The 403,783-nt window shown below is 42.3% G+C and overlaps 5 protein-coding genes, 2 long non-coding RNA genes and 1 other non-coding gene across 57 annotated transcripts; 4 read left to right on the top strand and 4 right to left on the bottom strand.

The window, feature by feature from the left end:
* Nucleotides 1-6,268: 6,268 nt before the first annotated feature.
* On the top strand, nucleotides 6,269-57,155 carry CAMKK2 (calcium/calmodulin dependent protein kinase kinase 2). Of its 19 annotated transcripts, XM_081540037.1 has the most exons (18): nucleotides 6,269-6,361; nucleotides 21,498-21,538; nucleotides 22,817-23,334; nucleotides 27,419-27,466; nucleotides 28,105-28,158; nucleotides 28,868-28,919; nucleotides 31,115-31,248; nucleotides 33,156-33,192; nucleotides 39,584-39,605; nucleotides 39,734-39,822; nucleotides 40,917-41,116; nucleotides 41,769-41,822; nucleotides 44,415-44,488; nucleotides 44,575-44,662; nucleotides 45,762-45,890; nucleotides 50,532-50,632; nucleotides 51,155-51,197; nucleotides 53,987-57,155. In XM_081540037.1, the coding sequence occupies exons 3-18, from the start codon at nucleotides 22,882-22,884 to the stop codon at nucleotides 54,149-54,151; spliced, it is 1,743 nt and encodes a 580-aa protein (XP_081396163.1). In that variant the 5' UTR covers nucleotides 6,269-6,361; nucleotides 21,498-21,538; nucleotides 22,817-22,881; the 3' UTR covers nucleotides 54,152-57,155. The 19 variants fall into 19 exon arrangements, 16 of the variants coding, with proteins under 16 accessions (XP_081396163.1, XP_081396162.1, XP_081396165.1 ...); XR_014068501.1 differs by lacking the exon at nucleotides 21,498-21,538 and having other exon boundaries at nucleotides 45,704-45,890; XM_081540036.1 differs by lacking the exon at nucleotides 21,498-21,538.
* On the bottom strand, nucleotides 21,781-27,029 carry LOC145525925 (uncharacterized). Its single transcript, XR_014068504.1, has 2 exons — nucleotides 25,542-27,029; nucleotides 21,781-25,390 (listed from the first exon to the last, which is right to left on the bottom strand). It is a non-coding gene; the product is annotated as an uncharacterized LOC145525925 (long non-coding RNA).
* A 2,143-nt stretch (nucleotides 57,156-59,298) lies between the features above and the next one.
* Nucleotides 59,299-75,081, bottom strand: P2RX4 (purinergic receptor P2X 4). 4 transcript variants are annotated; one of them, XM_081540055.1, is made up of 14 exons: nucleotides 74,852-75,081; nucleotides 73,584-73,624; nucleotides 72,553-72,559; nucleotides 71,993-72,140; nucleotides 69,041-69,112; nucleotides 68,852-68,924; nucleotides 68,289-68,385; nucleotides 65,038-65,118; nucleotides 64,792-64,933; nucleotides 64,122-64,258; nucleotides 61,216-61,309; nucleotides 61,028-61,093; nucleotides 60,567-60,662; nucleotides 59,299-59,884 (listed from the first exon to the last, which is right to left on the bottom strand). In XM_081540055.1, the coding sequence occupies exons 1-14, from the start codon at nucleotides 74,983-74,985 to the stop codon at nucleotides 59,858-59,860; spliced, it is 1,215 nt and encodes a 404-aa protein (XP_081396181.1). In that variant the 5' UTR covers nucleotides 74,986-75,081; the 3' UTR covers nucleotides 59,299-59,857. The 4 variants fall into 4 exon arrangements, with proteins under 4 accessions (XP_081396181.1, XP_081396183.1, XP_081396180.1 ...); XM_081540057.1 differs by lacking the exons at nucleotides 72,553-72,559; nucleotides 73,584-73,624 and having other exon boundaries at nucleotides 74,705-75,081; XM_081540054.1 differs by lacking the exons at nucleotides 72,553-72,559; nucleotides 73,584-73,624.
* On the top strand, nucleotides 74,971-328,103 carry IFT81 (intraflagellar transport 81). Of its 24 annotated transcripts, none has more exons than XM_081540022.1 (23): nucleotides 196,978-197,062; nucleotides 201,563-201,764; nucleotides 202,293-202,396; nucleotides 202,947-203,127; nucleotides 205,447-205,536; nucleotides 208,089-208,154; nucleotides 208,467-208,577; nucleotides 209,608-209,692; nucleotides 215,872-216,035; nucleotides 217,304-217,399; nucleotides 225,129-225,275; nucleotides 250,556-250,705; nucleotides 260,873-261,001; nucleotides 261,977-262,066; nucleotides 275,956-276,042; nucleotides 277,070-277,141; nucleotides 277,227-277,312; nucleotides 281,696-281,741; nucleotides 285,048-285,191; nucleotides 323,984-324,149; nucleotides 325,102-325,133; nucleotides 325,427-325,561; nucleotides 327,983-328,103. In XM_081540022.1, the coding sequence occupies exons 2-21, from the start codon at nucleotides 201,621-201,623 to the stop codon at nucleotides 325,131-325,133; spliced, it is 2,190 nt and encodes a 729-aa protein (XP_081396148.1). In that variant the 5' UTR covers nucleotides 196,978-197,062; nucleotides 201,563-201,620; the 3' UTR covers nucleotides 325,427-325,561; nucleotides 327,983-328,103. The 24 variants fall into 24 exon arrangements, with proteins under 24 accessions (XP_081396142.1, XP_081396145.1, XP_081396153.1 ...); XM_081540024.1 differs by having other exon boundaries at nucleotides 325,102-325,150; nucleotides 325,432-325,561; XM_081540023.1 differs by having other exon boundaries at nucleotides 325,102-325,150.
* On the bottom strand, nucleotides 98,271-139,109 carry P2RX7 (purinergic receptor P2X 7). The gene is made up of 13 exons (XM_081540035.1): nucleotides 137,538-139,109; nucleotides 133,185-133,353; nucleotides 131,974-132,042; nucleotides 127,110-127,182; nucleotides 124,833-124,929; nucleotides 120,133-120,213; nucleotides 119,366-119,495; nucleotides 114,812-114,948; nucleotides 109,175-109,265; nucleotides 107,336-107,401; nucleotides 107,100-107,249; nucleotides 105,105-105,206; nucleotides 98,271-101,570 (listed from the first exon to the last, which is right to left on the bottom strand). Exons 1-13 carry the CDS (start codon nucleotides 137,660-137,662, stop codon nucleotides 101,073-101,075), a joined length of 1,788 nt encoding a protein of 595 aa, XP_081396161.1. The 5' UTR covers nucleotides 137,663-139,109; the 3' UTR covers nucleotides 98,271-101,072.
* TRNAW-CCA (transfer RNA tryptophan (anticodon CCA)) lies at nucleotides 149,699-149,771 on the top strand. Its single transcript has one exon. It is a non-coding gene; the product is annotated as a tRNA-Trp (tRNA).
* On the bottom strand, nucleotides 271,720-275,501 carry LOC145525924 (uncharacterized). The gene is made up of 2 exons (XR_014068503.1): nucleotides 275,416-275,501; nucleotides 271,720-274,460 (listed from the first exon to the last, which is right to left on the bottom strand). It is a non-coding gene; the product is annotated as an uncharacterized LOC145525924 (long non-coding RNA).
* Nucleotides 328,104-336,599: 8,496 nt separating the features above from the next.
* ATP2A2 (ATPase sarcoplasmic/endoplasmic reticulum Ca2+ transporting 2) lies at nucleotides 336,600-395,620 on the top strand. 6 transcript variants are annotated; one of them, XM_081539994.1, is made up of 21 exons: nucleotides 336,600-337,276; nucleotides 337,981-337,998; nucleotides 338,083-338,165; nucleotides 345,857-345,961; nucleotides 350,212-350,350; nucleotides 369,706-369,786; nucleotides 371,643-371,728; nucleotides 372,649-373,113; nucleotides 377,705-377,793; nucleotides 378,455-378,557; nucleotides 379,402-379,533; nucleotides 384,514-384,636; nucleotides 384,733-384,951; nucleotides 385,647-385,982; nucleotides 387,045-387,265; nucleotides 387,691-387,893; nucleotides 389,692-389,777; nucleotides 390,064-390,197; nucleotides 390,760-390,877; nucleotides 390,962-391,082; nucleotides 395,224-395,620. In XM_081539994.1, the coding sequence occupies exons 1-21, from the start codon at nucleotides 337,159-337,161 to the stop codon at nucleotides 395,256-395,258; spliced, it is 3,015 nt and encodes a 1,004-aa protein (XP_081396120.1). In that variant the 5' UTR covers nucleotides 336,600-337,158; the 3' UTR covers nucleotides 395,259-395,620. The 6 variants fall into 6 exon arrangements, with proteins under 6 accessions (XP_081396120.1, XP_081396121.1, XP_081396123.1 ...); XM_081539995.1 differs by having other exon boundaries at nucleotides 394,807-395,620; XM_081539997.1 differs by lacking the exon at nucleotides 369,706-369,786 and having other exon boundaries at nucleotides 394,807-395,620.
* Nucleotides 395,621-403,783: the final 8,163 nt, after the last annotated feature.

The following is a 403,783-nucleotide window of genomic DNA, read 5'->3' as shown; positions in this document are numbered from 1 at the left end:
GCTGCCCACCTGAAACTATCACAATGTTATTAATCGGCTATAGTCCAATATAAAAGAAAAACAAAAAAAATCAATGGTTTGGTTAAAGGAAGATGTTTGAGGAGGAGAAAACTAAAAGTAAATAGCCAATGGGCATTTGGGTCTCTACCAGAGACCTGAGGATAGATCCTCAAAGGGAAAGAGAGGAGTGGGGCCATGACCCATGCCAGGGGCTTGGCATGGGGGGAACTCTCCCCGGCAGGTTTGGTATTGTGTTTTCAGTCCTGGGGCAGGTGAGAACAAACAGTTTGACACTTTCAGAGTGTTGCTATTTTCATTGACTATGAACACAAACTTCACAACTGTCCTAAGAGGTAGGCAATAATAATAATCCCATTTAACAGATGTAGAAACTGAGGCATGAAGAGGTTAAGTCACTCACCACCGAAACCCATAACAGCTAGTAAGTTTCAGGGCTGGGAACTTTGCTGTTGTGTTACCCTACAGCTGTCTGCCCCAGACTTTTGAAAAGTACTTTACTGTTTGGGAGAACATTCTGTCTGTTGAATACATAATTGATCAAATCAGTTGTCATTTATCTAGTACCCAGTACAGGCCAGATGCTGAGCTAAGTACTTTCACGCATACCATTTCTAATGCCTATGAGCCAAATACCATTTTACAGGTGAGGAAACTGAGGCCCAGAGACTTGACCTGACTCAGCCCCCTCACTAGGGAAGGCCAGTCAGGATTCAGTGCAGGTGTGATAAGGTTCTCATTCTTTCTCTTCTCTTTAGGCTGCCTTTGTGCTCATCTGTGTGTGTGCATGCCAAGTCGCCCCAGTCGTGTCCAACTCTTTGCGACCCACTCTACTGCGGCTGGCCAGGCTTCTTTGTCCATGGGATTTTCCAGGCAAGAATACTGGAGTGAGTTGCCATGCCCTCCTCCAGGGGATCTTCCCGATCCAGGGATCAAACCTGCATCTCTTAAGTCTCCTGCATTGGCAGTTAGGTTCTTTACCACTAGCGCCACCTGGGGGGCCCTGTGCTCATCTGGGTACCTCAAATACTACTACTTGTTCAGAGTGTTTTATGTTTTGTCATTTTTGGATGGTCAGGTTAATTATCTTCTTTCTCAAAATACATAGAAGGCAAATGAACTTCATCTATGCTCCTGCTGATGACATCCCCTTTTATACTGTTGTTTATGTTTGGGACTAACACACATATTGGAGAATGCAATGGCACCCCACTCCAGTCCTCAGGCCTGGAAAATCCCATGGATGGAGGAGCCTGGTAGGCTGCAGTCCATGGGGTCGCTAGGAGTCGGACACGACTGAGCGACTTCACTTTCACTTTTCACTTTCATGCCTTGAAGAAGGACATGGCAACCCACTCCAGTACTCTTGCCTGGAGAATCCCAGGGATGGGGGAGCCTGGTGGGCGGCCGTCTTTGGGGTCGCACAGAGTCGGACACGACTGAAGCGACTTAGCAGCAGCAGCAGCAACATACATATTAATCTCACTGCCTGTTGAAGAAAACCAAGAAACTTCTCAGCGTCCTCTTTCTTCTTCCTTCCTTTCTCTCTCTTTTTCTGTCATACATGTGGGATGTGGGATCTTAATTCCCCACCAGGGATCGAACCTACACTTTCCGCATTGGAAGCCTGGCGTTTTAACCACTGGACCACCAGGGAAGGCCCCCCCCCCCCGCCAGTGTCTTTCTTTTGTTGTTAATCCCAGCATTTTTCTACTGTCTTATTGAATGGGAGAGAATTCAACAAATAAGGAACATTGGTGCGATTAATTCTGCTGTCTATATCTGGATGTTCAAGGTTTGGGAGGTGGAACATTCCAGTGGACAACGTGAGTAGAACACAGAACAGTTCAGAAAGGAAAAGACAAAGTCTTGGCAGGAGTTTGATTCCTTCTTAGTGGGCGAGATAATTTTAAAGTCTTGCTTTTCATCCCCTCCCTTGTACTGTCCAAGTTTTCTTAAAAATAAGATTCAGATGCTTTGTTTACTTATTTTCTTGGCAATCTGTGTTGTCAAGACAACAAGAGCTGTTTGCCTAGAATAGGTTTCTCTGGTGTTCTTGGAGAAGAAAACTCAACAAGCAAAGCCAATTCTTAATTTCATATCTTTTAAGAAGAAAACTGTTCCCTTGAGTGGGATGACTCCTATCATAAGAGCGGCTGAATGTTAGTGAAAGGCAATTGTGTTTGCTCAGCTCTGTTCTAATTCACTTTAATAAGCATTGCACCTAACTGATGGGGTTTTTAGCTCTGTGCTAAGTATATTAATAGTACCTTTGAGTGCTTTAGTGCCAGGCACTGAATTATTATATTTGTGAGGTAAATAGTTATGTAACCTTATGTTTAATGTGTACAACATTATGATTTGATGTCTGTGTGCATTCCACAGTAATCATCACCAAAAGTCTAGTCATCAGAATACACGTGATTCCTTTTACTCATTTCGCCAATCCCCAACTTCTTCCCCTTGGGTAACCACCAATGTGTTCTCTGTGTATGAATTTCGCTTTGTTTTATTTGTTTTTCTGTTTTTTAGATTCCGTGTATGAGTGAAATCATATAGTGTCTTTCACCTTGTGACTTATTTCACTTAACATAATACCCTCCTAGTATCTTCCAGCCATGTTGTTGCAAATGGCAAGATTTCATTCATTTTATGGTTAAGTAATATTCTATTGTGTTTAATTATACATCTTCTTTATCCATTTATCCATCAATGGACCCTACACACAATATTGTATCTAAACCTTAAGCCAAGCCTCTCAGTTAGGTTTATCATCCCAATTTGACAGCTGATGAACCCCCCAAATCACTCATCCAAGGCTCAGTTCAGTTCCATTCACTCAGTCATGTCTGACTCTTTGTGACCCCATGGACTGCAGCACACCAAGCCTCCCTGTCCATCACCAACTCCTGGAGTTTACTCAAACTCATGTCCACTGAGTTGGTGATGCCATCCAACCATCTCATCCCCTTCTACTCCGGCCTTCAATCTTTCCCAGCATCAGGGTCTTTTCAAATGAGTCAATTCTTCGCATCAGAGAGCTAGTAACTAGCGAAGCCATGATTTCAGCTAGGTCTGACTGACTCCAAAGTCACTGCTTTTAACCACAATGTTCATGGTAAGCAAATGTTTCATTGTGGTATCTACCTGTACTCCAGGAATGTATAGCTCTAGTGGCAAGTCAGAAGGCAGGAGTGAAAAGTAAAGACTAAAGAAGACACAGTGGGAACTTCCCTGGTGGTTCAGTGGCCAAGACTCTGTGCTCCCAATGCAGGGGGCCTGAGTTCAATGCTTGGTCAGGGAACTAGATCTCACATGCCACAACTAAAGATCCCAAGTGCTGCAAATCAGACCTGGTGCAGCCAAATAACTAACTAAATATATAAAAGAAAAAGAAGACACAGTTGCTGAGCATCAAGTAAGTGGACCAGTTCTTGCTGTAGGAGCTAAGAAAGGGGAGAGAAGTCAGGAGGGCCTGGGTCACAGCATTTCAGGAAATTCTTCCAGACAGAAGTGAGTCTTTGAATTTAGATTTGAATGGACATACGTTTCTCACAAAACTAGCTTCTTACTTTACATAGCTGTCCCCTGGTGGCTCAGACAGTAAATCTGCCTGCAATGTGGGAGAACTGGGTTCGATGCCTGGGTTGGGAAGATCCCCTGGAGAAGGGCATGGCAACCCACTCCAGTATTCCAAAGAGTCAGACACGACTGAGCGACTACCACACACACACACATATCTGTGTTTGCCTATATTAGCGCCAGTGTTCTACTAAAATACAGACACTTGAGTAACACAATGTAAACATAGAATTGCATATTTTAACAAGCAACAGGGAAAGATCAATATTTATTTTGGTTTCTTCAAAGCAGGAGTTGCTAGACTATTGTCCAGGGGCTGAATCTGCCATGCCACCTATTTTTATATGTCCCTCTAGCTAACAATGGTTTATACACTTTTAAATAGTTGAAGAAAAATCAAAACAATATTTTGTGACATTGAGAATTAAATGAAATTCAACTTTCAGTGTTCGTAAATAAAGTTTTATTCAAACACAGCCATGCCCATTCACTTACTTTTGTCTATGGCTGCCAGAATGTTAGAGTTGAGTAGTTACAAAAGAGACTATAGAGCCTGCAAAGCCTAAACTATTTACTACATGGTCCTTTACAGAAAAAGTTTGTTGACCCGTGCCATATAGTCAGACATGTTCAAAATGCTCCCCATCAACCCCAAGAAATATTTTTTTTGAGACAATAGAAAAAGATAGAAAAATACAGAACCATGCATCTGCATTCAGAATTTACTGTTAATTAATTTTGCCATATGCTTCAAATTCATTTATAAGTAAAAGGCATGACACCTTACAAGGGCTTCCCTGGTAGCTCAGCTAGTAAAGAATCTGCCTGCAGTGCAGGAGACCTGGGTTTGATCCCTGGGTTGGGAAGATCCCCTGGAGAAGTGATAGGCTACCCACTCCAGTATTCTTGGGCTTCCCTGGTGACTCAGCTGGTAAAGAATCTGCCTGCAGTGCGGAAGACCTGGGTTGGAACCCTGGGTTGGAAAGATCCCCTGGAGAAGGGAACAGCTACCCATTCCAGTATTCTGGCCTGGGTAGCAAAGTCAGACAGGACTGAGTGACTTTCACTTTCACATGACACTTTACAACATTTCTTATGCTTCCCATGTCTATTCTCTAACCTTGCCTCCTTATCTTAGTGGCAAACTGTCATTTGCACTCATCTCCTTTGCCTTTTTTTTTTTGCTTTTATTCATTTAATTTTTAATTGGAGGATAATTACTTTACAAAATTGTGAGGGTTTTTGCCATATATCAAAATGAATCGGCCACGGGTATACATATGTACCCTCCCCTTTGCCTTTTAAAACACTTGTATGAAAAAAAAACCAACGAAAAAACCACTTGTATGTAGGGAATGTGTCTGTGAACAACAAAGACTGTATTCTGCAACCTGCTCTTTTACTCAGCATTTTGTTTTGAGCTCTCCCCCGTCTGTACAAATAGATATGGGGCATTCAGTTGAACTATTGCATCATATCCCATCAAGTGTCTATAAAACGTTTCATTGATCCATTCTCCAGATAAACATTTAGGACAGCTGTTCCCAGGTTTTTATTCTTACCAACGAACGATGGCATGTTGAATAACACCAGAACGGGCGGTCATCTTAGTGGAACGCTCTGAATTGCTTGTGAGCGCTTCTGCTGCGTGAAAATGCCAGAGGAACTAAACTGAAAGGGACATCGAACCTTTAATTTGGACCTTGACTCAGGACTGAGTTTTGCAACCATCCAAAGACAGGCGGCGTCAGGCAGCCCTTGTGAGGTCTTAAGCCTTCCCCCGGAGCGCTGTCACCCAGCTGGGAGACTAAACACTCTCCAAGGGTTCCAGCGAAGTCAGGCGCAAAAGGGGTACAATGTTTGGGAAGAATATGATGTATGTCACAAAAAGCATCTTAAGCAGTCTTTGGGAAAGCCAGAACTTCATTGGGTTTCCTGTAGTTCGGTACATCCAGGTGGAGTGGCGGTGCGAAAGGAACACAGTCCCCAGTCTTTAGGGTGGGCCCCGAGCAGCGGTCTGTGGGGAGGCGGGGGCGGAAGGGGGTCCCCCGGACGAGTGGTGACCCGAAATCCAGGCCGCATCCACCGCCGGGCGCCTGGTGCAGAGGTAGCAGCCGGGGACGTGAGCCGAGCCTCGAGGCGGGGCCGCGGGTGACTCGCAGGCTTGGGGAACTTTCCGTGGCTCAGCCGCCGCCCCGCAGTCCCCGCGTTTGACTAAATGAAGCGAGCGCAGCCGGCACGTCCGGCCTGCGCGAAGTGCCGCGGCCGCGGCGGGCAGAAGTCGGGCAGGTGACGCCGCGGGCGGAGGCAAAGTTGCAGCGCCGCCTGCCGCGCTCCCGCACCCCGACAGGTCTCTGCCCTCCTCGCGGGTCCGCAACCTCTCCCGACCCCGCCCCAGGCCCTGCCTCACTTCCCTGTCCTCCGCCTCCTCCGCCTCCTCCTCTATCTTCTCCCAGCCCTCAGCCTCGCCGCTACTTTCGTCTCCTCAGGCTCCCGCCTCCCTCCCCTCCTCGGCGCGCGGCCGAGCCCTCGGGGGCGCGCGGCGGGCGCAGGCGGCTCCGCGCCGGGGTTTCCAGAGGCTACAGCCAATCTCCGCGCAGCCCGCGGCCGCGTCGCGCCCGAGCCGGGACCCGCCGGCTCCTCCCTCCCCGCCCCCCGCGCTCCCGTCGGGGCCGCGGAGGGGAGCGCGCGGCCGCGCCAAGCCGAGCGGAGCGGAGCGGGGGACGCAGAGCGCGGGAGGCGGCGGCGGCGTGGAGACCAGGTGAGCCGGCGGGAGCTGGGCCGCGGGCGGGGGACACGGCCGCCGCAGCCCCGGCGGGCGCCCTCGCCCTCTCAGGGTGCGGGACCACGGCCGGTATTGCAGACAAAGCCCTGAGGCCGACCCCGGGTTCCCGAAGCCGAGGGGACCCCACGTGCGCCGCCCCACGCCCCGCCACGTGGGGAAGCGGCCCCCGGCGCCCCTTCCCCCGCGTCTTCGGGGCGCAGGGAGCCTGGGGATGGCCGCCTCGGCTGGGCCGCGCCCGGCCCGGGGTGGCAGGGGCGGTCCCGGAGTTTGGAACCGTTGTCATCGGCGGTCGGGGCAGTTAAGGATCTCGGAGGCGGCCTAGGCCCACCCCCTTGCATTTGACAGGTGGCGAAAGCCGGGGCGCTCAGGCGAGGAGAGGGCTGACAGACTTTGAGCTGCCCATCCCGGCTCCCCTCTTGTCTCGTGGGGCGGGTGCACACCGGCGCCGTGGTGAGTTGGACACCAGGCGGCGGGACCCTGGACCGGCTGCTGTGGGACCGGGGGCCCCTCAGACTCTCCTCTGTCGGCCCTCTCTGCCCCCGCCCCCTTCTGTCAGCCGGAACCTCACAGGCTTGGTCTTTTTTGACCTAAATTCACCTCGGGACCGCTGCTTGCTGTGAATGCGGGGACGTGCCTTCGCCGGTACCCTCCACCTGACTCTTGGGGACGCGGGTATGCTGGGCCCGGCCCCCGCTCAGCTTTGGTCTCGGTGCCTGGGCTGCCTACCCCCCCCCCCCGCCTCCCCGCCCGGTTCCAGCCTTGCGCTTTTCCTGCCTTCCCCACCCCCTGCGCTGCCCAGTTTGGGAAGCGGGGTGTTTTCACAGCTCTGCCAGCGGCCCTGCTGCTCTCACTTGGCGCTGAAGAGGTGGCGCCGAAGCCCCTCCTATCTCTTTGCTAAGGTTAGGGCAGAGGGATGATGCTTGCGGGGCCGGGGATCTCGGTGCCCGCAGTAAGGGGGCACGCTGGACCGGGGTGGGTCGTGCAGTGCCCTTCACCTTAGGGACAACTTTTACCTTCCTCAGTCTGGAAGTTCCCACAGTCCTAGAGACAGAAACTTCTGTGCGTTAGAGCTTTGCTGTCGTTTACCAGCCCCCTCCCGTGGCTCTGCCCCCAGGGGAGAGAGAAGTAGATAGCTGTGTCCCCATAGACTCTCTTGTTCCTAAGGGGAGCCAGGGGCAGCAACACGGGGAGGGCTTTGCGGGAGTTACCCCCCCCAGGCCCCCTCCCCCAAAGAGCCTCACAAAAACATACAACTTAAGAACAAACTGTGCATGCTATGCAAAGTGCAGCTTCGTGGTGGGTCCTAGAACTTCTTTCCAGACCTCGGGTCCTAAACCCTTCCTGTATAGAGAGCAGCTTTTTGTAGGGAGAGCTCACAGCCTGTTTTTGTGATAAAAAGTAATGCCCATTATTTGATGGGCCCCTAACTTGGATAATAATAATAATAATAATGTTCATAACCAGCATTTATGGAGTTCTTACTATGTGTTAGATGGGCTTCCCAGATGGCTCAGTAGTAAAGAATCCGCCTGCCAAAGCAGGTTCGATCCCTGGGTTAGGAGGATCCCCTGGAGGAGGAAATGGCAACCCGCTCCAGTATTCTTTCCTGGAAAATTCCATGGGCTACAATCCATGGGGTCACAAAGAGTCAGACATGAGTGACTGACTGAGAGCATGTGTTAAATACTATACTGTGTGTTGCGGGGATTATCCCATTTATTGCCTACCAAAATCTTGTTAGGTGGGAATTTTCATCTCCATTGTAGTAGAAATGAGGAATCTGAGGCTAAAAACAATCCTGCAGTTTGCTAGGAGTTGCCCATTTTATAGAAAGGCTCAGGGAGGCTAAGTAACTTGCCCAGGGTCACAGCCAACCCAGGTTGTGGTCCTAAAGCCTGTGTACTTTACCACCTGTTCTAGAACAGAGGCCTTTGCAAGGCTGCCCTAGGCTTCTTGAGGAGCCCAGAAATGTTTGCTAAAACAGCCTGAGGCGCCACGGTGGTGATGCTGATGGACTTGGGCTTGTGTTTGTTTCCAGGTTGTTAGTGGGTTGGTAGACGAATATATTCACTAATAACTATGCAGTAGTTCTCATCAAGGGTGTTTCCACCTTCCTGGTGAGCATTTGGAGCAGTGTGGGGGTGACTTTTGGTTGTCAGAATGAAGCTGAGGACTCCTGACTTCTGGTAGGCAGAAGCTGGGGATGCCAAATATCCTGCAGGCAGGCCAGATTCACAGCAGGCATGAAGAATTGCCCTGCCCTAAATGGCTAAGAGTGCTCTTGCTGAGAAATACCAGGAGGAATAAGTGCTGTGGGAATGAGGAGGCAGAGGGCACTGGGGGTTCTGGAGAAATCCCTTCTCTCTGGTGTGAATACAGGAGGCTTCCTGAAGGAGGTGTCATTTCCTGCTGAACTTTGAAGGATGGGCTAAAAAGTGGAGATTGGATAGGAGGAGGGTAGGGGAGTAGGATGGGATGACCTAGCAGAAGGAACTTTCTGGAGTAACCTGGAATCCCCTTCTTGAGAACTGCATCCCAGATGGACTGGTTGGTGGGGAAGCGCCTCTCTCAGGAGGAAGGGATGGGCGGGTGGAGCAGGCCAAGCCTGTTTTCAAGGCTTTTTGGCTGAGATTTTAACGTGGGCCACAGAATTGCCCTGACTGCATCATGGACCCATTTCATGGATGGGCTTGGAGAGTCTGAGTAGCTTGTTCAGGATCATGGTGGTTGTGGGAAGCATATGGTTCTCATTTCCTGATGCCAGGGATTTCCAGCAAATGCTATTTCAGATTTTCCTTTGGGTCAGAGGGCCTTGTTTTGCTATTTTGCACAGATGTTTTGCTTTCCCGCTAGCTCCTCCCCTTTGGACTGGGCCAGATAACCCAGATGTGGGCTACACTGGCTCCATGGTGCTGCAGCGGCCTTCAGCCTCACTTCTGTGCCTTCTTAACTGGATAGTTGAGGAAATTGCCATTTCCCTTTTGGAACTGACTTTTGTCCCTTCAGGCTGTGCTTGTTATATACTGACCTGTTTGGAATATAGGACCTATTGTGTCTGGCTTTCATTGAACATAATATTTTCAAGGTTGACCCTTGTTGTAGAATATATCAGTGCTTCGTTTCTATGACTGAATAATATTCTGTGTATGGATACACTACATTTTGTTTATCCATTCATCTGTTGACTGACATTTGTATTGTTTCTGCCATAAGTGCTTCTTCTTTTCTTTTTTAAATTTTAATTAATTAATTTACTTATTTTTGGCTGCGCTGGGTCCTCATTGCTGCACTTGGGCTTTCTCTAATTGCGGTGAGCAGGGGCTACTCTCGAGTTGGAGTGTGTGGGCTTTTCACTGCGGTAGCTTCTCTTATTGTGGAGCATGGGCTCAAGAGCTCTGGCTCAGTAGTTGTGGCGTATAGGCTTAGTTGCCCTATGGCATGTAGAGTCTTCCTGGATCAGGAATCAAACCTGTGTCCCCTGCATTGGTAGGTGAATTCCCATCCACTGGACCACCAGGGAAGCCCCATAAGAGCTTCTTAAGGCCTTTGTACTTTCTTAAGCTTCTTAAACTTCTTTGTACTTTCCTTTGCCTCTACATCCCCCAACTAATAAACCTCTGGGTACAAGACATTACTTTGTCACTCTATTTATAGGGAGAAAGTGATGGAAGGAAGGTTCTCCAAAATCAACTGGAGACCAGCTTCATGGAACAAGGAAACTCCCTTACTTTTCAAAACTCCCTCACTTCACCCTCCTAGCTCCAGTCTAAGCCCATCACTTCCCAGGTCAGCTCACAAAGTGATTTTCAGGGAGAGCCTGGATTTTATTCAGTTTCATTCATTTCAGTCATGATTTGTTAAATGCAGGTTCCTGTGTGATTTTATTGGTATATATATTGTGAGATCCTTTTCCAGGTAAGGAAATCCACAAAGTAGAGGAAGCCTCACCAGACAGATGGTGCTGGCACCCTGTGGCCAGGCATGAAGTCAGCTCAGGTCCTGATAGCTTTGCCAGGAAAGCCCACCAAGAACATGGAAATGGAGTGGCATGATCAATGAGCTGGGAGGAAGCCCAGAGAATTCCAGCCCCTCAACCTCTCCTATATGATGGCTGGGAAAAGTGGAGTGCAGAGAAGAAGGGAGAACATAGTCTTTTTAGAGAGAATGTTGCTTATGAGCCATGTTGTATGATGGGCACTTTTCTAGAAGATTGACTCTACAGCTGCCGTCTAGGTAGGTTGCTGCAGCTCCATTTTACAGATAAGCAAATTAAGGCCCAAGTCCCCTGAGATCTGTATAGTTTCCTGACATACCTTCTCATCCTGAGCACCCGTGTCTCCCTTGGCCTCCTTATGCTGCCAAACGATGCCCATGTTCTCATGGAGTGGAATCCACCTTCCCCAGGATATTATGGTGTGGAAATGATTTCCAAATGGTTGTGCTCTCAAAAAAAAAAAAAAAAGATTTGAATGGTTACTTTTTCTTCCTTCCCTGATTGGATCCCTTCCTTGATAAAACCAAAAAGAAGGGCATATTTAAAAGGAGCGCTGTTTGACTTCACAGGAAAGACCTCTGGCATTCCCTACTGGGGGATGCTAGTGACCAAAACGGGGAAGGAATTATTTTAGCTGCCAGTGTTTTCAGTTTCAGTCATGTGTGTAGTGTTGCTGCTGAATTTTTCTCCTCAATTATGAAACATTTTAAGGATAGAGAAAAAAAGAAAAGGGGATAGAGGGAAAAAAAATTTCGTTGTTGACTGGCTCATGGTTTTGGAAGGCTGGAAGGAGGCCCAGGGGCAGAAACAGGGCAGAGCAGGGTGCTGGTGATCTTTCACTGAACCCACACTTTTGGGAGGGGCTGGTGACAAGCCCCGTCCTGGGAACCAAGGAACGCTGGGACTTGATCCTTGCCCCTAAGGAGCGCCTGAGTGAGCAGTCTGGAACTGTTGAGGATCTGTTTGGAAAAGATGAACAATTCTAGCATTTTTCTGTTTTGAAAAGGAGAGAAGAAAGAAAATGGAAAGAGTCTGTTGTGCCCCTACCCTCCTCACCCCCGGAAAGCTGCTGAGCAACTATTTTTACGTTGTCCCTTTTTATCCCTGTTGGCTTCTGTAAATAGTTGAGAGATGGCGGTTGCAGAGATAAAAATGCTAATTCCAACCTGGAGAGGAGACATTGATAGTCCCCCAAGGAAATGGGGAGGGAGGCCAAGGTCTTGCCCCTCTGCCCCTCCTGCTTGGGCATGGGGTGGGAAGTGAGTGGGAGGAGGGGTGGGGAAGGCACACAGTGGGAGGTGCCTGAGATAAGCCTCTGTTGGAGAAGTTTAAATGGGGAACCAGTGGTTTGGTGGGGGTGGCAGGGTGTGGAGGAAAGGACACCTCCCTTGTGAGTTTTTAAAGCCGCTTCGGGATTTTGCCATTAAGGCCTCTGGCAGAGATTTTATTTAGATTTTTTCCAGACAATTCTACTGCCCTCTGGGTCCAAGTGTGGGGGACAAGATTGGACCCCCAGAGCCAGCTTCCAGCCTTTCTTTGCCCCTGGCTGGGGCTGCTTTGTGCTGGAAGCTGGGAAGGGAGGAAGCTAGATTTAACATCACTTCCAAACAGCAGGGAAGAGGAAGGGAGAAGGACTGTGGGTGGGTGAGGCCCGGATGCCTGTAGATTCCCAGTCGGCCCCCTCCCTCTGATTTGTCAAGCTGCAGAATGTTGGAGTCAAGTCTTTTTCTTTTCATTACAAATTGAAATTTCAATTGTTTCCCACTTCTTCCTTTTTGTCGTCGTTTAGTCATGTCCGACTCTTTGGGACCCCATGAACTGCTGGACTTCTTCCTTAGGTTCAGGGAAAGACTGGGAGGGATTCAGTGGGAGAAGAGGAAGTAAGATGGTTCCTACCTCACTTTTCTAAATACCCCCAACATCCACACCCACACTCATCCATTCATTCATGCTCTTCAAGGCAAGGACCATCTGCACACACCTGGCCTTAGGTACCTGGCTTGTGACAGGGGATGTACTCTCTCTCTGTGATACTTCATTATTGACCTAACAGTAGCTGTCTAGGAACTCTTAAGACAGTGGAGGTTCTTACTCTGCCAGCATCCAGGGCAGAAGGGGTCACTGCAGGGGTCGGGGTCATGCCCTGGCCTAGCCTGGGACCTGCTGGGCTGCCTAGGAGAGGTCATCTCACCTCCCTGGGTCTCAACCACTACTTTTGGAGCCCTAGTGTGTTGATTATGGAAACTGTGAGAATGTGTGCAAAATTCTTGACACAGATAAGCAAGGATGCGAAATTATAGGCACACTCTGCTTTTAATTTTGTAAAAAGTGATGCATATGGATAAGAATTAGAAGGGAAGATGGAAAGAGTTAAATTAGCATGGTGTGATTAGAAAAAAAAATTATTTTTATATAAATTAAAGGGGCTTGAACTTGATAGCCACTGAAGTGCTTTCTTGGCAACAGCTTCTATTTAGGGAGCATTTGCTGCGTGCAGGGACCTGTGTGGTGGTAGGTGAGGTAGGCATTGTTATCCTCAAGGTCACCATCTAAGGAGAAGGGCTGTGCCCTTGATCACAATGCTCCCCTCCTCACTGGGAGCCTTTGATTTCACACCTGTACTTTCCCAAATCACTGTGTGATTTGGTACAAGTCACTCAGATTCTGTGTTTCAGTTTTCCTTATCGATGGGATAAGCATGATAATAGTACCTAACTCATAAGGTTGTTGTGATGGTTAAATGAGATGATACGTGCACGGTGTATCATGGTGTAGCGCCTGCCACTCAGCCAGCACTGAAGACTAGTTATCACTATTATTGCATCTACAACTACTATGGCTGCTGCTATAGTGATGTCATTAAAAAAAATTTTTTTTTAATTGGAAGAAAATTGCTTTACAATGTTGTGTTGGTATCTGCCTACAACACCGTAATTCTGTATATATCCCCTCCCTCTTGAGTCTCCCTCCCCTCCCCGCTTCCCACCCCTCTAGGTCATCACAGAGCACCAGGCTGAGCTCCCTCTGTTAAATGTCAATGCTACTTTCTCAACTTGTTGATTCTTGTGTTAAAAATACAAGTCAGTTTCTTCCCTTCATTCCATCCTGTTGATAAGCCATTTCCTTCCCCGTTTTTGATTTTTTTTTTCCTGTTAAAATTTAAAAAAAAAATTTAAAGCAATTTGAAAATGCTTCTGTCTGCCAAACTGTCAATGTGAAGGCTGTCAGGGGTTTCAGCTGCTTGGCAGTTTGGCCTGGTTGGGAGCCTTAAAGTATAGGGAACTGATCATCTGTCAGGGAGCTTAGTGGAGAAGCTTTTCTGTCAGTCAACTCTGTATCATTTGTCTGTTAGGACCTTTGGTTGTAAATGTCAGAAAACCAACTGCAAACTAGCTTATGCAATAAATGGGAATTTATTGGCTCATGTAGATTAAAAACTCCTGGGGATACATGGGCTTCAGGCAGGGCTGGATCCAGGTGCCCACACAATGTCTCCAACTTTAATTCTTTTCTGTCTCTCTCCTCGCTCTCTCAGCTTCATTCTAAGGAAGGGTTCTCTCAAGTCCCTGGTAACTCTAGAAGTACATCTTCATTGCTCTGTGTTCCACAGAAAGAGACATTCTTAATACTTCCACAAAATCCTAGAATAAGACTTTAGTAGACTGACTTGGGTCACATATCCACTCTTGAAACAATCACTTGAATAGAGCAGTTGATGCTCACTTGACCAGACTTGAGTCATAGTGGAACCCCTAAAGCTGACAGCACAGCCAGCTCCGCGGAGTCCCCTTTGACACAGAAGGATCGGTTCCAGACGTGAATCAGGCTGCTGTTATCAGACTAAAGGAACTTGGATGGATTCAAGGCCAGCTAAAGAAAGTGTCTGACCTTCTGAGAGGTCTTGGGATGAATAAAATAAACAGTGACCCCTGGCCAGTATTTATTGAGTGCTGGCAGTGTTCTAGAAAGTTCTAGGTCCTAGAGTCCAATAAACAAGAAAGGGAAAGGCAACTCTCTCACAAGTTAAGTCACACTGACATCTCTGTGCCCATGCACATCTTCTGAGCACTGTGAGACATCGCACCTTCACATTCTCGCTTCTCACACAGGTTGGAGTGTCAGGGAGCCAGAGGAATGGCTTTGTTAGAGATTTTGGCTCAGCCTGGACTTCCTTCTGGACACAATATGTGGACATTGCAAGACTGTACTTATCATTTTTAGCCCCTTTCTGAAAAACTCAACCAGTTTTAGCCCTGCTTGGAACCACTGCGTAACTTTGGACAAATCAGTGAATCTGTCTGAGCCTTCCTTTTATCATTGGTGAAATGAAATGGTTGGAATAGGTGATCACCGACGCGTGCCCTTTATAGCACTAAGGTCCAATGCATCTCAGAGTAGGGCCTGTAGGGGTGAGATAGGTGATGAGAGGTAGAAAAGAATGAGGATGTGTAACATGGCACTCAGCCTGTCCTTGGCGTTGGGAAGCCAAGGGGGAGCGGTGAGGACTGTGGCATGCAAGCCAGTAAGTCTGCTGTCCAAAGCTACAGGGAGTTGTTGCCAGGAAAGAATTCAGGCCCAGTGCTATCACTGTTCAGTTTTTCAAGAGACTGGACATTTTGATTTTTTATCTGAAATCTCCTGGCTCTGAAATGTTGGCATCTCATTCAAGTCGTTTTAAACACAGTGTAGGCCAAGCAAAATACATCGGGTGGCCAGCCATCACACGAGAGGGACTTTTGGCTCCAGGGACTGTGGTGGGGATGGAGTCTGTTCACTCCAAAGCCAGCACTATGGGAATTCCCTGGTGGTCCAGTGGTTAGGACTCTGCGCTTTCACTGCCCAGGGCCCTGGTTCAATCCTTGGTCAGGGAACTAAGATCCTGAAAGCTGTGCAGCTCAGCCAAAAATAAATAAATAGATTATAGATTAAAGAAAGAAAAAAAAAAGCCAGTATCATCCCTCATGTCCTCTGTCAAGGAAGGACCCTGTCTCTGGGGGAAACGATCATTTTCAATGCCTCCAAACTAAAGACGATACAAGGAGAGACAGTTCTAAGAGTCTGTGTCACTGAGTCTGATAAAGACTGCTTGGCTGGGCCAAGGCCCAGAATCTGGAATATTCCAGCTGATGGGGAGCTGTGTTAGTTTGCTAGGATTGCCATGACAGAGTACCACAAACTGGGCAGCTTCAACAACAGAAATGCATTATCTCACAGTCCTGGAGGCCAGAAGTCCAAGAGGCCAGAAGTTCCAGAGGCTGAAAGTCCCAGAGGCCTGAAGTCCCAGACGGAGGTGTTGTAGGGCTGGTTCTTCCCAGGGCTGTGAAGGAGAATCTGTTCCTTGTCTCTCTTCTGATGTCTGGTGGCTGTTGGCAGTCTTGAGCGTTCTTTGACTTGTAGGTGCAGGACCCCAGTCTCTACCTTCACGTTCTCATGGTGTTCTCCATGTTGTGTGAGTCTGTCCAGATTTCCCCCTTTTCTTAAGGACACCAGTCATGTTGCATTAGGACTCTGGCATATCTTTTTTGGGGACACAATTCCATAACCCATAACAGGTGCTGAGTGGGGCCTCTGTGGCTTTGTCTGGGCCACCCCTCCTGCTCCCATCAGCTTCCGACAAAGTTCTTGTGCTCTGGCCCCTCCAGCTGCCCATTGTCCCCCGACCCCATTCAGTTCCAGGGGTCTTCTTTCTGTTCCCTCCCCTCTCCTACCTCTTTCCTGGGGCTTTCTCAGAAACTCTTTCCTCCTCCTGGAACAAGTTGCTGCCCCCTTATAACCAACTCACCCTGTTGGTCTCAGCATAAATATAACTGCCCCAAGTGAGGCCTCTCTTGACCCAGACCCTCCCACTCAGACCGCCCCCCTCCCCGGGTCCCTGTGTTGTTCTCTTTGATATTATCCTGGTTTTCTCCTCCAGTTTGTGCTTATAGAGTCACTTGTGCACCTGCATTTCAGAAATTACATTTATTCTGTTTATCTGGCACATAGTAGGCCCCCAATAGTTACTTGTTGAAGGAAGGAATGGATGAGTGAATTTCCTTTTGGACTTCCCTAGGCCTCAGTTTCCCCAGGTGAGAGAGGATGTGTGGCTGGCCAAGCCTGTTATCCCAGGGAGGACATCGTCTCTGGCCTTGGCAGCATCCGCACAGCTATTTTGGGCCCCTCTGTTGTCCCAGGATGTCTGCTGGGACCTCAGGGGAGCCTGTAGAAGTCCCTGTGACATGGGTCAGGGCATATCCCTGGCTCACTCGCTGGCTACTTGCTGTGCTGAGGCTCCCGTGGTGGTGGCTTGGTAAGCAGGGCAGGTTGGAAACTGCCCCCAGGAAATGGGAGCGCGTTTCCTGGAGTCCCATGCACTTGGCTTCCTGGCAGAGGAAGGAGCCTTCCTTTCATCCTGGCCTGGAGCCCGGTCCATCTGCTCCAGGAAGGTTCTGGTCCTCCATTTGAGCCACCTGTGAGAGGAGAGGGAGGGGAGGGAGGGTTTACCAGCCAAGGGTGGTGGGGAGGCTTCAGGGCCTGGGGAAGGACCCATGGATTGGGCAGGAGGCTCGAGGAGGGAACTTTTGGAATTTTGTCAAACCTCAGCTCTGCCCCCCAACCCAAAATCAAATGCTTAGCTGTCCCTCTCTCGCAGAGGGCCTGTGAGGATTAAATGATAACCTAGACGGAGTCTTAACCATGATTGGTAAAGAAGTGCTCAGTTGAATGTAGCTGTTATAATGCAAACCATTGTCTTTTGTGTGATTCCCCGCCCCCCCCCCCCCCCAGTGTGGGTAACTTTCATCAGCTCCTTTAAAGGCTGTGACCTCAAAGGATATGTGACCTTAAAACCAATCAGACTCCAGCTTGGACTCTATGGGGTCAGTGGTGATGAATGGCCAAGGCCTTGCCTGCTCGGCCTCACCGCAGACCCAGTGAGTGGCCTCCAGGTGGCCTTGAGGCACTGAGGTTTGTGTCCCTTGGGGCTCTTTCTTGAGACCTGGACACACCTGCCCCTCCAGCACAGAGGTCCCCACTTCCATCCCAACCGCTGCCCCTGCCCCAGCAGGTGCATTTTTCCCCCCTCCTTTTTCCTCCAGGCCTCAAGAGCCAAGGCACAGGCCAGACACTAGCTTGTCACGGAGACTGATTAAAAGCAGCTTTGCCGGGAGTGAATGGCTTGGTGTCCTTGGCCTGGAGTGGCGATCGATAAGCAATTGTTTTCCCGTTGGCAAGAAAAAAAAATTCTCCATTAACTTTCTCAGGTGCTGCCAGACTAGTTTTCTTTTCAGGAACTCTGCAGCCCTGTCAGAAGTGGCCCTGGGAAGGAGGATGGGCCTCTGGAGGGGAGGCAGGCCCTTGATGCCAAAGCTACAGAACACACACAGGAGGAAGAACATTCTGAAACACAGCCTGGCAGGTCGTGGGCATTCAATAGGTTTTTGTTGAAAGAAGAGGTTTTTGAGCACTTTAAGCATGCACCAAACATGAATATTGAGTTCTTAGCTCAGTTAATCCTCATGACTCTTGGGTGAGTGCCCATTTTATAGATAAGAAAACCAAGGCTGCCACCCCAGGCAGTCAAACTTCAGGGGCTCTGCTTTTCCACTCCCGGGAAATAAGGATGATAAAAAGGATATGTAAAGTAACAGCAACTGGGACTGTGGAGAACATTGAACTCAGGTTGCGTTCTTTCACTGAAGAGAAAGCCAAGACAGGGGATCCATTTAATGATTTTTTTCTCAGACACAGCCAGAGTGGGACAGAGGGTTAGGAGACAGGGTCAACTGTTCCCTCCTCCAACTGCTCCTGCATTCAGGCCTGATCATCCTGATTCCTCTTGTGGTTACAGTTACTTTCTCTTAAAAATTCATTTCTGAATAGTTACTATTTGCATACTTACTTTTATAGGAGTAAAAGTAAATACAGTGAAAATTTAGTCCCTCCCACCCTGCCCCCCACCCCAACTTCTGGAAACCAGTTGTCTTCCCTCGAGGCCACTGTTACCATTTTCTTGTGTATCTTTTCAGAAATATGCTGTGCATACTCGATTATGTACGGATGTATGGTCCTTTCTCCCTGTGCTAACAGCAGCATGCTAGTGCCTTGGTTTTTTCCCATATAACAGTATGTCTTGGAGCTAATTCATATTAGGATGTACAGAGTCACCTCTTTTAAAATAAATGCATGATTTTCTCTTGGGCTACACGTACCTCATTTTATTTACTCAGTCCACCATGGATAGTCATTTCAAACCACACTACCAACATAATCTTGTACATATATCATTTTTTATGTGTGAGATTGCCTATAGGCTAAATACTCAGGTACAGAATTGCTAAGTCAAAGGTATGTGCGTTTGGAATTTTATTAGATAATGGTGAATTTCCCTTCATAAGGATGCTACTAATTCATTTGTTGTTGTTCAATCACTCAGTCATGTCTGACTCTTTGTGACCCCATGGACGCCAACACGCCAGGCTTCCCCATCCTTTACCATCTCCTGGAGCTTGCTCAAACTCATGTCCGTTGAGTCAGTGATGCCATCCAACCATCTCATCCTCTCTTGCTTCTTTATCCTTTTGCCTTCAGTCTTTTCCAGCATCAGGGTCTTTTCCAAAGAGTCAATTCTTCACGTCAGATGGCCAAAGTACTGGAGCTTCAGTTTTAGCATCAGTCCTTCCAATGAATATTCAGGGTTGATTGCCTCTAGCATTGATCATCCTCACCATGAAAATAGTGCTGTTACTATATTTTTTGTCTTTGCCAATCTGATAGTTGGAAAAAAGGTATTTTATTGTAGCTTTATTATTATTTTCTTAATTTTGGTAAAATATATATAACATAAAATTTACCATTTTAACCACTTTCAGGTGTACAATTCAGTGGCCCTGTTTACATTCAGAATGTTGTGCAGCCATCACTGCTAATCCATTTCCTGAACTTTTTCTTCACCCCAAACAGAAACTGTGTATCTCTTAAGCAATGACTCCCTGTTTCCCTCTCCCCTAGTCTCTGGTATCCCCTATTCTAAACTTTCTGTCTCTCTGAATTTGCCTGTTATCTAAGTGAAGTCATACAGTATTTGGCTTTTTAAATGTTTGGTTTGTTTCACTTGGCATGTTTCCAAGGCTCATCCATGTTATAGCACATGTCAGAATGTTATTCCTTTTTATAGCTGAATGATATTTTATTGTCTAAACAAACTGCCTTCTGTTTATCCATTCTTCCACTGATAGACACTTGAGATGTTTCTAGCTTTTGGCTATTGTAAATAATGCTGCCATGAACATGGGTATATAAGTTTCTGTTTGAATCCTTGCTTTCAATTTTTTGGGGTGTGTGTATATATATATATATATATATAATATATATATATGGAATTGCTGAGTCAAATGATAATTCTACATTTAACTTTCTGACGACCCACCAAACCATTTCCTTGTAGTTTATTTATTTTGGGCTGTGCTGGGTCTTCGTTGGTACGTGTGAGCTTCTCTAGCTGTGGTGAGTAGGGGCTACTCTCTAGTTGCATTGCTGAGGCTTCTCATTTTGGTGGCTTCTCTTGTTGCAGAGCACAAGCTCTAGGGCACACAGGCTTCAGTAGTTGTGGCTCGTGGGCTCCAGAGCGTAGGCTCAGTAGTTGCAATGCAGGGACTTAGTTGCCCCACAGCATGTGGAATCTTCCTGGACCAGGGATCGAACCGGTGTCCCCTGCATTGCAAGGCAGACTTTTAACCACTGGACCGCCAGTGAAGCTCTCCTTGTAGTTTGAATTTGCACTTTTCTTACTGTAACTGAGGCTGAGCATCTTGTCACATGACTGGGTACTTTGTCATTCCTTTACACTGAACTCTGTGGGTTCCTAAATCATGCCATGTCTGGGCTGGGATGCTGTTTTTATTTCCTTAATGCCTTTCCCAGTGGTCTTTCCCTGCTCCACAAGGGACCCTCATCTGTCCAGTCATGGTCCAGATTGCATACCTAGATGCTATTCCATGAATACTCCTCACAGGACTGTCCCAAGAGGGCAGGTAGCATTTCTCTGGCCCTCAACCAAGCCCTCCAGGAAGCGCTGGCTTTCTGCTCCCAGCTGTACTTTCTTCTCCATGACCCCCCAGCACTGTCACCCAGTGTCTTAAAGAGATATCATTATATTCATTCATAAAATCTCTCTCCTCGGTCCTCACTGTTTTCCTGGAACCTTCCTGACGTGGGTGATCAGTGTGGAGCTACCATCTGTGGATGTACTTCCTGAATTCCAGTGGTACCTGTGACATTTGTCCAGCAGAATTTGTCAAACATACGAACCAAAGGTTAATATTCTATCCCGGAGACAGAAGGAATTGACAGTCTGAGGGAGTGTCAATCTCTTTTTTTTTTTTTCCTAAATTCCTGTAACATAAAATGAATTTTTAAAAAATGTACAATTCAGGGACTTCCCTGGTGGTCTAGTGGCTAAGACTTTGCTCTCCTAGTGCAGGGGCCCTGGGTTTGATCCATGGTCAGGAAACTAGGTCCTGCATGCTGCAACAAAGACCTGCTGCAGCCAAATAAGTAATTAAATAAATATTAAAATAAAAATAGTTTTAAAAAGTGTACAATTCAGTGGCATTTAGTCCATTCACAGTGTTGGGCAACCATCACCTCTGTCTAGGTCCAAAATATTTTCATCACCCCCAAAGGAGACCCCATACCCACTGGCAGTCACTCCCCATTTCCCCCAACACCTCCCCACTCCTAGACAACCACTAATCTACTCCCTGTCTGTATGGATTTGCCTGTTCTAAAAACTTCATATAAATAGGATCATGCACATGTAATCTTTTGTGTCAGGCTCCTTTCCCTTAGCATCATGTTTTTGAGATTCACGGAGGTTGTAGCCTGTGTCGGTTGCTTTTTAGTCATATTCCATTGTGTAGACAGACCACATTTTGCTTATCCATTCATCTGTCAGTGGATGTGTAGGTTGTTTTTTTCCCTTTTGGCTGTTGTGAGTAAAGCTATTTGGGTATATACCTAGGAACAGAATTGTTTGGTCATATGGTAATTCTCTGTTTAATCTTTTGAGGAACCACCAAGCTATCTGATATTAACTTTTTTTTTTTTTTTTTAATCTCATGTTTGCCTTTCATCTTGTAGGTACTAGTTGGGCGCTGAACTAGGGGAACATTAGATCATAGGTATGTGGACCCTGACTCTTCACACAACACAAATCACCCAGGCTCACATACTCTCTGAGTGCTTGTTCTTCCTCTGGTGTGACCCCTGACACCTTACTCCTCAGTTGAGAATTGTTGGCCTGAGATCAGGCCAGGCGACTGGACTCCCATGTGCATGGCCTTCACATTAGGAGACCTGGACAAATCCCGCTCCCTCTCTTGAGCCACAGTCTCCCCATTTACAAAATGAGGTTATAATGGCAAACCAACAACGTAGAGTGCCTGTGAAATTATCCTGAGGTGTGGAAGATATTTTATAAACTGTAAAGTGCTGTCTGAATCATTGCTGTTGTGAAATGATGCAGCCTATAGGTCACCATGCAAAAGTGTTTCATTTCACCTGCCCAACATTTTAAAATATTTAAAATAATTGCTGATTTAAACAAAAAAATAAAGAGATCTCATTTAAATCCTGACCTTAGATCTTCTCTTGAGAAAAAAAAAAGAGAGAAGTGAGGCGGTAACCAGACAATTCTAGGCTCCAATCCTTGCTTAACAACAATTGGCTTAAACTGGAAGTAGTTGCCACCTCTGTAGGGGATGTGGGTGCTCAATTTTGGGGTTTTCTCATACTTGATTTCTACAGGGATTGAATTTGGGATTCTTGTTTTGTGTGAGGAGGAGCTTTTAAAATAAGGAAATGTGAAACTACAAGGGCCTTCTGTATAGCACAGGGAGCTAGCTTCAGTATTCTGTGATAAGTCATAGGGCTTCCCAGGTGGTAAAGAACCCACCTGTCAATGCAGGAGATGCAGGTTTGATCTCTGGGTCAAGAAGATACCCTGGAGAAGGATATGGCAACCCATTTCAGTATTCTTGCTTGGAAAATTCTCTGGACAGAGAAACCTGGTGGGCTGTAGTCCATGGGGGTCTCAAAGAGTCGGACACAACCGAAACGACCTAGCATGCACGATAGATCGTAATGGAAAAGAATATAAAAAAGAATGTATACAATATGTAACTGAATCACTTTTGCTGTACAGCAGTAACTAATGTAACTGCTGTGTAAATCAGCTATACATAAAAAAAAAAAAAGGATGCAATAAGGAAAAGTGGCCTAAGCTCTTCTATATAGACTCAAAAGTTATATGATCACATAGTTTTTTAAGCTTTTTTTTTTTTTTTAAGGATGCCAACTCAAAGCAGGAATGAGGTATGGGCCTGGGCCAGCAGGAGAGACCCCTCTTGGCTAGCCCTGCCACCCAGGGTGGGGGCAGCTGACCCTTCCTCTCCCTGCAGGTGGCGCTGCTGCCAGATGGAAGTGCCCGGGCGCGTCTGCGTCGCATGAGGTCCGCACATGAACCATGTCATCATGCGTCTCTAGCCAGCCCAGCAGCAACCGGGCCGCCCCCCAGGATGAGCTGGGGGGCGGGGGCGGCAGCAGCAGCAGCAGCGAAGGCCAGAAGCCCTGTGAGGCCTTGCGGGGCCTCTCCTCCCTGAGCATTCGCCTGGGCATGGAGTCCTTCATCGTGGTCACTGAGTGTGAGCCGGCCTGTGCTGTGGACCACGGCCTGACCCGGGACCGGCCCCTGGAGGCCCATGGCAGAGAGATCACCCTTGACCCCTCAGGGTCTCAGGCCCGGCCCCACCTCTCCAGTCGCAAGCTCTCTCTGCAGGAGCGGTCCCTGCTGGATGCCAATGGGCGCTGCGTCTACCCGGCGCTGCCCCACTCGCCAGTGGGCTCCCCGCAGTCCTCGCCGCGGCTGCCCCGGCGGCCCACGGTGGAGTCACACCACGTCTCCATCACTGGGATGCAGGTGCGTGAGCAGCGGCCCCTGGTGCCCTACCCTGCACCCGGAATGTCTCTACCTTGGGCTGGGGTGCCCCAGAAGGATCCCGGTGCAACCAGTTGATTGGGAAGGCTACCCTAGGAAACCCAGAGAGATGTCAATAAAACGTACATGATGGAGCCAGTTACCATTGTGGACAACTGGGGCCCCACCTCTGGGCAGCCCTGTGGGACAGTGTAGGACATGAGCCCCAGACTTATTCCACCTGAGAGCGAGGGAGCTGGGCCTTTTACACCAGCTGCTGGCAGTCCCTGGACAGAGCATCTCCCGGCCAGAGAGAGCCTCTAGCAAAGAGACCCTCATGATGGCAGTTAGAAGTTGTGCCAGAGACTCTGAAATGGGGCTGATGGGTCAGTGAGAGTCTTCGGCACTGTAAGTGCACTTCTCCCATGATTTTTACCATAAACTTCTGGGAGGTAGGTTGAAACTTATATCCCCAGCTGGTTCACAGGGCCTGATCCACCTCTACCCCACCTCCTGCCCCAACTCCTACCTTTGTACTGCCAACTCAGGGCTCCAACCTTACCCACTTCTTTGTCTTCCTCAGATGTCCAAGCTCATTCGCTCCCTTAGGCCTTTACCTTCTTGTGCCCTCTGTTTGAAGCCCCTCCCTCCTGCAAATCTCTTGAAGGCCATCTCCATCTGGCTTCCAAATCTCAACTCAGATGTCACCTCCTTGGAAAGACCTCTCAGACACCCCTCTAAGCAGCCTTCAGCCCCTCTCTGTCCTGTTGACTGTCCTTCATAGCACTTGCCACCATCTGATTATCTGTGTGTCTGTTAAGTTGTTTATTGCCTGTCCCCCTGCCACCCCCAGCTAGGATATTAGGAACAGTCCAGTTCACCACAGGGTCCCTAGTACCTGGCATGGTGTCTGGTGCATGGTGGCTCAAAAATATTTGTTGAAGGAAGGAATAAATTTAACTGGGAAAAGGCTGGAAATCCAGAATGACATTCTAAAGGAGCTGATATTTAACTACCTTCTCAGGGCTAGGTAGAATTTTCTCAGTTGGAGATGGGTATACACTGAGAGTTCACTGCAGGGGAGTGAGCACAGCATGAGCAAATACCCCAAGGGAGAAGGCCATTTTTAAATTGTAATGTTTGTTTCATTTCCTAGTTTATTAACTAGCCACAGGCCACCTAGGTGACAGAGGTAGTTTCATTCCTCGAATATTTTAGTTTTAAAAGTATGATTACCATAATCCAGCTAAGTACCAGCTATGTACACCAACATATTTCTTTTCCATAGAATTCAGGATAGACTGGGGAATCAGTTAGCGAGAGAGTGGGGCCACAAAGGGGAACACTGTGGCAACAAGGCTGGAGGGAGAATTTCAGTTTATATCAGCTTAGAGAAATAAATCTCCCAACAACAGTGGCTTTAACACAATAAGGCTTATTTATCATGTAGAATAAATGCATAGAGCTAGGCATTGGGTATTGGTAAGATGGTTCTGTTGTTGCTTTGGTCCTTAAACCCTCATGATGTCAAGATGGTTGCTGTGGCTCAAGCCTTCACAGCTCCATTCCAAGTAAGAAGAATGAACAGGGAAGAAAGGCAAAAGCTGTCTGCCTCCTGAGTCAGTCCTCTTTCCTGGAAACTCTACCCAGCAATTTCTGCCTGTCTCACATTAGCCAGAATATAGTGACATGGCCACCTTAGGTGTAAGAGAGGCTGGAAAATGCAGTTTTCCAGCCTGGAATGTTGCCACCCAGTGTTCAGTTATAAGGAAGAAAGGAGAGACTGGTATTTGGTGGGCAACTAGGCATCTCTGCCAAGGTCAGAGCTTTCGAGGGTCTGACGGCCAGACCATGAAGTCACGACTTGACCCTGGAAGCAGCAGAGAGCTGGGCTGATGTGGTCAGAGTGGATTCTTGAAGATGAATTCAGCAGTATGTGGGGGTTGAATTCGAAGGCAGTGAGACCCTTAAGACAGCTCTGCAGGGCTCCACCTCTGCCTGTCACATCCCTTCAGGACTCGGGGGAATGAAACAGTACTGGAGAGAAACATGAAACAAACTAAAAAGCCCGCCAGTGAGGGGAGAGCTCTGTGGGCCTGTCACACAGCAGGTCAAAGATACAGGTCTGACGTGGAACGCCCTCCAGTCAGAGGAAGCTGAGAGCTGATTTAGTGTGACGCTGCTTAGGCCTCCCTAACCCCGTCCCAAACAGCACTCTGTGTTTTCTGCAGGTGCATGTGTCCGTGCATGTGCACAGAAAAAGACGTGGAAGTTTATACATCAAACTGATACCAAGGTTCGGGGAGAGGGATAGAACTGGGGCTTGGAGGGAGTTCAAGGGAAAGTTGGGCTTCTCTTTAACACTTGATGTTTTGCTTTCTATATGTTTCTCTTCCCTGTTTCCTATATCACTTAACATTTTCCCCCAACTCTATTGAGGTATAATTGAAGTGAGATAAACTGCACATATTTCAGATGTGCAGTATGGTCAGTTCTGATATATGTATACATCTGTAAAACCATCACCCCTGTCAAGATCCCAGACCTTTCCAGCACACCCAGCAACGCATCTCTCCCCCACTTCCCCTTTCCCAGGTACCCACTGACTTGCTTTTGATCATTATAGATTAGCTTTCAAGTTCTGGAATTTTATATATGTGGAATCATTTAGTATGTGCTCTCTCTCTCGCTCTTTTTTTTTTTTTTGCTTAGCTTCTTTCATGGCATAATGATTTTTGTGATTTATCCATGTTTTTGCACATATCAGTAGTTCATTCCTTTTTATTGCTAAATAGTGCCTGGAGAATCCCAGGGACGGCGGAGCCTGGTGGGCTGCCGTCTGTGGGGTCGCACAGAGTCGGACACGACTGAGGCGACTTAGCAGCAGCAGCAGCAGTATTGGACTGTACGGATATACCATGGCTTATCCATTTACCTGTTGATGGACATTTGGATGGTTTCCAGTTTTTGACTACTACAAATACAGCTGTTGTGAACATTTGTATACCCGTCTCTACATAGACACAGGTTTTCCTTTCTTTTGAGTAAGCACCTGGATGTAGAGTGACTGGGTCATATGGGAAATGCCTGTTGAGAAGTTTTGCCAAACTGTTTTCCAAAGAGGCTGTATCTTTTAAATTCCCACCAGCAGCCTCTGAAACTTTCATTTGCCCTACATTCTAACAATACTTGGCTTGGTTAGTCTGTTTCACTTTAGCCAATTTGGTGAATGTGGTTTTAATTTGCATTTCCCGGATGAGTAATGATGCTGAACATCTTTTCATGTGCTTATTGATCATTTGTGTATCTTCTTTAGAGAAATATCAAATCTTTAGCCAATTTTTTTTTTTACTGATGAGCTTTAAGAGTTCTTTATATATTCTGATTACCAGTCCTTTGAATATTTATTGCAATTCATTTCTCTCAGTCTGTGGCTTGCCTTTTGTTTTCTTAGTAGTGTTTCAAAGAGCAAAAGTCTTAATTTTGATTGAAATCCAATTTATCATTTGTTTCCTTTTATATTTTGCACTTTTTGTACAAAAGAGACCCTTTAAGAAACTGTTAAGAAACCTTTCTCTGCCCTAAGGCCATTCAGATTTTCTCCTCTTGTATCACTTTGCATTTTTTTTTTACAGACTAGCACAGTCATGGATTATTGTTTAATTTTACCTTAACTTTTAAAAAATAAGTAAATAAAATGAACTTTTGAAAAGTGGGAAGAACCTTTAAAATGGGTATTAAAAGAGTACATACTATATGATTACACTCTCAGAAAAACTGCTGGTAGAGACTTCTCTGGAGGTCCAGTGGTTAAGACTCCATACTTCCAGCGGGCACAAGTTCAATCCCTGGTTGGGGAACTAAACTCCCATGTGCTTTGTGGCATGGCCAAAACAAAAACAACTGTGGTGCTAGAAGTCAGGATAATGGTCACCCTGGACAGGGGCCAGCATATGGGAGATGCTTCTGGGGAGCTAGAAATGTTCCCTTTCTTGACTTGGATTCTGGTTAAGGCTTTTGTTTGTGAAAAATGTATCTTGCTACAGATTTACAATTCATATTCTGTGTGTTTCTACTTACTTTCCAGGATTGTGTACAGCTGAATCAGTACACACTGAAGGATGAGATTGGAAAGGTAACTATCCCAGGAGACAGGCTGGTTTTCCATACCTACCAAGGATGTCTTGGATACTGTGGCTCTACCCCACTAGAGCTGGGAGAACAGGCTGGGAGGGGGAGGGTTTTGTTATTAATGGTCCGTCTGTTTTGCTTTATTTTGTTTTGTTTTTACATCAGACTGTGTTTCTACAAAAGCTCACAAAGCTTCCAGAGTAATTCTGTATCACCAACATTGGTGTAGGTTTTTTTTTTTCCTTCTTAAGGTATTCTCATATCTGTTTTTGCTTTTACATCAGTATCAAAAGTATCAAGTGGACAGTATCAATGGACAGTATCAAAATTCAAAAACTCAAATGCCCACAGAGAGCAAGTGAGTAATATAAGTGAAAAAAACATGCTAGGTATAATACAATAGGGAGTAGTGAGGACTGTGGAAATGATTATGACTCCATATCCACATCAGAATCTGGATTTTTATATCTGAACTGTTTTAAATGTTGGCCATTAATTCAAACATTCTAAAAACTGGAGATCCAACATAATACAGGGCAGATTTTGCCAATAGGCTACCAGTTTGTCACCTCTGTATTAGGGTCCTTATTTTGTGGATCATAATTTCTAGATACTGTGTCACGGGCATCTCCCTTTCTCCAGGGCTCGTATGGTGTGGTCAAGTTGGCCTACAATGAAAATGACAATACCTACTACGTGAGTATCCACAACCTCCTCCCTACCCTCCTCCTTGTCCAGAGAAAAGGCCTCCTATCCAGAACTTGGTTTCCTGGAAGGTTTTCTTATCTGTTGTCTCATTTTATTCTTAGGTCTTGTTTATTTTGTGCATTAGGAAGGAAGTGGGGAAGTGGGGAGGTGAAGCGATTGGCTCAGGAAAATTGAGTGAATAAATCCAGCAAATCTCATATCCTTTCTCTGGGCTGCCCTTTCTACATCCTCCATAGCACCAAGAACTAAGTGGTCGTGAGATAAACTGCCCTTGTTTCTGAGGCTTTGGAATCGGTCCAGTGTGGGTTCATATCCTGACTCTCCCACGTGCCAGTTGTGTGTCCTTGGGCAAATGACCTAAATGCTGAACATCAGTTTGTCCACATGTGAAATATCCCTTGCCCATCACGCCAACTCACTCATGTCTTGGTTCAGTGGTAGCCAGTCCCAGGGCTTGTGGTCTCCCAGCTGGGAGAGCTGATCTGGAACCTTAGAAGTACCCTCTAGGCTGGAGGGACCCGGAGAGTCCAGCCTCCACATAACCCGTGGAGTTGACCCATTCCAATGGCAAGGTGCTCACTACCTGGTCCCAAGGCTGCTGGTGTGCTGAGAGCTTGGGCAGGCTCAGGAGTGGAAGGAACTCTCCCTCCATTCTCCTCTCCGTTTTAATCAGGATGCGGGGTCTTTTCTCCCACAGGCAATGAAGGTGCTGTCCAAAAAGAAACTGATCCGACAGGCGGGCTTTCCACGTGAGTTTGTCGGGCCAGGGCCTTTGTTCTTAGGTGCAGAGGCTGGGCAAGACAGGGAAGATTCACTGAATGGTGTCCCCTGCAGAGGTGCCCTGGGTGGATTCCCCAAAGATAGTGCTGGGCCTCTAGCTGAGGTTTTTTTAAAATTCATTTTCTTGTAAAAATATTCATTAAGGGATTATAGATATCAAGTAAAAAAAAATCCATCAGAGGAAAACAGTCTGGCAGTTCCTCAGAAAGTTAAACGACTATTACCATATGACCCAACAATTCTACTTCTAGGCATATATACCCAAGAGAACTGAAAACACATAATCACACAAGCTCTTACATGAAGGCTCATAGCAGCACTATTCATGATAGCCAAAATGTAGAAGCAATCCCAAATGTCTGTCAGTGGACGAATGAGTAAACAAAAGGTGGTCTGTCCAGCCAATGGAATATTACTCAGCTGTAAAAAGGAATGAAATTCTGATATATACCTTCACATAGATAACTTTGAAAACATGTTAAATGAAAGAAGCCAGACACAAAAGGCCACATATTGTATGATTCCACTTAAATAAAATGTCCAGAATAGGTAAATCCAGAGACAGAAAGCAGATTAGTGATTTCTGGAACCTGGGGTTAAGAGGGAGTTGGGTATGACTGATGATAGGTATCGGTTTGTTTTTTTTTTTTTTTTTGAGAGGGGGCTGTTGAAAATGTTCAGGACTTGGTGGTGATAGTTACAGAACCTTGTGAACGTACTAAAAAGCATTGAATTACACATTTTAAAATGCTGAATTTACAAAATTTAACTACCATAAGGTATTTCAGTTGTATCTACAACATGCAAAAGAACAGAAGGATATATAATGGAGATCACCTATTTCTTGCTGTACTCTTCCCTCTCTCTATAAGGACTCCACTCACCACTTTTAGCTCTTTTAGGAGCTGGTAATTACAGCATGTGATCGGGCGTAGGTGAGCATATCAGAGGCTGCTCCAGCATAAGCTCCTTGCCAGTAGTGCTGAGCAAAATGTCAGCTTGAGCCAAAAAGAGAAAGTAGATAAGAAATGTAAATCCCCCAGCCCCACCCTATCACCACCAGGATCCTGATCCTGCTTACCTGAACTCTGAGCTAGATAATATCCTTATGTCATTATTTCTTGATTTATTAATTTCTGACATTTACTCCTGACTTCCTCTGAGGACAGCTTAAACCAGTCCTTTCTTCTCCCTTTCCCCAACCAGGCAGTGAGGTGATACCAGGATGTTCAGCTCCCTTGTTGCCACTACCATTGTCACTTTCCTTCTTGTTCTAGCAGATGCAGCAAGTTTCTCTCCTTTGAACTTGGCTTTCCTCGGTTCACATCCCACTTCTGATATCTGCACTTCGGCTTTTACTTTCCAAGGCTGACAGATCTACATTCAGTTCTGTTAGTCACATTTAGAGCCTTACTTACATGTAATAGGGCTTTCCTGGTGGCTCAGCTGGTAAAGAATCCGCCTGCAGTGTGGAAGGCCTGGGTTTGATCCCTGGGTTGGGAAGGTCCCCTGAAGAAGGGAAAGGTTACCCACTCCAGTATTCTGGCCTGGAAAATTCCATGGACTGTATAGTCTATGGGGTTGCAAAGAGTTGGACATGACTGAGCAACTTTCACTTTTCACTTACACATAATATCTAGCCTAAGTGTTTTCACTATGCACCTTTCCATCACTGTGACCTTCTGACTGTCAGTCACTGCTGGGCCAAGCAAGTTCTTTTTTTTTTCCTCTTATCAGCTCTTACTTCTTTTCCTGTCCCCAACTTTTTTAACTCCTCTGTTTCCATGTGAGTTGTGGAGGTGAGGGATATTTTTGTCCCTCTTATGGAGTGGGAATACCGAGCCCCAGAGAGGGGTGTGTTGACCCCAGATTTCTTTTCCTTGTACCTCAGTGAACTATTGATGCTCACTGTGACCTGGAGCATGGGACAGGAAGAAGAGAATTAACAGAAGGCTGGGCAAGGGAACTGGGTCTCCAGCCTCATTAGTTTCCAGCAGCAGAGAAGACAGAAGAAAAGAAGGCTGATTAAAGACTCTGGTGGCATCAGCCACTCCAGTCTTTCTGAGACACCCTCCCACCCCCGCTAAATTGTCCTGCCTACAGTCGCCCTCTGCAGAGGAGAGTCTCTTTGTCCTCACTCTGGGATGGTTCATGTTTCCTCCAGGTCGCCCTCCTCCCCGAGGTACCCGACCAGCCCCTGGGGGCTGCATCCAGCCCAGGGGCCCAATTGAGCAGGTGTACCAGGAAATTGCCATCCTCAAGAAGCTGGACCACCCCAACGTCGTGAAGCTGGTGGAGGTGAGATGAGAGGGACATGGAGGAGGGAGGAAGGGATGGGGATGGTCCAGCCTTGGCTCTGTGATTACCAAAATGTGACACCACTGGTTCCCAGGGAGAGCCACGTCACATCAAGCAGCCTATTACAGGGCTGAGCCGTGGTTACTTCTCCAGGCTCCTTCACCCTGTCATTGCGTGCAATCCTCGCCCCTTGCTTAGACTATTTATTACTGCCATTTTACAGATGAAGGAATTGAGGCTCAGAGGAGTACTGAGGCTTGCCCTTTACCTGTTTGTCTTTTTGGAGCTAGTTCTCTTTCTACTACACAAATGTGGATAGTTGTAGCATAAAAGCAGCCATTTGCCTGTAAACAAACGTGCCTGGTTATGTTTTGATAAAACTTTACTTATAAAAGTGCTCTAGATCAGCATTTCTCACGCTTTTTGGTCTCCAGACCCTTTTATGCTCTTTTTTTGAAGCATTTTTATTTTTCTTTTTTTTAATAAATTATTTATTTTAGTTGGGGGCTAATTACTTTACAATATTGTAGTGGTTTTTTGAAGCATTTTTTAAAAAATTTATTTTTAATTGGAAGATAGTTGCTTTAGTTCATGTGGTCGCAAAGAGTCGAACACGACTGAGCAACTGAACTGAACCGAATTGCTTTACAATGTTGTACTGGTTTCTGCCATACAACAATGTGAATCAACCATGAGTATACATAAAGTCCCTGCCCTCTTGAACCTCCCTCCCACCCCATGCTCTTAATAATTGAAGATTACAAAAACCTTTTGCTTATGAGGGTTATATTTATTAATATTTATCACATTAGGATTTAAAATTGAGAAGCTAAAAAATTTTTTAATTCATTTAAAATCAAAAATAATCCTATACATTAATGTGATTTTTTTAAAAAAGAAAAATAACAGAACTGTAGATAGGCAAGTGCCTGGGTCTGACTTTTCCTGGAAGGGTAAGTCAGGTTCCAGGTTGGCTGTCCTGGGCCTCTGCCTCGGGTGCATCCCTTTATCAGGGTTCTTGTCCTATGACTCTTGGGTGACTGGGGAAGTTGAGTATAATGTGTCAAGAGGTGGGAGGATCAGTCTAGCCCAGGAGCCTGCCTTTGTTTCTTCCCAAAAGGAGAGATGGCAGTTGCAGGCCATCTCCATCTGTCACAGCAAATCTCACAATTTCAACCCATGGATGCTTGAGTCGCTGTCCTAGAGAAAACCGAAGGGCACTTGGTTGGTGTGTGTGTGTCGGGTCCTAGCGGGAACTCCCTTGTCCTTCGTGCCTTGTGGTGTGTGGGCTCCCAACAAGACCCTCTGCCAGCTTGCCTGTTCGTTCACTATCAGACATTCTCTGAGCATCTACTAGGTCCCTAATCGTGTACAGGGCACCAGGGAGGCAACCGAGGTGGATGCAACCTGGTGCCTGCCCTTTGAAGAGAGGAAGATAGAAATTGTGATAAGGTAAAAACAGGAAGGCTGTGAAAGAGAGAAAGAAGGCACTGCAGCAGTTCTAGGCAAGAAGACATCATTTCCTGCTGGGGCAGGGGGATGGGGACAGAATTTGAATTTTGACAATTCTGACAGCCGATCCATTGTCTCCTAGGAGACAAGTGGGATTCTTATTCAAGCTGAGACATTTTCCAGGGGAGGAATCTGCCCCTTCCCTTATGTAACCTCCGTTCTGGGTACTTTGGACCCTTGAAGATTGGGGTAGAAAGCACTTATTTTCCAGATGGCCATTTGGATCACACATTCCTGTGCCCTTCATCTTAACTGGGAAAAACAGTGGAAAGCGCAGCCATCCCGTTGGCAAGTGCAGTCATGTGGATGCTGCTTCCTCCCTGCTCATGTCTTTTCTCTTTCTTCCTCTCCCCTGCTCCTCATCTCCGGCCTGTTCCATGCGGCTGTGCCAACAGGTCTTGGATGACCCCAATGAGGACCATCTGTACATGGGTAAGAGAGCCCTTGCCTTCTGCCACCCTTGCTCGGGCAGCCTTGCTTGCCAAAGCCCAGGGGTACTCTCCATCCAGCCCCTGCACCTGGCATCTCCCACCCTTTCCTGCTCCAACGGGGCCCCACACAGAAGGCTGCACCCTAGGTTTAAAGCAGGAGGTAGAAAGGAGTTCTTGCTGGGACTTTATCTGGGTGTCCTGTTCATCTGTCTTCTGATATCTGTTGAGTACCTACTCTGTGCTGGGTACCGTTCGTTCTAGGCACTAAGGATGTAATGATGAGTAAGAAAGATGAAGCTGATGTTCTGATCAGGGAAAACAGTCAGGCAACAACTACAGTTGGCCTTCTGTGTCCACAGGTTCTGCATCTGCAGATTCAACCACCTGTGGATCAAAAATATTAAAAAGAAAAAATTCCAGAATGTTCCCAAAAGTAAAACTTGAGTTTAGCATGCACTGGCAACTATTTACATAGCATTTACATTGTATTAGGTGTTATAAAGTAATCCAGAGATGATTTAAAGTATAGGGGAGGATGTGTGTAGGTTATATGCAACTACTACACCATTTTACATAAGGGACTTGAGCAGCTGTGGATTTTGGTATCCACAGGGTTCCTGGAACCAATTCCCCATGAATACCGAGGGATAACTGTAAATAAAGCAGATGATCAACTTCAGACTGATGTTCTGAAGAAGATTAAAGAGGGTGATGTGAGAGAGAGATGGAGGGGCCACTGCAGATAGGAGGTGAGCATTTAGCACCTGAATGTCGAGGACTCAGCCCTGTTGTATCTGGGGAAGAGCATTCCAGGTAGAGCAAACAGCAGATGCAAAGGCCCCAAGGCTGGTGATAGCTTAGTGTTAAAAAATGTGGCTGCAGGAGATAAAACCAGGTAGGGAGGGAAGGTGAGGATGGAGGGCCTGAGGTGGGGGTGGGTGGCCATGGTGGGGCATTTGGAGCCTTGAGGGGCTGTTGAAGGGTCCTGCACACAGACCTGGAAGGACTCAGGTATGTCCTCAGAGACCTCATTTTTAAAAAATGATAGGGACACAGGACAGTGCTCAGTTCTCAGTATAAGCACTGATGAGAGAGGGAAGAGCAGGACTAATGCAAAGCTGGACAGCAGACTATCAGGCCCAGGAAGGCTTGATCAACAGGTCACGTGTCCCGGTGATGTGTGGCTGGGGGAGGCATTCAGACCAGCTTGAGTATTTCAAGTGGGTACAGATGACAGCCAGGAGGGGTATCAAGGAGATGAGTGGTGTGGGCAGGACCAAGCCCAGCCTGGAATCCAGATGTCTGCTGGATGAGCACAGCATGATCCTCTGCTGCACAGGGAGTGATGAATCATAAAGTAATGGGTCTGGTTTGGAACTGGAGCTCAGAGCTCAGTTTCCCTAAAGTAGTTGCTATGGTTTCATTCCAAGGATGCTGTTGTTGCTTAGGACATTTTATTTCTCTTGCCCCTACCCAGGGTTTTTTTTTTTTTTTAATTTGGCTGTGCTGGGTCTTAGTTGTGGCATGTGGAATCTAGTTCCCTGACCATAGGGTTGAATCTGGGCCCCCTGCATTGGGAGCTCAGAATCTTAGCCACTGGACTACGAGGGAAGTTCCCTCACCCAGGTTTTATTATGAAAAATGTTAAAGTTGAAGGAAGAGTACAGGGAATACCTGTTTACCTACCACCCAGATTCAATAGTTAGTAACTTTTTGTCATATTTTCTTTATCAGTCTAGCCACCCACCCATCCATTTCTCTTATTTTTTTTTTTTTCTGAACCATCCAAAAGTAAAGTAGCAGACATCCTGACACATTAGTTCCTAAAAACTTTAGCCTGCATCTCCTAGTCACTTCAGTCGTGTCTGACTCTTTGCCACCCTATGGGCTGTAGGGGCTTCCCTGGTAGTTCAGTCGGTAAAGAATCTGCCTGCAATGCAGGAGACCTGGGTTCGATCCCTGGGTTGGGGAGATCCCCTGGAGAAGGAAATGGCAACCCATTCTAGTATTCTTGCCTGGAAAATCTTAGGGACAGAGGAGCCTTGAGGGCTACGTCCATGGCGTGTCGTAAGAGTTGGACATGACTTAGCAACTAAACCATCACCACCATGGACTGTACCCTGCCAGGCTCCTCTGTCCATGGGATTCTCCAGGCAAGAATACTTGAGTGGATTGTCATGCCTTCATCCAGGGGATCTTCCCGACCCAGGAGTCGAACCCACGTCTCTTATGTCTCCTGCATTGGCAGGTCGGTTCTTTACCTCTAGCACCACCTGGACAGCCCTCACAATACCATAATACCATTATTGCACCTGAAAACTTAATGCCAGTTCCTTAGGAGCATCTAGTGTGTAGGTCGTCTTCAAATTTTAGAACCTTAAAAACCTTCTTTTAGAAACATTTTAGAAGTACACAATAAATACCATCAGATATGAAAACTGTAAAAAATTGTGAAACATTCATATAAAAATATGAACATCACAGAGTCACAATTTCTCAAAATATGGTACCTGCACCACTTTAAATATATGAGACAGGAACTTCGCTGATGGTCCATTGGTAATGAATCTGCCTGTTGGTGCAGGGGACACAGGTTTGATCCCTGGCTTTGGGAATGTCCACATGCTGCAGGACAACTAAGCCCATGTGTCCCAACAACTGAGCTCTAGAGCCCGTGCTTTGTAACAAGAGAAGCCACCGCAATGAGAAGCCTCTGCACCGCAACAAGCAGTAACCCCCGCTTGCTCCAACTAGAGAAAGCCCGTGTGCAGCAACAAAGACCCAACACAGACAAAAATAAATAAAATTTAAAAAGAAAGATGATTTGAAAAAAATAAATACATGAGATCATTTTAGGTGGTATATGGACAACCATTTAAAACATATTTTAGACTTATTTTACCATTTGTATAGGAAAAACTATAACCAGCACACTAAACACATGATTTCATGGATTTTATTACCTGAGATAAGACTAAAGGTTTTCATACTAAATCAATTTAAAAGTGTGAAATAAATGATAGTTTACATAGTATATAGATATAGCCAGATTATAACCATGGTAGGCAAACGAGTGAAGTTTGGGGGAACACAGAAGAAAGCACAAAATATAAAAGGTTATTTGGGGCCCAGAATGGCATCCCCAGCATTGTTCACTCACCTGAGGCCCCGGACCTGACTCTTAATGGCTTTGGGCTGTTTTTGAGGAGGTGGGTTGTCCATTCAACAAACATCACAGTTTGTCAGGCCCCGATCTGGGCTCTTCAGGGAATGAAACTCACACCCCAGCCCCACACCCTCAGGGCATTTTAGTGCTCTGATAGGGGCAGACAGATACACTCGACCTAAGTATTACTAGGCATAGGCTTCAAAGGTGACAGCTGTGCCGTGTGTTTAGTCATTTAGTCGTCTCTTTGTGACCCCGTGGACTATACAGTCTGTGGAATTCTCCAGGCCAGAATACTGGAGTGGGTAGCCAGTCCCTTCTCCAGGGGATCTTCCCAACCCAGGGATTGAACCCAGGTCTCCCACATGGCAGGCAGATTCTTTACCAGCTGAGCTACCAGGGAAGCTCAAAGGTGACAGCACCATGGACAAAAGCTAACCTGAGCAAGGGCAGGGCAATCAGGAGTTCCAGGTTGGAGGCTTGGGAAACACTGGCTCCTGGGACACCTCACGGAGGTGAGACTTGTTCAGGACCCTGGGAACCAGATGGCAGAGGGCATTTCACAACATTGTAAGACTTTGCCTTTTACTCTGAGAGAGAAGGGGGCCCTTGGAGGACTTTTTTTTTCTTTTTAATATTTATTTATTTGTCTGTGTTGGGTCTTAGTTGTGGCATGTGGGCTTCTCTAGTTGTGGCACGTGGGTTTAGTTGCTCCACAGCATGTGGGATCTTAGTTCCCTGACCGGGGATTGAACCCGCGTCCCCTGCATTGCAGGGCTGATTCTTAACCACTGGACCACCAAGCAAGTCCCCCTTGGAGGGTGCTGAGCTGAGGAGTTGAATGAGTATGTTAAGAACATGACTCAAGCTTCAGAGAGGAGTTGCCTAAGCCATTTGGACCAGGCGGCTTCATGGACAGAGTTTTTCACTTCTTGAGGTGGCAAAGTGGGAAGGAGCCCTATGGTTTTGGTGTGTTGATTCCAGTGGTTTTGAAACAATCCCGATACTTTATTTTTTAGTTTCCAGCCATAGCTGTGTGTGGCTAGGACAGAGTGGGCAGCGTGTGAAGCCAGTTAGCAGATATCGGCAAGGGTTCTGCACCTGCAGGCCTGACTCTCAAAGGGTAGAGAATATGATCAGTATTTCTCGGGGTTAAAAACTTCCCACCTGCCACTCAGCCCCAGGAGGGGTTAAACTGTGAGCAACTTGAAAAGACACTTGTTTCAACAGGCCAGCTTCCCTCATGCCAATCGAGTTTTCGTGCTTGGGAGGAAGCACTGAAATTCATGAAGCAGCTCTTGAAAGTTAAGTTTATAAGGTGGGAAAGCAGGAGCTGAGGGGCCCAGCGCTCCTTTTGGTAGGAATCTTACTTTCAGAGCCATTGCTTTTGCTTCTAACCACAGCCTGAAGCCTCAGCAGATTTGCCCTAACTCCGGTTTGGCCATTGCTGGTTGATGAACCTGAAAACAGGGTGGGGCCCTGGGGGAGTTAAGTTCCTTTTCTGATCCGAACCTTTAAGCCTTCTTTTTGTCTGAGGAGCTGGCTCTTTCCCCTTGGCCGTCTCAGCCCTTGGACAGCTTTGAAACACCCCTTCTAACATAAGAAGCTCCAGTGTGTGCTTCTAGAAAACAGAAAACTCCAAAATCATTCTCCCTGGGACTTTGAAATCTACTGTGCTGTTTTTTTCATTTCCTAAAGTATAGCTTCATAGTCCCAGTTATATCTGTTCAAGCAGAACAAAATTAAAATAACTACGCCACATGACTTGGCAATTTCACTCCTAGGTACCCCCAAAGAATTGAAAACAGCCACACATAAGACAGCCACACTTGTGTAGGAATGCTTGCGCATGAATGTTCATAGCAGCATTATTCATAATAGCCAAAATGTGGAAATAACCCAAATGTTCATCAGCTAACGAATGGATAAACAAAATGTAGCATATCCACACTGTGGAATATTATACAGCCATAAAAAGGAAGAAAGTACTGATACATGCTACAATGTGGATGAATTCTGAAAACATGCTAAGTGAAAAAGCATGTCACCAGGGGTCACATATTGTATGAGTCAATGTATATGACATGTCCAGAATAGGCAAATCTATAGAAACAGAAAGCAGATTAGTGGTTGCCAGGGGTTGTGGGAAGGGGTGTGGGGAGTGACTACCAATGGGCACAGGGTTTGTTTTTAGGGGACTGAAAATGTACTGGAATTAGATAGAGGCAATGCTTGCCCTGGAGGCAGTGAACTGCTAGATACCACTAAATCATGCACTTTAGAATAGTTGTATGTTCTGAAATTTCACCTCAACTTTTAGAAATGCAAAAAATACCACCCCCCTCCAACAACAAAAACCCTGTATATTCCCTGAACGTAGTGTATCTAATACTTGATGGTAGAGCGGAGGATCCCACATACACAGGGCTGTGAGGAAGCTAGCAGGCAGTGAGTCAAGAAAAGCCCTGTTTAGAAGGAACAGAATCAGCTGGCCTTTGAGGTGGCAGGGAGATCACCATCCCCACCTCTAGCTCCAAGTCTTGATTTGATTCGAAGTCACAGGATTGAGGGCCAGCTGGCCACAGAGTGCTAAAGAGGTGTAACAACATTATCCGACAATTCTTGGTTTACGTAGCCGGACACAGCCTAGCAGCTTGGAAAATGTGAGAGGGGTCATTGAAACTTGTTCTTGCTGTTTCTTGAACTGAAACTTTGCTAGGGTTCAGAAGACCCCTAGGGCTGCTGCTTTTCTGTCCACGTAAATCCACATTTGGGTTGTTTCCCCTTAGACCTGTTCTTTGGCAGGTCTTTGGCTCAGGACGTGGATGAGTGACAGAACATAGTTTAGCATCAGTTGTATCCGTGGGACTTCCCTCCCACCCCTAGGTATGAGAAGACAATGAAAGAGGCTGTCCCCACCTGTTTCCAGTCTCCCTGCTTTGTCTCCTCTGGCAGAGGGTCCTCAGCTGTTTTGAGGACCAGATGTATAGCCAGCCTGGGGGCCCAGAGAGGCCAGAAATCTCTGACCCCTAGCCTCCTGATGGGAACTTAGAAAAGCAGAACCTTCTGTGGTTTTGGTTCAGTGGGCTCTTCCCCTCCCCAGCCGCCATGTTAGTTTCAGTGCTTCTCGGTGTTTCTAGGGGGTGGTTGTGAGCTGGGGAGGAGGGGAGCAAGATGGATTTCCATTTTTCCAGTGTAACCATTCACCCCCTTCTCTATCCTACAGTGTTTGAGCTGGTCAACCAAGGGTGAGTATCCCCATTCCCAGCAGGTATGAGGCCCGAAGCTCCTTGAGGTGCAAAGCTGAGTGAGGTGGTGGGAGAGGGCAAAGGCTGGTGTGTCTGGTTTGCTTTTCATGAGTGTGTCGACCTTTCAGGCCTGTGATGGAAGTGCCCACCCTCAAACCGCTCTCTGAAGACCAGGCCCGTTTCTACTTCCAGGATCTGATTAAAGGCATCGAGTACTGTAAGCGGGGCCCACAGGCAGACTCTCAACCAAGGGGTGGTTAGCATTCCCAGAGAGTAGATGGAAAGTGGAAGGTTTTTTACTTCCCTCTTGGAGCACACAGGGAGGTGGGTAGGAAACAGAACTGCCTGAGCTATGGCGACATCCTCTCCAAGCAGAAACCCTTCTTTTGGCCACACAGAAAAACTAAGAGCAATTGTGTTAGTGACTGTTTATCCAGCTCTTTCTACCAGGCACTGTTAATTTCCTAGCATCATCCCTTATTCCCAACAACCCTGGGATCCTGTTAACCTCTGGGAACCTTAGTTCCTTATCTGTAAAATGGGAATAAAATAATCTCTCACAAGGTCTGAAATCAGCCAGGACATCAGTATTCTGATTGGCAGGGTATCCTTTCTGCTACTGGTTGTTAAACATTTTGACTCATACCCTGCCTTTGCCTGTTATTACACAGGATTGTTGTGACACTGAAATGGGGTGAATGGGAAGCACTTAACACAGGGTGAGGGCCCAGACTGGGCATTTAGTAAAAGCAGCTGCTGCTCCCATTATCAGTAACATCATCATCATCATCACCCCAGAAACACAGTTGGGTCTTCCAGATCGTAGGATTGTCCTTGCCCATGGGTGGACACCCGGGCAGGAACCGCTAGCCAAGTCCCAATCCTGCTGTGCTTCACACTTCAAATCGGACCTGCTCCATTCATTGGTTTGGTGAACAGGTTGTGAGGTGGCGTTAATAAATGAAAACATGCTTGACTGTCACAAGTCTTGAGCCTTCTAGCTGGGAGCCAAGTTCAGCAAAAACTCTCCATGCACACATGACTTAGACTGTGGCAGGTGGTTACCAATCACTATTGGCAGTCACTATTCTACTTCTCACTTTGGAGGATGGGACAGCTTCCTTAGAGACATTCCCCTTAACTTTCAGAGCTGTGGGTGTTTCACAAGTTTGGGAGGGGAAGCCTGGGAAGGGCCTGGGACCCTGGAAGAACAGAGGGCCTCCTGCCTGTGTCTCTGGGCTGTGTGGGCCACATGGAGCTCCTCGTGTGGATTTCCTGTCCCCTGTCCCCTCTCTCCCATCCTACCCCCAGTACACTACCAGAAGATCATCCACCGGGACATCAAACCTTCCAACCTGCTGGTGGGAGAAGATGGGCACATCAAGATCGCAGACTTCGGTGTGAGCAATGAGTTCAAGGGCAGCGATGCCCTCCTCTCTAACACTGTGGGCACGCCGGCCTTCATGGCTCCTGAGTCGCTCTCGGAAACCCGGAAGATCTTCTCTGGGAAGGTAGGTTTGGACCTGCCTGAGATGTGCAGTTCTGCCTGTGTTAGGGTCCTTTCAGTTGTAGGTGGTAAAAATCTAACTCAATAGCCTAAAGAGTGATTTGTGGATGAGGAGTGGGATGCATTTGGCCTCAGGTTTGACTAGATACAGAGATTCCAATCTGTCTCTCCATCTCTCAGCTCTGTTTTCCTGAATTGGTTTCCTCCCCAGGCAAATGGTCAGTAGTGACTCTAGGCTACTTTCTACCAGTTTACAAGCCTCAGTGGAAAGAGCATTTTTCTTTCTGTAGGACTCAGGTGAAAATCCTAGGATTGGCTATAATTGGCCCAGTGTGGGTCATATGCCCATCCTTGAACCAATCACTGCCTGAGGAAGTGTTGCTCTCATTGGACAGTTCCAGGTCATGTGCCCATCCTTGAACCAATCACACTGCCTGGGGAAAGTGTTGCTTTCATTAGCCAGGCCTGAATCATGTGCTCAGTCAGATGTGGGACTTGATGGGCAGGAAGAGCCCCATTCAAACTCCCATGGACTGAGCAGTCAAAAAGAGGTGGTTCCCCAAAGGAAAGCTGGAGGATTGAATCTTGGACAGGAGAAAGAAGGTTACTCCCTTTACTGCCCCTTGCCCCCTCACACTGAGCTCTTTTTCTTGCAGGCACTGGATGTTTGGGCCATGGGTGTGACACTGTACTGCTTTGTGTTTGGCCAGGTAAGGTGGGGTGTCCTGTGTCCTGGGTGTTGTGGGTGGCTCCCTTGGACTAATAGTTACCCTTGCAGGGAGACAGAACTTACTCATTTAAAAGTTATTTCATTTTATTTCCAAAGTTAGATCTGCATATGAAGAAGTATGCCTTCCCAAATGTACATAGCTGTATATAACAGTCATATTTGTGAAAAGCCAGCCTGCTAAAACAGAGGGTTTTGGCAGAGGCTCTAGAGGTTGTAAATACAGTTGATGAATTTAGGTCAAGGACAGCAAATGTGCACCTCTTTCCACTCCTAAACAGGAGATAGGCATCACTAATCAATAACTTCAATCTTTCTTTCTGAGCCTGGTACTGCTTTGATGTTCTTCTCAAGAGTGTTCCTGGAAGCTGTTGTTGGAAGAATAGAATTGGAATGGAATTTAAAACATTTGGCATTATTGATTTAGGGAGTACTGTTTGTCTTCATTTTGTTGTTCTTTTGTTATTTTTATATTACTCATATTTAGGGGCTTTTATTTTTAATTCTAAAGTTCAGATTGATTATGTGAGCAGTAAAAGTGAGAATTATTCCTTTTCCTGATCTTCTGCTCCTGTTGAGGAAAGCTTAAGAAACGGATCCCATGAGGAAGTAAAGGAGTTTATAATCTCCTCCCCACAACCCAACATTTGATTAGAAAATTTTCAATCCTGTAGCCAAGTTGTAAGAATTATACCTTCTTACATATGCTTCAGAGTACAGTCATTAGCCAGAGCTCACTATTTGTGGCTTTCATTTTTTTCTTTTGGGCTAAAATTTACATATCAGAGAATCTACGGATGTTAAGTGTACTGTTTGATGAGTTGTCTAATGGATGCACCTGTGCAATCCTGACATCTCAAGTTATTGTTTTTCATGGCATCATTTTCTTTGGACAGGAGTAGACAAGGTCACTTTCTGTGACCTTTTGCAGCCTTCTGAGCACCCCGCATAAAGGTTTCTTTTTCCAGAACAATCCCTGAGCTCCTCCTGGGTCAGGCCCTTCCCTCTGTGAGAGGATCGCCTTGTCACCCAGGAGGTGGTGCATGAACAGACTTCAGAGTAGAGTCTAGGCTTAAATCCCAGTTTCATGCTTCCTAGAACATGGCACCTCTCTGAGCTTCTGTTTTTTCTCTTCTGTAAAATGAGAATAATATTTACTATTTTGAAAATTAATTATTTATTTATTTACTTATTTTTGGCTGCACTGGGTCTTCGTTGCTGTGCACATGTTTACTCTAGTTGCGGTGAGTGGGAGCTACTCTCTAGCTATGGCGCGTGGGCTCAGTAGTTGTAGTATGCCTTCTCTAGAGTGCAGGCTCAGTAGTTGTGACTCACAGGTTTAGTTCCCCTGTGGCATGTGGGATCTTCTTGGACCAGGTATGGAACCCGGGTCTGCTGCATTAGCAGGCAGATTCTTAACCACTGGACCACCACGGAAGTCCCGTATTTACTATTTTTTATGGCTTCTGAGAAGATCAGAAATAATTCAAGCATTCATTAAATCAGCAGGTATTTACTGAGCCCCTACTTTGTGCTAGGGATGTTCTTGGGCACTGGGTGTCAGCAATGAGCAAGACAGACAAAAATCCATGCCCTCTTGGAGCTGACACTCCAGTGGCAGGAATTAAACAGTGAATAAGTACATATGGTTTTATGTTTTGACCACACCACGTGGCATGTGGGATCTTAGTTCCCCAATCAGGGATTGAACCTGTGTCCCTAGCAGTGGGAACGCAGAGTCCTAACCACTAACCACCAGGGAAATCTCCAAAATACATATGTAATATAATGTCAGGAGGGGAGATGTGATGGTGAGAAATCATATGGAGGTGGAGTGGGTGTCCATTTTAGACATGAGCTCTGGAAGACCTCCCTGAGACGGTGAGCTTTGATCAGACACCTAAATGAGGGGAGAAAACAAGCCATGCAGATACTGATGTGGAGAACATTCCAGGCAGAGGTAACAGCCAAATGAGATGTTGGTCCTGAGAAACCTCAGTCAATACAGGGCCTGGCCCAAGCTGAGCCCTCACCAATCACAGCTACTGCTGCTTTGTCTTTTGTATTGTTCTTTGTATTATTATTGTTCACAAGGCAGGTGGGTGAAATGAGTATTTGCTTTTGTATGGTCTTCTCTGATGGCTCAGATGGTAAAGAATCTGCCTGCAATGGGGGAGCCCCAGGTGCAATTCCTGGGTCAGGAAGATCCCCTGGAGAAGGGAATGGCTACCCTCTCCAGTATTCTTGCCTGGAGAATCCCATGGACAGAGGTGCCTGGCGGGCTATGGTCCATGGGGTAACAAAGAGTCAGACACAACTGAGAGACTAACATTTTATGTGGGTAAATTAAAGCACAGCTACAGAGGAAAGCCAGTGTAGTTAGGAAGGCTCAAACCCTTCTGGAAAGACAATCCTGGTCCTTTTAGATCTCTGGGGAATGAGAACTGCCTCCTCCCTGGACTGGGCTGCTGGGCTGTTTCTTTCTCTGCTGTGACCCATGTGGAGTGCTGCCAGCCCTTGCAGGACAGCTGTACCAGCCCCTGATGGCCGTTCTGTCCCTGACATCTCTTTGCAGTGCCCATTCATGGACGAGCGGATCATGTGTTTACACAGTAAGATCAAGAGTCAGGCCCTGGAATTTCCAGATCAGTGAGTATCAGCCATGTACTGCAAGTCGCTACCTTCTCCAAGCCCTTGGTGATGTCTCCCACTCCTGATATATCGTCTCCCCCCAGGCCTGACATAGCTGAGGATTTGAAGGACCTGATCACACGCATGTTGGACAAGAACCCTGAGTCGAGGATCGTGGTGCCAGAGATCAAGGTACCTGCTGCCCCTTGGGGCGTGTGCCAGGGGCTCAGCCTGTGTCCTCTGCTTGGGATTTTTTGGCTCAACCCTGCCTCAGTCAGGCCCCAATTCCTCTGTTTACAGCGCCACAACCTCTTCTGCACCACCGCCCTCTCATGCCCTGGGGCCTCTGGGGTGCTGGGAGCTTGTGGGGGAGGATTTGGGACTTGTGTTCACTGTGAATGTGAAAATGGGATCTGCTACCAGCCGGGCAGCTAGCACTCGCTCCACTTGGCTTGGATTGATGGCCTCCACCTCCCCAGACCAGACCAGAGCCTCTGTATGCTCCATTGTGGCTGCTGAAATCTTGGGGTCTTTTCCTTGACCCTTCCTATCCCTTTGAGAAAATACAGTAAGTGTGAGAGGAAGTTAGTGAGCAGTTTGACCCTCCACCTCTGACCCTGGCCTGCTGAATTCCGCTATGTTACAAGAGCAGCATTAGATAAGATACCTAGTGATCCCTTACAGCCACGTGCACACACATGGACCTTTCAGAAATCTAGAGATTTGCTTCGGGAACTCCTAGGCACTCAGCTAACTAGCAGTTGAAGAGGGGGCAGCCCAAAAGGTTACAGATAAAGGCTTGGATCCCAGGGGCAGGTAGTTGGGGGACAGACCTCTGCCGAAGTCCCCTCCTGATTGTCTTCTTCTCAGTGGTCTCCCTGTGCCACCCCAAGCATCAGTTTCCCTTTCTGTAAAATGGGAAGGATGCTGCCTGCTCTGAACTGAGCCTTCCAGGCATCAGAGAGAGTTGCAGAAGAGTGATGGGTTCTCCTCGGACAGCTATGCAAGGCAGATGGCAAATTTCAGGCTCTTCTGCCAAGACACGGGGCGAGATGGAGAATCCGGTCCGGCTCACATTCTGGCCTCACGGCTCCCTCCCGTTCTCCGTCTATCTCACGTTTCCTCCCACCTGGCTCACCCCCGCCCTCTGCCTGCCTTGCTTGCTCTCTTGCATCCCTGACCTCAGACCACTGCCTCTCCCCTCCTGCATCCCCTCCCTGGCTCTGCTCACAGGCAGGGTCCTTGGGAACCAGTGGCAACAGCCCCTCACCCCTCCTGTCCTTCGTTGAAGCTGCACCCCTGGGTCACGAGGCATGGGGCGGAGCCACTGCCATCAGAAGACGAGAACTGCACGCTGGTCGAGGTGACCGAAGAGGAGGTCGAGAATTCGGTCAAACACATTCCCAGCCTGGCAACCGTGGTAAGGCAGGATGAACTGCTGCTCAAGAGCAGGGCCAGAGAGCCACAGGCGGCCTGGCAGGACACGGGCGGGCAACTGAGAAGCAGGTGTTGGGCCTGAGAGTAAGGGATTGGCTGGATCTGCCCCTCACCCACAGCTCCCAGCCTCTGGGCCTTGGTCACACGGCAGGCCAGGTGGCCCCTGCATCTTCTGCATTGAGTTCTCTCTGCAACCGGGTCCCAGGTTACTTAGACAGGGTAGCCCCTCTCTAAGGACTGTCCTACCCCTTGTGGAATTCCTGCTTTCAGAGCGTGTCCAGGGGAGAAGGAGGAGCTTTAGAAGGGCCAGGGCAGGCCTGGGGGGAGCTGGAGCCAAGGTCTCTTAAGAGGGGCTACCCCCTGACTGGGTCTCCTGTCCCCAGAGCAGATGGCTTAGCTCGTCCCATCTCTGCAGTGTGGGCAACTGCCGGGGCAACTCTTCCCAGCTCCTGGAGGGGGTGTTTGTCCAGGATGGGGTTTGCTCAGGGGGTGTTTGCCCCTTTTATGGCCTTAAATTTGGGTCCTGATCCAGGAAGATAGAGCCAGAGAATCACCTTGGAGACTCAGAGAATCACCCACTTGCCAAGGCTGTGCCCAGAGGGTGTCTGACTCCAGGAGGGAGACCCTCAGGGGGCTGGGGGCTGGGCAACAGTCCTAGGGGAGGAATCCAGTGGGCTGCTCACCATGGCCACCTTGGGAGTCCTGGGTGTATTCAGTCAGCACCAGCCCCAGCAGGCAGGGCCCTGGGCTCTGTGGGGAGACCAGATACTGTGTCCAGCCTCACGTGACCTTGGGAGCCCCAGTGCTGGCTCCTTCGCTCCCAGCTTTGCACCTCGCCCTCTGCTTCCCCACACACTTTCTCTCTCCCTCTAGAACCTGAGCCCTGGGGGATCTATTCACATCCTCCTCCTCCCCCACCAGGGGCCTCTGCATGATCTTCACTGTTGAACACTCACCCACACCCACCTCCTCCTCCTTATCCGCCCACCCCACCCATGTCCTGAGCCTGTGGTGGGGAAGGCAGCCATGGGTTATTCTGTTCCTGGTTGTGAATATTCTTGGGAGAAGGCGTCTGATCCTAGAGATCTGAAATAGGCATTGATTATTCAGGAAACACTTCTTGAACACTGAGTGGTGTCTCAGGCCTGTGGTGGGAGTGGGGAATACAGAGGTGAATAAAACCGACATGGTGCCTGCAGATGTTAGGCAAAGAATCAACAAGTAAGTGTGCAAGTAACAGAGGGGCTGCGAGGGGAACCTCCTAGGGGGGTTGCAGCCCAGGTGATGGGTTGGAGAAAGCCTCCTGGAAGGTGTGTGCTGAGAGGATGGCGGGGTGTTCATCAGGCCGAGAGGGTAAATAAAGGGTGGGGTGTTCCTGAAAAGGGAGCAGCAAATGCAGTGACCCTCTGCCGGGAGGCAGCTAGGCCCACGAGGAACCTTAAGAAAGTCAGGGCAGCTGAAACAGGGCAAAGGAGCTGGAGGGAGGGTGGCATGAGGCTGGACAGGAGGTGGGGTCAGAGCACACAAGTCCTGAGGCCACAGCAGAAATTTAAATCTTGGTCCCAGAAGTGTGAGAAGCACCTGCAGGATTTGATTCAGGGGAGTGGCATGATCAGTGTTGGGCTTGGGAAGGTCCCATGTGGAGACTGAAGTTTGGAGGACAAGGAGGCCGTGGAGGCTTCAGCTGTGTGTGCCAGGCATGAGGTTACAGAGGTGAGCACGGGACAGTGCCAGCCCTCATAGGGCTCCTGGCCTCATGAGGAAGATGAACCTGGAAAGAAAGAATCACCCTCTGGTGCCATCACACACTGAGTGTCCACACAGTGACAGGCCAGTTGGGAGAGGAGTGGGAGTGGGAGGCTTTGCAGGGTAGGAGCACCTTCCTCTGGGTCCTGAAGGCTGGCCAGGCTCACTGGGGGAGTGAAACAGGTCCATGTGTTCCAGGAACCACAGAGCTCAGGCCTTGGCAAGGGAGGCACCATGCGTGCTTGTCAAGGGGCACGGCCTTTGTTCTCTATCTCAGCATTTTTCCTTTCTTTCTTTAAATTGAGGTCAAATTCATGTAATATGAAATTAACCATTTTGAAGTGAACAATACAGTGGCATTTAATACATTTACAGTATTGTGCAACCATCACGTCTCTAGTTCTGAAACATTTTCATCGTCCCCAAGAGAAACCCCATACCTGTTGACAGTCACTCACTCTTCCCTCCCCAACCACCCCCAACCCCTGGTATCTACTAGTCGATATTTTCTGTTTCTGTAGATTTGCCTATTCTGGACATTTCACATAAATGAAATTGTACAGTAAGTGGCCTTTTGTGTCTGGTTTCTTTCACTCAACATAATGTTTTCAAGATTCATCCACATTGTACCCAGTCATTCCTTTTTAGGGCTGAATAGTGTTTCATTGTAGGGATAGAGCATATTTTATCTATTCATCGGTTGATGGACATTTGGTTGTTTCCACCTTCTGGTAAATCAGTAGGTTTTTAAAACACTTCCCCCCACTCTTTTAGCATGAAAATCTTTTTTAAAAAGTCCATAGGCTTAGTATATGAAACAGCTTGAAGAAGAGACATCGTACTTTACTTGGAAGGGAGGCCAGAGCCTTACAGGTGTTGAGGCCACTTCCTTGAAAATTCCTTTATGAACTACAGCAGCCAAAAGCATCACCATGAACCTTCCATGGCTCCGTGGCCCATAACAGGTTAAGTTCCAAACTCATATGGGTGAGAGATACCAAGTCAGGGCGTGAGGGAATCAGATATGGGTTTCAGAAAGGATAGGGCGAGAGACTTCCCTGATGGTCCATTGGTTAAGAGTCTGCCTTGCAGTGCAGGGTACATGGGTTCAGTCCTTGGTCAGGGAACTAAGATCCCACATGCTTCTGCAGCTAAGCCCTTGCACTCCAGCTACTGAGCCCACACCCTCTGGAGCCTGTGCACCCCAACTAGAGAGTCTGTGCACTGCAACAAACAATCCCACATGATGCAGTGAAGACCCCCTCGAGCCACAACTAAAGATCCGATGCAGCCAAATTAACTTTTTTTTTTAAAAAAAAAGACAGGATGGGCTGAGGGGCAGACTGGGAGGCAGAGGAGGGAAACCCAGCAGTGGCTCAGGGATGTGATGGAGGGATATTGACCCTTTCCCCAAAGATCCCCTCCTCTGGCAGGTGTTTCCCAACCAAGCTGCAGACCCTGTCTGTCTTCTGGTGGGCGGGGTAGGGGACACCAAAGAGTTCCCTCCCACAGCCATGGACAGGCCAGCTCTCAGCACCTCTCAGGCTTAGGAGGGCTTTAAGGACCTCTGACCTCTCGCTCTCACATCACACCAACCTGTGGATGGGCCACCCTCCATATCTTGGAATGTCTCCTCAGCTTCTTATACTGGGACCAAAGCTTCTCATCCTCAACAAAAATGCAGCCCCCTCCTGAGGAAATGGTACCCTTTTGTACTGCTACTGGGAGTGTAGAATGTTGCAGCCGCTGTAGAAGACAGTTGGGCAGCTCCTAAAATGTTACACAGAGAGTTACCAGATGATCTAAGAATTCCACTCCTAGGTGTACACCCAAGAGAAATGAAAACATTTTGTGTGGAAAGTATGTCTACACAAAGTCTTGTACACAGATGTACACAGTAGCATTAGTCACAATAGCCCCAAAGTGGAAACGATCCAAATATCTGCCATTGGATGAACAAATAAGCAAAATATGGTGTATCCACACAAAGGATTATTACCAGGCCATAAAAAGGAATAAAGTAATACAACATGGGGGACCTTGAAAACATCATGCTTACTGAGTGAAAGAAGCCAGACCCCAAAGGCTACATGCTGAATGATTCCATTTATACGAAATGAGAAAAGACAAACCCATAGAGACAGAAAGTGGATTGGTGGTTGCCAGGGACTGGGGAGGAGGCATGGGGGTGGCTGCTAATGGGTACTGGGTTTCTCTTGGCGGTGATGTAAATGTTCTGAAATTAGATAGTGGTAATGTGAATATACTATTGAACTGTACACTTTGGTGAATTTTAAGCTGTGTGAATTACATTTAAATTAAAAGTGCAGTGATCCCCCTCCCTCTCAGATTATACCGGGGAAGCAATAATTGGTTGCTTGTTGGGGTGGTTGTAGACGGCTTTCACCGGCAGTAAAAGCCTCGCCTTGAAGAGCAGACAGATTGATGGGCCAGGAGGGCATATCCAGCGATGGCTCAGGTGAGACAGATGGTACGACGGACACTGGACAAACAGTGCAGGCCAGCTCTCCTGCAATTGGGTAGGCTGAGACTGGACTGTGACGGGCTCTGGATGTCAGACTGAGGAGTTTAGACCTTATCTTGTTGACAAACAGGGAGCCGTGGAAGATTCTGGCTGTGGGCCAGTGAGACTTGGTGATGGCTTTGGCTCTTGTATCCTGGGTGGGTGTCTCTCAAAGGCTCGCCATCAGCAGTCAGTCCTGGGAACTGCCAGGGGGCAGGGTGTGTGCGGGGTGGGGGGTGGGAATGAAGGGAGGGGAAGGGAAGAAGATGGGAGACTCGTGCTATGGCACGAGGGAGGCTCTTGCCTGGACTCCCCTCACCCCCAGGTGGCTGAGCCTCCTCCTCTCCTTTCCAGATCCTGGTGAAGACCATGATACGAAAACGCTCCTTTGGGAACCCATTTGAGGGCAGCCGGCGGGAGGAGCGTTCCTTGTCAGCGCCTGGAAACCTGCTCAGGTGAGTGTCCCCGGAGTGGGGAGCTGGAGGCCGCCCTGCCCCACCATCTCTGGGCCCATACTCTCAGGAGCGGTGTCCAGACTCAGATCAGCCCTGCCAGGCTCTCTGAGGGAGTCAGAGCAAAGCTGCTGGCTTTGGTTTTTGCCCCACCCTGGACCCAGCCCGCCTCCTTAACTGACAGCTAATCCACAGGGAACTTTTACCTTTCTCTGGGGGGTACATGCATTTTAACAGGGGTGGGAGAATGGTTGATTATCAGGCTGTTAGACCCCAGAGCATGCATGCTTGATGGTGGGATTGTGGCCCCATGATGAGTGAGCAAGGCCAGTCTCACTCATGGGACCACCCCCCCCCAAAACGTCTCACAGTGAGGGGGGCTGTCCTGCTCCTCACCACCCTGGCAACAGCTCCGTGAAGCTGGTGTTCGGGGTCTGAGTGTCTCTGGGGGTTGGGGGACAGGCATGCCATGGGTGCCAAGTGTCCCTTCTCACTTCCCTTTTCCCTCCCCTCTGGCGATTCCAGCAAAAAACCAACCAGGGAGTGTGAGCCCCTGTCTGAGCCCAAGGTAACGCCTGCCTGCCTGTGCCTTCGCCTCTGCCGGGGCCTGGGGGCGGGGGCAGCCGCAGAGCACGGGGCATCTGCACCCAGGCGGACCTTCCTTCCAGCCCGGGGCCTCCAGACCCAGGAGGAAAACGGGGCATCCAGGGGCTTGGACCTGAGGGTGGGTCGTGCATGTGGGCTGGGGCTGCGGGTGCATGGCGCTCCACCCGGAATGCCTGTGAACTCACCCGGGTCTTAGACCTAGTCTGGCACCCACCTAGGCTCGGTGCACATCAACGGCCTTGAAGCTATGTCATGGGCCAAGGCCGCCCCTGATCTGGGCTGGTGGTCAGAGCCTAGAGCAGGCGTGCTGTGCTCGGGGGCTCCCCCACCTGGGGCTCTTCAGCATCTGCCCCTTCTTCTCTGATACGTTAAGACCTAGAAAATAAGTCCCTGTCCAGCCTGTTGCAAATGAGTGTGAAAGCTCCCCTGGTTCTGAGGAGAATCTGGACCTATTCCCCTGAGTCTGCCATCCTCTTCCAAACACATGCCCAGCTTAGCCATCCCAGCACCTCCCAGGACAGAGGAGCATTTCTGTCCCCGCAATCCTGAGATGACAGGATGATCATTCCCCACCCCATGCCTGTGACAGGATAGCAGTCCTGGGACTCTGCCCACCGAGCCCAGCTCACCACCTCATTCTCAGTTGGGAGCTCCAGGCAATCATTTCTAAGTCTTAAAAGCTGCTGTGTTGAGCTATAAGTCACATACCATATAGAGTATATATTCACACATTTAGAGTATATAACTCAATAGAGTTTAATATATTTGCCGAGTTGTGTAACCATCACTACAGTCGGTTTTAGAATATTTTCATTAGCTCAAGAAGAAACTCTGCACCCTCGTCTCTCACCACCCAACTCCCCCATTCCCCAGCCAGCACGAGACTACTTGCAGTTTCTATAGATTTACATATTCTGGACATTTCATATAAATGGAATCATACAGTATGTGGCCTTTGTGTCTGGCTTCTTTCACTCAGCTTAATGTTTCTGAGGTTCATCTATGGTGCAGCGTGTGTCAGAACTTCATTCTTTTTATGGCTCGATCATATTCCATGGTATGGATATACCCACACTTTGTTTCTCCATTCATTCGGTGATGAATACACTTTCCACTTTGGGGACTGTCACGCATGAATAATGCTGCCCTGAACGATGCCTGTGCAAGAGGCATTTGTTTGTTAGGAGTTGGCTTATGAGATGAAATTTCTTGGCCACCATAGGAGCCAGGTGCTTATACAGTAATGTAGGAAGACCATCTGTGGATCATTTATGCTCTTCCAGAGAAGGGAAAGCAGCAGTTAGCCCTCAGAACCGATCATGGACAGCCTGTGAGGCTGCTTGCATCCCTGCCACAGTGTTCTCAAGTGTCTCTGCAGCCATGTGATGAGGTGGCCCCACTTACAGTGTGAGCTGTACAAGGTCACAGGTTGAAGCCTAATGGGCTAGCCTGTACTTGGCCCTTCTCTTCTCAACCTTTTATGGTTTGCCTCCCTTTTTGTGCAAGTCTGTTTATTTCATCTTCTGTTTTTAATGAGATCAAAGTTGCAGGACACCAAAGACTAAGATTGGCCCAAAAAACCTTACTGCCTCTCTCTTCCCTCATCTCTGTCCCAGAAGCACCTGGGGATTACCTGCCCTTGCCCTTAACCCGCCCTTGCCCTTAACCCACCAGTGGATGCTTTTGCTTGTTCCAGTGGTTGAGCACTCTGGAGCTCTTAGGGCTTAGGCAGTCTTTGGAGGCCTTGGACCCATGGCCTGTCAGCAGTGAGACCAGCCAGTATGAGCAGACAGCTGTTGGGCCACACTGGATATCCAATTACATCTCTCCTCCCCGGAGACTTGACCCTCTCTTCTTTGGCAGAAACATAATAGCCAATGTGTGTGATTTTTAAACAAAGAGGAGTTTCTTCCTAGGGATGTACAGACATCATGCCCTTGCCTCATGCACAGGGCAGTTCCCCTTCTGGCCAAAGGCACACAATAGATACCAGTCCTGTGTGGCAAGCCCAATGGCTCTCCTTAGGACGGGCATTCTTTGCGTAATGTTGGTAAAGGGTTTGGGCCTCTCCTTAGGGACTTTTCCTGACATTTCCCAACACACAGCCCACGTCCGTCACCAAGGGTAGCTCTAGCTGGGGGCACATGGCCTCTTGGGGACATGGGGATACGTCCCACCAACCTAGTCTCTTCTGCTCTGGTCACACATTGCCGAGATAAGGGCCCTTCTCTCCGTCGGAGGCATCCCTTGGGCCTGTGTGCTCAGCACGTTACTGTTGACAACCATGTCTTGAAGGCTGGCTTTGTGCCAGGCCAAGTCGGGTGGTTCTGCTCATGGCCCCCACGAAACACACCTGGAGACTGAAAACAGTTATGGTTCCTGCCCTGCAAGAGCTTAGAGCCTAAAGTGGGGGAAGCGAAGATGCCTAAATTCTCTGTGAACAGGCCCCAGTGTGGAGCCCATACGACCTGTGCTCTGTGCCATGGTTTTAGGTGTCAGGCCCATAGGTTCGCATGTATGTTTATCGTTTATATTTCTTGCTATTTTTGGCACATGATACTGGTTTCCCATTTACCGAAGGGATGCAAAGTCTCCTTTGAAACTTTAACATAAGCAAGAAAAAAGGGGGAGAGACTCCAAAAGCAGAAGTAAATAACGGTCCAGGCAGTGCAGGACCGCCAGAGACATTGGTTCAGGGCCCTGCCCGCATTGCCCCAGGACTTAATGTGGGTTTTTTTGTTCGGTGAGCAGGAAGCAAGGCAGCGAAGACAGCCTCCAGGGCCCCGACCCGGCCCCCGTAGGGGAGGAGGAAGTGCTCTCATGAAGGGCGGCCCTGGCATGGAGAGTTGGGGGGTCCCAGGCCCCGGCTCCTTAGAGCACACTCATCCTGCGCGGCCGGACGAGGTGATGGAGTAGCCACCGGACCGCGACTGCGCGTGCACGTCTCACCTCTGCTGGCGCCCTGTGTTTCCATAGCAGCATGTCCTACGGGAAACCGAGCACGTGTGTAGAGCCTTGACCGTCATCTCTGGTGGTTTTGTTTTGTTTTTAGTTTGTTTGACAAAAAAAAAAAAAAGACGACTCCATGACATCGACTTTGGCCGCTGGCTGGCTGAATGGGCGGGTGTGAGGAGTTGCAGACCCAAAGCCATGTGCATTGGGGGACAGTTGCTTTTTAAGACGTTTTAATGCCAAAAATCCTTACTTGTGAACTCAGAATGGTGTCAAGAGATACCAAGTGAATGTGTGTGAGGTTTGAACGTCGGGAAGAACTGGCAGGAAACTGGTGGTGTGGTCCAAAGCCACACTTGGCTGCATTTGAAAGGGAGAGGAAGAGCAGGTGTGACTTTGTGCAAAACCCCAAACTGTGGCACCTTCTAGAATGTGGATTCATGGAGTCAGGACAGGTCTAGCCCTCAGTAGCTGCAGCCTGATTCGACGCAACTTATTCCTAAGAAGGACTATCAATTTTTTTAATGAATAGCGCTGTAATCAGGAAAACGGCAAGGGCTTGATGCATAAGAGCTTGGTGGGGGCCAGATTTTCCATTCCCAGAAGGGCATTCAGTGGTTATGGTGGGACGTCTCCCCTCAAGGACTGAACGAGTGTGTTTATGACAGCCTCTCAGAGCTGAACCTTTTCTTAAATAGTTGAAGGAGCTCTAGTAAATCTCTTGTTAAATTACAGAAACTTCAGGGTGAAATTAAATCCTACACTTCCATGTACATTACATGGCTTAAGAGTAAACAACAACAACAAATACTTTCAATTCTCTAACTACTCTGAACTCTTGAGCAGTTCAGGAATCATTTCGAGCTTCCAGGAGCTATCCCATGGCTTCACATGTATGATCAGAGTTAGCGCCAATGACACCTATCCTGTATATTAGCAGCTCAGCTTGCTTATAATCTGTGTATTCTAGAGGCTGCTAAGATTCTGCTTTATTTTTCAGCACTAGCTGATTGTTGTAGTCAGTGAAACAAACAGTTATCCAGTTTGTGGAGGGCTAGTTAGGAAATACTTTCATTCAGCTGAGACGTAAACGATCATCCTTACTGGCAAAGCTCTGTTAGGATCTAAACAATAACTGTAGGGCACCCTTTTAGAGAAGATTCTTGAAACCTAGAGCAGTCCTTGGGTCCAAGGCAACCAGAGTTTGGCACAGGAAGTCCCCTTTTGTAGCCAGCAGTCCAGAAAGAAAAAAGTTTACATTTTTGACTTCCAACTAACATTGGGAAGTTTGGTTGCAGTTCAAGTGTGACTTCTTCCAGAGTTCCGTGTGGGTAACTGTGAAGTTCAAGAGGGAGGAAAATTGGAAGGACTTGGCCTGGGGGATTCCCAGTGGTTTGTGGAATCTGCCTTGGGGAAAACTGTCCGTGATCGGGATCAGAAGCACGAGCTCTCCTGTAGCTTCTGGCTGATCCGTGTTGAAAGGGGCACTTTCTGCAGAGACAGAGCAGCAGGTCTTGTGTCTGCTGCCCAGTGCGTTCACAGAGCTTCCGCAGATCTTTGTAAGCTCTTGACTGTCGTTTAGCCAGACTCTTCTTTCTACCTTATAAGCAGTACAGAGTTAGAGAAGGCTGGTTTCCAACAGCCAAGGACACCCATCTGATGGAGGGTCCTCTGGCCTGCTTGCTTTCTTTCTGTAATCTAGTACTTCTTCCTCCTGTGCTTGTTTAAATCTACAGGCTCCACCCCTCCTGGGAACAAATGGGTCTGGTTAGTTTGCAATAGGCACCTTGCAGTGGTTCAAGTCAGCTGGCTCTTCATCTTAGTCAGTGTGGACACTGACCTGGTAGTGGGGGGCTCGCCCGGAGGGGCAGGGGCTGGTAGCATGCAGAGCCTCTGCAGAACTCCTCCTGTGTTTACACAACTGCATCGGGCGATGCCATTTCTCCCACCATGAAACTCTCCATCGAAGATTTCACATGTGGAAAGCCAGCGACCAGGCAGCACTGAACTGTTCAGGCAGGTGGGTTGGGGGAGGCCCATGTTCATTACTGTTTGTTTTTTTTTTTTTTTTTTTACACTAAGAGACACCAAAGAAAGCTGTGGAAAAGAACCACCCCACTGAGAAAAGGATGAGCAGAGAGGGCTGTAACAGAAAGCATTAGAGCTACTTGGAGCGCAGACTCGTAGGGTTTGTCTCCACTCTTAGAGCACACTGATTTTTTTCCCAAAGCCAACTCTGTCAGGAAAGGGCAGAAGCTGTTATGAGCAGCTTTTCTAGGTAAGCAAAAAGGATGCCTATCCTTCTCTTCCATTACTGGCTCATCTGTGGGACCAATCTTTAAGCAAGCGGTGGCCTGCACCTGTGGCCTTGAAGAAGCACATGTTCTCTACCCATCTTCCGCCCTGTTTCACTTCCCCATCTGTTCCACAGCCTGGCCAGTGGCTCCCATAAAGCCTTATCTAGCCCCTTGCTGGCACTTGGGGCCGGAGAGGCCACCTACCCGCTGGTCCGGCCTTTCTTGTAAGCTAGGGCTCTCGTCTTCCAAGCCTTTCAGGACGAGGCGAAGAACTGTGCAATTTAGACACATAGGATCCACCTGTCGCTCTCACCCATCTTCCAAAGGGGAGCTTCACATCACCAGGGGGAAGAACCAAGACCTCCACTCGCTTCCAAGGTGCTAAGGGAAGGTTTCAAGGTCGTTGATTTCAATTTTCTCTCCAGCTTTATGGGCCGAGTTTCATGGGACTACTGACTTTTTTATTCTGTGGTTGATTTCATGCCCGATGCTTCTGTTTTATTCCTGATCTTTCTACTATGCATTTTCCTTTTATCAGGTGTACAAAGTTAAATACTGTGTATTTATCACTGAAAAGTACATGAACTTAAGAGAAAAATAAGCCTTCAGTGTTTTCCCACAAATGTTTAAGCTTCTCTGTAAACTTGAAATAAACAGCAAAATGGTGCAAAGTCTGGGCCTCTTTGGGATGTTTTTTTTGGTTGTTTAATTAAGTCTGTGATCTTGAGGTCATCTGTCCTCATGTCTGTTTTCCTTCCTTAGGCTGACAGCAAACTTGAATGCCCAAGTCAGGGCTTGTGTACTCAGCAAATCCCTAATTTAAGCATGTCCTAGTACCTCCCTGGATCGTCCTAGGTGGTGCAGTGGTAAAGAATCCACCTGCCAATGCAGAGACGCAGGAGATGAGGATTCGATCCCTGGATCCAGAAGATCCCCTGGAGTAGGAAATGGCAACCTGCTCCAATATTCTTGCCTGGAAAACCGCATGGACAGAGGAGCCTGGTGGGCTACAGTCCATGGGGTCAAAAAGAGTCGGACACGGCTGAGCACGAGAGTACCTCCCTACTAAGAGGGTGGTCCCCACGTCAGCAGTATCAGCGTCACCTGGGAGTGGCTTAGAAATTCAGATTCCCAGGCCCCATTTACACAAGATCCGCAGGTGACTCACTTGATGCTGAAGTTTGCAACGCACTGCTCTGTAGGGGAGCTCACTGCCAGAAAGATTCTTCTGTTGGAGACCAAACAGGCGAGCTGCTATGGGAGCAGTTTAAATCACACACTGAATACATCCTGTGGGCAGGCATACTACATGACACTTCACCCCATAAGGTGGGTATTGAGCATTTTACGGATCATCATCTGTAAACTGAGGCTCAGAAAAGGCTCTGAATTTATCAACTAATTCAGTGTTCTGCAGAGCCTCGATGGTTGCCAGTTTTCATGACGTCTGGAGACTGTTTTAGAACTGCTGCTTTCTGCCGACTGTGGGCTGAGGGTTCCCTGCACTTCAAATGTGAATCCAGCCCACGGCATTGCGTTACTGGCTTTGAACTTCAGTTCTCTGTTATCAGGGGACAGTGGATGAAGTCTGAAAGACTCCTGTTCTGTTATTGCAGAAAGAACAGCCCTGAAATACTGGCCTTCGAGTCAAGAGCAGGTGTTGCTATTTAAAGACTCCCCTTCCCCCACTGAGAATCTGATGAAAGTGAGAAGAAATGCCCACAGGTGCCTCACTTTGCCGAGTTTTAGGGGTTTCAGAATCTCCTGGAAGGTCAACCATGGATGTAAGGCTGAAAAAGCTCTACTTAGGAGGCAGCACCAAGGAGTGCCAACAAGCGGGGCTGTTAGCAGAACGCAAGGCAATTCTGGCAAGTTCAAGATCAGTGCCACCCCCAGCACTCACCCCATCTTTAGAAAGAGGGGGGCCGTAAGAAGTCTCCCTCACTCCAACAACCATGACTTCTTAGCCTGCAACAGAATAAACTTCCTAAACAGTCCAGCTCCATGGGACCTGTGTGTTCAAGCAGGCATTTTTCAAAACGGTAGCTCAAGGGACTTCCCTGGTGGTCCAGTGGTTAAGAATCTGCCTTTCAGTGTAGGGGGTGTGGGTTTGATCCCTGGTCAGGGAACTAAGATCCACACTGTGTCCCATGGCTGGGGGGAGAAGGTAGCTTGAACCAGAACTTTTTCAAAGGGGTCGGTAAACTTTTTTTTCCTCCCAAAGCAAGAAAAGCTCAGGTTGTCATTTACCCCACAGAAGCAGAGTACTTCTAAAATTAATGTTCCCTTTAACAGTTGGAAATGAATTCCTGACAAGGCGGAGGGGCGGGCTGCTTCCTTTAGGGAGACGCTGAACACCTGATGCAGAATGAAGTCTGTGTGAAGGCCAGGCCAGAAATAGCTTCATTAACATTTCAAACTGGTGGCAAGGTAGATGGAGCTGGTGCTGCTTTTGGTTCGAGGCTTCTGGAAGGCAAATGGGGAGGGAAGATAAGCCAACTTCGTGTCCCCTAAAACTGTGTTCCCTGTAGTATACACCCACACTTTTATGTAAAATGTAAGCACAGGTAAGACACCACAGGAAAAAAAAAATCTTGTAAACTCCATAGGAACATAAGCTAATGAAGAACCAGACTTCTTAGGCTTTTAAGAGAAGGTTAGGGTAGGGAAAAAAAAAAACACAACTAAGCTCCAGCAGTAGACTTGTTTCAGGAACCTTTCTGAACACAGGGAGCTGGGAACAGGTGGATTTACTGGCTGAAATATAAGGGAAGGAAGGAAAGTTCTAGCCCATGCTGTGAAACCACACAGAGATTAAGAAAGTCATTTGTTTTAATGTTTGGTCCTCAGTCATCTCAATGTAGCTCTTCACAAAGGAAAAAACACTGGCTCCGCCTCACGAGTGTGGGGTTGAAGGCTGGTTGGGGGAAGAGGAACAGCGGCCCAGAGTGCTAAAGAGCTACGACCACACCCAGGTGTCCTGTTTTCCTCATAAAGTGCTTGAATGGAGCTGCCGGGCCTTGGAGGACCGGCCTGGTCTCCCAGGGGGCTGGAGATGGAAGATTCTGAGGAAAGCTGGCCCTGGAGAAGGCCCCCGGCCCTGCAGCCATAGCCACGTCACTGGCCTTGGGCCAGAGCTCACCCCAGTGATGCTCAATTGAAGGAGCAGCAGAGGTGACCCAGCCGCCACTGTGCAGAGTGGTTTACTACACAAACCCTACACAGAGAACATGGGAGCAGCTGGGCAACCCTGCAGTACTTGTGGAGACTTGACTCAGATTCTGGAACTTTCTCTGAGGTGATATGGAAGCCTTTTCTCCTTCTTCGCTATGCTCTGATGAGGGCCGTGGAGAGCCCAGGTGAGGGGTGGGCATCATTGGTCCATCTGATTGCCAAGACCCTGCAAAGAACAACATGCCTGTCGTCAGTTGATGCACTTATGGTTACGTGTGCACCCACCAGTTGCTGCCTACAGGTAAGCCTGGACCATCTGGGGCAAAGGAGGGTTGGGCACTTTCCCCGAGGACATCTGGATGACCCTTCACAACTGAAAGTACTCAGGTAGATCCTAGAGGTACAAATTTAAGTAGAGTGTGGACACAGATTTCATCATGATATATTCTCATAACTAACCTGTGCTTAGTCGCTCAGTCGACTCTTTGCAACCCCATAAACTGTAGCCCACCAGGCTCCTCTGTCCATGGGGATTCTCCAGGCAAGAATATTGGAGTGGGTTGCCATGCCCTCCTCCAGGGGATCTTCCCAACCCAGGGATCGAACCCACGTTTCCTGCACTGCAGGTGGATTCTTTACCAGCTGAGCTACCAGGGAAGCCCTAACTAGCCTGAGACGTCACTGTTTAAAATGAGGCTAGATTTTAAAGGGTGAGTCCATGTGAAGAAAAGTATGAAGCAAATGTTAGTACAGATGGTGCAGAAATGGAGTGGATGATGAGAGTGGTGTGTGACTGCCTGGGTGGACAATACACCTAAATGTACTGGGTTCTCACCACTGGTACAAGAGGCAGGTGAGGTCAGGCGCTTGGGCCTTCCTGCCTGCTGGGAGTTCAGGAGGCGGCCTACCTGCTCGTAATCTTCCACGTATTTATATTTCTTCTCGCGATAGTAATACCTCTTCTTCATGCAGTAGAGGACTATGACGTCACACAGCACTGTCGCCTGAATGTAGCACAGGGCGAGAAAGAATGAGCCAAGTTGCTGTGGTCTCTGCTCTTCTGTACGTGCCCCTTCCCATGACGCCTGGGATCCTCCAAGGAAAGGAAAGGCTCCCCCATCTCTCGGGGGAAGCGATTAGGCCCCATGGGGCATGGTCTTAGAGAATGGCAGGTAGAGGCAGCAGGATGGGGAAAGGGAAACAAGCCTGGAGGGCGAAGTCCAGAAATAAGTCTGGGGTCGAGGGGAAGAACCAGGGTGTCAGTGGAGGGTCTCAACGTGCTGTGCTAGCCGCTGCTGGGAGCGCTGCAACCCTGGGGCAGGGTGGGGGGTGGGGATGAGTAACTGCAAAGTCTAAATGAGCCACTCACCACGCCTAAGAGCGCCAAGCCGGAGCCAATGTTGATCATGGTGGGGATGATGTCAAATTTCCCAGCCTGTGAGTGATAGGAGGAAAAGAAAAAGTTGTGATGGGGGTAGAGAGTGGGCCCCCTGCCCGCTGGCCAACCCAGAACAAGACTAGTGGGCTCTGAACAAGGGGAGCCAGTGGCCAGGCTACCTTTCCAAACACGATGATGTCAAAGCGGATGCCATAGGCTTTGATGAGTGTGCGGCGCTCAGCGCCGTTCGGGTTGCTGTAGTACTTGGCAAACCTGTGGAGAGAAGGCCAGGTTACAGAGCAAAGGCACAGGTGGCTTGAGAGAGCATCTGGATCCTGGCAAGGGATGTCAGAATGAACTGCTGAGGCCCTGTCAGAGTTGGCACTGGCTAAGGATTCACTCATGCCTGCCTGCTGTATAGACCACACTCTAGCACCTCAGGGCCTTTCCTGGCTACTGTGAGCCATGTGGGAGAAGGGCTGGCCTGTTGACGAGGAGGGTGCCTGGCCCACAGTGCAGAATGCCTGGAATGCAGGCAGAAGGGCACACAAAGAGCTCCCCACCTCCGTCATCACTGTCACCTGCTACGACTTAAAACCAGAACTTCCTCCTCTGAAAGTCCTTCCTGACACTGCTGAGCCCCCTACCTCTCTGAGTAAGGAGACCTTGGCCACTAATAAAAGGTGGCCGGCCAGCAGCAATCACGAAGACTGCTTTGTGGGTGGGGGGAGACTGAGCATCAGCATTGGATCTTTTTTTTTTAATTAAAGAACCTTTGACCCATCAGTAGGAAGAGTAGATAAACAAAATGTGGTATGTCCACACAATGGAATATTATTTAGCCATAAAAGGGAGGTACTGATAAATGCTACAACATGGATGAACCTGGAAAAAAAAATGATGCTAAGTGAAAGAAGCCAGTCACAGAAAGCCACATACTATATGAGTCCATTCCAATGAAATTCAAGAATCAGTAAATTAGGTAGATTACTGGTTGCCAGGGGTTGATGTAGATGGAGGGATAGAGAGGTGAGAGCTTAAGAGGCTGGGGTTTCCTTCTGAGGGGATGAAAATATTCTAAAATTGCAGTAATCACAATAATTGCACAACTCTGAATATGAATATGCTAAAAAAAAAACCCGTCTGAATTCTACTTTAAATGGGTGAACTGTGTAGAATATGAACTATATCTCAATAAAGCCATTTAAAAAGAACAAGAGAGGGGAAGTTGTGGGGAGAACCACTGAAACTTTTACCATTTGCTGCCCGTGTTACACAGGGGATCCACCAGGGGCCTAAGCTGTGGCCTGAGATCTGTCTGGCCCCCAGTGGTCCAGGCCTGGGGAACTCAGGTGGCACTAATGCTGACGGGTATCCTTGTGAGGACTTCTCTCTGGGGTTCCAGCCCAAGCTGGAGGTTTTTCCACAGTGGTTTCTACAAGAACTGTGTAACTACAGAGATAGAACAGTGCAAATCAGACTCCCTTACTAGGAAAAAAATGTAAGTATCTTCCCTTCTAATCAGTGAACCAGATGGTTCAAAAGGACAGCAGATCCTGCATGCATTTGATTCCACACATCACCACTAGGCTTCTCTGATAGCTCAGTTGGTAAAGAATCCACCTGTAATGCAGGAGACCCCGGTTAGATTCCTGGGTCAGGAAGATCTGCTGGAGAAGGGATAGGCTACCCACTCCATTACTCTTGGGCTTCCCTTGTGGCTCAGCTGGTAAAGAATCTGCCTGCCATCGGGAGACCTGGGTTCTATCACTGGGTTGAGAAGATCCTCTGGAGAAGGGAAAGGCTACCCACTCCAGTATTCTGGCCTGGAGAAGTCCATGGACTTTCTAGTCCATGGGTCGCAGAGTTGGACAGGACTGAGCGACTTTCACTTCACTTCATCACCACTAGAGGGCAATAAGTGCAGCACAAGAGCACCATTCTTCATTCTTGCTTGGAGAATTCCACAGACAGAGGAGCCCGGCAGGCTATAGAGTCCATAGGGTCACAAAGAGTCAGACGTGACTGAAGCGACTTAGCACACAACAGCACAGCCTGCTCAGGTGGTCCTTCCTGGTGCTTGGTTTTGGTGTGGAAACGCAACAAAGACCGCATGAAAATGTACGTGGTGCAGATGTCACTGGGTCAAGGAAGTGACAATTGTCAGCCAGAAAGTGACTGGTCCCTCAGCCCTCGCCTCAGATTACCAGCTGCACTGGTTTGAATACTGTCCCCCAAGTTCATATCTACCCAGAACCTGTGAGTGCGACCTTACTTAGAAATAGGGTCTTTGCAGATGTAATCACAGTTAAGATGAGGTCATGCTGGATTGGGGTGGACCCCACATCCGATATGACTGGTGTCCTTATAAAAGAGAGATGAAGAACACATAGGGACACAGACACAGAAATGAGGAGGCCATGGGACACAGAGGCAGAGACTGGAGCGATGCATCTGTAAGCCAGGGACCACCAAGGGTTGTCAGGAGCCATCAGAAGCAGGAAGAGGCCAGGAGATACACTGGCCTGTATATACAGGAGCCTGGCCTGCAGATACACTGATTTGGGGCTTCTGTTCTCCAGAACTGTGAGAAGATAGAGTCCTGCCATTTGGAGCCACTCAGTTTGTGATCATTTGTTAGGGCAGTCCTGGGGAACAAATGCACAGCACTTTCCACACGGATGTACCAGCAAAGGCCTTTCCTGAGACTAAAACCTGTAGCCCCTGCTCCTCAGAGATTCTAGGGGCCAGATCACCTAAGAAGCCAATTCATGAGTCAGGCCACAGAGGCCTTTGGACTGGAGGACCACAGACTCAGCCACTCCTCAGAATTAGTGGCACGGTCCTGGCAGAGGCCTGTCTGGGAAAGCTAAAGCAGGCAGATTCTCCTGGAGGCAAGAAAAGGCAGGGAGGGCTCTCACGGGTTGGAATGCCACAGGGGCGAGGCCCTGCTTGGACCACCCTCCCTGGCGCATGCCTCTCCTCCTGCCCTTGGTCTTGGGTGGGCGTGGAGGCCCCCACTGGGGAGTGATCCAGTTGCCACCACCTCCAACACATGAGGCATGGGGCCCAAGCTCGCACCCACCTGAAATTGTAGCCTGGGGATACGTTGTGGTCCACGTCCCGGGTGTCCAGGCGGCGGAAGGAATACCTGGGCAGGCAGAGGGAGGCAGCCCTGTCCAGGTTGCAGTCCCACTTGATCTGGATGCCCATGATGCCTCCCTGTGGGGTGTGAGCAGAGCCCGTTCTAGAAGGTGATGTGTCAAAGGTTGTGCTAGAACAGCCAGGACTGGGACTTCCCTGGTGGTTCAGTGGCTAAGACTCCGCACTCCCAAAGCCGGGGGCCTGGTGAATCAATCCCTGATCAGAGAACTAGATCCCACATGCCGCAACTAAACACTCTGCATGAGGCAGCTAAGGACCCCGCATGCCACAGTGTAGATCCCATGCACTGCAACTAAGACCGTATGTGCATGCTAAGCCGCTTCAGTCGTGTCCGACTCTTTGCGACCCCATGGACTGCAGCCCGCCAGGCTCCTCTGTCCATGAAATTCTCCAGGCAAGAATACTGGAGTGGGTTGCTATACCCTCCTCCAGGGGATCTTCCCCACTCAGGGCTCAAACCCGGGTCTCCCACATTGCAGGCGGATTCTTTACCAGCTGAGCCACCAGGGAAGCCACAACTGAGACCTGGTACAGCCAAATAAATAAATACATAATTTTTTTAAAAAAGAAAAGCTAGGATCTGCACCCACCTCAATGGCTATGTCCTGGAAGCTGTGCCCTGCGCTCTCCACGATTTTGCCAAGTCGGAATATGGGGCAGAAGGGATCTGTTTTTGCATCATAAATGCACGTTTTGAGGTAGGCGGTGGTGATGTTGGGAAGGATATTCCTCCTAAAGTCAGGAGGAAGCAGAAAATAGGAGTGAGGAAAACCTCAAAGAAGAGCCGGAAGTTTCTCCAAGACATTGGTGAACTCACACGGCTGGTCGCCACTTACTTGCTGAAGTTAAATTTGGGATACCAGATGTTGTTCTTAACCAAAAGAGTGAAGTTTTCTGCAGCCTTTAAAAAAGCAGGCCTGAAAAAAAATTATAACATATTGTTAATAAAAGTACAAACATATGTACACTCCTAATATACCTAGGTAGTATTTTTAAGCAGCAGACACACGTGTGTCTTATAATATATCACTTTGCCAAGAAAAAAGTAAAACGTTTCTCATGGTTTTTTTTTTTTTGCTATTCTCCTCTGCATAAACACTAGGTCAAGAGAGGAGACAGTAAACCAAGGTTTCTGGTTTCTTCCAAGCACAGAAGGGCAGGGCCTTTTCCTTGAGGCCATGGGAATTTAAGAACCTGAGCAATAGCTAACGACTAGGGTGGGAGGGGCAGGGCCTCCTGGCCTCCCTAGCAATCCCTTGTCCGCAGGTGCTGGGTTTCAGGGCTTACCTCAGGTGCTGGCAACAGATCTCGTTTAACAAGTGAAAGCAAAGGTGAATTCACCTAGAGGCTGGAAACGGCACGTGGCACGTGTCTGCTGCTGCACCACCTCTTCTCGGAAGTGCCACATCAGCTCCTGCTGACAGTAGGAGCAGAATCTGTCCTGGGATGGGGGGCAGGTACACTGCCTTGGAGCATTTCTACAGGGGGATGTGGCACTGTGAACTGACCCCTCGGTGGAGGAGGCCCCCTGACCCAGGTCAAATTTTTTTTCTTTTGGCTGCACCACCTGGCATGCAGGATCTTTGTTCCTCAACCAGGGATTGAACCTGTGCCCCTTGCAGCGTTAAGTGCAGAGTCTTAACCACTGGACCACTAGAGAAGTCCCTCAACTCACCTTTTTTTTTTTTTTGACATTCATTTCAAAATAAAGCTTTCCATCATGACTATAAAAAAGTATTATTTGCCACAAGTCAGAGGTCATCGTTCAAATAAATATAACTCGGTCAGAACAATGTCATTACAAACTGTGGTTCCCATTTTTGTTGTGTGCTGAGCCTGGGGCTTGTTCTTGGTGAGAAATGGAAATCGGTGAGGGATACAGACTCCAGACCAGCACCTCCTCCTTGACATCGGCTCAGGGCTGAATAAGAGGGAAGACGGGAATGCCTTTCTCTCCGTGTGACTGTTACTTCACGTTATCAGTAAACACTTAAAAACCATCCTACACTGATGCGATCTATAACAGCGCTGTGCAGCGAAAATATACTGTGAGACACAAAATGTTAGTCACTCAGTCGTGTCTGACTCTATGCAACCTCATGGACTCCTCTGTCCATGGAATTCTCCAGGCAAGAATACTGGAGTGGGGTGCCATTCCTTTCCCTAGGGGATCTTCCCAACCCAGGGATCAAGATACAAACTGTGTTGTAATTTAAGTTTCCTGATAGTCACATTAAAAAGTAACAAGTGAAATGAACTTTTCTATAATAACTCAATATGTCTAAATATTCCAACATGTAAAAAACAAAGAGTATTATTAATGAGATACTGTGATTTAGTCGCTAAGTTGTGTCTGACTCTTGTGACCCCAGGGACTGTACCCCACCAGGCTCCTCTGTCCACTGGATTTCCCAGGCAAGAATACTGGAATGGGTTGCCATTTCCTTCTCTAGGGGATCTTCCTGACCCAAGGATGTAACTAACATCTCCTGCATTGCAGGTGGATTCTTTACTGCTGAGCTATCAGGGAAGCCCTAATGAGATATTACATATCCTTTTCTTAAATAATTTAAGTCTGCAGAACCTGGAGTGTATTTTACCCTGAGAGCTCATTTTGGACCCAGCTGCATTTCTTCCTTCCTTTCTTTCTTTCCTAGGCATGCAGCATGTTAATTTCCTGGCCGTGGATGGAACCCATGCCCCCTGCATTGATAGCACGGAGTCTTAACCACTGACTCACCAGGTAAGTCCCCCAGGCTGCATTTCAAGTGCTCAGTAGCCACACGTGGCCACCAGCTCCATAATGTCCTTTCCAGCTCCAGAATGCTAAGATTCCTTGTCTTGTGGTATTCCCTTCCCTAGCCAGAGCTGCTGCCCTCAGCAACCTGCAGACCTCAACACTGTCTTGTGTTGCGACACACCCAGGATGAGGTTCACCTGGTTACCTGCTCCCCTGGGCTTATCTAGGCCTCAGTCTGAGTTCTGAGGAAGGAAGGCCTCCAGACTGCTAGCAATTCCAGATTCCAAGAGCCTGACCTCTAGCTCCACCCACTCACAGCACAGACGATCACAGTTAGGCTGTGTTACTCAATGTTACTCGAGCCAACTTTGAACCTGCTCTAGTTTATCAAACACACATCCATGGACATTAATAATCTTCCTGCCCAGCATCTGTTCCCCTTTTTTTTCTAGTAACAGAACTCCACACTTCCTTTAGAAGCCACTTGGCCTGTGTCATCTGGGTGGATCTGACTTCACCTCTAGCCAGGAAGGCCTATGACCCAGGCCCAAGTCATAAGCAAAATCCATCCCCCCAGCCACAGGAATGGGCTGGATGGGTTGACAGATGTGGCTGAAGATGTAAAAGATGGACAGGTCTAGAATCTCTATGGGTTTCCCAGGTGGCATAGTGGTAAAGAATCCGCCTGCCAATGCAGTAGACTCAAGAGACACAGCTTTGATCCCTGGCTTGGGAAGATCCCAGGACGAAGGCACGGCAACCCACTCCAGTACTGTTGCCTAGAGAATCCTCATGGACAGAGGAGTCTGACAGGCTACAGTCCATAGGGTTGCAAAGAGTCACACATGACTGAGCATGCACAGAATCTCTATGGACAGCTGGGCAGGGAGACCTGGGATACGTCATGGGTCCTGGGAATGAAGCCAACATGGAAGAAAGCAGAGGCAAGAGGTGGAGACTCAGATGCTGTCCCCTGAGGCCCACATCTAGCCATGCTGGGATCTCTGTGGTTAGTTGAACAATAAACTGCCCCCACTGTGAATGCATGTGTGTGAGCATACATGTGTGTGTATGTGCACATACCCGCTTAAGGCCCTGAGAACTGTTTCCTGTTTCCTGTCAGTTACTTGCAACTGACAGATTCCTAATGTAGAAATAAGTCATCTGCACTCTTATCACGGGTGATAAACACCATGGCCCATCTGCCACTGATGGTTGAGAACCGTCAGCCCAGGGAAGCCTGCCAGTACAGGCTGACAGCAAGAGTACAAAGCCTAATTCCCTGCTGCCTCCCTCAGGCCCAAGACTCAGCCTTGAGGATACTTGCATTCCTTGAGTAGGACTCACTTTGGCACTTCTGTGTCGTCCTCCACCGGGCACCAGGCTGCCACCTCGCATGTCTTCAAGGTCCCATTGAAAGGCACGCACCTCCCTGTCGCGACTCCTACAGGGGAGAGGGGCACCCAGGTCTGTGGGAGTCTTCTACTTTCTACTTTGTGAGGCAGAGTGGAAGCTCTGCCATGCATCCTATGCAGTCAGTCTCGAGCCATTCCGCTCCTGGAATTTACACTGTCCAGAGATTCGAATTGGAGGAAAAGATCTACCTGAGACCTAGCCACATCTCTGCTTTGCTGATCGCAGGGCTGGGGTGATGCTGAGCCACAGGACAGGGCAAGATCTGGGATGGTTTCTGGGGTGCAAAGGACAGAGATGAATTTCGAGAGGGTCCAGGGACCCCTATCTGGGTCCCAGGCTCATGTGAAGGCACTGGGGGGTGCGGGGGATTCCTCCATCGCAGAGATCTCCTTCTGAGAGGGCCCCACCCCCCCCAGCCCGGGGAGGCAGTCTGGTTGGGGGCTTCCCTCCCCAGCCTAAGTGTCTCCTGTGGGGTCATGGTCACAGGTTCATACCGCTGCTGTGGGTGCCTGTAGAGCCGGCAGTGCAGTTGGCATCGGTTTCACACACAGTGGTCTTATCTGGGATCTGGGGGAGGAAGAACCAGTGAAAACAGATTTCACACAGCCTGGCCCCACCTACTGTGGGACAAGCATGGAGAGGGGGGTATGAGACCTGAGGCTCTTCCCCAAGAAGCTCCCTACCTCAGGACAGAGGCCTTGCGTCTGGTTCATGGTGATGATCATGTTGGTCATGATGAAGACGGAGTTTTCCTCCTGCAGAGCGGGTAAAGGGGAGACAGCACTGCGTGTGACCTTCAGGGGAGCCAGAGTGAGCCACAAGGAGGGTCGGACATCCCTTTATTAGGACAGTACCTTTCACTTCTCCCACGTGCCACACCAGAAATAGTTAACACTGATCTTAGGGTCTCCCATTCTCGCCTATGAGAGTTTATAACCGACTGGAAACAGGGACTCAAACACCTGAACATGTGTTCACAGCAGCAGCATTCACAATAGGCCAAAGGTGGAAATAACTCTGCATCTATGAAGGGGTGAATGGATAAATAAATTGTCTAATGGGTGAATGAATAAACAAACTGCAGTCCACACCTGTAATGGAATATGACTCAGCCATACAAAGGAGCGAAGCACTGACATGGCTACAAGGTGGACGAAACTCAAAATATGACGCTGAGTCCAAGAAGTCAGATACAAAAGGCCACGTAGTGTGTGATCTCATTGATATGAAATGTACATAACAGGCAAATCCAGAGACAGCAAGTAGATTAGTGGTTATGAGGGGGTGATAGGGGGAAGGTGGATGAGGAGGCAATAGCTTAATGAGTGTAAGGTTTCCTTTCAGACTGATAAAAATGTTCTGGAGCTAGACTGAGGTGATGTTGCACATCCCTGTGAATGTGCTAAATGCCAATGAATTTGTCATTCTGAACTGGTTAATAATGCGATACATGAATTTCACCTCCATTAAAAAACAAAACATGTCTACACCCTGAAATGGTTCCATAATAAAGCTTGAATTGTTGAGGGGAAACAGCCAAGGAGTGCCTAGAATATCCTCTGCCAACTGGATTACCTCAGAGGCCCAGAAACACGAGAGCTCAAAGGTGTCAGGTTTGGCTGGTTCTCTTTCCTAACAGGAACTAAAGTAAATATATCAAACATTTATACAGAAGACCCAATCAGGGTTAGCCACTGACACTTTTCCCTTACAGAAGGTTCTGTTTTCTCCTCCCAAGTATGAAAGTGCCCAGTGGTTGATCTGAAGTTTCTGGCCAACAGTTCGCTTGGGGATGAGATTGGAGAACTGCTAACAGTGACCTCCTAGCATATGGAATAAAAGACAAAGGTCCTGCAAATTCTAGTTGGACCTTCCACAATGGCCACTGGTACTCTACAGTGAAATGCTCTGAGCAGCTCACACTTTCAGGAAGAGCAGTCAGTGCGGGGAGCCATCAGGGAAACTCAGGGACCAAAGAGTTTCCAGATGTCTCCACCCCCCAAGGTCTGACAAGGTGATGGAAGCTCTGAGAACAGTTGGCATCTTTCAAGGACAGGCCTGGAGCAAAGCATGTTAGGAGCGGAGGAAATGGCCGGAGGGGGAGGCATGACGATGGGGCAGGAGGCCCGGGTCAGGTGCCCTGTCAGGCTCCCGTGTTCCATACATAGACACACTGTTCGCTCGGTGTTTACAGAAGGCTGCTCCCACATGGCTCCTGAGTCAGACCTGAATAAGTCAGTGAGATTTACTTTGTGTTTCCTATTTCTTATCTCCTTTAAGTTTAGAGAAATTTCAGTCTGGAGGTGAGATGAGTAGATGCAGTGCAAACAGATATTTGTGTTCCCTCTTTGGAGGAGCAGAAAGGTATCGTGAGAGCTCATAAGGAGAGCCCTGCAGAACTCACATGGCTCTCAGCCCTGATCCAAGATGGAAGGCAAAGTTGCTGTGTGTTCCCCTCCACTGAGGGTCACAAGCAGGGCGCCATACCCTTCTGCGTGTCCAGTAAACAGGCTGAGCGTGACATTCCTAGAACTTGCCACAATGAGGCCGTGGCTTCGCAGGAAGCAGAGGTCTCTTTGTTGGGACATGCGCATGCCTACAGGACCAGCTTCCTCCAGCAAACTATAAATCCTCTGTTCCATTTGACCTTTATGGTTCCACTAGCTCTGACTTCTCTCTGGGCATCCCGCTAGACCCTTTCCTTGAGAAGGCAGAAGGAAAATGAACACACTTGAAGAAAGAAAGAGTTTCTAAAGTCCTTGCTCTGAGCCAAGAGTTGGCAGCTTATCTGCACCTGGTCAGCCCAGTCACCTGAGCATGGGGGCCACCTGGAAAGATATGTGGGGACTGTCTATGGATCACAGTCATATCATGGTTAAAAAGAGTCAATATTTAACTTGGAGCTTGTGGATTAACAGCCGGAAGACTATGATGCTGCATCAGCTTCTTCCCTTTGCTCCTGATGGAATCCCATGTGGGTAGGTCTGTTTCCTTCTTGTTTGGCTTTGGGTCTCTAATGGCTGGGGCTTCCCAGGTGGCTCAGTAGTAAAGAATCTGCCTGCAATGCAAGAGATGTGGGTTCAATCCCTGGGTAGGGAAGATCCCTTGGAAAAGGAAACGGCAACCCACTCTAGTATTCTTGCCTGGGAAATCCCATGGACAGAGGAGCCTGGCGGCCTACAGTCCACGGGGTCGCAGGAGTCAGACATGACTCAGCGACTCAACAACAACTCTAATGACCGAAAAGATTTACCCTGCAGGTTTACAACAATAAAGTCAAATCATAAAATGTGGAAAGGTGACAGTTCCACCTGCACTTTCCCCAGGATTTAAAACATACGCTTTTTCACCTTTCAGGGCCTGAGGCAGACCAAGATGTCCATATGGAAATCTTCCTCTGTTTAAGCCAGCCATGTTTTAGGGCTGAAGACACAGTTAACTGAATACTGCCTATTAGAACCTAAGCCCAAAAGAGGCCTGTCTACACTGCTTTCTTGGACTAGAACAATCAGTGTGGGCACTGGTGATATAGCATTCTGGGCACGCCGATCACCAGTCAGGTGGGCAAAGTCGAAGGGAAAGCAGTGAACTAGAGGCCTGAGCTTTAAAAGACAGAATCACAGTGGGAGGCTTACCTGAGCTGGAATCACGTAATCAGCTACATCCCAGATCCGGAATCCAAGTTTAGAGGTGTTGGTCATGGTGACGCCCTTGGCTTTGGCAGTAACTGAGCTGACCACAGAGTCTGTTTCCTGGTAACCCTTTTCCCACACAAACACCCACCTATAAAATAAAACAGGTCTCTTAAATTGCAGATATGGAGAGCCTACTGGACAGTGAGTTGCTAAGTCAGAAACAGATGGTTTCACAGCAGTCACTATGTAAATAAATATTACCTCATCCTGTGACTGATAACACAATTAGATAACTGAGAAGTGTTCAGTCTCTTTTTGAAGGAAGAATTACCTTTGATCACATTTGGAAAAGAGATCACAATTTCACCAAGAGGAACTGAATCAGGAAGTTAAGAAATGGTGTTTTTCTTTTTTCCCCAAATCCCCTAAATTCAGATCCTGAGTCAGATTTGATCACAGCAAGACGTATAAAAGCAAAGCATTTACTGCTTAAAAAAATCCTCATAATGGAGGCAGACGACCCTCCAGAGGAACCCTATGAAGATACACTGCCCAGGAACTTCCTTGGTGGCCCAGTGGTTAAGAATCCACCTGTTAACACAAGGGACATGGGTTCAATCCCTGGTCAGGGTAGATTCCACATGCCTCAGGGCAACTAAGCCCGTGTAACACAACTACTGAGCCAGTGCTCTAGAGCCCATGCTCCGCAACAAGAGAAGCCACCACAACGAGAAGCCTGAGCTCGGCAGCACAGAGCAGCCCCCCACTTGCTGCAACTAGACAAAGCCCATGTGCAGCAGTGAAGACCCAGTGCAGCCCAAAATAAACTGATTTAAAACAAAAAGCTGCATTGCCCAACAGAAATACAACACGAGTCATATATGTAATTTAAACATTTCTAGTAGCAATGTTAAAAAGAAACAGGTAAAATTAATTTTAGTGATATATTTTATGTAACTCAATATGTCCAATATATCTTAACGTTGTCAATATAAGATGTGTTAATATGATATTTTTTTTCGTACTATGTCCTTGAAATCTGGTGTGCATTTTACAGTGACAGTACATTTTGATTCAGAGCAGGAATACTTCAAATGCTCAACAGCCTCATGGAACTTCTGGCTACCATACAGTACAAGTGCCAATGTACTGTATGTAGTCTAGAACTTTAAGATACCCCACAGTAGGTGTAAACTGAACCTCCTACGAGCAGCAAAAGCCAAAAGGAAAAAGCTGCATGACAATTCCTGATTTCAAAGGTCCAACCTAGTACTGTGAGTTTAGTCAACACATTAGTGGTGGTGGTTTAGTCACTAAGTCGTGCCCGACTCTTGGGACCCCATGGACTGTAGCCTGCCAGGCTCCTCTGTCCGTGGGATTTTCCAGGCAAGAATACTGGAGTGGATTGCCATTTCCTTCTCCAGGGGATCTTCCCGACCGACCCAGGTCTCCTGCATTGCAGGCAGATTCTTTACCGACTGAGCCACGAGGGAAGCCCAACCCATTAGTAATGGGTTTCAACATTTAAGGGTGCATCCCAATCACTGGAGGGGCAAGGAGTTGGTTGTGACGATACTTAATGTGACTTAATGAGTCCAAACCTGGGGGATGGCCAGGTGGTTGTGATATAGACTCCATACCTGGAAAGCAATTTTACTGAACACTGTCAGTACCTACTGCTGCTGTGTGGATGGATGGTAGGAGCCAAACCTGCCAGATCACGTGGTTTCTTTCAGGCAGTGTTAACAGATTCCAAGTCCCACCCCAGTGGAGGGGGGCGGGTTCCTGTTACCTTTAAACAATTCCTCAGATGAGTCTCTCATGATCAGATAGGTTTGGGAAACACTAAGACACTGGTTCCTAAACTTTACTGCACATCAGAATCAGCTGGGGAGGTGGTCATACTCCACAGCACTTCAATCACAGGGTCTGGGTCTGAGAGCCAGCAATCAGTATATTTTAAAGATCCCCAAATGGGTCTATGTGCAGTTTGGGGAACACTGTATTAGGCCTTTTAACAAAACAAAACAAAAAATGACACAGCAGATAACATCTGTCAGCTCAGCACCTGTAGACACTCCAGGTGGACCATGAAAACAGGTCCAGTTGGTAAATAAATTTCCACCTCCTGGCTCGAGTTTTATTATAGTGTAATGGGTACATCAATTAAAGTTAAGCAATCAGTAAGGACTTATGGTGGCTGGACAGGTAAGCAAAGAGGGCAGCATGGCGAATGATGAGGTTAGGGCTGGTGCCTATACCAAAGACTCCAACAACCCCACAAAACGAAGGAACTGAACCTTAAGTGATTTTTCAAAGTGTGACCTGTTATCTTGGGTTACCATATGATGCTCAAAGGAAAGGACAGGAAGCCACAGACCCCAAAGGAACCACGTGGAAATCCCAAAGCTTGGTTTCTGTCAGCAGACCATCAGAATGGGAAGTGAAGAGCAAAGAGTCAGAGGTTTAGGGTGAAGCCCTCCCAGCCCCCGTCAAAGGCCATCGGGGAGCAAGTCAGAAGGGCAAGAAGCAGGAACGGCGAGGATGAAGGTCTAGCTAGGCTTTGCCAAGACACAACATCAAAGCAGCCTCCGGACCCAGACCCCAGACAGAGCCGGTCCCCCTCGAGGCTGAGGGTGGAGTGGAGTGGACGAAGAACTGGGGGTGTGGGCATATGTCACAGGCTTCGGGTCGCTGTCCCCAAGACCCCACCTGGAGGGCGCTCGCGGGGCTCAGCCGAGGACCTAGGCCAGGATGAGCAGGTGCGTGGCCGGGACCCAGAAGGCGGAGTTCCCGGCCTTCGGGCCACGCCCTGACCCCCAGGACCCCCGCGGGGTGGACGCCCGCGGCCGCGCTCACCCGATGACGTAGGCCAGGATGAGCAGCTGCACGGTGCGGTTCATGAGCCCCACTTTACGGCTGCGGATGAGCACGATGCGCGGCGTGTCGTACTCGAACAGGAAGGCCCTCAGCACCGCGCAGCAGCCCGCCATGGCGCCACCGCCGCCGCCGCGCCGCCCGGCTCTGCGCTCTAGGCCCGGTGGCCGGCCCAGCCGCCGCGTCCCTGCCCGGGAGCCCTGCCCGGAACCGCCGTTCGCGGGGTGGGGAGGGCCCGGAAGGAGGCGGCGCTGGCCCTGAGGGGACGGGGCCGGGAGGAAGGCGTGACCTCCCCCTCGGGTACGAGTGCCCTGCCGCCTCAGGGGGGTTGGAGGACGAGCGACCTTCTCAAGGAGAATGAGCCCGGGGGCTGAGGTGACCTCCTCCTTGGGAACGAATGATCCTTGAGGGGAGGGGCGAGGGAATAATGGAGGAGCGACCGCCTTCAAGGAGGATAAGCTCTACGGAGACGAATGACTCCAAGAGGAGGTCCAGGGAGGACCAGTGAAGCTCAGGGGAGATAGAGCCCTCAAAGAGAGAGTGATCGCCCCCTTGCGAACAAGATACCCTGCCCGCGCCCCCCCGCCGCCACCTTAGTCGGGCAACGCGCGACCCCCGTGGGATGTCTAGAAGTGACTGCGGGCGGAAGGGAGGGAGGCTAAGGATGCGGGCAGCTTAGGAGAAAGAATAGTCCGACTGGAAGTCCAAACTCATGCAGGCTCCAATGGGGGGGGGGGGGGCAGCGGCCACCTTCTCTACTGCAGGGGGAAAGTTAGTTGCTCAGTCGTGTAGGACTCTATGCGACCCCATGGACGGTAGCCCGCCAGGCTTCTCTGTTTATGGAATCCTGGAGTGGGTAGTCATTCCCTTCTCTAGGGTATCTTCCCCACCCAGGGACCCGGAGAGCGAACCCCAGTCTTCTGCATTGCAGGCGGATTCTTTACCATCTGAGCCACCAGGGGGAAAAGCCTAAATAGTTGGTACCCCAGGAGCTCTTGGCTGGTGGAGAAGGAAATGGCAACCCACTCCAGTATTCTTGCCTGGAGAATCCCAGGGACGGAGGAGCCTGGTGAGCTGCCGTCTATGGGGTCGCACAGAGTCGGACACGACTGAAGCGACTTAGCAGCAGTAGCTCTTGCTAGAGCCGCAAACGCTGTAAAATACCCCTCCCCACACTGAAGGAAGGCACATCCCTACTCCAATCCGGATGCTTCCTTAGTTGCAGGACAGAGAGGAAGCAGCCTGAGCCTGATGAGGGGTTTCTGTGACCATCCTTTGAACTGAGAAAGTTTTATCACAACTTTAGGGAGAATTGGAAAACAGAGGGAAAGTGGAGGGAACACCCACAGTTGCACCACTTGAACATAATTTTCCACGTGTGTTCATTCCCTTCAGGTATGTTTTCATAAGTATGTTTTATATTTAGTTTCATTGATTCATTCAACAAGTGTTAATAAACACCTTCCATATACCAGGCACTGTCTAGTGAACAGAGCAAACCCAAACATCTGCCCTTACGGAGTATATATTCTAGCAGATAGTTGTATATACATTTTTAATTTGTAAGCATAGTCAGTGATAGTGCTTTCCAGTTCCTGAGTCACACTTCATTTTCCATGTTACCGCAGACTTGTCGTTATAAATCGATGGATTGTTTCCTCAGTTAGGGATAATTTCCCTAACGGCTCTCATCTGATTGCTTCTAGTTTGTGGATCCTGTGCATAATCTTTGACACACCATTTTAGTTCTTTTCCTAGAAGTGAGATTCCTAAGCCACATCGCCTTGTTTTTCCAAATATAAGAAGGTGAATAATAAAATTTAAGGAAGACAGTATGTGCCTCTGGAGATGGACTTGTCATGTTAGAGGGAGGAATAGAGCTGCCATCTCCCTCAGTCCAAAATGGCCCCAGGAAAAGGTGGTAACAGTTTAAATGGGATTTTATTCATTCTTTGACAGATATTTACTGAGTGCCTGTTGTATGTTGGACAGTGTTCTAGGCCTAGGAAGGGAACAGACAGATGAAGTCTCTGCTGAACTGGAACTTTGTGCCATTGGGGTGGAGGTGGGGCTTAAATTTTATACAGAAAAGAAAAACTGAGTCACTCAGTTCTCATTGGAAAGAGACTTAAAAATACTTTTCCTTAAAAATCAAAACACATTTCCAGCTCTCATTAATACTTATCTCATAGTAATGATGGTCCCCGCCTTACAGATCTGAAATTTAAATGTCTGATTGTGTTCTGAAACAATACTCAGTTAAGAGAAATGTAGAAACAAAAAAGTTGATAGTGTACCCCTAGGTCCAACCAGAGAAGCTGATCCTAAAAATAATTAGGAAAAGAAAATTGTTTCATTTACACACTTGCCCTTAGTTCATCTCTTTTAAAAAACGGCTTTCTTAAGGCATAATTGACATACAATAAACTGCAAGTTTGACATATGTACACACCCATGAAACCATCACCACAATTAAAATACTGAATATCCAATGTGCTAGCCAGAGTAATCTTAGTGTATAAAGTGAAAGTGACTGCAGATGACAGTTGGGACTTTTCGCATATGTCTTAATCACATTGAGTTCCGTATTGTGTGCCTGAGTGTAGTCAGTCATTGAGCAACGTTGGGAATTTTTCTTGAAAAGATTTTAGTAAAGATAACTCAATAAGGAAAGAATAGTCTTTTCCAATAGTTGGTGCTGGAACAACTGGATATCTACATACAAATGATGAATTTGGACCCCTACCTCTTACCATCTATGAGAATTAACTCAAAATGGATCAAAGACCTAAATATAAAAGTTAAAACTATGAGTCATATGAAAACATAGGTGTAAATCTTTGTGACCTTGGATTAGACAGTGGCTTTTTATGACACCTGCAGTACAAATGACAATAAGAAAAAAGTAGATAAATTGACTTCATCAAAATTTAAAACTTTTGTGCATCAAAGGACACTACTGAAAAAAAACAACCCACATAATAGGGAAAACCATGTATCTGATAAGGGTCTAGAATCTTAAATAAGAGTTCTTTAACTCATAACTCAGCTGTAAAATGACAACAAAAAGTGGGCAAAAGGTTTGAGCAGCCATTTCTACAAAGATGATACACAAATGGCAGTAAGGATATGAAAAGATGTTCAGTATCATTGGTCACTATGGAAGTACAAATTAAAATTACAGTGAGGTGCCACTTCATCCCACTAGCATGGCTGTAGCCAAAACAATTGACAAAAAGATGAGGCTGGAGAAAATTAGGATATTCATATCCTGCTGGTGGGAAAGTAAAATGGTGGAACTGCTTTAGAAAAACAGTTTGGCAATTTCTCAATACGTTGAACAATTACCATATGACCTAGCATTTCTACTTCTAGGTATATGCTGAAGAAAATGAAAAAGATATGTTCACGTAAAAACTCATGCATAAATGTTCATAGTAGCATTATTTGTAAGCTCCAAAAAGGGGAATTAACCTAAATGTCCATCAACTGATGAATGGATAAATAAAATGTGGTCCATCTATATAATGAAATCTTCAGCCATAAAAAGAAATGAAACACTGATACATACTACCATATGCCTGAACCTTGTAAACCATGCTAAGTGAAAGAAGCCAAGTACAAAAGGCCACAAATTGTATGGTTCTGTTTTTATGAAATGTCCAGAATAGGCAAATCCATAACAGAAAGTTGATCTGTAGTTGCCTAGAACTAGGGAAACAAAATAATCAGGAGTGACTGCTGCTGAGTTAGAAGTTCCCATTTGGGATCATAAAAATGGTCTGAAAAATAGATAATGGGGATAGTTGCAGAACCCTTGTGAATCTGTTAAAAGTCACTGAATTACACATTTTTAAAAAGGTGGCTTTTATGGTATGTGTGTGTGTGTGCTCAGTTGTGTCAACTCTGCAGGCCCCATGGACTGTAGCCAGCCAGGCTCCTCTGTCCATGGGAGACAGACAAGAATATTAAAGTGGGTTCCCATTTCCTACTCCAGGGGATCTCCCAGACCTAGGGATCGAACCTGCGCCTCCTGCATCAGCAGGTGGATTCTTTACTGCTGAGCCACCAGGGAAGCCCTTTATGGTATGTGAAGTATGTCAAGTTAAAAAAAAGAAAGACACAGGAAGTAGACAATCAAAGACCTAAAAAAAAAAAAAAAAAGTACTTACCACATAATGGGGCCAAACCTCATGTTCTTTCCTAGTAGGGGAACACCTCAGGCCCTCATATGGAGCTAATTCTTATTTTAGAATCTTAAGTTCCAGCAGTCTGGATTATCCGATTCCTTTGTTGCACATTAAGCCAGTTTATCACAACATTCGTCCTCTAAAAACTGCCCTTCCTCACCAAGGTGGCCCCAGCAGCCATTTTTATACTACACGACCTTATCAACTGGACCACCGGAACTTAACTCAAAAGGGCCAGTCTGGTTTCTCTCCTCTAGATTGGCACTGGGAGAGAGGCAGCTCTTTGTTCTCTGTAAGTGAGTTGATGTAACCTCAGGGTTTGTAGAGTCGGAAGCCGAGAAAGGGAGTTTGCAGAACCAAAAGAAACGGGCAGGCAAAGGGAGCAGAGGTGAGGATACTAAGAAAATGGCCTCTTTGGTTTCTGCTGAGTTTCTACTTCCTGGTTCTGCCTCCTTGGTTCACTTTTGCCCTCAAGGTACCCCCATAAGCTTGTAATAACCTTTCGTTTTTTTCTTAAGCTAGTAAACTTTTAAAAGTTGGGGTTAGAAAGGCTTTGGCCATGGCACTAGGTTCCAAGAGATGAAAAATGTACTGTCACTGGTAATGTGGGTGTTAAAACAAATGTTTGTATGAATGCAGCATCTTAGAGGTGGGAGGCACTGCTTGAGGCCACCAGTGCTAAGAGCAGCAATAAATTAATTAATAGCCTATAAAAAGAAATAAGTTCCATAAAAAGCAGAGCCAGGAACTCCAAAAACCTCATCTGTCTGGGATCATTTAGTTGAGAGGCCAGCAGTAGCTGACCCTGGTGCATGTTAGGATGTTTTATTGCGTGGTCATTACAGTGGCCTTGAGCTGCAAAAGGTCAGCCAGATGAAGCTGTATCTTTGTTCAGGAGTATCTTCAACAACAAAAAAAGTTTAAATTACCATTTAGACATTTATAGATGCAAGATTCACTTATCTGGCACTGTAGACATTGTAAAATATGTCATTGTATAACATAATGACAGATGCATGAGCTCCACATGTATAATTATATATCTCCAGAAACAGCACATTCCCTAAATAAAGAACAAGTTGGTAGCAAAAGTGAGGAATAAGTTACTTTATAATTTTACTGTTGCTTTTCCCATGGAGTCCTTGAGGCTGAAGCCTTTGTGGAACAGAGCAGAGGAAAAAAACCCTGACTCTTATCTAACAGGCCATGTGTTGATCATATCTGCTAGATCACCGGATTGCAACCCTATCAGACTCAACATCCCTTTAAAAAGAAATATTTTTTAATACCCCACTAGGAGACTTGAAAGAAATTAATATGAAATATGATTGGCCTCGGAGAAGGCAATGGCACCCCACTCCAGTACTCTTGCCTGGAAAATCCCATGGACAGAGGAGCCTAGTAGGCTGCAGTCCATGGGGTCGCGAAGAGTCAGACACGACTGAGCGACTTTACTTTCACTTTTCACTTTCATGCATTGGAGAAGGAAATGGCAACCCACTCCAGTGTTCTTGCCTGAAGAATCCCAGGGACAGGGGAGCCTGGTGGGCTGCCGTCTATGGGGTCGCACAGACTCGGACACGACTGAAGCGACTTAGCAGCAGCAGCATGATTGGCCTACACTCATATATATATATATATATGTGAATGTGCATTGTGTGTATATGCATAAACGTTTAGTTTACGTTTTCTTTTTTTTTTTTTCAAATTTATTTATTTTAGTTGGGGGCTAATTACTTTACAATATTGTAGTAGTTTTTGCCATACATTGACACGAATCAGCCATGGGTTTACATGTGTTCCCCTTCCTGGACCCCCCTCCCACCTCCTTCCCCATCCCATCCCTCTGGGCCATCCCATTGCCCCAGCCCTGAGCATTTGTCTCATGCATCGAACCTGGAATGGTGTTCTGTTTCACATATGATAATATACATGTTTCAATGCTATTCTCCCAGAACGTCCCACTAGTTTACGTTTTCATAATGATTAATGTTGAGCTTTTCATGTGCTTATTCGCCATTTGTACATCATTGGAGAAATGTCAGTTCAGATCCTTTGCCCATTTTGTATTTGGGTTATGTGTCTATTTTAAGTTGTAAGTGTTCTCTATATATTGTAGTTTCAGTTCCTTATCAGGTGTATGATCAGTGGGTGGGAGGAGTTATAGCTTATCGAAATGAAGAAAGTGGAAAGTATATTCTTGCGGATGAGCTGGACCTGTTTTTGAAACTGTGTCTTGAAATCTCAGCACATTTGGTTTCTTGGAAGCGAAATGATATCAGAGACCACATTCTTTGAATAGAGGACGGATGGAGGAAAAGCTATGAATGCAAGAGGTGATGGAACAGTTGTGAGGTCGACCTGTGGGGATTGTATCTGACATTGCTTGAAAACAAAGCTATTCAGGAGTGGATACAATGTGTGCCAGGCGCTGGGATATGTATAAGATTATTTACTAGTTATACATCCTTTAGATGACCTGTTTATATTGGGGGAGTTGGTTTCTTTGTATGTAAAATGGGGATCAATGTTATTGTGTCAAGTATATTGCTTTTATGACAATAATAACAACAGCTAACATGCTGCTAAAAACTTTATAGGCTTCCTTTCATTCAGTCTCACATGAACCATGAGGTAGACACTGAGAAGTAAAATTGAGACTTGATCATGCGAGGGGTTGAGTCGGGATTTGAGTCCATGTCTGTTTTATTTCGAGATTTTTGCTCTGAAAGATTTAATTATGTAGCTCTAAAATGCTGTGAAAATTTGTCCACTCTAAATAATTGTGTAATATTACATGGGACTCTTTTTGTGGTTCCATTGCTTGGTATGTAATGTTAGTTTAAGTGATAATGAGGATTATGGGGGTCACCTTGAAATGGGAGAAGTTGTGCTTGTGGAGATGATCATTATTGGAACCCCCACACATTTCATCCTGTTCCCTGAGGTTAGCCTACGATGTAATATCTTTTCAGATTTACTTAGAAACTATTAGATACCTAAATGTTTGGAAGGATTACCTAACAGAGTCAGGAAAATAGGACCTGAAGATACAGTCCCATTAACGTCAAATCTGATAACTTTCCAAGATGGTGTCTTAATTACTGTGGGAGGCAGAATAATGACCGCTTTGAGGATATCCAGATTCTCCTCCCCATGACCTGTGAATATATTACCTCATATGGCATAAGGGACTTTGCTAATATAATTAAGTTAAAGATTTTGAGAGAATGTCTTAAATTATCCAGTTGATTTTAATCACAGGGGTTCTTTAAAAAATGGGAGAGAGGGACTGAAGAATCAGAGTCAGAAAAGGCCTGACAACAGAAGCACAGGTGAGTGTGATGAGACTGCTAATTGGAGACCGTGAACCAAGCAACGAAGCTTTTTTTGAAAAGGCGAGAAAGGGATTTCCCCCAGTGCCTGCCTGAAGGAACTCAGGGATTTTTGCCCATTAGACCCATTTTGGACTTCTGATCCCCAGAACTGTAAAATAACATCTGCATTTTCTTAAGCCACTGTAGTTTGTTGTAGCATCAGTAGGAAGCTAATACAGTTACTAACTCGATAGAAACACCATAAGCATAAGATTCTTAATTCAGATTAAGCTACAGAGAATTTAATTTACTATCTTTTAGTCTTTAATCTTGGGACAGCTTGATTTATTGTGTTTGGGGAGGATTTTGGTGTTGTTTTTCTATGTATACTCGAATACATGGCAAGGGACCAGAGCTTGACGGAGATGTACAAAGCTAACTCAACTAGGTAAATCATTATTCCTCCAGGTAAATCATTATTTCTCCCCACAACATATTTTTTATAAACACAGAAAATAAATCTCTCAGCCAAACAGGTTTAAAGTTTTTAAAAAAATTCAAGACTATTTGCATGAATTTAGATTTTTTTTCTTTAAAAAAAGATGGAAAAATAAAGATCTTTAACAGAGTAAAAATGTTTCCCAATTTAGTGTTCTTTATGACGTTTTTGTGGTAACTAGATGGGTCTCCTATTCAGTGGTAGAAAAAGGCTGATGCGGTGATTGGTAATGCGCAGAAACAAAGGCTGCAAAATACAGAGATTTAACTTGAAACGTTTGTAGTACTTTGAATCCTGCTCTCAGTGTCTTGTTTGTACGAGGTATGGCTTCTGCAAGGGAGGTAAATCCTCAGGTGATTGATAAATGTCCTGGTTTGCCTGGGACTAAGAAGTTTCCTGGCATGTGCTTGCATGCATGCTAAGTAGCTTCAGTCATGTCCAACTCTTTGTGACCCTATGGACAGTAACCAGCCAGGCTCCTAGGCAAGAATACTGGCGTGGGTGGCTGTGCCCTCCTCCAGGGCATCTTCCCAACCCAGGGATCACACTTCATATGTCCCCTGCATTGGCAGGTGGGTTCTTTACCACTAGTGCCACCCAGGAAGCCCAGGGACGTGGGACTTTGCTAAAACTGGGGAAGTCCATGGCAAACAGGATGGACTGCCAGAATGATTAAGTCAGCTAGCTTCGGGAAGACTCATGATAGCTTGGATTCTGACCTAGGGCCTCACAGGCTGTTGACACCGCCCACTCCACTCCACTTATCCACGTCAAGCTTCACTCTCTGGGGACTGGTTCAGGTTAAACTAGAACAGGTCTGTTTAAAAAATAAAAAGACTTTTGCAAGAAGCAAGGAGCCTTTGTAAGAAACGTAGCCTCTAACCCATACTTCTCCTGATCTTATATCCGATAACCTCATGCTTTCTTGGAAGCCTGAGTGAAAATGAAACACAACAACAAAAACCATCAAAGGTGTACGTACCTCTTATATGACTTATCTCAAAATGAAAACCCATCAGCTTTCTTCTCTAGTAAAGACGAAGGAGTTTTCTGGAATATATAGACTCTCTCTCCCCGTGCTCCATCCCTGCCCCACCCCTGCAATTTTTGGATTATTAGCCAAATAAACAGCCTGTAGCCTGTAGCAAATCTAAATCCAGCACAGTGGGAATTAAGGTTTCTATTTTGCAAACCACTTTCAAGTGAGTGATACTCAGAATCCCTTTTAACAGTTGAGTGAAAGCTCAGCCTCATGGTGTGTGTGTGTGCGCGTTCAGTCTTTGCAACCCGTATGGATTTTAGCCCACCAGCCTCCTCTGTCCATGGGATTTCCCAGGCAGCAATACTGGGGTGGGTTGCTATTTTCTTCTCCAGGGGATCTTCCCAACCCAGGGAACAAACCCACATCTCCTGCGTTGCCGGTGAATTCTTTACCTCTGAGTCACCAAAGAAGCCCCAGCCTCATAAATGTTTTATAAGACATTCTGGAGTTCTTGTTTTTTCTAGTTATTAGGCCTCTCTCTGTCGGTAAGAGATTTGTCTTCCTAATTGGTGGCTGGGAGAGAAGGAAAGCACAGAGGAAAGCAAGGATTCATAAGACTCTAAAACCGTCCACCTGATAATAATGACTGAATTTCTGTTGTCTGGATGCAGACAAGAATAACCTCTAAGTTGACATCTAAGCAAATCACAAAGCATTCTCTTGGGATTTTCTCAATTCTTTTCTAACCTTAAGTGTAGGCCCTGAAAACTTAGTGAACACTGTGTACATGAGTAGTTTTAGAACTCTCAGTGTTAGGTGTGTGTGACATGAGCTGTGCTGTGGTGTGTGCTGACTTGAGCTGTGTAAGTTTTACTACAAACAACAGGAAGTGTTTGTGGAGGGTAGCATCCTATCTCTTTGGTTGCTTCCCTTTTTCTGTTTCCTTGTCAGTAGGAAATTCCATGGAAAATGGGGTGACAAACTGCAGTCACTTTCTTTGGGTCAGTGAGGGCAAAAATTGCCTCTTTCCTGCCCTGAGAATTATCCAGATTGCTCAGCTCCTCTGGCTCCCTGGTCTCGCCTCTATCAATTCAGTTCAGTTCGGTCGCTCAGTTGTGTCTGACTCTTTGCGACCCCATGAATTGCAGCATGCCAGGCCTCTCTGTCCATCACCAACTCCCGGAGTCTACCCAAACCCATGTCCATCGAGTCGGTGATGCCATCCAACCATCTCATCCTCTGTCGTCCCCTTTTCCTCCTGCCCCCAATCCTACCCAGCATTAGGGTCTTTTCCAATGAGTCAACCCTTCGCATGAGGTGGCCAAAGTATTGGAGTTTCAGCTTCAACATCAGTCCTTCCAATGAACACCCAGGATTGATCTCCTTTAGGATGGATTGATTGGATCTCCTTGCAGTCCAAGGGACTCTCAAGAGTCTTCTCCAACACCACAGTTCAAAAGCATCAATTCTTCGGCGCTCAGCTTTCTTCACCATCCAACTCTCACATCCATACATGACCACTGGAAAAACCATAGCCGTGACTAGATGGACTTTTGTTGGCAAAGTAATGTATCTGCTTTTAAATAAGCTATCTAGGTTGCCCATAACCTTCCTTCCAAGGAGTAAGCGTCTTTTAATTTCATGGCTGCAGTCACCATCAGCAGTGATTTTGGAGCCCAAAAAAATAAAGTCTGACACTGTTTCCACTGTTTCCCCATCTATTTCCCATGAAGTGATGGGACCAGATGCCATGATCTTAGTTTTCTGAACATTGAGCTTTAAGCCAACTTTTTCACTCTCCTCTTTCACTTTCATCAAGAGGCTCTTTAGTTCTTCTTCATTTTCTGCCATAAGGGTGGTGTCATCTGCATATCTGAGGTTATTGATATTTCTCCCAGCAATCTTGATTCCAGCTTGTGTTTCTTCCAGCCCAGCATTTCTCATGATGTACTCTGCATATAAGTTAAACAGAAGGCTGAGGCTGATGGTGTTTCACCCCTAGTCTCGCCTCTTACTAGGGGTGAAACACCATCAGCCTCAGCCTTCTGTTTTGCCCAAATTGTCATTTGGCTTGGGTTTTAGTCTCAGCCTTTGGAAGGCCAGGTAGTCAAATGACTACTTCAGCACTGGGTCTGGCCTCTCTGAACTTGTACATAAACGTGGGATCCCATGCTGTGTGTGCTGTGCTGTACTTAGCCACTCAGTTGTGTTTTGATTCTTTGCGACCCCATGGACTATAGCCCGCCAGGCTTCTCTGTCCATGGGGATTCTTCAGGCAAGAATGCTAGAGTGGATTGCCATGCCCTCCTCCAGGGCATCTTCCCAACCCAGGGATGAATCCAGGTCTTCCACATTGCAGGCGGATTCTTTACCAGCTGAGCCACCAGGGAAGCCCTTGAGTAACCATCATCTCTAATCAGAGCATCAAAATGTGATATGAATGAGGCCTTGGATATATTGTCAATATGTGAACATTCAGTTTTGAATGTAGATAAGCATTCTAGTTATAAGTGAAGTGGAAGATCTCCTTGCATGTTGAGATTCTATCAATAATTTATACATTTAATAGAATAAATTGGTGGATAGACTATTAGGAGAGAGTTTTGTTGGCTAGATAATAATTTGGATAATAATAAATACCTCAAGATATTAGGAATTTAAAATGTGAGTGAAGGAATAATTTGTCACTGGCTCTGGAAAATATTCAGAAAGTATCTTCAAGCAGTGGACAAAGCTTCATTTGTGGGATTGCTCCAACATCAGTTGCAAGTTACAGAAGTTGAAGAGGACATAAGTCTTTATCATGGTCATGTACTGGCAACATAACTAGCAACAGTGTCCTGTTCTGACAGAACAGCCAAAAATATCTTACTTAGCTCCACCTACCAACTGTTGAAAGCAAATATCTAAGCAATATCCAGATGTTCAGTGGAGCAATCATAGGAGCAATCCTGAGGGATGAATGCTTGTATAGTATTAAAACCAAACTGTAAAATTTGATTAGCAAGGTATAAGAATAAAATGGAAATAATAAATAAACATCAGGAAAATTTTCAGATTTATTTTTGTCCCATGGACAGAGGAGCTGGGTGGGCTACAGTCCATGGGGTCACAAGAGTCAGACACAACTGAGCAATTAAACAACAACAGTAACAGTATTGTCTTGTATGGATACATCATATTTTGTGGGTGGATTCCCTGGTGGCTCAGATGGTAAAGAGTCTGCCTACAATGCAGGAGACCTGGGTGCAATCCCTGGGTTGGGAAGATCCGCTGGAGAAAGAAATGGCAACCCACTCCAGTATTCTTGCCCAGGAAATTCCATGGACAGAGAAACCTGTCCTCTGTAGACTGGCAGGCTACAGTCCATGGGGTCACAGAGAGTTGGACATGACTGAGCAACTTCACTTTCATATCCACATCTGGGTTGCCTCCACCTTTTGGCTGTCATGAATAGTGCTGCTGTGAGCATTCGTCTATTAGTGTTACTCTGAGTTGGGTTTTCAGTTCTTTGGGGTATATACCTAAGAGTGGAGTTGCTGAGTCATACGGTGAATCTGTTTGGCTTTTTGAGGGACCACCAAACTGTTTTACTTCTTTAGTCTTCATACTCGGGATTTCTGCACACTTGTGGCCTGCTGAGGCAGAAATTCATAGTTCCTTTGAGTTGCTCTCGAAATTACTAAGGTACAGTAACAGTGTGCCAGTGGTGTGATCAGATCCCAGAGACCTTTAGCGGGATTCCTTTGCAGTTGTCCTTGTTCTGAGCAAATCTGCTGAAGACCAAAACATCTGTGCTGAGAACTTATCTGACCTCATTGTGCTGGCTTACTGGGGACATTCATCTGTGCATTCATCAAATAGTTGCTGGTTATCTGTGAACCAAAGAGACAAAAATCTCTGCCTCAAGGAGCTTACATTTCAATTCCAGGGGACAGATAATAGACAATAACAATACTAAGTAAGAGCAGTCAGGGAAAGCCACGTGAATTATTACCCCATGATCATTTATAACTCTTTTAATATTTTTTAAAAATCTGTTGTGACTGTGGTTATATTCTATTTTTTATTCTATAATTTGTTTGCTTCCCCCTCCCTTTTCTTAGACACACCTCCAGTAAGACTTCTATCTTATTAATCTTTTAATGGAAGCATTTAGTTTTGGTAGCCGTCTCAGCTGTTCTGAATTTTGTTGATTTCTGCTCTCCTAGTTATTTTCTTTTTGTTTCTTTCCGTTGGTTCTGCTGCTGCTTTCCCAGTGTTTGAGTTGACTGCTTGGCTCATGTCTTTTTCAACCTTCCTGGTTTCCTGATAAATGTATGTGAAGCTATAAATTTGCCTTTAATGTAGTACTTTCACTGTCTGCGCCCCACCAATGTTGACATGTGATATTTTTACTATCATCCAATTTAAAATATTTCCAAGAGTCATTGAGCCATATTTTATTTGGTTTCCAAATATTCTAAACAATTATCTTTCAAAAATTAATTTCAAATTTCACTGAAATGCCATTGGAGAACCTGATCTATATCATATTATTCATTGGGACTATGTTGAAGGAGATGCATGCATGTTTATTTTTGTAAATGTTCCATGTGTACCCTGAAAGAACTTGGATTCTTGGTGGGTGTTGAATTCTCTGTATATCTATTAGCTTCAGGGAGGCCCTCTGTAAAGAAGTACTTTTGAACTGAGATCTGAATGTCTGGAAAGAGTCAACTCACTGGAAATCAGGGGGAAAGGATCCCAGGCAAAGGGGACAGAAGGTGCAAAGGCCCTGAGGTAGGAATGGGCTTGATGTGTTCCAGAAATGTAAAGAAGGCCTGGAGCAAAGTGGGCAAGGAGGAGAGTGAAGTGAGGTCAGACCCTGAGATGTAGTCAGGGGCTTGATCAAGCAGGGCCTCAGAAGCCATGGTATGGATTTTGACTAACAGAGTAAATTCATTGACCACACTTACCAGATGATGTGCTATGTACTTTGTATAAGCCTGATGTCAAGTACAAACGGATTGCATTTTATGCACTGGAGGAAGCACTATGAGATTAAAAGTACCTTAGAGGTCATATTTAGCCCAATCCTTTTGCAAATATGAAAACTAAGATGAGGTTTAGAGGGGTCTCACAGCTAGCCAGTTGAAGTTCAGGCTTTAGACATCTCCTGTTACTCTGATAGATAAAATCCTAAAAGAGAGGACTCCACTTTTATATAATTTCATTCAAATGTTATTGAAAGGAATCTTAAAGCAAAAATCATGCTTACCCATCCTATTTACTTATTTTGTAAATCTAGACTTTTATAGATGAGGTTTATTCAAACCCAGTTATTTTATAAACTGAGTTTCCCAGGACTTTCCTGGGAGTCTAGAGTTAAGAATCCACCTTCCAGTGCAGGTAACATGGGTTTGATCTCTGGTCAGGGAACTAAGATCCCACATGCCAGGGGGTAAGCCCACGTGCTGCTGTAACTCCCGAATCTGTGAGTGCCACAACTAGAGAGAAGCCCATGTGCAGCAACTAAGACCTGATGCAACCAAGTAAGTAAATAAGTATTTAAAAAAAAAAAATCAGCTCTCCATAAGAAAAAAAAAAATCCAAAAAACAACATGAGTTTCCCACAGGGATTCCTTCCTCTGCTCAAATGTTCTGCTCACTCTGATCATACCCCTCTCTGCTTCACTTCAGCATTTGGATCTGTTTCTTTGTGGCAGCAGCTTCAACCCACCTTATACTCTCTAGGCCGCTGCTGTCGCACATCCAGGACAACCTACCCCAGCACTTTTGTTTTTTGATAAGGCCTTTGTGGCACATTCTGAAACCTCCGCATCGCAAAGACACTCAAAGTAATTACCCACCGGCACTGCCTGGCTGCATGTGGGTTTTCTCACCTTACCCACCTTGGAGGCCGAGCCACTCCGCTCTCTCAGCAGCACAGGAGCTAATGTGGATGCACCCTGAACAAGCGAAGCTGATTGAGGTGCCGCTCTAGGCAGTCCTCACACTGTGTTTGGGCACGGTATGCGTGTGCCCATGTATGCATGGATGTCTCCCTACCTATGAGCCTGAATCCACACAGGCAACAGCAAGTGCCTATGGGAACCAAGTCCTTCAGTGCTTTATCCGAAGCTGAAGGCAGATTTATACCCAGAAGAGCAAAAATGTGTTTCCTGATAGTGGATGGCAAAGTCAATGCCTCAGGCAAGGTCAGTGCCTCAAATTCCACACTGAGAAAGCCCAAGGTAAGATATATATCCACCAACCACTGGCCTATCCTTTCTACCTTGCATGTCCTCACAAATACTGTTCTCCTGGCTTGCTGACCAGGCTGGGGATCTCCGTTGGAATGTTTTCTGACAGGATACATTTATATGTGTTTGGAGGGAACAAAATGTATGAACAACAAGCTGAGCCAAGCCTCCAACTAAGACTCAGACTAAAACAATCTATTGTTGCTGTTGTTCAATTGCTAAGTTGTGTTGGATTCTTTGCAACCCCACAGACTGCAGCACACTAGGCTCCTGTGTCCTCCACTATCTCCCAGAGTTTGCTCACATTCATGTCCTTTGAGTCGGTGATGCTACCTAACCATCTCATCCTCTGTTGGCACAGAGCCTAGACGCTGCAAAAAAAAAAAAAAAAAAAGTTTATACTTTTAATGATATAAGGAAATTTCCACGAAATGTAAAAATCCTACAGTTGCCTAAGCATTGGTTTCTGCTTTTGTCGATGTAAAAAATTGTGGTAAATATACATAAAATAAATTTAACTACTTTTCAGTGTACAATTTAGTGGAGTTAAACACATTCAGTGTTGTATAACTGTGGTCATTATCCAGTTCTAGAATTTTTTTATCATCAGGAGCTTTGTTCCCATTAAACAGGAACTCATTTTCTTCTGCCAGCAGTCCCTGGTAATCTTTATTCTACTTTCTGTCTGTATGAATTTGTCTTTTCTGGGTATTTCATATCAGTGGAGTCATACAACACGTGGCCTTTGTATCTGGCTTACTTCAATTACTATAATGTTTTCAAGGTTCATCCACGCTATAGCATAATGTCAATATTTCATTCCTTTTTATGGCCAAATAATATTCCATTGTATGTGTATAACCCATTCATTTCTCCATGGACACTTGGGTTGTTTCCGTCTTTTGGCTATTGTCAATAGTACTGCTATGATCATTTGTGTACAAATCCTTGCCTTCAGTTCTTTTGGGTATATACCTAGGATCAGAATAGCTGGGTCGTAAGGTAATTCTGTATGTAACTATTTGAGTAACAAATACTTGAAGAACTCAAACATTAGATTTTGTACTTAAAAATATATTCTTCATAGTTAAAAGCAAGAGAGTTATTTGGTAGGACTACCATAATAAAGCACCATAGACTGGGTGCATGTGTGGGTGCTCAGTTGCTTCAGTTGTGTCCTACTCTTTGTGACCTCATGGACTGTAGCCCACCAGGCTCCTCTGTCCATGGGATTCTCCAGCAAGAATACTGGAGCAGGTTGCCATTTCCTACTCCAGGGGATCTTCCTGACTCAGGATAGGCTGTGGCGGGGGGGTGGAGGTGGTGCTTAAATAGCAGAAATTTGATGTATGAGGTCAAGATGTGAGCAGAGTTGATTTTTCCTAAGGCTCCTTTCCCTGTTTCTTAGATAGCCATCTTCTCCCTGTATCTTCATCTGATCTTCCCTCTTTGCCTGTGTCCTAATCACCTCTTCTTATACGGACACCAGTCAGATTGGATTAGGAGCTACCCATGTGATCTCATCTTAATTGCTTCATTAAAGACTACATCTCCAAACATAGTCATTTTTTGAGATAATGGGAGCTAGGACTTCAATATATACATTTTGGTGGTGGTGAGTATGCTATTAGTGACTTAACCCAAGACAAATCAGGGTATAGGAAAACCCAAAAGACGGTTTTTAAACTTGATTTCTGGATTTTAAGAAATGCCATCAACCTTTTCTGCTGTCTCTGAACTTGTCATTATCCATGACATTTTCCAGTGTGGAATGAGGTGATTCTTTGTCTCTTTAGATGTGCACTCAGGGTTAAAGGTTTGTAATAAATACTATCTTTGCAAGAAGAAAATGAACTCTAATTGAAGATTCACGTTTCCCTTCAGCAAGAAACGTCATGCAGATTGTGTTTTGCCTCAAACATATTTCATTGTCACTATCTTTCTATGGCATCATTTTAAATAGCTGCATACAACTCTGTTATATGAGTGTTCCATAATTTATTTAACCAACCCTCTGCTGCTAAGTCGCTTCAGTCGTGTCCGACTCTGTGCGACCCCATAGACGGCAGCCCACCAGGCTCCGCCGTCCCTGGGATTCTCCAGGCAAGAATACTGGAGTGGGTTGCCATTTTCTTCTCCAGTGCGTGAAAGGGAAAAGTGAAAGTGAAGTCGCTCAGTCATGTCCGACTCTTAGCGACCCCATGGACTGTAGCCTACCAGGCTCCTCTGTCCATGGGATTTTCCAGGCAAGAGTACTGGAGTGGGGTGCCATTGCCTTCTCCGTAACCAACCCTCTAGTGTTGGAGTTAATGGAATTTTAAAAATTTTTATTCAGATTCTTTTCTTTCTATCATCACCACCCAATTAGTAGTCCAGGGTGCTTTTTTGAATCACTCTAATATGATTCTAGCAGATGTCTGAAAGTAATCTTCCTTCCCGGGGTGTCTCCCTTCACCCACCATCCTCATGGCTGTCTGAAGACTGTTCTTAAGTCACTGCTTTCCTCACATCCTCCGTCAACCCAAGAACGACTCCATCTTAACTTTGCAATCGCTGCAGTGAAAGCATAGAGTCCTAACCACTGAACCACTACGGAATTCCCTTTTTATTTAATTTATTTTTTTAAATTTTGGCTGAGCCGGGTCTTCTTTGCAACGTTCAGGCTTCCTTTAGTTGCCCTGTGGTATGTGGGATCTTAGTTCCCCGACCAGGAATTGAACCTGTGTCTGCTGCATTGCAAGGTGGATTCTTAACCACTGGACCACCAGGGAAGTCCTCCCCTCCCCCTGCCTTTTTAAAAAATGATTTCCCCAAATCACGCTTTATTTAATATTCATCCACTTAATTCCCAACATGGGGAGCTAGCCAAGTCTACTTGTAATCTCAGCACATGTCATACTTACTACTCCGGACCTGGCTGGTGCCACGTCCTGTTGGGAATGCCTCTTCTCATCCCACTGAATATTTGCCGTCTTCATCTAGGAGGGCCAGCACATGTATCACAAGCTGCATGAAGCCCCCTGTGGTTACTCTCGTCTGTATGGATTTTTATTTTGCCTTTCTTTGAGCTTCTGTCTCACTGAGATGGGACCACACAGTTTATGAAGCAGTAAGAAGATAAGTAAGTTTGTGTCCCTTCCTGGCTAGACTAGAAGGTAAGGGCTTTGTTGTAAATATCCCAGTCACACTGGGCAACTGATTGTTCTTGGAATGTACTCATTTCTTTCCCACTTCAGTGCTTGGTGCTTGCCGTCCCTCTGCCTGAAGTGTTCTGCCTCCAACTCATCATGGTTAGTTCCTTCTTAACATTCAGATCTAGTTTAAATGTCACTTCCTTGGAGAGGCCATCCTTGACCCCTGTCAGAAGTAACCCCATTGCTGGGACTTCCCTGGGGGGTCCAGTGGCTAAGACTCTCCTCTCCCAATTCAGGTTCAATCCCTAGTCAGGGAACTAGATCACACGTGATGCACCTGAAGATCCTACATGCTGCAATGAAGATAGAAGATCCTGGGTGCTGCAACTCAGACCTGGCGCAACTAAATAAATAAATATTAAATAATTAAATTAAATATTAAATAAATAATTAAATATTAATTAAATAATTAAATATTCTTTTAAAAAGAGATAAGTAACTCCATTTTTTAAAAAAAATTAAAGAGCATTGCTTGTTTCCTTCAGACCCTTTACCCCAGGCTGTGTTCATTTCATTTATTTACACGTTGCTTGCCCATCTTTCCCATTGCACCTAAACTCTTGTTCACTTGTTTATCCTGGTATCGTACCTACACAGTGCCAGGGTGTTCAATAAATGTTTGCTGAATGAATTGGTGTGGGATTGGATGGAATGGAGAAAGAGATGGGGGATGCTGAGGCTGTCCCTTGGATTTCTGGCTTGGGAAATTGAGCTGATGGCAGATGTTCCTGCTAACCGAGCTTCGGAGTTCTAGAAGAGCACCTGTGGGCAGAGCGCAGGAAACAGAGACGATGATTTCGCCTCTGTGCTTGTTTGAGTTGCCTCTACACTGTTTAAGTAGAATATTCATCCACAGGCAGTTAAATATAGGGGCCTAGAGCTTAAGAGTGATGCTTGGGTACTGTCCAAATAACCATATAGCCAGCATCGTTAGACATGGTTAAACTTAAATAATAATCATGCCTCACATTTATTGATTGCTTACTCTGTACCAGGCAGTGTGCTGAGTGCTTCACATACATTTACACTTAGAAGATTTAATATTTAATACAACCCTTGGACACAAAGATACAACTAAAGTTTCTAAGGATTAGACAAATTGCCTGAAGCCACTCGGCTAATTAATGGGCAAGCTAGGATTTGAACCCAGGTGGTCAGTTTCCAGCATTCCAGCTCTTCCCTACTGCACCACTGTGCTGGAGTAGGCAAGCAGGCACGCAAGGCCAAGCCCTTTGCCTTTGAAGAGCTTCTTGTTTGCTTGGGGAAGTAAAATATAACTCATAGTTTAAACTATCCTCCAATGGCTTGCCTCAGGCTCCTATCCAAGCCTGTCAAGCACAGTAATTATTTGATTAAAATGACTAGTGTTGGCCTCCTCTGATTCCTGAAGACTCAGATTCATGTGACCTTCATAATTCATTTAGAAGAAATAAGGATGTTGGAAATGCAAAATCCTCTCCACAGATCATCATCTGTTTTGGAAACAAGATTCATAACCCTCCTGGGACTAAAAAAGAGGAATCTGAAAGATCACAGTAAAAGTCAAAAAAGATAGTGATGACTACATCCTTTCAAAAGGGAGCAGAAGGATTTCAGTCAGGGGACTTGGCGATTCTCAGAATGATGACTGCATAGGATCAGAGTATGCACTGAAAAACACACAAGCAGCAGAAAGTGTAGCCACACCCAGTGCCCTCAGATGGTTAATTGAGTAAATGGGGGTAATGGTCCTAGTTTCTCATGGGCTCTAGGAAACAGGACTTTGCACAGTGACTACACAGAAGCCAAGCCTCTAATTTTTTAGGGCAACTGGAATTAAGGGTATCTGAATCACCTCCTCTTCACCCCATTCATAAGGGAGGGATTCCCACCCTAAGGGTATGGGGATGGCCAAGCATACAACACCTAGCACTGGATAGATGAAACCGGCAGCAATTCATTAGCCACATATACTCACAGCACAGGGAAGATGGATACCACATGCCTTGCGGGGTCACATGGGGATCGAGTTTAGGAACAGAGTGCACAACCAGAAGCAGCAGGAGTCAAGCTTGCTTTGTAGTATCAGGAAAGTGAGGTGTCCTGTGCTTCCCACAGGAGCATGTCATTGGCTCTTCTGGATAATTCCATGGCCTGGTGGGGAACTCAAATCCACTCTGCAGGGATCAGCAGGAACTGCATCTGGTCCATCTAATAAGGAGGGAAGGCTATTTAACTAGGTGGCCTTTTCTATCAGAAGAGAAACCTGCAGTTAAACCAAGTTAGTCCTTCCTGATTTCACCAGATATTAAGGCAGGATGTGATATTAGACCTTGATTTTAGGCTTTACACCACAGGGTGGAATGCATCTGTAGGCTCTGTTGACTGCCCCTTGTCTGTAGATTTGGCACATTCCTGCCGCTGACTCAAAGTCAACGAGTGTTCTCATCATCTACCTGGGACAGGAGATACTGTAAAAATCAAGGCGCAGTGGGAATTCCCTGGCAGTCCAATGTTTAGGACTTGAGAGGGGCCCTTGATTCAATCCCCGGTCAGGGAACTAAGATCTTGCAAGCCCAAGAGGAAGAGCAAGAGAGAATAGAAAATCAGTCTGTTTTGCTGCATATTTGAGACAGATGTTTCATGGTGTAGGGAAAGACTGAAATGAAAATTAAAACTACATCTACCACCACTCTTAATGATCAGAATTATCTTTTAAAAATCAAATATAATCTTACCAGTTTTCTGCCTAAAACCTATCAATGAGTCTCCATTGGTCCTTCTTAAGAGAAGGACAAAGCTCCTTGCCATGGCCTTCAAGACCCTATGCAGTCCAACCCCTGCCTATCCGGTCTTACCTCATTCTTTACTTCCCTATACTATTTATGGAACAGGCATATAGGTCTCCTTTAAGTTCTGCAAAGCTTCTGTGGTTTTTGTCAGCCCCGGGACCTTTGCACATTCTATTCTCTTTGTCTAGATTGCTCTTTCCTCCCCAGCTCATCTAACTCATCTAGAATTTATCCTTCAGATTTCAGCTGAAGGTCTCCTTCCTCAGGGAAGACTTCTATGATTTCCCCAAATAGGTCAAGTTCCCCTATTACAGGCTCTCAGAACATCTTCATCATGATACTTACCATAAGTTACAAGTTTACATTTATTTGAATTGTTTGATTAACATTTGTCTCCTCACATCACCATGAGAGCAGCAACTTATCTATCTTTGATCTCTAGTAAATGCCTAAAAGAAAACTCCTGTTTACCTGTAGTCTGCTCATAACACTTCTGACACCAAATGTGTGTGGGGTTTTCCAACACAAGCAATTCTCCAAAACTCTCCAGATACCAACTAGGTGTCTTGCAATTCAGTTATGACATGAATTACCTGGAGTTAGCATTAACCTCACAGGTTAAAGGCTCAGTGCCACAAGATTGTCCCCCACTTCAGACATCCAAGGCTGTCACCTGTATTTCTGATCAACTGATTATAAATTGGGGGTTCCTATAACCCCTTCCTCAGGTTCAATAGTGGCTCATAGAACTTAGGAAAACACATTCACTCACTTATTGTAAAAGATAATAAAAGATACAGATGAATAGCCAGATGAAGAGTTACACAGAGTGAGGGCCAGAAGGGTCCTGAGTACAGAGCTTTTGTCCTTGTGGAGTTGTGGGTGTACCACTATCCCCAAAAGTGGATGTGTTCTTCAGTATGAAAGGTTTCTTAACCCCATAAGGTAGGAGGTTTTTTTTTTTTGTTTTTTTTTTTAACAGAATTTTTACGGAACCTTCTTCACATAGTCAAAATCAGTGACTATCAGTTTCCATCCCACCCCCCTCCCCCACTCTGGAGGATAAGGGAGTAGGACTGAAAGTTCCAAGCTTCTAATCATGGCTTGGTCTTTCGGTGACCAGCCCCTTTCATGAAGTTATCCAGGAGCCCACCAAGACTGGCCTCATTAGAACACAAGACAGCTCTATCTCCAGGAAATTCCGAGGGATTTAGGAGATCTGTGTCAGGAACTGGGGGCAGAGACTAAAATACATCTTTGTGTGTCATAGGGCCTCAGGGTGTATATGTTGAATGAATGTGTCAATGAATAAGACTACTCATTTGGGTATCTTCTGAGAAAAGAAAGTAAAAGGAATACTTCAATAAATACAAATTACACATTATTATTTTTTTTTATTATCGAAACAGTTAAGACATCTGCATTGCCAAACTAGAATTAGGAAGGGTTTTAAGAAGGATTCCCTCGAAAGAGAGGAATGCAAGTCCATAACCAATACTACATGAAATCAGGCAGAGTTACAAGAAAGCAGATGTCCGATACAGACATGAAGCAGTGAATACTGTGCAATTACTATAACAAGAGAATGGATTTAAGTTCCAAAAACAGACCCTATAAAACGTGACTTTAATTAGGATGCTTTTGGCGATGACACTGTTTTCTACAGTAGACTAAAAATAAGAATATAAATGTGATGCATGTTATTCTAGGAAGTGTCAGACACACAGGTGACTTAACACTTCACCTTCTCACCCAGGGCATCCGGGAAAGGTGAAGGAAAACTAGGTGGATCCAGTGATTATTTGTCATTCCAAATTCTGACTCCATCTGGGGCCTCCACAAGGTGAGAGAAACACACTAGAAATAAGGCACCAAAAAATTTCATATGAAGGCTCAGAGGCTATCATAATGGAAATCTGTAGCAGGTACATAGAATTCTTGGAGTAAAAAATTTCAGTTCTGAAGAAGTCATATATAATTCACTTTTCAAAAATATCTCTGAAAGGTAGTAAAAATGAGAGTTAAATCTGGCCCAGTTAACTTGATTCCTGAGTTTAAAGCCAGATAAAATACGAGGTCAAAAAAGGAAGGTTTTTGTTCATATTATTTTACATTAATACAGTAGAAAGCTGGTGATTTTTAAAAAGTATCAAAATGTTAAATATTAAAGAGTATGTATAAAAACTCACACACCACTTATTAGTCACAGTTTTGAATAGTGCTCTGTATTTATTGTTTAAAATAGTTGTCATTTAGAAAGTCTGTTCTAGTGCTAAAACCTTGAAAAGGAAATCCTGAGGAGGATCCTAAAATCTGCTATTCATTTTTATACTCTCAGCGGTTGATGGATAGAAATGGTAAGAGCTTTGAGTGTGAATTGCTTTTTAAGTAGCAATCAGACTGTATCCATTGTAACTGGTTGCAAAGAACAGGATGTCAAAGGCATAAAGGTGGCTTTTATTTTTTCCAGTTTTTAACAGCACTAGTTACTTCCAGTCATAGAAATGTGATGTGGATTGCAATGTATTGGGTAGCTCAGCAGTTAGATTTGATGGATTCCAGAGCTAGTCTGGTGAGTTACCTGATTTGGTCTGCAGTCACATATATATTGCTGAAGATATATATGGTACATATATGCTGTATATATATATACACACACATATATTGCTGGCTTAAAACTCAACATTCAAAAAACGAAGATCATGGCATCCGGTCCCATCACTTCATGGCAAATAGATGAAGAAACAATGGAAACAGTGACAGATTTTATTTTCTTGGGCTCCAAAATCATCACAGATGGTGACTGCAGCCACAAAATTAAAAGATGCTTGCTCCTCGGAAGAAAAGCTATGACAAACCTAGACAGTGTATTAAAAAGCAGAGACGTTACTTTGCCAACAAAGGTCCATATAGTCAAAGCTATAGTTTTTCCAGTAGTCATGTATGGATGTGAGAGTTGCACCATAAAGAAGACTGAACGCTGAGGAATTGATGCTTTTGAACTGTGGTGTTGAAGAAGACTCTTGAGAGTCCCTTGGACTGCAAGGAGATCAAACCAGTCAATCCTAAAGGAGATCAGTCCTGAATATTCATTGAAAGTACTGATGCTGAAGCTGAAGCTCCAATACTTCAGCCACCTGATGTGAAAAGCCAACTCATTAGAGAAGACCCTGTTGTGGGGAAAGATTGAAGGCAGGAGAAGGGGACGACAAAGGATGAGATGGTTGGATGGCATCACCGACTCAATGGACATGAGTTTGAGCAAGCTCTGGGAGATGGTGAAGGACAGGGAAGCCTGGCGTGCTGCAGTCCATGGGGTTGCAAAAAGTCAGACACAACTGACGAACTGAACAATAACAACATATATATATTATGGCTGATTTGCATTGTTTTACAGTAGAAACCAACACAACTTTGTAAAGCAAATATCCTCCAATTAAAATAAAAGGAAACCTAAGCCCTCAAGGGGCTCCAGGGATGTCCAGGCTGCCTAAGAACCTTAGAACCAGAGAAAGTATAGGCTGAGTCTACGTCCTATGAGTCGGGCTTGCTGTCTGTCCCAGTTATCTGTTGCTGTATAACAGACAACCCCAAACATAGTTTAAGATAACAATTCTGTTCTGTGGGTTAACTGGGAAACTCTCACTTAGGGTGTCTGTGCAGCTGCAGTCATATGTTAGCAGGATCTGGAATAGCCTGGAGGCTTCTACTCTCCCATGTCTAGTGACAGGCCCAGATGTCTTGAGTGCTAGGCGCTGGTCAGGCATCTCTCCTCTCCACATGGCTGCTTGGTCTTCCTCACAGCAGGGTGGACTCCGAATGGGCAGGATTTTACATGAGAGCTGGTTTCCTTTGCAGCAAGAGTTTCGAGGGACAGGAAGTGGAAGCTGTTAGGATCTTAGGACCAAGACCCTGAATCAGATACAGCATCACTTTATCACTGGATAAAGTGATCAAAGCTGTCAAGACCCAAGTGAAGTCACTCAGTCATGTCCCACTCTTTGCGACCCCATGGACTGTAGCCTACCAGGTTCCTCCATCCATGGGATTTTCCAGGCAAGAGTACTGGAGTGGGTTGCCATTTCCTTCTCCAGGAGATCTTCCCGACCCAGGGACTGAACCTGAGTCTCCTGCGTTGTAGGCAGATGCTTTACCATTTGAGCCACCAGGGAAGTCCCAAGGGGAGGAGATATAACCCTCAGGTCCTGTGGAACAGATGTCAAAAAAATGGCCACTTTTAACCCTCCTCATTCTTTAACCAGGACCCAAAAGGTTTGTTTGTGGTTGGACATTATCCTAGTCTCACCTCAAAATGATCTGCTTCGTATTCATGTAGTTTAAAAAAAAAAAAACATTATTTAAAAAAAAATTCATTTTTGGCTGTGCTGGGGTCTTCATTGCTATGAGTGCACGGGCTTTCTCTAGTTGCAGAGAGCGGGGGCTACTCTTCGTTGCACTATGCGGGCTTCTCATCGCAGTGGCTTCTCTTGTTGCAGAGCATGGGCTCTAGGGCATGGGCTTCAGTAGTTGTGGTGCATGGGCTTAGTTGCTCTGCAGCATGTGGGATCTTCCTGGATCAGGGATTGAACCCATATCCCCTGCATTGGCAGGTGGATTCTTAACCACTTGACCACCAGGGAAGCCCATATTCATGTAGCTTTTATGCATTAATAAGAAAATTTGTGTACACTGTCTCAATTTGCTCTCCTAATTGTGAAACAGTAGGTTGGCTAATAAGGCAACTGAGGTACAGAGGTTAAAGGCCTAGGATCTCAACTTCCTAGGGGAAGAACGGAGAAATGAATCTGAATCTCTTGACTCTCTGTCCATGCTGAGGGATTCTGGTTTATCTGTTGTTTGTTTAACCCGTCACTTTGCTCTCTGACACACATGGAGCTGGGGGAGAGGAAAACCCATTTCCCTCTGGCTGAAAATCTGGACACACATCCTTGCAGGTGAAGCTCAAGGTGCAAGCAAAGGCAATGTTCTGTGACTGCTCAGTGCATCAGTAAGGACTCTTGAAGCCGCTGTACTGGCCTTCACTCTTGGGGAACTCTCTCCGGATCCTCCAGCGGCAGCAGCTGGGCAGGATGGCGAAGTCAGCCAGGTCCTGGGAGCCAAAGCGCCAGGTGGTATAGCTCCTGTAGGCACAGTGCCGCAGCCGGCTGTTGGCAGAATCTGCATCCAGCACCAGCAAGGGCTCCTGGTACTGCAGGAGGAACTGCAGGGCCCGCCTGGACAGCACAAGGCCCCTGAATAGCTCTGAGGTGGTGATACAGGCACCGAGCTTTTTCCGGCAGCATAGCTCCTCCAGGCATCTTTGGTTCTCGGGGAGTTGGGATGGAAGGCAGTTTCCGCACTGGCACCAATCTGGGCAGTCCCTGGATTTAAGGCGCGCCTCTTCACCGAGCAGCTGGATTTCCTCTGGTTGTCCGGGAGTGGGGGGTGGGTCGTGAAGAGACAGAGGCAGCCGGGACAAGTCCATAAAGTCCAGCTGGGGTCTCTAAAAAAGGCAAGTTTCCAAACCCGTCAGCAGTGATAACCCCTAGGGTTCTGGGTTCTTTAATTTTCTTATGAACTTATAAAATTACATTTAATACTACATTAATTCTAGTAGCTCTCATTTATTAAATGTACACAAAGTATTGCCTCATTTAAGCTTTCGAAAAACCTCATGAGGGCTTCCCTGGTGGCGCAGTGGGTGAGAATCTGCCTGCCAACGTGAGGGACAAGGTTTGATCCCTGGTCTGTGAAGATTCCGCATGCCGTGGAACAACTAAAGCCTGTGAGCCACAGCTTCTGAGCCCACGTGCCTGGAGCCTATGCTCCGAAACAGGAGAAGCCACTGCAGTGAGAGGCCCGTGCACCTCGGCAAAGAGTGGCCCCTGTTCACTGAAACTGGAGAGGGCCAGCGTGTAGCAACGAAGACCCAGAGCAACCAAAAATAAATAAATACATTTTTTTTAAAAAAGGAAAACCTCATAAAATATGTGTCCTGATCTCTATTTTACAGGTTTGGAAAGCGAAATTCAGAAAAGCCAGGCCTTAGTGCATATATCCTCTCGTCAGAGTGACCTCCGGGCCCCGCCCACCTGATCTAGGTCGTTCCCCTCCTCTCAGGTCCTTCTCTTACCGCATAATGATGTTCTATGCTCTTCATTAGTACTTACCACCATCTGAAATGATCTTATGAACTGATATGTTTCCTGGATGATTCTTCCACATGAAAGCAGGGGCCCTGTTTGCTTTGTTTACTGCCTGTATCCCCAGTGCCTAGCACAGTGCCCAGCACATAGTAGACAATAAATATTTGCTGACTTAGATCTCCTTTCTGACCATGCTCCCTTTTCTGAAAAATCCGTTTGTTATCCTCCAAGGGAATTTGCCATAATTGCCATCATTTATGTCTATTCTTTGTGACATATACCTTCATTCACCAGACAAAGAGAGTGTGAGTTGAGTACATTAAAACTAAATGGTTCATGTACATGAATATACACAGCACCATTATTATAATAGCCAAACGGTGAAAATAACACGTGTCCATCAATGAATGAATGGATAAAAAACTGTTATGTTCAGGACTTCCCTGGTGGTCCAGTGGTTGAGAATCCACCTGCCAGTGCAGGGGACATGGGTTCAATCCCTGGTCTGGGAAGATCTCATATGCCACAGGGCAACTAAACCTGAGCACCACAACTACTGAACCCATGCTCTGCAACAAGAGAAGCCACCACAATGAGAAGCCCACATGCCACAACAAGAGAGTAGCCCCCGCTCGCCACAGCTAGAGAAAGCCCACGTGCAGCAACAAGACCTACACAGACAAAAAAAAAAAAAAAAATATGTTCATACAGCTATGAAAAGGAATGAATGACTGACAAATACTAAACATGGATGTTTAGCTAAACATGGATGGAACCTTGAAGACATTATGCTAAATGAAAGGAACCAGACATAAGAAGACAAGTAAGATTCAATTTACATGAAATGTCCAAAATAGGCAAATGCATGGATACAGGAAGCCGACTAGTGGTTGCACAGGGCCTGGGGAGAAGTGAGTGGGAGTGGTTGCTGAATGGATTCAAAGTTTCCTTTTGGGGTGATGAAAAAGTTATGGAGCAAGGCAGTGGTGATGGTTGCTCAGCATTGTGGATATACTAAATGTCACTGAATTGTACTCTGTAAAATGGTTTAAAAGGTAAATTTTATGTTACGTGTATTTTACTGCCCTTCCCCAACATATGAAAGTTCACTTTATACCCAGACCTGATAAAAACATTATAAGAATGGAAAAATTTTGGCCAGTCTCTCTCAAGAAGAGATGTAAAGTTCTTAAATATTAGTGAATTGAATCCAGCAGTAAATACAAAGAATAATACATTTCATTCAATGTATTTTATTGCAGCAATGAAAGGTTGGCTTAATATTTGAAAACCAATCACTGTAATGTCCTAAAAAACAGAAAAAAGAAAACTCATTTTATTTTAAAAGCCTGAAAAAATACATTTATTTTAAAACTCAGTATCCAGTCATGATAAAAATTCTTAGTGAACTAGGAGCAGAGGGGAATTTTCTTAATCTGATAGGGTATTCTTTAAAAACCTACAGCAGGGAATTGCCTGGATTCGGCACTTTCACCGCGGTGGGCCAGGTTCAACCCCTGGTCAGTGAACTGGGATCCCTGCAAGCCATGGGGGAGGCCAAAAAATAAAAACAAAAACCCTACAGCAAATACTATAGTGAAATAAAAAAAATTTCTTCCTGAGATAGGAAATGAGACAAAGATGCCTGCTCTTATCATTTCTGATCAGTATCATGCTGGACATCCTAACAGGTGAAATAAGCATCTGGAGCTGGAAGAAGCAAGAAAGGAGCCTCCCCTAGAGCCTTCAGAGGGAGTACAGCCCTCCTGACACCTTGATTTCAGACTTCTAACCTCCAGAACTGTGAGAGAATACACTTCTTTTGTTCCAGGCTCCCTAGTTTGTGGTAATGTATTACAGCAGCTGTAGAAAACTAATGCAGTCAGTGAAGATGTCCAGCAGCCAGAACTGCTGGGGAGAGTGTGAATGAGAATACCCACTTTAGAGGGCTTTTAGGTAGTAACTAGGAAAGCTGCACACACGCCGGCCTCATGATTCAGCAGTTCCGTTCTCAGGTGCCATGTATTTACTGCAGCGGCAGCATTGGCATGAACCCCAAAGTGGAAACTACCCAAATGGGTAGTTCATTCAACAATTGAATGGATAAATAAATTGAATGTTTATAAAACAGAAATTATACAACAATGAGAATGAACCCCTGCTACACACAACATCATGGATGACTCTCACAAAAATAATGTTGAGTGAAGGAAGCCACTCAACAGGGTATGTACTGAATACATACTATAGGATTCAAATTATGTAAAATTCTATAAGAGGTAAAACTAACATTTGAATGCAGTATAATGTCTACTTTTAAGGGAAGATAGTAATTGAGTAGAGGCATTAAAGGGCCTTCTGCTAGGAATACTCACTTTTAAAATCTGGGTGCTGGTACCATGTGTTGCATGGTGTTTGCTTTGTCATCAGTTGTGATTTATACACATTTCTAGATGTATTTACATTTAATAGTAAGTATTCTTTTAAAAAGACTGGGATTTCCCGGATGGTCTAGTGGTTAAGAATCCACCTTGCAATGCAGGGGACACGGGTTCCATACGTGGTCACAGAGCTAAGATCCCACATGCGGCGGGCCAGCTAAACCCATACACTGCAATTGCTGAAGCCAGAGCACCACAACTAGAGAGGCCGTGAGCCTCAACGAAAGATCCCACATGACGCAAGGAAGATCCTGTGTGCCACAACTAAGACCCCACGCAACCAAATTAATCAATTAATTAGTTTGAAAAGACTAATGAGAATTCCCTGGGGATCCAGTGGTTAGGACTCCAAGCCTCCACTGCAGGGGGTGTGGGTTCCATCAGGAAACTAAAATCCCGCAGGCTATGCCGCCCAGCCGAAAAACAAAAAGCAAGCACTAAACAACTTACCAGGACTTTTTCACCTTTGACATCTTGCAGCCGTCTTCCAAGTAGTCTTTCATTTACCATCCTAATATGGGGTTCATCCACAAAGGACACATATTTTAATGTCTAGGAGATAAAAATTAAAGGGTTAGCCATGTTAGTACAGAGTTACACCTACTGTGTATCTGAACAAATCTAAAGGCAACTGTTATTCCTACTTACCAAATGACAATCCGTTAAACAAGCTAACCAGAAACTCTTGCTAACTAAGAAAGACTTGATTCTGAATATCAGAAATGGAGCCCCCGCCACCTTAATTTGTAGACTTAGAGTATCCACAGCTTACTGCCTATTATCTCCAGGTACCCCAAGTGCTATATAAAATTCCTTTGTGTGTTCCCTCAATTTCAGTTATGCTAAGGTTGAATATTTCCAGAAAGTTATACTATTGCAACTTAAATTATTTATATCTTCATTAAATTGCCTCCCATCTTGGGCCATGAAATGGTGATTAATTTTAGTTGCAAAGATGAACTTTGATTTTAATTGCAAATATATGTACAATGAACAATAAATGGTGCATTCAGCTGCTACAAAAGGTCAGCAGTGTTCTTGGACAAGGGAAAGAAACCCTCTTTGTTGTTTTTAAAGTACCAGAGATTTCTCTTTCATTGGAGGAAATCATGGATTCCAAAATTAATCAAATTCCAAATGAATCAAATCAAAACCATACAGAGGAACTAAAATTTCCTTTGACTACTCCCCCATCCAAGGCTCCTTCCCATAAGCAATCACTGTGAGTGATTTGTGAATGTCCAAACCTTTTTGTATACATTTATTACTTCCCCACACACATTTACATGTGTGTGTATAATGCACATAAAAATATACAGACTATATGTGTGTGTATATAAATAGACATATATACGTGTAGAAAATACATAAAACTAGTTTTTGTGTATAGTTTCTTTTTAACCTATATATCATACCACAGATATTGTTCCATAGTTTGCTTTTTCACTTTCAGTAATCTTGGATATTTGCTCATGTCAGTACCTCTGACATAATAGTTATCAACATGGATTCTGAAATCAGCCTGCCTGAGTTAGAATTCCAGCTCTGCCAACTGTATGACTTTGGGCAAATAATTTAACCTTCCGTGCCTCAGTTTCCTCATCTGCAGAAAAATAACAGTAGTACCTATCTAGAGTTCTCCTGATAATCACACAATCCTATAAATCCACCTGTAAGGCTGTGTGAAGGTTCAGTGAGTTAATGTATACATAGCACTGGAGAAGGAAATGGCAACCCACTCCAGTGTTCTTGCCTGGAGAATCCCAGGGACGGCAGAGCCTGGTGGGCTGCCGTCTGTGGGGTCGCACAGAGTCGGACACGACTGAAGTGACTTAGCAGCAGCAGCAGCAGCAGCACTGGGAACTCTATATGAGTATTTGCTTTTATAATTATCTACGTCATTTTTTAAAACTGGTGCCAGGCATTCCCTACTATGGATTTATCATAGTTCATTTCACCATTCACCTGTTGGATATTTGGGCAGATGCTCTTCATCACTGTCACACATAGCACTGTGATAGGCATCTTGTACACGTGCACTACTTGGGTACCCATGTGAGTGTTTCTCTAGGGCAGGTATGGAGAAGCAGAAATGCCAGGGTGTAAAGTATGTCCTCTTTAAATGTTACTAGATTGACAAATTGTTCTCCAAAGTTATTATACTTTTATTGCACAATCAGTTTAATAAATCTGATCAAATTGACAAATCCTGGAACATAAACATTTGTTTTCCTATATCATGCTTCTCTATTTTTGTCTCTTTTCTTCACTAAAATGAAAGGATTCATCTGAGGGAGAATGTGGATTGGGGTAGGATCCTGATACTTGTCCACCATGGGATTGACTGCACCTATGATTTTGGCCTTATTTCTGCACTCTCCTCAGTGATCCAGTGGGCCCTTCAGTGTTTTGATTTTGATATCCCGTAGACGCATCGCATCTTACCCGTGTTGGCTCCACAACGGATTCATACTTCTTCTTGTAGTAGTATTCATTGACTGCGCAGGGCTGACAGCACTTGCACCAGGGATAAACATGCGATCGACAGTATTTACTTGAATAGGTGTTGATGAGCATGTCAATGAACACGGTGGCCTGGAAAAACCAGGCAAGCACCTTGTCAGTGAAACTTCCTTTAGCCACATCATTTTCATAAAGTGTGAGAAAAAGAAATCTCTTACCAAACCAAAGTAGGAGAGGGTTGAACCAATGTACACGATCAGCTGGATGATGTCAAATTTTCCCCCCTGAAAACAGAGTACAAAAGATTACTTGGTTGAAATTCAGAATCATGTTTTTCTGCTCTAACATGTAATTGTAAGTTCCAGCAGAGGAGGGAGTCTAGTGCCATGAATTTGACAACTGCATCCAACGTGTTCACAGCAACAAAGATTAAGGAGACTGAAAATATGAATTCCGTTCCTTCTGCTCTGTCTCTCAGGATGTGCTTGAAAACATGGGTGTTTTAAACTAAGAAGCACTGGAACCCACACACTGAGAGGAGAGCCACTGAAAGTTTATTTTTCCATTCAAGGTGAGGGTTTCAGAAGAGCTTTCCCTAAAAGTGATTTGAAATTACTTTGGAAACAGAGGGAAGGAATGTCTGCACAAAGTCTCCCCTTAGATGTTCTTGTGATTTTTATTCTCAGTGTCTTTTTGTATCTTCTCACTATATCTCATTGATTCTTGTGGGGCTTATCACCATGTTAGGTAAATAACATGCTGTCAGACAAGATATGTAGGCATCCATTGGTTTTTGCATCTCTCCTCCTTCTGGAGATAGCATGCCAGTTTTCCTTTGGAGAACCATCTCTGTACATATTCAGTCCCTGTAGTTTGCAGGGAAGAGGCTGGTTCAGGGCTGGTCTAACACCAGCCATTGTGAGTGACCCTAGTCATAGTGATTAGTTCATCAGTGAGCATGTGGCCCATATTGGGTCAGTCAAAGCCAGTGGCATCTGCTGAGGTTTTTGCTGAGATGTTCTCTTTCCGTGGAGGTTGCTAAATTGCAAGGTATAAGTAGCTGCTGACACCACCACGTAGAGATGACCCATCGGGAATGACACCAGAACAGAGGAGAAAAATGTAAGAGATGGGCAGGTTCCTTATGATGTTATTAAAACACCTGGATTCAGTGATACCTGAAGCCTGAAAATTGCCTCTGGATTTATCAGTTATGTGAACTTAAAAAAAAAGGACTTTTTTTTTTCTTTTTTCCTAACCCAATTTGAATTGGGTTCTGTTCCTTACAAACTATTTTACAGAGGGATCTCTGTCTCTCTCCTTTTTTAAAAAATTATTTTTAATTAAAGGATAATTGCTTTACAATATTGAGTTTGTTTCTGCAATCCATCAGCATGAATCAGCCATAGGTATACATATGTCCCCTCCTTCTTGAATCTCCCTCCCACCTCCCACCACTTCCCACCCTTCTAGGTTGTTACAGAGCTCCAGTTTGAGTTCCCTGAGTCATACAGCAAATTCCCACTGGCTATCTATTTTATATATGGTAGTGTATATGTTTCCATGCTACTTTCCCCATCTGTCCCACCATCTCCTTCCTCCCCCCAACCCATGTCCATAAGTCTGTTCTCTATGAATGTGTCTCCATTCAGTTCAGTTCAGTCGCTCAGTTGTGTCTGACTCATTGCAACCCATGAACCACGCAGCATGCCAGGCCTCCCTGTCTGCATTGCTGCCCTATAAATAGGTTCGTCAGTACCATCTTTCTAAATTCCATATATATGCATTAATATACGACTTCTCTCTCCTTTTTAAGCATCAGAGTATTTTTAAAGTTGAGTATTAGGTTTTTTTCCCCAAGCCCACTCTTGTACTCACTAGATGACTTGCCCAGGAACAAGGACATTTCTTCCCCTTTTTGTATCCCACATGCAAAGTGCACAGTGCCAACTAATGACTATGACCAAAGCATTCACCCTTCGAGATACTACGGCAGTAATTAAGACACAGTCATAGGAACGGAGATGCCAGTGGCTGAAAGCGGAGAAGAGACTTACGGTGCCAAAAACCAGGATGTCAAAACGGATCCCATAAGCTTTTATCAGGGTCCGCTTTTCAGTGTTATTTTCCTTATAGTACTTGGCATATCTGTAGGAGGAAAAAGATCCATATTTATAAAGATCTATCTGAAAGTGCTGGTATTTTATGAAAAGAAAAACCAAAACAGTAGCCGATCTAGTCTTCTTTGTCCGATCTAGTCTTCTTCCAGCTCTGCTGTTGTTGGCAAAGGGAAGAACACAAATTTCTCTCTCTCTTCACCTGGAACCAAAGCACCACCTCCCCGCGTCACCTCCTCTACTTCTGGCATAACAGAGTGATGGAAAGTCTGCTTTAAAAAAAAAAAAATTATTTTTGTATATTTATTGGGCTTCTTTTGTGGCTCAGCTGGTAAAGAATCCACCTGCAATGCAGGAGACCTGGGTTTGATCCCTGGGTTGGGAAGATCCCCTGGAGAAGGGAAAGGCTACCCATTCCAGTAGTTTGGCATGGAGAATTCCATGGACTGTACAGTACATGGGGTCACAAAGAGTCCAACACAATTGAGTGACTTTCACTTGGCTGCTCCAGGTCTTAGTTGCAGCATGCAGGATCTTTAGTTGTGATCTTCAAACTCTTAGTGGTGGCGTATGGGATCTAGTTCCCTGACCAGAGATTGAAGCCAGGCCACCTGCATTGGGAGCTCAGAGTGTTATAGACATTTATAGCAAAGATATAAGTAGCTGCTGACACCACCGCATAGAGATGACCCACTAGAGATGGACCACCAGGGAAGTCCCAGGACATATTTTTTCTTTGAGTTATTAACTCATAATCTACTTATAGGTGTGGGGAGAGAAGAAAACAAAAAATGAATGCTCTGCCAAAATATAGTATGGAACATCTGAAATTCTTATTTTTTTCTCAGCGCTTCGGTGCCTGTTTCTGGCCAAAGGGGTTTCAGTTCCTTTGCATCTGAATGTTCTCATTTAATGACAGTACTTTCTTTTGCTCTATTAACTGATTTGCTTTTTAAAATGCAAAGCAAGCATGCATCACCACTCCATGCCCCAAGGTTGCATAATCTCTCCATGCAAGCTGTTTTGCTGGAAGATTAACACTGTAGTAAATACTTGAATTTCAGTTTTCAGGGTCATGGTACGGTGGTTGTCATACTGAGGGCAAGAATCACTTGGGAAGCATTTTCAAAAGGCAGATTCCTGGACCTCACCCCCAAAGGGTGGTTTCAGATGGTGTGAAATGTTTCTGGGAACCTGTGTGTCTAGGAAAGGGACCAGCTGGTTCTGATACAGATGAACAGTGGACCACACTCAGAAATACCAGGCCCTCAGGGGCAAGGATGCTTTTGCGTGCTGTACTGGGTTGAATAATGCCCCTACCAAAGGCAAGTCTCAAGTGCCTAACCCCTGCACCTGTGAATGTGACCTTATTTGGAAATAGGATCTTTGCAAGTGCAAATGAGTTAAGGGTCTCAAGATGAGATCATCCTGGATTTAGGGTGGGCCTTAAATGCAATGACTGTATCCTTATAAGAGGAAAGAGAGAGAGAGTCGAAACAGAAACACAGAGGGGAAGCCCATGTAAAGACGGAAGCAGATACTGGAGGGAGGCAGCCACAAGTTAAGAGCCAAGCAGTTTCATCTTGTTGGAATTGGCTTGAAACAATATTTTGGGTCAATCAAATTTTCTGTCTTAGGAATTTGAAATTTAAAAAACCACTAGAATTGGCCTATTAAAAAAAATTGAAGTTCTAGATGTAGTGCTGGTGCTCGAAGGGCTATAGAGTTAACTCTTGAACAACATAGGGGTTGTGGTGTCCACCCTCTTCCCAGTGGAAAATCCACTTTAACTTACAGTTGGCCCTTCATATCCATACTCCCTCTGCATCTGTGCATTCAACCAACTGCAGATTGTGTAGTACTATAGTATTAATATTTATTATTTAAAATAGTCTGTGTATGAATGGACCCATGCAGTTCAAACCTGTATTGTTCAAGGGTCAGTTATATATTGCAAGCTGATATCCTTGAGAAGCAGAAAAAATAAGCATTAGTCACATTAAGAGCAGAGCACCAGTGAAGATCTGTAATTCCCTGGTGACTCAGTGGTAAAGAATCTGCCTGCCAGTGCAGGGGACTCAGGTTCAATTCCTGAGTCAGGAAGATCCCTTGGAGTCAGAGATGGCTACCTACTTCCAGTATTCTTGCCTGGAGAATCTCATGGACAGAGGAGTCTGGCGAGTTACAGTCCATGGGGTCACAAAGAGTCGGACATGACTAAGCACAACAACAAGAGCCATCAGAAGCCAGAAGAAGCAAGGAGAGATCCTCCCTTGGGGCCTTTAGAGGGAGTATGTCCCTGCTGACACCTTGATTTTGGACTTCTGGCCTCCAGAACTGTGAAAAGTTTCTGTTGTTTAAAGCCACCAAGTTTGTGGTAATTTGTTAAAGCAGCCACAGGAAATGAATACACGTAAATACACCTATTCTGAGAGCAGAGAAGCCCATCAGGCATTCTGTCCTGGGTGGGTCTTCCTTGCTTTACACGTCTTGTAAATCATTGCCTAAGGACCTTTGGCCACAGATCTTTTGATAAAGGATGAAATTTCTGCAACCTGATCAATTCCTTCAACTTCCTGTATTTTAGAAAGCTTATATTTTCTCATATACCTCATATAACCTCTAATTTCCTTCTCTTTTCTGTGGCTATTTGAAAATAAGTTGTCCAGTTACCCATCAGGTCTCCACAATTTATTTTTCGCTACAGATTTCTTCTGGTGCTTGATTTCAGAGAACAAATGCTCTAACACTTTGATCTGAAAGAGTATTAACATCACAACCAGTTCTTCAGAAAGATCAGATCTCTCCAGGAGCTAATGTTCTTAGGCTCAGCTCAGAGACTTGAAGGACGTTTGCTAACATCTGATGGGTACATTGCCCTGCATGCGTCTGCTGGCCGCTGAAAAACAGCCTGTGAGGGCAGTCGGGGACCACTGACCCAGGCCTCGCTTCCTACTAATGGCCACAAGCCTATTCAGTAGAGCAGCAGGGAATGATCAAAACATTACCTAAACTAGGAACTGGTTTCAGGGCCCTGGATGAGACTTCATGGACCCAGAGAAGACAAAAAGCCTCTTATGAGACTTCCCTGGTGGTCCAGTGGTTAAGACTCCAAGCTCCCAGTGAAGGGGGCTCAGGTTCGATCTTTGGTCAGGGGACTAGATCCTACATACTATAACTAAAAAGATCCCACATGCTGCAATGAAGCTCCTGCTTGAAGCAACTAAGACTCAGGGCGGGAGGGGGAGAAGCCAAATAAATAAATATGAAAAAAATAAAGTCATTGGAGCGAAGACAGTGTTCTTTAAAAATGCCTCTTGTGTGTTGATCTCAGCCAGCTCTTAGTCAGGAGTTTCAAACTCAGATGCCTGTAGGGGCCAGACAGATAACAGAAATGAGTGATGCAGCCAGGTATGAGGCAATAAAGAGTGGTGAGGACTGTGGCAAACCAAGAGGGAACCACTGATACTCAGCTCCAGCTGAGTGCTTTCCTGTGGGATATGAAGCGAGTGTCATCACATGGTTTGATTTTTTTCCAAATAATTTAATTTTTCAGAAAAAAGCAGGAAGTCCATATTTTTATGTAGAATATCTCAACGTTCAAAACATTGTACAGGCCAACAACAATAACAACAACAACAAAAAAGTTAGAAGTCTGCTTGCCAGTTAGTGATGCTGCTTTACCTAAAATATAAATAGATCCATTTGCTTGAGTGGATAACAAAAAGTCAATAAGAGTGCTAGCAGAAGGGTTAGGAGGCAGTGAATGGGTGTGTGTGTGTGTGTGTTTGCACATGCACTTTGGCCTATATTTGCACACTCAATTAAGTAGACACCTCATTTTATTCATTCTCCCAGGCAACTAGCAACCTGGTTGCAAGAAACAAAATATAGTCAAACGAAACATCAAAGAAGAAAGCATGTTTGGGATGCTAGATGACATAGCCTAGACCAGTGCTTCTCAAATTTTAATGTGCACATGAATCTTTTGGGAATCATAAGATGTAGATTCTAGGCACTAGTGGTAAAGAAACCGCCTGCCAATGCAGGAGACATAAGAGAGTAAATTAAGAGTGGAAGCTGAGATTTTTACATCATAACAAGCTCCCATGTTGAGGCAAGGCCCATGTTCCTGGTAACAGGATCACATTTTGAGTATCGAGGGTCTAGATTAGTGATTCTCAAACTTGAGTTTGCATCCAAATAACCTGGGAGGGACAATCCCCGGAGTGTCTGATTCAGTAGGTCTGAGGAGAGCCTGAGAATTTGCATTTCTAAAAAGATTCCACGTGATGCTGATGTGGGGACTCACACTTTGAGAGTCCAGACCATTAGTCGTAAAAGTATTCAGGAAAGCTAATATGTTTGCAAGTTGATTCCCTAAGATGGACTCCTATGTGTGCAGTTTCCCTTCTTAACTAGGAAAGCTCGCTCTTCAGGAAAGTGCACAGTGCCCTTTCGGGGGGTTCCTATCTTGTCCTTGGAGAGGCCTTTTCTGGTTGCATCCCATTGCCCACCCTATCAAACTATCTTGTTTGATTTTCTTTGAAGCATGTATCATCATCTGAAATGGTCTTATTGGATTTGTTTGTTCTATTGAGGTATAATTAACATATCATAAAATGCACATAAAACGCTTACTCCTTGGAAGAAAAATTATGACCAACCTAGAGAGCATATTAAAAAGCAGAGACATTACTTTGCCAACATAGGTCCGTCTAGTCAAGGCTATGGTTTTTCCAGTATTCATGTATGGGTGTGAGAGTTGGACCATAAAGAAAGCTGAGCCCTGAAGAATTGATGCTTTTGAACTGTGGTGTTGGAGAAGACTCTTGAGAGTCCCTTGGACTCCAAGGAGATTCAACCAGTCCATCCTAAAGGAAATCAGTCCTGAATATTCACTGGAAGGACTGATGCTGAAGCTGAAACTCCAATAACTTGGCCACCTTGTGCTAAGAGCTGACTCATTTCAAAAGACCCTAATGCTGAGAAAGATTGAAGGCAGGAGGAGAAGGGGACGACAGAGGATGAGATGGTTGGATGGCATCACTGATTCAATGGACATGAGTTGGGTAAGCTCCGGGTGTTGGTGATGGACAGGGAGGCCTGGCGTGCTGCGGTTCATGGGGTCGCAAAGAGTCGGACACAACTGAGCGACTGAACTGAGCTGAACTGAACTGGCATATGAAAACACCTCACAGAATACCAGGTTATACATATTATATGATCTCATATAAGCCTCACAAAAGAGTTGGTTAGACAAAGGAAATTTCACCAGGTTATCTTCAGTTATCTCAGGATAGAGGAATTATGGGTGATTTTTATCCTCTTCTCTATGGTTATATCTGTTTCCCAAGTTTTGTTTTTATCTTACAAAGAGAGTGAAGTTCTTTAATAATTCATACAAAAATTCAGTCACTGCCTAGCTCTGAGAGGAAGTCTTTTACATTCATCTTGTTGCCTTGGGAAACAAAACTAGTCTTACTGGCTGCTGGGGATATAATTCAGCAGGGTCTGGGAGGTCCCTGGGGAGCTAAGGGCTAGTTACTGGGCAAATCTGACCTGGAGCACAGTTACCTGAAGTTGTAGCCAGGGTACAAGGACTCCTTGGCGGTCTTGTCATCAAGGCGACGGAAACTGTATTTTGGACGGCAGTGATGGAACCACCTGTCCAGGTTGCAGTCCCAGTAGATCTCAATGCCCATGATTCCTCCCTGGGGAAGAAAATAAGAGATAATCTCTAAGCCTCGCTGGACGTGGGTTATGCAGCCATCAGACATCTCCCTGCATAGTGATGATCACTGAAGGAAAAGTTTGCTTTTGAGGGTAAAAAATGCTGATAAAAAATTTCAGAGCCCTAAGTACCGTCCAGTTTAACTCATACAACTACTACTTTGGCAACTACAAATGCATCTCCCTGCTCCTCCTCCCGCCTGGAACATACTACCATTAAATTTGCTTTCCTAAAATACAACTTTCAACAAGTAGTAGTAATGTTAGTCGCTCAGTCATGTCCAACTCTTTGTGACCCCATGGACTGTAGCCCACTAGGCTCCTCTGTCCATGGAATTCTCCAGGCAAGAATACTGGAGTGGGTTGCCATTCTCTTCTCCAGGGGATCTTCCTGATCCAGGGATGGAACCAAGGTCTCTGGTATTGTAGGCAGATTCTTTACCATCAGAGCCACCAAGGAAGCCCAACTTTCAACAAACCCCTCCTGTAATCAGACATTATTAATGCCTCCACCCCCATTAAAGATTAAGTTGAAACTTATCATACTGGAATTCAGCGTGCTCCATCACTTCCTCTCTGCTTATCTCTGAATTCTCCCTTGGAGAAAGCTGTTATGCCAGACTATGCTTTTCCCAGGCACAGTTTGCATTTTCACTTCTTTTTTATTTTAAAATAAAGTTGTATCTCAACAGCTTTATTGAGATACAATTCACATACAATTCGCCCACCTAACATGTATATTTCCACACTTTTTAGTATATTCATGTATATGTGCAACTGCTGCCACAGTCAGTTTTACAGCATTTTCACTACCTCCAAAAGAAAATATGTAAACTTGAGTTATTACCCCTCTCAACACTAAGCAACCACTAATCTACTTTTTGTCTCTATCGAGTTCCTTGTACTGAACTTTCACATGAATGAAATCATGTAATACATGATCTTTTATGTCTGGCTTCTTTCGCTTAGCATAATGCTTTTAAAGTTCATCCATGCTGTAGCAAGTGTCAATACTTCATTCCTTTTAGTGGTGGAAGAATATTCCATTGTATGGATACACTACAGTTTGTTGATCCATTCATCCTTTGATGGACGCTTGGGTTGTTTCTACCTTTTGAGTATAATGAATAATACTGCTGTGAATGTTTACGTACAAGTTTTTGTGTGAATATAAGTTGTCATTTTTGGGGGCCACATACTTTGGAGTGGAATTTCTGGGTATGCTTTGCATCTTTTAATCTTGGCCCTTGACCTTTTCTCCCAGTGAAACATTTCTCCCACCCACTTCTCTAGCTAAATCCTGCTCATCCTCCAAGACCCAGCCAACATCCTTCCCCATCCACTCAAGCACCCCTATACTCCTCAATTCATGGTGACCTTTCTCTCCTCTAAACTTCTAAAGAATCTGCTCATCTCTTACCTATACTTGGTACTTCTTTTTTTTTCCACAGACATTTTTTGAGCACTGGCCATCATATTTCAGTGAAGCTTAGACACCATTGCTTGTAAGACACACAGGGTTGTTTTGTTTTGTTTTTTTTAATATTCCTCTAAGGAAGAAACTGGTGCCAATTAAACTGTGAGACTCCATCAACTGAAAGCACTTACTGATTTCAAAATTATTAAAAGTGAAAAAAGATATCTCTTTGAATCGATGAAATTAGGCATTTCAAGACAGTACGCTAGATGTAGTCTTCTGAGGATACAGAAATGAGTAACAAAGAGGTTCTGACTTGGAGAGAGGAGAAATAATACAGAATAATCACAACTGCCTTTTTTGGGGGGTCAGGCACTAAGCCAAGCACTGTACCTACTATAGTGAATATATTAATACCTTTGTCACTTGGCACCCAATTTGCCGCCTTCTGGAAAAGCTACCTGGAATTTCCTTTGGGAAACACCTTTCCCAACTCTCCTTGGTTTGCATGGGGCTGTGACCTCTCCCAGGAGTGGGCACCTGACTCAGTCCTGGCCATTCAGGACAGTGCTTCCCTCTGGACCTGATGATTAGTTCAGATAGATTATGAGGCCCAAGGTAGGGTTAATCAGAACTCTCCTTGAGACATTTTGCCAAAACCATAGGGGAAAATGTCCTCTATTGGTTGAGACCACTAGCTATGGAGTGTGAAAGTCTAAAGCAGCACTATCTAATAGGATTTTCTATGCTGATGGATATAGTCTATATTCATGCCCTATAAGACAGTAGCCAGTGGTTATTGAAATGAGGCTAGTATGACCAAGGAATTAAGTTTTTAATTTCAGTTAAGTTTAAGTTGCTGCATGTGACTTGTGGCTACCATATTAGATAGCATAGTGCAAGAGCTTTGGTGGCTTTGACTTGACATGTGGAGAATATCATCATTAAGGAAACAATCAAAAAATGAAAGGAGTCAGATTCCTGAAGACATCATTTGAGTTCTGGGATGCAGCTATGCCTAAATCTATCATATTCTTCATTCAGCAACAAATATTTATTGACTGTCCATTATGTGCTAAATGTTATACAAAAATGAACCAAAAAAAAAAAAAAAGAACTACCTTCATGGAACTTACCTTCTAGTCAGAGAAAATAGACAACAGACAAATGGATATGATGTAAAATATATAGTATGTCAGATAATGCTTGGTACCAGGGATAAAAATAAACCTGAAAAGGGCCTGCTGGGATAGAGGTGGGAATTGTCATTGTAAATGTAGCAGTAAGGGAAAGCTTCTCTAAGCTGTATTTGAGTGGATACTGGAAGTAAGTGTAGGAGGCAGTTAATACTATGTCTGGGGCTAGACTGTTCCAGGCAGAGGGAACAGTAAAGGAAAACTCTCAAGGTAGGAAGATGCTTTGGATATACTAGAATGTTCATTCCGCCTGGTCTTTCTACACAAGTTAATATGGTTCCTTTTTTGCTTAAGTTACTTGAGTTTTGTTCCTGTCATTTGTCCCTAAATTACTTTTTAATTTATTTTTTGCTTAAATCACTTGAGTTGGATTTCTATAATTTGCAACTGGAAGAATCCTAAGTAACCAAAGTGTGGTAGTCTGAATAATTGTTGTTAGTCTCTAAGTTGTGTCTGACTCTTTGTGACCCCATGGGCTGTAGCCCACCAGGCTTTTCTATCTGTGGGATTTCTCAGGCAAGGATACTGGAGTAGATTGCCATTTCCTTCTCCAGGGGATCTTCCTGACCCAGGGGTTGAACCCACATCTGCTGCATTGGCAGGCAGATTCTTCTTCACTGAGCCACCAGGGAAGCCCAGCCTGAGTAATAGCCCCCCAAATATACCTAATCCTAGGTCCTAATCCCCGCATCTCTGAATATGTTACCTTAAATGGCAAAAGAGACTGCATGCGTGTGTGCTCAGTCGCTTCAGTCGTGTCCGACTCTTTGTGACCCTACAGACTGCAGCCCACCAGGCACCTCTGTCCTTGGGATTCTCCAGGCAAGAATTCTCCTGGAGTGGGTTGCCATGCCCTCCTCCAGGGGATCTTCCTGACCCAAGGATCAAACCCACGTCTTCTGCATTGCAGGCAGATGTTTTACCACTGAGCCACTGGGGAACCCCCCCAAAGAGACTGCAGGTGTGATTAAATAAAGATCTGGAGAAGAGGAAATCTGGATTATCTGGGTGGACTCTATAAAGACATACTGATCTTTATGAACAGAGAAGCAGAGGGAGGTTTAACACAGGATAAGAAATAAATGTAGGGGACTTCCCTGGTGGTCCAGTGGTTAAGACTCCATGCTTCCAGTGCAGGGGGCACAGGTTTGATCCCTGGCCAGGGAGCTAAGATCCCACATGCCACAGAGCAAATAGGCCTGCAGGCCACAGCGAAGGATCCCATGTGCTGCAACAAGGACCCAGTGCAGCCAAATAAACAAATATAAAAAAATTTTTTTAAAGAAAACAAAAATGAAATCAATGTGACCACTGAAGCAAGATGCTATGCCACTGGCTTTGAAGCAGGAAGAAGGGGCTATGAGCTAAGAAATGCAAAGAATGCAGTTTTAAAAGGTGGAAAAGGCAAGGAAATGGATTCTCCCCTAGGGCTTCCAGAGAGAGCACGGCTCTGCTGGTATCTTGATTTCCGCCCAGTGGTACTCATTTTGTACTTCTGACCTCCAGAAGTATAAAAAATGTGTTGTTGTAAGCCACAGAGTTTGTGTTAATTTGTTACAGCAGCCACAGGAAACTAATAGATGAAGGGTCTCACACATAGGGTTGTTGTGGGATTAGATGTGGTGATGCAGGAAAAGTCCTTGTCACTGAACATGGATTTACAAAATCCTCCATAAATATGAGTATATTATTAAGACCCAGTGGCCCAGCCGCTTGGCCATTTGTCATCCTCCATCCCTTGACCCAGCCTCCCCACATTCCACTTTTCAAAGAGGCATCACCAACCTGAATTGCCATTTCTGAAAAATTATCTCCTGTTTGTTGGAAGATATCTCCTAGTCGGAAAATGGGACACTGTGGATCCCGAGTCTTGTGAAAGGTGCAAGTGCTGTTTAAATCCGGCAAGATGTTTCTCCTGTACATGATGGAAAGCAAACAAGCATCTCTATTGAAAACTGGGATCCATGTCTTTCATGGGAGTGAACCAGTGTGGTACCCGGCACCATGAGGGCCTCCAGCGATCCTGCCTTCTGGGATTCACACCCTTGTGTATTCCCCTCTTACACTGTACAGTGTTGGTCTGTGTGACCAGTAATATATGACAGAGGTGATGGTGTGTCACTTCTGAGATTAGATTATAAAATACAGTGGCTTCTCTCTTGGTTACTATCTTGCATGCTTGTTCTTTGACTTGGATCACTTGCTCTGGGGAAGCCAGCACCATGTCCCAAGGGGACTCAAGCAGCCCGAAGGAGAAGTCCACATGGTGAAGAACTGAGTTCTCCTGATGACAGTCACTTGAGTGAGCTTGGAAGAGGATTTTCCAGCCCCAGTCAAGTCTGGAGATGGCTGCAGCCCCCATTGACAGCTTGACTGTATCCTAAGAGACCCTGAGCCAGAACCACCCAATGAAGTCGTTCCCAGATGTCACTCTGGGATGCCCAGAAACTATGTGAGAAAATTAAAGTTTGTTGTTTTTAGCTTCTAAGTGTTGGAGTGATTTGTTATGCAACAGTAGATAACAAATACAGCCAGACATTCTGGGCACTTACGTGGTGTAATTGTGGCCAGGGAAGTCGATATTATTCTTGATGAGTACAGTAAAGTTTTCAGCACTGACCAAGAGCGCAGGCCTGAGAGAGAGAAATGCAAAATGGGGATCAGTGACTACAGGGACCAAGGGAATCAGTGAGCCAGTGACCAGAGGCTCTGATTTCTTGCTTGGGTCAATATGATGGTTGGAGAGAAATGCAATCCAGTGGGCAAAACCTTCCAAAATTCTCCAGCAAGAATTTCTCCCTTCTTAAGACCCCATAAAAGGAATTCCCTGGTGGCCCTGGGGTTGATAATTCTTGCTTCCACTGCAGGGGCATGGGTTCAATCCCTGGTTGGGGAACTAAGATCCCACAGCTGTGTGAGGTGGCATAAAAAAAGACTCCGTGACATTTACTGTAATACTTCTCACTCTGATATAATGGTATGTTTAGGTATGCACAGTGGTGTGTTGGTAAATGTTTAAAAACCAGCTCTCCAGGAAAACAATAAGCCCTGATATTGTAGCAGTTACTGACTATTGTGTCATAAATACCCCCACCATCGCTGATTTCAAGCTACCAATAGAACATCACTGAATTGGAATTGGGAAGGGATGAGCATAAATGGCTCAGAGCTGGTACAAGCCAGCTCCAGCACACTCCTGTTTGTATTTTCCACAATAGCTTGGTGATCCTGCAGGGTTGAGACAATAATTTTCTCATCTTGGCATCCTCAGCATTTAGTGCAGGGCCACACATACATTCTTGACTCTATCATTCACTCTCTAGAGGCTCTGAGTAGTATAAAATCCTCCATGAGTAAGAGGAGCCCAAATTCTAGACTGCTGAAAGGTCCACCCACCATCCATGCATTCATTCATTCAACAAATATTTATTGTACCGGGAATGGGGCTGGGCCCTTGGGATGCAGCGATGAACAAGACAGTCAAGGTTTTTGTCCTGGTGAGGTTGAGAATCTGTTAAAGATGGAGAGAACAGTCTCCACAAAATGATGCCGCTGGTGTCCTGCTGCCTGGCACACCTGAGTAGGTGGCAAATATACATTGGGAGAAGCACAGGCTAAAGTTGGAGGGTGTTTGGAAGGGAGCATCAAGAATAATCTGCTCTGGGGGCTTCCTTGGTGATACAGTGGTTAAGACTCCATGCTTCCAGGGCAGGGGACACGGGTTCCTTTCCTGGTTGGGGAACTAAGATCTCACATACCGCAAAGCAACTAAGCCTGGGCGCTGCAGCTACTGAGCCCACACACTGTGTAGCCCGTGCTGTCACAAAGATCCTGTGTACCGCAACTAAAATCGAATGCAGTCAAAAATTTTTTTAAAAAAGAATGATCTGCTTTTTATTTCAGGACTTCCAGAGTCCAACTTTGGCTCTACTGGGGATGTAATTATAGAGAACACTGTAATTTTTGCCTTTCCACATCAATTCCCCCCCTCTAGCAGTAGCACCTCAATTTTCTCCTTTTGGGAAAGCCAGGTCTCTTCCACTCTCAGTCCACTCTCATCTCCTGCCCATCCCTTACAGCTCCCAGGGTGGGCATGTGACCCAGAGCTGGTTTAACAGTGTAATCCACAGAGTCCAAAAGTCTGTTCTTTACATCTGTGTCTCTTTGCTGTCTTGCATATAGGGTCATCTCTGTGGGAGAAGGCGAGGGTGGGATGATTTGAGAGAATAGCATTGAAACATGTATATTACCGTATGTGAAACAGATCACCAGTCCAGGTTCGATGCATGAGACAGGGTGCTCAGGGCTGGTGCACTGGGACAACCCTGAGGGATGGGATGGGGGTTCAGGATGGGGGACACATGTACACCCATGGCTGATTCACATCAATGTATGGCAAAAACCACTACAATATTGCAAAGTAATTAGCCTCCAATTAAAATAAATTAATTAATTTAAAAAATCACATCCCAAATGAAGCAGCTTGAATTTCATGGTAGTCTTAATATAGTCTACACTTTTAATAAGTCATCAATTAAAAAATATTTAATCAACCAGCTTTGTGGTGAGCCATCTTGATAGAGATAAAATACCATTTTCACCTCAAAGAGTCCCTAATCTGATTGGAAAATACTAACATAAAACCAATAATAAAACCATACAATAATGACAGAAAAAAAACAAACAGTGTAATCCAATCCCCTTGGCTGCAGTGATTGATTCTTTGACTGTCACATGCCTTAGGCCATTGGGAACACCCCAGGATTATTGTGGGAACTATTGGGAAAGAAACACTTGTTTTCTCTAGGATTATTAGTAGCAAGGACAGTGTAAACCTGGAGCGCCCCAGACCGCAGTGTAAGGAGAGCCAGCATGGAAGAAAAGAACAGCTAGAGGTTGGGGAGAGGAGAAAGGTAGAGGAAGAGAGAGAGAAAATCTTAAGACATCATTTAAAGCCTTGGTCAAGCCTTGCCTGAAGCTAGTGTTTCTGGACTTCTCATTTACATGAGTCAAAAACATAAGCCAAAAATTAACAGTCCCCCCTTTTTTTTTTTCTGAAGCCAGTTGAAGTTATATTGTCACTTGCACACACACAAAATCTTGTTTACAACAGACGCCTGCTATTTGCCAGACCCTTTGCCTTTAGAACATTCTAAACATCTGAGCAACATGCTCAGAATCAAAGGACTAAATGGTCCCCTTTATTTCTCTTTCATGACAGTTAAAATTTCCTTTTCTGAATGACAGCCCTCTGTGCATGTGTCTTATCTCTTCTATTAGACTGCAAAACCCTTGGGACCTGCTCCATATCTGGGTCTTCTTCTATTTTACAAAAAAAAAAAAATAAAAAATGAGCACAGTTCTCCCTACTATCTGATAATGGACGTGTTGGAGAAACAATTAAATGAGTCATCTTAGTAATGCTTTTGTATAACATATGAGAAACTGAAGGTAAGGGAGTTAACTTGTCCAGGGTCATGTAAAATTGCAGCCCAGGGCCCAGAACATCAAAGATGCTCGGTATTTATGTGATGAATGAGTTGCTGGCAGAGCCAGGACTGAAAACCACAGGTAATCAAGAAGCCTCTTGCCTTAAACCAGGGCCTTCTTGAATGTAGGCTCAAGTCCCACTCGGGTCCTGGATCATTTTTTCAGAATCTTCCCTGACCTACAAATGAACCTGGGTGGTGCCATTAGCGGCTGAGAGCCAGACAAGCTGGTACCGCCTAGTGCTTCCCACTCTGATGTCAGGAACTTTTGCCTGAAGCTTCTAAAAAGTTAGTTTGGGGAAGTTTCCTCTTTGCCCCATAGATGCTGATGGTGTGGCCCTGAGTCACATTTCTCTAGAACTACACTGTCCAACATCCCCTAGGCATGTGTGGTGTGTGTGACTATTTAAATTGTGTCTGTGTGTGCTCAGTCTCTCAGTCGTGTCCAACTCTTTGTGACCCCACGGACTGTAGTCCGCCAGGCTCCTCTGTCCATGGGATTCTCCAGGCAAGAATACTAAGTGGGCGGCCATTTCCTCCTCCAGGGGATCTTTCCGACCCAGGGATTGGACCCATGTCTCCTACGTCTCCTGCACTGGAGGCAGATTCTTTACCACTGAGCCACTGGGGAAGCCCGACTACTGAAATTAAATTAAACTCAAAATTCAGTTCAGTTGTGGTAACCACATTTCAGGTGCTTAATAGCCACATGTAGCTAGTGGCTACCAGATCGGATGGTGGAGGTACAGAATCTTTCTGTCATTGCAGAAAGTTCCATTGGACGGTGCTGGTCTAGAACCACCACACGTCTAGGGGCAGATCATGTGTGCGTTTGTGTGTTATTAGGCACTTTACAGTGTGCCAAGCACAGGGCTCAGTTTGCAATCACCGTGCAAGTATCATCTCATTTAATTCTCACAACAGCCCAATAAGGTTGGTGCAGTTATTATCCTCATTTTATTTTTAACTGAAAAAAATATATTTTGGCCACGCTGCTTGTGGGATCTTAGTTCTCCGACCAGCGATGGAACCTACGCCTCCTGCGTTGGAAATGCAGAGTCTGAACCACTGGGCCGCCGGGGAAGTCCTGTTATTCTCATTTTAAAGACAAGGAAACTGAAACCCAAAGGGGTTAAGGCACTTATTCAAGGTCACATAGCAAGGGCGCGTTAAAGTCCGGATTTGAATCCAGCTCTCCTTATTCTCTGCTGAAATGCAGCCCTCCCAGTGTTTTCTGAGATTTAACATCAAGTTCTCCCTTCTGGGCCTGACCTTGAGAAGAATCAACACAGGGGAGCATCAAATGTGTATGTCACTGTGAACATTTAAGAAAACTTCCTTTCCCTTCCCTTCCTTTTCTCCTCCCTTCCCTTCCTCTTCTTTTTTCCTATTTCCCTTTCCACCTTCTCTTCCTTAATCACTCAGTACAGACACTGACAGTCAGAATGGACCATGCTGTAGCACTGGAGGTGGTGTCTGGAGGTTCCCTGGAAAGTACTGGAACAGCCAAGGGGCAGGGGGCACCCAAGGATGCTCAAGGTAGTAGCTATTTACTAGCTGGTCCAGAATTATGTCAATATTTTGACCACAAACATGGCGCTCCCAGAGACCGCTAGTGTGTCTGGCCTGGGAGTCACTAACCCAGTAAGACCCGGGACTTGGGGAGGGAGGGTGGTGCTGAGAAGGAAAGCTGGGGCAGCACCTTGCAGGGCTTCATCTGCTCGAAGCTGTGGGCCACTGTCTATCCCCTCCCTACAACTCACTCTGGAGCCTTTTCTGCTGCCTCGACAGGACACCAGGCAAAGACTTCACAGGTCTTCTGCTTCTCTTTATAATTTATACACCTGCCGGTCTGGATTCCTGTGGGGGGTCAAGAGGTTGTAGAAGCACAGGTGTGAAAGAACCGTGGGAGGAAACTCCACTCCACTCAAGCAAGAGGCTGTTTCTCAATCCAAGCAGTTTTAGTTTCTGTGTAACCTCATCCAAACCACAGGCTTACTTAAGAAAAACCAAGCAAGCAACATTGAACGGTTTTTCAAAGAAGGATCAAAGAGAAGACATAAAGACCACAGATGCTGTTAGATTTTTGCTTGCTTGTTTGTTTCTTCACAAGAAAAGATGCCTGAGAGGGAGGCAGAACAGGGTGTATTCTTTTGCCTGGTATAAATGGACTAGCACATGGCTTCTAAACAGGCATCTGAGTTCCTCTAAGTGTGTACAGAATGGACCAGGATGTACAGAGCCATGCAGTAAGCATGGCACGTCTTCCTGGAGTATCAGTGTCACTAACAGATATTTGAGGGAAAAGTTAAATAGTAAATAGTGTTAGTTAACTCTCCTCCAACTCAAATGCACAAGCATTATGGAATGGAATGGAATGGAATATTCATATGCCTTTCTGTGTACATGTGTGTTATAAACTGGCTTTTTAGGTGGTGCTAGTGGTAAAGAACCCACCTGCCAGTGCAGGAGACATAAGAAACATGGGTTCGATCCCTGGGTTGGAAAGACTCCCTGGAGGAGAGCATGGCAACCCACTCCAGTATTCTTGCCTGGAGAATCCCCACGGACAGAGGAGCCTGGCAAGCTACAGGGTTGCAAAGAGTTGGACACAACTAAAGTGACTTAGCACATGTTATAAACACTGATGGCTGGAGAGAATGTGGAGAAAAGGGAACCCTCCTACACTGTTGGTGGGAATGTAAACTGATACAACCATTATGGAGAACAGTGTGAGATTCCTTAAAAAACTAGGAATAAATCATATGACCCAGGAATCCCAGTACTGGGCATATACCCTGAGAAAGTGACAGTTCTAAAAGACATGCACCCCAACGTTCATTGCAGCACTGTTTAGAATAACCAAGATACAGAAGCAACCTAGTGTCCATCTACAAATAAATAGATAAAGAAGATGTAGTACATATATTGGAGAAGGCGATGGCAACCCACTCCAGTACTCTTGCCTGGAAAATCCCAGGGATGGGGGAGCCTGGTGGGCTGCCGTCTACGGGGTTGCACAGAGTCGGACACGACTGAAGTGGCTTAGCAGCAGCGGCAGTACATATATACAATGGAATATTACTCAGCCATATAAAAGAACGAATGAGTCAGGTCTAGTGAGGTGGGTGAACCTAGAGCCTGTTGTACAGAGTGAAGTAAGTCAGAAAGAGAAAAACAAACATCATATATTAACTCACATATATGGAATCTAGAAAAATGATATCAATGAACCTGTTTGAAGGGAAGGAATGGAGAAGCAGATGTAGAAAACGGATTTGTGGACACAGTGGGCTAAAGAGAGAGTAGGATGAATGGAGAATGTAGCATTGACATATATACAATATCATGTGTAAAATAGATAGCTGATGAAAAGTTGCTGTATAACACAGGGAGCCCAGCCTGGTGCTCTGTGATGACCTAGAGGGATGTAAAGGAGGGAGGGGAGAGAGGCTCATGAGGGAGAGGATATATGTATATTATGGCTGATTCAAGTTGTTATACGACAGAAACTAACACAACATTGTAAAGCAATTTTCCTCCACTTAAAAACAAAACAATGATATTTTTACTTTTTCGTGTTCTTTTTTGCAAAATTTGTTTTAATTTTCTGTGTCTTTTTAAGTTAAAACAAGATCTTTGGAAACTCTGCAGGTTGATATTGCCCCCATGGGCCCTGGGGGGGTGGGGTGGTATACATTCATGCTTCTCAACCTTTGGGGAAATTCAAGAGGCAACATGTAGAATATTCAGATGATGCTATGGGCCGTTCAAATTTTCTATCAGTGAGAACCCTGAAGGGGCTAATTCTGTGAGGTTTTCAGGAGCTTCCCTCACTGGGAATTAGAGTCACATTCATAGTCAGCAGGTGGTCCTCTGGGTTCAGAGTCGAGGCATGGGGCAGGCACAGGCTCGTCCATGGCCCGAGGAAGGTGGACGAAGGCAGCTGAGAGCCAGAAGCTAAAGAGCTGGGCTTCTCAAACATCACCAGGATTCCAGACCATCCCCTGGCGGGTCTCAGAAAAAGAAACAGAACATACCTTTGCTCAGCGGGCCCAGCCATCCCTTTTTACAACCCCGATCAGAGGAACAGAGCGTCCTGGGAGTGGGGTACTGCAGAAAGAAGGACAAAATAGTGGGGAATAAATTGTGTCTCTCAGATATAGGAGAGCAGATGTCTATGTTCACACTAACATTTGTGTGAAGATAATGCTCAAAAATCGAAACAGCCCAAACAGCCACCAGTAGATGAATGGACAACTAAACTCTAGGACATTCATGCAATGGAATGTTATTTGGCCATGAAAAGGAATGAATGAAGTACTGATACATGCTACAGTGTAGATGAAACTTGAAACATAATACTAAGTGAACGAAGCCAGACAGGAAAGACCACGTATTGTATGATTCTGTGTATATGAAATGTTCTGAACAGGCAAGTCCATAGACAGAAGGGTGATCGGTGGTCGCCAGGAGCTGAGGGAAGTAGGGTACTGAGAGTGACTGCTAACAGTTATGATGTTCCTTTTTGGAATGATGAAAATGTTCTGGAAACTGACTGAGATGATGTTTGCCCAATTCGGTGAATATACTAAAAACCACTGAGCTATACACTTGAAAATGGTGTATTTTATGGTATGTGACTTATATCTCAATAAAAAATAAAAACAGGGACTTCCTTTGTGGTCAAGTGGCTAAGACTCTGCACTCCCAATGCAGGAGGCCAGGGTTTGATCCCTGGTCAGGGAACTAAATACCTCTCGCAGCTACAAAGATTTCACATACAGCAATGAAGATCCTGCATGCCGCAACTAAGACCTGATGCAGCCAAATAAATGAATACTTTTTAAATTAATAAATACATAAAAATAAGTAAAAGTCTAAGAAGCATATGCCAGGGGCCACTTTCAGGGAACAGCCCTTGGTTTGGAGAGCGGGGGCCTGGATCATGCAGCCTTGTGGCTGAGGAACCAAGTGAAGCAGACAGGTGCAATGGCTCAGCAGGAAATGTGGAAATAAAGGACTCCAGCCAGCCCTCTCTCCTGGCCTGAGAAAAATGAGGTCAGTCAGCTTCCAAGACTAAGGGCTGAGGGCAGAATGAGGAAAAGAAAAGTGAGATGGCTTGGTTTATGTATTCTCGACTTCCCTATTTCTGAGGACCAGGTTTAATGGCCAGTCTTAGGCAGACCAGGAGTTTCGTGAAAATAGGCTTTTCCGTGCAGTGTTACAGAAATTCAGGGGAGGGCCCAGGCTTGGACTCAGGTGCAACCAGTTTTGTCAATAGCTGCACCATTTTCTAGCTGAGTGGCCTCAGCCAAGTTACTTTGCCTCTCTGTACCTCAGTTTCCTCACCTGTAAAAGGGGAATGGACAGATTTGTCTTATATGGTTGTTGTGAAGATTAAATGAGTTATGATGAGAAAGGGGTTAGCACATGGCTTTTGCTTATTGAATGTTTCCTGTAGTTTTCAATCTCTTTCACTTTCATATTCTCTTTTATCCCCAAGTTGCCTTCTTCCTGTCACCTATCATGTCCTTGGTTTGCTGCTCTTGTGATCCCCGACTATATTGTGAACCCTTTGAACACAAAGCCTGGGTTGTGTCTTTGTAGTGTGAGTGCCTGACACATAGTGGGTCTGGATAAACATGGAAAGAATGAATGAATGAATGAATGATCATTCACTGTGGCTCATGAGAAGTTGTGTTATTTTGATTATTGACTGGAAAGAAATCTCAGGAAAGAAGATAAACCGACTCTATTTTACTCTCAAGGTGAAATTCCAAAATAAAAAAAAAGAAAAAACAATAGACACTTGGATCATCTCTTTTGTGATTGTCACATGCATCAACGATGGCCACAAATTCTTTGTCACTCTTGCCATTGAGAGGTAGAGCATCTTCCCTTCCCTTTGAAGCTAGGTCTGACTCTGAGTGAATAACCAAAAGAAGGCAGTGGGAGTAACGCTGTGTCAGCTCTAGTCCTGAGCCTGGGAGGCCTGGAAGCTTCTTTTGGTCTGGGGGATCCTGAGCTGCTGTGAGGAAGTTTGGAAAGACTACGTGGAGAGACCCTGAAAGGAGGAGAAACCTTAAGAGTCCCCAGAGAGGAAGAGAAGGCCAGCCAAGCCCAGGCCATGAGAGCCCCCACACAGATCCCAAGATCAGCAGAACTGCCTAGCGGAGCTCTGTCAACCACTGAACTATGAGCGTTCCTAAAACGCTCATGGCTTTAGGGATTTCTCTAATGGTTGAGTGGTTGAGACTTCACCTTCTAATGCAAGGGGTGCAGGCTCCGTGCCTGGTCAGGGAGCTAAAATCCCACGTCTCACAGCCAAAACCACAAAACATAAAACAGAAGCAATAATGTAACAAATTCAGAAAAGACTTTGAAAAATGGTCCACATCAAAAAAAAAAAACAACAAAAAAAACCTTAAAAAAAGAAATGCTTGTGGCTTTAAGTCCAGCAGGTTCAGGGTAGTTTGTTATGCAGCAATAGATTATTAGGACCAATGTCTCTTCATTTTGGTGTACATCTGGGGCTTGGCCATATTTACTGGAGACAGATGTCAAGCCCTATCCTTGACTTCCACCTTCTGGTAAGAGTTGCCGGGGGCGGCGGGGGGGTGGGGTGTCGATATGCGGAGAGAGGAGGCAAATTTCCCACTAGAGCAACTCAAACCAGCCCGGATCATAGATTAAAATCCCAAGAGTTACATAGTATCCGGGCTGGCATTGCCTCCACAGAGCTCAGACTGAGTGACATCCTGTCTGAGAAGGAGTAACTTGTCATCTGGGTCATTACAACTCTCATTGGAGTGCTTGTTACAATGTATCATGCCTTGTTTCCAGCCTGTCACAGAGATTCTCTCATTTGTTTCAATAATCCCAAGAGCTAGGTTTTGCAATCAGCCCCATCTTGCAAATGAATACACCAACACAACCAAGGTCCCTCTAGTCAAGGCTATAGTTTTCCCAGTGGTCATGTATGGATGTGAGAGTTGGACGGTGAAGGAAGCTGAGCGCCGAAGAATTGATGCTTTTGAACTGTGGTGTTGGAGAAGACTCTTGAGAGTCCCTTGGACTGCAAGGAGATCCAACCAGTCCATCCTAAAGGAGATCAGTGCTGGGTGTTCATTGGAAGGACTGATGTTGAAGCTGAAACTCTAATACTTTGGCCACCTCATGCGAAGAGTTGACTCATTGGAAAAGACCCTAATGCTGGGAAGGATTGGGGGCAGGAGGAGAAGGGGACGACAGAGGATGAGATGGTTGGATGGCATCACTGACTCGATGGACATGGGTTTGGGTAAACTCCGAGAGTTGGTGATGGACAAGGAGGCCTGGCGTGCTGCAATTCATGGGGTCGCAAAGAGTCAGACACTACTGAGTGACTGAACTGAAGGCACAGAGCCATGAAGTTACCTGCCCAGAGTCACAAAGGTAGTAAGTCAAGTTTTGAACCATTTACAGTCTAGCTCCTAAAACTCAGGCTCTTAATCTCTGCGCTATCTTGACTCTCTTCCTTGACTTCTTTTACAAGTCTCTTTATTGATTTCTTTTAAGTCTCAATAACTTGAAAAGTATCTGTGAAAAGTGCCATGGTGGGGGGTGGGGGGGAGGAGTGTGAGTAGCAATTTCAGGGTATGGGACAAGAGGGAACCAAAGGCCCCAAACTGGATTCAACTTCGGATGCTGCTGGGTAGGGAGATGGAAGGGAATATTTAGTTGGACAGGCACCTGGCTACTTCATTAGAGTAGCAGGGACATTTAAGGGGAGATGGGGGCAAAGTAATCATAGAGAGGTCTCTTTTTAGGGGAGCATTATTGAGATAGACCTGGAAGGAACGTTCACTTATTTCCAAATTTAGGTAGAAATGATGGCAAGAACTGTGATGCGAGAGAGCCTATCCACACTGAGTTCTCAGACACTCACAAATCTAGGCCTTGTCACCAGAGAGGGCCTATGAGCAAGACCCAGAGGCAAGGCTGGTCTTCCCCACAGGTTGTGCACCGGCAGCTCTCGGTGTTGGGACGGTCCCTGGTCAAACACAACTGTCTTACTTGAGAGGGGAACAACAAGAGGGCGTTGCCTAGTAAGACATCACTAAAGACAAACTTATCAGAATAGCTAGTTGTCATTTTACAGAGCAGTGAACAAGACTGGGATGGGATAGAATAAGATACACATGTTTTTATAGAGAAGAAAGTTTCCCAGAAGGCGGAAGGTTGAGAGAGAGTACAGAGAGGGCAAAGCAAGGTGCGGAAAGCGTGAGTGGGTGGTGGTAGTGAGGGTGGGAGACATCGGGGCTTCCCCACTTCACATAGAGCCTAAAACTCAAGAAGTGCAATGAAATATCAAACTTGCAATGTCTGACATCTTCCCAGGCTGGCCCTGCAGGCAGTTCACAGTGAACAGTGGGAGAAGCTGTGAATGACAGCTGGATTCTAAGTCTGGCTCTGTCTCCAGCAAGCTGTGTGATATTGGGAAGGTCACTGAACCTCTCTGATCTTTGAGCTGACCTGTAAAATAAGGCTGGGAGTGCTGTTACCCCCCTAAAGTCGTTGTGAGGCTCCACTAAAACATGAGACACTGTGCAAACGCCAAGGATCCCTGCTGTCCTAAGCTGCTCCGGGAGCAAGCGATGGAGAAAGCCGGCCTCAACCTGCACAGGCTCCTAGTGCTGCAGCTGGAGACCCAGGGCGACAGACAGAGATCTGATGGTTATAGAGCGAGAAATGCAGGATCTTCTCACCCTTTCCAGCCAGCCCAGGTCCACACCCCTGCTCCGTCACAAGCAGAGCCTCAGTCAATATTTGTGGCCTCCACAACACCCCTGGTCCCAGTTTCCATTTCCTCTGACCTGCGCCTCCTCCAGGAACTCTTATCACCCATCCCTTCCTCCTTACCTCCGGACACAACCCTTGCTCTTGGCCTTCTGTCTTGAGAAAGTTTGTCATCATAAAAAAGGAGTTCCCCTGTGGAGAAAAAGGAGAGAAGGCAAAATGGCAAGCTTTTTGAGAACAGAACTGCTTAATCATAGTAATCCAACTGGCTAAGTGCATGGGGGCGAACCTTTCCACTCTTCTAAGCTTCAGTCTAGAAATCTGGGTCTGGAAACAAATTGACTACCCAGAGCGCTTAATATCCACGCTGGATGAGCCGCCCTGCTGAGCCGAGGGAGAGCGGAGGAACATTCAAATTGATTGAGCACTCATTTTCCATTCCAGCCTCAAAAGCAGCATTTTCATTTTGGGGGACACAGTAAATCCCATTACACTGAAAACCAAAAGATGTAGGGAGGCAGAGGTGGGGGTGTTACCTCCATCAGAACGCTGTTCAGATTATCCATGACTTTAATGAAAGGGTCATAGGGCATCCCACCACCTGGGCAATAGGTGGAAATTTTAATGACCCTCTGTTAGAAACAAATGGATAGCAGCTTGGCTTTTATGGTTTTTCAAAGCGTTCCAGCTTCCAGGGGCTGCCAATGGGCCCTTTCGTCCCCCTTGCCACTCCCCTCCATCTGTTCTTTGGTGTTCTCAACCCCACTTCAATCTCTCCCTTTTGAGAATTCTACATTCATTTTCTCTTTTTGCAGATTGAGACAATCTCATGCCCTTTCGCTGTGGTCCACACCCTTCCATTCTTTGTCATCTATAGCCTGCCCTTGTGCAAAACTGTAGCCAAGAGTTTTCCTGGAGACATTTTTGTTGATAAAATGCCACACAAACAATATAGAAGGGCTGGTCCCCTCAAGGCAGAAAGTTCTTTGCCCTTCTGGATCTAGGCAAAACTTGCTGACTTGATGGCCCTGCTTCTGAAAAGTTATGTATAAATAAAGTTCGAGTGAATCAAATCATGTTTTCAACGCACCAGGACACACTGCTATTTTGAGAAACCCTGTAGGACTTGATAAAGCAAAGTATCATCTCCTTTGAGTTGCTGGATCTGACCCAATTTTGCAATTTTTAGGCTTTCTCAGTTGGGATTTTCACAGAGCTTTTTAAATGGGGCCAGTGTTTTTCTGGAGCAAGTCTCTAGATCCCAGGGGAGGGGGAAGAGGCCCTGGGGACAGTGACCAGGGACAAGTCCTGGGAGGATGCTGACAGGTGCTCACCTGCAAGGGGAAGGTGTAATCCGCCATGTCAAAGACACTCCACACAACCTTCTTCTGCCCATTCTCCATAACCTCCCTTTTCACCTCTGCTATCCCTTTTATCTTGCTGTGCACAGAACTGATGACAGGCTCTTTCCGTTGGTACCGCTTGTCACTCACCAAAGCAAAGCTAAATGACAGACACAGAAAAGCATCAGCGGTATTCTCAAGGGAGACACAGTGCCTTGGTTTTGGATGCAGAAACTGAAAGCCAGCTCCATTAAAATCCAAGCTTTGCTGGGTGACTTTGGGCAAGTGCCTTGCCTTCTCTGTGACTCATTTTCCTTACCTGTAAAATGGGAAGAATAGTCATACCTACCTCATGGGGTTGTTTTGAGGATGGGCTGAGATACCCGTGCAAACTCCTTAGCACTGTATCTGGCTCATAGTGAGCTTTCACCACGTGGAAACTGTTGTCCCCAATACCGGTCTCTAATATCACCTAGTATAGACCTTAATTTATAGATTCCTTCTCAAATAGCAAAGTCCACCCCAGGTCAGTCCACCAGCTTTGTTCTGGGACTCAGTAACACATTAGCATCTACCTAAGGGTTTGTTCCAGGTTTCCCAGATGGCGATAGTGGTAAAGAACCTGCCTGCCAATGCAGCAGACATAATATACCTGGGTTCAATCCCTGGGTCAGGAAGATCCTCTGGAGGAGAGCATGGCAACCCACTCCAGTATTCTTGCCTGGAGAATCCCATGGACAGAGGAGCCTGGCAGGCTACAGTCCATAGTGTCACAAAGAGTCAGACACGACTGAAGCAACTTAGCATGCACACACACACGTAAGGGTGTGTCAGCAGGTCAGGTTCCTGTTTTCCAGAAACACCTGCCTGGTTTAAAATAGCATTGGTAATAGCAGCTTACCCTTTATTGAGTACTTAGTACATGCTCTAAATGCATCACCTCCTTTAGTGCTCACAACACTGATAGGAGACAGTTCCTGTAATCATCCCCCTTTTGTAGATGAGAGAATGGGCTCAGAGAGGTGAAGGAACTTGCCCAAGATCGCACAGGTCATCACTGGCAGGCCTGAGGTCTTTGACTGGTCTATCATAGAGCCTAGAGCAAGACCTCTTAACCATGTGCTGTATTTGTTCATACGTGATGTGGCTTTGCCTCTGGTTTCCTGCCTTCTGATCTATTCATAAGCTATTAATACCTTCTTTAGAATATGACTCTAAGTTATTATGGTGGGGGGAAGAGAGGGAAAAAGTGGAATTGATAACTAAAAATGGTAGATTCCATCTCCATTTATCCATTTCCTGTTTCCCATTGCCCTGAATAATTGAATTTATTTTATTTTATTTATTTATTTATTTATTTTTTGCCATCCCTTGCATCATATGGGATCCTAGTTCCCAGACCAGGGATCAAACACATGCCTCCCCTGCAGTGGAAGTGTGGAGTCTTAACCACTGGACCACCATTTGTTTTAAATGCTTTGTTTATTTGTTGGGCATGTGTCTATTTGGTCTCTTCCCTCTGCTCAGCCTCTAATATTTGAATGTTGTTAGGCAGTCAGTAGCTGTCCTCTATGAGCTGACCTTGGGAAACCGAGATACTGTGGGCCAAGGCTTGGTCCCAGCTGTTCTCAACCTTGGCTGTACAGTGTAATTACTTAGGGAGCTTTCAAAATTGCAGCTCCCTGGCCTCATCCCTGGAAACTCTGATTCAATAGTTCTGGGGAGTTATCCAGGTGCCTATATATTTTTCTAAAATTGATTCTAATGCACAGTCAGGGTTGAAAACCCCTATGAGACTCATGGAAAAACAGCTCACATTTGGCAATATGAAGTACTGTACATTTGCAGTGCATTCCCCGTGCCACAACAATTTCACTCTTAGGTGTATGCCCCAGAGGAAACCTCACAGATGGTGCCCAACAAGTTATGTACGGGAGATTGTAAAGCTGCACTGTTTATAATAGGGGAATTGGAAATAATGGAAATATCTTCGAACACTGAATGGGTGAATAAATTGTTAGATTTATTCACTGGAATGTTCTGCAAGAGTGAAAGTGAATGGAGAACTGCTTGCATCAATGTGGAAATAACGTAACATTGAGTAAGCAAAGCATGCCACAGAATAAGATAAAGTTTAAAGAAATTAAAAATGACATTATATGCTTAAACAAATACCTGTCCACACATATTCATGGCAGCACTATTCACAATAGTCAAAAGGTGGAAACAGCCCACACGTTCATTAAAAGATGATGGACAATCATCTACCCATGAAAAGGAATGAAAGGAGGCACATGCTGTACTGTGGACAAACCTCAAAAAACTTTGTGCTAAGTGAAAAAAGACAGACACAAAAGACCATGTAGTGTATGATTCCACTTATATGAAACATCCAGAATAGGTAAATCCACCGAGACAGTAGATTGATGGCTCCCTGGGGCTGGCAGAAGGGGTAAATGGGAAGTAAGTGCATAATGAGGTTGTCGTTGATTTTTTTTAATTTATTTTTGGCTCTGCTGGGTCTTCATTGTTGTGGGAGGGTTTTGTCTAGTTGTGGCGGGCAGGATAGGGGGCTACTCTCTAGTTGTGGTATGCTGGCTTCTCATCACGGTGGCTTCTCTTGTTGTGGTGCTTGGGTTTAGTTGCCCCACAGCATGTGGAATCTTCCCAGAGCAAGGATTGAACCCATGTCCCCTGCATTGGCAGGCGGATTCTTAACCATTGGCCCCCCTAGGGAAATCCACGTAATGAGGTTTGCAGAGAGCCCAATTTGAGATACAATGAGCAAATATGAGACAGAGCTATCCAGTGTAATTGCATAGACAAATATGATAATGCTTACTCAACAGTGTATTTCAGCCTATCATCACAATGTGCACATGGTATGTGCAAGTTCTTTTGTGTTGGATATTGCAACAGTCATCCAGAATAACTGTCCATTTAACCCTCCATCTGGGAAGCTCAGTCTCTTGTTGTTGGTTAGTCGCTCAATCACATCCAACTCTTTTGTGATCACATGGGCTGTAGCCCACCAAGCTCCTCTGTCCATGGGATTCCCAGGCAAGAATACTGGAGAGGGTTGCCATTTCCTTCTCTAGGGGATCTTCCCAACCCAGGGATTGAACCTGCATCTCCTGCATTGGCAGGCAGGTTCTTTACCACTGAGACACCTGGGAAGCCCTTAGTCTCTCATATTCATCCCCAAGTGTATGACATGGTATAGATCAGCCTTAATGGAATCCAACCCTCTCAGAAATCAGAAAACTTGTCTTTATATAATCATGGTCCTGTGTCTTAAGACTTCACACTCCTAATGCGAGGGCCTAGGTTTGGTTCCTGGTCAGGGAACTGGATCCCACATGCCACAGCTAAAAGGTCTAAAGATCTTAATGCGACTGAAAGGTCCTAATGCAACGAAAAATGAAGATCCTATGTGCCACAACTAAGAACTGATGTAGCCAAATAAAGAAATATATGTTTTTCAAAAAGAATCAAAATGCTTCAGAGATGCATCAAAGAAAATAAAGAGGAAACAAAAGAGTCTGCATATGGAAAGAACATTCTAAAAATTGTCCCAGCAGCTCTCTCCCGATCTCTTTGGTGAGTCAGACAAACCATGCCACCTCTTTGGGTAATGGACTTAGTCCCTGAATGGGGAGATAACTTGGCCAGCAAAGAGATCAAACCAAATAATCCTGGTGGAAATCAACCCTGAATATTCGTTGGAAGGACTGATGCTGAAGTTGAAGCTCCAGTACTTTGGCCATCTGATGCAAAGAGCCGACTCACTGGAAAAGACCTTGATGCTGGAAAGATTGAAGGCAAAAGGAGCAGGGGTCGGCAGAGGCTAAGATGGTTAGACAGCATTACCGACTCAATGGAAGTGAATTTGAGCAAACTCCCAGAGATAGTGAAGGACGGGGAAGCCTGGCATGCCACAGTCCATGAGGTGGCAAAGTGCCAGACACGACTTAGCGACTGAACAGCAACAGCAACAATGGGGGGATAACTCCCTGGCTCCCTAATCCCTATGCCTGTTCAGCTCTAAGAAGCTACAATTCTCTGCATTCTGAAGAAGGCAAAACCACTGGTCCCTGGAGTGAACAGGGGCATGATGGAGCTGGGGGATTCAGCTGGGCCTTGTAGGATGGATAGGTGGAGATGGGGGAGAAGAAAGCTGAAGAGTCTGGGAAGATGGAAGAGAATAAAAGTGAGAGAAGCCTGAGTCCTCACAGACCAGTCTAGCTGAAGAGGAGGGCTGTGGAGGGGCAGCAGGAGGACAGAAGGATGGAGGGTAAGGTCCACTGGGGCAGTCCCCAGACTGGCACACTGCACCTGACTCACCAGTTGTAGACCACGATGACCACTATAAAGATGTTTTTCAGAAACCCAATCCACGAATTCTCAATGAGAAGGACTTTCACAGACATGTACTGGCATCTCAGGGGGGGTCGGCTGCCTGCACCCATCGTGAAAGAGTCCTCAATGTGCCACGGGAAGGAAGTGCCTCTCAGCAAAGCCAGACTTCACCCGCACAGCGTCTGAGCCCACTGAACAAAGGTAATGCTAGAGTGAAAGGGTGTGACCTGAAAGTGAACCATCCTCCCATCCTGTTAACTGACGCCTACCCCAGGACCAATAGACTTCTGTGGGCCCCTAAGAGAACTGTGGGTCCTGGGCCCTCTGTGCCTCGTGGAGTAGTCGACCCTGCAGCCTCTGTATCTTATATTTAAAATCCCAAGAGAAGAATCTGATTGTGTCCAACCCTGGTACGCTCAGCTGTGTGTGTGTGTGTGTGTGTGTGTGTGCAGGGGTGGTCAGAAAGGGGCCAGGGGCAGGCAGAGATGTACTGTGAAAAAAGTGGAGGAGAGCCTGCACTCTGAAAGGCAAGTTAAATGCTGGCTTCCTGTGGCTGCTGTAATAAGCCACCATGAACTTAGTGACTTAAAATAACACAAACATTTTTTGTCTTAGTTTTGGGGAGTCAGATGCCTAAAATCATTCTTACAGGATTCAGATCAAGGTGACAGCAGGCCTGGAGTCTCCACTAGCGAGTCTGTTCTCACCTCTTCCAGCTTCTAGACCGTCCCCGGGTTCACAACCACAAATCTCTACCCCCAACTCCTCTTGTCACGTTTTCTTTTTTCGACTTCAATTCTCTTGCCCCTCTCCCTTATAAGGACTCTTGTGACCACGCTGGAGCCACTCAGATGATCAAGAATAAGCTCTCCATCTCAAGACCTCGAACTTAATCACATCTGCAGAGTTCCTTTAACCACATAAGGCACCATATTCACAGGTTCCAGAGATCAGGACATGGAGATTTGGCATGGTGTGGGGGGCATTATTCAGCCTACTAAAATATAGGCAGGGCTTCCCTGGTGGTTCAGCAGTGAAGAATCCACCTGCCGATGCAGGAGACGTGGGTTCGATTCCTGGGTCAGGAGGATCCCCTGGAGAAAGAAATGGTAACCCGCTCCAGTATTCTTGCCTGGGAAATCCCATGGGCAGAGGAAACTGGCAGTCTGTAGTCCATGAAGTCGCTAAAGAGTTGGACATGACTTAGCTACTAAACAACAACAATATACCAAGCCCGTTCTACTCTGCCACACCTTTCCTTGAGCTAGCTAGTGAAGGGGGTTCAGTTTTTTGTTACTCACAGCTTGGCTAAGACATCATATGTTCTTCCAATTCTCTTTGACTATTGCACTTCTTATCCACCATCTAGTTCATTTGGAAAAACCTTCCTTTTCGGAGAAGGAAATGGCAACCCACTCCAGTATTCTTGCCTGGAAAAGTCCATGGACAGAGGAGCCTGGTGGGCTGCAGTCCATGGGGTTACATGACTGAGCACGTGTGCATGAGGGTGGAGGGAAATGGGTTGGTAGCAATAAACTGGTAGAACTAAAAAAAAAAAAAAAACCTTCCTTTTCATACTTCTTAAACTATCTCCCTCCCGTTCCAAAAACTCCTACTCCAGAACACAATACTTTCTACACATCCTACTATATGGAGAGAAGAGAGTGAGTCCTACTCTATTAGTTAATGTTTACCAATTAGAGGAAATATTGGAGTGACCAAAAATTTCATTCAGGTATTTCCAGAACACCGTATGGGGAAATCCAAACGAACTTTTTGGCCAACCCAATATAATGGATAGGTGTAAAGGCATTGACCTAAAAAACTCAGTTACACAGATACAGGCCATGGACCACCCAAATTGGCAGAGGTTTATCTTAGAGGCCCAACATTTTAAATAAGTCCAAACCCATATTAGCCAAAATTGTGTTATATCCTCTAGTAAACAAAACCCAAAAAACTAGTGTTGTCTTAAGCTTTGGTGAGAGAAGTAGAATATTCTCCTTGAGGGTGGTGATAAGCCAATGACCTATGCCCTAATTAGGGAACAAGCAGAAGCCTTGTGTTCAGGTCTTATGAGCCACACATTTAAAGAGAATCCCTTTGGTGTTTGTAAAAGTATAAACTTCACAGAAAAGCACAAAGAACATGAAAAGGTTCCAACGTTCTCCCTCTCAGAGGTTATCATTGTTGAAAATTTGAGCACATGTTCCTGATGCCTCTTTATGCCCCCACCTAGACACACAAACATGGCCACACTCTACATGCTATTAAATAACTTGCTGTTTTTGCTCAATAATATGTTATTAACTCTTTTCACAATAGTAGTGCAAAATGGATGATAAAGATAGATCTATGATATGTACCCACTTTGAATGGTTACAGGGTATTCTAGTGTTTAGGTTGGAACATACGAAATAGCTCGTTTTGTAGACAAAACAATAGAATACTGGCAATTTCATACAGTTCAGCCTGAGAGGTGAATTGTGAAAATTTGCCAGCTATTCTCTTACTGATGGATATTGAACTGGAACTTTTGTTCAGTTTTGTAAACATTTTTGGTAGTCTTGTTATAGCTTTTACTATGTGTCAAGTACTCTTCTAAGCATATATTAATAACAAATACTAACTCTTTCCACCTTCACCTGCCCCAAAATAACCCTGTAAAGAAGGAACAGTCTCACCCTCACCTTATAGCTGAGCAAACTGTGACACCAAGAAAGTGAGCCCAAGTTCACATAGCGCTGTAGATTCAATGTTTGTGACCCCCCCCAAAATTCATAAGTTGAAACCTAACCCCGATGCAATGGTATGAGGAGGTGGGGCCTTTGGGAAGTGAGTAAGTCACAAAGATGGAGTGCTTATGAATGAGAGTAGTGCCCTTATAAGAGGCCCCTGAAACGGCTCACCTCTTCTGCTGTGTGAGAATACAGCAGAAAGATGGCCATCTGTGAGCCAGGAAGTGGGTTTTTACCAGATACCATATCTGATGTTGCATTGACCTTAGGATTTCTAGCTTCTCTAACTATGAGAAATAAATTTCTGTTGTTTACAAGCCACTCTGTCTTTGGTATTTGTTACAGTGAACTAAGCCTTAACTCCAAGCTCATGCTCCTTTGTGTGCTATTGTAAATGGAAGTGCTTTCTTAATTTCTTTTTTAGATTGCTCATTGTTGGTGTGTGGAAACATGGCTGATTTTTGTGTGTTGATCTTGTGGCTTGAAACTTTACTGATTGGTTTATAAACGGGGATCTAGTTCCCAGGCCAGGGATTGAACCAGGGCCCCCTGCATTAGGAGCTCAGAGTCTTAGCTACTGGAGCCCCAGGGAAGTCCCCCATATATAGGACCTTATCATCAAAGTATAGTTTACGTCTTCCTTTCCAATTTGGATGCCTTTTATTTCTGTTGCTTAATTGCACTGGCTAGAATGTCAAGTACAGTTTTGAATAACAGGCATTTCAGTGATAAAAACACACATCTTTGTCTTGTTCCCGGTCTTTGGAGGTGGGGGAAACCCTCAGTCTTTTTAGGCTCAGGCTGTTCTCTTCAACGCTATACTTCGTTAATTCTCCACTCTCCCCTTTCATGTTGCCAGGCACATGTTTACACAAGAAACTTGTCACACCTCAGGTAAATTTTACACCTTAAGATAAGTCTTTGAGTCAAAGGATGTGCATATTTTTTAAAATTTCAGTTCATTTTACCAAACCACAAAAGCTTGAACCATTTTATGTTTCCACCAGCAATGCAAGAGTATGGGCATCACCTTTTAAGAGAGCCTTGACAAACTAGAGTGTGGTTGTGTGGGCTTGGCTGAGATAGTAAAGAGTCTGGATACTGTCTTAGGGGTACAGAGCCAGAGAGACTGTGGCTATTATTTTGGAGAAGTGGAGAAATATAGTAGCAGGCTGAAGCCATTTGGAAACTGTGAAATAGAAAATGTACCACAGGGCAGAACTCTAACCAAAGGGGAAAATTACATGGAGATAGATTTTGGTTCAATGTAAGGAAGAAATGTCTAATAATTAGAACAGTCCCAGAACAGAACAAGCTTTCCCTGTAGTTGCTAATTGGTGACAGTGATGACAATGACAACAATGAAGATAATTTTCATTTATCCCATCATCTCTCTTTCTCTTGAATCTCCTCTCCATCTGCATTTCAGCATCAATTTCCCATCTTAAAAATAAACCCTCCCTTGACCCCACATTCTTCTCCTTTCTACTACCTGCTGCCTCTCTCCTCCTTTGTATCTAAGTCCCTTGAAAAAGTGAGTTACCACATCCATTTCCGCATCTCCATTCACTCCTCTGCCCACTCCAGACTGGCTCCCACCCCAGAACTTCTATAAAGCCTCTCTTATCAAGTAAACAACAACATCATCACTGAATCCAGTAGACATGCCACAGACCTGATCTTCCTGGAATTCTCAGCAGCATGTGATACCAGTGACCATGCCTCCACTTTCCCCTTCACCTTCCCAAATCCACATTCTCTTGACTTTCTTTGGATCTCCATGTTCGCCCTTTCTGAGAATCCTTTGGTGACCTCTGTGCTTTTCACCACTTAAAGGTTAGCATTCCTCAGGGGTCTGTTCTAAGCCCTCTTGTCTTCTCATCTACATCCTCTCTTGCTGGTCAGTTGCAGCTACTTCCACGGTTCTAGTTAACCATTTTTATGCTGGCGATATAGAAATCTACATCTCTAGCTCCAGATTCACATATCCATCTTTCAAATAAGTATCTCCATGTGTATGTCGCATAGACTTGTGCCTTTAGTGCCTTCAGTTCTGAATTCATCTTCCACCCTAGATGGGCGTTTTCCCCCCTCACATTTCCTATCCCAACAAGTTCTTCTACCGCTCAGCAGTGGCCCAAGCCAGGACGTAGTGAACTGCCTGGTTTATCCTTTCCCTCATCGCCCCTCATCCATTCAGTTGTCAAATCTTATTGCTATTCCTTCCTAGCATTATTCAAAACCATCTACTTCTCTCCTCTACCGCTGTTAACTCCTCATTCCAAATCACCATTAACTCTCACCTGGATGACCCGATACTCTCCTAAATGGTCTCCCTTCCTCTGTTTGTACTCTTACCTCCTCCATTCTCTACAGTACTTTATGGAGAGCTTGGGCTCTGAGTTCAACATCGGCTCTATCACTTACTATTTACATGACCTTGTGTAAGTTACTTAGCCTTTCTTTATTTTTTATTTAATTTTTAGTTGCAGTGGATCTTCATTGCTGCATGATGGCTTCCTCTATTTGCAGTTCATGGGCTTCTCATTTCAGTGGCTTCTCTTGTTGTGGAGCACAAGCTGTAGGTGCACAGGCTTCAGTTGTTGCAGCATGCAGCCTCAGTAGTTGTGGCACACAGGTTTAGTTACTCCTGGCCTAGGAATTGAACCTATGTCCCCTGAATTGGCAGGTGGATTCTTATCTACTGTAGCACCAGGGAAGTCCTACTTAGCCTTTCTGAGTCATAGCTTCTTCTTCTACAATTAGGGGATATTAGAATTATATTGGGCTTCCCTGTTGGCTCAACTGGTAAAGAACCTGCCTACCAATGCAGGAGATGCAAGAGACGTGGGTTCAACCCCTGGGTCAGGAAGATCTCCTGGAGAAGGAAATGACAACCCACTCCAGTATTCTTGCCTGGAAAATTCCATGGACAGAGGAGCCTGGTGGGCTACAGTCCACAAGGTCGCAAAAAGTCAGACACAACTGAGAATTATATTGGCCAGGGTTTCTAGTTCTAAATGACAGAGTCCACTCTGCCAAGTTTAAGAAGAAAGATCGTCTAGAAATGGCAAATCTATAGAGTCAGGGTATAGGTTAGTGTTTGCCTGGATCCAGTGGGTAGGAATGGGGAGTGACTGCAAATGGGAATGAGGGATCTTATTGGGGTAATGAAATATTCCAAAACTGAATTGTGATGATGGTTGTCCATCTTGCAAATTTATTAAAAAATCATTGAAGTATATGCTTAAAATGGGTGACTTTTATGATAAAATAAATTATAGCTCTGTGTGGATCACAATAAACTATTGAAAATCCTGAAAGAGATGGGAATACCAGACCACCTGACCTGCCTCTTGAGAAACCTGTATGCAGGTCAGGAAGCAACAGTTAGAACTGGACATGGAACAACAGACTGGTTCCAAATAGGAAAAGGAGTACGTCGAGGCTGTATATTGTCACCCTACTTATTTAACTTATATGCAGAGTACATCATGAGAAACGCTGGGCTGGATGAAGTGCAAGCTGGAATCAAGATTGCTGGATTAAATATCAATAACCTCAGCTACACAGATGACACCACCCTTCTGGCAGAAAGTGAAGAACTAAAGAGCCTCTTGATGAAAGTGAAAGAGGAGAGTGAAAAAGTTGGCTTAAAGCTCAACATTCAGAAAACTAAGATCATGACATCTGGTCCCATCACTTCATGGGAAATAGATGCGGAAACAGTGGAAACAGTAGCTGACTTTATTTTTCTGGGCTCCAAAATCACTACAGGTGGTGATTGCAGCCATGAGATTAAAAGACGCTTACTCCTTGGAAGGAAAGTTATGACCAACCTAGACAGCATATTAAAAAGCAGAGACATTACTTTGCCAACAAAGGTCCATCTAGTCAAGACTGTGGTTTTTCCAGTAGCCGTGTATGGATGTGAGAGTTTGACTGTGAAGAAAGCTGAGCGCCGAAGAATTGATGCTTTTGAACTGTGGTGTTGAGAAGACTCTTGAGAGTCCCTTGGACTGCAAGGAGATCCAACCAGTCCATCCTAAAGGAGATCAGTCCTGGGTGTTCATTGGAAGGTCTGATGTTGAAGCTGAGACTCCAATACTTTGGCCACTTGATGTGAAGAGCTGACTCATTTGGAAAGACCCTGATGCTGGGAAGGATTGAGGGCAGGAGGAGAAGGGGATGACAGAGGATGAGATGGTTGTATGGCATCACCTACTCAATGGACATGAGTTTGGGTGGACTCCAGGAGTTGGTGATGGACAGGGAGCCCTGGCGTGCTGTGGTTCATGGGCTTGCAAAGAGTCAGACACGACTGAGCGACTGAACTGAACTGAAAGTTGTTTTAAAAAAAAGGAAGAAGGAGATTTTAAAAGGATATTAGGTAGTTCATACAGTCTGTTGGTGGACCAAAAACCAGGCTTGCTGAAACAATGCATAGCTAGGAACAACACCCAGAGAACAGGGACTGTTCCAGAAAAAAGACTCTGCCAGCCACTGCCGAGCCATGAGGTAGAAATTCATACCAATAGTGTTTGAGTGTCAGAATCTTAGTCACTGCCATGCCCCAGTGAGCTCAATGCCTGGGGCCACATCTCCTATAGGAGGCTGAATAATGACCCCAAAGCTATCATGTCCTAATCTCCAGAATTTATAACTGTTACCCTGTTTGGGGAAAAGGTCTTTGCAGATGTGATTAAGTTAAGGATTCTGAGATGGTGAGATTATCCTGAATTAGGTAGGCCCTACATGCCATCATATGTGTTCTTATAACAGAGAGACAGAGGGACTTCCCTGGTGGTCCAGTGTTTGAGAGTCCACCTGCAAATGCAGGGGACACAGGTTTGATCCCTGATTCAGGAAGATTCCACATGCTGCGGGGAAACTAAACCTATGAGCCACAACTACTGAGACTGTGCTCTAGAGCCCTTGAGCCATAGCTACTGTGAACCCCTCATGTCCTAGAGCCTGTGCTCTACAACAAGAGAAGCCATTGCCTTGAGAAGCCCATGGACCGCAACTAGAGAGTAGCCCCCACTTTTTGCAACTAGAGAAAGCCCGTGTGCAGCAAAGAAGACCCAGCACAGCCAAAAATCCAAAATTTTTTGATTAAAAATTTAAAAAAAGAGGAGATTTCATGCACACATACATACGCACATATGGGATAAAGGTTCATGAAGGTGAAGCGGAGAGTCAGGGATGTAAGCCTTGAAGACTGGTGTGATGTGACTGCAAGCCAAGGAACATAGGCCACCCCCAGAAACTGGAAGAAGCAAAAAAGTCTTCTCCTCTAGAGCCTCTGGAGGGAGCATGGCCCTGCTGACCTCTCAGTTTTGACCTAGTGATGCTGATTTTAGGTATCTCCAGAACTTGGAGAGAATAAATTGTTGTTTTATGTTACCAAGTTTGTGGCTGGATTGTTCCCGCAGTGATGGGAAATTAACAACTGAGAACAAGTGGAGGCAGGAGAACAAGTGGAGGCCCACATTTGAAAGTCATAACAGACTTTTTGGGGATTCCCTTGTGTGCTTATTTTTGCTTTTCCTTGCTGCTTTTAATATTTTTTTCTTTGTATTTAATTTTTGATAGTTTGATTGATATGTGACTCGGCATATTTCTTCTTGGGTTCATCCCTTATGGGACTCTCTGTGCTTCCTGGACTTGATTGACTATTTCCTCTCCCATGTTAGGGAAGCTTTTGACTATATAGTTTTCAAATATTTTCTCAAATCCTTTCTCTTTCTCTTCTTCTTCTGAGACCCCTATAATTTGAATGTGGTGCATTGAATGTTGTCCTAGAGGTCTCTGAGACTGTCGTCAATTCTTTTTTTCTTTTTTCTTTATTCTGTTTCGTGGCAGTTACATCCACTATTCTATCTTCCAGCACACTTATCTATTCTTCTGTCTCCTTTATTTTGCAATTGATTCCTTCTAGTGTATTTTTAAAGATTTATTTACTTTTGACTGCACTGGGCCTTATTACTGCTCAGGGGCTTTCTCTAGTTGTGGTGAGCTAGTTGCTAGTTACACTCTGTAGTTGCCATGTGCAGGCTTCTCATTGCAGTGGCTTCTCTTATTGCTCTAGGGCTCTAGGGTGCACTGGCTTCTGTAGTTGTGGTGCGTGGGCTCAGTAGTTGTGGCACCCAGGCTCTAGAGTGCAGGCATCAGTACTTGTGGCCCACAGGTTTAGATGCCCTGTGGCATGTGAGATCTTCCTGGACCAGGGATTGAACCCATGTCTCCTGCATTGGCAGGCGGATTCTTAACCACTGGACCACCAGGGAAGTCCCTGAGCCTTTAAAAGTAGGGAATTTCCTTTGGCTGGTCCCAGAAGAGAGGTCAGAGATTTGAGGCATGAAAACATTGTGCCATCGCTGGCTTGAAGATAGAGGGGAGCCACACAATAAAAAATGCAAGTGATCTCTAGGATCTGAGAGTGGCCCCTGGCTATCAGAGCTCTTGAGTCCCATAATGGCACGGAATTGAATTCTACCAACAGGGAGAATGAGCTTGGAAGTGAATTTTCCCCCTGAGTCCCAAAGTGAGAACTCAGCACAGCATAACGCTTTGATTTCAACCTTGTGAGACCCTGAGCAGAGAACTCAGCCATGCCAGGCCCAAACTACTGACCTATAGAACTGTGAGCTAATAAGTGGCAGTATTTTAGATGAGTTTGTAGTAATTTGTTATGCAGCAATAGAAAACTAATACAGTCCCACAGGCTCCTTACTCCGTAGGGAAGCTCACAGCTAGCAGAGGGCCAGGGTGGGATCTCTAAACATGGGGTCCAGGAAGTGGCCCCTATGGTGTCAGTCAAAGCTGGTATCAGCCCCATACATTCCTTCAGTTGAATTCTGCTCATGCCCACCACCCCATGTTATTTCCTGTGTACCGAAGCATTGTTGCATGGTGCATATGTTTGAAAAGCTTGGGTCTCATGCCTGTGTCCTAGCTGCAAGGGAGGCTGGGAAATTAGGTTGTGACATACAGTCAAGAGGTGGAAACCATTACCTGGGAATTTCCCAGTAGTTATGCTGTTCAAATCATGGTTACACATTTGGAGGACCAATTCTGTAGGGTTATTTACAAGGATCAAACAGGCTAATACATGTCATAAGCTAAGAACAGAATCTGGCCCATCCTAAGCACTCAGTAGTACTCAATAAGTGTTATCATATTGAAAGTAGAACGCTTTCTCTAAAATGAAATTATGAACCCTCAGTATGAACTCTGAATCTATAAAACCCTTAATGTTTCCTTTATGGTTGGAATTTTTCATAATAAAATGTTGACAGTGGGGTAGGAAAGACTCGTCTTCCTTTCTCAGTGTCCTTAGGATGAAGTTTAAGCCTCTTCCCAGTTGGATTCCTGCTGGCTTCTCTAGTTCCACTTCTCTGGCATTTTGCACACCAGTCAGTTGACATGTGTAGTAGTGTGAATAATCTATGTAATCTGGTCCTTGCTCTTCCCAGCATGGTGCTCAAAACCCAGGGGTGCTGGGAGATTTCTACCCTGGTGGGAAGTGGAGCTCGAGTGTGGTACCCAAAAGCCTGTCGGTACGTGATAGCTGGTCCACAGAGAGGCCTCTGCCATTCTGCACTGAAATGAGAAAACCAGGACAACAGGACAAGCTCTTCATAAAGTGAAAATCATTCCCTTAAAAAGACCATCTTGTTGTTTTTTTTTTTTTAAAGACTCTGTGCTTCTAGCTTTTTTAATGTTTTGGTTTAGACATTAGTGAAGGGAAGCTGAAATATGGTAGTAGTTGAGGTGTTTTAATAGTTTGACATAGTTAACAATGCTGCGTTACTTGGCAATCTAGTCTCTTCTTGGTCTTTTATGTTGATAAAAGGCATCATCATCCACCAAGAAACCTAGAGTCATCTTCGCCTTCTAGAAAATCTGTCAGTTCCACCTCTAAAACATAGCCTGTTTGCTCACTTTTCTCCAGCTGCACTGCCCCATTCTAGTCCAAGTCACCACCTTCTCTCCTCTGGATGGCTCCTACAGCCTTCTTACTAGTCCCATCACTGCCCCTTTTGCCCCCCAACAATCTACAGTCTGCATAGCGGCCTGAGAGTGCTTTTAAAAGCGTGAATCAAATGGTTTCACTCTCTTGTATAAAACTTTTTAGTGGCTTCCCATGGCATTGAGAAACAAATCCCAACCCTGGCCCCGGCCTACCTCTGTCCTCAGCTCCTGCTCCTTCCTCTCACTCACCAGGTTCTGGAACACGCTGACCTTTTGACTGTTCCTCTTTTTTGCTTCCATTCATTTATGTTTGCTGGTCTCTTGGCCTCATATGTAAGGCGGCTCAATTCTTCTCCTGAAGGGGGTCTCCTCCTGAAGTGGGTCTTCTCTGGGCCTTCCTGTCTCTGTCGGATCACACAGGGGCCTGGGGTGGGTGGAGTACATGGCAGATATCTTCATGTTTCTGTTGCCCTCAAGTGGTAGGGGCCATGCCTGAGTTGGATTTGCCCCTCTCTGGCCTCTGGCGACTCTTTCCGCCTGTGCGGTGGACTCACTTCCATTCAACAGGAGGAAACCCAGCCACACAAGTGTGTGGTCACCCTCCAGTAACGGGCAGCCAGCCAGGAGCTACATTTAATGGTTGCAAACTGGCACAACAGCACCATCTCCATGGTGACAGCCAGCCTGAGGCTGTGCAGGACAATGTTGCTTTTGCTATTGGCCTGGGCGGAGGCTAACTTGAGGGAGAAGAAGCAGTTGTGAGTGGAGTTTGGTCTCCCGTTTCTCTCTCAACCTTCGCTGCTCTTCTGTATTTATTGGAAAAGCTTCTGAGAGGACTAGTCTCCAGCGAAGAGGGAAATCTTCCCAAGAAAACACCAATATCTTTTACTTCTTGGCTTTAAGTCTTCCTATGGCTTCTCAACTCATTCAGAATAAAATCCAAAGAACTCAAGAGTGGCCTTCAAGGACCTGAATGATCTGTCCTCCCATCTCCACCCAGGTTACCTCTCCTTCAATACATTGTTCATTCTGCTTCTACCACTCTGACCTCCTTGCTTTTCCTTGAATACCCTATCAAGTCCTCACCTCAGGGCCTTTGCACTTCCTATTCCCTCCATCAGAAACACTCTTCTTCCAGATATTTCATGACTTGTTCCCTTTCTTTGGGCAGGTCTCAGCCCATATGCCTGTATCACACATATGCTCATTCTCTGTCCTCTTCCCTAATTTATTATTCTTCATAGCACTTAACACCGTCAGACATTTTATTATGTTTCTGCATTTTCATATCATGTCTCTTTCCTCCATTAGAATATAATGCAATAAGTTGCCAGAACTTTGTTTCACTGACTGTTATTAATATAATCTTTAGTGCCATCAAACAAGTGTCTGACTCATAGTAGATACTCTAAAATTTGGGGGATGGGGACTTTTCTGGTGGTCCAGTGGCTAGGGCTCTGTGTTCCAAACGCAGGGGGCCCAGGTTCAATCCCTGGTTGGGGAACTAGATCCCACATGCCGTAACTGTGAGTTTGCATGCCGCCAATAAAGATCCTGCATGCCACAACTAAGACCTGATACAGCCATGTAAATAAATATAAAAAATAAAATAGTAACATTGGGGGAATGAATAAACAATGGAGAAAGACAAAGTGATGGGATGCTCATCCCAGCCTCCATCCTCATCCTTCACTTGCCCTGGTCAGCTCAGAAAGACAAAGAAGAGCCTGGTTGAAAGGAAGAATTATTGGCTAAATGTTGAGGAGACCCAGTGCCTGGGCTTTCAAAGTCTGACAGATAACTACTTTAGCAGTATGGTTTGTGGATTAAGAACATTGGTTTTGGATTGAAATGTAGCTCAGATGGTAAAGCATCTGCCTACAATGTGGGAGACCTGGGTTCAATCCCTGGGTCGGGAAGATCTCCTGGAGAAGGAAATGGCAACCCACTCCAGTATTCTTGCCTGGGAAATCCCATGGACAGAGGAGCCTGGTAGGCTACAGTCCATGGGGTCGCAAAGAGTTGGACACGACTGAGCGACTTCATTCACTCACTTTCTAACTGGATAACTTTTTATAATGTAACTCCATCTTTCATAGCTTCCATTTCCTTATCTGTGAAATAATGAAGAGAACACTTAAGTCCCAGCACATCAAATGAGATGATATAAATAAAGCTAACAGAAAGAAGTTATCTTTATTGTCATTCAGGTGTTTGAATCTCAGTTTTCCTGGCGTGTAGTCATCATTATCCCTTTCTTCCCATCACATTGAGGGCAGAAGATGAAACAGAGTATGTCTTGGAAGACCAGGAGCTGATTCTCAGAGGCACTTTCTGTTGAGAATACCAATGACCCAGCCTTGACAATAATTCGGGGAAGAGTTGCCACAGCTCAGGTGCTGGGTTGAGACAAGCCAGGGATAGAACTGTAGCCTTCAGAAGTCCCTGGAATTCCTGGCTTTTGGAAAGACCTGTAGTGGCTATTTGGTTTTTGTCTGTCTCTTCCTTCTACCCACTTTTCCTACTTCCTCTGGCAGCAGAATTCTTCTTTTCTAAGAGCCACAGGACATGGTTCAGCTCTGTGCCCTCTCCCTAATTCCTGCCACAGGAGCCAGCACATGATCCAGGACTAACCAATCAGGTGACACTATGCACCTAGCCACAGGATTGGTTCAGGGATGGATATTTAACTCAAGCTTGAAATGGCAACCCACTCTAGTATTCTTGCCTGGAGAATCCCATGGACAGAGGAGCCTGGCAGGCTACAGCCCATGGGGACCCAAAGATTCGGACACGACTGAGTGACTTCAACCAGTCAGGGCTTCCCCAGTGGCGCTAGTGGTAAAGAACTCGTCTGCCAATACAGGAGACATAAGAGATGCTGGTTGGATCCCAGGGTTGGGAAGATCCCCTGCAGTAGAAAATGGTAACCCACTCCAGTATTCTTGCCTGGAAAATTCCATGGACAGAGAAGCCTGGAGGGCTACAGTTCATAGCGTCGCAAAGAGTCGGACATGACTGAAGCAACTTAGCATAGTACAGCACAACCAGTCAAAGTCTTTTCTGTGACTTTCCTGCCAGAGCTATCAGAAAAGACTTGTTTGTTCCTCCGGGGTTGCTAAAAGGGGAGGATGTGGGGATATGAATGTGACATCTAGCTTCATAGAGAGCCTATTCAAGAAATAGAGCCAAGATGTGGGGAGAGAAATATAAATGGGAAAAAAAAAGTATGTGGAGAGAGACTCAGCCCCCACAGTTTCACAAAGCTTGAACTTTTATAACCATCCATGTCTGAGGACAGCTCCGTCTCTTCCACTGCCCAGTTACATGAGAATAAATCCCCCTATGTGGCTTGGTGGCTAACGTGACTTAGGTTTCTGTCACTTAGTAGCCAAACAATTCTGCCTAACACAGTCCTATTCAGTATCCTCTTCACGCGCTCCCGGAGCCCTGGAATCTGGAGCTACTCGATCTTGCCTGTAGCTACAGCCCTTGCCTTTGACTCTAAATCTAAACCCAGTTGTGAGGGACTGAGATGCTGATCAGCCTCTTGTCTTATTTCCTCTAATGCCTGCCTTGTACCTCCCTGTCTTCTTTCATTATCCTGACTCTTTGCCTTTTCAGCCAGAGTGTAGATAGCCTCTGAACCCAGGACCCCATGACCAGAATCCTCCCCCTGTTGCTGTATATATCCTGAATATTACCTAAAGCTGTCGGAATTTCCACCTCTGGTCCACATTAGTCCTATTTGATGCCAACTACCTCCCCCCAATCCCTGTGCATCATTGGTCTACCCATTTCACAGATGGCCTAGCTGCAGTTATATCAACTTGAGGCCTCACAGTACATTGTAAGGCAGCATTTTCCAAGTTGTGTTCTATGGCAGGGGTCCCCAAACCCTGGGCCACTGACCCATATTTGCCGCGGCCTGTTGGGAAGCAGGCTGCACAGCAGGAGGTGAGCTGTGGGCCATCGAAGGACACGTCATCTGCTGTTCTCCATTGCTCGAATTACCACCTGAAACACAGCCCCCCACCCTGCACACCTACCCCCCATCCTTGGAAAAATTGTCTTTCACAAAATGAGTCCCTGTGCCAAAAAGGTTGGAGACCAGTGTTCTATGGGACTTCTTTCAGTGAGATGTAAATAAATATATGGTTAACATAGAGGGGGGATAAAGCAAAGCTAGAAATACTTTTTCTTCAGTTTTATATTTTAAAATATAAACAGTGGAGAAGCATTTTATGTGGGGGTTATCTTGTAAAGTCAGCACTTAAGGTAAAAATTGTGTCTTGTTAAAGTTGCCTATGGTAAATCCTTGGGTTGTCCACTGCTATTGCTGCTGCTGCTGAGTCACTTCACTTGTCTCTGACTCTGTGTGACCCTATGGACTGCAGCCTGCCAGGCTCCTCTGTCCATGGGATTCTCTAGGCAAGGATACTGGAGTGGGTTGCTGTGCCCTCCTCCAGGGGATCTTCCCAACCCAGGGATCAAACCTGGGTCTCCTACATTTCAGGCAGATTCTTTACTACTAAGCCACCAGGTAAGACTATAAATTGTCCACAAAGCATAGCAAACAGATCTTCCACCTCCCCATGAGTTCATCAGAGCCAATTTTCCCTTCAGCTCTGGAACAAGCTGCTGTTTTTCCAGTTTTGCTCCAGGTGAAGGTGAAGGAGTTGGGTTATTTTATGGGACATTTTGGGTAGAAAACATTCACAGGTAGGGTGGCAAGATGCTCACTCTCATGGGAAGCATGTGGGAACAGAGAGTGAGGGAACCCCTTCATGCAGTTAGTCCCGGGCACCCAGTAGCTGAGTCATCGCACTGTTTAAATCGTGCTCTCCCTCCATGCTCTGGTGGATCATGTACGGCTGAACCTGAGGGAAGTAAATGCTCTTAAGATAAAATTCCACCATATGAAAGAAAAATATTTATCACTGTAAAGTGTTCTCATAATAAGCTGTTCTTATATATACAATTATCTGCTTTTAAGACATTGTGTGCTAGACCCAAGAATACCGGGAAGCCACATCACAGTGTGGAATTGTGACATGTGATCTATGTATTGACTCATAAGGGAGCATTTGCTAACTATGTTCTTGTGATATCTGGTCTCAGTAATATGTTTTATTTTAGAATTTTAACATACATGCTTATTATTTATTGAACAGTAAACATATGACTCAAATAATGATAATCCTAGTAACATTATTAAGAAGAACTAACACTTGGTAAGGCCTGGCCATATGTTGAGTATTTTTCACAGCCGTTTTACATTTTATTAATTCTTTTAATTCTCACAATCATTACCCCCATTTTACAGATGAGGAATCAAGGCTCAAAAAAGTGAAGGATTTTTGAATCCACATTTCCAGATCTCAAATCCAAGTTTGGGCATGGTTACTTTAAAAGTCAAAGGAGAGAGTGTTTGTGAAGGTACCTATTATATTAAAAAAGATTATTTAAAAAAAAAGAGCTATCATTTGTGAAGCTCTTACCCTATGCTAGGCATCGATAAGGGCTTGTCAGGCCTTGTGTAATTATCACAACAGTGCTATGAACAGATGCAGAAACTGAGGCTCTGGGAGGTTAAATGACTTAGTCAAGGAAACTTAACCAGGCTTATGAAATAAGTTGCTTTAACCTTTAACTGGTAAACTCCACTGTCTCCCTAATAGATTCAAGTTATCATCATCACCACCATTATCACAGAGAGCAAAGGGGGCCTTAGCCATTAGGGAATTATGAGTCAAAAATCACAATGAAGACTTCCCTGGTGGCGCAGTGGATAAGAATCTGCCTGCCAATGCAGGGGACACTCTTCAGTCACTAGTCTGGGAAGATTCCACATGCTGCAGAGCGACTAAGCCAATGGGCCACAACTACTGAGCCCACGAGCCACAATTGCTGAAGCCCATGAGCTTGTGCTCTGCAACAATAGAAGCCAGTGCAGTAAGAAAGCCTGCATGCAGCAGTGGAGACCCAGCACAACCAAAAATAAAAATAAAATAAACTATTTTTAAACATCACAATGAGTTAATCACTCACTAGGATGCCTATACTCCAAAAGACAGACAATATCAAGTGATGATGAGGATGTGGGGAAAATGGAACATACATTGTTGGTGGGAATATGAAATGGTGCAGCCGCTGTGAAAAACAACTGGGTAGTTTCTCAAAAGGTTAAAAATAGAGTTTACTGAAGGATCCACCAATTCCATTTATAAGTACATACCCAAGAAAACTGAAGACATGTTCATACACAAACATTCATAGCAGCATCATTCATCATAGCCTAAAACTGGAAACAACCCAGATTTCCACTCCACAGTGGTATATCCATATAATGAAGTATTACTCAGCCAAAAAAAGGAATGCAGTAGAGATACATGTTCCAGCATGGATGAACCTTGAAAACACGATGCTAAGTAGAAGAAGCCAGACACAGAGGACCACATGTTGCATGATTCCATTTATATGAAATATCCAGAATAGACAGATCCATAGAGACTGAAAATACAATAGTGGGTGCCTAGAGCTGCAGGGAAATAGGTGGACGAAAATGATGGTTAAGGGATGTGGGAGTGGTTTTTTTGAAGTGATGAAAATATTCTGAAATTGATTATGGTGATGGTTGCACAACTCTGACTATACTAAGAACTACTGAATTATACACTTTAAATGAGTGACTTGTTTGGTATGTGAATTATACCTCAATAAGATGTTAAAAAAAAAAATCAAAGAAGGTCTTCTTGACACCTCGGAGGGCCTAAGGTGAATTTACAGGTCTGATCCTATTCCTCCCTGAAGTGGTGATGACTTACATAGATGCCAGCCTTATACCAGGTGCACCCTGAATCCTTGATTCCTCTGCTGGAATCCAGGGTGTTGCCCTGCATTTTCCCATCTTTCCTGGGCATGCCCTGCCCCAGCTTGCCCCAGCAGGCCTGAGTTAGAACCCAGAGTGTCACACTCCCTTCCCGTGGCTTCTTCCTGCAGCTGACTGGCACTGCTTCCTCCTGCCTGCTGCTTCCTCCCTCAACTCCCACTCCTCCCCAGCTGGCTGTCAGCCTCACAGCTCAGATTTTAAAACCTCAAGGAATTCAGGATGTGCCCCAGAGGCTGAACCTTGAGGTTTTCTGTGCTGCCAGCCACTGCAGAGACTTAGGGTCATCCCCATACCCCACTTACCCAATGTAAGAAAAGAGCACCACGTGGAAGAACCATTTAATGGTGCCATAAGTCTTGCTTTGGATCCAGATGATTTTGTCTGTCTCATACTGGAAAACATCATTCCAGCTGCAGCAGGCTGTCATGGTGAGAGACTCGCTCTCCACTCAGGGCTGGACCAGGGCTCAACCTTCCCAGACCGGCCAAAGCAGACCCGCCAGGAGGAGGAGAGTGAAATGTCCTGATTCTTAGCAGAAGGCTTTGAGTTCCTCCAATGATGGCAGAGAGGGGGCGGGTCCTGGCAATTGCCCCAGAAGCTTCAGGAAATAAACAAGTGAAGCCAAGTGCTACAGATGTCCACGCCCCAGCCGGCCTCCCCCAGATGCCTGCACAAAGATGGTATTCAAAGGAAGGGCATTTTAAGAATTCTGCCTTATCCCCTTTTTCCTTTCACTATTTTTTGGCTCATTTAAGCTAGGGTAAAGGGACAGCCCTTTAAATGTCAGGAGACCCAGTGCTTCCACTGTGCTTTAGTAAAGAGCCTAGATCTTTCCATTGCCTCAACGCCCACTCAGAGACAGATCAGTTCATTTCTAGAACCCTTTATTCAGCCCCAGATGTATGTGAACAGTGGATGAATGAAGGTCTCCCCACTCCTCCCTCACATCTTCACAACACTCTGTTCTGTTTTGCTGGGGGCTGGGTTTGGGAGAGGACTTAATTTCTATGGGGAATATTTCCTGCCAACCCTCTAGATCCACTTTCCACCCTGCTCTATGCCCTGGGAGGTCGACCCATGACCTACCCAGTCAGCCTGAAAGAAACAAACCTGCCATCCAACAAAATTAAATTTATTAATCCATTTGATGAGGGCATGCACATCATCAATCAGAGGGATGGAGTTCTCGTCAGATTCTGGGAAAGGTGGAGTTTAGATCAAATTTAAATGAAAGCAAGTTTCCCAGGTGACTCAATAGTAAAGAATCTACTTGCCAATGCAGGAGCCACAGGGTTTGATCCCTGGATTCAGTAAGATCCCCTGGAGAAGGGCATGGCAACCCACTCCAGTATTCTTGCCTGGAAAATCCCATGGACAGAGGAGCCTGGCGGGCTACAGCCCGTGGGGTCGCAGAGTTAGACATGACTGAGCAAATGAGCACAAGCATGCACAAGTTTTCACAGGGTCAGAGCAAAGCAGGTTTATATAAAACGGCCAACTTCAGATCTGGATTGCAAAATGGACCCAGGGCCCTGTTTCCTTCGAAGCAATAAAGCTAAGATAGATGTCGATTGTTGTTTCCAGAAACCCTTTATCGAAAGTTCTGCACCTGAGCTGCAAATCGAGGCTGCCTTTCTGTGTCAAGGTGACTTAGGTTCTCCAGGCAAAACAGGAACTTTCATTCTTTTTTATTTTTTAAAATATTTATTTATTTGGCTGTGTTGGGTCTCAGTTGCAGCACGCAGGATCTTCGTTGCATCATGGAGGATCTTTCATTGCGACGCATGGACTCTCTAACTGTGGTGCATGGTCTCTGGAGAACTCAGGATCACTCGCTGCAGCACACAGGCTTAGATGTCCCGAGGCATGTGGGATCTTAGTTCCCTGACCAGGGATCCCACCCACGTCCCCTGCATCGCAAGGCGGATTCTTAACCTCTGGACCACCAGTGAAATCCCAGGAACATTTCATTCTTACTGATGTAATTTCAAATAGCAAAGTTTCTGATAGTCTGTGATTTTAAAGGATGACAGTTCTCAGTGAGTAACAAAGCAGCAGCCACTCACTCAAAGATGGGTAGTATTATCACCTTGTGTGTGCTAAATCGCTTCAATCATGTACGACTCTTTGCAACCCCATGGACTGTAGCCCGCCAGGCTCCTCTGTCCATGGAATTCTCCAGGCAAGAATACTGGAGTGGGTTGCCATTTCCTTCTCCATTATCACCTTGTAGCTATACAGAAATGCTGTTTCTTGTTCCCTTTGCAGTGGAATTTATCCATTTCTGTTTTTCCTGCCTGCTAAGTAGCCAGGCAGATTTTTGCTTTTCCAATCTGAGTTGATTTTTACTTTCTCACCTGTTGTGTCAGGGACTCCCTTACCTCCCAGCTCTCAGTTCAGGAGGCAGGAGAACAGGAGGACAGTGAGGTTGGATATGTGTTTTCTTGGCTTCTCTCCACCCAACCGCACATGGTAGGACTTCTGGGCACCACTACCTCCTTCCCCCTTCAGGCTTGGATTTGGTTGCCAGCCCCAGGGGGCTCACCATCCCTTACTGGTTTTTCTGAACTCTGCCCACACCTCTGTAAATGGTCCCATTATTAGTTATCTTTCTGGAGTAACCATTGCTTTCTTGCCAGGACTCTGAATAATACAGTTATCTTCATCTGTGTGAAGAGGAGATCCACAGTAAAACTTGATGGTTAGAGCACAGGTGCTGAGGGACGAGGGACTAATTGTCTAGCTTCTTTTTAAAATTAATAATTTTTTTAATTTGGCTGCTTTCGGTCTTGGGCGTCCCTGATAACTCAGTTGGTAAAGAATCCGCCTGCAATGCGGGAGACCCCAGTTTGATCCCTGGGTTGGGAAGATCCCCTGGAGGAGGGAAAGACTACCCACTCCGGTATTCTGGCCTGGAGAATTCCATGGATTGTATAGTCCATGGGGTCGCAAAGAGTCGGACACGACTGAGCAACTTTCACTTTCACTTTCTTTAGCCTTAGTTGTAGCATGTGGGATCTAATTCCCTGACCAGGGGTCAAATCCAGGCCCCCTGTATTGGAAGCATGGAGTCTTAGCCACTGGAACCTTGGACAGTGCTGTTTGTGCTATTCTTTCATTCATTTACAAGAGTACCAGTCACTAGTGATATAGTAGTGAATAGGCAGATAACCCAAATGTCCATCAACAGATGAAAGGTTTTTTTAAAAAATATGATCTATACAATGGAATATTATTGAGCCACAAAAAGGAATGAAGTGCTGACACATGCTACAACATGGATGAATCTTATAAATATTATGCTAAGTGAGAGAAGCCAGACACAGGTTACATATTGTACAATTCTATTTATAGGACAAGTTCAGAATAAGCAAATCACTTCAGTATTGCCCTTGTCCACCTCCCAAAGACATCTATATTTTTTCTAGAGTTTCTGCTGAACTGTTATACTGATCCCTTGTGCTCTTCCCTTTCTGCTTCCTCAGCCCTCTGTCCACTATTTCCCCACCACCAGCGCTTCATGGATATTGTTTTTTATAAACTTACCAATTCTCAGTTGCTAGATTTAGTGTATATATTGTATTTCTTATTTTCCTTGACCTCTTGGACACATTCAATACCATTGATCACTCTACTGCTTGGAGCAATTTCTTCCCTTGATTTCCACAACTCCCCTGGATCCCATCTTCTCCTAGTTTCTCGTTTTTCCTCTCTGTTTCCCTTATCTTCCTACAGCTCTCAATGTTGGTTCCCTTGAATTATGTATCAGCATTTTAATGTTTCTCTCAGTCAGGAAACATTAATAGCAAGAAACCTCCCCTAATTTTGTGGTTTAAAACAATGCCAGTTTTTTTTTTTCAATGACAGTTTATTTCTCATCCATGCAGTATCCATGGGGGGTCACCAGAAGGTTTTGCTCATTGTAGTCACCCAGAGACTCAGACTAATTGAACAATCAGTACCTCAAACTCTTGAATGAGCATTTAAATGCTCGCTTGACCCCATCCAACCACTGGGGAACCAGAAAATTCAGTCTTACTCTATATCCCTCATATGCCCAGAAACAGAAGCAGAAATATTTAGTGAACAGTATTGATAACTTTTGCATCTTCTCTCTGGAAAATTTAATTCACACGTATTGTTTTAAGAATCACCAAAAGCTAAAAAAAAGAGGGGGCAGAGAGAGGAGCAGATGTGTATATTATTTGTTTAACTCTGAGATATATAGCTAGAAACAGGTCCTCCTGCCTAATTGGGGGAGGGGCAGTGCAAATTAAAAATGTAGGTTACCTTATTCAAAAATGAAGAATTTCAAGATGGCGTCTGCAAGGCATCAATCCAAGTTCAGATCTGTTCTAAGCCTAGGTCCCTATGTGACTGTACAGGTCTCATGTCCATGCAGTTGGCCATGTCTGAAACAATATATAAGATGGTCTCCAGGGAGAAAATTGGGTATTAGTCCTTATTGAGAGACTTACTTATCACCTTTCTGTGAAGTTTTCTCCACCCTATATATGCATTACCTTACCCCCAAAAACAAAGCAAACCACTGACAGATTTTAAAAAGCTGTATCTCCAGACCAAACCTGCCTTTGGAATTCCACATCTGTAGTCTATGAAACTCCAGATCCAAATATCCCACAGATCCTTCAAATCACAACTTCAAAATGGAATACTTTCCCATGAAATAATAGAGCAAATAAGGATTGGTGAGAATGGAGATAGTAGAGATGGGCTACAGTGGTCTGTTGCCTTGTGAAGTAGGAGCTTGGGTCTTGAATGAAACAGAAGCTGGAGGGCTTGGGTGAATTTCTCTTAGTCAAGGGTGTTTGTATGTGTTTCTGGTTACAGAATCAGAAAATCAAATGACTTCCTTCAGAAAAAAAGGAAGGGTTTGTTGTTGTTGCTGTTGTTTCTAGGAAACACTGTTATCTCACAGAACTGAAATGCATGAAATGTGGCCCCAAATGGTGAGAACTCATCAGGAGAATAGGAAAAAAAATGTCCTGTGCTGAGGTTGCTCTTCCAATTTGTCTAAAGCTGTGATGTTCCCCCCTCTGCATTTCTCTCTTTCCACCCACTGTGTCTCTCTCTAAACGCTGGTCATCTCTGCTTCTCAGAGGCTATCATGGTTAGAGGGCCACCATTTAAGTGATGGCTTCCCTGATAGCTCAGTTGGTAAAGAATCCACCTGCAATGCAGGAGACCCCAGTTTGATTCCTGAGTTGGGAAGATCCGCTGGAGAAGGGATAGGCTACCCACTCAAGTACTCTTGGGTTTCCCTTGTGGCTTACCTGGTAAAGAATCCGCCTGCAATGTGGGAGACCTGGGTTTGATCCCTGGGTTGGGAAGACCCCCTGAAGAAGGGAAACGCTACCCATTCCAGTATTCTGGCCTGGAGATTTCCATGAACTGTAGAGTCCATGGTGTTGCAAAGAGTCGGACACTACTGAGCGACTTTCACTTTCACATTCAAGTGAAAGCCCAGATCAGTGCCCAACTCCAGAATTCCAGGGGAGTGAATCTTAGGGTATTGGCTACCTTCCTTTCTTTCTCTATGCCACTTCCCCAATCTCCTTCCTGGCCCCACATCCCAAATAAGCTACTTTCACCCAGATCCTGTCTCAGGGTCTACTTTAGGAAAACCAGTCTATTTCAGCCTTCTCTACTGCTGTTAAGGAGTCAGAAATTTATTCTGAGAGCAGTAGGTCAATTTCTAAGCAGCACTGTGACATGATCTTATTTTCACTTTAGTAAAATCACTCTGGCTGCACTGTAGAAAGTGGATAGAAGGGGCAAGTGTGGAGGCAGGCATTCAGCCCAGAGAGGGGACATTGTGACACAGAGGGAAGCTGAGGGCAGATCCCCAAAGAATCCAATACCATGGAGACTCAGCAGAAGCATCAGGTAAAGAGAAGAAGACCAAAGGTGTACGTTCACTCTGAAAGCAAGGAGAGAACAGTTCACAAAGAAGCCAGTGGCCACAGGAGATGTTAAGAGCGATTACAATGCTTACAAATAGCTGTGGAAAGAAGAGAAGTGAAAAGCAAAGGAGAAAAGGAAAGATATTCCCATTTGAATGAAGAGTTCCAAAGAATAGCAAGGAGAGATAAGAAAGCCTTCCTCAGTGATCAGTGCAAAGAAATAGAGGAAAACAACAGAATGGGAAAGACTAGAGATCTCTTCAAGAAAATTAGAGATACCCAGGGAACATTTCATGCAAAGATGGGCTCGATAAAGGACAGAAATGGTATGGACCTAACAGAAGCAGAAGATAGTAAGAAGAGCTGGCAAGAATACACAGAAGAACTGTACAAAAAAAGTCTTCATGACCCAGATAATCACGATGGTGTGATCACTCATCTACAGACAGACATCCTGGAATGTGAAGTCAAGTGGGCCTTAGAAAGCATCACTACGAACAAAGCTAGTGGAGGTGATGGAATTCCAGTTGAGCTATTTCAAATCCTGAAAGATGATGCTGTGAAAGTGCTGCACTCGATATGCCAGCAAATTTGGAAAACTCAGCAGTGGCCACAGGACTGGAAGAGGTCAGTTTTCGTTCCAATCCCAAAGAAAGGCAATGCCAAAGAATGCTCAGACTACTGCACAATTGCCCTCATCTCACATGCTAGTAAAGTAATGCTCAAAATTCTCCAAGCCAGGCTTCAGCAATATGTGAACCATGAACTTCCAGATGTTCAAGCTGGTTTTAGAAAAGGCAGAGGAACCAGAGATCAAATTGCCAACATCCGATGGATCATAGAAAAAGCAAGAGAGTTCCAGAAAAAGCATCTATTTCTGCTTTATTGACTATGCCAAAGCCTTTGACTGTGTGGATCACAATAAACTGTGGAAAATTCTTCAAGAGATGGGAATACCAGACCATCTGACCTGTCTCTTGAGAAACCTGTATGCAGGTCAGGAAGCAACAGTTACAACTGGACGTGGAACAACAGACTGGTTCCAAATAGGAAAAGGAGTACGTCAAGGCTGTATATTGTCACCCTGCTTATTTAACTTCTATGCAGAGTACATCATGAGAAACGCTGGGCTGGAAGAAGCACAAGCTGGAATCAAGATTGCCAGGAGAAATATCAATAACCTCAGATATGCAGATGACACCACCATTATGGCAGAAAGCAAAGAAGGACTAAAGAGCCTCTTGATGAAAGTGAAAGAGGAGAGTGAAAAAGTTGGCTTAAAGCTCAACATTCAGAAAACTAAGATCATGGCATCTGGTCCCATCACTTCATGGGAAATAGATGGGGAAACAGTGGAAAGTGTCAGATTTTATTTTTTTGGGCTCCAAAATCACTGCTGATGGTGATTGCAGCCATGAAATTAAAAGACGCTTACTCCTTGGAAGGAAAGTTATGACCAACCTAGATAGCATATTTAAAAGCAGAGACATTACTTTGCCAACAAAGGTCTGTCTAGTCAAGGCTATGGTTTTTCCAGTAATCGTGTATGGATGTGCAAGTTGGACTGTGAAGAAAGCTGAGCGCCGAAGAATTGATGCTTTTGAACTGTGGTGTTAGAGAAGACTCTTGAGAGTCCCTTGATTGCAAGGAGATCCAACCAGTCCATCCTAAAGGAGATCAGTCCTGGGTGTTCATTGGAAGGACTGATGTTGAAGCTGAGACTCCAATACTTTGACCACCTCATACGAAGAGTTGACTCATTGGAAAAGACCCTGATGCTGGGAAGGATTTGGGGCAGGAGGAGAAGGGGACGACAGAGAATGAGATGGCTGGATGGCATCACTGACTCGATGGACATGAGTTTGGGTAAACTCCAGGAGTTGGTGATGGACAGGGAGGCCTGGCGTGCTGGGATTCATGGGTTCGCAAAGAGTCGGACACGACTGAGCGACTGAACTGAACTGATAATGCTGCAGGATTAAAGGGCACTAGTTAGAAGGCTGACAGGTAAATTAATGGAAGAGAATAGAATTAAGTATTAAACACAGGATAGGCAGGAACTTAGTGTATGATAAAAGCATTTACAATCAGAGGAGAAAGAAATTACTCTTAAATGTGATCTCAGATCATTTGGCCAGCCATTTAGAGGTGGTTGATGGTGGGAGATGGATGTGGTATTCTAACCTTTCATATTAAAAAAGATGTGCAGCTGTTTGAAATGTGATAGAATCATCAAATGTGAACAGAATTGGCTACACAAAAGGGATCATCAAGCCACCATTCTGTTCATGTTGCACACACTTTGTGTTATGGTAGAAATGCAAAGATACTTGGCTGTTGTTTTGTTGTTTGAAATAACTGAACTGATAACTACGCCACGCCGGTAGCCGGCTGGTGCTTGGTTCTTTCTCCCACTCATACTTCGCCTTAGTGTCAAGTCTAGCATGGATTTGCAGTGATAATAGATGATAAGATGATGATGCAAGCCTCTTACTCTCCTTCAGAAATGCAATGTTTTAGCCAAGATTCACTGTGGTTTCTTTCCTGGTAACTGGAGCTACTAAAAGCAGCACATCAAAATGATGTTTATTTCACCTTTATTTCTCCATGGTAGTTTCCTGTGAAGATGCCTCTCTAACCCTCACTTCCTTCCTTCTTATCACCCAATTCATAATTCTCATAAGTTGGTCGAGAGTCTACTATTCAGGGATGTCACAGAGTTAGGAGAAATCCTAGTGCCCTCTTATTTGAAAATGTTTTTCTTTGAGTTACACTAAATTGGTGTTGTCTAATACGGTGGCCAGGAGCCATGCATGGCTGTTTAAATTTAAATTAATTAAAATCAAATGAAATTTAAAATTCAGTTCCTCAATCTCACTTACCATAATTCAAGTGCTCAACAGCCTCCTGTGGCCAATGGCTGCCATATTGAAAATGTAGAACATTTCCACTACTGTAAGGTTTTATCGGACCACACTGCTGACTAATCTGTGAGATAGAGGAGAAGTTGAGGTACAGTTGCAGGTAAATGAGGAAGGTCAAGGCGGTCCCAGTCAGATGGCATCTATTTTTTTTTTTGTGAAATAGGAGGCAGAGAGAATAAGATGCGAGAGAATGGGAGGCAGAGCAGTAGGAGGTTCTGTGAGCTAGAAGAAGATTCAAAACAGTTGCTATGGTAACCAGGAGAAGAGAGCCAACAAGGAAAACAGGAATTCCAGAGTAGTATTGAGAATCAAAGACTATGAATGTCTTATTGCAACAATCTACATTGACTAAAATTATGATAAAGGCCTGGGGGCCTTCCCACCTACAGGATTCACCTCCCACCTCCATCCACACCCAGAGACCAACCAGTGCTTGCCAAGTAGCTCAGATAGTTTTAGAGTTTGTAATCATTGATATCTACTGCCTTTATTCTGGTCTTTGATATTTGTCCCAGAAACGTGAACAGAGCTACATCTCTGCCTCTCCTTCCACCAAAGTCACCCTTCTGCTGGGGCTTGCATCCCTTGCTAGCCCCACAGTGCAGGGCAAGAAGCTTCCTCTTTTCCCCCTAACTCAACTGGAGCCCTAAGAAAGACTTGGTTCACTCAATTTATTCTGGGTGTAATTCCTGTATCCTTCTCATGGGTGCTGAATTTTTTTTTTATCCCAAGATCTTCTCTCTAAGCCAAATACACATGCTTTTCTTGGGAGATTTAAAAATTCATTTTTTAGTCAAGAACTGGCCACTTTAGGGACTTCCCTGGTGGTCCAGTAGCTGCACCCAATGCAGGAGACCCAGGTTTGATCCCTCGACAGGGCACTAGATCCCACATGCTGCAACTAAGACCTGATGCAGCTAAGTAAATATATATATACATATATATATATATATAATTTAAGGGCTGGCCAATTCAGATGATAACTGAAGTGTTCTGTAAACCTAAACACAGAGGATAGGGGAAGGGTGGGGAAAACTGGCATTCTTCTTCTAATGGTGGATGGCAGAGGTGTGTGAAGTTTCTTCAAGACCATGGGCCCATTGTTTTCTCCATCAGTCTTAGCAGGACAGGTATGAACACAGTATAGAAGGATATGTACATTGATCCAGGGCTGATCTTTTGCTGGGAGTTAAAAATTATGTCATACTTTCCTCGTATCAGTGAGTTACCTTCTCTCTCATTAAAGCAGAGATAAAAAAACCATTAATTCCAACAGGGCATTCTGTTACAGAGAGTAGAGGGAAACACCGAATAAGGTTATGCTGCATAGATGGAAATTTAGGACATGAAATGAAAAGCAGAAGTAGACAGAGATAAAGCAGAGAGAAGATGAGCATGGGACTGTGGCATGAAGACCCAACAGCTCTAAGGGTCCCTGGAGTGACCCTAAACAGAGAATTCTTCATTAATTCTGGAGTCCAAGAAGCCTGACCCATTTACCACTGCTTGGTTTTTTGGTTTTTTTTTTTATGAAATCCCATGTTACATATTTTTCTCTGATCCCATGCATAATAATTGTGACTAAAAGGAACAGCCTCTGTCTGTCTCTATACTCACAATACTCCTGACACCAAATGTATGGGTTTTCCACACCAATCAATTTTCCAAGTCTCTCTTGTGTCTCCCCAACTAGATGTCCTACAATTCAATTATGACACTAACTACTTACAGTTAGCACAGGCCCCGAGGGTTAAGGAATCAGTCCCACAAGGCTGCCCCTACTTCAGACACCAATCACAAGTAGTGGGTCCCAGGTTTTGACTTGACTACAGACTGGGGTTCCTGTGACCCCTTCCCCAGGTTCGGTAATCTACTATAATGGCTCACAGAACTCAGGGAAACGTGTTTACTGGTTGATTGTAAGGGATAAGAGACAAGAACAGTCAGATGAAGAGGTACATAGGGCAAAGTCTGGCAGGGGCCCAAGTGCAGGAGCTTCATCCCCGTGGAGTTGGGGTGTGCCACTCTTCCAGCACGTGGATGTGTCTGCCAACCCAGAAGTTCTCCAAGCTCCATAGTTTAGGTCTTCATGGAGTCTTCATCATACAGGCATGATGAGTTATTAACTCAATATCCAGCCCCTCTTCCTTCCCTGGAAGGTGGGGGGTGGGACTGAAAGTTTCAAGCCTCTAATCATGGCTCAGTCTTTCTGATGACCATCCTCTATCCTGAACCTATCCAGGAGCCCACCAAGAGTGGCCTCATTAGGACAAAAGTTGTTCCTATCATCCAGGGAATTCCAAGAAATTTAGGAGCTCTGTGTCAGGAACCAGGAGCTGAGACCTAACATATATTTCTTATTATATCACAGTGACCCAGTGTGACTGAATATTTATTCCTCACAATCAAACAAGCTTACTAAAATAGTCTCATTATCTTGGCCCCTGTCAAATTGACAGTATCTTCATGTCAAAGATGTTGACCTGCTTCCGCCCTTTCTGTGGAGTCACTGACGTGGCTTTCATCAGGGTAGTCTCAGCCCATCTCAAGAGCTCCAAGCCACATGAAGAAGCCAATGAAATGGATAGAAACTGGGATCAAGTCACCAGGCTGGGGCTGGACACATGGAGATGGTGACATGGGACAGAGCAGGTACAACAAACAGGAAGTGAGGACCCTGGCTCAGAGTGGGCCAGGAGGCTGAGCTCCAGGAGGTTCCATGAAGAAGAGGTGGGGAAATCACCCCAGTTCTCTTCTGCTAAAAGAGGGAGAGGATGTTGGGAGAGTCTGTGATTTGAAGATCTGTGAACCTCTCCCTGCCCATTTCATTGCTCTTATCAAAACGCTCGCTGTCCATTTTATCCAGTCAAACTTAATTTCCCTTGTCTGTCTCTTTTTCATTCCCATCCCCATTTCTCTTATGCCTAAACAGCCTTCTACTTAGCATCTGCCTACCCAGGAGATTGCCTCCCTTTCAATGGCACCTACCACTTAGTTTCTCCAAATAAGTGAAGGTTGAATAATTATATTTCTTCTCCCAAAGCATACCTCTTCATCCCAAATGTCTCTGGGTTGCCATACATGATAAAAGGTCTCTGACTGACTGATTTTCCTTAAGGGAATTAACATGAGATTACTCATTGAAAGCACCATGCCTGGTACATAATAGTGTTTGGTGAATTGCAGCTGTTAATTAATAGTGATATGTTATTAATTATAGTAACAACAATAATAAGAGGATATAAGATCCTAGAAGACAAGGACAGTGGTTGCTCTTTGCCCAGGTTCAATAAGCCAATATTTAAAGATTTAATTTTAGCAGAGGTTATACATTTTTCTGCTATGCTTAACTTCTTCTAGCTCAACCTGAAACCAGCAGCCCCTGCCCTTCATATCCCTGCTGCTGCTGCTGCTGCTGCTAAATCACTTCAGTCGTGTCCAACTCTGTGCGACCCCATAGATGGCAGCCCACCAGGCTCCCCCGTCCCTGGGATTCTCCAGGCAAGAACACTGGAGTCGGTTGCCATTTCCTTCTCCAATGCATGAAAGTGAAAAGTGAAAGTGAAGTCGCTCAGTCGTGTCCAGCAGCCTACCAGGCTCCTCCATCCATGGGATTTTCCAGGCAAGAGTACTGGAGTGTGGTGCCATGGCTGATTTGATGAGGATGGGCAACTGCCAAGCAGAGCCAGACCATTGGCTGGCCAGTGACCAATTGGGATCTCTCTATCAAGAGTATAAATTAGACTTCCCTGATGGTCCAGTGGTTAAGAATTCACCTGTCAATGCAGGGGGCACGAGTGCAATCCCTGGGCCAGAAGGATCCCACATGCTGGGGAGCACCTAAGCCCATGCCCCACAACAACTGAGCCCATGCTCTAGAGCCCGTGCTCCACAAGAGAAGCCACCACAATGAGAAGCCCATCCACTACAATGAAGAGTAGCCGCTGTTCGCTGCAACTAGAGAGAGCCTGTGCACAGCAACAAGGACCCAGTGCAGAGCTAAAAATAAAGACACATTTTTAAATTGTTTAAAAATTTTTAAAAATGAGTATAAATCAAGAGGCAGTGACATTAAGGGATCAAGTAAAAAGAAGAGCAATAGAGTAAAAGTCCTCCAGCTCTAACTGATGTGGTCCCTGAAATCATTCTGGTTCTTGCCCTTCCTAAGACTATAGCTTTTCTAGGACATACCATTAGAACTATGTCTTTAATATGCAGATCATTTTCTGGAGCTAACTTGAATAGGTAGTTCTGGGCACACCTCATAACTCTGCCACTTCTATGTGATTGGAAGAAAGTTATTTAACCTCCTTGAGCCTTATTTTCCCCATCTGTAAAAGGTGGTGCTAATACCTACCTTATGGTGCCCTGGTGATTAAACGAGGCATTGCACTCTCAAACTAGCATTTAGCAAGGATGGACATGCTCGTTTTATTTTTTTCCCTTCTCTGCCTAAAGGCCATTGAAAATGTCCTGATATAGGCACTGTGTCAGTTAGGATAAGATCTCAACTGCATGCACTAAAGACACCAAATAACAGTGGCCTAAATAAGGTAAAAATGGATTTCTTTCTCACATACAGTCTGGATGACAATGGTCCAGGGCTGATATGGTAACTCTGAGCAATGAGTTCATCAGGGACCCATCTCTAGGGTGTTACCCTTACCAGCATCGTCCAAAATGACTCCCCATCAGAGTCAGATTCCAAATAGAAGGATGGAAAAAGGAGAAAGAAAGGGAATAGCATGTTTTTCCCCTCAAGCACATGGCCTGTCACTGCCACTTGCATCTTATTAGTTAGAACTTAGTCACGTGGCCACACCTCCTTGCAATAGAATGTGGGAAATGTAGTCCTTATTCTCTTTGACCATGTTCCTTGCTTAAAATCTGATGGGGGGTTTTCTTACTTTTATTGAGAAAGGAGAATGGATATTGAAGGACAACCAAGAGTTCCTGCCACTGGTACCAATGAAATGGTCCTTTGATCTGGAGCTGAGTAGCCTGAATGAGTAGCCTCTTCCATGCACGGGCTTCCCTAGTAGTTCAGTTGGTAAAGAATCTGCCTGCAATGCAGGAGACCCGGCTTTGATCCCTGGGTTGGGAAGATCCCTGGAGAAGGAAATGGCAACCCACTCTAGTACTCTTGCCTGGAGAATTCCATGGACAGAGGAGCCTGGCAGACCACAGTCCATGGGATCTCGAAGAGTCAGACACGACTGTGCAAATATGTTCATGTTCATGTCCATGCATGGAAGGAAATCTTTGTGTTCACAGGGAACCTGGTCATCTATAAGGCATGTCATATGGCCCAGCCAGGGAAGAGCTCTATACAGAATTTATTTGCCCAGGTAAAATGACCTGATAGTGTTTTTGCAGAGGAAATTGTTATTGTTCAGTCACTCAGTTGTGTCCGACTCTTTGCCACCCCGTGCACTGCAGCATTCCAGGCTTCCCTGTCCTTCACTATCTCCTGGATTTGGCTCAGACTCATGTCCATTGAGTTGATGATACTGTCCAACCATCTCATCCTCTGTTGCCCCCTTCTCCTCCTGCCCTCAATCTTTCCCAGCATCAGAGTCTTTACCAATGAGTCGACTCTTCACATCAGGTGGCCAAAGTATTGGAGCTTCAACTTCAGCACCAGTCCTTCCAATGAATATTCAGGTTGATTTCCTTTAAGATTGACTGATTTGATCTCCTTGCTGGCCAAGGAACTCTCTAGAGTCTTCTTCAGCACCGCAGTTCAAAAGCGTCAATTCTTGAGCGCTGGGCCCATACAATTTTATCTAGCTTGGCACCTTTCTCACAATCCTTCCCCATCCTTTTGTTTATTAATTCAGACACCACATGTTTATTGAACACCTACTATGTGAAAGGCTCTGTGTCAAGAGCTGGGTATATGCGGTGTGGTGGTATAGCCTGGCTGGCTACAGTCCATGTGGTTGCAAAGAGTCGAACATAACAGAGCAATTAAGCAACAGCAACCTATCTAAACCAGTGGTTTATTACAGGGGTAATTGTGCACCCTCGGGGAACATTTGGCAATGTTTGAAGACATTTTTAGTTGTCATGATTGTGGGAATGCTGAGTGAGTGAGTGAGTAAAAGTCACTCAGTCGTGTCTGACTCTTTGCAACCCCGTGGACTTTACAGTCCATGGAATTCTCCAGGCCAGAATACTGGAATGGATAGCCATTCCCTTCTCCAGGAGATCTTCCAAACCCAGGGATGGAACCCAGGTCTCACGCATTGCAGGTGGAGTCTTTACCAGCTGAGCCACCAGGGAAGTGCTACTGGCATCTAATGGTCAGGGATGCTGCTAAACATCTGAGAATACACAGATCAACCCCCTACAACAAAGAATTTTCTGGTCCAAAATGTCAGTAGTGCCTAAAGCTGAGAAAATCTGATCTATATGGTGTTGGCGCCTCAGCTCTAAGTTCAACTGTAATGGTGAAATCAAGGGCCACAGTGTAAGACACATAGTAGGTGTTCAGCGAATGTTTGATAACCACATGAATGAGTGAATGATTAAATGAATGATCATATCTTACGTTTGTAATCTGGCCAAGTGCCTGGTACAGGGCTGTGTTAGAATGGCTGTTCATAAATGGTTATTGACTCATTTCTCTAAATATCCCCGCTGAAGAGCACCTGGGCAGCATCTGGGAACGACGTCCTGCTGGCTGGGGGCCAAGATGACCTCACAGCACGGGTTTGGGGTTACAATCAATTGCTGTGGGCAGCCACAGAGTGACGGAGCTGACAGTGTTTCTCCACATAGTGATGGATTCATTGTCTTCTCTCCTGCCCTTCTTCTCTCAGACTCTCTGCAGAGAAGGGTTTATAGGGCTGAGCTGAGAGCTTGTGAATTTAGCTCTTTAGGAAAAGGAGGAAAAAATGAACCTGGACTGAGGGTTATTGTTCATATGCTTGAGGATCAAGAGCCAGTTAGAATTAGAGACAGGAATGGAGGGGAGGGGGGCTTCCCAGGCGACTCGATGGAAAAGAATCCACCTGTCAAGGCAGGAGACTCAGGTTCGACCCCTGGGTTGGAAAGATCCCCTGGTGAAGGAAATGGCAACCCACTCCAGTGTTCTTGCCTGGGAAATCACATGGACAGGGGAGCCTGGCAGGATACAGTCCATGTGATTGCAAAAAGAATCAGGTATGACTTAGTGACTAAACAACAACATAGAAGGTTGGGGGAGCCGGACTCTGCTTCATCACTACACTTTTTCTAATTCATTTATTCAACAAATATTTAGTGAGTGTCAGGAACTCTTCTGGGGTTTATTTGAGTTAACTAAAGAGATCAAAATCCCTCCCCTCTTGGAGTTTATATTCTAAAGAAACAGGCTGAACAGTAGATCCCAATACAGTGTGTGTGTGATTTTCCTATGGAGAAAATTCAAATGAGGAAGGGAGATAAGATGTATTGAGGGATGAACTTAACACTACCTCTATCTAGTTCCAAAACATTTTCTTTTTAAAACATTATTTATTTACATATTTATTTGGCTATACCGGGTCTTAGTTGAAGCATGTGAGGTCTTTAGTTGTGGCATGTGAACTCTTAATTGTGGCATGAGGGAATCTAGTTCCCTGACCAGGGATTGAATCTTGGCCCCCTGCTTTGGGAGCATGAAGTCTTAGTCACTGGACCACCAAGGAAGTCCCCCTGTTTTCAGTTCTTTTAGGTAAAAACTTAAGAGTGGAACTGCTGGTTCGTATATTTAACTTTTTGAAGAACCACCAAACTGTTTTCTCCAGTAGCTACACTGTTTGACATTCCCACCAGCAATGTCTGAGGGCTCTAATTTCTCCACACCACCAACACTTGTAATTTTCCATTTTGTAAATAACAGCCATCCTAGAGGTATGAAGTGGTATCTCATGTGGTTTTGATTTGCATTTCCCTAATGCAGATTATTAGGTGTTGAGCCTTTTTTCATGTGCTTATTGGCCATTTTTATGTCTTCTTGGAGAAACATCTATTTAAGTCTTCTGTCCACTTTTGCGGAGAAGGCAATGGCACCCCACTCCAGTATTCTTGCCTGGAAAATCCCATGGATGGAGGAGCCTGGTAGGCTACAGTCCATGGGGTCGCTAAGAGTCGGACATGACTAAGCAACTTCACTTTCCCTTTTCCCTTTCATGCACTGGAGAAGGAAATGGCAACCCACTCCAGTATTCTTGCCTGGAGAATCCCAGAGATGGCGGAGCCTGCTGGGCTGCCGTCTATGGGGTCGCACAGAGTCGGACACGACTGAAGCGACTTAGCAGCAGCAGCAGCAGCAGCAATCCACTTTTGAATTGGGTTTTCTCTCTTTTTTGTCATTGAGATGTAAGATTTGAGGGTGAATTTTTAAATAGGGCAGTCATGAAAGGCCTCCCTTAGGAAGATGACATTGTTTTTTTAAAAAGATATTTATTTATTTATTTGGCAGCACTGGGTCTTAGTTGCGTCATGCGGGATCTTTGATCTTCATTGCAGCGTGTGGAATCTTTAGTTATGGCCAGCGAACTCTTAGTTCCATGACCAGGGATTGAACCTAAGCCCCCTGCGTTGGGAGTAGGAAGTCTTAGCTACTGGATGACCAGAGAAATCCAGAAGTGTTACCAAAAGAGTGTGTGGAGTCCAGCTGCTCGCCACTCAAAAGCCAATAAACAGGCCAGGTTGGTGGAAAGGAAAGTTTGCTTTATTTCAGATGCCAGTAACTGGGTGGGGGGGAGGGCAGACATCTGTCCAAAGGCCGACTGCCTCCCGCTACACTGAAAACCAGCGGGGCAAGAACTTTTACAGACCGAAGGACGGGCCTACCTGCAGAAACAGCACAGTCACCTCTTACAGTCATCTTCAGATTGGTCACTGGGGTCTGACCAGCATCATCTTGATTGTTTTAGACACAGTTAATCTTCAATTCCAGGGTCCATTTGTTCCCATTTCGTTGAGGCCAGTTCTCAGAATTGTGGTAGCTTATGTCGTGGATACAATCTGGTCATCATATAGTTAACATATATATTGTTAACTTCTTCACTCTGGTGTTCTAGTATATATAAGACAGGTCACAAGATGTGGCTCAGAATATTATCTATAGCCCTTGAGAAAGAACTAAAGGTCCTTGACTATGTTTAATGACTACATTATTATTTTTTGGTCTCCATTGTTTTCCTTTGTTGCTGTATTTTTCATTCTTCTGATTAAACTTATTCTTTGACTAAAGTTTTCTACAGACAAAAGGCAGACAGAGGACGTGGGGTGGTGGAGGGTGGGGCAGGAAGGACCATAGGGTCCTGTTCCATTTTATAAGATGACTTTAAAAATTTTTTATTTTACTTATTCATTTTTGGCTGTGCTGGGTCTTTGTTGCTGTACTGAGGCTACTCTCTAGTTGTGATGTGCGGGTTTCTCATTGTGGTGGCTTCTCTTGTTGCAAAGCATGGACTCTGGAGTACAGCCTCAGTAGTTGGGGCTCCCAGGCTTAGGTGCCCAGAGGCAAGTGAAATCTTCCCAGACCAGGCATTGAACCCATGTCCCCTGCATTGGCAAGTGGATTTTCAACCACTGGACCACCAGGGAAATCCAGAAGATGACTAAGTAAAGACCTTAGGAGGTGAGGGAGCAAGCCCTCTGGTTGTCTGGGAAGAGCATTGCACACAGAGGGAACAGTGAGTGCAAAGGCCCTAAGGAAAGTCATTTTCACTTGTCTTTAACTCTATTTTCCTGTCTGCTAATGGGGAAGAATAAGACCATGAAGACAAGATCACATAAAATATTGGCAAATTATCAACACCTGGGCTTGCTCACACTTGAATTAGCTACAGCCAACCCTTCAGTTGGGCCTTCCCAAGTGGCTTAGTGGGTAAAGAACCTGGCTGCCATGCAGGAGATGCCAGATATACTGGTTCGATTCCTGGGTCAGGAAGATCCCCTGGAGGGGGCCATGGCAAACCACTCCAGTACTCTTGCCTGGAGAATCCCATGGACAGAGGAGCCTGGGGGGCTACCGTCCATAGATCTCAAAGAGTTGGATGTTACTGAGCACAGCACAACACACAGCCCTTCAATAACACAAGAGTTAGAGGCACCGACCCTGTGCATAGCTGAAAATCCCAGTGTAACTTGTAGTCAACTCTCTATATCTGTGGTTCATCTACATCTGCAGGTTCAATCAACTACAGTATTCACTGTTGAACAAAGTTCTTATGGAAGTGGGTGAGGGCAGTTCAAACCTGTTCAAGGGTCAACTATACTTCTCAGAGCTTCAATCTGTTCACTTGTAAAACAGGAATAATAATTGCTATCTACCTCACAGTGTTCTCTCAAGAATTAAATGACATAAATATACCCAATCAGGGCCTGGCATATACTCATGCTCAGTAATGGGTTTGAACCTAGATTGGGACCACTTCAAATCCTGAGGCCTCCAGGAATAAAATGATTTATAGGAGAGTCTGAGGGGTTTCATGGCTGGAGGCTTGCAGTCGAGCCTGACACAGACTACCAAATACCCTCCTCTGTGTCCTTATGTTTTTAAGAATGTGATTTGTTTATATACTAACACCAGGCAGGGGGGTTAGAGTCTGAATGCCAGCTTTTACCAAGTGACTTTAGGCAAATTTCTTAATCTCTTTGAACTCAATTTTCTCATTTGTGCCTCAGTATTGTCGACAGAATTCAAGAGTGTATATGTGTCATAGAAGAATTGAAGATAATGTATGTGAGTGTCAGTGGCATGTGGTAGGTGCTCAAAAAACTTCTCTCTTTCATTGCTTCATCCTATGTCTGTCTGCCCAGCAAATGCCATCTGAGGCATTAAAAAACCTCCACAAGATTACCTTTAATCATCCTTCAACACGTGTTGCCATGATGTTTTGCTTTGTTTTGTTTTTTTGGTGGCAGGCATAATGTGGGCTTTTGGGTCTCAGGTGAGAGTTGAGATCATGGTTCCTGTTCTTACCAGCTTTTGGACCTTGGGCAAGAGTCTTAACCTCTCTGAGCTTTAGTTTCCTGGCTTACCTTACAAAGCAGTTGTAAGGATCTGAGATCATTTTTTGTAAAACATCCAGCACCCAACAGGACTCATAGCCTCAGGGCCAATGGAGGGCACCTTGGTATGAAGAAAAGCTTGGGAGTTCCAAGCAGTTTGGGTAGTGAGGGAAGAACAGGAGAGAAAAATCCCAATCAGAATGTCTAGAAAATCTGAGAACCTAGCAAGACTGAAGCATAATGAGTGAGTTTCTAGTCCTCATTTTTCTCCCTTTGGAAAAAGCTAAGAATCTAGAGTCCCTAGTGTTCTGTCCAAGGCTAGCTCTGTGCCCTCAGGCAAGTCCCTTTCCCTCTCTGAGCCTCAGTTTCCTGGGGTCCCTCTGGGACCCTCTCTTCTCTGTATCCATCTGTGGCACTGCTAATGACCAGCAGAGGGTAGCGGTGAACTATGGAGTCTTTGCCTCCGAGTCTATTTTGCTTGCCTTGCTGCTATCGTCTGAGGTGGGACAAGAAAATCGTGGGAAATAATAATAGTAATATGTTCCTCTTTTACAAAGAGCCGCATTTTACTGGGATGACCCTGAGAGATGGGATGGGGAGGGTCAGGATGGGGAACACATGTACACCCATGGCTGATTCATGTGAATGTATGGCAAAACCACCACAATAGAATAGCCTCCAATTAAAATAAAAATAAAAAAAAAATTATTTTAGTACTTTAGTCAAATTGATTCTAATGAAATAAAATAGTGTGGTATGTAAAAAAAAACAAAACAAAGAGCCGCATTTTATCCTCAGTGCACAGTCATAATGAGGTCTTGCCATAGTACAAAAATGAGAAAGCAGAACCTCAGAAGCATAAGAAACTTAAACAATCAACAGACAATTTTGGTGATACCACATCTTAAATTTAGAACATTCCATTGCTAGAAACAGCATATCTGTATGTCTTGTCTGCTTAATATTTATAATTTACTACCTACTTTATGGTTCAGGAAGTGTTTTCGGATCCTCGGTATCAGGGGATTCTCATCTTGTTCTACCCAGCTTACAGATGAGCAAACTGAGGCTTCTAAAGATTATGTCATTGGCTTAGTATTTTCTTAACTTAAAAGCGCCATCTGAGAGACTGTTTGGTAGACTCCCCAAAATATTAGCTTAACAACTACAGAAATTTGTGTTTTGCAGCAGTTTTCATATGATGGGACCTAGTGGGTTCAAGTCCAAATATTGCTTGTTTTGCAAAAGAAATTAAGCTCCTCTCGTCTCAGCATCTCTACAGGTTGTCAACAATTTCACATGGCACTGGATACTGTTTTAGATCAGCAGTCGTACTCAAAAGAGGCTATCAAATGATACATCTGTCCCAAGCTCCAGATTCTGATATTTACCCTCAACCACCCTTTTGGCCTTGCCCCATGGCATGTGGGACCTTAGTTCCCTAACCAGGGTTGGAACCTGCACCCCCTGCACTGGAAGCGCAGAGTCTTAACCACTGGACCACCAGGGAAGTCCCCAGATTATCACTTTTTGGATGGTCCTTTTATTGTATGTGTGTGCAATGTCTTTAACAGACCCCTGGGTTGGTTAAGATGCTGTGACAGAAAGGCACAACTCACATGAGCTTAAACATTAAGGAAAGTTTTTACTTCATACAACAAGTAAACTCCAAGGTGGCACATGCAACAAGTCAACATTAGCAGAATTATCCTGCCCCAAATGTCAGTAATGCTGAGGTTGAGAAACCCTGGGTTGGACTGATTAGCGCAGGGCTTGGGGCTGGAGTCTTCTTCCATGAAGGACGTGGCAGTGAGGAAGAGGCAAAGGACACCACATAAAATCGAGGTTTGGAGAGTCTGAAAGAGGAAAGGGCACTGGCTTTGGGGAAGGGAATCGACAGTCTTTAAGCCCTGTTGCTGTTATTACTAACATGGCTCCCAGTGAGCTCCAACTAGCTCTTACACTATCTGTGCCCTGTTGCGGGGAGTTAAGAGGTGTATCAGAATTAACCCTTAGTCCATGCCTTCACTGTGCTTATAGTCTAGATGTTTAAACCAGACTCATATTACCTCCTTTTATCATAATCTTTTTCTTAATTGTAGAAAACTGAAAGGAATTAAGAAAAGCCAGAATCACCCATAACCCATTAAAATAGCTACCACTAACATTTTTGTTTATTTCATTCTAGTCTTGACCTCGCTTTCTAATTATCGCAATTCATGTAAATTATCTCCGCATTCATTCATTCAAGAGCTATGGAGCTGAATGTGGGTGTGTGTCATTCAGATTCTCATTGTATTAGGAGTTCCTAGGAGAACAATTTCACTGTAGCCCAGAATGGTTGAATAGGTGAGGCTTTACCTGTGTCTTGAAGTCAGTTTGAATGAAGAAAAATGGTCTGAAGGTGGCCTTCCAGTGAGAGGAAGGGAATGTCCCAGGAAGAAGGCAGGGCAGGTGGGAGTAGAGAAGAAAAGTGATGCATATTGGGAAGGCTAGAGGGAAGGAGTCAGTGGTGGGGAAGAGCCTAGGTGTAATGAACATGGTTCTTTGTCCGTCTGGAATTCATCACACTTCTGATAACAGCACCCAGTTTTCCTTCGGGGCATCTCTCCTCCACTGTCAAACAGAAGCTTCTTTTTGGTTGTAGCTAACCCATCCCCTTGTTTGGAGGTGGTCACATGACTGAAACTAATCAGTCAAAATACCACATTTCTCTGGCCAGTGATTGGCTCAGGGGTGCATGGCTAGATCAGGCCAATCCGGATCAATGAGACTTAGTTCCTGTTTGTCCCTGCTGGTCTCAAAAGAGCAGCTCTTTTTCCATTGGATTGGAAACTAACAGATGAAGCTTATCTTGCCGTTGTGAGTGGAATGGCTGCCTGAGAATAAAGGCAACACAGTAAAGCACAGATAAAGAGAAATGGAGAAGGATTGACAGAGTCCTTGGGACAACATTTGAGCTCCTACTTCCAGTTATGCTTAAAGCCTATGGCTCATTTGGATTAGCTCATTAGTTACATGAGCTAATAAACTGTCTTTTTGCTTAAGCTGGTTTCAGCAAACTTTCTGTATTTTGCAGCTAAAAGCTCTAACACACTTTGCAGCCTGAAGTAATGGATAAAGTATTGAACTTAAGAGTCAGAAGGACTTTGCTCTGCCACTAACCAGCTGTGTTCTTGGGCACTGCCCTTCACCCCTCTAAGACAACTATTCTCAAAAATGGAGGAAATAGGACTTCCCTGGTGGTTCAGTGGATAAGAGCCACCTGCCAATGCAAGGAACACAGGTTCGATCTCTGGACTGGGAAGATTCCACATGCTCTGGGGAGTGGGCCACAGCTACTGAACTCCGTGTGCCCTAGAACCCATGCCCTGCAACAAGAGAAGCCACCTCAATGAGAAGCCGGTGCACCATAGAGAAGAGTAGCCTCCACTCACTGCAACCAGAGAAAGCCTGTGCGTGGCAACAAAGACCCAGCACAGCCAAAAAAAATAATTAAAAAAAATAAAGAAGTATGTTTTTTAAACTACACTTAAAATAAATAAATGGAGGAAATAATATGAGCCTCTTGGGTTATTAGAAGTGAATGACAGTGCTTTGCCAACTGAAAGGAAATAAAAATGTAGAGATCTGTTATAAAATTGCAGGGATAATTTTAGGAAGAAGATTTGAGAAGGGCTAAAAAGGATGACAAGCTTAAAGGTAAACTTGGATGCTACGGGCAGCAGGAGATGATTTAAGTGACTGAAATAGGAGCAGGTACAAGAAAGAACATAGGGTTCCTCATCTACACTCTCCTCTTCAGTAGGTGCATGAGACAAAGGAATGTCATTTTATGAAGAATGGCAGCACAAAGGTGATGATAATCGGCAACTGACACCAGCTTCGTGGTAGGAAGTTATGGGCACTGTGACAAACAGGTCAGAGAACATCCCATCTGAAGGAGGCAGCCTCTTCTCAACTTCAGCCAATCTGCCATAGAATATATCCTGATTTCCTAAAATTTCAAGGGAACCCAGAAATCCAGACAGTCTCAATGAATAGAGTTGAGTCCCACTGGTTTTGACTCTTCTCTTCCTGAAATATCTCCATTTTCAAATGTTGGTTTGTTTGTTTGTTTAGTGTTCTGTGAGCCAAACACAACTAATCTATCTGTCAGACTCAGCCTTGGGGATGCTAGTTTTTTGTTCTTGGGTAGATGCCAAGATGAATTTTAGTGGGAAGGTTGAGAGGGTGGCTATCAGGGAGATGTCTGTACAAAACCAAAGCATGGGCAGAAAGTTTGCGCAGGAGGGGCTCCATCTTCTCCTGAGAAGCAATTCTGTGAACATCTGTTGAATCCTCACATGAACCTTATGAGATAAGGCAAGTTAATTCTATTACATGGATGGGGAAACTGAGGCTCAGAGAGTGCTCACATCCATAGACTACAAACTGGACTCTCAAGGCTGCACTCTTTACCTCCTCACTGATGGTACCCAAGTTGGAGCTGACTTCGAAGTTCACCAAGAAGCTCAAGACATTGCAGGGAAAAAGGAATCCTTTTGCTTCAAGGATGCCAAGCTGGCATTGTTACCCACTGCATCTCCAGTGCCTTTTAAATCTCCTTGCCTTAAGGTGAATGTAACTACTGGGCAGCACTTCTTTGATGATGTGGCAGCCGTGGAGTGCACCGCCCAGAGCTCCTTCAGGAGAGCTCTGCTTTGAAGAGCATGGTTAACTGACAGCATTAGTTACCCTTCTGGATCCACCAAGTTCATGCCAAGGTCACACCTCCCGGGGCTGCTCCCAGCCAATGACAGTGCTAGTGAAGCCCCACTGCTGCCTGACCTGGAATCCCTTTTCCAGCTGACTGTGGCTGGGGAACTCCCGTTGAGCATGGCCAAAACTTTCTTAGAACCGTGCTGCTGTCCAAGGCTCTTCCTATCCTATCCTCCCATCCCCTTCTCCTGCCAAAGGTATCAGACCAGCCTCACAATCTGAACAGTCTCTTGCCTACCCTCCCTCCCTTCCCCTTTATCCTTCATAGATAAGAATAAAATAAAGGACTTTCTGTCCTCAGAAAGTCTCTTGCAAATCTATGCCCATCTTAGCACCTACTTCTCAGGGGATGTGAACACAGATGACTTCCATTTTGTGAAATGAGCCAGTGAAGTCTACAATCATACAAATCCAGAGTCATCTGTTAGAACAAAAAACAGGGTTTCGCACCATAATGCTTAGGCCCATGGGCTTTGGAATCAGAATGATCAGGGTATAAGCCCTACTCTCCAGTGGTATGACCTTAAGGAAGTTTTATAACCCACGCTGGGTCTCTACTTCCTCATCTGTTGAAAAAAGTGATTCTCAAAAAAAAAAAAAGTGATTCTCAACCAGAAGCGATTTGTCCCCCAGGAATATCTGACAATGTTTAGAGGTGTTTTTTGGTTGTTACAACTGGAGGAACTGGGGGGAGTGAGTATTGCTACTGATGCCTAGTGTGTGCATGCTAAGTCACTTCAGTTGTGTCCAACTCTGTGCAACCCCATGGACTGCAGCCTGTCAGCTCCTCCATCCATAGGGTTCTCCAGGCAAGAATACTGCATTGGGTTGCTATGCCCACCTCCAGGGGATCCTCCTGACTAGTGTCTCCTACATCTCCTGCACTGGCAGGCAGGTTCTTTATCACTAGCGCCACCTGGAAAGCCCTGGGTAGAGGCTAGGGATATTAGTGCACAGAGCAGTCTCCCCAACACACACACACAGCAAAGAATGATCCAACCCAAAATGTCCATAGCTCTGAGGTTGAAAACCCAGTATACAATGGAGATGGTAATGGTAGCTAATTCTATAAACTGTTGTAAGGATCCTGTGTTCAATATCTGTCATTTCTGTTCCCCCACTCCCTTGTAAACTCCACAATGGCAGAGACCAGATGATTCAAGATCAACATTCGGTATCACTAATGACTAGAACATGGAAGGTACTAAGTAAATTATTATGAATTAAAATACTTATCAGATGAGTGCAGATCAACAAATGGTAACTGCTATTATTATTGATGTTATTATTTTTACAACTATCATCATCATCAACACTGTCTTTTCAGACCCTGGCTCAATGCATGGGGCATAATTGGTCCTCAGTATTTGTTGAATGAGTGAATGAATGAATGAATGAGAAGTGAAGGGGTATTTACTCATTAACCACTAATTTATGTGCTTTGGAGAGATATTGGAAACTCTTGGGAAACAAGCCCAGTCTTTTTTTTTTTTCCAAAGAGGAATTTTGTTCGTCAAAGAAATGACTTGAGAGGATGGAGACCTCAGCCAGCCAGAGTCGGGGGCCTGACTCAAAGTCATGTAGAGTTTAGGACGCATGTCTTGCTTGGCTTAGGCAAAAAAGGAAAACGGGCCAGGTTTTGTGCGAACTCGCTGTGAAACAAGAGCTGTTTTCAGGGCCCAGGAACACGCTCTGTCCCATGTTTAATTTCTTCCATCTGTCTGGTATCTGACCTCTGCTGCCCTCTAAGCCATTGCCACACATTGTCTGCGCACGTTCCCATATAAGGTGATGTCTCTCTTTCTTTCTCTTCCTCTCTTCCCCTCTCCCTCTCTTTCTCAGGGTTGGGCTGCCGCAGCACTTCCTCCACCCTGCTTTCTCTCTCGGCCTTCCCTGGCAAGCTCTGCAGTGAGGATGGATGGCTGGAGAGCGGGAAGGGGTAGGGGGCTGCCAAGGAATGTGGCAGGTTTATTTTTGTTCGGGCTGCATTCTTTGCCAGGCCTGCAGGCCCCAGCCACTTGGGGATGTCACATGCCGATAAGACAGTGGGGGGTGACTGAGACCTGTGGCTCAAATCTGCAACACCCCAGGTGTGAGACATCGTCACGGAGTGGGGAGGGCAGGGAGTGGGGTAGGCAGGGACTCTGAGGTCATGGGACTTGCCTCTTCCCACTGCCCTGTGCCTGATTCCCAGAAAGAAGTCTAATCCTTCAGAGAAGCAATTGCAGGAATTGAGATCTGTAACCACATAGGCCCATCTCTGGGCAAAACCCAACATCTGTGGCTGAGTGGAGAAGAGCCAGGTGTCAGGGTGAAATTATTAGCTGTGTGACCTTGGGTAAACTGACTGACTTCTCTGACTCTCAGTTTCCTTATCTGTCAAAATAATACCAACAAATCTACTTGATAGTATTCTAGTATCATAGTGTAATGTAAACTTCATGTGGCAGCAATTATTATCTATTTTGTTCACTGTTGTTTCACCAGCACACAATAGGAGCTCAAGTGTATTAAACAAATTAAATGACATAGTTCTTTTTAATGCTCAGCACCCAGTAAATGATAGCTTATTATTATTCAACAAGAGTTGCTTATTAAGCACCTATTAAGTGCCAGGCCCTGATAGGTACTGGGGATATAATGGTGAACAAGACAGACAAGGTCCCTGCCCTCAGAGAGCTTATATTCTAATGGGAGAGATATGTAGTAAAGTAAATTAAATTCTGAGAGTACTAAGTGCTATGGAAGATATTAAAAAAACGAATGTGGAAGAAGTGTGGAGTTTTAAAATAAATATATTTATTTATGTGGCTGCGTCAGATCTTAGTTGTGGCATGAGGGCTTCTCTCTTGTTGTGGTGCACGGGTTCCAGAGAAGTTGGGCTCAGTAGTTGCAGTGTGCAGGCCTCGTTGCTCCATGGCATGAGGGATCTTAGTTCCCTGACCAGGGATCAAACCCAAGTCGCCTGCACTGGAAGGCAAATTCTTAACCACTGGACCACCAGGGAAGTTCCAGAGTGTGTTTTTTTAAACCTTTTGACTGTGACTCACAGTAAGAAATATGTTTATTGTGTGACCCAATGAACACACATGCACTTTTACTAAGCTGAAATAAAACTTTCACATAAGTTGTGGTAGATTGTCTGTGAAGATGTCTACCAGGAATTTGGCGAACATCATGCACATGCCACTCTTGAATCAAGAGGTGGAGTCTAGAGAATTCCCTGGTAGTCCATTGGTCAGGACTCTGCACCTAATAGGGTCCTGTGACTTGCTTTGACCAACAGAATGTGATGGAAATGACATTGTACTTGTTCTGGGCCTCAGCTTTAAGAGGCCTGGTGGCTTTCACTTTTATGCCCCTACTATACAGCTGCCATGTAAAGAAGCCCAGGTTAGACCACTGAATGATGAGGGACTGCAAGGAGAAAGAGAAAGTCCACTTGAGGGAGAAATGGTACCCAGCACTGAGGCCCCAGAAGGAATGGAAACCATCTTGGATGTTCCATCCCCCTCCCAGCCAAACTCAGTAATATGGTGACCCCAGGAGATACTACATGGAGCAGAAGAACTGCCCAGCTGAGCCCAGCTGACTCACAGACTTGTCGGGGGGAAAGGTGTTTTTAAGCCAATAAATTTGGACTGGTTTATTACGCAGCAAATAATATTTCTGACCAAAGAAGCATTTACCCTTATTCTGTGTGATATTTTCTATTCCACTTCATTTCAGTTTTTTAAAATTTTAATAAAGACCCATTAACCCGGGTTTACCTGGTGGTCTGGTGGTTAAGAATCTGCCTCGCCATGCAGGGGACACCCATTCCACCCCTGATCAGGTAAGATACCACATGCCACGGGGCAGCTAAGCCCATGTGCAACAACTACTGAGCCTGTGCTCTTGAGCCCAGGAACCACAACTACTGAGCCTGTGTCCCGCAACTATTGAAGCCCACATGCCCTAGTGCCCATGCTTTGCAACAGGAGAAGCCACTGCAATGAGAAGCCCACTCACTGCAACAAGAGAGTAGCTCCCTGCTCTCCGCAAGTAGAGAAAGCCCGCATAGCAACAAACACCCAGCAGAGCCAAAAAAAAAAAAATTTTTTTTTTTTAAAGAGAGCTGGGCATCCCCCTTTCTTAAAAAAAAAAAAAAAAAAAAAAGACCCATTAAACTGATTTCAATACCCACTAGTAATGGGCCATAACCGACAGTCTGAAAAACACAGTGAAGGAAAATGACCCGTAGATGTATCACTTTAAGTAACAGCGTCAGAAAAGGCCTCCCTGAAAATCTAACATCTGAGCTGTGATCTGGATGGGGAGAAGGAGCCAGGCTGGTGAAGATCTGGGGAAAGAACAGCCAGGTGCAAAGGTCTTGAAACGGAGACAGGTTTGGTGTGTCTGAGCAACTGAACGGAAACCAGTGGTCAGAAGAGCAGAGAAAGAAGGGAAATCTAGTGTGAAATCAGACCTTATACCAGACAGCACCTGAGACTTCAGCCATTGAGAGCAAGCACAGCTTGGAAGATGTAGGGTGACCTCCCAAGGGCCTGACTGCCCATCATTTTCTTAAAAAAATTGAAGTGAGATCCAAGTAACATAAAACTAACCTTTTTAAAGGGAAAACACAGTGGCATTTGGTACATTCACAATATTGTGCAACCACTACCCCCATCTGTTTCCAGATTTCCATCACCCCCAAAGGAAATCCTGTCCCCAAAAAGCAGTTGCTCCACAATCTCTCTAGTTCCCAGCTCCTGGCGATCACCAGCCTGCATAGTGTCTCTACAGGTTTGCTTTCTCTAGATATTTCATATAAATGGAGTCATACAATAGGTGGCCTTTGGTGTCTCTAGCTTCTTTCACTGAAAGTGTTTTCAGAGTTCATCCCTGTTGCGACCTGTATCCATACTTCATTTCTTTTTGTGGCTGAATAATATTCTGCTGTGTGTTTATACCACCAGTTCTTTAGCCATCCATCCATTTGCCTGTCATTTTGATTCTATAATTCCATCTGTGGCACTCTTATAGACCTTGATTTGACGTCATCAGCCCAGAAAGGAGAAAAGGTCTTGGCAACATGAAGAACCTTCATGCCCTGCTGCTCCTAGCCTTTTCTTGTCCCCTCCCATCAACGTTTTCCTGCATGATTCTGAGCTTTCTGATGGCCCAAAATGCAGCTTCACTGCTGGTTACCCTTAAATACTCCCCCTGAATTCTATAAATACACCAACACTCAGCTGGGAAAAAAAGAACTTGAAAGGCATCTGAAATGAAAATATACTTTTTCCCCATCATCAGCCAAGCATTTTCTCTCTATCGTCTCTCTCTCTTTGATTCCAGGATAAGCGCTTGGATTTCAAACCATTAGCCCTACCTGGGAAAGAAAAGAACTTCCTTGGCAAAGCCCTTGTAGGCAGAGAAAGCCAGACAGTGTGTTGACCCTGGCCCTCCCACACAGAAAATCCCTTTGCCTCACACAGAAAATCATTTTGCCTCAGCAGTGTGATTTATGGTCCTTCTTCCAGACTCCACTGAGCTGGTTTTGAGCCAGTTTAGCTAGGCTGGTAACAATGGCTTTGGGATCAAGCAGACTGGTGTTTGAATCTTGGCTCAGCCAGCCACTAGCTGTGTGATCTTGGGCCCTCTATTAACTCTCCAGGACTCAATTTCCTTTGTTACAAAATGCAAAAAGCAATACTGTCCTTGCAAATCTATCATGAAGGTTAAATGAGATGATGTGGGTGTGGGCAGTGTGCAGAAATGAAATTAGACCTAACTCAAGGAGATGCCTGGAACTTCAGCTGGAGAATCAGGGCAGCTTGGCCATGTGGGGGTGATTTGGTTGAACTCACAAGGCCTTTCTGCCCATCATTTGATTGTATAATTTACTTTATAATTCAGTCCATCTGCCCCTCCAGATCTCCACCCTGCCATTTTCTCCCTTGGGAGGCCAGTCTGCATGGATAATCTCAAGTGGTTGCCTGCTCCTTTGGTTCCCTGTCAGGTTTAGCCAACAGGAGGCCAAGCAGAAGATCAGAGGGTTGAAAGAGACTGAGGCCAAGACTGGCTGCACCTAGAGGCTCCTCTTGATCAACCTTCCCCCCACAGGGGCTGTGTTGGGCTTCTGGTACCTGGTCCCTTCTCTGGCTGCTTCAGGCTTAGGGACGCATGACTGCCTTTGTTGCTGGATGCTTGTTGGTTTCCCTAAACCCTGCCCACACCTTTATAAATAGTCCTTTGTTAAGCTCTCCACTATTGCCCAGAATGTGCCATCTTTATCCTGCCAGGGAACTGACTGATACAGAGGTCACCCATTTTAGTTCACATCTCAGATTTGCCAGGGGAAGTATATTGTTTGATAATAACTGAAATCCAACTCTGAGCCCCCATTCTGTCAGTGCTGAGTTTCTCTCCCTCACACAGTTCCTGGGGGATCCCAATGTTCTGGGTTCTTTTGCCGTGACAAAAGCCTCAGAGAATCACTCATAGTCTTTTGTCAATGGCCCATCCTGGTGACTGACTGTCAGGTCACCCACCCATCATCCTGGGGTGCCTGGTCCTTTTAGGTCCAATGGAGTTGATGCTTCCATGTGAGACCTGGGACAAGGTAAGCTTAGGCCACACTGGAAGCCACCAGATGGATGATGTGGCCTCCTTGGGGTATTTCCACCTTCTTAAGAGCTACCCCAAACTTACCACCTGTGATGCTTTCCCAATCTTCTCAACATCTCTCTTCTCTATTCTTACTCTGAACTTCCCTCTCTGCACTCGCCCTGAGGACAACTAGTATAAGCTCCCCTGAAGACCTCAGACCTTTACAAAAGACGTAAGGGCAGCTTCTAATTTTGGCCTGTAAAACTCAAGGTGATGCAGATTGTTTCAAGAGGAGGGGAAACAGAAGGAGTACACACATAAATTAATATTTTAATAAATTCTGACACATACATGAATTATTTAACAAAGTTCCTAACATACAATAAGCACTCAGTAAGTGATGCTATACTTATTATTTGAGCCCAGTAAGAATGTTAGGTGCATTCTATATTTCAAGCCATAATTATAACCAAGGAACTAATATGAATTGCATATTATTTTGGCTTCTCTGCATTGCCCATTAATCTCACAAAACCCATTTTAAAAAACCATGTGACGAAAATGTCGTACCAGGCATGCATTTAATAAGCTCTCAGGAATCTCATCCATTCAGTTTAATGTTTCACATATGATTTACCTTTTAACCTTTTAGGAAAGCACATTCCGCTACTAAACATACCCACAGATTAAATTGCCAGAGCAGAGACAATTTAACCTCTCTGCAAAACTGAATAGGTTTCCATTTAAATTTAATTTCTTTCATCTCCAAATAACCTAGATGGCAAAGGCATTAAATAGATAACATTAATGGATAACAGAATACCCCACTTCCGCGTTTGTTCCTGTGTCTGGGTCATTTATCCCCGGTTTAAGAGAATGAGATAAAGTGGGCAGTATGCAGAGTAGCCCCAGATGGGATAGCATCTTGAAAACTGGCATTCACTGAATACTCATGAAGAATCCAGAAATATCTCATGGTCAGGATGAAAGGTCTAAATTTAATACCCAAAACAGAAAATTGGCTTGGCTTCCCTGTACTCTGCAGAGGAAAGTTCTTGTTGGAAAGTTCTGAAATGAGAAGGGGCTGGAGACATTCAGTTCACAGCATTGTCAGATTTTTATGGGGATGTTGAGGGTCTGCTGTTATCCCAAGATCTCATTTGGTCCATGCTGGAAGCCTGCATTGAAGGAAGATGATTTGTTGGAAGGAAATCAGGGAGAAGGTTTACACAGATACACAAACTCCCCACAATAAGTACAGACTCATTTCTTCCTCTTCTGGTTGTGCTTACCCAGCTTTTAAGATTTAACCACCTTCCCGGACCACCTGAACAGGACATCTGTTGTTCTTGTTTGCACAGTATCTATACCTCTGGTAAGAAAATCCAGCCCTTTCTTTTGGGAAACTGCCCTTACCCTATCTATTACTATGTTTATCAGAGTCATAACAATTGATTCAAGAATGATCAGATACACTTAAGACCACTGAGAGTTTGCCCTGGGAATTTGCTGAAACTATGGAAGCAAAGATCCTCTTTTTTTTTTTTTTTTCCTGCCACACTATGTGACTTGTGAGGAATGGCTTGTGGGATCTTAGTTCCCCAACCAGAGATCAAACCTGGGCCCTTGGCAATGAGAAGACCAGGAAATTCCCCTAAAGATTCTTTTATTGAGGTTGCTAGGTTTGAAGAATATAAGCCTCTTGCTACTAACAGCCCATTCAGAGAAAAGTGGGAATGAGAGACAGTTAAGATGGAGTGAGAAAGAAAGTTAAGATGACATCATTGAGCTTCCCTGGTGGCTCAGACAGTAAAGCATCTGCCTACAATGTGGGAGACCCGGGTTCAATCCCTGGGTCGGGAAGATCTCCTGGAGAAGGAAATGGCAACCCACTCCAGTATTCTTGCCTGGAAAATCCTATGGACAGAGGAGCCTGCTAGGCTACAGTCCATGGGGTCGCAAAGAATTGGACATGACTGAGCAACTTCACTTATACTTACTTACATTGAGCTCCTAGATCAAGCCATACCTGAAGGTAGTAATTTCCTTGGACTTCACAATTACATGAAATAATAACCAATCTCCTTATTTTTAATTTAATATTAAACTCAGTCTTGAAAAGGCACTTGACTAGGAGCGATTTTTCCCCTCTGAATAACCAGAGCAGAGGTGCACAACTGTTGATGGTCCTTGTAGTATCTACAAGGTTAAATAAGGGAGGTAGAAGGGGCAGCTTCCAGTTTCTCTCTCATCTCCTCCACACTTCTTCCCACCTTCTCCTCCACTAGAGGCTGGTGATAATACCAAATAATAGCATTTTCTTATCAGAGGACTTTGAGAAGCAGATTGGGAATTTTAGTGCTTTGATAGCAAGGGAAGAGTAGGTTTCAACAACAGTCTGTTTTACAACCAAAAACTCTAAAGAATCTACATCTTGGATCCTATAGTCTGCCACCACAAGCAACCAGGAGGCCAAAATTAACAATAATTGAAAGGAAAAGACAAATCCAAGAAAGGCCAACCCTCCATTAACCCATGTCCCTGATGTCCATACCCTGCTTATCTGATTTAGCCAATGGAAGTGCTTTATCCATGAGAGACTGGAGGTATGTACAAGCATGTGCATCAGTTCAGTTCAGTCGCTCAGTCGTGTCCGACTCTTTGCGACCCCATGAACTGCAGCACGCCAGGCCTCTCTGTCCATCACCAACACCCGGAGTCCACCCAAACCCATGTCCATCGAGTCAGTGATGCCATCCAACCATCTCATCCTCTGTCGTCCCCTTCTCCTCCTGCCCTCAATCCTACCCAGCATTAGGGTCTTTTCCAATGAGTCAACTCTTCGCGTGAGGTGCCCAAAGTATTGGAGTTTCAGCTTCAACATCTGACCTTCCAATGAACACCCAGGATTGATCTCTTTTAGGATGGATTGATTGGATCTCCTTGCAGTCCAAGGGACTCTCAAGAGTCTTCTCCAACACCACAGTTCAAAAGCATCAATTCTTCGACACTCAGCTTTCTTCACCGTCCAACTCTCACATCCATACATGACCACTGGAAAAACCATAGCCTTGACTAGACGGACTTTTGTTGGCAAAGTAATGTCTCTGCTTTTTAATATGCTATCAAGGTTGGCCATAACCTTTCTTCCAAGGAGTAAGCGTCTTTTAATTTCATGGCTGCAGTCACCATCAGCAGTGATTCTGGAGCCCAAAAAAATAAAGTCTGACACTGTTTCCACTGTTTCCCCATCTACTTCCCATGAAGTGATGGGACCAGATGCCATGATCTTAGTTTTCTGAACGTTGAGCTTTAAGCCAACTTTTTCACTCTCCTCTTTCACTTTCATCAAGAGGCTCCTTAGTTCTTCTTCACTTTCTGCTATAAGGGTGGTGTCATCTGCATATCTGAGGTTGTTGGTATTTCTCCCAGCAATCTTGATTCCAGCTTGTGTTTCTTCCAGCCCAGTGTTTCTCATGATGTACTCTGCATATAAGTTAAATAAGCAGGGTGACAATATACAGCCTTGACGTACTCCTTTTCCTATTTGGAACCAGTCTGTTGTTCCATGTCCAGTTCTAACTGTTGCTTCCTGACCTGCATACAGGTTTCTCAAGAGACAGGTCAGATGGTCTGGTATTCCCATCTCTTTCAGAATTTTCCACAGTTTATTGTGATCCACACAGTCAAAGGCTTTGGCATAGTCAATAAAGCAGAAGTAGATGTTTTTCTGGAACTCTCTTGCTTTTTTGATGATCCAGCAGATATTGGCAATTTGATCTCTGGTTCCTCTGCCTTTTCTAAAACCAGCTTGAACATCTGGAAGTTCATGGTTCACGTATTGCTGAAGCCTGGCTTGGAGAATTTTGAGCATTACTAGCATGTGAGATGAGTGCAATTGTGCAGTAGTTTGAGCAGTCTTTGGCATTACCTTTCTTTCAGATTGGAATGAAAACTGACCTTTTCTAGTCCTGTGGCCACTGCTGAGTTTTCCAAATTTGCTGGCATATTGAGTGCAGCACTTTCACAGCACCATCTTTCAGGATTTGAAATAGCTTAACTGGAATTCCATCACCTCCACTAGCTTTGTTTGTAGTGACGCTTTCTAAGGCCCACTTGACTTCACATTCCAGGATGTCTGGCTCCAGGTGAGTGATCACACCATCGTGATAATCTGGGTCATGAAGATCTTTTTTGTCCAGTTCTTCTGTGTATTCTTGCCACCTCTTCTTAATATCTTCTGCTTCTGTTAGGTCCCTACCATTTCTGTCCTTTATCGAGCCCATCTTTGCATGAAATGTTCCCTTGGTATCTCTAATTTTCTTGAAGAGTTCTCTAGTCTTTCCCAACCTGTTGTTTTCCTCTATTTCTTTGCATTGATCGCTGAGAAAGGCTTTCTTATCTCTCCTTGCTATTCTTTGGAACTCTGCATTCAGATGGGAATATCTTTCCTTTTCTCCTTTACTTTTTGCTTCTCTTCTCTTCCCGGCTATCTGTAAGGCCTCCTCAGACAGCCATTTTGCTTTTTTTCATTTTTTGCATTTCTTTTCCATGAGGATGGTCTTGATCCTTGTCTCCTGTACAATGTCATGAACCTCTGTCCATAGCTCATCAGGCACTCTGTCTATCAGATCTAGTCCCTTAAATCTATTTGTCACTTCTACTGTATACTCATAAGGGACTTGATCTAGGTCATACCTGAATGAACTAGTGGTTTTCCCTACTTTCTTCAATTTAAGTCTGAATTTGGCAATAAGGAGTTCATGATCTGAGCCACAGTCTGCTCCTGGTCTTGTTTTTGCTGACTGTATAGAGCTTCTCCATCTTTGGCTGCAAAGAATATAGTCAATCTGATTTCGGTGTTGACCATCTGGTGATGTCCATGTGTAGAGTCTTCTCTTGTGTTGGAAGATGGTGTTTGCTATGACCAGTGCATTCTCTTGGCAAAACTGTATTAGCCTTTGGCCTGCTTCATTCTGTACTCCAAGGCCAAATTTGCCTCTTACGCCAGGTGTTTCCTGACTTCCTACTTTTGCATTCCAGTCCCCTATAATGAGAAGGACATCTTTTTTGGGTGTTAGTTCTAAAAGGTCTTGTAGGTCTTCATAGAACCGTTCAACTTCAGCTTCTTCGGCGTTACTGGTCAGGGCATAGACTTGGATTACTGTGATATTGAATGGTTTGCCTTGGAAATGAACAGAGATCATTCTGTCATTTTTGAGATTGCATCCAAGTACTGCATTTCGGACTCTTTTGTTGACCATGATGGCTACTCCATTTCTTCTAAGGGATTCCTGCCCACAGTAGTAGATATAATGGTCATCTGAGTTAAATTCACCCATTCCAGTCCATCTTAGTTCACTGATTCCTAGAATGTCAATGTTCACTCTTGTCATCTCCCGTTTGACCACTTCCAATTTGCCTTGATTCATGGACGTAACATTCCAGGTTCCTATGCAATATTGCTCTTTACAGCATCGGACTTTGCTGCTATCACCAGTCACATCCACAGCTGGGTATTGTTTTTGCTTTGGCTCCATCCCATCATTCTTTCTGGAGTTATTTCTCCACTGATCTCCAGTAGCGTATTGTGCACCTACTGACCTGGGGAGTTCATCTTTCAGTGTCCTATCTTTTTTGCCTTTTCATACTGTTCATGGGGTTCTCAAGGCAAGAATACTGAAGTGGTTTGCCATGCCCTTCTCCAGTGGACCACATTCTGTCAGACCAGATTCTGTGGCATGTTCATAACAACACTGTTTATTGTAGCCAAAAAGTGGAAACAATCCAAATGTCTATTAATAGATAAACAGATGAACAAAAATCCATACCATGAAATGTTATTCTGCCATAGAATGGAAGTACTGATATATGCTGCAATATGGATGAATCTTGAAAATATTGCAACTAAGTGAAAGAAACCAGACACAAAGAACCACATACTTTATGGTTCCATTTATATGAAATATCCAGAAAAGACAAATCCATAGAGAAGGAAAGCAGATTAATGGTTTCCAGGGGCTGAGAAATGGTGGGTTTTTTTTTTTTTTTTTAATTGCAAACTGGAAGATGATGGCTAAAGACAATGGGGTTTCTTTCAGGGGTAGTGAAAATGTTTTGGGGTTGGATAGTGGTAATGGTGGCCGAAAGTGAAGAAGAACTAAAGAGCCTCTTGATGAAAGTGAAAGAGGAGAGTGAAAAAGTTGGCTTAAAGCTCAACGTTCAGAAAACTAAGATCATGGCATCTGGTCCCATCACTTCATGGGAAGTAGATGGGGAAACAGTGGAAACAGTGTCAGACTTTATTTTTTTGGGCTCCAGAATCACTGCTGATGGTGACTGCAGCCATGAAATTAAAAGACGCTTACTCCTTGGAAGAAAGGTTATGGCCAACCTTGATAGCATATTAAAAAGCAGAGACATTACTTTGCCAACAAAAGTCCGTCTAGTCAAGGCTATGGTTTTTCCAGTGGTCATGTATGGATGTGAGAGTTGGACGGTGAAGAAAGCTGAGTGTCGAAGAATTGATGCTTTTGAACTGTGGTGTTGGAGAAGACTCTTGAGAGTTCCTTGGACTGCAAGGAGATCCAACCAGTCCGTCCTAAAGGAGATCAGTCCTGGGTGTTCATTGGAAGGACTGATGTTGAAGCTGAAACTCCAATACTTTGGCCACCTCACGCGAAGAGTTGACTCATTGGAAAAGACCCTAATGCTGGGTAGGATTGAGGGCAGGAGGAGAAGGGGACGACAGAGGATGAGATGGTTGGATGGCATCACTGACTCGATGGACATGGGTTTGGGTGGACTCCGGGAGTTGGTGATGGACAGAGAGGCCTGGCGTGCTGCAGTTCATGGGGTCACAAAGAGTCGGACACGACTGAGCGACTGAACTGAACTGAATTGAACTGAGTGGTAATGGTTGCACAACTTTGCAAATATGGTAAAAAGCAATGGAATCGTATACTTAAATGAGTGGATTGTATGTATGTGGATTTTATCTTAATAAGCTATTAAAAAAAAGAGAGAGAGGGTCAGGGTAGGAACAGGAATCTTTCAGAGAGGCTGTCTCATCTGACTGAGACTTCCTTTGACCTATTAAAAATGTCAACTATAGTTCAGCCAAGTGGCACTTCTTTACAAGGAAGACTCAATATAGAACCTAAGGGAAAAGAAAGAATACATGTGGGTGGCTTAACTTGGGATATAATCAGCAATGCCTTCACAGTTGTGAAATTATTGCTGATAGGTTCTTCTTGGATCCCTCAATGAATCTTTTTATCTTCAATGAATCTTTTTATCTTAAATTAATCAAGGGATGGTTGCAAAATTTTCCTTTGTCCTATGTGTGGGCCTGATAGATAGGCGGGGACCCAACATGTGAAAGGCTGCTCTATGCCTGTCTTCTTTGCTTCTAGTTGGAATATAAACTTCTCAGTATATGGATCCCAGGCAGCTTGCAGACTGGCTTCAAATTCTTTCCTGTGTTTCAGAGCAATCACATTAAGCATAAAATCAATTCAAGTTTGAGTACAAAGAGTAGATTCCATTGCTCACTTGAATTTACACAGGATTGCATTCTTTTTAAATATCATTTTATTTATTTATTGACTAAGCTGGGTTTTCATTGCCACATGGGCTTTTCTCGAGTTGTGGCAAGCCTAGTATGAGGGCTTCTCATGGGGGTAGCTTCTCTTGTTGCCAAGCATGGGCTCTAGGACCTGTTGGCTTCAGTAGTTATAGTCCCTGGGCTCTGGAGCACAGATTCAATAGTTGTGGCACACAGGTTTACTTGCCCTGCGGAATGTGGGATCCTCCTGGACCAGGGACCAAACCCACATCTCCTGCATTGGCAGGCAGGATTCTTTACCACTGAGGCACCAGGGAAGCCCAGGATTGCATTCTTATAACTGAAATGTATAGTGTTTTCATAATAGCAGCAATAGGCAAAGAAGGAAATAAAAAGTACTGGAAAAGCCACTCATCTTTGTATAGCCTACATCTGTAGACTATAGAAGGAGCAAATCTAACCATATCTTTAAAAAAAAGGGGGGTGGGTGGGTAAGATGTCCTTATCTTGGGCTTCCCAGGTTGCACAGTGATAAAGAATCCACTTGCCAATGTAGGAACCTCAAGTTCGACCCCTGGGTTGGGAAGATCCAACCCAGAAGGAAATGGCAATCCACCCCAGTATTCTTGCCGGGATAATCCCATGGACAGAGGAGCCTGGTAGGCTACAGTCCATGGGGTCGCAAAGAATTGGACACGACTGAGCAACTGAGCATGCATGCATGTGCTTATCTCTTCTAATATCAGGCCCTGTTCTAATCTACTGTTCTAATATCAAAACGCGTATCAACTCACTTAATCTTCACATCAATCCTTTTAGGAAAGTATTATTATGGCCACATTTTATAGATGAGGAAATGAAATTTCAAGTGAAGCCATACAATGGCAATCCAAGCTCCAAATCCAGGTAGCCAGGAAAATCTCCTAACATACCCAACATGGTCAAGTAATTACATCATCCCTTGTATGCATCTTTTGGGCTTCTCAGGTGGTTCAGTGGTAAAAGAATCTACCTGCCAGTGCAGGAGGTGCAGGAGACATGGGTTCGATCCCTGGGTTAGAAAGATCCTCTGGAGAAGGAAATGGCAACCCGCTCCAGTATTCTTGCCTGGGAAATCTCACCGACAGAGGAGCCTGGAGGGCTATAGTCCATGGGGTTGCAAAGACATGACAAGGGCATGCATCTTTTATTGTTGTTTAACCATCCAGAGTTAACTTTTCAAGGTTAAATGTCCGGAGTTAACTTTTCAAGGTTTTTAGTGTTGCCTTCTCCAACTAGTCTTGAGCATCTGTGAACTGGGACCTGTTTTAATTTCTCTCCAAGCGCCCTGCAGCCAGTGATGTACCCATCTTGGAATATTCTGTTCCCTCTGCCCAAAAAAACTTCTCCCCTTTCTTGTTTGGCTACTTTTTACTGACCCTTTAACATCTTTTTGTCTGATGGAACCTCTCCTGACAGTACAATCCCTTCAGCTCCAAATAAACTTGAGACCCTTCATCTGGACTCTCCCATCATTGGATCCTTCTTTATAGCATTTATTGTTGTTGTATTGGTGTTGCCCATTCAACTGTCACTCTTCCTGCATAGACTGTCAGCTCCATGAAGTCAGGCCAGGTAATTCCCTGCCCTCCACTGCATCCACTGCATCCCCAGCAGCCAGCACAGAGCAGGGCATACAGGAGATGCCTAATATGGAATTTGTTTGTTTTGCTTTATTTTGTAAGTCTGATGCTAAATCTGTAGTTGGTTTCTTCCAAGATGTTTGAGCAAGGCTACTAAGTTTTCAAAGTGTGAGGAGTTTCATTTTTTTTCTTCTTCTTCTCCTCATTTCTTCACTGCCAGCTGACATCACAAAGTACAGTGGTGTCCACTCTGATAGGGGCAGTTCAAAATACCATTCACTGGCTGCTGCTGCTGCTGCTAAGTCGCTTCAGTCGTGTCCGACTCTGTGCGACCCCACAGACGGCAGCCTACCAGGCTCTTCCGTCCCTGGGATTCTCCAGGCAAGAACATTGGAGTGGGTTGCCATTTCCCTCTCCAATGCACTGACTAAGTTCTCTCCTAACACCAGTTAGTAAAATCCTAGGGTTCTGTCTGCTTCTGTAGACTTCCTGGCCTCCTCTGTGATCTGGGCGTTGAGATCTCCTCTCGCCTATCTCATAGAATGTGAACTCCTTGGAAAGATAAGGAGGACTTTATTCATTTCTGCAGGTGCCTAAAAATAGGCTCTCAGAAACCAAAGAGCCTCAGGCCATTTACTTTTTTTTTTGTCTCCATATTAAAGAAATTCTGGAAGAAAAAAATTAATTCCCAATACAGGCTATGTGGCCCAATAATGTGACAAAGAAGCAGAAATCTCTATGATGAATGTGTCTTTTGTTAATCCCACCGGAGACTCTAGAATTATTCCATGTATAACCCAATTCGGAGATATTTATGTCAAAAACCTACATTTGAAGCCCAGGCCAAATGCTTCCTCAACCTAAATCCTGCTGGCCCTACCTCAAAGAAGTCATCACCAGATGTTTGGTGAAGGAAGGAGGGAAGGCAGGAAACAGGGAAAGAGGAAAGAGGAAAAGGGCACAGGAATTTAAAATGGGTTAATAATGAAGATGGGCTTCCCTGATAAAGATCCTGCCTGCCAATGAGGAGACGCTGGTTCGATCCCTGGGTCGGGAAGATACCCTGGAGAAGGCGATGGCAACCCACTCCAGGATTCTTGTCTGGGAAATGCCATGGACAGAGCCTGTCCATAGGGTCGCACTCCATAGGGTTGCAGAGTCGGCAAGACTTATGGACTAAACAACAACATAATAATAAAAAGAGTAGTTCGTAAACTGCAAGACATTTGCGAAAGTTTACTGCCACCGTGACAACCCCCAATTCTCTAGGCTGTCTGCAGTGGCTCAGAACCTGCGAACCAATTTGAACGTGGGCTCCGCGCTCTCCGCCTTTCGCATCCAGAGACTCGGCTTCACTGCGCGTGCCCGCCAGGGGCCTCGCGGAAACGCGCCAACCCGCCCCTCCGGAAGTGACGTGTCCACGGCCTAGCAACCGTTGCCAAGGAACTCGTCTCTAGGAACCCACTAGAGCCTGGATGCCTCGTGTGGGGGTAAAGTGGTTTCGTGAGGAGAATTTGAGGTAACGTTGCCAAGTCGCGGTCGGAAACTCCCCTGAACCCCGGAATAGGAGAGAACTCCCTCCCCCTTCTCTTCCGCTTCCCAGTGCGGCACCTCGAGAATGGAGGGGTCGCAGCAGTTAAACCCTCCACTTCGGGGGTCAGCTCCTGTGGGGCCTCGCAGTGATACAGGCGGCTCCCCAACAAGATGAACCGTAGGGGAGCCCAGAGGAGCCCTCGCGAGGTGCCTTGGTCACACGTGGGGTCCTCTGTCACCTCTCCCGAGCCCCAGGGACAGGAAGCGGCGGGGGAACTATTTTGGGGAATCTTAGGAGGCTCGTGCCAGCCTGGGACCGGGACAGCGCCGCTTCTGTCCCAAGTTGTGCCAGATAAACGCCTGTCCTGGTTTTAATTCTCCCCACCCCCTCGGGTTCTTATGTGGGTGAATGCTTGTGAATTAGTGAGACGACTTTCCACTGGAACAGGGAGAGTAATTGCTTTTGCTAATTTTAGAGCGGAGAACCCACTGGGCATAGACAACCTACCTATTCAGTACATCTTTGTTCTTAGCTGGTGACCATCTGAAAGCTGGTGGGCAGCTAGGAGTGAAAATCAACTGGTTTCTTTTCCTCTCCTAGTAACGTTTTATGCGTTTATCCTAGTATTTTGGGTTTTGGAAGGGGAAAAAAAGAATATATGTGTGTATGTGTTATGTTTTATATACATACAATTGTTACATATATGTAATTTCTAAAGAATTAAAAATCGAGTATATCCGTGTGTGAAGGTTGTGACGTGAACTTTTACTTAAAATACTTTACACAGTGGAAAATATGCATTTCCAGTGTGGATTTTAATTTATCTAAGGGTTTTCCTTTTATAGCTTAAAGGAAACCTTAAAATTTTAAACCACATTGGTTGTCCTTTTTTTTTTTTTTACCGTCTTTTGGCTTATTTTTCAAAAATAACATAATCATTTACTCATAATTTTATCATAATTATGAGAAAATGATAATACTTTTACATTTTGATGTTTTCTAAGTATCCAACTCTACCTACCCAATTTAAAAAATCTGTTTCAGAGCAAGATGCATGAAGCTCCAACTAATGTCTTAAGTAAATTAGCATCTTTTCATTTCATGGTTAAAAACTATTAGGGAACACTGAAATATTTTTTGCCTTATTTCATTTTTTTGGCAGTTCACTGTTAAATTCATTTTTTAAAACTGCTACTCTAAAAAACTGCCTGTCTGCAAATTTCTGCCACTTTTCCCCATACTAAACATGTGATGTCTGCATGCAAAAAACACTAGGAGCCATGGTTAAGCTGTTTCAGCCATTAAGTAATCAAATAATCAATTTTAAAAAGTTATAATCTTCCTCACTGCCACCTTGTTTAGGCTTATGCTTATTTTCTGGCCTTGGGCCTGTGAACAAATTCATTCTAGTGGAAGAAGTCACTGTTTTATATTCTTTTGATATTCAAAGAGAGAATTAGGCACAGATATGTCCTCAGGTGGGCTTCCTGGTGGTAAAGAATCCATCTGCCAATGCAGGAGACTTGAATTTGATCTCTGGCTTGGGAAGATCCCCTGGAGGAGAAAATGGCAACCCACTCCAGTATTCTTGCCTGGGCTCGAACGGGGCTTGAAAAATGGTGAGGTTTTGCACCTCTGGAGATGGGGGAAAGGGAAAACAGCCCGAGGCAGAAAAAACAGCGTTAACTGAAGGCAAAGATGGAAAAACTCTGTAGGGAGTAGTGCTTATTTCAGTCAGCTGAAGTTTGAAAGGATGTAAAGTAACGATTTGGAAACAAAACTGAGGAATGCTAAATTGAGCTTGGGCTTCCCAGGTGGTGCTAGTGGTAAAGAACCTGCCTGTCAGTGCTGGAGAGGAAAGAGATGTAGGTTTGATCCCTGGGTCAGGAGGATCAGAGGAAGGCATGGCAACCCACTCCGGTATTCTTGCCTGGAGAATTCCATGGATGGAGGATCCTGGTGGACTACAGTCCATAGGGTTGCAAAGAGTTGGACACAACTGAAGTGACTTCAGTCAATTTAGTTCAGTTGCTCAGTTGTGCCCAACTCTTTGTGACCCCATGGATCGCAGCACACCAGGCTTCCCTGTTCATCACCAACTCCCAGAGCTTGCTGAAACTCATATCCATAGCGTTGGTGATGCCATCCAACCGTCTCATATTCTGTTGTCCCCTTCTCCTCCTGCCTTCGATCTTTCCCAGCATCAGCTTCTTTTCCAATGAGTCAGTTCTTTACATCAGGTGGCCCAAGTATTGCAGTTTCAGCATCAGCATCAGTCCTTCCATTGAATATTCAGGACTGATTTCCTTTAGGATTAACTGGTTTTATCCCCTTGCAGTCCAAGGGACTCTCAAGAGTCTTCTCCAACACTACAGTTCAAAAGCATCAATTATTCGGCGCTCAACTTTCTTTATAGTCCAGCTCTCACATCCATACATGACTACTGGAAAAACCATAGCTTTGACTAGATGAACCTTTGTTGGCAAAGTAATGTCTCTGCTTCTTAATATGCTGTCTAGGTTGGTCATAGCTTTTCTTCCAAGGAGCAAGCATCTTTTAATTTCATGGCTGCAGTCACCATCTGTAGTGATTTCGGAGCCCCAGAAAAATAGTCTCTCACTGTTTCCATTGTTTCCCCATCTATTTGCCATGAAGTGACGGGACTGGATGCCACGATCTTACTTTTCTGAATGTTGAGTTTTAAGCCAGCTTTTTCCCTCTTTTTAGGTATGCTCAAAGAATGCATACCTAAGGCTGAAACTGGCAACCTCTACCCAGCTTCTCTTGTGGCTCAGCTGGTAAAGAATCCACCTGCAATGCGGGAGACCTGGGTTTGATCCCTGGGTTGGGAAAATCCCCTGGAGAAGGGAAAGGCTACTCACTCCAGTATTCTGGCCTGGAGAATTCCATGGACTGTACAGTCCATGGGGTCACAAAGAGTTGGATGTGTCTGAGTGGCTTTCACTCACTCACCCAGCTTCAGTTGGTTGTGGCCATATACCTAGTGGGTCCAGGGTTCCCAGATCTGATTATCCAGAGAATTTGGAAACTTGGATTAATGTGGGCTGCTAATTGAAAAAAAATTTGAAGCATGTCTACAGGCTGTTTATCCCTGGGTAGAAATTGTGGAGCTGAATGGAAGAAATGTTAATGTGGGTGGGTTTTATATTCATTTGTCCATGTTAATTCAGATGCATATACAAAAACATGTCATTGAATATTATCAATATGTACTGTAGCATTTCTAATAAAGTCTGTATACTCTTTCTTTCAACAAAATAACTCTTTTCACAGCCTTTTGTATTCCATGTAGAATACATTCCATGCCTGCTTCCTATGAACTTAATACTGACCTTCTGATGACTGTATTTTGTTAATACAGAATTTTTGTTTCCAATATTGAGGATTTTTTTCCTGTATTTTTACTCTTTAGTTTAAATTATAAGACCTGATTCAGTTCAGTTCAGTTCAGTCACTCAGTCGTGTCCGACTCTTTGCGACCCCATGAATTGCAGCACGTCAGGCCTCCCTGTCCATCACCAACTCCCGGAGTCCACCCAAACCCATGTCCATCGAGTCGGTGATGCCATCCAACCATCTCATCCTTTGTCGTCCCCTTTTCCTCCCGCTCCCAAACCTACCCAGCATTAGGGTCTTTTCGAATGAGTCAACCCTTCGCATGAGGTGGCCAAAGTATTGGAGTTTCAGCTTCAACATCAGACCTTCCAGTGAACACCCAGGATTGATCTCTTTTAGGATGGATTGATTGGATCTCCTTGCAGTCCAAGGGACTCTCAAGAGTCTTCTCCAACACCACAGTTCAAAAGCATCAATTCTTCGGTGCTCAGCTTTCTTCACTGTCCAACTCTCACATCCATACATGACCACTGGAAAAACCATAGCCTTGACTAGATGTACTTTTGTTGGCAAAGTAATGTCTCTGCTTTTAAATAAGCTATCTAGGTTGGCCATAACCTTTCTTCCAAGGAGTAAGCATCTTTTAATTTCATGGTTGCAGTCACCATCAGCGGTGATTCTGGAGCCCAAAAAAATAAAGTCTGACAGTGTTTCCACTGTTTCCCCATCTATTTGCCATGAAGTGATGGGACCAGATGCCATGATCTTAGTTTTCTGAACATTGAGCTTTAAGCCAACTTTTTCACTCTCCTCTTTCACCTTCATCAAGAGGCTCTTTAGTTCTTCACTTTCTGCCATAAGGGTGGTGTCATCCGCATATCTGAGGTTATTGATATTTCTCCCGGCAATCTTGATTCCAGCTTGTGTTTCTTCCAGCCCAGTGTTTCTCATGATGTACTCTGCATAGAAGTTAAATAAGCAGGGTGACAACATACAGCCTTGACGTACTCCTTTTCCTATTTGGAACCAGTCTGTTGTTCCATGTCCAGTTCTACCTGTTGCTTCCTGACCTGCATACAGGTTTCTCAAGAGACAGGTCAGATGGTCTGGTATTCCCATCTCTTTCAGAATTTTCCACAGTTTATTGTGATCCACACAGTCAAAGGCTTTGGCATAAGACCTGATTATGAGTGATCAAATCAAATTCATCGTGGACAATCTCAATAAGGAACCTTTTAGGAAGAACTATAATTTAATCACATTTGATTCCCTGGAGCCAATGCAACTATTACAAGTTCTCAATGATGTTCTGGCTGAGATTGACCCAAAGGTAAGAGTGTTCTTTTTCTCTGTGATGAAAAGGATGGCAAGAAAGCAAGTTTCTGCCACTAAATATCTGTGACTTTGGGGCAAATTATTTAACCTCTCTGGGCCTAGTTTTCCGTTCCTATAAAGTGGTAGTAGATGATCTTTAAGATTTCTCTACTAGCTCAAAAATTAAATTACCTCCTTGTACCTTACTTAGAAATTATTTGTGCACTTCCAAACATAAATAGATTTGGTTCTGGAATGAAAATACTTTTACAGAAGGTTTTATTGTGTTGCAAGTTAGCTCATGTCTCTTATACACTGATCTGTTCCACTGGAGACTTTCTTAAGCTTGGCATTCTTAGTATGAATCCTGATCTAGCTTGTATGTACCCTCCCTTGGAATCCGGAAGCCTCCATACTTAATCTGTTTTATGAAGAGACCATTGTGACTGTTATGCTCTAGCAGAACAATTTTGTCAGTGAGTTTCAGTATTGTACTTTGTTATATTTGCAATAATAACATTTTTTCAATTTCTTTATTTGTTAGCAAGTTGTTGATATCAGAGAGGAGATGCCAGAGCAAACAGCCAAAAGGATGTTGAGCCTTCTTGGTATCCTTAAATACAAACCTCCAGGAAATGCTACGGACATGTAAGAATCTGATCAAGTGTTGCTTTCTTAGAGCTGTACTTTAATATCCAAACCTTCATAGTCAGTCTTTCTGGCAATACTTGTTTTCCCTAAGTCACTGGCCTCACAAAATCACTGAATTTCAAAATAATCTTGATTTTTTAATGTTATTTTGTCATGTAGGAATCTTAAGTGAGTCAGTTCTTTCTCTTAATCAAAAAAATCAGGCAAATCCATGTTTCTATTTTATCAGTTATCTGCCATCCTGTACAAAAGCTACAATTTAAACCTGTCCAGTCAGTGAAGTGAAGTATTAGAGCTGACCAGTTAATGGCTCCAAAACAACCTCCTCATACAACCTCCTCATGTATTCCAGTGATGTATTAAGGGCCTAATTTTATGATTACTGTCAACATGCAGACTTACTTTAGAATAGCCTTGGTTTTATCTTTTTTAAATAGTCATGGAAAAGTGTAAATTGGATTTGAGTAAATGTTAACTGTTTTCAAGGTTTACTTATAAGCCTCTGTGTGTGTGTGTGTATATGTGTGTGTGTGTTTTCTTTTTATAGGAGTACCTTTCGTCAGGGTCTGGTGATTGGAAGTAAACCTGTAATTTACCCAGTGCTCCACTGGCTTCTTCAGAGAACTAATGAACTGAAGAAAAGAGCATATTTAGCTCGTTTTTTAATAAAACTTGAGGTACCAAGTGAGTTTCTCCAGGATGAAACCGTGGCTGATACCAATAAACAGGTATACAATATATAAATGGTATTTTTAAGCCATAGGTAATGGGTTTCAAGGTTTCAAATATATGTTGATCCCACTTTAGTTTATTTGCTGTTTATGTATTTCCATTGGAACCAAAAGGATAAATTGTTATCAGTAATTTTCACCTGTAATCACTCTATGAAAATATTGACTTCTGAACACCAGTACCTTTTTGGTGATAGAGTATGTGGATAGAAAAAATCCTGAAATTAGGATTTTAGAATAATTTATTACTTAGGAATTGTGCATAGTTAAAAGAACTTTTTGACCAACTCAGTACCATGGGTGTAGGGGTTCAATAAAGGGCATGTGGACTTTCTTTGTACTGTTTCTTACAGCTGAATCAGCCATTACCTCAAAAGTTTAACTAAAGTTTTTAAATGTCCTTGAATGAATAAATACATGTGGATTTTTTTTTAAAAGAATTGTGGGTAGATAGGATCCTGGGCTTGGAACTGCAGAATACTTTGTTAATTACTTAGGTGACCATATAATTTGTCATCCAAATTAGAGAGGAGGGTGGTTATCATAATTACACCAAAGCAAAAGGTATAAATTGGCACTATACCAGTTGAATTGGGACTTCTGAGCACCTTCAAAAATTGTGTGTAGGCAAAGAAGCCAGGCTTATGATCTCAAAGGATGTCCTAATCAGGCAGAAGGTAGAGAAAGAACAAGGAATTTGCAATTTCAGTGTACTTTCCTCACCAGAGTTTTGGTGTGATATTGAGTTTCTGGCCTTAAGATATTAAAGCTCTTAACTATACAGGATTTTGGCTGGTCTGGCTCCTGGTCCTGGAATTTCAAAACATGCTGCTGATTGAAGACTGTCGAACCACTCTATGGAAATAGACTATGGAAATTAGAGAATTTAGGCTTAAGATTGCAAAGAGCTTGGATTTAAAAGAAAAAATTTGCTTCTCTTTAGCATTTGTACTTTCGTTTTATAGTAGGTCTTTAGACCAATTTGTGCCAGTTTGTTGTGAATTTTAATAGTTTGTCAATCTATCTCTCCCAGTAGATTTATGAGATCTCTAAGGACAGGTATCATGTCTTATCCATCTTTGTTTTCCTCCAGGATTTTGTAGGGTTGCTTCTATAATGGTATGTGCTCAGAATTTGAGTTGAACTGAAACAATCTACTAAATGATTTTTAGCCATATATTTTGTTATTTTGGGTAACCATGACAGTCACTCAAAATAGAGTCAGTATTGATCTCTTAAGATATTTCAAGGGTTGAAAGGTTTATGCAAATAATTATGTCAAATAATACAGTAGACGCCTTGAGAAAGCACAGCACCATTGCAGCCCCTACCTTTGAATGCTTTACACAATGTAAGCAATAGAGAATGTACACATGAAATATTTTCCCCTCCCTACCCTCCCATCAATAAATTTGATAGAAACTAATTCCTCTGAATGAAGTTTATTAATAATGTTTATCAAATATGCCCAACTAATTATTAATGGAAAAATTAATAATACTAAAGACATATTTGTTCTTGAAGCATGTTTGAAGTGTATGTATGAAATGATTTACATGTTTGGCCAGTCTTTTAGCGGAGAACCTAATAAAATATTCACATTGTCTTTCTAAATGAAGAATTTTGGAACAATTGATTTATAGACATGCAGAATATATGTCAAGAAAAAATATTAATTTTCTGTCATTTTCCACAAAAAAACCTATTTTAAAAAATTTTAGGGTAAAAGTTGTGACTTTTTCCATTCCTTTAACTGCTTTTTTATTGAACACCTGTATCGGTTAAGAACTATGCTAGGCCCTAGGGATACAGAAGCCTCCACAAGTAATATGATTCTTGTCCTCCTGACTCTCAGTGTCCAAAGGTGGAGACAGATAAGTAACTAGCAATTATAAGTTTATATGATATTTACTCTGATATCATGGTACTCATATAGAAAAGGTACAGGGCTAGAGAAGGTTTCTTTGGGGATGCTGAGATCTGAAGGATGAGTAAGTTATCTAGGAAAGGGATGAGGGAGTCATAGAGTGTTCTCAGACGGAATAGAGTGTATAAAGTGAAGGTGGACTATACCAGAAATTTGAAGAAGATCAACATAGCTGGCATATGGAGTGTTGGTTAGGAAAGTAACCAGGAAAGTCTTTAGAGGCCAGATTATATACAGCAACATTTTTGTGTCCTGTATGAATGTTTAAGGATATATTTTAATGCTGTTCTATACGGATTAAATAATGACTATAAGTTAATAGATGACCTGATTAAGGAAACCTACTGGATCTAGTCATTAGTTTATAATTTTTTAACTTGTTCTTTTAGTATGAAGATTTGATGGAAGCCTTTAAAACTTTGCATAAAGAATGTGAGCAGCTCAAGACATCTGGATTTTCTACGGCAGAAATAAGAAGGGTAAAGAAAAAACAATAGTGATTTTGGTGGAGATTTGAATTAAATTCAGAATGTCTTAAGACTATAGAAACCAATGATAGCAAATAGCAAATTTTCTTTTGTAGGACCTTTGCTGATTCTTTACCGAAGAAATTAATGAGGCCAGGGTTAACTCATAGTTAATTCTTATGTACTATTGATGTATAGAGCACTTTGTTGTTGTTCAGTCACTAAGTCATGTCTGACTTTTTTGCAACCCCATGAACCAGAGCCCACCAGGCTCCTCTGTCCATGGGATTTCCCAGGCAAGAATACTGGAGTGGATTGCCATGTCCTCTTCTTGGGAAATCTTCCCGATCCATGGATCAAACCCAAGTCTCCTGCATTGGCAGGCAGATTCTTTACCACTGAGCCACCAGGGAAGCCCATATAGATCACTACCATGGATTAAAAGTAATTATGTTTTGGGTCTTTATCTAATATATATGTGTATACACACACACACATACATATAAAGTCTATGTTATAGAAGAAGAAAAATAGAAGGAAAAAAATCTAATTGTTAACATTTGTTGTACTATATCCTTTCAGATTTTGTGTATGTGTGTGTGTGTATGTATGTATGTATTTGGGATCACACTATACATAATTATTTGTATCTTGTTTTTTTAATCATTGCATTGTGAGTATATTCCCATTGTTATCTTTCTACAGTGTGATTTTCAATGAGTAGTATTCTATGGTATGGATAATTTTACAGTTTTTGGTGTTTTGTTTTCATATTTTGCTATTATAGATAATGCTATGATTATCTTCTAAATAAATTTATTTTGGGCTATCTGTGATTATTTCCTTAGAGTAAATTTCTAGAAGTAGAAAGCATATGAGGATTTTTATGTCTTTCTTGATGCATGTTATTTAGTGTGCTCCAAAAAATATTTTTGTGCTCTCACTAGACATATAAGTTCTTTCTCTTAAAAATTGCTAATTCTCGCTTTCTTGAATTTTATGTTTTTAGAAATAACATCTTTATCTTCTCACACAAGAATTATTAGAAGTTGCTTCCTCAGGGAGGCCCTTCCCTGATTCTCTAGATAGATTAGTTCACCCCAATTCTTTTTGTTTTATAACACTCGTTGTACTTATGATTATTTTAATGTCTGTCTTCCCAGACATTTTAAACTCTGTGACAGCGAGGACCATGTCTATATATCTTATTTACCACAATATCCCCAGTGTTTATCCCCAGTCCCCTGCATGTAGTAGGTCTCCAATAAGAGTTTGTTGAATGTATTAGAAATGAAAGGTGAAGTCACATCTAATAGAAAAGAAAGACTCGTAAGTAGATACTTATCACAAAGTATGGAATAAGGGTGATAGATACCCATCTACTGTTCCTCCATTATGCCATGTGAGTAAACAGAAATGATAAAATAACCTAGAGTCTGTGATTTTAATTTTATTATTACCAGAGTGTTTTTGAACATATTCTTTGTAAGGAAATACGATTAAGCAAAAAATAGAAACTAATTCACTTAAAATCCCATGCTCTAGTGGTAACTTTTACTGCTATTTTAGTGTATATATGTAAACCTTTTTCTTGGTATTGTATTATATATAAATGTCATAGTCAGCTTTCAAGTAATGCCATATCATGACTTCTTCTCATGTTATCCAACATTCTTCTGCATAATTTTTAGTAACTTTCATTGTGTTGTGCCATAATTCACTTAATAATCCTTAGACATTTGGGTCATTTCCAAATTTTAGATATAATTAGCATCTGTGAGAATCCTTATAGATTCCCATGGGTAAAATTACTGAGCCAGAAGGTATACACATTTATTGTAAGACTTTTGAAATTATTCTTCAGTACAATACCACCAATAGTAACAGTCCCTGTTTCCCCAGATCCTGGCAATACTGACTACCATGTGTATTTTTCCTTTCATTATTACTGTGAGAGTTAGCCTGTGAGTTTTGGGGGTCTAGCAAGGATTTTTTTGCTTGTTTTGTTTTCACTAGAAAATATTGTGGAGCTGGTGGAAATATTTTTTTTGAAATCTTTTATTTTTAGAAAGGGAATTGGTTAATTGACAAAACCAGACACAAATTTATATATTGAAAACACCATAGCCTTAAAAATAATTTTACTAGAAAACTGACAGAATATAAAGTTTGGTGTTTAACAGAGCAGATGGGATGTCAGCAGCTGTTGTTCATGTTTTTAGACCTGCACACTATCCATTATAAAAAATTTTTGAAAAATCGTCTGTCCATATTGGAATTAGAACACAAATAGGCTGGTTGGCAGCTTCACCTTACTATTTTATAACCTGTTGCTTTTCTAAATGAATACCAAGCTACCAAATAAATTATTCTGTATAAAGAACCCTGGAGAGGAAGGGCGGGTGGTAGACAGAATTGCACTTCTTCCAAAAGAGGATCTTTGTTTCTTAATGCTCTGGTTATAAGTGATGGAAGTGGTAACTGTGTAATCATATAAAAACCTTATCTGAATTCTACAGACAAAGAATATTTTTTCTTATAATGTCTTCTTGACTGCTTTTTAGGATATCAGTGCAATGGAGGAAGAAAAGGATCAGCTTATTAAGAGAGTTGAACGTTTGAAGAAAAGGGTAAGGCAAGAATTAGCACTGTAAAACTTTGACCCTCAGTCCCAAGGACTTGCAAAGAGTTAGGAATTGCAAGTAAAGATTAAGCAAGGCATAAGTGTACGTCTGAAGATAGAGTCAAATAACATGAACAGAAAGAGAATCTCCCTAGGCAGTAGCCCAAAGCTTTCAAGGACCTGGAGTCTGAAACTTTAGTGTCATCTCTAGGGAATGCTGTTTACCAAAAGGAAATGATAAGTGAATGTCTGAGTCACGTGACATGCTAATATCTCTTAAACCTGACAGTAACATATACTACTTATTCCCTTACTGTAGGTGGAGACAGTTCAGAATCATCAGAGGATGCTGAAAATAGCAAGACAACTTCGAGTTGAGAAAGAGAGAGAAGAATTTCTTGCACAACAGAAACAGGAACAAAAAAATCAGGTACCTACGTGAAAGTTTATATTGTCATGATGAAAGAAATAGTTCCTTCTGATCATTCAGGTGTTAAGAGGAAGATTTTTAGAATTGAGGACTTTCATGTTTCCCTTTGTTAACATGATGAAATACTCTTTTTAAGAGTATTGCATGGTACCAACAGCAAAAACAAAACCATCTTTTGGGTTTCTATTCTTCATGCGTATCTATGCACTATCTCTTGGGCCGTGCTTAACTCATGTTGTTCCAGCATTACAGAATATCCATTGTAATGTTAAACAGTAAGATTAACTGTTACTAGAACTTCTAGAATCTCTAAAGGGTGTCTTGAGTTTCAGACTGTATGAGAACATCTATTTTATTCCACAAATCATGGTATTTTTTATGTTTTACTCCAGTGGCAAATAAGCAAATCATGAAAAGACTCAAAAATCACACGTACTCCGCATTTTTAGATTTTGCCTTAAAAAAATAATTTGGCCAGAAAGTATTTCTTTTATTTTATTAAAAATCTATCTTAAAACTGAGTGGACTTGTGTATTAGAATTATATTTCAAATCAGCTTCATTTCCTACTAAATGGGCAATTTAGGTTTTTGGCTCTTTTGTAGCTTGGCCTGGCATCATAATATTAGTGCAGTAAGCTGCATTTGCCCGTGCCCTGAATGGTTACTTAGCTTCACTTTCTGATTCTCAAACATCATTTCTGAGAATGTTAGCATTCCTTGGAATTAAGAAGACCATGTTTTAACAGAAAAGCCTAGTACAAATATTTCTTTAACATGCATTTTTCCTTGATCACCAAATTCAACAAATAACTAAAGAAAACATTTCCGAAAGCTTTTTTTTTTTAAGTTTTACTTGAAAATGTATTGAGCAAACCAGTTACATTTTTGGCTTAGTTTAGTAATTTCTTAGTTCTTATTATTTATTCCCTTTATAAGAATTATGTAGAACTTGTATTTTTCGTTGCTTGTCTGTATAAATGGTAGGTTTCAGCAGAATAAGCAAGTAATAAATGTAGTTGTATTTTAAAGCTATTTCATGCAGTGCAGAGACTGCAAAGAATACAAAACCAGCTGAAAAGTATGCGACATGCAGCAGCAGACGCGACACCTGAAAGTAAGTGGAAATTACTGTATGATATAGGTGATCATATTAGTGAGAATATTAGTTTAAATCAGTAGTCTTTCTTACTAATGGGAACTGATTATTGTCAAGCAATAGGTCAGCATTTTGGGGCATCATTTCCTAGCTAGTAAGTGACAGCCTGGTGAAGACATCCTTAAGTGTTCACCTAGGGTCTTTTAATTCCCTTTCAGTGTTTTGTCAGAGAGTGAAGGTAGTGGAAACCATGGTGGCTGGAGGCTCTCTGGTGTGTGAATGTATAAAATACTTAAAATGGGTGCTATGAAAAAGTTGGATAGAAAAAATGTAAATATCATTTTAGTGCCAGGGCTATAAAGAAAAAGAATAAAATGCTAGATCCTTAAAACTGAATGCTTTTCATATTTTAGGTTGTGCTAATGAAATGGGTATCTCTGGCTCTGTTGTCACATTAGCTTTACATAGAGGATGGATGGCAGGAGAAGAAGGGGGCAACAGAGGATGAAATGGGTGGACAGCATCATCGAGTTAATGAACATGAGTTTGAGCAAACTCGGAGAGATGGTGAAGGATGGGGAAGCCTGGCATGCTGCAGTCCATGGGGTTGCAAAGAGTCGGACATGACTGAGCGACTGAAGAGCAATCCCACATTATACCACCAAACCCATCCTAGGCATTTTTAAGATGTTTTTGCTCATCAGGAGGGAGATGATGTAAACTGAAAGAGCAGTAAAAAATTCTCATTTGTACTGGAGAAATATTTCAATGTAAATATCCAGCTCTTAGAAGATATTTTTCAAGTGTTCTAGGAAACATTATACTCTAGTATATAATACATAGAATGGCTATAATAAAAAAGACAGTCAGTAACAGTGTTACTGACTTGTCAGTGTTGACAAGGTTGTGAAGAAATTGGAACCTGCATACAGTGCTGGTGGAAATGTAAAATGATTCATCTACTTTGGAAAACAGTTCGGCAGTTCCTCGAAATGTTAAACCTAGAGTTACCATATGATTCAGCAATTTTATTCCTAGATATCTACCCAAGAGAGTTGAAAACATATGTCCACACAAAACTTGTACACACATGTTCATAACAGCATTGTTCATAATGTTGTTCAGTTGCTAAGTCATGTCCGACTCTTTGCAACTCTATGGACTGCAGCATGCCAGGCTTCCCTGTCCTTCACTTTCTCCTGGAGTTTGCTCAAATTCTTATCCATTGAATCGGTGATGCTATCTAACCATCTTATCCTCTGCTGCTCTTGCTTCTCCTCTTGCCTTCAATCTTTCCTAGCATCAGGGTCTTTTCATAATAGCCAAAATATAAAAACAACACCAATGTCCCTAAACTGATGAATGAATAAACAAATTATAGCATAACCATACAATGGAATTTTATTCAACAATAAAAGGAATGAAGTATTGATACATGCTACAATATGGATGAACTCCCAAAACATCCTGAGTGAAACAAAGACAACTTATTATGTGATCCTATTTGTATGAAACTTCCAGAATAAGCAAATATAGAGAGATAGAAATCAATGATGAGTGCCTAGGGTTGGGGAATTATAGGCGAGGACAACTGTGTTGGTTGGTGGGTGGGATAGGGGATAGGAGACTGCTAGTGGTTGATAGGGGATAGGAGACTGCTAGTGGGTATAGAGGCTTCTTTTGAAACCTGATTAAAATGGTATAAAATTGATTGTGGTAGTCATTATACAATTCTGTGAATATACTAAAAGCCATTGAACCGTATGCTTTAAGTAGATGAATTTTATGGCTATATGGTAAATTATATCTCAATAAATCTGTTAAAGAGATAATACAGTATTTCCTTGATTCTAGACACATGATCTTTAACATTTTAATTGTTTTTGCAGTTGGGGTATATCTTACACTTTATGTATACATTTCACATGGTATTTGTTAATTTAGTTGATGATGTCTTATAATTGATAGCATCTTAAAATCAAAGAAATATGGCACATTTAATTGATATTAAGAAACCACTATAGTGTTCCCCATAAAATGTATGGTTAATACATGTTAATTAATGACTTTCCGTAGAATCTCTTGGGCTTCCCTGGTAGCTCAGACAGTAAAGAATCTGCCTGTAATGCAGAAGTTTTGATCCCTGGATCCCTGGATCCCTGGATTGGGAAGATCACCTGGAGAAGGCAGTGGCTACCCACTCCAATATTCTTGTCTAGAGAATTCCATGGACAGAGGAGCCTGGTGGGCTACAGTCCATGAGGTTGCAAGGAGTCAGACACGACTGAGTTGTTTAACCATATGAAATCTCTCAGTCCTCTCAGTCATAAATTCAGATTCAAGCAATACCTGGAAGTTGCTGTGCATGTAGTTGTTGGCATCATTTGATTCTTTATTCACTAGGTTTTTACTTTTTAGGAAAATGTTTAGGACAAAAGAAAATAATTTTTAGTGCTTTTTTACTCCTTAGTATAATATACAATGTAACTTTTTAGTATATGTTCTCTGGATTTAATGTAGGTTCCTTCACATCTTTAGTGTAAAAAATTAAGATAAATCTTCAAAAGAAATTCATTAAATTATACACATTTAAAAATTAATATCAACAAGAAATTTGTTTGCATAGGTCTATCTTTGCTAAGAAATTTTTAGAACTTACCATTAATAGTGAATTTTTGAAAATGAAAGTAATGTGTAGAAGAATTGAAAGATTTAGTAAGCAGAAAAATAACTTATTGATCAGCACAGTTTACTACAGTTTAAAATGTTAGCCTGAACATGTGTTTCTTCAGTGTCTATTATCCTCAATTTTATTAGGTTAAATATTTTTTGCTATTATGGTTTAATTCTGGTAACCAAGAATATCCAAAGGTATTTATAGTGTTAGTAATATTTCATTTTTTATTTGAGCAGATAGACTTTATTTTGCTTTTGCTTTATAGACTAAATAGAATTCTGAGGTCAGGAAATACATATTTAGTAATAAAATGGACAAATAAAATTTGTTCTCTTTGGAGCATCTCTTGAGATGGTTTAGTAGATTCTGCTAAATAATAAAATCAGTTGTATTGCTAAGTAGTAATAGAAATAATTGGCTCAGAACCAGTCCATTAATTCAGTGTTTATTGAACATCTGCACAGAGTCGGACACGACTGAAGCGACTTAGCAGCAGCAGCAGCTCCATGTCAGGTACTGTGCTAAGTACTGGGGATAGAAAGCAAAGCTATTTCTACTAAAGTGCTCACAGGCTAATGGAGAAATGACAAGCAGTGGACAATGATAATGCAGCATGACAAATAAACTGTTGGAGCCCAGCTTCGATGAAAACAGAGGCAAAGAGCATCAAACTCCAGCACGTGTGTTAGTCGCTCAGTCATGTCTGACTCTTTGCAACCCCATGGACTGTAACCCGCTAGGTTCCTCTGTTCATGGAATTCTCTGGGAATTCTCGGATATGGGTTGCCATTCCCTTCTCTAGGGGACCTTCCCCATCCTGGGATTGAACCCGGATCTCCCACATTGCCGGCAGATTCCTTACCGTCTGAGCTACTCTAACACAGAGTCAAATGGCTTCCTGGAGGTGTGGTGATTGAGTAACTTGAGTAACTTAATGCTGCATAGGTGAAGGAGTGGAAGACATTCCATGCTAAAGCACAGTGACCTGAAACAACAATGCAGTGGGCTGAGCAAATGATGGAGGAAGTGGAGATAAAAGGTCAGGCTTCTTCTGATTGTTTATCTTTGAAAAGAAGGCGAGGGAGTGTGGGAATGATTGAGAAATCTATGCATAGGATAGTGGTGTAGTGGTGTTTACATTACTGAAGAGTCAGTCAGACCAAGGAAGATGTGAAGATTCAGGAGGAAAAGGTGAGAACCGGTAGCAACCTTTCCTGTGTGCTCCCATTGTATCCCAGGTATTTCATCGAATGTTCTATAGCAGTTACCATAACATGTTAATTGCTGGCATACCTGACTGACTCAGCTAAACTCTGGGCTAGTCACGAAGTCATAATTATTCTATTTTCAGGCCTTAGCACACAGATTTGCACAGTAAGCATTTAGTAAATAAATCTGTTAAATAGTTGGGAGGAGGAAGTAGAGACCCTAACCCTGCATAGGAAGAAAATTATCTTTTCCACAGTTAGGAGGGGAATCAAGGAAGAAAAAATGGCTAAAAATATTAAAATAAGGTATTATTTGTGCAATATGTGTTTTTTGTGGTTTGACAGGGAATGGGGAGCAGGAAGTTCAATCTCTGCTTTGTTGACATTGTCTGGGAAGCAGAGTCTTAAGGATTATATTCAGCAGACTAGGAAAAGAGTAAATTAAACAAATGTTCAGTTGCTTCAGGTATTTAGTTTAATAAGGCCCATCTAAATATTTTAGTAACAAAAAATGGCTTACAAAAAAATTCTATTTGCTTAAATAACATGAAAGTATTTTTAGTGTCACAGTGTAATTTGTATTTTTTCTGAGTAACAGCTATATTATAAAACATTCACTGAAGTTAATTTATCTTTATATTCTACATATTCCTGAGATTTGTTATATAAAAGAAGCTTCTTATTTAGTTGTAGTAGGATCAGCAAGATGTTTTCAGAGGGTTTTTAATCACAATGTTTGCTGAGATCTTAGTGACCTTATATTTATCTCATCAGCATGTTGTTATCAAACTTTCTGTTTTGTATTGGGGTATAGTCAAGTAACAATATTGTGATAGTTTCAGGTGAACAGTGAAGGGACTCAGCTGTACATATACATGTTCACCAGGATTTTGAAAGATAATTTTTTTAAGACTGCATAGAAATATGTCCACTTTTCAAAGTATAAGTTAAAATTTTTAAGAGAAGGATTTAAAATGTGACAGAAATGCTGTTTTTATGTTGACTTTATCTCAGCTTTACTGAGGTTAAATGGACATATAAATAGGCAAAATAATATTTAAGAATTTAAAATCTTTTAAAAACATATTAGACTTTATTTCTTGCATCTCTGGATTATATGTGGTATGTTTAAGAACTTGAAGATGGAAAAACTGGTCATCTAACAGCCAAAGAAGCCAGGGTGTAAAGTTAATTGGAAACCATATAGGAATGATTGCCTAATTATAGTGACTCATTAAACACTCTCTTCCCTTCCATTCCCCAGTCCCTAAAAACAGAGATGGGAAATTGTAGGGATGAATGGAAAACTCTTGAATTTGCCATTAATAAATTTTACCCATTAATACATGGTTAGCTCAGGAGAGCTAAAAATAGTTTTAAGGCTTTGGTCCAAATTTATTATGCAATCTGCGTACGTAGATTACTTAAACCGGAAATCCGGTGTTTTAAAAAGTCAAGCCAGAATTTGTAGATGTGTAATGGAAAGATCTGAAATAAACTTTTCAAAGCTCTCGAGGCTGGGAATTTATAACAAAATCATTATTCACTGAAAATCTGTGTATGTGTACAATTGTGCTATCTGCTAGAATAAGAAAACTATTAAATCTTAAAAATATAATTTAAGTTGTCACTTAACTGTAAACTTAATACTTTATGAAATCAAAACTACCAAATGTGGAAAACTGAAAATGTTTATGAATGTAGATAATCTCTCTTTTCCAGAATTTAACTTGTACCTTTGGTAATGTCTTCATTGGTTTAAACCTAAAAATTACAATGTATTATTACGATTTGTGAAGTATTAGAATAGAAATATAAATTGCATAAGTACTGCAAAAGAAAAAGAATAAATGACTACTTACAGAGGAAGTAACCTGGATTAGATTTCATTTGTGTTGTCATTTGGTTCATGGGTTCCTTAAATACATAGAATTCAAAATGTGATCCAGCAATATATTTGGCTCTATAAATGTTATTTTTGCATAATGTGGAGTATAAAAGAATTAGATGGTAATTTGGGAATATCATAATATGACTTTTTCTGTAATTTAAACATTCTTCTATGTAAATTGTCCTTTATTATCATTCTGATTAACATCAAAAAGTTTCAGTGGCCAATCCTTCATTTTCTGTAATGGCAGCCCACTGCAGTATTCTTGCCTGGAAAATTCCATGGACAGAGGAGCCTGTGGGCTACAGGCCACGGGGTCACAGAGTCAGACCTACTCTCTCCAGGTTGTATGTTTTAAAATGTAGAAAGTATCACAGTACCTCCTCTGTTGGCTGAATAATCACTTATTTAATTTTTATAGGTTTAATGAAGAGGCTAGAGGAGGAGATAAAGTTTAATTCATATATGGTAACTGAAAAGTTTCCTAAAGAATTAGAGAACAAGAAAAAAGAATTGCATTTTTTACAAAAAGTGGTTTCAGAGCCTGCTATGGGCCATTCTGATCTTCTTGAACTTGAATCTAAAGTAAGTAACAATCACCTTCTTTATATAAGCTCCCAATTTTGTCTCATCTCCAGTCCTGTGAAAATTATGTGAACTGCTTCTATAGTGTTCTACTCTTGACTCTGAAATTAACCTGTGCTAAGAGTTGACAGCTCTTATAAGGAATTGTTCTTTATGAGAAGTTATAACACATAATATTGTTACTTAATCCACAACTGATTAGGAAACTGGATAACTTGGAGAAATAAATTAATGCATATGGTTGACTTATAGGTTTATATGTTTATAATATAATCATTTAGATGACAAATTTTTAAAAATATTTTAAATGATTATTTTTTATTTCCAAAAATAAGATAGCAATTTTGTACTTAAAGCTAATGTTTTTTATTAGCTTTTCATGCCTGCTTTGGAATTATTAAACTTTATTGTAATGTTCATTGAAACCTAATATTGTAGCATTTTTGTTTCTTAAAAATAAAATACTAATCAAGTGTTTATTTCTTTAAATAATAATTAAATATCATGAAAATTGATTGAAGGATTTTGACATTAATAGGCTTAATAGCCACTACAATTAAATACATAATTATTTTAATTTATGTATAGAAATTAGTTGTTCAACTCAGATTTGGCTTAAATTTAATGTCATAAGATTAGCAGGAAAATTCTAGTCTTTTCAAAGGATAGTTATACTGAAAGTCATATAATTAAAAAAAAACTTATAGGACTATATGCTTCTATTGCCTTTGTTCAGTTTTATTACATTTGAGAAAAGTTTAGATTAATGAATGGGATAAGTGACAGCTGTCATAGAATCACAGATCATTCATTCAAACAGAAAGGGTTTTTAGATGTCATTCATGTCAACTCTCAGCTAGCTGGGTTTGTAAATTCCTTGTACTAAATCCCTGGGTAATGTTAGTCCAGATCTGCTTTATCACTTAATTACTTGAAAAGTAACAGCCTAGGTGAAAGGATAACTTCAGATTTTTAGAAATTGTCTTTACAAATAATTTAAATACTTCATGTAGAATAGGATAATTTAGACATGGATGGTTAAATTTATGTAACTAATCCAATTCTGTAAATATGTAGCATGAACCATGAAATGCAGATTGTCTCAAAGTAATTGTAACAACCCATCCATGGTATTAATAGGACTGATCCTCCTATCAAAATCACTGATAATAACAACTGTCAATTCAAAGCTTTGTTTGACCAGATGTTCCTTAATTTAGGTAATCATAGCCAGAGTTTTAACCTTTTTTATTTTCATACTGTTTTAGATAAATGAAATAAACACACAGATCAATCAACTGATTGAAAAGAAAATGATGAGAAATGAACCAATTGAAGGCAAGCTGTCACTATATAGACAACAGGTAAGACCTCTCTTTTTGGCTCCCAAACCCATGTCTCCTGCATTGCAGGCGGATTCTTTGTTGTCTGAGCTACCAGGGAAGCCCAACAACACACTTAAGACCACTCTTTTTGGCTCACATACTTTGATCTGTAATCTTGTTGGTGAATATCTTCATAAACACCATGGTCTGTGTTATCAGTAGTCTTAAATTGAGAAGGAAGTAAAGAATAAATGTTCTTCTGTCATTGTTAATCTCCAGATTAAATCAGATAATTTCTGGAAAAGCCACAAAGATGCATGTTCAAGTCTGAAATCTAATATATCTGGTAATGCTCAGTTTCCTCAGTATCTGCCAACTGTGGTGATAGAGTTCTTTGTGTTTATATCTGTGAGTGTGAAATTTGATTTTTTATGTGAATGCTTACCTCAAGTGATAGAAATAAATATTTATAATCTTTAATGAACTAAAGTCAAAGTATTAGTCGCTCAGTCATGTCCGACTCTGGGATCCCATGGACTGTAGCCCGCCAGGCTCCTCTGTCCATGAAATTCTCCAGGCAACAATACTGGGGTGAGTAGCCAAGCTCTTCTCCAGGGATCTTCCTGATTCAGGGATCGAACCTAGGTGTCTTCTACAATGTAGGCAGATTCTTTACTGCTTGAGCCACAAGGGAAGTCCTAATGAACTAAAGGCAATATACTTTTTCAGGTTTAAAGTTAGCTTGAAAAAATACAGAATAAATTAAATTTTAGGGCTAAGACGTTTATCATTTTATACAGAAGTATTAAATCATGAGGGTATATATGTTGTTATGTATTGAAGATTCAAATGACAGCCAATTTGAAAATACTGAGCTACATAACAAAGCATTATTCAAGGATGCTAGAATTTTTTGAAAACCTTTTTATAATGGAAAAATTTGACCATATACAAAGGTAGAGAAAATAGTCCAAATAAATCCTTGTGTGTCCTTCAGCTATAGCTATCATAGCCATTCTTATTTCATCTGTAGCCCCCAGCTGCATCTGGATTATTTGAAGTAAATTTAAGATATCATATTATTTCACATGTAAATATTTCAGAATGTTTCTCTAAAAAATAAAAGCTTTTAAAAAGCTTAACAGCATACCATATTTAAAAATTTTAGTAATTCCTTAATACTGGCAAATATCCAATCAATGTTCAGATTTCCTTGTCTCTTTTTCTTTGTTTTTTTTTTTTAGTTGCTTTGTTTTAATTAGGATCCATACAAGATTTCTACATTGCATTTGTTTGATGTTTAAATCTCTCTTAATCTATAGACTCTCTTCCTTACTTATTTATCCATTTATTTAATAATTTTTTTTGTAATTTTTTATTGAAGAAATTTATTTTTCCTATAGCATTTCCCGTATTTGATGTTTTGCTGATTGCAACTGAATGGTGTCCTTTTAAAATGTTCCTCTGTGTCCTGTATTTCCTATATATTAGAAGTAGAAACTTGAACAGGTTGTGTTTTGTGTTTTTTTTCAAGAATACTTTCTAGTTGGTATTTTGCCATTCCCTGGAGTATAGAGGAGTTGAAGTTAAGCCAGCTTCTTTTTTATCTTTACTTCGCTGTCAGATAGGGCCATTCTGACCAATATTTGTTTATAGAAAAACAATCTTGCTCAATTATTTATGGCGAGCAGTCTTTTGGATATAGCTTCTCTGAATAAGACTAAATTCCACAATATTCATTCCTGCTGAGTAGATGGCCTCATGTCAGAGCAGAGAAGCATGGCTCATGATTGGAATAAGACATCGGCTCCACAGAGAACAACTTTAGAGTGAAAGACATATGTAGAAGAGCATATAAAGCTCTATCCAGAAAATATTGTGTAATTATTATGACTCTTTTCCAAGCACTCTTTTACTGACTGCTTAGAGGATGTTTGTCCTGCAGGATAGAGGGTGGAAAAGAGCCAGGATGATTAGGTTAATCTCTCTGTGGTTTATGACATCCCACAGTAAACCCCACTTCCCACTTGTTTGCTCTGGATGGAAAAGCCCCACCCACTTTAATGTGATGGTTTCTGGCCTCCTGTAGTGTGACCAACGGTGGATATTCTTCATCCTTTTAAATTGACCAATGACTAGACACTGGAATCTGTGTCTTTAAAGTGCAGGGTTGCCTATTCTCCTGGGAACCAAATCCCCTAATGGCATCAACCTAATTCATCATTTGCTTTAATCCATATGTTACACACAAGTTTATTATTGCACTAAAAATAATATTATATATACATATATTCATATATTTCCATCCTTAGAGAAAGAAGAGCATATTATACACACTTTTGTTCGCAGTGCTTTTTTTCTCGATATATGCTGTTGAATAGTATAGTAGAATAATCTTTATTCCTTTATAACTTTATTGAGATACAATTCGCATACCATACAGTTCACCCATTTAAGGTGTAAATTCAATGGTATTTAGTATCAGAGCTGTACAGCCATTACCCAGTCAATTTTAGAACATTTTTATCATGCCAAAAAAGAAACCCTGAACCCATTAGCAGTCACTTCCCATTTCCCCCAGATCCTCAGCCCCAGTCAGCTACAAAAAACCAAATTAGCTCTGTAAATTTCCCTGTCGTGGACATTTCATATAAATGGAATCATATGATACGTCATCTTTTGTGACTGGCTACTTATACTTAGCATACTGTTTTTAAAGTTCCTTTATGTATGGAGACTCAGACAGTAAAGAATTTCCTTCTATGTAGGAGACCAGGGTTTGATCTCTGGATCAGAAAGATCCTCTGGGGAAGGAATGGAAACCTACTCCAGTATTCTTGCCTGGAGAATTCCATGGACAGAGGAGCATGGCAGGCTACAGTCCATTGGGTTCCAAAGAGTTGGACATGACTGAGCGACTGACACTTTCACTTCATGTTGTTAGCATGTATTTCTACATGCTTAAACCTTTTTATTACTGAATACTATTCCATTATACAGATATATCACATTTTGTTTTTCTGTTCGCCAGTTGATGAGCATTTGGGTTGTCCCTACTTTTTTGGTTATTATGAATAATGCTGATAGGAATATTCTTATACAAGTTTTTATTTGAAAATAAATTTTCACTTCTCATGAGTATACTTGTAGGAGTGTAATTGTTGGTTCAAATGATAATTCTGTATGTAACATTTTGAGGAAATGCCAGACTACTTTCCAAAGAAGCTGTACCACTTTACATCGCCACCAACAGTGTATGAAGGTTCTGATTTCTCCACATTTGTACCAACATTTGTTATTATCTGTCTTTTTTGTATCCATTGTAGTGGATATGCTTATTTCTGTTCACAGACATACTCCATTGAGTGGGTATGTCACAGTTTATTCAACCAATCCCCAGTTGATGAACATTTGAGTTGTTGCCATTCTTGTGCTATTGCAAATCATACATCAATAAATAGCTTTTTGTTTATGTTGCTAGTGCTACATTATCCATAAATGCTACATTTATGGCTAAGAGCAGCCATCTGGGTTGTGCAAACATTTGCATAATTCTGGTGAATCAGATGTTTAATTTTCAATCTGCATTTTATTTATTAGGATGCCCCAAATATAATAAGTGCTTTAACATTTTATTTTAAAAGTATGGATATTGAATTTAGATAGGATGATCTGTATTGTAGTTTTGAGAATAAAGCATTCTTGTTTTATTCCTGTGAAAGGAAACCAACCATACAGAAAAACAGTAGGCTTAGTGTTAGCTTCTGGGTTTACCTAGAAGATATTTTCATTAGCATTTCAATGTTAGTTGACAAGATTTTAATATTTTTGATTACTATTGCATTTCTGTTTCTCTGCTGATATATCCTATATTTTGCCTTCCCAAATGTTTTAAGGTTGCTATTTAATGCACATTGTAGGGGATTCCCTGGTTGTGGGGGGCGGTGGTTAGGACTTGGTGCTTTCACTGCCGGGGCCCAGGTTCAACCCCTGGTAGGAAAGATAAGATCCCACAAGCCATGTGGTGCAGCCAGATACATATATAAATATACATATATGTGTATATTATTGTTGTTGTTTAGTCGCCCAGTTATGTCTGACTCTTTGCGACCCCATGGACTGTAGCCTGCCAGGCCTCCCGGTCCCTCAGCATCTCCCAGAGTTTGCCCAAGTTCATGTTCATTGCATCAGTGATGCCATCCAGCCATCTCATCCTCTGATGCCCTGTTCTTCTGCCTTCAATCTTTCCCAGTATCAGAGACTTCCAGTGAGTCATCTGTGTGTATCAGATGACCAAAATACTGAAGCTTCAGCTTCAGCATCAGTCCTTCCAGTGAATATTCAGAGTTGATCTCCCTTAAGATTCACTGGTTTGATCTTGCTATCCAAGGGATTTTCAGGAGTCTTCTCCAGCACCATAATTCAAAGGCATCATAGTTCTTTGGCATTCTGTCTTCTTTACGGTCCAGCTGTCAAAACCGAACATGACCACTGGGAAGACCGTGGCCTTGACTATACGGACCTTTGTTGGCAGAGTAATGTCTCTGCTTTTCAACACTCTCTAGATATGTCATTGCTTTCCTGCCAAGAAGCACTTGTCTTCTGATTTCATGGCTGCAGTCACCATCTGCAGTTATTTTGGAGCCCAAGAAGAGGAAATCTGTCACTACTTCCACCTTTTCCTCTTCTATTTGCCATGCAGTAATGGGGCTGGATACCATGATCTTAGTTTTTTTAGTATTTTGTCTTAAGCTGGCTCATTCATTTTCCTCCTTCACCCTCATCAAGAAGCTCTTTAGTTCCTCTTTGCTTTCTGCCATTAGAGTGGTATCAGCCACATATCTGAGGTTATTGATGTTTCTCCTGCCTATCTTGATTTGAGCTTGTAACTCATCCAGCCCAGCATTTCTCGTGATGTGTTCAGCATATAGATTAAACAAACAAGGTGACAGTAGGCAGCCCTGTTGTACTCCTTTTTCAGTCTTGAACCAATCAGTTATTTCATACAGGGTTCTAACTGTTGCTTCTTGATCCGCATACAGATTTCTCAGGAGACAGGTGAGATGGTCTGGTATTCCCATCTCTCTAAGAACTTTCCACAGTTTGTCATGATCTACATAGTCAAAGGCTTTAGCAAAGTCAGTGAAACAGAGATAGATGTTTTTTCTGAAATTCCCTTGCTTTTTCTATAATCCAGTGAATTTGATCTTTAGTTCCTCTTCCTTTTCTAAACCCAGCTTGGACATCTGGAAGTTCTTGGTTCACATAATGCTGAAGCCTAGCATGCAAGATTTTAAGCATGACCTTACTAACATGGGAAATGAGTGCACGTTCTTTGGTGCTACCCTTCTTGAGAACTGGGGTGAGAGGATTGACCTTTTCCAGTCCTGTGGCTCTTGCTGGGTCTTCCAGATTTACTGACATAATGAATGCCAAGGACTTCCCTGGTGGCTCAGATGGTAAAGAATCTGCCTGCAATGCAGGAGACCCAGATTCGATCCTTGGTCAGGAAGATCCCCTGGAGAAGGGAATGGCAACCCACTTCAGTATTCTTGCCTGAAGAATTCCATGGACAGAGGAGCCTGGTGGGCTACAGTCCATAGGGTCGCCAAGAGTCGGACACGACTGAGCAACTAACACAGCTATCTGGGGCCAGCATTCTACATTTTCCCATCCCTTTGTCCTTAGGGAGTGGCAGCAGCTATATTGCAGGCATTGTTCTGCAATGAATGTAAAACCTTGACGGCATCATCCTTTATGGATTTGAATAGTTCTGCTGGAATTTCATTGCATCCACTAGCTTTATTAACAGCAGTGCTTCTTAAGGTCCACTTGACTTCGCACTCCAGAATGTCTGGCTCTGGGTGACTAACCACACCATCATAGTAATCCAGTTCATTAAGATCATTTTTATACAGTTTTTTGATGGATTCTTTTCATCTCTTCTTGATCTCTTCAGCATCTACTTGGTCTCTACCATTTTTACCCTTTACTGTGCCCATCTTTGGGTGGAATTCTTCCTTGATGTTTCCAATTTTCCTGAAGAGATCTCTAGTCTTTACCCTTTCGTTGTTGCCTTCTATTATTAAGCATTGTTCATCGAAGAAGGCCTTCTTGTCTCTTCTAGCTATTTTTTGGAACTCTGCGTTTAATTGAATGTACCTTTCCCCCTTTCCCTTGCTTTTTCACTTCTCTTCATTCTTCCACTATTTGTAAAGCCTCCTCAGATAACCACTTTGCCTTCTTGCTTTTCTTTTTCTTTGGGATGGTTTTGTTCGCCGCCTCCTGTACAATATTATGGACCTCTGTCCATCATTCTTCAGGCACATCATTAGCTAGATCTAGTCCCTTGAATCTATTGGTTACCTCTACTGTGAATTCATATGGATTTAAGTCATACTTGGCTGGCCTAGTGTTTTTCCCAGCTTTCTTTAGTTTAAGCCTGAATTTGCTGTGAGAAGCTGATGATCTGAGCCACAGTCAGCTCCAGATCTTGTTTTTGCTGACTGTATGCAGCTTCTCCTACATCTATGTCTACAAAGAATGTAATCAGTTTGATTTCAGTATTGACCATTTGGTGGTGTCCATGTGTAAAGTTGTCTTTTGTGTTGTTGAGAAAGGGTATTTGCTATGACTTGTGTATTCTCTTGGCAGAATTCAATTAACCTTTGCCCTGCTTTATTTTGTTTTCCAAGGCCAAACTTGCCTGTTACTCCAGGTTTATCTTGACTTCCTACTTTTACATTCCAATCCCTGATGATGAATAGAATATCTTTTTTAGGTGTTAGTTCTAGCAGGTCTTCCAGGCCTTCTTAGAGCTGATCAATTTCAGTTTCTTCAGCATCAGTGGTAAGGGAATAGATTTGGATTACTGTGATATTGAATGGCTTGCCTTAGAAACAAACAGAGATCATTCTGTCATTTTTGATACTGCACCCAAGTACCGTATTTTTTACTCTTTTGTCAATTATATGGGCTACTCCATTTCTTCTATGGGATTCTTGCCCACAGTAGTAGATACAATGGTCATCTGAATTAAATTCGCCCATTCCCGTCAATTGTAGTTCACTGATTCCTAGGATGCCGATGTTTATTCTTACCATCTCCTGCTTGACCATATCCAATTTTCCTTGATTCATGGACCTAACATTCTAGGTTCCTATACAGTACTGTTCTTTGCAGCATCGGATTTTACTTTCATCAGCAGACACATCCACAACTGAGTGTTGTATCTGCCTTGGCCCAGCCTCTTCATTCATTCTGAATCTATTGGTAATTCTTCTCCATTCTTCCCCAGTAGCATATTGGACACCTCCAGACCCAAGGGACTCATCTTTTGGTGTCATATCTTTTTGGCCTTTTGTACAGTTCATGAGGTTCTCGCAGCAAGTATATTGGGATGGTTTGCCATTCCCTTCTTCAGTGGATCACGTTTTGTCAGAACTCTCTGCTAAGATCTGCCCATCTTGAGTGGCCCTGCACAGCATGGCTCATAGATCCAGAGTTATGCAAGCCTCTCTGCCGTGACAAGGCAGTGATCTATGAAGGGGATATGTGTATATATGTGTGTGTGTGTGTGTGTGTATAGCATACTCATACTAAATATAAAACTCATGATAGCAGGTGGTAGGGCAAAGGGTATTGTCAGGAGAAGTTAACCTGATATTGAAAATTTAGCTCAGTCAGTAAAATCTAAAAAATATATAATTTCAGAAAATAATAGAAAGTTGATTGTCTCATTTTACATTCTTATTTAATGCTCAACTAGGCATCTATCATTTCTCGTAAAAAAGAAGCCAAAGCTGAGGAACTTCAGGAAGCAAAGGAAAAGTTAGCCAACCTAGAGAGAGAAGTGTCAGTGAAGACAAATCAGACCCGTGAATTTGACGGCACTGAAGTTTTGAAGGGAGATGAGGTAAGTTGAGATGTCTAATGGGACGAGAATATGGTTATTGCTTTTGTTTGAAACCATTAATGTTTTTTACTTTTTAGTTTGTCTGTCAGTAATGGACATTCATCATGCTGATGTTTGGCAGAAACCAACACAATTCTGTAAAGCATTTATCCTTCAACTAAAAAATAATTTTAAAAAAGAAAGATAAAAAAATAATAGGAAGTTCATTTATTTTATGAAACTTATTTATTTAAAACTGAAAACTCTGTGGCTTCCCCAGTGATCCAATGGCTAAGACTCCATGCTCGCAATGCAGGGGACCCAGGTTCAGTCCCTGGTCAGGGATCCCACATGTGCAACTAAAGATCCTGCATGCTGCGATGAAGATTGAAGATTCTGCATGCTGCAGCTAATACCTGGTGCAGCCAAATAAATAAAATAAAAATAAATATTTTTTAAAATAAAAATAAAACTGAAAACTCTTTCCAGTAATACTGATATATGCTTGATATATAATGACAGAGATTTTAGTGATTTTATGAAATGATGTCCCAAATTTTCACTTTTCAAGTGAATTTATATTGAATTTATTGTAAGTGTTAGGTTACAAAAGTGAAACCAAATGAGTAGGAACTGTCAGGTAAGCAAATATTCATATTTTTTGATAAATATAATTCCATAAAGGGTTGAGAAAGTATCACTAAGTTACTTCATCAATAATGTGTACTTGGCCAGTGGGACTGGCATCATTAAAATGACTTCATTAAAAAATGCTTACAAATTTTAAAAATACAATTATATCTTACATTGCTGTCTCTTTACATTTTGAACAATGATTTAGCAGCTCTTATTTCACTTATCCTTCTGTCAGACTCATGAGATGAGTAGGACAAATAATATCGTCAGTTATAGATGGTTTAAGTTAAGCATCAAAAATATAAACCCCATCTCCTTTTTATGAAGTTATCTCAAGAAAGAGTAAATAAATGAAGCAAAATATCTTGCCTTCAGCTCGGTGCTTTTTTTTTTCTTTTAGCAAAACAAGTGATAGTGATAGGTCATATTTTAATTCCTCAATATTGCATCTCTTTACCACCTCTAACAGGTTTTTTATGTTATATTAGCTACTAGTCCTCAGCAAAAGCTTCTTTGAAAAGCTCCTCAGGTCCAAACCTCATTTTTGGCTTTGAAAAGTTATTGAATTCACACTGTTACAAATTGGCAGTGAATCTTCACTATGCCAAACACAAATGAATTGTTTCCATAGCACCACTTTCCTCTGATGCTTTTGATTGTAGCCTCTCTTTATGCCTTCTAGTTTATTGGGGAGGTAGAATTCATGAATCAACCCTTGATTGAAAATTTTCTTTGGCTTTTAACATCCACTTCCAGGGGAATTCCGAGGCAGTTCAGTGTTTAGGACTGAAGGCTTTCATTGCAAGGGCATAGGTTCGATCTCTGGTTGGGTAACCAAAGACTGCCTGCCAAGTAGTGAAGCAAAAAAAAAAAACACATTAACTTACAGATTGCTTTAAGAAATGGGAGTGTTTTACACCTAAAACAGCTGGAAAAAGAAGAACTTAAAAGCCCCAAAGTTGGCAGAAGGAAAGAAATCATAAAGATCAGAGCAGAAATAAATGAAAAAGAAATGAAAGAAACAATAATAGTAAAGATTAATAAAACTAAAATCTGGCTCTTTGAGAAGATAAACAAAATTGACAAACCTTTAGCCAGACTCATCAAGGAAAAAGGAGAGAGAAGAATCAAATCAACAAAATTAGAAATGAAAAAGGAGAGGTTACAACAGACAATGCAGAAATACAAAGGATGATAAGAGACTATTATGAACAACTATATGGCAATAAAATGGATAACTTGGAAGAAATGGACAGATTCTTAGAAAAGGTCAATTTTCCAAGACTGAACCAGGAAGAAATAGAAATCATGAACAACCCAATTACAAGCACTGAAATAAAAATTGTAATAAGAAATCTCCCAAAAAATGAAAGCCCAGGGCCAGATGGCTTCACAGGTGAATTCTATCAAGCATTTAGAGTAGAGCTAATGCCTATCCTTCTAAAACTCTTTCAAAAAATTGCAGAGGAAGGAACACTTCCAAACTCATTCTACACAGCCACCATCACCCTGATACCAAAACCAGACAAAGACAACACTAAAACAGAAAACTACAGGCCAATATCACTGACTAACATATCCTCAACTGACTAACAAAATCCTCAACAAAATTCTAGCAAACACAATTCAACAACATATTAAAAAGTTCATACACCATGATCAAGTTGGGTTTATCCCAGGGATGCAAGAATTCTTCTATATACACAAATCAATCAATGTGATACACTATATTAACAAACTGAAAGATAAAAACCATATGATAATCTCAGTGGATGCAGAAAAAGCCTTTGACAAAATTCAGCACCCATTTATGATTAAAACTCTTTAAAAAATGGGCACAGAAGTGCCATTTACTCAACATAGAAAAGGCCATATATGATAAGCCTACAGCAAACATTATTCTCAATTGTGAAAAACTGAAAGCATTCCTCCTAAGATCAGGAACAAGACAAGGGTGTCTACTCTCAACACTATTATTCAATATAGTTTTGGAAGTCCTAGTTTTAGCAATCAGAGAAGAAAAAGAAATAAAAGGAATACAGATCAGAAAAGAAGTAAAGCTCTCATTGTTTACAGATGTCATGATACTATACTTAGAAAACCCAAAAGATACTATCAGAAAATTACTAGAGCTAATCAATGAATTTAACAAATTCGTAGGACACAAAACCAATACACAGAAGTCACTTGCATTCCTATATACTAACAATGAAAAATCAGAGAGAAATTAAGGAATCAGTCCCATTCACCATTGCAACAAAAAGAATAAAATATCTAGGAATAAGCCTACCTAAGGAGACAAAAGAACTGTATACAGAAAATTATAAGACACTGATGAAAGAAATCAAAGACGACATAAACCGATGGAGTAATATTCCATGTTCCTGAGTAGGAAGAATCAATATTGTGAAAATGACTACCAAATGCAATCTATAGGTTCAATGTGATCCCTATCAAATTACCAATGGCATTTTTCACAGAGCTAGAACAAAAAATTTCACAATTCACATGGAAGCACAAAAGAGCCCTAATAGCTTTGGCTATTCAAGAGCCAAAGCAGTCTTGAATAGCCAAAGCAGTCTTGAGAAAGGAAAATGGAGCTAGAGGAATCAACCTTCCGGACTTCAGATTATCCTGTAAAGCTACAGTCATCAAGACAGTATGGTACTGGCACAAAAACAGAAATATAGACCAATGAAACAAGATAGAAAGCCCAGAAATAAAGTCATGCACCTATGCTGCTGCTGCTGCTAAGTCACTTCAGTCATGTCCGACTCTGTGTGACCCCATAGATGGCAGCCCACCAGGCTCCCCCGTCCCTGGGATTCTCCAGGCAAGAACACTAGAGTGGGTTGCCATTTCCTTCTCCAATGCATGGAAGTGAAAAGTGAAAGTGAAGTCACTCAGTCATGTCCAACTCTTCGTGACCCCATGGACTGCAGCCTACCAGGCTCCTCCATCCATGGGATTTTCCAGGCAAGAGTACTGGGGTGGGTTGCCATTGCCTTCTCCGCATGCACCTATGGGTACCTTATTTTTGACAAAGGAGGCAAGAATATACAATGGGGCAAAGACAGCCTCTTCAATAAGTGGTGCTGGGAAAACTGGACAGCTACATGTAAAAGAATGAAATTAGAACACTTCCTAACACCATACACAAACATAAACTCAAAATAGATTAAAGACCTAAATGTAAGACCAGAAACTATAAAACTTTTAGAGGAGAACATAGAACACTCGATGACATAAATCAAAGCAAGATCCTCTATGACCCACCTTCTAGGGTAATGGAAATAAAAACAAAAGTAAACAAGTGGGACCTGATTAAACTTAAAAGCTTTTGCACAGCAAAGCAAACTATAAGCAAAGTGAAAAGACAACCCTCAGAATGGGAGAAAATAATAGCAAATGAAACAACTGACAGAAGATTAATTTCCAAAATATACAAGCAGCTGATACAACTCAATACCAGAAAAACAAACAACCCAATCAAAAAGTGGGCAAAAGACCTAAACAGACATTCCTCCAAAGAAGACATATAGATAGCTAACAAACACATGAAAAGATGCTCAACATCGCTCATTATTAGAGAAATACAAATGAAAACTACAGTGAGATATCACCTCACACCAGTCAGAATGGCCATCATCAAAAAGTCTGCAAACAATAAATGCTGGAGAGGGTGTGGAGAAAAGGAAACCCTCTTGCACTGTTGGTGGGAATGTAAATTAATACAGCCACTATGGAAGACAGTATGGAGATTCCTTTAAAAAGTAGGAGCAAACCACCATATGACCCAGTGATCCCACTCCTAGGCATATACCCTGAGGAAACCAAACTGAAAAGACACATGCACCCCAATGTTCACTGCAGCACTATTTACAGTAGCTAGAACATGGAATAAAGCTAGATGTCCATCAGCAGGTGAATAGATAAAGAAATTGTGGTACATATACACAATGGAATATTACTCAACCATAAAAAGGAACCCATTTGAATCAATTCTAATGAGGTGGATAGATCTAGAGCCTATTATACAGAGTGAAGTAAGTCAGAAAGAGAAAGATAAATATTGTATACCAACGCATACATACAGAATCTAGAAAGATGGTACCAAAGAGTTTATTTGCAGGGCAGCAATGGAGAAACAGACATAGAGAACAGACTTATGGACATGGGGAGAGGGGAGGAGAGGGTGAGATGCATGGAGAGAGTAACATAGAGACTTACATTACCATATGTAAAATAGATAGCCAATAGGAATTTGCTGCATGTCTCAGGGAACTCAGAGGCTCTGTATCAACCTGGAAGGGTGACTAGGGATGGAGAGGGGACATATGTGTACCTATGGCTGATTCATGTTGAGGTTTGACAGAAAACAACAAAATTCTTTTATCCTTCAATAAAAAAAAAAAAAAACCCAAACTAACAATAAAAAAAAAAAAAACCAAACTAAGAAAAAAAAAGAAATGGGAATATTTTAAATGATACTTGGAAGCCAACAGACTGTGCTTCATGCTTCATGATATCCTTGCTATCCAGGAAATAAAGATTAATTATGCAGCAATTTTGCTTTATAAGAGAACAGGCTATCTCCTAGCATTTTTATCTTTTCTTAGGAAAATACTGCCTGTTTGACAAATACCAATTGCTGTGGCCATATTTGGCACTGAATAGTGCTTATAACTCAGTATTAGATATTCCGTCTATGCAAATGTGACGGAAAAGAACCTCATGCCAAGCTGTTAGCTTTTATCTTTGACAAATTATAGTGAATAGGAAAAGTATCTGATGACAGAAGAGAGTACATTTTTTAAGGGGAAAAAGATAATTTTGGATATGGATAAGGTCAACTTAATTTTTAAACAATGTTTGGTCAGAAACTAGAACAAATCGAGTAAATCATTTGGCAGTTACCTAAAAGAACAGAAGGTATTGGGGAACATTAAGCATAATTTTATAAAGAAAAATCTTGGTAGACCAATTTTGTTTTCTACTCTGATAAAGTGATAGACCATATGGACAAAAGGGAGGAAGTTTGTTCTACTTAAAATTATATAATATAGCTGGACTTCACTGAGGTTTCATTTGGTATCACATGGCAATTGCCAAAAAATCATGTTCTTTGCCACCCATCTGTTAACACAGTTGGTGAAAGGGTTTCAAGAAATAGTAGCATGGTGTTTGGAAAGAATATTGTGCCCAGAGTCACAAATAGAAGAATGAGGAAACGGAGGGCTAACATTTATTGAGCAACTTTTATACAAGGCTCTGTGCTAGATGATTTGCAAACATATATTTCCCTTCTTCTTGAAAGAGAGATTACTATTATTTCCATTTTACAACTACTTGAAACTCAGGAAAATTCTAGATTTACACAACTAATAAGTGGCCATGCAGGATCCAGGTCTCTGTCACATGTTCCTGTTGACCTTAAGCAAATCACTTCACCATTTATAAAATAATGGATGTCCAAGCTTCTGAGAAACTCAAAGGCTAAGTCAACATGTAACATCTGGCATCCAAAAGTGATCATTCCTCTGGGACCCATGTTGCTGCACGTAGGAGAGGCAGGGTAGTAGACTAGTTAAGTCATGGTCTCTATAACTTGGTCTGAGTGTACATCCTGGCTTTCTCAGCCTACTTACTAGCTGGGTGACCTTGGCCAGCTTCCTGAATGCTTAGAGACAGTAAGTAACTTGCCTGAAGTCACACAGTGAGTTGTAGAGCAAGAATTTGAATCCAAATCTGAATGCCTCTGCAGCTGTGCTCCAAAATGAATACTAAACTATTCCTCAAGGCACTATTAGAATGAGTTAATTTTAAAATTCATATTTGACTCTGAATAGGGACCACATTGTACATAGTCATTAACTGGAAACAATAGTTTGCTAGAAACTGTATGACAGCCATTTATTGGGAAATAAACCTTCATTCCTTAATTATCCATATGTAGTTGTTTGACTAATCTTTTCTTGGAAAAATTGAGGAATGTGACTGTGTTAGGATGAATGTAACAAATATGATACATATAGTAATTTATATTCCTTTGTCATTTTCTCTTTAGGGATCAGTTCATTTTTAAAGTTCAGTATCGAAGTGTGTATTTTGATGCTTCCTATTGCCATTAAAGTCAATATTCCAGACGTTACATTTTGTCTAAGAATTTTAGCTCTTCTAATTGCAGGTGACAAGTGCTACAGGCATTTGTTCTTTACTAGATTTTTCATTTGTGTTCCTTTGATTTTTCTTGTTAAAAAAGATGGAGACTTCCCTGGCCGTCCAGTGGATAAGACTCTGTGCTCCCAATGCGGGGGGCTTGGGTTCAGTCCCTGGTCAGGGAACTTGATCCTGCGTGCTGCAACTAAGACCTGGAGCAGCCAAATAAATAAATGTTTTTTAAAAAACAGGTGAAGAGCCTAAAAACACTTGTTTTTTTTCCTTATACTTTGGTTAACAGTTTAATTTCATTGATTGCCTTGTAGGCAATGTATAGGGATAAGCACAGCAAAATCTTATTCTGCCAGACTTCTGACATAGGTAGGAATTTCTTACACAACTGGAAGTATCTTCTTAGTGATAGAGATTTTCTTGCCAGTCTAGTCTATCTTGATTTCTTTCTCTTCAAACAAGTGTTCAGTAGGTGATAAAGAGGTTAAGTTTAGAGACTACAGTTTCTAACATAACTGAAAATTGATAATAATGAGTTTCTAACTCTCCTTCCTTTATATCTTGAAGTTTTCTGTACTGAATTTAAGTACGTAATAAAGTAGAAGTCTCACTGAATGATATTCTCAAAGAATTTTGATTGCTTTCATCTCTGAGAGAAGTCACCCCCAAAATGCCATGGAACTTTGCCCTTGATCCTAACCTGCTTATTATTCTCATCAATAATTTAGATTAATAATGTTTATTATGTAATTGAATGTGCCAGACACTGTATTAGGTTTATTATATACATTATCTCATTTATTTCACTGAACAACTCTATGAGATAGGTATGATTATTATTCCTAGTTTTTACAGATAAGGAAACCAGCACACAGAGGACTTGGGCTAACTTATCCAAGGTCATAGTGCTTGTAAGTTGTGGCACCATGATTGGAATTGAAGTAGGTCGCACAGAGTTGGACGTGACTGAAGCGACTTAGCATGCATGCATGCATTGGAGAAGGAAATGGCAATCCACTCTAGTATTCTTGCCTGGAGAATCCCAGGGACAAAGGAGCCTGGTGGGCTGCCGTCTGTGGGGTCGCACAGTTGGACACGATTGAAGTGACTTAGCAGCAACAGCAGCAGCAGTCTAGCTCCAGAAACCTTAATAATTTTCACATGCCAGAAAGCTAGAAGGAATAGTCTGAGACAGGTGATAGCATTGTAATTCAAAATTATCTTGGTAGTTAGGAGCCTTGTGCTTAAGCAAACAAAATGTCATTAATGGGATTATAAATAATAATAATGTAGAATCTGAGTTTTATCTGCAGCTCAAAAATTATCCATTAGTTGTTATGTGACAGCCTGTATGGAAAAGGAGTTTAGGGGGGAATGAATACATGAATATGTATGGCTGAGTCTCTTTGCTGTCCACCTGAAACTCTCACAATACTGTTAATCGGCTGTGTGTGTATGCTCAGTCGCTTCAGTTGTGTCCAACTCTTTGTGACCCTATGGACTGTAGCTGTTAATCAGCTATATTCCAATATAAAATAAAAAGTTTAAAAAAATCATCCAGTAGTAATGCAGCTTTAAAAAACAAAATGCTGGGAATTCCCTGACAGTCCAGTGGTTAGGACTCAGTACTGTCACTGCCAGGGCCCCAGATTCAATCACTGGTAGGGAAACTAAAATCCCATAAGCTACCTAGTTTGGCCAAGAAAAGTTTTTTCAATTATACTCAATAAAAATGTAATATCCCATTTATGTGAAATTGTGCTTAGAATATTATTTTACATTTTTGGCTTCATGTTTTAAGAAAGACATAATCAAGCCAGAGTCCAGATGAAGATGACCAAAACAAATGAAAAGTCTGGAAATATTCATGGAAAGAATTCATTATGAATTAGCTGAGAACAAAAAGCTAGGATTATGGAAGGATCTGTGAGAAAAGAGTTAAAACAGTGGACCTGAAACTGCTATTTTTAGAAAAACTTGCTTGCAAGATTGGCCCTTGGCTGGCATCTGGGAACTTGGATTTTAGAAGAATTCCCACCATTCCTTGATAAGAGTGGCTCATGTGCCTAAACTATATGTACGAAGAGTGTGGTTTATGTTGAACACCTGCTTTCCTTCTTGGAGTCTGGAATTTTGGTATGGGCTAGGCAGAGTATGCCTACGTGATCAGCCCCCAGTAAAAACTCTGGGCTCTGAGTCTCTAATGAGCTTCCCTGGTTGGCAGCATTTCACACGTGTTGTTATACCTCCTAGTTGGAGGAATTAAGGGAGAAGACTCTTGGAAGCTTGCCCCTGGTTTCCTCCTGACTTCACCCCATGTGCCTTTTCCTTTTGCTGGTTTTGCTTTGTACCGTTTCACTGTAATAAAGCACGGCCAAGAACATGATTTTATGCAGAGTCCTGTGAATTCTCCTGACAAATCATTGAACCTGGCGGTTGTCTTGGGGACCCCTGATTCAGATGGATTAGTACTACTCTTGTTTTAGGATGGAATGTTCTTGCTAGATATATTAAATCCATCTGGTCTAATGGGTCATTTAAGGCCAGTGTTTCCTTATTAAATTTCTGTCTAGATGATCTGTCCATTGATGTAGGTGGGTGGTAAAGTCCCGTACTATTATCATGTTACTGTCAGTTTCTCCTTTCATGTTTGTTAATATTAGCTTTGTGTATTTAGGTTCTCCTGTCTTGGATGCATCTATGATTGTTGTATCTCCTTGTTGGATTGATCCCTTTATCATTATGTAATGTCCTTTTTCTTTGTTTTAAAGTCTGTTTTGTGTGATATTAATGTTGCTACCTCAGCTTTCATTTTGTTTCTATTTGCATGGAATACCTTTTTCCATCTTCAAATCAAATTGAATTCAACAACATAGCGTACATCATACACCATGATCAAGTACGATTTATTCCAGGGTATATAAAATAATAATAATAAAATAATATTTTGAAAATCAGATTGTGCAAGTAATATCTGAATACATTTTCATGGAATGAAAAGCAAACAGTATACATAAAGTAGAAGTCCCCATTGATTACCTTCTACCTCCAGTCCTCAGACTTTGTCAGAGAGAAACCACTGCTACTAGTTTTGTAAACCCTTTTAGTCCTTTCTCTAGAGATAGACACAGATTGGATAATACTGCTTTGTGGGTTTTTTAAAATGTGAATGGTGTTGTACTGTGTGTGTTGTGCAACTTACTTTTAATAACGTGTCAGAAATTTTTCCATGTCAGTAAATGAAGAGGCTTTTCTCTAGAGGTTTAGAAAATCAGCTCTGGAGGCAGAACACCTGTGTGCAGATCTCAGCTTTGCCATCTCTCAGCTGTTCAACCTAACAGCTAATGTCAGTAGTTACCTAACTGCTCTGTGCCTCAGTTTCTTAATCTGTAATGTGGGGACAATAATAGTACTCACCTTGTATGGTGGTTGTGAGGGCTAAATGATTTAATATAACTAAGCAGTATACAACAGTGGCTGGCTTATAGGAAGTACTTCATAAATACAAACTATAGTTATAATAATTATTGTCATGTACAAAATTTAATTGTTATGTTGTGTTCTATAGAATGTACAATTTTTTTATTCCAACCGAGAGTGTACAAGAGGATCTGTTTCCTCTGTTATTTAAAACAGCACTTGATCCTCAGTCTTTTGATTTTTTGTCATTCTGACAGTATTATGTTTTAATTTTCATTTCTCTTAAGATTGAACAGCTGTCCACATACATATTTGGTCATTTATATTTCTCCTGTCATTTGCCCTTTTATTGTCTTTCTTCATTTTTTTCTAATGGAATGAATGTTTTTTATCTCTTTATCATATTTTTACCTGGATTTTAGTTGTTAATCTGGATAATTGTTCTAGTCTGTCATTTATCTCTGAACTTTGTATATGCTGTCTTTTGTCACACTGAGGGTTTCCTCCCCTTTTTTTCTGAACAGTTTTATTGAGATATAATTTATGATAAAGTACAAATTGTTGCTGTTGTTCCACGCTATGATAACTTCATATATTGGAACAGAATTTTAGTAATAAATGACCTTGGTTTTCCATAACTTGAGGTGCTATAAAAATGTTTACTAGAATTATCTTGCTTTATGTAAAATTCAGTGTCAGAGGAGATTTAAAAAGTGTTAGAGCAGAGTATAATAGTAAATGTTCATAATTATGAATCTGAGTTGTCAATAAAAGGTTGATGTGATCAGTACGATCTGAAGATAACAAAGCTGGAGTAGCATCTCTCCCAGGAATCATACCATGTGATTATTTTACCAGCTCACACCCCACAACCCTGAAACATTCCCATACCACTCTGTTCACATGTGTTCTAAGATGTGCATGCTCAGTCACTCAAGTTATGTCCAGCTCTTTGCAACCTCATGGACTATAGCCCTCCATGCTTCTCTGTACATGGGATTCTCCAGGCCAGAATATTGGAGTGGGTTGCAATGTCCTCCTCCACATGGTCTTCCCAACCCAGGGATTGAACTCATGTCTCCTGTATTGACATGCCAACTGTTTACCACTGAGCCACCTGCAAAGCCCGTGTTCTTAAATATAGCTCGGTTAAGATCACTTGTTAAATTTCTGCCTCCCCTAAGAAACCAGTAAGCTCCATTATGGCAGGGCCATATCTCTTTTTCGCCACCATTTACTTAATAGCTGGCATGTAATAAACACTTGGTAAATGTGTAGAAAACCTGAATAATCTAACCTAGATATAGAATTTTTCATTAGAAAATTGATAATATTTTAAAATGTCATGGCACTTCAGTTGATAAGAAAAATTATTTTTATAAAGTCTTCATCCTAACCACAGTTGTTTATTATATGAAGTTATTTTTAAATACCTGACCAAAAACCTAAATTTGCCATTTAATACAGTAGTCCTTGGTCAGTTCTTTCATTAAATATGATCTTTACCCTTTCATGGGCAATAATCTGAGCTTGGTGACTTTGTCTCACTAATGGAAGAGCAGAGAATAGAGGCTGTACCTAATGTAGTAGTGCCACATAGCTTCCGGTCTTTACCATCTTTGCCACCTTGGTATCTCTGAATCTCTAATTATTTGAAAAGCAAAACAAAAAATTAGCCACAGTGATTCAGTGCTAGTACCCTTCTCGGAGCTGTCATTCAAATGTCTGAACTTTTTTATAGCAACAACTGAACCTTTGGTTAAGGTTCTATTGGCATTTCATGCATTGAAAGGTCACTCCTGTTTTATGGTGTATGGGTTTAGAGTTCATTATGTTTTCTTCCCTAACCATTAAAAGAAGCTCAGCTGTTTTGCAGTTAATGGCTACTTTAAAAATGTGCTTGATCAAATAATATGTCAAGTAGCTTTAGAAAGAGCCAACCGACTCATTCTTCAGCTACTGATGGAAATCCTAGAGCTAAATTGCAAAGATTATGAAATCTTCTTTAAATACTTCAAAGAGAAGCACAACGAAGATAAGGGAATCCTGGCAAGATTAGCTGCAGCTGTCAGATCCTGAAAAATTAGGAATCAAGTTTTGACACTTGTAATTGAATCATCCACCCTTCTAAGTGAGTCCAGGCAAACCTGTGATATTTTTAGAACCTTTCAAATCACATTACCCTCTTTAGAGTTCATAGCAGGACCTGAGGCCCCTAAAATTTCCCAGGAGATGGAACAAAACAGAATCAAATAAATTTGCCTCATTTCACTGTAATAGAAGGTAGGCTATTATATATATAGTCCATGTAATCCCACAACTTTAACTCCAAATATGAAAACTTTTCATAGCAAATTTTTTTGAGAGTTAACTGCTTGGACAGCAGTTGAAAACCCCATTAGAGATATAGTAACAGCTGTGTGGTGGTGATTTGATTTATAATAGAAGCACAGAGACCTTGGATGGTATGATTAACTGTATTTCCCAGATGGATATTCCTATGCCACAAGTTTCTATTAAGACAGATTTCTACTAGCATATATCACATTGCTTATTATAGACCCTCCCAAGAGAATCAGCACTTAACTATCCACTACCATATGTAGGTAATTATATTGTTTATGCTTGGCTTAATGAGATTTTCTAATTTAAAGTTGAAAACATAAAACTAACAGGTTGGAAAAGGTTAGAATAGTGTTTGTATGTCTGTATTTATATATTGCGCTAGTTATGAGTGATTTGAAAAGACTAACATTTTAAAGACGCTTACTCCTTGGAAGGAAAGTTATGACCAAACTAGATAGCATATTAAAAAGCAGAGACATTACTTTGCCAACAAAGGTCCATCTAGTCAAGGCTATGGTTTTTCCAGTAGTCATGTATGGATGTGAGAGTTGAACTGTGAAGAAAGCTGAGCGCCAAAAAATTGATGCTTTTGAACTGTGGTGTTGGAGAAGACTTGAGAGTCCCTTGGACTGCAAGGAGATCTAATCAGTCCATCCTAAAGGAGATCAGTCCTGGGTATTCATTGGAAGGACTGATGTTGAAGCTAAAACTCCAATACTTTGGCCACCTCATGCGAAGAGTTGACTCATTGGAAAAGACCCTGATGCTGGGAAGGATTGGGGGCAGGAGGAGAAGGGGACGGCAGAGGATGAGATGGCTGGATGGCATCACTGACTCGATGGACATGAGTTTGGGTAAACTCCAGGAATTGGTGATGGACAGGGAGGCCTGGCATGCTGCGATTCATGGGGTCGCAAAGAATCGGACATGACTGAGTGACTGAACTGAACTGAACATTTTAGCAGGAAACAAAGGTTGCTTAAAAACATTTTTTTCTTGACTTAAAACAGATAACCACTCTGATATCAGACTTCAGGGAATCCAAATGATTTATGACATGAAGCATGACTTGAAAAGATGGCCTTTTCAGGTTTTCTCCAAGTCTGAATTCAGACAGAATAGAAACATTGATAAGTGGGCAAAAAAATTATGGCCATTTGGGTATATTCATTCTACTCTTGAACAGCTGGTTTTATCCATCTCACATATAACTCTCTTGGGCCTATTTCTGTAGTTTTCTATGGTTAAACATCATTTGTTAAAATAACTGACAAAGATGTGATTTAATTAAGAAGTGGAAAATAGCATGGGTAGTGCACTAACAGGATTTGAGGACACAAGTATTCATTCTAATCAAATTTTCTTCTAACTTTCTGAACTTTGGTGAGTTGTTTTAATTTCTGCATAGATTTTCTCCTCTGTAAAAGTAGTAATAGTGTTAAAAAAAATAGCTCTTTGTGATTCTTGACCATATAAAGTACTTATTATACGGTTGCCTTATAAAGTCTTCACAGCTTAAGTACTGTGAAAATAGCTTCATGCCTGATATTGAGTTGGAAATTTGCAACAGGAGCAGAGATTCTTGTTTCCACATAAATATCCAGAATGATATCTGGATCCAGTAATACTTTTGAGTTCTAGATAAGCTTGAAAAATATTTGTAAATGATTACATACATGGGGAAATAAACTGCCTTGTCCTTTTAAAAAGCTTGCCCAAATTTTGACCATTACTATTAAAGGTTCCAACACATATTGAATGGGCAAAAGGAGAAAGAAAATCTGTCAAATTCCATTTTGGTCACAAAGGAATTGAGTCTGTAAAATTGGTTCTGAAGCCAGAATCTAGCACTATTAAAACGTTAGTCTTACTAATCTCAGCATCTGAAATGATGGCTGCTCTTTCATGGATGACAAATTTAGATTACAGTTGTGTATTGGACCAAATGATTAGTAATAACCGCTATAATGGGCCTTCCTACACAGTGGCAATCTTTATAGTTTACTTTCATGACAAGTTGGCTTTATTGGCTTGCTCTTTGTAGTGCACTGTTGAAAGCTTTTTCCTTAATGTTCCAAGGATTTATTGTTTATCTCATGCCAGAATTCCTTCAAAGTATTTTTAATTATTAAATATCTAAGAAATAAATCTCAAAGAATTCATGTATGACCCTGCATACCCAACACATTTATCTTTATTTCTTCATTCTTTCCCAATCTCGGTTTATAAACATACATACAAAAATTTTAGTTGTACTCAGAGTATGTAGATTTGTAGTTTCTTGCAGTAGTGATTGTTCTGTTTTACTTCTAAAGAGCACTATATCACACCTAGATCTTTACTCTTCTGTTCATTCTAATTATTTGACATTTCTTTGTTTCTTAGTGTTTAAAGGAATAGTAAATTATCTCATCTTCCATGTAATCTTTGTTGTTATTGTTCAGTCACTAAGTCCTGTCCAATTCTTTGTGACCCCATGGGCTGCAGCATGCCAGGCTCTTCTGTCCTCCACTATCTCCCAGAATTTGCTCAAATTCATGTCCATTGAGTCGGTGATTCTATCTAACCATGTCATCCTCTCCTGCCCCTTTCTCCTTTTGCCTTCAATGTTTCCCAGCATCAGAGTTTGTTCCAGTGAGTTGGCTTTTCCCATCAGGTGGCCAAAGCATTGGAATTACAGCCTCAGTAGCAGTCTAAACAAAATGACAGACATTATTAATCATTATCCATCATTCAATTTTATAGGACATTAGTACCTTTTATGGATCTTATTTAAATACCTCCCCAAGGTCACTTTGAGTGGTGGAGCAAAGATTTGAAATTGTTTCTCTGATTGCAAAGCCTGTGATCTCAACAATTCTCTGAACTGCTTTTGTGACCCTGTTGTACTTCTAGGACTTTTAATGATTAATTTATAAGTTTATAAATTTTTGCCCAAATAAGTCATTATAACACAGAATTATGAGTAAATTTAATTTTTAATACTTAAAGTCTATTCAGATTAAAGTCTATCAGCTTTTATTGGTGATGGGCTTTTTTGAGGTGGAGTGTTCTTTTCATTTTAATTTTTTAGAGTAACACAAATATGTAGTTTAAAAACTAAAACAGGGGACTTCCCTGGTGGTCCAGTGGTTAAGAATCTGCCTGCCAGGGCAAGGGACACATGTTCAATCCCTGGTCCGGGAACTAAGATCCCACATGCTGCAGGGCAGCTAAGCCCATGCACCATGACTACTGAGCCCATGCCCTGTAGGGCCAGTGCTCTGCAACGATAAGCCCACACACTGCAGCTAGAGAGTAGCCCCCACTCACCACAACCAGAGAGAGCCTGTGCGCTGCAATAAAGACCCAGTGCAGCCAAATAAAAGTAAAACTACTACAAAGCTCATAATGAAAATAATGATACCCTTCCACGCTCCCAAGTCATGCTTCCTGGAGGCAACCACTTTTAATGCTTTTAGTTGTTTCTTCTAATATTTACCTTTGTATTTCTAAACAACAAAATTTCTTGATTTTTAAAAAAATTTTGGACAGGCTATGACCAACCTAGACAGCAGAGACATGACTTTGCCGACAAATGTCCATCTAGTCAAAGCTATCGTTTTTCCGGTAGTCTTGTATGGATGTGAGAGTTGGACTATAAAAGAAAGCTGAGAGCCAAAGAATTGATGCTTTCGAACTGTGGTGTTGGAGAAGACTTTAGAGTCCCTTGGACAGCAAGGAGATCCAACCAGTGCATCCTAAAGCAGATCAGTCCTGAATATTCGTTGGAAGGACTGATGCTGAAGCTGAAACTCCATACTTGGGCCACCTGATGGGAAGAACTGACTCACTGGGAAAGACCCTGATTCTGGGAAGGATAGAAGGCAGGAGGAGAAGGGGACAACAGAGGATGAGATGGTTGGATGGCATCACCAACTCAATGGACATGAGTTTGAGCAAGATCCAGGAGTTGGTGATGGACAGGGAAGCCTGTCATGCTGCAGTCCATGGGGTCACTAAGAGTTGGACAGGACTGAGCAACTGAACTGAACTGAACCATAGGAAATGAGGATTTAGCTCTACATTCTCCATTCCCTGGCTACCCTCCATATCCATCCTTACGTTCTTTATAGCCTCCCAATATAATTATAATTTCTGGTTACGTCACTACTATATACATTATGATGATTGTATAAACATGTTATTTATAGCTAAGCCACACAGCATATTATGATTACATATCCTTTCTTGTATACTTCGTTTTTCTTAATACTGACCTCATTTTTTTGTTTTTGTTTGGTTAGTTTTTTATGTACCTATCACTCGCTTAACTCTAAACCTTCTGGTAGAACTGTACAATTTCTCTTAATATGGCATTATGGTCATCCATAGTAGTCTAGTAATTATATTTCTTAAACTGTGGGACTAATTCTTTCTGGAGCCCCTCTCATTCTTCTGTTCCAGTGTAGGAAAATTAATTTCTAGGCTTGCTATACAATGGTAATCTCAGGCTTCACAGTTGTTATCCTGAAAATTTCTCTTACCACTCTTTTGTTTTGGATCTCCTGTTTCCCAAACCTCAAGTCTTCTCTTTCTTGATTTATTTCCTTGTTATAATAGAGAATGTTCCTGAAAATAGGGACTTGGATAATATATTTTTGTGAATCTTGCTTGTTTCAAACTGTCTTTATTCCGTCCTCATATGTGATCAATAATTTGACTAAATAATGAATTCTGGTTGAAAATCTTTTTCCCTGAGAAATTTGAAGGCAGTATTCTATTGTCTTCTGGTATTCATTGGGCTTCCCTGGTGACTCTGCTGCTGCTGCTGCTGCTAAGTCGCTTCAGTCGTGTCCGACTCTGTGTGACCCCATAGACGGCAGCCCACCAGGCTCCGCCGTCCCTGGGATTCTCCAGGCAAGAACACTGGAGTGGGTTGCCATTTCCCTCTCCAATGCATGAAAATGAAAAGTGAAAGTGAAGTCGCTCAGCCGTGTCCAACTCTTCGCGACCTCGTGGACTGCAACCTACCAGGCTCCTCCATCCATGGGATTTTCCAGGCAAGAGTACTGGAGTGGGTTGCCATTTCCTTCTCTGTCCCTGGTGGCTCAGTAATAAAGAATTTGCCTGCCAGTGCAAGAGACTAAGAGACTCAGGTTCGATCACTGTGTTGAGAAGCTCACCTGGAGGAGGGCATGGCAACCTACTCCAGTATTCTTGCCTGCAGAATCCCATGGACAGAAGAGACTGGCCGGCTACAGTTCAAAGGGTCCCAAAGTGTAGGACATGACTGAAGCAACTGAGTACACACACACTCACTAGTATTCATTGTTGGTGTCTGAGGCTGTTCTGATTCCCAGTCCTTTGATGTGACCTTTCATTGTTATTATTGTCATTTACCTCTTCTTGAAACTTTTAGAATTCTCTCTTTATCTCTAGTTTTCTAAATTTTTAAGATTATATACTTAAGTATAGCTCTTTCTTTCATTGAACTGAGCATTCTGTTAGCTCTTCTAATTTAGAATCTTTTGTTCTTCAGTTTTGGAAAATTTTCTTGTATTATTTCTACCTTTTTTGTCTCTGTGGTCTTCTGGAACTCATTGGTTAGATTTAGGACCTTCTGGATTGATTCTTTAATGTTTATTTACTTTCAAAATGTTTAATTTTTAAAAATTATGTTAAATAAGAATAGTGAAAGTGTGTGTTTGTGTGTGTGTGTTGTATATGAAAGGCATCCCTTATGGCTCAGAGAGTGAAGAATCTGCCTGCCATGTGGGAGACCTGGGTTCTGTCCCTGGGTTGGGAAGATCCCCTGGAAGAGGGCATGGCAACCTACTCCAGTATTCTTGCCTGGAGAATCCCCATGGACAGAGAAGCCTCAGTTGAGTTCAGTGGCTCAGTTGTGTCTGACTCTGCAACTCCATGGACTGCAGCACTCTAGGCTTCCCTGTCCATCACCAACAAAACTTTGTGCACACCAGGACCCAGGAGAAAGGACCAGTGACCCCACAAGAGACTGAGCCTGTGAGTGTCCAGGAGTCTCCAGCAGAGGCATGGGTCGACAGTGGCCTGCTGCGGGGTCAGTGGCACTGAATACAACAGTCCTGGGAGCCGTGGGGCATGCTGGCATAAGTCTTTTTGAAGGAGGACTGCCATTACTGCCATTACCCCTACCATAGTTTGGCCTCAGGCCAAACTACAGGGAGGGAAAAGAGTCCTACCCATCAACATAAAATTGGATTAAAGATTCACTGAGCATGGCCCTGCCCATCAGAGCAAGGCCCAAATTCCCCCACAGTGAGTCCCTCCCATCAGGAAGCTTCCACCAGCCTCTTATCCTTATACATCAGAGGGCAGACAGAATGAAAACCACAATCACAGAAAACTAACTAAACTGATCACATGGATCACAGCCTTGTCTATCTCAATGAAACTATGAGCCAAGCCATGTAGGAACACCCAAGACGGATGGGTCATGGTAGAGAGTTCTGACAAAATGTGATCCACTGGAGAAGTGGCAAACCACTTCAGTATTCTTGCCTTGAGAACCCCACAAACAGTATGAAAAGGACAGGGACAGAAGAGCCTGGCAGGCTATAGTCCATGGAGTTGCAAATAGTTGGACATGACTGAGTGACTAAGCACATACTTTGATTACTCAGCGTATAAAAACAACACTTTTAAGATTCCTTATCCCATCCAGTTTCCATCTCTCCCATCATGAGTTAAGTTTTTATCCTTCTCTGATTTTTATTTACTGTTTGACTACTCATTTGTATCCCTAAACAGTATATTATTTAGTTTCCCTAAGCAATACTACTAATGGGAGAATTCTCTATTTATTCTGTAACTTGCTTTTTTGGCTCTACATTATTTCTTGAACCTATAAGTGTTTCTTTTGATTGTATATACTATATTGTATGAATATATAACAGTTATGGCATGTTTTCCAATTTTTTGCTATTGCAGTGTTTCTCTCAATATTATTATATATGTCTCCCTGTGACTATGAACAAGGGTTTTTGGAGGGTAGTGTTTCCTAACTTTTTTCACAACATGGCACTTAAAGTAAATAGTTACTATTTAGCATACTGAGATAAAAGGACAAGGCTGCTTATAGCGGAGGATGACTGGCCTGGGAGTTCTTTATAATATCTTGTCCAGCTGCTGCAGAGTCTAAGTGGATTAATATGTGGGCACACCTGAACTGTTTGTGCCACATGAGTGTCGTGGAGCACACCCCATTTAGGAAGACCTGCTCTGGAGCAGTGCTTTTCAAAGTGTGGTCTGAAGACCTGTTCTAGTCCACAAACTGTTAGCTACCAATCCACAACCATGTAAATTAGGAGGGAGCATTTAGGAACATCTAAATAGGAAGTCAAGAAACACCTGGAGTAACAGGCAAATTTGGCCTTGGAATACAGAATGAAGCAGGGCAAAGTCTAATAGAGTTCTGCCAAGAAAACACACTGGTCATAGCAAACACCCTCTTCTGACAACACAAGAGAAGACTCTACACATGGACATCACCAGATGGCCAACACCGAAATCAGATTGATTATATACTTTGCAGCCAAAGATGGAGAAGCTCTATACAGTCAGCAAAAACAAGACCGGGAGCTCACTGTGGCTCAGATCATGAACTCCTTATTACCAAATTCAGACTTAGGTTGAAGAAAGTGGGGAAAACCACTAGACCATTCAAGTATGACCTAAATCAAATCCCTTATGACTATACAGTGGAAGTGAAAAATAGATTTAACGGACTAGATCTGATAGACAGAGTGCCTGATGAACTATGGACCGAGGTTCATGACATTGTACAGGAGACAGGAATCAAGACCATCACCAAGAAAAAGAAATGCAAAAAAGCAAAATGGCTGTCTGAGGAGGCCTTATAAATAGCTGTGAGAAGAAGAGAAGCAAAAAGCAAAGGAGAAAAGGAAAGATATACCCATTTGAATGCAGAATTCCAAAGAATAGCAAGGAGAGATAAGAAAGTCTTCCTCAGTGATCAGTGCAAAGAAATAGAGGCAAACAATAGAATGGGAATGACTAGAGATCTCTTCAAGAAAATAAAAGATTCCAAGGGAACTTTTCATGCAAAGATGGGCTCAAGAAAGGACAGAAATGGCATGGACCTGACAGAAGCAGAAGATATTAAGAAGAGGTGGCAAGAATACACAGAAGAACTGTACAAAAAAGATCTTCACGACCCAGATATTCATGATGGTGTGATCACTCACCTAGAGCCAGACATCCTGGAATGTGAAGTCAAGTGGACCTTAGGAAGTATCACTACGAACAAAGCTGATGGAGGTGATGGAATTCCAGTTGAGCTATTTCAAATTCTCAAAGATGATGGTGTGAAACCACTGCACTCAATATGCCAGCAAATTTGGAAAACTCAGCAGTGGCCACAGGACTGGAAAAGGTCAGTTTTCATTCCAATCCCAAAGAAAGGCAATGCCAAAGAATGCTCAAACTACCACACAATTGCACTCATCTCACACGCTAGTAAAGTAATGCTCAAAATTCTCCAAGCCAGGCTTCAGCAATACATGAACCATTAACTTCAGATGTTCAAGCTGGTTTTAAAAAAGGAACCAGAGATCAAATTGCCGACATCCTCTGGATCATCAAAAAAGCAAGAGAGTTCCAGAAAAACATCTATTTCTGCTTTATTGACTATGCCAAAGCCTTTGACTGTGTGGATCACAATAAACTGGAAAATTCTGAAAGAGATGGGAATACCAGACCACCTGACCTGCCTCTTGAGAAACCTGTGTGCAGGTCAGGAAGCAACAGTTAGAACTGGACGTGGAACAACAGACTGGTTCCAAATAGGGAAAGGGGTAGGTCAAGGCTGTATATTGTCACCCTGCTTATTTAACCTATATGCAGAGTACATCATGAGAAACATTGGGCTGGAGGAAGCACAAGCTGGAATCAAGATTGCTGGGAGAAATATCAATAACCTCAGCTACGCAGATGACACCACTCTTATGGCAGAAAGTAAAGAAGAACTAAAGAGCCTCTTGATGAAAGTGAAACAAGAGAGTGAAAAAGTTGGCTTAAAGCTCAACGTTCAGAAAACTAAGATCATGGCATCCGGTCCCATCACTTCATGGCAAATAGATCGGGAAACAGTGGAAACAGTGACAGGCTTTATATTTTTGGGCTCCAAAGTCACTGCTGATGGTGCTTGCAGCCATGAAATTAAAAGACGTTTACTCCTTGGGAGGAAAGTTATGGCCAATCTAGATAGCATATTTAAAAGCAGAGACATTACTTTGTCAACAAAGGTCTGTGTAGTCAAGACTATGGTTTTTCCAGTAGTCATGTATGGATGTGAGAGTTGGACGGTTAAGAAAGCTGAGTGCCAAAAAATTGATGCTTTTGAACTGTGGTGTTGGAGAAGACTCTTGAGAGTCCCTTGGACTGCAAGGAGATCCAACCAGTCCATCCGAAAGGAGATCAGTCCTGGGTGTTCCTTGGAAGGACTGATGTTGAAGCTGAAACTCCAATATTTTGGCCACCTGATGTGAAGAGATGACTCATTTGAAATGACCCTGATGCTGGGAAAGATTGAGGGCAGGAGGAGAAGGGGACGACAGAGGATGAGACAGTTGGATGGCATCACCGACTCAATGGACATGATTTTGGGTAAACTCCGGGAGTTGATGATGGACAGGGAGTCCTGGCGTGCTGCGATTCATGGGGTCGTAAAGAGTTGGACACGACTGAGCGACTGAACTGAACTGAACTATGGTTTTAATTTGCATCACTGATTATAAATGAGGTCAGACATCTTTTAATATGCTTATTGGCCACTTTGGGTTTTCTTTTCTATGAAGTGACTATTCAAGTATTTTATCCATTTTCCTATTGAGTTATTTGCCTTTCTCTCGTTGATTTGTGGGTTTAATTTATGTATTTTTGGATATAAATTCTTTATTGGATTAACGTGTTACAAATATATTCTTCCCAACTTGTGACTTATATTCTTAATCTCTTAATATATATTTTGATGAACAGAAGTTCTCAATTTTAGCAAAATCAAGTTTATCAATGTCCATTTTCAATGTGTGCGTGTTCTGTTTCAGAAATCCTTTCCTATCTCAATAATCATAGTGATATTTTCCTATATTCTAGATTTTTAGTTCTCGTTTTCACATTTAAATCTATATAACCCAGTTGGAATTGATTTTTATACACTATGAAGTAAGGGCTCCATTAATTGAGAATTTTATTCTTTTCTTAAATTGAAGTATAGTTGTTAGTTTCAGCGTTAGTTGTACAGCAGAATGATTCAGTTACATACGTATTTTCAGATTCTTTTCCATAATAGGTTATTCTAAGATAAATTCAATATATCCCTGTGCTATAGTAAATCCTTGTTATTTATCTGACCCTGACTACTTTTCCCCTAGGTAGTTTGTCCAGTGAATGTCAAATAACCAATCAGCATAGAGCACATTGAGTAATCAGTAGGTTTGTTCTTTCACAAAAACATTTATAGCTTTTAGTTTTTAAAAATAGTTCCAGAGCACAGCAAGATAGAGAAGGGGAAGATTGGCCTAGATAATACAGAGGATAGCAGATGAACAGGATTGATTTCATTTTGGGCACTTGCCCAGGACACTTTTAATAGAACATATAGTTACTCTGAGGATTCTGAATCTGTGGTTATATCAGGCTTACACATTTATTCTTTTAAAGGAAAAATTGCAAGTTATTAGATTCTAGGTACATTGGTCTGACTTAAATTTTATAAACAGTTTTTGTAATCCAGCCATTGACAAATTTGCTGTGTGTGGGCTAGATTCCTTAATATTAAAACTAACTCAATCATGGATAGAGAAATATTATGAACTTCCTTCTTCTAAATCACAATGTGTTCATCATTTCTTTCAAAGTTTAAGTCATTTAAAAAGATGTCTAAACAATGAATTAGTGGGTTATTTTTATGTGAAGAATTTTTAATCTTACTGTTTTTAAGGACTTTCTTTGTATATTCAGGAATCAAGTCTTTAAGGAAAAAAAAAAAAAACCTAAATTTTAGAAATGTTCTCCTTCCTATTTTGCTATCTTATAGTTTATTGGGTTGGCCAAAAAGTTTGTTTGGATTTTTCCATAACATCCTACAGAAAAACCCAAACTAACTTTTTGACCAACCCAAGAGAATTACTGACCTTAGATTTAGCCTATTTTTAGGAGGTAAAATACCACATGGTAATAGAGCTTTCATTAAATAGTGGCTTTGAATGAATTTTCCTGTTTTTCTGTTTTCTAAAGCTTCAGTAATACATTCATTTACTTTTATTACTTATAAAATTATTTATTAACCCCCTAATTATCCTTACAAAGAACTGGGCATTAAAAAGATTAAGATTATTAAAGAATTTTCACATTGTAGGTAATATAGAGGTTTACTTTTGTTTTGAAGTGATGCATTTAAGTATAATAGGGCAGATTCTTACTATGGACATTTTTAAAAGAATGTAGTTAAAAGGTTGGAGCAGAAAAATTACTTTATGTAGTAAAAAAAAAATCTGAAAATTCTTAGTACTAATGGTGCATAAGAGAAAGTGATTTTTTAAAGTATTCTGTTCTGTTTTAGAAATACTAGAAAATTTTCAAATTTGTCTCTTATATTGAGTGATACTTTTAAGGAGCCAGTGCTTCAGGACCTTTACACCTGCTGTTTCTACTACTTGGAATGCTCTTCCCTGCTTATTTCTCCTTCCTCTAACATACTCCTGCTACTTCAGTCTTGCTTAAATTATTTTTGAGAAATTTTTCATAACTCACCTCTTTAAAATTCCAAGCCTCCCCCCACACACACACATTTTCTACCTTGGTCCCAACCCAGGTTAAACTCCTGTTATTTATTTTCAGGGCCCCTTCACTGCTTCATAATGTTCATTATGGTTGTGAATATCAGTTCAGTGTTTATTTTCCCCACTATTTCTTAAGCTTGTTAAGGGCAGGATACGTATCTTGTTTAGAGTTGTATTCTCAGTGTCTGCCCAGTGCCTATGTAATAGTTAATAAATAGTACTTGATAAGTAAATTCCTTTAAATGTTCATTTCATGTGCTTTTCCAAACTCTAGTTGGTATTGTTTAATAATGGGGTCTTTCCATTAGAGTAGTTACAATTATTAGTAGGCCAACAGCTGAATTAAGCAACTATGAGTTCCCACTAATTTGGAGTATTTTTAGCTTTTGAACATTTGGGATGAGTTTCAGATGCTTCTTAGGGTATATGGTCACAGTACCTTTCTTAAATGATAAATAATAACTGCAAATGTTGACTATTCTCATTGGTTATATTAATCCCAGTAGATCCAGGGTCACCAAAATAGTACAGTACATAAGAGAGAAAATGATAAGACCGTAGCCAGAATTGGTCTTCCACTTTTTTCTTCTTCTTTTTAACCTTTTTAACTTTGATAGGATTGAAGTTTCTGTTGTCCAAATCCTTATTGTAAAGCTCACAATGAATAGCTTTTGTATAAGGATTTACAGTATTTAATGGGTCCAAAAAATCAAAATGTACACAAAGTATTTTAATTGAGCAGCTATTCTTTCCAACTTTTTAATAAAACTAAGTTATTGTTCTGTATTTGTGACGTGCATGTTTGAAAGTAGAAAAGAAAATGTTTGTAATACATTGAGGTTATATATAATATTTAGCAACTACTTTTCTACTTATTAAACTACACATTGTGTTCTTTTGCAGTTCAAGCGATATGTCAGTAAACTTCGAAGCAAAAGTACAGTTTTCAAAAAGAAACATCAAATAATAGCTGAATTTAAGGCTGAATTTGGTCTCTTGCAGAGGACAGAAGAACTTCTTAAGCAACGTCATGAAAATATTCAACATCAACTGGTAATACAGAATTATATTGAGGTTCTAAAAGTACAAATGCCTAGAGGTTTATAAGTTGTAGCTTCATACTGAAGTCATTGTTTTTATTAGAAAAACCATAAAATTATTCATTTTTTCTGATTAATTGTAGAGGTGACCTGTAAGCTGATTCATGTACTTTGCTGTAGCAATGAGTGCTTTTTTATGTGTGCTGGACTTTGGGATAATTAATAGAAGTTGAATTCCAAGTAGCTTTTCTTTTGGTTAGCTAGCTAATATAACAAAAATGATCATACCAGGAGATTGACTATAATTTATTTATTTATCATGGCCTACTAGGCAGAAATCTAGGTAGCCACTTCCGTGGAGCTATGGAAAGATATATTCAGGGAAGATTCTATATGGAAGTTTGCCTTCAGGCTTGGTTCCCTGTATACTTGTGCCTTGGTTGTGAAAAAAAGTTCAACCCAGAGAGATCCCTCTAGCAACAAAGCTATTCTTGTTGTGGGTGCCAGTTTCTCTGAGTTTTCTTGATTTGGCTTTTTTTTTTTTCTTTCTTTCACCCATGTGGAAACTATGTCATCATGTGATGTTGGCTTGCATGCATGCATGCTAAGTTGCTTCAGGCATATCTGACTCTTTGCGACCCCATGGACTATATAGCCCACCAGCCTGTCTGTCCATGGGATTCTTCAGGCAAGAATACTGAAGTGGGTTGGATGTTGGCTTACCAGCTACCAATAATCTGTTAGAGGTTAATGAAATTTCAACCAGTTGTGGTTAGCTGGCAATATGAATTTTTCTCATGCTGTTGAATATTGTTTGCTTCTAGGAAACTAAAGATTGAACATTTACAGTACATCAAACATAGGTTCTAACAGAAGTAACTTTTAAAATTGATATGTAGCAACTGCATTACTGCTCACTTCAAAGTATTTTCTAATTTTCATTGTGATTTCTTTGACCTATGGTTACTGCTTAAAACCAAACATTTGGGGATTTTCTAGTTACCTTTCTGTTATTGATTTCTAGTTTATTTCTGCTATGACCAAAGAACATACTCTGTGATTTCAGTTCTTTGAAAATTTTGAATGTTGCATTATGGCCTAGCATGTGGCCTATCTTGATCATTGTTCCGTGCACAGTTGAGAAGAATATATATTATGTTGAAGATGGTGTTCCATATATGTCAATTCAGTCCAGTATGTTAACCATGATACTCAAATCTAATGTGTTTCTATTGACATTTTCATCTGCTTGTCCCACCAATTATTGAGAAAGATGTTTTACAATATCTGTGATCTTTCTCTTTTTAGTTCCATCAGTTTTTGCTGTACATCTTTCCTTAAGCCTCTTAGAAGCAGAGCCTGAGAAGGGAATACTTGGTACAAGTGATTTTCTGAGGGAGGGAGTACCTTCAGAAGAAAGGGAATGAGGGAAGCAAGTGGAGCAGTAGAAAAAAGCCAAACAAGGGTGTATTTTTTAAGTTTATTTTTAATTAGAGGATAATTGTTTTACAATACTGTGTTGGTTTCTGCCATACATCAACATGAATCAGCCATAGGTGTACATATGAAGGATGTATTCTTGACTGAAAACAGCTTCATTTTGATCCCGTGAGGAACATTTGGGCACAGATTGGGCCATGGAGTTAGATTCCACCTTGAAGCAAGGGGTCTGGCCTTTTATACTCCCGTATCAGTCAGTCATCAGCTGTGGTAGGGTGATGAGGCCTAGATGAGTCAGCTCCCATTGGGCCAAGAGCATGTTCGGGAGAAGGGGCAACTGTGAGGCATTAGCAATCAGCACTCATAGCAGCTTGCAGATGAGGTCTGAGTGGGGCACCAACAACATCCTCTATAACCCATCCCTTGCACTGAGATCTTCTTGTTTCTCATGTTAAAGTCACTCCATCCTGGTATTTCTTCTATAGGATTACAGTTGATCAGAATTTCTAGGAAAATTTAGGAGAGTTAGTGGGACAAATTAAAACTCTCTTTGCTGCATTTGGTCCCAAAGACATAACTAACACTCAATATCTCCTTCCTCTACCATCCATCCTAGATTCCCCACACCTTTAGCTAGCACCTCCAGTGGTCTAGATGGTGTACTTGGTGGGATGACTCAGTCCCTCATTCCTCAGAGCTATGAGATTCTAGTAACAATGCCATTCTCAGGCTGTGGTTGCTACACCTACCCATTTACTGGTAAAACTGGGCAGGAGAGTACCAAGATATGCCATAATGGATCACATGAATGCCAAATATATTCCTATCTGTCCCCCATTATATAGCAACATCAGTATAGCCTTAAGGTATCCTGCCAATAAATCACTCCTTTTTTTGCCTGCTGGTCTTTGGGCATGAGAAGCCCATGTGACAGGATGGTGGCCAGAGGATTAAGTTTAGAGGGCCTGTCAGTGTGCCTTCTGGTAAAACCATGCCCATTCTGGAAATCAGAACATTTATACCCACAGAGCCTAAAGTTGTGCCTCTTCTGTTGTGGACATTCTCCAGTGGCTATATACATGTGATGAAGAGATCTTCACACTTGGTGTTAATTCTTATAGCTCGGTCCACATGCCTCCTCCCCAGACTTCCTTGTCCCTAGTCATTCAGTCTTGCTCTGTTGCTTCCTCCAGGCCCCTGACCAACAAGCTAAGCCATTTGTCACTGCCCAGAGGATACAAGATAATCTGGGGTTTTAAGATTCTCAAGTGAATCTATCCAATTATTCCCCTTTCAGACTCAGCACACATTCTCTTCCCTATCAGAGCCCTGACTTTGACATGGGATATATTCAGCCTTCTATGAAGTTTTGCCAGGATTAAGTCCTGTCCCTTGTTTTCAGTTTTCTCTGCTCTGTAGCCATAGAAAATGAGGGTTTCTTTAAACCTTCTAAGGAAGTTCTCTGACCTTATTGCTTTGCATTAAATCACTGATTAATGGATTTGAGCCTGTCATTTGAGCTTAGCAACAGCCCCCCTGATTTCATAGTCTTACAGTTACTGTTTATTTATGCTTCTCAAATACCAGCAACATTGCACCAGCTAGTACCTTCCTGTGATAGTTCAGGTCCTCCAAGAAGCATCACCCAGATTGGTTTAAATGTACAAGAGATTTATGTAGGAAGTATTTGTGAAGGGTAGAGGAAATTGGGCAGGAGGAGGCAGGGAAAGATGTTAGGCTCTAATGCAAGTCTGATATCTATGAAGGAAGAAGGAGGAAGGAGGATTGGGGAGGAAGAAACTCAGGCTGCAGGCTATTTTAAGGACATTTTGGTTAGGAAGATGGGGAGTTCCTGAGCCAGTCACCAATAAGAGGAGTTCCCTGTCAGGAGGGAATGGGTTAGCCGCTGGTAACAGCCTGGGGGAAGCATGGCCTTGGTATGAACATGATGGTGGAGACAGAGAGCCAGCAGTAATGGCTGTCATTCAGCTTTGTTCCTCTCAGCAGACTCTCTTGAAGGAGAGTCAGGCAATCCATTGTCATGACCACCATAATACCTTCCACCTATTTTCTGCCCTAGTTGACAAGTCTTAACAATTGTACTGCTATAAATTTGGAAAACTCAGCAGTGGCCATAGAACTAGAAAAGGTCAGTTTTCATTCCAATCCCAAAGAAAGGCAATGCCAAAGAATGCTCAAACTACCGCACATTTGCACTCATCTCACACGCTAGTAAAGTAATGCTCAAAATTCTCCAAGCCAGGCTTCAGCAATACGTGAACCATGAACTTCCAGATGTTCAAGCTGGTTTTAGAAAAGGCAGAAGAACCAGAGATCAAATTGCCAACACCCACTGGATCATCGAAAAAGTAAGAGAGTTCCAGAAAAACATCTATTTCTGCTTTATTGACTATGCCAACACCTTTGACTGCGTGGATCACAATAAACTGTGGAAAATTCTGAAAGAGATGGGAATACCAGACCACCTGACCTGCTTCTTGAGAAACCTGTATGCAAGTCAGGAAGCAACAGTTAGAACTGGACATGGAACAACAGACTGGTTCCAAATAGGAAAAGGAGTACATCAAGGCTGTATATTGTCACCCTACTTATTTAACTTATATGCAGAGTACATCATGAGAAACACTGGGCTGGAGGAAGCACAAGCCGGGATCAAGATTGCCGGGAGAAATATCAATAACCTCAGATATGCAGATGACACCACCCTTATGGCACCCTTATGACTTTATGACTAACATCCAAAAAAGATGTCCTTTTCATTATAGGGGACTGGAATGCAAAAGTAGGAAGTCAAGAAACACCTGGCGTAACAGGCAAGTTTGGCCTTGGAGTAAAGAATGAAGCAGGGCAAAGGCTAATAGAGTTTTGCCACGAGAATGCACTGGTAATAGCAAACACCCTATTCCAACAACACAAGAGAAGACTCTACACGTGGACATCACCAGATGGTCAACACCGAAATCAGATTGATTATATTCTTTGCAGCCAAAGATGGAGAAGCTCTATACAGTCAGCAAAAACAAGACCGGGAGCAGACTGTGGCTCGGATCATGAACTGCTTATTGCCAAATTCAGACTTAAATTGAAGAAAGTAGGGAAAACCACTAGACCATTCAGGTATGACCTAGATCAAATCCCTTATGAGTATACTGTGGAAGTGACAAATAGATTTAAGGGTCTAGACCTGATAGACAGAGTACCTGATGAACTATGGACAGAGGTTCGTGACATTGTACAGGAGACAGGGATCAGGAGAATCCCCATGGAAAGGAAATGCAGAAAAGCAAAATGGCTGTCTGAGGAGGCCTTACAGATAGCTTGGAAGAGACGAGAAGCGAAAAGCAAAGGAGAAAAGGAAAGCTATTCCCATCTGAATGCAAAGTTCCAAAGAATAGCAAGGAGAGATAAGAAAGCCTTCCTCAACAATCAGTGCAAAGAAATAGAGGAAAACAACAGATTGGGAAAGACTAGAGATCTCTTCAAGAAAATTAGAGATACCAAAGGAACATTTCATGCAAAGATGGGCTCGATAAAGGACAGAAATGGTATGGACCTAACAGAAGCAGAAGATATTAAGAAGAGGTGGCAAGAATACACAGAAGAACTGTACAAAAAAGATCTTCACAACCCAGATAATCACGATGCTGTGATCACTCACCTAGAGCCAGACATCCTGGAATGTGAAGTCAAGTGGGCCTTAGAAAGCATCACTACGAACAAAGCTAGTGGAGGTGATGGAATTCCCGTTGAGCTATTTCAAATCCTCAAAGGTGATGCTGTGAAAGTGCTGCACTCGATACGCCAGCAAATCTGGAAAACTCAGCAGTGGCCACAGGACTGGAAGAGGTCAGTATTCATTCCAATCCCAAAGAAAGGCAATGCCAAAGAATGCTCAATCTACCGCACAATTGCACTCATCTCACATGCTAGTAAAGTAATGCTCAAAATTCTCCAAGCCAGGCTTCAGCAATACGTGAACCGTGAACTTCCAGATGTTCAAGCTGGTTTTAGAAAAGGCAGAGGAACCAGAGATCAAATTGCCAATATCCGCTGGATCATTGAAAAAGCAAGAGAGTTCCAGAAAAACATCTATTTCTGCTTTATTGACTATGCCAAAGCCTTTGACTGTGTGGATCACAATAAACTGTGGAAAATTCTGAAAGAGATGGGAATACCAGACCATTTGACCTGCTTCTTGAGAAACCTGTATGCAGGTCAGGAAGCAACAGTTAGAACTGGACATAAAACAACAGACTGGTTCCAAATAGGAAAAGGAGTACGTCAAGGCTGTATATTGTCACCCTGCTTATTTAACTTCTATTCAGGGTACATCATGAGAAACCCTGGGCTGGAAGAAACACAAGCTGGAATCAAGATTGCCGGGAGAAATATCAATAACCTCAGATATGCGGATGACACCACCCTTATGGCAGAAAGTGAAGAAGAACTAAAGAGCCTCTTGATGAAGGTGAAAGAGGAGAGTGAAAAAGTTGGCTTAAAGCTCAACGTTCAGAAAACTAAGATCATGGCATCTGGTCCCATCACTTCATGGGAAATAGATGGGGAAACAGTGGAAACAGTGTCAGACTTTATTTTTTTGAGCTCCAAAATCACTGCTGATGGTGATTGCAGCCATGAAATTAAAAGACGCTTACTCCTTGGAAGGAAGGTTATGGCCAACCTTGATAGCATATTTAAAAGCAGAGACATTACTTTGCCAACAAAAGTCCGTCTAGTCAAGGCTATGGTTTTTCCAGTGGTCATGTATGGATGTGAGAGTTGGACGGTGAAGAAAGCTGAGCGCCGAAGAATTGATGCTTTTGAACTGTGGTGTTGGAGAAGACTCTTGAGAGTCCCTTGGACTGCAAGGAGATCCAATCAATCCATCCTAAAAGAGATCAATCCTGGGTGTTCATTGGAAGGTGTGATGTTGAATCTGAAACTCCAATACTTTGGGCACCTCATGTGAAGTGTTGACTCATTGGAAAAGACCCTAATGCTGGGTAGGATTGAGGGCAGGAGGAGAAGGGGATGACAGAGGATGAGATGGCTGGATGGCATCACCAACTCGATGGGCATGAGTTTGGGTAGACTCCGGGAGTTGGTGATGGACAGGTATGCTGCAATTCATGGGGTTGCAAAGAGTCAGACACGACAGAGTGACTGAACTGAACTGAACATGCCCAAGACTAATACTACTATACTTGCCCCCAGTCAGAGGGCCCTCTGCCTCGTTCATCCAGTGAGTGATCCAACCCTAGAAGCCAGGTTTGATCAGGTTCTCTAGAAGCAGAACCTGAAACAAGAATTCTTGTTCCTCCTCACATGATTAATTTAGTGAGTGCTCTTAGGAGAAAGGAAGTGAAGGAAACAGGATGAGGCAAAGAGGAAAAAGTGGATTCAGTTGGAGTCCAGTTTCATTGTGATTGCATAAGGAGCTCTGGAGCATAAATTGCATCACAAAGTTGGTCTCATCTTTAGGCAAGAGGGCTGCCCCCTTTGGGTCCCTGCGTCAGTCAGTCATTTGCTATGGATCCTCTCACCACTCAAGAGGTGGTGTGACACAGTTCCTGTTCAGCCAAGGGTACACTTTGAGGAAGGGACAATTGTAAACCATCAAAATACCAATTCTCACAAGATCTAGGGGCTGGGTACACTGACACAGTAAGCAGATCAGGACAGAGCACCCACAGTATCCACTGTAGGTATCCTGAGATTAGTCCATATGAATTTATTATAGTTACCTTCCTATTGGCAGTGTTTGTTTGACATGATAGATAACTCCCTCTTCCTGTAAAATTGTGTCTTTACTTGTCTTCTAGCACACTACACTCTCCTTGTTTTTCTTTACTAACACTACTGTTTCTACTCCATGGCTGATTTCTTCCCACTTCTTCAAAGCCTAGATGTCGGAGTCCCCCAGGCTTAGGCCTTGCATCTCTTCTCTGCCCTCAGTCCCTTGGTGATCTTATTCTCTTATGGCTTTAAAGACATTGTCTGTGCAGACAACTCACAAATTTGTATCTCCAGCCTAGATCACTTCTCAAATTCCAATCTTGTGCATGTAACATCTTGAACTGTCTATTGGATTTCTGCTAGATAATATAGATTTTTTTTTAACACATCCAAACTTAAACTTCTGATCTTCACTACTCCTTCACCTGTTCTCCTGAGTCTTCCTCATCTCAACAAATAGCAACTCCATTCTCTCAGTTCTTCAGGCCAAAACACCCTGGAGTCATCTTTACCCCTCACTTTCCTTCACATCCTAACGTGTCATAATATCTTCTTGGAGGGACTTCCCTGGCAGTCCGGTGGTTGAAAATTCGCCTGCCAATGCTGGGAACTTGGATTCAATCCCTGGTCTGGGAACTAAGATCCCACATGCCACAGAACAGCTAAGCCCGTGCGCCACAACTAATGAGTTCAAGTTCTAGAGCCTGTGAGCCGCAACCACTGTGCTGCAGCTACTGAAGTCCACATGCCGTAGAGCCTGTGCTTCACAATAAGAGAAGCCCACATACCACAACTAGAGAGTAGCCCTGGCTTGCCGCAACTTACAGAAAGTCCAAGCGCAGCAACCAAGACCCAGTGCAGCCAGAAATAATATAAATATATATATATACACACACACATATCTTGTTGGATCTATCTTTAAAATATATGCAGAACCGCTTCTCATCACCTCTGTTACCCCCATCTGCTTCATACTATCATCATCTCTAACTTGAATTACTGGAATTGTCTTCTGACTGATTTCTCTGCCCCTCCCCTTGTCCCTCTATAGTTTGATCTCATTCAGCATAGATGTTAAAGTTTTCACTTAAAAACTCCTTTACTCTGAACGTACCAACAAGTCTCCCATTCCATTTAAAGTAAGTCCAAGCTCCTTCACTGGCCTAAAACACAACAATATAATTTATCATCAAAACTAGGACACTTTTCAGAATGCAAAGGACAATAGATGTAAACTGATACTGTCTCAGCTAACCAGCAAAGTCCTATATGATCCCTCCCCTCCACCTCTGTTTTAAGCTCCCCCTGTCTAATTGTTTATTGAAAGGGCCAAGCATGCCTCTGTGCTGGGCTATTCTCAGTCGTGTCCAAGGATTGTAGTCCCCTGGTCCCCAGGACTGTGACCCCAAGGACTGTAATTCACCAGGCTCCTCTGTCCGTGGGATTTCCCAGGCAAGGATACTAGAGTAGATTGCCATTTCCTACTCCAGGGGATCTTCCCAACCCAGGGATTGAACCTATGTCTTCTGCATTGGCAGGCGGATTCTTTACCGCTGTGCCACCTGGGAAGTCCCCAAGTACATACCTATTTCATGTCTTTTGCACTTGTTGATCCCCTGGGTATCTCTATGACTTGCTCCCTCACTTCCTTCAGAACTTCACTTAGGTGTCATCTTCTCAGGGAGACCTTGTCTAACCACCTTGTTACTTAAGATTCCAACCCTACTCTTCCCTCACACTGTATGTATTTTAGTTGTTTACCTATTGCCCATTTGCTCTCACTAGAAGTTAGCTCTGTGAGGGAAGGGATTTTTTTCCCTGGTTTTTTCTTTTTTTCACTGCAGTATATCTGGTGCCTACAACTGTGTTCTTGTTCAGTTTCTAAGTTTTGTCTTACTCATTGACTGCGGAACACCAGGCTTCCCTGTCCTTCACTTTCTCCCAAAGCTTCCTCAGGTTCATCTCCATTTGAGTCGGTGGTGCTATCTAACCATCCATTCTCTGCCACCCCTGTCTCCTTTTGTCTTCAGTCTTTCCCAGCATCAGAGTCTTTTCCAATGAGTCAGCTCTTTGCATCAGGTGGCTAAAGTATTAGAGCTTCAGCTTCAGCATCAGTCCTTCTAGTGAATATTCAGGGTTGATTTCCTTTAGGATTGACTGGTTTGATCTCCTTGCAGGCCAAGGGACTCTCAAGAGTCTTCTCCAGCACAATTCAAAAGCATCAATTCTTTGGCATTCAGCCAACTCTCACATTCATACATTACTACTGGAAAAACGATAGCTTTGACTCTATGGACCTTTGTTGGCAAAGTGATGTCTCTGCTTTTTCATTCGCTGCCTAGGTCTGTCATAGGTTTCCTTCCAAGGAGCAAGTGCCTTTTAATTTTACGGCTGCAGTCACCATCCACAGTGATTCAAGAGCGTAAGAAAATACAATCTGTCACTGCTTCCACTTTTTCCCCTTCTATTTGCCGTGAAGTGATGGGACTAGATGCCATGATCTGTGATTTTTCAATGTTGAGTTTTAAGCCAGCTTTTTCCACTCTCCTCCTTTGCCCTCATCAAGAGACTGTTTAGTTCTTCTAAAGAGCCTAGAACTGTACTTGGCACATTAATAAATACTAGATAAGTGAGCAAATATGTACAGTTTTTCACTTGAGATCATTCATTCACCAAATATTTAATGAGTGCATCCTGTGTTTTAGCTTCTATGCCAAGTACATAGCATTATGCTGAAGTCTAAAATTATAATTACTTCCTATGCCCCTGAAGATGCTATAGTAAAATTTAGTATAAGTTTTTAAAATATAAAGGAATATAATTATTGTTGAAGTCAATAAAGATTGTTGACTAAATTCCTTTATTTTACTTACAACTTTATTGTTATGTATTAAATCTATATACTTCTTATGGAATCATCAAGGTTTGACATCAATTCTGTGGACTCTTGTTTTTTACACCTATTTTTATTCTTTACTTTCAGCAAACTATTGAGGAGAAAAGGGGTATATCTGGATATAGTTACACCCAAGAAGAACTAGAACGAGTGTCTGCTCTGAAGAGTGAAGTTGATGAAATGAAAGGACGAACACTGGATGACATGTCTGAAATGGTGATTACACAGGCTTTGTTTTACACATAGGCTCTAAGGCAGATATTTTTGTGTTTGTTCTGTTTTCAGTGCAACATTCAGATTTTCATTTCTGTGTATTGTTTTCATTATATTCTTTAATCTGTCTTTATCACTCTCTTTTAAATTTTTCCATTCTTATGAGGTTGTTCAATTTGTAATACTTTACATGTTTTGTGGGTTTTGAAGTGTGTAAAAGTTACATAGCATTAAAGAAATATTTAAGATGAAAAAATAAGTTTTCCCAAATTATACTACTTAACTTAATACAGTTATTTCATTTTTGTGTATGTCCTTAGTTTCTTTCCATGTTTAGGACTGCTATTCAACCAGAATGCACAGATAGAGCTTCATCAGACTTTAAAATGTTGAAATCTTTCATTATTGGTAAACAGCTGCTGCCCCAAACTCTCAGAGTACCCACCTCCACCTGTCTTGTCCACATTGTTCCCAGAGCCCTCTAGATTTCACAACATTCCAACTCCTAAAAAGATTAACATTTTGCACAGCAGATGCCTCCAAGACCTGATTCATCTCTATGGCTGGTGTCCGTTGTGATTGGTCATTGCTATACCTTTTGGATTATTAAGTAGTTTGACTATCACTTCATCCATGTTTATGTGCATTTTATATAACCTACATAATTTATATACTTTTAAAAATTAATACAGAATTGTATATCAGCAACTTTGTAATTTGTTTTAGTCCTTCAACTAGATTATAAATATTCTCCCATAATGGTTTGCAGTCTTAATAATTGACATTTTGAATAGTTAAATGATATTCTGTCTTACTGAGAAGTCAATACTTATTAAATGACTTCCCTTTGGTTGGCATTGAAATAATTGATAGTTTTATTCACTTATATAAATACTTTGGTAAATATCTTTATACATATAGTATTTTTGTTCTTTTGAATTCTTTTCTTAGATGTCATATATTTTGTTTAAATGGCAGGTAAAAAAACTAAATTCCCTGGTATCTGAAAAGAAGTCAGCTCTAGCTCCAATTATAAAAGAACTACGACAATTGCGTCAGAAATGCCAAGTAAGATAATTTAGTTTTGTGATACTTTTAATACTCTCTCTTGTTTGAATGTATTAGTTAAAATCCTAGATATTTTACTTGGATAATTCCTGGCAAACAAATCATTATTTTTATATGATTCTGTGAAAGAGAATAATAATGTGACCATCAATGGTTTTTGTTTAACTTATGTTGTTTGTTTTGTCATAAATTTTTGTGCTGGGGAGAGAAGGAGGAGTTTAAGCTAAAATCAAAAGTGCAGCCAAATGAGATTTGTGCTTTAAATAATGTTCATGTCAGAGCTATAAATATGAAGTCACATTCTTCAGTGGCCAGGTGAAAGTTCAGAGTGTGCCAACAAGTGGTGACAAGTTAATGTTAGATTAATGAACTTGCTTTGCTGGGGAGCAGGGTGGGGAACAAATCATGATAACTTATGCTTAAGTGATGAAATACAGTTACTTGGAAGCTAATTCTAGACACTACTTTAAAGATAAACTGTAAGAAGGTAAATGCCCAGATCAGGTGGCCTTCACCATTTGACATTAACAATTGTTATTTTATCATTCTCCATGTAGTAATTTTAGGTTTGAATGTGAGCTGTACTACATGTGCCTAAGGATGAACTATAAAACTCTTCATAAATGCCATCCATTAGAGTCAAGAGAAGCAGAGTGAGCAATCACATGGACCTTGAAATCGGATAGACATTGTTTCCTTTTTTATAGAAAATGCCATGGAGTCTGAGACAGGTTTCAGTTCAGTTCAGTTACTGAGTTGTGTCCAACTCCTTGCAACCCCATGGACTGCAGCACGCCAGGCCTCCCTGTCCATCACCAACTCCCGGAGTTGACTCAAACTCATGTCCATTGAGTCAGTGATGCCATCCAACCATCTCATCCTCTGTCGTCCCCTTCTCCTCCTGCTTTCAATCTTTCCCAGCATCAGGGTCTTTTCCAATGAGTCAGTTCTTCACATCAGGTGGCCGAAGTATTGCAGTTGCAGCTTCAGCATCAGTCCTTCCAATGAATTTTCAGGACTGATTTCCTTTAGGATGGACTGGTTGGATCTCCTTGCAGTCCAAGGGACTCTCAAGATTCTTCTCCAACACCACAGTTCAAAAGCATTAATTCTTCGGTGCTCAGCTTTCTTTATAATCCAACTCTCAGGTTGGTGACAGGTTTAGTGACTTATCCAGTTAGAGAAGGAGGAAATGAGAGAGTTGGAGCTTCACTCTAGCATCTCTAGCATATTTTACATCTTCTGCTTATTTCATTGTACACTCCTGCTGTCACAAGAGAAATGGAATAGAAAAGTCCCAGTTCTCAGGGCTTCATACTGTAATAGGAGAGGTGGAATAAATACAATTGAAATTAGGAAAAACAAAAGATAACCCAACCTAAGAACAGGATAGAAAAAATATAATCAGAATCATATTCCTAACTGATGAGGAAATGGGAAGGAAATGAAGGAAATTAGGAAATTAAATGATTGTCAGGAAGGAAAGTTTCAGAAAAGAGATTTAAAAAAAATTGTAGATCGAAGATATCAATAATTATTTTCATGGGTATATTCTAGTAATTGATTTTCTTAGTGCTTTTCTTGTGTGAGCAACTTGCAGATAAAAAGTGAAAGTGAAAGTCACTCAGTCATGTCCAACACTTTGCGACACCATGGACTGTAGCCCACCATGCTCCTCTGTCCATGGAATTCTCCAGGCCAGAGTGGAGTGGCTACTGGAGTGGGTAGCCATTCCCTTCTCCAGGGGATCTTGCCAACCCAGTGATTGAACCCAGGTCTCCCGAATTGCAGGCAGATTCTTTATCATCTGAGCTACCAGAGAAGCCCAAAGGGAACAGTTATATGTATTTCTAGTGATGATAAAATTTCTCTATAATAGTATTAATAAAATATAGTAAAAATAAATCTGTTTGTAAATACAGGCATACTTTATTGCATTTTTTACAAATTAAGGATTTGTAGCAACCCTGCATTGAGTAAGTCTGTTGGTGCCATTTTCCAACATTTGCTTACTTCATGTCTTTGATTTTGGTAACTCTTGCAGTATTTCCAACTTTTTCATTATGTTTGTTATGGTAATCTGTGCTCACTGATCTTTGATGTTACTATTGCCAAAAGATTGACTTCCTGAAGGCTCAGATGATGGGTAGCATTTTTTAGCAATAAAGTATTTTGAAGTTAAGGTATATACATTTTTTAGACATAATGCTATTGCACACTTAACAGACCACAGTATAGTATAAACATAACTTTATATATACTGGGAAACCAAGACATTCATGTGATTCACTTTATTGTAATATTCACTTTTTTGCAGTGGTCTGAGGCAGTATACAGTCAGGAAAAAATAAGACCAGGAGCTGACTGTGACTCAGATCATGAACTCCTTATTGCCAAATTCAGACTTAAATTGAAGAAAGTAGGGGAAACCACTAGACCATTCAGGTATGACCTAAAACAAATCCCTTACGATTCTACAGTGGAAGTGACAAATAGATTCAAGGGATTAGATCTGATAGAGTACCTGAGGAACTATGAACGGAGGTTCATGACATTGTACAGGAGGCAGTGATCAAGACCATTACCAAGAAAAAGAAATGCCAAAAAGCAAAGTGGTTGTCTGAGGAGGCCTTACAAATAGCTAAGAAAAAAAGAGAAGCTAAAAGCAAAGGAGAAAAGGAAAGATATACCCATCTGAGTGCAGAGTTCCAAAGAATAGCAAGGAGAGAGAAGAAAGCCTTCCTCAGTATCAGTGCAAAGAAATAGAGGAAAACAATAGAATGGGAAAAACTAGAGATCTCTTCAAGAAAATTAGAGATATCAAGGGAACATTTCATGTAAAGATGGGCAAAATAAAGGACAGAAATGGTATGGACCTAACAGAAGCAGAAGATGTTAAGAAAAAGATGGCAAGAATACACAGAAGAACTATACAAAAAAGATCTTCATGACCCAGATAACCATGATGGTGTGATCACTCACCTAGAGCCAGACATCCTGGAATGTGAAGTCAAATGGACCTTAGAAAGCATCACTACAAATAAAGCTAGTGGAGGTGATGGAATTCCCGTTGAGCTATTTCAAATCCTAAAAGATGATGCTGTGAAAGTGCTGCACTCAATATGCCAGCAAATAGGGAAAACTCAGCAGTGGCCACAGGACTGGAAAAGGTCAGTTTTCATTCCAATCCCAAAGAAAGGCAACGCCAAAGAGTGCTCAAACTACCGCACAATTGCATTCATCTCACACTCTAGCAATGTAATGTTCAAAATTCTCCAAGCCAGGCTTCAACAGAACGTGAACTGTGAACTTCCAGAGGTTCAAACTAGATTTAGAAAAGGCAGAGGAACCAGAGATCAAATTGCCAACATCCATTGGATCATCAAAAAGGCAAGAGAGTTCCAGAAAAGCATCTACTTCTGCTTTATTGACTATTCCAAAGCCTTTGACTGTGTGGATCACAACAAACTGTGGAAAATTCTTAAAGTGATGGGAATACCAGACCACCTGACCTGCCTCCTGAGAAACCTATATGCAGATCAGGAAGCAACAGTTAGAACTGGACATGGAACAACAGACTGGTTCCAAATTGGGAAAGGAGTACATCGAGGCTGTATATTGTTACCCTGCTTATTTAGCTTACATGCAGAGTACATCATGAGAAACGCTGGACTGGATGAAGCAAAAGCTGGAATCAAGATTGCCAGATTAAATATCAATAACCTCAGCTACACAGATGACACCACCCTTCTGGCAGAAAGTGAAGAACTAAAGAGCCTCTTGATGAAAGTGAAAGAGGAGAGTGAAAAAGTTGGCTTGAGGCTCAACATTCAGAAAACTAAGATTACGGCATCTGGTCCCATCACTTTATGGCAAATAGATGGGGAAACAATAGAAATAGTGACAGGCTTTATTTTGGGGGGCTCCAAAATCACTGCAGATGGTGACTGCAGCCATGAAATTAAAAGACGCTTGCTCCTTGGAAGAAAAGTTATGACCAACCTAGACAGCATATTAAAAAGCAGAGACGTTACTTTGCCAACAAAGGTCCATCTAGACAAAGCTATGGTTTTTCCAGTAGTCATGCATGGATGTGAGAGTTGAACTATAATGAACGCTGAGCGCCAAAGAATTGATGCTTTTGAACTGTGGTGTTGGAGAAGACTCTTGAGAGTCCCTTGGACAGCAAGGAGATCCAACCAGTCCATCCTAAAGGAAATCAGTCCTGAATATTCATTGGAAGGACTGATGCTGAAGCTGAAACTGCAATACTTGGGCTACCTGATGTGAAAAACTGACTCACTGGAAAAGACCCTGATGCTGGGAAAGATTGAAGGCAGGAGAAGGGGACGACAGAGGATGAGATGGTTGGATGGCATCACTGACTCAATGGACATGAGTTTGAGTAAACTTCAGGAGTTGGTGATGGACAGGGAGGCCTGGCGTGCTACAGTCCATGGGGTCACAAAGACTTGGACATGACTGAGCAACTGAACTGAACTGAACTGAACTGAGGCAGTGTGCCTAGTAGTTCTTTCATTAAATCCATTTACATTTTAAATGGGGAGTTTTATTGAAAGAGCATTTAGTGCATTAAAGGAAATGCTTCCTGGGTAGCTCAAATGGTAGAGAATTCTCCTGCAGTGCGGGAGACCTGTGTTCAATTCCTGGATCAAGAAGATCCCCTGGAGAAGGGAGTGGCAACCCCTCCAGTATTCTTGTTGGGAAATCCCATGGATAGAGGAGCCTCGTGAGCTACAGTCCATGGGGTCGCAAAGAGTTGGACACGACTCAGCAACTAACACACACATACACAAAGAAGTGCACTGTTATGGAAATCCAGGGATCAGAACTATAGTCTGTCTGGAGCAGTTGGAGGTGCTACTACCTGAGCATTTGGGTTCAGGGAAGCTTCAGGGACTTCAGCGGGAGCTTGTGGGTAATATCAATGAATGTGATAGTAAGGGGGTTTCTCAGGTGGCTCAGCGTTAAAGTATCTGCCTGCCAATGTAGGAGACACGGGTTTGACCCCTAGTCAGAAATATCCCCTGGAGAAGGAAATGGTAACCCACTCCACTGTTCTTGCCTGAAAAACTCATGGACAGAGGAGCCTAGTGGACTATAGTCCATGAGGTTGCAAAAGAGTCAGACACTGCCTAGCGACTAAACAGCAGCAACAGTGATAGTAAGAGCATTTATCAAGTGCTTTCTGTGTGCCAAGCACTATTACGTTTTTCATTCAGGCCTCATAACCACCCAGTTAGATAAAAACCACCCTTTACACAAAGGAGCAAATAAAAGCACACAGGGTAAAGGACTTGCCCAAGATTACACAGCTGGTACATAGCAGAGCAAAGTTCTAAAGAACTCATACTCATACTCATACTCATACTACACCAATAACATGACTCAGTGAATCACTTCCTATTGGCTTCTCACTGTTCCTGCCACAGCCATGTGTCTGCCTGTGTGTTGTTTTTTTTTTTTCTCCATTTTTTAGTTTCTCCTTGTTCTTTGGATTGGCATAATTATAACCTTAGCTTGCTTATGGCTCCTCAATGTTCACATCTCACACTGTAGCCTTTCTCTACGTATGTGTTGAAGTTGTGAACTTATAATTCTCATTTTCTCTGCAGTTTCTAATTTAAATTCCTGGTACAGTGCCTCTCTTTGGAGAGCAGTTTTCCATGCCAGACCACCTCAGAGATTACTGCTATCCTCAGGTCAGATCAAGGATCCATCCTTAGTTGAACTGGCTATGCTTGTGGGTAAGGATCAGAAGAAAGGAGGGTGATATGGAACTAAGTATGGCTGCTTAGAGAATTTTCCTTCTGGAGAAGCTACAGAAACAGGCAGACCCCAAATAACCTTAGGTAGATGACTTCATCTCTACACTGTGTCCTCACCTGTAAACCAATCCCTTCTTAATAGAGTGGTTGTAAAATTAAATGAAATAACACATGTAAGGTACTTTGCAACAGCAATGACTTAATACCCAAGAACTGTTTTAAAAAGTTATTTATCATTATAACTATTAAAAATTGTTTTAAAGGAAGGAATACTATTGCTTTTCAACCAAATTGCTTTTCTAAGTAAAACCATATACTAGATTAAATTCTATAAAGTCATTTATTATAAAATATAACCAGAACCTGAAATTCATTTTTGTATGTTTTAACTGGATTTCTCTGTATGTCAAGTACTTCCTGCCTGTTCCATTTCAAAGAAATGTAGCTGTCTCACCACCATTCCCAAATAATATTGCTCTTCACTTCTTAACATATTCATCAAATCAAAGGGGCACCAAAGTCCTGTAAGCTTTTCATCTCTGTCTTCTGCCATGTGGAAAAGGAATGGGGACAGAGTTTCAATTTTAGAAGATGGAAAGAGTTCTGCAGATAGATAGTGGTGATGGTTGTACAACAGTGTGAATATATTTAACGCCACTGAACTGTGCACTTAAAAATGGTTTTAGTGGGACTTCCCTGGTGGTCCAATAGACAAATATCTGCCTTCCAATGCATGGGTGTGGGTTCAATCCCTGGTCGAGGAACTAAGATCCCACACGTGGCCGGGCAACTAGGCCCATGCACCATAACTAGAGAGAAGTCAGCTTGTCGCAGCTGAGACCCAGTGCAGCCAAAAAATAATAAATGAGTATTTTTATTTATTGTGATTATTTTTATTTTATGTGTATTTTACCACAGTTTTAAAAGTCTAAAAAAAAGAAAAGAGTATAGAACTTGCCCACATTTTTACTAACCATTTGGTTTTTTTAAATGTTTGAGTTCAATGACCTTATTGAGTCTCTAATGTTCATTTTGTTTATCTCCATGTCAATCTCTTACATCCCTGTATAGTTTGTTTTTACCCAGAAACCTTTTGTAATGAAAAGTACACTGAAAAAAAAGCCACTTCATTGACTTTGAGCTATTTCCAAATAGTAACTGAAATTCTTAATTGTTCTTTACTTTGAATGGTATTTATTTTTAACTTGTGTAAGTATATCTAACACTTGAAACTACATGGTTGTATTATCATTTTTTAATAATTTAATTTATTTATTTATAGCTGTGCTGGGTCTTCGCTGTGAACGGGCTTTCTCTAGTTGTGATGGGAGGGCTTCTCATTGCAGTGGTTTCTCTTGCTGCCAAGCACCAGCTCTAGGGAGCACAGGCTTCAGTAGCTGCAGCTTGTGGGTTCAGTAATTGTGGCTCCCGGGCTCTAGAGCACAGGCTCAATGGTTGTGACGCACGTGCTTAGTTGCTCTGTGGCAAGTGGGATCTTCCTGGATCAGGAATCGAACCCGTGTCTCCTGTATTGGCAGGCAAATTCTTTACCACTGAGCCACCAGGGAAGCTCCTATCATATTGTTAAAGTGCTGCTGCTGCTGCTGCTACTGCTAAGTCGCTTCAGTCGTGTCCGACTCTGTGCGACCCCATAGACGGCAGCCCACGAGGCTCCCCCATCCCTGGGATTCTCCAGGCAAGAACACTGGAGTGGGTTGCCATTTCCTTCTCCAATGCACGAAAGTGAAAATGAAGTCGCTCAGTCGTGTCTGACTCTTAGCGACCCCACGGATTGCAGCCTACCAGGCTCCTCCATCCATGGGATTTTCCAGGCAAGAGTACTGGAGTGGGTTGCCATTGCCCTCTCCGTTAAAGTGCAGGAATACTTAAAAAATACTTTACACTTCTTGTTTTAATGGACAACTCTCAAAATTTAGGAAATTTTGTAGTGAAGTGTTAATACATTTCCCTTCTTTTGTATTTGCATTTTGTTATAAATTGAACATTCATAATCATTTGAAACTTGGCGCATCACAACTTAAGATGTACAACTTATATTTATCTAAATCTTTTATAATTATCTAGAATTAGCTAGCATCTTGAAGTTTCATGTTTGTTTTTTAGAAGCTGTTCTTTAAATTATATGTAATTAAATGGCATAACACATGTAATTGCTAAAGCTAAAATACTTGTTTTAGAGTATATAATATGGTAATTATTGATTTCACTGAAATATTTCTAATTGATTGCTTTTTCTTATAGAAGTAAAACCATGCTCTTGGCAAGAATTCAAACTCTAAAGAATTGTTTATGGGAAAGAATTGAAATTATTTTTCTGTCTACATCCCACCCCAGCACCCTCCCTAGAAATAATGTTAACAGCTCTTTGTGTATTTTCTAGAAATTTTCTGAAAATTAATGAATGGGTAATTCTTTATTGGCTTCCTGAAGTTTGCTCTCCACACCTTTGTTCTACTCTCTTAGAAAAAAACAAAGGCTTTTTGGGGTGAGGTGGCGGAAGTCAACTCTGACATATTAATGTCTGCTTCCTTTTGTTTTCATTGTACCTACTATATTTTTGCCCATCTTTTGCATTCAACTTTTAAAAAGTTGCTTTGTTTTAGGTATGTCTCTGAATAGATCTTGAATTGTGTTTTGTTATATGATATAATCTGACAGCTTACTCATTCTACCTTCCACCTTCTTTTTCCCTTCCCCTCCCTGCAGATTTTATGTATAGTGTCTACATTGTCAGAGCATATAACATTTATTTTCTGTTCCGTTACACTAGTTCTCCCTTTTGTCTTTAGTATTATACTTGTACTTGTTAGACTCAGTACGCATTACTAATCCTCTCACTACCCATTTCCTACTTTTATTGTCTGTCATTTGTTTTCTAGTAGAGTCCTCAAAGCTTAGAAGAACAATATTCCCTGATGAGTTCTTGCGTTTCTAGAGTTTGTTGCCTTAAATATTTCAATCACTGCTTGACTGGGCATAAAAATCACTACATCATGCTTTCTTTCCTTGAGGATTTTTAGAGAGTAGCTCCACAGTCTTCAGGAGTTAAGGGTGGCCATGGAGAGAGCTGAGGCCAACATAATTCTTTTAATGACTTGATCTGGAAAAGAAGATGTTTTCCAGTTGTTGAGTACTGGGTTCTCCATGTGTTTATCAGATCAAGGTTCTTGAATGTGCTGTTCAAAAATTCCTGGGGAATGGGGACTTTTGGTGTAATGGGTGTAGAGTTTAAGTTTTGCAAGATAAAAAGAATTTTGGAGATTGGTTGTACGATAATGTGGGAGATTGGTTCTACGATAATGTGAACGTTTTAATACTTCTGAACTGCAGCCTTAAAAATAGTTAAAATAGTTAAGTTTTAGATTATGTGTATTTTACCACAATTTAGAAAAAGATTCCTGGTTTAAAAAAAAAACACTTCCTGGTAAATTATTCATTTTATCATTATTTTATGACTCTTTATTCCTTGCAGTGTTTTTTTGTCTAAGGGTCTTATTTTGTTTGCTATTAATATAAGTGTGCCAGCTTTCTTATGTTTAGTATTGCTTGGTATGTCTTTCTTTACTTTCAGCTGTCTGCATCCTTATTTTTGTCCTATGTAAGACTTTTAAATATCAGATAGTTGGATTTTTGTGTAGATATAGTTTCTTACATCCAGTTTGAGAACTTGTCTTTTAATTAGTGAGTTTAGTCCCGTTTATATTTTCTCTTATTATTGATACATTGGAATTTGTTTCTGTTTTACACATCCTATTGACTGTGCTTTTCCTAGGTTTCTTTTTCTCTTTCTACTTTCCATTTACCAATCCTGTTTTCTTTATCTTCTTTTTTCCCTTTATTTCCTTTTCTACTCCTGTTCTGATATTGTTTACTCTTATATTTTTAGCACATTTTTCTTGCCTAAAGTTAATCAGCTGAACAGTTGTTAATCTCCTGAACAATACAAGGGCCTCAGAATGATTTCATACCCTCTCTTGCCTTACACATGTGTTCTTATCCTCTGGTATTTAATTTCCATTTTATTTCTTCAACTCTAAAAGTGGTTGTCATGGTGGTCATTACTGTTATAATAATTACTACTTCATATAGTCATTTCCTGTTTAGCTTTACCCACATATTTAGCAATTCTTACCATTGCCTCATGTACTTTATTCCTTACTTCTGGATTCAGTTTCCTTCTTCCTGAAATGAAATTACCTTGTTTTGTTTTCTTTTAGTAGTTCTCTCGGTAAAGAATCATTGCCAAAAGTAAACCATGTTTGTTTTTCCTCTTCAATAATCACTTGGTCAGAAACAAACTATTTTCATTGCTTTCTCTTTTCTCTTGTCATGTTGAAGGATATGCTATTGATTTAATTCTCATTTCTTTTTAGGTAATATCTTCCCTATAATTGGTTTTAATTTTATTGTTATATTCACTAGTTTGTTTTAGATTCCACATATAAGTAATATCATGTAGTGTTTGTCTTTCTCTTTTTGACTTATTTCACTAAGCATAATATCCTCCAGGTTCATCCATGTGTTGTAAATGGCAAAATTTCCTTCTTTTTAATGACTGAGTAGTATTCCATAGTGTGTGTGTATATCTCACATCTTCTTTTTCCATTCATCTCTTGATGGACATTTTGGTTGCTTGCATATCTTAGCTATTGTAAATAATACTGCTGTGAACATTGGTGTGCATATATCTTTTCAAATTAATGTTTTTGTTTTCTTTGGATATATACTCAGAAATGGAATTGCTGGATCATATGGTGGTTCTGTTTTTAGTTTTTTGAGGAACCTCCACACTATTTTCCATGGTAGCTGCATCAATTTACATTCTCACCAAATGTGTACAAGGGTTCCCTTTTCTCCACATCCTCATGAATAACAAATTATTTGTGGTCTTTTTTGGTGATAGCTATTCTGACAGGTGTAAGGTGATTATCTCATTGTGGTTTTGATTTGTATTTCTCTGATGGTTAATGATGATGAGCATCTTTTCATGTGCCTGTTGACCATCTGTATGTCTTTGGAAAAAACCTGATTCTTCAGGTCTTCTATTTTTTTAACTGGGCCTTTTTTTTTTTTTGATACTGAGTTGTATGAGCTATTTATATATTTTGGATATTAACCTTTTATCACCAATATCATTTTAAAATATTTTCTGCCACTCAGGTTATCTTTTGTTTTGCTGATGGTTTCCTTTGCTATGCAAAAGATTTTAAATTTAATTAGGTTCCATTTGTTCATTTTTGCCTTTGTTACCTTTGTTTTAGGAGACAGATCCAAAAAATATTGCTATGATTTATTAATGTCAGCAAGTGTTCTACTTATGTTCTCTAAGTTTTATGATTTCTTACATTTAGGTCTTTAATCCATTTTGAGTTTATTTTTGTACATGGTGTGAGAAAATGTTCTAATTTCGTTCTTTTACATGTAGTTGTCCAGTTTTCCCAGCACCACTTATTGAAGAGACTGTCTTTTCTCAATTGTATATTCTTGTTTCCTTCATCATAGATTAACTGACCATAAGTGTGTGGGTTTATTTCTGGGCTTTTTTTCTGTTCCATTGATCTGTGTGTCTTTGTTGCCAGAATCATACTGTTTTGATTACTGTAGTTTTGTAGTATAGTCTGAGGTCAAGGCATGTGGTACCTCCAGCTCTATTCTACTTTCTGAAGATTGTTTTGGCTCTTCAGGGTCTTTTGTGTTTCCATGCAAGTTTTATAATTATTTGTTCTAGTTCTGTGAAAAGTACCATTGATATTTTGATAGGGATGCCCTTGAATCTATAGATAGTTTTGGTATTTTATCTTTGTCTTTGGTGTTGTCCCGTTTCACTGACATGATCTAAGTATAAATTTAGTGTTATTTGCTCTGTTAGAATTCGTGCTTTTTGTCTCTCATTAATTCTGGACATATTCTACATGTCTTCAAATATTCTCTCCCCTGGTTTTTCTAATCTGTTCTTCAGCAATTCTGTTAGATATATGTTAGATGTATTTATCCTGTTCTCTGTTGTTTAACCTCATTTTCATATTTCACCTCTTTGCCTCTTTGTGATGAATTTTTGATAATTTCTTCAGCTCTGTTTTCTAATTCATTCTTTTATCTCCTGAGCTAATCTTATGTCACCTACTTAGTTTTTAATTTCAGTGACTTCTTTTTCATTTTTGTCTGTTTTTTACTCACTGTACCTTTTTCAGTCTTTTGTTTTCAGTTCCTCCTTTAATAAAGTATTAAGTATACTTATTTAATAGATTTATTTCTAGTATTCTTCTGCTAGAGGAGGTATACTCCTGCTGTTTTATATCTTGTAATTCTCACTCATAATAGATTGATTATTCCCTGCATATTTTAGTTTTGGATTGTGAGCTTATCTTTAGTAGGGTTTTGTCTCTTGAATCCTGGCAGGTAGGATGGAGGGTGTGTCCCTCCAGGGTGTTTTTCTGTTGTTCTGCTGATATTCTGTGTTCTGAATGTCACAAGTTTGTAGCTAATTTTGAGTTAATGTCTCAGCTTGGAAGTTCTTAGATCATGTGCATAGGGTAAATCCAAATCCCAAACTTGATGAGGACAGGCACCTTTGTTCCATCCACCTGTGAAGCAACAGAGCTGCATTTACTAATCGGTTTGTCCATCCGACTCACAGAAAAAAAAACAGTCCTTTGTCTACTATAGTATCTTCATCTCATTTACAGGCCCAGCAGCTACCCAAGCACATCGCCTCTATTGCCCCTTCTCCTATGTGAGGTGTAGGTGACTGTCAACCACAAGAGCCTCAGAGAGCCTCAGATGTCTGTAGGTCACTTTGATACATAAAAGCCATGGCATCTTTTTCCCACCAATCTTTTATACTTTGCTAGTCACCCCAACCCAGATTCAGTCCCATCCAGTAATGGAAGCACCACACAACATTACCCAGTAATGTTAACTCTCTTGTTCCCAAGGAAACTGTGCTGTGTAAAACCGAGGTCACCCCCAGGCTGGCCTGGTGATAACCCTTTACTCACAGATTTCAAGTTCTTTTGCCCTGCCTAGCCATTCTAATCATTCTGTTATCAAGATTGACTCCCAGCTCACTCCACAGGTATCCACAGGCTGTCATCCTTTGCTTCTAACTCTGGTAATTCATTTTACTTCTTTGAGAGTTTAGTTAGCTCTCGATTTGAAAGGATGCTTACCCTACCTTATCAAGCATTTGTTGATACTTTTAGCATTTCTAGGTGTTGGTAGCAAATTTTCAGATTATCTACTTCAAAATATTATATTAGAAAAAAGTGCGAAACTACTCAAACAGCCTGAGTTCAAATTCTAACACCTCTTTCCAGCCATATAATCTTTTGCAAGGTACTTGTCCTCTGTGAACTTTCTCTAAGCACAATGTGGGGAATTAGTATTTACCTTAAGGGGTTGTTGTGAGATTTAGTTATTATCAAGGGTAAAGCTCAAACACCCTTAACATGGTTTACAAAGTTCTGATCAGGCCTCTGCCAAAGTCTTCAGCCCCTTCTCACACTTCCCAGACGTGCTCCAGTATAATAAACTACTTACACATCCTAAATTGTCCTTCTTCTCTCTAATCTTCCAAGACTTCATACATAGTGTTCCTTTTTTCTGAACACTCTCCTCCTTGTCTGGCCCTTCTAACTATTCTTACTAATCCTTTGTACCTCAGCTTAGATATCAGTTTCTCCAGGAAGTTGTCCCCACTGATCCCCAAGCCTGGGTTAGGTCCAGTGAGAGTTGCATGTGCTCCTGTAACACCTTGCATTTGTCTCTTGTAGCACTCAGCCTGTTTACTTGTCTGAGCATTACTTGAGAGGAAGGATTTTTGACTCTTTTGTTCACTCTTATATCCCCAGCTTCTAACAGAGAGCCTGGCACACAGCTCAATACATGGCAGCTATTCTTTTTATCAGCACCTTCATCTGTCATAATGCTCAAATATCTGGTTGTTGTATAAATAACTCGTTAGTATGCCAAGAAGCTTAGAGTTAAGTTACAAGACTGACAAGGGCATGTATTGTTTCAGAGTCACCTTTTAGGCCTTTGTTTTTTTATTTATTAAATCAATCACCCTTTTCATACTAGGAATTAACCCAAGAGTGTGATGAAAAGAAATCCCAATATGATAGCTGTGCCGCAGGCCTTGAAAGCAATCGGTCCAAATTAGAACAGGTAAGAAGATAGTTCTTATTTTAACAACCTAGCAGAAAACTGACTTTGTATGCATGTTTTCACTACACCAGTGTCAGGAGATTCCCAGATCTTTACCCTCATGCCTTGAGTCTGTCTCCCAAGCTGCAGAGATTTTTATTTCTTCAAACTTTATGTACACACCCTAAATTCTCATCTGCACCCCTACTGCCAGATTCCAGGCCCCATCATGTCTTTCCTTGACTACCACAGTAACCTACAACCTCCTCTCCCCTACCACACTTGCCTTTCTAAAGTTTATTCTCCATAGAGCAGCCAAAGAAACCGGTACAACACTTAAACCACCTTCTACCAGCTTCCTGTTGCACTTAAAATCTAACTTCAAAACTTTAGTTTTCAAGACCCTACCTGCTCCATGAACTTCATATCTACATGCTCTCCTCCTCACCCACAGACCCCAGACACACTAGCCTTCTTGTACTTCAAACAGGCCAAGCTTGTTTTCTCCTCAGGGGCAGATTTGCGTATATTCTTCTCTCTCTGGGATACTCTACCACCAGCTCTTTGCCTTTCTCTCTCCTTTTCTTTCACCTTTTAGGTCTCAGCCTAAGTGTTACTTGCCTCCTAGAGGTCTTCTCTAATCATCTGTCTAACTTCACCCACTCAGTACCCCTATCACATTGTACTGCAGAATTTTCTTCATAGCACTTACTCCATCTGAAACTGCCTTCATTACACATTTCCTTGTTTGTATCTGTCGCCTCTACTTGAATGAGAGCAGGGACCTGTCTTGTTCACTTCTCTGTCCCCAGCCCCTAGCACAGAGCTGGGCACACAGTAGTTACTTAATAAATAACTGAACTTACAGGTTGTAGAGTGGTATGCATGGTCTCTAGAAAAGATTGCAACCTAGTCTGTTACAATAAAGTTTTGGCACAGAAAAGGAAATAGAAATACTCTGATAGTATTTCTTTTTTGTACATTTGGTTATCCTTTCTGTATCTAATTATTCTTTCGATAATATTACCCATTTAAAATTATGTTTTAGGAAGTCAGAGGGCTCCGTGAGGAGTGTCTTCAAGAAGAAAGTAGATACCATTATACAAATTGTATGATTAAGGTAAGACAAAGAAAATTGGATCAGAAACTTTTCTGAGATTTTTCTGTATCAAGGACTTAACCTAAAACATAGTCTTTCCATTTAGAACCTAGAAGTACAACTTCGTCGTGCTACTGATGAAATGAAGGCGTATGTCTCCTCTGATCAACAAGAAAAAAGAAAAGCAATTAGGCAAGTAATTTTGTTGTTTTTATATTGAGTTACTTAATGTTTTCATCTACAGAAGATAAGATGGAATTATACAGAGTACCTAAATAAGCAAATAGTAAGATATTATTTAGAATTAAATCTTGTTGAACATCCTCTGGGTAGTACAGTCCTCCTGACTAAGTAAGAATACATATAATTTTTCTTGTTTGCTTGCTTACTTTTTATTGTGGCAAAAGACATATAACATAAAATTTGCCATTTTAACCATTTCTAAGTGTATAATCAGTTGTATTCATTACATTCAAAATATTATGCAACCATCACCACTATAGATTACCAAAACGTTTTCATCACCTGAAACAGAAACTCTTATAGCCATTAAGCCACTTAATCCCTGTTATCCCCTCCTCAGGAATACATAATGGGCTTCCCAGGTGGTGCAATGGTAAACAACCCGCCTGCCAATGCAGGGGACACAAGAGATGCAGGTTCGATCTCTCGGTTGGGAAGATCCCTTGGAGTAGGAAATGACAACCCACTCCAGTGTTCTTGCCTGGAAAATTCCATGGACAGAGCAACCTGGAAGGCTATAGTCCATGGGGTCACAAAGAGTCAGACACAACTGAGTATGTATGCATGTAGGATTACATATAATTTCATAGTTGCTTTTTTATAAGCACTAAGCTTGGTCTATTTTTAAAGTCCCACATGGCCTGGACTCTGGTCATTGGTGTGCTCATTGTTGCAGTGTGAGCAGCTGCACTTCAGCTAGAAATTCTGTGATTGCAGAGTGCCAGCCTTTAAAACAAAGAATGTATAAATACTACTAGTCCTTATATGGTGATTTTTTTCTTTTTGTAATCCTAGCATACTATAACATAATAAATGCTGCCTTAAAAATACGTTTATAGTTGAATTGCTAGCTTTGAAAAAAATGCAGTAGTGAACAAGATAAACTTTCTTTGCCCTTTATCACAATTCAAATGTTTTGCTTTTAGCATTCAGTAAGAACTCAAATGAAGTGTAGGATTCACATTTATTCAAGATTGCTGTTGAGATTTTTAGTAGCTTATACTTTGATATTCATGACTCAATAGACATGAGTTTGAGCAAACTCAAGGAGATAGTGAAAGATGGGAAAACCTGGCATGCTGCAATGCATGGGGTTACAAAAAGTCCGACATGTCTTAGCAACTGAACAACAACAGTACATTGATATTATAAAAAGGAATCTAAGAAATAGAATATTTTGAAGAGCCTAAATTTTTTAATATAATGCAAGCCAGACTGAAAATATCCTATAAATAAGATATTATTTTTAATACTCTAGCATATTAAACATACTGAATGTATTTATTCAAATTCTTTTATTGCATGTAAATTTTGCTCATTAAATCTGTATAGTCAATACTAATGTTCACTAATGTGAGAAGTTAATTTTGTTCTTGAAAAATAAAAGTTTTAGAAATTGTTTCTTTTCTTCCAAAGTTATCAATATAATTAGTAAAGAAGGAAACATTGCTCCTCAGCTATTGGTTTTCTGATCTGTTTTCTAGATAGGTATTCCTCTTCATCGTTTTTATTTATTTATTTTTTAGCCACACAGTGCACCATGTGGGATCTTAGTTTCCCAACTAGGGATGGAACCAGTGCCCGCTGCATTGGGAGTGAGAAGTCTTAACCACTGGACTTCCAGGGAAGTCTCCATTATTTTAAAAATGGTTGTAAATCTTTACCATTCTTCAGTTTTCCAATAGAAAAACATTGCACCCTGACTAGGGAAGTACATGATAAGAATATTTAGAAATAAAATAGAGTTATACTCTAAACTCACTGATACATATTTAAAATTTATTACTAGTGTAGACACAATATTTTTGATGTCATTTCATTTTCTACTTTTATGGCACTTTCTGGTAAGGCCAAAGGTCTAAGAAATCAGCTTGTTTTTGAAAGATCACCTGTAAAATGTAATTTTATTTAAAGAGGCAGCATGTTATATATCAAAGTACTAGAAAGGGACTCAATAAAATTTTGTTTCTAACCTGATTTTTCCAGTTCCTAGTTTTGTGACCTTGGGTAAATCATTTTTTCATCTATAAAATAAAGAGAACAATATATGCCACAGGAGCTCAAGTTCAATGTAATGTTTGCAGCAGTATTTTGGAAATGATATAGTATGAGTTCCTGAAGAGTGAGGACCCTGTCTGTCCCTGTTTTCTTCTTGAAATCCCAGGGCATGCTTGGTATAGAACAGGTGCTCTGTAATTACTACTTGAATAAATCAATTGAATAAAATTACATATTAGTGTCATGAGCATGCACCTATTGATTTCTTGATAAAATAGAAATGGAAATCCTAAAACAATTTGGACATTCCTCAGACCTGGGGTAATAAATGAATTATTTAAAGTTGTCTTAATTATAACCATACATTATTCTGAGTAATATGTCATTTATATCCTCTGAACTGTTTTTCATTGGAGAGCTAGAAAGGCAAATAACATTGACTTAGTGTCTCATAAATTTTATGGCAAAATGAAGGTTCATCCAGACTGGGTCTGTTCCCTTTCGCTTTTATTCTTGTGAACAAATTCTGCCTTCACTTCATCTCTGTAAGGACTCCAGGTACTTCTGACTGCCATTCTTTCTGTTCTAAAGACATTAACCTCCCTTTTTTACAAAAATGCAAATCTTTCTTCACTTAAGCTGCTAGAGTTTGTCTTTATGGTTTATGGTTTCTTAGATTCCCAATTTTGTGTTATGTAATTTCTTCTCAAGTACTGCTGTGTAGCTTTTCACAGAAGTATAGTCTTTTTCCATACAAATTTGAGGTCTGAAGTTTCTCTTCTTATCATTGGTTCCATTATCCTCATTATTCAGTCTTTGTCCTTAACACTTTAAATCTCATTTTTTGTCTTAAAATATAATTATACTTTTGTTTAAAAATACCATATGATACTATTTATATTATTTACATTAAAATTTATATTTTTTTAGCTTACAAAAGAAATATTTATAAAAACAAAAAGTAACCATTATCAAGTATAGTCCACAAAAATTAAATGTTGTCTACATTGCCATACCTCATTTATCTAGAATTCTGTCCAGTTTAGTGTTTATAAATCTACCTCATTCTTTTTTCACTACTCTGTATTATTCCTTTGAATGGATGTACCATAATTTATTTAAACATTTCCTCATCTATCAACATTTAGTTGGTTGTAGATTTTTACTCGGAGAAGGCAATGGCACCCCACTCCAGTACTCTTGCCTGGAAAATCCCATGGACAGAGGAGCCTGGTAGGCTACAGTCCATGGGGTCGCTAAGAGTCAGACATGACTGAGCGACTTCACTTTCACTTTTCCCTTTCATGCACTGGAGAAGGAAATGGCAACCCACTCCAGTATTCTTGCCTGGAGAATCCTAGGGACGGCAGAGCCTGGTGGGCTGCCGTCTATGGGGTCGCACAGAGTCGGACACGACTGAAGCGACTTAGCAGCAGCAGCAGCAGCAGATTTTTACTAGTGTAAGCAATGGTGAAGTGAATAGTCTTTGCTTTTATTTTTATTAAGTTTTAAGAGTTTTTCTGTAGGAAGGCTTCATAGAAGTTGGATTCAGGGTTCAGTTCAGTTCAGTTCAGTCGCTCAGTCGTGTCCGACTCTTTGCAACCCCATGAACCGCAGCACGCCAGGCCTCCCTGTCCATCACCAGCTCCCTGAGTCCACCCAAACCCATGTCCATCGAGTCGGTGATGCCATCCAGCCACCTCATCCTCTGTCGTCCCCTTCTCCTCCTGCCCTCAATCTTTCCCAGCATCAGGGTCTTTTCCAATGAGTCAGCTCTTCTCATGAGGTGGCCAAAGTATTGGAGTTTCAGCTTCAACATCAGTCCTTCCAATGAACACCCAGGACTGATCTCCTTTAGGATGGACTGGTTGGATCTCCTTGCAGTCCAAGGGACTCTCAAGAGTCTTCTCCAGCACCACAGTTCAAAAGCATCAATTCTTCGGTGCTCAGCTTTCTTTATAGTCCAACTCTTACATCAGGGTTAGATGAAATTTATTGTGTTTTTTTTTTTTTTTAAATGTGTATCCTCTCTCTTTTCTGCAAGCCTCTTCCAAAAAAGTGTAATTTAAGCAAATGTATTGCTATTGTTTTAAGTGTAGATTAACCGGAAATAGTACTTAATTTCTTACATGATATTTTACCTTGTTTTTTTTTACTTATATTGTTGTTTATTAGATTAGAAGAAGGAGTGTTTGATAATGGGTTTCATTCTGACTCTAGTACTCTAAACTGTATTATCTAATATATTTAGATAGATATGTTGATTTATAATTTAGTTGTATGATCAAATCAATTGAAGTAAATGTAAACTATATCATCATATTGACTCCCTAGGGAACAGTATACCAAAAATATTGCTGAACAAGAAAATCTTGGAAAGGTGAGAATATTTGTTTGTTTTTTAATGTGTGCATAATTCAGGTTTACAGGACATGGTTATGTCATTGTCAGTTTTTTTTAAGGTTATAGGGGAAATTAGAACTTTCTTACTCTCTTTCAAAAATGAAGACTCTTCCTTAGAAATTTATTTTTATAAAAGTGAAGGCACATAGATTTGGGGGGGGGAATCTAGTTTTAAATAAAAAGTTCATGCATAGCAAAATGCCACATGTAATGAATGAATGAACTACAAGTTTCACATTATTCCATGGTATCTCTGTTTATAAGATAAGTATAAACTTACTCATTTATTTTAGTTAATAAACACAAAGCTCTTACTATGAGCCAGGGCCTGGTCTAAGTCCTTTACAAACATTGACTCAGTTAAAAATAATCAAAAAACTTTACTTAAGATGTTCACTCCCTACCTGCCAGTCTTATATGAGGACTACTAAAAATAGGAGTGTATGATTGAGTTTTGTTTTTTCAGTTCTCTGAGATACTCCTAGTGGAAGAGGTGGTAGGGGACTTGACCATCAGGATGTAAATGACTAACTGATTTCTCTAATTGATTCTAATCTTCAGTGATTTTAAGACCATGTTACATAGTGAATGCTAACTATGCTTCCCTATACACCATTTTATCTGTTTCTTACTGAGTTTCACTACTGAAAATTGAAGTTTCCTCTTAGTTTTTCTAATAGGAGTGTCCAGTTTGTATTATCATTCGTTAGGAATTGTTAGCTGCAGTTTTTCTTTTAAAATACTGATTATATGTCAGTGTCTCATTTCAGTGTTCAAATATTCTTGAGTCTGCAGCCTGGAAATGATTTTATATATATATAGGCTTTTCTGTTCTGAAAGTACATATTAACTATGGCTTTGCTTCAGTCAATACATTGTACAGTTTAGCTTTTGGATACTTTCATGTTCAAATGTATGTATTTGAATCAAGTTGTACACACATTTGTATAGTATTTTAACTAGAGATTTTGAGGGCTTTAGGATTTAGTATGATTGTCGATAGTTGACTTTCATCCAGATATTTCTTAAGTAATGTACTTTTTTCATATGAAAATATTCCTCCACTTCATTTGTTTAGTATCTGAATGGATGTTATGTATATAGAAATATTTGCCAAACCTTGAATCCTTTCATAGACCCAAACTTAACTGCTAAATATGATTGTTCTTTCCCCTCCCAGTGTAGTGTTTTATTATATTGCAAGATTTGAGGGGAAAGCAGTAGTAACAGTCTGACATCAAGCATGTTTGAGCAAAATGAGCCATTGATTAGCTCATGCCCCGATTGGCTGTCTCACTTAAGAAACAAAGCTTCTTGATCCTCTCACTCTTAGAATAGATCTAAATTTTCAAAGCAAACACAGAATATACCTAGGCTTTCAAACTGATGATAGCATAAGTCTTCCAAACCAGCAGACTGGATGTCCACAGACCTCCTCAGGCCAGCTTGAGTTTCTGAAATTAGACCAAGCTATAACGCTACAATTCATACTATCATATACTAGACTTTGCCTTACCAAGTGCTATGGAATATGATACTGAAAGTTGTAACTTTCTCCCTCCTGTACCACTTCCTCCTTTTAAGAACAATGAAATCTGTGACAAGTATTTTTTGCATTGCAACTATCCATAAAATAAATCTGTAGTACATGACAGTAACATTAAAAATAAATTATAAACTAAAGTCAGTTGTATTCATAAAGTTAAAGGTTTCAAACACATGTGGTTATGAAGCAAATTAAATTTAATATTTCTGATACAGAAAATGCCCGCATCCTGTCTTTGGTTATTTAAATAGCTTTTATAGGTTGTTAAGATTTTTAAAAAAGAAGTTATTCCAATAATACAAGAAAAGTTACAGTTAAGTAGTACCTTAATCTTAAAATCATGTTCAATACTCTTAAAACTCTTGATCTGACTTACTACTTTTGTTTTAGTTTATGAGGATAAAAATATTTGTTGTAAGATACTTTATTTGTAACATAGACTTAAATAGATGTATTTGCATGCCAGGCATTGTGTCAAAAATTTGCTGTTTATATTTAAATTATATTTTCTTCATTCTATTCTGTTTTGCTCTCTGCTGTTAACTTTGCTTTTCATAGCCATAGGTGGGAAGGGCAGTCTTTAATAAGCATTTTGAATCTGGCCTCAGTTTAGTTTAGCCTCTTATTTGGGCAAGTACCGACCACCAGCCTGCCCACTTGTGTCCTTAGATCAGCTGTGAGATCAACCCTGCATACTGAAGGAGGAAAAGATGGGGATGTTCCCATGTAATCTGTTTGTGTCTTTGCTTGTTTTTCTGCCCTTCTTGGTGATCTCTCACACTCTGTGTCAGTGAGTGTATTTCTGTTACTCTGTGCCTCCTTATGTGTGCACTGTCATCTCTGTTTTTCTCTTCTTTCCTTCCTACTTTTCTTTCCTCTTATTGTCTCTCTGACTTTGTGTGATCTTTTGTCACTCTTCCTTGATTTGCCATAATACAGAGCCAAAGAACAGTTTGCAGTTTACTGAAAAATGTTCCTATTCCTGTTTATAATTTTAGTCAGTAAGTAGAACAGTATCTGTGGGGTCGAACAGAGTCAGACACGACTGAAGCGACTTAGCAGCAGCAGCAGCAGAACAGTATTGGCAGGTGGAACTATATATGTAGGCTATTAGTAACAAAAATAATTCTGATAAGGATCTGAGCCTTTTTAAAATATCATTGGACCTTCTCCTTGAAAGATATTTACATACAATTTGATTTATTTGGGCATAGGACATACCCTTAGAGTATACTGATTCAAGAAAGAATGTAATATTTAATAATAATAACATATATAACACATGATAGTTTGTAATTATTTTTATATCTATTGTCATGTGAAAAAAATAGTATTATAAAGCAGATACTTTTATAATTATTCCTTTATTAACCTTAATTGACAATTGAAAAAACTACAGTCCAGAGAAATTGTCTTCCTTATGGCTAGTGACAAAGCCAAGGTTGGAACTCAAGTCTTCTGACTTCCAAAATCTGCATTTTTTATGTACCATGATACTGCTCCACTTTCCTGATTTCCTTTATTTTCCCCTTCTTTTCTATTTTTCTGTCCTTTTTAGCTTCAGGTTGTCTTAGATCTATCGTAAATTTAATTAACTTTTATCATCTTAGCTTTCATATATCATCTGGTTTAGCCATTATTTATCAGATGTACAAAGCATACCATATTCTTCTGATTAGAGCACTAGAAGTAAATCCCTATATGATATTTAATTATTCTTGATTTTTTTTATGCTAGAAACTCCGGGAAAAACAAAAAGCTGTACGAGAAAGTCATGGTCCAAATATGAAACAAGCAAAAATGTGGCATGATTTTGAACAATTGATGGAATGTAAGAAACAGTGCTTTCTGAAACAACAAAGCCAAACTTCCATTGGTCAGGTAATTCAGGAGGGAGGAGAGGACCGGCTGATACTCTGAGTTCATGTGTCATTGTTTGGGGCTTTAGTTGATGCTGCTAGCTATAAGCAAAATCCCATGGTGTGTTGCTTTTTTTTTTGAAAGTGATTTGTTCAACATTTTGCTTTCAGATTATCCATTCCCTATTAAGTTTTCATGGAAAATAACGCTAAGGTAGATTTAGGTTTTAAAAGTTTCTAATATGAAAAAGACGCTTTTATTATTTCGCTGAGTTTATACATCAGTGGTGTCTTCTGTTTTATAAGACAAGAGACTGAGTTTACTATCTGTAAATGTAAACACATGTCCATTAAAAAACATGTAAGTTTTTGTTTGAACATAATAACCCAGTGGCTTAATGTTTTTCTTAATCTTTTTTTAACTTTAGAGAAATCTTTTAGGAACTAATATCTCTTGTTTTGAAGAAACATTTATCTGAAGTTCAGCAATTCCTACAGTTTCACTTCAGTTTCTTTTTCTTCTGTACAATTCAAGAACATTTAATATTTTTAATGACATATTTGTTCTATTTGTATTGTTTAAAGGCAAATAAAACTTGGTGCACATATCATGGCTATTTAAAATTTATATAGTGTAAATTTTAAATATTTCTTAAGTAAGTATTCGTGTATAGTACTGTACTAAATTTAAGATTGTTGCTTATTTTCACCAAAAATCTCACACAGTAGGTTCTGGGCACTATTATTTCAAATATAAGAAACTGTCGAAGTACCTCCAGTCTCTGCTTCATCTGGACAAGGTATCTGAAGATGTCTTTAATTTTTCCTTAAAGATACTAAATTCATATGGCACCCTTTACTTCATTTCAGTTTCAATATACTTTTCAAATTTTCTTTATTTTAGATTTGAAAACTCAGATTTCAAATGGTTAACATGTCCTTCTTGGGTTCTTTCTTCTTAGCTTTCCTGGCGAAAACATTTTGATGAAAAAAATTGTTTCCACCTTGCAAAATATATAAACTTGATTAATGGCCTTGGGTGTCTGTTCCCAAATGTGTCCTACCCTTTTTTTGTCTTTCTTTATAATTAGAGAATCTCATTAGCATGGAAATTACTTGCATTTCTAGGAGCTATCACCAGAATAGATAGGATCCATCTGAGTATGGAAGGACTTACCAGGAAAGTATAGAAAGAAACTTCTTTTCACATACTGTAAGAAAAAAAAAGGAAAGTATTTCAATGTTATTAAGTGGTTTGGATCTGGTCCTCAGCTTACTTTAGCTACTTATTTGGACAAATATCACTTATCAGAATTCTCACTTGGCCCTTAGATCAACTATTGGATCAACCATGTACTAAAAGAGCAAAGACTGTGTTCAGTGTGTGGAAACAAACCCTTACTAATTCAATAATCAGTTTTTGAACATTGTATTTGTTCAGAGTTGGCTACTGGCTTGTTATTTTTAAGCCAGTAGTAAGTAATGTTCCTTTTAGAGTATGAATTCCTTTGCAAATATTTGAAAAAGACTAGATGCCCTTCCCAGAAACAGCATTTTATTCACCAAAGGAATGTCAATTTGTAAGATTATTAAGCCTAGTGACTAGTTTTTTCAGTCTTTGCTATCTTTGGTGTTCTTAATTTTTAAAATTGTTAGCAAGAGATGCATCAAGGAGTGCTTATAATTCTGATTTGATTATTGGTTGCTTTCATTCCACACAGAAAGAGTATGTGGATTGAACACACTAAGGTAGCTCCAAAATTATTTTATTAACTGAAGCAGAATATCATTACTACTTCAAGAAAAGCAAATTGAAAAAAAAGCCTAGAAGTGCAAAGCTATTTATAGTTTTTATGTAACATCAGACATTTAGTAACATAGCTTAATGGGTTTTGTACAGTGACTTTCCACTCATTTTATGATTTGATTGGAACAGTAAAAAGCTTTGACTAACTCTTGACAGTTTTTGACAGCTGGCACTTACAGAAGAAGAGCTTATTACATTTTTCCTTCAGGATTGATACTGTGGCTGGCTAATTGATGAAAATGCCTAATCATTTTGGAAAATAATCTTGTCTTCCACATGATGACCCAAATAAAGGAAAAAAATGTAGCCTGTGAAATCTGCTTCTATGTTGACAGATTTTCTCTTCCTAGGACCCAGTATTGCCAGCTGTTGCATGGGACTGACTATTTAAACCATAAATTTCAAAAAGCCACTGCCTATCTTGCTTCCCGTATTAGTTAAGGAAATACTCCAACTTTAAAGGTTGCCCTTTAAGAAGAATTTTATAATATAAAATTTTATAGAATTTTATAATATAATATCTTTTCTGTTATAAATCTGTTAATAACTGAATCTAAGGTCATGTGTTTTCCAGGTCTAGAAAGTGTTAGCAGAATTACCTTAGAGCATTGTTCAGAGGCATATGGAAATTAAACCAAATCTCAGGAAACTGTAGAATATTTAACTTTCTTCTTTAGATTAATATTTTATATCATATTGCTTTAATGCAGTGGACAGCAGCAATAAAAGAAACCATTTCATTAAACTATCAAGTAATTAGTTTATATAACATATATAATTTGGGGGAAAAATTTTAAGCTCTGTGAATTTTCCAAGTGTCTTTCTTAAATTTTTAGGCTAAACATGATACAGAGTACTTTTTGGTAATTTGAGTAAGAGATTGAATATGTTCCTTAAACTAAAAATACATGAATTTGCAGAACTCTTCTGCAAATTGAAAGTATATGTACAAATGGGTAAATTGCCAAAGCTGCCTTTACAAAAGCAGCAATAAAATTTGTATTGAAAAAATGACTTTGTAGGGATATGTGTGTCTTATAGAAACCTCCTTGTCTTACACAGGCTTTCACCCAATATTAGTGACTAATGAGTGTGAGTCTAAGACTTATTTCTACAAAAGGTTCTAGGCGCTTACATCATTCCTCTTGCTTGGCACCAAGGAGTGTTTAGCCTTAGGGAGTGGGTAACTTAGCACCCTGATGATTAACTTTCATTAAACTTGGTTATTTCAATAACTTCTCCATTGTAGTAAAGGTGAAATCTAGATTATATATACAATTTATCGTTCTTTTTTAAACAATCCATGGCAGCCAGGAGAGAAAGTTGCACTTTTATTAAATATGTGATTGCTTCCCTACTCAGGAGAACTGCTGGCCTGAGCTCCTCCTCCCTTTCCTTTTAATGAGAGCAGTTTAATTAGAGCTGTTTGATGTGTGGCAGCCAGGCATAAGGTGAATGTTTTGTCTAGGGAAGATAGAGAGGGATCGTTTAAAGTTATGCGTCTATTTTCAATCTTTGACCTTTCTGTCTTAAGATAGTCTTAAAAAGAAAATATTGTTTGTAACTGTCATTTAGTTTCATCCAATCCTTGCAAAAGAAATAAAAAACTAAAAAACAGAATCCAAACAAACATTTTTTTTAAAAGACTTGGACAAACGTGCTTTCTGCTCCCATGCTCCCTCTTTTGGCAAACTGTAAGTACTGTCTCAGCAAACGGCGATAATTTCACAATTTCCTCTCTAGAACTGCTGAGAGACTTGAGTCACCAAACGTGGTTCACTGCTGTGAAAATGCATTGTTCAGAACACGGAAGGAAATTTAAGATTTCTGCTTTTCTGTGACAGTATTTGTTTCCGCCTCAGTTCAGAGTGTGAACTGAAGGTTCCTGGCAAGACTGCTGCTTAACACTGCATGTGAGAACCTGGTGAATAGGCAGAGAATTTTGGAACTTGAAAGGAACCTCGGAATGATTCATATGGTCATTCATTAGGCTGGGACCTTTGAGAGATCTCTTTCAGCCTCTCTCAGTGCAGAAATGAGGACAGGGGCGCTTGTGGCAAATGGCTTTCCAGCCTCGGTAGAGTAACCGCAATGCAGTTCACTCCTCATGAGGGAGCTGGTCCCATTGTTAAAGAGCAAAGACTGATTGGTTTATTGGTTCTAGAAGCAAAGCCAGCTTACAGAGGAAGGGAAATTTCTTTAAACAGCAGTTCGGCAAAGCAAGATTGAACAAATTTTGCTCCCCGAAAAAAATTTTACTTCAATATTATTATGGTTATTATAATAATCAGAATCGTGAGAATGATGAAGATAATAATGATGCTAGCAGCTAGTCCATTAGTAAGCACTGACTACGTACCAGACACTGTCCTAAGTGCTTTATGTGTATGAACCAGAGTAACTCTCGAAATAATCCTATGAGATGGATACCATTATCCTCACTTTATAGATGAAGAAACTGAGGCACAGAAAGGCTTTTACAGTATTACACAGCTAATAACTGTGGCAGGTGAAGCCAGGGTCCAAGACCTGTGCTCTTAACTACTGTGCTGTCCTGCAATGTGACCCATGGTTGTATATATCCATAAAGGTTGCTGTCCATTTATGAACTGCAGTATATGTGAAATTAATTTTTTTTTTTGCTTTTATAATGGATTTTCAATAATACATTTCCTTAACTGTAGCTGAAAAACAAACTTCACTACTTTACTAGATGATTAAAAATAAACTCTACTGGGACTTACCTGGTGGTCCAGTGGTTAAGAATCCACCTGCCAATGCAGGGGACATGGGTTCTATCCCTACTCCAGGAAAATCCCACATGCCTTGTGGCAACTAAGCGCATGCACCACAACTATGGCACACAAATTGCAACTACTGAGCCTGTGTACAGCAGCAAAGACTCAGCACAGCCAAAAATAAATAAAATAAATCAATAAATATTTTAAAGTAAATAAACTCTACCAACCAGATGAGGGAATTATAGTAAAAATGATTGTCAAGTAAATGCGTAACAGAAGTGAGTAATAGTTTTAGGTAAAGAGAATAGAAACTTTATAGGTTATAATTTAAAACTTTCTCTGTGAAGAGTTTCAGTGTGGAATGATGAAAAAGTTCTGGAGGTAGATGGTGGTGAAAAAGAAAAAAAAACTTTCTCTGTGAAAGTCTTAAACATATATGTCTCCTGTTGCTGGACATTTAGATTGATTCCAGTTTTTTACTTTATAAACAATGCTGCCATCAAACTTAAAGATTGAAATAAGATAAAATATTAAGCAAAACCACAAAATTTATTCAAATCCAGAATTCATTGAATGGTTTTATGGACTTTTCTCGCCTTCATCTATGAAAATGCCAAGGCTAAACCAAAGATATTAACAAGATATTACTTGATTAACTGGAGAATAAAATTGTAAGTTCATTCATTTATTTATATGTGAATATTTAATGAGTATCTTCTGCATGCTTGACACTGTGCTACATGCTAAAATAGAAAATGAACATGACCTGGTTTTTTCTCTCAAAGAGCACATTGTCTAGAAGTTTCTAATATTAAGCAGCAAAAAGAAAAGTTTTTTTAATGTGTAAAACAAGGAGCTCCGAGGAAGAAGCAGTTAATTTTGACATGGGGGATTGGAGAAAGATTAATGGAAGAGGTGGGACTTGAGCTGGATTTATAAGAATGAATTAAGATTTTGATAGTATGAGACAAGTAGAAGACATAAAGGCATTTAAGTACATGACATGTTCAGGAAATGACAAGTCTAGAATGGCTCAGTAAGTTACCTAGTCGTGTGAGGCCAGGGTAAGGAGTTCCTAGTATGGGCTAAGCTTGTGTGCTCTGTAATTTGACATGCTGGGCACTCAGCTGGACTCCATGAAAAGGTACAGTAAAAGGATAAGACATGGCCCCTGTCATTAACCAGACTAACAATACAATACAGCAAATGTATTGAATCCTAAAACCTAGTGCTAAATTTTGTGTGCTATCGAAGTTCAGTCAAAACAGACTAGGGAAGACTAAAAGGTCAAAGGGGAGTCCAGGAGGTTTCATCAAAGAAGGAGGAATGATCTGGGCCTGGAAAGATGAGTAAATTTGGATAGGAACCAGCAATTGAAGCAATTTACAGCACTGGATTATCAAATAGATATACCCCGATATTTGGTATTTCAGAAATCAAAGAAGTTTTCATTAGAAAAATCAAAACTCAGACTTCCTTACACTCTCTTTAGAGTTTAGGGTCTCTAAAAGTTTCAGTTTAGCTTTTTGGAATGCCATCAAGAGTTACTAGTCCAATGGGAATTCAGAGGGAAAAAAAGCACTGTGGCTGGAGCAATCTGGGCAGACTGGAGAAAGAGATGGTACAAGTTTAAAACCACTCTGGAAACATGGGTAGAATTTGGCTTAGGGAAGGAACAAGAGCTCCACAGGGATGAGGAAGCCCCAAGAAAAGAATGCCCTGAGGTACGAGCCAGGCAAGGCTGCAGAAAGAGAGTTAAAGCTGGAAAAGGAGTTGGAAACCAAATCAATGTGGTTTTTTGAGTTGGTGCAGTTGTTGGAGCTGTTCTTAATATCCTAATTCCTTTTGGACCCTCAATGAAATGAGAGATCCACTGCATTGTAGGGAATCACAGATTATCACCTCCACAAGAGACTGCTATCATGGACTAAGTTTGATTTGTTTTTTATGACAAAAGAGAGCAGTATAGGCAATAAGTCAGTTGTTTGTTTCATCGTCTTTGGAGGAATATTTTTTTACACTAACTCAGAGATTCAACATTTTGTTGTTTGATTCAGTTTACAATTCTTTGTCGTCTCATTTGTACAATCACTTTTTTGTTTCATGTCACATTTTCAGATATGTGGAAAAGATTTGCTAATTTGAAGGAATTTAGATGAGAAACAGAATATTTTAAAGTTACATTTTTGTTGGGAGACATTTTTATAAGTTTATTTGATTTCCTATGTATCCAGAAATGTGAGGAAAAAAATTCAAAGCTGGTGTTTAACAGTCCTTGATTGTTTTTTCTTGAGAGTAGGAAAAAGAACTCTTTTACGTTGTAATAATTGCCAAGTAGCCAAGGAGAGCCTCGGCCCTTGAAAAGACCCACTTGCTAGTGACTTGGCAGTGTCAAACAAATGTTCAACTTTTATTCTGACACTTCTTGAAGAATTTGATTGAAACTATATATGTCCAGATAACACTCAGCAAAGTGCCCTTCTTGCATTTGTTTCAAGATATATTTGGAAACAAGAGAGATGACCTTGGACTCAGCTGCTTTTCCAATTTAGGACTTCTCTCTGGGTCTTCTGAATAATATTCCTGAACATTGAAAATTCAACGAATGGAAAAACATTTTAGTTACTATATGCCATAAGTCCTGTGATAGAGAATTTTTTTCCCCCAGCAATATGTTCTGCCTCTAAAAGAATGATATATTTAGACTGCAAGCTCTATATTAGCTTTCTAACCATCTACTTCAAAATACATTTAGGAACACATTTGCTTTTCATCAGAGTGCCTTTTTTATAATCTAAATCAAGCTGTCCTTGCTTTTTAAAATATTTTCGCATGTAAGAAATTCTGAAAAAAATAATGAGCAGTTAACCCTTCGCCTTTGCCTTTTGGCATTCAAAGTTTGTTCAGAAGCCAGGGTTCATTGTAGCTTGATGTCAGATCTAAAAGAAGACTTTGGAGGCTCTGACATCCCCGTCTAAGGTTATTGCCACCTGTCCAGATGACAAAAGAAGTCCTGCTAGTCTAACCTCAAGCCTGAAAGCCAAGGTTAGCTTCCAAATGAATCTACATTTAGCCCACGGAGATGGATGGTTTTAACTGTCATTAAAGCGATATTCTTTCAGTTACCATTTTGCATATTTTGGAGGTTTAAGCAGTTCCATTTTTAATCTGTTGTCACAGTCACAGGACAAGACTTAGGTAACCTTTCTGATAAAGCAATTTTACTTTTAAGCAAATAAATAACTACGAGTTATAGTTTGATCATTGTCCTCCATAGCATATTATCAGGGAGCATAATGTTTTTTATTTTCACATGGTTTCCTAAGCTGTCATAGTCAATCAGAGCATTTATAGAGATGATTATGTTGTTAGCAACAGTCTCCAGCATGCACAGTTCATTAATTCCCAGTAAAATGTTGTGTTACACATGTGCACACTTTTAACATGCACATGTAGAAATAGGAAAACACATCGTATTATAATACTTCAAAGCATATCTTGTTCTTGAGCATTCTTTGTTACTTGATTTTTTTAATTTTATTTTATTTTTAATTGAAGGATAATTGCTTTACAATATTGTGATGATTTCTGCCATACATCAACATAGTCAGCCATAGGTATACATATGTCCCCTCCCTCTTGAAGCTTCCTCCCACCTCCTTCCCCATCCTACCCCTCTAGGTTGTCCAGAGCACTGTCTTTGGGTTCCCTGCATCCCACTGGCTATCTGTTTTACATATGGCAATGTATACTTTCAGTGCTACTGTCTCAAATCATCCCACCCTCTCCTTCTGCCCCTGTGTCTGAAAATCTGTCCTTTATGTCTTGTTGCTTGATTTTGAATCAAGTATTGTATTAATTATGAGCCACAAGGTGAGTGATTTTGCAACTATTACCACTTAAGCTACTTTTAAAGATGATCTGTACTATCAGATAACAGATTGATCTTAAATTTTTAATTTTGTAAATTGTTGCACCAACAGGAATTCCCTGATGGTCCAGTGGTTAGGACTCCCTGCTGTCACTGCTGAGGACTCAGGTTCAATCCCTGGTCGGGGAACTAAGATCCTGCAAGTTGCCACACAGCAACTGATAGCTCAGTTGGTAAAGAATCCACTTGCATTGCAGGAGACCCCGGTTCAATTCCTGGGTCGGGAAGATCCACTGGAGAACGGATAGGCTACCCACTCCAGTATTCTTGGGCTTCCCTTGTGGCTCAGCTGGTAAAAAATCTGCCTGCAATGTGGGAGACCTGGGTTCGATCCTGGGTTGGGAAGATACCCTGGAGAAGGGAAAGGCTACCCACTCCAATGTTCTGGCCTGGAGAATTCTATACAGTCCATGGGGTCTCAAAGACGGAGCAACTTTCAGGAGGATCACACACACAAAAAAATTATTACACCACTGTTACTTTGTAGTTTCCTTATTCAAAACTGGTGACTTTTTTTAATCTCACATTTACTTCTTTATAAAAACAGGTTTTGCATAAGTGTGGCTATCTTGCATACATTTCCATTATTTTATTGATGTTGAACCAGCACAGTTGCTACAGGGCCCTAATTATTATAGATAAGAGCTCATTGTACCCAAGCTAATTGATTCATAGGATAATCAGTAAAGTTTGCCTTTCCTGGTGCCAGAGAATCCTCTAACCTCACAACTTTTAAACTATATTTTTTAAAGATACGAAAGAGTAAAATAGGTGATATTCTACAAAATGTTCCTAAGATCTGTAGTGCTTAAGGAAGATTTTAATGAGGGAAAAGTCTCAGAGAAAAAGTAATTTTAAGTAGTACAGAGATTAAATGTGAGTTTTGCTGAATGTTTTCATAAAATACTATCTTTCAAATGTGTTTTCTCATCCTTCTTCTAAAAACATGTATAAAACTTTGAGTAAAAGAGTCAGAATGAATATTTCTACATGGTGTTTGTTTATTAAGTTTATGTTTCAGGAGCTCTTTTCTCTACCCAACTCTTCCTATTCTCGGGTATTCTTATGTAAATCAGAGCACTGTTGAGTTCAGTAAGTGTTCATTGCTCAAGACTTAGTATTTCTGTCATTTTCCTAAGACAGGAGAGATTTCTAGCAACTACAAAGTAAATATATTTCTCTAAATTCTTTTTATCTATGTCTTCCATAGATGGAATTCATATCCAGCTGTCTGCAGATTTATATAGAATCTGGTTTATCCAAATATTTGCAGTAGCATCAAATCAAGGATTTCTTTGTTTTCTTTTTTCTTATCATGCCTAAATGTCTTACCTTGACTTTGTTATAACAGAATCCAGATGTGTTGATTTAATGAAAGGAGATCTAATAAATCCCTAGTTAAAACTCGGTTTAACAACTTTATTTATTTTCTGTCTCAGATCCTTTCCATCATTTTTTTTTCTCCCTGTTTATGTGTTATCATTCCCTTACTATTCAAACTTTTTATTTTATATATTTACTTGACTTCACCAGGTCTTACTTGCAGCACGTGAGATCTTTAGTTGCATCATGCCACCTCTATTGCGGCATGTGGGTTCTAGTTTCCTAGTTTCCTGACCAGGAATCAAACTCAGGCCCCCTGCATTGGGAGTGCAGAGTCTTAGCCTCTGGACCACCAGGGAAGTCCCTCAAATTTTTTTCTGATCCTATCTCAGACACGCATCCTCTTACTACTACTAAGTTTCCTTTTAGAGCATTTTTCAAAATATTTTTCATTTAAAAAATTACACACGTGATAATGATTTTACAACTCTATGAATATTCTAAAGAAATAATGAATATGTACATACACAAAAATCACTTTAAATTGATGAATTGTATGGTATGTGAATTATGTCCCAATAAAGCTGTTAGAAATACAAGCTCAGTGTAACAATTTCAGATAATATCAGTAGTTTAAAAAAATAAACCCTCACCTGTCTCAATCTTCTCACTTCTCAGAGATGTTTCCATAGATAGGTTTTAGAATATTCTTTCAGACATTTTAATTGCATACACAAACACATGTATGTATTTACAGCCTTTTAAAATTATGTACAAAAAGGGTTATATTCAGTTTTCTGAAACTTGCTTTTTGCACTAAACAGTAAATTATAATCATATGTACATATGGAGCTATCTTATTCTTAATAGTTTCAGAGTATTCCACTATGTCCACTACATGAATATAGTACAGTTTAACAAGTTCTTATTGAACATCCTTCTACTTATATCTTTGCACTGTTATGCAAGTATATCTTCAGAGAAAAATATCTTAGAATTGTTGGATTCAGATTTGCATTTAAATATTTAGATAGATATTTTAGATCAGTATTGCCAAATCACCCTGCAAAAAGCTGGTGACAATTTGTAATCCCATCAGTCATGTATGACAGTGCCTGTTAGCTGTCCCCTTACCTATACTATGTATATTTGCTTCATAACATCTTTGTCAATATGATAGGTTTAAACAATTATTTTAATTTGCATTTTTAAATTATGTGAGGTTGGGTTTTTACAGTCTCTTTTTTAATTGCTTAAGTAATATTTTTTATAATTTTATTTGTTTATTTTTGGCTGTGTTGGGTCTTCATTGCTGCGCCAGCTTTTCTCTAGTTACAGCAAGAGGGAGCTACTCTTTGCTGCAGCACGCAGGCTTCTCACTGCAGTGGCTTCTCTTGTTGCAGAGCACAGGCTCTAGATGCTCTGGGCTTCAGTAGTTGTGGTGTGTGGGCTCAATAGTTGTGGTTCCTGGGCTCTAGAACACAGGCCAAGAATTTGGGGCCCTGGGCTTTGTTGCTCCATGGCATGTGCGATCTTCCTGAACCAAGGGACTGGGGATCAAACCCGTGTCTCCTGCATTGGCAGGCAGATTCTTTACCACTGAGACACCAGGGAAGCGTCAGTAATAGTTTTTTTTCTAAATGAGAAGTCCATAAAGTCAATTGTAGAAATTTTGAATACAGAAGATAACTAAAATAACCTGTAATCCCACCACCCAGGGACTATCACCATTTACAATTATATTTCTTCTTTCTGTGAAACTTTGATTATTTTTAACATTGGTAAAAGGAGCTTTTTTTTGTATTTAAAATACAAAGCTTACAAAATGAGGTTATAATACAGCTGCTTAGAATACTGCTTTGAGCTGTTTTAATCAAGGTGCTATATAAATATTCAGTGGACTGAGCTCCCCTCTGCCAAGCTTTTGGGATCAGCTAGTGGAAAAATCATTAGCATTCTTTCCTTGACACTGTCCTGTCACTACCAGGGCTCAAACTGGAGGTGATTTCCTAGGAGCCAATAGGTCTCTTAGTGGAGGAAAAGGAGCTGTATAATCCCTTAATGGCATGGAAGATAGAGGAGTCTGAATATATATAATCATTGTTCTCTCTCACACACACATAAAACAGGAGATGAGATTAGTAAGCCAGGGTAAGAACCTTCAAGAAGTATGGTAGACACCTGGAGAACAGTAAAATATGTAACAGACAGGGTCCGCCAATTAAAGGTACAAGGTCCTGTATGGTAATCATACGTATCCTTACCTGATTCTCCTTTGGGACTGTGCGAGCATGGCATGCAGAACTGGTTTCTGTTCACAGCTGCATTTCCTGTGCCTACTTGCACGTAAGCAACTTTGATCAGTAAATACTAGTTAAATGAATAATGAATGAGAGAAAGTAAAAGAGAGTGACCTTAAGTAAATCACTTAATTGCTTTGGACCTTAGTTTCTTTCTCTGAAAACTTCAAAGGAAAGTCACCATTCAGGTAGAGCTTACTGTAGCAACTGCCCGAGTGTCATCTTGATTGACCATATAGAGAATAAAATAAATATAACATAGCTCTATAGTTAGAAATAATTGCCAGTATGATCCAGAGACTCTTGACATCTTAACCACTGCTTCATTCTCATTATTTAAGAGTATGTTGGTATAATTCTAGTATAATACTAGAATACTCATCGGACTTAGGATAAAAGTTATAGAAAATGAATGTTATCAGGCCTTTAACACAGTTAGAAATGCATATATATGATTATTGTCTAAAAGCAGAGAGGATAACTAAGGAATGCACATAGTATGAGTATGAAATATTACTCACTGTTCTCAGAGTGACCCATTGCACATAATTGTAATGAACATCTGTCCTTTTTGGTTTTTCTTGTATCAAATTATCATAGACATAGACAGTTCCAAGCAATGGTTACATTTTGGAGTTGATGTGATGAAACTTTTAAAATCTATGAAATATTTTGTGTATTACTCAAGATAGATTCTATGACTTTTAAGTTTGTTGAAAGGAAGCTAAAGTAGCATCACCTCATAGTCCTTAAGGAAGATTCCTTACCTTCCAAAATTTCAATTTATTTAGAAATAAATCTGTATAAAACTTACATAAGTAGAAATATCTCTTTTTAATGTAATACCATAAAAATACTAGCATATAACCTTTTTTTTTTTCTATTTGTAATCAAAAGCAGTACATAATCAGGCAGAAACCAGGAAGTAAAAATAATCACAAAATTAAACCAAGTGATCTGTTTTCATTATACTCCAGCAGGAGTAAAAGGTAAACACAACCAGCAAGTTTCTTTATCAAATCTGAAAATTCTTTTCAAGTCAGTCATATCTTAATAGAATAAAAACAAAAATTTATTAAGGCTTGGGCTTATAACTCAGCACTGTCTTTTTTTCATTTTTTTAAATTATGGTGAAGAATTTGTTGTTATTGTTCAGTTGCTAAGTTGTATCTGTCTCTTTGTGACCTCCTGGACTGCAGCACTCCAGACTTCCCTGTTCTTCACTATCTCCCAGAGTTTGCTCAAACTCACGTCCATTGAGTCGATGATGCCATCCAACCATCTCATCCTCAGTCACCCCCTACTCTTCCTGCCGTCAGTCTTTCCTGGTATCAGGGTCTTCCAGTAAGTTGGCCCTTTGCATCAGGTGCCCAAAGTTGGAGCTTCAGCTTCAGCATCAATCCTTCCAGTGAATATTCAGGGTTGATTTCCTTCAGGAGTGACTGATTTGATCTCCTTGCTGTCCAAGGGACTCTCAAGAGTCTTCTCCAGCACCACAGTTCGAAAGTATCAATTCTCTGATGCTCATCCTTCTTTATGGTGAAGAATACATAACCTAAAATTTACCATCTTAACCACCTTTAAGTGTATGGTTTAGAAAATTCACATTGTTGCACAGTAGATCTCCAGAACAAACTGAAACTCTATACCCACTAAACACTAACTCCCCATCCTCCTTCTCCCAGCTGGCAACTGCCATTCTACTTTCTGTCTCCGAATTTGGATATTCTAGGGTCCTCAAGTAAGTAGAATCATAAAGTATTTATCTTTTTGTGACCAGCTTACTTCACTTAGCATGTCCTCAAGGTTCATCCATGCTGTAGTATGTGACAGGATTTCTTTCCTGTTTAAGGCAGACCACTGTCCCTTTTTTTTTTTTTTTTTGGCTATGCTGGGTCTCTGTTGCTGCTCGAACTTTTCTTTAGTTGCAGAAAGTAGGGGTTACTCTCTAATTGTGGTTCCTGAGCTTCTCATTGCGATGGTTTCTTTTGTTTCAGAGCATAGCCTCTAGGGGACTTCAGTAGTTGTGGTTCTGGGGCTTGAGAGCACAAGCTAAAAGGTTGTGGCATGCAGGATTAGTTGCTCCGCATGTGGGATCTTCCTGAATCAGGGATTGAACTTGTGTTTCCTGCATTAGCAGGCAGATTCTTTACCACAGAGCCACCAAGGAAGCCCCATTGTCCTTTTCAATGTCATTTTTATGGTACAGTCTATTCTGCTCTTAAACATCTTTGCAGTATTGTCTATTTTAATGTCCCAGACCTGATCAAATACAGAATGATGAGAAGCAAGTCGAAATACACATTTGAACTTCCAAATTATCTTTTCAAGAAATCAAAAGAGGTTATAAAGTGATTAAACAATATAGGGCTTGGTTTGAGAAAAACCTTAAAGACCTTTTGCAAGCCCCTACTGTATTGAAGGTTTTTAGTTCTTTTCTTTTTCTAAAAATGTATTTGACCTATTACAACTTTTTTTGAAGTATCTTTAAAAAAATCTCTGCTGCTGCGTTATTTTTTTCTTTCCAGCCTGCAGACATTCTTTCTAAGTTCTTTGACTGAGTTAGCTGTATTCCTGTTTGTGAATAACACTTCTCCCGCATTCTGTCATAGCAACAGCCTCATGTTCCCACAGTTCATTAAGATATTGTTGGATCACAGAACCTAACAATAATAATTTTTTTAAAAAAGAAGCAGTTCATTCATTTTCAGTCTGCCTACCTTAATTTTTTAACAACTTTATTGAGATGTAATTCACATACACACAGTGCACCCATTCAAAACCTCGGTGATTTTCAGTGTATTTCCAGAGCTGTGAAACCGTTACTACATTCATTTTAAGGTCATCTCAGTGCCCTGAAAAGAGACCCTGTACCCATTAGCAGTCCCTCCCCATTTCCCCCAGACACCTCAGTCTGGGAAATGACAATGTCTCATTTAAATGGAACCATGTAATATGTGGTCTTTTGTGTCTGGCTTCTTTCCCTTAGTATAATGTTTTCAAGGTCATCCATGTCATAGTATGTATCATTACTTTTTTTTTAATTGTGGGAAAATACACATAACATAAAATTTACCATCTTAACCTTTTTGTTTCTGGGCTGTATGGCGTGTCTTACAGGATCTTATTATAGTTCCCCAGCCAACTGGGAATCAAACCTGGGCCCACAGTAGTGAAAGCATGGATTCCTAACCAGTGGACTGCCAGGAAATTCCCTTAACCATTTTTATTTATTTGACTGTGCCAGGTCTTAGTTGAAGCACGCAGAATCTTTGATCTTTGTTGTAGTATGCAAGATCTTTGCTTGCGGCATGTAAACTCTTAGCTGCAGTATGTGGGATCTAATCCCCAGCCAGGGGTCTAACACAGACACCCTGCATTGGGAGCATGGAGTTCCAGCCACTGGACTACCAGAGAAGTCCCACCCTGATGGCTAATATCCTTGCATTTATTGGCCATTTGCATATCTTCTTTGAAAAAATGTTTATTCAGATCCTTCCTTATATTTTTATTTGTCTTTTTAAAATATTTATTTTTATATTTGGTTCTTTGGTTGTGCTAGGTCTTAGTTGCGGCTTATGGGATCTAGTTTCCTGACCAGGGATTGAACCTGAGCTCCCTGCTTTGGGAGCATGGAGTCTTAGTCACAGACCTCCAAGGAAGTCCCTTCCATTTGTCTTTTTTTTTTTTAATTAATTAATTAATTTGACTGCACTGAGTGTTTTCTTTTGTTGCAGCGAGTGGAAGTTGCAGAGGCTTCTCACTGCAGTGGCTTCTCTTGTTGCAGAGCACGGGCTGTAGAGCACGTGGGCTTCAATAGTTGTGCTGCATGGGGTTAGGTTGCCCTGTGACATGATGTGGAATCTTCCCAGCCCTTGATCAAACCTGTGTCCTCTGCACTGGCAGGTGGATTCCTAACCACTGAACCACCAGGAAAAGTCCTCCATTTGTCTTTTTCTTGTTGAGTTGTAGGAGTTTTTTATTCTAAATACAAGTTCTTTGTCAGACATGTGACTTAGAAATGTTTTCTCCTGTCCTGTAGGTTGCCTTATATTATACTTTCTTAATGGTGTCCTTTGAAGTACAAAGATTTTTTACTTCAGTGAAGTCAAAGTTACTTTTTCTTTTGACACTTGTACTTTTGGTGTTACATCTAAAAAGGCTTTTGCCTAACCAAAGAGCATGATGATTTATTTCTATTTTCTTCTAAGAGTTTTTTTTAAAGTTTTAGCTCTTGCATTTAGGTCTATGATCCATTTTTAGTTAATTTTTGAGTATGATATAAGGAAGATACCCAACTTCATTATTTTGCATCTATATATCCATTTGTCCCAGCACCATTTGTTGAAAGACTATTATTTCCCCAATGAATTTTCATAGTGCTTGCGTGTGTGCTGTCGCTCAGTCTTATCCAACCCTTTGTGACCCATGGACTGTAGCCCGCCAGGTTCCTATGTCCATGGGATATCCCAGACAAGAATACTGGAGTGGATTGCCATTTGCTTCTCCAGGGGATCTTCCCGACCCAGGGATCAAACCTGTGTCTTCTATATCTCCTACATTGCAGGCAGATTATTTACCATTGAGCCCCTGGGGAAGCCCCTGAATTGTCTTAGCACCCTTATTTAAAATCACTTGATCATAATTGTGATGGTTTGCTTCTGGACTTCTCAGAGTTAACCTTGTAATGAGGTTCTGGTTCCCATCTGATCCTTTGCCCTGGGTCCCAGTCTTCCTGTCTCACTTCTCCTCACCAATAAAACCCAGTCCTGTATCCTGTCATCCCTGTGTATGCATAGTTGTAGTATAAGGCAAGGAGACTCAGGGGCATTGGTTATTTTTCATTTAGGACTAATACAAGGTTGAGGGACAGACAGTCAAACCCAAACCCGGGGGACTTCTATGATGGTAGACTAGTTAAGATTCCACCTTCTAATGCAGGGGACATGGGTTCAGTGCCCGGTGGGGGAAGGAACTAAGATCCCACATACAGTAGGGCAGCTAAGCCCAAGTGCTGCAACTACTGAACTCTGGAGCTCTAGAGCCCACACTCTGCAGCAAGAGAACCCCGTGTGCCACAACTAGAGAGGAGCCTACTGCATATTGCACTGAAGACCCAATACAGCTAATAAATAAATAAATAAATTTTTTAAAAAAAATCTGAGTCTGTTAGTAGCCCAGATTTTAAAAAGCACTAACCAGGAAATTCCTTGGTGGTCCAGTGGTTAGGACTCTGAGCTTTCACTGCCAAGTGCCCGTGTTCAATCTCTGGCAGAGAAACTAGCCCCCTGTGTGTGAAAGGGCAGTAGAACTGGTGGAGTTTGTGTAGAACTTGTCAGCATTCACACTGAGCTGGGGGGATCTGTAGATCTGGCTCTGAAGACAAAGTCACCTTTTCAGTACAAGCCAGTGTGCTCCCCTTGCAGTGGGCTTGGGAAGTCTATTAGATTTGCTCCTACAGTTAGATTTCAGGCTCTCTCAGAAGAATGGTAGAGGGAAGGAGAGAAGGGATAAATGAGAAGCTAGAAAAAGATTTGTTTTGATGGTAGAAAAAAATGAAACCTCGTCATGAGTTTAGGTAAGGTAGAGTGCACATACCTTGACCTGACAGTTGTTTGAAACCCCTGACTACCTTCCAGATACACACACACACACACACACACACACACACACACTCACACACTCACACACACTCACACACACACACACACTACCAGACATACGGAGCAGTTCCTAGCTCTGTTCTGGTCTGGAAAATCTTTCCCCTGGGGCGTCAGTAGCTTGCCATGTGATGACAGGCTTAATGGTTTGATATCTCTGCATTCCACTGAGACCACCTACCCAGAGGCCACACCCTACTGACCTGGTTCACCAGGGCCCGAGACTAAGCATGAGGACAGGAGGAGTTGGGGGAGCTGTGTTCTGGTTTGGGCAAATCGCTTCCACTTGCTGGGTGACTGCGTCCGTGTTGCTGCCCTCTCTGTAGTACTCAGGGTCCCAAAATATAAAATGGGGGCCAGATCAATGGTTCTTATCTCCTCGAAATGTCATAAGACAGAGTGAGTTGCTATCCTCCAGTACTTATGCTTCTAGGAGGCACGGAACTAGGGAAATCCTGTGCTTTTCTCTTTTTTTTTTTTTTTCTGTTTTTGAGATAGAGTTTCCTAGGCACTCTATGCAAACCCTGGGAAGACATTTAATCAGAGAATAGTCTGGAAAAAAGCAAAACTGCTCACAAAAGAAGAGAGCCTTGACATTTCTGAAGTGTTTCCTTCAAAGAGGTCTAAGAGATTCTCTTTTAGTTTCTGGCCAGCTTCCTGGAGTAGAGAAATAGGGGTGGTTCATTTTTCCTTCTTCCAGTTTGCCTTTCTGGTCTGCTCTGAGTGATGCTGGTTGGGGTGGGCCACAAGTTACGGGAGAAAACCGCATCCCAGCTGCTCAAGTCTGCCTACTGGATAATAGATTGATCAGCCTGCAGTGTTGGTGCGTAAAAATAAAAGAGCAGCCTTTTCTGGTTTTTTGTAATCTTTGGCTGTGTTGAGTCTTAGTTGCGGCCCAGAGATGGTGCAGGGCCTCTCTAGTTTTGGCGTGTGGGCTCTAGAGCGCATACGCTCTGTCGTTTGCAGCATGTGGGCTTAGTTGCCTCTCAGCATGTAGGATCTTAGTTCCTCAACCAGTTCCTGCATCCCCTGCATTGCAAGGTGGATTCTTAACCACTGGGCCACCAGGAAAGTCCCCAAAGAGCAGCCTTTTTATTGATTTGTGTTTAATTGTGAATCAGCCTACCTGATTCAGTGCCCCTTGATGATCTGGTCATCTGTGGCAAATACATCAGGAAGGAAACACCTTGGTTTCCCAATCATCTGCCTGCAGTACTAGAGTGTGGAGGACCAAAGAACTAATGGAAGGCTTCTTGTCCTTGGAAAAGATCCTTGGATTCTCATCTGCTGTATTAGTGTCCTGTTGTTGCTGTAACAAATTATCACAAACTTAAAACAACACAAGGGTTTTTTTCTTACTTTTTTGGAGGTTGGAAGTCTCATGAGGCTAAAGTTAAGGTGTTGGCAAGACTACATTCCTCTTGGGGCTCTTGAGGAGAATGCAACTCCTTGCTTTTTCCAGCTTCTGGAGGCCGCCTGCATTCCTTGGCTTGTCCCTTCAACTGTCTTCCAAATGCATCATTCTCACCTTTCCTTCCATCATCACATTACTCTCTACCTCTGAGCCTCTGCCTTCCTGGCACAGGACCCTTATGGTTGAGCCTGAGCCCTCTTCTTTCTTGGGTTTCTAAGGACTTCTCAGGAATAGAACTTGCAATCATTGTCAGGGCTGGGAGCTAGTAGGGAAGTACATTGATTAGAATCACTGTAACTTTCATAGGACAGGAGACAGCCTGATATTACAGGCTTTTTGAGCACCCTCCCTTCCCTCATAAAGGTGATGATGACCATAGAAATAACTAAGTCCAGTATGTGTGGATTATAAGAAACTCAGTGAAGGGCGAAAGCTGGCAAATGGGCTAACATGACATAACAGCAGCCTAGCTGACAGCTTTCTCCTTCACCCCAGTTTTGGAATTACTTCCCCAAGATACCACCATGCTTTCGATCCTTCAATGCCTGTATTTTTAGTTTGGGGTATTTTCTATTGTTTGAAGGTTGCCTTGCAACCCATTTGCCTGAAGGGTTTAAACAATATAGAGTTTCTTTGCTGAGCAGCAACAGTAGCCAAGAGAGACCGAATATAAACTTTTAAGTCTATTTTCTCAGAGTTCGTACATCAGCGATGGCTTTAAACAGAATAGCTCATGCCCCCTGGCTTGCCTCTCTCTGGGGGAGGGGAGAAGGGTGACTGGTGGAGAACATTTTGTGTTCTCTTATCTTTCATACTAGTGGATGGGGATAAGCACCAGAATAGGAAAACAAAATATCTAGCTATTAATATACCCTAAGTCCTCTAGCACATGGATTGGATTTGTTTATTTGTGAAAGAGAAGGATGCTTCTCTCTGACCGTGGGCTCCCGTGCCAGCTGGATGGGAACTAGCAGGCATAGTGCCCTCCATAAGGTGAAGGGGATAGGCAACTGGGGCCTAACTTTTTACTCCAAAGAGCAAACTCTCAGACTTTTTCTCAAGAAAAATTGACTTTCCAGCTCAACCTGCCTCAACCCCCAGCAGCATCATTCAGGGAAACTAAGAAAGAAAGGGGAAAAAGAAGGCAGATTTACCCTGAACGAACCAGAGAGTACCCCCACCTGCCCACTAGACATGTGTGTCCCTCACCCTCCTTGTGTTTAGCCTGGGGAGCCAGAGGACTGGAGGACCTTGCTGGAAGAAAGAACACAGTTTCCTCAGAACCAGCACTTAGCTGACAGGAGCATTTCCCTTCCCAGAGGACAAGCCTGGCAAAGAGGAAGGCAGTCCTGCTGAGCTCATAGTCAGGGGCACTGACCTCTAATCTGTTCCCTTGGATCCCTTAGCGGTCTGAATGAAGGAGTGCCCAGAGTGGATAGTTTTCTAGAGGAGTAAATGGCTAGTTAATGATAAGCCTTCTAGCTGGGAGAAAGCCAGAAGGGAAGAGATTTCTTTCAGGAGCACCACATGCATGCCTAGGAGCCCTATGCCTGCTGTGTCTGGACAGAGGTTCAGAGCACCCTTTGGCTGCCAGAAGAGGTCTCTGCGTGCCACCCACCAGGGTCAGGTTTTCTGAGGTCCCTGAGAACATTTTGATTAGCAGGAGTGCCCGGCGGCCACGGAAAGAAAGAAGAGAGCAGCCTTGGCAGGGTCCACCCTCTCCCAGAGCAAACGGGGACAAAGGTTGGTGTACTTACAGCTGCCTCTCCCAGCCTGCCCGCCCGTCTGCCAGGCCAGATGCCCCTGGTTGTCCCAGTGTTGCTACACAATGTAGGAATCTGTCATCTCTGTGCCTCCTGGGTCACCCATTACCCCAGATCCAGTTCCCAGGCAGGGATGATTAGGACAACCTGAGCAGAAGCAGAGGAGTTGGCATTCAGTAGCTTTGTCGTGTCTTTACCTGTTCAGTTGGGCGCAAAACCATGTTTGTTATGTTTGTTACGGGCATGATGCTGCTATTGTGGAATAACCATAAGAAGAAAGAATCTGTGAGCCGCCCATGTGAGAGGAGGGCTCTCCGTGCAAACCACAGCACTTCAGACACTCTTTAGAATGTGAACACACTTTCTTTGATTTCTTATCCTCCATTTCACTGCCAGCCCAGCATGTCTGAATTTGTCTCTGCGTCAGCAGGTCTAAGTATCCATTGGGATTCTCTGTGAGAATTTAAACAAGTTGGAGGCCACTGAGGTTGCCAAGTATAACCAGGTCTGTCCCAGATTTGGCTTGAGAGTGAGCAGGAGACAGAAGCCTTGTGTGTTATGAAATCATTGAGGCTCTAGTCCACAGCCCTTCTTGTTTGGGATTACAATTAGAATTGCTATTATGTGTTTACCTTTCTTTGTACCAAGGAATGGCCCTCAAACAGTGACATGATGATATAGAAGCTAATATTATTCAAGGCACTGAACTAAGCACTCTCCTTGAATTATCTCCCTTAATTGCCACCTCAAACCCACAACATGATTCCTCATTTAATGGTGAGGATCCAGGTTCAGTGAAATTGAGTAGCACAGTTAGGGTGATCTGCTGTATTCCTCTGGCATTATGACTTGCTGGCACCCTATTCTGAACATAGAGGAAGAAAATATGAGGACAAGTATTTCTGAGGGCTACAGTTGTGTACAGGTTTCTCCGAAGCCAGGGCCCTCTTGATTTATGTTCCATGGGGCCATCTGAGGAAGTTGTTTAGCTTCAGAGGTGATAGATGAGGGCTGGGTCACTTCTGTTTGCAGAGCGAGGGTTGAAGGGTAAGTCAGGACAACATTTCTCTGGTCCCCATCAGGGACTCCACAGGCCAACCTCTGTGGCAGTGTTTATATCATTATTTTTAAGGCACCAGCACAACAGCTCTAAGCTCTCTCTTCCTTTAGCCATCCTCCACGTGGAAAGAAGCCAAATGGGAGAATTTCCCCAACCATTTCCCTTCAGTGCAGCTGGTACCAACTTGAAACCTAAGACATTTAATGCTGCAGCGTACTGAAGCCTGGCTAAGCCGTATTTCTTTAGACACAGCGGGAAGCCATTCCGTGCTCTAGTATCCAGAACCAACTCAGGACCCAGGGGGACTCTGCTTCCTTGGTTTGACCCCAGGAGGTCAGCTGGCTGATGAAGCCCATCAGAAGTACTCCTGTAGTCTGGGACTGTCAGCTGCAACTTACTAGAAGAGAGGGGAAAGGATACTCAGGATTTTCATATTTAATTGAAAAGTAGTGTCTTTGGGAAAGGCGGCTGGTAAGGGAGTTCTTGAGAGAGCTCCCTCCGCTTGTTGCTGACAGAGGGGAGTGTCAACCCAATGCTTTATCCCACCCTTACTAGGATTCCTTCAGCTGCTTCAGAGCCATTCATTATCATTCATCCTGGTGGATGGAACTCCCCTATGAACAGACAGTGTTGCTAGTGAACCCCTGAGTCTCCTGCCTGCCCCCACAGGCCACAGGACCCTCCAATCTGATGGCCCAGCATGCTGACCAGAGTCTGGTTCCATCCCCTGTCACTCAGACCGCACACATCATTTTGCTCCATTTTGCCCTTGTGAATTCCACTCCCTGGCAACCGGCACCAGCTCTCCCCTCCCAGTGCCCTGATATCCTCTGGTTAATAAGCAGCTCACATAAAGACACCAAGAACTATTGCAAGAGGGGGAAAAAAGCTGAGGCTCTCCGAACACAGGCCAGGAAGCCCTGAACTTGGCCCAAGAACTCGCTGGCTGTTTCTGTTTTCTGCCCTTTGGTAGCCGTGCTCACAAGTTGTAGAAGGAAGAGAAGCATGAATGCTTCCTCTAAAGCTGTAGTGGACCATAAAGCAATACAGTGTTTGTTTAGCAAGGAGAGACTCTTGCTGAAGCATGAGATCCCTTCCTGGAGGATATTAGTCCTCTCCAGAAGAGGCGAACTTTCTGCCCTTTATCCTTTCAAACCTATTTCTAGAAGAGTCTTAGGTCCCTGTTAATGAAAATACTAAGCTCTCCCCACTTCCCTCTCTCTCCTCTCTGTCTTCCTGAGCTGCTCAGGTGGCACTCTGCTCGCCCTCACCTTCATCTGCCATACTGTGCTTTATCCCTCAAGACTGGGAGGTGTCCTTGAGACGTCCCTGTGGAAGGAAGCAGTGGGAGCATGTGCCAGTCCCCCCTCATTGTCACTGAGGTCTGAATCCAATTCTTCCAGGAGAGCTGGAGCCCTCTCCCTGGGCCTACCCATTGTCAAGGTCCTGGTCACCTTTAAAGCCTCCTGCAGGGATTCCCACTGCCAACGGATCCTTTTCTGAAGCCCGGCACCGTGACATTTTAGCCTTGGAAATCCCTAGACAAATATGTCTCACTTAATCCTCACCACGCTGGCCCTCGGTGGAGACTCTCACTTGGCCAAACTTAACAAGTACCACTCGTTCTTGCGGCAGACGTTCCCTGTGTTCCAGGCATTGTGTTCAGGGACTGGGAAAAGGATAAACAAGGTAAGGTCCCTGTCCTTGAGGATCAACCAGCTATTAGAAGAGACACATGAAACAGGAGCCCTTCCCCAACCCCCAAAACACCTCATACTCCCGTGTTCCTTTACTTTCCCAGGCTCTCCAAGACCCTGCTCTCTCACCATTTATCTGCTCTGTAACTTTAGCTCAGTTGCTTACTCCAAACCTCAGGTTGCTCATCTGTAAAATGGGGTTATTAATAGAATCTACCTTGTAGAGATATCGTGAGGATTACATGAAACCACTTATTCGTAGAGCACAAGAAAAGTGCTGGATGTGAAGATAACACTTGCCAGGGAGAGTGGTCAAAGCAGGGAGGGCTGGATTTGAACCCCGTTTTCCCCACACCCCCCTGACACTGTCTGCTTATGAGCAAAAAAACCATTCTCTCTGAGCATCAGCCTCATGGGTGATAATTTACTTCGTTAGAGTAAATTAGTGGATATATGTGAAAATTCCTCCCTCATAGCAGTTCAGCATACTAACCCCTTGGAACTTCTTAAGGATCTGAAGACCCTGAAGCTCCAGGAATTCAGAAGAGAGGGAGGAAGATGCTAATGCCTCCTTTAGCGAATGTTGCCCACTCTCCTTGTTAACCCTTGAAGCTTGCCCCTCTCCAGTTTGGTTCTCCTAAAGCCAGAGAGGCTGCTCCGTGATCATCCGTGTCCCTCCCTCTGTCCTCTGTGCCTCTGTACTAAGTACCTGGAGGCCCTTGTCCTGTCCACACTCAGGCATCACTCCGCCTGAGATAGCCATTGAGCTCCTCTAATCTTTCCCCACAACTCAATCTCCCCCTCTCCTCACCCCCCACTTCATCCCTTGTTCCCCTAGCTTCTTAATCAAATTAAGGGAAAGAAGAGGATTTAGATAGGGTTACTAAATATATTCCTGTTCGGGGGAGAGAGAAACAGAGGACTTTGGAGGAGGAGGCACAGTGTGAAATTCCTTAATGGAATGTGCTCCGAGAGCCTCCTTTCTCTAGAATAAGCCCCAGAATCGCCTATCTGGATAGAGTTTTCTCTTTGGCAAAGTGCTTTCACAAACATTATCTCATTATGATACAGGCCCAGGTGGCAGAGTGCCCACTCCCCGGAAAGGTCTGCCGAGGCCATCGTGCCTCACAAGCTGCTCTGACCCTGGTCTATATATTTCACAGGACACCCTGGCCCCACAGGGGTAACTCAGCTTTCTACGGAGCGTGACACCCCCAGAGGGGCCACTCACAGCTGGAGGTCACAGTTTTCCCTTCTGTGTGCTTCCCATGTCAGATTCAGAATCTGACAAATTTTTACTTTAAATAAAAAGATAACACATTTATTGTAGAATTTTTTGAAAACACTAACTTTTAAAGGAGAGAACAAAAACTACTGGTAATCTACAACTTAACTGCTGGTAATATTTTGAGGTAGCTCCTTTAAGTGTTTTTGAAATGCACTTTGTATATGTGTGCATTTGCAAAATAAGATTACAGCTACATGCATTATTTGTATTCTGCTTTTATATTTAATATTATTTTTGTTTCCTGTTTCATCAGAAATTCTTCTAAAATATTTTAAAATAGCACGAACTAGAATTTTTTTCCTTATTAAAAAATTACATGTCTGCTATGAAATAATCATTGCTCATATTGGTTGAGTCTCTTAAATAGCCAGAAACCCTGGTCACATAAACACATTTAATTCTCATAACAGCTATCCTGGGTAGATATTGATAAACCTATTTTACAGGTGAAGAGACTGAGGACTTGGAGAGGCAAAGAACTTGCCCAACTAGCAAAGACTTAAAGTATCCATGGGATTTCACACACATTTTTGGACCAAATTGCCTATACCAATGACCACATTTAATCACTTATACCATATTGTCCAAAGTGGATTAATTATAATTAACTATTCTCTTTTGCTGGACATTTCAATTTTTTGTTGTTATAATGAAGCAGTGATCATCTTTGCATAAAATCATCTTTGTTCACATCTCTTGTAATTTCTTTAGCCACTTCCTAGAAGAATGGTTGAATCATCATTTTCAAGTCTTACTTACAAACAAGTGACTTTCCAGAAAACCAGTATACCCTCCCACTAGCGTGTGTCAGAGAAGACCCTCTTTAAAGACAGTTCAAGTTCCTCTTTGATTTGATTTACATTTCCTTGATTGCTCACCAGGTTGAACTTCTCTCACGCACTTATGAGTCAGTTGTAGATTTGTGAGTCAGCCTCACAGAGAGCAACTCACCTTTCTGCTGGCCCTTAACTTCTCTCCTGCTTTTACTAGCTGTTTCTCTTTGAATTTCATTTTGGATCCAGCTAACTTAGGGATGCATCAGCAAGGAGAAATTGTTTCGTAATCAATACACCCAGGAGGACTTGGGTCTTGATGAGCCTTTGGGTCCCCATCTTGCCCCCCACCTCCTCTCACCCTCAGCCACAGGTGTAGCTCCCTCAGAATTGCCCCACCTCAGAGCAAAGGTGAGAGTTCAAGATTTCTCAGACCCTTCTAAAGACAGTATAGTTTTGTTCTCTTGCCAAGAAGCTTCAGTTCCTTTTGTTCTCAGGGAGGTGAGAAAGGGATGGGGGAAGGAAGAAGAAACCCCTGGGCTGAGGCAGCCTGCATCCCCTACCAAACTTAGTGACAGGGACCGTGCCCCCCAACACCCCACCTCCTGGTCTTTGAAGAGCCCTTTGATCCTCTGAGTTAGGGAGGAATGCACTGTCATTTCCGATAGGTTGTGTAATCCCCTCTTCTGCCCAGAGCCTGAGAGGCACAGAAGGTGCAGCCAGCACTGAGGAAGGGCAGGTGCCAGCGGGTTAGTCACGTGTGCCCTCAGCGTCCAGGAGTTCCTGGATTTGGGCTCCAGCCTGAAATGCTATCCAACAGGTGTGTTCACTTTGGGTTCAGTCCTGCACTGCAGTCACCCTTCGCACCTCCAGACGCTGCCTGCCATGCTCCATGTTGGGTTGTCCTCTGGCCACCAATTTCTCTTCTATGGACTCTCTCTCCTCTTCCAAGCTCCAGGTTTTAGCCCCCTACGTCCCCCATCCTCACCTCTGTTTAGATATTCCACTCAGGGTGTCGCACATTCAGTTCTCCCAGGTGCTCTCTGCATGGAGCCAGAGGAGACTCTAGCAGGCAAAGTGGAAAAAGCAGAAGTCTGGCCTAAGGACTGGACAATAAGACCTTTCCTCAGCCTCTTGACATAACTCCATTTGCTTTTACATCAAAATCGTATCTTTGACTCAATTCCCTATTTGAAGTTGATGTTACAGAAGGCTTTCTTCTGTTATTCTAGCATATCTGAGCCCCAACACATGGATAGGGATGCTCCACTCCACAAAAAATTGGCACTTGTGAAGGGACAGGAGTTATGAAAAGCATCAGAAAGCCCAAAATGGCATTCTGCTTGTGCTGATAGAATTTCAGAAGCATCACCTTACAGCAGCTAGGATTAGGGAAACAAAGGTTTAGAAGTCATGCTTCTGACCCTTCTGGGGTCATAACAAGATAAAGTTGGACTGCAGACCAATCAAGTGGTTACCCATAATGCTGTATGAATTCAGAGGAGGGGGCACCAACAGACCCCAGGCAGCCAGCTATTCAAGCTGGATCTTAAAGACAAGAGGTAAGATTTGAAAACTGGCCTCATGGAAGAAGACATTCCAACAAGGGCTAAGGAATAAGCTAAAACATAGAGGTGGAAATGCAGTTGGCACATTTGGGAATTGCAAGATTCATTTAGCTGCTCCAGAACACGTGTCCAGGGTACTGTATCCATCAGGGTTCCACCAGACAAACAACCAGTGAGTGAAGTGAATGGAAGTCGCTCAGTTGTGTCCAACTCTTTGCAACCCATGGATTATACTGTCCATGGAATTCCCTAGGCCAGAATATTGGAGAGGGTAGCCTTTCCCTTCTCCAGGGATCTTCCCAACCCAGGGATCAAACCCAGATCTCCCACATTACAGGCGGATTCTTTACCAGCTGAGCCACAAGGGAAGCCCAAGAATACTGGAGTGGGTAACCTCTCCCTTCTTCAGCGATCTTCCCGATCCAGGAATTGAACCAGGGTCTCCTTCATTGCAGGTGGACTCTTTACCAACTAAGCTATCAGGGAAGCCCCCCAGTAGGATATACAATAAAGACTTATTGCAAGCAACTGGTTTGTGATGGGGGCTGTCTGGGAAAATCTGAAATCCATAGGTCAGGCTGTCAGGAAGGGCAGATGGAAGGAAATTTTCACACAAGACGTGAAGCTACTCCCCACACACGGAATTTCTACTTCAAGGAAGCCTCAGCTTTGCTCTTAAGGCTTTTCAACTGATTAAATCAAGAGTACCCAGATTATCTAGAATACATTCATTTACCTAAAGTCAGCTGATTTTTTTTCAGCTTTATTGAGGTATAATTGACAAATTGTTAGATATTTAAAGTGTACATCATGATGATTTGATTACTGTATGCATTGTGAAAGGATTCCTTCCCATCTAGTAAGTTAATATATCTATATAACACTGTATATACATGTATATATATGTTTGTGTGTATATATATATATATACACACACACACACACACATATATATATAGTGTGTGTGTGTGTGAGAGAATATTTGTTTTACTCCTTTTGTAAATTTCAGTTATGGAATTGTTATCAACTATGGCTTCCCTGGTGACTCAGATGGTGAAGAATCTGCCCACAATGTGGGAGACCCAGGTTCAATACCTGGGTCAGGAAGATCCCCTGGAGAAAGGAATGGCTACTCACTCCAGTATTCTTGCCCGAAGAATCCTGTGGACAGAGGAGCCTGGCAGGCTACAATCAGACACAACTGAGCGACTGACACTTTCACTTTCATAGTTACCATATTATAAATTAGATCTTCACACTTTACTAATATTATAACTGAAAGATTATACTTTTTTACCAGCCTCTCCCGATTTCTCACACACCTCTCCCCCAGCCCCTGGCAACCACTTTTCTACTCCCTGTTTTTTTGAGTTTGATTTTTTTTTTAGATTCCACATATAAAGATATCACACAGTATTTGTCTTTCCCTATCTGGTTTATTTCAGTTAGCATAATGCCTTGAAGGTCCATCCATATTGTTGAAAATTGCAGGATTTCCTTCTTTCTCATGGCTGGATAGTATTCCTGTGTGTGTGTGTTGCCACATCTTCTTTATCCATTCATCATCCATTGACTGACACTTAGGTTGTCTCTTTCTCTTGGCTATTGTGAATAACGCTGCAGTGAACATGGGAATGCAAGGAATTAATATCCTGTTTTCATTTCCCTTGGATATATACCCAGAAGTAGAGTTGCTGGATCATATGGTAGTTCTATTTTTAATTTTTCGAGGCACCTCCATACTGTTTTCCATAGCGGCTGCACCAGCTTACACTCCAGCAGCACTGCCCCAGTGTCCCCCTTTCCCCATATCCTCATCAACACTTGTTATCTCTTGTTGTTTTGATGACGGCCATTCTAAGAGGTGTGAGGTTAAAGTTCAGTATGGTTCTGGCTTGCATTTCCCTGATGTGAGTGATATTTGAGCACCTTTTCGTATACCTGTTGGCCATTTGTATGCCTTCTTTGGAAAATGTCTGTCCATTTTCAGATAGGGTTGTTTAGTTTTTTTGCTGTTGTGTTGTATGAATTCTTTATATAATTTAAAAATTACTCCTTATCCAGATACGTGATTTACAGATATTTTCTCCTATTCTGTTGCTTGCCTTTTCATTTCATCGATGGTTTGCTTTGCTGTACAGAAGCTTTTGGGTTTGATGTAGTCTCACTTGCCTAGTTTTGCTTTCATTGTTTTTCTTTTGGTGTCAAATCCAAAAAAATCATTGCCAAGACCAAAATGTCAAGGAGATAACCCCCTATGTTTTATTCTATGAGTTTTACAGTTTCATGTCTTAAATTGAATTCTTTAATCCATTTTGAGCTGATTTTTGTGTATGATACAAAATAGGAATTCAGTTTTATTCTTTTGCATGTGGCTCTTCAGTTTTCCCAATACCAGTTATTGAGTAAACTACCCTTTCCCTATTGTATATTTTTGACTCCTTTGTTGTCAATTAATTGATCATTTATCCATGGATTTATGTCTGGGCTCTCTATTCTGTTCTGCTCTTTTCTCTCTATTCTGTTCTTTTCATGAATACCATACTGTTGTAGTATAATTTGTAATTTGAAATTACAAATTTGAAATTAGTATAATTTGAAATTACGACCTGTGATGTCTCCAGTAAATTCAACTGATTATGAATGTTAATCACTTCTACAAAATACCTTCACAACAACAGCTAGATTAATGCTTGATTGAATAAGTTGAGACTGTAATCAAGCCAAAATGACACATAAAACTGACCATCTAATTGTACTATTTATAATGAAAATAGAGAGAAAATTGGGTCAGCATGATTTTTCAAGGCATGAGACTGACATATGTGAAGTAAATTTATTATTTATTACTTCCCCATGGAATCAAATCCCAATTATCTTTACTGATTTCCAATCCTCTGTTATCTCTTTAGTGGAAACTTAAGACCCAGAGAGGGACATTAGGTTTATCATGAACCCCATTTAGAGATGAACCTCATTTTTCCAAGGCTAAAATCGAGATAGGTCAGTTAATTGGTCCAGGCTCCAGCCTACCTGTTTCCAGCAGACAGCCTCAATAAGTACTCAGCCTGAGAATTCTGGGCTGAGGGAGAAGACTGTTTTGAACCTTTTCTCCCTCCCCTCTGTCCAACTCTGTCCATCACTGAAACTAGAGAATATGGTTCCAGAGGGTGAGAATGAAGTAGAACGGTGTTTATGTCTCCTTCCATACCAGCCACCCTTCCTCACAAGTCTAAGGTGGACTTCTGAACACCAGCAGGTTGAATCTGCAACTGAAGCTGAATAAATCAGGCATAGGTGGGAAGTTATTTGTACTAGACCAACCCTGGTTAGAAGATGATTCACAATACCCAGGCTCAGGATTAGCAGTGAACCAGTTTGCCCCTTGATGGGTGCTTTTACAAAGAAACTATAACTTTTTGGTCTGATATGGAGCTTAAGGGAAAGATCTGAGCAAGGACTTGGGACTTGAATTGTGCATAACTCTGAGCTTTTGGGGCTTCCTTGGTGGCTCAGTGGCAAAGAACCCACCTGAAATGCAAGAAACGCGGGTTCGCTCCCTGGGTCAGGAAGATCCCCTGGAGAAGGAAATGTAAACCCACTCCAGTATTCTTACCTGGAGAACTCCATGGACAGAGGAGGCTAACAGGCTACAATAGGGAAAGGGGGTCGCAAAAGAGTCGGACACGACTTAATGACTAAAACAACAACAACTGGGCTTTTCCCTGTAAGAGTTCTGTGCTATCAAACCCTTAGAGCCACAGGTGACCCTGAGGAGCAGAGAAAGGAGACAAAGTTTTTACTAAAGTTTAGATTCTGTGCCGGAGAAGGCAATGGCACCCCATTCCAGTACTCTTGCCTGGAAAATCCCGTGGATGGAGGAGCCTGGTAGGCTCCAGTCCATGGGGTCGCTAGGAGTCAGACACGACTGAGCGACTTCACTTTCACTTTTCACTGTCATGCACTGGAGAAGGAAATGGCAACCCACTCCAGTATTCTTGCTTGGAGAATCCCAGGGACGGGAGAGCCTGGTGGGTTGCCATCTATGGGGTCTCACAGAGTCGGACATGACTGAAGAGACTTAGCAGCAGCAGCAGCAGATTCTGTGCACCTGGGCTTCTGAGAGCCCATTTCATCCACTTCAGTGGCCTCAAGAGCAGAAAAATGACAGAATGAGGCTGACAAACTCCTGCTGACAGTTACATCTCCTTTCCTAGAAGAAAGAAGAGGAAAATAAGAAACAAGTGGCAACGCTTCCCAGATTTAGAAAGTAAAAAGCAACCAGTAGGGAATCTGAGATGGTTTGGTGACCAGGAACTTGGGGTCTGTGCCTGAGCCCCACTCCATCTGGAATCACTCTTGGAGGCTTAACCGAGGGGGGCCGAATGGTCTGGGGCTGCCAGAGTGCCACCAAGCACCTCCTGTCGTGAGTTGAACTAGCAGGATAGAGAGAACAGGTGAAAGGTGAGTTCACCAAACTGGTGGGGTAAAGCAGGACATTGTGGCAAGGATCAGAAAGAAGTGGAGCACTACTGTTTTGCTTTTTACGTGTTTATTTTTGGCTGTGCTGAGTGTTCATTGCTGCATGGGCTTTCTCTAGTTGCGGTGAGCAGGAGCTACTCTAGATGCAATGTGCAGGCTTCTCATCATGGTGGTTTCTGTAGTTGCAGCTCCTGAGCTCAGGAGTTGTGACTCTCGGGCTCTAGAGCATTGGCACAGAAGCTGTGATGCACAGGCTTAGTTATGGAATCTTCCTGGACCAGGGATCAGACCTGTGTTCCGTGCATTGGAAAGTGGATTCCTTACCACCGGACTACCAGGGAAGTCCCAGTGTAGCACTACTGTTGATGGCAATGTAAAATGGAGCAGCCTCTCTGGAAAACAGTATAGAGGTTCTTAAAAAAATTAAAAATAGAACTAGCATATGATCCAGCAATCTCCTTTTGGGGATATGTCCAAAAGAATTGAAAGTGGAATCTTGCAGGGATTGGCACACCCATGTTCGCTGCAGCATTATTCACAATAGCCAAGAGGTGGAAGCAACCTAAATGTCCATCAGCAGATGAACAGGTAAAGAAAATATGGTCTATACAAACAATGGAATGTTATTCAGCCTTTAAAAAAAAATAAGGAAATTCTGGCACCTGCAACAGTGTATATGAACCTTGAGGACATTACGCTAACTGAAATAAGCCAATCGTAAAAAGACAAGTACGGCATGATTCCACTTATATGAGATATGTAAAGTAGTAAAACTCTTAGAAACAGAAAATATATGTTTTTCTGCCTCTCCCCTCCGAATGGCCAGGGGCTGGGGGGAGGGGAAAGAGGAGCAATGTTGTTCAATGGGTTAGAGGATGAAAATGGTTTAGAGACCTGTTGTCTGTCAATGTGCATATAGTTAATACTACTGTACTCTACACTTTAAAAATGGTTACAATCATAAACCATTTTACCATGCTTTTTACCACAATTTTTTTAAAAAGAGGAAGGGCACTGTAAAATCCGATTATACACGTGCCAGAGGTTAATGTACTAAGCCACTTTAGTTGTGTCTGACTCTTTGTGACCCTATGGACTGTAGCCCACCAGGCTCCTCTGTCCATTATATTCTCCAGGCAAGAATACTGGAGTGGCTTGCTGTGCCCTCCTTCAGGGGATCTTCCCGACCCAGGGATCGAACCTTCATCTCTTATGCCTCCTGCATTGGCAGGTGAGTTCTTTACCACCAGTGCCACCTGGGAAGCCAAAGGTTAGCTCAGTAACAAAACAAGGTGAAAGCTTGTCTGCTGTGTAGTGGACCCCACATGTATGGTATGGCAGGCTCACCTGTCACATCTCATCAGGTCACCTGGCCCACCCCAGAACACAGTATCTGGAAGACCCAAAGCATCATCTTCATACATATTGGCCATTTTCCATGATACCACAGATCAATTTTGTCCTTCCACTATTTTTGCAAATTTTTGTTATATACTTCAATAATAACAATAGTACTAACTAGCATTTACTGAAAACTTACACAAAGGAAAAGACATCATACATATGACAAGCAAAGTGAAAACTAACTATGGTCAGAACCACTCCTGGGGACTTCCCCGGTGGTCCAGTGGTTAAGAATCCATCTTGCAGTGCAGGGGACCCAGGTTTGATCCCTGGTCAGGGAACTAAGATCCCACATGCCATGGGGCAGCTATACCCTTGCACCATAACTAGAGAAGCCTGTGCCCCACAAGGAAGACCTAGCACAACCAAAAAAACTCAAACCCAAGCAAGAAAACACCCCTGAAAGTCTCTTCAATTACCAACAAAGTGTAAAATATATGACTTAATGTAAACAACCCTCCTATACAGTATTTCTCAGGCAAACTAAAGCATAAGAATTATTGTAGTAGCTCAGAGGAAAGACCAAAAGGAAACTTTGTATGCAGATATCTGGGCATTCTGCCTTTCAGATAACTGAAATATTCCCAATGGGGAAGGAGAGTGGAGGTGAGTGAAAAATTCCTGCTGACTTGCAGGTTTTTCTTGATTCTCTTTTAATATTAAGATTCTATCAAAAGCCTGACAGTCGAGAAATTGTCATCAGCCAAGTTCCCTGCAGTGCCAGACCCCATGGCAATGCTGACTTCCGCTTTCTTCAAGCAGCATTCTCAGTCTGAAATTGGGGGTGGGACCTGACTGTTACACAAAGATGAATTCTCTACAGTGCAAACCAGACAGTCTATGTACAGACACCTGCAGTGTAAAATTTGGCAGCTTTAAATGAAATCTCATCAATTTTGGAAGCAGAGGAAAAAACAAACAGAGCTAAGTGTTTTGGAAAGAGAGAAAGTGGAATCCTCATCTTTGATTTTATCTGAGAAACCTAACATTGGTTAGGTCTGAGGAGGCCTTACAGATAGCTGGGAAGAGAAGAGAAGCGAAAAGCAAAGGATAAAAGGAAAGATATTCCCATCTGAATGCAGAGTTCCAAAGAATAGCAAGGAGAGATTAAAAAAAGCCTTCCTCAGCGATCAATGCAAAGAAATAGAGGAAAACAACAGATTGGGAAAGACTAGAGATCTCTTCAAGAAAATTAGAGATACCAAAGGAACATTTCATGCAAAGATAGGCACGATAAAGGGCAGAAATGGTATGGACCTAACAGAAGCAGAAGATACTAAGAAGAGGTGGCAAGAATACACAGAAGAACTGTACAAAAAAGATCTTCACGACCCAGATAATCACGATGGTGTGATCACTCACCTAGAGCCAGACATCTGGAATGTGAAGTCAAGTGGGCCTTAGAAAGCATCACTACGAACAAAGCTAGTGGAGGTGATGGAATTCCAGTTGAGCTATTTCAAATCCTGAAAGATGATGCTGTGAAAGTGCTGCACTCAATATGCCAGCAAATTTGGAAAACTCAGCAGTGGCCACAGGACTGGAAAAGGTCAGTTTTCATTCCAATCCCAAAGAAAGGCAATGCTAAAGAATGCTCAACCTACCGCACAATTGCACTCATCTCACATGCTAGTAAAGTAATGCTCAAAATTCTCCAAGCCCGGCTTCAGCAATGCATGAACCATGAACTTCCAGATATTCAAGCTGGTTTTAGAAAAGGCAGAGGAACCAGAGATCAAATTGCCAATATCCGCTGGATCACCAAAAAAGCAAGAGAGTTCCAGAAAAACATCTATTTCTGCTTTATTGACTGTGCCAAAGCCTTTGACTGTGTGGATCACAATAAACTGTGGAAAATTCTGAAAGAGATGGGAATACCAGACCATCTGACCTGTCTCTTGAGAAACCTGTATGCAGGTCAGGAAGCAACAGTTAGAACTGGACATGGAACAACAGACTGGTTCCAAATAGGAAAAGGAGTACGGTCAAGGCTGTATATTGTCACCCTGCTTATTTAACTTCTATGCAGAGTACATCATGAGAAACGCTGGGCTGGAAGAAACACAAGCTGGAATCAAGATTGCCGGGAGAAATATCAATAACCTCAGATATGCGGATGACACCACCCTTATGGCAGAAAGTGAAGAAGAACTAAAGAGCCTCTTGATGAAGGTGAAAGTGGAGAGTGAAAAAGTTGGCTTAAAGCTCAACGTTCAGAAAACTAAGTTCATGGCATCTGGTCCCATCACTTCATGGGAAATAGATGGGGAAACAGTGGAAACAGTGTCAGACTTTACTTTTTTGGGCTCCAGAATCACTGCTGATGGTTGACTGCAGCCATGAAATTAAAAGACGCTTACTCCTTGGAAGGAAGGTTATGGCCAACCTAGATAGCATATTGAAAAGCAGAGACATTACTTTGCCAACAAAAGTCTGTCTAGTCAAGGCTATGGTTTTTCCAGTGGTCATGTATGGATGTGAGAGTTGGACGCTGAAGAAAGCTGAATGCCACAGAATTGATGCTTTTGAACTGTGGTGTTGGAGAAGACTCTTGAGAGTCCCTTGGACTGCAACGAGATCCAACCAGTCCATCCTAAAGAAGATCAGTCCTGGGTGTTCATTGGAAGGACTGATGTTGAAGCTGAAATTCCAATACTTTGGCCTCCTCATGCGAAGAGTTGACTCATTGGAAAAGACCCTGATGCTGGGTAGGATTGGGGGCAGGAGGCGAAGGGGACGATAGGGGATGAGATGGTTGGATAGCATCACTGACTCGATGGACATGGGTTTGGGTAAACTCCGGGAGTTGGTGATGGACAGGGAGGCCTGACGTGCTGCAATTCATGGGGTCACAAAGAGTCGGACACGACTGAGCGACTGAACTGAACCGAACTGACATAAGAAACAGCTCCATAATGGTGAGTAAAAGAAAGCCAGATGCAGGACATGCACAGAATTGGTGAGGTTTATGTACAAGCTAAAAAATGCAAGATAGTACAGTTTGCAAAATTGTTTGGGGATCTGTATGTCTGTAGTCAAAAATATAAAAATATGCATGAGAATGACAAACTTCAAGTTCAGGGTGGAGGTTATCCCTGGGAAATGAAGGCAGAGAATGAGTTCAAAGAGCTCACAAAGAACGCCCATGGTACAGATCATGCATGTATTTCTTACACTGGATGGTGGGTATATATTATATGATTACTGTACTTTTTTATATGTTGGGCATGAGTCTTACTTAAAGGGGGAGAAGGGAAATGGAGCCTCTATATACTCAATTGTGTTACTGATTCAGTTATGTTTGTTGTTATGTGATTAAGCTAGAGGTTTTGTTTTAAAAGGGCTAGGTCTTAAAGTGCACCTAAGATAAAGGTGTGTCTGTCTACCATCTATAGCAGGCCCTGTGCTCTGCTTTTCACATGTCTTCTCTCATTTAACCCTCAGGAAAGCTACATGAGGTGGATTCTGTTATCCACATTTGACCAGTGAGGAATTAGGGACATGGATTAAGTATTCTAAGAGCATACCTTTATTACCAGGTGGCTCCAACTCCCAGAATTTATTTCCCCACCATTTCCAAAAGATGGTATTTTAAAGACATGTGATAACATCAAATCATGTAGCTAGAAGAACAAGGCAAATCACAAGTTAAAATATCCTGGAGGAGTTCTCTGGTAATCCAGTGGTTGGGTCTCTGCACTTCCAATGCAGAGGGCACAGGTTCAATCCCTGGTTGGGGAATTAAGGTCCCGCATGCCACCAGTGTGGCCTGAAAAAGAAAAAAAAAAAAAATCCCTAATGTCTGATGTGTACAAAGTACCCTCTGAGAGAGTCATTAGTCTGACCTCTAACACTAAGCCCTTTCCCTTCGCTCCCCACCCCACACTCTTTTGTAATTGACATTCATTTGCCTGCAATCAGGTATCTTTCAATCCTAGTGCCCACGGGCCCCCGATCTTGGGGGACTGGAAGGGCTAGACCTAACTTTTCTTAGATTTCCACTGACTTCTCAAGTTTTTATTTTTGGTTACGAGGGGTTCCATTTGCAGGTCTTGCTTTAGATCCCTTTTTCTGTGCACATGGCTTTAGTTGGGCAATAGCGCCTTTCTCCCATTATCGTTGGTAGGGACGTGAGTAATCAAACTGTCAATTCTAAACTTCAGTGAGATAAGGTCAGCAGCTTGCTTGTGTGGTATCGGGATGGCACCCCACAGAGAAGAAATGACTCTCGGTGGCTCATGTTGTTTTGGGGCTTGTTTGCGTTGCCGTGCAGTTGTAATGGAAAACGAATAAAAATAAAAATCCTGGGGCCCATTTTGGCCAGCGCTTGGGAATCTAATCCCACTGTCCTGGCAGAGTTCCAGCTCAGGTCACTGCATTCTGCTGGCAGAAGCCGTCTTGTGCAGTTTTCAGCGGATGTAACTTTCTGCTTTGCCTGTTTCTCAGCTCCTTGTGCAGTGAATTAATTAGCCATCCCTTCCCCACCCTGGGGAGGATGTAGTTCTGCAGAATGATCTCCTCCCCTTACCTTAGTGGGCCTGATCTGGGACCAGATAATTAACCTGGTCCAGGGACCAGCCGCAGAGATATTTGCACCAGTTGAGACCCCTGTGCCTGTGTCTTTCTCTGTGTGCTTCTATGCAGTCGTTGACTCGGACTCCTGGCAGGAAAAGTTTTTTCATCTAGTTTCTTTCAAAACTCTATACGTATATTCCTTCAGTTTGTTTCGTAACACTTTGTTATGCAAATTTAAAATGTTCCTTTATCTGAAGTACTTATGAATTTATCTCCCTTCCACACATTTATGCTTTTGTTGCTTCTTTTAATTGTTTTCCTTTTTTTTTCCCCACCGCTTAACTCTCTTTCCTATACAAAATTGATTGCATTTCATGGTGTGAGGAATAGCTCCAGTCTAACTCTTCTCCATACACATAATCTTCTATTCCCACCACACTGTTTATTGAATGGTGATTTCTAATTGTATGACTTCTGCAAATGACTTAACCTCTCTGAGAATCAGCCATCAGTGTCTGGAAGACAGAGATGATAATGATACCTACCAGACAGGCTTGTCCTGAGGATGGAGTGAGACAGCAACATCACATGCTTGGCAAATAAGGGTCTGATAAATGATGTCTTCCTTTTTGTCTCCTTTCCTTTCTTTTTATCTGTATCTGCCTATTTCTTTTTTCCAGAACCTTTGTACCTACCACCACTGAAATCAAGCCCAACTAGACCAACCCAAATGTTGTCTATCCCAGGTTTTGTATTAGGAAGGCTACTAAACAGAAAGGTTGGGGAAAGTGAGGGAGAGAGTGGTAAAAGTGCTTTTCTTGAAAAGACCCATCCTGACAACACATGCACTTTCTTTGCTTTCAAGTTACCAGGCTGCTTCTGCAGCCACCTCTTTCTCCGGTCAGAGAATTCTCTTAGGAGGCTGTTCTTCTGAGGCCTCAAAATCCCCACCTCTTCCCTGCCATGTCAGATCTTTGGGGGCAGAGGGGGAGGAATCTTATTTCTGAGGCCAAAACTCTATGTGTGGGTGGTTTTATTTGGTGGGTGGGATGGAGGTAGGAGTTGGCCATGGGTTTTCTGCATTCCAGGAAGAGGGAGGACTCTGCTTTCCTCTGATGAGTCATGAAGAGAAACGTCTGATGTTTGCAAACAACTCGGGCCAAGCGTCTGCTTTCTTCTACTCCACCCAGCCCCCATCAAGCAGATTGGACCCACCTGAGAAGTTTCACATGTTAAGCTGGATGACTAGAGCAGGTATCCTGTGTCCTACCACCCTTGGAGATGGCAAGCAGCTAAGAGAATGGGAGGCGGTTGTCTTTAGCTCTGGACTCCAGCAAGTGAGACACGAGACAGGACCTTACAATGGGTGTATCAGTCTCCAAACCAGGACAAGATCTGAGTGGTGCCGGAGGACTAAGGAACTGACAGGGCTGTCCTCAGGGCCCCCATGAGAGCACTTGACAGGTGGGCTGTTAACTCCATCTCACAGAGGGGTGGCAGGTTGAGAGGAGCCCCAGGTGGGAGAGAGGAGCCAAGGGATTGTGGAAAAGAAGGCAAGGCCTAGGAAGTGAGGGGAAGTCTTACAAGTGAGAGAAGCCGAGAGCTTCTCCTTTTAGGGGAAGATGAAGGCTGGGCAGGCTGCAGAGGGACCGGAGATGTAGGGGTGTGCGGGAGAGGACCATTGCCTTGGCCTCAGCAGGCTGCTGGAGCCAGCTGGGGCCATGATGCACCGTCCTAGATGGAGTGGATCAGGCTCGTCAGACATGCTTCCCTCCGGATACTCGGTGTCCCCCTCACTTCCCCTCTCCCAAATCAGAAGAGAATCACAAGGTGACTTGGGAGGGTGGCCAGCCTCCTGAGAGCTTTTGTGAACTATCAGGTAACTCCAGTGGGATCACAGTAGGAGACCTAAACATGCCTCTACCACCTCCATGTCCTCCCCCCTTTTTTTACCTATTGTGAGACATCCAGGGAGTGAGCTGGTCAGCTTGGGAACAGAGATCCTGTTCTAGGAATTTGTCCACTGCAACCCTATCTGCTGCATTCACAGTCCTTGAATCCCTGCCCAACGGAAACTCTACCTGCTCACTGTGCTACCACTACTGCTAGAGCAACGCCCTGGCGCCCCGGCGGGGAAGGCAGAACTGGAGCAACTCATCATTTAAAATTAAAAATTGCATTTAATCACCGTTCATTTTTCTACCAGGCTCAGGAGGCCCTGTCATCTCTGCATTTTAGGTGTTTTGCTGTTTAAGGTCTGAGCACGTTGTGGGGCGGGGCGGGGCAGGGTGGGGTAGGGTGGGTGGGGGTTGAGGAAGGAGAGCAGTGGAGGAGAACTTTTGAAATCTTTCCATAAAAATCAAAGAACAAACCGACTGGAGGGAAAAATAGCTGCTATATTTAAACTACATTATCCCATCAGGGAGCTATGGTTTTGAAAACCATTCCACAGTACTTTGGCACTGTGCTGTATGGGTTTCTTTTCCTTAATTTTTTTTTTTTTTCAAATGGCAACTTTTTTTTTTCCCCAGAGCAGTAAAAGCAAAGGAAGTGAAGGGCCTCGTTAATTGATGTGGTAGATGGACGTGTACTGAGCACTTGCCATAGCGCCTCCACACTGCACTAGGCATTGGGCACACAAGGGACCCTCAAAGTCCTTAAGGCAGGTAAACGTCATGAGTTCATTCATCACTGTGGATGCGTGCTTAGTTGCTCAGTTGTATCCGACTCTGCAACTGCATGGACTGTAGCCCGCCAGGCTCCTCTGTCCACGGGATCCTACAGCCAAGAATACTGGAGTGGGTAGCCATTTCCTCCTCCAGGGAATCTTCCCGACCCAGGGATCTCCTGTATTCCAGGCGGATCCTTTACCATCTGAGTTACCAGGCAAGCCCAATCACTGTGCATATATATCCCTTTTTTTTCTTTTTGGCCATGCCATGGCTTATGGAATCTTAGTCCCCCAGCTGGAGATCAAACCTGTGCCCCTGCAGTAGAAGCATGGAATCCCAACCACTGGACCTCCAGGGAAGTCTTTGTGCATATATCCTAAATGCATATGATCCCTGCTCTCCTGGAGTTTATAATCAGATGAATAAATGCTAGTGATAAGTGCCATAAGAGTACTATTCATGTGTGTTTGTCCCCTTTGCTTTTCTTTCTGCCCCAGATGCTGTTCTTCTCAGCTCTGAATATGCAAATAGATGTAATATTAATAATTCATGGCTCACTTCTCAGAGAGAGGGTCACCCCACCCACCACACTTGTCATTCTCAGATGACAAGTCCCAGTTAAATGTCAAAGTGAGATAGCTGGGTTTAGAGATCTGGACATACAAATGGACAGCAATATTTTGGTGAGGTTTAAACCAGTGGACCTATAGCAAGATTCAGGTGGGGAAGAATGCTAAGTACTCAATCACAGAACACTGCACATCTCAGGTTGAGTGGGAGAGGGGGAAGTGCATGAAAAGAGGACTGAAAAGGATCAGCCAGAGATATAGGAAGTAAACCTAAGTTACTATAGTAGAGTTGAGTGATCCTCGAGGGACACAGAAGAAGGCACAACTAATATTCTAGGTGATGAGGTTGGAGGTGATGGAGAGGATCCTTATCAGGGAAGCCCGCCCCAATGGGGTGGGATCTGAGCCTTCATCTTGGTGTTCACCAGGCATACCCAAGCAGCAGGAACAGCCTGAGCAAAGGTTCGGAGGAGCAGATAATGGTCCAGTGTGACAGGAGCTTAGAATTGGAGGGGAGGTTGTGGTGGACATAGGGCAGATGAAACTGAAAGGTACCATGGAAGAATACAAGGTGTCTCCAAACAAGATTTCCAGTGCTCCGTGCTCTTTACCTCCGATTCCTCCCAACCTGTTAGATCTTTGACTTTTTTCAGTGAAGTAGACATCTTTTGTTTTGCTAGCCCAACATCTGTTCCTCTCCTTCTGGTAATAGCACCAAGACCTCCCTCTGGGCTATTGTTTTTCAGGGTATGGGTCCTGAACTTGCAGCATCTACATCACCTGGGAACTTGTTAGAAATGCAAATTGTTGGTCTCCATCCCAGACCTAATGACTGAGAATTCTGGAGCACATCACCGCCCTTGCCCCCCACACACCCCCACCCCCGCTGATACACACCAAAGCTTGAAAACCACAGCCTTGAGGACCCACTTCTCCCCCAATCTCTGTCCGTGTAGTTCAGATGGAGCTGTCCACAGTCCCTGCTTCCAGGGGTGGACACGTGACCCAGAGAAACTATTAGCCCTGTCCTTCCATTGGGACTGCTAAACTTGTGGACTGTAAACTGAAGATGCTGGGGCTCATATCTGCTACCACCTGGAGAGAGCTCTCAAGACAGTAAAAAGCAAAGCAAAACAGCACAGTCAAGAGATGGAGAGAGATTTTGTTAGTTTATTTGAGCACCTGGATCAAACTGTTCTGAATTGGATCTACTTCCCAATAAGTCCTTTTTTCATAAGCATAAGCTAATCAGTTGAAGTTTTTTTGACACTTAGCCATCAAAAGAATGCTTATTAACAGGAAAGGGCCAAATTCTGGAAAAGACAGTCTGTTAAGTTTGGCAAATTCTCAGATGTTAAAGCTATAGTTTGTGGGCATGTAGAAAAAGTGGTCGCTAGGCACTGACATGTGATCAGTAACACAAGCCATGCCAAACTGGACACATTTCCCTGAAAAGATCACTAGACTGTGGACTGTTGTAGAAAATTTACATAGATCTTAGCAACACATTTGACAGAGTCCTCTCCTCAAGTCCTTATGGACCAGAAAGGTGGGCTAGATAATAATACAGTGGACTAACACCCCATACATCCCATAATTACCTTGAGAGACTTTATGTATGGTCAGGCTGCTCACGATTTCTGTTCTCTTGCTCTTTGCACATCTCCTGTCCAACAAGCACCACCTTCACCTAAACCCTACGCACAGGACTGACCTTCCTATGTAGTTGCCCAAGCCCCCAGCCTGTGCTGGCTTATCAAAGGGATGGTGAAGAGCATGTCCCTCTGCTGGTTTCCTTGGTGACTAATAAGTCAACCTGACATCAATCTCCCATTCCCCTCGGGAGCGAAGACTGCCACCACGTCCTGCCAACCATCTATGGCACACAGCGAGGGTGTTGCTCTAGGACCTTGCTTCAGATGTGTAAGCTCCCCCATCCATTAAACCACAGATGTCTCTGTTGCTGACTCTGGGCTCTTTCTTTGGTTGTAAAGCTGGGCAACTGCAGGCCTTGTAAGCCCATGGAGGGCTGCTTAACAATTTCCATAACATAGAATGTAATAGCGCAGGCGATTTTGCCTGGCATTTCACTCCATGAGCTTGTGTTCCAGAGTCACTAAGAGACAGCAGATGTAACAAAGTTGGATGGCTTTAATTCCCACTTACCTTTCAGTGTAAACACCTTAGTGTACCAGTTTTGATCTAATATGTAAACATGTATTTTTCATATGTCATGATCCTCAAGTCAAGCTGACTACATCAGGTGTTCAACCAAAAGAATGATCTGTATAATAACATGTTACGCAAAATAAGGAGGCAAGAGAGTGTGTTATAAGATTTTCAGTTTCCTGATTTTGGAACCTGCAGTAAAGTTGATTTGCAGCAGTTGACAGAAGCCATGCTTATCAAAGTTGTGTCTAACCTAAGTTGGGGCATACAGCTAAAACATCCCTTGAAGATGAAGACTCCAAAGACCACAGTGGATTGCAAAGATGAGCTAAAGTGAACAGGAAAACATTCCATTACAGTCAGAGTTCAGTGCCTGGGTTAAAAATGATCAACAGTGCAAGTAGATGATGGGAAGATTAAATGACTGCAGTTTATGTACACAGGACTCATTTTTGAATTGATTGTTCACACAAATCAACAATGTGCAGCAGAAAGCATGGAAACAAAGGTGGACAGTGATAACTCCATTGCGAGATCCTGTCTTCAGTGCTGGGTGTCTCCATGACAGGACGATGAGGATGCTGAGGGGTTGCAGACTCCTGCTATACACATCACAGCTCAGAGATTGAGCAGTTCTTTTTAACTGAGAGAAGAGACTCACAGAGCACGATAAATACCTTGAAATACTGGAAGGGATCTCATACAGAGGAGAGTTAAACTTATTCACAGTTACTCCAGAGGGTTAAACAAGAGCCGATGTATAGAAGTTGTTAGTGGGAGGTGGATTCAGCCCAGAATGAAACTGCTTTAATGATTCAGTTCAGTTCAGTTCAGTCGCTCAGTCGTGTCCGACTCTTTGCGACCCCATGAACTGCAGCACGCCATGCCTCCCTGTCCATCACCAACTCCCGGAGTCCACCCAAACCCATGTCCATCGAGTCAGTGATGCCATCCAACCATCTCATCCTCTGTCATCCCCTTCTCCTCCCGCCCCCAATCCTACCCAGCATTAGGGTCTTTTCCAATGAGTCAACCCTTCGCATGAGGTGGCCAAAGTATTGGAGTTTCAGCTTCAACATCAGACCTTCCAATGAACACCCAGGATTGATCTCTTTTAGGATGGATTGACTAGATCTCCCTGCAGTCCAAGGGACTCTCAAGAGTCTCCTCCAACACCACAATTCAAAAGCATCAATTCTTCGGCGCTCAGCTTTCTTCAGCGTCCAACTCTCACATCCATACATGACCACTGGAAAAACCATAGCCTTGACTAGACGGACTTTTGTTGGCAAAGTAATGTCTCTGCTTTTCAATATGCTATCTAGGTTGGCCATAACCTTCCTTCCAAGGAGTAAGCGTCTTTTAATTTCATGGCTGCAGTCACCATCAGCAGTGATTCTGGAGCCCAAAAAAATAAAGTCTGACACTGTTTCCACTGTTTCCCCATCTATTTCCCATGAAGTAATGGGACCAGATGCCATGATCTTAGTTTTCTGAACGTTGAGCTTTAAGCCAACTTTTTCACTCTCCACTTTCACCTTCATCAAGAGGCTCTTTAGTTCTTCTTCACTTTCTGCCATAAGGGTGGTGTCATCCGCATATCTGAGGTTATTGATATTTCTCCCGGCAATCTTGATTCCAGCTTGTGTTTCTTCCAGCCCAGCATTTCTCATGATGTACTCTGCATAGAAGTTAAATAAGCAGGGTGACAATATACAGCCTTGACCATACTCCTTTTCCTATTTGGAACCAGTCTGTTGTTCCATGTCCAGTTGTAACTGTTGCTTCCTGACCTGCATACAGGTTTCTCAAGAGGCAGGTCAGGTGGTCTGGTATTCCCATCTCTTTCAGAATTTTCCACAGTTTATTGTGATCCACACAGTCAAAGGCTTTGGCATAGTCAATAAAGCAGAAATAGATGTTTTTCTGGAACACTCTTGCTTTTTTGGTGATCCAGCGGATATTGGCAATTTGATCTCTGGTTCCTCTGACTTTTCTAAAACCAGCTTGAATATCTGGAAGTTCACGATTCACGCATTGCTGAAGCCTGGCTTGGAGAATTTTGAGCATTACTTTACTAGCATGTGAGATGAGTGCAATTGTGCGGTAGGTTGAGCATTCTTTAGCATTGCCTTTCTTTGGGATTGGAACGAAAACTGACCTTTTCCAGTCCTGTGGCCACTGCTGAGTTTTCCAAATTTGCTGGCATATTGAGTGCAGCACTTTCACAGCATCATCTTTCAGGATTTGAAATAGCTCAACTGGAATTCCATCACCTCCACTAGCTTTGTTCATAGTGATGCTTTCTAAGGCCCACTTGACTTCACATTCCAGGATGTCTGGCTCTAGGTGAGTGATCACAGCATCGTGCTTATCTGGGTCGTGAAGATCTTTTTTGTACAGTTCTTCTGTGTATTCTTGCCACCTCTTCTTAGTATCTTCTGCTTCTGTTAGGTCCATACCATTTCTGTCCTTTATCGAGCCTATCTTTGCATGAAATGTTCCTTTGGTATCTCTAATTTTCTTGAAGAGATCTCTAGTCTTTCCCAATCTGTTGTTTTCCTCTATTTCTTTGCATTGATCTCTGAGGAAGGCTTTCTTATCTCTCCTTGCTATTCTTTGGAACTCTGCATTCAGATGGGAATATCTTTCCTTTTCTCCTTTGCTTTTCACTTCTTTTCTCTTCCCAGCTATCTGTAAGGCCTCCTCAGACAGCCATTTTGCTTTTTTGCATTTCCTTTCCATGGGGATTCTCCTGATCCCTGTCTCCTGTACAATGTCACGAACCTCTGTCCATAGTTCATCAGGTACTCTGTCTATCAGGTCTAGACCCTTAAATCTATTTGTCACTTCCACAGTATACTCATAAGGGATTTGATCTAGGTCATACCTGAATGGTCTAGTGGTTTTCCCTACTTTCTTCAATTTAAGTCTGAATTTGGCAATAAGCAGTTCATGATCCGAGCCACAGTCTGCTCCCGGTCTTGTTTTTGCTGACTGTATAGAGCTTCTCCATCTTTGGCTGCAAAGAATATAATCAATCTGATTTCGGTGTTGACCATCTGGTGATGTCCACGTGTAGAGTCTTCTCTTGTGTTGTTGGAATAGGGTGTTTGCTATTACCAGTGCATTCTCGTGGCAAAACTCTATTAGCCTTTGCCCTGCTTCATTCTGTACTCCAAGGCCAAACTTGCCTGTTACGCCAGGTGTTTCTTGACTTCCTACTTTTGCATTCCAGTCCCCTATAATGAAAAGGACATCTTTTTTGGGTGTTAGTTCTAGAAGGTCTTGTAGGTCTTCATAGAACCGTTCAACTTCAGCTTCTTCGGCGTTACTGGTCGGGGCATAGACTTGGATTACCGTGATCTTTAATGATTAGAGCTGTCCAAATATGGAACAGACTGCCTTTTACCATCTCCATTGTCTTATGGGAGGGTTGTAGAGCGTTGGGAAGTTGGTATGTCATTTTTTTCTACTGGGCCTTTTCTGTCTACCTAGTTTTTTTCCCCTTCTTCTTAATAATTTATTTATTTCGCTGTGCCAGGTCTTAGTTGCAGCAGATCCCAGGGTCGGGAAGATCCCCTGGAGAAGGAAATGACCACCCACTCCACTATTCTTTCCTAGAGAATCCCATGGACAGAGGAGCCAGGGGTACTGTCTACAGGGTCCCAAAGAGTCGGACACAACTGAAGAGACTTAGGATACACACATGTGGGATCTAGTTCCTCAACCAGGAATCGAGCCTGGGCCCCCTGCATTGGGAGCTTCAAGTCTTAGTCCCTGGACAACCAGGGAAGTCTCTACCTAGCTTTTTGAACCAGCCTGCCTACTACCAGCTTCCCAGGTAGCACAGTGGTAAAGAATCCACCTGCCAATGCAGGAGACACAGGAGATGCCAGTTCCATCCCTGTATTGGGAAGATACCCTGGAGTAGGAAATGGCAACCCAGTCCAGTATTCTTGCCCGGAAAATTCCATGGACAGAGGAACTTGACGGACTACAGTCCATGGGGTCGCAAGGAGTCAGACACAACTGAGCATGCATGCCTACTACCAGCTAATATCCTCCTTTATTAATTCCTTTGGGGGTCTTTGATCAAATCATGCATCTTTCTGAATCACAGTTTCTCTATTTCCTCTCCCTGCCCCCAATTGATTGAATATACCTACAGTCCTTGGTTTAAAATATATATATATATATATATATATAGTACAGTTGACCCTTGAACAACACAGGGTTTGGAGTGTCCACCCTTTATGAGGTTGAAAATCTGACTTGGCCCCCATACACAGTTCCTCCACATCCGTAGTTGCAAATCCAAGGATTCAACCAACCACATATAATGTAGTACTCCAGTATTCACTATAGGAAAAAAAGCTGAATTTATGTGGACCCACACAGTTCAAACCTGTGTCGTTCAAGGGTCAACTATTTCTAAAACCCATTCTTACTTTGCTTAACCTTATTAACAAGAAGTGTGTGTATAAAATCCATTGAGCATAAGTTGATTTCCACATAAGAGTAACTGGATCTTTCTGCCTTTGGAAGGCTATGTTTTGCTAAATTTTAGCAACCTCCAAACAACATATTTCACAGACACCAATGGGTTGAGGAACCAAGGGCATAATTGGTATGTGACATAGAAAGGGCCAAACCCAGCCTTAAAAAAGCACACTGTTTCAGTTTAAGGGAATACAGACAGTTCCTGACTCATGATGATTTGAATTATAATTTTTTGACTTTATGATGATGTGAAAGCAATACATATTCAGCAAAAACCGAATTTTGAATTTTGATCTTTTCCCAGGCCATCAATACACACTATCACCCTCTCTTAAGATGCTGGGCAGCAGCAGCTAACTGCAGCTCCCAATTAGCCATGCAGATCATGAAGAGTAAACACTGATACACTTAAAGCCATTCTGTTTTTCACTTTAAATAAATTACATGAGATATTCAATACTTTATTATAAAATAGATTTTGTGTTAGGTGATTTTGCCCAACTGTAGGCTAATGTGTGTTGAGCACATTGAAGGTAGGCTAGGCTAAGCTATGAAGCCCAGGAGTATATTACGTGTATTACATGCATTTTTGACTTATGACATTTTCAACTTAGGATAGGTATATCAGGACATAATCCCATGGTAAGTTGAGGAATATCTGTATTTCAACCTCCAGGAAATAGAAGACTTGCAAAGAACAGTCTGGTAACACTGCTGCTAAGTCACTTCAGTCGTGTCCGACTCTGTGCGACCCCATAGACAGCCCACCAGGCTCCGCCGTCCCTGGGATTCTCCAGGCAAGAACACTGGAGTGGGTTGCCATTTCCTTCTCCAGTGCATGAAAGGGAAAAGTGAAAGTGAAGCCACTCAGTCATGTCTGACTCTTAGCGACCCCATGGACTGCAGCCTACCAGGCTCCTCCGTCCATGGGATTTTCCAGGCAAGAGTACTGGAGTGGGTTGCCATTGCCTTCTACCAATGTGAATTTACACATATGCTCGTCTCTGAGAAACCAATAATGCTGCTTCACTTTGTTTTCGTTTGCTTTAAACCTAAGCTTCACAGTCATTCACATGAGGTGACAGGGCTCCCCTGGTGGTTCAGATGGTAAAGAATCTGCCTGACATGCGGAAGACCCAGGTTCTGTCCCTGGGTCAGGAAGATCCCCTGGAGAAGGGCATGACAACCCACTCCAATATCCTCACCTGGAGAATTCCATGGACAGAGAATCCTGGTGGGCTACAGTCCATGGGGTCACAAAGAGTCAGACAAAACTGAGAGACTAACACAACAGCCTATTTATTTCACTAATTGGAAACCAATAAACTTGAGTTCAGCAAAAACTTGCTGGGGCCCTCCCATGGCCCGGCCCTTTGCAAGTCACTGATAGATCAGGGATGGTGGGAACTCTGTCATTCCCTCAAACAGTAGGCATTCTATAAATGATATATACCAGGGGTCTTCTGCATCCTAATGATGGACAAGCTAGACAAGCTCCTGTTCTCATGGAGCTTACATCCTGGTAGGAGGAAACAGGCAGTAAACAGCTAAGCAGAAAACACATGAGTGGTAAGTGCTGTGAAGAAAATAGAACAATAATGTGATAGCCAGTGTGATGAGGGAGGGTAGCCCTAGCCTTTTAAGTAGTCAGTCAAGATACCTCTGAGGAGGTAACATGTAAGCTGAGATCTGAAAGATAACATGGAACAAGGAGCTCGAAATCTGGGGAACAGCATTCAGTACAAAAACCCTGATCAGGAGTCTCTCAAGAAGCAGAAGTGCTGACAACTCCAAGCAGAGACCGAGCCATGGATCCCAAGTCAAATGCTCGAGATAATTTCCAGACTGAGAAGGTTAACAATCCTCTTGCCTTTCTACCCTCACTGAGGTGAGGCACAATGGGTAAGAAGTGGACCTGGTCTGAGAAGGAAAAGAACTCCCAGCCCTCCATTAGCACATCCCCACCCTGCAGTCACCTGTTCCTCCTGGAAGAGGCTGCATTCCTGTGACCTAACCAGTTTCTACCTTGTTTCTCTTAGTGCACTGCCATACACTAGAATTTTTGTTTGTTTGGTGTAGGGTTTTGTTGGTCCTTTTCCAAGTATCAATCAAAACTGCATACCAGCCTCCACACCTTGGAAATAATTAAATGACCTGCCTGATTTTTTTCAACCGGGTAACGCACTGTGATTTGCATCTGTTAAAGGACTTTATCTTAGGTCCTGAGGCTGAGCCATCTAGGACAGCTGAGGTGATTTTTGTTCTGCTTTGGCTGGTGTGGATGGTACATCATAGCCAAACACAAAAGCGGACCACATGCTTCATCCTGCCACACAGCCCCTTAAGAAAATTGCTCTGTGATGCAAATATATTCACCTTTTGCTCCTGAACTCAACGCGAAGGGTTTGTTTCTCTGTTAAACAGTCTTATTTATTTGGCTGCACCGGGTCTTAGTTGCAGCATTCTGGATCTTTAATTGCAGCGTGGGGGAATCTAGTTCCCTGACCAGGAATGGAACCTAGGCCACATACATTGGGAGTATGGAGTCTTACTTAGCCTTTGGACAATCAAGGAAGTCCCAACAGTCTAATTTTTTTATATTAGCAAAATTCTCATTATCTTGATGCTAGTTTTTTAAAAAAATTTTAATTTACTTTTTAAACTAGAATACAGTTGATTTACAATGTTTTGGTAGTTCCAGGTGTATAGTTAAGAAATTCAGTTTTATAGCTATATTGTCAGATTCTCTCATATAGGTTATTAGACTATTGAGTTCCCTGTGCTATACAGTCTTTGTTGACGTAGGTTTTCTGCAGACCTCTACAGCAAATATCTGCGGTTTAAGAGCAGATTTTGGATTAAAGTCCCTTTTTTCTGCTACCAAGGAAAGTGGGAGTCTAGAAAATAGCCTGATCTTAATGTCCAAGCGACGCACCTTCTAGCACAACTCTCGCTTATTTAACAGTTACAGTGGTGTAATCTGTGACTTCTACGTATCAAAGGCTGTGTGAGATATTAAAGACAAAATAAAACCTTCCCCTCCCCAGAGTGGGATTCCCTCTGAGCACAGAAGGTGCTGGGGTAGGTAGGGCTGGTTATTTGCATGCGATGGAGCTCTCGGCAGGGGGTGTGGGATGCGGTGTTCCCAAACCGACAGATGAGGGATTTTGGCCGCGTGGGATGTGAACTGCGGAATTCCTCTCCTCGGTTCCTGAGAGAAGCTCTGAAGGATATGATTAGAGACGCAGAGCGCGACCCTGGGGGCGGAGGGCGAGGGAGCGAGCCACGGACACCAACCCTAGCGCGCTTCCGGAAGCTCTCAGCCGACCGAGTTCGTAGGTTCTTCGGCCTCGCCTTCCCGGTCACCCACCCCCAACCCGAGGCCGACTCCGAAAGGCAGGCAGTTCCCTGGGGGCAGCGAGTGCAGGAGGCGCACCGTGGGCCCTCTACCCTCCTGGGTTCTACGTCTGCAGGTGGCTGAGCGGGGTAGGAACCGCGATCCTCACGAGCCAAAAAGAGGCCGTGGGCTCGCGCTCCGCCGAAGAGACGGCCGCAAGGCGCAGTGCGCGGGCGCGGCGCGCTCCGGCCTCGATCCGGGTTCCTGGGGGCGGTGCGCGGGAGGGGGCGGGGCTTGCGCGGCCGCGTGGGCGCCAGTCGCGCGGGAGGGAGGGCGCCGGAGGGAGGGGGCGGGGCCGCGCCGCCAGCGCCGCGCTGGGCCCTCTTGGCCAATGAGCGGCGTCCACATGCCGCGGCGGCGGCGAGAGGGGAGGCAGCCGCGGATAAATGCTATTAGAGCAGCCGCGGCGGAGCCGTCCCCGACGCCACCTCCTTCTCCTCCGCCGCAGTTTCCTCAGCTACTGTCGGGGGTGCAGAGCTGAGGGGACTAGGCGAGCGCTCCTCGCACCATCCCGCCGGCTCGCCTCCTTCGCTCCGTTCCGCTCTCAAGGGTCGGCTGATCACCCCCTCTTCTGGACCGGGCGGGGCTGAGAATCACCACAGGAGAACGGGGAGGGGGCTCCGGGGCCGCGGCCTGCACTCCCGGCGGGCGGTTGAGGGTGAAGGAGGCCCTCCCATCTGACGAGGGGAGGGAGGGTCAGGACCCCCCCCCCGCCCACCGTCCAGCTGTGCCCGGGGCGGGCACCGGCGAGGGCCGGACAGCGAGAGGGGCGGTTGTCTGGGGGAGGGGGCGCGGGGTGATTCAGCGCCCGACGAGGCGGAAGCGGCCGGAGGAGGGGGAGAGACCAGTCCGCGCCTGGGCGCCCGGGGTGGCACGAGCCCGCGGCCCGAGTGCGAGGCGTAGGCGAAGAGGCCGCGGGGACTGGAGGCGAGGCCGGCCGGGCCCCCGCAGCCATGGAGAACGCGCACACAAAGACGGTGGAGGAAGTGCTGGGCCACTTCGGCGTCAACGAGAGCACCGGCCTGAGCCTGGAGCAGGTCAAGAAGCTCAAGGAGAGATGGGGCTCCAACGGTAGGTGCCCGGCGCCGGGGCTGCAGGGGCCCCGCGCGGCTCGGCGCGGGCCCGAGAGCCAGGAAAGATGGCTGACCGGGCTCCACCTCGTGGGTCTCGGCTCCGCGCCCGCCGAGGGCTGCGGGCGACGGGTTGAGCCCGCGCGCCGGCCCCGCGGGAGAGAGGTTGCAGGCGTGGGGTGCCGGGGTCGGGTCTGCGCCTCATCTCGACATCCGCGTGGCTCCAGCCCTTGACCTTCCACCGCACGCGGCTAGCTCGGCGGCTTTTCACCAGCAGCAGCTGGCCCCGGCGGAGGGAGGGATGAGCCTCCTGCATCTGGGTTGAGCCCTGCGAGACATTTTCTCGTCCCTAGCCGGTTTTTGAGGCGTCGCTGTAGTTGAGAATGCCTCTGACCGTTCTACTACCCAAAGTTACACACCTGGCAGAAGTGATGACAGGGCTGAAATGACTCCTTGTTTCAGAAACCCTGCTTAGGTATTGATGAGATTTCACGTTTCGGAGTAGATCAGTACAACAAGTACTGCATTTTTTCTTGGGGTAGCATTTTGGTATGGTTTCTATTAAATACGGTTGAATGTTCATATATCTAGGTGCATCTTTCAAAGACGGTGATAATTTAGTAGTTCTTTTTGGAAAGACAGAGGGCTAAATTTCTTTTTTTTTCTTTTCCTTCTCTTGACACGTTGCCTGATGAATTTCTACAGAGTTACCGGCTGAAGAAGGTAAGTAATCAACATGTTTTTTCTCCCCTTTCTGTATGCTGATCTTAAGATGACACTTACAACAAATATGTTTCTTTCTAACAGGAAAAACCTTGCTGGAACTTGTGATTGAGCAGTTTGAAGACTTACTAGTTAGAATTTTATTGTTGGCAGCATGTATATCTTTTGTAAGTATAAAGAAATTTCTTTTCTCTCCCCAAAGTTGAGACTATACCTTAGATGAAAAAGCAGGGAACAGCTGTCTATTGAGTGAGAACATTTTATTTGGAGATTTAAGCTGTGTTTTCATGTTTTTGGTGTTTTTTTTTTAAATACCCTAGGTATTTGAAAATTATAAATAGAACACGCCATTCCTGTACAAAAAAGAAACGAATGCCTGACATTTGCGGTGCACTTAGAAATTGTTGCCAAATGTGGCGGGTAGGGTCTTCATAAGTTCTTGTGGTTTATCAGTTTTTAATATCAAAAAGTTCCTTATTGGAAGGCTTTTTCTGTTTGGGGTTCTTCCATTGTGTAAGATCATAGTAAGATGATGTTGGGCTCTTTGTAGTCTGTAAATAGAACTTACAAAAGGAATATTCCAGTTGCTCTCCCTTCCTGGTAATGGCAAGGTGACAGTTGTTTCTGACAGTGACAAGAATGATGACGGCAGTGATGGCACCACTGTTGACCAAATTTGGTCACTGACCTTTAGGGTAGTATATTTATCTAAATTGGACCCCCGTCTTGAGTGGCTCCTAGGTTGAGAGAACAAGGTTTAGTACAATTGGTTCTAGATCTTAAAAGAGAAAAAACACATTGTTTTTTCATGTTCTGTATGTGCTTACCCACTTGAGTCCTGTGTGGTTGCTAAGAAACTGGTGAAATGCAAAGAACAGCGGAAGAAAGGTGATGGGCACTGAAAAGGATAATTCTAGAATTTTAGTTTTTTTTCCTGTTCAGCATAAATGTTTTATTGCATGTTTTTTCTCATGAGCAGTGGACCTCCAAGTTTTCCTAAAAATGGTCATGAATAGGACACAGATGTTCTTAATCCTAGCAAGAGATGCCTTTTGTTCTTTATAAAGTACAGTATTTTATTCTTATAAAAAACAGGATGAGAAATGCAATAACTTTATTCAGGCTTTGCAAACTTGACGCAACTTCAAGGTTTCTTTTTTGTGTGTTTGCAAAAAACTCATGCAAGCCTCAGTGATCTACCTCAGTCTTTATTGACAACCTTACCACAGAGGGCTACTTTGAGAACTAAATACATGAAGCAGTGAGCATTTGTTTACTTTAGGTGAAGGGAAAAAATTGGCAAGAGGTGAGCTTTTTGAAATTTCTGACTCAAATTCTGCCGTGAAACTGAAATATATCATGCCATGTTAGCCAAGTGATGTGTAGCCATTAATAATTAATTCCTCACAAATGTCTTCTATGGTTTTCATTGAAGAAAATTAAGAGAGTATCATAGCAACTCATGCAGCATCCTGAGTTAATCACTCTATATCTTATATGTATCTGTTTTTTCTTGGTTGGTTAAAAAATTCTCAGTTAGTGGCTACTGCTTTACCAATTCAAAGAAGTAGTGCTGTTTAATTAGTTTCAATATATTGTTACGGGACAAAACAGCTAATGTGTTTGAGCTAGTATAATGCTTATGTTTAAGCTGGCTGCATAATTTTAAAATGGTCTCAAGTTTTGCAGTTTTGATACTGGGCTTCAGTAAGGTCATTGGGGACCTCTTAGAAGTTAATCAGGTGCTGTATACAAGCCAAAGATTAAATTAAATTTTTATTGAGATATTTTGTGTGTGTGATTTAAGGCAGAGTTGGAACATCAGTGGCATTATTTCCAGTAGACAGGCTGTTGACTGTTTGGGTTGTGTAGAATCTCGAGTGGCCAGTTTTGAGTGACTTTATACTAATAGTTTGCATTATGATGTAGTTTTTACTTTGTTTTTTTGGCTGTACCTCAAGTCTTGGGGGAATGTTACTTCCCTGATCCAGCTATGGTAGTGAAAGTGCCGAATCCTAACTGCTGGACCACCAGGAAATTCCCTCAAATGGGTTTTTAAATACATGCTTTAATTTTGTTATAAGGTAGAATGTTGATTTTTTTATAGCTTCATAGGTCTGTATTTCTCAGTTGAAGTTTTGAGTTACCTTCTCGGTAACTACATGGAGTTATTGCTTAGGAAATGAACTGTGTTAATGTTTTTATTTTATGGGCTGCTAAACAGAAAAAGTTTGGGCTTCCCAGTTGGCTCAGTGATAAAGAATCCACCTGCCAAGCAGGAGACCCAGGTTCAATCCCTGGAATGGGAAGATCCCCTGAGGAAGGAAATGAAGGAAATGGCATCCCACTCTGGTATTCTTGCCTGGAAAATCCTATGGACAGAGGAACCTGGTGGGCTACAGTCCATGCGGTTGCAGAGTCAGACATGACTTAGCGACTAAAGAAACAGGAAAGTTTAAACGTTTATTGTTTAGGAAGTACTGTAACTTTAATTTGCTTTTATTTGTTTGAAGAAGACATTGCGGATATAAACCTGTTGATTTTCTTCATGGGGATTGGAACTATTGCTACATTGTACTTGACCTTTTCATTCCACATTTCTTTATCTGTGAAAAGAGCACTGAATCTTTTGTGATAATCAGTTGATTCCTATGAGCTACCCTGGTGGCTCAGACGGTGAAGAATCTGATTTTGTTGATTCCTGTTTATCAGGCAAAACAATAAAAAGTACACTTTCTTTTGGAGAAGCAAGGAGGTTTATAATCAATACATGATGCATTATCAGGTTCTACTCAAGTTAAGAAATACTAGGCTTTAGTGACATATTTCAAATATCAAATTAAGTTGTAAACTGTTAACCAAAGTTAATATTTTGCTGATGCAGAAAGTAGGGAACAGCATTAATGTTTTACACTTGTGACCTGTAGAGATAAAGTTTAATTAACTTGTCCCTTGGGTTGGAAGAAGTGAGCTGTGTGTGTGTCTCTGTTGCATATGAAGTAACATTAGAAAGTCCTTGATATTCAGTACCTTCCTTTCCTTTCACTTTTTCTTTCCATCCCCCTTGTTCACCAACTTTGCCCTTCATATAACACATCATGATTGCTTAATTGGACTGCCTGTTCTTTTCTCTCTTCACTGCTTTGTTAGGAATTGAGCGACTTAGGTACATAGCACGAACACTGGGGATACAGCTTGGAAGGAAATACAGTATCTTACGTGGAGCTGACATTCTAATGGAGACAGATAAAAAAGTAAAATATTTAATAATCTGTTGGATTGCAGATAGCGCTGTGGATAAAAAATGGGTGAGGAGGGTGGTGGTGGAATAGGGGACCATGTGGAAAGAGTGCAGTTTTCAAATTGGGAAGTCAGGAGAGACGTTTAAGGTGATGGTTACCTGAGGGAGGTGAACATGAAGACTATTTGTCTCATCTGTCTGAGTCATGTCCTCTGTGGTAACACAATTTGCATAATTTTTTCCATCTTTCACCCCTATTTTCCCATCTCAGCTACTTAGATTGACCCTAAAATGCTAATTAAGCTTTCTTAGACCAAGACACTTCTCAACATTTGGTTTATATTTGAATAGTTTGTCTTTTCCTACTGAAACCTTTGAAAGAACTATTAATTCCTTTTAGAGCCTAGGTTAGTGCTTTTGTTAAAAGAAATACCTGGATGAGTTTGTGTTGGTAGCATTTTCAAAATACATGAAATTCATTTACTTTGCTTTTCTCAATAAAATGTATTCAAGAAGTATTTGATAATGTAGTGATTTTAAATTTTTCCTGTGTTTTAATTATTTTGAAGGATAAAATGGGCAGTTTACTGATTGGTTTAAGTAATTTATTTAGAGTCTGTCTTTAAAAGATGGTTTGAAAGGTGAATGTCTATGGGGTTTTTGTTTTATTTTAAAAAAGATTGTGTTCTCAAATCTGAAAATATTGAGTGTTTTCACATGAACTTTGTATCTGGATTGAAAGAGTATATGGTCTAATTCATACCATTCTTTTTTTAAAAAATTATTTATTTTGAGTGTATCGTCGTTGCTCTTCAGGGACTGGGGGGTGGGGAGTTTTCTCTAGTTGCGGTGAGCCGGGGTTGCTCTCTAGTTGCAGTGCAAGGGCTTCTCATTGCAGTGATTTCTCTTGCAGCTCCCAGGCTCTAGAGCACAGACTTAGTTGCTCTGTAGCGTGTGGAATCTAACCCGATCAGGATTCAAACCTGCATCTCCTGCATTGGCAGGCCGATTCTTCACCACTGAGCCACCGGGGAAATCCCCGTACTATTCTTATAATGGCTGGATTTTTATCTCCCTAGATAGTTGTTGGAACACTTATCGGTGATACTTTCTTATGAAGTGTTCAATTTCTAATTTTTCTTTCTAAAATTTTTGATACAGATTTTTCCTTCATCTAACAAGTATTTGAGTGCTCAAATGCGTTGCAGATTTCTAAGGAGACAAGGAAGAATGCAGACCTGGTACATGTTTTAGGATCCTCAGTCCCAAGAATGTGCTTATCTCTCATTTTCTTTTTACAGTCTTGTTAAGAGTTCTGCATATTACTCTGACATGTAGATAATTGAGTCACACAGTACCATGACCTAGTTTATACCAGAACGTGTCTTTTTACCTTGGATTAAATTTTGCTTAATTAAATCCTGCTCTCTGACATTTTTGGCTCTACCATCATAAGTTATTGTTGAGATCAGTCTTATAGATAACAAAGATAAGGTACACTATCCTATCTAAAGTTAACCTTGCTAGGGAATTTCCCTGGCAGTCCAGCACTTTGGGGCTTTCCTCATGGCTCAGACAGTAAAGAATCTGCCTGCAATGCAGGAGATCTGGATTCAAACCCTGGGTTAGGAAAATTTCCTAGAGAAGGGAATGGCAACCCACTGCAGTATTCTTGCCTGGAGAATTCCATGGACAGAGGAGTCTGACAGGCTACAGTCCATGGAGTCGCAAAGAGTCGGACACAGCTGAGAGACTAAGCACACACAACACAACCAGTGCTCTCACTGCTAGGGCCTGGTTTGATTCCTGGTCAGGGAACTAAATCAAGTAACCTAGCAAGGGGTTACTTTGAGTAGGATTGACAAGTTTGAAACTTTTGATCTTGTTGGATCTGGATAATGTAAGCCCCAGAAGTACTTTTACTGTATTAATAGTGAAAATCAGGGAAAGAAGAAACACTGCCTAAAATGATTCTACAGCAGTCTTTCCAATTCCTTTTGATACTGTTGATGAGTTAGTTACCTTCTTGCTCTGTGTTTAGTTCATATACTGCTAAGTAGGGACTTGGACCTTAGATGTTGTATGAGATTTGTTTATTTATGCATCTATATGCAATAAATATATGGTGAGCATTGCCTACATGCTGGAGACTCTTCTAGGACCCTGCAGATAGAACAGTGAACAAAAGGAAATACAAACAGATAATCCTTTATATTCAACCTGTTCTCAATAGAGATTTTTTAGAAACATTTCCCCTCCCTGCCTCTGTATATTTTGTGTAACTTCTGGTAAACCGTAATTATGAACTGACTGTACTATAATGCTAAAAAGACATAATAACGTGTCATCCAGTTTCCCTCGCCTTTTCACTACCTCCGTCCCAAACTCATGAAGTCTTTCATTTCTCAGCAGCATCTTCCCATTTACACAAGAGAGATTTTCGTTTCAATTAAACAAAACCATGAAGGACTACACAGTGTGGTTTGAACATGATTGACTGTATTGATTCTTAGGAGTGAATGAAATATGTTTCACCTTTATTTTTAGTTATAGCACTTATTTCTTTGGGTTGTGGGTTTCAGAATATTTTTTTGAAGTGTTGAGCAAATTGGTAGTTGTCAACTTAAATAGGTCCAGCACTGTCCTTCCACATTTAAGAGATTTGCCCACTACTTGTTTATCAGGCAATAATCACACATTGGACAGAACCTTCAAATAACGGAATTTCTTATGCATAAACATTTAAAGTCACATAGTGGAAGAAAAGGCTACTGCATAATACAGATGAGGGTTGTTGCATTACTGATGAATACCACTTGTGCAAAGAAACCACACATTTCTTGAAAAGTAGAAGCTGCTTGCTTGCCTGAGTCTTTTCCTTTGCTCCAGTGGATATGGAATATTGCTTTAAGTTTGTTCCTTAGGCCTAGCTGCCAAGAGGGAAATTCATACTCACTTTAACAAGGTGTGAAGCTTATCTTACAGTTGCTAATGCCTCACTGACCTTTTGGAAAGGTCCTTGCTACTCTTCAAGTTGAGCCATTTTTCTCCCCCAAGAGCTAATTAAGTTTCTTATTTCTGATATGCTCTCCTTGGCAAATGTTTGAAAGGCTAGTATCAAAGCAGCTGTGATCTTGCATCTATCAAAATTTATAACTTCCTAGAGAAGTTTTCATTCTGGCATTAGGCCTGGCCTTAACACCAGGAATGCCCTGTCGAAAGCTTGCAGCAACAATTTCTATTCATTCTGGTGTTTTTGCCTGCCCTGGTTCATTAGCTGTCAGTTGTGACTGGCATCTTTCAGGACCTTGTCCTTGTGTTTCCTGGATTTTTTTCCTGCTCAAATTGCTGTTTCTTTTGTTGGTGCTAGGGTGGTGAGAATACCTGTCTAACAAATTGATACTTGTTGTTAATTCATTGTTGCCCTCTTTTAACTTGCAAAGTTCATGTTGGATCTTGCCTTAATCATCTTTCTGCTTGTTTGCTGTTTCTGTCAAAGCTCATCTTATGGTGTTCAGTAGGTACAAACTTAGTCACTGGCTGCATTATTGCCATAAATCATATCTGACAATATTCAGTATATCAAAAAGAGTGCCTTCCTTGTTTACTGAATAGATCTTTTAAAGAAAAGATTTCATTGTGGAATATGCAAACATTTTAAGTAGTGTTAAAAGGCAAAGGCAAATCATACCTCCCAGATTGAATCATGAGATGTGTTTAACTCCTTTTGGATTAGCAGTTTTCTACAAAAAATTGTTGTTAAAAATTTAACCATTTAGATGCCTCTTTTACTTTTTATTTATCATTGTATTGGATTCTCTCTTATTACAGATGCTCAATTATGAAGTACAGTGTGGCTGTCTTTTAACTTTTAAATCTGAGAGTTATGGTTGGGTGAGCTAGAGGTTAATTCTTTGCTCATTTTTCTTGGGACAGTGTTCTGTGGCCAGTTATGACATTTTTGGGCTTAGATCATCTCTGAAATGCTGTGTTGCTATACTAGATGTCATATGGAGGTTAACCTTTAGAATACATTACTGATCTCAGAACAACCTTGCAGTGATGACCTTCAGTAACACCACTGAAAATATGTGGGACATTAGCAGTTTATATACGCTAATATTAAAGTCAGTGGTTAAATTACTTTTACTATGAATTTGTGCCACGTAGGTATTATCTCATATGAGTATTAACCAAAGTAACAAAGTTTGATGATTGCCTTTTAAATTTAGGTATTTATTTTATTTCTTCTGAAAAACATACATAGGAAATGGATGGGATTTAATTCTCCAAAGTATTTGTTTTGGATTTTAAACCAATTACTACATGAAAAATAGATTACTTCTTAAGGATATTGTTAAGTTTATAGTTTTGAGTGTTAAGAGTTAGAACAATATATAAGCTTGTCATTTATGTCATTACATTTTGCTACCTTTTGTTTCTAAGGATGATAAGAAAAAATTTTATGTATCATAATAATTCCTTTAGTGCCAGCCACTTTTGTGGTAAGAACACATAAATAAATAAATGTCATTCTAATGACATTTAATAATAAATGTCATTTCTAATAAATGACATTTCTCTTTTAGGTTCTAATAAATGTCATTTCTCTTTTAGGTTTTGGCTTGGTTTGAAGAAGGTGAAGAAACAATTACAGCTTTTGTAGAACCCTTTGTAATTTTACTTATATTAGTAGCCAATGCAATTGTGGGTGTATGGCAGGTAAGCAATAATTCCTGCAGTGCTAAATTTTGTTAATTAACGTAAGAGATTTGAACTGTTAGTTAAACAGTTATCTGTTTTTTTCTGGTGTGTTGACTAAAAATAGCTGTGGAACTGCCTGTGTTTTTTATCCATTTAATTAATGGCAAAATTTTAGACCTCATGCATATATACTCTGCTGTTAAAATGCTCCATGGTAGCATGGAATCAAGAACAGTGGTTAAAGAAGCTACTTAAGGAAAACCAGAAAATTTTGAGAACCACTGTCTTTGTTTATATTTTGTAGTTGCTTCCTATGAAAGACTTCATAAATCCATTGTCATTTTTATTATCTTTGGATTTGTGTGTGTGTGGATTTAGCTATAAAAGTTATTTGAATCCTAAATAATTTCACTTTCAGAGCATATTCCTGCCTGTTTTCCCTTAATTGTCCAGTACCCAGGCCTTATTCCCAGAATGGAAGATAATTTTCCTACAGAAACATCATGGGATCACACTTTTGCCCTACGTCTGCATGATTTGTCTCCTGCAAATAGCTAGTTTGAGAATTTTAACTTTTCTAGAACTGTGGGTCTGTTTGATTTTTGTTTTTTATATAGTTTAACAGACTCAGACTAATATTTCACAGTCATCTTTTGAATATTAATCTTTTAGATTTTTGACGGATATAGTCACCTCTTTGAGGACTAAAATAGAGTGCATCTGCATTCTTAAAAGTGCAAACATCTTCTACACATACTTAGTCCTGTTGAAATTGTAAACTTATCAGTAAACATGAAGGCCTTTGGGTAATGAGCTCATTTAGAAAGACGCCTCCTTAGAAGAAATCCTCTTGATTTTTTAAAAAATTGCTTGTAGTTAAGTAGATATGATACTTCTGTGCATTATTTAGGCAAGAGAAACAATACACAGCATTAGACTGTCCTTAAGTTAGTAGTATGTGTTTTTAAATGTACACCATTTACATAATAGGTGTGAAAGTTGATCAGTTGTGTTCCACTCTTTGAGACCTTATACAGTCATGGAATTCTCCAGACCAGAATACTGGAGTGGGTAGCCATTCCCTTCTCCAGGAGATCTTCCCAACGCAGGGATCGAACCCAGGTCTCCCGCATTGCAGGCAGTTCTTTACCAGCTGAGCCACCAGGGAAGCCCAAGAATAATGTAGTGGGTACTCTGTCCCTTTTCCAGCGGATCTTCCCGACCCAGGAATCAAACTGGGGTCTCCTGCCTTGCAGGTGGATTTTTTACCAGTTGAGCTACAAGAGTGATTTTATAAGACAAATACTGTTTGACAGATGTGACACTGAATTTCAGAAGGATTGACTTATCAAAGGCCATACAGGTAGTACATACATAAGAGTATCTGAGATTTATATCCAGGGCCATACTGGATAGAAGTAAAATAAAATCTTACAGCAGTTTTTACAGGACTTGGCGGAAAGTGAAGAGGAACTAAAAAGCCCCTTGATGAAAGTGAAAGAGGAGAGTGAAAAAGTTGGCTTAAAGCTCAACATTCAGAAAACTTAAGATCATGGCATCTGGTCCCATTATTTCATGGGAAATAGATGGGGAAACAGTGGAAACAGTGTCAGACTTCATTTTTTGGGGCTCCAAAATCACTGCAGATGGTGACTGCAGCCATGAAATTAAAAGACGCTTACTCCTTGAAAGGAAAGTTATGACCAACCTAGACAGCATATTAAAAAGCAGAGACATTACTTTGCCGACAGAGGTCCGTCTAGTCAAGGCTATGGTTTTTCCAGTGGTCATGTATGGATGTGAGAGTTGGACGGTGAAGAAAGCTGAGCACCGAAGAACTGATGCTTTTGAACTGTGGTGTTGGAGAAGACTCTTGAGAGTCCCTTGGACTGCAACGAGATCCAACCAGTCCATCCTAAAGGAGATCAGTCCTGGGTGTTCATTGGAAGGATTGATGTTGAAGCTGAAATTCCAATACTTTGGCCACCTCATGCGAAGAGTTGACTCACTGGAAAAGACCCTGATACTGGGAAGGATTGGGGGCAAGAGGAGAAGGGGATGGCAGAGGATGAGATGGCTGGATGGCATCACCGACTCAATGGACATGAGTTTGGGTAAACTCCGGGAGTTGGTGATGGACAGGGAGGCCTGGCGTGCTGCGATTCATGGGGTCACAAAGAGTCAGACTGAGCGACTGAACTGAACTACGTATGTTTAACTTAAAAGAGTAACATTGTTACATCTTAATCCTATTTACATAATATACAGAAGAGTATGTGCCAGTACTATAGGGTTCTTGCTTTCTAAGAGTAAGGGGAGTTATAGTGTAAGGGTAGTATTTGACAGGGGTCGGGCATGTATTTCTGATTAGTGTCATCAAGGACAGCTGACAAGCGATTGGGGGAACTATAGAGAAATGGAGTTTTCTGGGTGGAGGCTGGGGAGAATATTCCAGAAAGGGAATGGCATGAGCAGAGAAGTACAGAGTGTGTTTGAGGAATGACATTTAGACCTATTTGGGTTTGAGTGGAGTAGGCAGGAGTTAAAACTTTTAGAACAAAGGAGACCTCAGACGGTCTTCTAAGTTTTTGTTTGTAGTAAGTTAGGTATATTTGTCTTTCCCCAAGCTGACTTGTTTTTTGATGTAATCTGAATCCATGGTCATTTGCTTCCCTTTTCCACCCTCTGTGCTATATAAATATTCCTTTTGATAGTTTGGATTGGTGGGCGGCAGGGGAGGCTCTTTAAGTGATTTTAATTGGCATCTTCATCCTGGAGGTCTGAAATAGTTTATTTTTTAAGTTTATGCTTCTAATTTAAATGTGCCTTTGCTGATTTTTAATAGAAGCAAAATATAGTGCTCCTGAACATCTTAGCCTTGATCAGTCCAGTTAAACTTGACCTGACATGACCTTGAGGAAGGAGAAAAAAGTAAAACTGCCATAATTCATACATTCAGGGGGGAAAATCCTGACGAAAAAGTGGTTTCAAATTTGACTAATTGAATAGCAGCAATGCTCAGAATTTATTACAATATCAGTAATGTTTGAACGTAGCCTTAAGTAGATCTGATAGGGATTTAAATTATTTTTGTCATGAACTTCCCAAATTTAAGATTTCCTATACTTTTTCAGGGATGCATATGTAAAAAGTGAGACACTCACGCCAATAGCTTAGTTTTCTGTCATTTGAATTCTCTTTTAAGCAGGTTTGGGAGCTTAATTTTTACCACAAGGAGAAATATGAGATTACATGGTATTGAGTGTAAATTTTATCTAAGTAAAGGTTAAATTGAAAATGTTTAGATTAGAGAGCAAAAATGTGGAAGAAATGAAAGAATTTTTTCCTTTGCCCATTGAATTGAGTAACCTTACTCAGACACTTGCTTTGTAGACTTGCTCCTTCTAATTGCTTATTTTCTAAGAGAATAAAGCCAAATTTGGCATATAAACTTCCGCCTCCCCTTAAAGGAACTTTCCCTTAGCATTTTTTTCAACATGACTCATTTTAATCGTACATCTTTCATCTTGAAATTAGGGAAGAAAAATTGTGTGTGACTAAGTCTTGACATGTTCATATATAATATTATGGTGAATATGGTTTGTGACTGGCAGTGCTTCCAGCCGTTTATTGGTGTCTGCCACTGGAGAGAGATTTAGAATTTGTGAGGAGACATAAAACTTGGTTTTCTTAATTCATCACTCAAAGCATATACTGTGTGCCAAAGCACAACCTAAGCGTTTTACAGATAGCTTGTAAATTCTCACACCCGTTGAGAGTGGGTGGATACTGTTAGTGTCCTGGTTTTGTGAGCAGTAAACCTTGTCTGTCATGTCACTTATCCACAGTCAACATAGCTTTTGAGTGGAAAAGCCTGGGATGAGCCTGGGCAGTCCAGACTCAGACCATCAGCTTTCATGGGAGACAAGATTGATTTAATGGTGTGAGTGTGTGAGGTTAAAGGTGAGGGCCATGTTGCATGGTGTGCTTAGGGACAGCAGGTTCTGATAATTGCTTTTCTCCAATGATTTTATGCTTACTCTTAGGGTGCTTAGTTTTTCATTTTTAATACAAAATCAAAATAGCCTAGTGTTTATTATCTTAAGATGTGAATCATTTACTATAAATGTTATTAATGTGCATCTCTTGTGGGTTTTTTTTTTTAATTTACATTTAGGTTAGAACTCTAAAATTTGATTCCTAGGGCTAGAGACATTTAGCAGTGGCAGGCTGTGTTTACTAATTTCTTTTGTTTTCTTTTTTTATAGGAAAGAAATGCTGAAAATGCAATCGAAGCCCTTAAGGAATACGAGCCTGAAATGGGCAAAGTGTATCGACAAGATAGGAAGAGTGTACAGCGGATTAAAGCTAAAGACATAGTTCCTGGTGATATTGTAGAAATTGCTGGTGAGTTGAGTTGGTCATTTTTTATTTTAGGTTGTATATTTGAATGCAATCCTTTCCTCAAGGTTCATACTTAGAGGTTTTAGAAGTTAGGCTCATGTGTATCAATTATATTAACAGATTTTTAGTGCTATCCAAACAAATTAGGTTTCTTTGTAAAATTTCAAAGTGTTTTGGGACCTCCCTTCATGTTGAGAAGATTTTTCTGTTTTTAAAAAAAGGTGTTTTGAATTACTGTGCTTATTACTTTCAGTATGTTTTAGAAATCTAGTGCTAGTGGGATGAACTTAATCTTGATTTGACAGTTGTAGTGAGCAGTTTGTTAGAATACTAGTTAATGAGTACATGGTTTTTCCTGTTTTGGTTCTTGGCACAAATAGTAAGTCAGACTTGCAACTATCAAACCAAATTGATGGTTAAGGGTAATTTCATGACTTTAAAAGCTCTACTTAAAAATATTTTGACATAACACTGAGCCAGGGATGTTAGCCAGAGATCCGGGTTTGGGCTTTTAAAGAGTGAATCCTTTGCCATGCCAGAGCTCTTCACAGATCTCAGAGGTCCTCCTTGCTGTAGGTCAGTGCCAAGTTTTCAGACAGCCCAGAATGCCCCTGGAGCCAGTCAGAACAGCTAATCTTTTTGCAGGGGAATCATTACATTGGGTTCTTCAAATCATTGTGGTTTTTCACACCCTTCTGAGCTCAGCATACTTGTTTTCTTTTGTGAATGATCTCGTAGTAACACTTTCACATTGACTTGTGGGGAAAGTGTGCTTGTCTCTATTGTCTTACTCTCTCTAGGGAGAATTCAGAGCGCTGCATCTCTTGGCTTGTGCTCTACAGTTCTGACCTTTGAAAGTAAATTACCAGGACTTCCAGTGGTTAGGACTCCGCACTCTCAATACAGGGGTTGGGGAACTAAGGTCCTGCATGCTGCTTGATGTGGCTAACAACAGAAACCCATTACCTTGTCATAGGTCTTCCAGAAAAAGAATAGTGTTGTTTGTCCACCTACACGTTGATTACTTAGGACAGCAAAGTTTGTGTAAAATAACCTAATACTTGCTAGGTTATTAAATGTTTACAGAAGTACAACTCTGAATGAAATATTTTGGCCGGTGGATTTTTTTAACCTTAGTCTTGACATAATTTCAGACTTAAAAGTTGCAAGACTACTAAGAGTTCCCATTTAGCTTTTACCCAGATTCTCAAAATGTTTGTTATCACCATAACTTGCATTATCATCTTTCAGTCTATATACATTCACACATTTTTGCTGAATTATTCGAGAGTAAATTGAGAAATGATGCCTCTTTGCTCCTAAATACTTAGTATTTATTTTATAAAATTGAGAGCATTACTTTTAATGATTTCAGTTAATTACCAAAATAAAAAAACTGAAAGAGTACTGTTAATCTAATCTATAGAACTTAGATTTAACCATTTGTCACCATGGATTTTACAGCAAAAACACAAGTTAGAGGGGGAGTTCTGGTGGTGATGTAGGAAACAGGTCACCGTGGGAAGGCTGGAGATAGGCAGGAGTTAATGAGAGCAAGTGATAACAAGGGCTGTAGCATTAAGAATAATGAGGGAAGGATTTTGAGTTTGAGTAGCAGTTTTTAAGCAGAGGTGCACATGAGAATTATCTGGGGACACTAAAAGTTTTTACCAGGTCTCAACCCAAAATATTAATTCAGAATCTCTCTTGTGCATGGAATTACGGTCATATATAGTTTGAAAAGTGATCCTCAGATTTAGGTGCTAAGCAACAGGTTTTGATAACTGGGTAGACTTGGGGGTGAATGGGAGTAGGGTGTACAATCAAAGATACTGACAGGATATCTAGTTTAGGTGACTAGATGGTGATGGTGCCTAGTAACTGAGGAAGGAAACACTGGAGGAAGATAGTTTGTCTTTCCACAATTATGTCATGTGGTAGGTGTACTTAAAGATCACCTAAGTATTGCACAAGATTCTGTTTGACTTTGTATATTTTCCAGTTCTCCAGCTTTGTCTGGGAATACACTTTCAGCCTCTCAAGCTAAGATATTATAAGAGTTTTTATCCTATATAGACTATTTCAGTGTATTCAATATATTTGAAAACTTGGAGAAATTACCCCCAAAGCGTTTATCCTTGGTTTGCATCAGTAGATGGCAGTGGTTTACAGCATCAGATACACCACAATCCTCAAGGCATCATCTTCCCTTTTGAAGAAATAAACTAAGACCAGCTTCTCTTCAATAGAAGTTTTTAAAATTATTTTTTATTGAAGGATAATTGCTTTACAGAATTTTGTTCCTTTCTGTCAAACCTCAACATGAATCAGCCATGAGTATACATATATCCCCTCCCTTTTGAACCTCCCTCCCGTCTCCCTCCCCATCCCACCCCTCTAGGTTGATACAGAGCCCCTGTTTGAGTTTCCTGAGCCATACAGCAAATTCCCATTGGCTGTCTATTTTACATATGGTAATGTCAGTCTCCTTGTTACTCTTTCCATACATCTAACCCTCTCCTCCCCTCTCCCCGTGTCCTTATAGACTTATGTCTATTCTGTCTGTTTTGATTTGTTTTTCTCTGAATTTTGGGTCTCACCGATCTTTCCCATCTGAGTAAGTCACTCTAACCACTGAGTTAACTGAGAGAAACTTGGGAATTGTTTTTATTCTTTCCTCTCTTATTCTGTCTCCAAGACCAGTTGATTCTGTCTCCAAAACACCCAAATTTACTATTTTTTCCTCAGTCACCACACCAGTCACACCGTCACCCCACACTGACATCATCAGTTCAGTTGCTCAGTCATGTCCGACTCTTCGCGACCCCATGAACCGCAGCACGCCAGGCCTCCCTGTCCATCACCAACTGTTAGAGTCTACCCAAACCCATGTCCATTGAGTTGGTGATGCCATCCAACCATCTAATCCTCTGTCGTCCCCTTCTCCTGTCCTCAATCTTTCCCAGCATCAGCGTCTTTTCAGATGAGTCAGTTCTTCGCATCAGGTGGCCAAGTATTGGAGTTTCAGCTTCAACATCAGTCCTTCCAATGAACACCCAGGACTATCTCCTTTAGGATGGACTGGTTGGATCTCGTTGCAGTCCAAGGGACTCTCAAGAGTCTTCTCCAACAGCACAGTTCAGAAGCATCAATCCTTTGCCGCTCAGCTTTCTTCACAGTCCCAACTCTCACATCCATAAATGACCACTGGAAAAACCATAGCCTTAACTAGACTGACATCATCATCGTGTTGTGTCCTAACTAGGCTCTGGCTTCCTTTATTGTCTTCTTGCCGTTTGTTCTGTATGCAGAAGCTAGAGTTCCCTGAAGGTTATGTTAGTTCACTTGTTACAACCTTTCAGTGGCTCCTCTCGCATCAGAAATACAATTTTTTTTCTTTAACCCTAAATGACCGTGCACTGTATAGCTCCCACTTACTTCTGTGATTTTGTCTCATGCTACTCACTGTGCTCTAGTCATACAGGACTTATTACGTTTTCACTACCACCAAGCTTACCTGGCCTTTTTTGGGTAGTTAAGCAAATTTTATATAATTTATTGATTTTCTCAATGCACAGATCTCACGGTAGCAAAGCTTTGGTTATAACCTGTGTCTACCTGACTTTCACCACTGTGAGATTCCATTCCCTATAATGTAGCATTTTATATGTTGCATTTGATAGTTTAGGAAGGACAGATGACTTATCCACAGTGTGTGTGTGACATAGGAGTAGTCCCTTTCTTATTTTGTTTATATTGTGGTAAAATATACCTATTACAAAGTTTACCATTTTAACCATTTATAAGTGTACGGTTCTGTGGCATCAGGTATTGTTCACGGTGTGCAGCTGTCACTACTGTTCATCTCCAGAACGTTTCCATCTTCCCAGACTGAAAACTAACAGGAATTTCTCTTGACCTCCCTTCTGTAGGTCCTGGCAACCACTGCCTTTCTTTTAATATTTAAAAAAGAAAATTTTTTTTTAAAGATGAGTTTAAATCCTTCATCTTAGGTGAATATACTTACTACTAATAGAATTGTTCTAAGCAGTACATATACTTAAACCCAATTCTGCTTTCACCTATTTCTAATTCCTTTGTGAGGAGTCTTAACAGGTCTTGAGAGTTAGCACTTTTTTCCTCTACCTCTTCCCCCACTGTATACTAATTGCTAAAAACATACAGGGTGCTGAGATGTTGGGCTCTTGTATGCTACCCTTTCTTGAATTTTGACCATTCCAAAGGATGCTGAACAGAGGTGATCACAAGTTTTAGATAATGAACATTTTATTAAACACTATCGTCATACTACTAGGCAACATGCACTTTAAGGGCAGAACTGTCACACTGATAATTGTAATCTTGCTGAGCATGTAAAAAACTCTCCATAATAAGTAAAACCTGAAGTGTGGAGTAGGTTTAGCAATGTAAATCTGCTTTTTGTGCAGCTTCTGTGCAGAACAGATAATTTGACGTCTCTGCATGAGTTCAGTAATAGCTAAGCTTAAAGTGTGTGCCAGATACAGTGATAAATTTCCTAGTGTCGGTTTTTAATCATCAACCACCCTATGGGTGTGTGTACTGTTGGTCACATTTTGAAGCTAACAGTTGAAACTGAGTGTTTGTGGTTTATTGCTTCTGTCTTCAGCTACAGTTAATTTACTAGAGAATATACAGTATACTTATTAAGTGTGTACGTCTTTCACACATCAATTTGTTGGAGGTCTAGTTCACAATTTTTTAAAAACAGCTTTATTGAGATACAATTCACATGCCACAACATTTCACTCCTTTAAAGTGTAATTAAGTGGTTTTTGAATTAAGTGTAACTAAGTGTACAGTCTTGATCACTATCTAATTTCAGAACATCTTCCCCCCCAAAAAGAAATCCTATACCCATTAGCAGTCACTTCCTCTGCCCGCCTTTCCTCAGTCCCTGGCAACCACAGTTTACTTTGCTTTTAGGGATTTGCTTATTCTGGATATTGCATATAAATGGAATCATACAATAAATGCTCTTTTGAGACTGATTTCTTTCACTTAGTATTGTTGCCAGGAGTCCTTTATGTTGTGGCATAAATCATATACTTCGTTTGTGTGTGTAATACTATATTCTTTATGGCTCAGTATTATTCCGTTGTTTAGGTGCACCACATTTTGTGTATTCATTCATCAGTTCACAAATATTTGGGCTGTTTTCCCCTTTCTGACTATTATGAATAATGCTAGTGTGAATATATGAGTAGTTTTTGTGTGAACATATGCTTTCACTCTCTTAGATATGTACTTGGACAGGAAATTGTTGGGGCTTAGAGTGACTGGTTTAACATTTTGAGGAATTTCCCAACCATTGTCCAAAGTGATTGCATCATGTTATATTCCACCAGCAATGGATGTAGGTTCCATTCCTCTGCATCGTTATCAACACTTGCCTTTTAAAATTTTAGCCATGAAATATAATCTCACTGTGATTTTAATTTGTACTTCCCTAATTTTGTAGTGATATCGAGCATCTTTTCATGTCCTTATGTCCTAATACATTAGTATGTCATATTTGAGAAATGTCTAAATCCATTGCCTATTTTAACTGGGTTGTCTTTATAATTTTGAGTTGTAAGAGTTCTTTATATATGCTGATTTATCAGATAAATTGCAAAATTTTCCCATTCTGTGGGTTTCTTTTTTACTTGATGGTGTTATTTGTAGCATAAAAGTTTTTAATTTGATAGAGTCCCATTTGTCATTTTTTATTTCATTGCTTATGCTTTTGGTGTCATACCAAAGAAGCTGTTCTATGATCTGATGTCACCAAAATTTTGTATATGGTGTGAAGTAGAGGTCCAGTTTCATTTTTTTGCATTTGGATATCCAATTGTGTCGGCACCATTTATTGAAAAGACTTTGTTGAATTGTCCTGGCATCCTTGTCAAAAATGAACTGACTTCATTTCCTACTACAAATTGACTATTATTCAATTGATATGTGTCTAGCACCCCACTCCAGTACACCCCACTCCAGTACTCTTGCCTGAAAAATCCCATGGATGGAGGAGCCTGGTAGGCTGCAGTCCAGGGGTCGCGAAGAGTCGGACACGACTGAGCGACTTCACTTTCACTTTTCACTTTCGTGCATTGGAGAAGGAAATGGCAACCCACTCCAGTATTCTTGCCTGGAGAATCCCAGGGACGGCAGAGCCTGGTGGGCTGCTGTCTATGGGATCACACAGAGTCGGACATGACTGAAGCGACTTAGCAGCAGCAGCAGCAGTCTCCTGCCAGTACCACACAATCTTGATTACTGTAGCTTTGTAGTAAGTTATGAAATCATTAAATTTGAGTCTCCTGGCTTTGTTGTTTTTCTAGATTTTATTTTGGTTATTCAGAGTCTCTTGCATTTCCATATGAATTTTAACTTGTTAATTTCTGCCTCAAAAGCCTGCCTAGCTCTGATAAGAATTATGTTGACTCTGTAGCTCAGTTTGGGAAATACAGCCATCACAGCAATATTAAATCTCCTGATGTTTGCCCAAGAGTGTATCTTTGTTTATTTAGGTCTCATTTCTTTTAACACTGTTTCCAGTGTACAAGTCTTATACTATTTTTGTTATGTTTATTCCTAAGTATTTTTTGATTTCTTGGGAGCTACTTGTAACTGGAATTGTTTTAATTTCAATTTCAGATTGTTCTTTTGTAATGTATAGAAATACAATTGATTTTTGTGTACTGATTTACAACCAGTACATTGCCTTGCAATCTTTGTGGACTCTTATTCTAATAGTTTTTCATGGGTTCCTTAAGATTTTTCTCTCTGTAAGACCATGTCATCTGAAAACAGAAATAATTTTTCTGTTTTTCCAGCCTGGGTGCCTTTTCTTTTTCTTGTCTAATTGCCCTGGCTAGATTCTTCAGTAGAATGTTAAGAGGCCAGAGTAAATATCTTTGTCTTGTTCCTGATCGTAGGGGAATAGTATTCAGTCTTTTACCGTGAAGTATGATGTTAGCTTTGAGTTCCATAGATGCCCTTTACCATGTCGAGGAGGCCTGAATCACAGTTTTAATTTTTAGGTTGTCAGTATACTCTTGTTTGGTCTGTTCTGGTGACTTTTCATGGTTTTTAAATATTTAGATCCAAATTAGAAATGGTAGGTAGATTACTAGAACCAGTGGGTCACTGAACTGGGAAAGATGTAACCCTAAGGCATTTAAATTGATTTAGATGGAACATTTTGGAAAAATATTTTGTGACTGCTTGACCTGGGCCAGATAAATAGCTATTTATTTTATTCAAACTTACTAAGACTATAAAAGTTGAGGCATTTTAACTTCTACTTTATTAGGATTAGTAATCTAGTTGACCCTGCGATTTGGCATTTAGCCCAATAATTCAGTTCTGTGAAACTGTAGAAATGAATTTCAATTCTAAACATAGATCTAAATTATTTCTTGTCAAAGTCTTACTCTGTACATGGCCTGAAGGGATAAATGGCGTAAATTGTGCTCTTAGACACGGTTAAGTTTTGTACTGTTATTTAAATTATGAAATTGACTGTGAAGAGGGTTCTTTCTGATGAATTGAAAAACTGGAGAATATTGTTAACTGTTTTGAAGATCAAAGTGAGTATTTGCAGAAATAAAGAGACCTTTTTGTAGTCATTGTTTGGATGTAAGAATCATCTGACTTGAGATGATAATCTTTTTGCTAACTTCTGGAAGATACATGGTAGAACGGTTCTGCTGTACTTTCTAAAGTCTAGTCTGGGTGGCTTTTTTGAGGGGGAGATGGAGGGAGCTAAGGAAATTGTATTTTCGATGTTGCTATGCCAGCTAATAACATTTCCAGGAACACACTGTATAAGGATGCACAGCAAATCCATATGTATACTTTTAAGTATCTAGACTACAAGAACCAAATAGAATAGATTTGGCAGGTAAACATATGGTTACCCATGTGTTCATCTTCTGAAACTACAATAATTTTGTATTATTATAATGTCAGGAAAAGATTTCTCTGGATAGATGGAAACCAAAAGTAGTAAAATACGGGTAAAATTTGTAAGAAATGAACATCAGTGTTTCAGCGTTCTGTATTATTTGCTAACATCAAGGTGAATCAAGTTTTCAAAGTCATGAACGTCTTTAACTTCAGAATTCGGGGGGCATTCAGCATTTGCATGAGAGGGGTGTAATTGACTTCTTAAGGCAACTGTTTTCGAAATTGTTTGAAACAAACTTCTTGTATCTTGGTAACCCAGAGTTGATGAATAGCACAAGGACATAAATATCCTCAGATGACTTCTGTCCTGTAGTATACTCTGGAGTAAATCATATGTTAAGATTATGTAAGTGTTAGAAATGACACAGTCTCAATGTAAAACTGTATTTGCTTTACTTAGCTTCTGGAGAAATTCATTTTGTATTTCCTAAATTGAAGAATAAATATTCAGCAGTCGTGCCAGCAATTTTAGGATTTATTAAAAAAGAGTAATTCTTAAACTTGGTAACTATTTAAGGAAGAAAAGTTTCACTTTTGATAGTCAACTTGCAGTAATGAGATTTAGTAACACGTATGAAGTGGCATTTCCAAGCAGTTGAGGAAAAGGAAAGACAAAGTTGTAAAATAGATGACTGATTCATGTAAGAACCTGTATTATTATCCTAATTCCACACGACACTGGACAGAGTAAATTAACCTAACCTCTACAGAATCGAGTAATTGGAGTAGACTCTTAAGGAGCTTTCTGGCTCAAGAGATGTATGATTCAGATAACATGGCCTTATCATTTGTTTAGCTAGGGCTGTGAGCCTTTTTTCTTTGGCTTTTGAAAAAAAAGGAATTGGAGCAGCCTGAATGAATAGTCAGCAAACGCTTAATTCATACCTGTTGAGCTCCCTAACACAAATATCAGAAAGTTAATTCTGTGCTGTAGAGCAGAGGGCTTGACAGCCTTTTTTTAACAGAGCTACCTTAGAAGTATTTTGGGTTTTGTGGCCCCAAACTGTCTCTGTAGGGGGAAAAAAATTTTTTTTAAACAAGAGGTTAAAAAATGTAAAAATCATCCTTGGCTTTAAGGGCTGTTTTTAAAAGAAACAAAAACAGGCCTTCAAGTTTGTCCAGCTGCTTAGAGCTGCTTCTCTAACTTCATGTGCAAGAAAGATTTTATTAAAGTGTAGATTTTGAGTACTTAGGTCTGGAGTGGGCCTCATTGTTCTCCATTTCTACCAAGTTCCCTAGTGAACTACACTCTGAGAAGCAAAACTCTACAGCAGTAGTTCTTAATCATGTCTAGAACACAGTTCCTTTAAAAATTAATGAAATCTAGACTCTTTTTCCAAATACACACGTTCAGAAATCTTGTATGCAATTTCAGGGGATTCTTTTGTCCTTCTCCCCAGAATTCCACCCCAAGATTCTAGCTATTGGTTTTAAAAAATGAAATTACAAGCGTATACCTAGTTTTATTGTGCTTCTCTTCATTATGCTGCACAGATATTGCATTTTTTTTAACATATTTCAACTTTTTATTATTATAATCGTTATGATCAGTGGTCTTTGGTTACTATTGCAAAAAGATTGACCCACTGAGGGCTCAAGTGATTAGCTTTTTTTTTTTTAGGCAATAAAGTCTCATAAAATTAATGTATGTACATTGTTTTTACACAATGTTATTGCATACTAATAGATTATAGTACAGTATAAACATATCTTCGTATCACGCAGTTTATTGCAGTATTTGCTTTTGCTCTCTTTTCTAATACCTATTTATTTGGCTGCATCAGGTCTAAGTTGGGGCACACAGGATCTTCTGTTGCAGCCCACGGGCTTCACTCTAGTTGTGGCACGTGGCTCTGTAGTTCTGGTGCGGGCTTAGCTGCCCCATGGCATGTGAGATCTTAGTTCCCTGATCAAGGATCGAACCTACATCCTTTGGATTGGAAGGTGGGTTCTCAGCCAGGGTAGTAGTCTGCTTTTGCTTTTGTGGTTGTCTGGTGTTGAACCCAAAATGTCTCCCAGAGTATGGCTGTATACCATATGATCCAGCATTTCCACTTCTAGGGTATATATTCAAAGGAAATGAAATCACTCTCCCTAAGAGATCTGCACCCCTGCATTCATTACAGCACTGTTTACCTAAGTATCCATCAGTGGATAAATGAACAAAGAAAATGTGTCAACAGACACACACACTAGACTCTAGCATTATTGAGACATAAAAATGAAGGAAGTCCTTTTGTTTGCAGCAACATGGATGTACCTTAAGTGAAATAAGTCAGAGAAAGGCAAATGCCGTGTAATTTAACTTACATGCAAATCTTTAAAAAAGGAAACTCACTGTCGCACACATGCAAAGCAAACTTAGAAACTCAGCTTGGTGGTTTCTAGCACGGTAGGGTGCAGGAATTAGGTGAAGGTGGTCAGAAGGTATAAGGTCCAGTTGTGAGACAAATGTGTTCAGGGAATATAATGTACAGCATGATGAATATACGTAACAAAACTATAGTATAAGCTTGAAAGTTGCTAAGAGTATATCTTAAGTTTTCATCATAAGGAAACAGTTGTAACTATGTGAGGTTGATGGATATTAACTGATTGTAGGAATTTCATATAGTATGTATATATAAATGTTTTGTACCCTAAACTTAACACGGTGTTACACATTGGTTTTTATCTCAACAAAATAAGAAACGTCATTACAGTTAAATTGTAAAATATTGTCTGATTAAGCAGTCTGCATGGTGTTGTTGGAATATTGTTAAATAGTTTTCACCTGTTCCTAAAGATAAACATTGCTCAGAGATGTAGAAGCAAAACTACATGACCAAATAAGGATTGTTGTCTTTCGTCTTTTTCCCCACATGGAGTTGTTTCACAGTGAGAAGGATGAGAGAACAGAACTAGTTAAGAGATGCAGATCTGAGTCATCTGTAACCAAAAAACAGTAGAAATCATTATTTTAGTTGTTCCTGTAAGTGATATCTCAGTTTTATAGAGCTATAAGTTCTTAATCTTAACTTATATATAAGCAGAACAACAAACAAGTCCAGAACAGAAATCAGCGTGGATGCTATTAGAAGCAGAGTTTTGAGACCTAGAGCAATAATTTATTCATCGCTGTGAGAACAGCTAAGACACTAAGAACTGTGAGTTCTGAGGAACTCAGAAAGGTAGCCCCAGTCATCAGATCATGATGGACCAGTTGGTCTTGAAGCCTGACCTGAATTTCACAGGGCTGGCATTTCCTCATTTCCTGTAATCACCTCCTCCCCTTTCCCTGTGATTCAGTGGTAGTTATAGTAAGTGCCAATCTTTCCAACCCTTATTATTGTGATTAAGATTTGGGGAAAATTAGAAGAAGCCACATAGTGTAGGGAACACATTTCCTAAGTGTGACACAAAGCTACCAACATCATCAGATTTGACTGTAAAAATATAAAATAACTTATTTTGAAGATGATAAAAGAATTTTAAGAAATAAAGTGCTTGGTGTTAGCAGTAGTCAGAATACAAGATTGAGACTATGGGGAAATGGCAAAAAAATTAATTTGGTGGAAGTATACATTTGTAGGAAAATTCTATTTTCTGTGAATCTTTTCTCCATAAGTAATTGAAGTGCACAAAAGGAAAATTGGAAACATGTAGATGGCTGTGAAAATAGTGACTGATTAATCACAGCATGGCTATGAGATACCTGTGACGTTAAGCAAGTTACGTGCCTCATTTTCCTTATCTGTAAACAGGGAACGAAGATAATCATAGAATTCATAAAACTCTTATAGCAGTGCTTAGTATAGAATAAACATTCTCCAAAGTTGAGCTTTAGAGATGATTGCTTTAGGTATTACTATGTAGCCATTAAAGAATGAAACAGGTAAGTACATACCAATGTTAAAAGTTTGTAATTTTTATATTAATGAAATTTTAGTAAGTGTTAGCTGTAGAGAAAGATGTTTGATAATAGTGTTAACAGATAAATAGATGTTTGGACGAGGGAAGTGAGGAATGGGTTTTCATCTTGAAAGAGCATGCTTTATACTGTTGTAATAAAGAGAAATGCATGTTGGTATCCCAGATACCATGTACTCGAACCTTGCGTGACCTTGCTGTGGGCTGCCTCCACAGCATCTAATGAACCAGTTAGCTTCCACCTCTAGCAGCTAGAAACTTCCCTGCCTAGAAGCAGCTGTGCTACTTTTATTGGCAATTACGTATTATGCCAGTTTTATTATAAAATGTCCCTTATAAGGAGCTCAAACATACTTGTCTGTTCTGTGCATTAGTTTTTCTCTTTGGAGGCACATAGAAGTCTGATTCCTCATCCTGTGGTGGCCTGTTTTACCATCTTGATGGCTTGCTTTGGTGCCCATACTTGAATACAGTTAATGTAAATGGAGTCTGGTTCCTATTCCAGACCTTATCTTCCACTCTTACACATAAGGACACTTCTTTGGCAATGTTAGTTGTCCTGTCACTTAAAACCCATGAGTCTTTTTCATGTTTCTCTTACCCTACTATATCTCTAGTCCTCTGCTAGCATACATGTCTTTTGTTTTTAGTCTATATTTTAAGCAGTAATCACTGTTAAACCTCATTCAGCTCAACCAAGGCTAAGATCTGACATTTCATTGTTTAACTTTGTGACAGTCTTCAACTTGATAATTATCTTAAGTTTCTGGTGCCCCCCCCCACCGTTTTGTTTTTGTTTTTGTTTTTGTTTTTAAAGAAAATGATGTATGTGCAGGTACTTCATTCCATAGCAGATATTTTATTTGGTGTGCACTATGTTTCAGCACAAATACCAGGCCTGGAAAATCAGTGGTGACTAAGTGACTGCCTTTGTGGAGCTAGTGGGTCTAGTGGGGAGGACACATCAAACATGTAATGTGATGAGTATTAGGAAATGGGCACATTCTGTGGGCACATTGTAATGGATACCAACCTAATCTTGAAAGTTCAAGGAAAGCCTGGCTGTTTGTAAAGATGCAGAACTTTTGAGAAACTGAAGAGCATTGTGTTTGAAGCAAGTCTAGTAGGAAGAAGCTGTTGAAAGGTTTTAAAGAGAATGATATGTCTGCATTTCAAAAAGATGTGTTTCATCATAGATAATATATCCAACAAGTTGGACTGGGAACAAATACAGTATAAGCTATGGCAGTTGGTAATGTTCTTCCATGCTCACCCTGAGGCCTGGAAATAGAGTTAAGTAGGCAGGTAGAGCTTCTCAAGTGAAGAATTTCATTCATTTTTTCCCTAACCACAAAATTTATGACTCAAATTAGAAGTGAAAATGTTTGAGTCAGAGTTAAATGTTTAACTAATTTACGTTAATTAATTCTATTATGGCTGGCTTTTCCTCAGAGCCATTTAAACTCAGAAACAATAGTGATATTTAAGAAGTAATTTTCTGATCTTATATATAGTTTTCTTTTTTAAAAAAAAAAAGATTTGAATAAACTGGTAGAATTTGCCACACAATAAGTTGGATTTTTTTCCTTATGTATAATCAGTTCAAAAAAGGCTTTTTCTGAGTTGTGCTGATTTTAACTGTCAGTGGTTTTGGCATAATAACATAACCCATGTTAAATCATCCTGGCCTTATAAATAGTCTTTCCCAGATTTTGAGATTAAGAAAGCTTGTGTTCATTCGGTTCTAAAATGTGGCCAAGTAATAATTTCCTTTAAATGGCTTTTACTTGCATTCTTGGTAACTCAGCATAAAGTATACATTGAAGAATTTGTTCCAAGTGGAAATCTGTGTTGTGATAGCGGGTTTTAAAGAGCTACAGACTCGAGGAGCCAAGAGCCGAATTTTTTAAGTGTCAGATGTTAAACAGAAAGTAGTTTATAGCAGAGTTTATTCTTCTATTACACTGCCTGAACTCAAGAGACAAAAAATTTTCAGAGGAAAAAACTGCAGAGCATCCCGTTGGCAAGAGTAAGAATTTTCCACTACCACTTGCCCTGAGGGCACTGACATGCCCCATCAGGGAAATATCACTGGATGTGATCATAGGAACAGGCTGCCTACTCCTCACGCACAAAACTCGCTGTCTGGAATTCACAGAAGCCTGCAGACAAAAGAAAATTATGTTTTAGTTGAAAAGTAGTCATTGAATCTTTGTTTCCATGGATCTTTTACTTCTTTAGACAACCTGCTTCCTAGTAGATTTAATCCTAAATTGACTCCTCCAAACAGAAAGCGCAGAGTCACACAGTAAGTTAAAGGAAGTCTTTCATTAATTGAAGTTCTTTAGGCAAGACTCCTATTGCTACCTTTAGTTTCCTGTCTAGAATGAGGACATGAGTTGGTCTGGTCAAGATGATGCAAGGAATTGTCTTTCTCACTAAGAGAATACTAGAACTTGGCAGGTTTTTAAGGCCAGTTTGGATTTACGTTCTTAGTACCTTTTCCATACAGGAGAAGGGCATGGCAGCCCACCCCAGTATTCTTGCCTGGAGCATCCCCGTGGACAGGGGAACCTGGCGGGCTACAGTCCATGGGGTCACAAGGAGTTGGACACGACTGAGTGACTAAGCACACGCGCACCTTTTCCACAGAGAGATCATTTTATAATGGAAATAAACGTGAAACTTTTAAGGTAGTGTATTTCCCAAGTGTTACGGACTTAGGGTCTTCTTGGCCTAGAGCTTCGCACACATGGCACATGAGAAACAACACACAGGAAAGACTGTTCTAAACAGGCTTTTCACAGGATCTGTGACACCAGTTACTAAGCCTTTTTTTTTTTCCTTGTATTAATTTTTTAGTGTGCTTGGCTGCTACTGCTAAGTCACTTCAGTCGTGTCCGACTCTGTGCGACCCCATGGACTGCAGCCCAGCAGGCTCCCCCATCCCTGGGATTCTCCAGGCAAGAATACTGGAGTGGGTTGCCATTTCCTTCTCCAATGCATGAAAGTAAAAAGTGAAAGTGAAGTCGCTCAGTCGTGTCCAACTCTGAGCAACCCCATAGACTGCAGCCTACCAGCCTCCATCCATGGGATTTTCCAGGCAAGAGTACTGGAGTGGGGTGCCATTGCCTTCTCCGTTAGTGTGCTTGGAGAATTTCTTTAAAATAATGGATTCCTGGATCCCAAATGCATTGAACCAGACTCTTAAAGAGCAGGCCTCAAGATTCTGTAGTTTATAAAAGGTCCCCAGGTCATCTTTTAGTCCCTAAATACGTAATTGCCTCCCAGTTAGAATGGCTGTTACAGGATGGAAGAAAAGTTAATAAGAGGATAAGATCAATTTTTAAACAACTTCCTGTGTGGTCCAGTGGCTAAGACGCTGTGCTACCAATGCAGGGGTCCCAGGTTCGATCCCTGGTCAGGCAGTTCGATCCCCAGGTCATCTTTGAGTTCCTACATAGGTAGTTGCCTCCCAGTTAGAATGGTTGTTACAAAAGGGAACAGAAGTTTAATGAAAGCATGAGGTTAGTGTTTAAGGACCTCCCAGTTACTTGTTCCACTAGCATTTTACATCTGACTCGTTCTTGAATATTTAACCAATAATTAAACGTATATCAATATAATTTCTGTACAACAGAGATAGCCTCCATATACTTAAAACAGACTTTTAGGAGTAAAATAAGCTGGTTTCTTTGTAATGCAAGTTTAAATTGCTGCATATCAATCCCGCCTTAAACTAGTAACTTACATGTTGACTGTGTTACTGAGGAAAAAAATTAATCTTGGTATTTCTTGCCTCAAAAACACATTTTTCACTCATTTTTAATCCTCTGAGCTACCACTGAAACACAGCAAAATAAACGGCAAGATACAGCTTCTGGGTCCTCAATTCAAATATTAGATTTGCTGACCTTTATTAAATTGTGGCCCGGTATATGAGAGTATGAGCTAGAGCTAATATATGAAGTTGTTTAAAAGAGATTCAACTCCAGTATAAAATGACACCTTGTGCTATTTTATTTTCTCCCTTTTTGGCTGCACCACGTGGCTTGCAAGATCTTAGTTTCCCAACCAGAGTTTGAACCCATGCCCCTTACAGTGGAAGCACGGAGTCCTAACCACTGGACCACCAGAGAATTCCTGGTGTTCAGCTTTTAGATTGCTGGTTTCCATTCAGTTGTTACAGTGCAGATGGACTTATAGATTGTGGTGACTGCTATGCCATGTTAGAAGTTTTATGCTCCTGTAGGATCATGCATAAATTTGCTTTAGACGTTAAAGGAACATTTTCAAATAATTTTTCCGTTTAGGGTCACACACTCATCATTGAACTTGGATCCTTTTCATGTTCAAGGTTATGTGGGGTCAAATTATGACAGCCAGAACTAACACAGTAAAAGTCTTTTAGGTTGTTTGAGGGTTTTTTTATGTTTATTATTTTGCCGCCCTAGTAGCTTGCAGAATCTTAGGTCCATCACCAGGGATCGAATGCCCTCGGCAGTGAAAATACGCAGTCCTAAGCACTGGACCACCAGGGAATTCCTAAGCTATTTTAAAGTTTTATCTTGATGGGGTATTTTAGGTTGTGAAGGCCACTAAATTTTAAGATACGGTTACTTACTATTGTAGTATGAGCAGAATTATATTATTAATAAAATGAAAGTTTCTAGTGTCTTCTATCTGAATATTGCTGTTTGTTGCATAAGCATTTCCAGTAGGAATTTCACCTTAACTTCGTGTGTCTCTGCAGTCAAGTGCAAGGATGATCTTTGCCTCCTGGGGGTAGATATTGGCAGTCTTGTTTTGTGCTGCCTTGTGACCAAGTTTCTTACGTATGTTATAGGGTTTGTTTCATGAACTAGGAAAGTACACCATACTCTCCCTGAGTTTAAAAGCTGTGAATTACAGAAATATTAGAACTAAATTGAAAATTTAACAAATGAAATCAATCTCTACTACTTAGAAGTGGATTCTAAGAAGTAGATTGAATTGATTGAATCTACCTCTTAGACAGTTTACGTATAACCGGTGACAGAGTTAACGGTTCTGTATGGTAGAGTAAGTCTGGAAAATTAAGATTTAATATATGCATTTGTAGGGGGAACGGTGCTTATTTGTTCTGTTAGCTGTCCTTGCATAAGACTCCTAAAAACACCTTAGTGCCTTTCAGAGAGTTAGGGAAAACTGTTTTGTACTTATGTTTACTGTTCAGTTGCTTTGATACTAAAACATACTCATCTAACAATATTTGAACGCCTACAGTATTCTGGGCATTGTTCTCAGGGTGCAGGTGAAATACAGGCTTTACCTGTTTCTCGGTCTGTGTTGTGGCATTTATTTCAAGTACCGTCAAGGAAAGAGGCTAAGACATGGTCCATTTAAGAGCTATTAAAGGAACTCTAGCCCAGGAACGGAGAAGGCAATGGCACCCCACTCCAGTACTCTTGCCTGGAAAATCCCATGGACGGAGGAGCCTGGTAGGCTACGGTCCATGGGGTCGCTAAGAGTCGGACACGACTGAGCGACTTCCCTTTCACTTTTCCCTTTCATGCACTGGAGAAGGAAATGGCAACCCACTCCAGTATTCTTGCCTGGAGAATCCCAGGGACGGTGGAGCCTGGTGGGCTGCCGTGTATGGGGTCGCACAGAGTCGGACACGACTGAAGCGACTTAGTAGCAGCAGCAGCAGCAGCCCAGGAAAGAAGACTCACTTGACTTAAAGATCTCCCAGAGGTTACACAAGAGGTTCTTCATTTATCTGATAATGCAAATTTCAGAAGGTACCAAAGGGTACATACAAGGTGAAAAGTCTCCTTCCACTCATGCCCTGCTGTCTGGTGTTATAAGTCTGTTACACCTTCCAGAGGTATTGTCTCATGACAGCGGAACTCCATGTATACAATGCTGCACACTTGTGTTTTCTCCACTTAATGTACAGTATGAATAGACTTGTCTCTTCCTGATAAAAAAAACTATGTACTGCAAGCATATCTGTAGAATAAATTCTCTGTGATGGAATTTATGGGGTAAAAAGATTGTGTTTTGCCATTTTTGTTTGGTTTTTTGTCGTCCCATGCGGCTTACAGGGATTGCAGGTCCCCAACCAGGAATTGAACCTATGCCCTTGGCCGTGAAAGCAAAAGCAGAGCCCAGAGTCCTATCCACAGGACCACCAGGGAACCCCTGTGCTTTGCACGTTTGATATGTATTACTAGTTTGCCCTCCTGAGATTTTGTAAGTTTTTTTCTTTGTACTCAGCAGCATATATAGGATTGTCACAAAGTCTGGATGCCTAGTTGAATTAAAAATATTAAATGAATACTGATATTATATGGTATGTTTAGTGACGTTATGTTCAGTTTGTCCTTATTAGCAGTGCATTAAGCTCCGAATTTTCATTAATCCTGCTCATGCACTTGCTCAGCTAGTAAAGAATCTGCCTGTAATGAGGAGGCCCCAGTTCGATTTCTGAGTCAGGAAGATCCACTGGAAAAAGGATAGGCTACCCACTCCAGTATTCTTGGGTTTCCCTGGTGGCTCAACTGGTAAAGGATCTGTCTGCAGTGCAGGAAACCTGGGTTGGGAAGATCCCCTGGAGAAGGGAATGGCTACCCACTCCAGTATTCTGGCATGGAGAATTCCATGGACTGTATATAGTTCATGGGGTCGCAAAGAGTCGAACACAACTGAGTGACTTTTGCTTTGACTTTTCATGTCCTTGCCTCTTAAGTGATTTGTAGCTTTGGTTGTTTTAGGTTTTTTTGGTTTTTTTTTTTGCTTATTAAAACTAAACTTTCCACATCTTATAGTCACCCTGTATAAAGAAGCCCTGTTTCTGTACCTTCTTGCAAACTTAATGCATCTTTTCCTCAACTCCTTTGTCAATTTGGTAGTTTAAAAAGTGGTCTCTCTGTGTTTTATCTTGCCTTTTTCTTATGAGTGAGATTAATTGAGCATCTTTTTATAGAGGTATTTGTTTCCTGTTTGTGATAATTTAGCTTTCCCAGTGGAAAAAATCATAGTTTACAGTTCAGTCCCCTTCGCCATGCCCTGTGTGTGTGTGAGTGTCACTAAATAATGTGTTACTTAGAGCTGTTTGCCCAAGCATCATTATTCTCTCGTGTACTTCAGATCTTGTATTTATCCAGGAAGAGTTTTTATGGCCCTGAGGACAAGTTGCTTATATTGCTTATTGTAGCAGATTTGAGGGTGAGGGTGAGTCCCACGCAGCCTGTGGGATCCTAGTTCCCCAGGATTGAACCCATGCCCCCTGCACTGGAAGCACAGAGTCCCAACCACTGAACCACCAGGCCAGTCCTTGGAGCAAATTAAATTTGTGGTGTATACAGACTATTTATTTTCTTTGAATAGTGCGTTTGATTTGGAGACAGCGTCTTCATGTAACATGATTACAAAAGTTGCTTATTTAAGCTGCTTTTTTTCTCCCTAATTAGTTGGTGACAAAGTTCCTGCTGATATAAGATTAACTTCCATCAAATCTACTACTCTAAGAGTTGACCAGTCAATTCTCACAGGTAAATATTATGTATTGGAAGGTTGCTTAATTTCTGAAGGCTCCCTCAGATTCCATGCTAATAATTGAACTGACTCTTGCCCCACTGTCCATTTATGGTATCCCATCTTAATCTTTTCCAATATGTTTATTTCATAATGCTGTATCAGTCTTTTTGCCAATAGATGCCAAGCTATGATTTTAAAACAACTAGCTTTCATCTCATAAGGCCTTCTTATATTTAAATTTTATTAAAAATTAGTTTTGATTTTAAAAAAAATTTTAAAGGTTGAAAATTCCTTCAGTAGCCTGAGATAAACTTGAAGCAGTGTTGTTGTCTCTATTTTGTGGAAAGTGAATTAATTACCTAGTGTTTTTTCCAGGTAGGAAAAATAGACTCCAGGAATGCTAATCTCACACCTGACATACTTTGCAATAGTCAAATGTACAATTAACAAAAGTCAGCACCCTCCAAAATGGTGAACGTTTACTGCCTAAAGTTTGAACACTAATTAGATTTGGAATTGTTTGGAACATTTTCCCGTTTTTGTTTGATAAAGGCACAGTCTAGGGTGGAGGGTTCATATTAACTGGAAGTCAGGTGGTCAGAAGATTAACTTAAACACAATGCTAACCTGAATTAAATAGTGAGTAAATATAAAATTCAAAGATTTATCTGATGATTAGTTTTGAAAAGCAACTAAATGTCTTAGAAGTAGGGACGTGAGTAACCTGGGCTCTGTATTTTTTATTGTTTCTTTATGAATAGCTTATCTACTAAAACTGCTATTATCAGCAACAACCTGGACGCTGATTAAGCCATAAAATGGTAGGGAATTGATCGGATTGTATGTATAAAATTCTCATATTGTGCCTACAAAAATAATTTCTATTTTAAATAAAAATCATACTCTAGTTTTAGGCTAGATTGAAGAACCAGAGTCTTCTGTTAAATATTGAGAGTGAAATTTGCTTCCTGAAATTTGAGTTAACAACTAGGGCCATATTTCACCCTCATTATATACCATTAACCCTTGAACAATGTGTGTTAGAACTGCGTGTGTTCATTTACCTGCAGATTTTTTTCATTAATAAACCGGTTGGTTGAATCCTCAGATGCAGAACTGCACATCCAGAGGAATCATATGTATACAGAGGGCCAGGCCTAAGTTCTGTGCAGTTTTATGAATGCAGAGGGGTTGGTCCCCCAACTGCTGCATTGTTCAAGGGTCAGCTGCATTTCATAGGTGACTGTTAGGTTTAGACGAGGTTCAACAAGACATTGTGAAAGTTGTAAGACGTGGTCTCTTAGACTATGTGGTCTTTTTAGTGCTGCTGATTGCTGTTTTTCATTTTGGTTTATTGAAGTAGAATAGTTGATAAGTGCATGCAAATATTATCTAGAACGGTGTTTTCATTTCTCATCTTTGGCATTATTGAACAAAAACAAGCTTTCTAATGGATGAGCCTCAGTATTCATATCTGAATCTACAGTTTATTCATTTTGTTAAAAGTAAATATACTTTCACCTTTTTAACTATTAGAGTGTGTGTATATATAAGTATACAACAAACCTACAACCACTATATTAGAGTATAAAGTGATACTTGAAAATGAACTAAAATTTGAATAGTTAAGAAAATAAAGGTAATTGACTTGAATTTTACTTCAAAATTAAATTCTTTTATTTTGATTTTTTTTTTTCTTGGAAATTAGTTTCTGTTACTGAATTTTACTAGTTTATATCATTTTGAATGAATTGGGCCTTTTTTTCCTTTTCCTGAGGGTGGTATTGGCGTGAGTGAATGTGAGGGTACCAGAGTTCTAGGTGTGAATTGCATAGATCCAAACAAACCTTCTGTATTGCCACCTGCTTAGGTGAATCTGTGTCTGTCATCAAGCACACTGACCCTGTCCCTGACCCACGGGCTGTCAATCAAGATAAGAAGAACATGCTCTTTTCTGTAAGTGCGTTGGATAAGATTTAACCTTTAAAGGGGTGTTTCCTTTAAAATGACGTGGATAATAACTGCGTATAGCTCACAATTAAAAGGTGTGTGTTTAGAAAGAAAGCAAATGTGGCAAACCATTAATAATTGGTGAGTCTGGGTGAAAAGTAAAATAGATGTTTATTGTACTGTTCCAATTTTTCTGTTAAAATTTTTTTGAAATATAAAGTTGAGAAATTTATAGTTTTTGTTTAGAATTTAAAGTGGTATTTCAAGTAGTAGGCTTTTGTATGTTAACATGGGAATCTAACCACCCATAGTAAATTTTTAAAAAGTACTGCAGAGCTACAGTGAAAATAGTGAACTAGGACTTAAAATAGAGTGGGGAGGGAAACCTTACACTTTGAATACCGGTGCTTGAGTGGAGGTCCTCAAGGGCAGCTCCTGGTCCTGGTCGCCCTTCTTATTACAGGGATGAAAGGAGAGGTGGAGAATGCTTAGAGTTGAGAGCTGTTTGAAAAGTTTGGAATACAGTTTTCAGACATAATGTTTGAAAAGTCTGGAACACAGAGGGGTTAAGCTCTGCTCCAGTCCAAACCTCTCTGCAAGGCAGACTCAGTGAGTAGAGATTTCAGGTGGGCCAGTGTAGAGGACTCTGGGGCAAGTGGGTACCATTCTCATTTCACAGAGAATCACAGAGAGATATACTACACCACCTGCCCTGAGGTATTGCTCATCATCAAAATTTGAAGGCTGTTTACCTGAGTAGTAGCCACTTGAAGGCCCAGTAGAATGTGGTGAGTAGAGAGTAGTAGAGAGGCCCAGTAAAGAGTCTGGGTGCCCTCATCAAAATCCACACAAGTATGAGTTTACTAGTCAGGATTTAAGTAGGATATGGTGTTAATCTCTTAACCAGTTCTCTCCTTCTGTCCTAGGGTACAAACATTGCTGCTGGCAAAGCCATGGGAGTGGTGGTGGCAACTGGAGTTAACACTGAAATTGGCAAGATCCGAGATGAGATGGTGGCAACGGAACAAGAGAGAACACCCCTCCAGCAGAAACTAGATGAGTTTGGGGAACAGCTGTCTAAAGTCATCTCCCTTATATGCATTGCGGTCTGGATCATAAACATTGGGCACTTCAACGACCCAGTTCATGGAGGCTCCTGGATCAGAGGTGCTATATACTACTTTAAGATTGCAGTAGCCCTGGCTGTAGCAGCCATTCCTGAAGGTCTGCCTGCTGTCATCACCACCTGCCTGGCTCTTGGAACTCGCAGAATGGCAAAGAAAAATGCCATTGTTCGAAGTCTCCCTTCCGTGGAAACCCTTGGTTGTACTTCAGTTATCTGCTCAGACAAGACGGGTACACTGACAACGAACCAGATGTCAGTCTGCAGGGTAAGTGGGAGTAGTTTAAGAATCTTCTGAGTTATGGTTGTTGATTCATCATAAGAATATGCCCTCATGTCATTAAAAGGTTATTGTTTTGTTAAATTTTATTTTTATTGTAGTTAACAATGATTTGTTGGTTTCAGGTGTACAGCATAGTGATTCAGAGATATATCTGTATATTCTTTTTAGATTCCTTTCCGTTGTAGCTTATTAAAAAATATTGAGTATAGTTCCCTTTGCTATACAGTAGGTCCTTGTTGGTATACAATAGTGTATATATGTTAATCTCAAACTCCTAATTTTAACCCCTCCCTTTCCCGTTTGGTAATCATAAGTTTCTTTTCCAGTCTGTGGGTCTATTTTTATTTTGTAAATGAGTTAATTTGTATCTTTTTTTTTTGGTTCCACATACAAGTGATATCATATTTGTTTTTCTCTTACTTAATTTACTTAGTATGATCTCTAGGTCTATCCATGTTGCTGCAAGTGGCATTTTTTTCTTTTTTTAAAGCAATTGTAGTATAGTTGATTTACAGTGTTGTTAGTTTCAGGTGTACAGCAAAATGAATCAGTTATGCATATACATATGCTCACTCTTTAAAAGATTCTTTTCCCAGATAGGCCATTAAGAGAGTATTGATCTGTTTTATATGTAGTGGTGTGTATATATCAATCCTCATCTCTCAATTTGTCCCTCCCCCGCTTGTCCCCTTGTAACATAAGTTTTCTACATCTGCAACTCTACTTATGTTTTGTAAATAAATTCGTTTGTACTTTTTTTTTTTTTTACACTCCACATAGAATAAGTGACGTTATTTTTTATTTTTTCATGACTAATATTCCATTATATATCTATATATACCACATCTCCTTTATCCGGTCATCTATCAATAGACAATTAGCTTGCTTCCATGTCTTAACTGATGTAAATAGTGCTTCTGTGAACATTGGGGTACGTGTATCTTTTCTAATTATTTTTCATCAGTTCTGGATATATGCCCAGAAGTGGGATTGCTGGATCATAAAACTTTTGATTTATAATTTGATACCTTTTTATGTGCTTAAAGCAAATTGAATTGTATCTGATAGAGGTTATCTACATGAGTGATATACTTGTATTGGGGAAGTAACTATAACTATAAGCAGTCTGTAAATGTGTTAGGTGACTGTGCTTCCTTTATTTCCCTGTTTTTCTAAGTGTATGTATGTTAACACAAGCTTCAAAGGAAGTATTGTATAAAACCAGCTAGTTACCTGCCTACATAAAATTCTAATTGGTATTTCCTTAACACATTGAATGAAACATGTTTTTCTTCTTGAAAAGTAAATAATTGCGTTTAACTTGCTTCCTTTTGTGTTCATCCTTCCTTTCTCTTACGTTGTTTTAACTATCACTTTAGGATAAAATAAACTGTTTAAACCTGCCATAAGCAGAATAAAGAAATAATGTAATGATACAGCTGAATGAAGTTCTTTCATGTAATTCGATTTCTGTAGGTTTTATTCAAACAACTTTAAGGTAGAAAGATGAGAGAAACAGTATAAACTTCCAGTTACAAAATAAGTGTGTCATGGGTATGAAATGTGCAGTGCAGGGAACAGTCAGTAATAATGTAGTATCTAGGTATGGCGGCAGATGACAGCTAGACCTAACAGTGATCATTTTGAAATGTATAGAAATATCACATCATTATCCCCATGCACCAGGAAGTAATAACATAGTGTAGGTCAATTATACTTCAAAAACAAACATAGAAAAAGAGCAAATTTGTGGTTATCAGTCTGGAGGGTGAGAAATTGGATGAAGGTGAACAAAAGGTACAAACTTCCAGTTAAATATTAGGGAATGTCATGTACAACATGATAAGGATAACCAGCACTGCTGTACGTTATGTGTGAGAGTTGTTAAGAGAGTAAATCTTCAGAATTCTCATCACAAGGAAACAGTTTTTTCTTATTTTGCATCTATATTAGAAGATGGATATTCACTAACTGATAATCATTTCATGATGAATGTAAGTCTAATCATTTGTACAAGTCAAAGTAATTTTTCAAAAGAGACACAGCTCATAAATATTGAATGAAATTCATGTCAAAGATTCTGTTTGGGTCATTAGTTCAATGAGAGAAAATCAGTAAGATGGTAAAACTGGTTACAGGAACATGTGAGGAAGTGCTCAGTATTAGAATAGGCCTAGGGGTCGCACAGAGTGGGACACGACTGAAGCGACTTAGCAGCAGCAGCAGCAGCAGCAGCAGCAGTGTGTGTTAGATTACAAAAACTGGTTAATATCATACAGGGAAGTCAAACTAAGTTTATCTTTTATAGAGGACAAAAAGCCACAACTTCATAAAACATGAGCCTTTTATAATAGCACAGTGAAAGAATGTTAAATTTTCCCAGCACACTAAATCTTTAAGTGTGCCTGTTAAGTAATGCTTCTGAATGACATTGAAAGGACATGCCATCATCCCCTTGGCCTTATCTCTGGGTTTTAGATAATGGGTTTTTTTAGCATTAGAAATTGTTCTTATTTTAATACATTGAACCCTCAGAATCTTTTCTTACCAAATTTAAATTTGTGGTAATTTTTTGATATACGCACCCTCAACTTTTTGTGTTATCCAAAACCCAGATCCTGATAGCTCAGTTGGTAAAGAAATAATGGACAGGTGTTCAGGTGGCAAGCTTCTAGCTTGTCTTAAGTAGATGCAGAGTGTAACTGAGCTACCTAAATTTTCTTTCCTTGGTCCCAAAAAATGTTGGATTTTTTTCTTATATTTTCCCTTAAATCTGATTTCAAATGTTCTGTTAAAGAAACAGCTTGCCTCTTTGTTCTGTTCTACCTTTGGCAACAGAAAGCTGATGCTAATCAGTATTCTACAGGAGGTTTCTTGCAGTGGGTTGCATAACTGCCCTTGACTTAGGGGTACTTTCATCATGCAGTTTCTAAATGGTTTACTGGCTTGCAGTCTAAAAATGCCTGTGTGCCTTCAGATTTAGTTTGTGTGGGTTAGAATTCTGAATGTCTTAGAATATTTTGTGCTGTGGTATAGACCCAAGGAGCTTCACTTTTATAAACAGTGTCATTAAAGAAGTGACATGGTGTAGTCATAATGATGCCAACTTGCTTTGATAAGTCTTAGTGTAGTTAATTTTTCACATGTGACTTTGTTTGAATTGTGTGGTAATACTGCTCAAGAGGTTAGAAAACTTAGGCTCTGAGAAATTGTGCCATGTCTGAGGGTTCCACAGCTTTTAACAGTAAGGTAAAGTTCAGTTTTCTGATAGGAGAGATTGGTAAAACCTGTTTCTCTCTCCCACTTAATAATTGTGTAACCTTGAGCACATCTTTAACCTCTCTGTTCCTTTTTTTCGTCTTCTGTAAATGTCAGACATTTTTGGAAAGAGCTTTCTGCCAAAATTCCTTTTTTAGATGTTATATCTGCTAGGAAAAAAAACTGTAGGAATTGGTGATCTTGCTGCATGTGACCTTGGACATGAATCCTTTCCTCATTTGACACACCAATTATATGTGTTTGAACTAGAGCCTTTTATCAGGAGTCATCACAGTTTTAAATCCCATTATATATAATTTTTTTTTTTTAATCCTTTTGTCTCACAGCTTTAGTTCAGTTCCCAGGTTAATTTAGTTCTGAGTATACTTTTGAAATGAAGCTTCTGGAATTTAAAAGTATATGCTATATAACAAACAAATCTTATGAGGCAAAGGAAGTTATTTTAAAACAAAATCAGATTTTCTTACTGAATAAGAGTCGGAATGCTCTGAAAAGATTTTTCAAAGCATTACATGGCTCTTTTTTTTACTTGAGTTTAACATGTTAAAAATTCTTTATTGTAGAATGGTTTGATCATTCCAAACTGGACTTCTGAATTACAATTGGAAAGCAAACCAAGAAAGGAAAAAAAAAATACCCTCACCTTAAAAAACTGGCTCATGTCACTTTATTATTCTGTAAAATTAGGAATTCCTTCCTAAAGCACGCTTCCATCTGTTATCATCTTGGTAACATCAGTTCATTCAGCTCTGCGGGCTCCTTACTATATACATGTGGTTGTGCAGCTTCATAGAAAATGAGCTATTACCACAATAAAAAGTAAGTGGGAAGGAGTAGAGAAGCAATTTGTCTTACTTTACTTGGGGAATATTTATGCCACTCTGATATGTGAGTTTATTCTTCCTAGGCTTTTACTCTTAGCTCTAAAGTGGGGATACCTAGGTCACTTTCTCAGCCTGCCATTTGGAATTCTGAGTATTCTAAAAAGTACTACTGAGTCTTTGGAACTGACTGGCCCAGAGTACTCATAACTTGGTTTTCATGTAGGTTCTCTTTCTCCTCTGCCTGGTGCCATTGCTGCTTATTTATTCAGCACCTCAGTGATGCTGTTTTTCAGACTGTTAGATGAATGGGGGAGGCAGTCTTAATAGTGTCTGGTTAGAATAAGGAACAATACTTCTCATGCTGAGCTTCGACACTTAAGTGAGAAGAGCCTTTTGACTTAGCAAAGGTTATATGCTTCTAGCATTTTTTTTTATATATATCTTTTAAACACTTAGGCTTTTTTTTTCTGTAGATGTTCATTCTGGACAAAGTCGAAGGTGATACCTGTTCCCTTAATGAATTTACCATAACTGGATCAACATACGCACCTATTGGAGAAGTGTGAGTAAACCTTCCTTGTCTTTTGAAAGGCTCCACCTTCGTAGTTTGGTGCCTATATAGACTTACAGTGTCTCTAAAATATTCGGATAGTTTTCATGATGTGTAGCTCATGTTGGTTATCAAAATGGCTTACTTTTTAAAAAATAAAATTGGTAATACATACCTGACCATTGATATACAGTTGAAATCGATTGTTTAAGCCAGTGAACCTTTTGCATCTTTTGAAGCCTAAATTTTCAAGTGGGGTTTCTGTTTAGGTGGAGTTTTGGGGGTGGTTTTTTATTTTTGTTTGCCTGCCATGCAACACAGTTTGTGGTATCTTAGTTCCCCAACCAAGAATCAGATCCGGGGCCCCGGCAGTGAGAGCACCAAGTCCTAAGCACTGGACCACCAAGGAATTCCTGTTTTTTCTTTATGGATACCAGTGGTGGAGGAATTTCAGCAACTAGGAATTTCTGGTCTTTACTGATTGACTACTGATATCAGAGACAAATTCTGTTATCGTCTCCAACATCAGATTTCTAGGAGCCATCACTTGAATTCTTTTGAATGCTCACCAATCTGTTGTACACAAAATTCTATTTATTAGTAAAAAAAATAAATAAAAATGACCACAGTTGACCACAATGTGCTTTAAGAGTTATTTTTTTTCTTCTGACAGACATAAAGATGATAAACCAGTGAAATGTCATCAGTATGATGGTCTTGTGGAACTGGCGACAATTTGTGCTCTTTGTAATGACTCTGCTTTGGATTACAATGAGGTGAGCCTCCTCAAAAATGAGAAACTAGACCTGGCTGTTTCTAGTTCAAGGGTGCGGTGGGCGTGATGAAAATCTAGCCTGCCTTCCTCCCTTTTTGAATGCACGAGTTCCTGATTTTATTTGCCCCTTCCATTGAGAGCTTGTCTCTATCAGAGCCAGCATGATCTACCCAAAGAAAGCTGGGGGCCTTTCCTATATTCTCTGTGGCTGAGCGTTGCAGGTCCTCAGCTAGGAGCTGTAGCACACATGATGTTCTCTTCTGTGTATAGCTTAGTTACTATAAATGAGGAAAACCCAGGATACTTTTTCCTGAAAGTATAGAGTGTTGATCTTGGCTTTTTAAGATGGGTATCATTGCATCCTTGAGGACAGGTTGAGGCTTAGAAGGTTGTTTTGATGATGTTATTATATAAAATTTAACCAACAGAAAACCTTCTTTCATCCCTTTTTAAATTATAAACAGTGAGATAGATTTTTTGGTTTCTAAAGGCAAGTCCGTCCCCAACAAAAAAAGAATATAAATTCTGTAGAATGATAAATAATGACATGGAATTACAAATACTGTTTGCAAGCTCTCATGTTTCAGTTAATACTGTGATTATTGGCTTATAGTTCAGGGAAATGAAAGGCCTAATTATAAGAAAAAGATCAAATGCACACCTGTCCTTTGAGTTTATTTTTAATTATTTGGATCATGTGCTCCAGGATAGCATAAAAATGACCCAGAGAACAATAATGTGATGGAGGACAGAGTGTCCTTCTCTGGAAAGTCTTTATTAAAGAAAATTTACTTGTTTTTACTACTTTTCCCTTTTTGTAATATGTATGCTTTCAACTACTACAGGCGAAGGGTGTGTATGAAAAAGTTGGAGAAGCTACAGAGACTGCTCTCACTTGCCTGGTAGAGAAGATGAATGTATTTGATACTGAATTGAAGGGTCTTTCTAAAATAGAACGAGCCAATGCCTGCAACTCGGTCAGTATTTGAGCTTGGTGGTGTTCATGCTGCCCATCACTCCTACCATATATCCTCAGTCCAGGCACTCACTCTCTTAGACAACTTACTCTACTTTATTTCCTCAAACTATCTCTGAGTATCTCCTTCTCCATCTTCACTGTAAGGTAAATTGATCTGGCCATTTGACCAAGAAAATAAAAGTTATCAATGGACAGTTTCCATATGCAGCCACCTGTGCTGTGACATGTACTCTTTCTGCTCCCAGTAAAACCCAGCTGCTCCTTGTCCAATAAGCCCCAGCATCTTACCTGCATTATCAATCTCTTGTCTCTACTGGATCTTCATTAGAGAAATAATAGTTGTTTTTTATCTTAAAACTTTCTTTTCACTTAAGCACCCTGCTTCGTTTCCTTCCTGGTAAAACGTCTCAAAGAACCGTTTTTATGTATTATTTCACTTTTCCCATTTTCTTGAGTCCACTCCCGTCAAGCTTTTGCCTCCTTCTAGTCTATCAAAACTTCTTATCACAGTTGCCCATGACCTTGTGTTAAATAGTCTAATTGTTTATGCAAGTGTACTACTAACACATTTTAAAGTTCACAGAGCAAAAGTTGGCAGAAATAAAAGGTAAACTAGACAAATTCACAATTAGAGTTGGAGATTTTAACACACCTATCTCAAATATTGATAGAACAAGCAGATGAAAAAAAATCAGGATATGGAGCAACATTTGTAAATCTACTTAAACCCTTATTTCTGTTGTGCTGCTCCTAATATGCTTTTCAGATCCATAAGGAACAACTTACCAGAATAGACTGTATTGCTGGTCCGTGAAGCAAGACTCAACAAATTACAAAGGATTGTACAGACTGTTGCTGACCATGATAGAATTAAACTAAAAATCAATTAAAAAGATACATAAGTTTCCATCTGAAGAAAATGGAAAAACAAATACAAGTAGAAGGAAATAGGAAATAATAAAGACAAGATCAAAAAGCTCGTCTGGAAATTTTTATATCAGTAAATTTAACAGCATAAAAGAAATCAGCAAATCCTCTCAGTAGCACAGCTTTGTAAGCTGACATTTTTCTAAGAAAAATGGAATAATCCTATGCCTGTTAAATTAACTAGATCTGTAATTCAAAATCTATGCTTCCCCTCAAATTATTCAGGCCCAAATCTGCCAACACTGAAGAAATACAAGTTGTCAGGAGTTCCCTGGCTGTCCCGTGGTCAGGACTTGACACTTTTCCTCAAGCTGCAGTGTGGCCACACCAAAACCGGCAGAAAACGAAACCTTTATCACCAGTATGACCCTGATTAGCAAACCTGACATTGATGTAACTTTCATAGTACAGAAGTAGAGATTCTCAGCACAACGTTAGCACATTGAGTCTAGTAGTAATTAAAACTTTGACATGCTGTATTTATTTGAGCAGAATTACTACAGCTATGGTGAGTGGAGTAGCAATACTGGGGGGTGCAGGTGTGTCTGTCGGGTGTGCGAACACTAGACAAATGTGTGCTCCCTCAGCTGTTCTCCCTTGCCTGTCGGAGCCCCAGAGCCAGGATTTTCTTAGGCTGAGCAAAGTGGCAGGCAGGGTGGACTGGCCTGTTGAGGAGACCCAGGTGCTGGAGGCCGACCAGATGGCCAGTGTCTGCCAGCAGCTGTTCCAGATGGTTTTACTCAGGTTTAGCTGCGTCAAGTGTGTGAGGCTACAGAATCCAGTGACAGTTCATTGCAGGACAGGTCCAGCGTGTGGCCTCAAAAAGGCTGGCAGCTCCATGACATGGACCTTGTTCAGGTTGCTGAGGCTAAGGCCTGATGTTTGCTGACCAACTTGTTGCTTATGGTCATGGTGATGCCAGCTGAATGGACCTAAGCAGTAACCTCTGTTCTAGCTAGAGTGGTGAGTGGTTGCTTAGCTGAGAAGCAGAGTAAGCAACATGCGAACAAGATGTTACCATACACGAAGGTCAGAGTGACAAGCAGCGAGCGGCAGGTAGAATTAGAACAAAAGGAAGAGAAGAAGCCTTGACGCCCAGAAGCAACCAAAGGAAGCTCAGAAATGGAAGCTGCAGAAGCCAGAGAATACTGGTTGAAGGGACTGTGAGGACAAGCAGGAGCAGAAGAGGCCTGGGAGGAAACAAGTCAGGCCCTGAAGTCTGCATCTGGTCCTGCCCTTGGAGACCTGGAAGCACAGAGCCCCCCTGCACCAGGGTGAACACTGTCTGCCTGCAGTGCGTGCAGGGTGGTGTCAGTGTGGTCTGCAGTGGGTCCTCCAGACCTGTTCCCAGTGCCCACTGCCTCCCAGCCTTAGAGTTTAGGTTTCTTCAGAGTTTGGCTCTGCTACACACAAGCTCTTAGTGTCAGACCTAGATACCTGTCATCTCCAAGGCGCAGCCAGTCAGTGCTTGAGGCTCCTCTTTGTAGCACTCTAGTGCTACTGTCCTTCAGTCAGGGTTTTCTGGTAGAAGAAAGAGAAACAGGTTATAAATACAGCCTTCCTGGTTATACAAAAGCACAGCTTATTTCAGCGATCACTACGGTGACTTTCTTTCATCCTTCCCTAGGTATCCAGGGCAAATGAGGAGGCAGTGTGTTGGGGGAGTAGGGTGGCACCTCATGGCACAGGTAGCCTAAGGTGGGTGACAGTGCACCTGGTAAAGACCTCAGCTATTTAAGCATTTAGTCACCACGCCAAATCTCAGGTTGTAAAAAGGACTTGAGGACCATCCAGTCCAGTCTCACACTTGCAGGCAGGGAAACTGAGGCCCTCAGTGACGTGCATACCATCTCGCAGTGTGAGGCAGAATGGGAGCCTGCTCCAGCACTCTGTTTCCTTTACATCAGTTTGCCTCTTGTATACTCTCCAGGGAAATAAAAACTCGTGCCAGAATGGAGGATGCCTCAGCTGAAGTATAGAATCTTTCACAGTAGAAGATTCCTGCTTCACAACCAACAGTCTCACAGCCACAAGGGTCTTGGGCCTTTCCTGTGGCATCCTGCCCAGACTTATGGTTTCCATGAAACAAGTCCAGGTCCTTTGTTTCTGTTTTAGGGAATTCACCCCACTTGTCAGTAAGCAAAGCCACATTGTCTGACAGCTCTATTATTAGTTGGTGTTTGACTAAACCCTTCAGAGGCAACGTGAAGATTTCAGCTTTACAGAAACTGAAGTTTAGAATTACTTGGTTATAGACCTGTAATACTCAATGAAGAGAAATAACTAGCAGCAATAGAGCAGGATCAGCTTTTTAAGGCCGAGTGGCCCCTTTGAATAGGACTGTTGCATTTCACAGCCCTGGTCCTGGAAGCAGTGGCTTTGTTCTCTCCACCCAGGATGTATCTAGGTGGCACTAGTGGTAAAGAACCCACCTGCCAGTGCAGGAGACGTAAAAGATGCAGGTTGCATTCATGGGTTGGGAAGACCCCCTGGAGGAGGGCATGGCAACCCACTCCAGTGTTCCTGCCTGGAGAATCCCATGGACAGACAGTACACAGGGTCACAAAGAGTCAGACAGACTGAAGTGTCTGGTGCCAAGGTCACACCTCACTCAAAGAGTCACTGCACATTCTTGCAGTCTTCCCAGAGCCATTGGTACAAATGCTTAATGGAAACTAAATACATGGGAATTCCCTGGTGGTCCAGTGGTTAAGGCTGCGCTACCTCTGCAAATGTATCAGTCAGATAATGTTGAATTTAGTGATTGTCCTTTTATTGCTGTGGCTGAGAGGATGGCTTCATTCCACTCATAATTGCCTCTGTTGGATGCTGAGGTTCTTTGGGATTTTTAGAGTTATTATTAAATGTTTGTCTGAATGAGGGGAAAATCCATGTAATTCACCACATAATTGAATAAAGGCAGAATATCATAAGATCATTTAATTCAGAAAAGGCATCTGATTAATTTCAGTTTATGATAAAAACTAAGGCATCTTCTGGTTGATGGTGTAATTACACAAAGTTAACATTCCTAACGGGCAAGAGAATTTACTCTCAACATTTCTATTCATTGTAGTACTGGCAGCCCTAGTTCATGTAATAAGGTAAGAAAAAGAAAGCCAACAAAAAATTGGAAAGGATAAATAATGTATGTTGATTTTATGGTAAAATGGCTGTATATATAGATAAACCAACGGAATCTGAATCTAAAGGTTAATTCTCAGTTTTTGTTTTACCTGAGCTGTCAGTTTATCCTCTCAGTCTCTCCCTCCCTAAAAGAGTCCTTTACTTGTTCTCCCCCCAACCCCATGGCTTTGGCTGTATCTTCCAAGAGGCTCCAGGGCCCAGGCCTCGGCTTTTCTGTCTACAGTTACTCCCTTGAACTCTTTTCTTACGACTTTAAATACTGTTACTGTGCTGACATCTAATATAGCCACTAGCTGTCTGAAGTATTTTAAAATATTGAAGTGATGTGGTGTTCCTTGCCCTTCCTTCGGTTAATTCTTAGCATAACTGCCAGAGCTTGAAACTCTCCATTGTGTTCCTGTTTCACTTGTTAAAAAAGCCATATGCCTTACAGTGACTTTCAGGATGCTACAACCTGCTTCTGCAACCCCTGCCATTAACCTCTCACCTTTTTTGCAAATTCGCTTCCAGCCGTGTTGCCGTGGAGGCTCCTTGAACTGCTCGGTCACGTCAGTCTGCATAATGTTGTCTCTGCTCACACTCACACATCCTTCATGTTTTTACTCAAATATTGCCTTCTCAGTACTGTATGTAAAATTGTGACCTAGACATACATAATTTTCTCTTCCTTGCTTATTTTTTAATTTTTTCTCCATGGCACTTATAATCTACTTTCACATTCTAGTATGTCTTTCCCAGACTAGAGGGTAAGTTTCATGAGGGTGGGAACTTGTCTGTTTATTGTCTATTGCTAAATCTCCAGTGTCTGTCACATGATAGGTATTTAGTGAATGTTTAACTGTTAAAAGTCAAAAGTTTATAGAAATTGCTATCCAATAATATTCCATATATGCTCTCTTTATAGGTCATTAAACAATTGATGAAAAAGGAATTTACTCTAGAGTTTTCACGCGATAGAAAATCAATGTCAGTTTATTGTACACCAAACAAACCAAGTCGGACATCAATGAGCAAAATGTTTGTGAAGGCAAGTACAGTAGATCGCAGTTAAACGTTCTTACCAGGATTAGAATCCCGAGTGAGCCAATAATTAAAATTGTTGTTCTAAATCTAACATTTCCAGGGTGCTCCTGAAGGTGTCATTGACAGGTGTACCCACATTCGAGTTGGAAGTACTAAAATGCCCATGACTCCTGGAGTCAAACAGAAGATCATGTCTGTCATTCGGGAATGGGGCAGTGGCAGTGACACACTGCGATGCCTGGCTCTGGCCACTCACGACAACCCACTGAGGAGAGAAGACATGAACCTTGAGGACTCTGCCAACTTTATTAAATATGAGGTTAGCTAATGAAAAGCTTCACCCACACCCTGCACATTCATTGTGTTTAGGTAGCACTCCTTCAGTAAAAGGTCAGATGAGTCTTGCTTTTGCTGAGAAAGGGCTGTGGTTATTTGTTTTCCTGCAGGCCAAATGTATCATCTTTATAATTTAAGTTGCTGCTTCAAACATACACAGTTAACAGTTTAATACAGGCCTATTACTTTCAAAGTACAATCAAGGCTAAAAATCTATTTTGCTGCTCTCATGTAAATTAAGATAATTTGAAAATTGGGGACAGTTTCAAAATATTACTGACCCAAATTGTTCAAGTGGAAAGATTCTGCCTACTTCTGCTCTTGGAATTCTTTCCTGTCAGGTATGTGGCTTCCTGAAGCCATGAACAAGGAAGTTTCAAGTTCAAATCTGATTACTATGGGTTACTGATTGGCGGCTGTCAATATGTTCCTATTCCTCAGTATATTTTTTCCTTATTTAAGAATATTATTAATGAAAGCTCAAGAATTATTTGGTAACAAGAATGTAGTGATATTTTTGCTTCTGATTTATTAGAGTTAATACTGTTCTTCATTGGATTTATATTAACATCAGTGGTGTGAATTCTGCCATAAGAAAATGCAGAAACCTTTGCTCTCCACACTAGGGGGAAAAAACAGAATTTCCTGTCTTGACATAAGGCGATTCTTTCACTATAGACGAATCTGACTTTCGTTGGCTGTGTGGGCATGCTGGACCCTCCGAGAATTGAAGTGGCCTCTTCTGTGAAGCTGTGCCGGCAGGCAGGCATCCGAGTCATCATGATCACGGGTGACAACAAGGGCACTGCTGTGGCCATCTGCCGCCGCATTGGCATCTTTAGGCAGGACGAGGACGTGACAGCAAAGGCCTTCACAGGCCGCGAGTTTGATGAGCTCAGTCCTTCAGCCCAGAGAGAAGCCTGCTTGAATGCTCGCTGTTTTGCTCGAGTTGAACCTTCCCACAAGTCTAAAATTGTAGAATTTCTTCAGTCATTTGATGAGATTACAGCTATGGTGAGTGTCTTTAGACATGTACAGGTAACAGACTGCACAAACACAGCAGATTCTAATTCTGATCATGAAATTTTTACTAACAGCTCCCATATTCGGTAATTCTTTTTTTGTCATGATCTGGGGCTGTTTCTCAAGGATTCTATTGGCATGCAAGATTCTGGGGGAGTTTGAGACCTAGAAGCCTGAATCAGCCACAGGTGAAGTATTTGTCATGGTTAAAATGTATGTGTTTTTATCTCACGTTGCTAAAAGCTGATTCAGGACATAGCTACTCCGTACTCTGTCACACATTTGGAAAACCTCACCTGAAAGGAGATATGGTACTGGTGATGCGTTCTCTGAGAACAACCTGTTGAAGCATTTCCCATAGTCTTCCTTGCATCTGATTTTTCACCACAGTGTTAACATTGTGTCATGCTGGCTTTTGCTGCTTGTCTATGAAACGTTACAGTTTTTAAAACAATTTTGTTGCTGAAAACCAGCTGTTTCAAGTTGTCTTCCTCTTTCCTCCCCTTCCCTTCTTTCTCTCAGAGGAAAGCACCATTCTGAATTCAGTACTGGGTGTTTAGTAAAAGTATAGAAAACATACACAGGAATGATAGTTTTGTATCTATAGACAATATTTAGGTATTTTTGCCCTTTTTTGGCTGAAAATGGCATTTTTTTGCCATGTAAATGGCATATTATAGTTTATTTTTGAAGTCTGCGTTTGCTCTATTTGAGATTTATCCATATGGATACAAGTATTTTGTCTTGACTGCCATGTAGGTTGTGTTGTGTTTTGTTTGGTAAAATAAGTAATACACATTGTTTGAAGTCCTCTTTGTTCTACTTCCTCTGAAGTGTCACCTGTAAGTTCGTTTGGCAGTTTCACATTTCCCAGGTTAAAATGTGTTCTGTGACACCAACTTACAAAAATGAAAACTCTCCCAGAAAACTCAGTTGCCCAGAGGCCCAACAGCTCCATTCATTCCCTGGCTTCAGGATGGCCGAGTGGTTGTTGGCAGTGTGTGTGTTAGGTAACAGGTGTGCAAATCAGTGGTGGGTTTCTTGGCATTTCAGACTGGAGACGGTGTAAATGATGCTCCTGCTCTGAAGAAATCTGAGATCGGCATTGCTATGGGCTCTGGCACCGCGGTAGCTAAAACAGCCTCTGAGATGGTCCTGGCTGATGACAACTTCTCCACCATTGTGGCTGCCGTGGAGGAAGGACGGGCCATATACAACAACATGAAGCAGTTCATCCGCTACCTCATCTCATCCAACGTCGGGGAGGTTGTCTGGTGAGTCCCTGTGACAGACTGTGCGTTTCCCTTGGCTGGTGGTTCATGTGGCAGCAGCTTCGCTCTTGGTGCAGTGGGAGGGGTGGGCGGCAGGTGGAGGAGGAAGAGGCCCTTGTGGAGGTAAAGGTGCTTCTTCTGGCCCCCACGAGGGCTGCCTACGACTGTCCCAGTGTGCAGAGGACACGCTTGAACATAGAAAGGGGTTTAAATTAACTGTATAATACAACGTAAAATTCTTGGCCTTCTAAAAGTTAATTTAATTTGGAATTTGGGTATAATAAATGTTCTGTGATTACTCAGGGGAAAAGTTATTTCAAGTAATTGTTGCTGTCCACCGATTTTTATGGAAGAGGAGGGGATGTCAGTGTTAAATAGTAGCCAAAAATAATTTGGGGTCTTTCTCTTCTTTCCTTGGGTGGACACAGTATTTTCCTAACAGCAGCCCTTGGATTTCCTGAGGCTTTAATTCCTGTCCAGCTGCTCTGGGTCAATCTGGTGACAGATGGCCTGCCTGCCACTGCACTGGGGTTCAACCCTCCTGATCTGGACATTATGAACAAACCACCCCGGAACCCAAAGGAACCACTGATCAGTGGGTGGCTCTTTTTCCGTTACCTGGCTATTGGTTGTGAGTATGGTTTTTTTTATTATTGATTTTTTTAAAAAATACTATTTATTTGGCTGCACTGGGTCTTAGTTGCAGCATATAGGATCTTTAGTTTGGTCATACAAACTCTTGCAGCATGTGGGAACTAGTTCCCTGACGAGGGATTGAATCCTGGCCCCCTGCACTGGGAGCATGGAGCCTTAGCCACTATATTATTGATTTTTAAACAAAACGTTTATGAGTCCAAACATTTCATAAATTCATCCTTTAAAAGCACATTTTTTTTTCTATCCCCATATTAGGGTAGCAAAATATGGCAGCTGTCCTCTTTAAGGTTAATGAGCTGTGTATCCAGTTTACAGTAAGGTTAGTCCCTCGTTGTAGCGCTTTTGTTCTTCCTTTGGCCTTTGTGAATTAGGTTCTCAGATTTAACCCATGGGCAAAGGAAATACAGGGACAACTCAGGCCTTACATCACCAAGATTCCCTTTCCCTAAGTGAGAGCAGGGTTCTGTGCATTTACCAGCAGTGTTGGCTCTTCTACATGTGTTGTCACTGTCTACCTCATCCTGACCCAGGATGCTGCTTCTCTCTCTCATTTCGTAGGTAAGGAAAGTGAGGTCCAGAGAGGTTAAATGACCTCCCTAGGGTCCCATAGGGCTTCCCTGATGGCTCAGTGGGTAAAGAATCCACCTGCAATGCAGGAGACACAGGAGATGCAAGTTTGATTCCCAGGTTGGGAAGATCCCCTGGAAAAGGGCATGGCAACCCAATGCAGTATTCTTGTGTGGAGAATCCCATGGACAAAGGAACCTGGCAGGCTAGAGTCAGGGTCGCAAAGAGTCAGACACGACTGAGTGACTACACACCCACAGGGTCCCGTAGGAGACTCTTTCAGTAAATTGACGTGACTTAACACTCAGCACATGGCATAAAATAGGAGGACTCTCAGCCAGCCAGTACCCCTGCAGCACAGTTTCTCATGTGTCTTCCCAGCAAATAGATCTATCTTACATATTTATTTTCGCAAGTGATGGCGTGCTGTAAGCACCCGTATGCTGAGCCTTGTCTTTTCATTTTTCTCCCTCTTTGTTGGGTAGTTTTATGTCAGTGCACCACCTGCCCACTGTTTCATTGCGATTGCTGGGCTCGAGGGTGTGCGTGCTTGGACCTTGAGTGGCTACTACTGCACTGGGATAGTCTCTTATTCTCAAGTCCCTGTGTTCTCTACTACCCTTTGTTGTGTCTTTGTAATTTGAATTCAGAAGTAATTGGTGGGGGGAATAGTCCCAGAACTGGCTTTGAGCACTGTCGTGTGCTTAGCGTTCTGCACTAACTGCTCTAATGGCCTTTGCATATGAAGGTTCTGCCAGGCCTTTGATGGAGCAAAGACACTAACTAGAGTGTAACTGGAAACCTAAGTTTGCCAAGCAGTCATGGAGGGGCGATCTGGTGCTCTAGCACAGCGTGGCATCACATGGAGGACAGGTACCTGCAGCCTTAACATACTGGCTGCTGGTTAGAGAGGGCACGACTGGTCTAAAGGTCCTCCCAGTTCTAGTAGTTCTAGTAGGTTCTTTTCCTCACAGATTCTCAAAGGAGAAGCTGCCTGGTTCTTCTGTACCACAGACATCCCCTCATTGTAGAGACCCTCTAACTGCTTTAGCTGATGCGAGTTAGCAGGTGCTGGTGGTGGCACAGGCTCAGTGACATCACGTCTCTGACCTCCGTCCCGGGGGTTGGCCCATGAAGCAGTACCTGCAGAGATGCTGCAGGCTGTAAACCCCATGTATGTTAAGTGTCATGATATCTGTTCCCAGGTTACGTTGGCGCTGCCACAGTGGGTGCTGCCGCCTGGTGGTTCATTGCTGCCGAGGGTGGTCCAAGAGTGTCCTTCTACCAGCTGGTACGTAGCCACCTTTCTTTCTGTACCTTAGATGCAGATGCATTGTAAGCCTTCACATACAAGGGTGTCCTTGAGCTTTCTGTGGTTTGGATGTCTATCAAATACTCTTTAAGAATTGAACAATAAGCAGTTGCATCTTAAGACTGTTCTGAAAGACCAGGGCTTCTCTGGGAAATGGGGTGAGATCCTGTGTGGGACTATGTTTTGGGCTTAGTGTGGAATTTGTGTCTGGACCTTGGAAATGTCTTTGGCTGATTGGGAACATGGTGTTGGGCTTTTGTTGCAGAGTCATTTCCTACAGTGTAAAGAGGACAACCCGGACTTTGAAGGCGTAGATTGTGCGGTATTTGAATCCCCATATCCAATGACAATGGCGCTCTCTGTTCTAGTAACTATAGAGATGTGCAACGCCCTCAACAGGTCCGTGAGTCTTCTTAACGTGCTGGGGGGTTGTGTGTGTGTCATGGTTGATTGAGAGTCACAGGAAAGCTCTGCCCTCCCCAAAAGGAAGAACAAGCAGCACCGGTTTTAAGAGCTTAAGTCATCATCGCCTCCAGGAAGCAGTGGGAGTGCTTAGCCACATGTTCCTTAAGAGACAGCAGAGGCCAAAAATAGGGACTTCAGTGCCCACAGGGAAGGAGCTGTTGCCCTTTAGCATCAAGACAAAGAGTATCAACTAATTATGCCAGTGACAAAAATGGAAATTTCAAAATAGCCTAAGTGTCAAGGGCATTTGAGAGCAGCTTTGAACCCACTGAAATAGGATCACTCTGCTGAAACCTATTTAAGTTGAAGTCTGTCCTACATCTGAACGTTATTCCTTAACTTTGCCACCGTAGAAACTTAATACAATTAGGTCAGTGGGCAATGCCAAGGCAGCCGTCGCCTTATTGAAGTGTGGTTCCGAACAGACTCTGTCAGTGAGGGCACATGCCTTCGCCCTTTGGCGGGCATGTTTCACCTGCCTCTCCTTGTTCCGCAGCTTGTCTGAAAACCAGTCCTTGCTGAGGATGCCCCCTTGGGAGAATATTTGGCTCGTGGGTTCCATCTGCTTGTCGATGTCACTCCACTTCCTAATCCTCTACGTGGAACCCTTGCCAGTAAGTAGTGTGGGGAGCCCGGGCTGGTGCCTGTCTGCCTGTCCAGCAAGTTGGGGAGCTTGATGAGGTTTCTTTGTGTTTCAGCTTATTTTCCAGATCACACCGCTGAATTTGACCCAGTGGCTAATGGTGCTGAAAATCTCCTTGCCTGTGATTCTAATGGACGAGACCCTCAAGTTTGTGGCCCGCAACTACCTAGAACCTGGTAAAGAGTGTGTGCAGCCTGCCACCAAACCCTGCTCGTTTTCAGCATGCACCGATGGGATCTCCTGGCCCTTTGTGCTGCTCATAATGCCCCTGGTGATCTGGGTCTATAGCACAGACACTAACTTTAGTGATATGTTCTGGTCTTGACTGACAGTTTTGCATAAAGAAGATGTTTAACTTAATTTTTTTTATTGTTTAAAGCAACTGTCTATTTCTGCTGAATTTTCACATGAACATATTGGCTGGTGAAGGAAGTTTCATATTCTAGATTTTGTTTTGCTTTTTCTGACTCCAGTGGGGCAAGATTTTCCTTTTTTATACACATAATTAAAGTGTCCATTGACATGTACAGAGAACTAACACTATTTTATGCAAATATTTTTTTGTAGATGAAAAAAAGCATGTACAGTGTTCTGTTTAATACTCATCCTTGTATAAAAAAAATAGTTGAGCCAGCAGACATTGTCAGCAAATTAATTGGCAGCAGATTTTAGGAAATGAATGTGTGTGGTTTTTTTCTAAAACTAAATAGCATGTATTGTGTCTTTTGCATGATCATCTGGATTTAATCTGAGATCACAGTCTAATTTTTATTCATAAGCCAATTTTTCTGCACTGAGCAGAGTACTGCTACCTCAGTCAGTATTTTTTGGTTTGCCACCCTCTTCACCCCTCAGCCCTGTGTTCACCTCCACCCCCACCCCGCTCGGCTGCTTCTCCTGTAGGGTTTTGATGGTTCTGTTTACATCAGTCTTAACAAGAGGTATGCTTGTTCTCGCTTGTGCAGAAAACATTGTTCCAGATTCAATCAACTGGGTTCATGTCCCCTCACATAGTTTTTAAGGTTATTTATTTAAATGTCTAATGTATTTTATTGTAACAGACATTGTTTTGCCAACATTGCCTATTTCAGTGGCACTTCACAATCTAGTTTAAAAAGAAAAATAAAACATTTTAAATGGACAGAGAAAAATAACTGTCTTGTTTTTAACTATTAAATGGCTTAGTTCTCTTAGGTTCTTAGCTCAGAATTATTTACTGTGCTTGAGGGGAAGAAGGATCCTGTTCTGCTGCATAGGTCGTTGTAGGAATATTATTTTTGGTGTATAGGCACAATTGTCATCTGTGATACATTTTTATGCAAGTTTCTGCTGGCCTATTTTAGCCTGGTGTAGAGGACATAAGGGCGCGCGCGTGTGTGTGTGTGTGTGTGTGTTTTGTAAAATCTGTAAATAGCACATGACCAAATGAACATATTGTATAGAACTATTTTTATTTGAATGTGGCACTAACCACCACCATTGTTACTATGATAAATGTTTGCGCATGTTCAAGATCAGTCTTACCAAGAGTGTATAAGTCATTAACAGTCCTAACTGTGGTGTTTTCCTCCAATGCCTTCCAACATCCATCAACTAACGTGAGTATTCCCTGGAATTTGGATGCTTTAGCCTAAAGGTGACTGCCACTAAGTGAGCTGGCTGTATAAAGACACTGATGAGTAAGCCCCTTGTGTCAGGCACCCTGAGAGGAGCAGGTACACAATACTCGGCACCTGTGGGCTGGAGTAGCTGCTCTAGACCCCACCCACTGCCTTGGACAGTGGCACAGGCAGGACCTGGGGGAAGACAGTAGTTCTGCTTTGGTTAGACTGACAGGTACCTTCACAAATGCCGAGATGTGGATTCACAGAAAAACTTTTTTCAGTTTCTTTGATCTTTGTTAGCGGCAAGGACTGGTCCCAGAATCTTGCTAGCAAAAAGCAAGTGAAAGCAAGTTACTGAACCAGTAAACTCTTGAATCATTTTGTAGTCCCAACCTGGCCACACCACATGGCTTGCAGGATCTTAGTTCCTGAAATTGAACTAGGGCTCCAGCAGTGAGAGCAGAGTCCTAACCACTGGGTCACTGGGGAATTCCCTGGTTCATTTTTAAGTAGGCCATCTTTTTCCACCTTCTGGGTCATATCCTTTGTAGCTAAGACTTATCTTTTCTCTCCAGGATACGTTAAAGCAGTTACTGGGCCATAGCCAAGCATTAGCCAAGGTGAAGGGCCCAGGCAATACATATTCATGCTGGTAGCTCCCTCCACGTGAAGCCCCCAGTGTTCTCGTGGGTGCCTGAAGTCCCGGATACAGAGCCAGCTGGATAACATGTAAATGCTGAGAATACGAGGAAAGTTAATAGATATCAAGCAGAACACAGTGCTGCCAAGTTTAAGAGGTTTCCGTGTTCGGGGGTAGAAAGGGCAAATGAAGACAGATTCTTAACACAGAGTCCTGGTCTGGCTCCCTGAGGCCTCAGAGGAAAGGGAAGCTGGTTTGCTTGGCAGAGTATATAGGAGGTACATTTTGCCAACTTTAGCATTATGAATTGCAGAAAGAAACAAGTTGAGCACATCAAATGCAAGGAGTGTGTCTTGGCTGCAAACCAAACCAGGATGTCTGAGCTTGTTGGGTGGGGTGCTATTCAATGGTCAACTTTTCTTGACTCAGTTCCTTGATTTATTGGCCTTTACAAAAGAAATTGAATGGTATGGGTGGCTGTTGCCCTGTGGTTTCTCAACTTCAGGCCTGTCCAGCCCACAGGTGGTTTGGGCACCCACTTCCCTCAACCCAGACGGCTTGGAGTTGGGGAGACCCGGTGCTACAGAGCCCCTTAGCTGCTCTGCTTCAGGCTTTGCCACCAAAAACCATGTTTGCACTGGCACTTCCTCGGTAGTTAATGCTGCTGTGGGCACATCCCTGGCCCCTGACTTGCGGGAAGCAGGAGGAGTCCAGCTATCCTCACCAGGTACCTGCAAGGAAGGCACGGTCAGCCTCATCCTCACTGCATATGGACTCACAGGCAGCTCTTGCCTGAAACTTGCTCCAGGTTCTTTCTTGTCAGCAAGTGGGCTGAAGGCCCATCCCCTCAGTGTTGTTTTTTGCCATCCCATACCCAGACTGACCTCTTTCCTTTTGCCCAGGAGATGGCACTCTTACATGTTCCCTAAATGGGGTGCCATGACAGCAAGTCATTCTGCATCTACATAGAGCAGGTGGCACGCCGGGTAGGAAGAGCTGCACGAGCTCAGACACAAGCAGGGCAACTGCCACCTTCCTTCACAAGTGGCTGCTTCCACTTACCTCAGACTGGGGCTGAGACCCCTGAATGTCCATGTGGTGGGCAGACCTCAGGACTATCTGAGACCACAAGCCTTAGCCCAGTGTCTGCCAGGCCTGCTGTGTTTGCAGTGTGCATACAGCACATTCAAAAACCACCACCCCGCAGTTAACAATTGAGGGTAATCTACAACCTTTTTTGTTGAAAGGGAACAGTGATAAGCAGTTCCCCTTCTAGGACTGGGCCTGACTGGGCCTGGCTGGGCCTGCAGCCCAGAGGCTGGTCCCGAGGGAAGGGAGGGATGGGAGCTAGAGGCTTGGTGCTGATTACCATACTGCTCACTCTGCTTGGCCTTCCTCACCCCCTGCACTGCTAACCAAGGACTTTCTCAACTTGTATTAAACCTGAAGCGATTAAGTGTCTGCCTGGTGGGATACTCTGTAGCCAAATGACAGGAGGGGCCTGTAAGTTTATCAGAAATGCTGGTCAGAAATCTAAAAAGATCAAACTGAACATTCCTTTTCATCTGTCACTATTAATCCCAGTCTTAAATTAGTTATTCTAACATTTCCTCCCCATATTTCATAAAGCTGATTTCCTCTCTCTTTCCTTTTCAGCAATACTGGAGTAATCGCTTCCTAAACCATTTTGCAGAAATTTAAGGGTGTTCAGTTGCGTGCATGTGCGTTTTTTAGCAACACATCTACCAGCCCTCTGCATGATTGATGTTGGGGGAAAAAGAAAACTAGAAAAAAAGTCCCCAACTTGTTGTGTGTTATGTGGAGGAAACGTGTATTACCAGTGGGGTTTTAGCTTTTGAATCAAAGTAATAACAAATGTAACAAATGTACAATTTAACTTAATGAATCAGAAAGCCTCTCCAGAGAAGTCTGGTTTCTTTGCTGCAAGAAGAATGAGGTTCTGAAACCTTACCCAAGAACTTAGAAGCCATCAGCCAAGTCTCCGTATTTCTCTCTGCAAAATATCATAGCTTAGATAAATGTACAATATTCAATTGTAATGCATGCCTTCAGTTGTAAGTAGCCAGATTTCTCTATGGTGTCATTGAAACATGCTACTTTTTAATTGGCTCTGTACAGTTTGCTTATTTATAAATTTATTGAAAACACTACAGGTGTTGAATGGTTAAAAATGTAGGCTTCCAGTTCATAACTTCAGTTATTTTCCTGAGTGTGCAAACAGCTATTTTGCACTGTATTAAATGTAACTTATTTAATGAAATCAGAAGCAGTAGACAGATGTTGGTGCAATACAAATATTGTGATGCATTTATATCAATAAAATGCTAAACGTCAGTTTATCACAACGCATGTTTGACTTTAGACTGTAAATAGAGATCAGTTTATTTCTGTGCTGGTAACAAGCATTGCACAGACATGGTTTCAGGTAAATAAATCTATTCTACGATAAGTTTACAGTGTGGTGTTGACTGTTCTGGGAGGCGCGGGTGGGTGATGTGCACTGAGCACCTCCAGCCCTGGCACCCTGAGCAGTTGTGCCCTTGGGTAGATAAAAGGGACAGGAAGTTCCTGTTGAGTCTCTGCAGAGTGGTAGAGGGTCTGCTTGTGTGACATGAGAGCTATAAAACATTCCTGCCCTGGTTCCACTGTCTCAAGTATGAGGAAAAGTATGTGTGTCAATCAGTGGGGTTTTTAGAGACACTTAACATGATTTAAAAGCTGTCAGCAGCTTGGGAACTATAGTGATGGAGAGATGCTTGTAATACTACTATATCAACATTAAAATTCTGTACAGTCCCACTAGAGATAGAAAAGAACTAAGTAACTCAGCTATACTCATTTTTTAAATAACTGAAATCAACTCTACATATATGGGGGAAAAAGATTTTGTGGGGGAGTGGGGGGAAATATTTGACTTTACATCTATTTTGATGTCCCAGAAGTGCTGACTTCCAGAATCACACTCACCATCTACTGTTTATTGCCCACAACTTAGTGCTGTTCTGGAGAGTCACTACAGTCAGACAAGAGAAGGGAAAATGCCTAGGGGTAGGGGTAAACAAAAGGGAGCAGTGGTCATCCTGGATCAATGAGAACCCCTCACTTTTAGGAATGTATGAATGTACACAAGTCATGCATTAATGATATTAGACTGACAAATAAAAATGATTAGAACATGTAAGAATAGCAAGGAAGCAGTACCAAACCTCAGCAATAAAGCTATAATCATTAAATGCATTATCTGAGAAAGGGCATTTTTAGCTTAGTATGTGAAAGCTGGGCTATCCATTTTGTCAGTGTTTATTCTGGGGTAAAAAAAGACCATGTCTCCCTTAATGCTCAATCAAATGGATCAAAAGACTTGAAAAATTAAGTTACACCCCCAAAGACAAATGCCCAAGTGATATAAACAAAAGAACTTATATAAATTCACAATCAGATACCATTTCATGCCCATCGACTGACCAAAAAAAAAACGGGGGGTCCTCTAATACCAAGGATGGGGAGACTGGGCCATCCTTATATTGCAGAGCAATTGGATGTCATCATCTGGTAAATTTACAGATGCTGTTAACATATAACCTGGCAGGTCCTTACCTTAGACAATTCCTCACAAGTGCTGGAAGAGCCATACTAGGATGTTTCTAAAAGCACTGGAAACAACCTAATGACCAACAATAGGAAAAAGAGTAACTATACTTGAGGAAATCACTCTGCATCAATGAAACTGAATAAACCAGGCATCAAGAGCTAATATCAAGTACAGTGTATATTAAGATACACAAAACAAAAACCATGTCAGTCATTTTTTATTGGCCACACTGCCAAGCATGCAGGATCTTAGTTTCCCAACCAGGGATCAAACCTATGTCCCCTGCATTGGAAGCACAGCCTTAACCACTGAATCAGCAGGTGAGGCCATAGCTATATCAAATTCTTCATGCTAACGCATGTGCACTAGCTTCCCTGATGATCAAGTCCAGCGCACAGAAAGCTAAACAGCCAGGTGGTGGGTTCACTCAGTGCAAGCTGCTCACCTTTGTGGACTGGAAGCAAACAGATCACTTACAAGTTCACAGACATCAGCCACAGGGACAGGAAGTGAGGACTCAGTGGTTCCAAGAGGGAGAGCAGTTTCATTTAACTAATGCTTGGGTGTTATATACGTAGGGGTTCATTATGCCTGTCAGCAAGTCCGAGTTGTTTTTTTTTTTTTTTTTAATATAAAAGTACCAAGAAGAAGAAAAAAACACCAGAAAACATGGAAATGAAAAGACTCTTAAGCATAACACAAAATCCCAGATGAGCGATAAACTGATCACATAAAAATGTAAACTTGGGGGTAGAATATACCTCTCTGGAGTTAACTGTTGAGTCAGTAAGTCATGTCTGACTCTGTGACCCCATGGACTACAGCCTGCCAGGCTTCTCTGTCCATGGGATTTTCCAGGCAAGAATCCTGGAGTGGGTTGCCATGTCCTTCTCCAGGGGCTCTTCCTGACTTAGGGATCAACCCACACCTCCTGCACTGGCAGGAGGATTCTTTCCCACTGAGCCACCAGGGAAGTCCCTCACATATGATTAGCAAAGATCAAACTTTGATGATCTCTCTTCTGCAGCTGGCATTAGGAAGCAGCTCATGCTGATGGTAAAAATATAAATTGGTCCAACATCCAGAGGGCAGTTTGACAATATCTATGACATTTTTAAGGGCTTCCCAGGTGGTGGTAGTGGTAGTGGTAAAGAACCTGCCTGCCAATGCAGGAGACATAAGAGATGCAGGTTCGACCCACTTTGGCAAAATCCTCCCACATGTTCACAGACACAATCCTGCTGCGCTGTTGTTAGCAAAAGATTGGAACTAACCTGCATGCCCATCAATAAACAAGTTAGCTGTTAACTATGGAATATTACACAGCCTTCAGAAAACCCAGGGTTAGATCTGTGAGTCAGCAAGGAATGATATCCAATATACATTGTTTGCCCAATGAAATATTTAAGTGCAGATCCATCCCATGTCGTTGCAAATGGCAAAATTTCATTCTTATGGCTGAGTAATGTTCTATTGTTATATTCCCTGTCTTGATCCATTTATCTACTGATGGGTACTTGGGTTGCGTCCATATATAAAAACATCCCACCCAAAAGCAGCAAAATATACACTCAAGTACATATGGAACATTCTCCAGGATAGAGTCATAAACCAAGGGTTGCTGGTAAATCATGTCCAACTCTACAACCCCATGGACTGTAGCCTACCACGCTCCTCTGTCCATGGGATTCTCCAGGCAAGAGTACTGGAGTGGGTGGCTGTTCCCTTCTCCAGGGGATCTTCCCAACCCAGGGATCAAGCCCAGTCTCCCACACTGCAGGCAGATTCTTTACCATCTAAGCCACCAGGGAAGCCCCCAAATTTAAGAAAACTGAAATCATAGCAAGTATTTCTTCTGACCCACAATGCTATAAGACTAGAAATCAACCATAAGGAAAAAAAAAAAAACCAGCAAAAGAAAAACGTGGAGACTAATATTCTCAAAATGCTCAAAATCCTTCAAGCTAGGCTTCAACAATAAGTGAACCAAGAACTTCCAGATCTACAAGCTGGATTTAGAAAAGGGAGAGGAACTGGAGATCAAATTGCCAACATCTGTTGGATCATAGAAAAAGCAAGAGAATTCCAGAAAAACATCTGCATTTGACTATGCAAAAGCCTTTGACTGTGTGGATCACGACAAATTGTGGAAAATCCTTAAAAATGTGGGAATAGCAGAACACCTTATCTGACACCTGAGAAACCTGTATGCAAGTCAAGAAGCAACAGAACTGGACATTGAACAATGGACTGGTTCAAGATTGGGAAAGGAGTATGTCAAGGCTATATATTGTCACCAGCTTATATGCAGGGTACATCATGCATAATGCCGAGCTAGATGAATCACAAGCTGGAATCAAGATTGCTGGGAGAAATATTCAACAACCTCAGATAAGCATATAATACCACTCTAACGGCAGAAAGCAAAGAGAAACAAAATAACCTCTTGAGGAAGGTGACAGAGGAGAGTGAAAAAGCTGGCTTAAAACTCAACATTCAAAAAACTAAGATCATGGATCTGGTCCCATTACTTCATGGCTATTAGATGGGGGAAAAATGGAAACCGGCAGATTTTATTTTCTTGGGCTCCAAAATCACTGCAGATAGTGACTGCAGACATGAAATTAAAAGACACTCCTTGGAAGAAAAGCTATGACAAACCTAGATAGCATATTAAAAAGTAGAGACATTACTTTGCTGACAAAGGTCCGTCTAGTCAAAGCTATGGTTTTTCCAGCAGTCACGTATAGATGTGAGAGTTGGACCATAAAGCTGAGTGCCAAAGAACCGATGCTTTTGAACTGTGGTGTTGAAGACTACTTTAGAGTCCCTTGGACTGCAAGGAGATCCAACCAGTCAATCCTAAGGGAAATTAGTCCTGAATATTCATTGAAAGGTCTGATCCTGAAGCTCCTGAAGTAGCTGACTCTAGGACTGAGGCAGAAAATGAACAAGTGCCTGGAGAACACTGGAGTGTGAGACAGTAAGGAAGTGCTCAAAAACAATGATCAAAGATGAAGTTACATCAAAGGGACATAGAAGCCAAGTGAAGAAGCTTTGAATGGCCAAAGCCAGAACAATTAGGATAACAAAGTGGTATTGGATTATAACCCAAACTATGAAATATCCATAAGTTCGTACTGATATAAATACATGGGAAAAAATGGAAATCTCCCATGTAGAAGTCGTCCAAGTAGTTTCTATAGAAAACCTGCCATCAAGGAGGTGAAGCATAACTCCCCATCCCTTAAGCATGTGCTTAAATCAAATAGTGACTTCATTCCAGAGTACATACAATGTAGACAGGGGAAAGAGTAACTCAGTGGAGAAAGCTGGCAGACACTACCTCAGCTAAGTGATGTCATCTTGAGAGCATGTATCCTTGATATGAAGAAAATGGCATGTGGTCTTTCTCCCAAAACACATAACCTCAGTCTAGTCAAAGGGAAAACATCTGACAATTCCCAAAAGACATTCTGTAAAATCCCTGACCAATGCTCCTCAAAACTATTGAGGTCATCAAAAACAAGGAAAGTCTGAGAAACTTTCACAGCCAAGAGAAGCCTACGAACACACAATGACTAAATGCAATATGGTATCCTGAACGGGATCCTGGGATAGAACTAGGGAAACTAAGGAAATCTGAATAAACTATGGACTTTAGTTAATATATGTATTATGATAAATGTACCATATTGTTGTAAAATGTTAATAATGGGAAACTAGGTCTGGGGTTATGAGAACACTGTACCATCTGCTTAGTTTTTCATAAATCTAAAAGCATTCTAAAATAAGTTTATTTTAAAAATGCTGGGATAAATATTTATTTGGGTATAATTTTAATAATTTTACTTTTCTTCCAATTCTATTCAGATGCAATTTACATACATATATTAAGGTGTATAATTTGACTTATCTACATCATGAAATGATTACCACAATAAGTTTAGTGAATATCATTTCATTTAGATAAAACATTAAATAGAAAAACATTTTTTTTCCTTCTGGTAAGAACTGAGGATTTACTCTCTTAATACATGTATCATACAGCAGTGTTGTCACATTGTACATTAATCCCTGGGACTTACTTATTATATAAGTAGAAGTTTGTACCTTTTGATCACCTTCAACCAATCACTAAGATCATGGCATCCAATCCCATCACTTCATGGCAAACAGAAGGGGAAAAAAATGGAAGCAGTGACAGTTTTTATTTTCTTGAGCTCCAAAATCACTGCCGACAGTGACTGCAGCCATGAAATTAAAAGAGGCTTGCTCCTTGGAAGGAAAGCGTGACAAACCTAGACAATGTATTAAAAAGCAGAGACACCACTTTGCTGACAAAGGTCCATATAGTCAAAGCTACGGTTTTTCCAGTAGTCACGTACAGCTGTGAGAGCTGGACCATAAAGAAGGCTGAGAGTCAAAGAATTGATGCTTTCCAATTGTAGTGCTGGAGAAGACTCTTGAGAGTCCCTTGAACAGCAAGGAGATGAAACCAGTTGATACTAAAGGAAATCAACCCTGAATATTCACTGGAAGGACTGATGCTGAAGCTCCAACTCGGGCCACCTGATGCGAAGAGTTGACTCATTAGAAAAGACCCTGATGCTGGGAAAGATTGAAGGGAAAAGAAGGGGGCGGAGGATGAGATGGTTAGAAAGCATCACCAATTCAATGGATATGAATTTGAGCAAACTCCAGGAAACAGTGAAGAACAGTGAAGCCCTGGCGTGCTACAGTCCATGGGATCACAAAGAAGTGGACACAACTTAGCGACTAAACAACAGTCCAATCACACCAATCTTCATCCTTCACCTCTGGTAACCACAAACCTGATCTTTTTCTCTATGACTTTGTTTTTTAAGTACAATTGATCCAAAACACTTTATTAGTTCGTCAACACCGAAATCAGATTGATTATATTCTTTGCAGCCAAAGATGGAGCTCTATACAGTCAGCAAAAACAAGACCAGGAGCAGACTGTGGCTCAGATCATGAACTCCTTATTGCCAAATTCAGACTTAAATTGAAGAAAGTAGGGAAAACCACTAGATCATTCAGGTATGACCTAAATTAAATCCCTTATGATTATACAGTGCAAGTGACAAATGGATTTAAGGGACTAGATCTGACAGACAAGAGTGCCTGATGAACTATGGACAGAGATTTGTGACACTATACAGGAGACAGGGATCAAGACCATCCCCATGGAAAAGAAATGCAAAAAAGCAAAATGGCTGTCTGAGGAGGCCTTACAAATAGCTGGGAAAAGAAGAGAAGTGAAAACCAAAGGAGAAAAGGAAAGATATTCCCACCCGAATGCAGAGTTCCAGACAATAGCAAGGAGAGATAAGAAAGCCTTCCTCAGCGATCAATGCAAAGAAATAGAGGAAAACAACAGAATGGGAAAGACGAGATCTCTTCAAGAAAATCAGAGATACCAAGGGAACATTTCATGCAAAGATGGGCTCGATAAAGGACAGAAATGGTAGGGACCTAACAGAAGCAGAAGATACTAAGAAGAGGTGACAAGAATACACAGAAGAACTATACAAAAAAGATCTTCACGACCCAGATAATCATGATGGTGTGATCACTCACCTATACCCAGACATCCTGGAATGTGAAGTCAAGTGGGCCTTAGAAAGCATCACTACGAACAAAGCTATTGGAGGTGATAGAATTCCAGTTGAGCTATTTCAAATCCTCCAAGATGATGCTGTGAAAGTGCTGCACTCGATATGCCAGCAAATCTGGAAAACTCAGCAGTGGCCACAGGACTGGAAAATGTCAGTTTTCATTCCAATCCCAAAGAAAGGCAATGCCAAAGAATGCTCAAACTCCTGCACAATTGCACTCATCTCATGCTCAAAATTCTCCAAGCCAGGCTTCAGCAATATGTGAACCACGTACTTCCAGATGTTCAAGCTAGTTTTAGAAAAGGCAGAGGAACCAGAGATCAAATTGCCAATATTCGCTGGATCATCGAAAAAGCAAGAGAGTTCCAGAAAAACATCTATTTCTGCTTTATTGACTATGCCAAAGCCTTTGACTCTGTAGATCACAATAAACTGTGGAAAATTCTGAGAGAGATGGGAATACCAGACCATCTGACCTGTCTCTTAAGAAACCTGTATGCAGGTCAGGAAGCAACAGTTACAACTGGACATGGAACAACAGACTGGTTCCAAATAGGAAAAGGAGTACGTCAAGGCTGTATATTGTCACCTTACTTATTTAACTTCTATGCAGAGTACATCATGAGAAACACTGGACTGGAAGAAACACAAGCTGGAATCAAGACTGATGGGAGAAATATCAATAACCTCCGATATGCAGATGACACCACCCTGTGGCAGAAAGTGCAGAAGAACTAAAGAGCCTCTTGATGAAAGTGAAAAAGTTGGCTTAAAGCTCAACATTCAGAAAACTAAGATCATGGCATCTGGTCCCATCACTTCATGGGAAATAGATGGGGAAACAGTGGAAACAGTGTCAGATTTTTATTTTTTTTGGTTCCAAAATCACTGCAGATGGTGATTGCAGCCATGAAATTAAAAAAAGCTTACTCCTTGGAAGGAAGGTTATGACCAACATAGAGAGCATATTTCAAAGCAGAGACATTACTTTGCCAACCAAGGTCCATCTAGTCAAGGCTATGGTTTTTCCAGTGGTCATGTATGGATGTGAGTTGGACAGTGAAGAAAGCTGAGCACTGAAGAATTGATGCTTTTGAACTGTGGTGTTGGAGAAGACTCTTGAGAGTCCCTTGGACTGCAACGAGATCCAACCAGTCCATCCTAAAGGAGATCAGTCCTGGGTGTTCATTGGAAGGACTGATGTTGAAGCTGAAACTCCAATACTTTGGCCACCTGATGCAAAGAGTTGACTCACTGGAAAAGACCCTGATGCTGGGAAGGATTGGGAGCAGGAGAAGGGGACGACAGAAGATGAGGTGGCTGGATGGCATCACTGACTTAATGGACACGAGTTTGTGTGAACTCCGAGAGTTGGTGA

The sequence above is a fragment of the Giraffa tippelskirchi genome, chromosome 11, assembly GCF_054371585.1.
Source record: "Giraffa tippelskirchi isolate mGirTip1 chromosome 11, T2T-mGirTip1v1.2.pri, whole genome shotgun sequence".
In the NCBI taxonomy this organism is placed as follows: Eukaryota; Metazoa; Chordata; class Mammalia; order Artiodactyla; family Giraffidae; genus Giraffa; species Giraffa tippelskirchi.
Note: the sequence above shows the minus strand (reverse complement) of the source record. Positions and strands in the feature narration are given on the sequence as shown.

What these genes read in the sequence shown, in the direction of transcription:
- CAMKK2 (XM_081540036.1), top strand. Translation starts at nt 22,882, where the DNA reads ATGTCATCATGCGTCTCTAGCCAGCCCAGCAGCAACCGGGCCGCCCCC. An exon ending in GCCCTGGAATTTCCAGATCA is followed by an intron (nt 44,489 to 44,574) that starts GTGAGTATCAGC and finishes GTCTCCCCCCAG; the next exon opens with GCCTGACATAGCTGAGGATT. An exon ending in GCGCCTGGAAACCTGCTCAG is followed by an intron (nt 50,633 to 51,154) that starts GTGAGTGTCCCC and finishes TGGCGATTCCAG; the next exon opens with CAAAAAACCAACCAGGGAGT.
- ATP2A2 (XM_081539991.1), top strand. Translation starts at nt 337,159, where the DNA reads ATGGAGAACGCGCACACAAAGACGGTGGAGGAAGTGCTGGGCCACTTC. An exon ending in TGATATTGTAGAAATTGCTG is followed by an intron (nt 350,351 to 369,705) that starts GTGAGTTGAGTT and finishes CTCCCTAATTAG; the next exon opens with TTGGTGACAAAGTTCCTGCT. An exon ending in ACCAGATGTCAGTCTGCAGG is followed by an intron (nt 373,114 to 377,704) that starts GTAAGTGGGAGT and finishes TTTTTTCTGTAG; the next exon opens with ATGTTCATTCTGGACAAAGT.
- P2RX7 (XM_081540035.1), bottom strand. Translation starts at nt 137,662, where the DNA reads ATGGGTGCAGGCAGCCGACCCCCCCTGAGATGCCAGTACATGTCTGTG. An exon ending in ATTACACCTTCCCCTTGCAG is followed by an intron (nt 132,043 to 133,184) that starts GTGAGCACCTGT and finishes TTTTCTCCACAG; the next exon opens with GGGAACTCCTTTTTTATGAT. An exon ending in TCAAAGGTGAAAAAGTCCTG is followed by an intron (nt 101,571 to 105,104) that starts GTAAGTTGTTTA and finishes TGCCTTTTTTAG; the next exon opens with AGACCCCAGCTGGACTTTAT.
- IFT81 (XM_081540009.1), top strand. Translation starts at nt 201,621, where the DNA reads ATGAGTGATCAAATCAAATTCATCGTGGACAATCTCAATAAGGAACCT. An exon ending in AAAATATTCAACATCAACTG is followed by an intron (nt 250,706 to 260,872) that starts GTAATACAGAAT and finishes CTTTACTTTCAG; the next exon opens with CAAACTATTGAGGAGAAAAG. An exon ending in GAAAAAAGAAAAGCAATTAG is followed by an intron (nt 277,313 to 281,695) that starts GCAAGTAATTTT and finishes TTGACTCCCTAG; the next exon opens with GGAACAGTATACCAAAAATA.
- P2RX4 (XM_081540055.1), bottom strand. Translation starts at nt 74,985, where the DNA reads ATGGCGGGCTGCTGCGCGGTGCTGAGGGCCTTCCTGTTCGAGTACGAC. An exon ending in ATTACGTGATTCCAGCTCAG is followed by an intron (nt 69,113 to 71,992) that starts GTAAGCCTCCCA and finishes CCCGCTCTGCAG; the next exon opens with GAGGAAAACTCCGTCTTCAT. An exon ending in ACATCATCGTGTTTGGAAAG is followed by an intron (nt 61,094 to 61,215) that starts GTAGCCTGGCCA and finishes TATCACTCACAG; the next exon opens with GCTGGGAAATTTGACATCAT.